Source organism: Trachypithecus francoisi, unplaced genomic scaffold, assembly GCF_009764315.1.
Source record: "Trachypithecus francoisi isolate TF-2019V2 unplaced genomic scaffold, Tfra_2.0 Contig01579, whole genome shotgun sequence".
NCBI classification, from domain to species: domain Eukaryota; kingdom Metazoa; phylum Chordata; class Mammalia; order Primates; family Cercopithecidae; genus Trachypithecus; species Trachypithecus francoisi.
This window is the reverse complement of record NW_022681442.1, coordinates 33,905,265-34,424,888: the sequence shown is the minus strand read 5'-3', so window position 1 is coordinate 34,424,888 and position 519,624 is coordinate 33,905,265. Positions and strand designations below refer to the sequence as shown.

At 48.7% G+C, this 519,624-nt stretch overlaps 17 protein-coding genes across 51 annotated transcripts; 10 read left to right on the top strand and 7 right to left on the bottom strand.

The window, feature by feature from the left end:
- Window positions 1-24,593: 24,593 nt before the first annotated feature.
- On the top strand, window positions 24,594-27,287 carry LOC117069266 (proto-oncogene FRAT1). The gene has a single exon (XM_033187277.1). It carries the CDS (start codon window positions 24,816-24,818, stop codon window positions 25,653-25,655), a length of 840 nt encoding a protein of 279 aa, XP_033043168.1. The 5' UTR covers window positions 24,594-24,815; the 3' UTR covers window positions 25,656-27,287.
- An 11,074-nt stretch (window positions 27,288-38,361) lies between these two features.
- FRAT2 (FRAT regulator of WNT signaling pathway 2) lies at window positions 38,362-40,787 on the bottom strand. Its single transcript, XM_033187089.1, is given in 2 exon segments — window positions 38,362-39,858; window positions 39,860-40,787. Coding segments are annotated over 2 exon segments (741 nt in total). The 5' UTR covers window positions 40,451-40,787; the 3' UTR covers window positions 38,362-39,708.
- Window positions 40,788-59,491: 18,704 nt separating this feature from the next.
- On the bottom strand, window positions 59,492-112,689 carry RRP12 (ribosomal RNA processing 12 homolog). 2 transcript variants are annotated; one of them, XM_033187083.1, is made up of 35 exons: window positions 105,240-105,718; window positions 104,455-104,684; window positions 100,790-100,873; window positions 97,645-97,721; window positions 94,437-94,542; window positions 94,122-94,238; window positions 92,604-92,742; window positions 92,366-92,493; window positions 89,411-89,509; window positions 88,683-88,774; window positions 85,708-85,819; window positions 85,379-85,476; window positions 84,790-84,904; window positions 83,298-83,440; window positions 82,963-83,084; window positions 78,110-78,174; window positions 77,855-78,017; window positions 77,245-77,399; window positions 76,932-76,999; window positions 76,273-76,366; window positions 75,113-75,271; window positions 74,934-75,014; window positions 74,673-74,778; window positions 74,379-74,486; window positions 73,638-73,795; window positions 71,251-71,342; window positions 70,955-71,119; window positions 70,659-70,834; window positions 70,321-70,446; window positions 68,379-68,428; window positions 67,057-67,155; window positions 63,015-63,087; window positions 61,415-61,482; window positions 61,010-61,092; window positions 59,492-59,984 (listed from the first exon to the last, which is right to left on the bottom strand). In XM_033187083.1, the coding sequence occupies exons 1-35, from the start codon at window positions 105,376-105,378 to the stop codon at window positions 59,882-59,884; spliced, it is 3,993 nt and encodes a 1,330-aa protein (XP_033042974.1). In that variant the 5' UTR covers window positions 105,379-105,718; the 3' UTR covers window positions 59,492-59,881. The 2 variants fall into 2 exon arrangements, with proteins under 2 accessions (XP_033042974.1, XP_033042977.1); XM_033187086.1 differs by lacking the exon at window positions 67,057-67,155 and adding an exon at window positions 112,585-112,689 and having other exon boundaries at window positions 59,497-59,984; window positions 105,240-105,515.
- Window positions 112,690-133,613: 20,924 nt separating this feature from the next.
- On the top strand, window positions 133,614-141,770 carry PGAM1 (phosphoglycerate mutase 1). The gene is made up of 4 exons (XM_033187032.1): window positions 133,614-133,930; window positions 138,099-138,373; window positions 138,671-138,851; window positions 140,691-141,770. The coding sequence occupies exons 1-4, from the start codon at window positions 133,792-133,794 to the stop codon at window positions 140,858-140,860; spliced, it is 765 nt and encodes a 254-aa protein (XP_033042923.1). The 5' UTR covers window positions 133,614-133,791; the 3' UTR covers window positions 140,861-141,770.
- Window positions 141,771-144,501: 2,731 nt separating this feature from the next.
- Window positions 144,502-155,206, bottom strand: EXOSC1 (exosome component 1). Of its 3 annotated transcripts, none has more exons than XM_033187070.1 (8): window positions 155,058-155,206; window positions 154,835-154,950; window positions 152,038-152,112; window positions 149,379-149,467; window positions 146,940-146,980; window positions 145,974-146,024; window positions 145,455-145,539; window positions 144,502-144,826 (listed from the first exon to the last, which is right to left on the bottom strand). In XM_033187070.1, the coding sequence occupies exons 4-8, from the start codon at window positions 149,422-149,424 to the stop codon at window positions 144,720-144,722; spliced, it is 330 nt and encodes a 109-aa protein (XP_033042961.1). In that variant the 5' UTR covers window positions 149,425-149,467; window positions 152,038-152,112; window positions 154,835-154,950; window positions 155,058-155,206; the 3' UTR covers window positions 144,502-144,719. The 3 variants fall into 3 exon arrangements, with proteins under 3 accessions (XP_033042961.1, XP_033042951.1, XP_033042971.1); XM_033187060.1 differs by having other exon boundaries at window positions 146,947-146,980; window positions 155,058-155,205; XM_033187080.1 differs by lacking the exons at window positions 154,835-154,950; window positions 155,058-155,206 and adding an exon at window positions 154,727-154,747.
- A 27-nt stretch (window positions 155,207-155,233) lies between these two features.
- ZDHHC16 (zinc finger DHHC-type palmitoyltransferase 16) lies at window positions 155,234-170,813 on the top strand. 9 transcript variants are annotated; one of them, XR_004431347.1, is made up of 12 exons: window positions 155,246-155,456; window positions 160,425-160,672; window positions 160,844-161,038; window positions 161,169-161,257; window positions 161,641-161,669; window positions 162,273-162,406; window positions 162,544-162,591; window positions 163,438-163,523; window positions 164,667-164,790; window positions 164,981-165,051; window positions 166,097-166,670; window positions 170,145-170,813. XR_004431347.1 is itself a non-coding variant. In XM_033186947.1 (11 exons), the coding sequence occupies exons 2-11, from the start codon at window positions 160,430-160,432 to the stop codon at window positions 166,209-166,211; spliced, it is 1,134 nt and encodes a 377-aa protein (XP_033042838.1). In that variant the 5' UTR covers window positions 155,234-155,456; window positions 160,425-160,429; the 3' UTR covers window positions 166,212-166,690. The 9 variants fall into 9 exon arrangements, 8 of the variants coding, with proteins under 8 accessions (XP_033042838.1, XP_033042856.1, XP_033042900.1 ...); XM_033186947.1 differs by lacking the exon at window positions 170,145-170,813 and having other exon boundaries at window positions 155,234-155,456; window positions 166,097-166,690; XM_033186975.1 differs by lacking the exon at window positions 170,145-170,813 and having other exon boundaries at window positions 164,721-164,790; window positions 166,097-166,690.
- On the bottom strand, window positions 167,584-209,005 carry MMS19 (MMS19 homolog, cytosolic iron-sulfur assembly component). 8 transcript variants are annotated; one of them, XM_033186875.1, is made up of 31 exons: window positions 208,555-209,005; window positions 192,033-192,081; window positions 188,967-189,067; window positions 187,420-187,505; window positions 186,980-187,054; window positions 186,473-186,542; window positions 185,960-186,088; window positions 185,808-185,869; window positions 180,013-180,099; window positions 179,381-179,455; window positions 178,907-178,984; window positions 178,230-178,368; window positions 177,513-177,667; window positions 176,769-176,847; window positions 176,036-176,161; window positions 175,767-175,848; window positions 175,320-175,420; window positions 175,066-175,215; window positions 173,107-173,262; window positions 171,827-171,926; window positions 171,264-171,366; window positions 171,077-171,145; window positions 170,729-170,855; window positions 170,165-170,265; window positions 169,954-170,010; window positions 169,318-169,504; window positions 168,931-169,013; window positions 168,634-168,798; window positions 168,493-168,552; window positions 168,055-168,155; window positions 167,584-167,974 (listed from the first exon to the last, which is right to left on the bottom strand). In XM_033186875.1, the coding sequence occupies exons 1-31, from the start codon at window positions 208,664-208,666 to the stop codon at window positions 167,947-167,949; spliced, it is 3,093 nt and encodes a 1,030-aa protein (XP_033042766.1). In that variant the 5' UTR covers window positions 208,667-209,005; the 3' UTR covers window positions 167,584-167,946. The 8 variants fall into 8 exon arrangements, with proteins under 8 accessions (XP_033042766.1, XP_033042775.1, XP_033042791.1 ...); XM_033186884.1 differs by having other exon boundaries at window positions 175,320-175,417; XM_033186900.1 differs by having other exon boundaries at window positions 189,007-189,067; window positions 208,555-208,712.
- Window positions 208,937-274,660, top strand: UBTD1 (ubiquitin domain containing 1). Its single transcript, XM_033187046.1, has 3 exons — window positions 208,937-209,568; window positions 271,376-271,603; window positions 273,592-274,660. The coding sequence occupies exons 1-3, from the start codon at window positions 209,499-209,501 to the stop codon at window positions 273,975-273,977; spliced, it is 684 nt and encodes a 227-aa protein (XP_033042937.1). The 5' UTR covers window positions 208,937-209,498; the 3' UTR covers window positions 273,978-274,660.
- Window positions 274,661-276,209: 1,549 nt separating this feature from the next.
- On the top strand, window positions 276,210-288,567 carry ANKRD2 (ankyrin repeat domain 2). Its single transcript, XM_033187019.1, has 9 exons — window positions 276,210-276,643; window positions 281,861-281,962; window positions 282,300-282,458; window positions 282,558-282,665; window positions 285,257-285,355; window positions 285,717-285,815; window positions 287,011-287,109; window positions 287,299-287,397; window positions 288,262-288,567. The coding sequence occupies exons 1-9, from the start codon at window positions 276,476-276,478 to the stop codon at window positions 288,409-288,411; spliced, it is 1,083 nt and encodes a 360-aa protein (XP_033042910.1). The 5' UTR covers window positions 276,210-276,475; the 3' UTR covers window positions 288,412-288,567.
- Window positions 288,568-289,012: 445 nt separating this feature from the next.
- HOGA1 (4-hydroxy-2-oxoglutarate aldolase 1) lies at window positions 289,013-321,267 on the top strand. Of its 4 annotated transcripts, none has more exons than XM_033186801.1 (7): window positions 289,040-289,620; window positions 302,870-302,998; window positions 303,184-303,311; window positions 303,770-303,904; window positions 304,164-304,260; window positions 305,947-306,080; window positions 316,602-317,914. In XM_033186801.1, the coding sequence occupies exons 1-7, from the start codon at window positions 289,410-289,412 to the stop codon at window positions 316,749-316,751; spliced, it is 984 nt and encodes a 327-aa protein (XP_033042692.1). In that variant the 5' UTR covers window positions 289,040-289,409; the 3' UTR covers window positions 316,752-317,914. The 4 variants fall into 4 exon arrangements, with proteins under 4 accessions (XP_033042715.1, XP_033042692.1, XP_033042701.1 ...); XM_033186810.1 differs by lacking the exon at window positions 316,602-317,914 and adding an exon at window positions 321,176-321,267 and having other exon boundaries at window positions 289,380-289,620; XM_033186817.1 differs by having other exon boundaries at window positions 289,380-289,620; window positions 316,588-316,676.
- CUNH10orf62 (chromosome unknown C10orf62 homolog) lies at window positions 293,933-295,616 on the top strand. Its single transcript, XM_033186861.1, has one exon. The coding sequence runs from the start codon at window positions 294,589-294,591 to the stop codon at window positions 295,249-295,251; it is 663 nt and encodes a 220-aa protein (XP_033042752.1). The 5' UTR covers window positions 293,933-294,588; the 3' UTR covers window positions 295,252-295,616.
- Window positions 319,888-335,670, bottom strand: MORN4 (MORN repeat containing 4). 2 transcript variants are annotated; one of them, XM_033186849.1, is made up of 5 exons: window positions 335,033-335,656; window positions 324,765-324,862; window positions 322,534-322,648; window positions 321,994-322,103; window positions 319,888-321,740 (listed from the first exon to the last, which is right to left on the bottom strand). In XM_033186849.1, exons 2-5 carry the CDS (start codon window positions 324,829-324,831, stop codon window positions 321,592-321,594), a joined length of 441 nt encoding a protein of 146 aa, XP_033042740.1. In that variant the 5' UTR covers window positions 324,832-324,862; window positions 335,033-335,656; the 3' UTR covers window positions 319,888-321,591. The 2 variants fall into 2 exon arrangements, with proteins under 2 accessions (XP_033042740.1, XP_033042729.1); XM_033186838.1 differs by lacking the exon at window positions 324,765-324,862 and having other exon boundaries at window positions 335,033-335,670.
- Window positions 335,671-343,719: 8,049 nt separating this feature from the next.
- On the top strand, window positions 343,720-381,915 carry PI4K2A (phosphatidylinositol 4-kinase type 2 alpha). Its single transcript, XM_033186790.1, has 9 exons — window positions 343,720-344,220; window positions 355,298-355,498; window positions 360,523-360,654; window positions 361,059-361,212; window positions 367,551-367,612; window positions 369,853-369,952; window positions 371,428-371,561; window positions 372,051-372,110; window positions 379,450-381,915. Exons 1-9 carry the CDS (start codon window positions 343,786-343,788, stop codon window positions 379,609-379,611), a joined length of 1,440 nt encoding a protein of 479 aa, XP_033042681.1. The 5' UTR covers window positions 343,720-343,785; the 3' UTR covers window positions 379,612-381,915.
- A 1,369-nt stretch (window positions 381,916-383,284) lies between these two features.
- On the bottom strand, window positions 383,285-393,027 carry AVPI1 (arginine vasopressin induced 1). Its single transcript, XM_033186779.1, has 3 exons — window positions 392,524-393,027; window positions 385,383-385,679; window positions 383,285-383,887 (listed from the first exon to the last, which is right to left on the bottom strand). The coding sequence occupies exons 2-3, from the start codon at window positions 385,667-385,669 to the stop codon at window positions 383,731-383,733; spliced, it is 444 nt and encodes a 147-aa protein (XP_033042670.1). The 5' UTR covers window positions 385,670-385,679; window positions 392,524-393,027; the 3' UTR covers window positions 383,285-383,730.
- Window positions 393,028-416,125: 23,098 nt separating this feature from the next.
- MARVELD1 (MARVEL domain containing 1) lies at window positions 416,126-421,969 on the top strand. Its single transcript, XM_033186766.1, has 2 exons — window positions 416,126-418,406; window positions 421,017-421,969. The coding sequence occupies exon 1, from the start codon at window positions 416,303-416,305 to the stop codon at window positions 416,822-416,824; it is 522 nt and encodes a 173-aa protein (XP_033042657.1). The 5' UTR covers window positions 416,126-416,302; the 3' UTR covers window positions 416,825-418,406; window positions 421,017-421,969.
- Window positions 421,970-442,019: 20,050 nt separating this feature from the next.
- On the top strand, window positions 442,020-467,444 carry ZFYVE27 (zinc finger FYVE-type containing 27). 13 transcript variants are annotated; one of them, XR_004431306.1, is made up of 13 exons: window positions 442,020-442,227; window positions 443,374-443,571; window positions 449,525-449,595; window positions 451,217-451,403; window positions 455,053-455,148; window positions 456,247-456,359; window positions 457,078-457,217; window positions 458,048-458,134; window positions 459,519-459,539; window positions 459,700-459,844; window positions 460,091-460,229; window positions 463,881-463,927; window positions 464,254-464,338. XR_004431306.1 is itself a non-coding variant. In XM_033186714.1 (13 exons), the coding sequence occupies exons 2-13, from the start codon at window positions 443,375-443,377 to the stop codon at window positions 464,488-464,490; spliced, it is 1,197 nt and encodes a 398-aa protein (XP_033042605.1). In that variant the 5' UTR covers window positions 442,020-442,227; window position 443,374; the 3' UTR covers window positions 464,491-464,759. The 13 variants fall into 13 exon arrangements, 9 of the variants coding, with proteins under 9 accessions (XP_033042605.1, XP_033042580.1, XP_033042588.1 ...); XR_004431307.1 differs by lacking the exon at window positions 460,091-460,229 and adding an exon at window positions 461,380-461,511 and having other exon boundaries at window positions 464,254-464,335; XM_033186714.1 differs by lacking the exon at window positions 460,091-460,229 and adding an exon at window positions 464,480-464,759 and having other exon boundaries at window positions 464,254-464,335.
- Window positions 467,445-473,306: 5,862 nt separating this feature from the next.
- SFRP5 (secreted frizzled related protein 5) lies at window positions 473,307-478,619 on the bottom strand. The gene is made up of 3 exons (XM_033186675.1): window positions 477,882-478,619; window positions 476,250-476,327; window positions 473,307-474,418 (listed from the first exon to the last, which is right to left on the bottom strand). The coding sequence occupies exons 1-3, from the start codon at window positions 478,402-478,404 to the stop codon at window positions 474,072-474,074; spliced, it is 948 nt and encodes a 315-aa protein (XP_033042566.1). The 5' UTR covers window positions 478,405-478,619; the 3' UTR covers window positions 473,307-474,071.
- Between the last annotated feature and the right edge of the window lie 41,005 nt (window positions 478,620-519,624).

Here is a 519,624-nt window from a genome sequence, read left to right as displayed (position 1 = left end):
AATAACAAACCTACTCATGTACCCCCAAATTTAAAATAAAAGTTGAAAATAAATAATTTTTTTACAAATTTTTTATTTTATTTTATTTTATTTTTTCTGTTGAGACAGGGTTTCACCATGTTGCCCAGGCTGGTCTCGAACTCCTGAGCTCAAGCAATCCTCCCACCTCAGCCTCCCAAAGTGCTGGGATTACAGGCATGAGCCACTGCACCTGGCCATAAATTAATTAATCAACTGAATTTTTTTTTTTTTTTTTTTTTTTTGAGATGGAGTCTCGCTCTGTCGCCCAGGCTGGAGTGCAGTGGCCAGATCTCAGCTCACTGCAAGCTTCGCCTCCCGGGTTCACGCCATTCTCCTGCCTCAGCCTCCCGAGTAGCTGGGACTACAGGCGCCGCCACCTCGCCCGGCTAGTTTTTTGTATTTTTAGTAGAGACGGGGTTTCACCGTGTTAGCCAGGATGGTCTCGATCTCCTGACCTCGTGATCCTCCCGTCTCGGCCTCCCAAAGTGCTGGGATTACAGGCTTGAGCCACCGCGCCCGGCCTAATCAACTGAATTTAATTTAATTTAATTTAATGCAAGACTCGTTCTCTGTCTTGACCCGGAGAGAAATCCCTCAAGCACAGGCAGGGAGTGGCAACCTAGAAGTACTTGCTTTTAAACGTGTAGTTCAAAGCCTTCTTTCTTCAGATACTCAGCATAGCCCTGGCCATAAGTCATTTCTTTCCTTTCTTTTTTTTAGTTTTTTTTGAGACAGGTTCTCCCTCTGTCTCCCAGGCTGGATCACAGTACAATACTGCAGCATACCACCACACAGGGCAAATTTTTGTACTTTTTGTAGAGACGGGATTTCACTCTGTTGGCCAGGCTGGAGTCGGTCATTTCTGCTTCAATACACCCACTCCCTTCCAGCTTCCCAGAGAACCCACAGGGTTTGCCTCTGTGATATGAACCATGGAACCAAAAGCTGCATGATTTTGTCCCAAACTAAACTTTAATCCTCAATGGTAGGAGTAACCATAATTATCCTTGTCCTCCCTGCAGCACATACTTCTCCTAGGGATTAATTGAGGCAACATATGTGAGAACATTGTAAATTTTGAGCATTGTTGGGTTTTTTTTTTTTTCCATATTGTTTTCCTATGCTGGACTTTTCTAGGAAATTTCTGTATTGATCCTTCTGATGTCCAGCCACCTGGGGCTCTCCCTGCACTCTGCCTCCTGTTTACTAAACTGTACTGCACATGCTTCACTTTCTCAACTGTCTCAGGGCCTTTGTACATGTTGCTTTTTGTGGCTAGACCATTTTTCCACTTTTTTGGCTTTCAGGTTGAAACTTAAATGTCACTGACTCAAAGACCTCCCATGACCCCCATTGTATAAATCAATTCCTTCAGTAAACTTTCACAAAGAACTCTGTACTGTTCTTTCACAGTTCACATCACAACTCACAATTACATAGTAGTTTGTGTGACTATTTTTTTCATGTGAGGGTTCCCAGCTAGGCTTCCTGCCACAAGTGGGCAGAAACTGTATTTATTTTGTTCCCCACAGTGTCTGGCACATAATGACTGTCCAATAAATATTTTTTGAAAAATATAAGCAAGTCCTCAAACTATTACATCCAAATAAAAAATCAAATCATGGGCTGGGCGCGGTGGCTCACGCCTGTCATCCCAGTACTTTGGGAGACTGAGGTGGGTGGATCACGAGGTTAAGAGATCGAGACCATCCTGGCCAAAATGGTGAAATCCCGTCTCTACTAAAAATACAGAAATTAGCTGGGCATGGTGGCGCTTGCCTCTAGTCCCAGCTACTCGGGAGGCTGAGGCAGGAGAATTGCTTAAACCCGGGAGGCGCAGGTGCAGTGAGCAGAGAGTGCAATTGCACCTCCAGCCTGGTGACAGAGTGAGACTCCGTCTCAAAAAAAAAAAAATCAAATCACATATTCTAATATATTTTTTTTCAATTGACGAATTAATACTAAAAGTTTGATAAGGGCTAGATGCAGTGGCCTACACCCATAATCCCATCGCTTTTGGAGGCTGAGGCAGGAGGATCACCTGGGCCCAGGAGTTCAAGGTTAAAGCGAGCTATGATTGTGCCACTGCACTCCGGGCTGGGTGATAGAATGAGACCCTTTCTCTAAAAAACAAAATAAAAGTTTGATAAATGTGTCCAAATAAAATTGCATTTAGTTTGATGTTTTTTATGTTTTTTGTTTGAAACAGTCTCACTCTGTTGCCCAGGATGGAGTGTAATGGCATGATCTCCACTCACTGCAACCTCTGCCTCCCGGGTTCAAGCAATTCTTCTGCCTCAGTCACCCAAGTAGCTGGGATTACAGGTGTGTGCCACCACAGCCGGCTAATTTTTGTATTTTAGTAGAGACGGGTTTTGCCACGTTGGCCAGGCTGGTCTTGAACTCCTGAACTCAAGTGATCTACCCGCCTGGGCTTCCCAAAGTGCTGGGACGACAGGTATGAGCCACCACGCACGGTCTTACTTAGTTTGATGTTTAACAAATCATGTTTATTGAGCAAATACATGAAAAGAAACATAAAATTTAGCAAATGTATCAGTGAAATTTTTCATTGAACCCCAGATAGCCTTAGAAAATCCAGATGGGATCATTTGAGCCCAGGAGATTGAGGCTAGAGTGAGCATGTTCATTCCGCTGCACTCTACCCTGACAGAGCAAGACCCTGTCTCAAAAAAAAAAAAAAAAAAAAAAAGAGGCCAAGTGTGGTGGCTCACGCCTGTAATCCCAGCACTTTGGGAGGTTGAGGCAGATGGATCACTTGGGGTCAAGAGTTCAAGACCAGCCTGGCCAAAATGGTGAAACCCCATCTCTACTAAAAATACAAAAAAATAGCCAGGCATTGTGGCACACACCTGTAATCCCAGCTACTCAGGAGCCTGAGGCAGCAGAATCGCTTGAATCCAGGAGGTGGAAGTTGCAGAGTGCCACTGCACTCCAGCCTAGGCAACAGAGTGAGACTCTGTCAAACAAACAAAAAAAAGGCCAGGCAAGGTGGCTCACACCTGTAATCTCAGCACTTTGGGAGGCCGAGGTAGGTGGATCATCTGACGTCAGGAGTTCCAGACTAGCCTGGCAACATGGTGAAACCCTGTCTCTACTAAAAATACAAAAATTAGCCGAGCATGGTGCTGCATGCCTATAATCCCAGCTACTTGGGAGGCTGAGGCAGGAGAATCTCTTGAACCCAGGAGGTGGAGGTTGCAGTGAGCCAAGATCGTGCCACTACACTACAGCTTGGGCAATAGATTGGAGCTACGTCTCAAAAAAAAAAAAGAAAGAAAGAAAGAAAAAAGAAAGAAAGAAGAAAATCCAGGTTGCAGCAATTGCTATATATACTAAGCAAGGAACCCAAGGCTCAAATTCTGCCCTTCCCTCAAAATAGGAACTAGTTTTGTTTCTAGTCCCATGATACCCAGCACATGGACTGATTGACTGATTGAATGAAATTGATGCTTTCACAAAAGAAAAACTGTTTAAAACTTTAAAGTATTACTACTGCAACTAGGAGGAACACCACAAAACTATATTTCTGGTTCATTTGTTTTGATGAAAAATTTCACTTTTTTTTTTTTTTTGAGATGGAGTCTCGCTCTGTTGCCCAGGCAGGAGTGCAGTGGCATGATCTCAGATCACTGCAAACTCCCATCTCCCAGGTTCAAGCAATTCTCCTGCCTCAGCCTCCTGAGTAGCTGAGACTACAAGCACCCACCACCATGCCTGGCTAATTTTTGTATTTTTAGTAGAGACGGGGTTCGCCATGTTGGCCAGTCTGGTCTCGAACTCCTCACCTCAGGTGATCCACCCACCTGGGCCTTCCAAAGTGCTGGGATTACAGGTATGAGCCACCACACCTGGCCGAATCATATGTTTATATAATGTTTGGGAAAATACAGCACAGTAGTTAAAAGCATGGACTCTGGAGTTAATAAACCCAAGTTCAAATCCTGGCTCCAGAGTTTCTAGCTGTGTGACCCTGAACAAGTTACCTGACTTTCTGATTCCATTTCCTCTTCTGTAAAATGAGGATAGTAAGTCTCACAAGGGTATAGTGAAGAGTAAATAAGATAATTTCTGAAAAGCTGCTTGGTAGCACTGTGTCTAGAACATACTAAGATTAGATCAATGTTGGAGACGACATGATGAATATCAAGAATGCTAAACTCAGCCAGGCACCGGTGGCTCACACTGGTAATCCCAGGACTTTGGGAGGCCGAGGTGGGCGGATCACAAGGTCGGGAGTTCAAGACCAGCCTGGCCAACACGGTGAAACCCCCGTCTCTACTAAAGATACAAAAAAAATTAGCCAGGTGTGGTGGCACGTTCCTGTAATCCCAGCTACTTAGGAGGCTGAGGCAGAAAGAATCGCTTGAACCCGGGAGGCGGAGGTTGCAGTGAGCCGAGAATTGCACTCCAACCTGGGCAACAGGGCAAGACTCTGTCTCAACAAAAAAAAAAAAAAAAAAAAGAATGCTAAAAAAATGCTAAACTCGCTGGGCATGCACCTGTAGTCCCAGCTACTGCTGAGGCGGGAAGATTGCCTGAGCCCAGGAGCTCTGTATTGCAATGCACTATGCCTATGGGGTGTCTGCACTAAGTGTGGCATCAACGTGGTGACCTCCCAGGAGTGGGGGCCACCAGGTTGACTAAGGAGGGGTGATACAACCTAGGTTGGAAGCAGAGTATATCAAAAACCCCATGCTGGCTGGGCACAGTAGCTCCCGAGACCAGCCTGACCAACATGGCGAAACCCCGTCTCTACTAAAAATACAAACAATTATCCAGGTGTGATGGTGGGCACCTGTAATCCCAGCTACTCGGGAGGCTGAGGCAGGAGAATTGCTTGAACCTGGGAGGCAGAGGGTGCAGTGAGCAGAGATTGTGCCACTGCACTCCAGCCTGGTCGACAGAGTAAGACTCCGTCTCAAAACAAAAACAAACAAACAAAAAAAACCTTATGCTGACCAGTAGTGGAATTGTGCCTTTGAATAGCCACTGTACTCCAGCCTGGGCAACATAGTAAGACCCTGTCTCTAAAATAAATAAAGAAATAAAAGAATGCTAAACTCCCTTCTCTCCCTTCTCGGATAACACATCTATCTCCATGGCTGTGTGATAAGGACCACACATTACATCACAGTTACAGTTTAATCAATTACTCTAGAGAGAAAAGTGTTTCTCCTCAAAACCAACTGTTCTGCTGTAACTTCTGATTAAAAGCAAGTATCATCGCTGAGTGCTGTAAAAACACAAACTCAGCTGACAAGCCTTTGTTTCTGCAAGGGTATCATGACTTCCCTGAAGTCATCCTTGCTGTCTATTTAGGTACAGATTGTCAGCCTGGTGATAAGTGTGTACAGCATGAATTCAAGGCAGTTCAGAAAGTTATCTTGTTTTCAACAGCCTAGTTCAACAAAAGGTCACAGAAAGGTAGCCCCAGCCCTCAAGCAGTTTACAGTAGATTCAGGGAGACAAAATGAACACATGTAAGTCACATACCACAGAAGATAGTTTAGAATTACGGGGGCTGGGTGGGGGCTAAACATCAAAGTAGGGAGCAGACTCCTAGGCATTCAGAAGTGTGGAGAAGGAAGGAAGCCAAGACTGTCAGAAGGGTTTAGGAGCAAGCCCATGGACTTGAGTCTGCCATGAATGTCACTACAACTCCATCTACCTACCCCACAAGCCTGCGAGCTTTGGGGGCAAAAGTGGTGTTCTAATCATCTTTGTTTTTCCAGGCCCTAGCCTCCATGGCAAGGAAAAAGGGAGGGAGGAAAGCTGGGAAGGAAGTCAACAAAGGAACATGTTGGAAAAGGAAGAAAATGAAGATCTGCCCCTGACCCCACTTCTAACTTCACCCTTCAACAGTGCAGATGACTCGCAGCCCTTGATGCATCTTTGTGTTTTATACTTTTATTCTAGCTCTGCCCTCTGTTTAAATTAAAGCAAGCCTTTTTTTTTTTTTTTTTTTTTTGAGATGAAGTCTTGCTCTGTCGCCCAGGCTGGACTGCAATGGTGCGATCTCAGGTCACTGCACTGCAACCTCTGCCTTTCAGGTTCAGGTGATTCTCCTGCCTCAGCCTCCCTAGTAGCTGGGACTATGAGTGCGCACCACCACACCCGGCTAATTTTTATATTTGTAGTAGAGACAGAGTTTTACCATGTTGGCCAGGCTGGTCTTGAACTCCTGACCTCAAGTGATCCACCCGCCTTGGCCTCCCAAAATGGTGGGATTATGGGCATGAGCCACCGAGCTGGGCCTAAAGCAGGAAATTTTGATGCCGGCATCAAAATACAAAAGCATCATGTGCACAATAAACATTTCTGAGCCTTGTATCGGTTTCTAATCTTGTTAGGGATGGGGTGAGAGTGCCTACTAAATATCTTTTAAAAAATGAAAATCTAGGCTGGGCGTGGTGGCTCACGCCTGTAATCCCAGTACTTTGGGAGGCTGAGGCTGGCAGATCACGAAGTCCAGAGATCGAGACCATCCTGGCTAACATGGTGAAACCCCGTCTCTACTAAAACACAAAAAATTAGCTGGGTGTAGTGGTGGGCACCTGTAGTCCCAGCTACTGGGGAGGCTGGGGCAGGAGAATGGCATGAACCTGGGAGGCAGAGCTTGCAGTGAGTCAAGATCATGCCACTGCACTCCAGCCTGGGTGACAGAGCGAGACTCCATCTCAAAAAAAAAGAAAATCTAGGCTGGACACGGTGGCTCACACCAGCACTTTGGGAGGCCAAGGCAGGTGGGTCACAAAGTCAGGAGTTTAAGACCAGTCTGGCCAACATGGTGAAACCGTGTCTCTACTAAAAAAAAAATACAAAAATTAGCTGGGCATGATCGCGGGCATCTGTAATCCCAGCTACTCAGGAGGCTGAGGCAGGAGAATCACCTGAACCCGGGAGATGGAGGTTGCAGTGGGCTGAGATCACGCCATTGCACTCCAGCCTGGGCAACAAGAGCTAAAATGTAATTGTTCTCTTGTCAAAATAGCCAATACTCCCACCAAAATATCACATGGTTACCTGGAATACTAATTGCCTTCTTTCTTTGCTCCCTAACTTGTATTCATTATAAAACCATCTTTGAAATTACCATTTAGCCGGGCGCGGTGGCTCAAGCCTGTAATCCCAGCACTTTGGGAGGCCGAGACGGGCGGATCACGAGGTCAGGAGATCGAGACCATCCTGGCTAACACGGTGAAACCTCGTCTCTACTAAAAGAATACAAAAAAACTAGCCGGGCGAGGTAGCGGGCGCCTGTAGTCCCAGCTACTCGGGAGGCTGAGGCAGGAGAATAGCGTAAACCCGGGAGGCGGAGCTTGCAGTGAGCTGAGATCCGGCCATTGCACTCCAGCCTGGGTGGCAGAGCGAGACTCCGTCTCAAAAAAAAAAAAAAAAAAAATGAAATTACCATTTTAATGGCTTTCTTTTCACCTGTTAATATTTCTTTTTTTTTCTATAGACAGGGTCTCACTATGTTGCCCAGGCTGGTCTCAAACTCCTGTCTTCAAGTGATCCTTCCACCTTGACCCTTCACAGTGTTAAGATTACAGGCATGAGTCACCACATCCAGTCACCTGTTAATATTTAGTGCTTTTCTTTTTTTATTGTTTAATTATACAAGTAATACAGAAAGATATTTTCATTATTAAAAAACTCAGGTAATATGAATAAAACTTTACCCTTGTCTACATTCTAGTCCCTCTAAGAAACCACTATTTTCAGTTTTATGTGTGTCCTTCCAGATCTTTTTCTATATAATATTTTAACTCAACAAATATTTATTGAGTGTCTACTATGTGCCAGACACTGTCCTAGGCCTGGGAATATAGGTATGAACAAATAAAGTCCTTCTCTTTTAGCATTTCACTATAATGGTAGCACACATGTGTATAGAGAAATACATAATTTTGGCTAGGCACGGTGGCTCATGCTTGTAATCCCAGCACTTTGGGAGGCTGAGGCGGACAGATCACCTGAGGTCAGGAGTTTGAGACCAGCCTGGCCAACTTGGGGAAACCCCGTCTCTACTAAAAATACAAAAATTAACCAGGTGTGGTGGCACATGCCTGTAATCCCACCCACTTGGGAAGCTGAGGCAGGGAGAATCGCTTGAATCCAGGAGGTGGAGGTTGCAGTGAGCCGAAATCACACCATTTCACTCCAGCCCGGGTGACAGAGCGACACTCCGTCTCAAAAAAAAAAAAAAAAAAAGGTGTACATAACTTTGTTTTAATTTTTAAATAAAGAGTGATATACTGTACTGTCCTTAGACATGTATTATGGAGATCTTTCCACATCTATGTGCATAGTTCTGCCATTACTTTTTTGAACTGCTGCATGGTATTCCACATTGTAGATGTTTCTGCATTTATTTAAACCATCCCCTCTAATTGAACATTTATGTATATGTCAGGCAAGGTTGCAAGCACAGAAAATGGACTTGCCTAATAGAAACAGAAACTGGATTTGTTGGAAGGAAACTAAACTGAAGAACTGCCTGGAAGAAAAGGGGCTAGAGAGCAGGAAACCCAGCTGAGGTCACGCCATCCAGATCTGTCCACTGCAGCAGGTTCCCCTCCACCGAGTGCCCATTTATCCTTTGGGTTTGCCACTCCCTGGAAAGACAAGAGTGTTGAGTGAGAACGTCTGGCAGGCCGAACGTCTGGCAGGCCGAGCCTAAGTCTCATGCCTCCGCTGTCTGTTGGGAGGAAAGCCTTGCCTCCCACTAGAATTCTCCCTGTGGAGAAAACCCCCAAAGTGGGGAATAATTAAGAGACACACATTTCCTACAATTCCTTCTCAATTTTTTGCCTCCCAGGTCTCTTTGTGTACACAACCACATGTTTATTCAGGGCTGGGGCAAAACTTAATGCCCCACGAGTAGATCACCCGAGGTCAGGACTTCAAGACCAGCCTGGCCAACATGGTGAAACCCCATCTCTACTAAAAATACAAAAAATTAGCCGGAAGTGGTGGCAGGCGCCTGTAATCCCAGCTACTCCGGAGGCTGAGGCAGGAGAATTGTTTGAACCCGCGAGGCAGAGTTTGCCGTGAGTCAAGTTGAGATTGCGCCACTGCACTCCAGCCCGGGCAACAAGAGCAAAATTTTACCTCAAAAAAAAACCAAAAACTTAACGGCCCGGTCTTCTTTGGATACACCAAAGACTCTAGCATCTACATCATTCCATATGCAGAAAAAAAGAAAACCATCTTCAGCTTTGCTATGGAATGCTCTTCAAGACTGACCACAAGGCCAGAGAGTGGGAAAAGGGACTCAGTGAGGTGAGGGAAGAAGAACCAACTCGGTACTGCTAAAAACATTCAGTGCTGGAACTCCAGGATAAAAACTCTGGAGGTCACTTTCCCTAGCCAGGAGAACTACAAGCTGGGAAAGGTCACTGGCAGGAAGCTGGCAGAGAGGATTGAAAGCACAGGCAGTCACATAGCATTCTGATGGGGACTCGGCCATCTCAGGCACTGAGCTCAGTGTCGGGGCTATGGAGAAGAAGTCCTGGATCCTACACTCACAAGGCTCGCAGACTGGGGCCCGAGGGCAAGGGTGCTATGCCATCTGGGCCACAACAGAGCAAAGGACTGAACTCTCCAAAAGCAAGAAGACAGTCCCAGAAAATAGGCCTGGCATGGGGACCAGGTCTGAGGGAGGCATGGGTGACCCTGAGCCTGGCAGAGTGAGCGGGAAAGCCTGCAAACACACCAAACATTTGAAATCTCTCCGGCTGCTGTGGTTTGAATGTCCAATTTAAAACTCATGTTGTCTAGGTGCAGTGGCTCACGCCTGTAATCCTTGCCCTCTGGGAAGCCAAGGCAGGCGGATCACCTGAGGTCAGGTATTCAAGACTAGCCTGGCCAACTGAGTGAAACCCCGCCTCTACTAAAAATAAAAAAAAAAACACACACACACATTAGCTGGGCATGATGGCTCGCGCCTGTAGTCCCAACTACTTGGGAGGCTGAGTCAGGAGAACTGCTTCAACCCGGGAGGTGGAGGTTGCACTGAGTCAAGATCACGCCACTGCACTCCAGCCTGGGTGACAGAGCAAGTCTCCACCTCAAAAGAAAAAAAAACTAATGTTGAAAGTTAAACCCCAATGTGGCAATATGGAAAGGTGGGTCCTTCATGAATGTATTAATCCATTCACAGATTAAGGAATGAATGAATGGGTTAATAATTAGTGGGTTGCCATGGAAGGGGAACTGGTGGCTTTATTTATTTATTTTTATTTAGTTATTTATTTTTGAGATGGGGTCCCATTCTGTCACCCAGGCTGGAGTGCAATGGTGCAACTATGGCTCACTACACCCTCAACCTGGGCTCAAGCAACTCTCCCACTTCAGCCTCCCAAGTAGCTGGGACTACAGGCAAGCATCATCATGCCCAGTTAATTTTTATTTTTTATATTTTTTTTGTAGAGACACGTCTTGCTTTCTTGCCCAGGCTGGTCTTGAACTCCTGGCCTCAAATGATCCTCCCACCTTGGCCTCCCAAAGTGCTGGGATTATAGGCATGAAGCCACCACACCAGGCCAAACTGGTAGCTTTACAAGAACAGGAAGATAGGCTGGGTGTGGTGGCTCACGCCTGTAATCTCAGCACTTTGGGAGGTCGAGGTGGGTTGATCACCTGAGGTCAGGAGTTTGAGACCAGCCTGGCCAATACGGTGAAACCTTGTCTCTACTAAAAATACAAAAAGTAGCCAGCTGTAGTGGTAGGTGCCTGTAATCCCAGCTACCCAGGAGGCTGAGGCAGGAGAATCGCTTGAACCTAGGAGGCAGAGGTTGCAGTGAACTGAGATCATGCCATTCCACTCCAGCCTGGGCAACAAGAGCAAAACTCTGTCTGGAAAAACAAAACAAAACAAAAAAAGACCAGGCGCGGTGGCTCACACCTGTAATCCCAGCACTTTGGGAGACCAAGGTGGGCGGATCACGAGGTCAGGAATTGAGACCATCCTGGCTAACATGGTGAAACCCCGTCTCTACTAAAAATACAAAAAATTAGCTGGGCGTGGTGGCGGGCACCTGTAGTCCCAGCTACTCTGGAGGCTGAGGCAGGAGAATGGCGTAAACCCGGGAGGCAGAGTTTGCAGTGAGCCGAGAACATGCCACTGCACTCCAGCCTGGGCGACAGAGCAAGAGAAAAAAGAAAACAGAGATGGGATTTCACCATGTGGCCCAGGCAGGTTTTGAACTCCTGACCTCAGGCAATCTGCCCACCTTGGCCTCCCAAAGTGCTGAGATTACAGTCATAAGCCATTGCACCGGGCCTAATTTAGGGTGTTTTTTTTTTGTTTTTTTGTTTTTTTGAGATGGAGTCTCGCTCTGTCGCCCAGGCTGCAGTGCAGTGGCGCAATCTCGGCTCACTGCAACCTCTGCCTCCTGAGTTCAAGCGATTCTCCTGCCTCAGCCTCCCAAGTAGCTGGAACTACAGGTGCGTGCCACCACACCCGGCTAATTTTTTGTATTTTTAGTAGAGACGGGGTTTCTCCATGTTAGCCAGGATGGTCTCGATCTCCTGACCTCGTGATCTGCCAGCCTCGGCCTCCCAAAGTGTTGAGATTACAGGCGTGAGCCACCGTGCCTGGCCTAATTTTTGCATTTTTAATGGAGATGGGGTTTCACCATGTTGGCCAGGCTGGTCTCAAACTCCTGAGCTCAGGTGATCTGCCCACCTCGGCCTCCCAAAGTGCTGGGATTACAGGCGAGAGTCACTACGTCCGGCCAAAAAAAAAGCCACAAAAACTAGCTGGGTGCTATGGCTTGCACCTGTAGTCCCAGCTACTCTCAAGGCTGAGGCAGGAGAATCGCTTGAGCTGCGGAGGCAGAGGTTTCAGTGAGCTGAGATCACACCATTGCACTCCAGCCTGGGTGACAGGAGTGAAACGCTGTCTTAAAAAAAAAAAAAAAAAAAAAATCAGAAATAAAGGAAATTGTCCTTCAGCCCCTCAGGCTTAAACATCCCCATCCAGGGATCTACAGTCATTCCCATCCATGTGACTTACCTTCTTTCAGAGTTATCAAAAGAGCTGCTTTTGTTCATTCATTTACACTATAACGTGAATTAAATACAAAACTACTTCTTCTGAAATATGTGAATTTATTTGTGCATTTATTTATTTATTTTGAGATAGAGTCTCACTCTGTCCCCCAGGCTGGAGTGCAGTAGCACAATCTTGGCTCACTGAAACCTCCACCTCCCAGGCTCAAGGGATCCTCTTGCCTCAGCCTCCAAAGTGGCTGAGATTGCAGGTGCTTGCCAGCATGCCTAGCTAATTTTTATGTTTTTAGTAGAGATGGGGTTTCACCATGTTGGTCAGACTGGTCTCGAACTCCTGGTCTCAGGTGATCCACCAGCCTCAGCCTCCCAAAGTATTGGAATTACAGGTGTGAGCTACCACCCCCGGCCTGAAATAAGGACTCCTTCCAATTGTGAAAGAAAATGCTTGTTGCCCAGTTAACATAATTCCACATAATCATTTTGATTAGAAAACCTGTACAACTTCTGGAGAACTCAAGAGCTCTGTCCCCGGCTGCCATTTTACATTTGCTGCATTTCTAGATGTGTTTATATCATTGCTTGAGTGGTGGTGTCTTCTCCCACTGGAGTGTAGCTTCAGGACTTAAGAATCTTTCGGCCAGGGACAGTGGCTTCCGGCTGTAATCCCAGGACTTTGGGAGGCCGAGGTGGGCAGATCACCTGAGGTCAGGAAGTTGAAACCAGCCTGACCAATATGCTGTCTCTACCAAATATATAAAAAGTAGCCCGGCGTGGTGGCGTGCACCTGGAATCCCAGCTACTTGGGAGGCTGAGACAGGAGAATTGCTTGAACCCGGGAGGCAGAGGTTGCGGTGAGCAGCGGAGATGCGCCATTGCACTCCAGCCTGCCCAACAAGAGAGAAACTTGGTCTCAAAAAAAAAAAGGATATTTTTATTTTAAGGCTAGTCAAGTGATACATTTGGCTTTACTTAACCAACTATTTGTTGAATGAATAAAGGAACAAATGAATCAAACCAAAGATTCCAGGCCGGGCGCCCTGGCTCACCCCTGTGATCCCAGCACTTTGGGAGGCTGATGCAAAAATAAAACAATTAGTCAGGCGTAATGGCGGGCGCCCGCAGTCCCAGCTACTTGGGAGGCTGAGGCAGGAGAATTGCGTGAACCCGGGAGGCAGAGGTTGCAGTGAGCCGAGATCGCACCACTGCACACTCCAGCCTGGGCTACAGAACCAGATTCTGTCAAAAAAAAGAAGAAAAAAATCCATAGAAACAATGAGATTATTTAGATCTTATGGAAAAAACACATCCTGCCTACATTGGACATAGGATTTTGTTTTGATGCATGCAGCATCTCTGTAGAGGTTCTCTGCTTCCCCATCCTGTCCATGTGTTTTAGGTGACACTGATCCCATTTCTGGCTACAGGAGTGGGCAAGTGACATAGACCTGGCAAATCAGAGGAACCTAACCTCTAGATTCATGGATCTGACATTCTAGACCAGCCCAAGTCACTATAGAAAGGAGGTATGTGGCAAGGGCTCACTTGGAGGAACCAAAGAGAGTGGGAGGAAAGAGAGAGGGAGGAACCACTGACTCTTGGTGAGAGCAGAGACAGCTGCATGGAGGAGGTTTGTAGCTGGACTAAGATTTAGATGGGGAGAATTGAGGGAGGGCATTCTCTACACAAAGAGCAGGACCAAATATGGGGTGATAGGAACATGTAAGATGCTTTTGAAAGCTGGCAAGGGCCCAGTTGACAGGAGGAAAAGGTTTATGTGGGGGTGGAGGACAAGATAAAGTTGGAGGCATGGACCAGGACCAGCCCCTTGAGAGTTCTGGACACTGTGTTAAGGAGTGGAGGAGTTTACTCCAGAGGCCATGTGGACCTGTTCAGAGGGGAGGTCGTGGGTAACCTGAGCAGGGTTAGGCATTAGGAAGTTGATCTGTCAGAAGAGTGGATTAAAGGGAAAGAGGCTGGGGCTCCGACCCAAGACGCATGAGCCTGGCCAAAAAAACATTAAGGGCATCGGGCAGTGGGACCGAAATAGAACCACCAGCTGAGGCACTGAAGAAAGAATCAGTGTGCCCTGAGGAACATAATAAGGCAGAACTAAAAGACCAGATTCCAGAGACTGGGTTATGGCATCTGGGTAATGGTTTGAGAAGGGCAGGCTTTGGCATCAATCAAAACTGAGTTTGAATCCTGGCTCTGGCACTAGAAGTTTGTGTAATTCTGGGCAAGTTTACTTATTTCTGGGCCTTGGTTTTCCTATCCATGAAAAGAAATAATAATACCAAATTCAGAGGTTTTTGGAAGACTAAATGATATAATATCTTTAAAGCAATTTTCAGGGTCCAGGAATAAAATAAATATCCAATGTAGCTAGTGCGTACAAAGTTGCTTTTGGGAGTGATGCAAATGTTCTAAAATTAGATTACGGTTACACAACTCTGTAAATATCTAAGAACCATTGAGTTGTATACATTTTTTTGTGTGTGTGAGGGGTGTCTCGCTCTGTCGCCCATGCTGGAGTGCAGTGGCGCAGTCTCGGCTCACTGTAACCTCCACCTCCTAGGTTCAAGTGATTCTCCTGTCTCACCCTCCCAAGTAGCTGGGACTACAGGCACACGCCACCATGCCCGGATAATTTTTGTATTTTTAAAAATGTTTGTTGTTTTGGTTTTTTTTTTTTTTTTTTTTGAGACAGTCTCACTCTGTCGCCCAAACTGGAGTGCAGTGGTGCAATCTTAGCTCACTGCAACCTCTGCCTCCCGGGTTCAAGCAATTCTCCTGCCTCAGCCTCCTGAGTAGCTGAGATTACAGGTGCATACCACCACGCTCGGCTAATTTTTGTATTTTTAGTAGAGATGGGGTTTCACCATGTGGTTCAGGCTGGTCTCGAACTTCTGACCTCATGATCCACCTGCCTCAGCCTCCCAAAGTGCTGGGATTACAGGCATGAGTCACCGCAGCCAACCAAAAAAAAGTTTGTTTGGTATTTTTTGCTCACATGATCCTCTATTGAAATATTTTGTTTTGTGCTTCTTTGCTAGCTGGGCATATTCCATAGCACCACTGTTGATGTCATCTATGATGTCATGAGGGTGGCGGCCATCAACATTACAGCCCACAGACTAGGGACTTCCCAGGATTTCTTTTTTTTTTTTTTGAGATGGAGTCTTGCTCTGTCACCCAGGCTGGAGTGCAGTGGCGCGATCTGGGCTCACCATAAGCTCCGCCTCCCTGGGTTCACGCCATTCTCCTGCCTCAGCCTACCCTCCCCAGCAGCTGGGACTATAAGCGCATGCCGCCACAGCCGGCTATTTTTTCTTTTTTTTTTTTTTTTTTTGTACTTTTAGTAGAGATGGGATTTCACCATGTTAGCCAGGATGGTCTCGATCTCTTGACTTCATGATCCGCCCGCCTTAGCCTCCCAAAGTGCTGGGATTACAGGCGCGAGCCACCACGCCCAGCCCCCAGGATTTCTTTAATGTTTCCAGAGTTCTCTGGCTAAAGATTGGTGACACCTCTGTCAAGCAATGTTGACGATCTCAACAAAAGTGATATTCCCACTGTGTTTAATGTGTTTCTGTTTCTTCTGTCTCTTGATGGTTCCTTGAGAGCTTTGATGATCAGGGCAGAGGCAGAAGACACCACCTCAATCTGGGCCCATCTCTTCTGAATGTTCAGTTTCACTGTAATCCTCAGGACTTTCCAGTCACCCCTTGCCTTGGCAATGTCATCACCAACCTTTTTTAGAGACAGACCCAGGGGGCCGATCTTGGGGGCCAGTGAAGAAGTGGCACCGACTGCACCCCCAGTGCACCTCAGGTATACGACTTTAATCTTGTTGGGGTCGAACTTTGGTGGCATGGTAGAGGCGCCTGGTGTTGGATGAACCCAGATTCAGGATAACCAAAGAAAGTTGCACCTTGGCCTCTTCTGAGCCAAAAGCTGAATGCAAAAAATGTATTTTTAAAAATAAACAAACAGGGCCAAGCATGGTGGCTCATGCCTGTAATCCCAGAACTTTGGAAGGCCAAGGCAGGTAGATCACTTGAGGTCAGGAGTTCAAGACCAGCCTGGCCAATATGATGAAATCTCGTCTTTACTAAACATACAAAAAGTTCACTGAGTGTGGTGGTGCACCTGTGGGAGAATGGCTGGAACCTGGGAGGCGGAGGTTGCAGTGAGCTGAGATCAGGCCACTGAACTCCAGCAACGAGAGCAAAAACTCCATCTCAAAAAAAAAGATCCAGAGGTAGGCAATCCAGGACCATGTTTGGGGCTTTCAAAAGACCCCGGCAACAAAATAAAAGAAAAAGAGACAGGCTTGCCCCCTTCCTCACAGGGTGACTTTACAAAGGTGTCACATAATATGGCCCACTTGGCTGGGTGTGGTGGCTCATGCTTGCAATCCCAGCACTTTGGGAGGCCAAGGCGGGCAGATCACTTGAGGTCCGGAGTTAGAGACCAACCTGACCAACAGGGAGAAATCCCATCTCTATTAAAAATACAAAAATTAGCCGGGCATGGTGGCAGCATGTCTATAATCCCAGATACTCAGGAGGCTGAGGCAGGAGAATCGCTTGAACCCGGGAGGCAAGGGCTGTGGTGAGCCAAGATCGAGCCATTGCACTCCAGCCTGGGCAACAAAAGCGAAACTCCGTCTCAAAAAAAAAAAAAAAAATATATATATATATATATTATATATGTATATATGTGTGTGTGTGTATATATATATGTATATATATCCCACTTATATTTCATTGACCAGAACTTAATCACATGGCCCCATTTGGCTGCAAGAGAGGATGACAAATGAGTCTTATGGCTCTGGTACAGCTACAATTTGGGGTTTATTAAAGAGGAGAACAACTCTACTACAAAGACACATGCACACGTATGTTTATTGCGGCACTATTCACAATAGCAAAGACTTGGAATCAACCCAAATGTCCATCTGTGACAGACTGGATTAAGAAAATGTGGCACATATACACCATGGAATACTATGCAGCCATCAAAAAGGATGAGTTTGCGTCCTTTGTAGGGACATGGATGCAGCTGGAAACCATCATTCTTAGCAAACTATCACAAGAAGAGAAAACCAAACACCGCATGTTCTCACTCATAGGTGGGAACTGAACAATGAGATCACTTGGACTCGGGAAGGGGAACATCACACACTGGGGCCTATCAGGGGGAGGGGGGAGGAGGGAGGGATTGCATATACACCATGGAATACTATGCAGCCATCAAAAAGGATGAGTTTGCGTCCTTTGTAGGGACATGGATGCTGAGGCAGGAGAATGGCATAAACCCAGGAGGCGGAGCTTGCAGTGAGCTGAGACCCGGCCACTGCACTCCAGCCTGGGCGGCAGAGCGAGACTCCGTCTCAAAAAAAAAAAAAAAAAAAAAAAGAAAAAGAAAAAGAAAAAAAACACTGCCTCCTCCAGACACCTATAAGCAATCATGCGGCAAGTTTGAGCATCTACTCTTCCATTCCCATTGCCACCCAGGTAGCAAGGATGGCACAGTCCCAGAAATGGGAGCACTAACTGCTTCAGCCTACATGGAGTCATCATCATGGTCCCTGAGACTTGGTCCTAACATGGCCATCTTTTACCGATGATCAACATACCATGAGAGGGCCGGGCACGGTGGCTCATGCCTATTATCCCAGCACTGTGGGAGATTGAGCTGAGCAGATCACTTGAGCCCAGGACTTCAAGACCAGACTGGACAACATCAGGAAACTCCATCTCTACAAAAAAAATCACAAAAATTAGCCGGGTGTGGTGGTGCACACCTGTGGTTACAGCTTTGGGAGGCTAAGGTGGGAGGATTACTTGAGCACAGGTGGTGGAGGCTACAGTGAGCCATGATTGTGCCATTGCACTCCAGCCTAAGCAACAGAGTAAGAGCCTGTCTCAAAAAAATGTATATCTATCTGTCTATCTATATATATATGCATACACACACACAGACACACACATACACCCCATGAGAGATTTATTGACCCTTTGTCTTCCCATCTCTTTGTTCTTTTGCAGGGGATAGAGACCGGGTCTCATTATGTTGACTGGTCTCCAACTCTAGGGCTCAAGTGATACCCCTGCCTCAGCCTCCCAGTGTTGGGATTACAGGCATGAGCCCGCGCTTGGCCTCTTCACACTTGATTCCTGTTCTAATGGTAGATCTGGCTGTACCTATCATGAACCAACATCCATCACAGAGGTTCTCAATCACCGAGCTGCCAGCCTGAGCTGTAACCATAAAAAATAATCCCATGCTTCTCTGCCTTTGGTGTTTCTTGGTTTGTGGCAACATGCTTGACATATTGCCACATGGTATTCTCCTCATGTGTCTGTGTCCAAATTTCCTTCTTTTTATAAGGATACCAGTCCCTTCATTAGGTCCCACTCTAATCCAGTATGACCTCCTTTTAGTTTGATTACATCCGCAAAGATGCTATTTCCAAATAAGGTCACACTCACAGGTTCCGAGTAGATAGAAATTTAGGGGAAGCTACTCAACCCAGTATACTATTCCAGCCTCCAACCTGAGGGCTGCATCCCTCTGAACTATCTCCCTAACCTAGAGACCTTTCTCCTTTTTTAAATGACAAAATATCCTCAGGCAATGCTGTTAAATATACTTAAAAAAGGCCAGGCGCAGTGGCTCACGCCTGTAATCCCAGAACTTTGAGACGCCAAGGTGGGCGGGTTACTTGAGATTAAGAGTTCGAGAACAGCGCCGGGCGCGGTGGCTCACGCCTGTAATCCCAGCTCTCAGGGAGGCAGAGGCGGGAGGATAGCTTGAGCCCAGGAGTTCGAGACCTGCCTGGGTAATACAGCGAGACCCCGTTCTCCACAAAAAGGAAAAAAAAAAAAAAAAAAAGACAAAGAGTTCGAGAACAGCCTGGCCAACATGGTGAAACCTCATCTCTACTAAAAATACAAAAATGAGCCAGGCATTGTGGCAGGTGCCTGTAATCCCAGCCACTCAGGAGGCTGAGGCAGGAGAATCCCTTGAAATCAGGAGGCAGCGGCTGCAGTGAGCCGAGATTGCACCAGATAGCAAAACATTCTACACTGCTCCATCAGTGCTAGCTCCGAAGCCATCTAGTCATTTTAACTACTGGCTTCTAGACCCAACTGTTCTAATTCCCACCCCCACTCCCCCTTGTCTAACCGGTGGTTTATCTTTCCTGCCTAGTGAGCAGCTTCAAGACATTTTTAACTTTTGCCTTCCATGGCTTCCTCAGTTGCTAATCTACTGAAATATGTTTATTTTATTTTATTTTTTGAGATGGAATATCACTGTGTCACCCAGGTTAGAGTGCCATGGCACAGTCTCGACTCACTGCAAACTTTGTCCCCTGGGTTCAAGTGATTCTCCTGCCTCAGTCTCCCAAGTAGCTGGGAATATAGTGGCCTGCCACCACGCCTGGCTAATTGTTTTTTTCTTTTTCTTTTTCTTTTTTTTTAGTAGAGACGGGATTTCACCATGTTGGCCAGGCTGGCCTCGAACTCCTGACCTCAGGTGATCCGCCCACCTCAGCCTCCCAAACTGCTGTGATTACAGATACGAGCCGCTGCACCTAGCCTACTGAGAGGTGTTTAATATCTCATCCTCATCTCTTAACACCTCAGTTTGAGTCCCCTAATCTCTCTCTCTCTCTTTTTTTTTTTTTTTTTTTTTTGAGATGGAGTTTCACTCTTGTTGCCCAGGCTGGCATGCAAGGGCATCATCTCGGCTCACTGCAACCTCCACCTCCCGGGTTCAAGCGATTCTCCTGCCTCAGCCCCCCAAGTAGCTGGGATTACAGGCGCCTACCACCACACCCAGCTAATTTTGTGTGTATGTGTGTATGTGTGTGTGTGTGTGTGTGTGTGTTTTGAAGTGGAGTCTCACTCTGTCACCAGGCTGGAGTGCAGTGGCACAATCTCGGCTCACTGCAACCTCTGCCTCCCAGGTTCCAGCCATTCTCCTGCCTCAGCCTCCCTAGTGGTTGGGACTACAGGAGTGTGCCGCCATACTCAGCTAATTTATTTTTTGTATTTTTAGTAGAGATGGGGTTTCACCGTGTCAGCCAGGATGGTGTCAATCTCCTGACTTCGTGATCCACCCGCCTTGGCCTTCCAAACTGCTAGGATTACAGGCGTGAGCCACCGCGCCTGGCCGAGTCCACTAATCTCTTGAATTTTCTCAGTACACATCCCTCTTCCCCAGTCAGCTGAGCCTCCATTTAGAAGGCTGGGAGGTAATGAAAGAACTGGTAAAGAAGCAACCCTGGGGCCAGGCGTGGTGGCCAGGCGTGAGCCACCGCACCCAGCCCAGCCTAATTTCCCCTTTTGTTTTTCTTTTCTTTTTTTTTTTTTTTTTGAGACGGAGTCTCGCTCTGTCGCCCAGGCTGGAGTGCAGTGACCGGATCCCAGCTCACTGCAAGCTCCTCCTCCCGGGTTTACGCCATTCTCCTGCCTCAGCCTCCCGAGTAGCTGGGACTAACAGGCGCCCGCCACTACGCCCGGCTAATTTTTGTATTTTTTGTAGAGATGGGGTTTCACCGTGTTAGCCAGGATGGTCTCGATCTCCTGACCTTGTGATCCGCCCGTCTAGGCCTCCCAAAGTGCTGGGATTACAGACTTGAGCCACCACGCCCGGCCTCCCTTTTGTTTTTCTAGACAGAGTCTGTCTCTGTCGCCAGGCTGGAGTGCAGTGGCACAATCTCAGCTCACTGCAACCTCCACCTTCCTCCCAAGTTCAAGGGATTCTCCTGCCTCAGCCTCCCAAGTAGCTGGGACTACAGGCGCGCGCCACCACACCCAGCTAATTTTTGTATTTTTAGTAGAGATGGGGTTTCACCATGTTGGCCAGGATGGTCTCGATCTCTTGACCTCGGGATCTGCCCGCCTCGGCCTGCCAAAGTGCTAGGATTACAGGCCTGAGTCACCCAATTTCCCCTTTTCTATGGCTTATTGTTTCTAACACTTTATTGTAAAATTTTTCAAACAGCCAACAAAATTGAAAAATGCTGTTACCCAGCACCTAGATTCTAGTATTTTTTAAATTGAGATATATTTCATGTAACATAAAATTCAACATTTTAAAGTGTACACTTCAATAGTTTTTAGCTCTGTATATTCATTGTGTTGCACAAACATCACCACTAATTTCAAAACATTTTCTTTTTTTTTTTTTTTTTTTTTTTTTTTTTTTTTTGAGACGGAGTCTCGCTCTGTTGCCCAGGCTGGAGTGCAGTGGCCGGATCTCAGCTCACTGCAAGCTCCGCCTCCCGGGTTTACGCCATTCTCCTGCCTCAGCCTCCCGAGTAGCTGGGACTACAGGCGCCCGCCACCTCGCCCGGTTAGTTTTTTGTATTTTTTTTAGTAGAGACGGGGTTTCACCATGTTAGCCAGGATGGTCTCGATCTCCTGACCTCGTGATCCGCCCGTCTCGGCCTCCCAAAGTGCTGGGATTACAGGCTTGAGCCACCGCGCCCGGCCAATTTCAAAACATTTTCATAACCCCAAAGAGAAAACTCTTACCCATTAGCTGTTAGTCCTAATTCCCCCCTTCTCCCATCCCCTGGCAACCACTAATCTACCTTCTGTCTCTATGGATTTGTCTATTCTGGATGTTTCATATAAATAGAATTACACAATATGTTGCCTTTCCTGTCTGGCTTCGTTCACTCAGCATAATGTTTTCAACATTCATTCTTTTTGTAGCATGTATCAGTACTTCATTCCTTTTTATGGTGAATAATACTCCATTGTATGAGTATACGACTTTTGATTCATCCATTTATCAGCTGATGAATATTTGGGTTGTTTCCACTTTTTTTTTTTTTTTTTTTTTTTTTTTTTTTTTTTTTTGAGGCGGAGTCTTGCTCTGTGGCCCGGACTGGAGTGCAGTGGCCGGATCTCAGCTCACTGCAAGCTCCGCCTCCCGGGTTTACGCCATTCTCCTGCCTCAGCCTCCCAAGTAGCTGGGACTACAGGCGCCCGCCACCTCGCCCGGCTAGTTTTTTTGTATTTTTTTAGTAGAGACGGGGTTTCACCGTGTTAGCCAGGATGGTCTCGATCTCCTGACCTCGTGATCCGCCCGTCTCGGCCTCCCAAAGTGCTGGGATTACAGGCTTGAGCCACCGCGCCCGGCCTGTTTCCACTTTTTGACTATCATGAATAATGCTGCTATCAACATTTGTGTATACATTTTTATGTGAACATATGTTTTCAATTTTCTCAGGTATATAGCTAAAAGTAGAATTGATGGGTCATATGGTAACATTAACATTTTACTATACATGTTTTATCACATATCTACCTATCTATCTTTCTAATCCATCTATATTAATCCTTCTCACATTTTAGTGTACTTTGGAATAAATTGCAAACATCAGTACACCTCACTCCAAGCTCATCAGCATGTCTATTACTAGAATTCAATCTTTCTTTACAATTTATTCTCTTCATATAAAATTTACAATTGTTTTCTTTTTGTTGTTTTTTGTTTTGTTTTTGTTTTTGTTTTTTTGAGACAGGATCTCGCTCTGTTGCCCAGGCTGGAGTGCAGGGGCACAATCTTGGCTCACTGCAACCTCTGCCTCTTGGGCCCAAGCGATTCTCCTGCCTCAGCCTCCCAAGTAGCTGGGACTACAGGCGTGAGCCACCATGCCCAGCTAATTTTTGTATTTTTAGTAGAGACGGGGTTTCATCATGTTGGCCAGGCTGGTCTCAAACTCCTGACCTCAGCTGACCCACCCACCTCAGCCTCTCAAAGTGTTGGGATTACAGGCATGAGCCACTGCGCCCAGTCCACTCAATGAGTTTTAACACATGCCTAAACCTGTGAAACCCAAATCAAGATATCAACATTTAGAACATGTCCACTCTCCTGCAAGTTCCCTCTGTCTGTTTAGTGTCAGAGTGTCCGTCCTGCCCCTGCTCTACCTTTTTCAAAGGCAACCAGTCTTCTGATGTTTTCCCCACTGTAAGTTACTTTCCCTGTTCTAGAACTTCATATAAACAGAAACATATGAGGTATATCTGCTTCTATCTGGCGTCTTTCACTTAGCATACTGTTTTTAAGCTTCATTCATGTTACGGCATGCAGCAATATTCAGTCCTCTTTGTTGCTGAACTGTTTTCTGTCATCATCCTGTGTGAATGTACAATAGGTTGTTTGTCCATTCACCTGTTGATGAACACTTGGGCCATTTCACTTTTGGCTTTTATGAATAAAACTCCTTTGATGTGAGCCAACATCGTGCCACTGCACTCCAGCCTGGGTGAAAGAAGGAGACTCTGTCTCAATTAAAAAGGAAAAAAAAAAAAAAAAAAAAAAAAAGGCAGGGCGCGGTGGCTCACGCCTGTAATCCCAGCACTTTGGGAGGCCGGGGCAGGTGGATCACCTGAGGTCGGGAGTTCTGGACCAGCCTGACCAACATGGAGAAACCCCATCTCTACTAAAAATACAAAATTAGCCGTGCATGGTGACGCATGCCTGTAATCCCAGCTACTCAGGAGGCTGAGGCAGGAGACTTGCTTGAATCCAGGAGGTGGAGGTTGTGGCAACAAGAGCGAAACTCCGTCTCAAAAAAAAAAAAAAAAAAAACGGCTAGCAACTAGCAACCTAGGCCTGGCGCAGTGGCTCACGTCTGTAATCCCAGCACTTTGGGAGGCTAAGGCGGGTGGATCACCTGAGGTTAGGAGTTCGAGAACAGCCTGGCCAACATGGTGAAACCCCGTCTCTACTAAAAATACAAAAATTAGCCGGGCGTGGTGGTGGGCGCCTGTAATTCCAGCTACTCAGGAGGCTGAGGCAGGAGATTTGCTTGAACCCAGGAGGCCGAGGTTGTAGTGAGTGGAGATGAAGCCACTGCACTCCAGCCTGGGCGACAGAGCGAGACTCCGTCTCAAAAACAAACAAACAAAAAAGACTAGCAACCTCCTCCTCTCCAGCAGTCCAGGCCCCCATCCGCCCAGGATCTCGATCAAGAAACATTAATCTGTGGCCTTTCTTTGCCATTTCCAACTCTGCCACCTCCATCGCACGACAAGGTCCCCTTCTTCCTTTCCATTCCCGTCAGTTTCGTTTCCCTAATCTCCTTACAAATCCCTAGCCTGACTCTCTTTCCTTTCCATCCTCACCAGACACCCGCATGCCGGACCTCAAAAGCGCAAACGCTAAAACCCGGTTGAGTTGACGCACGGAGAGAAGGGGTGTGTGGGTCGGTGTGTGTGTGTTACTGTGTGTGTGCTTGTGTGTGGAAGAAACCAACAAGGTCCACGCTGGTGTCCATTTCTGGAAATGCCAATCGCGCCCGACTGCGTGAGCCAGGATCAGGTCCCCAGGGCGCCCTTGCAGACAGCACCCTGAGCGAAGGAGCTCAGAAGGCAATCCGGCTTCACCCAGACCCCCAGTCCCGCAGAAGCCCCGTCCCCCAGCGGCACAGCACCCCCTCCCCGGCGCGGTGGTAGGGCCCGGCGCGACGTCACCCATTGTTTACAAATCAACCAGAGCCGGCAGGATTCCGGCTCCCGCGGCTGCAGGCGCGCGGCTGGAGTGACTGGCGGGCTCCGGCTTCCGCGTCTGCCACGGCCCCGGCCCCGGCCACGGCCACGGCCACGGCCCGGGCATCGTCTTCAGCTCCGCGCCCGCTCCGCCGCGGCCCACCGCACCCGCCGGCAGCCGAGCCCCCAGCGACGCCCGCACAGCTCCGGGTGCCCGGACAGGGGGCCATGCCGTGCCGGAGGGAGGAGGAAGAGGAAACCGGCGAGGAGGCGGAGGGGGAGGAAGAGGAGGAGGACAGCTTCCTCCTGCTGCAGCAGTCGGTGGCGCTGGGCAGCTCGGGCGAGGTGGACCGGCTGGTGGCCCAGATCGGCGAGACGCTGCAGCTGGACGCGGCGCAGGACAGCCCGGCCTCGCCGTGCGCGCCCCCCGGGGCGCCGCTGCGGGCCCCGGGGCCCCTGGCTGCGGCGGTGCCGGCGGACAAGGCCAGGCCCTCGGCGGTGCCGCTGCTGCTGCCGCCCGCGTCGGCTGAGACTGTGGGCCCGGCGCCCCCTGGGGTCCTGCGCTGCGCCCTGGGGGACCGCGGCCGGGTGCGGGGACGCGCTGCGCCCTACTGCGTGGCGGAGCTCGCCACAGGCCCCAGCGCGCTGTCCCCACTGCCCCCTCAGGCCAACTTTGATGGGCCTCCGGATGCTGGCAAGCAGGGCGTCCGGCAGCCGCTGTCGGGTCCGTGCCGGCGAGGATGGCTCCGGGGCGCCGCCGCCTCCCGCCGCCTGCAGCAGCGACGCGGTTCCCAACCAGAAACCCGCACAGGCGACGACGACCCGCACCGGCTCCTGCAGCAGCTAGTGCTCTCTGGAAACCTCATCAAGGAAGCCGTGCGAAGGCTTCATTCGCGACGGCTGCAGTTACGTGCAAAGCTTCCCCAACGCCCGCTCCTGGGACCTCTGTCGGCCCCGGTGCATGAACCCCCTTCACCTCGCAGCCCTCGCGCGGCCTGCAGTGACCCTGGCGCCTCCGGGAGGGCGCAGCTCAGAACTGGCGACGGCGTTCTTGTCCCTGGCAGCTAACACGCCCGGGGTGGCCACAGCGCCAGCCTCAGACTGGAGGGCAAGGGGTTCCCCTGAGGGCTGCAATTCTGCTCAGGCTGGTGGAGAACTCTGGCTTTTGGAAGCGGGAGAAAAAAGCTAAAGACGAGGAACAGAAAAATCGCGAATGTTTCGCGCGTAACTGGGGTTGAGGGCCAAAATATTTGAAATGCAGGACTTGGCCCTATTGTAAGGCAGATTTTACGGAGCGCACCCCGCTTACAAGTCAGTAGGATTCCTTATTTGGCGTGACCCGACCTAGCCGCGGAGCGTGCAGTTCCGCGCAGCCGCTCAGTGCCCTCCAGCCCTGCGACCATGTGGCCACAATTCACGCTTCTCCGGATCGCGGTGCGCCGGAACTACTGAGGATGATGCCAGTTACTTGCTTTACCTTTTCAGGGCTGGCTCCTGATCCACTTTGGGGGAGGGGAACATGAGTAGATAATTTCAGGGTGCACCCCAAACCGCCAGACTTGAATATTTTCGACACTTAAAAAAACCATCTTGTGTCTTTGGAGGTGCTGCTTAATATCAAACACGCGGTGCCATGAAGGGACCCTTTGAGGGTTGAATAGGAGTTAACCCCTGCGCTCTCTTTGCAACTGTCTGCCTTTCTCAGAGTGGTGGGGGAAAGGCTGTACGACACGGGTGGGGACAGGATGTGGGGGCGGGGGGTATTGAATGGTGATGGAAGGGTAGAGAGGCGCGGAGTGAACCCCACGCGCTCTCTAAAGTGTATTTTCACAGCCGGCCCGCCTCTCCTCGGGTTCAAGGTCACTGTTTCCTGGGCACGCGCTGGGTTGCGGGACAGAGTAGCCGGATTCTGCCCGTGCTCGGAGAAGAGCGCAGTGTTTTTTGCAAGTGCTGGAGTCTCCTGAGGACACGCGCGCCGCCGCCACCGCGGGTGTGGGAAAGTGCGGACGTGCTGGGCGTCTGCTTCCCTATGCGACCACCGCCCCTGGCCGCGCTCCGGACTTTCACGGAAACTCCCGAGACGGAGCCCTGGGTTCCTCCTCTCCCACTTGGCTCTGCTGTCCTACTCAAGCGGGTGGCTCTGGGATCCTGGGGGCCTGGGTTGGGGGCTAGGGAGACGTCATGTGATGGGCACTCCAGGGACACACAGCCTAGCACAGCAGCTTATAATGGGCTCTCCGGGGCCATTTGCAATAACAGCTGCAATTCCCTGGATAGAGGAGTTGATTTCCTCCCTCTGCCCCTCCCCCAGCCATGCCAGCTGGCCTTTGTAAGTGCAGGAAACCGAGTAGAAAATGTGACCCTCCAAATGGAGAAGCTGCAGGCTTTGCCATTGTGAACCATGGTGAAGTGCTTGGAACATACTGTTCACTCTAAAGGCGCTGAGACTGTGTTGTTGTTCTCGTTTTTATAGTCAATGGCTTGTTCATCATCCAGATGTGGCTACTGACATATCTACACTTCGCACCGGAGTGTCTGGAATTGTGGCTATCCTGATTATAGGATTTTAACTTAACTGAAATGCCTGCTTTGAATAAATGTGTTGGGTTTTTTGTTTGGTTTTATTTTATACTTGCCATCGGTGAAAAAGATGTACAGAACACATTTCTCTGATCTCCATAAACATGAAAACACTTGAAATCCCTGTCAGCCTGGCTTGCGGATGGTAATTAGAGCGCCTTTGTGTCTGAGCAGCTCACTAGCTAGACAAGGTCTCCGCAGCTGGGTGTGTATTGGAGCTGGCATGAAATTAAATGAAAGTGAGGTCAGGTTTTGGACCAATCCCATTCGTTAAAACCTCAGAGCCTTTTGGATTACTAGTCAGTGATGGAGATGTGTTATAAAGCTGCCTCTATTAGCAAAGGACATCAGATCAGCCAGTCACTGCAGACTGGGAGGCTTATCTTTTTTTTTCTTTTCTTTTCTTTCTACTATGGCCATTAAGTGCACTTGTTCCACAAGGTGGGCCTTAAGGCTGGGGCAGCTCTTGATTAGGGGGCTGCTCACAACACGAGCCTGGTGGTAGGAAAGCTGGGTGGAAACTTAAAAAAGATTCCTCTCTTTGCCCCTGGCACATTTATACCATTCTGTCCCTAAGCAGTGACATAACAGCCCATGTCTATCGGTATAGTTCTGACTTACTTCAGTCTGTTCCCTCATGGAAGGAGCTAATTTCCTCCCTCTGAGGAAAGAGTACCCAGATTTTAAGTCCACTTCTAAAGTGGGAAGGGAACCTTGGACAAGTTGCTCTACCTCTGGGGCTTCAGTTTCCTCATCCATACAACCGGCATAATGAACTAAAAGGTGGGCCAGGCCCGACAGCTTACACCTGTAATCCTAGTAGCACTTTCGGAGGCTAAAGTTGACGACTGCTGGAGTGCAGAAGTTCAAGACCAGCCAGGGCAATATAGTGAGACCTCATCTCTCCAAAAATAAATAAATAAATGGCCGGGCACAGTGGCTCACACCTGTAATCCCAGCACTTTGGGAGGCCAAGGAGGGCGGATCACGAGGTCACGAGTTCAAGACCAGCCTGACCAACATGGTGAAACCCTGTCTCTACTAAAAATACAAAAATTAACTGAGCGTGGTGGTGCACGCCTGTAATCCCAGCTACTCAGGAGGCTGAGGCAGGAGAATCGCTTGAACCTGGAAGGTGGAGGTTGCAGTGAGCCAAGATCGTGCCATTGCACTCCAGCCTGGGCGACAGAGCGAGGTTCTGTCTCAAAAAAATAAATAAATAAGGCCGGGCACGGTGGCTCAAGCCTCTAATTCCAGCACTTTGGGAGGCCGAGACCGGGCAGATCACGAGGTCAGGAGATCGAGACTATCCTGGCTAACATAGTGAAACCCCGCCTCTACTAAAAAATACAAAAAAAGAACTAGCCGGGGGAGGTGGCAGGCGCCTGTAGTCCCAGCTAATCGGGAGGCTGAGGCAGGAGAATGGCGTAAACCCGGGAGGCGGAGCTTGCAGTGAGCTGAGATCCGGTCACTGCACTCCAGCCTGGGCGACAGACTGAGACGCCGTCTCAGAAAAATAAATTAAATAAATAAATAAATAAATGAGGCAGGAGGATTGCTTGAGCCTAGGAGTTTGAGGCAGTAGTGAGCTATGATCGAGCCACTGCACTCCCACCTGGGTGACAGAGCAAGACCCTGTCTCAAAAAAAATTAAAAGGCATATGGTGACTGGCACATGCTGGAGATAAACAGTATCTAATCCCTACCCCTTCCTTCCCAGGTGACTGTGTCCCAAGTGTCCTCATTTTCCTACAAAACAAGAGCATGCCATGATCCCAAATCTGCTTTCTGGAGTATTCTATGACTTTGAGTCCTGATTTTCTAACTCCCTTTTTGGTTCAATGCCCCATTTTCTCAAATTCACACTCAGATGCTGATGGTCTCTGAGGATTACCTTCAGAACACACCAAGCCTGCCATTTCCCACAACATGCCCAGAAAGGGCTGTGGGGGCCTCAGTCCAGTGTTCTCCAGCATGGGAAGGGTAACTATGGAGGCTCTAATACAAACTGAGGAAAAGGAGCCCCCAGAGTGCAATGGGCACCACCTCTGGGCGCTGAGCACGAGGGCAAAGTGGCCAAGTGCTGATGTCCCCTGGCATGGGAGTAGCCCTGAAGTCCCCAGTTCCCATTCTTAGTTGACGTGGGATTTATCCAAGGTCAAGGGGTTATGAGCAATCCAGGGCTTTCCATCCTTAAATAGGCTACGATTTGATGTCACTGCACTGCCTGTGCATAGTTTCTTGTAATAAGAATGACGGGTTAAGGTCAGACTCAACCTTAGGGCCCATGCAGTACAACCCCCTCCCAAAAAAGGAAAACTGGAAAAAACTAAAGCCTCTCAAGATAAGGCACTTTAGCACTCTAAACACACTATAATCCAGTAACCATCTGTGTTTTTATTTTTTATTTTATTTATTTATTTTTGAGACAGAGTCTCACTCTGTTGCCCAGGTGGGAGTGCAATGGTGTGATCTTGGCTCACTGCAAGCTCCGCCTCCCGGGTTCAAGTGATTCTCCTGCCTCAGTCTCCCGAGTAGCTGGGATTACAGGCACCCACCATCACACCCAGCTAATTTTTGTATAATTTTAGAGAAGGGGTTTCACCATATTGCCCAGACTGGTTTTGAACTCCTAGCCTCAGGTGATCCGCCTGCCTCGGCCTCCCAAAGTGCTGGGATTATAGACGTGAGCCACCGCATCTGGCCTGTTTTTTTTTTTTTTAGATCCTGCCAAGTTTTACTGTTCATCCCAAAATCTATTTTTTGCAGTAAGTCAGGATTTATATAAAGTGTGGGGTTTATTTGTTTGTTTGTGATGGGGTCTCAGTCAGTCACCCAGGAGTGCAATGGTGAGATCTCAGCTTACTGCAACCTCTACCTCCTGGACTCAAGTGATCCTCCCACCTCTTGAGTAATTGGACTACTACAGGCTCATGCCACCATGCTCGGCTAATTTTAAAACTTTTTATAGAGACAAGGTTTTGCCATGTGGCCCAGGCTGTTCTCCAACTCCTGGGCTCAAGCAATCCACCTGCCTCAACCTCCCAAAGTGCTGTGATTACAAGTGTGAGCCACCTCGCCCAGCCAGGATTTACATAAAGTATTTTAAAAGTTATATTGGGGCAGATGTGGTGGCTCATGCCTGTAATCCTAGCACTTTGGGAGGCCAAGGCAGGTGGATCACCTGAGGTCAAGAGTTCGAGACCAGCCTGGCCAAAATGGGGAAACCGCATCTCTACTAAAAATACAAAAATTAGCTGGATGTGATGGTGGGCACCTGTAATCCCAGCTACTAGGAGGCTCAGCCAGGAGAATCGCTTGAATCTAGGAGGCAGAGCGTGCAGTGAGCCGAGATCTCACCATTGCACTCCAGCCTGGGCAATAGAGCAAAGACTCTGTCTCAAAAAAAAAAAAGTCATATTAGACCATTGTATAGGTGGAAAAACAGTCCAAGGAAGTGAGCAGGGCAGAATGACCTACCAATGTTGTTTATGAAGCCAGAGGCCTAGCAAAGTCTAGAACCTAGGTCTCCCAGCTCCCAACTCAGGGCTCTTTCCAATGGCTCCATATCATCAAACATGGTCCAATATTGTTCACTGCACAACTCTGCATATAGGCTAACAGGGGAATGACATCTCTGCAGTTGCCCAAATTGGTGACCCCGCCATCGGAACCCCGGAAAATTGTGCTCCAAGTTCCTAGGCTGAGTTAGGGAATGCCATTTCCTTACAAAATGTTCAGCATCCTATGAAGACAGCTGGACACAGAAAACGGCCTGGGTGGGTCGGGCGCAGTGGCTCAAGCCTGTAATCCCAGCACTTTGGGAGGCCGAGATAGGCGGATCACAAGGTCAGGAGATCGAGACCATCCTGGCTAACACGGTGAAACCCCGTCTCTACTAAAAAATATAAGAAAACTAGCCGGGCAAGGTGGCGGGTGCCTGTAGTCCCAGCTACCTGGGAGGCTGAGGCAGGAGAATGGGCGTAAACCCGGGAGGCGGAGCTTGCAGTGAGCTGAGATCCGGCCACTGCACTCCAGCCTGGGCGACGGAGCGAGACTCGGTCTAAAAAAAAAAAAATAGAAAATGGCCTGGGTGAGATAAGAGAACAAAGGTATAAATGAAATGAAACAAAGTGAACACATACATTGGCAAATAAGGGGTTTAGAGAAAAGAATGCCACACCTCACAGAGAACTCCAGAGTCTGCCACCCCAAGATTTCAATCTAAATTAGCCATACATCTGACAATATTTGGATTCAATTTTTACCCTCTTCTGCTCTTTCTTTTTTCCAGCTTAGATGCAGAAACCTGGAGCAAAGATCAGACACCACTTTCCTATCTAGCAAAGTCTGTGTTGAAACCTGCGATCCCTTCCTTCCAATCAGGAAAGAGTTACCTTGGCAACGAAATTACTAACTCACTCAATTAGCCCCCACTTCTACCAATGCTCAGTAATCACAGACCGTCAGCCCCCGGAGAGCTCAGCCTTCAGCAGTCTGGTGCTACCGCCTCATTTAGAGATGGAAGCTCAGAGAGGTTTCCACTCCGAGGTGCACTCCACTTGAACACTGTGAAAACTGGTGCAGGCAAAGGGGCAAAACTCTTCCGAGTAGTTTCCTCCTGGTTTTCCATCATAACTGAAGGGAGAGCAATTGACCTGTCCCTCCCAGTGTTACCCAAAAGATATAATAGGTAAGAGTAGGGGCTCTGCAGGCAGCCCTCCACTCTCGGCTGTGTGATATGGAACAGGCTCAGTAAGCTCAATGAACTCATTTGCAAAATGTGGGTAAGGGTAGAGCACCTTGAAGAGTTGTGTGAAAATTAATTAAAATCAAAGAGCAAATAGTACGGGAACCAAAGAGCAAATAATAAACAAAACAGAACATTGTTCCTGAGAGATGTTGCATTAAGGCCACTTAAGAGTCTTCTGCAGAAAACCCTGCCTCTTATTGACTTTTTCAATATCTCTTAATAGGCACAAACCTGTTTCTTCTGAAGGTCAGACCAGTTTTCTGATCATGCACCCCAGTTGCATAGGTCAGTGTTAAGGGAAGTGTAGAAAAAGAGAATAAGGGTGGAGCCGGCCGGGCGCGGTGGCTCACGCCTGTAATCTCAACAATTTGGGAAGCCCAGGCAGGCAGATCACTTGAGGTCAGGAGTTCGAAACCAGCCTGGCCAACATGGTGAAACCTTGTCTCTACTAAAAATACAAAAATTAGCTGGGCATGCTGGTGCATGCTTGTAGTCCCAGCTACTTGGGAGGCTGAGGCAGGAGAATCGCTTGAACTCAGGAGGTGAAGGTTACACTAAGCCAAGATAACACCACCGCACTCCAGCATGGGCGTCTAAAAAGAGAGAGGGAAAAAACGGGTAGAGCCAAGCTAAGCCTGGAAAGCAGCTTAGGATTGGAACTGGTGGAATAGAGGCAGCAGGAATATCACAAAGGATAGGGTTGGCAGTTGGCAGTGAAGACAGCCTGGGGCCACAGCTCTTAACTCCCCCATTTCCTATCAGAAAACCAATCCTTTTCCAAAATTCAAACGCTGAAGTTCTACTTGCCTGTCCTGTCCACACCTATCTATAATCTGCACTGAGAAAACCATATAATAGGCCGGGTCTGGTAATCCCAACACTTTGGGAGGCCGAGACGGGTGGATCACCTGAGGTCAAGAGTTCGAGACTAGCCTGGCCAACATAGTGAAACCCCGTCTCTACTAAAAATACAAAAATTAGCCAGGCATGGTGGCATGTGCCTGTAGTCACAGCTACTTGGAAGGCTGAGGCAGGAGAATCACTTGAACCCATGAGGCGGAGGTTGCAGCGATCTGAGATCATGCCATTGCACTCCAGCCTGGGTGACAGAGTGAGACTCCATCTCCAAAAAAAAAAAAGAAAGAAAAAGAAAACTGTGCAATTTCTTCCCAGGAAGTGGCCTTTAAGTTCATTTCATTCTCACTCTCACATTTTATTTACTGTCATTATAGAATTATCTCAGGGACTCATATGTGAATGTCTTCTCTTCCCCAATAGATTATATATTTTGTGATGGAAGAGGAGTGGCAAGATGAAGAGGATGTTTTAGGCAGATTGTCAGGCCTCATGGCATGGGGAGTGGTCTGGAGCTGAAAGGAAACACTGATGGTCAGCCAGATCGGCTGAATGGCTGCTACAGCTCCCAGGCACCCAGGCAATAAGGAAGAGGAAAACACCAGACGTTTCCAAAAGAAAACTGGTAGGCCTCAGTTACAGTATTGTGTAGCTGTAAAATCGTGGCTCTGGAGCCAGACTGCCTGGCTCCTTCCTTGAAAGCTCCTTCCTGTGCCCTTGGGCAGGTAACTTCACCTCTCTAACCTTACCTTCAGTTGCAAAGTCCGATGATAAAAAAAAAAAGTCCCCCCCTCATAGGGTTGTTGTGAGGATTGAGCTAATGCTAGTAAAAATGCTTAGGTCACTGCCTGCAACATAGCTGCATTTAGCAACAGCCGCCAGGGTACTGGTATTTAGTAAATATTTGCAGAGCAAACAAAGGGGCAGTTTCAACAGACTGGCAGAGGCTAAAGGAGTGGGGTGCTTGGGACGTAGATGATGCGTTGTGGTGCCCACAAGTCTGAAGATGGGAAAAGAGGGACTACAGCTAAAAAGGGAAAATGGCCAAGGGAAGGATTCACTCACTCCTGTAATCCCAGTACTTTGGGAGACCGAGGCGGGTGGATCACTTGAGGTCAGGAGTTTGAGACCAACCTGGCCAATATGGTGAAATCCCGTCTCTACTGCAAATACAAAAATTAGGTGGGCATGGTGGCACACGCCTGTAGTTCCAGCTACTCAGGAGGCTGAGGTATGAGAATCGCTTGAACTCGGGAGGCAGAGGTGGCACTGAGCTGAGATCACACCACTATACTCCAGCCTGGGTGACACAGCGAGACACCATCTCAAGAAAAAAAAAGGGGTGAAATCAAAGGGAAGGTACTATAAAGGTCTAAGTTCCTGGAGTAGTGGGACGGTATGGGGTCCTCCGCCAGGGCAGGTTTGAAGGGCAGGGCTTACAGGGACTGTGGTTGTGGATGCCACACAACAGCTCCCTATGTTACTAACTGTCCTGCCACAGTGTGGCTGGAAGCTGACAGATTGGCTGCTGAAAGCATCCTTCATGCCTGGGATGGCTGGATATGTTTCTGTTGTTTTTGTGTGAATGAATTATTTGTAGCTGACGCTATAATGGAATGAAAACTAAAAGTGATAGCAAAGAGTTTACGTGTTCCCCCTTATCAACTGTTAACTGACTCATAGCAGGTAAAATCACAACCCCCACTTGATAGGCTGCCCAGGCAGTTTGTTTGACTTATTGATTTGGGTGGGTTAAAAAAAGCAAGAGCTGGTTATCATCCTGTTACCTTTGCCCTGCCTTTTGCCCATTTCTGTAACTGTCTAAATTAGATTCCATAGCCTAAGATTGGTGAAAACCGCTTTCCTATAGGTTTTCCTGGAAATCTTTCCTAGACACTGAAGTCACAAACCCCTTTCGCTGATGAACCATAAATAGTACTTTTCTTCAGCTGGGCTAATGAGGGGAGGAATCCAGTGCAGATGTTCAAAACACGCTACTTAAGGGTGCTGATGAAGGGAACTTGAGAATTAACTTCAGGATTCAAAAAAGACAGTGAAAGTCATTGAATAAGATCTGATTCCATATGCCCCAGACCTCTGTGGCCTGACTACAGAGGATATACATAGCAATTACAGATACAGCTGTGTTTGTGTTATGTGCACATGTGGACCCACATACATTCCACACGTCTACTGTTCACCCTAGTCTCCCTTGGCTTCTCTTGGTTCTACTTTTATTTTCTGTCTGTTCCTTTTGTGTAGTCTTCTTCCTCCACAGAGATTTGATGAGTTGGGTCTTTGTAAAGTGCTTAGAACACAGGCCGGGCACCCACAGGCTGGGTGTGGTGGCTCACGCCTATAATCCCAGCACTTTAGGAGGCCGAGGCAGGTGGATCACTTGAGGTCAAAAGTTCGAGACCAGCCTGGACAACATGGCAAAACTCCGTCTGTGCCCAAAAAATACAAAAAAAAAAAAAAAATTAGTCAGGTGTGGTGATGCCTGCCTGTAGCTACAGCTCCTTGGAAGGCTGGAGGCAGGAGAATCACCTGAACCTGGGAGGCAGAGGTTGTAGTGAGCTGAGATCACACCACTGCACTCCAGCCTGGGCAACAGAGTGAGACTGTCAATAAAAAAGAAAGAAAGAAAAAAAGGTGCTTAGCACACAGCCTGGCACATGGCAGGCACTACTGCACATTAGCTAGGGTTACTACTGCCCATCTCCCAGGCCCCGTTCTGTGCCCCACTCCATCCCACCCCCTTAGTCTTAACTGCCAAATCTTTATCTTAAGTCCTGAACCCTCTCCAACTCCTACTCATTTATGAGGCACCAGGCTTCTGTCCTTGTAACTTCCCATGTGAAACTCCTAACTCTCCAACCACCCCCCTCCCCCCCACACACCATTTCTCCTTATTATTTCCCTATTGCTCTGGTCCTTCTAGGCTAGACTTGCAGAATGTTATCAGGGAAACATGGGCACGGGCCCCTTCAGAAGACGAAGTTGTCTCAACTCTGTGCCCTTCCAATACAAGGGGTTAGGGATATCCTAGCCAGAATCATTCCTGAGCTAAGAATACTAGGAATGGGCTATCCCAAGCTGCAGCCCCTTGGAAACGGCCACTGCCTCCTAGACAAAGACACTTCCCCAGGCCCAGGCTCTCCACAGGCTCTGCAAATGGCTGGATCAGTAGCAAGAGGTGGGGTGTGTGAGAAGAGCATTGTGTGTAGGCTCAGACAGGGGGCAAGAGGACCAACTTAAGTGCCCTGAGTTCTGATTCTGCTCTACCACCAATAATTCCTACCTTTCACCACTGTATTTTCTTTTTAGTCTCGCTCTGTCGCCCAGGCTGGAGTGCAGTGGCCGGATCTCAGCTCACTGCAAGCTCCACCTCCCGGGTATACGTCATTCTCCTGCCTCAGCCTCCCGAGTAGCTGGGACTACAGGCGCCCGCCACCACGCCCGGCTAGTTTTTTGTATTTTTTTTTAGTAGAGACGGGGGTCTCACCGGGTTAGCCAGGATGGTCTCGATCTCCTGACCTTGTGATCCGCCCGTCTCGGCCTCCCAAAGTGCTGGGATGACAGGCTTGAGCCACTGTGCCCGGCCTCATCATTGTAAAAAGCAAAGTAGGGCCAGGCACGGTGGCTCATGCCTGTCATCCCAGCACTTTGGGAGGCCAAAGCGGGTGGATCACTTGAGGTCAGCAGTTTGAGACCAGCCAGGGCAACACAGTGAAACCCCATCTCTGCTAAAAATACAAAAGTTAGCTAGGAGTGGTGGCGGGTGCCTGTAATCCCAGTTACTTGGGAGGCTGAGGCAGGAGAATTGCTTGAACCCAGGAGGTAGAGGCTGCAGTGAACCAAGATCATGCCACTGCACTCCAGCCTGGGGACAGAGCAAGACCATGTCTCAAAAAAAAAAAAAACAAAACCGAGTGTGGTGTCTCATGCCTGTAATGCCAGCACTTTGGGAGGTCAAGGTGGGCGGATCACGAGGTCAGGAGATCGAGACCATCCTGGCCAACATGGTAAAACCCCATCTCTACTAAAAATACAAAAATTAGCTGCGTGTGGTGGCACGCACCTGTAGTCCCAGTTACTTGGGAGGCTGAGGCAGGAGAATCGCTTGAACCCAGGAGATGGAGGTTGCAGTGAGTCCAGATCACATCACTGCACTCCAGCCAGGCGACAGAGTGAGACTCCATCTCAAAAAAAAAAAAAAAGTCTTGTAAAAGGTGCCAACGAGGAACCAGGGTGCCTGCCCATAACAGGGATCAGCTCCCTCTCTACCTAGGCAAGCAGAGAAACACTCAAGATCCTGTAGGTCTCTTCCCATTGTCTGTAGTCCTTATGTGTAAGATGGAAAAATAGTGCTTACCTCATGGCACATAAAGCCATGTGGTAGTACCAAGAATGAGCAGCTATCACTTTTTGAGCAATGAAGTATCCCCTTCAAGTCCTCATTTAACCCTTCCAATTCCCCTATTAAATACTATTGTTTTACAAATCACAAGGGAAAAACTCAAGAGTCTGACTTGCCCAGCATGACACAGCGGGTGAGCAGAAAGGGCTGAGTCAACTGAGCATCAGCCTTCCCTCTGCAGCCTCAGCGTTAGGAGTGTGCTGAGCAGGAGAGGTTCCCTGGGGGCTGGTTAGTAGAGCTGGGCAAGGAAGGGGTAAGGCAGGGGCCAGGTGTGGTGGCTCACGCCTTTAATCCCAGCACTTTGGGAGGCCGAGGCAGGCAGATCACTTGAGTTCAAGAGTTCAAGACCAGCCTGGGCAAGACAGTGAGACCCCATCTCTACTAAAAATATAAAAAATTAGCCTGGCATGGTCGTATGAGCCTGTAGTCCCAGCTACTCAGGAGGTTGAGGTGGGAGGACTGTTCGAGTCCAGGAGGTTGAGGCTGCAGTGAGCCAAGATTCTGCCACTGTACTCCAACCTGGGTTACAGAGTAAGACACCATCTCAAAATAATAAAATTAAATTAAAAAGAGAAAAGGGCAAGGCAGGAACTAGGAAGGGATTCAGCAAGGGCTCTACGTCTGGGAAGACAGGGCAGAGAGAGAATGAGGAGAGAAGGAGGGCTACTGCAGTCAAATCTAACCCCCGACTGCTCAAACTAAGCCATTTTACAACTACCAAACACACTGCTGTAAAACCCTGTTTTTCTCTCCCAAGGCCATAGCTCAAGACTAGGTCAGTCTCAAAGGGGAAACCAGGCTGGCTTCGCCTGTGCCCTCCCCATTTTGCACAAAAACGTCCAGATGAAAATCCACCTCCCTCCACCACAGCACCTTTTGGCTCTCCAGCCCAGAAAGCATTTCTAGAATAACTCGTCTTTCCACAAAGGGAGTGGAAGCCCATCTTGCAGCTTCTAAAAACCTGGACTTAATTTTCGGATCTCGTGGAACAAAAACTCAGAAGCACTCAAGTACTGTGGCTCCACTAGGATTCTGTGCCCAGCGGCATTGGCCCAAACCATTTGTCCAGGTCCCCCTATTTAGTCCAAGTGCCCTCTTCGTTATTAAGAACATCCCTATATGCTTTTCTGCCCCCTCCCACCTTCCACCAAAATGCCAAACCGTGCTCCAAAACAAAAGCCAAATTTATTCAGTAGACATTTTAATTATGAAATCCTATAAATCAGGACCACCACAATTTCAGACACTCCGTTGCGAAGTGTACATCAATAGCTACATCTGGAGGATGAACAAGCCATTGAATCTTTTAAAAACTGGTTGAGCTACCTTAAAGTTTTGGGGTGGCACCTTACAAAAGCGCCGTCAAGTTTCACAAGGGTACAGCCAGCGGCTTCTCCTCTGGGAGAGTCACATTTTAAAACCGGTTTCAGACACAAAAGAAAGGCTGGCACAGGAGGAGGAAATAAATAGTGCGGGTGAGGAACCGCCAAGGCCGAGGCCCATCGCTCCATGGACGGCCAGAAGAGAGCAGAAAAACGTCCAGGGTCTCTCATGCATTCCTATAGACACCAGAAAGGGTGGAATAAGAAAGCTCAGCTGGGAGGACAGGAGAGAGACTCAAGAGATTGTTTATGACTGTTTCTGAGAAAGTTCCTGGCATGGCCATGAGTGGCCTACCGGGAGTCCTGGAAGCCGGCGAGGAAAGCACAGAAAACAGGAAGGAACTCTCCCTACACATCCCTCTCTGCCTGTTTGTGTCCTCGGGAGACTCCAAGTGGTGGTAAAGCACCGACAGGGCTCTTCTTGGAGCAAGAGAAAGAAGACTCCGAGTGAGTAAGGTCTCCCAGGAAGCCCACAGCAAACCGTGACCTTGACCACAGGTGGCAAGGTCAAGTCATTTACAAGTCCACATTCAAATCCAACTCTCCCACCTGCAAAATTCTTCACCTCCCTCCAGTCCCTTAACTGGAGTTCACATCTCCCACGTTCACCAGCCACGGAATTGGTGGGATAAAGGGGCAATGCCAACCCACCCACCACCAAACTTTTACATTCTTCTCCCCTCTGGAATTTCTTTGCACAGCAATTGTAGCACCACTTTCACTAAGTTCCTCCACAGGAAAATAACAAGAAAATGTATGCGTGTCGTTAGTTTTCAAGTATTGTTATAAAGCCATCGCGATTCCTGCCCGAGCCCTCTTTAAACAATCCAAGCTCACGACGCCCCCAAGGGCTAAGTGAGGTACAAGTCGATGCAAGTAGCTGCCATAGTTCTCCCAGTTTATCCCAGGTCCTTGGGCTTGGATGGCCCGGGAAATTCTCATGCCCCACGGACGCACCCTGGCGCACGCATTTCTCCACGCTTAAGTTTTCTCCGACGGCCTCGCCGCAGCTGGTAACTTCTGGCGGCTTGAGATCTCTCCCCACGCGCCTCCCCGCAGCCAAAGTGGTCGCTCCCAGGCTGGCGACGTCGGCTTCAGCTCATAGTTAGTAGGAACTGGACGCTGTTGGGTCTACGCAGCGGCCTCCACTTTCTCCTCCAGGAGGCTTGGGTCAGAGCAAGGAGCCTGAGGGCTGCAGGGCAATGGGGTCTGGTCCGCTGCAGCCTCCCCCGGGCCCAGGGGCGCTTGCGGGGCCCGTCGCTGCAACCGCGGCGACGGCTCGTTGGAGCCTCCGCACGGCTTCTTTGATGAGGTTTCCCGAAAGCACCAGCTGCTGCAGGAGCCGATGCGGGTCGTCGTCGCCGGCGCGTGCCCCGGCTTGGGTCCATCGTCGCTGCTGCAGGCGGCGGGAGGTGACCGCGTCCCTGAGCCATCCTCGCCGGCACGGCCCCGGCAGCGCGCTGGGGCCTGCGGCGAGCTCGGCCACGCAGTAGGGAGCGGCGCGTCCCCGCACGCGGCCGCGGTCCCCCAGGGCGCAGCGCAGGGCCCCAGGGGGCGCCGGGTCCACCGTTTCAGCCGACGCAGGCGGCAGCAGCAGCGGTACCGCCGGGGGCCGGGTCTTGTCCGCCGGCACCGCCGCAGCCAGGGACCCCGGGGCCCGCAGCGGCGCCCCCGGGGGCGCGCACGGCGAGGCCGGGCTGTCCTGCGCCGCGTCCAGTTGCAGCGTCTCGCCGATCTGGGCCACCAGCCGGTCCACCTCGCCCGAGCTCCCCAGCGTCACCGACTGCTGCAGCAGGAGGAAGCTGTCCTCCTCTTCTTCCTCCCCCTCCGCCTCCTCGCCGGCTTCCTCTTCCTCCTCCCTCCGGCACGGCATGGCCCCCCGTCCTGACACCCGGAGCTGTGCGGGCGTCGCTGGGGACTTGGTTGCCCGCGGGCGCGGGGCTGCGGGCGAAGTCGGGGCAGGGGCGGACGCGGAAGCCGGAGCCCGCCAGGCACTCCAGCCGCGCGACTGCCGCCGCGGGAGCCAGAATCCTGCCGGCTCCGGTTGATTTGTAAACAATGGGTGACGTCACGCCGGGCCCTACCACCGCGCCGGGGCGGGGGTGACGCGCTAGCAGGCGCGGAGGCGCGGGGCGGCTCGGGCATCAGCCGGAGCCGTCTCGCGTCTGTGTTCGTTGTCCCTCCAGGAGGGGGTCCGGGGCGTGGGGACTGATTTCCGACCGCCCGGGCCCGACAAGCGGTGTAGGAACTTGGCGCTTCGGAGGAGGCAGGGGTTGGTTTCTCCCACGCAGGGACACACCCACACCCACTCCGGGCCCGCCTCCTGGGCCGCAGCCTCCCTCCCCACGTGTCGGCCGCGCCTAGGCCCGCCCGGCTCCCGCCCCGCGCACCCGCAGTTCCCGGCCCCTGGCGTGGGGGAGGGGTGGGCCGCCGGGCGTCCGGCTTCCAGAAGGCGGAGCGGGGAAAGACGGAGGGAATTGGGAATGAAGAGGCTGCACCTTACTTATTTACTTATTTGTTATTTAGAAAGGATCTCTGCCGCCCAGGCTGAAGTATAGTGGCTCGAACACGGCTTACTGCAGCCTCGAACTCTGGCTTAAGCGATCCTCCCACTTCAAGCCTCCCGAGCAGCTGGGACCACAGGCGCGGCCACCTCGCCTGGCTAATTAAAAGAAGTTTTTTTGACCGGGCGCGGTGGCTTAAGCCTGTAATCCCAGCACTTTGGGAGGCCGAGACGGGCGGATCACGAGGTCAGGAGATCGAGACCATCCTGGTTAACCCAGTGAAACCCCGTCTCCACTAAAAAATACAAAAAAATTAGCCGGGCGAGGTGGCGGGCACCTGTAGTCCCAGCTACTCGGGAGGCTGAGGCAGGAGAATGGCGTAAACCCGGGAGGCGGAGCTTGCAGTGAGCTGAGATCCGGCCACTGCACTCCAGCCTGGGCGACAGAGCAAGACTCCGTCTCAAAATAAATAAATAATTAATTAATAAATAACTTTTTTTTTGTAGAGACGGGGGTCTCACTATTATTGCCCGGGCTGGACTCGAACTCTTGGGCTCAAGGAGTCCTCGCTCCTCGGCCTGCGAAAGTGGGGTTACTGGCGTGAGGCGTCGCGCCTGGCCTAAGCGGGGACGCTTTGAAGCAGAGCAGAGTCTCTCTGAGGTGAGGTCCCAGAAGCTTTCCCTCCCTCAGTCTTCAAGCCCCTGGGCCTATCATGAGAATAGGACTCACTGCCGCTCTGCTAAAGAATTCATTTTGTCTTTTTTTTTTTTTTTTAAGGTTCAAATAGAATATAGAGGATTGGCCAGGAGCGGTGGGTGGCTCATGCCAGTAATCCCAACACTTTGGGAGGCCCAGGTGGGCGGATCACCTGAGGTCAGGAGTTCGAGACCAGTCTGGCCAACATGGTGAAACCGCGTCTCTGCTAAAAATACAAAAATTAGCCGGGCGTGGTGGTAGGCGCCTGTAATTCCAGCTACTTGGGTGGCTGAGGCAGGAGAATGGTTTGAACCTGGGAGACGGAGGTTTGAGCCAAGATCACACCACTGCACTCCAGCCTGGGTAACAGAGCGAGACTCCGTCTCAAAAAAAAGAAAAAAAATATAGGGGATGGAAAAAATCTCTCATAGCACTCAAACATGGTTCACATTTAAATTTTTTTTCCTTTTTAGCCTTTGTTCTATGAAAGTGTACTATACAAATACACACATACAATGTTTTACACTTTTCCACTTTGCCTTACATCATAAACGTTTTTCATGTTGTTGCATGCACTTTGAAAACATTTTAATGATTACATAAGTTTCCATCAAGTGCCTGTGCTTTTAACATTTGCCTAATTTCACCATCATCGTTAAGTGCGTGACTAACATTTTTGTGCGTAACACTTTATTGATGATTCTTTCCTTAGAGCATATTCCCAGGAGTGGAATTTTAAGTCCCAGGAGTTGGGTATTTTAAGGTTTACTGATAAATGCTCCGGAAATCTCTTACCAAGAGTTAGGTAAATGTACTCTACCATCATTAATGTTTGAGCATACATCATTACACCTTCACTAGTATTTGAGTATTATCATTGAATTTTTTTTTTTTTTTTTTTTTGCAGATTATATAGGGAAATTTTCTCCCTTCAGTTTGCATATCTTTGATTTCAGTTAGGTAAGAGTAGTTTTCTAAATGTTTGTTAACAAACTGTACTTCCTTTCTTATGAATTGTCTATTTCCTAATAAGATTTTCCTAGGGAGCTTTTCTTATGTATTTGCATGACTCCTTTACATACCAAATGTTAACCCTTTTCTTTCATATTTTGCTGCAAATACGTCTCCAGGCTTTTGTTGGCTCTGTACAGTCATTTTTTCCCCCAGTAAAACCAAATTTTCATGTAGGCAAATTTTAAAATTCCTTTGAAATTTCTAACACGATGCTAAATTTGGAGTCTCCTTGCTGCCAGAAAGTTATTAAATATTCCATTCTGTTTTATTTAGATTTTTCAAATGCCTTGATTTTTTTTTTTTTTTCAAATCCATCTGGGATTAATTTTGGTCTTTGGTTCAAGGAGATGACATGAAATTAATTTTTTCCTGGAGAGCTTGCCAGCCAAAGGTGTATTTCTTCACTAGGAAAGAGGTGTGAGGGTAGCATAAACACAAGCTGTCTGGTGAGTTTCCAGTTGCTGGTTGAGCTGGTAGTTGTGAGGAGTGGGTGGGGCTGGGAATGTTTTGATCAGTTTGTTGTGTGAAGTCAAAAGAACCCAGAACAGGTTGTACAAAGACCTAGATCCAAGTCTCATTCCTGCCACATCCTGGGTGTGGGACTCCAGGCAAATCAGTTTACAAGTGTTTTCACTTGTAAATGGGAAAAATAATCCCTGCCCGGCCTCCCTCTGAGGATTGTTTTCAGGATCAAATGAGATAATGGGAACGGGTTTTGTCAGGCATTACACAAATGTAGGATTAGGTCCAGCGGTTTACTAACAGAGGCCTGGCTCAATTCCAGCGAGTGCCCCTGGGGAGCATCTAACATATTAATGTTGAAGATCCCCGCCATGCAGCCCACTAGGTGAAACGTACCTTGAAGGTATTACTTCCCTGCACTTGCCAGGTTTCTTAAATGCTGCCTCAGGTGTACCCTGACCTGGGATTGTGTAGGGCTTTACTGAAGTCAGTCCAGAGGCTCCCAAGCCCCACGGCGAGTTCCCACAACTAGTTCTGCAGGTTTGAGTGATGGAGACTTTCCCAGTGGGCAGCCTCCCACCTCCATCTCTGGAGGACTGTTCACACACTTTACTGATGAGGACTGAGCCATTCCCCCCGGAGAGACTGATTCTCATTTTCATTCCGATGGTACTTACTGGAGAATTTCAAGAGGAATGAAAATTAGGGGAGGGCTTTTGGATTTTAGTAGAGTTAAAATGGTAATTTTTTCCTCCTTTCTGTAAGATGATGCCTGGCTGTAAGTAGAGAAAAGCAGTTTTATGCTCCATTGACTTTAAACATTAATAGGTCTGGTTTAGCTATTGTCTCTCACCCAGCATCCCTGGAAGTTGTTTTTGTCTTCCTGTCAGGGTAATTCCAATAGTGTTCTTGGTACTATAGGAAATGGAGCTTTGAGATGGCATTCTTTAAAAAAAAAAAAAAAAAAAAAAAAATCTTCCCTTTGTAATGTTGCTTTTGTGTGAAGATTGCGATGTAAATATGCTGGGACTTGGATATTATACTATTCATTACAGAGATGAATTCATTACACAAGACCAGCTCCATTTTCTGGGGGCACCTCTCTGGAGAGCTCTGAGAGAGGGAAGTGCTGTGCTGGACCGGTGGGAGACAGAGAAATGTCCTGGATTAGGAAGCAAAATACAAGATGCTAGAAAGGCTCAGATGCAATTAAAAGTAATGAGAGGGTATCAAAAAGGGAAGCTATGAGAACTTGTGTGCCCAGCACATTGGCTCCCTGCCTGGAAAGAGACACTCTCGGACAGCATTCAGAATCACCCAGGGAAGAACAGAATTCAAGAGTTTTCTGCATTCACTTAGATTGCATTGAAATTCTCTGCAAGAAGTTTGCTTTCCACACAGACCTTGTTTCAAGTCACCTGCCCTCAGAGACAATAGCTATGGTACAGTGGGATGAACACTAGGCTTGGAAATACCACCTGGATGGGGTCACTTTATCCTTCTGTGCCTCTGATTCCTCATCTCTAAAATAGGGGACAGTCCCTTCTTTATGAAATAGTTATATTACATGAGAATAGTATGTATGGAAAGACTCATCATGTGGACCCTGAGGGTGGTGTTGGCATAGGTTCTAGGGAGTAGAAATACTCTTAGGGATGTTGAAGTTTTGTTTGTTTTTTGAGATGGAGTTTTCTCTTGTTGCCCAGGTTGGAGTGCAATGGTGTGATCTCAGCTCACTGCAAACTCTGCCTCCCAGGTTCAAGTGATTCTCCTGCCTTAGCCTCTCGAGTAGCTGGGATTACAGGCATGCGCCACCATGCCCGGCTAATTTTTTTTGTAATTTTAGTAGAGGCGGGTTTCTCCATGTTGGTCAAGCTGCTCTCAATCTCCTGACCTCAGGTGATCCGCCTGCCTCGGCCTCCCAAAGTGCTAGGATTACAGGCGTGAGCCACCACTCCTGGCCGATGTTCAAGTTTTTAAAAGGGCAAATTCTGGCCGGGCGCGGTGGCTCAAGCCTGTAATCCCAGCACTTTGGGAGGCCGAGACGGGCGGATCACGAGGTCAGGAGATCGAGACCATCCTGGCTAACACGGTGAAACCCCGTCTCTACTAAAAATACAAAAAAAAATTAGCCGGGCGAGGTGGCGGCGCCTGTAGTCCCAGCTACTCGGGAGGCTGAGGCAGGAGAATTGCCCGGAGGCGGAGCTTGCAGTGAGCTGAGATCCGGCCACTGCACTCCAGCCTGGGCGACAGAGCGAGACTCCGTCTCAAAAAACAAAAAAAAAAAAAAAAAAAAAAAAAAAAAAAAATAAAAGGGCAAATTCTAAGTTTGGTCTATCAATGGATGAATGGATAACAATTGTAGTATAGCCATATAACAATTTTTTTTTTTTTTGATACGGAGTCTTGCTTCGTGGCTCAGGCTGGAGTGCAGTGATGTGATCTCAGCTCACTGCAACCTCTGCCTCCCGGGTTCAAGCAATTCTCCTGTCTCAGCCTCCCAAGTAGCTGGGATTACAGGCACCCATGACTGCACCTGTCTAATTTTTGTATTTTTAATAGAGACGGGGTTTCACCATATTGGCCAGGCTTGTCTTGAACTCCTGACCTCAAGTGATCCACCCACCTCAGCCTCCCAAAGTGCTGGGATTACAGGCATGAGCCACCATGCACAGCCAATGCAACAAAATTTTATTCAGCCATGAAAAGGAATGAACTATTGATACATGCAAGAACATTTAAAACATGCTGAGTGAAGCCAGACACAACTTATAAGGCGGGCGCGGAGACTCATGCCTGTAATCCCAACACTTTGGGAGGCTGAGGCGGGCGGATCACGAAGTCAGGAGTTCGAGACCAGCCTGGTCAACATAGTGAAAACCCATCTCTACTGAAAATACAAAAAATTAGCCGGGTGTGGTGGCAGGCACCTATAATCCCAGCTACTTGGGAGGCTGAGGCAGGAGAATGGCTTGAACTCGGGAGGTGGAGGTTGCAGTGAGCTGAGATCACACCATTGCACTCCAGCCCAGGCAACAGTGCGAGACTCCATCTCAAAACAAACAAACAAACCAAAACCTTCATATTGTATGGTACCAATTACATGAAATATCCAGAATAAGTAAATCTATAGAGTTAAAAGCAGACTGATAGTTGATTAGAGCTGGGGGGTGATTGAGGTAGGGGGTGACTGCTAACAGGCAAGGGATATTCCTTTGGGGTAATGGAAAAATTTTGAAACTTGTTAGAAGTGATGGTTGCATAGCATTGCAGGTATACTAAATGCCACTAAAATGGCCACCCTTTGAGATCTCTAATTTTTTTTTTTTTTTCTGAGATGGAGTCTTGCTCTGTTGCCCAGGTTGGAGTGGAGTGGCATGATCTCGGCTCACTGCAACCTCCACGTCCTGAGTTCAAATGACTCTCCTGCCTCGGCCTCCAAAGTAGCTGGAACTATAGGCGCATGCTGCCATGCCCAGCCTTGAAATCGCTAATTTAAAGCAGGGCACTGGGCTGCAAGCTTATAGTCTCAGCTACTTGGGAGGCTGAGGAAGAAGCCTGGCTTGAGCCCAGGAGTTCAAGACCAGCCTGAGTAACAAAGAGAGACCACCCCCCACCAACGGACTCTGAAAAAATACATAAATAAAAGAATAAAATGGCAAAATTTTATGTTACGTTAATTTTGCCTCAATAAAAATAATTATATACTTTATGCAGTATTTGATCAACTTCTTTCTTGCTTTGTAGTTGGAACTGCAATCTATTTGCTGATGTAAAACAGTCACATCTGGCCGAGCATGGTGGCTCACGCCTGTAATCCCAGAGCTTTGGAAGGCTGAGGTGGGAGGATCCCTTGAGCCCAGAAGTTCAAGACCAGCCTGGACAACATGGCAAAATCCTGTCTCTACAAAAAAAGAAACAGTCAGACAAGGTGGGATGTGCTTATGGTCCTAGCTACTCGGGAAGCTGAGGCAGGAGGATTGCTTGAGCCCTAGAGGTTGAGGATCTATTAAGCCATGATCATATCACTGTACTCAAGCCTGGGTGACAGAGTGAGAGTCCCTGTCTCAAGAAAAAGGAAGAACAAACCTTCTTCATGTTAGTGTTGGAGATAGCAACTCCACAATGCCACTAGCACTGCACCACCGCAATAGCTATATAGATTGTTCCGAGAATTTTATTATTATAATTTTTTTTAAGACAGGGTCTCACTCTGTCCCCATCTGGAGTCCAGTGGCATGATCTTGGCTCACTGCAACCGCCGCCTCCCAAGCTCAAGTGATCCTCCCACCTCAGCGTCCTGAGAAGCTGGGACTACAGGTACACACCACAACACCCAGCTAATTTGTAGATTTTCTATAGAGATGGGGTTTTGCCGTGTTGTCCAGGCTGGTCTTGAACTTCCAGGCTCAAGCAATCCACCCGCCTCAGCTCCCCAAAGTGCTAGAATTACAGGCATGAACCACCACACCCAGCCTATTTATTTATTTTTACAGACAGGATCTCACTGTGCTGCCCAGGCTGAAGTGCAGTGATACAATCACAACTCACAGCGGCCTCAACCTCTTGGGTTCAAGCAGTCCTTCCACCTCAGCCTCCCAAGTAGCTAGGACAACAAATGCGTGCCACCACACCTGGCTAATTTTTTAAATTTTTTTGTAGAAATGAAGTCTCACTATGTTGACCAGGATGGTCTCCAACTCCTAGGGTCCAGCCATACTCCCTTCTCAGCCTCCCAAAGTGCAATTCTTCCTCCTCAGCCTCTGAAAGCCCTGGGATTAAAGGTGTGAGTCACTGCACCTGGCCCTGTTTTGAGAATTTGAAAACAGCTCTATTGTGTTAAATGCTGAACTTCTGAGGTTTGTTACAGCATCTAGCATAACCCTGACTAATGCAGGGGGATAAAGGTTATCAGGGAAAAGAGAGGTGGGGAGAGAGCAGCACTTCTAAGTACCATGAAAAAGTTCATGACATTATCTTTATGAAATTATGGCTGGCACGTAATGTCTGGGGGAGAGAAAAGAAGAGGGCATATTAAGGGTGCAGGGATGGGGGAGCTGCACTGGTCAATGCAGGGCCTGGTTATGAGTGCAGGTGGGCAAAGAGACCTGATTTGCATTTGAAGAGGAATGCACTCTACCCCTAGAAGAGGCACACTCTCCCCCTAGAGGTGCCAGGCTTAGGGGACTGACAGAGGCAGCAAATCCCAAAGATGTGAACAGAGAAGGCAAACGCCAGTTTAGGACTGATGGAAAAATTGCAGACTCTGATCAGACACAGCCCAATGCCTTCCCTCTTCTGCCACAGCCCAGTTGAGTTACTGTTGGCCTCCATTCCAGACAGCTGCCACCGTGTTTTCCAGGTCTCACAGGCCCTCTAGTTCACAGAATCCCAGTGAGTTCCTCCTACACTGGGTGGGTTGCTTCACTGAGGCAATTCTGAGTGTCCCTCCCTGGGTAATGTGGTTTATTGAGGAAAAGAAAGGGCAGATGACTCCAACCATCTGTAGACCCCAACATGCAAGTACACTTTTTTTTTTATTTGAGATGGAGTCTCGCTCTGTCACCCAGGCTGGAGTGAAGTGGCATGATCTCGGCTCATTGCAACCCTGCCTCCCGGGCTCAAGCTATTCTCCTGCCTCAGCCTCCCAAGTAGATGCGATTACAGGCAGGCACCACCACTCCCTGCTAATTTTTGTATTTTTAGTAGAGACACGGTTTCACCATTTTGGTCAGGCTAGTCTCGAATTCCTGACCTCAAGTGATCCCCCTGCCTCACCCTCCCAAAGTGCTGGGATTACAGGCGTGAGCCACTGCACCTCGCTGGTCAGAGGCTTCTTTTTCTTTTTTTTTTGAGGCGGAGTCTCACTCTATTGCCCAGGCTGCAGTGCAGTGGCACGATCTCGGCTCACTGTAACCTCTGCCTCCGGGTTCAAGCGACTCTCCTGCCTCAGCCTTCCGAGTAGCTGGGATCACAGGTGCCCACCAACACACCTGGCTAATTTTTGTATTTTTTAGTAGAGACAGGGTTTTACCATGTTGGCCAGGATAGTCTTGATCCCTTGACCTCATGATCCGCCTGCCTCGGGCTCCCAAAGTGCTGGGATTACAGGCATGCACCACCGCACCCGGCTTTTTTAAATTTTTAATTTTTTTGAGGCAGTGTCTCTGTCGCTCAACAGCTGGAGTGCAGTGGCAGGATCACAGCTCACTGCAGCCTCAACCTTCCTGGATTCAGGTGATCCTCCCACCTCAGCCACCCCAGTAGCTGGGAATACAGGTGGGTGCCGTCATGCCCAGCTAATTTTTGTATGATTTGTAGAGAAGGGGTTTTGCCATATTGCCCAAGCTGGTCTCCAACTCCTGGGCTCAAGATATCGGCCTGCCTCGGACTCCTAAAATGTTGGGATTACAGGCGTGAGCCACCCACCCAGCCAACAGCCACTTCTTATCTCCCCGTCCAGCACTGCCTCCACCCCAGCCTAATGCACCAGCCCCTCTTGCCTGGATCATAACAGCAGCTTCCCAGCAGGTCTCCTCATTTCCTCTTGCCCTGTTCTAATCCATCATCCATACAATAGCCAGTGATCTTAAAAAAGTAATAATAATATATTGAATCGGGTCAGTGTCCTGTGCACTCCCTGCCCCCTAATTTGAGTGAGGATAATTCCAGTCCCAGTGAGAACCGCCTCCACCACCAGCCTCTCAGCCCTGTCTGCCAGCACTCTCCTCCTTGCACCCCTGGTTGGGTAACCTTGGCCTTCTGTCAGTTCTTTGAAGAAGCCAAACTCTTCTGCTCCAGGGCCTCTACTGCTGAACATTCTTTTCTTCCTTCTTGGCCTGTAGCAGCATAGCCCCGAAGTGAGGCACTTTTTTTTTTTTTTTTTGAGATGGAGTTTCGCTCTTGTTGCCCAGGCTGGAGTGTTACAGCACAATCTCAGCTCACTGCAGCCTCTGCCTCCCAGGTTCAACCAATTCTCCTGCCTCAGCCTCCCAAGTAGCTGGGGTTACAGGTGCCTGCCACCACACCCGGCTAATTTTTGTATTTTTAGTAGAGATGTTTTTTCACCATGTTGGCCAGGCTTGTCTCGAACTCCTGACCTCAGGTGATCAGCCTGCCTCGGTCTCCCAAAGTGCTGGGATTACAGGCGTGAGCCACCACGCCTGGCCAGAGTGAGGCACTTTAACAGCACTGCTCCCAACCCCAATCGCACACACACATAAACACAGTTTAAGGAGAAACTGTAAGCCTGGTATGCAAACAAGGCTTCCACACGGGTTAGCCCCAGCCCACCTTCCAAGTTGCAAGTGACTGCTGCTCTTGGTCCTGGATTTCTGGAAATGTAGGAGCCTTGGTTGTTTGCTGCCCTAAAGCCTACTCATCCTCCAGGTCTTAGCTAAATGTCACTCCAAGAGGCCCTCCTGCTATGGCTCCCTCCCCTTGCCCAAACCAGGGCCCAGCATAATATCCATGCTGAACCTTCATAGCACTGTCCTAATCATGTGATTTATTAATTTTTTTTATTTATTTGTTCTGTCTCCTCATAAACTTTGTGAAGGCAAGGATCCTGCCTGCATTGCTTGCTACTCTATCTCCCACGCCTCACCAAATGTCTTTCTGGAAATCCTTTGCTCAGAATAAATGCCCAATGAGAGAGAGAGAGAGAGAAATGTACAAGAAGAAGATCATGAAAAGCGACTTGCAGGCCAATTGCATCCCCCTCCTTGAAGGAGACAGGAAGGAATGCGCAGCCCAGCCCAGCCTTTCCCTTCATGTCAAGTTCACGCTGGCACACTCACCCGCCTCTCACTGAGTATAAAGAGACCTGTTTTGTAATTGGTCTTTATCCCAGAGTAGCAGAGCTTTAGAAGCAAAGAGCCTGCAGGGTAATGAATGGGAGGGAGAACAGACGCTGGTGTCCAACTTCACACGGCATTTGGAAATTCACAGCCAAGCCTCTTTGCAACACTGAGCCCTCCCTGGGGCTAATTTCAGCATGCTGCAGCAGCACAGGCTTTAACTCCAGAGACCTGGGTGCTACCTTCTGCTACCTGCATAACTCTGCCCAAACCATGCATCCTTTCTGCCTTTCAGTTCTCAGCTGCGAAGTGGGAATCATGATAAAGATAACCATAATCACAATGCAAACAGGGCGACTGTTGCAAGGATCAAAAGAGATGGTGGGTGTGAATGCGTTTGGTAAACTGGAGAGCTCCGTACAAGCTCCAGTTGTAACTGCCACTGTACCTGCGCAGGAGATTCAAATCTGGCAGGTGTGACTGTGACTGTGCATGGAACAGATACTAGGTCCCTTTGTGAAATCCCGAGGAAGGGGGCCTACATGACCCATGTGATAGTCCTCATGTGAGCAGGGAGGAATTTTCTCAGAATACTAGATGTCAGCTTTGCTAGTTGATAATTACGAGTGTTTGCTTGGGAGCACCCCACCTTCTGCGAGGAGTTGAACTAGCTGCTGGAATGATGAAGGCGTTTTTAGATAAGTATTATCACACAGTGATCCAGTCGATACATATAAAATCTGCTCAGGGCAATACTATGCCTTGTCATTTTTATGAGCATATTTACAACTGAGGGTTGGTCTCAGGTTATCTACTGTGTATGTAATTCAGGCTCAGCGGCCTCAAGTCCAAGAGCTATGGCATAGCAACTGTTCTGGTTAAAAACAAGACTTCTGGCCGGGTGTGGTGGCTCACACCTGTAATCCCAGCACTTTGGGAGGCCGAGGCGGGTGGATCACTTAAGGTCAGGCGTTCAAGACCAGCTTGGCCAACATGGTGAAACCCCATCTCTACTAAAAGTACAGAAATTAGTTGGGTGTGGCAGCATGCACCTGTAATTCCAGCTACTCAGGAGGCTGAGGTAGGAGAATTGGTTGAACCCAGAGGTTGTAGTGAGCTGAGATCATGCCTCTGCACTCCAGCCTGGGTGACAGATTGAGACTCTGTCTCAAAACAAACAAACAAACAAACAAACGAAAAACCAAGACTTCCAAGAGCTTGCAGAACCTTCATTGGTGGGGGCCACGAGGGCTGTACAGGTTATTCCTGGCACCAGTTGCAAATCCATCTGCCTGTCATCAGTGCCTCACATCCTCTTTGAAATTCTGACTTAAAATCATCAGCTCTGTAGTGAGTACCTGTGGGTCTACAGGGTGACATCCCTGGAAGTTGGAAATCAGGCTGCCCTCTGGAAGTTAAACCCTTCAAGTCCACACGTGATGGATAGGATCAGTTATCTGAACAAGGCCCCAGAGGGAATAGGATGTCTCTCTGGTGAAAGCCAGAACTAGGCTTGGAAATTCAATCCAGGCATGCCTGCCTGTGAAGGAAACCTTATTAAATCTCAGAACAGACTAGGCATGGTGGCTAATGCCTGTAATCCTAGCACTTTGGGAGGCCGATGGGGGTGGATCACCTGAGGTCGGGAGTTCAAGACCAGCCTGGCCAACATGGTGAAACCCCATCTCTACTAAAAATACAAAAAATTAGCCAGGAGTGGTGGTGGGCGCCTGTAATCCCAGCTACTTGGGAGGCTGAGACAGGAGAATCGCTTGAACCTGGGAAGCGGAGGTTGCAGTGAGCCGAGAGCGTGCCACTGCACTCCAGCCTGGGCAACAAGAGCGAAACTCTGTCTCAAAAAAAAAAAAAAAATCTCCAAACAGCTTCTGAACAGCAGGTAAATGGCTACAAAGGCCATACAAGACACCAGAGAGGAAGGATCTGCTCCATTCTGCAGCCAACCAAAATAGAGGGGCAGGGCCCCAACAGGCTGCTAGGAGAATGGGACCCCCCGTAGGCAGTTATATCCCTAGAGACAAAACTGTCCCACCCCAATGACAATATGATTCACATATCACTTGCATGATTCCATTTGCCCTGTTTTATGCCCCCAGTACAGAAAAACCACTGGTTCCGGCCTCCTATGCAAGGGAGCATGTGCCGAGCAGTCACCTTGAGTATCTTGGGCAGTGATAGTTCTCATTATAAATTAATATATTATAATTTTGACTAGGTCTCATGTGAATCTGTATTTTCTTCTCTGAACCTGATCAATCCTGATTTTTTTTTTTGAGACAGAGTCTTGCTCTGTCGCCCAGGCGGGAGTGCAGTGGCCGGATCTCAGCTCACTGCAAGCTCCGCCTCCCGGGTTTATGCCATTCTCCTGCCCCCGCCTCCCGAGTAGCTGGGACTACAGGCGCCCACCACCTCGCCCGGCTAGTTTTTTGTATTTTTTAGTAGAGACGGGGTTTCACCGTGTTAGCCAGGATGGTCTCGATCTCCTGACCTCGTGATCCACCCGTCTCGGCCTCCCAAAGTGCTGGGATTACAGGCTTGAGCCACCGCGCCCGGCCCAATCCTGATTTTATCCTTATTTATTTAGAGTTCCAGGCTGCAGTGCAGTGACTATTCACAGGCTGGACCAAAGTGCACTGCAGCGTCAACCTCCTGGCCTCAAGTGATCCTCCCACCTCAGCCTTCCAAGTAGCTGGGTCTAGAGACACATGCCACCGCACCCAGCATCAATCCCGATTTTAGACTTGCAAAGCTGATCTCCAGACCTCAGCCCTGGAATGAGTATGCAGTGGCAAGCCACTACACAAACACCATCTACCTACGTTCGTAGTCAGTATTTCCTGATGATTGACCACGGCCTCAAAACCCAAATCCAGGTATTTCCATGACAAATCAATGAGATTGATGCATCCCTGGCCTTGGATGACTCAGTTGGCTTCTAACAGCTTGGTAAGTGTTTCTAATGGCAGTAGCTACGTCAAGCATAATTTCATGAAATGGCAAACCAGCTTACATTGTCCCACCCAAATCAGGGTTATTTTCTGGAGTACAGTCATCTATCTACTCATAATAATGTATATCAAAAATAGAACAAATAGTCGTCATCACGGCATTTTCTAAATATTGCTTTGCACACAGTCTAGCATCTAGTGAGGACATTAAATTCCTGCATACAGCAAAGAGCAACATACTTATGGACTCAAAGATCCTTTGTAAACTGAGCTATATCCGCTGGGGAGATTTTTTTTTTTTTTTTTTAAAGATGGAGTCTCACTCTGTCACCCAGGCTGGAGTGCAGTGGCACGATCTCCGCTCACTGCAAGCTCTGCCTCCCGGGTTCATGCCATTCTCCTGCCTCAGCCTCCTGAGTAGCTGGGACTACAGGTGCCCAACACCACTCCAGGCTAATTTTTTGTATTTTTAGTAGAGATGGGGTTTCACCATATTAGCTAGGATGGTCTCAATCTCCTGACCTCGTGATCTGTCCGCCTCGGCCTCCCAAAGTGCTGGGATTACAGGCGTGAGCCACCACGTGCGGCCCTGCTGGGCAGATGTTTAAAGCTGAGCCATTGAAAATGTTTATGGCCGGGCACGGTGGCTCATGCCTGTAATCCCAGCACTTTAGGAGGCCGAGGTGGGCGGATCACCTGAAGTCAGGAGTTCAAGACCAGCCTGACCAACATGGAGAAACCCTGTCCCTACTAAAAATACAAAAATTAGCCAGGCATGGTGGCACATGCCTGTAATCCCAGCTACTCAGGAGGCTGAGGCAGGAGAATCACTTGAACCTGGGAGGCGGAGATTGAAGTGAGCCAAGATGGTGCCACTACACTCCAGCCTGGGCAACAAGAGTGGAATTTCGTCTCAAAAAAGAAAAGAAAATTATATTTATGAAGCGTTTACATTAGTATACGGTAAGAACTTTAGTCAAGTGCAAATTTAGAACACAAATTGTCCAGGCATGGTGGCTCATGCCTGTAATCCTAACACTTTAGGAGGCTGAGGCAGAGGACTGTTTGTGCCCAGGGAGTTTGAGGCTGCAGTGAGCTATGACTGTGCCACTGCACTCCAGCCTGGATGACAGAGCAAGACCTTGTCTCAAAATATATATTAAAAAAAAAATGTAAACTTACATTTTAAAACTACATTTATTTATTTATTTATTTTGAGATGGAGTCCTGCTATGTCACCAAGGCTGGAGTGCAGTGGTGTGATCTCAGCTCACTGTGATCTCTGCCTCTCAAATTCAAGCGATTCTCTTGCCTCAGCCTCCCAAGTAGCTGGGATTACAGTCACGCGCCACCATGCCCAGCTAATTTTTTTGTATTTTTAGTAGAGATGGGGTTTCGCAATGTTGGCTAGGCTGGTCTTAAACTCCTGACCTCAGACGATTCACGTGCCTTGGCCTCCGAAAGTGCTGGGATTACAGACATGAGCCACCGTGCCCGGCCCCATTTTTCCTTTTTTTGAAACAGGGTCTTACTCTGTTGCCCAGGCTGGAGTTCAGTGACGTGATATCGGCTCACTTCAACCTCTGCTTCCCAGGCTCAAGCTCTTCTTGCACCTCAGCCTCCCAAGGAGCTGGGACTACAGGTGTATGCCATCATGCTTGGCTAATTTTTTGTAGAGACAAGGTCTCACTATATTGCCCAGGCCAGTCTCAAACTCCTGGGCATAAACGATCCTCCTGCTTCAGCCTCCCAAAGTGTTGGGATTACAGGTGTGAGCTATTGTGCCTGGCCTTACATTTTTTCCTGAATTAAAAAAAAAAAAAATAGCCCTCTGTATATTTAAAAAAAAACACCAAAAAAACCAGAATGAATTGCACTAGTGATAACTGAGAATTTGGTGGAAGGATTGTAGCCCCTGCTTTTACTTTTGTTTTTTCCAAATATTCTGTGAATCTTTATCACTTTTATAAAGGTGAAATATATATGATTTTAATTTTGAAAATTACCCTTTGAAGAAACATAAGCAACCAATAAAAAAAAAAAAAAAAGGGGGGAAAGGACTCTGAGGACTGAAAACAGGCTACCTGAACTTCATAAGCAATTTTGTTATGTGTTGCAAACAGTACAGAAAAAACACCCTTCTTGGGACTGATCAGGCTATAAGACTAGCCCTAAAACAGCCACTAGTGGGAATGAACTGCCAGGACAGTCCCCACCAAGCCTTCTGCCACAATCACGGGAAGGGAAATAGTGAAGGGGCAAGATCAGTTTAACCTGACTCACCCATGGCCAGAAGTGTCACGATGCGGACATGACTAGACGGCCTTTGCAAATCCCCAAAGCTTGACCACTCCCTTGGCCAACTGCGGGGTTGCAGGTTTCGTAGTCAGGCAGGGTAGGATCTGCTTTCTATTTCTGAGAATGAGTGGAGGATGGACCCCAGAAAAGCAAGCCTCAGATTGACATTCCCAAAAGCACAAATTGAAAATCTGGAGAGTAAGAGCTCTCAACTTTCCTATTCACTGTAAAATTGGATGAATCTTTTGTTGATAAACACTCCTAAGATTCTCTTTCACCCCCACTGTTGAAACAACACTGACTTCGTTTTTTTTTTTTTTTTTTTTGAGACGGAGTCTCGCTCTGCCGCCCAGGCTGGAGTGCAGTGGCCGGATCTCAGCTCACTGCAAGCTCCGCCTCCGGGTTCACGCCATTCTCCTGCCTCAGCCTCCCGAGTAGCTGGGACTACAGGCGCCCGCCACGTCGCCCGGCTAGTTTTTTTGTATTTTTAGTAGAGACGGGGTTTCACCATGTTAGCCAGGATGGTCTTGATCTTCTGACCTCGTGATCCGCCCGTCTCGGCCTCCCAAAGTGCTGGGATTACAGGCTTGAGCCACCGCGCCCGGCCAACTTCGTTTTTTTTGAGACAGTTTCGCTCTTGTCACCCCGGCTGGAGTGCAATGGTGCGATCTCAGCTTACTGCAACCTCCACCTCCTAGGTTCAAGCAATTCTCCTGCCTCAGCGTCCCGAGTAGCTGGGACTAGAGGTGTGTGCCACCACACCCGGTTAATTTTGTATTTTTAGTAGAGATGGGGTTTCACCATGTTGGCCAGGCTGCTCTTGAACTCCTGACCTCAGGTGATCCACCTGCCTTGGCCTCCCAGAGTGCTGGGATTACAGGTGTGAGTGATCACGTCCAGCCTAAAGAACACTGACTTTCAAAATACATGTTTTAAGCACCTGAAGTTTCTGGGATGAAGATTAATTCTTGCCTTTGCATCAAGATCACATGCATTTGAAGTCTACTTCCAAAAGAATATGGCATTCAGCACATCACTAAAGCCAACCTTTCTAGGTCACCTGCCTTTCCCATCTTTAAAAGAAAACAAAGTTCCTTGGAAAGTGTGCTATATATAATAAGAAGGTTGGCTTCATGCTTTCTTTTCTTTTTTTTGAGATGGAGTTTCACTCTTATTGCCCAGGTTGGAGTGCAATGGTGCGATCTCAGCTCACTGCAACCCCCGCCTCCTGGGTTCAAGCGATTCTCCTGCCTCAGCCTCCCAAGTAGCTGGGATTACAGGCACCCACCACCACACCTAGCTAATTTTGTATTTTTAGTGGAGACAGGGTTTCTCCTTGTTGGTCAGGTGATCCACCCGCCTCGGCCTCCCAAAGTGCTGGGATTGCAGGTGTGAGCCACAGTGCCTGGCCTTTATTTAAAAAAAAACCACAAAACAAAACAGTAGGGCCGGGCGCAGTGGCTCAAGCCTGTAATCCCAGCACTTTGGGAGGCCGAGACGGGCGGATCACGAGGTCAGGAGATCGAGACCATCCTGGCTAACACGGTGAAACCCCGTATCTACTAAAAAAAATACAAAAAATTAGCCGGGCGAGATGGCGGGCGCCTGTAGTCCCAGCTACTCGGGAGGCTGAGGCGAGAGAATGGCGTAAACCCGGGAGGCGGAGCTTGCAGTGAGCTGAGATCCGGCCACTGCACTCCAGCCTGGGCGACAGAGCGAGACTCCGTCTCAACAAAAAAAAAAAAAACAAAACAAAACAGTAAGCTGGCACAGTGGCTCACGCCTGTAATCTCAGCACTTTGGGAGGCCAAGGCGGGCGGATCACAAGGTCAGGAGTTCGAGACCAGCCTAACCAACATGGTAAAACCCTGTCTCTACTAGAAATACAAAAATTAGTGGGGCGTGGTGGTGAGCGCCTGTCTCAGCTACTCAGGCGGCTGAGGCAGAAGAATTGTTTGAACCTGGGAGGCAGAAGTTGCAGTAAGCTGAGATCGGCCATTGCATTCCAGCCTGGGTGACAGGGCAAGACTCCATCAAAACAAACAAACAGACAGAAAAACACCAATGCTGGGCAATTGGCTCATACCCCTATCTACTTTATACGAAGCTTCCCAGTGCACGTGGTCACATTTCCTGAGAAAGGAAACAGGAAAGGACTGGGCTTGGCTTACTTCAACCCAACTTGTGTCCACAAGTGTAACAATGGGGAGTATGGTTAGATCCCCTCTGCAAATCTCTGGTAGCCACTCCTGACCACCTTTCTTGCTTGCTCTTTAATTCTAGATTTCTGTGAACAAGGCATGTAAACAGTGCCACCTCTGGGCCAAGTGTGGTTCCTCTTCGCTTTTCCTAGCCCCAAATCATCGGGAGGAAATGCCCTAATTTGGGTAGCAATGGACTCAGTCAAGACTTGGGTCCCCTTAGAGAATGAGTGGAAGAGTATGGTGGGACAGGCTGCTAGGAGGTGCACAGGGCCTCCTGGGACCATTATCAGAGCCAAGTGCCTTAGACTAGAATGGAAACGAGGAATATGTGTATGTGCTCGCCTCACATTAGGGGGATCTGAGATGGGAAGAATATATCAGTCAGGTGCTAGGGCACAAAACACACTCCTCATATTGGGGTGTGGGAACAGTGCTGCGGTTCTTTGCTTCTGGCTACCTGTGGGAGCGTATCCACACGAGGGGACCCGGACTGACAGGACAGTGACCTCAGCACCTCTGTGCCATGCCCTTCTCTGCTCCAGACCAACAAAGCTAGACCAGTGAATCACATCACACAAGCAGATCCCCTTGTCTGGAAAAAAAGAATGTGGGAAAACAGGGAGGTGAATGAACCAGGCTATGCTGAGCCCACTTGGAGGGGCTCAGCAAACACTTTGTTGAATCAACGAACAAAGATGCTGGAGAGACTTGTGACCAGGGCAGCAGGGGCAGTCCCTGGTGCTGAACTGCAGCTCCCAACACCAGCCCTGGGGCACTCGCTGCCCCTCCTGACACAGGTGGGTGCTTCCTGGCAAGTTCCAAAGCCTGTCCTATGGGCAAAGCATCATGATATGCCCTGGACTGGATGTAAGGAGTCAGACAGGAAGAGGTCAGGCCACTGCTGCCAACAACTGGACACTGTTCTTACCCCTGGAGGGGGCAGATTATGAAACAGTTTCTAGAAAAAAAAATGCAGGGATGAGACACATTTATTCTACATCTGGTCACAATAAATCTCACACACCCAGACCACAGCCAGGATGCCATGTGGGTACAAGCAGCTGGGGGAAATAGAGATCATCTGCTCTGGTGCTTGTGGCCACTCTGGGCAGAAAGCAAAGGTGCCCCATGGCACCTACTCAGAGGCACTGAGGCCACATTCCCATCTCCAGGCACCAGGGATGTCTTTGAAGGGTGATTCCATTTGGAGTTTCCAAAATCCAGGACTTCTGAGAGCCAAGCCCTAGTTCCAAGTCATCCTGAGTCCAGGCTCTGCCGGAATCTTGAGTACCTGGAGCTGGTGGCAAGGTAGCCTGGGGGCTGAAAGGGCCTCAGGCTGGATCACGGGGCAGCCCTGGGCCTCAGGGCCGACGATCCTTTCTGCGGTTTTTGTGTCCCACCTGGGAACCTCGCCGGGCAGCCTTCACCAGGCCTTTGAACTGTCCCTGCAGCTTCATCTTCTTCCTGCAGGGCCAAGGAACAGAAGGGTCACATCTGGCTGAGAATAGGAGCCCCTCCTGATGCCAAATGATGGCTCACCCCCAGCGCCAGCAGGGATGAGAAGTGGGCCTCCAGGTGGTGGCCAGCACATGAACTGTGCAGATCACGCGTGGTTCCAGCTTCCACACAGCTCATGTCCTGACCGGGACATTCCACTTTGGCACAATTATCCCCCTGGAAACAGGCCTCACTGCCATTCTTCCTCTAATGTACGTCCAGAGAAGGTCAAAGCTCCCTCTGCCCACCCATCCCTCTATTGAAAGGTAACTTACAATCCACAGAAGCTAGAATTTTAGAACACCATTTGCCTAGTAACATTAGTTTCCAAAGCAGTCCTACACATAACCCAATTTAAGGGCCAAAGTGGGAAACAACTCTAATTTCCCACCAATAAAGGGATTAGAAAAGCAAATTATACAAAGCTATTAAAAATGATGACTATGTAGAGTATGTATATACCAGAAAACATCTGTATGACATAATATCATGTTTAAAGAAGCAGTTCAGGGCCAGGCGCGGTGGCTCACGCCTGTAATCCCAGCACTTTGGGAGGCCGAGGCGTGAGGATCACGAAGTCAAGAGATTGAGACCATCCCAGTCAACATGGTGAAACCCTGTCTCTACTAAAAATACAAAAATTAGCTGGGCATGGTGGCGCGTGCCTGTGGTCCCAGCTACTCGGGAGGCTGAGGCAGGAGACTAGCTGGAACCCGGGAGGCAGAGGTTACAGTGAGCCAAGATTGCACCACTGCACTCCAGCCTGGTGAGAAAGCAAGACTCTGTCTCAAAAAAAATAAATAAATAAAGAAGCAGTTCAAGTCAGTAATATAGGTAGGTACCAGCTACACGATGTAGGTGCATGTTAAAAAATAAAAGCTAGAAGAGACTCAAATTGAGTTGAGAGTTTAATAAGGCCTTCCCTTCTTTAGAGCACTCTGCTCCCTCGTCCCCTCCCATCCTCCAGCCCCCAGCCTGGCACAGCACCATACCTGCGGTTGAGCTTGCTTCTGTTGAGGGGGATGTAGGCATAGGGATCTGGTCGGCCTTTCTTCTTCACATCACCTTTTGCTTTCTGCTCGCCCAGGAGAAAAACAGAGTCAGCTAGGAGTGTGGGGTTCCCCTTCTGTCCCTGTCCTAGACTTGACAGGCCTCATAACCTCCCTTCATCCTCTGCCTTAGGTGGTGCTAAAGAGCTCCTGTATCCTTGGAAGGCCATTCAACAAGGTCCCCCATTTCAGATGCCACAAGGCCTTGGTATACCCCTTCTTCTTTCCTGGCCTCAGTTGAGTTCCAGGAAGGTGCCTCTCAAGACAGTGATGGGCACAGCTCCTCCTTGCCCCTCCCTGGCACCTGTCCAGTGCCAGGAGACCCCATGCCCTATATGCAGTGCTTACCTTGGCCTTGTATTCGACCCCAGGCATAGCCTTCTTGGCTACAGGGCGATGAATGCCAGAGCCTCCAGCTATAGGAAGAACACAGGACCATGAGTCAGGCAAAGCCAGGGTAGCCTCCTCCTAGAAGGCAATGGGCACCCTCTCTGAGCAAGCTGCCAGGGAGCAGATGAGTGAAGACCAGGAACTTGGCTCTGTCTTCTATCAAACCAGGACAAAGACTTTTCTCGAGGAGGGACTGTCTGGTGATTTGACAGTTAGATCACTGGACTCCTCAGACTGACCCAGAATCCTTACAGCTTACCAGAAACCTCTGGGAACACATACATTCTCCACTAACACACTAACAAAAAATAACCCATATTCTCCAAAGTCAGACAGAATTCAGCTAGTCAGCCAGGCTGAACTCCCAGCTCTGCCACTTACAGCTCCAACCTCAGGCAAGCCTCTTAACCTCATCTGTAAGAGAAGACAGTTTAGGCTTTCCCCTCTTATCTCATTTGGATTTCACACAAACACTGAGACAGAAGGACAGCTATTTAACCCATTGTACAGATGTGAACACTGTGGCTTAGAGAGATCAGGATTCTTGCCCAAGGTCAGCTGTATTCTCCAGCCTGGACTTCAACACTCAACAACGAGTTGTGGATGGAATCCTACAATGCCAGCTTAGGGGGACTCTGAGATGACCAACACGAACCCCCCCATCCCCTGTGTTTTTGCAGATGAGAAACTAGAAGCTCAGAGACAGACAGTGTAACCAGGTCAAGGTCACACAGCTAAGCAGAGGTTGGACAAGCAGCCATGACCCCATGTCTCTGCCTCATCAACTGGCAGGTACTCCTGCCTCAGCACCACTCCATCCCAGGGCACAGTAGGTGAGCTGGCCCTGGCTCGTGGGCACCACAGGCAGAAGAGCCATGAGGTTGTGCAGCTGCGTTATGATGCTCTAGGGCTCTGAGGACACACCAGCTACTGGAATCAGAGGTTTCCCACAGGAGCCCCTGGACCTCCAGATGCAAAGCAAGGGCTCTGCTGCAAGTGCTTGGGGGCAGGGGTCCTGCACGGCTGCCCTGGGAGGAAGGAAGCAGAGGTGAAGCCATCTTGGCACTTCTAGCAGCTGCTCTAGGAGGGCAACAGCTGGTGGGCCCAGAGACAGAAATAGAGGGGAACCCTCTGGCCGGACCCAATATCAACCTTCCCAGTTCCCACCCCCAGCACCGGCCAAGTGGCTTCTCTAAATCCAGCCTCACTCAGGGCTGGTGCTCTTAGGGTGACCAAGAGAGGCAAGTAGCTCGCAGAAGGGGTAGGCTTAAGCCTCTTGGGAGGCCTGGGCAGGTAGAGAGGAGCTGCGGCTCAGAGCTCCTTAGAAGGCTGGTGGTTCCATGCATAGATCTCCTAACCCACAGGCTCTCCCACACCCCCAGGGCCCCTTAGACTCCAGGCCCGTCTTGAGTGTCATATCAGCCAACCTCTGTTGGTGCCAAGTGAGTACAACCAGGCTGTGCACCCTCATGGCCCTGCCACCCCTTCCTGTGACTCCCTTCCCTAATGTAGGTGACAGGGATCCATGTGTCCCAGGACAGAGGAGTGGAAGCCTCACCTTGGTACTGAGGGGGTATCTCCAGCTCATCCTCCTCAGCCTCTTTCTGGTGCTTGAGCTTCTGGTGCTTTTTCTATAAAGAGGGAATAGGTTGGGAGTGAGTGAACCAGGGGATGTGCCCACCCTTGGAATGCCAACAGTAACAGCAGAGTACCCTGCATCGAGCAGGAGAGGCCCTCTGCTAAGAACCCCACCTCTTACTTACAGATGGGGAAACTAAGGCCCAGAGAGGGCAAAGAACTGTCTAAAGCCAAGCAGTGCAGGAGAGAAGCTCTGGCCACGTCTGGACTGGCAGGCTGGTGGCGGCTGCTCCTGCTCTGCCTTTCCACTCTGGGCCCCACCAAGGCCTGCAATTGCCCAGAGGGCTTCTGACATCAGCTTACCCAGCCTTCCTAATGGGGAAAATGAGGTCCCTGGCCTCTTCAGAGAGAACAGCTTTACCAGTTCTTTGCTTCACACAAACCCCACCCCACTCTCCCTATTAATCACTCACTTATTGATCCCCTACTAAGTGCCAGGCCCTAGGGACACAGGGCACAGGATCTAGTTCCTGTGCTCCAGGGGCTCTCAGGCAGGTGGGAGACCCTTGCTCAAGCCAGTCATCACTGATCCTCAACAGTGCTACCATCCCAGTAGGTATGAGCATGGACAGTGAGACACGTCAACTTGTCAAATTATATTGAACAGGAAGTGACAGAGCACCTACTGTGCGCCTGGCGCTGTGTTAGGCAGTCCAAGGGAAGGAGGGAGAGCCTGACAGCAGCCCCAGCCCACCAGATGTGAGCCCAGTAATCAACAATCAGGCCATGCAGAGACATGCTGTGCAGGGAGGGGAGGTAAACAGAGGCAGCCCCAGCTGGCAGGGCTGGTCCCTGCACTGTGGTGTGTGCCACTGTGCCCCAGAAGCATCTTGAAACTGCAGATTCCCAGGGCTCCAGCTACCCAGGGGATCCAGAGGCAGGCTCAGAGGCCAACCAGGGTAAAGGTGTGGCAGGTAAAGGGATCAGCCTGGGCAGAGTGAACAGGCTGCAGCACACACAGGGTGTGCCTGGGAGATGGGGAACACCAGGTCCACTGGCCAAAGCCCAGCTGAATGGGTTCCTAGTGGAGAAACAGGAACTGCGAGGAAGCTGACTCTGGCTGCACCATGGGGGACAATGGCTGAGCTGACTCTTGGTTCAGCTGGTGCCTGGTCAAGAGCCCAGCCTGCTGGCCTTAAATGGAGGCAGCTACTTGAACCCCAGCACTTCATGCTCCCACAGAGGTTGGCAGAAGAGTTAGAACTTGGCCAGGTGCGGTGGCTCAATCCTGTAATCCCAGCACTTTGGGAGGCTGAGGCAGGTGGATCACGAGATCAGGAGTTCGAGACCAGCCTGACCAACATGATAAAACCCCATCTCCACTAAAAATACAAAAATGAGCCAGGCGTGGTGGCATGCGCCTGTAATCCCAGCTACTCAGGAGGCTGAGGCAGGAGAATCACTTGAACCCGGGAGCGGGAGGTTGCAGTGAGCCAAGACTGCACCACTACACTCCAGCCTGGGCGAAAGAGCAAGACTTCATCTCAAGGAAAAAAAAAGAGTTAGAACTCAGCAACTGCCGGCCAAAAAAAGAGTTAGAACTCAGCAACTGCCGGCCGGGCGCGGTGGCTCACGCCTGTAATCCCAGCACTTTGGGAGGCCGAGGAGAGCGGATCACGAGGTCAGGAGATCGAGACCATCCTGGCTAACACGGTGAAACTCCGTCTCTACTAAAATTACAAAAAAAAAAAATTAGCCAGGCGTAGTGGCGAGCGCCTGTAGTCCCAGCTACTTGGAGGCTGAGGCAGGTGGATCACGAGATCAGGAGTTCGAGACCAGCCTGACCAACATGATAAAACCCCATCTCCACTAAAAATACAAAAATGAGCCAGGCGTGGTGGCATGCGCCTGTAATCCCAGCTACTCAGGAGGCTGAGGCAGGAGAATCACTTGAACCCGGGAGCGGGAGGTTGCAGTGAGCCAAGACTGCACCACTACACTCCAGCCTGGGCGAAAGAGCAAGACTTCATCTCAAGGAAAAAAAAAGAGTTAGAACTCAGCAACTGCCGGCCAAAAAAAGAGTTAGAACTCAGCAACTGCCGGCCGGGCGCGGTGGCTCACGCCTGTAATCCCAGCACTTTGGGAGGCCGAGGAGAGCGGATCACGAGGTCAGGAGATCGAGACCATCCTGGCTAACACGGTGAAACTCCGTCTCTACTAAAATTACAAAAAAAAAAAATTAGCCAGGCGTAGTGGCGAGCGCCTGTAGTCCCAGCTACTTGGGAGGCTGAGGCAGGAGAATGGCGTGAACCTGGGAGGCGGAGCTTGCAGTGATCCGTGATCACGCCACTGCACTGTAGCCTGGGCGACAGAGCAAGACTCCGTCTCAAAAAAAAAAAAAAAAAAGAACTCAGCAACTGCCATGCAAAAAACCCTCTACGGGTCTCAGTGGCAGGAGCCAGCCACAGAGTGCAGCTGCCCTAGGGCCCTCTCAGTGCCTGGAGACAAGGCGTCTGCCCAGTCCCGCTCTGCCCGGGGCAGTGGGGCCATCCTTAGAAGGCCGTGGTCGGTTCTCCACGGCCAGGAAAAGCCACATGTGAAGATTCGCTTAAGAAACCCAGGAGGCGGCCGGGCGCGGTGGCTCAAGCCTGTAATCCCAGCACTTTGGGAGGCCGAGACGGGTGGATCACGAGGTCAGGAGATCGAGACCATCCTGGCTAACACGGTGAAACCCCGTCTCTACTAAAAAAATACAAAAAATTAGCCGGGCGAGATGGCGGGCGCCTGTAGTCCCAGCTACTCGGGAGGCTGAGGCAGGAGAATGGCGTAAACCCGGGAGGCGGAGCTTGCAGTGAGCCGAGATCGCGCCACTGCACTCCAGCCTGGGTGACAGAGCAAGACTCCGTCTCAAAAAAAAAAAAAAAAGGCCGGGCGCGGTGGCTCAAGCCTGTAATCCCAGCACTTTGGGAGGCCGAGACGGGCGGATCACGAGGTCAGGAGATCGAGACCATCCTGGCTAATACGGTGAAACCCTGTCTCTACTTAAAAAATACAAAAAACTAGCCGGGCGACGAGGCGGGCGCCTGTAGTCCCAGCTACTCGGGAAGCTGAGGCAGGAGAATGGCATAAACCTGGAGGCGGAGCTTGCAGTGAGCTGAGATCCGGCCACTGCACTCCAGTCTGGGTGGCAGAGCAAGACTCCGTCTCAAAAAAAAAAAAAAAAAAGAAAAAAAAGAAACCCAGGAGGCGGCCGGGCGCGGTGGCTCAAGCCTGTAATCCAGCACTTTGGGAGGCCGAGACGGGTGGATCACGAGGTCAGGAGATCGAGACCATCCTGGCTAACACGGTGAAACCCCGTCTCTACTAAAAAAATACAAAAAATTAGCCGGGCGAGATGGCGGGCGCCTGTAGTCCCAGCTACTCGGGAGGCTGAGGCAGGAGAATGGCGTAAACCCGGGAGGCGGAGCTTGCAGTGAGCCGAGATCGCGCCACTGCACTCCAGCCTGGGTGACAGAGCAAGACTCCGTCTCAAAAAAAAAAAAAAAAGGCCGGGCGCGGTGGCTCAAGCCTGTAATCCCAGCACTTTGGGAGGCCGAGACGGGCGGATCACGAGGTCAGGAGATCGAGACCATCCTGGCTAATACGGTGAAACCCTGTCTCTACTTAAAAAATACAAAAAACTAGCCGGGCGACGAGGCGGGCGCCTGTAGTCCCAGCTACTCGGGAAGCTGAGGCAGGAGAATGGCATAAACCTGGGAGGCGGAGCTTGCAGTGAGCTGAGATCCGGCCACTGCACTCCAGTCTGGGTGGCAGAGCAAGACTCCGTCTCAAAAAAAAAAAAAAAAAGAAAAAAAAAGAAACCCAGGAGGCTTTGACTGGAAAAAGATTTCCAGGAAAAGTGAATAATCAGTCACGACAGCTTACTTGGCATCACTAAGTGGCAAGCACTGTACACAGAAACCAAGACTTGAGCCAGGCAGTCTGGGCCCAGAGACACATGTTTGGCAGACAACTGCCGTCACCTGGAAAGGGAGACTAGACTGGCCCGAGGGTGGCCTCTCGGAGGAGGCAAGCAGAGGAAGGACTCCCAGTAGGTGAAGCTGTCCCACAGGAGCAGTTGCCTGGGGGCAGAGAGGGGCAGGAGGGTTTTCAGCAGAAGCCCCACTGCTTTTCCTCAAGGGCATCCCAGAGGGGCTTCACGCATCAGAGGCTGCTCAGGTCCTCAGCTACTCTCTGACCCAGGACTCTGGATATGTACTCAGCTCTTCAAACAGAATCCTGCGCTGTCACAATGCTCTAATAACAAAGCTCCTCCTCAGGCCATGCTGGGCCGATGGACACTTGGCAAGGCATATGGGCAGACATTCATAAATATGATGCCAATGAAAATGGGGATGTGGGGGAAGTCTGTAACACGTCAGGCACTATACTAATGCACCTTACACACCCAATCTTACCAAACTGTCCCAATGACTCCACCAGGTGGTCTATTTATAACCCCACTTTACAGATCAGGAATATGAGGCTTTAAAAGATTAGGCTAAAGCCAAAATGGGACCCCAGAGCCTGCCGCTTCCCCACTGATACCACTACACCCCTGATGTAGGCACCTGTCACCTGCGGGTGGTGCCCAGGAAGGCTGGATGGGCTGGGGCACAGTCTGGAAGGACAGAGAGGGAAGAAACTGCTCCAGGATGGAAATGTTCCACTGAGCTTGAGACTGGCAGGTATTGGGTGACCGGCTGGGCCCACTTCACCCTTGCTGGTTCAGGTGGGGCAGCTAACAGGCTGTTTCCATCCTGGGAGGCAGCACTGCCAGGGCAACAGGGGTCATGGTGGCAAAGAGGTTGAATTCCTGGGCTTAGGAGACTGGAAAACCAGGGTTCAAATTCTTGGTTTGCACAGACTGAGCCCTGTGACCCTGGGCAGGCTACTTACCTCTGTACACTCCTCTGGTCACAGGGACGACGGAGTCCCTATCTTCGTGAGGCTATGTGGGGTCCTCAGCACAGTGCCGGGCACACAGCCATGCTCTCCCATGGTGGAAGACCCCACCCCATGCAGGAGCATGCAGGGAAGCTGCTGCCCTTGCCTCTGCACAGCACATGCCCTTGCTAGAGAGACAAGGGTCTCTGCCTTCTTTCTCCTTTAACTAGACAACCATCACCCTGTCCTGCACGGCACCCACAGCCTTCTGGACCACCTGCTATGCACACCTGCGAGGATGCACTGAGCATTCTGGAAACAGGGCAGGTCCAATATCTATGTGTGGTGGGGGTGAGAAGCTGTGGGGCCCAGGCTTAGGTCTGAAGCCCTAGCTCCCCCGTCCGCAGGAACTACTCACACTCCTGACGATCACATCTTCCATTAGGTCAGCCATCCCTTCATCTTCACCTGGAGCCAAAAAAGAGGTCCATGAGCGCTGTGGGAGCTCCTCAAACCTACCCTTTCCTTCTGCCCCTCCTGGCTCACCAGGCTGAGGGGGCACCAACTCCAGCCCCAGAAATTTGCCTTCCTCAGACCCATATCATCCTTCTGCTAGAAGAGGTGAGACCCCTGAGCACTGCCCCTTTCCCCTTTCCATCCTAGGCCCTAGGTATAATGGCCCCTCAAAGAAGTGGTGATCCTATTTTTGAGGTGAATATGGCTTTGTTTGAAACTTGTTTCCCCACTCACCCACCCTTCATTGTTTGAGATTTGAAGAAAGCCCAGGTTTCCGGGGGAGTCAGGCACTCCCGCAGCCCCATACACGCCCCCACTGTGCCAGCAAGGCTTCATTCTCCTGTTTGAAACCTCTGTCCCATGCAGTATGTGCTGGGCTCCATGTGGGGATACAAAGTATGAAACTGACCAGTTGGAGGGAAGAGAAACTCAGACAAAGTCAATCAACAACCAAAAGACAATAGAGAACACCTGACCAGCCATGTGCAGTGGCTCACACCTGTAATCCCCGCACTCTGGGAGGCCGAGGTGGGAGGATCACCTGAGGTCAGGAGTTCGAGACCAATCTGCAACATGACAAAACTCCGTCACTACTAAAAATACAAAAATTAGCTGGGCATGGTGGCGCATGCCTGTAGTCCCCAGCACTTGAGAGACTAAGGCAGGAGAATTGCATGAACTCAGGACATGGAGACTGCAGTGACTCGAGACCGAGCCACTGCACTCCAGCCTGCGTGATACAGCGAGACTCTATCACCAAAGAAAGCATATGACTAAGGGCTGAAGACTGGGTTTCCTCTGGGCTTGGCAGGAGTTCTGGGGGAATCAGGCCTATAGGCTGAGGGGCCCAGGAAAGGCTACAAAAGGGGCTTTGAGCTGAATGCTGAAGAGCAGGGGATTTGGAAAGGCAGAGAGAGAGGGGAGGGGTCCTGACCGCCTCAGGAATGCCTGGGCACCAAGGGGGACAGGAGATGGGAAAGTATACAGGGGTGAGAGAGGAGCAGAGAAGACGCCAGACACGGAAATATAACAGATACATGTACACCAAGCACATACGTTGTACCTGTTACAACGATTCATATTCATTCCAACCTGCAAAAGTGGGTATTAGGATTGTATGATATCCACTCCGAAGCAAGGAAATGGAGCTAAGGAGAGGCTGACTGAGTGGCTGCAGTCACGTGGCTGGTAAGTTGGGTGTATGTGGAGCAGTGAGGCTCCAGTTAGGAGGTGCAGTGAGACAAGGGCCCAAGCTCATAGCAGTGGGAACCAAACAAAGGGAAGACAGGTGTGTTCCTGAAGACCTAGGTGTTTCTTAGCTCATGGGTGGATATGTGCAGAGGTGCCACGAAAGACTAAAGAGGGCTCCGAGATGCCACACCCGAGGGACTCCCTGGCAACAAGAGCATTGGGATTGGGAAGTTGGGAGGGTTTCAGCCTCTGGCTCTTTCTGCCTCTATCTATTCTGCCTGAATCATCTTCAGGGCCTTAGCCAAGTTTGCATTAAAAAAAAAAAGAGGAAGGAAGACAAGGAGAAAGGAGGAGGGGGGAAGAGGAGGAGAAAAACAGGAGAGAGTAACAGCGCATCACACACAGTAAGGGGAAGTACCATTTCTGATAGTTTCCTTTGAGTTAAATACGTATTGTATAAATGGCTCGGTTACAACATAAAAAGATTTCTTAATGTTTCTCAAAAAAAGTTTGAGAAACTCAAAAAGTTTGAGGAAGCTGCCAAGAGAAGAGCTTCTTAGGTCTGTTTTTACCCACGCTTCCTCAGCAAGAGGTCACCAAAGGAATAAATGAACACGGTGAATAAATGAATGGAAAAGCGCGTTGGGCCCCACCTTTGGTGCCTTCCTCTTCCTCCGTCTTGTTGCCATCTGCCTCCTCCCTTATGATCAGCCGGCCATCAGCGCTCACCTTGAAGCCATGGTCCTTCTTCCTGCCCCGGCCTGGCCCTGGCTGTGTGGCTGGGATGGAGAGTTTGGCATGAGGAGGTGGAAGGCCAGTGCCATGCTACTCACCCTCATCATGACCAACAAGCCCATCTCAGGGACCCCAAACAGGCACCTCTCAGCCCTGCCCATAGGCCTGCCATGGATGCCATGCCCTACCCACCACCTGAGAACCTGGCACCATGGCAAGTCTGTTTTCTGAGTGCACGGGCCAGCCCTGTGCTTACCCAGGACTCGTTGGGCCACCTTGGGATCCAGGAAGTTGAGGGGCTCGTCCCCACCACCCTCCTTCAGCCATGCCTGGCTCCTCTGTCGCGCCAGCTTCCGCTGCTCCTTGCCCCGGCTTCTTTCCTCCTCCTCATTGTCCTCCTCGTCCTCTGAGTCAGCCAAAATCTCCTCAATGCTAAAGACAGAGAAGTCCCCAGTCAGAGTGCTCCTGGGAGAGGCGGGGGTCGGCGGGCATTGCCTGGGCAGGCCCTTGGGTTGGGAGACACGAGGTCCCATGGCCCTACCATGGTCTTACCTGTCGCCTTTGCCCTGGGTGGGCTCCTCCTCCTCCTCCTCTTCCTCCTCCTCTGTGGCAGCCTGGCTCAGGGCTCGGTGCCTCTTGGCCCGGGCCTCAGCTTTCCGAATGTTGACCAGGACTTTGTGGTACTCCTCGGGCAACAGCCTTTTCACCAGCTCAAATCTGGGGGTAGCAAGGAAGGGCTGATCAGAGGCACTGGCCGGACAGCACAACCCAGAATTAGTGTCCCTGGTAGGACTGGAAATCCTCGGCTCCTCGCCTGCCCTATCCCCACCCCCGCTCAGTGCACAGACCCAAACTTGCGGATGAACTTGGTGAAGAGGTTGCGAAGCTTCATGCGGAAGTGCCGCCGCATGTCATCTGAAAGCTTCCCAATGGCTTCCATCTGCGGGACAGAGCACCGGGCTTTCAGGGAGGCGAGCCTTCCACACTGCCCCCTTTCACTGCTGTCCAGCCCAGGGACGCAGGATGATCAAGCCCAGCTGAGGGGAGGGTTAGTGTGGCCCTGCTCCTGGCCCACACCCCGGCCCAGTCATGCTTCCCTTGGGTAGGCAGGCCCCATCTTTCCTCTGCACCCTCCTTCAGGACATAGGCCTGAGCACCCTCGCAGGATGAGAGCTTTAGTCTTCTCAACAGTGCTTGGTACTTGACATATATCCTCTCCTTGAATCCTTGGACTACCCCTGAGATACAGGCTATCACCCCCTATTTATAGAAGAGGATACGGCGGCACAGAGGGTAAAGTGTTTGCTAAATGGCCATAGAGATGGGAGTTCAGCCCAGACTCATCTAACACTGTGGCTCCTGCTTCGCTCCTAGCACCCCAAGATTTCTCTTGGTCCCCTATGTCCCTTTTATCTCACTGCATTCTGCTTTGGCTGGATTCCTCTTAGCCTTAATCTGGCCCAGTTTGGGTTACATATGCAGGTGGCAGATCTTATCTCCAGAGACTCCCAAATGGGCTAGGGGATAGGGCCTGTGTCTACTCTTTTTTTTGAGACGGAGTCTTGCTCTGTTGCCTAGACTGGAGTGCAATGGCATGATCTCAGCTCACTGTAACCTCCACCTCCCGGGTTCAAGCAATTCTCCTGCCTTAGCTTCCTGAATAGCTGGGATTACAGGCGCCTGCTACCACGCCTGGCTAATTTTTGTATTTTTAGTAATAGATAGGGTTTTACCATGCTGGCCAGGCTGGTCTTGAACTCCCAACCTCAGGCGATCCGCCCACCTCAGCCTCCCAAAGTACTGGGATTACAGGCGTGAGCCACCGTGCCCGGTTTTTTTTTTTTTTTTTTTTGAGACACAGTCTTGCTCTGTCACCCTGGCTGGAGTGCAATGGCATGGTCTTGGCTCACTGCAACCTCCACCTCCCAGGTTCAAGCAATTCTCACACCTCAGCCACATGAATAGTTGGGACTACAGGTGCGCACCACCACGCCTGGCTAATTTTTGTATTTTTTAGTAGAAATGGGGCTTCGCCATGTTGGCCAGGCTGGTCTCAAATTACTGACTTCAAGTGATCCACCCGCCTTGGCATCCCAAAGTGCTAGGGTTACAGGTGTGAGCCACTGCTCCTGGCCTCCCCATCCACTCTTTGAAGGGCTTCTATAAATCCTTTTTTTTTTTTTGAGATGGAGTCTTGCTCTGTCACCCAGGCTGAAGTGCAATGTGCAATCTTGGCTCACTGCAACCTCCACCTCCTGGGTTCAAGCGATTCTCCTGCCTCAGCCTCCCAAACAGCTGGGATTATAGGCACCTGCCAACACGCCCAGCTAATTTTTGTATTTTTAGTAGAGACGGGGTTTCACCATGTTGGCCAGGATGGTCTCAAACTCCTGAACTCAAGTGATCTGTCTGCCTTGGCCTCCCAAAGTGGTGGGATTACAGGCATGAGCTACTGCACCCAGCCAGGACTTCTATAAATTTGAATAACTCCATGATGGATCACTGCTCTAGCTGTTCTCCTCACCTTGGTCCCTAGTTAGGCTGCAGGCTTTGAGGGCAGCGGGAAGGCATGCTGATTCTCATCTGTCCCTTCCTATCTTGAACCCAAGGCCAGACCCAAAGAAAATATGCAAGAGGGACCTAGAGGTCTGATGTGACTCAAGCCAGTGGCACACGGGAAACTGAGGCAGCGGGTACAGAGAACAGCTTGTCTGGAAGCCTGTCCCAGCCTGGGCGAGGATTCTCTTGGGCAGGAGAGGGCCAGGGACCCTATACTAAGGGGCTCTTCAGATCCTTCTGCAGCCCAGCAGGGGACCCAAAGGAACGGCCTCTAACCAGCAAGGTCAAAATGCAAGATGGTTAAAAAAAAAAAAGGCAAGATGAGGGGGTCCTGTGAAGGGAGAGCCCAGCATCTGAGTCCCACAATCTGGAAAATCTCTGACCTCAGTTTCCCCATGTGTAAAATGAGGAGCGGCCCTGCCCGTGGGTCTCTGCCCTGAAGAGCCCCTGTTTCCTTCCATGTAGGGCTCTGGGGTGAAGAAAGCCACCTGGGCAGTGTGCCCCCTGCTCACCTCCACCTGATGGGCATTCCCCTATGGGTCCCTTTTAGGGCTCCTTAATGACCTTCTGGCTACAAAAAGAAAGTTTGAAACTTGCTGGCCTTGAGGCTTGCCGGGCCCATGCCAGCAGCTCAGAGGCCACCCTGCTACCTGCTAAGGGGAACGGGGACACTTACCACCAGCTGCACGTGCTTGGCCAGGTGTGCCATATCCATGACAGTCACCGCCACCTTGATGAAGCCCAGTGCGGACTTGACCACATCACGGGTGCGGGAGGCCAGAAGCAGGCACACGTTCTCCAGCAGCTGCTCCACTGTGCTGGTCCCCATCAGACCTATGGCAGTCAGGGGGGTCACTGTCTAAGACCTAGGACCCCACCCAGACCCAAACCCTCCCCATCGGAAAACAGCCACTCAAATGTCAGTAGAAGCTGACATTGAGAGCCTTTCTGTATGTCCAGGATGGTTCCAATCACGCTCCATGGAGTGGTTTTGGGTCCTTTTATCACCCTGAGGTGGGTGCTATTTCTTACTTCCAGTTTAGAGATAGGAAACTGAGGTACTACGAGGCTAATCAAGCTGTTCTAGGTCTCATGTGGTTGCCAAGAGGCAGGACTAGGACTAAAATTCAGCCATCGGCCCTAACCGCCTCCTAACCACTCTGACAGTGGGATGCAGGGCCGCTGGACTGCACAGTCACATGAGGGGACAGGCCTGAGGAAGGTGCCTTGGCATAGCCGCAAGGGCGGGAGAAAGAGACCCACAGGAAGGGAGACAGGCAGGCAAGCTGGGCTGGGTGCGGCTTTTCTGCCTTCCTCCAGGCACCTTTTCCCAGTTCCAGGAGCCACCTTATCCTGATCTTTCGGACATCTTCCTACCCTGAGAGCTTCTCAGACCTTCTAGGAAATAAGCATTTACCTTTAAACTCGAAAAGGAGGTGGGTCAGGGCCAGGATGCTGCAGCTGACCATGGTCACCGCGCCCACCAGGCCAGGGTAGATCAGGACGAGGTAGCGCTGCAGGGCCTCTGGGGACAGAGACCAAGGTGGGTCAAGCAAGAAGGACCCATTAGGTAGGAGGACTGAGGGCCAGAGAGGAGCAGCCTGCCCCGGGCCAGGGCACGGAGCTCTCTCCACCTTTTTTGAGGGGTGCTTCCCCACGCCCAGTCTATGAGCAGAGTGTCCACCCCCAGCCCGCATCACCTGGGCCTCACCTTCCTGGTTGGAGCCAAACCTTAGGAAAGCATGGCCCATCTCCACGAGCAGCGCAAAAGCATTCTTCCGTGCGCCCACCGACACCTCCTTGGTGCACAGGATCACCTGGCCAAGACAGCCCCATCAGCCTCTGCCCCCTAAGCCATCCGGCTGGGCAGCGAATCGAGTCCCCGTACTCCCATCACTGCCCTCCCTGGATCCTGAGGCCCTTAAGAGCTACATTCCAGGGACCCTCCTCTAAAACACATCCGCACGCTCACCTCTGGGACGAGGGCAGTGATGAACTCCTCGTGCTCAGCTGAGAGCTTCCTCACGATGTGTAGGAGGCACTTCAAACGGGGCTGTGGGCAGGGGGCTACCAGTCAGGACCCCTCAATGCTACCTCCACCCCACAAGCCTCAACAGTGGCTCCTTCCTGGTATTGCCCTAGAGCCCTCACCCTCTTGGCGGGCGAGGAGGTGCTCCGCAGCGAGTCCAGCAGCGTCTTCTTCAGGTCCTCCAGGTGGCTCTGCACGAAGAGGGCCCCGGGGCCCTGAGGACTGGCACACACCTCCTCCAGCACTCGGTAGGCCTTCTTCTGCACCCCGTGGGCCTTACTCTGGCAGACAGGAACGGGTGAGGGAGGCCTGGGCTCACCCCCGTCCAATGCCATCCACGGAGCATCCCCCAGCACTGGAGGGATTCTGAGCAGAAGTGGGCCCTGCCCCGCGGGGGCTCACGTGGCCTGACAGAGGACCAGTGGAATGTGGACAGCAAGTGGTTAACTCCTGGGCAAGGCACAGGGGTTGGGGGTGTGTGCCGTGGGGCCCACCAATCCACTCCACTCGCCCAGCTCCAGACAGCGCTCACTCCAGTGGCCTGAGCTCATGGTGCCTGGCACATGCCAAGGCCTGTACACCTGCTGCTCTTTCCAGCCAGAGCACTCCTCTCTCACCTTCCAAGACTGACAACTCCTTGCTCCTCCAAGCCAGCTCTCTGTCACACTCCCCCAACCCCCAACCCCAGACACCTTTCCCGAGGTGAGGTGGCCTGGCCCTGGATTTCCATGTCCACCTGCAGTGCTGCCCAAGAGCACTTCTCACACTATTAGGTAACTGCTACTAAACTGTAGTAGTGGGGGCAGCTTTCAGGGGGTCACTGGTGGGCTGAGATCTGCAGAGTGCTGGCCACAGCAGAGGGCATTTCAAGCCTAGGACCTAAACCCTGCAAAGGCACAGACGGGGCCTGTTATATCAGGGGGCCTTAAGGCAGCTGAAGGAGGCTGCAGCAGGGGTAGAGGAGAGTGGAATGGGTGGGATGAAGCTCAGGCCGGTCTGGGATGGGCCTGGGGAGTAAGCCAGGCAAAGAAGCATGGCCTTGGTTCTACAAGAGTCACTCAGCAGGCAAGGCCTAAGCACTGCTGTGCATTTCAGTCCCTTTGGGACCTACAAGACAGATGGGCTACACAGGACACAGAGGGAAGCCACTGCAGGAGAAAGCAGACAGGGACCTGATCTTGGGAAGCAGCAAGGGACAAAGACATGAAAACAGGCCCCACCTTCCCACAACCCACCTGCCCCCAAGCGTGGCTGTGTGGGGCTCCTGGCCACTGAGGCTTACCTCTAGGTAGGGCCGGATGGTGGAGTACAGCTTGCTGATGGCGGCTTCGTCAGCACACGGAGCCAAGGCCACGACCAGGTCCAGGACAGACAATCTGCTCGGGGCAGGAGACCAAAGAGAGGGGTGGGGAGCTGGAGAAGGGCACAGACTACCAGTGTTCTTATGTCTACTGGGTACGGGGAGGTGGGAGAAGTCAGGGTGAGGACAAGGGGCTTGAAGGAGCTCATGAACAATAATAGCTAGCACCTAATTGAGCATTCATCATGTACCACGCACTGTTCCTGGTGTTTTACACCTGCTAACTCCTTCAATCCTCATAGCAACCTTGTTGCAAGAACGATTATCATGCCCATTTTACAGATGAGGCCTTAGAGGCAGAATGGATAAGTAATTTGTCCAAGGTCACACAGCCCATAAGTGATGGGGCTGGGATCAGAACCTGGGCAATGTGTCTCCTGGGTCCTTGTTCCTGCCTAGGAGACTAAATAGTCTCTCCAGGAAGAAGGAACTAGTCAGCACAGCCTCTCAGCACAGCCTAGACAATTAATACCACAAGATTTCCTTAAATAATGCAAGAGGGAACCCACAGTGTTCTGCCAGATGCACCCTCCAGCTCCCTGGGATGCTCCAGCTCAAGTGGGAGGCCCTGAGCGTGTTACCTGGTAAAGTCAGAGCTGGCAGGGTCGAGCACCTTCTCACTGGCTTTTTCCAGGAGACTGTTCACCAACTTGAGGCCCCGACGGAATGAGGAGAGAGTTGTTGAGGAGGAGCGAAAGAAAGCAGCAATGGCAGCAGTCCCAGAGCGGCCTCCCCACCACCAGCAGCCCCCAGCCCTGCCCAAGTCACGACTGCTGGTATGTGCTCCAGAACGCAGAGACCCACATGAGTCCTGGTGGGTAGGGTCTCTGCCTCTCTGACACTGCCCACCTAAGAGCTACCCTCCTCCCTCCTTCCCTCCCTCTCATGGCTCACCTGAGTGTCAGTGATGGTGAGGTAAGTTCTGATGGTTTCCAGCACAGCCCGGCGAGGGGCTGGAGTGTCCCCGGCTGCCACAGGCTGCCCATACAGGTTGAAGAGGATCGGCAGAAAGTTCTTGGCAAAACGACTCACTTCAACACGGTCGGCCTCTGGCAAAAGGACCAAAGTTTGCACTAAAGGCACAGGAGTTGACTGTGCCTCAGTGGCTGCTGGGGCTGTGGCCCAGAGGCCTTCTCTTAGGGGAGCTGGCAGGACTTGGAACCCATACGTTGTGGCAGGAGCTGAGCCAGGGTATGGAGAGCCTGCTGCCCCAGTGGCCCGTGGTCCTCAATGGCTCCAACCCCAGGGAGCCAGCAAAGTGGCAGCCACTCGACACTAACTGAACAACCCGTAGCAGCTGTCAGCACACTGGAAGTAAAGGTAAGAGGGAAGGGTGGTTTCCAGCCTCCTACTATCCCCTGGGGTCTGCAGCAGAAGCAGCAAAGGATGAGCCCCAGAGGCAAGTCTCTGTGACTCTGCTTGGAAAGGAGCGTAGCAAGCCAGGGGATAGGGCCAGGGACTTGTGTCATCCTCCCCAGCCCCCATTCCCACAACCCACACGTACCTGCCTGGCAGCCCTTGGTGATGAGGGTACGCAGGGCCTGGCACACGGTGACCCTCAGGTCTGGACGCTCGCTGATGGCCGTGCCCAGCGTTCGTGCCAGCCCTTTGAAGGAGGTGGCCACATCCGTAGGCCTCGTGCAGAATCCAGGCAGGAGTGTCCAGATCTGGAGAAGGAGGGGACAATAAAGGAAAGTGACATAGAGCCACCCATGCCCCTGTGCGCTTCTCCCCACGCCCTCCCCTAGTTGACCCTTACCTGCCACTGCAGTGTGTCGTAGATCTTAGACTCCACTGTGCTGCCTGCCTGAGCCAGGTCCATGGCTGTAGTGTGATACAGGGACAGAGTATGAGCCCAGCACCCTCCTAGCCAACGGCCTTATTACCAAACCAAACCAGAAGCCCAATGATGAGGACAGGAATATTATGGGTGACTTCCCCCATCCCCATAAATTAAATCATAGCTGTTCATTCTAAAATACTACAATGAACCTATAATAAACAGAAAGCAAATGTCTCTTCATACTCCCACTCCCCCAGAGATAGCCTCTGTTTCTTTTTTTTTTGAGACAGAGTCTCATTCTGTTGCCCAGGCTAGAGTGCAGTGGCACGATCGCGGCTCACTGCAAGCTCCGCCTCCCAGGTTCACACCATTCTCCTGCCTCAGCCTCCCGAATAGCTGGGACTACAGGTGCCTGCCACCACGCCTGGCTAATTTTTTGTATTTTTAGTAGAGACAGGGTTTCACCATGTTAGCCAGGATGGTCTTGATCTCCTGACCTCGTGATCCGCCCGCCTCAGCCTCCCAAAGTGCTGGGATTACAGGCGTTAGCCACTGTGCCCAGCTAGCCTCTGTTTCTTGTAACTGTTTTATACTTCTTTAAACACATGCCCACTTTTTGTTTTGTTTTGTTTTTTTGAGACAGGGTCTCACTTTGTGGCCTAGGCTGGAGTGCAGTGGTGCAATCTGGGCTCACTGCAGCCTTGACCTCCCAGGCTCACGTGATCCTCCTACCTTAGCCTCCCAAGTAGCAGGGACTACGGGTGCGCATGCCACCATACCCAGCTAACTTTTTGTAGACACAGGGTTTCACCATGTTGCCCAGACTGGTCTCGAATTCCTAAGTTCAGGCGATCCACGTGCCTCGGCCTCCTAAAGTGCTGGGATTACAGGTTATAACACTGCGCCCAGCCACACGCCCACTTTTAAAAACATAAATAGGCCGGGCGCGGTGGCTCATGCCTGTAATCTCAGCACTTTGGGAGGCTGAGGTGGGTGGATCATGAGGTCAGGAGATCGATACCATCCCGGCTAACACGGTGAAATCCCGTCTCTACTAAAAATACAAAAAATTAGCCAGGCGTGGTGGGGGGCGCCTGTAGTCCCAGCTACTCAGTAAGCTGAGGCAGAAGAATGGTGTGAACTCGGAAGGTGGAGCTTGCATCAAGGACGGAGTCTTGCTATGTTGCCCAGGCTGTTCTTGAACTCTTGGCCTCACGCAATCCTTCTGCCTCAGCCTCTCAGAGTGTTGGGATTACACGTGTAAGCTACTGCCTCAGCCTCCCGAGTAGCTGGGATTACAGGCGCGTGCCACCATGCCCAGCTAATTTTTGTATTTTTAGTAGAGACGGGGTTTCTCCATGTTGTTTAGGCTGGTCTCGAACTCCTGACGTCATGATCCGCCCATTTCAGCCTCCCAAAGTGCTGGGATCACAGGTATGAGCCACTGTGCCTGGCCTTACTTTCTTCTCTAAGCACTTCCTGTATATTCTCACAAGATCATGTGTGAAACCAGGAAACCATGCCCTACCGCAGGCTTTCTCAATCTTGACAATGTGGAAATTTTAGGCCTAGTACTTTTTGTTGTGTGAGGCCATCCTGTGCATTGCAGGGTGCTTAGCAGCATCCTGACCTCTATCCACTAGATGCCAGAGCACCCTTCCCCCAACGGTAACAACCAAAAATGTCTCCAGGCATTGCCAAATGTCCTACAGGCAGCAAAATCACCCTCCTTGTTGAGAACCACTGCCCTAGACCAGGAGTCAGCCAACTTTTTGTGCAAAAGGGCCAGTACTTTAAGCTTGGCAGGCCATATGATTCATATTTTTCTTTTTTGAGACAGACTCTCACTCCGTTGCCCAGGCTGGAGTGCAGTGGCGCGACCTCAGCTCACTGCAACCTCCACCCCGCTTGGGGTTCAAGTGATTCTCCTGCCTCAGCCTCCCGAGTAGCTGGGATTATAGGCACCCGCCACCACGCCTGGCTAATTTTTGTATTTTTAGTAGAGATAGGGTTTCACCATGTTGGCCAGGCTGGTCTCAAGCTCCTGACTTCAGGTGCTCTACCCACCTCAGCCTCCCCAAGTGCTAGGATTACAGGTGTGAGCCACTGTGGCCAGCCCGCAATACATATGATTTCTATCACAATAACTCTGTCATTAAAAAGTAGTGTGACAGGCTGAGCATGGTGGTTCACGCCTGTACTCCCAGCACTTTGGGAGGCCGAGGCAGGCAGATCATCTGAGGTCAGGAGTTTGAGACCAGCCTGGCCAACATGGTGAAACCCCATCTGTATTAAAAACACAAAAAAATGTTTAAAAGTGAGCCGGGTATGGTGGCATCTGCCTGTAGTCCTAGCTACGTGGAAGGCTGAGGCAGGGGAATCGCTTGAATTCGGGAGGCGGAAGTTGCAGTGAGCTGAGATCACACCACTGCACTCCAACCTGGGTGATAAAGCAAGAATAAATGTGGCTGCGTTCCAAAAAAATTTTATTTACAGGCTGGACACAGTGGCTCATGCCTGTAATCCCAACACTTTGGGAGGCCAAGGCAGGTGGACCGCCTGAAGTCAGGAGTTCAAGATTAGCCTGGCCAACATGGTGAAACCCCGTCTCTACTAAAAATACAAAATTAGCTGGGCATGGTGGCAGATGCCTGTAATCCCAGCTCCTCGGGAGGCTGAGGCAGGAGAATCTCTTGAACCCAGGAGGTGGAGATTGCAGTAAGCTGAGATCGCGCCATTGCACTCCAGCCTGGGCGAAAAGAGCGAGAGTTCGTCTCAAAAAAACAAAAAAAAAAAAGAAAATTTATTTACAAAAACAGACAGTGGATGAAATAGTTTAGCAATGCTGCCCTAGATCCTCAAAATCCAATGAAAACAAAAATCTCCTGAAGCCATCACTAGGCCGAGCAATGTAACTCGATGCTCTGCCTATCATCATGTAGGCCTGAGTCTGTCTAATACAGGTCAGGAGTAAACTAGAGGATAAATGGAGAGAGGAGACCATGATCACGAAGGAGAAGAAACTATGTCTGAAAGCAGAGGGGCAGGGGATTGGGGATGTGCAGCCTGAAGAAAGAACACCTCTGGGGTAATCATTTTCAAATACACGTATATTACCTACAGTCACGCATCGCTTGACAGGGTGCGTTCTGAGAAATGCATTGGTAGGTGATTTTATTGTGTTCATAGCATAGAGTGTATTTACACAAACCTAGATGGCACAGCCCCTCCACACCTGGGCTATGTGGTGTAGTCTATTGCTCCTAGGCTAAAACCTGGACAGCATGTTGCTGTACTGAGTGCTGCAGGCAACTGTAATACAATGTTAAGTATGTGTATATCTAAACACACGTAAATACTGAAAAAGTACAGTAAAATATGGTATTATCATCTTAGGAGACCACCATCATTGAAACGTCATGTGGTGACTGTGTATATGTATGTACATATATACATATATATTCATATATATAAATACACCTGGCTAGGCGCGGTGGCTCACATCTGTAATCCCAGCACTTTGGGAGGCCGGGGCGGGCAGATCACCTGAGGTCAGGAGTTTGAGACCAGCCTGGCTGCCATGACAAAACCCTGTCACTACTAAAAATACAAAAATTAGCCAGGTGCAGTGGTGGGTACCTGTAGTCCCAGCTACTCGAGAGGCTGAGGCAGGAAAATCACTTGAATCGGGAAGGTGGAGGTTGCAGTGAGTGGAGATTGCACCACTGCACTCCAGTCTGGGAGACAGAGTGAGACTCCATCTCAAATAAATAAATAGGCCGGGTGCGGTGGCTCACGCCTATAATCCCAGCACTTTGGGAGGCCGAGGCGGGTGGATCACGAGGTCAGGAGATCCAGACCATCCTGGCTAACAGGGTGAAACCCCGTCTCTACTAAAAATACAAAAAAGCCGGGTGTGGTGGTGGGCGCCTGTAGTCCCAGCTACTTGGGAGGCTGAGGCAGAAGACTGGCGTGAACCTGGAAGGCGGAGCTTGCAGTGAGCCAAGATCACACCACTGCACTCCAGCCTGGGCGACACAGCAAGACTCCGTCTCAAAAAATAAAAAAAGTAAAATAAATAAATAAATAAAAATAATAATAAAAATATATACCAACAGGCTGGGCATGGTGGCTCATACCTGTAACCTCGGGACTTTGGGAGGCTGAGGCAGGTGGATTACCTGAGATCAGGCATTCAAAACCAGCCTGGCCAATATGGTGAAACCCCATTTGTACTAAAAATACAAAATTAGGCGGGTATGGTGGTGGGCACCTGTAATCCCAGCTACTCGAGAGGCTGAGGCAGGAGAATGGCTTGAACCTGGGAGGCAGAGGTTGCAGTGAGCTGAGATCAGCCACTGCACTCCAGCCTGGGCAACAAGAGCAAAACTCCGTCTCAAAAAATAATAATAATAATAAAGCAAACAAATAAATAAATACACCTAGAAGTATATAAAAGTATACATACGTATAAACAAACATATCACAAACTTTTACAAAATCGATCTCAAGGGCTTGCGTGAGGAAGAAGGGGCACAGCTGTTCTCTGTGATCCAAAGGGGAAGAACAAGGCCCAGTTGGGGCAGCTCCATGTGGAGGCAGCTCCTGTCTCACAGGGCAAGCTCTGCCACAGGGAGGGCTACGTGGCCACGCCTCGGAGCAGCAGGGAGAGAGACAGGCACTCAAGCACTGGCTGGCCACCTGCTCGGCAGAGGGATGTTGCCAAATGTCTTGAAGGCTAGGTGTGTGGGACTCAGCACCCTTCCCAACCCCTTCTGTGAAGGCTTCAGGACTGTGCGGAACCTCAGGTCACACACAGGCACTTCTACCTTTGCTCTTCAGGGTGTTAGCCAGGGGCAAGAAGTAGGTGGTGAAGAAACCAAGTCGCGTTTCCTGAACGTGGTCTCGGATGACAGGCAGCAGCCAACTCCGTGGGAAATCCAGAGCCTCCCTGGGAGGAGAATGGGAAGAACCCAGTGAGGATGAGGGGACAGCCCTGAGGGCAGTACATAGCGTACTGAGCCCAGGACAGAGCGAGACCTCCTCTGGCCCCTCCTGCTGAGCCCTGCACTGACACAGACTTTAGCCCACAGCAGCAGACATCCTTTCCAGGGGAGAGAACAAGCCTGGGGCTTGTCAGGAAGCCAGTCAGGGCCACACTTACTCAGAGCCATCAATTTCCAAAGGCACAGCCTGCAGCACCACCTCAGGTCCCATACTGGTCACCGCAGCCCCCACTGCCTGGTCGAGAGCCGCCGTGTGGGGGAAATGAGGGGAGAGGCGCAGGTCACACAGGGACTGGAGGCACTGGAGCAGAGATGAGTGACCACACATCAAGACATGCTCAAAAGCTGGGACCCATGACAAGACCCCGCCAAAAGATGAGGCCGGAATTCTGGGCCTGGGTTCAATGCTACACCAGTGGGTACAGACTGAGAACCCAATTAACCACTGGTGACTGTAAAATCCCAGGGCCTAGGATTTTACAAAATTCTGTTACATTTAATGACATATAAAAATTTGGGCCGGGCGCGGTGGCTCAAGCCTGTAATCCCAGCACTTTGGGAGGCCGAGACGGGCGGATCACGAGGTCAGGAGATCGAGACCATCCTGGCTAACACGGTGAAACCCCGTCTCTACTAAAATACAAAAAACTAGCCGGGCGAGGTGGCGGGCGCCTGTGGTCCCAGCTACTCGGGAGGCTGAGGCAGGAGAATGGCGTGAACCCGGGAGGCGGAGCTTGCAGTGAGCTGAGATCCGCCACTGCACTCCAGACCGGGCGACAGAGCAAGACTCCGTCTCAAAAAAAAAAATAAAATAAAATAAAATAAAAAAATAAAAATTTGGAAATTTCAACACAAATGTAGATTTCCAATTTATCTTCGAAAATGGGACACATTTATCTTGTCTGCATGTAACAATTAGCAAATCAGCAGGCGCTGAGGAGACAAAGCTGCACCCTTGGGTTCACCCGGGCCACAGCCCTCCCCCAGTCACACTTTCATGGCCCTGCCTGGCCTCTTGTATAAAGCCAAATTGGCCAACCTTATCTATGAGGGCTCCAGCCAGGCCTCTTGAGGGAGACCCTGTCCTCCCACCAGGGTTCCTTTTTTCCAGCATGGGAGGGAGTCAGCGAGGAAGGCCCCACAAGGCCAGGAGCGGCTGCCTCTGCTGATGCGGGACCAGTCTGGGGGCTTCCTCAGGCCCCTACTCTCTCCTGGACTAGGGTCTGCTCAGGATCCCTGAGTGATCCCTGATCCTTAAATGGTTAACCCTGGACTGGAGGAAGCTTCCTGGAACCTAGGGCTGTTGAGAACATCAACACTATACTCACTGGTTACAGGAAACTTACGATAACTGAAATGTAAAAGATAAGGGCTGGGGGTAAGGGAAAGCAAATAGATTCCCTAAGCTTCAAAACTAGCAACTCCAGCAAAGACTAGTGAGCAGGTGGGGGGACTCTCACCATTTTTCCTGCCCCTCCCTTATTGGCCCAGTCACCTTCCAGGGGATACTGCATGGGGCACCTGCTATGGCCCTGTCGGGGTAGGGTGGGGAGCAGAGTGCAGAGATAACAGACACACATGCCCTCCAGGAGCCCACAGTCTAAGGGCCAGCACCACCTCCTGCCCTGGCCCCATTCGCTCCTCACTCACCTTCCTCATCACAGGGTGGGCCTGTCTCCCACACACCTCAAAGAAGACACACAGCAGCTGCAACACGGAGCTCCAGGCCGCATGGAATTTGTATGTCAGGCCCTCCTCCACTGCCCTGCCAAGGGGGCGGCACAGTCAGGGCCACGGTCACATGCCACCCTGTGCCCCCCACCAGAGAAAGTCAATGACCAGCACCCTGAGCTACAGACGCTAGCTGGCCAGCAAGAATGGGGCCCCAGGACAGACAACGGAAGAGAACTAACATTTGTGACATGCCCACACTCCGTATGTTAAGAGTTTAATTTAGATAATGCTAGTGCTTAAAGAAAAATCGATGAGGTGGTTATCTGACCCAACTTCAGATGGGGAAACCACTAGGAAACCAAGAGGTGAGGTGTGGCTAAAACATGGCAGGCGCTCAAGTCCACAGTAGCTGCTCTGACAGATGTTCAGTAAGCAGCCTGCAATCCCGTAAAGCACTGCCACTGCAAGCCTGGCCCACAGCAGGTGGACAGTCGAGCAGTCGTATTATATAGAACTTTCCTCAAGGTACCACCATCCCTTCCTAACACGGACACCATATCCTCACCTGAACATCTTGGCAACAGACTGGGCAGGGCCCGAGGCTGAGGAGGTCACAGAGCCAATATCAGCCATGTGGGGAGCCACGCATTCCTTCAGGATCTCCTGCAAAGAGAGGCCACAGGCTTTCTGGGCCCAAGGTAGCCCCCCAGGACCACTCTCCCCTCCCAGGTGATAGCTTCCTGGGAGTCTAAGAAAGCTTCGAAGAAACCTATCTCCCATTTTGAGAGCGGCCTCTCTGGGCCTGAGCTGGTAGCCTGGGGCCAGTGCTGGGAAAGACAGGGCAGCCCGCAGAAGCCCCTGTGTTCTCTGCTTCCTCAGCTAAAGTTGCAGTACCTTGAGGCTCTGCGTGGCAGCAGTCACCACTTGCGAGTGTGGGGAAAGGAGGCAGGTCACCGCGGTTCCAAAAAAGCGAGGGAGGTGGCCTAGCCCCAGGTCCCACTGCAACCTGTCAAAACAAAAGGTTTCTGTGGGGCCTGGCCCTGAGTCCTGGGGACCCGGGCAACCAGGGCTCAGGGCTGAGATGGCCCAGGTCTGAAAACAATCACAAACCCACCGATCTCCAGGGCTCTATAGGGCCCTTCGGGTGGGTGGTTTTAAAAAGGCACTATCATTCAAGTAATAACTACATGTGGTAAAAAATTCAAACAGGTCTTCAAGGTGTAAACTGAAGGGCATGCCTTCCCCAATTCACCCTTCTGGCCTGACCCTTATATGCATTTCCCAGGGGAAAATCAAGGTTAAGTTTCTTAAATACCCTTCCAGAAATTCTAAAACGCACAAACATAAAAATAGTAACTTCTGTTAACTTTTTTTTTTTTTTTTGCAGTGGTGCAATCATAGCTCACGGAGTCTCAAACTCCTGGACTCAAACGATCCTCCCACCTCAGCCTCCTGAGTAGCTGGGGCTATAGGCACAAGTCACCATGCTCAGCTAGTCTTTTTATTTTTTGTAGAGACAGGATCTCACTGTGTTTCCCAGGTTAGTCTCCACCTCCTGGCCTCAAGTGATCCTCCTGCCCTGGCCTCCCAAAGCCCTGTGATTCAGGTGTGAGCCACTGCACCTGGCCTGGTAGCATTTATGTAACTCTTTATCATATACCAACCACTGATATAACATACATTTATTTAAACCTTGTAACAACCAATGAGATAAATCCTATTATTTTTCCATTTTATAGATGAGGAAAGACACAGAGAAGTCAAATAACTTGCCCAAGACCACCCAGCTTGGCAATGGGGTCAGGATTCCCATCCTTAGCAATGTGGTTCCAGAGTATACATGGAGAAACAATCACACCATACCTGCTATTCTATGTCTTGCTTTTTCCCAATATATCTTGGAGTTCTTTCCACGTAAGTGCACATACAACCACTTCGATTGTTTTTTTTTTTTTTTGAGATAGGGTCTCACCTTGTCACCCAGGCTGGAGCGCAATATTGCGATCTCAGCTCACTGCAACCTTCACCTCACAGGTTCAAGCGATTCTCGTGCCTCAGCCTCCCAAGTAGCTGGGATTACAGGTGTGCACCACCACACCCAGATAATTTTTGTATTTTTAGTAAAGATGGAGTTTTGCCATTTTGGCCAGGCTAGTCTCAAACTCCTGGCCTCAAGTGATCTGCCCACCTTGGTCTCCTAAAGTGCTGGGATTATAAGTGTAAGCCACTGTGCCAAGCCCACTTTGATTGTTTCTAATGGCTGCACAGTACTTCATTGTTTATATTTCACCCCTCCATGGGACATTTAGCTTGCTTCCAGTTTTTATGTTACCTAGAGTGCGACGATAAGCATCCTGGGATGCACACTGGGGCCTAACTGTGGGTGTGCTCCTGCAGGATGAAATCTGAGAAGTGGTGAATGGGATGATTTTGTCATTTTTGGACACCTCCCAGTAAAGGCAGTTTGGTGCAGGAAAAAGAACGTGGGCTGGGCAGACCTGGGCCGGGCAGACCTGGGCCAGAGACCTGACCTTACTCATCAGGGGCTGTGTGACTAGCTCACTCACAGAGCCTTGGTTTCTGGCTTATAAATTGGGGGTAAATGCTTCCTCATGGGGTTGCCTTGATTAGTGAAAGGAAACACAGATAAAGAGTGTTTGGCACACGCCTGGGTGAGAGCAGGCTGTGGGAACCCTTCAGCTGTGGAGAAGACAGGTCCAGCAAAACAGAGCCATGAGGCCTAAGAGACCCCTGCCTCCCTCCATGCAGGTCACCAACTGGTTACTGTATACTCAATTTCTTCTCAGCCTTATTCCAGAAAAGTGGAATTACTATTAAGTGGCCAAGCCCGAATCTGAAAGTATGCAGACACAAAGCAGAAAGTCGGTTCACGGGACTATGGAACCTAGAGAAGGGAGCCACCAGTCCAGGCGAGAGTGGAGTGGAGCGACAGAAAGGATATCCAATGGCCAGGAAACCAAGTGCACAGGAAGACACAGCCAGGGAGCAGCAAGAGGCAGGGTGAAACTCAGGCCTCAACCTGGGTCGCAGGGCTTGCAGCCCACCTTGCTGCTCCTCATGGCTGGCTGGCAAACGCTCTGGCAGGAATCAGACCCTGTTAGAACGAGCTGCACTCTCCTACCCCGTGCCTCACAAAAACAAGAGCTGCTCTGTAGCTCATTTGACACGGAGATGCCGTCAGGCCCCGAGAGGCTAAACAGCGTATCCAGCCTCTCGACGGAGGCCCTGAGCACCCCGAACCTCGGCAGCCAGGACAGAGGCCCTGAGAACTCCGCAACCTCTGCAGCCTGGACAGAGGCCCTGAGGACCCCCGACCTTGGCAGCCTGGACAGAGGCCCTGAGGACCCCCAACCTCGGCAGCCTGGACAGAGGCCCGAAGGACTCCCCCAACTGTGGCAGCCAGGATGGAGACCTCGAGGACCCTCCACCTCGGTGCCAGGATGGAGATCCTGAGGACACCGCAAACTCAGCAGCCAGGACGGAGACCCTGAGGACCCCCCACCTAGGCAGCCAGGACGGAGACCCTGAGGACCCCGAACCTCAGCAGCCAGGACAGAGGCCCTGAGAACTCCACAACCTCAGCAGCCAGGACGGAGGCCCTAAGGACCTTTCCCAACCTTGGCAGCCAGGACGAAGGCCCTGAGGACCCCTGACCTCAGCAGCCTAGACACAGGCCCTAAGGATCCCCCCAACCTTGGCAGCCAGGACGAAGGCCCTGAGGAGCCCCCACCTCGGCAGCCTGGGCACAGGCCCTGAGCCCCCCACCTCGGCAGCCTGGACAGAGGCCCAGAGCACCCCCAGGTCGGCAGCCTGGACAGAGGCCCTAAGCACCCCTCCTTCATCCGTACCTCACCAGGTTGATGTGGGCTTTCTCCATGACCTTAAGCCAGGCTAGCAGGGGCTGTAAATCATTCTCACTGGGAACATAGTCGTACAGGGCCTAAAGGTGGGAATAAGCAGGTGACTGAGCATGTGGGGTCTGCAACAGCCCAATGACGATGACCCCTTCCCATCCTGGCACCAGCAATGTCCTGGGGACAGTGCTTGTGACCCTGGCACTCACAGCCCCCTTGGCTTTCCCAGATCCTGCCTCTCCCTTCTCCACAAAGCCCTCCCGGCTCTGATTCTTTGGGAGAACAGCCTCTAGGAGCAGCGGAATATCATGGGTCATACACCCCTTTGTGTGTCTGACAAAAGCCAGAGGCCTTCTTTGGGGGAAAAAAGCCGTACATTTTGCTAACAATTTGGGGGATCTGTTCCCCCTCCCCACATCCATCCACAGACCTCTAAGGTCGAAAGCCCTGCTCAAGGTATCTGTGAGCACCACGAGACCATGCCGAAACAGTTCATTAAAGTTAACTAGGTCAAGGGTCAAGGTCCCAGCTCCTGGAGACATTGATGTGAATTTGATGACTGGACTCCAATCCTCCTTCCCTGTCTACTGGCCTCTTCCACTGGGACAACCCAGCCCAGCCAACCTCACTCTGTAGACAAGGCGCAGGGCCAGTGCCCCCAGCACAGCCTCCCAAGGGACCCCCCCTCCACAATGCTCCCACACCCCACCAACAGGCCTCACCGTGATGATCTGGGCATTGAGCTCTGCCGACAGGGTGCTCAGGCCAGGCCTGGCGTGGAAGAGGCTGTGAAAGGCCTGCATGGCACAGGCTGTCACCAGCTGGAGGGGGACACACAGGCTTAGAAAGGAACTACAAAGCCCATGGCTGGCCCTGGACCCCTCAACATTCCACTCCACTCTGTGTGCTAGGGAGTTGAGGGCCCCCTGAACCTTACACATGCCCCCTGCACAGGGACACCCTGAGAACTGCCACCTTAGTAAGACATGGAAGCCCCTGAAAAAGCTTTAAATGACTTAAAAAGACAGAAACATTAACAAAATGGTTTTAACATAACAGCCAAAAAAAGCAGGCTATAAACGGTCTGCATGCTATAATTACAGCTGTATTTTTTTTTTTTTTTGAGACAGAATCTTGCTTTGTTGCCAGATACAGGGATGAGACCAATACAGATGCATGCCACTGTGCCTGGCCAATTTTTAAATTTTTATAAAGATAGTCTTGTCTTACTATGTTGCCCAAGCTGGTCTCAAATTGCTTGCCTCCTGCCTCGGCCTCCCAAGTGCTAAGGTTACAGGTGTGAGCCACCGCTCCGGGCCTTTACATGTTTTATCATGTATATTTGTTTATCCAAAGAGAAAATGTCTCAAAGGATAACCAGAAAGTTATTCGCGTTGTCTACCTTAGGAAACAGAATTTGGAAGGAAGGAGTATTTTTACTTTATACACTTCTGACTTGTTTTTTCCTTTTAAACAATGATCATATTATTTATATTTTCAATTTTAAAAATATGTATGTAAATAAACACTACAAAAGAACACACACAAGGATGGGCGCGGAGGCTCACGCCTGTAATCCCAGCACTTTGGGAGGCCGAGGTGGGCGGATCACGAGGTCAGGAGATCGAGACCATCCTGGCTAACACGGTGAAACCCCGTCTGTACTAAAAATACAAAACAGCAGCCGGGTGTGGTGGCGGGCGCCTGTAGTCCCAGCTACTCAGGAGGCTAAAGCAGGAGAACAGCGTGAACCCGGGAAGCGGAGTTTGCAGTGAGCCAAGACCACGCCACTGCACCCCAGCCTGGGCGACAGAGCGAGACTCTGTCTCAAAAAAAAAAAAAGAGAATACACAGTGAGTTGGTGGGGGTATCTGTGGGGGGGATTGGTTCCAGGACTCCCCATGGACATAAAAATCTACCAATGCTCAAGTCTCTATTTTAAGTGGTGTAATATTTGCATATAACCTACATGCATCCTCCCATATATTCTTTTTTTTTTTTTTTTGAGACGGAGTCTCACTGTGTCGCCCAGGCTGGAGTGCAGTGGCCGGATCTCAGCTCACTGCAAGCTCCGCCTCCCGGGTTTACGCCATTCTCCTGCCTCAGCCTCCCAAGTAGCTGGACTACAGGCGCCCACCACCTCGCCCGGCTAGTTTTTTGTATTTTTTAGTAGAGATGGGGTTTCACCGTATTAGCCAGGATGGTCTCGATCTCCTGACCTCATGATCCGCCCGTCTCGGCCTCCCAAAGTGCTGGGATTACAGGCTTGAGCCACCGCGCCCGGCCCCTCCCATATATTCTAAATCACCTGGACTACTTATGATACGTAATAAAACATAAATGCTATGTAAATAGTTGCTACACTCTGTTGTCTAGGGAATAATGACACAGAAAAAACACTGTACATATTCAGTACAGAAGCAAGCAACCGTTTTCTTTTTCCTGAATATTTTCTTTTCTTTTTCTTTCTTTTTTTCCTTTTTCTTTTCTTTTTTTTTTTCTTTTGACACAGGGTTCTTGCTCTGTTGCCCAAGCTGGAGTGCAGTGGCATGACCACGGCTCACTGGGTTCACTGCAGCCTTGACCTCTTGGGCTCAAGCAATCCTCCCACTTCTACCTCCCAAGCAGCTGGGACTACAGGCACGTGCCGCCATGCCCAGTTTCCAAATATTTTCAATCCAAGGTTGGTTGAATTTATGGCTTTGGGACCCACACATACAAAGGGCTGACTGTATAAAGATTTACAGAATTGTGCTAGAAATGGTTGAAATACAGGAAATCACTTTTCATGTGTCTTTAAAGCTGCCAAAAAAAATTAGGTGGCTCACGCCTGTAATCCCAGCACTTTGGGAGGCTGAGGCGGGCGGATCACTTGAGGTCGGGAGTTCAAGACCAGCCTGACCAACATGGAGAAACCCCATCTCTACTAAAAATGCAAAAAATTAGCCAGGCGTGGTGGTACATGCCTGTAATCCCAGCCACTCGGGAGGCTGATGCAGAAGAATTGCTTGAACCCAAGAACCAGAGGTTGCAATGAGCCAAGATTGCGCCATTGCACTCCAGCCTGGGCAACAAGAGCGAAAATCCATTTCAAAAAAAAAAAAAAAAAAAAGGCCGGGCACGGTGGCTCAAGCCTGTAATCCCAGCACTTTGGGAGGCTGAGACGGGCGGATCACGAGGTCAGGAGATCGAGACCATCCTGGCTAACACTGTGAAACCCCGTCTCTACTAAAAACTACAAAAAACTAGCCGGGCGAGGTGGTGGGCGCCTGTAGTCCCAGCTACTTGGGAGGCTGAGGCAGGAGAATGGCGTGAACCCGGGAGGCGGAGCTTGCAGTGAGCTGAGATCCAGCCACTGCACTCCAGCCCCGGCAACAGAGTGGGACTCCGTCTCAAAAAAATTGGTATAGGGTACATAGAGCTGGGGCAGGAGGGTTTACCAGCCCACTACAGATCCACCCTGACTCTGACCTGATCTCTGAGGTCAGCTTCCATATGGAAGGGGACTCTGATATGGCCGGGCCTAGCCAAACACCACAGATTGATGTGGTACCGTTGGTTTTAGCCTAAGAACACAGTCAGGGAGACCCCAGGCCCTGCATTTTGACTGACCAGCGAGTTCCTCAAATGCCACCACTGCAGAACCCCCTTCCTCTAGCTCTTGGGCCTGAGCTCACCACATGGCTCAAGGTCATGACCCTGAGGAGAGTCTCACTGCAGCTCTTCACCAGGCCTTCTGGGAAGCAGGGCAGCAGGTCCTTCAGCAGCGTCAGCATGTGCAGCATGGTGGTGGCCTCCTTGGAGCCTGATAGACAGAAGGGGAATTGAGACACCAGCCCCTGCCCTGCAGCAGGCCCTGTCCTGCTCTGCCAGCCACTGCCTCCCATCCACCTGCCCTCCGTTTGGCTTCCCCACCTCCAGACTTCTCTATCTCCTGGATGCAGAACTTGGCAGTGGAAACGGCAGCAGGATGGTGGGCAGGGGCCTTTTCGCCAAACATGAATTCACTGCCCTTAAGGACTGAGCATACTCCATGCTGGGCAGCCTTCCGGATCTGAGAGGCAAGGAGAGCAGGGGACAAGGCCAAATCAGCATTCTACCAGCATCATGGGTGTCTGGCACAAGTATCAACCAATTAGCTTTGGCTGAACATATAGATCCAATGATGATCTAACTACTACAGATCCAGTGCTACGGCAGGGCCTTCATGTGTACAGAATCCTGAGCTGTGAAGCAAGACAAACCTTGGTTCAAATCCCTGCTCTACAACTAACTCACCAAATGGCCTTAAGCAACCCAACTACCTAATTTCTGAGTTTCAGTATCATCTTTAAAACAGGGGGTTCTTCATTCACTCAATCATCCGGCAAACACGGTGTGTCCACCAAGCCAGGCACTGTTCTAGGTCCTGGCAAACTGGCAGTGAATAGCAGGCAACGCACCTTCCAGCTGGGAGGCGGAAAACAAATACATAGCAGAAGGTTAAAAAGTACTTTGCAGACAATTAAGCAAGGGCTGCCACTTCTTATACAGTGGTCAGGAAAGTGTCACCGCAGTGAAGTGCCACTGCAGCGGGAGCTGAAGAAGGAGAGGAAAAGATCATGTGAGCACTGAGGGAAGGAGGCATGAGAGCATCTGGGCTGATGGTGCTCAGCACTGGGAGTGATCACATGACTGTTATTGTTACCACCTCCTGCCCTAAATTTCCAGAAGAAACAGTGGGGAACCACCACTTCCCAAGCACCTGCCGTAAGCCAAGAGGTGCGCTAGGCCTGTGGGGAACACTGGAATCTCCCCACAACTCTGTAGCAAAGCTGGTGGGATTATCTCTATTTCTTTTTTTTTCTTTTGAGATGGAGTCTCATTCTGTTGCCCAGGCTGGAGTGCAGTGGTACAATCTTGGCTCACTGCAACCTCTGCCTCCTGGGTTCAAGCGATTCTCCTGCCTCAGCCTCCCCAGTAGCTGGTATTACAAGCGCCCACCACCATGCCCAGCTAATTTTTATATTTTTAGTAGAGTCGAGGTTTCACTCGTTGGTCAGGCTGGTCTCTAACTCCTGACCTCAAATGATCCTCCCACTTTGGCCTCCCAATTCAGTGCTCACACCTCGAGCAGTAAATTCAGGATCCAACTCAGGTCTGTGTGACTCCCCCAGCTATGCCACCCTCCCTGCCGAGGTAAACAGACATATGGGGAGAGTCCATGTCAACAGGGCAATGGCTGACAAGGCACCAGAGACTCAGACAGGGCTGACAGGGGACAGCCTCCTGGAGGAGGAAGAGCCGCCCCGCCTTCTGCATCTAAATGCATGGTGCCTCAGAGGCAGAAAGCAGAAGCCAGTACTCAGGGCAAGCTCCCCAGTGCCACTCAGCTAGCCAAGTCTGGGCTGCGCTGGGCCGAGTGGTGGCTGTCCCCTTGTCGCATGATCTCACCTTGGGCTTGGAATGCACCGTGAAGCTCAGCAGCCCATGGTACACCTGAAGGGTCACAGGGTAGCCCCAGGCCTCCAGGTCTTGCTTCCGCAGAAGGGTGGCCAGGCAGGAAAGGACCTGGAAGAAAGTCAGAGCCCTCAGTGCCACCAGCCTCGGCCAGGAGGGAAAAGAGCCCAGGTTCTCAATGACTCCAGAAAATCCCATCTGTCTGAGGTCCCCAGGGTGCCTAAACCCCTCTCAGGGAACATCCAAGCATCACCAAATCAGACAGGCTCTGGGAGATGCCAGATGAGAAACTAAACCCCAGACACTAACCCATCGGAGGACAGACGTGGAGCCGCTGCTGGCCTGGGCTGACATGATATCCATGAAGGCTTTGGAGGTATCAGAGAACTTCTTAATGAGCACAGGGCTGGGAACACTGCGGGAAAGAACATAGACGGTCACCCCAGAGGATCCCGGAAGAGCAGCTGGTGCAGCCCCTTGTGGTACCAAGGACAGGGCAAGGGGCACTGGTGGCACAGTCACTCAGCAAGTGAGCAACAAAGTCAGAACAGGTGCCCACCGTATCAGCCAGCTCAGTGTGCTTTCCACTCGGAATCCCTGCCTCCCTCACCTTCCCACTACCCACTCATAAACGCATACCAATCCTCTCTCCACCTCCCCTGGCAGTTCACAGCTCCAGAAAGCTCGGGGCCAACAACCCCTTCCCTCTCTTCTGCCACTCACTGCTCCAGGGATGCCCCTCCTGGGGGCCAACCCTCACACTCCCTGGTATAGTGACCCAAGTCACCCAGGGCCTTATGTTGTAGAATGCCACCTGATACACAAGTATCTTTTAAATTGTATTTTTTTTTTTTTTTTTTGAGACGGAGTCTCGCTCTATCACCCAGGTTGGAGTGCAGTGGCACGATCTCGGCTCACTGCAAACTCCGCCTCCTGGATTCACGCCATTCTCCTGTCTCAGCCTCCTGAGTAGCTGGGACTACAGGCGACCGCCACCATGCCCAGCTAATTTTTTGTATTTTTAGTAGAGACGGGGTTTCATCATGTTAGCCAGGATGGTCTTGATCTCCTGACCTCGTGATCCGCCCGCCTCAGCCTCCCAAAGTGCTGGGATCACAGGCGTGAGCCACTGCGCCCGGCCTAAATTGTATTTTAAAATTTGTGGCTGGGCACGGTGGCTCATGTCTGCAATCCCAGCACTTTGGGAGGCCGAGGCTGGTGGATCACCTGAGGTCGGAGTTTGAGACCAGACTGACAAACATGGAGAAACCCTGTATCTACTAAAAATACAAAACTACTGGGCGTGATGGCGTATGCTTGTAATCCCAGCTACTCGGGAGACCGAGGCAGGAGAATCACTTGAACCCAGGAGGTGGAGGGTGCGGTGAGCCAAGATTGCGCCATTGCCCCCCAGCCTGGGTAACAAGAACAAAACCCCATCTCAAAAATGAATAAATAAATAAATTTCTAACTGTGGTAAAATACACATAAGATAAAACATCATTTCGGCCGGGCGCGGTGGCTCACGCCTGTAATCCCAGAACTTTGGGAGGCCAAGGCAGGTAGATCACGAGGTCAGGAGATCAAGACCATCCTGTCTAATACGGTGAAACCCCATCTCTACTAAAAATACAAAAAATTAGCCGGGCATGGTGGCGGGTGCCTGTAGTCCAAGCTACTTGGGAAGCTGAGGCAGGAGAATGGCATGAACCTGCGAGGCGGAGCTTGCAGTGAGCCAAGATGGCGCCACTGCACTCCAGCCTGGGAGACAGAGCAAGACTCCGTCTCAAAAAACAAACAAACAAGAAACAAACAAATAAACCAAACATCATTTCAATGATTTTTAGGTATATCATTCAGTACTGTTAAGTATATTCATGTTGTGGGTTTTTTTTTTTGGAGACAGGGTCTCACTCGTCACCCAAGCTGGAGTGTAGTGGCACAATTAGGCTCACTGCAACCTCTACCACCCAAGTAGCTGGGACTACAGGTGCATGCTACCACACCTAGCTCATTTTTGTATTTTTTTGTACAGATGAGGTTTTGCCATGTTGCCCAGGCTGGTTTCAAACTCCTGAGCTCAAGCAACCCACCTGCCTCAGCCTCCCAAAGTGCTGGGATTATGGGTGTGTATCACCACACCCAGCCAAGTACACTCACATTGTTGTGCAATCAATCTCAAGAACTTTTTCATCTTAAAGAATCAAGGTTTTTGTTTTTTTTTTACTTTATTATTTATTTATTTATTTATTTTATTGAGATGGAGTCTCACTCTGTTGCCCAGGCTGGACTGCAGTGGCTTGATCTTGGCTCACTGCAACCTCCATATCCTGGGTTCAAGTGATTCTCCTACCTCAGCCTCCCGTGTAGCTGGGATTACAGCTGTGCACCACCACATTTGGCTAATTTTGTATTTTTAGTAGAGACAGGGTTTCACCATGTTGGCCAGGTTGGTCTCGAACTCCTGGCTGCAAGCAATCCTCCTGCCTCAGTCTCCGAAAGTGCTGGGATTACAGGTGTGACCCACTGCGCCCAGCCATGACTTTTAATTTTTATTACTCAAAACAATTTTCATTTTCTTTCTTTCTTTTTTTTTTGAGACAGAGTCTTACACTGTTGACAGGGCTGGAGTGCAATGGCACGATCTCAGCTCACTGCAACCTCCGCCTACTGGGTTGAAACTAACTCTCCTGCCTCAGCCTCCCGAGTAGCTGAATTACAGGTGCCTGCCACCATGCCCAGCTAATTTTTGACAGCGTTTCACCATGTTGGCCAGGTTGGTCTTGAACTCCTGACCTCAGGTGATCTGCCCACCTCAGCTTCCCAAAGTGCTGGAGTTACAGGCGTGAGCCACAGCATGTAGCCTACCCGGCTAATTTTTGTATTTTTAGTAGAGACGGGGTTTCACCATGTTGGCCAGGATGGTCTCGATCTCCTGACCTCTTGATTCGCCCACCTCGGCCACCCAAAGTGCTGGGATTATAGGTGTGAACCACTGCACCCAGCCAAAAAAATTTCATTTTCAATAGAGCTTTCTGACTGTGCTTTGGCCTTCAACACTTTCACAATGATTTTCTGCTCCTCAATAAGGAAAGCACACTGGATTCTGTCATGAACAAACTTAGCACACATGGAACCAGGGAAGCACTGCAGGCCCTACGGACGTGCCTTTTGTTTTGGACAATCAAATAAGAACTTTAGATCTCACAGCATGAGCTCCTGAACGTCTGCCTGGGCACACACCACGTGAAGATTCTGGTGCTTTCCCAACCTTCTTGGCATAAAGGTAAATGATTCTATTACCAGGGGTTCAGGACAGCCTAGTTTTGTTAGAGGTTTCTCACTAGAGGCTTATCACAGTATGTCACACGCTGGCCCATTCTGCGTGCCTCTAGACAGTGCTCATGAAGAGCAAGTATCTTTTTAAAAAACAATTCCCTGATCCTGTTTCTCCTGTCCACATTCCCTTCTCCCTTCCACAAAAAGCCTTGGGGTTCAAACAGGAGGCAGAACTCACCGCTTCAGGACAAGGTTCAGCAGGTAAGCAACGGCGGCCAGGGACTCCGGGGACTCCACTGCTTCCATTGTTGTCATCTGAGGGCCAGATTGAGGGGGTGTGAATGGATAAAAATGTACACTGAGCAAACAGGAAAAACAGTCGGAGAACATGCACCCAGCAGAACAGTTGTGACCGAGAACCACAGTATCAGAGGTTCAAATCCTGACTCTGGCATTGTGTGGTTTTAGGCTAGTAATTTAACCTATCTGTGACTCAGTTTCTTCATTTGTAAAGTAGGGATAGTAATGCTACATACCTTGTAAGTTGTTGTGAGGTTTAATGGAATTAATATATATAAAATACTGCCGGACACATAATTAAAACTATATATATGTGGCTGGGCGCGGTGGCTCACGCCTGTAATCCCAGCACTTTGGGAGGCCGAGGCGGGCAGATCACAAAGTCAGGAGTTCGAGACCAGACTGGCCAACACGGTGAAACCTCATGTCTACTAAAAATATAAAAGGTAGCCAGGCGTGGTGCAGGTGCCTATAATCCCAGTTACTAGGGAGGCTGAGGCAGGAGAATCGCTTGAACCCGGGAGGCGGAGGCTGCAGTAAGCCGAGATCACGCCACTGCACTCCAGCCTGGGTGACAGAGCGAGACTCCGTCTCTAAAAACAAAACAAAACACTATAAACATGTTTATGTGCATATATATATATAGAGAGAGAGAGAGAGAGAAAGACAGTTTTTTTTTTTTTTTTTTTTTTTTTTTTTTTTTTTTGAGGCGGAGTCTCGCTCTGTCGCCCAGGCTGGAGTGCAATGGCCGGATCTCAGCTCACTGCAAGCTCGCCTCCCGGGTTTACGCCATTCTCCTGCCTCAGCCTCCCGAGTAGCTGAGACTACAGGCGCCCGCCATCTCGCCCGCTAATTTTTTATATTTTTTTTTAGTAGAGACGGGGTTTCACTGTATTAGCCAGGAGGGTCTCGATCTCCTGACCTCGTGATCCGCCCGTCTCGGCCTCCCAAAGTGCTGGGATTACAGGCTTGAGCCACCGCGCCCGGCCAAGAAAGACAGTTTTTTTGAGAGACAGGGCCTCCCAGCTTGGAGTACAGGTATGATCATAGCTCACTGTAACCTTGAACTCCAAAGCTCAAGAGATCCTCCCACATCAGCCTCCCAAGAAGCTAGAACTACAGGCATGCACCACAAAACTTGGCTAATTATTTTATTTTTTGTAGAGATAGGGTCTCACTATATTGCTCAGGCTGGTGTCCAACTCCTAGCCTCAAGCACTCCTCCCACCCTGACCTCCCAAAGTCCTAGGATTAAAGGCGTAAGCCACCACACCCAGCCAAACACCATATACTGCCATCTAATTTATTTCATTATTCTAGAGCAGAGGTTGGCAAACTTTTTCTATGAAGGACCAGACAGTAAATATTTTCAGCTTTGCATGCACATTTGGTCTCTGTTGTATGCTGTTTTTCTATGTGTTTTAACAATTCTTTAAAAATGTAATAACCAGGCTGGGCATGGTGGCTCATACGTGTAATCCCAGCACTTTGGGAGGCCGAAGTGGGAGAACTGATTCAGCCCAGGAGCTCAAGACAAGCCTGGGCAACGTGACGAAACTCCATCTCTACTAAAAATACAAAAATTAGCTGGGCATGGTGGCATGCAACTGTAATCCCAACTACTCAGGAGGCTAAGCACAATCATCATTTGAACACAGGAGTTGGAGGTTGCACTGAGCCATGATCATACCACTGCACTCCAGCCTGGGCAACAGAGTGAGATCTGTCTCCAAACCAAAACAAAAACAACAACAATAAAAAACACCAAAAATACAATAAAAAGAATATATATATACATATATATACACACACATACATACACACATATATTTATTTATTTACTGTAATAAGAAGGCCAGGCATGGTGGCTCACACCTATAATCCCAGTACTTTGAGAGGCTGAGGTGGGGGGATCACCTGAGGTCGGGAGTTCGAGACTAGCCGGGCCAACATGGTCAAACCCCATCTCTACTAAAAATACAAAAATCAGCCAGGTGTGGTGGCATACGCCTGTAATCCCAGGTCCTCAGGAGGCTAAGGCATGAAAATCACTTGATACCATGAGTCAGAGGTTGCAGTGAACTGGGATCATGCCACTGTAGTCCAACTTGGGCAACAGAGTGAGACTGTTCCAAAAAAAAAAAAAAAGTAGGCCAGGCCTGGCGGCTCACGCCTGTAATCCCAGCACTTTGAGAGGCTGAGGCAGGCAGATCATGAGGTCAGGAGTTCCAGACAAGTCTGGCCAACATAGTAAAACCCCTTCTCTACTAAAAAAATACAAAAAATTAGCTGGGTGTGGTGGTGTGTACCTGTAATCCCAGCTACTCGGGAGGCTGAGGGAGGAGAATCACATGAACCCAGGAGGCGGAGGTTGCAAAAAGTCGAAATCATGCCATTGCACTCCAGACTGGGGGACAGTGCGAGATTCCGTCTCAAAAAAAAAGTACGCCGGGCATGGTGGCTCAAGCCTGTAATCCCAGCACTTTGGGAGGCCAAGGCGGGCGGATCACAAGGTCAGGAGTTCGAGACCAGCCTGACCAATATGGTGAAACCCCGTCTCCACTAAAAATACAAAAATTAGCCGGGGGTGGTGGCGGATGCCTGTAGTCTCAGCTACTCAGGAGGCTGAAGCAGGAGAATCACTTGAACCCGGGAGGCAGAGGTTGTAGTGAGCCGAATAGTGCCACTGCACTCCAGCCTGGGAGATAGAGCAAGACTCTGTCTCAAAAAAAAAAAAAAAAAAAAGTACTAAGTAATCAGTTGCAGTGGCTCATGCCTGTAATCCCAACACTTTGGGAGGCCAGGGCAAGATGACAAGACGGTTTGAGCTCAGGAATTTGAAACCAGCCTGGACAACATGGTGAGACCCAGTCTCTTAAAAAAAAAAAAAAGAAAAGAAAAGAAAGAGAAAATAGAAATGTAGCAAATACCACCAGCCTTCCTAAGCCCCCTGAGAATAAATGCAGCACTTTCATCTGGTCAAGGCTGTCCTCTACCCCCACATGCCAGGGGCACTCGTCTTCTCACTAAATCTTGCATAACCTGCTGCTCTGAACACTCACCCTCCAGCGGCACCCACTCACCAGAGCAGCGAAGTACTCAGTCTCTGTCTCCTTCCCTCCCTGGGAGCGAATCACCTCAGTGACAGCAGCCAAAACAGCACAAATCTGCACAGGAGGGAGAAAGCACTGTGACTATTTGAGACCTAACCCCACCCCAGGGGAGCCTTCTTTCCTTGCTCCTTCACAGATTAATCTCCGGTTAAAGCCCAGAGACAGACAAGACAGGCAACATTCAGGGCCTGGGTCCATACCAGGGGGCCCAGCAAATAAGAAGACTCAGAAAATGCTTGCTAAAATTCCACTATGAGGTACTAACCTTGTAGAAATACCTGCATGAGATGAGTGTGCAAATATTTATGTACAAGGATGTTCATGGCAGCAACAAATTGGAATGGTCAAGAAGCCATCAACAGGAGATTAATAATGTACTGTAGTTGTCTCTAATGTACTGCAGTTATCGGGGGGGAATGGTTCCGGACCCCTAAAGATACCAAAATCTGAGGATGCTCAGGTCCCTTATATAAAATGGTGCAGTATTTGTGTATAACCTATATATATCTTCTCATATACTTTATTTTTTTTTGAGACAGAGTCTTACTCTGTTACCCAGACAAGAGTGCAGTGGCATGATCTCAGCTCACTGCAGCCTCCGCCTCTGGGTTCAAGCGATTCTCCTGCCTCAGCCTCCCAAGTAGCTAGGATTACAGGTGTGCATCATCACACCTGGCTAATATCTGTATTTTTAGTAGAGATGGGGTTTCACTATGTTGACCAAGCTGGTCTTGAACTCTTGGCCTCAAGTAATCTGCTCTCCTTAGCCTCTCAAAGTGCTGAGATTACAGGTATGAGCCACCATGCCTGGCCTCCCATATATTTTAAATCATCTCGAGATTACTTATAACACCTAACACAATGCAAATGCTATATAAATAGTTGTTATACTGTATTTTTGTTGTTGTTGTTGTTTTGAGACAGAGTCTCACTCTGTTGCCCAAGGTGGAATGCAGTGGCGCACTCTCCGCTAACTGCAGCCTCCACCTCCCAGGTTCAAGCGATTCTCCTGTCTCAGACTCCTGAGTAGCTGGGATTACAGGCATGTGCCACTACGCCAGGCTAATTTTTTGTATTTTTAGTAGAGATGGGGTTGCACCATGCTGGCCAGGCTGGTTTTGAACTTCTGACCTCAAGTGATCTGCCCGCCTCGGTCTCCCAAAGTGCTAGGGCTACAGGTGTGAGTCACCTCGCCCAGTATAATATTATTATTTTAAAAAGATTTTTCAATCCATGTTTGGTTGAATCTGCAGGTGCAGAACCTGCAGATATGGAGACCCAACTGTATCATATAATAAATAATGAAAGATTTAAATAATGCATTATTCAAAAGAATGAGAACAACTATATATCAACTTATAAATATCGCTCAGTAGGGAAAAAGTTGCAGAACAGTGGATAGAAAATAAACTAATCAAGCAGGGCACAGTGGCTCACACCTGTAATCCCAGCACTTTGGGAGGCTGAGGTGGGCAGATCCGTTGAGCCCAGGAGTTTGAGACCAATCTGGGCAATATGGCAAACCTCATCTCTACAAAAAATACAAAAATTAGCTGGGTATGATAGCAATCCCCTGTAGTCCCAGTTACTTGGGAGGCTGGGAGGCTGATCAGCCACTGCACTCCAGCCTGGGTGACCAAGTGAGACTCTGTCTCAAAAAAAAAGAAAAGAAACTAATCACATTTTGGTAAACCTAAATAACAAAATTGGGTAAATAATATTTTCTTTTCTTTTCTTTTTTTTTTTTTTTGAGACAGAGTCTCACTCTGTCACCCAGGCTGAAGCACAGTGGTGCGATCTTGGGTTGCTGCAACCTCCGCCTCCAGGGTTCAAGCGATTCTCCTGCCTCAGCTTCCCAAGTAGCTGGGATTACAGGCACATGCCACCATGCCAGGCTAATTTTTTAGTAGAGATGGGTTTTCACCATGTTGGCCAGGCTGGTCTCAAACTCTTGACCTCAAATGATCTGCCCACCTCGGCCTCCCAAAGTGCTAGGATTACAGGTGTGAGCCACTACGCCTGGCCTGAAAATTTAATTTTTAAATTTTAACTACTCATAATTTAAAATACTTGATCCATTTACTAGGAAACATATATTTGTAACAACCTGGCGAATAGGTTCGCAGTAATTCATACATAGTAGGCGAATTGTACAACTATAAATGTTATGAACTTGTACAACTATACTTGTACAACTATAAATGTTATGAACTCTAAATACACACGAACCAAGTATTTCCAATGAAAGTTTAGCATCTAAGTAGGGGAATATGGGTAAATTATACACTAGATTTTGAAGACTTAGTATCATAAAAATAACACTGTAGTAAAATATATTGATTATACATTGAAGTGATAATATTTTAAAGACACTGAGTTAAATAAAGTACATTATTAACATCAATTTGAGCCAGACGCAGTGGCTCACACCTGTAATCCCAGCACTTTAGGAGGCCAAAGCAGGTGGATCACCTGAGGTCGGGAGTTTGAGACCAGCCTGACCAACATGGAGAAACCCCGTCTCTACTAAAAACAGAAAATTAGCCAGGCATGGTGGCGCATGCCTGTAATCCCAGCTACTCGGGAGGCTGAGGCAGGAGAATCACCTGAACCCTGGAGGCGGAGGTTGCAGTGAGCCGAAATCGCGCCATTGCACCCTAGACTGGGCAACAAGAGTGAAATTCTGTCTCCAGAAAAAAAAAAAAAAAAAAGATTAATGTATTTTGCCTGTTTCTTTCAGTTTTTAATATCGCTACTAAAATTTTTTAAATTACATATGTGGCTTGAATTTAGATTACTATTGGACAGAGCTGGTCCAGGAAGACAGACAATGACCCATTAACAGGAGCTCTGTGAATGACTCAAGTTGGGGGCTCTACCATCACATTTTATTCTTCTTCTATCATTTTGATATCATTTAGAATTTTGACATTTTTTATTTCAGTAACAAAAAATATATATAACTTTAAAGGTAAAATAATAAAAGTAAGGCCAGGCACAGTGGCTCATGCCTGTAATCTCAGCACTTTAGGAGGCTCAGACCAGCCTGGCCAATATGGTGAAACCCCTTTCCTACTGAAAAAAAAAAAAAAGAAAAAATTAGCTAGGCGTAGTGGCACATGCCTGTAATCGCAGCTACTCGGGAGGCTGAGGCAGGAGAATTGCTTGAGCCTGGGAGACGGAGGTTGCAGTGAGTGAAGATCATGCCACTGCACTCCAGCCTGGCCAACAGAGCGAGACTCTGTCTTAAAATAAATACATGAATTAAATTAAATTAAATTAAATTTAGTTCTTGCTAGATAAAACGTTTACTAATCACTGTTACTCAGCATTTATTTACTCAACATATGTTTACTGAAAATACTCTGTGTTAGAAGTGCTGTGCTAGATATAGCTGAGGAGAGAAATGTTTGGAAAACATTTCTACCCTCAAGTACTTCTTCAGCAGGGGAGATGTTCTTATAAAAAGCAGAAAGTGGAACCTGCCCTAGGAGGGGACATAAAGGGGAGGAGTGATGACACATCATCCAGAAATACCAGCTGTTGTCATCGGAAACCAGTCAGCCAGAGCTGAAGAAAAGGCATGAGTTGGCCTCTCCTCACTATCCTACGGCCCTCCTGACCCTCGCTCCTACCTCCTTGTGGGCAGCCGAGTTGGACTCCCAGAAGCGCTGCACTTTGCTGAAGGTGACGTTTGTGCAGTCGGAAAGGCCACTCAGGAAGGTGCCCGAGGACTTCTCGGTGAGAGCCAGCTCTGCTTCTTCTTCCACGGGCGTCTCGGGGACTTCGCTTTTGCCCAAGCGCAAGGACCCTGACTGCAGCTCATTATGTAACTTCACAGCATCGACTGTCAGGTCACTCCTTCCTGAGAGCCAGAGGCACAAGATAAGGCCCAAGTCTCCTTTTGGTCAAGAGAACAGAACCCCTGGGAAACAAACCAGCTCAGGCCAAATCGCCAACCCGAGAGGCTGAATTCTGAACACAGCCAGTCTCATAAAACCACTGTATGCCTAAAAACTTGAAAAACCAAGGAGAAAGGGAATCCTCCATCTAAGAGTTTCTGCTTGCCTGTAGCAGTGGCATAAACGCCACTGGGAATCGGCTGGGAGCTACATTCAGAAGGCCTGGAAAATAAATTAAGGTGAAAGCGCTCTGTAAAGAGTTATCCAAGGTCCAAGCCATCAGTCTCAACTCTGACACCCGCGGTACCTTACACAAGACATTTCCCTACTGTGGACCTCAGTTTCCGTATCTGCTAAATTGGAAGGGCTGCCCTTCAGAGAGGGCTCCAGATCCGACATCCTAAGAGATGAAAGGTCCAATGCCTGGCCCCGGACTCTCCCAGAGGCCCCAGACTCATCTGGACCCAGGTCTGCCCGGAAACCCGCCGCCGGCTGAGCGTGGGTCCCAACCCAGCTACCTGACGGCCGGCTGAAGAAGCGGCTGCGGGCGGCCTGGCGGTGGCGGCAGATGGCGGGATTGCTGTCGCTGCTGTGGCCTTTCTTCCAGCGCTTCAACTTAGCTGAGACACCAGAGGGCAACTTTCCCGAGCGACCCATGTTGACTAAGCCGTGGCCAGCACTGAGCTTAAACGACCGGCTTCCAGGGACGTAGAAACACGCTCAGCACCCACGTGGATACCCTGTAGCCTTCACGTCCTCCTCTTCTGGCGTCACTTCCGGATTCGTGTGCATTACTATGGTAAAACAGTCAACATCCGGTTTTACGCCCCTTCCTGGCTTCGAATGGGGAGGAGCTCCAAGGAGATCTGTTGCTAGGGAGGAAGTTAGGTTGCTAAGGGTTCTATGCGGTTCTTACTCCAGCCAGGACCAGGTTTCAGGGCCACAGGGGTGAGCCTTATAAAACTGGAGTGTGGCCGGGCGTGGCCGGGCGTGGTGGCTCATGCCTGTAATCCCAGCACTTTGGGAGGCTGAGGCGGGTGGATCATTTGAGGTCAGGAGTTTGAGACCAGCCTGATCACCAGGGTGAAACCCTGTCTCTAATAAAATACAAAAATTAGCTGGGCTTGGTGGCGCGCACCTATAATCACAGCTACTCGGGAGGATGAGGCACAAGAATCACTTGAACTCGGGAGGCGGAGGTTGCAGTGAGCCAAGATTGCGCCTCGGCACTCCAGCCTGGACAACAGAGTAAGACTGTCTCAAAAAAACAAAACAAAGCAAACAAAAAACTGGAATTCTTTTGCAGTTCACAACAAAAAGTTGTTTTTGAAAATCTATTTTCAAAATTAAGCCTAGAAACATTTATATGAAAGTCATATACTCTCATATAAAAGTATATATGTAATCCCAACACTCTGGGAGGCTGAGACAGGCGGATCGCCTGAGGTCAGGATGTTCGAGACCAGCTTGACCAACGTGGAGAAACCCTGTCTCTACTAAAAATACAAAATAAGCCGGGCATGGTTGCACATGCCTGTAATCCCAGCTACTCGGGAGGCTGAGGCAGGAGAATCGCTTGAACCTGGGAGGCAGAGGTTGTGGTGAGCCGAGGTCACGCCATTGCACTCCAGCCTGGGCAACAAGAATGAAACTCTGTCTCAAAAACAGAAAAAAAGAAAGAAAAAAGAAAAAGTCAAAACTTATGGAGACTTGAAAGGGTGAAAATTAGCTTGACCTGAAAAGAGATAAAAGTAGTCAGTGTCTTCTAGACAAGCTTTGCTATTTTCATTTGTTACTGGAGATACTCGGTTGCTAAGCCACCCATGGCTTATGAGAGCATTCCATCCCTAGTTAATCTCCGGTTCTCTCTCTCTCTCTCTTTTTTTTTTGGAGACAGAGTCTTGCTCTGGCGCCCAGGCTGGAGTGCAGTGATGCGATCTCGTCTCACTGCAACCTCCACCTTTCAGGTTCAAGTGATTCTTCTGCCTCAGCCTCCCAAGTAGCTGGAATTACAAGCATGCACCACCACGCCCAGCTAATTTTTGTTGTTGTTGTTGTTGTTGTATTTTCAGTAGAGACAGAGTTTCACCATGTTGGCCAGGCTGGTCTCCTTACCTCAGGTGATCTGCCCACCTCCCAAAGTGCTGGGATTACAAGCATGAGCCACCACACCCGGCACCTAGCCAATTCCCAGTTCTCCTAATTCCACCTCAGAACCAGCAACCAATCCAGTTTATCCCCACTCCCCTGAGGCCCTCCTTAAAATCCTTCAACCAGATCCCAAACCTTACAAAAGACACATTTCTCTTCCCTCTTGCCCAGCAGCTTTATTCTAAAACTTCAGCAGCATTCTTTGGAAGAAGATATATATAACTAACAAAGTATATCTACAATATATAAAGAATTCCTACCAATCAGTAAGAACAAGGCAGACAATCCAATAAAAAGAATGGGCAAAAGGGACAGGTGGGTGCAGTGGCTCCTGCCTGGCCTGTAATTCCAACACTGTGGGAGGCCCGGGGGCAGGGAGTAGAGGGAAGGGAGGATTGCTCTAGCCCAGGAGTTCAAGACCAGCCTGAGCAACATCATGAGACCCCAGTCTCTACAAAACATACAAAAATTAGCTGAGCATGGTGGTGTGAGTCTGTATAGTCCAGCAACTCAGGAGGCTGAGGGGGGAGCCCAGAGAAGGTCGAGGCTGTAGTGAGCCGTGATTGCACCACTGTACCCCAGCCTGGGTGACAGAGTGAGACCCTGTCTCAAAAAAGAAACAAAATTAAAAAAAAAAAAACGGATCATGAGGTCAGGAGTTCAAGACCTGGCCAACACAGTGAAACCCCATCTCTACTAAAAATACAAAAAAAAAAAAAAAAATGCTGGGTGTGGTGGTGGGTGCCTGTAGTCCCAGCTACTTGTGAGGCTGAGGCAGGAGAATTACTTGAACCCAGGAGGTGGAGGTTACAGTGAGCTGAGATCGTGCCACTGCACTCTAGCCTGGGCACCACAGTGAGACTATGTCTCAAAAAAAAAAAAAAAAAAGAAGAAGAATGGGCAAAAGACACCAACAGCTGAACATCATGATGTATTGTACAAAAAATAAAAAAGACATGAACAGGCACTTCACAAAAATGAATATCCAAATGGCCAATAAATATATGAAAAACAGGCCAGGCATGGTAGCTCACGCCTGTAATACCAGCACTTTAGGAGGCCGAGGTAGGAGGATCACTTAAGCCCAGGAGTTGGAGACCAGCCTGGCCAACACAGCAAGACCTGTCTCCTCAAAAACTAAGCAAAATAGTGGGGTGCAGTGGCGTGCACCCATGGTCCCAGCTACCTGGGAAGCTGAGACAGGAGAATCTCTTCAGCCCAGGAGTTTGAGACTGTAGTAAGCTATAATAGCACCACTGCACTCCAGCCTGGGTGACACAATGAGACTTTGTCTCAAAAAAAAAAAAGTAAAAGAACAGACCAGAACAGAAAAGATACTCGGTTTCATTATCAACATATCAACATGGAAATACAAATTAAAATCACAGTGAAATGCCACTACACACCCACCAGAATGGCTAAAATTAAAAACACTAGCAATACCAATGTTGGTAAGGATGTGGAGAAACTGGTAAACATGCTGCCGTTGGAGTATAAAGTGATACAACCATTTTGGAAAACTGTGTGGTAGTATCTACTAAAACTGAATACATGCCTGCTCCATAACCCAGCAATACATTCCTGCGTATTTACTCAACAGAGATGTTTACTTGTATGCAAAAAAGAGATATAGGAGGATGTTCACAATGGAAATAATAAAATGTCCATCCACAGTAGAATGAGGCTGGATGCAGTGGTTCACACCTGTAATCCTAGTGCTTTGGGAGGCTGAGGCAGGAGGACTGCTTCAGGCCAACAGTTCAAGACCAATCTGGCCAAAATAGTGAGACCTCATCTTTAAAAAAATAAAATAAAAAATTATCAACATGTGGTGGCATGCACCCGTACTTGGGAAACTAAGGAGGATCACTTGAGCCCAGGAATTCAAGGTTAGGGTAAGCTATAATCATGCCACTGCATTCCAGCCTGGGCAACAGAGTGAGACTCTGTGTCTAAAATATAGATAGATAGATAGATAAGACAGACAGGCAGACAGATAGAGCAGAATGGATAAATTATGACATATTGATATATAATGGAATACTATAGCATTTGACTCTGTATAGCAATGAGAAGGAACTACTGCTACATATAACATCATGCATGACCTAGGTTGAGTAAAAGACTCCAGACACAAAAGAGTACATAGTTATAATCCCATTTATTTATTATTTAATTAATTATGTATTTATTTTGAGACACAGTCTTCCTCTGTCACTCAGGCTGAAATGCAGTAGCACAATCATGGCTCACTGCAGCCTTGACCTCCAGGCTCAAGCAATCCTCCCACTTCTGCCTCCCAAGTAGCTGGGACCACAGGCATGCATTGCCATTTTTTTTTTAAAGATAGGGCCGGCCGGGCGCGGTGGCTCAAGCCTGTAATCCCAGCACTTTGGGAGGCCGAGACGGGCGGATCACGAGGTCAGGAGATCGAGACCATCCTGGCTAACACGGTGAAACCCCGTCTCTACTAAAAAAATACAAAAAAATTAGCGGGCGAGGTGGCGGGCGCCTGTAGTCCCAGCTACTCGGGAGGCTGAGGCAGGAGAATGGCGTGAACCCGGGAGGCGGAGCTTGCAGTGAGCTGAGATCCGGCCACTGCACTCCAGCCTGGGCGGCAGAGCCAGACTCCGTCTCAAAAAAAAAAAAAAAAAAAAAAAAAGATAGGGCCTCACTCTGTCACCCAGGCTGGAGTCCAGTGGCATGATCATGGCTCACTATAACCTTAAACTCCTGAATTCAAGCCATCCTCCTGCTTCAGCCTCCCAAATAGCTGGGGCTACAGACACATATCCACCACACCAAGCTAATTTTTTTTTAAGAGACAGAGCCTTGCTATGTTGCCCAGACAAATCCTGATCTCCTGGCTTCAAGTGATCTGCTTCCCTTGGCCTCCCAAAGTGTTGGGATTATAGGCGTGAGTCACCATGCCCTGCTTATATGTATATTACACTTTATGGACTTACTGAAAATACAAAATGGGCCGGGGGCAATGGCTCACGCCTGTAACGCCAGCACTTTGGGAGGCTGAGGCGGGCAGATAACTTGAGCCCAGGAGTTCGAGACCAGCCTGGGTAACATGGTGAAACCCCATCTCTACAAAAAATATGACAATTAGCCAGACACGATGGCAGGCACCTGTAGTTCCAGTTGCTCAGAGGCTGAGGTGGGAGGATCGCTTGAATTTGGGAGGCGGAGGTTGCAGTGACTCAAGATTGTGCCACTGCACTCTAGCCTGGGTGACAGAGTGAGACTCTGTCTCAAAAAACAACAACAAAAAGTGGTCCTCACACCTAGAGCAGAGAGAGCATAAAGTGTGTTGATGTGAGAAAGCGTCGCTGCAGAGAAGACTGAAGTCAGCTCAGACTCCGGGCCTCAGCCCCTCCAAGCCTCTGGAGACATTATCACCCTCCAGTGGGGCCCTGTGCCTGGGACACAGGCTGAGACCTCAGTGGGAAGGCTGAGAAAAGGGAACTGGTGGCTGGGGGAGGAAAAGGAAATAGAGTGTGGAAACTGTTATAAGCAAGCTGTGCTCACGACCAGAGGTCTAGACTTGGGATAATTGCTGAAAGAAGGCAGGTAAAGTGCTGGGTTCAAGACGGGACATACTTCAACTATAAACCAAGCAAGGGATTTTAACCTCTCTAAGTCTCTGATTCCTGTTCTTTTTTTCCCTTTATTTATTTATGTATACATTTTTTTTTTACACATTCGAATGTGTCATATTATTTAAATTTATGATAATAATTCCTTTTTTTTTTTTTTTCTGAAACGGAGTCTCACTCTATTGCCCAGGCTGGAGTGCAGTGGTGTGATCTTGGCTCACTGCAACCTCCAACTCCTGGGTTCAAGCAATTCTCCTGCCTCAGGCTCCCAAGTAGCTGGGATTACAGGCACATGCCACCACACCCAGCTGACTATTTGTAATTTTAGTAGAGATGGGGTTTCACCATGTTGGCCAGGCTGGTCTCAAACTCCTGACCTCAAGTGATCCACCCACCTGGGCTTCCCAAAGTGCTGGGATTACAGGTGTGAACCACTGTGCCTGGCTGAAAGTTATGATAATAATTCTGAACCCACTGGGCTGCTGTGAGGATTCAGTGTGAAATTATGTATCTGTGGCTGTGCGCAGTGGCTTACACCTGTAATCCCAGCACTTTGGGAGGCCAAGGTGGGTGGATCACCTGAGGTAAGGAGTTCGAGACCAGCCTGGCCAACATAGTGAAATCCCGTCTCTACTAAAAATACAAAAATTAACCAGGTGTTGTGGTGCACGCCTGTAATCCCAACTACTTGGGAGGCTGAGGCAGGAGAATCGCTTGAACCCGGGAGGCAGAGGTTGCAGTGAGCCGAAATTATGCCACTGCACTCCAGCCTGGGCAACAGAGTGGGACTCCGTCTCAAAAAAATAAATAAAAATAAAAGAAACTATGTATATGTGTCAAATTACTGTAAATGTGTAGTACTGTGCTTTACAGAGGGGTCAGTGGTGCATCTTTGCCACCAGAGGGAGTGCTACCAACAACCTGTTAGGGCTAAAACCCTATAGAGAGCCTGCAACACCAACTAGTAGGCTGGGATTTTGCAAATCAGATGGGCAGAGGCCAAGGGTAGTGGCAGACTTCCCATCCTTTTCCTGGGCTACAGAAACCTGCTGGCCTCCAAACTGAGTCTGCGTCGTAACTGAATACAGCCCCTGGCTACATCGCCAGCCTGGTATGGGCATCGGAGGGCCCTAGGCCACCTGCTGGCCGTCCATCCTGAGGCGTCTGCTCTGAGCCTCCTTCAGGAGTCGTGCTCTATCAGAAGAGGGAAAAATAGGCATCCAAATGGCCTGAGCACAATCTCTTCCACCCCCGCACCCCAGGGCTCAGCTCTCCACCCCTGAGTTCTAGCAGCAACTCCCACCCAGAGGCTCTAGCTGTGTCCATGATCAGCCATTCCACATATGGCTAAAAGGACCACTCACATCTGAAGGATAGGTCCTGCAGTTAGACTCTCTGGGTTGGAATTCAGGTACCACCACTTGCTCTGTGACCTTGAACAACTCACCTTACTCTTCCCTGAGCCTCAGTTTTCCACATCTGTAAAATGGAGATAAGAATGCCTACCCATACGGTTTATGGGAACTAAATAACAATGAATTTAAAGTGCTGAGCACGCTGCCTGGTACACAGTGAGCATGCAGTAAATGCGAGCTATTATTATCATCCAAAAAAACTCTTCCTCAGTTCCAAAATACCTTTCCATTAATTCTCTAAGTGAGGAGGACAGAGCCGGTGTCCTCATTTCACAGATGGGGAAACATGGTTCCAAGGGGTTCAGTGACACCCCCAAGGTCACATAGTGAGCAGAAGCCAGGAGATCCAACGCTTAGCCCAGGATGAGCCCGCTCCCCCCATAGCACTGCTCTTGTTTTTTTGTTTTCTTGTTTTGAGATGGAGTTTCGCTCTTGTTGCCCAGGCTGGAGTACAATGGTGCGATCTCAGCTCACCGCAACCTCTGCTTCCCGGGTTCAAGCGATTCTCCTGCCTTAGACTTCCCGAGTAGCTGGGATTACAGGCATGTGCCACCAAGCCCGGCCAATGTTGTATTTTTAGTAGAGACAGGGTTTCTCCATGTTAGTCAGGCTGGTCTCGAACTCCCAACCTCAGGTGATCCGCCTGCCTCGCCCTCCCAAAGTGCTGGGATTATAGGCGTGAGCCATCGTACCTGGTCTGCACTGCTCTGCAAGGCTCCCGTGGAGGGAACAGAGCTGCCACACCCAAAGTTCTGAGGCCATGGGGAGCAGTAAGGCCAGTTTTAGGTCAGCAAGTTGTAATCTGTTATGACACTGGGCAGGAGGAAAGGGAAATTGAGGCTTAGCCTCTTGCCTCAAAGAGGAAGCAGATGGTCTGGGTGTTTAACCTGGGGCTCAAGCTCAGAGCATTTTGACCAACCCGTTGTGGTTGCAGCTTCTCCGGATGGTTTTCCTAACTGCTGGAGCTGTGTTAAAGCCCAGGCTTTGGACTTAGGAAGACTGGGTTTGGAGCCACATCCCAGCTGTGTGACCCAGGGCAGGCGGCTGAGCTCTATGAGCCACAGTCTCCTCATCTGAAAATGGGGTTGCTGTTATGAGACTAAAATGAGATGATGCATGTGAAATCCTTAGCCCAGTGCCTGGCACAGCACTGCTGCAGGGGTCTAGCATCCCTTGGCTCCTGGGGCATTACAATTCCATTTGATGCTGGGTGTGGTGGCTCCTGCCTGTAATCCCAACACTTCAGGAGGCCAAAGTGGGAGGATCGCTTGAGCCCAGAAGTTCAAGACCAGCCTGTGCATCACGGAGAAACCCCAACTCTACAAAAAATACAAAAATTAGCCAGGCATGGTGATGTGCGCCTATAGTCCCAGCTACTCGGGAGGCTGAGGTGCAGGAGGTCAAGACTGCAGTGAGCCATGATTGCACCCCTGCACTCCAGCCTGGGTGACAGAGTGAGAACCTATCTCAAAAAAAAAAAAAAAAAAAAAAATCCAAAAGCAAAAAGAGCTTGCTTTCTAGAGTAACTCTTGGGGAAAGTGCCTGGTGTGCTGGAGAGGAAGCATGTCTCCTCCTAGGCTGAGGAAGACTGGAATCTGGGCATGGCAGGGGACTCTGCTTAATGGGGAGGACTGCTCTCTCTCTACTTACCCCTAAATTAAACTGTTCCCCATTTACCAGTTCAAATTCTTCATTCTTCTCATGGCCTCTATATCAGCAAGGAATTCTGTTCAGCTGCTATAAGAGACGCTACAGTGGCTTAAACAGGCAATGGTTAATTATCTTACATTCAAGAAATGGAAATCAGGAGGCAATGGGCAGTCCAGGCTGCTACGGCAGCTCCACAGAATCTTCAGGATCCTGGGATCCCTCTCTTTTTCTGCTTCAGCCTCCATAGTGTATGACTTCCATTGTCACTGTCACTTTGTGCTCCTCTAGGGAGCTCCAACTGTCATATTCACGATCCAGGTGGAGGCCTAGTATAGAAAGGAAGGGAGGAAGAGCCAAAGGTGCACCTTCCAGCCAAGTCAGTTCCACTTACACCTGATTGACTAGAATTTAGTAATTTGGCCAAATTTAGCTGCAGAAGGGACTGGGAAATTTAGTCTTTTAGTTGGGTAAGTTGCAGCTCACCCCCTGTGCCTATTGAGAGAGGGAAGAATTGGCCTGGCACAGTGGCTCACGCCTGTAATCCCAGCACTTTGGGAGGCCAAGGTGGGCGGATCACTTGAGGTCAGGAGTTCGAGACCAGCCTGACCAATATGATGAAACCCCGTCTCTACTAAAAATACAAAAATTAGCTGGGTGTGGTGGCATGTGCCTGTAATCCCAGCTACTCGGGAGGCTGAGACAGGAGAATTGCTTGAACCCAGGAGGTGGAAGTTGCAGTGAGCTGAGATGGCGCCATTGCACTCCAGCCTGGGCAACAACAGTGAAACTCCATCTCAAAAAAAAAAAGAAGGGAAGAATTGATACTGGGGAGGCAACTAGCAGCCTCTGAATCTCAGCTGGGTGTTAGGAGGACTGGTTATGATCAATTTAACTGAGTTACATACTCAAAAGTTATTTCTTGAGCACCTATTATGTGCAAGGTACTATGCTAAGCACACATATGAAAGTATTTAAAGAAGCTTATGAAAAAAAAAAAAAAAAAGAAGCTTATGGCCAGGCACAGTGGCTCACGCCTGTAATCACAGCACTTTGGGAGGCCGAAGTGGATGGATCATATAAGGTCAGGAGTTCGAGACCAGCCTGACCAACATGGTGAAACCCTACCTCTACTAAAAATACCAAATAAGCTAGGCACAGTGGCACATGCCTGTAGTCCCAGCTACTTGGGGGGCTGAGGCAGGAGAATCACTTGAACCCAGGAGGCTGAGGTTGCAGTGAGCCGAGATCACGCCATTGTACTCCAGCCTGGGCAACAAGAGCGAAACTCCATCTAAAAAGACTCTTGGCAGTGTGCAGTGACTCATGCCTGTAATCCCAGCACTTTGGGAGGCTGAGGTGGGTAGATTACCTGAGGTCAGGAGTTCGAGACCAGCCTGGCCAATATGGTGAAACCCTGTCTCTACTAAAAATACAAAAATTAGCTGGGCATGGTGGCGCATGCCTGTAATCCCAGCTACATGGGAGGCTGAGGCAGGGGAATCACTTGAGCCCGGGAGGCAGAGATCGTAATGATCTGAGATTGTGCCACTGAACTCCAGCCTGGGTGACAGAGCAAAACTCTGTCTCAAAAAATAAATAAATAAATAATAAAAGAAATAAAAAGCCGGGCGCGGTGGCTCAAGCCTGTAATCCCAGCACTTTGGGAGGCCGAGACGGGCGGATCACGAGGTCAGGAGATCGAGACCATCCTGGCTAACACAGTGAAACCCCGTCTCTACTAAAAATACAAAAACTAGCCGGGCGAGGTGGCGGGCGCCTGTAGTCCCAGCAACTCGGGAGGCTGAGGCAGGAGAATGGCGTAAACCCGGGAGGCGGAGCTTGCAGTGAGCTGAGATCCGGCCACTGCACTCCAGTCCGGGCGACAGAGCGAGACTCTGCCTCAAAAAAAAAAAAAAAAAAAAAAAAAGAAATAAAAAGACTCTTGCTCTGCTTTAAGAAACCTACAGGGGATAATTAGCTAGGCATGGTGGCACATGCCTGTAATCCCAGCTACTTGGGAGGCTGAGGCATGAGAATTGCTTGAACCTGGGAGGTGGAGGTTGCAGTGAGCCAAGATCACACCGCGCCACTGCACTCCAGCCTGGGCGACAGCAAGATACTCTGTCTCCGAAAAAAAAAGAAAAAAAAGAAACCTACAGGGGAGTGGTGAAAAGACAAGCACAAAACTCTTCGGTTTTCTTATTTATAAATTGAAGATGTTGTACCCAGAGCTCTCTAAAACCCCTGGTAACTTTATTGTTCACTGATGCTCAATTAATAGAATTGCATTTTGCTTCTCTACTTCCCCCATCTGACCATCTGACTGTGAAACCCCTGATTACAGGAACCATGTCTGGTCTACTCTGGTGCCAGCAGAGCCTACCACAGTGTGTGGCTCAATACATCTGTTTGCCAAGTGAACACATGATTTATGCAGAGCTCAGCAAGGGGCACAAGAGAGGTTCAGATAAAGCTCTTAGGGTGTCTAAGAGGGGCTGTCTGAGGTATATCTTTTATGTCTGTCAACCAGGCTGGAATGCCGTAGTCACGCAGGCTGGAATGCCGTAGTCACGCAGGCTGGAATGCCGTAGTCACGCAGGCTGGAATGCCGTAGTCTCGCAGGCTGGAATGCCATCACGGTTCACTGGAGCCTTGACCTCCTAAGCTCAAGCGATCCTCTCACTTTAGCCTCCCAAGTAGCTGGAACTACAGGCATATATCACCATGCCCAGCTAATTTTTTTTTTTTTTTTTAGACAGAGTCTCGCTCTGTCGCCCAGACTGGAGTGCAGGGGCGCAATCTCAGCTCACTGCAAGCTCTGCCTCCCGAGTTCACGCCATTCTCCTGCCTCAGCCTCCCGAGTAGCCGGGACTACAGGTGCCTGCCACCACACCCGGCTAATTGTTTTTGTATTTTTAGTAGAGATGGGGTTTCACTGTGTTAGCCAGGATGGTCTCCAGCTCCTGACTTCGTGATCCACCCGCCACGACTTCCCAAAGTGCTGAGATTAGAGGCATGAGCCACTGTGCCAGGCCAAGCCCAGCTAATTTTTTAATTTTTTGTAGAGACAAGTCTCCTTATGTTGCCCAGACTGGTTTCAATATTCTGGGCTCAAGCAATCCTCCTGCCTCAGCCTCCCAAAGTGTTGGGATTACAGGCATGAGCCACCTTGCCTGGACAATAATTTTTGAAGGCTGCAATCAGGGAAAATAACAGAAATATTGGTCCATCCTGCTAAGTAAATTGGGCATTGTGGTAGAGAAGAGGAGAGGAAAATAGAATTTAATGGATGTCTCCTTTGTGTCAGAGGCTCTCTGTGGTAATAAGAACTATCATTTATTAGCCTCTATCCACCTGGGCACTTTACATGTGTGATCCTACTGAGTCCACGCAGCCACTCTGTAGGGTAGGTGCCATTATTATGCACATTTTATTTTTTTATTATTATTTTTTATTTATTTTTGAGATGGATCTCGCTCTGTCGTCCAGGCTGGAGTGCAGTGGCACCATCTTGGCTCCCTGAAACCTCCACCTCCCTGGTTCAAGCAATTCCCCTGCCTCAGCCTCCTGAGTAGCTGGGATTACAGGTACACACCGCCATGTCTGGCTAAATTTGTTTGTATTTTTAGTTGAGATGGGGTTTCACCATGTTGGCCAGACTGGTCTCAAATTCCTGACCTCAGGCAATCTGCCTGCCTCAGCCTCCCAAAGTGCTGGGATTACAGGGGTGAGCCACTACGCCTGGCCTATTCTTTTCTTCTTTTTTTTTAAATGAGAGACAGGGTCAACCAGGCGCAGTGGTTCATGCCTGTAATCCCAGCACTCTGGGAGGCCGAGGCAGGTGGATCACAAGGTCAGGAGTTCAAAACCAGCCTGGCCAAGATGGTGAAACCCCATCTCTACTGAAAATACAAAAATTAGCTGGGCGCAGTGGCAGGCACCTGTAATCCCAGCTACTTGGGAGGCTGAGGCAGGAGAATTGCTTGAAACCAGGTGGCAGAGGTTGCAGTGAGCCAAGATTGTGCCACTGCACTCCAGCCTGGGCGACAGAGTGAGACTCCATCTCCAAAAAAAAAAAAAAAAAATGGCAGGGTCTCACTGTTATCCAGCCTGGTCTCTAACTCCTGGCCTCAAGTGATCCTCCTGCCTTCGCCTCCCAAAGTGCTGGGATTACAGTCATAAGCCACTGCACCCGGCCTATTAGCCACATTTAAAAATGGGGAAACCAGGCCAGGCGTGATGGCTCAAGCCTGTAATCCCAGCACTTTGGGAGGCCGAGACGGGTGGATCACGAGGTCAGGAGATCGAGACCATCCTGGCTAACACGGTGAAACCCCGTCTCTACTAAAAAAAAATACAAAAAACTAGCCGGGCGAGGTGGCGGGCGCCTGTAGTCCCAGCTACTCAGGAGGCTGAGGCAGGAGAATGGCGTAAACCCGGGAGGTGGAGCTTGCAGTGAGCTGAGATCCGGCCACTGCACTCCAGCCCGGGAGATAGAGCGAGACTCCGTCTCAAAAAAAAAAAAAAAAAAAAAGGCCGGGCGCGGTGGCTCAAGCCTGTAATCCCAGCACTTTGGGAGGCCAAGACGGGCGGATCACGAGGTCAGGAGATCGAGACCATCCTGGCTAACACGGTGAAACCCCGTCTCTACTAAAAATACAAAAAAACACTAGCCGGGCGAGTGGCGGGCGCCTGTAGTCCCAGCTACTCGGGAGGCTGAGGCAGGAGAATGGCGTGAACCCGGGAGGCGGAGCTTGCAGTGAGCCGAGGTTGCGCCACTGCACTCCAGTCTGGGCGACAGAGCGAGACTCCGCCTCAAAAAAAATAAAAATAAAAAAAAAAAAAAAAAAAAAAATGAGGAAACCAAAGCTAGGGAAAGATTCCCAATAGCATTAAGTGGGGAGTTATAACTGTAATTTACTCCTCTCCCAATTCCTGTTCTTTATAACCATTTGGTTATCAAGCAATGAAGGAAGCCTAGCTCCCACATCTAGAGTTCACAGGCTGGTTGGGGTGGCAGTAAACAATCCCTGTGGCAATCAGTGCCATCATCCAGGTATGGCCAGGAGCTATGGGAGCCCAGAGCCTGGCAGACTATAGTCATGTCTAAGAGGGAGTCAGGGCCAGTTTTTGGGTGAGGTGATGTTGGAGCTGAGTGCTGCAGCATGAACTAGAATTGACCAGGAAGCTGAGGGTGGCTGTTCAGGCCAGGCAAGGCAATAGCAGCTACAAAGGCATGGGGCAAGTAAGAACATGACATGTTTGCTCTAGATGCCGGCAAGACATGAGTCACTGATACATCAGAGACTGCTGCACCAGTACAGGCAAGAAACCATAAGGGCTGAAACTAAGAATGTGGCAGTGGGGGCAAAGAGGGAAGGACAGACTCGAGAAGGTATCGAAGAGGGAGAATGGCACATGAAGGCTAGCGCTTATGGGGGTGAGCAGGGTTGTCATGTACAGTTGTGAAGTCTGTGGACTGCTTAGTTTCCCAGATGAGGGGTCTGAAATTCAGTCTTCATTGCTGCCTTGTACAGAAGAAGAGTTGGCCTTTTTTTTTTTTTTTTTTTGAGGCAGACTCTAGCTCTGTAGCCCAGGCTGGAGTGCAGTAGCACAGTTTCAACTCACCGCAGCCTCTGCCTCCCAGGCTCAAGCAATTCTCCTGCCTCAGCCTCCGGAGTAGCTGGGATTATAGGGGCCCGCCCCTATACCCAGCTAATTTTTGTATTTTGGTAGAGATGGGGTTTCAGCATGTTGGCCAGGCTGGTCTTGAACTCCTGGCCTCAGGTAATCTGCCCGCCTCAGCCTCTTAAAGTGCTGGGATTACAGGCGTGAGCCACCATGCCTGGAGTTTGCCTTTTTCTCATTCACCAGTGACACCATAGAGGCATATGATGCGTACAGGTATATGAAGCTCAGAGGCATGGAGGCAATGACACCACAGATGAAGTGAGAATAAATCACTCCCAGGAAGGCAAGATTCCAGAATATGAGTGTGTCTAAAGAAAAGACCACCTCTCAATATCTGAACCAAAAAGCTGCATTTACTACAGTATTTACTTAAGGGAGGCAGAGCTGGGCCTGTTAGGTGCAATCCCTGTGAGTGGAGCAGGGCACTGATCTTATATATAAGGTGCCAGGAGGTTGAAGATCAATGGTGGGCACATATCAAGGGAGGTAGTGTTTAGGGACTGGTTGGTCAACCAGTGTGGCTGTTACCAATTGGCTGGCTGTCAGATGTCTGGTCACTGAGGAAAATTGTTCAGCTGAAGGGAGATGAATTGTCTTTAAGTGGCTTAAAACTGGTTATGGTGGTGAGTTGTTGCCATGGCAACGGAACAGTCTTTCCTGTGGGTATGAACTTTTTTTTCCCCCTCAGTGACTGGTAACACAAAGCATTCACTCTCAGAGGTTGCTTTCCTTTATGAAGGACCATGTTGGCTCTGGGGAGGGAAGTTCACAGGCTGGCTAGGGTCAGAATACTTGCCTGGCCCAGGTATTCAAAGGTCCAGTTCATCAGCTCTCCAAGATCCTGTGGCTGAGGTGTTTCCAACACAGGGATCAGGGAAGTTAGTTGCATTGTAGGGAACATACCTAATCAGAAATGGGACCTAGGGCTGGGTGCAGTGGCTCACACCTGTGATCCCAGCACTTTGGGAGGTCAAAGCAAGGGGATCCCCTGAACCTAGGAGCTTGAGACCAGTCTGGCCAACATAGTGAGACCCCATTTCTTAAAAAAAAAAAAAAAAAAGCCTGGGCGCGGTGGCTCATGCCTGTAATCCAAGCACTTTGGGAGGCCAAGGCGGGTGGATCACCTGAGGTCAGGAGTTCGAGAGCAGCCTGAACAACATGGTGAAAGCCCGTCTCTACTAAAAAATTTAAAAAATTAGCCGAGCATTATGGTGGGTGCCTGTAATCCCAGCTACCCGGGAGGCTGAGGCAGGAGAATCCCTTGAACCCAGGAGGCAGAGGTTGCAGTGAGCCGAGATCGTGCCACTGCACTCTAGCCTGGGCGTTACAGAGCAAGACTCCGTCTAAAAAAAAAAAAAAAAGCTGGGCGTGATGGCACATGTTTGTAGTCTCAGCTACTTGGGAGCTGAGATGGGAGGATTGAGCTCAAGAGTTTGAGCTCAGGCTGCAGTGAGTCATGATCACGCCACTGCACTCCCACCCACAAGACACAGTGAGACCTTATCTCAAAAAAAAAAAAAAAATCAGAAATGAGACCTAGGAGCCCGGACTCCCAGTCACTTCTTCCGTAAAGGAGACTATGAAGTGCTGGTGGGCAGTGTGGTGCAGCTGGCCAGACCTCACAGCCAGCTTTTGCCCCTGCCTTCTCCACAGAGGCCTCTCCTTAGTCCCTCTTTTATGTCTCTCCTTGGGCTTAGTAGGAACCACATGTGTTTGCCCAACCATAATCCTGAGAACTATCCCTGGAGCTAGCTGCCATAGGAGGTTCTGAGCTCTGTCAGGACTAGGATAAAAGCAGATGGGTGCTTTTCTGCAGCTCAGCGGCCACTTACATCCATCCGAGCTACCCGCACACTTTACTCCCATTGAGCAATGGCTTCTGGTAGGTAGGCTCGGGTGGGTGGGTTTGTTTTTTAAAATAATTGTTTAAAACTTTTGGTCAGGCACTCAAGCCGGTAATCCCAGTACTTTGAGAGGCTGAGGTGGGTGGATCACCTAAGGTCAGGAGTTCAAGACCAGCCTGGCCAACATGGTGAAACCCCATCTCTACTAAAAATACAAAAATGAGCCAGGCATGGTGGCACAAACTTGTAATCCCAGCTACTCAGGAGGCTGAGGCAGGAGAATCACTTGAACCCAGGAGGTGGATGTTGCAGTGAGCTGAGATTGTGCCACTGCACTCCAGCCTGGGTAACAGAGTGAGACTCTGTCTCAAAAAAAAAAGAAAAAGAAAGTGTACAATTCAGTGGTTTTTGGTATCTTCACAGATGTGTGCAACATCACCACAGTCAACTTAAAACATTTTTGGCACCTCAAAAAGAAACCCCACCCCCTGTATTTATCACCCCCAACCCTCCCAGCCCCTGGCAATCACTACTCTACTTTCTGTCTCTATAGATTTGCCTATTCTGGACATTTCATATAAGTAAAATCATACACCATGCAGTCTTTTGTAACTAGCTTCTTTGGCTCAGCATAATGTTTTCTTTTTTTCTTTTCTTTCTTTTTTTTTTTTGACAGAGTCTCACACTCTCGCCCAGGCTGGAGTGCAGTGGTGCGATCTCGGCTCACTGCAAGCTCCGCCTCCCAGGTTCACGCCATTCTCCTGGCTCAGCCTCCCGAGTAGCTGGGACTACAGGTGCCTGCCACCGTGCCCAGCTAATTTTTTGTATTTTTAGTAGAGACTGGGTTTCACCGTGTTAGCCAGGATGGTCTCAATTTCCTAACCTTGTGATCTGCCCGCCTCAGCCTCCTAAAGTGCTGGGGTTACAGGTGTGAGCCACTGTGCCCAGCCATCTCAGCATAATGTTTTCAAGGTTCATCCATGTGTGGCATAGATCAGTACTTCATTCCTTTTTATGGCCAAATAACATTCCATTGTATGGATGTATCATATTTTGTTTTGTTTTGTTTTGTTTGAGACACAGTGTCAATCTGTCGCCCAGGCTGGAGTGCAGTAGCATGATCTCCGCTCACTACAACCTCCGTGTCCCAAGTTCAAGCGATTCTCCTGCCTCAGCCTCACGAGTAGCTGGGATTACAGGTGTGTGCCACCATACCTGGCTAATTTTTAGTAGAGACAGTGTTTCACCACGTTGGCCAGGCTGGTCTCAAACTCCTGGCCTCATGTGATCTGCCTGCCTCAGCCCCCCAAAGTGCTGGGATTACAGGTGTGAACCACCGCACCCAGCCACCATATTTTGCTTATTCATTCATCAGCTGATGGAGTTTTGGGTTGTTTCCGCCTTTTGGCTATTGTGAAAAATGCTGCTATGAACATTTGTGTAGGAATTTTTGTGTGGATATGTTTTCATTTCTCTTGAGTATATACCTAGGAGGGGAATTTCTGGGTCATATGGCAACTCTATGTTTAACCACTGAGAAACTCAGGTGGGTTCTTTTTTCTTTTTTAATTTTTTTGAGATGGAGTCTTGCTCCGTCGCCCAGGCTGGAGGACAGTGGTGTGATCTCAGCTCACTGCAACCTCCGCCACCTGGGCTCAAGCGAGTCTCCAGTCTCAGCCTCTCAAGTAGCTGGGATTACAGGTGTGTGCCACCACACCTGGCTAATTTTTTTTTTTTGTTCTTGTTGTTTGTTTTTGTTTTTGTTTTGAGATGGAGTCTCACTCTGTCGCCCAGGCTGGAGTGCAGAGGCGCCATCTTAGCTCACGGCAATGTCTGTCCCCCAGGTTCAAGCGATTCTCCTGCCTCAGCCTCCCGGGTAGCTGGGATTACAGGCACCCACCATCACACCTGACTAATTTTTTTTTTTCTTTTTTTTTTTTTGAGACGGAGTCTCGCTCTGTTGCCCAGGCTGGATTACAGTGGCCGGATATCAGCTCACTGCAAGCTCCACCTCCGGGGTTTACGCCATTCTCCTGCCTCAGCCTCCCGAGTAGCTGGGACTACAGGCGCCCGCCACCTCGCCCGGCTAGTTTTTTTAATTTTTTTTAGTAGAGACGGGGTTTCACCGTGTTAGCCAGGATGGTCTCGATCTCCTGACCTCGTGATCCGCCCGCCTCAGCCTCCCAAAGTGTTGGGATTATAGGCGTGAGCCACCGCGCCCAGCCCCATGGGGGTTTCTGATGGTTGTTGTTTCTTGTCCATATTTCTTAGGCTGGTCAACATTGAGCCTGCTCCCGATGACAGCTCTAGGAGACTGGACATTTTCCTCCACTGCAGTCAGAAATATAACAGCTCCTGCATGTAAACCCAGCACTTCGGGAGGCCGAGGCGGGAGGATCACCTAAGCCGGGAAGTTCGAGGCTGCAGTGAGCTATAATCATGCCACTGCACTCCAGCCTGGGTGATAGAGAAAGACTCTGTCTCAAAAAAAGAAAAAAAGGAATATAACAACCACCAGTTCCCCTGTTCCACCTCTGACAAAATCCTTAATATTGGATAGTTGGCCACCTTGCCATCAGCTGGCAGGTACCTTTAATAGCTTTCCTTAGTCAATTGGTAAGTAGCCACTGAATGCTGACCTGAAAGCACCTGATTGATTTATAGACTATACTGTGGCAGCCATGAGAACACACTCTTCAAATCTCATAGAGCAGCAGCTGATTTTTTTTTTTTTTTTTTTTTGAGATAGAGTCTTGCTCTGTCGCCCAGGCTGGAGTGCAGTGGCATAATCTTGGCTCACTGCAGCCTCCAACTCCTGGGTTCAGGCAGTCCTCTCATCTCAGCCTTCCGAAAACTGGAACTACAGGCATGCACTACTATATGGGCTACTTTTATTTTATTTATAAATTTTTTAAATTAATTAATTAATTTATTTATTTAGAGACAGTCTTGGTCTGTCGCCCAGGCTGGAGTGCAGTGGCGCGATCTGGGCTCACTGCAACCTCTGCCTCCTGGGTTCAAGCGATTCTCCTGCCTCAGCCTCCCGAGTAGCTGGGATTATAGGCACCTGCACCACACCCATTTTTAGTAGACATGAGGTTTCACCATGTTGGCCAGTCTGGTCTTGAACTCCTGACCTCATGATCCACCCACCTCAGCCTCCCAAAGTGCTGGGATTATAGGCGTGAGCCACCACACCCGGCCTATCTTTTTATTTTTATTTTTTTAAATAAGAAATGGGGTCTCACTGTGTTGCCCAGACTGGTCTTGAATTCCTGGACTCAGGTGATCCACCTGCCTCGGCCTCCCAAAGTGCTGAAATTACAGGCATAAGCTACCGTGCCCAGAGCAGAGAGCTGATTGGCTGAGGGCCCCTCCCAGCATTCAGAGGCTGTGCTGCCCATGGGCTGCATCCAGTCATGATTTAGCATCCCTGTATCGAGAATGTGAAGGCAGGCTGGTCTTGGGAGCCCGAGGACCCCTCTAAAGGGTAACTTTGCCTGGAATAACCCCCCACAGGCTTGCCAAATTTTCCCCAGAAATGCATTTGCAATCTAAGACGACACTGCCACCCATCAAACCTTCCTTCCTCCTTCCTTTACTCAGCATCACACCTGCGCTCCCAGCCCCATTTCCTGTCACAGAAACATCTAATATATTTCCTGCAAATCCTGTCTTGGCAACTGCTTCTCAGAGATCCTGGACTAACACAGTGCTAACCTCCCAACAATTCACTAAACTTGATGCAAATCAATCCCAAATAACTAAGTTTCTGCCAGTTTTGTTTTGGTTTGTTTTTTTAAAAAATTTTTTAGAGACAGGGTCTCACTTTATTGCCAAGCTGGAGTACAGTGGCTATTCACTTGTGTGATCATAGCGTATGGAAGCCTCGAACTCCTGACCTCAAGCCATCCTCCTGCTTTAGCATCCTGAGGAGCTGGGACTACAGGCACGTGCCTCCTGTGCCTAGAATGTCAGCTTGTTTTGAATGTACAATTTTGAGGTCAGGCTCAGTGGCTCACACAGGTAATTCCAGTGCTTTGGAAGGCCAAGGCAGGAGGATCGCTTGAAGCCAGGAGTTTAAAACTGGCTTGTGCAACATAGGGCGACCTCATCTCAAAAACAAAAACAGTGATCCAAGATTAATATAGACTGAGAAATCAGTTTCATGTGAATGAAAGTAGAAGGGTCAAAATTTGCTTATTGCCCTGCTTTGAGCATTTTACCATTACAGTTTTCACACAGGGTCTAGTGGCAGAGGGCTTGGTGCACACCAGGTGGTTTTGAGAGTGCCATAAATTTAAAAAAGAAAGAAGGCTTGGACTAAAGCCCGGCCTTATACTAAGTCTGACAATGCCGGGGGGATCAGGGAAGCCCAGGTGCTGTCAGGGGAGCCCTTGAGGAAGCCGCAGCCTGCCGGAGAGCCCTCCTGTCTTTCCTGGCAGCACCAGCTCCAGCTGTTTACCTGCAGATGGCGACTGCATTTCGGGCGGGGGCAGTCCAAGTCTCGGAAGCATTGCTTTCTCTCCTAGAACCTGAGTCTTGAGGCATCATCTGGGCTCACGCCCTCTATGAGGCAGAAATCCTCTCCTCTTCAGATACCAGCTAAGCCGGGAGATCTGAACAACAGGCGATGAGTTTGCAAGATGGTTCAACAACTATGGACATGTGGTATCCTCACAGGAGTCCTGTGGGCTGAACGGCAGCCGCCCCTCCTTCCACCCAGCACAAAACTTAGTTTGTCTTGCTCACTCTAAATCTGGGCCTTCAATGAATGTTCAGTCCTTGATGAGGGAGTTCTGTGGAAAAAAATAAACGGGAAAGGAAGGCTTGGAGAGGACTTTATTAGCCTAAGGGGCAATGGAAGGTAAAAGGGCTGTGACTCCTGGTTAGCTTTTTTTTTTTTATTGTTTTTTGTTTTGTTTTGATTTTTTTTCTGGTAGCTTCTTTTTTTTTTTTTTTTTTTTTTTTTTTGAGGCAGAGTCTCGCTCTGTCGCCCGGACTGGAGTGCAGTGGCCGGATCTCAGCTCACTGCAAGCTCCGTCTCCCAGGTTTACGCCATTCTCCTGCCTCAGCCTCCCGAGTAGCTGGGACTACAGGCGCCTGCCACCTCGCCCGGCTAGTTTTTGTATTTTTAGTAGAGACGGGGTTTCACCGTGTTTGCCAGGATGGTCTCGATCTCCTGACCTCGTGATCCGCCCGTCTCGGCCTCCCAAAGTGCTGGGATTACAGGCTTGAGCCACCGCGCCCGGCCTCTGGTAGCTTCTTTATCTCAGTGTTTTTTCTTTTCCTTTCCTTTTCTTTCTTTTTTTTTTTTGAGACAGGGTCTCACTCTGTCAGCCAAACTGGAGTACAGCGGTGCAATCACAACTTACTGAAGCCTCAACTTCTGGGGCTCAAGCAATCCTCCCACCTCAGCCTCCCTAGTGGCTGGGACTACAGGTGTGCACCACCACGCCTGGCTAATTTTTGTATTTTGTTGTAGAGACAGGTTTTCGCCATGTTGCCCAGGCTGGTCTCAAACTCCTGGGCTTAACTGATCCCCTTGCCTGGGCTTCCCAAAGTGCTGGGATTACAGGCATGAGCCACCATGCCTAACTCTTATCTGAGTTTTTGTAACAGTTTGACAAACGAGCTTGTTGTTGGAAAATTGTAAGAGTCCTGGGAATTTCCCTGGGGCCTGAGGAATGAAACACTGCTCTACAAGGGGAGGCTTTCTGTCCTCGAGTTCAGGGTTTAGGGGCTGGCTGGAGGCCTCGGGTAGAGATGAAGGCCCAGTTAAGATTTCCTTCACTGGAGTCCATCATTGATGAGTGCCTTGACTGGGGGTTGCCTGCTAAGAGGGCACAGAGCACAGATCCTCCACTGACACCCCTGCAGGAAGCAGGACTTGGTGGCCCCACTTACTCCCTACAGGATAGGAAAAGAGGGCAGTGCCCTGGTGAGGAGCTGTACAGGGGGTCCCTCAGGATGCTTGCTGGGAGGGGTGGGGAGGGCACAGGACATGCTGGGACCCCGCTGGGAGCTAAGCCCCTCCCAGCTGATTTATTTTTAGGACCAGTAATGCTCGCCTGCGTGTGCCTCGAGCTTCAGAAGGCCCAGGAATCAACCCGACAAATGCCTTTTTGTGCTGTGTTCAGTACAGATAAGATTAAAAAATAAATTAGTAGAGGGCAAAAAACAGTGGTTTACTCTCTTTGCTGGCATTGAAGAAACTTCTTTGGTTTGATAGGCTTTAAGCTTCTTCCCAGATTTAAAATGCTGTGATTGGCACTAAATGGACCCTATCTCTGCCCAGGAATTCTGGCTTCTGGCTGCAAAGCCTTTGGGGTCCTTGCAATGGGGCAGGCATAACCTCCCATATTCCCTCCCTCAATCTTCCTTTCCTGCCTTGCTCTCTTTTTATTTTTGAGACAAGGTCTCACTCTGTCACCCAGGCTGAAGAGCAATGGTGCAATCATGGCTCACCGCAGCCTCAACCTCCTAGGCTCAAGCGATCCTCCCACCTCAGCCTCCCAAGTAGCTGGGACTACAGGCACACACCACCACGTCCAGCTAATTTTTGTATTTTTTGTAGTGATGGGGATTTGCCACGTTGCCCAGGCTGGCCTTGAACTTCTAGGCTCAAGCCATGCTCTCACTTCAGCCTCTTAAAGTGCTGAGATTATAGGTTTGAGCCACCATGCCCTTCCTGCCTCTCTCTTCTGATAAAGGAAGCCCTGACTTTGGAGTCCTTCCCTGTGGATCACCTCTGATAAATCTAGTCTCTTGTTCATCTGCTCTTTTATTTATTTAAAAAAATTTTTTTAAAGACTAGTAAAGTGCAGTAGTGAGAAGTGGGGAAAGGGTAGAACAAGGAGTTTGATCTGTAACTGACTGTGAACAATCAATTGAGGTAACTCCTGACCTTCAGACCAGCCTCATCAGCCCTTTTGAATGGCTCCTCTCAGTTTCTTCATCTGGAAAATGTGAATTGTGCATGACAGGAGGTAGGTGGGGATTTGTAGTGGAGAATTCTCAAGGTCTCTCCCAGCTCTGACACTTGGGGACCCAGGGAGTCTACCAAGGGCAAAGGCATCACCCTAAGTGCAAGTTTGTATGTGGGGGTGTATGAAATAGTTAAGATGAAGTGCCCATCCTCAAGGAGTTTGCAGTTGAGTAGCTCAGAGGCATGCATAATAAATCTCAGGTAGGCCCAGTGCGGTGGCTCATGCCTGAAATCCCAGCATTTTGGGAGGCCAAGGCGGGTGGATCACGAGGTCAAGAGGTCGAGACCAGCCTGACCAACATGGTGAAACCCCATTGCTACTAAAAATACAAAAATGAGCTGGGCGTGGTAGCAGGCGCCTGTAATCCCAGCTACTCGGGAGGCTGAGGGAGGAGAATGGTTTGAACCCAGGAAGCAGAGGTTGCAGTGAGTCGAGATCACGCCACTGCACTCCAGCTTGGGCGACAGGGCGAGATTCCATTTCAAAAAAAAAAAAAAAAAAAGCAAATAAATAAAATAAAAATCAATCAATAAATAAATCTCAGATAGATATCCAGGAAGTGAGGCATATCAGAGTTCATCAGAATTCCAAGGAGATACAAGATTCCTTTGGGAGGCAGAGGGGGTTGGTGAAGGGAATAAAGTAGGGTTCCCGAGTTCCTTTCCGAGGCCAGTGGCGCAGATGCTTTTGGCTTCCCAAACAAAGAATCCCAGATATTGCCCAACTCTGATCCTGGCAGGCAAGTCTTCCCCTACTAGGCAGCCATACTCACACCTTCTGAATTGGTGGCTCATTAAATCTTTTTTGCCTTCTTAATCACACTGTTAATAATACTTATTTTTATTTTATTTTTTTGAGACTGAGTCTCATTGTTATCAGGTCAGGCTGGAGGGCAATGGTGCGATCTCGGCTCACTGCAACCTCCACCTCCCGGGTTCCAGCGATTCTCCTGCCTCAGCCTCCGAGTAGCTGGCACCCGCCACCACACTGGCTAATTTTTGTATTTTTAGTAGAGATGGGGGTTTCACCATATCGGCCAGGCTGGTCTCGAACTCCAGACCTCAGGTGATCCACCCATCTTGGCCTCCCAAAGTGCTGGGATTACAGGCGTGAGCCACCATGCCCAGCCAATAATATTTATTTATTTATTTATTTATTGAGACGGAGTCTCGCTCTGTCACCCAGGCTGGAGTGCTGTGGCCGGATCTCAGCTCACTGCAAGCTCCGCCTCCCGGGTTTACGCCATTCTCCTGCCTCAGCCTCCCGAGCAGCTGGGACTACAGGCGCCAGCCACCTCGCCCGGCTAGCTTTTTGTATTTTTTTTAGTAGAGACGGGGTTTCACCGTGTTAGCCAGGATGATCTCGAACTCCTGACCTCGTGATCCGCCCGTCTCGGCCTCCCAAAGTGCTGGGATTACAGGCTTGAGCCACCGCGCCCGGCCTATATTTATTAATATAATATTACCAGCCAATAATATCACTGGCCAGGTGTGGTGGCTCAAGCCTGTAATGCCAGTACTTTGGAAGGTCAAGGCGGGAGGATCACCTGAGCTCAGGAGTTTGACACCAGCTTGGCCAACATGGTGAAACCCCGTTTCTACCAAAAATAGAAAAATTAGCCAGGCGTGGTGATGGGCACCTATAATCCCAGCTCCTTGGGAGGCTGCGGCAGGAGAATTGCTTGAACCTGGGAGGCGGAGGTTTCAGTGAGCCGAGATCGCGCCATTGCCCTCCAGCCTAGGTGACAGAACAAGACTCCATCTAAATATATATATATATATATTTATTTATTTATTATTAATATATTTAAAATTCTTGACTAGTTGTTTCCATTCATGATCTCATCTATTTCTCACAACAGGGATTTGCTTAGGTGGGTATGAATATGATTACAGACAGGGAAATGGGATGAGAAGTTGAGTGACTCGTAGCAGGCCCCAGAGCTAACCAGAAACAGGAATATTTGAACTTGAGTTTCCGAGAACATCTTCTTCCTACTCACATTTCTTACTCATTGCAGAAATGAGAGAACCCAGTGAGGAGACGAGGTGACAAGGGCACAGAATCTTGAATGTCTTGAGAGCAGGAGGAGGAGAAGAAAACATGGTAGGAGTCAGGCTAGGAGCATGGATTTGGGCCAAGGCAGGACAAAAAGCCAAGGTTAAGGCTGGAACAGCTCTCCCTGGGAGTGCCTGAACAACAGATTAGGATAACTGAGCAGCAGGAAAGATCAGAGGGAGAACTGCCTATGAGACAGGCTCCTCAGCGAAACTCCCATGGGGTGACACCCCTGGGACTTGAACCATAAGCCCTTTGAGGGCATTCTAGCTTGGCAGCTCTAGGGTCCTGTAAGTTCTGGTGCAGCTTCTAGGGCTGCACCTCATCCCAGTCAACTCTCCAGTTACTGAATTCCATCTTCTCCCAGCTACAGAGGAGAGAAGCAGTGGAGTGCTGTGGTGAGAGTGCAGACTAGGCCATTGGGTGACCTGGGTTTGAGTCCCAGTTTCTCCTCCACTTCCTAGCTGTGACTCTGCACAACGATTCCCCTGGTCCCTGGTACCCTCATCTGTGGAACAGAGCTATAGTAGTTCTTACATAAGTCTGGGTATGGTGGCTCACACCTGTAATCCCAGCACTTTGGGAGGCCGAGGCGGGTGGATCACCTGAGGTCGGGAGTTTGAGACCAGCCTGACCGACATGGTGAAACCCCGTGTCTACTAAAAATACAAAATTACCCAGGCGTGGTGGCACATGCCTGTAATCCCAGCTCCTCGGGAGGCTGAGGCAGAAGAATTGCTTGAACCCAGGAGGCCGAGGTTGTGGTGAGCCAAGATTAAGCCATTGCTCTCCAGCCTGGGCAACCAGAGCAAAACCATGTCTCAAAAAAAAAAAAAAGTTCTTACATAATATGAATTGCTGGGGTTGAAATTATACATTAAAAGGCTAGTTGAGGCCGGGCTCGGTGGCTCAAGCCTGTAATCCCAGCACTTTGGGAGGCTGAGACGGGCGGATCACGACGTCAGGAGATCGAGACGGTGGTCAAGCCTGTAATCCCACACTTTGGGAGGCCGAGAGGGGGATCACGAAGGGATCGAGACATCTTACCGGTGAAACCCCGTCTCTACTAAAAATACAAAAAAAAAACTAGCCGGGCGAGGTGGCGGGCGCCTGTAGTCCCAGCTACCGGAGGCTGAGGCAGGAGAATGGCGTAAAACCCGGGAGGCGGGGCTTGCAGTGAGCTGAGATCCGGCCACTGCACTCCAGCCGGGCGAAAGAGCAGACTCCGTCTCAAAAAAAAAAAAAAAAAAAAAAAAAAGGAGATCGAGATCCTGCTAACACGGTGAAAGACTAAAACTACACAAAAATAGGCGACGTGGCGGCGCCTGTAGTCCCAGCTACCAGGAGGCTGAGGCAGGAGAATGGGTGAACGGGAGAGCTGCAGTGAGCTGAGATGCCACAGCACTCCAGCCGGGTGACAGAAACTCCGGTCAAAAAAAAAAAAAAAAAAAAAAAAAAAAAAAGGCTAGTTGTACTAAACCGTCACAAACAGGAGCCATTATGAAACTGTGTTTTGGTTCATGTTGTTCCCAAAGTGCCTTTTCTCTGCCTCTCAAATCTTCCTATACTTCAAAGTCAACAAATGCCAAAAATATAACAAAAATGTGGAGGCCACAGACAATAGTGGAGTAAGAGCATGTTCTTGGGAGCCAGCAGCCTGGGCTTGAATCCTAATCTCTGTCACCCTGGGCAAATTTCCTCATCTGCAAGTGGGGAAAAGATAGAACCTACCTCAGAGGGTCATTGTGGAGATATGAGGATTGAACGAGTTAATATTTGCAAAGCACTTAGAACACTGACTGGCATGCCGTAGGTGTTTTACTGGGACATGATCGCCGCTCACTGCAACCTCAGCCTCTCAGGTTCAAGTGATTCTCCTGCCTCAGCCTCCTGATTACAGGCACACTCCACCATGCCCGGCTGATATTTTTGTATTTTTAGTAGAGTGGGGGGGGTTTCACCATGTTGGTCAGGCTGGTCTCGAACTCCTGACCTCAAATGATCTGTCTGTCTTGGCCTCCCAAAGTGCTGGGATTACAGGTGTGAGCCACCCAATGTTACTTTTGGCTACTCGTACATGAGCCTCATTTGCCCTCTGCTTGCTTGAACAACAGGAAACACATTCAGCCCATCCTTGAGTCTAGTCCACTGCCTGGTTCATGTTTGGTGCTCATTAAAGTGTCTAAATTGAAATCAACCAGGAGACTGGCCTGCCACAGTGGCTCACACCTGTCATTCCAGTGTCTCTGGGAGGTTGCTGCAGGAGGATGGCTTGAGGCCAGGAGTTTGAGACCAGCCCAGTCAATATAGCAGTCAACATAGCCAGACCTATCTCTACAGAAAAAAAAAAAAAATTAGCCAGGCCTGGTGGCATGCCTGTAGTCCTAGCTATTCAAGAGGCTGAGGCAGGAGGATCACTTGAGTCCAGGAGTTCAAGGCTGCTGCAGTGAGCTATGATCATGCTACTGCACTCTGCTTTGGGAACAGAGGGAAACCCTGTTTCAAAAAGAAAAAGAAGGCTGGGCACGGTGGCTCATGCCGGTAATCCCCGCATTTTGGGAGGCCGAGGCCGGTGGATCACTTGAGGTCAGGAGTTCGATACTAGCCTGGACAACACGGTGAAACCCCGCCTCTACTAAAAGTACAAAAATCAGCTGTGCGTGGTGGCAGGTACCTGTAATCCCAGCTACTCGGTTGGCTGAGGCAGGAGAACTGCTTGAACCCGGGAGGTGGAGGTTGCAGTGAGGCGAGATCGAGCCACTCACTCACTGCACTCCAGCCTGGGAGACAGCGCCGTCTAAAAAAAAAAAAAAATTGTAGTAATAAATTGCTGATTGGGGCTGGGAGAAGGACGGGCAGCGACTAGAATTCGCCCCTTTCTGAAATATTTGAAGGGTCCTAGCGTTTGCTTCCTTGTTGGAGACCCAGAAAGCACTGACTTGACGTGTGTGAAAGATTGTAGACAGAGACGGGATAAAGAACCCCGTGCTGGAAAAAGAGCAGGCTCTGGAATCAGCAGGGTCACGGGCAGTTTCCTTACGTGTAAACTAGGAGTAAAAATATCAGTGTCCCGCCAAAATGAGAGAGTAATAGTAAAAACTACTATTTACTGAGCACTTCCAGGTACTCGGTAAGTATTTATGATTCCATTTTACAGATGAGGCTGGGAGGTTTCCCGACCTGCCAGAAGATACAAAGCAAGTAGTATGCACGAGTGAAAACTCGAACACAGGTCTGTGAATCAATCTCTGTGTGGGGATGGGAGCGGTTCCAGTGATAAGAGCCACTTAATCTGTCCCAGCCGCTCGGGAGCAGCGCGGCAGCCAGCGGAGTGGCACCGCCCCTAGAGCCCGCCGCCCTCCGCCCTCCGCGTGCTTACGTGCGCTCCGTGACCGCCGCCGCCGACGCGGGGCTGGCGAGGCAGGACGCATGCGCTCTGCGTGCCAGAGCGCGCCCCCCACCTCCTGTCGGGGGCCGCGGAGCCAGGATGCGGCGCATGCGCACACCTGGCGGGCGGAGAGCGGTCCAGAGCAAGTAGAAAGATTTGGGCGAGATCGTGCGCGGGAGCCGGGCCGTGCGGCGCGAGCGCGCAGGCGCGGCAGAGGGGGCGGGCTGCTACTCCGGAATCTGCGAACCGCAGTCGGTGCCGCATCCTCAGCCCGCCGCCATGGCCGCCTACAAGCTGGTGCTGATCCGGCACGGCGAGAGCGCATGGAACCTGGAGAACCGCTTCAGCGGCTGGTACGACGCCGACCTGAGCCCAGCGGGCCACGAGGAGGCGAAGCGCGGCGGGCAGGCGCTGCGAGGTGCGGAGGGGCCGGGTGGGAGCTGCGAAGGGCCGGGTGTCCGGCCTCGGAGGCTGCCTGGCTGGCGTCTGCGCCCTCCTGGAGAGGGCCGGCACCTTGGGCAGCATCTCTCTAGCACTTTAGTGTGTAGTTGAGAAAATGAATCCAGAAGGTAGAGTCGACTTGTTCAAGGTCACGCCGTGGAGCGTGAGGGACTGTGCCGGGGGAGGACCCAGGGCGGTCGCCCCGCAACCCTTTGCGCTCCCCACGACACCGCTTCGCAGTTTTCCCGTTCTAGTCTCGACGTTTAATAAGTCGGGGACAGGCCGGGCGCGGTGGCTCACGCCTGTAATCTCAGCATGTTGGGAGGCCGAGGCGGGTGGATCACTTGGGGTCAGGAGTTCGAGACCAGCCTGACTAACATGGTGAAACCCCGTCTCTACTGAAAATACAAAATTAGCCGGGCGTGGTGGCGCACGCTTGTAATCTCAGCTACTCGGGAGTCTGAGGCAGGAGAATCGCTTGAACCTGGGAGGCGGAGTGCCGTGAGCTGAGATCGCGCCATTGCACTCCAGCCTGGGGAACGAGAGCGAAACTCTGTCTCAGAAAAATAAAAAAAATAATAAGTCGTGGACAGTTTGCCCTAATGGAGCCATTTGTGGCGGCCAGGTCTTTTTCAGATTCCCCCAGCGCCAGAAACGGTTGGTACAGTCTGGGGCTCCTGGAGGAGGACGCCCTGTGCCTTACAGCAGCTGTAACCAAGGCTTCTCAAGAGGCGGCTACGGATCCTAGCGGATCGGTAGGCCACACAGCCTCGTCCCCAGCAGTAGGTTGGAGTCCCCGGGGGTGCCTAACAAGCCTCAGGACACCAAGAAATCCGCGTGCTTGTGTAGGACTTTGCTGTTCAGTAGCATTCCACAAATAGTGTGTCCAAAACGCATCCGTAGATATAACTGAGTGAATGAATGAATGGTTTGAGTTGCTCCTTCTACCCAATAGAGTAGGTAAGATTTTATCCTCCTCAGCCTTCCTAGGCCGCTTTGTAGTTGGGAAAAGTGAGGATGTGGAAAGATGCCTTGTCCAAGGTCATGTCTTATTCCTAGTCCAGTGTCCTCGCCCTAGTTCTGGGTGAAATAACAGGTAGGTGTTAGGAACTGGTATAGGCTTTTGGCCAAGGACGCCGGGCAAAGGTGGAAGTGGCTGTGAGATAATGCTTGCCTATCCAGGCTTGCCCCCACCCCAGTCTGCTCTTTGTGGTTTCGGAATGCTAATAAGGAAGCATTTCCTGCTGCCGGCAATGCCAAGAATCCCTGAAGAGGTGCTTCCACTGATAATAGGGGCAGATCCTCCTTTGCTCCCTTCTCACCTCTGGACAAAGAAGCAGCCATTCACAAGGGTCATTGGTGAGGCACAGGTATTTGGCCTCAGATTGCTCTCCTAGCTTCTTGCCTTCACTGTACTATCCTTCTCAAATGATGCAAAAAGCGGGACAGTCTGGGAAATGTAAACCTCTGCGGGGTGGGGTGGGCAGGGGAGTGAATATTTGAGATGGCCTGGTGTGACCTCATCTTTTAGGAGAGGCTGGGAAAGGGAAAGTGCTGGTAAAGGAGGCCATTTTCTTTAGCTCTGTGGCAGGAAGAACTGTATCAGTCTGGTGGTTTCCCAACAACTAGTCCACGTTAAACCATGTTGTCTCTATTTGAGACTGATCAAATAGTTAAACTTGTAATCTCTAAAATAACAGATCCTATTTCAGTTTTAAAATAAATGTTAGCATTAAATTAAAAAGTTAACTATAAAAAATTAAAATATTTAACAGTTTAAAAGGTCGAAAACATATAAATAATTCCTCAGTGCTTTAAGTGATAGGGTTTGTACAGTCTTGAATCTGATTTCAGGAGAAAGCTAGTGAGAACTGAGTTTCCCCATGCATCCTTACTGCTAAGAGAGGGATGGCCTGGGGGAGGATGGAGTCTACACTACAGTGTCCACTCCTACCCCTGTGAGTGTCCCTAGGCTATGTTTTACTTTGATGGGCAAGTTAAAGGAAGAGACTTTATGCTCTCATCTTTCAGGTTCTCTGTTAAGAGTCCTAAGCAGAACTTCTTTTGTCCTCAAGGTCCTATTTATGTGTCCAAAGTGAGCCGCCTCATTGCAAGTGGAAATAATTGCAGTAAAACAGCCTGAAGCTCTCCAGCATGGGGGCTGACGCGAGCACTGTGGGTATTCACTTCCGGGTGACTCAGCCTTTTGTTGGGGAGCCATTCCTCTCCTTACAGTTAGGAAGGTGACAGTAAGTGAGTCTACTAGGACTTGTCTGGCGGCTCAGTGATGAGACCTGTTTTTTCTCTTGTGGGTAGTGTGAGTTTTCCTGGTGATTAATTCCCCCCAGCCCTCACTCAGTAAGATTGAGTTCTTCTTGGCCTCATTCTCATTTGAATGACTGGCAGGAAAATTCACTTCATGTTTTATTAATTACTGTTGCTAACCTCAATATGAAGCCATATCCAGGCAAGTTTGTGCTGAATTTCTAAGAGGGCCTTCTAGCCTCATGGAGAAAAACAGGAATGTTTTCTTGGTCATCAAGGAAAGTGCCATCTCCCCATTATGGTGGGAGAGAGAGTACTCTTTCATGAAACAAAATCAGTTAAGACTGGCTTTTTTTTTTTTTTGAGCGCAACAGTGTCTCGCTCTGTCGCCCAGGCTGGAGTGCAGTGGCGCAATCTCGGCTCACTGCAAGCTCTGCCTTCCGGATTCATGCCATTCTCCTGCTTCAGCCTTCTGAATAGCTGGGACTACAGGCGCCCGCCACCACGCCCGGCTACTTTTTTTTTGTATTTTTAGTAGAGAAAGGGTTTCACCGTGTTAGTCAGGATGGTCTCAATCTCCTGACCTCATGATCCACCCGCCTCGGCCTTCCAAAGTGCTGGGATTACAGACGTGAGCCACCGTGCCTGGCCAAGACTGATTTATTGTAACCTATTCGTTGGGCCAACATAACTCTTGCCACAATAACTACTGTGTATGGAACACATATTCATTGATTCATCAGATAGTGCACAACACTGGGTCTTTCTTTAGTGAGTGGCTTCTCTTAAACTTGGTTTAATACTTAAGTAGGTATACTCTTCTGAGGGTACTTGGGATTAGGCTGGAACTTTGACTACAGTAGAGAGAAACCATGGATTAGAGTTTGTGATGTGATTTCCATACTCCACAGTGAATACAATTTCATACAACAAACAAATACAATTGCAAACAAATACAAAAACAAAATACAATTTCATACAACAAACTGAAGTTTTATGAGTACAGGAAGAGCTCTTCCTGTGTCCTGATTGGGACTTAAATCCTAATTTTCTTAGATCAGAGTTCTAGTAAAATGTCTATTAGAAGTGACAATTCCCAGCCTGGGCAACATGGTGAAACTCTGTCTCTACCAAAAATACAAAAATTAGCTGGATATGGTGGCGTGTGCCTGTAATTTCAGCTTACTTGGGAGGCTGAGGCAGAAGAATTGTTTGAACCTGGGAGACGGAGGTTGCAGTGAGCCGAGATCGCGCCACTGCACTCCACCCTGGGCAACAGAGTGAGACTGTCTCAAAAAAAAAAAAAAAAAAAAGCCAGGCATGGTGGCTCACGCCTGTAATCCCAGCGCTTTGGGAGGCTGAGGTGGGCGGAGTTCGAGACAAGCCTGGCTAACATAGTGAAACCCCGTCTCCACTAAAAATACAAAAATTAGCTGGGTGTGGTGGCATGCACCTGTAGTCCCAGCTACTTGGGAAGCTGAGGCAGGAGAATCACTTGAACCTGGGAGGCAGAGATTGCAGTGAGCTGAGACCACCCCATTGCACTGCAGCCTGCGTGACAGAGTGAGACTCTGTCTCAAAAAAAAAAAAAGTCACAATTCTAACTGAAATACAAACATCAGGATCCTTGGGGAAATGGGGAAAGCTAGAGACGGTGGTGAAAAGTTGGATTCTGGAGTCCCACAGCATGGGTTTTAATCTCTTACGTAATAGCTGTAACCTTAGGTAGATTGCAAGGATAAACAAAACAATTGGCCAAATACTTTGTTTTTTGGCCAGATATTGTCATTTGGACTACTTGTACAGGAGATTGATATGGAAGAACATTTTGGCTCAGAGTAGACCTCGTTAGCTTATCACTTTGAACTTCTGATTTCCAGATGCTGGCTATGAGTTTGACATCTGCTTCACCTCAGTACAGAAGAGAGCGATCCGGACCCTCTGGACAGTGCTAGATGCCATTGATCAGATGTGGCTGCCAGTGGTGAGGACCTGGCGCCTCAATGAGCGGCACTATGGGGGTCTAACCGGTCTCAATAAAGCAGAAACTGCTGCAAAGCATGGTGAGGCCCAGGTGAAGATCTGGAGGCGCTCCTATGATGTCCCACCACCTCCGATGGAGCCCGACCACCCTTTCTACAGCAATATCAGTAAGGTATGGACAAACAGAGGTTTGGTCACTCCGCCCAGGATCAGGGGCTTTTAGTAGTGTCTGCCTAATCTCACTGAGCTTATAATTCATGATAAAATAGTTAATTGTAATCCTTCTCCAAGGAATGACCTTCACTTACTAGAAGATATGGTTGGTAGTTTACTATCTCCTTTTTTGTATTTCCGTTGTCAGATTTTATAAAAACCTGTGAATGTGCATGGGCCAAAATTAATAGATCATGAAGTCTTTTAACAGATGTAACTGTTAATAAGTGGTGAACTTGGATTTTTTATTGCTTAGGATCGCAGGTATGCAGACCTCACAGAAGATCAGCTACCCTCCTGTGAGAGTCTGAAGGACACTATTGCCAGAGCTCTGCCCTTCTGGAATGAAGAAATAGTTCCCCAGATCAAGGAGGGGAAACGTGTACTGATTGCAGCCCATGGCAACAGCCTCCGGGGCATTGTCAAGCATCTGGAGGGTATGTATGTGTTTTCAGAGGTGCCTTCAAGGAAGGATAAAGCAGAACTGCTACAAATCAGGGACTTGGTAAAAAGGAGTCTAGGAAAGGGCTGGACATGTTAACGGCCTTAGAGGTGGTCTAGATTGATTTCTGGTGAAAACACATCCTCAACCCTTGTTTCTCAAAATGTGATCTGCAGAATAGTGACAGCTGGACCCCCTGGGAGCTTGTTATACATGCAGAACCTCAGGTATCACTCCAGACCTGTTTCAGAATCGGCATCTATTCCCCAGGTGATTTGGATACATATTAAAGCTTGAGAAGTTCACCTCTAGATTGGTATTGTCAAATGAAACTGCTAGTAAAAATCCTCCTTAGCTGGCCAAGCACCGTGGCTCATGCCTGTAATTGCAACACTTTGGGAGGCCAAGGCAGGAGGACCACTTGAGGCCAGAAGTTTGAGACAGCCTGGGGAACATAGTAAGACCGCATCTCTAAAAAAAATTTTTTTTTTTTTTTTTTTTGAGACGGAGTCTTGCTCTGTCGCCCAGGCTGGAGTGCAGTGGCCAGATCTCAGCTCACTGCAAGCTCCGCCTCCCGGGTTTATGCTATTCTCCTGCCTCAGCCTCCCGAGTACCCGGGACTACAAGCGCTCGCCACCTCGCCCAGCTAGTTTTTTGTATTTTTTAGTAGAGACGGGGTTTTACTGGGTTAGCCAGGATGGTCTCGATCTCCTGACCTCGTGATCCATCATCTTGGCCTCCCAAAGTGCTGGGATTACAGGCTTGAGCCACCGCGCCTGGCCTAAAAATTTTTAAAGGCCAACCACAGTGGTTCATGCCTGTACGTACCATCAGCACCTTGAGAGTTTAAAACCAGCCTGAGCAACAAAGCAAGACCTTGTATGTATAAAAGAAAAATGAAAAATTGGCTGCGTGTGGTGGCTCAAGCTTGTAATCCCAGCACTTTGGGAGGCCAAGGCAGGCGGATCACAAGGTCAGATTGAGACCATCCTGGCTAACACGGTGAAACTCCATCTCTACTAAAAATACAAAAGATTAGCCAGGCGTGGTGGCGGGCGACTGTAGTCCCAGCTACTTGGGTGGCTGAGGCAGGAGAATGGCGTGAACCTGGGAGGCAGAGGTTGCAGTGAGTCGAGATCGCATCACTGCACTCCAGCCTGGGCGACAGAGCAAGACTGTCTCAAGAAAAAAAAAAAAAGAAAAGAAAAATGAAAAATTAGCTTGATGTGGTGATGCTCACCTGTAGTCCCAGCTACTCAGGAGGCTGAGGCGGGAGATTGCTTGAGCCCAGCAGTTAGAGGTTATAGTGAGGTATGATTGTGCCACTACATTCTAGCCTGGGAGTAAGACTTTGTCTCTTAAAAAAAAAAAAAAAGGGAAAACATATATAAAATATTCTCCTTAGTCACAACCAGGCACAACTTTACCCATGAATCTCAATTTGCATCTTAAATTATTTCCTCCCTGAGGACCTAGAGGCCTGTGTGTGCTAATTTTTGGTTGGATGGACTATATGGGATATTTGAGATGTGTACACTCTTGCTTCACTGTGGGCTTCTAGACCTCACTTTGGTAGATAGATACCTGGCCATACACCTTGCTGTAGTTCGTTGGTGGTCTATCTTGTATACCTTTTCTTGCTTTTCAGTTTAATGGCTGAGAAATAAGTATGGCGGGGGCCATTCCCTGGGTTCAGAACTACTATAAAGATCAGAAAGGGTGTCTTATTTTAATTTCTGTCAAAGTCCTTTGTACCCTGGAGGACAAAAGAGTAAACCTGGAGGGGTGATGTGGATTTATGTCTTGTGTGGCTGATGATGGTGACTGTTTTCAGGTCTCTCTGAAGAGGCTATCATGGAGCTGAACCTGCCGACTGGTATTCCCATTGTCTATGAATTGGACAAGAACTTGAAGCCTATCAAGCCCATGCAGTTCCTGGGGGATGAAGAGACGGTGCGCAAAGCCATGGAAGCTGTGGCCGCCCAGGGCAAGGCCAAGAAGTGAAGGCCAGCCGGGAGGATACTGTCCCCAGGAGCACCCTCCCTGCCTGTCTTGTCCCTCTGCCCCTCCCACCTGCACATGTCACACTGACCACATCTGTAGACATCTTGAGTTGTAGCTGCAGATGGGGACCGGTCGCTCCCATTTTCATTTTAGCCATTTTGTCTTCTGCACCCACTCCCTTTGTACAATCTAGTCAGAATAGCACTTCTAGAGCATAGGTTCTCAGTCCAAGCTGTGGAAAAGCTCCCCTTATCCAACAGAGTTTAAAGGTAGTAACTTGGGTTTTTGCAAGTTCTTTGTTTACTAAGGACTTGTGGGGAGGAACCATGCTAAGCCATGACCAATGAGGAGAAGCAACAGAGCCTCTCTGTCCCCAGGAGCCAGTCCTCTGCTCTTCTGCAGTCAGGCCACTGCTTGGGAGCTCTAGTCATTCCAGTGGAGGATGAATGTAACCTGCATGGTGATGTGACGGCTGTTTCCTCCCTGACCCTAGAGGACCTGGCTCTAGAAGTTTGGGATCAATCCTGAATTTAGTTATGTGTTACATTTACTTTTATTAAAAAAGTATAGTATATATAAATAATACAAAACAGTAACCCTTCTGGGGTTTCTTGTGGCGGTTGAAATAGTCCCACATGTGGTCATCAGAAAATAAGCCATTCCTCATACCAGTATGGGATCAGTTCCTTGACCTCTGAGGGGCAGGAGTGCTTCCTGCTGTGTGTTAGAATCCCTTCCTGCCTTGTTTCATGGCAGTGAAATGCCCCTTGGTCCTCTCCAAGTGTCTTTCACTGATTTCCGAATCATGTTCTAGTTGCTTGGCTCTGCCACGTGGGTCCAGTGTTCACCTGAGCATAACTGTACTAAATCCTTTTTCCAGATCAGTATAATAAAGGAGTGATGTGCAATAGTTTCTTGTGTGATGTGGAAGAGCTTATCTGAGGAAACCTTAGCATTTAACTTGAAATGTCTCCCACTACCCTAGTCCTTGTGTGGCAGTTTGTTTTAGGACACCCAGTCACAACTTTACATGGTTGGTCCAAAAATGACACATCTCCCTGGGCTTCTCATGTCAGCCTGGTGAGCTGAGGTGGCGGTGGGAGGCCCTCCTGGCCAAGCCCTCCGTTCATGTTGCCCCCTGCAGCTCTTGCTTGGTGCTCCCCTGACTGGAAAGTCACATTCTGAAACTCCATTGTATCCTCTTTAGAGTAAATAGTCAGCTGGGGTTTTTTTTTTTTTTTTTTATCTGAGACAGTCGCTCTGCCGCCCAAACTTCAGTGCAGTGGCATAATCTCAGCTTAGTGCAGCCTCTGCCTCCAGGCAGGGTTCAAGCAATCCTCCCACCTCAGCCTCCCAAGTAGCTGGGACCACAGGCTTGTGCCACTATGCCTGCTTAATTTCTGTATTTTTAGTAGAGACGGGTTTTTGCCAAGTTGCCCAGGCTGGTCTCGAACCAGTTTTGGCCTCCCAAAGTGCTGTGATTACAGGTGTGAGCCACCGTGCAGGCCTCAGAATTTTTTAACCGTTTACTGTTACCAACTTGAAAACTTAAAGATGACCTCAAAAAGTGACTTGGTGCAGTGGAAAGGAGTATAATTACATTATAAACACAACTGCCTTCTCCTTTGAAAAGATCACTGGAATACAAGAAATCCCATAAAGCTGGAGAAAGAACATTCCCTTTTCCTTCTGGTGGGAGCAAGTAACACCCTCCATCTGTTGAGATCCTAATGCTCCTCTGCCACCCACTGGATGAGGGATATTACATACGTTAGCTCTAATCTTAACCCGCGAAAGGGCTGGTAACTACTGTTTAAGGAAGAGGAAACGGGCCCAAAGAAACGTAAAAAGCACCAAATGTCACACCACTTGGTACTGGGGCTGGGATGGGTATTACTAGTTCAAGCAAATCAAGGTTCTAAGATTTAAATACTTTCAAGCATCTTGCTTTTCAGTTTTAGATTTTCATTTGACCTACACAATAACCTTGAGTAATTTCAGTCTCCAAGAGGCTGGTGGAATGTTACTTTCCTAACCTGTGCAGAATCCTAGACCAGAAGCTGGTAATTTTGGCCAGCACAGCGGCACACACCTGTAATCCCAGCACTTTGGGAGGCTGAGGATCACTTGAGGCCAGGAGTTTGAGACTGGCCTGGGCAACATAGCAAGACCTGGTCTCTACAAAAAAAATTAGCCAGGCATGGTGGTACGTGCCTGTAGTCCCAGCTACTCAGGGGACTGATGGGTGGGAATTACCTGAGTCCAGGAGTTTGAGGCTGCAGTGAGCTATGACTGCACCACTGTGCTCCATCCTGGGTGACATTCTGAGGCCTTGTCTCTTTAAAAATTGCATGTACAACAAAAACACCAAGGCCAGGCATGGTGGCTGATGCCTATAAGCCCAGCACTTTGGGAGGCCAAGGCAGGTGGATCACCTGAGGTCAGGAATTCAAGACCAGTCTGGCCAACATGGTGAAACCTCATCTCTACCAAAAGTTAGCTGGGCGTGGTGGCACATGCCTGTACTCCCAGCTACCGGGAAGGCAGCAGCTGCAGTGAGTTGAGATCGCGCCACTGCACTTCAGCCTAGGTAACAGCAAGACTCTGTCTCAAAAACAAACAAAAAACAAAACCTGGATGTGGATCTACAATCTCAATCTCGGTAAAATTTTCAATTAAAGAAACCCTAACGTTCAAGGTTAGAAAGCAGAGGATAGAAACTAAGGTGGGTTGATTCTAAAGCTCACATTATGCACTGTCACTAATACTGAAGATATGGGTTTGAGTAACATCTCAAGAAGTGACATCTCAAGACTCGTATTTTGTCGGCAACCTCTCCATGCTTAACTTTCATCCCTTCCTCATCCCCAAACTTATGCCTTCATTTCTGCTTCTGTACTTAGCCTGGGCTTGTCTCTCTGCCTTGAATATATTCACTTACTTATGTTCTTTAATTTATTTTTATCTCATGTCACTAATCCTTTCCTGGCCACCTCATATGACAGTACTCTGTCCCACTTTTCAATTCAGATTTAACATTTCCTGGAGTACCCACTATATCAGTAATGTGTATCAAATACTTTTAGACATGTTACTTATTTTTTTTGAGACAGAGTCTCGCTCTGTTGTCCGGGCTGGAGTGCAGTGGCACAATCTCGGCTCACTACAACTTCCATGTCCAGGGTTCAAGCCATCTTCCTGCCTCAGCTTCCCAAGTAGTTGGGATTACAGGCATGTGCCACCACGCCCGGCTAATTATTGTATTTTTAGTAAAGACGGGGTTTTACCATGTTGGCCAGGCTGGTCTCGAACTCCTGACTTCAACCTGACTCGGCCTCCCAAAGTGCTGGGATTTACAAGCATGAGCCACCACGTCCGCCTCACATGCTATCTGTATCACGTGTCCTCAAATTTTCATTAAACCATAATGTACCTGAATGAAGGGGATGTATGTAAAGCACTTGACTCAGTGCCTAGCACAGTGAGTACTCAATAAGCAGAAGTACTGAAATGTCCTGACACCATTTAGATGTCTTTCTCTGCTTAAGACAACATAACATCCTTTTAGTAAAAAAGTTTTATCATAAAAAATATGTATTTATAAGGACTGTCAGGGGGATAGGCTATTTCCAATATCACAGTTTTGTTTGTTGGTGCCTTGAAAAGGTAAGTTTTATTACTCAAGAGAATGAAATCCATTGATAGGTTCACAGAAACGTGTTCCATCTACAGCATAAGTTTCTGGCAGATTTTTCTGGAAGTGGCTGTTGGCCGACGCCAGGTGTTTGAATAGACAGCAGCATCTGGGTGTTATACTCAGGAACAGCTTACCCCCTTCCATGGGGTAAAAAGTGGCTTCTTAGGTCTGCAAGAATTCAGGTTGTACTCGGGCTACTTTCCGGAATTCTTTAGTGTGGGTCTTAGGGCACTGCATCTCACACCAGCTGATGGGAACCATCTGGATACCTGGAAGGGAAAAGCTGGTGGAGCCCAGACCCCAAAGATTTGCCTGGGACTCCTCTTTTATGCTGGGTATGAAACTGAAGTGCCACCAAGCTTCCTACTGAACCTCAACTCATAAAGAAAAAACTTTGTTCTACTGACGTACGGAGTCCCGTTTCCTTGGATTTATATAAGGAGAATCAGGCTGGGTGCGGTGGCTCACACCCACAATCCCAGCACTTTGGGAGTCCAAGGCGGGCAGATCATTTGAGGCCAGGAGTTTGAGACCAGTCTGGCCAACATGGCGAAACCCCGTCTCTACTAAAAATACAAAAATTAGCTAGGTGTGGTGGCGTGTGTCTGTAATCCCAGCTACTTGGGTGATGAGAATTGCCTGAACCCGGGAGGTGAAGGCTGTGGTGAGTGGAGATCGCACCACTGCACTCCAGCCTCCTCGACACAGTGAGACCCAGTCTCAAACAACCACCACCACCAGCACCAAGCAAAAAAGAAAAAAAAAATCATTCTAATCTCAGAAGGAAATATCTATAGCCATACTGCTTCCCAGATAAGGGAAACCAGGAAAAACAATGGATTAATCCCAAACCATAGCTCCAGGGAAAGTAAAGATGTGGAAGCAAGGCCATCTCACCTGACTCACTGTGGGCTACCACCACTCCCAGCTCGTTCTCGGCAGTGGTTAGCAGGTAGTTGGACTGTGCATCACCTAAGGAGATCTAGTCACATAACACTGAAGGAAAATGAGGAGTTAGAAGTCTTCCCCCAACCGTAGCCACCTGAGTTGTTTTTCTACTTTCTCTTTGTTTTGTTTTTTTGAGACGGAGTCTCGCTCTGTTACCCAGGCTGGAGAGCAGTGGCGCGATCTCAGCTCACAGCAACCTGTGCCTCCAGGGTTCCAGCAGTTCTCCTGCCTCAGTTTCCCGAGTAGCTGAGATTACAGCCATGTGCCACCACGTCCAGCTAATTTTTGTATTTTCAGTAGAGACAGGGTTTCACCATGTTGGGCCAGGCTGGTCTCGAACTCCTGACCTCAGGTGATCCACCCGCCTTGGCCTCCCAAAGTGCTGGGATTACAGGCATGAGCCACCACGCCCAGCCTCCATCTCTTCTTTTGACAAAAAACCAGAAGTCTGCTGGGAATAAAGGATACCACTTTGGCCAAGACAATGTCACCTGGGCGGAAACTCTTATAAATTTCAACCTGTAAAGAAAGAACAGGAATGGTAAGTGAAAGTTCTAGACTGGGTCTATATGAAACTGTGAACCCTTCTGGTAAAGCCAGTCTACTTTCTAATCCTGGAGGGTAGAAATCATCATTACTCATGTCAAGTCAACAACTTTTAATTGCTTCTATAGTATTATCATACAAATGAAAAGTTTTTTTTTTTTTTTTTTTTTTTGAGATGGAGTCTCGCTCCATTGCCCAGGCTGGAGTGCAGTGGTACGATTTTGGCTCACTGCAACCTCCACCTCCCGGGTTCAAGCGATTCTCCTGCCTCAGCCTCCTGAGTAGCTGGGATTACAGGCGTTCAGCATGACGCTGGCTAGTTTTTGTATTTTTAGTAGAGACAGGGTTTCACCATGTTGGTCAGACTGGTCTTGAACTCCTGACCTCGTGATCTGCCCGCCTTGGCCTCCCAAAAAGCTGGGATTACAGGTGTGCACCACCGCACCTGGCCCTTTTTTGTTAAGAGGTAGAATCCCACTGTGTCACCCAGGCTGGAGTGCAGTGATGCAATGGTAGCTCACTGCAGCCTTGGACTGCTGGACCAAGGGATCCTCCTGCCTCAGCCTCCCAAGTAGCTAGGACTACAGGTTCGTGCCACCACATAACCTCAAACTCCTGGGCTCAAGCAATCCTCCAGCCACATCCTCTCAAGCAGCTGGGACTACAAGCATGAGCCACCATGCCCGCTAATTTTTAATTTTTAAAATTTTTGTAGAGACAGGGTCTCACTGTGTTGCCAGGGCTGGTCTTGAAGTCCTGGACTCAAGTGATCCTCCCGCCTCAGCCTCCCAAAGTACTGGGATTACAGGTGTGTGCAACCATGCCTGGTCTGAGATAATACTTTTAAGGGACTGAGATTTGTAAAGCCGTTAAAAAAAGAGAACCAACCAACAACCTTGTCTTTTTCAGTTGCTCGGACATCTTCCTTGCTATAAAAAAAGAATTAACAGAAAGATTAATTATCTGTGAGAAATAATTTTTTTTTTTTTCCAAGACAGAGTCTCCCTCTGTCACCCAGGCTGGGGTACAGTGGCACGATCTCGGCTCACTGCAACCTCCGCCTCCTGGCTTCAGGCATTTTTCTTGCCTCAGCCTCTCAAGCAGCTGGAATTACAGGCATGTGCCGCCACGCCCGGCTAGTTTTTGTATTTTTAGTGGAGATGGGGTTTCACCATGTTGGCCAGGCTGGTCTTGAACTCCTAACCTCAGGTGATCTATCCGCCTCAGCTTCCCAAAGTGCTGGGATTACAGGCATGAGTCACCTCGCCCAGCCTGTGAGAAAGAATTATTCTGTAGATTCCTAGTAAATAAAGAGCTACAAAAACAGACAGAACAAGTCTTAATTGGGACCCAGATGCTACTCAGGGGAGCAGGGTGGAGAGCAGATCAGATTTGGCAAGAAAGGATAAGGAGTTTTGTTGCCTCAGGGCTTGAACAGAAGCACTATAGCAGGGGTCCCCAACTTCTGGTGGCCTGTTAGGAACCGGGCTGCACAGAAGGAAGTGAGTGGCAGGCAAGCTTCATCTGTATTTACAGCTGCTCCCCAATCGCATACATTACTGCCTGAGCTCCGCCCCTGTCAGATCAAAGTGGGCATTAGATTCTCATAGAAGTATGAGCCCTATTGTGAGCTGTGCATATGAGGGAGGTAGGCTGCCCACTCCTTATGAGAATCTAATGCCTGATGATCCGTCACTGTCTCCCATTGCCCCCAGATAGGACCATCGAATTGCAGGGAAAGAAACTCAGGGCTCCCGCTGATTCTGTATTATGGTGAGTTGTAAAATTATTTCATTATATATTACAGTGTAATAATAATAGAAATAAAGTACACCATAAATGTAATGCACTTGAATCATTCTGCAACCACTCCCACCACAGTCTGTGGAAAAACTGTCTTCCAAGACACTGGTACCTGGTGCCAAGAAGCTTGGAGATTGCTGCACTACAGAACCACATCAAATCCTGAGGCTGGAAAGGGCCTCAAAAGTTAGATTATCTGCCTGGCAAGAAATGTTTGTCCTTTCTCAAGGAAGCCACAGGAAATCACCGTCTCACTCACAAATCTTTTTAATGTTTTATAACTTCTGAGTTCAATCTATATTAAATTTTTTAAAAAGTGCTTCCTAAAATGCCTTCCACTTTGGTTTGAGTCATCCTGACACTGCTAAACTTCAGCTTCACTCAATTCTTTTTGCTTTACTTTTCATTTATTTATTTGTTTTTTTGAGACAGAGTCTCACTTTGTCACCCAGGCTGGAGTGCAGTGGTACAATCTCAGCTCACTGTAACCTCCACCTCCTAGGCTCAAGTGATCTTCCCACTTCAGCTTCACAAGTAGCTGGGACGACAGGTATGCACCACCATGCCCAGCTAAATTTTTTTTTTTTTTTTTAAGAGATGGAGTCTCGCCGTGTACCCTGTGCTGGAGTGCAGTGGTGTGATCTTGGCTCACTGCAACCTCTGCCTCCCGGGTTCAGCCTCCTAAGTAGCTGGGATTACAGGCACACGCCACCATGTCCGGCTAGTTTTTGTATTTTTAGTAGAGACGGCGTTTCACCATATTGGCCAGGCTGGTCTCAAACTCCTGACTTTGTGATCCACCCACCTCGGCCTCCCAAAGTGCTAGGATTACAGGTGTGAGCCACTGTGCCCGGCTAATTTTTGTATTTTTTACAGAGACGGGGTTTCACCATGTTGGCTAGGCTGGTCTCAAACTCCTGATCTCAGTACATCCACCCGCCTCAGCTTCCCAAGGTACTAGGATTACAGGCATGAGCCACTGTGCCCAGCCTTTGCTTTACTTTTAAACCCTCTCTTGTTAATATTTTCCTTTTGTCCTAGCTCATCCACGTATTTTTGGATACTATTAGGGGAGAATCAAAGCACAAAGAAGAAAGAAAAATGGGCAAGAGAAAAATAGGAATTGTAACTGTTGCTCAAAATTCTGGTGTCCTAGTCTATCCTAATCTTATTGCAGTTGCTAAGGCATACGTGACAAGGATACTTCTTTTTTTTTTTTTGAGACGGAGTCTCGCTCTGTCACCCAGGCTGGAGTGCTGTGGCCGGATCTCAGCTCACTGCAAGCTCCGCCTCCCGGGTTCACGCCATTCTCCTGTCTCAGCCTCCCCGGTAGCTGGGACTACAGGCGCCGCCATGTCGCCCGGCTAGTTTTTTGTACTTTTTTTAGTAGAGACGGGGTTTCACCGTGTTAGCCAGGATGGTCTCGATCTCCTGACCTCATGATCCGCCCGTCTCGGCCTCCCAAAGTGCTGGGATTACAGGCTTGAGCCACCGCGCCCGGCCTGTGACAAGGATACTTCTTACCGGATAGTTCCTCGAAAAGAGTTCTTAAGTGGCATGGACCCCACATATAGGATGTGTACTTTGGCAAAGCGTGAATTGATACTAGAGACCTGTGGAATAGAGAAAAGATCAACATCAGAGTATAAGCAGTTGTCAGCTCAAGGAAGCAGCAACAAACTGGGGATTACTAGGACTTCGATGCAAGCAACCCTACTAAGGAGAGAATTTAAGACAAGTTAACTCCTACTTCTCTGCATAAGTGACATATGTAAAGGGGAATAAGAGCCACTCTGGCCACTTGATAGAGTTACCATGGGAAACAAAGATGGTATGGGTGTTTTTTTTTTTTTAGACAGAGTTTCGCTCTTGGTGCCCAGGCTGGAGTGCAATGGCGCAATCTTGGCTCACCGCAACCTCTGCCTCCCGGGTTCAAACAATCCTCCTGCCTCAGCCTCCTGAGTAGCTGGGATTAAAGGCATGCACCACCATGCCCGGCTAATTTTGTATTTTTAGTAGAGATGGGGTTTCTCCACGTTGGTCAGGCTGGTCTCGAACTCCTGACCTCAGGTGATCCGCCTGCCTCAGCCTCCCAAAGTGCCGGGATTATAGACGTCAGGCACCGCACCTTGCTGTTTTTTTTTTTTTTTTGAGACAGAGTCTCGCTCTGTCACTCAGGCTGGAGTGCAGTGGCATGATCTCGGCTCACTGCAAGCTCTGCCTCCCAGGTTCATGCCATTCTCCTGCCTCAGCCTCCCCAGCAGCTGGGACAACAGGCGCATGCCGTCACGCCTGGCTAATTTTTTAGTAGAGACAGGGGTTCACCATGTTAGCCAGGATGGTCTCGATCTCCTGACCTTGTGATCTGCCCGCCTCAGCCTCCGAAAGTGGTGGGATTACAGGCGTGAGCCAACACTCCCAGCTGTGTTTTTTAGTCTTTTCACAACTTGCCCTTCAGAGAGGTATAGATTTTTTAAAGTATAGATGGCTAACATTGGAAAAAAAAAAAGGCTGGACATGGTGGCTCATGCCTGTAATCCCAGCACTTTGGGAGGCTGAGGTGGGCACATCACTTGAGGTCAGGAGCTCGGGACCAGCCTGGCCAACCTGGTAAAACCCCATCTGTACTAAAAATACAAAAATTAGCCAGGCGTGGCAGCATACGCCTATAATCCCAGCTACTCGGGAGGCAGAGGCAGTAGAATCGCTTTAACCCAAGAGGTGGAGGCTGCAGTGAGCCGAGATTGTGCCACTGCACTCCAGCCTGGGTGACAGAGCAAGGCCCTGTCTCAAAAAAAAAAAAAAAAAAAAAAAAATCTAAAAAGGAAAAAAATCAAGGAATGCCAGAAAATAAAAGTCTTTTGCTTCTCTGCAGAAAAAGGTCTCAGCTTCAGATGTTCAAAAATAGGCTTCCCAATCATCCTCTGGCATCCCTGTTTCCCAGACACAGGTAGAAACTCTGTATTCAGAGAATTAGCTCAGTGAAGGAACTATGCATGCCTGATCTTGGCTGCCTTATTATTCTAGAAATCTGTAGACCAGCACAGTCCAATAAAACTTTCTGTAGTGACAGAAAAGTCATGTGCTGACCAGTATAGCAACCACTAGCCACAAGTGCTATTGAGTACTTGAAATGTGGCTAATGTGACTAAAGAAACCAATTTTATTTTATTTTTGAGAGACAGAACCTTGGAGTGATCATGGCTCACTGCAGCCTCAACCCCCTGGGCTCAAGCGATCTTCCTGCCTCAGCCTACCAAGTAGCTGGGACCACAGGCACGTGCTACCATGCCTGGCTAATTTTTTATTTTTATTTATTTTTTTTGTTTTTCAGACAGAGTCTCACTCTGTTGTCCAGGCTGGAGTGCTGTGACATGGACTCATTGCAACCTCGGCCTCCCGGGTTCAAGCAAATCTCCTGCCTCAGCCTCCCGAGTAGCTGGGATTATAGGCATGTGCCACCACATTGAGCTAATTTTTGTATTTTTAGTAGAGATGGGGTTTCACCATGTTAGCCATGATTGGCCAGGCTGGTCTCGAACTCCTGACCTCAGGTGATCTACCCACCTCGGCCTCCCAAAGTGCTGGGATTACAGGCGTGAGCCACAGTGCCCAGCAATTTTTGATTCTTTTTGTAGAGATGAGGTTTCACTATGTTTCCCAGGCTGGTCTTGAACTCTGGGTTGAAGCAATCCTCCTGCCTCGGCCTCTTTTTTTCTTTTTTTTTTTCCTTTGAGACAGAATTTCGCTCTGTTGCCCGGGCTGGAGTGCAGTGGCGCAATCTCAGCTCACTGCAAGCTCCGCCTCCCGGGTTCACGCCATTCTCCTGCCTCAGCCTCCCACATAGCTGGGACTACAGGTGCCCGCCACCATGCCCTGTTCATTTTTTTTGTATTTTTAGTAGAGACGGGGTTTCACCGTGTTAGCCAGCATGGTCTCAATCTCCTGACCTTGTGATCAGTCCCCCTTGGCCTCCCAAAGTGCTGGGATTACAGGCATGAGCCACCGCACCCAGCCTGCCTTGGCCTCTTAAAGTGCCAGAATTACCAGTGTGAGCCATTGTGCCCCGCCAGAAATAAATTTATGTAGCTTGTGGCTATCATACTGGACACTGCAGTTCTGGCATGGTCATGATTTCAGCACTGAATGGGCGTTCTAAGCATGGAAGTTAGGATAAACTTACCTTACAGGTTACAATAGCTCCCACATCTGGCAGTAACTGGGACTCTGTTTCTCTCACTACAGACACCACAGGAAGCTACAGAGGGAACAAGAAAAAACTGAAATGTCCTGGCTAACCCTTGGGTCAAGGCATTTGTGTCTTGAGAGTAATATAGGAATGTCTTGGTACACAGGTGAGAGCTGGAGTATGGATTCATTTATAGCCTAGAGCAGAAGGCCTTAGAAATTTTAGGAAATAGGAGGACCAGGGGGCTACAGAATCTGCTAGAAGATGTAAATCTCTAAACTTCTTTTTTTTGTTGTTGTTGGAGATGGAGTCTTGCTCTGTTGCCCAGGCTGGAGTGCAGTGGCACATTCTCGGCTCACTGCAAGCTCCACCTCCCGGGTTCACGCCATTCTCCAGCCTCAGCCTCCCAAGTAGCTAGGACTACAGGCACCCACCACCATGCTTGGCTAATTTTTTTGTAGTAAATCGCTAAACTTCCAATAAGTTTTTTGGTGATTCTCTCGGAATTTCTTGGTATACAACTATATTGCCTATAATCATTGACAATTTTACTTTTTTTGGCTTTTTTTTGAGGTGGAGTTTCACTCTTGTTGCCCAGGGTGGAGTGCAATGGTGCCATCTCGGTTCACTGCAACCTCCACCTACTGGGTTAAAGTGATTCTCCTGCCTCAGCCTCCCGAGTAGTTGGGATTACAGACGCCTGCCACCACGCTCGGGTAATTTTTTGTATTTTTAGTAGAGATGGGGTTTCACCATGTTGGTCAGACTGGTCTTGAACTCCTGACCTCAGGTGATCAACCCACCTTGGCTTCCCAAAGTGCTGGGATTACAGGCGTGAGCCACTGTCCGGCTGACAATTTTACTCTTTCCTCCAAAGTTATACTGCTTCTTTCTGTTTCTTATTTTACTGCATAGGCTGAAATTTCCACAGAAATGTTACATAATAGTGGCTACGCTTGTTGTAAGTGAATACTTGCAGAGTTTTCTTTGAGCATGGTATTGGCTGTTGGTATGAGACAGATATTTTGAGCCTCATCTTTTAACAATCTCTCCGTTGCTCACGATGCTTCAGCTCTCCTGGCCTTCTTTCAGTTTCCCAACTTACTAAATTCTTCCCACTTTCAGATCTCTCTTCAACCTATTCTTTCTGCCAGAACTGCAGTTTCTCCACCCACCTGACTCTAACCTACTCTTTAGATGATTCAGTTTCAATGTCACTTCTGCTGACTAGGATGGGTTTGCCTGTTACATGTTCTCAAGGTGCCCTGTAATATTCTTTCAAAGCAGCCACCACATAACCATATGCTCATTTGAGCATTTATTTGTTTACAATTTGTGTCTGTGTCCTTTGATAGCAGAAACCAAGTCAGCGCTGCGCCTGACACATGAAAATACTCAAGTGATATCTATGAAATGAACAAACTCAGGACTGTTAAGGACATTCCCAACAATGACTGAATAGAAAGCCCCTTGAGTCAGACAGCTTAAGTTACTTACTCAAAGCAGAATCGAGGTCAAGTTAGCCAGAACCTAACAGTTCTAATTCTGAATCCTCTTTCTACTGTGCTCCTTCAAATATTGCTTATATGATCCTGAGCTAATCCTGGATCAATCTCTAAAACTAGAAAGGTAGGTATTACGCATTCAACAAACATTTATGGAGGAGCTGCTTTGTGCTAGATACTGATGGTATGGTGGTAGCGCCTGCACTCGTGGAACTTAGATTTACGCAAGGGAGAAGTCTAGTGGGAAACATACCTGAGTGTCTAATCATATGCTGACATAAGTGCTTGGAAGAAAAGGGACAGAGTTTTTTGTGAGTCTTTTTTTTTTTTTTTTTTTTTTGAGACGGAGTCTTGCTCTGCCACCCAGGCTGGAGTGCAGTGGCCGGATCTCAGCTCACTGCAAGCTCCGCCTCCCGGGTTCACGCCATTCTCCTGCCTCAGCCTCCCGAGTAGCTGGGACTACAGGCGCCCGCCTCGTCGCCCGGCTAGTTTTTTGTATTTTTAAGTAGAGACAGGGTTTCACCGTATTAGCCAGGATGGTCTCGATCTCCTGACCTCGTGATCCGCCCGTCTCGGCCTCCCAAAGTGCTGGGATTACAGGCTTGAGCCACCGCGCCCGGCGTTTTTTGTGAGTCTTTAACAAAACAAACAAAAACAAAACATCCCACAAAACTCCTTTCCTCAATTAGTGGGTCCAGAAGGGCTTCTCTGAGGTGATAATACAGAAGCTATCTAACGGAGGTAGGAATTAAACAGGCCTAGGAAGGCAGAAGCGTTCCAGATAGATGGCATGTTACAAAGGCTCTGTAGCAGGAGAAAGCTTGGCGCATTACCGACACTGAAAGAAGCTAGTGTGTTATAAATTTTTTTTAAAAAGGCAAGCCAAGACTGTGATTATAACTTTTACAAATAGAAAAGACTGTATGATTAGATTGCGTCAGTGAGGTGGAGATAGTGGCACTAGATAAAGCCGGAGAGGGAAGCAACATTCATACAGTATACAACTCACTGCTGGGCTGAGCTGGGCTGGGTTACTGAGTTCGCATCTGCTTTTGTCCCAAGCTCCCTCCCCGAGGGTCAGCAGCACAACCAAGCGAGATCAACACAACTAGTGTGTGGTGGCTAAGTGCACAACAGCGGCGATACGGCTAGAAGAAACTAAGAGACCAACATTGTACCACTAAGGCTCTAAAGACGCGTCCGCAGTGCCCATGCCTAAGGACTGGAACTCAAGGGCAGCCTAAGGGAAAACAGAGAGAGAGGAGATGGCATGCCGTTTCCTTTACCGCGCCGTTCTCGCTGCTCTTCATCAGGCAGCCGGCAAGCGACGAAAAGATGTAGCCGTGGCGGGTGTAGGTGCCGCTGCCCGGGCTGCCCTCCTCCAAGTTACACAGACGTTCGCCTGCAGAAAAAATGCTGCATCGGTCACGGGCCCCCAGAAACTGCAGGCCGTCCAGCCTTCTTGCTTCGGCCCCTATCCAGGACTCTGTACGGGAAGCGCTCACGTACCGGGGATACAGTATCTCACAGGTGGTGCCATGATTGCCGCTGTCCCAAAACCCGGATGAAAACGAAGTCGATTTCTCATTGGCCAAACTCAGGCACAGTTCCGCAGTAAGACGCGCGTCAATTGGTGTTCTTTATCCTCGCGTGTAAACTCCATTTCCCAGGTTACCCCGGGACAAATCCGGGGGCGGAACTTCAGCGCTCCATGCTTGCGCCTGCGCGTGTGGTTGAGGATGGGCTGGCGGCAGGTCCGGGTCTGCTGGCTGGCGCTGCAGGCGGCGGGCCATGGTGGTTTGGATTGAGCCGGACCCGGCCGGGGCGCCGAGTCGGAGGGGGTGGCAGTGAGCGGCGGCAGAGGCTGCGGGGCTCGGTTTGGCTGACTGGGGAGTCGGCAGGCGGCAGGTAAGGGCGAAGCCTCGGCCCTTGCTCCCCATCCTAGTCCCTTTTTCTCGGTCGGGCACTGCCCTGGGGCCTTGTCTTGAGTCCGGGTTCCTGCTCTCTCCTCGCCCCGCCCTGCGGGGCTGCGCCCTCCTCAGCCGGAGCGCACCTTCCGAGCAACCGTTAGGTTCAGAGCAGGAAGGAAGGAGGTCAAGCGACCCAACTCGTCTGTTTCACAAATATGGAACCTCAGATTCAGAGACCGGGTTTGACTTGTCCAAAATCTTCAAGATAGAGCCCAAACTGGAACCCACGGTTTTTGACTTCCAGTCCATCGCAGTTTCACCTCGCGGCTGTCATTGAAAAATAAAACCTTTTCCCGATTTTTGTTTTGTTTTGTTTTGTTTTTGAGAAGGAGTCTCGCTCTTTGGCCAGGCTGGAGTGCAGTGGCGCGATCTCTGCGCACTGCAACCTCCGCCTCCTGGCATCAAGCGATTCTCCTGCCTCAGCCTCCCGCGCAGCTGGGACTACAGGCGCGCGCCATCACGCTCAGCTAATTTTTGTATTTTCAGTAGAGACGGGGTTTCACTGTGTTGGCCAGGATGGTCTCGATCTCTTGATCCGCCCGCCTCGGCCTCCCAACGTGCAGGAATTACAGGCTTGAGCCACCGCGCCCGGCCTTTTCCCAGTTTTTTAAACTGCAGCTTCCAGTCCTGCGGTCCGATCCTCTTCGCGGCCCCCCATCCCCACTTCAGTAAGCTTTCTCAGGTTGAAAAAGCCGAACTCTGGTTGTGTGGGCCCGTCATCAAAAGATAAGCAGCCCCAAAATAAAGTTGCTACCCTTTTTCTTCTCAGCGTGTTACCCCAGAAGGGAGGTCTGCACATGAATAAAATGCCAGTCTTTATTGATGTCTGGTATCTCCTACTTGAGATTGCAAACATCCTGAGAGCAGCGTCCTTGTCCAGATGACATTCCCCACGACTTTGATCTCAGTTCACCTGACTTCTGATGGCTTTGCCTTCTGTCCCTCCCTGTCCCCTCAGTCGACTTTCCCCTTGGGAAACAGATGGTGACTTAGAGCCATGGGAAGAGGGAAGTGCTGTCGCCTGCAATCTCCTCCAGTCTGGTGGCAGACGACCACTATGGCCTGTGACTGTTACTGAGGGAGGAGAGTACTCGGGCTTGTGCTTGGGGTGGTAGTAAAGCTGCGCTTTGCTCTTTCCTCCCCTATTCACTGAGATTACCCCCTTCTTCCCTACACACATATTTTTGAATTTTGCTTTACCTCTATTTCCTGAGATGAAAAGTCTGGGCCAGGTGCGGTGGCCCGCCTGTAATCCCAGCACTTTGGGAGGCTGAGGCGGGCGCATCACCTGAGGTTGGGAGTTCGAGACCAGCCTGACCTACATGGAGAAACCCCGTCTCTACTAAAAAAATACAAAATTAGCCGGGCGTGGGGGTGCATGCCTGTAACCCCAGCTACTCAGGAGGCTGAGACAGGAGAATTGCTTGAACCCAGGAGGCGGAGGTTGTGGTGAGCCCAGATTGTGCCATTGCACTCCAGCCTGGGCAACAAGAGCAAAACTCAGTCTCAAAAAAAAAAAAAAAAAGCAAAGTTTGTATGTTCAGTTGCAGCCCACTTACTACATATATCAATTTCCTGGCATCCTGTACCCCATTAGCTAATGGAGAGAGGCCCTAGCTTCAGACTTTGTTCACCCAAATCTGTATCTGTGCATCTAGGAGCTTTCTATTTACACGGTTGGGCTGATTTCTGGTTGGGCTTGTTTTCAAAAACGACTTGTAGCTCCTAAGTGCCATGATTTTAATAACAGTTTGTATTTCTCTCTTTATTAATCAGACAGAATGATAGCAGCAGACACTTATTTAGGGTTATCACATTGGCAAGAGTGTCCCTGTTGGTATTTGTAGGACAGACAGACATCTGGCCAGGCTTTCCACTTCTGCATCCCTCCAGGTCATTCGTTCAGCAAATATTTGAGTACTTCCATGAGCCAGGTATTGTGCTAAGTGCTTTATAAACATTTCATTTACACTTACCAAATACAGTTTGCCCTTCATACCTGTGAGTTTCACATCGCGGATTCAACCAACCATGGATTGGAAATACTTGGGGGCAGCTGGGCATGGTGGCTCACGCCTGTAATCCCAGCACTTTGGGAGGCCAAGGCAGGCAGATCACCTGAGGTCAGGAGTTGAAGACCAGCCTGGCCAACATTGCGAAACCCTGTCTCTGTTAAAACTACAAACATTTGCTGGGCGAGGTGACGGGTGCCTGTAATCCCAGCTACTTGGGAGGCAGAGGCAGGGAGAATTGCTTGAACCCAGGAGACAGAGGTTGCAGTGAGCCGAGATCCTGCCACGGTACTCCAGCCTGGGCAACAGAGCAAGACTTCATCTCGAAAACAAACAAAAAAAGTGTTTATATGTAGCATTTACTTTGTATTAGGTATTATGAGTAATCTAGAAATGATTTAAAGTATATGGGAGGATATGTATAGGTTATATGCAAATACTATGCCATTTTATATCAGATTTGAGCATCCATAGATTTTGGTATCTGAAGGGAGGACTGGAACCAATCCCTCCGCAGATACTGGGGTTGACTGTATCTGTATAGTTACAGAATCAATAAGGGTTAGAGCTGGAAGGGACTTCAGCATTTAATCCCACTCCCTCACTGAATGTGAACACAAGGAGATTGAGTCCCAGCAGGGTTGAATGATTTGTCCGAGGCTACAGAACTGCTTAGGGACAGAATTGAACCCTAAGGAATTGGGTAAATCTAGTCCTTGAGGCAGGCATTTCCTGTAGTGCTCAGGAATTTAGGACGTGGTTGAGAATGATCTGAAAAGTGGAGAATAGAAGTTTTTTTTTTAAGACTAGAAGAGGTGCGAGGTAGCATATAATTTGAGTTTATTACAAATGAGGAATGCATTGGATTTGCATGCTATTGCTACAAAAAGTATTTTGGCAAATAGGAAACTCTCCATTAGCTATAGAAAGGGAATGAACAGTGGTGTGGACAGTCCAAAAGCCACCTAGATTTGTTGTGGGGTAATCTGTTTTGTCCCACTCTTACATTTGATTGTGGGTATCTACCACTTTACCACTTTAAAAATTCATGCTACAAGCCAAATGATGCTTCCAAACAGTAGGGGTGGAAGTTTGAGCTTGAGCTTTTTTTTTTTTTTAATTTTTTTTGAGACGGAGTCTCACTCTGTCTCCCAGGCTGGAGTGCACTGGCGTGATCTCGGCTCACTGCAACCTCCACCTCTCGGGTTTCAGCGATTCTCCTGCCTCACCTCAGGCTCCCAAGTACCAGGATTACAGGCATGTGCCACCATGCCCAGCTATTTTTTTGTATTTTCAGTAGAGACAAGGTTTCACCATGTTGGCCAGGCTGGTCTCTAACTCCTGACCTCAAGCGATCCACCTGCCTCAGCCTCCCAAAGTGTTGGGAGTACAGGTGTGAGCCACTGCGCCTGGCCTTTTATTCTCTTTTCTACACTCTCCTTAATTCTTTTCGCTTCCTAGGAGGTGACAGGAACAGACAGTTTCTTTATCCTGGTGCTGAGTGTAGTTCCCTACCGAATTGTGCTTTCTCCTCTGTAGACCTTGTCTGCTAAGGTCCTTTTCGCCTTAGAGCTTACAGGGCTTGTGCAAGGAGGTAATTAAGTATTTTCTTTGAAAGGTCTTTTGTGGGGATGAGCCAGGGTGCAAGGAGAGTACAATGCTCCAGTTACCGAATTGAAACCATCCCTGCAGTGGAGCAGCCTCCTCCAGTTTCTGTTGGGTTTTGAGCTACCTGTTAAATAAGTCAGTGGGGTTGTCAAGGACAAAGCAGCCCTCCCTGGCTGCCTCAGGGCAAAATCAGATAATTTTTTTTTCTGGTGAAAGTATTTAATCTGCAGAACTGATGAAACTGTCATCTGTTAGTGCATCTGTGTCTTCTGGTCATTGCCCAGGTAGCTGATCTCTTCCCATGGCTGCCGCATGAGGTAGAAACTGCATAGAGGAGATGGAGGCACTGGTAGAGGTGCCACAGAAGCAGTGAACTGGGAAGTCTGGTTGGGCAGCTTGGGGCTAAGGTAGCAGCTGCAGAGAAGGTCTTGAGTGTCTAATTAGACTGGGGCAGTAGAGTCCATCAGAGAGGTCAGGCCCCGAGGCCTTCATGAATCAACATGGAGGTCCCCTCCCATTGCTTGTGACTCCTTCCTGTGGTTTTGGCTCAGAATACCTGGAGTTATCTTGGCTACCATTTCACTGGGAGTGGGGCTGGGAATGGAATTGGAGACAAAGCATTTTCTGTCATGCAAGGGGTAGCTGGCTGTCCTGACAGGAGACAGGGAATGTCATGCTACCAGGTTGAGTCGGCTAGCCTGTGACATCAGCCCAGAGGGAATAGGAAGGAAGAGTATCTTTTGCCAAGACTGAAATAGCGCCAGGGAATATCTTGGTGCAGGATCCACATTCTGTGTACTCATTCCTCCACTGGCTGTTCTTTGGTGAGGAGTAGTCGTCTGAAGGTGGGCTGATGAACCAACGCAGTCAGGAAGCCCCGGCGATCTCTGCCACGGTGGCCATGCCCAGAGACACAGTGGGCAGCTTTGTCCATGTTGGCACACTCCACCCAAAGGTCTGTCTACACAGACAATTCCTAAGACTGCTTTGGTTTGGAGCGGCCTTTCTCACCCCTTTCCTGTGGCCTGTTGCTTTAGGTGTGCATCACCTTGGATTTGCTATGCAACCATGTGGTGTAATATAAGTACGATTTCTGCAGGCTCAGAACCGTCAGTCTTACCCCCTTAATCTGGTTGGAACATGGGCACTGTCTGTAGAAAAATGAAGTAACCTTCCTACTTCTTAGTCTCAGGCTTTGCCCTCCCAGTGAGTACTCTAGGCTTTCCCACTAGCGGGTTAGGAAGGGAGGGCTCAGATTAGATCCTCACAATGGTGTGCTCTCCTAGGAAACATGCGAGGCCAGCGGAGCCTGCTGCTGGGCCCGGCCCGCCTCTGCCTCCGCCTGCTTCTGCTGCTGGGCTACAGGCGCCGCTGTCCACCTCTGCTCCGGGGTCTAGTACAGCGCTGGCGCTACGGCAAGGTCTGCCTGCGCTCTCTGCTCTACAACTCCTTTGGGGGCAGTGACACCGCTGTCGATGCTGCCTTTGAGCCCGTCTACTGGCTGGTAGACAATGTGATCCGCTGGTTTGGAGTGGTGAGTGATGTCCAGGGAGCAGGAAAAGGGGTATTGTGGGGAGCAGAGGGACATGTCTCTGACAGACCCAACCCAGGTTTTGGAGGCCGGCCCCCACCCCTAGGGAAACTCCAAGTCTGCTTTGGGCATAGCTCTTGCGCCATGTCTCCCTGACCTTGCTGGTGTTGGCAGGTGTTCGTAGTCCTGGTGATCGTGCTGACAGGCTCCATTGTGGCTATCGCCTACCTATGTGTCCTGCCTCTCATCCTCCGAACCTACTCAGTGCCACGACTCTGCTGGCATTTCTTCTATAGCCACTGGAATCTGATCCTGATTGTCTTCCACTACTACCAGGCCATCACCACTCCGCCTGGGTACCCACCCCAGGTGGGTCCTCACTGGGGCATTGGGGGAAGTTGCTGGCTATGGGACCTGGTCCCAGGAGTGGGGAGAGTACCTTGGTATGTTTTGAGAGACAGAACTGGTGCTGCCACAGTTATGCTCTCCCTTCACACAGGGCAGGAATGATATTGCCACGGTCTCCATCTGTAAGAAGTGCATTTACCCCAAGCCAGCCCGAACACACCACTGCAGCATCTGCAACAGGTGGGTCTTGGCTTTGCCCTCTGGGAATCCCAGCTGTGGTCCTTCTGCTATAGCCCTAGGGCAAAACCTCACCTTGAGTTTGCTAAGACATGGGTGAAGCACCCATCATGTCCCAGGCAATGTGCCCTCTTCTCCTGACACCTCATCCTTACAATGGTCCTCTGAGTTAGGCATTATTACCACTTGTGAAAACCGAGGTTTGGAGAGATGAGTTACCTTGTCCAGTATCTTATAGCTGTTAAACTGCAGAGCTGGGTTTGAAGCAAGGCCTGGCTGTCTTCAAAGTCTGTGCCCTTTCCACCTCAGCAGGATGATGTCAGGATTGGCACTGACATCTCAAGAACTTTGGCCACCGTAACAGAGCCTGTGTCCCTTCCTCACAGGTGTGTGCTGAAGATGGATCACCACTGCCGTATCCTTTTGCTTCCTCTTCTGCCTGAGGCCTTCCTTAGCTCCAGGGTACTGTACAGGGTTAATGACCACCATTTAGCATCACCCTGCAGAGAACACTGGAGTTGAGGAGTTGTGGGCGCTGACCATCTCCTGGGGGAGCAGGAAGCTCACACTCTAGGACAGATCTTCTTGGAGCAAGGAATCTTTTGACAGCTCTTTCTTTTCTAAACTCTCATGCTAACAGCTATTGGATGGAAAGAGATGTTTGAGCTTCTGTGGTTGTTCACTGGGTATGCCAGATAGAACCATGGGTCCCCATCTGCTGTTCCACACAGATGTTTGGCTGAGTCCAGCTAGGCTGAAATATCGGCAGATTCATTTTAGTGAAGGATTTCAGTTTCTGTGACTTCCTGGTGGGACCTGAATGCTCTGAAAAGCTTTGAGCACTTCTACCTCAACCTTGGGTGTAAAGAGTTGTATTTTCCTGCCTTTGGAAAGTAGTTCTTAGTGACTGGAAGCCTGAGGCTTGGGTGATGTTGTCACGAACCAGGGATGAATCCGAGGGGCCTGGACACCGCCTGAAATTGTGTTTGATTCTAGTCCTTAATCATTTCCCAACCAGCCTGGCTAAACAATTGTGTGGGCCACTATAACCATCGATACTTCTTCTCGTTCTGCTTTTTCATGACTCTGGGCTGTGTCTACTGCAGCTATGGAAGTTGGGACCTTTTCCGGGAGGCTTATGCTGCCATTGAGGTGAGCTCGTTGTCAGGAATAGGGCAGCTCAGTAGTGCAGAACTTTGGGATGTAGAACCTGTCCCTAAGGAATGGGGCGGTAGCATCCCATCCTAGAGGCCTGAGAATATAACCAGCACTGTTTTCCATCCCCTTAGAAAATGAAACAGCTCGACAAGAACAAACTACAGGCGGTTGCCAACCAGGTGGGCTGTCCCCACCCCACTGCCTCCTGCTGCTCAGGCCTGGGGGCATAGAGTTGTTCAGGCAACTGGGGCCGACCTGCCCATTTAGTTGTAGAGGCTGCTGAGAGGCCACTCTAGACCAGATCAGGAGTGTTCAGGCTGACTGGCTGTGGTGGGTAAACTAAGTTACCTACAGGCAAGCTGGAAGTTCCTGGTATTTGACAGTTTTGGCTGTCTATCCCGTCATCACCTCTCTTTGGCCGAGCAAGCAATCTGCCTTGGTGACGGCCTGAGCAGCAAGGAGTCTATGTATAGTCTGTGTAATGGGGTTCCAGGGGACAGAGATCAGGCTGAGCCAGTCTGATCATCCCTTGCACCTGGTCTATCTACATCTGGATCATCCCTGTCCCCCAGTACCTTTTAGGACTCCTTAATCTGCTGAGCCCATCTTGATTGTATTTCTGCTGCCCTTTCACAGTCCCTAGTGGTTCTCCTCACTCCAGTCAGTCCATTCTGGGTATGGTCTGGTCTCCTCTCTTGGGGATACAGCCGCGCAGTGAAGGAGTTCTGGCTGGGGATTGGAGTGGCTTCCCCTGGAGCCCCATTTGTGTTGTCACTCTGAAGGCCCAGGGTCAGCTCCTCCTGTGCTTCACCATCCTGTCCAGACCCTGCTCTGCTGCCCAGTGTTTGTCCATGTGGTGATGCCGCTGGGCTTGGTCCACTCATCTTCGCTGCTACCCTGACCCCTCTGTGGCTTTACCCCGTTTCCTCTGCCTGGGTTTGGATCACTTCCTGCCTATAGGTGCTGGGGCAGTTGCTGGAGACCCACAGAGCAAATGAGCCAGCTTTGCTGTTTTCTTTTTGTAGACTTATCACCAGACCCCACCACCCATCTTCTCCTTTCGAGAAAGGATGACTCACAAGAGTCTTGTCTACCTCTGGTTCCTGTGCAGGTATTTAATTTTGATAGTTTTAAGGGAGGGGAAGCTTCAGAAAAAAAGTTTTTTAGGTGCCCATACGCAGGCGGAAACCCATTCCTAAGTGAACTGCTACAGTTTTAGTCTAATTTAGGTTGGCAAAGAGCCAGCACTTTTCTAAAGCATTTCAGGGCAGGGAGCACTGAGGATATTGGCATTGCTTATTACTAAGCACATGGATACAAGTATATGCTTGATATGTAACCAAAGTAAGTTAAACTCCTTATTTATAGATGAGGAAAACTGAAAATTGGGGGCCAAGGGGCGGTGAAGTGAAGTGACTTGTTCTATGATACATAGCTAGTAGGAATAGTAGCACTGGAATCTGAATTTCATGCCATCCCATTCCAACCCTGGGTGCTTTTACTACCTCCCACTATCTCCCAAGCATGGGTATTTTAGGAAATGTAGAACATTTTCTCAGTAATACAGACTTCTCTACTCTCCTTTCTACATACTCTCTTATTTTCCTTTAACAACAACAGAGATGGAGTCTTGCTATGTTGCCCATGCTAGACTCAAATGATCTTCCTATCTCAGCCTCCCGAGTTGCTGGGACTACTAGGCATGAGCTACTATGCCTGGCTTCACATCATTTATTCTTAGGCCACTTTGATGCTTTTTCTTTTTTCTTTTTTTTTTTTTTTGAGACAGAGTCTGGCTCTATTGCCCAGGCTGGAGTGCAGTGGCTGGATCTCAGCTCACTGCAAGCTCCGCCTCCCGGGTTTACACCATTCTCCTGCCTCAGCCTCCCGAGTAGCTGGGACTACAGGCGCCCGCCACCTCGCCTGGCTAGTTTTTTGTATTTTTTAGTAGAGACGGGGTTTCACGGTGTTAGCCAGGATGGTCTCGATCTCCAGACCTCGTGATCCGCCTGTCTCGGCCTCCCAAAGTGCTGGGATTACAGGCTTGAGCCACCGTGCCCGGCCTTTGATGCTTTTTCATTGATGCTCTTTATAGACATAATGAAGTAAAAGTTTATCTAGGATATATGCTGGGAGGTGAGGAAGACTTAGGTAGAGAGGTTACAAGCTAGTTGTTATTGCTTAGCTCAATTTCAGACATACTTCCTCCAGCCCTCTCTAAACTACCCACCAGTCTTTGCCCCTCTTTTCTTAGTTCTGTGGCACTTGCCCTGGGTGCCCTAACTGTATGGCATGCTGTTCTCATCAGTCGAGGTGAGACTAGCATCGAAAGGCACATCAACAAGAAGGAGAGACGTCGGCTACAGGCCAAGGGCAGAGTGAGTAGGGTTGAAGGCTCGGGGTGGGTAGGTGGGTAACTGAACCTGCTCTCCTGTAAACAGGCCATGGGCAGGGCTGACTAGGGCAAGCATTGTAAAAGGCCAGAACTACTCTAACTGAGCTTTAGCTTAGCCAGTTTAGTCTCAAAAATTAGAAGTTCAAAGAAACATGTGTTTTTCTTGGCTCCAGGTATTTAGGAATCCTTACAACTACGGCTGCTTGGACAACTGGAAGGTATTCCTGGGTGTGGACACAGGAAGGTAATGTAAGACACACAGACTAATGCAGTCCAACAGAATGCTGTGAAGAGAAAGATGTTCTGTGCCTGTGAGCACTTGGAATATGGCTAGTGGCTACTGTGTTAGCACAGTTCTAGACTCTACGAATAGAGATCACTGTTCATTTGAACCTAAGAAGCTTGAGGCCAACACTATGTGGTTTTAAGTAACAGATGAGGCTTCAACATGACTACAGTAGAATCCTCGGAAAGCTGTGCTCAGGAAGGGGCCTCTGGTTGTAGGATGCAGTGGGCAGCAGTCACCTCTCACTTGGAGAGCAGTGTCTAGAGTTCAAGCCAATAATTTGTGAGATGAAAATAATCTGCTTGTCACAGAGGCCCTAAGACAGTAACTGGAGCTACCTCTCAGCCCAAGACAAGGGGAAACAATTTTTCTTTTTTTTTTTTTTTTGAGATGGAGTCTCGCTCTGTTGCCCAGGCTGGAGTGCAGTGGCGCAATCTCGGCTCACTGCAAGCTCCGCCTCCGGGGTTCACACCATTCTCCTGCCTCAGCCTCCCAAGTAGCTGGGACTACAGGCGCCTGCCACCTCGCCCGGCTAGTTTTTGTTTTGTATTTTCAGTAGAGATGGGGTTTCACCATGTTAGCCAGGATGGTCTCGATCTGACCTCGTGATCCGCCCGCCTCGGCCTCGCAAAGTGCTGGGATTACAGGTGTGAGCCACCACGCCTGGCTGGGGAAACAATTTTTCAAATGGCAGTTACTGAGGCGATAACAATTAGATGAGCAGACGTGCCTTCCCTCCACCCTTTCCCATGTACATGACACTCCTATCACTGTGCTTAAAGTGGACCTTTACAAATTGAGCTCGAAACCTCAAAAGGCCTTCAAAGAACCAAAAGGTACATTTGTTGGATAAAATTAGGCAGAAAAAATTAGAACTTTTGTTACTTTCATAATTGACATCAAGGCAGCTTCAGGATACCTTGATGTATGCTTGTTAAGGAATGATGAGCGGGAAGGACCAAGAATTCTTGGAACTCAGAGACATTTTTCTCTTCTCTTCTAGGCATTGGCTTACTCGGGTGCTCTTACCTTCTAGTCACCTGCCCCATGGGAATGGAATGAGCTGGGAGCCCCCTCCCTGGGTGACTGCTCACTCAGCCTCTGTGATGGCAGTGTGAGCTATACTGTGTCAGCCACGACTTGAGCACTCATTCTGCTTCCTATGTTATTTCAAGGGCCTCCAAGGGCAACTTTTCTTGGAATCCTTGATCAAAAAGAGCCAGTGGGCCTGCCTTAGGGTACCATGCAGGACAATTCAAGGACCAGCCTTTTTGTAACTGCAGAAGACAGACACAATGTGGAGAAATCTTAGGACTGACATCCCTTTACTCAGGCAAACAGAAGTTCCAACCCCAGACTAGGGGTCAGGCAGCTAGCTACCTACCTTGCCCAGTGCTGACCAGGACCTCCTCCAGGATATAGCACTGGAGTTGGCCACCACCTCTCCTACTTGCTGTCTGAAAAAACACCTGACTAGTACAGCTGAGATCTTGGCTTCTCAACAGGGCAAAGATACCAGACCTGCTGCTGAGGTCACTGCCACTTCTCACATGCTGCTGAAGGGAACAAAAATAAAGGTATTCGATTTTTAAAGATATGTAGCTTCTCACTGTGCCTCACAATAGGGCAGGGAAGGGGAAAGTCAAAACCTAGTGACTAGGTGTTCTGGTCATGCCTCTTTTTTTTTTTTGGAGACGGAGTCTCACTCTGTCTCCTAGACTGGAGTGCAGGGGTGCGATCTCGACTCACTGCAACCTCCGCCTCCCAGTTTCAAGTGATTCTTGTCTCAGCCTCCCAAGTAGCTGTGATTAAAGGTGGGTACCACCATGCCTAATTTTTGTATTTTTAGTAGAGATGGGGTTTCACCCTGTTGGCCAGTCTGGTCTTCAACTCCTGACCTCTAGTGATCCATGCGCCTCAGCCTCCCCAAATGCTGGGATTATAGGCATCGGCCACCATGCCCAATCTAATTTTTTTTTTTTTTTTTTTTTTTTTGAGGTGGAGTCTCGCTCTGTCGCCGGGACTGGAGTGCAGTGGCCAGATCTCAGCTCACTGCAAGCTCCGCCTCCCGGGTTTACGCCATTCTCCTGCCTCAGCCTCCCGAGTAGCTGGGACTACAGGCGCCCGCCATCTCGCCCGGCTAGTTTTTGTATTTTTAGTAGAGACGGGTTTCACCGTGTTAGCCAGGATGGTCTCGATCTCCTGACCTCGTGATCCGCCCGTCTCGGCCTCCCAAAGTGCTGGGATTACAGGCTTGAGCCACCGCGCCCGGCCCCAATCTAATTTTTTAAAAAATTATTTGTAGAAATGGGTTCTTGCTGTATTGCCAGGGCTAGTCTGAAACTCCTAGCCTCAAGCGATCAGCCTGCCTCAGCCTCCTAAGGTGTTGGTCTTACAGGCCAGTCCCTGTCATTGTTCCTCCAGCTTGGTGCAGTGGCCCCTCCGGTTATATGAAGCACATGTGGGGTGGGGGAAATATCTGACAGCCCCTTACCAAAAGAAATCTTTATTCTTCAGCAGGTACACACATCCGCCAGCCCTGGTCCTCAGGGCCACACTCATATGCACTCACCCCTCAGCAGCATATCGCCCCTTTTCTGACATACCAATGCAAGAGACCCAGGACCCTAGATCTTTCTTCAAACACAAGTGTCTCACACATACTTATTTCACAAATCCACTAGAAATCCGGACTCTTATGTTCCTTGTACAGCCATGCAACAGAGGCCTAGCATTTGTGCTGTGTCTGTGGGAAAGGCAGTCAGAGGCCAGTGGTTTCCCTGCTTTGGGGAAGATGGCTCGATAGTAATTCCAGGTTAGATTGTCAGAACAGTCTAGGCCAGGACTGAGGGCTCAGCTGCCAGGACTCCCCAGCAGAAACCTGTAGGCAGAAAGAAAGTTGGCGGCATTAGTGGTGAGGCCCATTTTGGTCCCATCTCTCCCCATGACCTAGAAACTCACCATTCCCCCCTGGCTGACACTGCTTCCTTGCGCACCAGTCTCTTCTTGTCATCCAGGGGTTTGGCTAAGGCCCGGATCACCTGTGGTTTGTACGGCAGCAGCTGTGGAGTCAGAGGATATAGAGGATATAATCAACCTTGCTCATCCAAGGCAACTGAAAGTACCGCTTTTTTGATTCTGTACAACTAATATTCTGAGGAAAGCAAAACATCTTTAGCGATTCCAAGGGATGTTAAGTGGCAGGATGACCATTCTATTACCTTCTGGGCCCAGGGAAAAGAATCCTTGGGCCGATAATTACAAGATCTGTACCTTGTAATTCAGATCTCAATTACACAGCAGGGTGGCCAAGCCCACTTGACTAGTCAAGGCAAAAAGGTACTTACGTGTCTCTTCTGAGACGTTCCCAGGCCAGGGACGGACACCTGAGGTACTTACCACAGGGGTGGGCAGGCGAGTGAGAGCATGCATGCATTGCAGTGCGGCAATCCGGACAGCCTGGAACACAACCACAAGGAGGTGAGAGCATGCCCAGGGAGAGATGCTGGTGCCTAAAAGAGTTGCTGGGGCTCAACGTACCATGGAAGGGCTAGAGCTGAGGTTCAGAAACTTGGTGACGAGGGTGTCCACATGAAGACTCATGACTTGGGGTGCTTCCAGTAGAAGAGGCTGAAGGCAGCTGAGGGTGGAGAGCTGTACCACACAGTCAGGGCAGGACAGGGCCTCCAGCAGCAAGGAAAGAAGCTAAGGGGCAATGGGCAAGGTGGGGGATGGCCACATTGTGAAGATCCTGGTTCTTGTCCCCTCCTCTTTCTAGCCCCATCTGAGGAAGAATAGCTTTGTCCTTTGCTTAGAAGCTCTGCCTGCAGGACTTACCGTGGGCAGCTCTGGCAAGAGCACAGGCTTAGGCAGCCTGTTAAGTACATGAGAAAGACCCTTCAAGTAGTTTGGCTTCACATCTGTAAAAAATGGAAAGGCTTAGAAGAGAAATTGGACTTCGATATATAGCTTGAGAATTCAATCCCGATCTGTGATGAGGCTGAGACATCAGCCTACAAAGGAGTAAAAAAGTCCTTCACGCTCAGAATAAGCAAGATACACCCATCAAAGGAAGAAGTGGGACAAGAATTTAGAAGTTTAGTCTTCCAGCCACAGACCACAATATAGCTCTAAAGAAGCAAGTGGCTCCTAAATTATCTTGGGGAATGTGGCCAAGCAAAGGAAAGGTGTGTATATGTGGGGCCTTTCTTTCAGACTCCTCACCTTGGGGAGCAGCATGGAAGCCCTGGACCAAAGCAGGCACATTATCGGTGAAGAACCGCTGGCGGAACATGATCCGCACTTCAGCATGGCCAGCACGAGTCAACACATCAGTGCAGTCAGACATGAGCAGAGAGAAGCCATCAGCTGCTGCTGGACCTAATTCTGGGTCATTCAGGAGGTCCATGAGCTGGAGAAAAAAGAGCCTTTGAGGTACATCAGGGAAGAAGAATCTTAAGTGCCAAAGATGAGAATGGGGCTGGGTGTGGTGGCTCATGTCTGTAATCCTAGCACTTTGGGAGGCCAAAGCAGGTGGACTGCTTGAGCCTAGGAGTCTGGGCAACATGGCCAGACCCAGTTGTTACAAAAAATACAAAAATTAGCTGGGTGTGGTGGGGTGCCCTTGTAGTCCCAGCTACTTGGGAGGCTGAAGTGGGAGGATCACCGAACCTATGGAGGTTGAGGCTGGAGTGAGCTGTGATCACACCACTGCACTCCAGCCTGGGCGACAGAGTGAGACCCTGTCTCCAAAAAAAAAAAAAAACCCACACAGAGGAGGATGGAAGTCCTTGGGAGGAATAGGAGCAACAGGAAAGTTTGTTTAGGTCCCGGGTTCTCCTGTCTCCAGAAAGGACATACCCGGGCTGTAAGGCAGGAGCTGAGAGGATGGTATCTGAGCACGAGGGCCTTTGTTACCTGTAATTAGAGACACAGAGAGCAATTGGGGAATGACACTCAAACCCCAGAACCCCGAGACATAGATGTTTATAGTTTAGGGTCAAACAGGGACATTTTATTTAACCAGACATAACTGCCTCTCTGTCTAACAGACTCTACTCCAACTCCTTACCCAGAGAAGAAGAGTGAAGGCCTGACTACGACAGGGCCCAGAGCCCAGGCCAGCCTCCACTTTGTCCACAGCCAGCTGTAGGAATTCATCCAGCTGTTGCCCTAAAAAGGAGAGGAAATGGTGACATAAAGGCTACACATTTGCCCTTTAACAATGAAGGATGCAAATCACTTAAGTGCAGAGCTCCCTGAGAAGCTGTTAGAAAGGGAAAATACCATTTTTGCCTGTGGACAAAATGATTGGACACCTGCATAAGAGCCTGGTATTCTCATAATACAGAGGTGCTGCCATTTGAAAAGAGAGGGTTGTCACTAGCCCCACTGTAGGGAGTAGGATGGCAGAACTAGATTCTTTGTGCTCCCTTCTCTTCTTAGGTACTATAAAGCTCTGCCCAACTGTGGTCTTGATGCTTTTCCCACGGGCAGTCCCAGGACAGTGCTTGAGCAGTTGAAGCCCTATTAATGTTATTAGCAAGCTCCTTTTAAAAAGAGAATGAGGACTGAGCTATAAGATTTCACGGGTAGTTGATTGTGGGAGGCTCCTTACACAGTCTGATCTCAGTACCTGCAGGGTGCTTGTTGAGGAGTCCTGCAAAGCACTTGGCAGCAGCGGTAGAAGAAAAGGGGCAGCTGTGGCAGCAGCTCAGTTCCAAAAGCTCCCGCATGAGTTGGTTCAGCTGAGGGATTTCCACCTACAGAAAACCTGGCCATGTAATGGACCCAGAGAACACCTGAACTCCAAGAGAACCAGTACACAGTGGCAGCAGGGACCGGGATGGATAAGAACTAACTTCTCTGGTGGGGGAAGTAAAAGATCAGCCTAGCCTGTGGCAAATTTCAACCCAAAGTCACCTGGGATCCATTTCCCCTTGTCAAGGTTAAATAACGGTACTTCCCAAATGTGCTCACTTACATTTCGAGGCAGGGAGCAGACAAAGGCCATAAGCAGTGCAATCAGCCGCCTCTGCCCCGAGGCGTCATCCTATAAAGGAAGCAGAGCCCGATCAAGCCTGCCAGTAATAGGCTTGTCTGCCCGTCTACCCGTTCCAGATTAGCCCTAAAAAAACCAGCTTGAAGGATGTAAGTTCTAAGACTGTCACCTGGAATGGCTGGAATCGGCTGGGGAAGCTGTTTTCAGGCAGAAAGGAGACCTTGCCATCCAAGAAGAGGGGCACAATGTGTGTGACACTCTGCGCAGCTAACCTGGGGGCAGAGTACTAGGTATGACCAAGGAGCTAGGATTCTAAAGCAGCCCTCTCCTCCACAGACATGCTTTTCAACCTGGGGTTCAAATTAGGATCACCAAGTCAATGGGACATGCCCTGATCATTCATGCATTGAACAAATACTAATTTGGCACATATTATGTGCCAGTAATCATTTATATTCAGGTTCCCATCTGGGAAGTTAAGGTATGTTTTAAAATGCCCTACAGGTAATTCTTAAGCCCATCTGCAGCTAAGAACCACTGGTCCATGGCTTCCCACCCTCATAGTCCATGGTGCTAAGAGCCCCTTCCTTTTGTCAGCAAAACTTACAAGACAATTAACTGCACCCACGTTTACATATAGGTAAAAGGACAGCTGACAAGGCAGCTACCTGTTGCTTCTTCCCAAGAATGCTATCCTCCCTGGGTTCAGGCCACATCCATGATTATACTTACTCAGGGCTCAGGTGGGTGGTAGCAGTGCCAATGACAGACACCATGGCAGCCAACACCTCATCCTCCAACAGTACTTTTTTCAGAACTGAGGGCTCCTTCTCTGCAAAACATACACATGCACACAATCACAAGACCACGACGGGTTCAAGAAATGGATGATTGGGTTCTGTCACCATCACTGACTCTGGGGCTTGACTCTAGCGATGACAGCAGTTCTTAATTTGGCCTCTGGTAGTGCTGTAGTCCTGAGAACCAGCAGGGCACCAGAAACAGGAGTGGTCTGACCTGGAGCCACAGAGCGCTCTTGAGAACTCGGCACAGTCCTTAGACTAGGCCAACAGTGGGAAAGAAGGATAGCTAAGATGAACATTCTTAATATAAGAAATAGAAATGTTGTCCCTGGTGTCCATGGAGATGCAAAGGAAAAAAAAAACAGTAATGTTGGTTTCTGAAAAAATTAAAAACATGCATTTATCTTCATGAGTCCTTATTATTTATAGCAACTATCATATACTGAGTACTTCCTGTGTGGCAGGTACTACACACTATCTTATTTAGTCCTTACCAACTACCCTGTGAAATAGTTTTTCTTTCTTTTTTTTTTTTGAGACAGGAACAGGATCTCGCTCTGTCACCCAGGCTTGAGTGCAGAGGCACAATCATGGCTCACTGCAGCCTTGAACTCCTGGGCTCAGGTTATCCTCCCACCTCAGCCTCTTGAGCAGCTGGGATTATAGGTATGCACCACTATGCCTGACTATTTGTAGGAACAGGGTCCCCTGTGTTGCCCAGGCTGGTCTCAAAACTCCTGGACTCAAGTGATCCTCCTATCTTGGCCTCCTGAAGTGCTGGGATTACAGGTGTGAACCATGGTGCCAGCCTAGACGGTACTCTATCTCCATCTTACAAGTGAGGAAATTGAGGCTTGGAAAGGCTGAATAGCTTCACCTAAATTAGCACGTGGTAGAGCTGAGGCTGAAACCCAACCAGGTGGGCTTGACTCCAGAGTCCAATTCTAAGTAAACTAATCACATAGCACTTCAAGGGGAAAAGGTGTGCATTCTTTTGAACGTTGCTAACACTAGTGGCTTTTGGTTCCTGCCATTGGTCAGGGTGGCACCCTTTGCTATGAAATGAAATCTCAACTCTGAGGACAAAGGATTCAAAATAAACCTCTGATGATACAAAACACAGTACCAATACCCAGAGGGTGGCAGTGGTGTTCAACACCAGCAGAGGGCAGAGTTCCCAAAGGCCAGGAAGGAGAGGTGGAAAGTTACCTGGCATAGAGGCCTGCACAGCCAAGGCAAGCAGGCAAGGTATAGCTGTCTGGTGGAAATACCAGCAGCTCTCAGGGTCCTGCTGACATTTTTCTGCCATCTGTTTGAGGCTCTGACAGACAGCAATAACGTCACTGGATTGTGCAACCATATTCCCTGTTGGTGAGAAAGTGTTCTCTGTAAGGTTTTCTTAAAAGCACTTTCAGGTATTTCTAATACACAGCAGATGAGAAGAACAAAGATGAGTGACTGAAGAGACCAAGAGTGCCTTATTAAAAAGCTGAGTCACTTTATTCTCCTGGCTGTTCTTTCTGATCTATTCAGACTTCATAGTTGAGACTTGCTCTGTTCCAGGCTCTGCAGCAGAAACACTTGTATATATTCTCCCCTTATTTTTCGTAACAATCCTAGAAGTATAATTTCCCTCACTCTATAGAGAAGGACATGGAGGCACGATGAAATAAATGATCAGTGGCTTTTCCAGGGTCACAGGAAGTGCAAAGTCAGGAATCAAGCCCAAGTTATAATCCAAGTCTAGTATTCATTCTACTATGTAACAGCTGCTGGATCAACCACGGCAGGCCTGAATCTACCCACAGGGCAGACTGCTGTCACTTTTGCCTTGGAGCAGTGCTTCTCAAACTCAACGGTCTCCGAGTTACCAGGGGACACTGTTAAAATGCAGATTCTGATCAGTGAGGGCCTGAGATTCTGCACTTCTAACAAGCTCCCAGATGACGCCCATGCTGCTGGTTAACAGACCATCTTTTGAGCACCATGGCCTTAGGGTGATGCCTCTCAATTCTGCCCCACATGAAAATTACCTAGGTACTCTTTTTTTTTTTGGAGACAGGGCTTTACTCCTGTTGCCCAGGTCAGGCTGGAGTGCAGTGAAGCAATCTCGGCTTGCTCCAACCTGCACCTCCTGGGCTCAAAGTGATTCTCCTGCCTTAGCCTCCCAAGTAGCTGAGACTATAGGTCCATGCTACTGCTCCTGGCTAATTTTTGTATTTGTTGTAGAGATGGGGTTTTGCCATGTTGCACAGGCTGTTCAGGTCTCAAAACTCCTGAGCTCAACTGATCCATCAGCTTTGGCCTCCCAAAGTGCTGGGATTACAGGCGTAAGCCACCACACCTGGCCCGGCACTTTTTTTTTTTTTTTTTGAGATGGAGTCTCACCCTGTCTGCCCAGGATGGAGTGCAACATCACTATCTTGGCTCACTGCAAACTCCCCCTCCCAGGTTCAAATGATTATCCTGCCTCAGCCTCCCGAGTAGCTGGGATTACAGGCGCCTGCCACCACACCCAGATAACTGTTAGTAGAGACGGGCTTGCACCATATTGGCCAGGCTGGTCTCCAACTCCTGACCTTGTGATCTGCCCGCCTCAGCTTCCCAAAGTGCTGGGATTACAGGCGTGAGGCACTATGCCTAGCCCTTTTTTTCTTTTGAGACAGAGTTTCACTCTGTCGCTCAGGCTGGCCAGGCTGGAGTGCAGTGGTGCAATCTCAGGTCACTGCAACCTCCGCCTCCCAGGTTCAAGAGATTCTCCTGCCTCAGCCTCCCTAGTAGCTGGGATTACAGGCACATGCCACCATGCCCAGCTAATTTTTTTGTATTTTTAGTAGAGACGGGGTTTCTCCATGTTGGCTAAGTTGGTCTCAAATTCCTGACCTCAAGTGATTCACTGGTCTTGGCCTCCCAAAGTGCTGAGATTACAGGCATGAGCGGCGGCCCTGGCTGAGTACTCTTAATAGTACTATTGCCCAAGTCCCATCTCTCCTCAGAGACTGATTTAGTTGGACGCAGGCATCAGTATTTTTTTTCTTTTAAAAGAGTTGATTGTGTTACTCTTATGTATAGCTACAGCTAGAACCACTGCCTTAGAGGCATCAACTCCAAACTTGACTACAGCTCCCCATTCAGCCCAGTCCCTTGGTTATTATTCCTAGTAGTTACCTCTGTTCACCTGCCAGAGATGCTGCAGCAGCAGAGGCAGTGTCTCCTTGACGATGCTGGGATGTGTTGATACAGCTGACAAGGCTTGCAGACAGCACAGATGCCGGGAGCATTGGGTGGGCTCATCTCCTTTAGTCAAATTTGACTCCCCTGAAAGCAACCCATAAGATGAAGGTTCACTGTGTGATAGCAAGCACGAAGGCCCCAAAGCCTTGCTGGGAAGGGATGGGCCACAGAGGATTAGAGACACATACCTACACGCAGCTCCTCAGCGAGCTTGGGTACGAGGTGGCTGCTGAAGGCCACAGGGTAGAGAGCAGCCAGGGTTCCTGATGCTTCCAGTGCTGCCACCCTGCTGGAGGCGCAGAGCAGATGAGTAATAGCTGAGCCTTGGCTCATGGCTCTCTTGCCTAGGTCTGATACTAGGCAGATTCAGGAATGTGAGCTCCCAACACCTCCTTGCTAAAGAGTAGAACTCAAGTACCTACACCACTGAGTTTGACACAGTTTCTTAAAGCCTAAGAAGAGAGCAGTCCTACATCTCTCCAACCGGTTAGCAGCCAGAGCCTAACACAGAGCTCACCTCCCCTAAGGAGAGCCAAGGGTCAGAAGCACAGAGCCCTGGTCCTAGCTTGATCTGTTGCTGCCAATACAGAGGCAGGGAACAGCGTGCTCTATATCTCACTGCTTTAAATTCTCACCAACTCTGGGAATCCTCCTCCAGGAAGCTCAGTCTGTACAGGTGACCCACTGCCAGCTCCAAGTCCTCAGAAGATAGGAGATCTGTAGTTAGAAGGGAACATGAATCTCATCTTTCTTCCCCTGCAGCCATCACAACCCTTCCAACCTCTTATTAGAAATCCCAAATCATCCAGAGTTGCAGTGAGAACAGGATAGTAAGGCTGCTTTTCACTAAGGCAGCCTTACAAGAAAAGGACCAATATCCTTCTCTCTTTCCCTTAAGATGTACCTGGCTGGGCACCCAAGACTGTGAGTGTACGGATGCCAACAAGCTGAAGCTGGGTGCTGGGGTCTGTTAGGGCCATGAATACCAGTGAGCACAGCTGGTCCTTGAAGCCATTCAGAGGCCTTTGATCTAGGGAGAGACAGAGGCCAGGTTAGAAGGAAGCCATTACATTCCATATCCCTGACTAAGCTGTGATATACAGACAACCTGGGGTAGATTTTTTTTTTTTTGAGACAAGGTCTCTGTTGCCCAGGCTGGAGTGCAGTGGCACAATCTCGGCTCACTGCAGCCTCTGCCTCCCAGGTTCAAGCTATTCTCCTGCCTCAGCCTCCCGAGTAGCTGGAATTACAGGTATGTGCCAACATACCTGGCTAATTTTTGTATTTTTAGTAGAGACAGGGTTTTTCACCATATTGGCCAGGCTGGTCTCGAACTTCTGACCTCAAGTTTTCCACCTGCCTTAGCCTACCAAAGTGCTGGGATTATAGGTGTGAGCCACCATGCCCCGCCTCCTGGGGCAGATTTAAAGAGCTTAATCCATTGGGTATCCAGGAAGCACACTGAGAAAAATAAACAGATCTCATCCATCTCATCTGTTAAGTGTTCTCTTGTGCTACAACCTCAGAATAGGACCATTGTTCTAGACTACTTTTCCACAGCACTCTTTGCCCTGCTGTCCTTTATAGTCTGCAGTGTTCAACAGTCCCCAGAGCACTGCAATGGAAGGCAACCTCACCTTTGTCTTCATAGCTCCATTTCTGCTGCAGCTTCAAGAAACCCAGGAGCATTTCAAGGATTGTCCGCCGCTGGCTGCTCTGGAATGTTTCAAGGGGTACTGGAGTCAAAGAATATTTTAAGGGATTTCAATCCTGCTACTCTGGATGTAGGGAGAAACCTTTCTTTCTTCCAAGAGATGGGGGCTTTGCTCTGCCACAGTCAGGCTGGAATACAGCAGCATGATTATAGCTCACTGCAGCCCCGACCTCCTAGGTTCAAGTGATTCTCTCGCCTCAGCCTCCTGAGTGGCTGCGACTACAGATGCGTGCCACCTTATACAGCTAATTTAATTTTTTTTTTTTTTTTTGTAGAGATGTGGTCTTGCTATGTTGCCCAAGCTGGTCTTTAAATCCTAGCCTCAAGTGATTCTCCTGCCTTGGCCTCCCAAAGTGCAGGGATTACAGGCATGAACCAGCATGTCCTGCTTGGCTAATTAAAAAAAAATTTTGTTTTTTAGAGATGGGATCTCGCTTTGTTGCCCAGGCTGATCTTGAACTCCTGGCTTCAAGCAATCCTCCCTTCTTGGGAGAATGATCCTTTTATGTAAGAGACAGGGAAAAAGTGAGTAAGGGAAGCAGCAGCAGCAGCCAATGGGAGCAAAACCCAAGATCTACTATGTCGGCCCCAGCTAAAACTTAGCTCTCTGATAAAGGGAACCTAGCACACAGGTCCCGTCATTCCCCCAAAGATTCTGCTCCCTTACCTGACTGTGCTTGTGGAACTGTTCCAGCAGTAAAGGCAGTACATTGCTGGTGATATAGTCACAGGCCCGGGCAGATGCACCTGCAGCTGCCTGCAACAGCTTGGCACTAGGCCACACCAGTTTCATGTCTGGTTCACACAGGTGGTGCCTGCAGTCTAGAGAAGCAGCACATCACAGACCTGGGGAGGAGGCCAAATGGTGCCTGACTCCCCTAACAGTCCACAGAGGTTGGAGACTGAGACCCATGACAGTTTACAAGCAGTTAACATTCAAATTGTTTTCAATTCAGAGTAGGGCTATCGCCCCCAAATCACCAAATATGTTGGGGCTAAACAAGAAAGGTCACTGGCTCTTAAGGAATGTCATTTTTTTTTTTTTTTTTAATTTGAGACGGAGTTTTGCTCTTGTTGCCCAGGCTGGAATGCAGTGATGCGATCTCAGCTCACTGCAACCTCTGCCTTCCAGTTTCAAGCGATTCTCCTGCCTCAGCCTCCTGAGTAGCTGGGATTACAGGTGCCCACCACCACGCCCGGCTAATTTTTGTATTTTCAGTAGAGACAAGGTTTCACCATGTTGGCCAGGCTGGTCTTGAACTCCTGACCACCTGCCTCGGCCTCCTAAAGTACAGGGACTACAGGCGTGAGCCACCGCACCCGGGCAAGGAATGTCATTTCTATTGTGCTCACTCCCCCTTCCTGGCTGCCACAGCCCCATTACCCTGTAGAATGTTGCTAAGGAAGGAGTCAAGGAGGTCCTCAGCGTCAGCCCTCAGCACAGAACGAGACAAACACGCAGTCAGGGAGTGGAGGGCCGCCAGGCCCTCTGCCTCCACCCGCTCACTTGCCGTCTGGAACACCTGTCAGGGAGGGATCCCATGGCTACTGAGGTGAGCCTGCACCAGATGAGACCCCACCAATCCACTGCCTATTTCCTTGTTGGAGAAGAGAGTGAGAACCTCTAGGACACAGAAATGGAAATTAACACGTCAACTGAGTGTCTTCTCACTGGTGTGTTCTTACCAAGTCCTTAGTCACACTCAGGACAGAGACACATACTTTCTGAGAAACAGAAAGCCAACTCTGAGCAGTGGCTCTGCTCGCCTTTCTATTCACCACGGTGCCAGAGGCACCATGACCTGCACTCCTTGCCACAGAAGGACAAGAAGTGGGTAATGTGCAAAGGTGATCAACTGCTCTTACCAAGCAGCTGACCATCACATAGGGACTCTCTCTCGTCATTCAACTAGAATTATGTCCCCCTGCTTGCCTCCTGAATAACCAGGCATAATACCTTGGCCCTGGGGATGACAGAGGGAAAAGGACAGGATGTATTATTTCCCTTCATGCCTGACAATTGAGAGTTAACGGTAGTGAATTTATCTGAGTAACACTCACCTCTCTGCGGATAGAAGCCCAAAGGCTGGGGAGGAAGTCCTTCAGCTCCTTCTGTCCATACACAGCACAGCAAGCATTCTGCCAAGGAAACCGCTGCTATCAGTTATGTGCACACTCAGACACCTAGGATGTGCAGGTACCTCAGTTCATAACGGCACCTGGAGGAGCCTTGGTCTCAGCAGAAAAACCAGTGAAGATTTTTAACAGTCCTACTCAGGGAACAGAAAAGTGGATTACCCTGGTTGATAAAATAGAAGCCTAAAGAGGGAGTGCTGGTCAGCCCTTCCTCAGTTACTATGGGATGGGACATGACAGTATGCAGCTGGGGACTTCAGGTGGACACAGAGGCCCAAATCCTGGGTGTCCTCTTCTGAGGCCCACGAACTGTTCCTTGGCTATCCAAGAATCTATATCCTTTAGTACCCCTAACTTGTCAAAAGATACCTGGGTCCTGCAAGGAGAAAAATCACTCACCAGAGTCTGTAGAGAATCCAACTTGGCACTCAGAACCTCAGAATCCACTTTTTCAATCAACAGGGGCAGCAGAAACTGTGGGGCAGAAGCAAGATCTTAAGCCTGAGATGGGTGGTGTGTGAGTCACATCAAGTCCCCAGAAGCAGGTACTACATCAAGGAGCTATATTCAAGTCAGGAGCTATGATTGTGAGCTAACTTTCCTGCCAAGCGGTGGCCAGAGCCCCACTACCTCAAAAACAGGCAGGTTGACAAAGTTACAGGAGTTTAAAAGACAGCACCATATAGGGATTGGGTTTATTTATTTATTTTATTTTTTTGTGTAGGAGGGGACGGGGTCTCCCTATGTTGCCCAGGCTGGACTTGAACTCCTGGGCTTAAGTGATCCTTTCCACTCAGACTCTCCTGAGTAGCTGGGACTATAGGTGTGTGCCACTAAATCCAGCTCTGGATTATGAAGAGATGGTAAAGTTTTCTACATCGAAGGTTTGAAGATACCTGCCATACAAGACACTTGTAGGGTGTCATGCCCTAAAATGTATACCAGATCTTTTTTTCTCCATGCTTTTACTGCTCTTTCTTCAGAACCGTCTATGGGCAGAGGCTATATACCCTAATCTTGGCTAGACCCACCTCAGCGAATCGTGGTGTAGAAGCCAGCACAGCGCGAAGACTCAGGATGAGGTCTTCTCTCTGGATACCATGGGGGTCATTAGGTGGCTGGAAAAGGGAGAAGGGCTGTGGGTTTGTGTAACATTTCAGACCACCCTTGAACACAGGCTTGAACCTGGTAACCCTGCAGAACAGGGTGATACTCATACCCAATCAGGGAAGACAGTAAGATAATGACACCTCAGCAAGAAGACATGCTTGACCTTTTATGTATTCCTTGGGAACTTTTGTCTTTAGGCATTTTTAAAGATCTGATTACACATTTTCTATCATTTCACCACTAAGAGATAAGCATGCTTAACTTTCTCGTGTATTGCTTTCTTCTCTGATATACATTGTTACTATGTGCTAGTATATACTGTTTCTGTATACTTAAAAATAATTTTGTACATGCGGTTTTTAATTTTTTTCACTTAACATATTAAGAACATTTTTATGGTATTATTCTTTCATAGCATTAGTTTTAGTGGCTATGATTTCATTTTGTGGTTGTACCAGTTTATCTAAATAATTCCTTGTTGATGGACATTTCCATTTTTTTCACCCTTATAAAAAGCTGTAATTCTGAAAACAGAAAGCCTTGATGGTTTCTGTACCAAGACCACAGATTGAAAACATAAATCAGGTTTTCCTTTTCCTCTTCGCAAACTCCACCAAAAACACAGTAAAAGAAGGCATTTACTTTTTTTTTTTTTTTTTGAGATGGAGTCTTACTCTGTCACCCATGCTGGATTGCAGTGGCTCAATCTTGGCTCACTGCAACCTCCACCTCCTAGGTTCAAGTGATTCTCATGTCTCAGCCTCCCAAGTAGCTGGGGTTACAGGTGCGCCAACACACCCAGCTAATTTTTGTATTTTTTGTAGATATGGGGTTTCGCCATGTTGGCCAGGCTGGTGTGGAACTGCTGACCTCAAATGATCCACCCGCCTCAGCCTCCCAAAGTGCTCAGATTACAGGCGTAAGCCACCGAGCCTGGCCTGGTTTTTGTTTTCATGACTGCACTTTGATAGAAAAGATAAAACTGTGGAATTGTCTTATAAAGTAACAAAAAGACAGAGGTACAAAATAGAAAACAAAAGGTCAGAAAATCAGAGGTCCAACAAAAGATTAATGAGAGTTCCAAAATGAAGGAACAGAGAAAAGAGAGGGGAAGAAATCATCAATTAAAGAATTCAAGAGAAATTTACAGGACTAATGGACATGCGTTACTACTGACAGGGCCTACTAAGTGCCCAACACAGTGCATGAAATAGACCAATACCAAGGCACATCACTGTGAAGTTTCAATATATTGGGGAGAACCAAACTTACCAGTTTCTAGAGAGGAAGAAAAAAATGGTACATACGAAGTTTATGAAACAGAAGAAACTCAGACTTCTCCACAGCAAATGAAAACTAGATAACTAGACTTATTTATTTATTTGAGATGGAGTTTTGCTCGTTACCCAAGCTGCACTGCAACCTCTGCCTCCAGGATTCAAGCGATTCTCCTGCCTCAGCCTCCCAAGTAGCTGGGATTACAGGCACATGCCACCACGCCCGGCTAATTTTTTTGTATTTTTAGTAGAAATGGGGTTTCACCATGTTAGCTAGCAGCTGGTCTTGAACTCCTGACCTCAGGTGATCCGCCTGCCTTGGCCTTCCAAAGTGTTGAGATTATACGTGTGAGCCACCACGCCCAGCCAATAACTAGATTTAAATGTAGCATTGCCTTCAAAATCTTAGGAGAAAATAATTTTTTTTTTTTTTTGGTTTCTGAGTCTGGTTCTGTCTTCCAGGCTGGAGTGCAGAGGCATGATCTTGGCTCAATGTAACCTCTGCCTCCCCAGCCCAAGCCATCCTCCCACTTCCGCCTCCCAAGTAGCAGGGGCTACAGGCTCAACCACCACACCCAGTTAATTTTTGTATTTCTTATAGACAGGGTTTTGCCATGGTGCCGAGGCTTGTCGTGAACTCCTGAACTCAAGCAATCCACCTGCCTCAGCCTCCTAAAGTACTGGGATTACAAGCGTCAGTTACTGTACCTGGCCTCTTTCTCAGGTGCAATCATAGTGCACTATAGCTTCAAACTCCTGGCCTCAAGTGATTGTTCTGCCTCAGCCTCACAAGTAGCTGGGACTACAGACATGTGCAACTGTATCCAGCTAGAATTCCTTTTTTTTTTTTTTTTTTTTTTGAGGTGGAGTTTTACTCTTGTTGCCCAGGCTGGAGTGCAATGGTGCGATTTCAGCTCACTGTAACCTCTACCTCCCAGGTTCAAGCAATTCTCCTGTCTCAGCCTCCCAAGTATCTGGGATGACAGGCGCCTGCCACCATGCCTGGCTAATTTTTGTATTTCTAGTAGAGACGGGATTTCACCATGTTGGTCAGGCTGGTCTCGAACTCCTGACCTCAAGTGATCCTCCCACCTCAGCCTCCTAAAGTGCTTGGATTACAGGTGTGAGCCACTGCACCTGGCCTAGAATTTCTATTCCTGAATTACATACCCATAATGTTTGAAGACATTTTAGGCTTACAAATCTAAAAAATCCTCACTTCTTCCTACATTCTCACAGGAAAATATTAAAGGAAGTACACCACCAAACTGAGGGGGTAAACCACAAAATGAGGAATATGTGAACTCAGGAAATAGGAGATCTGATCCAAGAAAAATGATAAGGGAATCTAGGATGACGGTGAAGGAAGATCCAATATCTACTCTGCATTAGGAGTAAAAATCAACCTGTTGACATTGTTTGGCTAAGAATGGTTTTAACATTTTTAATGTTTGAAACAAACCAAAAGAATATCTTGTGACAAGTGAAAATTATATGAAATTCAAAGTTTAATGTTGATAATAAAAGTTTTATTGGGATACAGCTACTGTAGCTGTTCTTGTGTCTAAGGCTGTTTTTGTGCAGTAACAGCAGAGTTGAGGAGACCATATGACCCACAAAGCTATTGTCTGGCCTTTTATAGAAAACGTTGGCCAGGCATGGTGGCTTATGCCTGTAATCCCAACACTTTGGGAAGTCAAGGCAGGTGGAAGCCCAGGAATTCAAGACCAACCTGGGCAACAAGGCAAAATCCTGTCTCTACAGAAAAATACAACAATTAGTTGGGAGTAGTGTCGTGTGCCTATAGTTCCAGCTACTCAGGAGGCAGGGATGGGAGGATCACCAGAGTACCAGAATCCAGGGAGGTGGAGGCTGCAGTGAGCCGTGATGGTGCCACTACACTCCAGCCTGCCTCAAAAAAAAAAAAAAAAGAAAGAAAAAGTTTGCCAGCCTCTTCTTAGAGTGAGCATATAAGCATAGTGAAGAAACTGAACCTTAAACTGATCAGATCCACTATGATGGCACACGATCAACACTGAGTTGTGGCTGGGCGTGGTGGCTCACGCATATAATTCTGGCACTCTGGGAGGCTGAGGCAGGTAGATCAGTTGAGGTGAGGAATTCGAGACCAACCTGGACAGCATGGCAAAACCCCATCTCTACTAAAAAAATATATATAAAAAAAATTAGTCGAGCATGGTGGCACGTACTGTAGTCCCAGCTATTCAGGTGGCTGAGGCACAAGAGTCACCTAAACCCAGGAGGCAGGGGTTGCAGTGAGCAAGGATTGTGCTATTGCACTCCAGCTTGGGCAACAGAGTGAGACCCTGTCTCAAAAACGAAACAAAACAGAACCAACAACAATAAAAACCCTGATTTGTAAGACAAAGAATATCTGTAACTCAAATTGTTACACTAAAGCCAGGTGCCTCTGTTTTAATTAATATCTTGATAAGAGCTTTCTGCTTCTGACAGACTGCAGTGCAGAACAACATACAAAAATCTGCTTGAATGAGAGAAACTTTCCTAACATTATCTGTAAGTTTATTTTGCCTAGATTATCTCTGTGAAAATAAACAGCTGTGAACAGTGATTGTTTCCAATCGGAAAATGGACAGTGGCAGTAAAGGGGTATGAAAGGAGTTTAATTATCTACCCTTTAAATGTTGAATCGTGCTCATTGTATAATCTTTCAAAAATTGGATGAAATACTGTTCCTCTCCCCCAAATTATAAATGCATATATTCTTTGACCTAGCAATTTCTTTTAGGAATTTATTCTATCATTATACCCATGTATGAAAGTTGTAGCACTGCTCATAACAGCAAAAGATTAGCAACAATCCACAGAGGACTAGTGAAATAAATTCGTTATTTCTGGTCAAAGGAATATTATGGAGCCATAAAGAATGAAATACTAACTTATATACTGACATGGAACACTCTCCAAGACATACTGTTCAGTGAAAAAAGCAAAGTATAGGAGAAGTGTGTGTGTGTGTGTACATGCCCACATGTGCATACACTATGATTTTAGGGGGGTGGTGTTAAGGCATTTGCTTATATATAGATGAAAAAGCTCTGTAAAGATACAAACATAACTGATAACTTGGTTGATTATGAAGAAAAAAAGATGGTAGGGAGATTTCTCACCCTTTTGGACTTTGGATCATGTGAATGAATTATCTTTTCAAAACCAACACAAAACACAAAATAAAACAAAGTAAAGGCTGGACATGGTGGCCCACACCTGTAATCCCAGCACTTTGGGAGGCTGACACAGGTGGATCACGAACTCAGGGGTTCAAGACCAGCCTGGTCAAGATGGTGAAACCCCATTTCTACTAAAAATACAAAAAAAAATTAGCCGGCTGTGGTGGCGGGCACCTATAATCCCAGCTACTTGGGAGGCCGAGGCAGATAACTGCTTGAACCCGGAAGGCAGAGGTTGCAGTGAGTTGAGATCGCACCACTGCACTCCAGCCTGGGCGACAGAGCAAGACTCTGTCTCAAAAAAGCAAAAACCAAACCAAACCAAACCAAAAAACCACACAAACCGAAGTGAAAACAGAAGAATGTGGTGGCTGAACCAGGATCTTTCAAGATTTCAAGGGTATAGAGTTAGAATAAGAATTCTGATTATGAAAGAGATGAAAAGATTCATTTCGGGAGAGAGCTGGTCCCCAGTAACATAATGTCAACTGAAATAAGCTGGTAAGAAATTCGCTACAGCAAAGATGGTGGTGTCACTATGAAGGCAATGAGAGTCAATATGCTGTTTGGCATGCTGCAACAGAATGCCTTTTATTTCTTTCAAACCACTAATGCTTGCAGCACACACACCCACATGGTGATGAAACTCTGAGTATTTGGCAGTAGAAGGGAACTCAACTGCAGAGTGGGAGGAAGGCCCAAGAGGGTCAGAGCAAATACCTTGTGTACACTGTGCACAACTGTGCCTTCTTTGTTTTGTCACTTTGTTTCTATAGCCTGAGATGCCCTATCCAACTCCAGAATCATATCTTATGCATCCCCTACAAACCAGCTGAAATCCTATCTTAATTGCGAAGTCAGTTCCTGCCTACTCTAGCTCACACTGAACTCGTCTTCTCTGAACAGCTATAGCACTACTCATTTTCCTACCTAATCTACTGTTACTTAAATGTTTCAGCCTTCAAGGGCAGGGACAGTGTTTTGCAATCCTGTAGCCTTCAGCACTAAATACAGTGTTAAGGAGCTTAAGAATTCGCCCAAATACACGCTGCTTTGAATCATTCCTCATATGTCAAACGCTTTTCCACTTCCTAGTTTATTAAAAAATAAAATAATGCGGGCAGGGATGTCTATTTTGGTAACCTGTACCCTCAGTGCCCAGAACAGGGCTTGGCACATAGCAGATACTCAACAAATACATGATCAATCAACGAAGGTGCTACTTACAGGGGTAAAATCGATAGGGAAATAACAGGATGTCACTTCAAACAACTCCTCCACAAAGGGTCCTGTGGCAACAGAGAAAGAATGAGGTTGGCTTATCAGCTTCATTCATCTGATAAAGCTCCAACCAGCTAATCATGGCTACCACGATGTACCCAGGCTATAGTCCCTGGAGATGAGGTCATGGACGATGCGGAAGGCCACCAGAAGATTACGGGGATCCTTTTCTCCATCCATCACCTGGATGAAGCCAAAGGTGAAGTCAGCTCCTAGGCTCTTTAGCTCTGGGAAGGAGAGAATAAGGTTACTATATTGTCCCACAGCACAGAAAGTGTGGGCTTTCTCCTGGCCTGTATTCTCCCTCTGTTATCACTGCTTCCCTTTTCCTTTCAGGGCTGACCCTTTTTCCATTCCAAGAAAGTACTCAGTAAAGAGATGTGCAACAATACACACATTGCTGTGGAGGTAAGAATTTAAAACACTGGCTAAAACAAACTCTACCCTTCCTTTACTTCACCGGGGAGGGAGCGGACTCCCCCTTTCCCTTTATCATTCTCTCTCAGGATACCAGCTCTTCTATATAACCCCAGGTAAAATAAGTCCTACAAATAGGGGAAAAAGTAGGATGTGCTTGCTTTTGACATTTCCCAGAAGGCTCTGCCTCTTACCTTCTTCCCGGGTTCGCATAAAATTGGTGATGATATTGTACACTGTGTGTCGGTCCACCTGTGGCAGGGACTTGGGGGTGGAGGAGAAAGAAGTGAAGAAAGTGCTCAAAGAATACCTCAGCTGACACAGCTAGTTCCTGCTTCATAATCTCTAAGTGAACAGTGCTCCTTATACCAGCATAAGATCAATCTAAGAGAAACTACAGAGAAAGGGTATGCTATTGACTCAGCAGCACAGCAGTGGTGCCAATAATCCAAACCTGCCTGATGGATGGATGCCTTACTTTCTGTAGGTATAAGAGGATACAGGTCAGATCTAATGGCATGCACCCCTCTCCTTGTCCAGTAGCAAAGAAGAGCATATAAACATGCTGAAGAAGAGCATGTAAACATTCATAAGATCCCAAAGAATTCAGAATTTAGAAGGCAATAATTTTTGTTATTGAATCCCAGTTATGTTAAGGGGTGGAGACAGAGGAAAACACCAACATGACTGTTATCCCTCACCTGTACATGTACTTCCTGGAAGATGGCTTTAAGCACAGAAACAGCCAGCCCTGGGGGCAGGGCCACACACAGGCTCTGGGGGAAAGGAGAAGGTATGTGAACACTGAGGGAATTGCAGCATGGACTCCAAAACACAACCCTACAACAGGCCTAATTAGCTACTGTAAGAATCACAGCACCCTGGTTGAGGAATAAGTACTAATAGTGAGAATCTTTCTCAAGCTGATGAGTTCTATGCAGCTCTTTCCAGCGGGCTCTGGTTTCCAGTCCCCCAAAGTACACTTTTACTTGCTAGAGGGAAAAGGGAAGTAGAGCTGGTAACACTAATTTAGTCCCACATTTGGGCACCTGCTCCTCAGCATGTGAACCAAAGCGCAAGGAGAGAACTAGACAAGGGCTCCCTTGAACAAAGTTACGTAATGAAATGAAGGAGAACTCACAAGTGCCTTCAAACCCTGCAGGACAGATGGGATCACAAGATGATGGTCCTTCAGCCGGTTCTCATAGAACAGTATCAGGTGTACCACTGCACAAACCAGATTCAGCCATTAACGGACATAGGCACGAGAACGGCGCAATAGTTCTGCTCCTTTCCTAAGTCTGTAACAGCTGTTTCTGTTTGGGTTCCACTACAAATTTTCTATTTTACCAAGAGATATGTCCTATGCTATACCGCTAAACAGGCTGTAGGTTGCGCATGTGGTGCTTGCCTCTAGGGAGGCTGAGGTGGGAGGATCATTTAAGCCCAGGGGTTTAAGGCCAGCCTGAGCAACACAGTGAGACTCTGCCTCTAAAAAACAAAAGGAATTCCCTCTCTCGGCTTTGGAGCCCTCCCTCCCTCTGCCTCTATACAGGGGAGCTTCTTCCTTCTCCCTTCCTTCTTGCCTATTAAACTCTCTGCTACTTAAAACCACTTCACGTGTATCGGTGTCATTTTATCTAAACCAGCATGAGGACCAAGAACCCTGATGTTCCTCCACTCACTAGACCCGTATCATTTTGTGTGTTGGCTGGGAAAGGAAATTCATTCATCAGACTGAAGCAATCAAACTCCAAATGGTACTGTAAACTGAATCACATATCCACACGCCATTCTTCTGAGGACTCTCAGATCAGCTCCAGGAGGAGCCCTTGCTGCTGTTCCCCATTTGACACCCCTTTCCAGTAGGAAGTAGCCAGAAGGAGTCATCACCTCAAACCCCCTAACAGCAGTTAGTGTGGCATCTCTACAGGGGGGAATGTTGCAGGAGTTATTAAGAAATTATTTTAGGCAGACAGAGAGGAAAACGGGTCCTTGGGAAGTTTTTGTTTTTAAAAGCATCTCCAGAAAAGTTTCTTGTAAAGCCCTGGCTCTTAGTGTCAAGCTGCAACCTTTGATATGCAAATGCAATCCATTAGAAACTGGGTCCACCCAAATATGGCAATTCCCGTGGCGTTCCTGCTTCCTATAGTTTGCCTACACCTGCTATACAAGATAAGTAAGATGTTGGCCTTCTTCCCCCTCAGGACCTCAAAGCATGCTGATATTTCATTACTTTTCCTCTTTACCTATGAAATACTGCTCTGTTCATTTTACAGAGTGGGAAAATACACTGAAAAAACAGTCTAAGGCTACATTTGAAATCCATGTGTCTTTCTTTTTTTGGAGACGGAGTCCCGCTCTGTCATCCAGGCTGGAGTTCAGTGGTGTGATCTCCGCTCACTGCACCTCCCATCTCCTGTGTTCAAGCGATTTCTGCCTCAGCCTCCCAAGTAGCCGCAGGCGCCCGCCACCATGCCTGGCTAACGTTTTGTATTGAAATCCATGTGTCTTTTGTCTCAATTCTAATCATCTCTGCGACATATACCAGTGAGAAATGAAGACCTTGCATTAGTAGTTCATAGATACTTTAAGCCCTCCCTCCCTGCCAGTAAAGTTGGCTTGAATATATATGGGAGACCTGGGCTCAGCAATCCAGGAAGACATTCCTACTAGTGACACCAGTACCTTCCTTCTCCAGGAGCAAGGTGTGACAGTGGAGTAGCACCTGTGACAAAAGTTGGATTCCTCGAGCCCGAGTTCGGGGTTCTGGATTCTCTAGAGAGGACCTGAGGGAAAACAGGGTAGAGAGGGCCTGCAATTACCCAGTTCAAATGTTTGAAAAAATAAGTATTTTACATTCGTCACACTCACCCCCTGGGCATGGAAGCAGAGCCAAGCCCTGTTAAGAGTAAAAACAGCCCAGGAAGGTATTCCTGAGGTAACGGCATTACAGATACCAGTAAGGACAGAAGGCTTAAGAGCGATCCTCAGACTGATGTGGCATCATTTAGAGGCACACATGACACCAAGAGCCAACAGAGGTTTCTTCCTCCAGGCACCCCCAGCTTGGCACCTAATTGAGCACTGTGCTTATTCTTTCTCCCCAGTGTTATGATTGTGACATTCCTCTGAACTACAGCTTAGCAGCTACCCACAGAATTTGAGAGATGATTGGCAGCTGCAGCTTCCACCAAAACAAGGAGAATACGTGTATTTTTGTAAATTAATGCTAAGGAAAAAAACAATACTCAGAATCACCACCAAGTTCCTAGGATAAAAGAAAACATGAAAAACCAAAACTTTATAACTGGAAGGTTACAAAGTAAGATGGCCAGAATATAGCTCTAACTAGGTAGGATTACTGATATAGGAGAAGCTGGACTGAAGCAACAAGGAAGTAACTTATCCTCAATATTGCTCTATGGAGATTATACTGAAACATATTAGAAATAATCTAAGCAGGAACAAGCAGAAAGTGGACGAGTTCTGGCCATGACAGTTGTATTGAACCTCCAGGGTAAGAGTATATATTAACTAAGAGTAAGGGGACAAAAATAAGGTCACTCTTAACAGGATCCCCAGGATAAAAACCTGTAAAGGTTTCTACTCAGGAAGTAGGAAAACTGTGCATTCAGGTTGGGTGTGGTGGCTCACACCTGTAATCCCAGAATTTTGGGAGATAGATGAGAGGATCAATTGAGCCCGGCAGTCGCAACCAGCATGGGCAACACAGTGGGAACCTGTCTCTACAAAAAATACAAAAACTTAGCTGGGCATGGTGGCACAAGCCTGTAGTCCCAGCTACTTGGGAGGCTGAGGTGGGTGGATGGCTTGGGCCCAGGAGGTTTAGGCTGCAGTGGGCCATGATCGCTCCACTGCACTCTAGCCTGATTAACAGAGTGAGACCGTCTCAAAGAAAACTATGCATTTGGAGCATTTAAAAATGGAACAAGGCACACAAATGCTCATAGCAGCATTATTAGGAATAGCAAAAAAGTGGAAACGATCCAGATGTCCATCCACTGATAAATGATTAAATAAGATGCATAGCCATACACTGGGAATATTATTCAGCAAGAAAAGAAATGCAGAACTGATATGTGCTGCAACATGGATGAACCTTGAAAACATGCTAAGTGAAAGAAGCCAGCAACAAAGGTCACATGAAATTTCCAGAGGAGGCAAATCCATAGAAGACAGAAAGTAGATTAGTGATTGCTGGGGGTTGGTTAGAAGAGGGAAGGGGAAATGACTGCTAATGGGCATGGGTTTCTTTATGGAGTAATGAAAATGTCCTCAAACCGACTGTGCTGAGAATTGCACAAATCTGTAAATACACTTTTAAAAGCCACAGAATTGCACATTTTAAAATGGTGAACTTTATGATATGTGAATTATATATCAATAAGGCTGTATGTATATATGTATGTGTATATATATATTTTTTTCGAGACAGAGTCTTGCTCTGTCACCCAGGCTGGAGTGCAGTGGTGCGATCTCGGCTCACTGCAAGCTCCACCTCCCGGATTCACACCATTCTCCTGCCTCAGCCTCCCGAGTAGCTGGGACTACAGGCGCCCGCCACCACGCCCAGCTAATTTTTTTGTATTTTTAGTAGAGAAGGGGTTTCACTGTGTTAACCAGGATGGTCTTGATCTCCTGACCTCGTGATCTGCCCACCTTGTCCTCCAAAAGTGCTGGGATTACAGGCATGAGCCACCGTGCCTGGCCTATATATATATTTTTTATGGGGGTCTCACTCTGTCACCTGGGTTGGAATGCAGTGGCATGACCTGTTTACCACAACCTCCACCTCCCAGACTCCAGTGATCCTCCCACCTCAGCCTTCTGGGTAGCTGGGACCATAGGTGCATGCCACCACGCCTAGCTAATTTTTTTGTATTTTTGGTAAAGACAGGGTTTCACCATGTTGCCCAGGTTGGTCTTGAACTCTTGAGCTCAGGCAATCCACCTTCTTTGGCCTCTCAAAGTGCTGGGATTACAGGTATGAGCCACCACACCCAGCCAATGCTGTATTTTTTTTTTTTAATGGACCAAAGCCACCACAATGTGAGTAGAAAGGCCAAATAGTCTGTTACGCGGGAGAAATGTGTAACAGTGACTTCATTTTTTAATTTCCCCCAATTTTCTAGTTTTCTGTTTTAGAAGACATGCTGTCACAATTAACAACTCTTACTAGTAAGACTTGTCAATTTAAATGGTCTATACTACACTACATACTACAAGCACATACTTCCTCTAAGTGCTTAGAATCCCAAGCTATAACACTGCTTTATCAGCTGTTTCCCAAAGCCTTTTCTCCCAGTGGGGATCTGCAGCAGGGTCAGCCTCCTGGGAACTCCCCAGGCAGGGCCCACAGCTTGTTCTGAGTCAGGTCTAGGCAGGCTAGCATCCCATGGGGGTAGGTGGGTCTAAAGATGCACACAGGAATCAACAACAGCTGATGGCCTTCAACCACATACCTCACCCCAAAGCTGTGGGCTGTGCCAGGAGTTGATGTGGCCTACAGGCTATGTGCTCCCAAATACTAAAGAAGCCTCAGCCAGATGGCATGAAACTTTTCAGGAGAAACAATTCAAACACATAGTCTTAGACTGAGGTACTAATATGGAAGGGGCTGCTGGGCTACAGGACAAATTCAGGTTCCAGGAAAGCAAGGATGCGCAAAAGTAACTTTTCAGAATATGCAGTCAGGATTGGAGAAGAACATTCTATAGCAGAGGCTCTTACCCAAGGGCTTCCACAACTTGTAACACTGTATAGTTGCCAGATTTCACATCTGCAGGAAATAAAATAAATATGAAAAATTAAAAAAAAAAAACCCTACCAAAGTGTTGAGTAACACTAATTATAATGTTTCCTGCCTGCCCTAGGCTTTGTACCTGGGGGTCTACTATTCTTGCCAAGAACTCTCCAAGATAAGAAGCAGCATTACTGTAACACTTCAAATATGCAGCTTTGTATAAAAAATAAAAAGAAAATAAATATATCATTTGTGAATGACATGAGCGTGTATCTTGAAAATCCAAGATAAATTTTAAAAATTACAAACAAAATAATTTGTTAAATTAGTTGGACACAAAATATTATGAAATTTAAAACCTTCATATATATATATATAAATATATATATATAAATATATATAAATATATATATAATATATATAAATATATAAATATATATAAATATATATAAATATATATATAAATATATATAAATATATATATAAATATATAAAATATATAAATATATATAATATATATATATATATATATACACACACACACACACACATACACACACAATAGCCTGTAAAATGATATAAGGAAAAAGACCTGGTTTATAATAGCGAAAAAAGAAAAAGGGAATAAATACCTGGATATAAACTTTTATCCTCATTTTAAAAAATCATAGTAAAATACACTGCATAAAAACTTTTTTTTTGGCTGGGTGCGGTGGCTCATGTCTGTAATCCCAGCACTTTGGGAGGTGAGGAGGGCAGATCATGAGCTCAGGAGATCGAAACCATCCTGGCTAACATGATGAAACCGTCTCTGTTAAAAATACAAGAAATTAGCCTGGCCTGGTGGCATGTGCCTGTGGTCTCAGCTACTCAGAAAGCTGAGGCAGGAGAATCGCTTGAACCCTGGAGTGTAGTGGTGTAATCACAGTCTCTGAGGCTCAGGTGATCCTCCCACCGCAGCCTCCCGAGTAGCTGGGACCAAAGGCATGTGCCACTACCCCTGGCTAAGTATTTTATATTTCTTTGTAGAGATGGGTTTTGCCATGTTGCTGGTCTTGAACTCGTGGGCTCAAATGATTCTCCCATCTCAGTCTCCCAAAGTGCTGGGATTACAGACGTGAGCCACTGCGCCCGACCTAGATATAAACTTAACAAAAAAATGTGAAAATCTGAATGATGAAAACTTTATTTTTGAGATGGAGTTTGCTTTTGTCACCCAAGCTAGAGTGCAATGGTGTGATCTCGGTTCACTGCAACCTCCAACTTCTGGGTTAAAGCAATTCTCATGCCTCAGCGTCCCAAGTAGCTAGGATTTGCAGGTGTGTGCCACCACACCCAGCTAATTTTGAGATGGAGTCTCACTCTGTCGCCCAGGCTGGAGTGCAGTGGCGCGATCTCGGCTCACTGCAACCTCTGTGGTCCAGGTTCAAGTGATTCTCCTGCCTCAGCCTCTCGAGTACCTCTCGAGTACCTCTCGAGTACAGGAACCTGCCACTGCACCGGGCTAATTTTTTGTATTTTTAGTAGAGACGGGGTTTCACCGTGTTAACCAGGATGGTCTCAATCTCCTGACCTCGTGATCCACCCGCCTCAGCCTCCCAAAGTGCTGGGATTACAGGCATGAGCCACCGCGCCTGGCCCCAATTTTTGTATTTTTAGTAGAGATGGGGTTGTGTCATGTTGGCCAGGCTGGTCTCGAACTCCTGACCTCATGATCTGCCTGCCTCAGCCTCCCGAAGTGCTGGGATTACAGGCATGAGCCACTGTGCCTGGCCCTAATTTTTGTATTTTTAGTAGAGAGAGGGCTTTACCATGTTGGCCAGGCTGGTCTTGAACTCCTGACCTCAGGTGATCCACCTGCCTCTGCCTCCCAAAGTGCTGGGATTACAGGCATAAGCCACTGCACCCGGATGATGAAAACTTTAAAGCACTAGTGAGATATCACTTCACATCTGCTAGGATGGCTATTATCAAAAAGACAAAGAGATAACAAGTGCTGGTAAAGACAGAGAGAAAAGGGAACCTTTGTACACTGTTGGTGGAAATGTAAATTAGTACAGCCATTATGGAAAACAGCATGGAGGTTCCTTAAAAAAATTAAAAATAGAACTACTGTATGATCCAACAATCCCACTACTAGGTACATATCCAAAGGAAATGAAATCAGTATCTGTAGAGATGTCTGTACTCCCATATTAACTGCAGCATTATTCACATTAGCCAAGATCTGGTAACAACCTAAGTGTCAACAGATAAATCAATAAAGAAAACATGACATGTGTGTACACATATACAACAGAACACTATTCAGCTATTAAGAAAGAAAGAGGCAGCCGGGCGCGGTGGCTCAAGCCTGTAATCCCAGCACTTTGGGAGGCCGAGACGGGCGGATCACGAGGTCAGGAGATCGAGATCATCCTGGCTAACACGGTGAAACCCCGTCTCTACTAAAAATACAAAAAATTAGCCGGGCGAGGTGGCGGGCGCCTGTAGTCCCAGCTACTCGGGAGGCTGAGGCAGGAGAATGGCCTAAACCCGGGAGGCGGAGCTTGCAGTGAGCTGAGATCCGGCCACAGCACTCCAGCCTGGGCGACAGAGTGAGACTCCGTCTCAAAAAAAAAAAAAAAAAAAAAGAAAGAAAGAGGCTGGGTGCGGTGGCTCAAGCCTGTAATCCCAGCACTTTGGGAGGCCGAGGCGGGCGGATCACAAGGTCAGGAGATCGAGACCATCCTGGCTAACACGGTGAAACCCCGTCTCTACTAAAAAGTACAAAAAACTAGCCGGGCGAGGTGGCGGGTGCCTGTAGTCCCAGCTACTTGGGAGACTGAGGCAGGAGAATGGCGTGAACCTGGGAGGCAGAGCTTGCAGTGAGCTGAGATCCAGCCACTGCACTCCAGCTTGGGCAACAGAGCAAGACTCCGTCTCAAAAATAAAAAAGAAAGAAAGAAATCGTGCCACTTTTTTTTTTTTTTTGAGACAGAGTCTCTCTCTGTCACCCAGACTGGAGTGCAGTGGTGTGATCTCAGCTCACTGCAACCTCCACTTCCCAGTTTCAAGCAATTCTCCTGTCCAAGCCTCCCAAGTAGCCAGAATTACAGACACATGCCACCATGCCCGGCTAATTTTTGTATTTTTTAGTAGAGACGGGGTTTCGCCATGTTGGCCAGGCTGGTCTCAAACTTGTGACCTCAGGTGATCCGCCCACCTCAACCTCCGAAAGTGCTGGGATTACAGGCATGAGCCACTGCGTCAGGCCAAAATTCTGCCACTTGGGACAATACACATGAACCTGGATGAACATCTTGCTAAGTGAAATAAGCCAGACAGAGAAAGACAAATACAGTATCCTATGATCTCACTTATATGCAGAATCTAAAAAAAGTTTAATTCACAAAAGCAGAGAGTAGAATGGTGGCTGCAAAGTACAGAAGAAAATGGGGAGAAACTGGTTAAAGGTTTTTTTTTTTTTTTTTTTTTTTTTTTTTTTTTGAGACGGAGTCTCGCTCTGTCGCCCAGGCTGGAGTGCAGTGGCCGGATCTCAGCTCACTGCAAGCTCCGCCTCCCGGGTTTACGCCATTCTCTCGCCTCAGCCTCCTGAGTAGCTGGGACTACAGGCGCCCGCCACATCGCCCGGCTAATTTTTTGTATTTTTTTTAGTAGAGATGGGGTTTCACCGTGTTAGCCAGGATGGTCTCGATCTCCTGACCTCGTCTCGGCCTCCCAAAGTGCTGGGATTACAGGCTTGAGCCACCGCGCCCGGCCTAAAGGGTTTTTTTAAACAAGCACTAATGAGGATCTGAAAAAGAAACTTTATAGAAAGGCATCTCATATCTTTGAAAGACTCAAGATAACAAATCTCCTAAATCAATCTATAATTTTAAGATAATCACCATAAAAACACTAATAGAATACTTTTGGAAACTAGATAAGCTTATCCTGAAATTAAAGTGCTATATATATATATTATATATATATTATACATATATAATTAGACAAGCAAGTTGTGAAAAAGTAATAGAAAAGCAGGGAGAAGGTAGCCCTTCCAGATATTAAGAGATTATTATACGGTCACATTTTAAAAGTGTATACTTTTAACTACAAAAAAGAAAAATAAAAAGTATATGCTTTTGAATATACTTGTAATTTTCCATAATAAAAGTAAAAAACAAAAACAACCAGTGTAGTTTCAATTCATATTCAAAGAAATCAATGGTACAAAAATAGAATGGAAAGTCCAGAGACATAAATACATATGAGAATATGATTTTTAAAATCCTATTTCAGTTAATGGGAAAAATAAAGACTATTCAATAAACAGTGTTAGAATGACTGGGTAAACATTTGGAAAACAAACAAAAACAAACATTGGTTTTAAATCATTCACCAAAATACCTTTTTTAAATATGAGAAAATTTCTAAGAACAAGATAAAATTCAGAAGCCATAAAAGATTGGTTTTAGGCCAGGCGCGGTGGCTCAAGCCTGTAATCCCAGCACTTTGGGAGGCCGAGACGGGCGGATCACGAGGTCAGGAGATCGAGATCATCCTGGCTAACACGGTGAAACCCCGTCTCTACTAAAAATACAAAAAAAACTAGCCGGGCGAGGTGGCAGGCGCCTGTAGTCCCAGCTACTCGGGAGGCTGAGGCAGGAGAATGGCGTGAACCCGGGAGGCGGAGCTTGCAGTGAGCTGAGATCCGGCCACTGCACCCCAGCCTGGGCGACACAGCAAGACTTCGTCTCAAAAAAAAAAAAAAAAAAAAGATTGGTTTTAAAAAGTCAGATTTTCTACAAGGCAAAAATAATTACCATAGGACAAACTGGGAAAAAAAAATTGCAAGTCTTATAACAAAAAGCCAGTTTACCAATATATAAAGAGTTCCTACAAATCAATGCAGAAAAGGCCAACAATTTAAAATGGGCAAAAATAGGCAGGGCACAATGGCTCGTGCCTGTAATTCCAACACTTTGGGAGGCCAAGGCAGGTGGACTGCTTGAGGCCAGGAGTTTGCGACCAGCCTAGCCAACATGGCAAAACCCCATCTCTACTAAATACACAAAAATTAGCAGGGTGTGGTGGCACATGCCTGTAAATTCCAGCTACTTGGGAGGCTGAGAGGCAAGAATCACTTGATCCCGGGAAGCAGAGGTTACAGTCAGCCGAGATCGTGCCACTGCACTCTAGCCTGGGTGACAGAGTGAAAATCTGTCTCAAAAATAAATAAATAGATAAAATTTAAAAAAAATGGCCAAAACAAAAAAATGAATAGCCATTCCACATAAAAGGAACTGTAAATATGTATGAAAAGGTGCTCAACAATATTCACAATAAAAGGTGTAAATTAAACTACACAGAAACCTTTTAAGAAAATCTAACAGACTGGCAAAGACAAAAAAACTTAGCAATATATTATGTTTGGTCCTGCTCTTCACAAATAGACATTCTTAAACATTGTAGGTAGGATTATAAATTGGTGCAACCCTATATTGAGGGCAGTATAACACCTTTAGAATTCCAGGTGCATATAGGCTTTAACCCAGGAAAGCCAGAAATTTATCCTCTAGCTATCTAGTCATCTTTTGGTATATATATACATGGGAAATTGGTTCCAGGACCTCCTGAGGATACTAAAATCTGTGGATGCTCAAGACCCTTACATAAAATGGTAGAGTATTTGCATACAAACTATGCACACTCTCCTGTATACTTTAGATCATCTCTAGATTACTCATAATAATACAATCTAAGTGCTATGCAAATAGTTGTTACACTGTATTGTTTAGGGAATAATGACAAGAAAAAAGTCTATACATGTTCAGTACAGTTGCAATTTTTTCTCCCAAATACTTTTGATCTGCAGTTGGTTGAATCAAGGATTCAGAACACCCAGATACAGAGGGCTAACTGTACTGTAAAAGTGTAAAATAATGCACATATAACATTATTCAATACAGCATTATTCATAATAGTAAATGACTGCAAACACATGCCCATCAATAAGAAACCAGTTAAATGAATTACAGTACATCCATACAATGGAATTCTCTGTAGCTACTTTTATTTTTTAATCTCTCTTATTTTTATTTTTTAAGACAGCATCTTGTTCTGTCACCCAGGCTGGATTGTATTTTTAGTAGAGATGGGGTTTCGCCATGTTGCCTATGGCTGGTCTCGAACTCCTGAGCTCAAGTGATCTGCCTGCCTTGGCCTCCCAAAGTGCTGAGATTACAGGCGTGAGCCAACGCACCTGGCTTGTTGCTACTTTTAAAAAGACAAATGAAGAAAGACTGAAGCTATATATATACTGATAATGAGTCAAGATCTAAAAGCAGAACAGCGTGTATAGTGTATATAATATGTGCGTAGTATTGTTTTTAAACGGGGGGGGGGGGATTTTTATTTGCATTTATTTACATCTCTGGATATAAAAGGAACTAATAACATTTGTTGCCTTCAGGGAGGGAAAATGCATAGTTAAGGGTTGAGAGGTAGACTATTGTTTTAAAAGAAATGTTTCATTTTTGAATAATTTTACATTTATAGCAAAGTTGCAATGACAGTACGGAATTCCCGTATAGCTGTCACTCGGTTTCTCTTCATGTTAACATCTTACATGGCACACATCTGTGAAACTACGTACAAATGTCAAAACTAAGAGATTAGGTTAGCACTGATACACACTATTAACCAAACTCTAGGCTTTATTCAGATTTCACTAGTTACTCCACTAATGCCGAATTTCTGTTCCAGGATCCAATTAAGAATACCAAATTGCAATTAGTCATCTTGAATTCTTAGTCTCTCCTGGTCTGCGAAAGTTTCTTAGTCTGTCCTTGTTTTTCATGACCTTGATAGTTTTAAAGAAGTACTTTATAGAAGATTCCCCAATTTGCGTTTGTTTGGTGTTTCCCTCATGTTTAGACTGGGGTTATGGGTTTTTTTGTTTGTTTGTTTGTTTTTTTTTTTTTGAGACGGAGTCTCGCTCTGCCGCCCAGGCTGGAGTGCTGTGGCCGGATCTCAGCTCACTGCAAGCTCCGCCTCCCGGGTTTAGGCCATTCTCCTGCCTCAGCCTCCCGAGTAGCTGGGACTACAGGTGCCCGCCACCTCACCCGGCTAATTTTTTGTATTTTTAGTAGAGACGGGGTTTCACCGTGTTAGCCAGGATGGTCTCGATCTCCTGACCTCGTGATCCGCCCGTCTCGGCCTCCCAAAGTGCTGGGATTACAGGCTTGAGCCACCGCGCCCGGCCGGGGTTATGGGTTTTAAAGAAGAATATCACAGAGGTGAAGTACCCTTCTCATCATATCATATCATATCAGGGATATAAGATAGTAACATGGCTTCGCCATCACTGGCAATGTTAATGTTGATCACTTGGTTAAGGTACGTCTGCCAGGTCTCTGCACTATAGAGTTACTATTTTTCTCTTTCTGGTACTCTTTTATTTGTAAGGTATTCATTAAGTCCAGCTCATATTCAATGGGGAGGGGAAGATTAAACTCTACCTACTGGAGGAGGAGTATCTACCTATATCATTTAGATTTTTTTTTTTGAGGCAGGGTCTAGCTCTGTACAGTAGTACAATCATGGCTCACTGCAGCCTTGACCTCCTGGGCTCAAGTGATCCTCCCACCTCAGCCTCCCGAGTAGCTGAGACTACAGGCATGCACTACACCACCATGCCTGCCTAATTTTTGTATTTTTTTTTGTAGAGACAGGGTTTTGCCATGTTGCCCAGGCTGGTCTCAAATTTCCGGGCTCAAGCAATCCACTCGCCTTGACCTCTCAAAGTGCTGGGATTACAGATGTGAGCCACTGCACCTGGCCTTTAAATGCAATTTTAGCAGCACAATAGTAACTCACATAGATTGAACAGAAGCATCTTAGAATGTATTTTCAAGGGAGAAACAGGGTAAAAGGCTAACAATCTTCATAAGGCTTTGGTTCACATTGAACACTTATAGCTAAATAAAGTGTGACAACCAGAGAATTACTTTCAGAGCCTGTTCTGGGTTCCTAATCCACCTACCTCTAAATGCAGAACCTTAACTAGTCAGTTTGCGCCAACGCTGGAAAAAGTGAAAGAGAACTTTTAAGAAATCCTAAACTTCCAGTTTTCCTAAAGTCTGTGGTCTCACAGCAACAGTTACGAGCTGAGTTGGACAGAGACTTACTCTAGCACTACAGTAAGAAGTCATCCAGTAAGACTGAGGAAAATGAGAGCTCTAGTTAGGACTTATAGCTCGTGACTGGCACCAATTTAGACATCAGGCACTCTTAGCCCACTCGTGCCAGGATGTGGAAGGCCCAGCTGCTGCCCCAGCTACTGAGAAAGAGCCAAGGGAAAAAATGAGCGGACTGTAAGGGTGGGGGAAGGGGTAGCAGCCAGACTAACAGGCCAAACAAACCAAGTTGGGTTCTACACCCAATTCCTTAATGGCAACACTTACATAAACTGAAACACCTATTTCTGGATTAGGAATCATAAAAGGGCATTGCAACATTTGAGAAGGTAGAAAAGGGTACTTTCTTGGAACCCCCTGGCTGTATACAGTACAGAAAACTCTGCTGAAACAACCCATCTAAAAACTAATTTCAAAAATGGGCACAGAAAGAGTTAGCAATTGTACAGACAAAGCCATAGGGGACTAACAACTGTTAACAGCAAAGGATATCAATGAACTGAATCATTTTTCTTCAGCATACCATCAAAACCCTCCATGGATGCCAGACTAGGGTCTATCTTTGGATTCAAGGCTCTAAGACAAGAAGTGCCAAATAAGGCCCATTCAGTACCTTCTATTTTTTCATTTTTTAAAAAAATTGAGGTAAAGGCCAGGTGCAGTGGCTCACGCCTATAATCCCAGCACTCTGGGAGTCCGAGGTGGGCAGATCATGAGGTCAGGAGATCGAGACCATCCTGGCTAACACGGTGAAACCCCATATCTACTAAAAATACGAAAACATTAGCTGGGCGTGGTGGCGAGCGCCTGTGGTCCCAGCTACTGGGGAGGCTGAGGCAGGAGAATGGTGTGAACCCGGGAGGCGGAGCTTGCAGTGAGCTGGGATCACACCACTGCACTCCAGCCTGGGTGACATGGGAAGACTCTGTCTCAAGAAAAAAAAAAAAATTGAGGTAAAATTTACACACACTGAATTGCACAGATATTAAGTGTACAGTTTTATACATTTTTTTTTGTTTTTTTTTTTGAGACAGTGTCTCACACTGTTGACCAGGCTGAAGTGCAGTGGCGCCATCTCAGCTCACTACAAGCTCCGCCTCCTGGGTTCACGCCATTCTCCTGCCTCAGCCTCCCGAGTAGCTGGGACTACAGGCACCAGCCACCACGCCCAGTTAATTTTTTCTATTTTTTAGTAGAGGCGGGGTTTCACCGTATTAGCCAGGATGGTCTCAATCTCCTGACCTTGTGATCCGCCCACCTCGACCTCCCAGAGTGCTGGGATTACAGACGTGAGCCACTGCTTCCAGCTGTTTATAAGTTTTTTTTTTTTTTGAGACAGAGTCTCCCTCTGTCACCCAGGCTTGAGTGCAGTGGCCGGATCTCAACTCACTGCAAGCTCCGCCTCCCGGGTTCACGCCATTCTCCTGTCTCAGCCTCCCGGGTAGCTGGGACTACAGGCGCCGCCACCTCGCCCGGCTTTTTTTTTTTTTTTGTAGTTTTTAGTAGAGACGGGGTTTCACCGTGTTAGCCAGGATGGTCTCGATCTCCTGACCTCGCGATCCGCCCGTCTCGGCCTCCCAAAGTGCTGGGATCACAGGCTTGAGCCACTGCGTCCGGCCCCGTTTATAAGTTTTAATAAAAGTATACACCCAAATAACCAAGGTCCCAGTCAAGATACAGAACATTTCCATTATCAGAGAAAGTTCCATTATGCCCTATATAAGTTAGTTCCTACTCTCATAGGTTGCCTCAAGTTTTATAATTGAAAAATGCTGGCCGGGCGCGGTGACTCACGTCTGTAATCCCAGCACTTTGGGAGGCCGAGGCAGGCAGATCACCAGGTCAGGAGTTCGAGACCAGTCTGGCCAATATGGTGAAATCCCGTCTCTACTAAAAATACAAAAATTAGCTGGGCATAGTGGCTTCAGCCTGTAGTCCCAGTTACTCAGGAGACTGAGGCAGAATAATTGCTTGAACCTGGGAGGCAGGGGCTGCAGTGAGCCAAAATCACGCCACTGCACTCCAGCCTGGGCAACACAGTGAGACTCCATCTCAAAAAAAAAAAGAGAAAAGAAAAGAAAAAGGAGAAAAATGCTTCTTCGGAATTCTGCATACATTAATATGAAAATGGCTGCTTTATAATTACAAATAGCCATTTGCATGTGATTCCTTGAATCTCAGTATGTGGGTGAACTCTCCTGGCAAAGCCCTTTAGTCTTCATATCTTTCATAAAATTCTTGAATCAATGCAGCACAAACATAAAAGTGAGTATAGGGCCGGGCATGGTGGCTCACGCCTGTAATCCTCGCACTTTGGGAGGCCGAGGTGGGTGGATCACCTTAGGTCAGGAGTTCAAGACCAGCCTTGCCAATGTGGCGAAACCCTGCCTATACTAATACAAAAACTAGCCAGGCATGGTGGTGCATGCCTGTAATCCCAGCTACTCTGAAGGTTGAGGCAGGAGAATCACTTGAACTTGGGAGGCATAGGTTGCAATGAGCTGAGATCATGCCATTGCACTCCAGCCTAGGTTACAGAGTGAAACTCTGCCTCAAAAAAAAAAAAAAAAAAAGTGAATATAAAAGTAGAAAAAAATTAGAGAAAAATGAGATAATAAAGCTATTACAAGACAGTAAAGAAGAGTAAGGAAAATGGTGGCCAGGCGTGGTGGCTCACACCTGTAATCCCTGCACTTTGAGAGCCCAAGGCAGGTGGATTACTTGAGGTTAGGAGTTTTGAGACCAGCCTGGCCAACATGATGAAACCCTGTCTCTACTAAAAAAAAAAAAAAAGAAAAATTAGCTGGCCGTGGTGGCATGGGCCTGTAATCCTAGCTGCTTGGGAGGCTGAGGCAGGATGAGGCAGGAGAGTCATTTGAATCCGGGAGGTGAAGGTTGTAGTGAGCCGAGATCGTGCCACTGCACTCCAGCCTGGGCAACAGAGCAAGACTCTGTCTTCAAAAACATTAAAAAAAAAGCCGTATGTTTGTTTTCAGTCAACATTTACTGAATATTATAAATCGGGTACCATGTTAGGGTTTAAGACAGAAATATGGGCAGGGAGTTTTGGGGAAGTTCACAGTCTGTTGGAGCAGAACGACGAACCATTCATTCATTCATTCATTCATTTTTGAGACAGAGTCTCGCTCTGTCGCCCAGGCTGGAGTACTGTGGTGCCATCTTTGGGTCAATGCAACTTCTGCCTCCAGGGTTCAAGTGATCCTCCCACCTCAGCCTCCCAAGTGGCTGTGACTGCAGGCACACCACCATGCTGGGCTGATTTTTAAAGATTTTTGTAGAGACAAGATCTCACTATACTGTACAGACTAGTCTCAAATTCTTGGGCCCAAGCAATCCTCGCACCTCGGCCTCCCAAAATGCTGGGATTACAGGCATGAACCAGCATGCCTAGCCCAGAAAGACATTTAAAACAATCACAGTGGGCCGAGGCTGGAGGATCGCTTGAGGTCAGGAGTTGGAAACCACCTTGTGCAACAAAACAAGGCCGTGTTCTCTACAAAAAAAATTAGCCAGGTGTGGTGGCATGGGCCTGTAGTCTCTGCTACTCTGGAAGGTGAGGCCAGAGGATCACTTGAGCCCAGAAGTTCTTCAAGGTCTCACTGCACTCCAGCTGGGGCAAGAGTGGACCCTGCTTCTAAAATAAATAAACAAACAATCACAGTGTAACAAGTTCTGTGTTACCATAGTGATACAAACAGAGACTGGGTTAGCATGAGAAAGAAGTAAAAGTCCTGGGTTTATGGACCATAGGCCACTAACTTTAAGTGATTCTTTTAATGTTGCAAATTCTCCAAAATTAAAAATAACCAGGCTTGGCATGGTGGCTTACACCTGTAATCCTAGCACTTTGGGAGGCCAAGGCAGGCAGATCACCTGAGGTCAGGAGTTTTGAGACCTGCCTGACCAACATGGAGAAACCCCATCTCTACTAAAAATACAAAATTAGCCAGGCGTGGTGGCGTACGCCTGTGATCCCAGCTACTCGGGAGACTGAAGCAGGAGAATCACTTGAACCCGGGAGGCGGAGGTTATGGTTAGCGGAGATCGCACTATTGCACTCCAGCCTGGGCAACAAGAGCGAAACTCCGTCTCAAACGAACAAACACACCCAGAATACCTGGAAATACTATTAATTATGCACTCGGACTCCTGGGATGAAGAAAGCTAACAGAGAGTTAATTTTCCTAAGGGTATTTTCGCTGGCATTAAGGAAAAAAACAGTGTACGTTCATTTCCCTTCATAGGAGGGTCTAAGATTTTCCAACATGTTCAAGATTTGTTCTCTAAAAATGGACCTACTAGCACCTCCTAACTACCGACACTTTCCTTAGCAAGGCACCAGTTTGTGTGGGGGCACTGGGAAGTCAAAGGAGTATTTATGTGATCATTGACACAGAATGCACAAACAGATCTCTGTCTGATGGATTTGAAGCCTCTCGAGGATCTGGACTAGCAGTCAAAGGGAAGTGAGGGGAAGCGGGTAGTGTGGGAGGATGAGGAGCAGGAGAGAGAAAAATCCCAATTGGGACTAGGTTCCAATCAAGCTCTCAAAATGCCCTTTCTGCTGATAATGGCCTCAGATATTTCACTAAACTGTATTTTACTGTTCTTTAACATTTTGACTTAAGAAATAGTGGTCTTCTTAGGGAGTCACAGACATGGAAAAACACAATACAATAAAAACTGAAATGAAGGAAAATCCAAATAACTAAAAGGAAAAAAATTATATCCATCACTTGCAAATTCAATGTGTTCAAAAATCACATTCTCCAAAAATCAGCTCTTGTCCCAACCTCCAATTTTGGACAAAGTATTTCTTTTTCTCATCCTCTGGTTCAAAACCTTGGGGTCTTCTTGGAGTCCTCTCTCTCCTTCAAGCCTTATAATAACTAGTTAGAACTCAAATTCCACAGATTCTTCCTTCAACATCTCTCACTGCATTCACTCAAGTAGTTTTTATTGTGTACCTACTGATGAGGAGATTCTGGTGGTACAACTGGGAGGGTAGTATGTGGAGATGTATACAGCAGCAGCTACTAAACTAGTCCACTAAATACATGAGTGGTTGAGAAAAAAGTGCGTACTACAAAGATTCTGAAGTATGAGATGCTGTCTGGCTGGGTTAATCAGGAAACACTTGCGCAGGGGTAGGGAACTCAAGCTGGGCCTTGACTCTCAGGTCTAACTTCGATTACACAGAGCTAGTGGAGGGAATTGGGAAGGAAAGCATTCAGGAACTATGAATAAAAGTGGCTGCCTAGAATTAAATGTCCAGGGAGCAGTGAAAAAAAAAGGCTGGGGTCAGGTAGTGGCAGGCTTTGAAGGCTTGCCCAAGAGGCCTTTAACCCTTAGGCTGCCAGGTCATTTCCCTCCCATCGCCTGCACCTTCTTTACAGCTGACACTTTCACCAGGAATCCAGGTACAAAACAAAGGTGGCAGCAGCTGCTTTTGTGATCAAAGGGTGTTCCTTCTGCATTTACATTTGTAGGTTGCTACTCTGAGTGACTGAACAGGAAGCTAGCTGGTCCCTTTAGCACTAACAAAGCTTGATTTAGGCTGAAGGATTAGAAAGCACATCTTATTTCTATAAAAGCTTCAACACTCTGTTATCCTTCAACAACCCTAACTAGGGCTGTGATCTAAGACTGACAATATTAACTTAATCCTTGTCAAATTCGTTTTCATTTTATGGCTTCCTTGCTCAAGGATCTACAATAACTCTTAGCACATATAATAGGTCATTCAAATCTCCCTCTGCCTGGAATCCAAAGTTATGCAGAATCCAACCCCACCAAACCTTTTCAACTTTTATCTGTTACTATTCCTCTGTATCAACTTTCTTTTCTTTTCTTTTTTTTGAGATGGAAGTCTTGCTCTGTCGCCCAGGCTGGAGTGCAGGGGCGCGATTTCCATTCACTGCAGCCTCCGCCTCCCAGGCTCAAGTGATTCTCCAGCCTCAGCCTCCTGAGTAGCTGGGATTACAGGCATGCACCACCACGCCTGGCTAATTTTTGTATTTTCGGTAGAGACGAGGTTTCACCATGTTGGCCAGGCTGGTCTCAAACTCCTGGGCTCAAGCGATCTGCCTACTTTGGCCTCTTGAAGTGTTGGCATTACAGGCATGAGTCACCGTGCCCAGCACCAACTTTCTTTTCTTAAGAGGGCTAAATTACAGCAGGGTTAGTGTTACAGTCTTAGATCAGCTGATTGAATTCAACTAAACAATAGTTTAGATCATTTTCTTCCGGAAAGAAACAAAATACAAATTTTGCAAAAACGTTTGTAAGAACTGAACAGTCCCAGTGGCTCATGCCTGTGATTCCAGCACTTCGGGAGGCTGAGATGGGAGGATGGCTTCAGTCCTGGAGCTAGAGACCAAGCTATCCAACATAGTGAAACCCTGTCACTACAATACAAAAATTAGCCGAGCACAGTGGCACACGTCCTGTTGTCCCAGCTACTCCGGGAGGCTGAGGCCGGAGGATTGCTTGAGCATAGGTCGAGGCTACAGTGAGCCATGATTTCACCACTGCACTCCAGCCTGGCAGACAGAGCGGGACCTTGTCTCAAAAAAAAAAAAAAGAGAAGAATTTAGAAGTCCTTATTCACGATAAGACATTCAAGATGTTTTTTCAAAATATGTTCTGAATTCAAAAAATCAGTAATTATTGTTTTCATATTGCATAAATGTGAAAGACTCGTCACAAATGACACTGATATAGTAATGTTCTGTATCTTGGTAGGGGGTTGGATTGTATAGGTATATGCATTAGTCAAAATCAGTGAATGTACACTTAAAGATTTATATATTTCATTGGATATAAATTTTACACCAAAATAAACTGTCAACAAACTCTAGTCAATGACATCCATGCCAAAGTGTTTAAAGGAAAGTGTACAGGTATCTGCAATTTAAATGGATGGATAGCTGTATGGCAAAGCAAGTAATATTAAATGCTAATGATAGGATAGATCCTAAGTGATGTATTCCTTATAAAATTCTTTATACTTGGCAGGATATTTAAAAATTTTCATAATAAAACATGAAGGAAAACGACATTATTAAGACACTGTACTTGTAAAGTGTAAACACTGATAATACACTACATTTCATAAAATTGTAAGAAGTTTGGTGGCAACACCAGGTATTTGCTCCTTGATGCTTCCAAATTATCCTGCACATCCCTCTTATAGAATGGTTGCCTCTCCCAGCATACTATACGTTCCCGGTGGGCACAGATCTAACCTAATTTGTATTTATATTCCTTAGGCTTTGCATCATGTTTGGGGAATAATATGTGTTCAACAATAGCGGCATGACCGAATCAAAGTGGAATACTGCTAACGAACAAAGTATTTTATTTCTAGCAGATTGACTATTCTTTTCTTACACATTCTAAAGGTTAATACGCTCAATTTGCAAGAGTAATGTGTCCTTACTTCTCTCCAAGCATGCGAAATTTCCAAAATTTTTTTAAACTACCCATTAGATAATTTTATATTGTTACTTAAACCCAAGATCTGAAGCCTTCCTAACATTCAATAACTTTTTAGTGGATTTTTTTTTCCTAGAAGAGCAAAGTCTCAGAACTCCACGGAAGCCTGGAAATTGTTTTATTCTAATTTTAGATAAGCTGTCTGAACTAAGAGATCTCTGAACTTGTCAAAAGCAGGAAAGTGGGGGTCTAGGAAGAAGATAAAAACAAACGCCACATAAAACGTCACGGAGCAAACTAATCAAGAACTTTGGCAAGAAACGGAGAGAAAGTCTTAAGGAGGACACCCAGAACATCTCCAACTCCTCCTGGCCCGACTCCTCGCCTCCTCTTAATTCCAGCCAGTCAGAGCGCGGGGCCATCCGCCACTCCCAGGATGCCACGCGACGGGAGCGGACGCTGCGAGGATGAACCTCCACACGTCAACCTCCCACAAACAGCGTGGCTTCGTGGCGTGAGCACCCGGTTCGGACGTGAACGCCTGGGTCCGAGTCCCAGCTCCCCCTCCTGCGTGGTCTGCAGCCCTGCGCAAGTCCTCTTGCCTTCGCTGAGCCTCAGTTTCCTCATCTGTAAAATGTAATAATTCCCTATAATTGGCTATAGGGAGATGAGAAGTGTAAATGGTTTTAAGGAAGACACAGGCAACTCTCCAACTTGTTACGGCTCCGAAGCTCGCGGTGCTCACTAACCAGCCTTGAGACCAATCTCTCAAAGTCACCCGCTCCTCCTTTCCCGCCCGGCGCCTGTACTGAGGCCGCTCCCTCCTGTTGGTCCCCATGCGGAAGGCGCGCGGCGCCGTCTGCCGTACCTGCAGCCACCTGGTCAGCGGGGCTCTCTTGTTGACCCATGACGAAGTCGTGCACGAGGCCCCATAGGGCGCCCGTAGGCGCCGCCGCCTCCAGAGCCGTGGCGGCGGCCATGACGCGAACAAGAGACCGTGGGAGGGGATATGGGCGGTGGCAAGAGACGGGCCTCTCCGCGCATGCGCCTCCCGAGGCAATCGCGGGGAGAAGGCCAAGGAGGCGGGGCGCACCGGGTCACGTGCCTGCCGGCTTCTAGCCAGGCAGTTCCAGGGAGGGGCGGGGCCTGGAATGGGGCGGTGGCACCGAGAGGGAAGGCGGCTGCTGGGCACGCAGCCGGAGGCCATTGAGGGCGAATAATTCCCGGCCCGTCTCCCCGGGAGACGGGCGGCGGGGCGGGCACCTGGCTGGGTGGGGAGAGGGGCGGTACGCACCACGGGGGAAGCCAATGAGAAAATCAGGCCCAGCCCGAGGGGGCGGTGCTGTCGGTCACATGCGCACCTGGGGCGGGTGGTGGCGGCGTAGCGCGCACCGCGAGCCGGCGGTAGGGAGCGGGGCCGGCCTGGGGCGGGGTTAGGCAGGTGAGTGACAGGCTCCAGGGGGCCGGCCCCTGCCTGGAGCCCCGAGCGACCGGGAGTAGCTGCGGCGGTGCCCGCCCCCTCTCTCCGCCCCTCCAGCGGAGCTGGTCTCCGGCCGGGCACCGTCGCGGGCCCCCCTGGCCCGGCCACCTGGGACCGTGCTAGGGAGTCTGCCACCTCCCTCTCTCCCCTGGCCCGCAAAGTTTTGGCGGAGCCAGCGCGGGGGCTGAGTGCGCCCCCGGGGGGAGATCGGGGAGCGCCAGATGTCGGGCGGCCGGAGCCGTTGACCCGGGACGCCGCCGTCCGGGGCAGGAGCGCGGAGCAGCCGACCACCTCGCCGCCTCCGGTGCATGGGGACTGGCTGAGGAGCCAGCATGGGCAACTGCGTGGGGAGACAGCGCCGGGAGAGGCCGGCAGCCCCGGGACACCCCCGCAAGCGAGCAGGTAACGACGGGGAAGGGAGCAGGGCCTCGGGCACCCCGCCAGTTGTCCCCCTCCTCGCCCGAGCTCTGGGCTTACCGATAGACTCCCCACTGGTGCTGGCGCTTGGGTTTCCCCGATGGGCTGCTCCGCAACCAGACGGGGCCGCTCCCCAGCGCCGGGCGGCCGGGGGAGCTGAGTTGGGGCAACTGCGAGCGCTGAGCCGGCTGGGCGACCAACTCTCTCCAACTGGGAAGCTCCTGGTGGGGGTGGGGGCAGGAAATGTTTGCAGACCGCAGCGGGGCCGACGGATTGGGAGGAGGGCCCGGGGCGAGGGCGCCGCTGGCCTGGCAGCTCCGGCCGGGGTCGGACACCGGCCCGTCGGGGCACGGCGCGGGCAGCCAGGCGTCCCCAGAACTCGGAGCGAGCGGAGCGAGAACAGTCGCTCCTTCCAAAGACTGTGTCATTATCGGGCTGCAGATCGTGTCTGCCGGAATCCGACTTGCAAAGCAGCGCAGGACTCTGGGAAAGAAATCTTTATTTTTCCCGCAGGGGTTTTTAGAGCCTCTCGGCCGTCTGGGAGTCTATAAAAGAGTGGGTGCGGGGTGAAAGTCACCCTCGGAATTGTTGGGATCCTTCCTAGCTGTGGGAGTGAGATCGCTCGCTGGTGATTCTCGAGGCCCGGGCAACCCTTTCTCACTTTCATGGTACACCCCGCCTGCCCTGGCATTTCGCCCCGGAAAGAGGTCTGTCGGTCATTTTTCTGGGTCTTACACTCACTTCCTTCTTTGAGGGTGTTGCAAGGACCTGCTGGGAATAAAATCGTAGACTTGAGAGCTCAAAGGGACCTTCAGAACTTGTCTGGATTCCCGATGGACCTTTGTCCTCCTCTCCATGTCAAAGCCCAGGTCCCAAGAGATTGAGCACCTTGTCCAAAGTCACACAGTTAGTTAGGAGCACAGCTGGGGCTAGAACTCAGCCTCCTCTCCCACCCCATTGCCACATATCCCCTTATGTAAGAGGAGCCACAGGCAGAGTTGTTAATGAAGTGGAAACTCTAGTTGGAGTTTCCTGTCTCCCTTGACACCGAAGGTGTGTTGCTTGGGTTGCGGAAACTGGGAAGGAAGATGGGGGAACCAGGGGAAGCAGGGAAGGATGTCTGTGTGATGGACAGGATGACTTGTGGAGGAAGAAACGTGTTTTTATGGGAAGGATGGAGTAAAACTTACTGAAATTCTTTTGTCTGAAGGTAACTCTGCCCATTCTTCTGACTGAGGAGAGATGACTCAAAACCAAGGACTGGCTTGCTTTCATTCATTCATTTGTTCAACAAATATGTGTTCAGTCCCCATAACTGATTAGCAGCATTTTTTGCTCTTGACAACTGTCTCCCACGAGACATTCTCCCCCTTCCTTTCTTGGCATCAGACTGTCTTGGTTTTCCATTCTGAACACCCCTTTCCACCATCACCTTCTAGGTGGGGGGCGCACTGGTGCTTCAGTTTGACATTCTGTTTTTTCTCTCATTACACTCCCTCCCAGAGAAATCTTGTTCAGTCTCACAACTCTTTGTCCATTGGGAAGACCCCTATGCTTAATCTTCAGCTCTTCTCTCTTGAACCCCAGAACCCCATCTCTAGATGCCCACTGGACACTGCGATATAGATATTCCCAGATTTGACACTTCCAAAACCAGGCTCTGCATTGCTCCCTGTCCACCAGCTTTCCTTCTTTACTCATGTTCTTCCAGCTGCCTAACTTTAGGCTGTGAAGAGCTCTCTCTCTCATGACTTTCTCTGCTTCCTTGTCACCTGTCTCTCAGCCAGCCAGCCACTGGGGTCTGCTGGCTCTTCCTTCCACAGGTCTTGCGAACCTGTCCCTTGCCACCCCACTTCATACCCTTCTCACCTCAAGTCAACCCTTGTCTCAGGCTGAAGTGAGGTAACCCCCCAAAGGCAACTTCATCTTCAGTCATTATCCAGTCCTACACACAGTTGTCCCCTTCGAAGACATTTGTTAAAATAACTTCTTCCAGATTTTATAGTTCTGTGTTCAAAATATTTCTGTACTTGGCCAGGCATGGAGGCTCACGCCTGTAATCCAGCACTTTGGGAGGCCAAGGCAGGCGGATCACCTGAGGTCAGGAGTTGGAGACCAGCCTGGCCAACATGGCAAAATATAATTTTTATATTTTATAAAAATATAAAAATTAGCCAGGCATGGTGGCAGGCGCCGGTAATCCCAGCTGCTCGGGAGGCCGAGGCAGGCAGAATTCCTTGAACCGGAAGGCAGAGGTTGTAGTGAGCCGAGATTGCGCCATTGCACTCCAGCCTGGGTGACAGAGCGAGACTCTATCTCAAAAAAACCCAAAACAACAATAACAACAAACACCTTTCTGCACTTTCCCACTCCTACAAGTACTTTAACTGTCAAGGCCAGTCCTTCCTTTTAAGTCCTAATTTCTTTCCCTTCTCTGACATTAAGACCACCAGTGTTTGCTCGTGCCGTTTCCTTCTTATTGAGAGTGTTTCATCCCTTGGGTTCACTTCAAGTGCCGTATCTTGTTTGAAGCACCTTGCCTGACAAGTCTGCCATTTCCCCCTCCCTCCGCACTCCACCACACACACCCCGTGGAAGTGATTGCTCCTTCTGAGAACTCCTGCAGACACATTATCTATGCCACTTACTTAACAATTATGTACTCCGTATTATTAGTCATGTCTTTGATGTTTACAGTCTTTTATCAGCAACTACATTGCAAGCCTCGAAGACCTGGGTTCTGTCTTATCCTTGTGTATATGTCTCTCTCACTCATATAGCCACACGCACACACATTCAGCACTTAACACAATGAGTTGTACAGAGGTAGCACTCAGTATTTGTTGATTTTAGAAAGCTAACTCAACTTCATCCTACCATCTGCATTTTTCATATATCTGCATTTTTTTTTTTACCTGCTAGTTTATCATTGCTTTAGTTCTGTGTGTCCTACTATGAATAGCTTTATTCATAAAGTCCAAAGCCGAGGGGAGCTCTGTAGATGACAAATTTGGTACAAGGGAAGGAATCCTTAACTCCACAGTGCACCTGGCATTCCTGTAACATCTGTGGCTTTTCCTTTGATAAGGATATAGTTTTATGTTATAAGACTAATGCCTAAAACTCCCCCAGTGCCACTGTAACTCTTACCTTCCTTTGGCACTAATGTAATGGGAAGAAAGCCTCAACAGGGAGCTAGGACCTGAGTTCTAGTCCTGGGCCTATAACTCAGTGACCCTGGGCAAGTCATCAAACCTTTCTGGGTCACTCTTTCAATAATCAGAAAGGGGGAGGGTTATACAAGATCATTAGAGCTGTTTTATCATCTTCACAAAGGCAGCTGTTTAAAGCTAGAAAGTTATTGAGGTGAAATCTTTATGCCTTGTAATGTCACCCTTTGTCCTTAGTTCGTCTTCTTAGTCACTTGGTAGGTAAAGCAGAGACACAATACTCTCTGGTAAGGGATTCTTGTCTTAGGAAGAAGGGAGGTGTCCTCTCGTCTCATCAAATTTTGTGATTGTCACTCATATGTGTGTGTGTATATATATATATATATTTGAGAGATAGGGTCTTGTTCTCTCACCCAGGCTGGAGTATGGTGGTGCAGTTATAGCTCCCTGCAGCCTTTAACTCCTGAGCTCAAGTGATTCTCTCCCCTCAGTCTCTCCAGTAGCTAGATCTACAAGTGTGCACCACCACGCCCAGCTAACTTTTTATTTTTTTGTAGAGATGGGGTCTCGCTATGTTGCCCAAGCTGGTCTCAAACTCCTGGCCTCAAGTAATCTTCTTACCTTGGCTTCCCAAAGTGCTGGGATTACTGGTGTGAGCCACTGCACCCAGCCTTAAAAATTTTTTTTTGGATTGTTACTCTTAATGCATCCCCAGTAGGTCTGTGTTCCTCTCCTTCAGGTGCTGGGTGGTTCTTGTGTGCTTCAGAGAATACTTGGGGATTTACTCCTTTGGTGGGGGATCTTGCCACCCCATAGATATACACTAGGTAGATAAATATCTCTGCCCATGAATTGGGTGAAGGAGCCTCTCCCCCAGCCACTCCAGGGAGAGGTAGAGGTGGTAGAACAGGCAAGTCTGTTGCCCAGCTCCACCCTTTGAGAATGTGGCAGGGCTGAAACCCAAATATCTGACTCTGTGATGTGCCAGGCGTATCCACTTACATTCTGGAATCTCAAGCTTGGGGTGGACAGACCCAGGGCCCTGTTTGGGGCTGGTTGGGCTTGGCACTGTGGTTGCGAGAGAGTCTGCTTCTTGTGTGGGCTGTGTGGCTATTCTTGAGGGAGTAATTGGGCAACTTCTCCATTTGCTCAGTAAATATTTACTGAGTGCCAAGCACCCTGCTGGCTGTGAACAGACATAGTCCTTGGCCACATGGAGCTTACAGTCTTGCAGGGGGCAGACAGTAAACACATAGTCATGCAAATTACACATGATCATACATAGAATTATGTAGTATTATATGTGCTGGTGACTCCTCTCACATTTATAATTTCAGCCCATTCTCTCCAGCTTCAGCCTTGGATATTCTACTGCCTGCTCACCACACTTGCTGTCTAAAAGGCTTCTCAGTTTAACATGTCCACAACAGAATGAACCCCCATCCCATCCCTGTACCTCCCAAAGTCTTTCCCATCCCAGTTCATGATGATTTCATCCTTCCAGTTGCTGAGGCCCCTAAAATTCTAGTCGTCCCTGACTTCTCCCTTTCGCTCACACCTCACATCCATTTAATCAATAAAGCCTATTGGCTTTGCCTTAAATATGTCCTGAACCTGACTCTGACCATCTCCACCACTTTCACCCTGGTCTAAGCTACCACTGGCCTATGAACTGACCTTCCTGCTTCCTCCCTTGTCTCCCGACAGACTATTTCCATCCCAGCAGTTTAGAGCATGAAGCTCTAAACTGTAAGTCAGATTTCATTACTCCTTTGCTCAAGCCTTCTTATGACACCCCATCTCATTCAAGAGTCCTTATGTTGGTCTGCAAGATATGATATGATTTTCACCTGCTTACCTTTCTTAAGCCATCTCATGCTCTCCATTGCCTTGTTCAACCCCCTGATATCTGAATGGGTCCCTCTCTCTCCTTGTCCCAGTCTCCTATTTAAGGAGTCAGACCCTCCCAGGCCATTTCATTTAAAATGATCCCCTTCCCTCTACCACCTGCTCTCAGCATTATCTACCTCCTTTTCCTGTTTTATTTTGCTCCATTGCCTGTGTCATCCTCTGACATTGGCTGTCTCCCCTTGCTCCATGTGGTCAGAGATATTTATTTGTTCACTCTGTGATACCAAGAGCAGTGCCTGGTAAATATTTGTTGGATAAAACTAGAGTTGGTGAAGTCTATAGAAAAGCATAAATGAACACATCTGATTGATCTCCTACCTTAGATGGGTGTTAAGGCAGGTATCTTAATGAAGGGACTTAAACTGCAACCTCAGAGTGGTGTTCTTTCTCTGGGACTGGCTTCTCTCTTGCCCCAGGCTTGGGTAAGTTCTCAGATACCTGGGATATATATGATTCCTGTGGTATGGGAGCCTCTTGCTGGCAGATACCAGGGCTGAAGCAGGAGGGCAAAGTGAAGCTCGCTATTGGGGTCCTAACGAGGCAGTAGCACCTTCTTGGCATTTTATGTGTGCACCTATGTCAGAGTGGACCCCCTCTCCCAGGCACACGTGATGTTTGTAGTCCTTAGCTCGCAGGGCAGGGATAGGGTGGCCTAATAGACTACAAGGCAGGAGGTCAGGTGATGTGGATTCCAGACCTCTCTTACCCATCAACTTGCTGGAGAATTTTTAGAATCATAGAATTTTAGAGCTGAAAAGGAACCTAAAGATTTCTATAATCTCTTTTTTCTTGCCCAGCCATTAGAAAGAGAACAAAGGTATGTCTATCCCCTGCCTAGTTCACAGAAACACGGTGCAACCTACATAAAAACTGCATGGGCTCCTTTAAGTTGTGAGTGTGTGGAGGTCAAGATATTATAGGGAAGTGATCGAGGTCAAGTGTATTCAAAAGAGAGGAGGTCTAGTCTCTGCCACTTTCTTGAATGGTAATCTTGAGCAGGTCATTTGTTTCTTGCTCAGTTGATCCTCCATTTTAAAAAGATAATATTTCCAGTTTACTTCAGAGAGATGTTGTGGAGATAAGATAAACTAATGGTGGTTTTAAAATTACTTTCATGGCTATACAGTGTGCTCAGATATGAGGTCGCAGCCCAGAGTTTCATCTGGCATTGGTGGAAAATGAAGCCTGGGGTCTCTGTTCCTTCCTAGTTGTTTGTGTGACTTTGGACAAGCCGCTTGATCTCTTTGAGCCTCAGTTTCCCCATTTGTGCAATGGAGTGACTGCCACCCCACTCACTTCTCAGAGAGGTTGTAAGATTAAAGCGAGACCCTGGATAAAAAGAGATTTTGTGAACTTGGAAAGTTTCTATTATTCCAAGCTACCAGGATTTTTACACACAAAAGCCATAGCCAGTGATTTTTCCCACTTACTCATTGAAGCTTACTCTTTTTAAGGAGCAGAGCTATAAAAGAAATGTTTAAAAACTATTTTTGGATGGAAATCTTTCTGAAATGAATGATACGCTTCTGAACAAAATATTAACATACAGCTCGGAAAGAACCTCCGGTTTGGGACTAGGGGTTGTTGAGTTCATACCGGTATGTACAGAGTGCCTGCTTGGTGAGAGTGGGACCACAAAAGGTTCTTTCTCTCAAAAGTGTTACCTCCCAAAGAGGAGAGCTGGGGTGAGGGAGGGAACTAGTGGTAGGCAGAGGGAAATTGCTGGGGGAGAGCCCATTCTGGGATTGCCTTGCCTCAAGGTTCCATGTAGCAACACTGGCGCTGCAGGAAGGCTCTTAAATCCTGTTCAAGGCTCTGAGTGGGAAGAGCCAGTCCTACCCGATCAGTTACTGTGCTTATAATAGTGTGAGGCCACAGGGCTTGTGAGACTCTAGGGCAGTGGGCCCCAAACGTCGTGGTTCCCAGCTGTTGTGCTTTGGGAGTTCATGTTTCCACCTACAATCTTTGCTCTGCCTTCTGCCTGGTAGACAGTAGTCACTTCTCTTTTTTTCTTTACTTTTTTTTTTTTTTTAAGTGTGGTTACCTAGATATGATGTAAAATTTACTTGTAACAGCAAATTTTTCAGTCTATAGTTTTGTAGCATGAGTACATTCTTTGTACTTACTGTTGTACAGCTATCACCAGTACCCATCTCCAGAACTTTTTCATTTTACCCAACTGAAACTCTTTACCCATTAAGCACTACCCCATTTCTTCCTCCCCCCAGCCACTGGCAACTGATATTTTGCTCTCTGTCTTAGAGTTTGACTACTCTGGATACCTCGTATGAGTGGAATCATGTAGTATTTTTCCTTTTGTGGCTGGCTTGTTTCGCTTAGCATAATGTTGTCAAGTGTCCATGGTGTAGCATGTGTCAGAATGTCCTTCCTTTTTAAGGCTGAGTAATATTCCATTGTATGTATATACCACATTTTGCTTATTCATTCCTCCATTGATGGATCCCTGGGTTGCTTCCACCTTTTGGCTATCGTAAATAATGCTGCTGTGAACATAGGTATGCAAACCAGGAGCAAAAGGTGAATGCTCTCTGAGTCTCTGCTTTCAGTTATTTTGTGTATATACCCAGAGGTAGAATTTCTGGATCAAATGGTAATTCTATTTTTAATTTTTTGAATAACCCCCCATACCACTTTCCTCAGCAGCTGCACCATTTTATATTTTCACCAACAGGGTGCGAGGGTTCCTGTTTCTCTACATCTTCACCAACACTTGTTATTTTCTGCTTTTTGTTGATTTGGTTTGGTTTGGTTTTATAATAGCCATCCTAATGGGTGTGAAGTGGTTTATCATGTGGTGATCATTTATGCTGGATTCAAAGAGCAGTCCCTCCAAATCTCTGGGAAAACAGACATCTGAGTGTGTTAGAATTGTGCATAGAGGCTGGGCATGGTGGCCCACACCTATAATCCCAGCACTTTGGGAGACCAAGGCAGGAGGATTGCTTGAGGCCAGGAGTTCAAGACCAACCTGGGCAGCATAGTGAGACCTTGTCTCTATTTTTTAAAAAATTGGCTGGGCACAGTGGCTCATGCCTGTAATCCCAGCACTTTGGGAGGCCGAGCTGGGCAGATCACGAGGTCAGGAGTTCAAGACCAGCCTGATCAACATGGTGAAACCCTGTCTCTACTAAAAATACAAAAAAAATTAGCCGGGCATGGTGTCATGTGCCTGTAATCCCAGCTACTCAGGGGGCTGAGGCAGGAGAATTGCTTGAACCTGAGAGACGGAGGTTGCAGTGAGCCGAGATCACACCACTGCACTCCAGCCTGACGACAGAGCGAGACTGCGTCTCAAAAAAAAAGAGAAAAAAAATAAGGAACCTGGCAGGAAAGAGGCTGGAACACCTTCAGCAAGGTATGGGGAGGGAGACTGAGGGGACAGGGATGACTCCTCGTTTGTACCTTTTTCCTCTGGAAGGCTTGGGACCAGGGGCAAAGGGTGAATGGTGCCTGGGCAGCTGGTCACTAACCAAGTAGCCTGAATCTTAGTTGCCAGCCTGCGCACTTGGAGTTTTGTTGTTTTTAAAGGCTCAGAGAGATGTAATTAGCAGCAGCTCACCTTTGCAGGGTGTTTGCCATGTACTAGGAGCATCACGTGCAGTATTTGGGTTAATCCTCACAACCACTCTATGGGTGGATTCTACTATCACCTTTTCACAGATGAAGAAGCTGAGCCGTAGAAGGGTAATGTCTGCTGCCTAAGGCCGCACAGCTTGTAAACTGCAGAGCCGGGACTGGAACCCAGGTGTTGATCTCAGAGCCCACGCTTTGGGCCAGTGTGTAGTTTATCCTCATGAGAATGGGAAGAAGAGAACATTTTTTTTTGTTTAGTTTTGTTTTTTAATGAGTTTATTGTTGAGCACCTTTAGGCACCCCCTTGCTGGATCCCTTCACAAACATCATCTTATTTGATTCTCCCTATTTTACCTATGGGAACATGCCTACCTATTTTACATATGGGAAACCTGATGGCCAGGAAAGTGAATGGATTGCCAGTGGTTATGATGCAGAGCTGAAACTCAGCCTGAGGATGTTGATTCATTCCAGTGCTCACAGCTCATTCCATTGTGCTGTGAGCCCTGACCAGCTTCCACCCCACCCCCATGGAAAGAAGCTGGTAGGTCAGCTGTGAAGTCTGCAAAACTCCAAGGACTATAGCCACTGCCTTCCTTTCCCATTGCTGTCCCTTCCTCCTCTAATTTCCCCACCCCAAGACTACCACCTCCACACCTAGAAGTCATGTGAGTCCATCATCTTGGATCAAAGTGCTTGGAACATAGTAGGTGCTCAATAAATATGCGTTGACTGTTGTTTGAGGGCTGGGTGTGCTGGAGGCAATAGAATCTCAGCCAAGATTGTGTTCCTAAAGAGAAACACAAGTAGAATGCAAATATTATTGTTTCCTCCTCCTTCTCCCAGAGCAAACCTCCGCTTTCCAACACCCAGATGCCAGGGACTTGAAGAAAAGAGTGTCATCGCTCTGCAAACTTTGAATTATTCCCAAATTCCCAAAGGAAAAGAGGCACAGAGAGTCATGTTAGCAAAGTGCTTGCAGAATCGGGTGTCACTCTTTGTAATTAATAAGATTAATGATCTCTTGCTTTGCTCAGCATTTTGTGGTTTTCAAAATGCTGTCTCAAGTATTATATATCATTTGATCTCCTCAGCCATCCTGTTAGATAGGCAAGGCAGGACTCATTTTTCCCGTTTTATAGATGAGGACACTGAGACTTGGTGAGGATGTTAAGATACTCAAGGTTGGCCGGGCGCGGTGGCTCAAGCCTGTAATCCCAGCACTTTGGGAGGCCAAGACGGGCGGATCACGAGGTCAGGAGATCGAGACCATCCTGGCTAACACTGTGAAACCCCGTCTCTACTAAAAAATACAAAAAACTAGCCGGGCGAGGTGGCAGGCGCCTGTAGTCCCAGCTCCTCGGGAGGCTGAGGCAGGAGAATGGCGTAAACCCGGGAGGCGGAGCTTGCAGTGAGCTGAGATCCGGCCACTGCACTCCAGCCCGGGCGACAGAGCGAGACTCCTCAAAAAAAAAAAAAAAAAAAGATACTCAAGGTTATTGACTGAATAAGTGGCAGAAGCCATGGAGAGGGAAGTGGTTCCACTACTTTCTTTGCAGAGCCTCAGTTTCTGCATCTGTAAAATGGGGTAAGCGTACATCACTTAGAGTAGTCAAGCATGAAATGTGATTGTGTGTGTGATGTGATCAGTACAGTGCCCACACACGGCACAGGGGATGCTTAGATGGGGAACAACACAAAGCTCATTGTTCCGCTGATGACTTGTATTGTACTGACCATTGTTCCACCCCAACTTTTGGGAGGAGCAAGTATAGCCTCCCTAGTCCTCCCTGGTCACCTTCTGTTCTGGTCACCTTCTGGCTCATCCCCTGGAGTCAGAGTGCAATCACAAGGGCTGGCCATGAATTTCCTTTTTTTTCCCCCACCCTGAAACGGAGTCTTGTTCTGTTGCCCAGGCTGGAGTGCAATGGCACAATCTTGGCTCACTGCGACTTCTGCCTCCTGGGTTCAAGCGATTCTCCTGCCTCAGCCTCCTGAGTAGCTGGGATTATAGGTGCGCACTACCACACTCAGCTAATTTTTTTGTATTTTTAGGAAAGACGGGATTTCACCATGTTGGCCATGCTGGTCTTGAACTCCTGACCTTGTGATCTGCCCGCCTCGGCCTCCCAAAGTGCCGGGATGACAGGCGTGAGCCACCATGCCTGTGCCTGGCCTTTTTTTTTTTTTTCTTTGAGACAGAGCTCACTCTGTTGCTCAGGCTGGAGTGCAGTGGTGTGATCTTGGCTCACTGCAACCTCTGCCTCCTGGATTCAAGTGACTCTTGTGCCTCAGCCTCCCAAGTAGCTAGGATTACAGGTGTGTGCCACCACACCCAGCTTATTTTTTTGTATTTGTAGTAGAGATGGGGTTTCAACATGTTGTCCAGGCTGGTCTCGTACTCCTGGCCTCAAGTGGTCCACCCACCTCAGCCTCCCAGATTGTTGGGATTACAGGCATGAGCCACCTTGCCCAGCCATGAATTTCCTTTTTTTTCCCCCACCCTGAAACGGAGTCTTGTTCTGTTGCCCAGGCTGGAGTGCAATGGCACAATCTTGGCTCACTGCGACTTCTGCCTCCTGGGTTCAAGCGATTCTCCTGCCTCAGCCTCCTGAGTAGCTGGGATTATAGGTGCGCACTACCACACTCAGCTAATTTTTTTGTATTTTTAGGAAAGACGGGATTTCACCATGTTGGCCATGCTGGTCTTGAACTCCTGACCTTGTGATCTGCCCGCCTCGGCCTCCCAAAGTGCCGGGATGACAGGCGTGAGCCACCATGCCTGTGCCTGGCCTTTTTTTTTTTTTTCTTTGAGACAGAGCTCACTCTGTTGCTCAGGCTGGAGTGCAGTGGTGTGATCTTGGCTCACTGCAACCTCTGCCTCCTGGATTCAAGTGACTCTTGTGCCTCAGCCTCCCAAGTAGCTAGGATTACAGGTGTGTGCCACCACACCCAGCTTATTTTTTTGTATTTGTAGTAGAGATGGGGTTTCAACATGTTGTCCAGGCTGGTCTCGTACTCCTGGCCTCAAGTGGTCCACCCACCTCAGCCTCCCAGATTGTTGGGATTACAGGCATGAGCCACCTTGCCCAGCCATGAATTTCCTTTTTTTTCCCCCACCCTGAAACGGAGTCTTGTTCTGTTGCCCAGGCTGGAGTGCAATGGCACAATCTTGGCTCACTGCGACTTCTGCCTCCTGGGTTCAAGCGATTCTCCTGCCTCAGCCTCCTGAGTAGCTGGGATTATAGGTGCGCACTACCACACTCAGCTAATTTTTTTGTATTTTTAGGAAAGACGGGATTTCACCATGTTGGCCATGCTGGTCTTGAACTCCTGACCTTGTGATCTGCCCGCCTCGGCCTCCCAAAGTGCCGGGATGACAGGCGTGAGCCACCATGCCTGTGCCTGGCCTTTTTTTTTTTTTTTCTTTGAGACAGAGCTCACTCTGTTGCTCAGGCTGGAGTGCAGTGGTGTGATCTTGGCTCACTGCAACCTCTGCCTCCTGGATTCAAGTGACTCTTGTGCCTCAGCCTCCCAAGTAGCTAGGATTACAGGTGTGTGCCACCACACCCAGCTTATTTTTTTGTATTTGTAGTAGAGATGGGGTTTCAACATGTTGTCCAGGCTGGTCTCGTACTCCTGGCCTCAAGTGGTCCACCCACCTCAGCCTCCCAGATTGTTGGGATTACAGGCATGAGCCACCTTGCCCAGCCATGAATTTCCTTTGATTTGTAAAATCTGAGGTCTGTCAAAGAGAACATCTATAAGATAGTTTTCCTTTGGTGACAGGTGATTATGACAAATGTTTTATTCATTTAGTACCAATTTACATGTTATTATCCTAGCTCCTCCAAATAATTAGCTATGTAACCTTGGGCACGTTATTTTGAATTTTGAGGCCTCAGTTTTCTTATCTGTGAAATGGAGATAACGGTGTCTACTCCATAGGGTTGTCATAAGAATTAGATGAGTTAAAGCACATCAGGTCTTGAGAATGGTGCCTGGGACATATTACCTACTCAGTAAGCATTAGTTATTATTTTTACTATTCTCACCATGCTTGATGCTCTGTTAAAGACAGCTGCCCCCAGCCTTATACTTCCCCCATGTTGAGATATATAGCCAGTGAAGTTCATATGCAAAACCTGACTTCTTCATTGTGTCCTGGGTTATCTACTGTTCAAACCATTCAGTCAGGAAGGCAAATCCGAAGCAAGTTGCAAGATAGTGTGGTTATCATAGAGATAGCCTTGAATCCAGCTTGAATCAACTCTCATTAGTAACAAATCATTTGCAACACACCCTACATACAACTCTTGCTGATCTCAGCAACAACCAGAGGCTACTTTTCTAGGCTATCTCCACATAGATGGAAACATTTCTTGCCAGTAGGTCAAGGCTGTGAGTGCCCTCTGTTTGCGGTGGCCCATCTTGAGCTTGGCAGAACATCTCTGAGTCCCCAGGGCTTCCTTCCTGGAGCTTTGTGCGTTTCTCTGATACACATTGTGAGCCGCAGATACCTCCTCTGTGAACTTCCAAGATGCTGCTGATAAACGTCCACATCAGAGCCTCTTTCACACTTGATGAGCATCCCTGCATGCCTAGATTCAAAATTACTGTTTGATTTCTTGTATACTGCTACTGATTGCACACTGACTGTGCAGCAGGCACTGTAGTAGGTACTCACACACATCTCATCTAATCCTCCTGATAGTCCGCTGAGGTAGAGATTCTCCTTTAGGGGAGAGGTTCAGTGATGTTAACTGTGTGTACGGGGGTTGGGGGACACAGAGTGAGAATGAAATATTTGGGGTATCAGTCTCAGGTTCCTTCCATGCAATACCCACCTCACTGTCAACTTCAACAGAGGACTCCCTGGGCCCTAAACAGGTATTGCTGGTTTACTGATGTCACTGCCACTCATGATTAGCAAATAGACTACTTCTGCCAGTTCTTGCACTATATATCCGAATGTGCCAGAAAGTACACTTTGTGACAACCTTCATGGATTTGTCCGTCCTTTCCCCTCATCTCACCCCCGACACAGTGTCTGGGACACAGACCACACTGTCCTCTGTTACATGGGATACTACACATGGCATTGATTTTTTTTTTTTAACTTAGTGAAAGCGCTCTGTTCCCCCAAAATAGACTGTCACATGGATGAGCATTTCATTTCCCGAGCCTTCACAGCAGCTCCAGGAATTGCCATCACTGAAATCAGTATCATTTATTAATCTCCTACCATGTGTGTGGTGGGCACTCTACTGGATTCTTGACATCACTGTTTACAGTTTTCACATCTACTCCGTAAGGGCAGGCCTCATTTATGTCCATTTTACAAATGAGGAAACTGAGGCTGTGAGGGAGTGTCGAGACACTTGCTCATGACAGTGGAGGGGCTGCTGTTTGAATCCTGGGAGTTGTATCCTGGGGGCTTACACCTTAGCCACTATGAGAAACTGCCTCTCAATATTTACTACATTGGCCTTATCCCAGGCACTGTGTTAGGGGAGGGGAACGCAGCATGGAGAGTCAGTTCATCTCCTCAAGGAGTTCAGAGTGATGGACTGAATAATACTGGAGTGGTTTTTATTTTTTCCAAACCTATTTCCACATGCCCCCACCCCTGGCCCCTGGCTGAGGCAGCAGATCCATAACACACAGAGCCAAGGGTCCAGGGGAGCTGAGGAGGCAGTTCCTGGGGGGACAACAGTGCTTTGCACTGTGTATTTACACCCCAGGCTGACTCCTCTGTTTCCTCTTTGCCCTTTTCCCCTCTACTCTCATATCAGATCCACAGAGCCAAGAGCTCATTTAGGTCTGGCTCAGTGTGATAGTCTTACTGTTGCCTGGTCCATGTCTGGCTACTGAGGAGACAGGAGGCCTTATTTGGCCATAACTTATTGCTATGATGACTTTTTATAAGGCCTGAATGGCATTTCTTAGAAACCCACATGCTATATGCACTGTTATTTGTGCTCTCTTCCTAGGGGCAGGATGGGCCAGTCTTCGGGGTCAGTAGGCAAAAGACCCTGGGCCTTTAATCTGCAGCTGACCCCTCCTATTTTGCAGCTGAGCCTAGCTGTGTCCTGCTGTGACACATGTCCCATGGAATATTCAGGGCCTAGATATCTGATCCATCACTGAGCACCAAGCACTTTTTCTACAACCCTGGACAGAAGTGTTCAGCCCGCTGCTTTTGACAGTACCATTCCTTGAGCATTTGTCTGTGATGGGCCATAGCCCAGAGCAAGTGTGCAAGGAGAGACTTCTACCCAAAGGCCCTGTCCTTCATGTGTCTGGCCCACCCTCTGGTGCTAGTTTTTGGGTAGGGATGGATGGGGACCCCTTTTGTAGGCTGTACCTGGGGCCTCAATTCTAGAGATTATCTCTTTTTCAAAACTCGTGAGGTTGGCAGGCTTGCACAGAATCCTTCCTTACCTTTTGGGGGAAGGGAATTGGTATTGCTGGGGAATTCAGCTGGAAGAACTTGGGACTGGTTCAGAGGGGTCAAGCCACTGTCTGTGGTCTGCTCTGCACAGAGGTGGTGCTGGTATCCGATCCAGGAAATCTGACTCCCTTTCCTGTGCCCTTTCTAAAATTCCACCCTGCCTCATTCCTGCAAATGTGTGTGCACATATGATACAAGTATATCTCATCATCCAGATGGCTTATGGTCTACTTGGGAGAGGAAGCAAAGACAAATAAAGGTGTAATACCACTTCAAACAAGATAACATGTAGACAAGTGCTAAGTCATACAGTGTAGACAAGTTGAGACAAAGGCAACGTGTAGACCCTTTTAAAAAGAGTTGGGATGAGAGAGGTCCCTGTGAACTCGAGTTACGGATGGGAAGATTTCTGAGGGTGGTGGTGGTACTCAAGTTGCTCCTTGGGGGATTGGGATAAGAGATATTGGGAATGAGTGGACATACTTTGTAGAAGGATTAGTGATTTGAGGAAAGGTGCAAGTTGGAGAGAAGCAAGCCGTACAGTCCTCTTTATTGTAAAAGTAAAGTGTGCTCACGTAAAAAATGTGAACGATATGAGAAAGCTCAAAGAAGAAAATCTTTGTACTCCTACTGCCCAGACAGAGTCTCCATTCTCATTTGGTGTTTATCTGCCTGTTTCTTTTTATTTAGAGATAGGGTCTTATTCTGTTGCCCAGGCTGGAGTGCAGTGGAGCTGTTATGGCTCACTGCAGCCTTGAACTCCTGCGCTCAAGTGATCCTCCCACCCCAGCTCCTGAGTACCTAAGACTACAGGTGCGGACTAATTTCTGTATTTTTTATAGAGACGGGGTCTCGCCGTGTTGCCCAGGCTGGTCTCAAACTTCTGGCCTCAAACACTCCTCCCACCTCGGCTTCCCAAAGTGCTGGGATTACAGGTGTGAGCCATTGCACCCAGCCTCTTTTTCTTTTCTTTTCTTCCTTTTTTTTTTTTTAAAGGCATTAAGATCAAATCTATTGTGTCCACCAAGATTATGGAAGATATCGAATAGTATATGGGGACGCTTAGGTCAAAGGGAACCACTGTTGGTTCTTGCTCAAGGGGTGCAGATGGATGTTGTTGTTTGAGAAGAGGTACCCGACATCTGTGAGCAGGCAGGACGGGAGCCTAGGACGAAGCAGTGGCTTTACCACACCAGACTTGGGACTCTTTCATTACCCACTGCGTGTGAGTCTCAGGTTTACCGTTCTCCACTGCTGCCCCGGGGGCTCAGAGGAAGAATTTCTCCTGAGTTGTCTCAAAAGCTGGTTCCCCACCTGCCACCCTCATACCTCCCCATCCCCAAAATTCCTCTTTTTTCCATTTACCACCTAGTTTCTGAAGCAGTTCTCCTCCCCTAGAGTTGTTGGGGACACAGCAGGTTTTGCCACACCACAAACCTTTGCTGCTGCATGAGGTCATTTCAGGGGAGAAACTATATATAGCGGAGGACTAGCATCAGGACAGCTCCACGTTGTTCAGGCCGGTTAGCATCGCCCTTCCTCTGATGCAGGCAGGGTCACCTCAGATTCAGCACTCATCCAGTGGGGGTGTGGTCAGGAGTCCCGAGGAACCAGGGCAAGGTCGTCTTATCTTCATTGCCCTCTCTGTGTAAGCCCATGAATCTCTGGTTCCTCATCTGAGTAATGAAGGAGTTGGTCTGGGAGGGGAATTTTGTACCGTTTTCCTTTTTTCTGTTTTTTTTTTTTTTTTTTGAGACAGAGTCTCGCCCTGTTGCCCAGGCTAGAGTGCAGTGGTATGGTCTTGACTCACTGCAACCTCTGCTTCCTGGGTTCACACCGTTCTCCCGCCTCAGCCTCCCGAGTAGCTGGGACTACAGGCGCCCGCCATCACGCCCGGCTAATTTTGTTGTTGTTGTTGTTTGTATTTTTAGTAGAGACGGGGTTTCACCGTGTTAGCCAGGATGGTCTCGATCTCATGACCTCGTGATCCGCCTGCCTCGGCCTCCCAAAGTGCTGGGATTACAGGCGTGAGCCACCGCGCCCGTCCTTGTACCGTTTTCCAAAGCTACTTGAACCCTTTCTGGGGTAAGCTTACAAGGTAGCTTGATATATACAACCAACTGGGTACTGTGCTGGTTGAAGCTAGAGAGAACGACCCCCCAGAGGGTTCCACGTATGTCCTGGGGTCCTACAGAGCACACAGTTTGAAAACCACTGAGCAAGCTGATCCTCTGAGATTTCTTTCAGAGAGTCTGGCCTCATGCGTAGGATCTGGCATAAATAACACATAAGTAGGGTTGCAAGCTCTATGACCTTTGGAGACATTGATGGGCATCTTGGGTAGCCTGGGGGTGTGGCATAGGGACAGATCTCAGGGCAGAGTCTTCTGGAGCTGGGGCAGCCAGGCAGTGGCACAGTTTGCAGATGCAGTTGGACTTGCTGGCCTGCATGTTGGAAGGGCTGTTTCTTTTTCTGTCTACTCCTGCCTGCCTTTCTTTTTAGCACTGGTTTACCCCAAAGAAGAGATGAAAATGAGGATTTAATGCATTTCAGGCAAGCAAAGAGCATTTAATTTAAGTTGCCTGAGGCTGAATTACACATTTTATAGAAAGAGTATTTGTCGAGCACAGTGGTGCCTTTGGCAGATATAGGAAAGCCAGAATGTGGGGCCAGTTTTTCTTCATTCAGCAAGTATTTGTAGAGCGCCAGCTTTGTATTCCTGGAGAAGCAGAGAAGCACAAGGGAGATCCCAGCTGTGTTAGAGCTCCTTGATTGCAAGTAGCAAACCAACTGAATCCATCTTAAGCAAAAAGGGCGCTTTATGATAGGGCTTCGGGGATACTCAGGACCCCACAGGCAGGGTTGCTGCCTGGCCTTAAGTAGGGATTAGAAAAACCTTGTTAGATTCTCCCTTCTCTCTCAGCTCTGCTTCTCTTTGAGTTTCCTTCACTTCTCTGCAGCCTGGCTTCCCCCTCCTGAGCCCACACGGTCCCAGCCACACTCACATGTACTGAGATCTCCCAGTCCAAAGTCCATATTCCCATGGGAGAGAGAGAGTCTGGTTGGCACAGCCTGTGTCACATCTCTACCCTCAGTCTGCTCAGCTCCAGCCAGGGGATGGGGTCACACGTGATGAAACAGGTCTGGCAGGAGCCACTCCTGATACCGTGCAGATCAGAGGCAGCTCCGAACAGGGGAACTTTGACAGCACAAAGCCGGGTGCTCCTTGAGGCTTTGATGAGGAGCTCTGGTCCCAGGGAGGAAACTGGGTTTATGTGGAACATTTAATAGCCACATAAGGAGACAGTGAAAGAAGTGACCCTCAGCAGAGCCTGCGTATTGCCAAATACATGGCTTTTCCAGCTGGGGCTGTCAGACCGGCAGGGGACATGGGTTCCCCAAGCCTGGTGTCAGCGGGAGCCCCTCCAGGTTCGCTCAGGAGAAAGGGGCTTTGTTGGAAGGATTTTGGCAGGGCAGCCTGGCCTCCTGGGAGCTGGGTCTGGAAGGCAGGCAGGAGTGGAGGCAGCCCTGACTTTGGGGAGCTGTGTGGCCTCTCTGCTTTTGTCTGAGCATCTGCTCCTGTCCCCTCTCTTACAGAGGACCCAGGCTTCTCCTCTTACGTGTCAGCATGTGCCATGGTTGAACATACCAGTGCCTCTGTGAATGGCTTCTCTGGGTCACAGGCAGCTAGTGCGGGACTGGACCTCGTTGACTGGGAGGCTGCCCCTTTCAGGGCTTTGGGTAGGGCAGGCATTAGAAACCCATCTCCTCAGCCGGGCGCGGTGGCTCACGCCTGTAATCTCAGTACTTTGGGAGGCTGAGGCGGGCGGATCATGAGGTCAGGAGATCGAGACCATCCTGGCTAACACGGTGAAACTCCGTCTCTACTAAAAGTATAAAAACTTAGCCGGGCATGGTGGCAGGCGCCTGTAGTCCCAGCTACTCGGGAGGCTGAGGCAGGAGAATGGTGTGAACCCGGGAGGCGGAGCTTGCAGCCGAGATCGTGCCACTGCACTCCAGCCTGGGTGACAGAGTGACTCCATCTCAAAATAAAAAAAAGAAACCCATCTCCTCGCATCTCCGACAGTCAGGGGATGCTGTTCTGTGGACACTGGAGAGCCACGCCTGGACAGCTGGGGGAAGCGGGGACCAACCTGCACCAAAGCCAGGGTGCAGGGAAGGGAGGGCAGTAGGACGTGGGGCCTGAATGGCACCTCGGATGCTGGCTGCAGGGCAGGGCTGTGGAGGTGTGAGGAGCCACAGGGAACCTGTGACCAGGGAGAGTCAGGGCACCTGGGAGGGCATTGCTGGACTCCAAGGATGGCAGGGGAAGCTGGGAAACAGGTAGGGCAGGATAGAAGACAGGGAGACCACCTGGGAGGCTGGTGGCACTCCAGGCAGCAGGGGAGGGTCAGGAATGGAAGTGCAAGGGTATGGACGATCCTTTCAAGAAGGAGGTCCCGAACTTTGGCAACAGTCTGGCTGAAGCAGAGCAAGGGTCCAGTGATAGGGGCACTGGGGAGGGGCCTGGCACAACCTGGCTTGAGGAAGGAGAGAGATGGGCAGCCAGAGGAATGGAGTGCCGCTGGAGAGCCTGCTGGTGGTGGCTGAGGGTGGAGAGATCTGGGGACATTTACAGCAGGAAGGGAAGTCCCCGGTAGAGGAGGAGCTGCTGGAGAATGGGTCCTGGGCCCACCAGCTCTGCCCCTCAGCAGCCATGACAGTGGCCAAGTCGCCTCAGCTCCCTCATCTTCAACGTGGGGACAGTCTCTGCCCAGTCCCCTTGCTGAGGTGTGGGGAAAGGCTGAGGTTGTGCATGTCACAGGGCTCTGTGCACAGGAAAGTCTCGTGCAGATGCAGGCAGCCTTGTGACCACGGTCGCTCATGGCATGGAGCTGCCCGGTGCCCCTCCGCGGGATCAGGGAGACTGCTTTTCTGGCCCTGGGATGTGACTGGACACTGGCTCCACCACAACCCATCTCCTGGGCATCTCGGGCTGGTGACCCTGCTGCCAACCGTGTTCCCTGTCCCTGGGGGTGAGTAGAGAACAGCAGTGCCCAGGCCTCATGTCTGAGGGTCTAGGAATGTCCGCGTAGGCCTAGGATCCCTTCACCCACACTGGCTTCTGAGATCCCCTGGTGGTGCTGTGTGTGTGGAGACCAGCAGCAGGGCGGAGGCAGGAGCGAGGTGACTGTGTTCTCCTTCCTGGGCAAGCAAAGAGGCCATAGGGGATGTGGTTGAGTGGGGACAGACACACCACATTTACTTCCTAGTGTGGAACTGGAGGGGCGGCTCTGAGAATGGTGTTAGCCTCCTTGGCCTGTTTCCCAGAGAGAAAATCTTGGAGTGCTTGTTTCAAAGATACCAGGAAAGTGGGGAATGCTGAAACCTGCATCCTGTTTTGCTGCTGGCCTAGGGAAGAGGACCTGGATGGGAACAGTAGCTGGTGGCAGAGACTGGAGTACTGGCTGCCTCCTGGGGCCCACAGAGCTGGGGGAACCAGTGGAGGGTTGAGGCGAGGACCTGAGGTCAACGGGGGAGAACCTGTGGCTTCCTTCCTCTTTGGTGCCGACCTTACTCCATCCAGGACTGCCTGGCAGCCTGGTTCCTTCTTCCTAGCTGCCCGTCCCCAAGGACACAGCCCGCTGTCCTCTGCCGTTCACATCCCACTTTTCCTGTATGAGCCATGCCTACCCATCTGAGGCTGCCTCCAGCTCACCTGCAGCTTCCTTTCTCCAGGAAGGCCTGGCTTCTATGTGTCTTCCTTGCCCTCCAGCCTGTTTGCCTATTTCTGTTCATTTTCCCTCCGTGGAGCCTCTGGCAGAGCTGCCTGCTCTCTTCAACCCCAAGCCAGCTTTTGTCTTCTCCTGCCTGCTCGTTTCCAATCACAGGGGTTGGAAGGGGTCTCAGACCCCTTGGAGCATTATTTTTTCTAAAGTGCAGCAGCTGTGCATCTCCCTGGCCTGCCCAGCTGTTCTTGTCCTTGACTGGGGAGTTTATGTCACTTGTGACAATAAATAGGAAATTAGAATGAGAGGGTTGCCAGACTGCCCTTCCAGCTGCCTGAATTTCTGTTGGGAAACAAGGAGAGAAATAAGCACAATAAGGCTAACACTTAGAAGTACCTCCCATGTTCTCTTAATGTTTTCCAGACGTAGTACCAAACCTTTTCCATGTATTATCTCATTTAATCTTTGTAGTAACTCGATGAAGTAAGTTATATGATCATCCTCTCACAGCAAGGGACACAGAGGCCCAGAGAGGTTGTGTAATTTGCCCAACATCATCAATGAGTAAGTGGCAGAACCAGACCAGAACCTGTATCAGTCTGACTCCCAGGGAGAGTGCCCTGGGCACTCCCAGGGCACTCTCCTAACCACTAGAGGAGGAGAGGGCCACGGGCCAGGCATCTCCGGAGCCCACTTGAACTTCAAGTTCTCCTTTTCTGCAGTTGCCTGTTGCAAATAATCATGTGCTCAAAGGAGCCTCATGGTGTCATTCTCAGAGCCATCCTTTATTCTTCTTTCTCTGTACCCCAAACAACAAAAAGAACTTTTGGATGGTAGAGGTTGTAGTATTTCTCTTTGCTTGGAGTCCCCTTACCAGCATCCCATTTTATAGTCTTCCATAAAGCTTTAAGAACTTCATCAGCCGGGCCCACTGGCTGACACCTGTAATCCCAGCACTTTGGGAGGCCGAGGCGGGCAGATCACCAGAGACTGGGAGTTCAAGACCAGCCTGACCAACATGGAGAAACCCCATCTCTACTAAAAATACAAAATTAGCCAGGTGTGGTGGCATGCCCGGGAGGCTGAGGCAGGAGAATTGCTTGAACCCAGGAGGCGGAGGTTGCGGTGAGCTGGAGATTGCGCCACTGCACTCCAGCCTGGGCAACAAGAGCGAAACTCTGTCTCAAAAAAAAAAAAAAAAAAAACCACTTCATCGACATTATCCTTTCAAATAAGGGGCTACAGAAGAATAAATAATAGCCTAATCTTGAGTTTTCTCTGATGATCTTTCCACTTAGATCATATTCCATTCTCTCCTGAGCGTGCTTGACATGCCCAAGATTCCTGTTCTACACATTCTGTATTGACGGGGAACATTTCTGCTCTTTGTGGTAAACGTTTTGTGTGCTATTATTGTCCATAAGTGGTGATTGTCAATTGGGGAGAGAGAGGGAGAATGAATCACAGTCTCTGGGGATTGGGGCAAGTGTGAAATTTGAAAAGCATATTCAGGATCATAATCTCATTTTAGATTTGGAAATATATATATATATATTTAAATGTAAACAATTGAAGAAAGTGGACTTGGACAAAATCTTGCCTGATATTACAGTAATTCTCAAGTGAGGCATAGCAGTTTTAGGTGGGGGTGTATATGGGAAGCCTATATATTGATTAAAAGGGGGTATGTGCTTTAAAAGGCTAAGAAACTGTCTCCCAACAAGAGACTGTATGTATCCTGTCATTCTGTCTCCCACAGCCCTGCAGGTGTTTACTGGAGGTCTCTGAGAGTGGTGCATACTATATAGGGCATCAAAAGACCCAGGGGCTTGGGGCAGGTGCACTAAACACCACTGGTTTGCTAACTGGGACCTTGTAGCTTAGTGGTTAAGATCACAGGTTTGGCTCAGACCATGGCAAAGTTTAAATCCCAGCTCTGCTGCTTTGTGGTAGTATTCCTTAACCTCTAAATGTCTCAGTTCTGTTACATAGATGGTGGTAGTACCTACCCTATCATGTAGCTGTGGTGATTATGTGGGATAATGCCTGGCACCTGGCTGGTAGTCAGTGACGGTGGATACTGTTTCTCACCCATCCTACCTGCTTTGTCTCAGTTGGATCAAACCCTCATGGGGCTCTGGGTGGCTGACCCAATGGCTTTGTCGAAATGAAAGTGTTTTGTGGTCCTGGAGGTCCTCCTGGTTCAAGGCTAATCTGAAGCATCTGTCTGCATAAAGCCCAGATGTGCATTGAGTTTCTCCATGCCCCTCCCCATGCTCGATCCTGGGTGTGCAGCTGAGCAAAACAGATACGGTCCTTCCCTCAGTCCTTCGCTCCGAGGTCCCACAGAATAATGGGGAAACAGATGATACTCAGGTAATCAAAAGGTAACACATACTACAAAGGTAAGAACAGGGTACTGGGAGAGAATTATGGGTTAGGAGAAATGAATTATTTTGGAGCGGAGGGTCAGGAAGCCTTCCCTGAAAAAGAGACACCTACGCTGACACCTGGAGGCTGGGGCTGAGGGAACCGTGTTTGTCTCACGTGTCCCCACCCCTGGCCAGGGCTGCCTGCTGGCCCGTGTAACACCTTTGGGTGAATTAGAGAAAGATGCCTCCTCTGGGCAAGGGCACAACTGGAGAGAGAAAGGGAAAGAAGCAAGTGGCCACCCTGGTTTCTGCCCTCGTGGGGTGAGGAGGTGTTTTCCCTTTCTAGGAGAAAGAGAGAGACCGTGTCCAGGACACTGTCCGGAGCTGCTAAGCTGGCCAGCAAGTGCTCAGAGTCTGGCTTCCATGGACTGTAGCTGGTGACTGTCTGCTGTGACCTTTTTCCCATAGCAGATATCTCTTCCACAATGTGCTATAAAGAGAGAGGACCACTAGGAGGGCAGGAGGGAGAGAGGAGGGAGATCTGCTGGGGAAGCCGGGCCAGAGACTGAGGCCCAGGGCCTGGCAGCTCCTGTCTCGCCTCCCTAGCACGAGTGCCTACGTGATGCTGAGTTCTATGCTAACCTTGTTATTTAATCTGGAGTGTTTTGTTTTGTTTGTCTTCTCACCTGGGACCCACTTTGCATTCCACAGGTAGGGGTGATGAACTCAATGCAAATGATGGTTGGTAAGGCAAGGCTTTGCTAGGTGGGCAGCTCCCTGGCTGGCGGAAGGCATGCTTGAGGAAGTGGCATTTGAGTTCCCTTCTAGGTGCTTGGATGCCTGGCAGTCATGAGTGGAAGTTCCAGGAAGTTACTTTTCTGTTCCCCCTAAGGGAGATCTCCTTTCCCAAAGGAGAGCAGTCTGACATGGGAATGGGTTGCCTCTGAGAGCCCAGCCTCCAGGGTTGGTGAGGTTCATTCCCAGGGATTCTTACGTCAGCTGGGGCACACGCTGCAGGGCCTTCCACGACCTCTCTGGCTCCAGTGGGATCCGGCTCTGCAAAAGTTAAGCCCTTCTGCCTTAGCCTGGTAGAGGCTTTTTCTAAATCAAGCTGGGAGGGCTGCTCTCAGGCAGGCTGGAGCAGCAGTCTCCAGACTCACCAGATCCTGGAGCTCTGTGTTCCGGGTCCCTGATCTCCCTGAAGCCCCAGCTATGGAGCTTGGTCCAGATTTCCCCCAACAACAGCTGGGCAGCAGTGTGTGCCTGGCCCCCTTTGGAGTGGGTCACACACCCACCTGGCCAGGCTCTGGCATGGAGGCTGGCACTAGGATGGGCTTCAGGGATAGCACACACCTCTTTCGTGCTGCTTTTGCCAACTAGCTGGCCTTGGGCTTCTTGGAACTACAGATGTTTGCATCATTGGACTGATTGTCTTTTGACTTTGTCTTTGCCTTACTGACTTTCTGTGGCCATATGGTTAGCTTCGGATACAGAGAGGTGTGCGGTGGTCCCAGAGTGCCTGCCACAACATCAAGTTTATATAGATGGGAGCCCTTCTGTAAACCTCAGAAGGTGGCAGGAGCGTGTCTGACAGTGATTGGAATTGAGCCCTGCAAGACACAGACGAGATTACCTCTTCAACTCCAGAGTGTTGTGGCAGGGCACCAGAGCTGGAAAAGCCTGGAAGGTCATGTCCAGCTGCCCACCCAATGTGGAGATGCTCCACTTAGTACCCTTGCCAGGCATTCAGCCAGACTTTCTTTGGGCGAGGCTAGCTTTTGAACGCACTGAGCGAGTAGAAAGTCCGTCCTTGCCTTGGCCTGTCTCTCTGTGGAGCGGGTGCCTATGCCCTGTCTCATTGCCCACGCCGTGGCCCTATGAGAGCAGCTGCCTCTGTTCGTGTGAACTTTAGATGAGCCTGAGTGTGCTTCCTTTGTGTCTCTCACTCACTGGCTCTGCCTGAGAAGTTTGTTTCCTTTTGGTAAAGTTTTCCTGTTATATAGCTCTTGGGATTTGAATCGGGTGACTTGTCTTACAGAGTGGTGAAGATCAGAGACAGGGTGTGTGGCTTGCCCAGGTCATCTCAAATTTGTTACCACGCCAGAAACGCAACCCCAGAGATGCTTGATCTTGTCATTTTGCTGCTTGAACACATTCAGCCTCCTTTCTGACCTCCAGCATGTTTTGTGAGCAAGATTCTGAGAGGCCCCTCTAAACAGCAAGTCAGAGCTTTTAGCTTCCTTCATCTTTAGATTGTACCTGGCTGGTGAGTGGAGGTAAGGGTGGGGATGGACATGTAGGAGCCATTTGGTGCCAGGAATAAGACAAAGCAGCTTGGAAGAGGGGTCTGGAGGGAGCCAGGGTGTGATGACTGAGTGCCACAGAGGAGGGCCACAGCTGCAGGGCCAAGCCTGCCTGCGTCACCTTTAGAGGCTTTCATCTCCCTGACTCCTTTCTTTTTCTGCTTTCTCCTTTTCCTCTTCTGTTGAGGCATCCCTGAACATTCTTTCCCCTGCCTACCTGGAGATCTCTAGACCTTGAGATTTATTATCCTTGACACAGTGTATTTCTTTATAATGCCTTCCCCTTCGGACCTGTGCAGCCATACTGCTTGACAGCCACCCCTGCCTGCACCTAATGGGAGCTTTCACATCAGAGCCTTAACCAGATGCTCTGGATGCTGCCTGCCAGCCGCCCAGAACACTGAATTGTCTTTTGCAGGAAGTGACATCTTACCCCACTGGGACATTTTATAGACAGTGCCTTCACCCTGAAGGTGGGAATTTCATGAATTGTGGCAAGTCAACAAGGCGGCTATCTGGGAGCAATAGAGGGAAATGGGCATTTGCGGAGTGCCTTCCATGCTCCAGGCACGACTGTTGTGTTCTCCCAGCACCTGGTGACGTGGCATCATTCATCTGCATTGTACAGATTGGAGAACTAAAGCTTATAGATGGGGTCACCAGGCCAGTTGGGGGTGGGGTCAGAATGAGAATCCTCTTCTGCTTGGCTCCAGAGCCCAACTCCTCCTGGTCTGTGTGGCCTCTCTGCAAGGCCTGTCTTCTCCACTGTTGCCTCGCTAGCACTGAGCCCAGCACCTGGCATCAACATGAAGCGATGGTTGTAGAAGGTGGGCTAGAGCTGACAGGCCGGAACTTGAGCTTGGTAGAGCCAGGATAGTTGGGCAGATGATTTGGGCACCTGGGGGCTGGGGATGGGGGCAGTATCTGTCCTCTGTCTTTGTACCTTCTTTGGGTATAACTTGGTGGACACGAGTTCAGAGTTGAGGTGGTGTAGGGTGTAGCAGACCCAGAATTAAGGCAGGACTGTTGGTCTCTGTAGCCTCCTGAGACTGCTGAAGACCCGACTTCCCTGGCTCCTGCTGCGTCTGTGGCAGCTGGAGCCAGTGAGATGATGCCCCTTCCCCATTTATCATTTTCTACAGTTCTGCCTCCATGACAGCCAGCAGGATGAGTGTGGGGAGACCCGTAAGAGGGACTAGAATGAACGTTTGTGTGCATTTGGTTTTGTGTTCCTTAGCCCTTCTTTAGCAGCAGGACTGGCTTTTAAACTTGCCGTGGACTCCGAGGCTGCCCTCCCACCCTGATCACAGTGCCCTTGCTCCTTATGGGTTCCTCGCTTTCTCACCCAGGCTCGAGTGCAGTGGCGTGATTACGGTTCACCGCAGCCTCTACCTCCCAGGCTCAGGCAATTCTCCCACTTTAGGCTCCAGAGTAGCTGGGACCACAGGCATGTATCACCATCCATGGCTAATTTTTTTATGTTTTTATAGAGATGGGGGTCTCACTGTGTTGCCCAGGCTAGTCTTGAACTCTTGGACTCAAGCAATCCACCCCACCTCAGCCTCCTAAAGCACTGAGATTACAGACATGAACCACCACGCCCGGTCCCCCATAGAGTTTTTTTTTTTTTTTTTTTTTGAGACGGAGTCTCGCTCTGTCACCCAGCCTGGAGTGCAGTGGTGCCATCTAGGCTCACTGCAAGCTCCGCCTCCCAGGTTTACGCCATTCTCCTGCCTCAGTCTCCCGAGTAGCTGGGACTACAGGCACCCGCCACCTCGCCTGGCTAGTTTTTCGTATTTTTTAGTAGAGACGGGGTTTCACCATGTTAGCCAGGATAATCTCGATCTCCTGACCTCGTGATCCGCCGGTCTCGGCCTCCCAAAGTGCTGGGATTACAGGCTTGAGCCACCGCGCCCGGCCCCCATAGAGTTTTTAACCCTGACTTGCACACCTCCTTCATCTAGCCCCGTCTTCCTGATACTCCCAAATCTTAGGGGTTGGCTGGGAACAGGATTCACCATTCCTCCTGGAGGCACCAGACAGGTTTTTGAGAACGATGATGACTTATGTCTCATTGATGCTCTGCTCACCCTATGAAGGCAGGTACATTTCTTTGTGGAAAGCTGTCCTGCTGCATTGAAGGGCCCTAATGATACAGTGGCTTAAAGAATGAGGAGTTTGTTTTTCTGTCTCACGTAATGGTCCTGATGTCCTCCACATGAACAGACAAGGTGAGGGGGGCAGCTCGGCTCCTTGTGGTCACCTAGGATCCTGTTTTTTTGAAGTTGCTGCCACATCATAGGACATTGTTGTTTGCATGGTTGAAGTTGGGTTGCAGCTATGTCTGGGCTCCAGCCAATGGAGGGGGAAGAAGGGGTGGAGGAGGCCTGCCCACATTCCCTAGGCCCTGGTCCTCCATGGCATGTGTGCAGCATAGTCACATGGCTTCCCTGACTGCAAGTAAGGCTGGGAAATGTCGTCTGTCTGGGCTGCTGTGTGGCCATGAAGAAGGGGAGTCTGGCTTTGGATAGGTAACTAACAGCCTCACTGCAGAAGATGGAGAGGATTTTCACTTGCATGTGCTGAGAAAGAATATGCCTCCCCGCTAGTCATGTGCCCACACTCTTTGGCAACTTGCACACATGCCCCCTTCCTTGGGAAACATCTGTGTGCCAGACTATGCTGCACCAACTTAGGGGACCAGAAGCCAAATAAGGCAATTTCTGCCTTTTAGCAGCTCACAGTGTAGTCTGGAGAGGGCATATGTGGAACCTAGACAATTTGTAGATGCCACAACAGAGAATCTCTTTTGTTGTATGCTGGGCCCTGCAGATAGAGAGCTAAAAGACTACCTGGGGCCTCCATATGCTCGCAGTTGGGCAGACTGGAAAATGGAACGAAGTGCTGAGAGCAGTGTGGCTGAGGAATTAGGAGGGCTTCACAGAAGAGGTGACATTCTAGCTGGGCGCTGACGTTTTCAATTTCAAAAGATGGGGTATCTTCAGGAGAGATAACCAATAGCAAAGGCATGGAGACTTGGAAGCCCATGGAGGGCTGGTGGCTCAGGTGTGGGCTGAGCATAGTGGAAGCGAGTGAGAAAACAGGCCCCAGCTGTCTGTGCGGCTCACTTCTCCCCCATCTGGCCTCTGCACCTATCTCCTTGTTAGAGGCCTTCCCTGGTTCACCATTCTCAGTTCTCATCACTGTATTTTTCTGCTTAACTTGAGGATGACATAAATACCTGACACACTCTAGATGGCCTTGTGCATTGTCTCTCCTGCTAGAATGTAAACTGCAGGAGAGCAAGGACTTTGTTTTGTGCAGGTAAATAGTGGGTCCTCAAATATTTGTTGAATGAATACATAAGTTTATGGGAATATGGGACTGTGGACTGAATATCATATTTTTGGAAAGACTTGATTTCCATGCTAAGGTGTTTGGCTTTTATTTTTAGATAGTGGGGAGCTATAGAAAGTTTTTGAGCAGGGGAGTGACATAATCACTATTAACAAGGTTCCTGGCAGCAGCAAGGAAGATGGTCAGAGTGGGGAGAGAGTGCCCCTTCCCTGGCCCTAGGCCAGCTCCAAAGCAACTTACCTTGCAGCCTGATGTGCCATTTGTGTAGTCTGGAAACCTATTCCCAGTCATTGTGTTTGGGGCCAAACAGAGGATTCGATCTCTGGCAGGGCTTCATCCCTAAGGGTCTAACAAGTACTCTTATGCACTGCTGGTGGAAGTGAAAATTGATAGTCTTTCTGGAAAGCAATTTGGCAAAAGGTAACAAGAACCTTAAAAATATCCCTACTCTTTGACCTAGAAATTCCACAACAAGGACTTTATCATAGAGAACCAAGCCGAAGTGTGTGCAAAACTCTGTGCATAAGACTTTGATTCCAGTGTGAAAAATGGAAAGTCTAAAGGTGTGACTCAGAGACCTCTCAAATCCATCCTGTCATCTCCATCCCCACTAAAACTCTGCCCGCTGCATGATAGACACAGTAAAATCTGAATCCAGGCCCCTGTTTTTTCATACCTTTTTTTTTTTTCTTTTTTTTTTGAGACGGAGTCTCGCTCTGTCGCCCAAGCTGGAGTGCACTGGCTGGATCTCAGCTCACTGCAAGCTCCGCCTCCCGGGTTCACGCCATTCTCCTGCCTCAGCCTCCCGAGTAGCTGGAACTACAGGCGCCCGCCACCTCGCCTGGCTAGTTTTTTGTACTTTTTAGTAGAGACGGGGTTTCACCGTATTAGCCAGGATGGTCTCCATCTCCTGACCTTGTGATCCGCCTGCCTCAGCCTCCCAAAGTGCTGGGATTACAGGCTTGAGCCACCGCGCCTGGCCTTCATACCTCTTCTAATGCAGCAGCCTCCCAACTGATCTTCCTGCCTCAGTCAAGACTCCTTAAACCCACTCTCCACATGGATTCCAGAGTGAACAATCAAAAATGCCTGCCTTACGTATCATTTGAGGTCAGGAGTTCAAGACCAGCCTGGCCAACATGGTGAAACCCCATCTCTACTAAAAATACAAAAATTAGCCGGGAGTGGTGGCATGCACCGGTAGTCCCAGCTACTTGGGAGGCTGAAGCAGGAGAATTGCTTGAACCTGGGAGGCAGAGGTTGCAGTGAGCCAAGATCACGCCACTGCACTCCAGCCTGGGTGACAGAGCGAGACTCCGTCTCAAAACAAAACAAAACAAAAGCCTCCCTTAGGCCGAGCGCGGTGGCTTACACCTGTAATACCAGCACTTTAGGAGGCTGAGACGGGTGGATTACCTGAGCTCAGGAGTTCAAGACCAGCCTGGGCAACATGGGAAAACCCTGTCTCTACTGAAATACAAAAATTAACAGGCCGGGCGCGGTGGCTCAAGCCTGTAATCCCAGCACTTTGGGAGGCCAAGACGGGCGGATCACGAGGTCAGGAGATCGAGACCATCCTGGCTAACACGGTGAAACCCCGTCTCTACTAAAAATACAAAAAAAAAAAACTAGCCGGGCGAGGTGGCGGGCGCCTGTAGTCCCAGCTACTCCAGAGGCTGAGGCAGGAGAATGGCGTGAACCCAGGAGGCGGAGCTTGCAGTGAGCTGAGATCCGGCCACTGCACTCCAGCCCGGGGGACAGAGCAAGACTCTGTCTCAAAAAAAAAAAAAAAAGAAAAAAAAAAATTAACCAGGCGTGGTGACAGGCGCCTGTAATATAAGCTACTCAGGAAGCTGAAGCATGAGAATTGCTTGAATCAGGAGGTGGAGGTTGGAGTGAGCCAAGATCGTGCCACTACACTCCAGCCTAGGCAACAAAGCGAAATTCTGTCTCCAAAAAAAAAAAAAATGCCTGCCTTGGCAGACTGCAGTGGCTCATGTCTGTAATCCCAGCACTTTGGGAGGCCAACACGGGAGGATCACTTGAGTCCAGGAGTTCGAGACTAGCCTGGGCAACCCTATCTCTACAAAAAATTTCAAAAAGAAAAAGAATGCCTATCCTTCCTTGGCTTTGTTCCTTCAGAGGCTCTCCCATCCCTTAGGGCATAATGTCCAAGTTGTGTCACTGGCCCAGAGGCCCTCGCTGATCTGCCTTCTTTGGCTTCATTCTGACCACCTCCTGCCTCGTGTGATCTACCTGGCAGCACTGCTTGCAGCTCCACAAACCTGAGCCCAGAGTAGGCTCACATTGCCTCCTCTGTCTGGTGAGCCCAGCCCCCTTGCCCTTTTGCCTGGCCAGCTCCAGCTTGTCCTTTGGTACTCGGAGCAAACTTTAAGACCTTCTGCAGAGGGGGTGAGACCACATTCATGTGCCCCCCGATTCCTGTGCATATCTCTCCCCTTGCATGTGTGCATTAGTTTCTGATGATCTCCTGACATGTCTGTCTCCCTCACTAGCTCTGACCTTGAGAGCCTGTCTTGTCGACTTTGTGTCCATGTTCCCCAGCACAGGGCCTGGTGCATACTAGAAGCTCAATACATGTTTCGTGAATGAATGAATGAATGAATGGATGAATCGATGAATGAATGAAGAATGATGCAAGCTCTTTATTATAAGAAATGCATCGTGAGCTGAGCATGGTGGCTTACACCTTTAATCCCAGTGACTCAGGAGGCTGAGGCAGGAGGAATGCTTGAGCCCAGGAGTTTGAGGCTGCAATGAGTTACAGTCGTGCCACTGCACTCCAGCCTGGGCTACAGAGTGAGACCCCATCTCCAAAAAAATTTTTTAAAAGCATCCTTTATAGTGCTCAGCACATATTTGCTCAATAAATATTTATCAGATGATTCCATGTGAAGTAAAAACAGGATTTTTTTGAATTGTTACATTTATTCTAGATTTTCTTTATGTCCTGAGTTGATTTCTAGGGGTAGAACCTAGGGAAGAGGGGCACAGGTAAATCCGGTAAGCAGCAGGGGTTGAGAACCACTCATCCAGCAGCTGGCTTCAGATTAAAATAAAAACAGGGTCATGGACATCATAATGGTAGAAGCTTGTACATGCCATATGATCTCAGCAATGTGAATGCAAATTGAGAGGAACAAAAGAAAATGTCTCAACATATTATTGCTGGTTATTTGGGGGTGATAGGATATAGGTTACTTATGTTTTTCCTTTTTCTGTTTTTATTATATAATTTTTATTTTTTTTATTTAACATTCGTCATCTTTTTTCTTTTTCTTTTTTTAAATGGAGTCTCGCCGTCACCCAAGTTGGAGTGCAGTGTCACAATTTCAGCTTGTTGCAGCCTCTGCCTCTCGGGTTCAAGTGATCCTCCTGCCTCAGCCTCCCGAGCAGCTGAGATTACAGGCGTGCACCACCATGCCCAGCTAATTTTTGTATTTTTGTAGAGATGAGGTTTCCGCACGGCTAATTTTTGTATTTTTGTAGAGACGAGGTTTCACCATGTTGGCCAGGCAGGTCTCAAACTCCTGACCTCAAGTGATCTGCCCGCCTCAGCCTCCCAAAGTGCTGGAATTCCAAGCGTGAGCCATCATGCCTGGCCTACATATGTCATCTTTTAAATGTAAAAAATAAGAAAAGTGGGCCGGGCGCGGTGGCTCAAGCCTGTAATCCCAGCACTTTGGGAGGCCGAGACGGGCGGATCACGAGGTCAGGAGATCGAGACCATCCTGGCTAACATGGTGAAACCCCGTCTCTACTAAAAAATACAAAAAACTAGCCGGGCGAGGTGGCGGGCGCCTGTAGTCCCAGCTACTCGGGAAGCTGAGGCAGGAGAATGGCGTGAACCCGGGAGGCGGAGCTTGCAGTGAGCTGAGATCTGGCCACTGCACTCCAGGCTGGGCGACAGAGCGAGACTCCGTCTCAAAAAAATAAATAAATAAATAAATAAGAAAAGTGGTTGGACAAGGGACTCCTGGCTGTACTTGGGATCACTGGGTCATGGAGCCAGTCCCTGAATTTCAGCCTTCGGTTAGCCCCCCAGGGGCTATTCCGGGTATCAGGTCCATTCCTGACCCTCTGGCCCTTTCTGAGCACCAGCATCCTGGTGCTCCAAGAAACTGTCTTGTGCCCTTGGAAACTGATAAACAGTTCCTAGGCCCGCAACAGGCTCCCCTGTGGTTTCCGGGTCCCCAGGTGAGGGCGGAGCATGAGGAATGTGACAGACCATGGTGTAATGGGATTTTGCTAAGAATTTACCACCAGGAGGTAGTCTCCAAATGGGTCCCAGAATGGAAAAACTGGCCTGGGGTGTGATGAGGAATGGGACCACAGACCTGGGGGCCAAGACCTGCAGGAAGACTCAGCAACAAGGCATTGTGATCCTGGGGGCTGGGTAGTTGGCTGTCCTGGCAGGCAATTGGAGGTAAGCAGGGACAGCCAGATGGGACACTGAGGGTTAGAAAGGTGAGACAGTCAAAGAGCAGATAGTAGGGGGCTGACTGAGCCGGGAGAGCGGCCAGTGGAGGGAGCACCCTGGGCCAAGGCGCTCTCCGTCTGCCATCTCTTGGCCCTGGAGCAAACCTAGCAGCTGGAGTTGTCTGCAGGGAGATTTGTAAGTTCACTTGTTTGCTGTTTCATGCCATCTTCTTCCCAGAGCCTTTCCTGAGTCTCTTCCTGTTATGTGTTCCACAGTTAAGGTGAGCTCTTTTTCTCCTTGAAAGCCCTGATGGGCCAGGCGCAGTGGCTCATGCCTGTAATCCCAGCACTTTGGGAGGCCGAGGCAGGCAGATCTCCTAAGGTCGGGAGTTCAAGACCAGCCTGACCAACATGGAGAAACCCTGTCTTTACTAAAAATACAAAAAAATTAGCCAGGCCGGGTGGTGCATGCCTGTAATCCCAGCTACTCAGGAGGCTGAGGCAGGAGAATCACTCGAACCCGGGAGGCAGAGGTTGCAGTGAGCCGAGATCGTGCCACTGCACTCCAGCCTGGGCAACAAGAGCACAACTCCATCTCAAAAAAAAAAGTCTTTGGTCTTGCCTGTTATCACCCTCATCATTTTCTAATGTTGTGCTCTTATTTCCGGTGTGTCTTGGGCCCCTCCCGAGGGCAGCATGGAGTCTGTTGCATCTTCGCCGTCCTTGCGGGTGGTATAGTGCCGGGCCCATGGTCAGGGTCCAGGGGAGGAGGAGTGCTTTGCATCCACTTTCCCAGCTGGAAAGCTGTGTTCCTGGCCTTGTGGCTGACTCCTGCATGGTGTTTCCTGGAGTCACCACGGCGACAAGATGTTCACTTGCAAGCAAATAGCATCCCCTGCCTAGGGCTGCCAGCCTCAGCAGTTCTTGACCTCCAGCTGAGCTGAAACTGAGAGGATGCCTTTTCTACTAGCTGGGAGCTGAGCCCATAGGGCTCCCTCCCTGACCCTTTGGTGACTGTGCTGAAAGCAGACACCTCCTGCTGCCCCGGGTTTGGTGCCTCCTCCTCCCCACCCACTGCTAGAGCCTGTCTGGCATCTATGAAGGGAGGACGTTTGGGCCAAAACAGATGGTGGTCTCCTAGCACAGAGCTACCAGCTGCATCCTGTCTGCAAGGGAGACTTCTTCCCGGGGCTTTGCTTTTCCTGGGTTTCAGCACCATGGGAGGCCGCCTATATTCTATGCCATGGCGGGTGGGAGGAGAGTACGAGGAGGCTGCCCTTGCCTGGCCTCGGGCTGGTGGAGTATATCTGAGAGAATGAGGCCTGATCTGTCTGCCCTGCCTCTTTGCAGCATCCCCGTTTGTCCCCCAGCTCCATCAAGTCTGACTCAGCCCTTTCTTGAAACAGATCTTAAGCTCTGGGCCAGGTGTGGTAGCTCATGCCTGTAATCCCAGCACTTTGGGAGGCCAAAGCAGGCAGATCACATGAGGTCAGGAGTTTGAGACCAGCCTGGCCAACATGGTGAAACCTCGTCTCTACTAAAAATACAAAAATTAGCTGGGTGTGGTGGTGCGGACCTGTAGTCCCAGTTTCTCAGGAGGTTGAGGCAGGAGAATCACTTGAGCCCGGGAGGTCGAGTTACAGTGAGCCGAGATCACACCACTTTACTCAAGCCTGGGTGACAAAGCAAGACTCCATCTCAAAAAAAAAAAAAAGAAAAAATCTTAAGCCCTTGTCAGACTCGCCTCGGGAGGGACAGGTGAGCCCGTCTTCCCTAGGCCTGCCAGGCCCTGAAGCCTTCTACTGCCTGGAAACCTTGCAGGCAGGACCAGCTGCGACCTTTTCTGGCCAGCTTCTGCCTCCTTCCCCTAAGACAAAGGCCTGAGGACAGCTTGCCAAGGGTTTCACTGGTTTCTGCCTTTCCGCAGGGCTCCTCTATTGGGCCCTTTCCCACTTCACCCCCTTCCCAGGAAACCAGAGCTGTCACCACCTCCCATGTGGTCCACTCCCTAGTTCATTCTGTCAGCTTTTATTGAGCACCTATTGTGTGCCAGGCATTGGCCTGAGCCCTAGGACTGAGATGGGAAGGGCGCAGCCCTGCCCTTACAGCTTGTTTGTGTTACAATTCTCACAAAGTGGCTTAAATGGGAGCTTTGTTTGATCCAAGGCAGTTGAAACAGTCTTTCCTTCGAGGTACCTTGTAGAAGACACTCCAAGTCCTGGCTAAGCTTTCTCCACTTTGTCATGACAAGGATCTTTATTGCCTTTCCCCCTAAGTCTCAAGATTTTCTACCACACCACATACAAGCAAAAGCTTAAGGCACTAAGGAACACACACACACACACACACACACCACCCTTACTCCTAAAAAAGCCAATACATGCACAAATATATATCCTAGAATGTGAAAGGTCCACCACCCCACTTCTGGGGTAGAAAAGGTGGTGTGTGTTCCTCCAGATTTTTTCCATTGCAGATGCTAATGCTGTCTTTACAAACTTGGGCCCATTTGGGAGCTGCCAATTTGCTTGGGAGGCACACAGCCTCCAAGGGCCACCATCTGACCCCTGGCAGAGACTCCAGCCCACACCTCTGCCCAGAGTAGAAATGATGTCAGGCTCGCAGCCCCCCTTGCCCACCTCCCAACCAAGTGGCACTCAGCCAGCCTTTCTAAAGCCCTCTGTTGAAAGCCCTCATTGGCCAGGAGGGGGCAGCCTTTCTCCCTGCCACCCCCTTAGGCCCCACACTCCTCTTTCCCTGGAAGAGGGCTTGTGTGGGCCGAGGAGAAATCTCACCTGGACTCTGGAGGCTGGGGCTTCTGGGCTTTTCTGCCCATTCTTCCTCACTCTGGCCATATCTCTCACTTCCTCTGTCTCATGGCCCCAAGAAACCAAGTCACAGGGGCATCACCATCCAGGTTGGCCAAAGCCTCCTTTCTGGACTAGCCTGCCACCAGCTCTGTGTGAACAGCTAGTTCCCATATGCTGATAAGAAGGCTTAACAATAGCTAGGTCTTAGCATTTCCATTAAAAAAAAAAATTACTTGGCCTGGTGTGGTGGCTCACACCTGTAATCCCAGTACTTTGGGAGGCTGAGGTGGGCGGATCATGAGATAAGGAGATCGAGACCATCCTGGCTAACACAGTGAAATTCCCCATCTCTACTAAAAGTACAAAAAATTAGCTGGGCATGGTGGCATGCACCTGTAGTCCCAGCTACTCTGGAGGTGGGGACTGGGGGAGCCCACTTTAGTTAGGCCAGCAGGGCAGGCCTGTCTGAGGAGGTGCTCTTTAAACCTGAGACACACTTTAAGGTAATTAGGATGTCTCCCTCATTTTCTCAGCCCCTTGAGTGCCTGGCAGGATCTTAAACACAGTGGGTACGCAGGAATTGTGTGTTGAAATGAATCTGGGCCATGACACTTTTGTCTGGGCCTAAGCACCCTGGTAATCATCACCCTTTCCTGCCTTAGGGCTCCCCAGCCCCACCTCCAGCTGTCATTTGACCATGAAGAATTGGGTTACCTTGGGGGTGGGGTGGCAGGGGCTGCTCCCAGGCCAAGCCCATTAGCACCAGGGGTAGGATAGCTAGAGAGCAGGGGCCAGCGACCTGCACACAGCTTGGATGCTGCGTGTGACCTGTGCTCTTGCACCTGGATTCTTGATCAGAAATGTCTCACCTCCCGTCACCCTCATTATTGCAGAAGGAAACTGAGGCCCAAAGCTTGTATGCCGCCTCTCCAGCAGCAGCAGAGGCCAAAGCAGGGCAGGTCGTTGTATGTGGAGAGGGTGAGTGAGCTGGGAGGTCTGAAAGGAGGGAGAGGGTGAGGTTTGCTGCCACCTGGGTCCTCCCAGCCAGCTGGAGCCTATGTCCAGAGCCCTTGTCACAGAGGGTCAGAGCTGGACATGACCTTAGAGATAAGCTAACCCAGCTCCCTCCCTCCCCTGCAGTAGAAGCAGAAAGGAGACCTGGTCCTTCAGGGTGTGTGCTCACAACAGGCTTTCTCTTTTTTTTTTTTTTTTTTTTTTGAGACAGGGTCTCTCTCTGTCATCCAGGCTGGAATGAAGTGGCATGATCTCAGCTCAGTGCAACCTGTACCTCCCAGGTTCAAGCAATTCTCGTGCCTCAGCCTCCCAAGTAGCTGGGACTACAGGTGTGCACCACCACACCTGGCTAATTTTTGTATTTTAAGTAGAAATGGGCTTTTGCCACGTTGGCCAGGCTGGTCTTGAACTCCTGGCCTCAAATGATCCACTCGCCTCAGCCTCCCAAAGTGCTCGGATTACAGGCACCAGCCACCATGCTCAGCCCCAACAGACTTTCCGCATACCTCTACTCTTGCATGTACCAGTTTGCCTGGTTGTTTCACTTTGTTTTTAAAATTTACATGTATTGGCCAGGCACAGTGGCTAGCGCCTATTAGTAATCCCTATACTTTGGGAGGCTGAGGTGAGAGGATCCCTTGAGGCCAGGAGTTTGAGACCAACCTGGGCAACATAGTGAGACCTCATCCCTATTTTATTTTTAAAAACTTAAAAATAAAATAAAAATTTTAAACTTACATTTATTATTTTACATTTGTATGTTTTAAAAAATGTACCACAGAGTAACAGATTACAAGGATTTCCTAAGTTTTACATTTAAATGTATTCAAAATAGTGAGTATGACCATAACGTATGAGAATACTGAGTGGGATCCTTGCGTATCATTTGTGTGATTCAGCTGCAGCCCAGACAGTGAGATGAGCTTGTCTGGTCAGGGACTTGTCATGCTCTTCTGGACGTCTACCGTGCCTGGCACTGGTAGATGATAGTGAACATTTTATGAATGACTATGGGAATGATCTGAGCAGTTTCTACTTTAACAGGGTTTCTGTGGGCTTATGAGAGTCTCTTTCCTCTGGGTCTCAAAGCTTTTTTTTTTTTTTTTTTTTTTTTGCAGAGAATCTGGTAACCCTTCTGTGTGTGTCTGTGTGTGTGAGTGTGTTATTGCACATATGGTTTGCTTTGCAGTTTGGGGCAGGGGCTGGGGATTTTTGGAGGGCTAGGATCTTGCCTTAGCTGTCTTTGTGGCCTTCAAGAACACTGCACAGGTCTTTCCACAAAGTGGATGTGAGTTGAGTCTTAGAGCTGGAATGGGCCCTGGAAACCATGTTACAGATGAGTGGTGCCAGGGAGAAGACCTGCCCAGGTCACATGGTGCATTAGAGCATGGCTGGCAGTGCTCCTGTTGTCCTGGGCCTGAGGTGTCCCAGTTCAGGCAGCTGAGTTGGGTGCTGCCCAGGAGGTGAAGGCTGTCTGACAGCACAAGTGGGTTTCTCCGAGAGGCCTGGGATGGGCAGTGTCAGGTAGGAGCTGAAGCTCATGTGACCTCTGGAGCCTGGGGTTTCTGGAGGTGTCAGGAGGGATGGGCAGGTGAACAACAACCCCAACCCCGAACAGCTCCACTTTACCTGCCTCAGATAGGCTTCTTTTAAAGCCTTTCACTACCTTTGAAAAAAGTTTTGGGCTGGGAGCAGTGGCTCACACCTGGAATCCCAGCCCTTTAGGAGGCTAAGGCGCGAGGATCACTTGACCCCAGGAGTTCAAGACTAGTGTGGGCAACAAAGGGAGAGACCCTGTCTCTACAAAAATTTAAAAATTAGCTGGGTGTGGTGATGCACACTTGTGGTCCCAGCTACTCGAGAGGCTAAGGTAGGAGGATCTCTTGAGCCCAGGAGGTGGAGGCTGCAGTGAGCTGTGATTGTGCCCTTGCACTCCAACCTGGGCGACAGAGAGAGGCCCCATCTCAAAAAAAAGTTTTGCTATTTTTTAAAAAAGTTCAAGACTGATTGTTAACACCCAAAACAGGCCTTACCTGCCTACTCCCTCAAGCCTTTCTTGGGTGAGGGGATGGCTTGCACGGGGGAAGTGGGGCTGGATGGGGAGACCCTATTTGTGTTTAATTGGGGGTCCTGTTCTTGTAGTCTGGCGGGAGGCTGGAGATGTGATGTGTGGGAAGACAAGAGGCCCTGCCTCTCCCTGCTGCCTGTGCAGACGCCAGGGCCAACTCCTAGAAGCAGCTCGTTACCCCGTTAGCTCCCTTCTTTCCAGATCTACCTCCTTAAGCATTGCCAAATCAAATAGCTGGGATGCCTGTGCAGCCCCTGAGGCCCTTCCACACAACCACCCCCAGAGGGCTGGGTGCAAAGCCTCTGACCGTTTCCGCCCCCTCTCCTTAGGGGCTGCCATCTCCCATCTGGAACCTTCTCGGAGGAAGGGGGAAGGGCATGGCACCACCAGGGTTGGGGTCATCGCCTCTCTTCCAGAAATCTGGATCCTGTTACCCTCCTGTAGAGGGAGCAAGGAGGCTCTGTTCACTGAGGTCTTGTTTTTTCACACTTTTTTGTGGGTTTTTGCTTTGTATTTCACAGGAACTTCAAATAACTCAGCTAGATTATACACAGAATAGGACTCGGTAATAAGTGCTAGAAATGGAATTAGATGGAAAGAGATTCATTCATTGATTCATCTTAGAACTGCTTCCTGAGCATCGGCTAGACTCTCTCCGATGTTCTGAGCGCTTACGATCTACCAGGCCCTTGACACTCAGTAGACGCAGTATCTTATGGGGGTCGGGATGGGAGTTCCAGAGCCAGCCCGCCACCCAGCTGTGTAACCTTTGGATTAGATGATGTAATACATATGAAGAGTTTAGAAGAGTGCCTGGCATATGATACGCACTTAATAAATGTTAGCAGTTCTTGTTCATGTCATTCTTATTACCGTAGTGCTCATGGTACTCCTGTAAGGTGTGGTTATTAGCCCCATTTTCTAGATATGGAAACTGAGGTTCTCAGAGGATGAATAACATGCCTAAGTCATGCACATAAGTGGCAGAGCCAGGGTTCTCTCTGAGGTCTGGAATCTGAGGCTTTTGGCAACCCACTGGTACTGCTTATCTGGTTCCAGGCTAGGAGCTGGGCATCTAGATGTCAGCACGAAGGAGACCACCTGCTGCCTTGAGGAGCTCACAGCCTGGCATGGAGGCAGACATGGGCATTGCCGAGTCAATTTCTGGAGACACCATGTGGGTTAGACCCCAGCCAGGCTGTGTGGGCGGCAGGGTAGGACTGGCCAATGGTGCCAGCAGGGCCTTGTGTCCTGGGCTGGAGGCAGTGCTGCTTCTCTGCCTGTCAGCTGCGTGTGCGTCCACAGGGGTTGGTCTCACTGCCCTGGGGAGTTGGTAGGCATGACGGGGTCTGGAACAGGCAGTGGGCTGGGAGTGAGAGGACCTGAAACCACTCCCTGGATTCCTGTCATTGTCTCAGCATCCTCATCCGTAGAAGGAGAGTAGTCATATTTGCCACACAGGGTCGTTACAAGGATTAAATGAAATGAAGCATGTAAAAAAATCTCTTACCAGGCACAGTGGCTCATGCCTGTAATCCCAGCACTTTGGGAGGCTGAGGCAGGAGAATTGCTTGAGCCCAAGAATTTGAGACCAGCCTGGGCAACACAGGCAGATCCCATCTCTACAAAAAATTTTAAAATTGGCCAGTGCTGGTGGTATGTGCCTGTAGTCCCAACTACTTTGGGAGGCTGAGACAGGAGGATTGCTTGAGCACAGGAGGTCAAGGCTGCAGTGGGCTATGATCACACCACTGCACTCCAGCCTGGATGACAGAGCAAGACCCTGTCTCCAAAAAAAAAAAAAGAATCTCTTTATAATCCTAAAACTGATATTTCTACAACTCTACAACTAGTAAATGCTACCATTTTCAAGCTCCTACTGTGTGCTGCACACAGCACTGGTTTCGGCCTTACTGCAGCCCCTCTAGGTGGATATTATTGCTCCCATTTTATGCATGTGGAAACTGATCCAGTGGTTCAGCTGCTGTAAGTCACACCTGTGAGGGCGTGGAGTTGGGAGTTAGACCTAGGTCCTCTCTGATTCTTTTTTTTTTTGAGATGGAGTTTAACTCTTGTCATCCAGGCTATAGTACAATGGTACGATCTTGGCTCCCTGCAACCTCCACCTCCCTAAGTTTAAGCGATTCTCCTGCCTCAGCCTCCTGAGTAGCTGGGATTACAGGCGCCTGCCTACCACACCCAGTTAATTTTTTGTATTTTTAGTAGAGATGGGGTTTCACCATGTTTACCAGGCTGGTCTTGAACTCCTGACCTCAGGTGATCCGCCCACCTCGGCCTCCCAAAATGCTGGGATTACAGGCATGAGCCACCACGCCCAGCCTCCTCTCTGAGTCTTAAAGCCACTTGTCCATGTTCCAAAGCCTCTGAATTGTCTTCTCTCCCAGCCCCGCCCCTCTCTATGAAGCAGCCTTGGCTATTCCAGGGTGGAGGCCAGGCTGAGGGTGGTGCCCCAGCCAGGCCCACCACCCAGGCCCTGCATCTGGCAGTGGGAAGGATGCATCAGGAAGGATGGTCCTCTAGCAGCCAGAGGGATGGAGGGATGGACTTTACCTGCCCACAGCCCCAGGTTATGGTGGCAGCAGCAGATTCCCCTCCCAGCCAGTCTGGCAAGTCAGTTTTGTTGGCCTGTGAATCACACCAGCACTGATGAGTCAGGTTTTTCCCTTCTTCGTGCCCAGAGCAGCTGGGGAGGGAGTGGGGGGTTTCTTAGGAAACAGGACCTCCCTCCCTCTGCTCTCCCACTCATGCCCTTGCCTTGGAGCTGCTCATTTTCTCTCTGGAGGGCTGTGGCTAAGCCCTGGAGAAAGAGGCCTTCATGTTCCCACTAAAGAGGGTGTCTGGGCACAGGCCACACTGGGCAGGAAAGACCAGGCCCCAGGCTGAGTTTAATCAGGAGGCGGAGGGTGAAGAGGCCTTCCCTCTTGGGAAGGAGAGGAGGGCAGCAGTCCCGGGCTGTCTGACTCCAAAGCCCGTGCTCTTGGCCAGTTGGCTTGCCCTCTCCTTTCTATAAAGTGGGATTATCCTCTGGGCAGGGCAGCTGGGTTTCCCCAAAGAGAGGGTCCCCTGAGCCACCCCCTTCTTGCCTTTTGACCAACCTGGCTATAAAGGCTGTCCATATGGTCAACCTCAGGCAGGCATAGGGCAGGCATAGAACCCTCACAGAGGCCTCATTAAACCCAGTCAAAGCAGCCAGCCGGCTGGGCAGCCTGGTTCTAGATCAGCACTTCTCGGCCCTGGCCATGTATTGGAATCACCTAGAGAGCTTTTAAACATCTCTGCTGCTCCCATACTCCAGAGCAAGGAAGTCAGAATCCCAGGGACCAGGCTCCAGGCAACCATGTTTTTGGTGGGATGCCTCTGAAGAGCCTGCCTTCCCAGAGGTGACACTGAAGTTGCAAACACAGCACAACACCCAGGGAACAGTCATGCTAGAGTACAGTGTGGACCCCGAGGGTCAGAAGAGACACGTGGGGAGAGGCGGGGCGCCTGGTGGGAAGAGGGCTTCAGTCCTGCATCCTGAGGCATGGCTTGGGAAGGAAACCAGGGAGGATGCCGGCCTGACAGCGCTGGTGAGTCACGGGCCAAGGAGGAGGAAGGGGAAGGGATGAGTCAGGCGCAGCTGCCTGCATGGCCCTAGCCTGGCTTGGGAGGAGAATGAACGTGCTTCTCTGTTGATCCACAAACCCAGTGTTGTGGTCCTGAGCCTTGCCACATGAAGGAGCGGGTGAGCCTTCATGTTGGACATCTGTGCGTGCACTTCACACTTCGCACAGAAACTCCCTGGAGCATTTTGGCATTTCTGTACGCCAGACTGATGAATGGCATTTGCATTTGGCAGATGTGCTTGGACAGATGAAGCCCTGTGCCCTGGGTCACACAGCAGGTCCTGATGGAAATGGACCCAGGTCTTCTGACCCCAAGTTCACCCCACTGTATGCAGGAGTCCAGTGGGGCCTGGTGCTGGCTGGGCCACACTTGGACTGTTAAGTTAGTTGAAACAAGGATGAGTGAGACAGTAAAGAATCTGGAGAAAGGCCGGCACAGGGGCTCATGCCTGTAATCCCAGCACTTTGAGAAGCTGAGGCAGGCAGATCACCTGAGGTCAGGAGTTCAAGACCAGCCTGGCCAACATAGTGAAACCCCGTCTCTACTAAAAAAATTTTTTTAAATACAAAAATAGCTGGGTGTGGTGGCCAGCACGTGTAATCCCAGCTACTCAGGAGGCTGAGGCAGGAGAATCGCTTGAACCTGAGAGGCGGAGGTTGCAGTGAGCCAAGATCATGCCATTGCACTTCAGCCTGGGTGACAAGAGAGAAACTCTGTCTCAAAACAAAAAAAAAGGAATCTGGAGAAACTGTAGGAGGGAATGGGGATCTCCAGCCTGGAGAGCAGAAAAGTGTCAGATAACTCCACTGAAGAGGCTGTAACTTGTTCAGTGTTATTCCGGAGAGTGGAGCCGATGGATTTCAGATCAAAATAATAATGTTAATAATAATGACAAAAGCGACGGCAGTTGGCCCTTGAACAGCGCAGGGTTAGGAATGCTGACCCCCATGCAGTTGAAAATCCATGTCAAACTTCTGCTCCTCAAAAACTTAGCTACTAATAACCTAGTTTTGACCAGAAGCCTTACTAATAACATAAACAGTTGATTAACACATATTTTGTATATTATGTGTACTATATACTGTATTCTTACAATAAAGTAAGCTAGATAAAAAAATGTTATTAAGCAAATCATGGCCGGGTGCAGTGGCTCATGCCTGTAATCCCAACACTTTGGGAGGCTGAGGTGGGAGGATCACTTGGCACCCAGGAGTTTGAAACCAGCCTGGGCAACATAGTGAGATCCTGTCTCCACATAATAAATAAATAAAATCATAAGGAAGAGAAAATATATTTACTATTCATTAAGTTGAAGTGGATCATCATAAAAGTCTTTGTGCTTGTCTTCATGTTGAGTAGGCTGAGGAGGAGGAACAGGAGGGGTTGGTCTTGCTGTCTCAGTGGCAGAGGTAGAAGAAAATTCGAACCCATGTTGTTCAAGGGTCAACTGTATGATGACAGTAGTAAGTACCTACTCTCCGACCAAGCATGGTGGCTCACACCTGGAATCCCAGCACTTTGGGAGGCCGAGGCGGGCGGATCACAAGGTCAGGAGATCAAGATCATCCTGACTAACACGGTGAAACCCCGTCTCTACTAAAAATTAAAAAAAAAAAAAAAATTAGCCGGGTGTGGTGGGGGGCGCCTATAGTCCCAGCTACTCAGGAGGCTGAGAATGGCATGAACCTGGGAGGCGGAGCTTGCAATGAGTAGAGATCATGCCACTGCACTCCAACCTGGACGACAGAGCGAGACTCTGGCTCAAAAAAAAAAAAAAAAAGATCTACTCTCTATTCTCTGGTAACTATGGGGCTTGTGTGTGTGTGTGGTGTGTGTGTGTCTTAAGCAAGAGCCTTGTGGGGCTTGGTGCTAGGAAGTCGCCTGGCTGATTTATTATGTGTAGTAATATATAACACATATGTGTTAGGTGATTTATTATGGATAATCTTCTTGATTATATTCGTGTGTATCTTCAGCCCCCCTAATCTCCCTTAGATGTGTGGCTGGGAACACTCCCTACTTCCTAGAAGAGACTGGAAAGCTTAAGGCATTTGCCCAAGGTCACTTAGTGCTTTAATTAAAGATGGAGGCCGGGCGCGGTGGCTCAAGCCTGTAATCCCAGCACTTTGGGAGGCCGAGACGGGCGGATCACGAGGTCAGGAGATCGAGACCATCCTGACTAACACGGTGAAACCCCGTCTCTACTAAAAAATACAAAAAAACTAGCCGGGCGAGGTGGCAGGCGCCTGTAGTCCCAGCTACTCGGGAGGCTGAGGCAGGAGAATGGCGTAAACCCGGGAGGCGGAGCTTGCAGTGAGCTGAGATCTGGCCACTGCACTCCAGTCCGGGCGACAGAGCGAGACTCCGCCTCAAAAAAAAAAAAAAAAAATTAAAGATGGAGCTGGCCAGGTGCGGTGGCTCAAGCCTGTAATCCCAGCACTTTGGGAGGCTGAGACGGGCGGATCACGAGGTCAGGAGATCGAGACCATCCTGGCTAACACGGTGAAACCCCATCTCTACTAAAAAATACAAAAAACTAGCCAGGAGAGGTGGCGGGCGCCTGTAGTCCCAGCTACTCGGGAGGCTGAGGCAGGAGAATGGCGTAAACCCGGGAGGCAGAACTTGCAGTGAGCTGAGATCCGGCTACTGCACTCCAGTCTGGGCGACAGAGCGAGACTCTGTCTCAAACAAACAAAAAAAAAAAAGATGGAGCTGATGTTCAAGCCCAAGTCTGCCTGAGGATAGAACCTATGCCTTCAGCGCCCGTGTGTCTCTGTTCTAGGCCTGCCAGGTAGCTCAGTAAAGGGTAACTATAATTACTATTAACTTCCTTTTTTTTTCGAGATAGAGTTTCACCATTGCCTAGTCTGGCATGCAGTGGCGCAATCTCAGCTCACTGCAGCCTTAGCCCCCAAAGTAGCTGGGACTACAGGCATGTGCCACCATACCCGGCTAATTTTTATATTTTTAGTAGAGAATTTTAGTTTCACCGTGTTGGCCAGGCTGGTCTCGAACTCCTGACCTCAAGAGATCCGCCCACCTCGGCCTCCCAAAGTGCTGGGATTACAGGCGTGAGCCACCACACCCAGCCACCATTAACTTTCTAATTAGATTCATCCAACAGTGGAATAGTCTTCTTTGTGGCATGGGGAGCACCTCAGCTCAGGAAGTGCACAGAGGCTAAATTGTCCCCCAGCTGGGGTGACTGTGGGGTAGTAGGTGGGTCTCCATCACTGAGTTCCAAACCAGCCATACTGAATCAGTCTTGAGCTGGTGTCCAGGTGTGTGTTTCTGTGAAGCCACAGGAGGGCCAGGCGTGGTGGCCCTCACCTGTAGTCCCAGCACTCTGGGAGGCTGAAGTTGGTGGTGGATCACTTGACCTCAGAAGTTCGAGACCAGCCTGGCCAACATAGTGAAACCTGATCTGTACTGAAAATCAAAAAAAGTAGCCGAATGTAATGGTGCATACCTGTAGTCCCAGCTACTGGGGAAGCTGAGGTGGGAGGATTATTTGAGTCCAGGAGATCGAGGCTGCAATGAGCCTCATTACCCACTGCACTCCAGCCTGGGTGACAGAATGAGACCCTGTCTCAGAAAAAAAAAAAAAAAAACTCACAGGAGGCCGGGGCACACAGTCAGGTGTGGGGTGTGGATAGCACTGGCCCAGCTGTCCTGGGAGGGCTCAGCTCTTAGATTCTGTTCCTCTGTAATGGGCACTGGGAGGTTGGTAGCTCCTCCCACCTTGCTCCTGCTGTGTGTTTTTCTTGCTGCTTTTCCCATTGGCATATGCGTCAGAGCTGTGCGTTCAGCTCCTGACATTTTCATATTCTAGTTATAATTCAGCTTCCACTAGTAGTGGAGTGGTTTGGTAGAAAGAATTTACCATACCCCACTGCCACCACCCACCCACCCACACACACACACACACACACACAAACACACACACGCATGCTCTTTCTCTCTCTCTCTGTCTCTCTCTCTGACCGTCTGTGTCTCTCTCTTGGGAAACAGCTGTCAGGTCTGGGACAAGTCACGTCACCTTTCAGCCTTGGTTTCCTTGTCTGTAAAATAAAGTGGCTAGGGCAGAAGACTTTAAGGTCACTCCCAGCTTCAGGACTCTGCCATACTCGGGGAACGTGCCCCCTTGGAGTGGTGCATGTCTGAGTGCTCGTGGCAGTTGACACCCAGTGGGATGGAGTCACAGTGTCAGAAGTCAGTCTATGCCGTTCGCTTCCAGGCACCTGGCTGCCATGCCGGTGCCCGTTGGGTCCTGCTCCTTGCCAGCAGTGAGGGAGGTTGGACTGCTATGTCCAGCAGTGAAAAGCACAGTGACTGAGAAGACCTGCCTCCCCTTCCTGGAGTCCTGAGGTAGCAATGGGAGCCAGCCAGATGCAGGAGACCTTTCTAGAAACCTCTGGGGAGTTCTTGTTTTATTTATTAGCCGCCATCCTCCTTCTTCTGCCCCAGGAAAAGTGCTGACCCTACGCTGTGCAACCAGCACGAGGAGGCGGACATCCATCAAGCCCACTCTCTGTCACTGTTGAGCTTGACCTCATTTAACCCCTGCATTCTCCTGCGCTGCGAAGTAAAGACTGAGACATCCCTGCAGCAGGAGCTTTCTTTTCTTTTTTTGAGACAGTCTTGCTGTTGCCCAGGCTGGAGTGCAGTGGCGCAACCTCGGCTCACTGCAACCTCCACCTCCTGGGTTCAAGCGATTCTCCTGCCTCAGCCTCCTGAGTAAATGGAACTACAGGCATACGCCGCCACGTCTGGCTAATTTTTGTATTTTTAGTAGAGACAGGGTTTCACCATGTTGGCCAGATTGGTTTTGAATTCCTAACCTCAGGTTATCACCTGCCTTGGCCTCCCAGGTGCTGGGATTACGGGTGTGAGCCACCACGCCCAGCCTTGCAGTTTTCATTTTTCAAAATCACAGCAACTTTATGGAAAAAAGAAAAAGTAACCTTTAATTGTGTAATGGTAAAAGCATTACTGACTCAGCTTGGTCACCAATGACAATAGCTACTGTCTTTTCAGCACTGGGCAGAGTGGTCTCATTTAATCCTTACAGCAGTCCCATTAGGTGGGAGTTACATGCTCTTTTTACAGATGGAAACACCACATCTTAGGATGGTGAGGTCATCCACCCGTGGTCACAAAGTTGGTCAGCAGCCAAAGAGAACCCCCACTGTCCATCTCTGAAGCCCACATGTGAGTAGCCAGGTTGCAGAGACAGGCTACAGTGTCTGTTTACACATACATAATTATCCATGATCCAGGTTGTCAGAAAGCACATGTAATCAGGGTTCCCTCCAGAGCTGCTAACACTGGAACTGCTCATGTTCAAGCTAGGATTCTGGCTGCACTTGAGAGCAAACACGTCAGTAAGTGGCAAAGATGAGAGTGTGTTGACTACAGGAAAGGGACATAGGTACTTAAAACAAGGGAAGTGTGGTAATTTCCCAAACACCTATGTCTGACTCCACTTGCGAAATACAGTATTCTCTCCAAAGCAGCCTTAGAAAACATGTTAGTTGTATGGCAGGATAGAACTCCAGAGTTAGGCCTGGCACAGTGGCTCACGCCTGTAATCCCAGCACTTTGGGAGGCCGAAGCAGGAGGATCACTTGAGGCCAGGAGTTCAAGACCAGCCTGGCCAACATGGCGAAACCTCATCTCTACTAAAAATACAAAAATTAGCTGTGGGGGCACACGTCTGTAATCCCAGCTACTTGGGAGGCTGGGGCAGGAAAATCACTTGAACCCAGGAGGTGGAGGTTGCAGTGAGCCGAGATTGTGTCACTGCACTCCAGCCTGGGTAACAGAGCAAGACTCCGTCTCAAAAAAAGACTAAACAAAAACCCTAGAGTTAGATCCTGAGGATTTGGGGGCTCTGTTTGTAATGGAGATCAGATAGGCCAGTTTTCCTCCGGAAAAGAGTCGGGGGATGGCTGGTCAGTGCCCAACGCTGGGAGACCACCCTTCCCCCAGCCTGGCCAGATGTGGCCAGGGCCCCGAGGCTGGACTCACGGGCCAGAGAGCAGAAAAAGGCCTGCTCTGCCTGAGCCCAGCCGGGTGGCCCACCCTGTGAATGTGTACGTTGTATGCAGCACCATGAAAGCACACCCTGTCTCCTCACACTTGTGTGCCCCCTTGTCCATATCTGTGGCTGCCCACGCACCGAGGCCTTGGGTAGGTCTGTTTCTCTTGGCTGCACTTTTGTCTCTCCTGTGGCCACAGTGGATCCACAGAGGATCCGGGCCCACCTCCTCCAGCAGGTTTCCTCACTGTACACCTACTTCAGTGACTGGTTTTGTCCCTCCTGGACTCCCACCTCCACCTACCCCCTTTCTTCCTGCCTCTTCCTATTTGGTGAAGCTTGTTCACAAAACATAGTCCTCTGTTCCCCCTTTGCAGGGGTTTCTTGCAGACAGCTCTGTCTACTGTCCCATCTGATCTGCGCCTCCCCTCTCCAGCTCCTCCTCCTTTTCCTTAACTGCCTTCCCATTTCACTTGCCCATGCAGTATGCCAGGCGTTGACCCTGTCTCTAGGATCAAAAAGATGAACTGGAGGAGGTCCCAGCCTCAGGCAGACAAATAAGATCATCGCAGAGAATTTCCGTTGCTGTGGGCCGGGCATCATCCTAGAGCCGAGAATTGGGCCCTCAGGGGTGCCACCCTGCCTTGATCCTTCAGCTCTGCTTAGGGCCACCTGGGACCAACTGTGCCTCCAGAGATGCCCGTTAGAAAGCCTGGCCCGTCACTTAGCAACTGGCTCCACCCCTTTCCCTCCCTGAGCTGGGGCCCGAGAGGAGGAAAGACCCATAGGCCTGTAAAGAGGCCACCAAATCCCAGAGCGTGGGAGGCTCCAGCTGACCAGAGCTGGGCCAGCACTTTCCCTTCAAAAGTTACCCAGGCTCTGAGGGTCATCGCAGCTAAGTCTAACTATAAATATCACCCTTCCTGAAGGGATTACCTGGGCTCCCCTCCCCGCTTGGGCTGATCCTTCTGGCCCCTGTGTTCTTCCTGACCCCTTTTTCCCGCTGCCAGGTGGGAGACTTCAGACTACCTGTGTTTCAGCTGTGACTGCTGGGGTGGGAGGGGAGAAAGGAGAGATTCGAGTCTGTATCCTGGCCAGAGGGCCCTTGCCTGCCAGGCTGTTGGGACAAGGAGGCTCTTGTTCCTGCCTTCTCCCATCCGGTGTGAGAGCCCTGTCTCTCACACCAGCCAGAGCAAGCCCAGACTTGTCACATAATCGGTACATCTGGGAAGGACACTGTTGGCCCCATCCCTGGAGTAAGGGCTTGGGGACAGAACTTGGTAACTGAGTGTGGAACAGCTTGGGGATTGCCGCAGGTATAAACAGGGCTGTCTCCTGGCTTGGGTGGCCTGACTGGGGAACTCTCTGCTCCCCTTGGCTGATCTCAAATTTGGTGTCACATCCTAGTGGCTCACTTATTCCAGTCCCTGAAGTCACAGGAATAATCTGGGGTCTGAGATCAATAAGTGAAGGAGGGGCCACTCCCCTGCAGACCTCTCCCCTGCTTTCGCCTGCCTCCCTGCTGCTGCAGTGAGCCGTAACTCCTCCACCCCTCCCCACCTGCTCACGGCGCCTTGGTCAGTTCCTTTCTCAATTCAGCAGATACTTGCTGAGAACTGCGCTGGGCCAGGCACTGTGTGAGGCAGTGGGATCTATTCAGCCAGGGTCTGCCATCCTTCCTTGTGGTTTTGGAATCTCCTCTTCTGTGTAGCCATCCTGAGTCCAGCAGAGTGAATTGAGTGGTGGGAGTACACCCACACATGCATACACACTCGTAGATGCGCACCAGCTCTGGGCAACTTGGAGAGGACCTTTAATGTTCTGTCTCCCACTCTCCTTTCAGTGCCCTCCCTTGGGGGTGGCATCACCAGACACCATTCATTATCGAGGCCAAACCACCGCGTCCACCATCATTATCCTCCTCCAGCCCAGACGTGGTGCCCTCTTGCTCTCTTCCCTCTTCCCTCTCCAAATCAGCTCTCAGCAGCAGCTCTGGAGACCATGTGTTGAACTGTTGATGTTAAGGTGTGGCTGGGCATACCATTTCCACTCCTGTGTTGCTGTGTTTACAGATAGGTTCTTAAGTCAGATCAAATACATACCCCAGCCCAGCCACTGTAACTGGTTCCATGGGTGTGAGGTGGGCCCTGAGAATCTGGATTTTGAACCAGCACCCCAGGAGATCCTAATACGGGAGGTTTCAGCCAGCCTTTGGGACCCCAGCCTTTGCCTCTATATGCAGACATGTACATTCTCTTTTCAATCACAAATGTTGGCAGGGCATGGTGGCTCACACCTGTAATCCTAGCACTTCGGGAGGTCGAGACAGGAGGATCCCTCGAGCCCAGGTGTTCGAGACCAGCCTGGGCAACATAGGGAGACCCCCTCTCTATTAAAATAAAAAAAAGAAGAAGTTTAAACAAACAAAAAATGTCTGTTGCTGTCCTCTGCCCAGCACAATCGCGGAAACGCATGCTTTTTGTGTGTGTGTTGCCCAGAGGCCTCCCTGTGCAGGTTGTATGTCTTTGTCAGCTTCATTAAGGACAGGAACCATTTCTGTTACTCTGTCTTTGACCTGAAGCTTATCTAGGACAGGTGGAGATGTAAGTAGAAGCTACTAAATGCTCCTGCTGCTGAAACCAGCAGAGCCTTCCTGGCCCTGGACAAAGCCTCGGGGGGCTGTCAGTAACTGATATCCTACAGGGCATGGGCTTAGCAAATCACCACCACCGTCGGCTCCCCAAACTCTTCCCACTTTTCCATGGCTGTGCCCCAGAACTCCAAGTATCCTCTTTCCTAATTAACAACTTTTATGGTATTATTCTTATTATTAAAGTAGTAAGTTCTTATTGTAGAAAACTTGGAAAATATAAACCAAGAAGAAATAATCGGTAACTGCCAGTGAAATATAACCGCTGTTTACATTTTGATATAAATCCTTCCAGCCTTTTTTCTCTTTTAAAGACCAGGTCTTACTCCGTTGCCCAGTCTGGAGTATAGTGGTGTAATTATAGCTTATCACTGCAGCCTTGGCCTTCTGGGCTCAAACGATCCTCCCGCCTCGGTCTCCCAAAGTGCTGGGGTTACAGGTGCGAGCCATTGTGCTTGGCCCTCCTGTCTTTTTAATATATATAATTATACAGCTGAGCACTTTGGGAGGCTGAGGAAGGAGGATCACTTGAAGACAGGAGTTTGAGACCAGCCTGGGCAACATGGCGAGACCCCATCTCTACAAAAAAAAATTTTTTTTAATTATCCAGTCATGTTGGTGCATGCCTATAATCACAGCTTCTCAGGAGGCAGAGGTGGAAGCATCGCTTGAGCCCAGGAGGTTGAGGCTGCAGTGAGCTATGATGACATGGCCTGAGTGATAGAGCCAGACCCCATCTAAAAACAAACAAAATATAATAATTATACACTTTTTTTTTTTTTTTTTGAGACACAGTCTCGCTCTGTGACCCAGGCTGGAGTGCAGTGGTGCAATCTTAGCTCACTGCAACCTCCGCCTCCTCGGTTCAAGCAATTTTCCTGCCTCAAGCTCTCAAGTAGTTGGGACTACAGGCGCACACCACCACCAAGCCTGGCTAATTTTTGTAGAGATGGGTTTTTACCATGTTGTCCCAGCCGGTCTTGAACTCCTGACCTCAAGTGATCTGTCTGCCTCGGCCTCCCAAAATTCTGGGATTGCATAGGTGAACCACCACACCTGGCCAATACATACTTTTTTTGAATTAAAAGCTGGAGCACTGTGCACTTGCTGTATGGGACCTTTTTTCACTGTGTTGTGGACATTTTCCCGTGTTACTCAGCATCCTACGTCACCATTACAGAGTGGCTGCCGCCGATGCTTCGAGAGGATGCCCATACTTTATGTAGCCTTTCTCCTGGCCGTGTGCATTAGGTGGTTCCTAGCTTTTCCCTATTAAAAACGTGCTGAGTTAAATAGCTTTCTAGATAAGTCTTCACCACACACTTGTGATTATTTTCTTAGAATAAATTATTAGAAACCAAATAGCTGAGCCAAAGGGATGAACATTTTAAAGTTTCTCAGTACCATACAAATGCCCTCCCAGAGATATGCACCAATTTGTGCAGCATATGAATGTTCACACTTTCCACTGCCCAACTTTTTTGACTCCATACAGTATCTTTTTGTTTTTGTTTTTGACTTTTCGAGATGGAGTTTCCCTCTTGTTTCCCAGGCTGGAGTGCAATGGCACGATCTCAGCTTACTGCAACCTCTGCCTCCCAGGTTCAGGCAATTCTCCTGCCTCAGCCTCCTGAGTAGCTGGGATTACAGGCATGTGGCACCACGCCCGGCTAATTTTTGTATTTTTAGTAGAGATGAGGTTTCGCCATGTTGGTCAGGCTGGTCTCAAACTCCTGACCTCAGGTGATCCACCTGCCCCAGCCTCCAAAAGTGCTGGGATTACAGGCGTCAGCCACCACGGCCAGCCAATATCTTTTTAAGTAAATGAAATTAATATGTTCATCATCAACTTGTTCATATGCTTAGATGAAAAACTTCCTTTTCTGTGTTTGTCTGTATCTGTGGCTAAGATTGTAAGCACCCGTGTGTAGAGCTGCAAACGTCTGGGCATGTCTCCTATACATGCTTAACTTTGGGCCTGAAGAACTTGGTGAGTTATTTTTGTGCAGCGTTTGACCCACTGATGAAGAGAGCCAACACCAGTCCAGAGGTGCTGCGGCTGCCCTCTGCTGGCTCTGAGGTGCAGTGATGACTGAGAAGGCAATGGCTGGACTCCTGGGGCTCAGCTTACATTAACCCTGCCTGCCCCCTGCCCCTCACCAGCCCATTCTAAGATTTTCAGCCACAGAGGCCCTACCTGGAGGGTGAAGAGTTTGTCACCGCTGTATCCTGGGTCACTGCATTAATTAGGCACTGTTAATACTTGGAGAGGCTCACTCACAGTGTGACTGTCAGTGGGGAAGAAGCATAGAAATGACTGCTAGCAAAGCTGGCTGCTGTTGTGTAGCGGGGAGGCGACCCTGAAGGCTACTCTGGGGGAGCTCAGGAGGTTTGTGAGCCAAGGCAGCATCCTTCAGGCCACGTGTGTGGCCTTCTGAGGTGATGACTTTGAAAGGGGCCACCATGGAGCTTTGTTTATTTTAAAGGTCAGTTCTTTAGTGTTCTCAAGAGAAAATGAGATGCATAGGCGCAGTTACAGCTCAGGTGTCCTTGTGTCACAGTCCAGCACCTCACTTGTCGGGCACAGAGCCCAAAGGTGAACACTTTGTTTTTGTTTTGGGTTTTTTTTTTGTTTGTTTTTTTGTTTTGTTTTGTTTTGAGACAGAATCTTACTCTGTCACCCAGGCTGGAGTATAGTGACATGATCTCAGCTCACTGCAACCTCCGTCTCTGGGGTTCAAGCGATTCTTCTGCCTCACCTCCTGAATATCTGGGATTACAGGCGCCTGCCACCACGCCTGTATTTTTAGTAGAGACGAGGTTTCTGCATGTTGACCAGGCTGGTCTCGAACTCCTGGACTCAAGCAATCCACCTGCCTTGGCCGCCCAAAGTGCTGGGATTACCTGCATGGGCCACTGTGCCCGGCCATTTATTTATTTATTTATTTAAATGGCAGGGTCTCACTCTGTCACCCAGGCTGGCGTGCAGTGGTGCAGTCATAACTCACTGCAGCCTTGACCTCCTGGGCTCAAGCAACCCTCCCACCTCAGCCTCCCGAGTAGCTGGGACTACAGGTGCATGCCACCGCGCCCAGCTAATTTTTTTTATTTTTTGTAGAGACGAGGGGTCTTGCTTTGTTGCCCAGGCTGATTGTGACCTCCTGGCCTTAAGTGATCCTTCCACCTCAGCTTCCCAAAGTGCTGGGATTATAGGTGTCAGCCACCATGCTGGCCGAACAGTGAACATTTTTAAATGTCACAAAGCCTGGTCTCTTTCTTCTGTGGGAAGCCTCTCTTGTAGACAGTGCTGACAGCTTGGTTGTGCCCTTTCTCAGCCCTTGGCAGATTAGGAATGGCCCATGAGCTGGGCCTGCCCTCTCCCCATGTTAGAAGCAGCAGATAGAGACCAGTAAGAAGTGACATCTGACAAAGAGGAAGGAAGGCAGGGAAACTATAGATTCAGCTCAAGAAGTTAAAATGCCACTGAAGCTAAACAGCTGTTTAGGGAAGAGGCAGAAGTCCCACACCCAGGGGTCCCTGAGGGAGTCACTGTATAATTACTGTGACTCCTGGTGGATCAAAGCTCTTATTAGGAGATCATCCCTGCTAAATAATGAGAGAGAAAAGGAGTCCAGAAATCATGAAATGGAGCAACTTCCTTGGTCAAGGCATAAACACCTCCAGGCTAAACTTCATAAAAAATATCTGGATGAAATTGTAACCTTCAGTTTCTTCAGTGTGTCCTTTCCGTCCCTCATACTTAAGCCTTTGATAACCTGGTTTTGATTTTCGTGGCTGGCATGAGGTGGGGATTGCAGTTCATGTTTCCATCATAGTCCCAGCATCATTTGTTACACATAGTCATCTTCCCTTCCAACCTGCAACAGGAATGTTCCTTCTCACCGCAAGCAAATTCCTGTACACACCTGGGTCTGTTTCTGGACTCTCTGTTCTCATTTGTCTTGTATACCAAAAATAAAATTCTAAGTCCTCCAACCAGCTGAATGGACCCATCTTCTCAGCCAAGGGGATTCCAAAGAAATCTGAAAAACAAGTCCAGGCCATGATGGGAAGGGGAGTCAGGCCTCATTATACTCTCCTCTCTTTGAAGTTCAGGCACAACTGACCAGCATTAACATTAAAACAGTCCAGGCGTGGTGGCTCATGTCTGTAATCCCAGCACTTTGGGAGGCTGAGGCGGGTGGATCACCTGAGGTCATGAGTTCGAGACTAACCTGGCAACATGGTGAAACCCTGTTTCTACTACAAATACAAAAATTAGTGAGGTGTGGTGGTACACATCTGTAATCCCAGCTACTCAGTGTCATGCGCATCCGCGTGAAGAGACCACCAAACAGGCTTTGTGTGAGCAATAAAGCTTTTTAAATCACCTGGGTGTAGGCGAGCTGAGTCCCAAAAGAGCGTCACCAAAGGCTGGTGGCATTATCATTAGTTCTTACAGTTTTGGGATAGGCAGTGGAGTTAGGAGCAATTTTTGGTGGGCAGGGGGTGGATCTTGCAAAGTACATTCTCAAGGGTGGGGAGAATATTACCAAGTACCTTCTTAAGGGCGGGGGAGGATATTACAAAGTACCTTCTCAAGGGTCGGGAGGGTGTATCGTACAAAGTACATTCACAAGGGTGGGGGAATATCACAAAGTACATTATCGCAAGGGCAGGGAGGGTGTGTTGTCACAAAGTCAATTGATCAGTTAGGGTGGGGCACGAACAAATCACAATGGTGGAATGTCATCAGTTAAGGCAGGAACTGGCTCTTTTCACTTCTGTGGATCTTCAGTTGCTTCAGGCCATCTGGATGTGTACACGCAGGTCACAGGGGATAGGACAGCTTAGCTTGGGCTCAGAGGCCTGACATTCCTGTCTTCTTATATTAATAAGAAAAACTAAACAAAATGGTATGAAGTGTTGGGGCGGCGAAAATTTGGGGGGATGGTGTGGAGAGATAATGGTCGATATTTCTCAGGGCTGCTTCAAGGGGATTGGGGCAGTGTGGGAACCTATAGTGGGAGAGATTAAACTGAAGAAAGATTTTGGGGTAAGCGGTGATATTGTGGGGTTGTTAGAAGGAGCATTTGTCGTATAGAATGATTAGTGATGGCCTGGATGCGGTTTTGTATGACTTGAGAAACTAAGTGGAAGACACAAGGTCCAAATAAAAGGAGAAAAACAGGTATTAAAGGACTAAGAATTGGGAGAACCCAGGACATCCAATTAGAGAGTGTCCAAGGGGGTTCGGCGTAATTATTTGCTTGGTTGGTCAGTTTTTGGGCTCTATCTTTGAGTTTTTTATGTTGTCATATACCAAGCCAGATTGATTTGGGTAAAAACAACACTCTTCATTTAAACATATACAGAGTTCTCCTTTTTCAGCAGTGAGTAAATCGAGGCCTCAGCGGTTTTGGAGGAGAGAGAAATGCAAAGCCAGTAATTGTTTGTTAAAGGATTAGAAACGGCTAGGAGAGAGAGTGAGATTGATAGTGTGGTGGAGATAGGTAGGGAGAGGTAAAGAGTGACTGGAGAATGGGAGCAAGGATAAGAGTGAGTAGAAAAGTTAAAAAAAGGGCTTCAGGCCGGGCGCGGTGGCTCAAGCCTGTAATCCCAGCACTTTGGGAGGCCGAGACGGGCGGATCACAAGGTCAGGAGATTGAGACCATCCTGGCTAACACGGTGAAACCCCGTCTCTACTAAAAAATACAAAAAATTAGCCGGGAGAGGTGGCAGGCACCTGTAGTCCCAGCTACTCGGGAGGCTGAGGCAGGAGAATGGCGTGAACCCGGGAGGCGGAGCTTGCAGTGAGCTGAGATCCGGCCACAGCACTCCAGCCTGGGCGGCAGAGCGAGACTCCGTCTCAAAAAAAAAAAAAGAAAAAAGGAAAAAAGGGCTTCATCAAGGTGAAGGTATTGGAGGGTGCCCTGTCAGCAAAGATCATCTATCCACTCCAAGAGGGAGTCAAGAGTGGCAGATTAGGGATAGCACTAGGAGACAGCCGCTACGATGGTTTGGAGGAATAGTGTAAACTGGCAGTGTAAACAGGGACAGGGCATTTACGAGTAGTTAAGAATGGTGAATAGGGGTATGACTAGACAGAAGATAGTAGGGATGACAAGTTTGCAGGGTGCAATCCAAGTTGTGGGGGTGGTGATTGCATAAAGCCTGTTGTAAAGAGTAGGGTAAGGAAGGAGAGACCTAATAAAAATGAAAGGATGTGTTAGGCTCATAAGGGTTACTGTTATCCTTTAGAAATGCAGGTGAGTTTAAGGGAAGTAGGAGTGAGCACTTGCGACTTCCAGGAGGAAGAGGAGAGATCAGGCTGGCTGTCCAACGGACACAGTTTTATTCTGGAACAGTGAACCCAATGGGGAGGGTCCTGCAGTTGGATGGCATTTGAGGTACTATAGATGACTAAGTAGGGTCCAGTCCATCGAGGTTGTAGAGTTTGAGGGGTCATATTCTTAACAAGAACTGATCGTCCAGCTAGGGTGTCTTCATATGGCTGGGAATCTAGAGTAGACAAGAGAAGATTAGCAGCCTGGCGAATTTCCGTCTAGCCTGCTGGAGGACTGGAAGATAGTTGCCTAGAGGGCTGGTGTCTGGGACAAGGTTGGGGCCTAGCAAGAAAGTGCATCCATATAAAAGTTCAAATGGACTGTACCTTCAAATGGACTGTAACATATTTTGAAATGGCCCTGCAAAACTGTCTCTTATGGGGTATGTTTACATTTTCTGTAAAGAATCCCATTCCCTTTCCAGGTCTTTTTCTGATGCTGAAGAGATTAGCTAAAAATCTGGCACCTGTTAAAAGTCTGAATAGGAAACATTTGCCATCTATTGCCTCTAAGGGCAGCCACCTATGAAACTTCATCTACATAATAAGAACCTTGGTCTCCACAACTTCTTATCTTTTTTTCTTTTTTTGAGATGGAGTTTCACTTTTTGTTGTCCAGGCTGGAGTGCAGTGGCACAATCTTGGCTCACTGCAACCTCCGCCTCCCAAGTTCAAGCCATTCTCCTGCCTCAGCCTCCTGAGTAGCTGGGATTACAGGTGCCTGCCACCACACCCAGCTAATTTTTGTATTTTTAGTAGAGATGGGATTTCACAATGTTGGCCTGGCTGGTCTCGAACTCCTGACCTCAGGTGATCCACCCACCTTGGCCTCCCAAAGCGTTGGGATTACAGGCGTGAGCCACCACGCCTGGCCCACAACTCCTTATCTTAACCCAGACATTCCTTTTTGTTGATTCGAGGACTTAAGATAATAACTCTTTCAACCAATTGCCAACCAGAACATCTTTAAATCCACCTATGACCTTTCAGTCCCCGCCCCTTCAAGTTGTCCCTCCTTTCCACACCAAACCAATGTATATCTCACATGTAATGACTGATGTCTTAAGTCTCCCTAAAACATATAAAACCAAGCTGTAATCCAACTCCCTTTGGGCACATGTTCCCAGAACCACCTGAGACTGCATCACAAGTCATGGCCCTCACATTTGGCTCAGAATAAATCTCTTCAAATATTTTACCAGGTTTGGCTTTTTTTGTCCAACAGTCTGTCCCTGTTCCAGTACTGTGCCAACTGTAACTTTATAATTAAAGCTGATCATGGCAGCGCAACTTCTCCCACCTGATTCTTTTCTAGGAGCATCTTTGTTCTTCTATATAAAATTTAGAATCAGCTTGCCAGGTTCCTTAGGAAAAAACTGACAGGAATTATATTGGAATTGTATTACATTTATAGATCAATTTAGGGGGAGTGGACATCTCCATGATTTCTTTGAATGTTGCTTCATTCCCATTTTCCCTATTGTATCCTTCTGGAAATTCAGTTCAAAATTTTAGACCTAGAAGGGCATAGTGTCCCTTATATAGTCCCAGCTACTTGGGAGGCTGCTGGGGAAGAATACCTTGAGCCCAGAAGTTTGAGGCTGCAGTGAGCTATGATGACACCACCGCACTCCAGACTGGGCAACAGAGTGACCTTGTCTCTCAAAAAGAAAAAAGATATCCGAATCTCAATTATATTGTCTTTTTCTATTTTTATTTTCTTTTTATTTTTTTGAGACAGGGTCTCACTTTGTCACCCAGTCTGGAGTTGGAGTGCAGTGGCGTGATCATGACTTACTGCAGCGTCAACCTTTCTGGGCTCAGGTGATCCTCCCACCTCAGCCTCCCAAGTAACTGGGTCTACAGGTGCACGCCACCATGCCCGACTAATTTTTTTGTATTTTTTGTAGAGACAGGTTTTTGCCATATTGCCCAGGCTGGTCTTGAATTCCTGGGCTCAAGTAGTCCATCTGCCTTGGCTTCCCAAAGTGCTGGGATTACAAGTGTGAGCCACTGGGCCCGGCCTGTATTTCTCATTTTTAGAAGTTCTATGTGGTTCTTTTAAGATCTTATTGGTTATACATATTATGTACCCACAAAAATTAAACATTTTTTAAATCTCCTTGATCATTCTTTATAGTCTTTTATTCGTATTTTTAAGGCCCTCATCCCTTAACTCAGTATTTCATAATCTATCCAGAGTCTTTGCAAATCTGATTCTTTTGTCTGCTGTTTTTGCCAGTAAAGCTTGTACTGCCTTGTTTCCTTGCATATTGACATTTTTTTTTTAAAACTATTACCTTATTTATTTTTCTTGGAACTTTATCTTGGGAATTCTTTGAGGCCTTGTTTGAAGTTATTTTCCTCCAAAGAGGGTTTGCCTTTCCTTCTGCCACCTCACCACCCCAGAAACACTTTAAATTAAATGTTTGGCTTTAGAGTTTTCTGCCCCTACACTGTGAATTCCGATGGTGAACTACAGGATTTAGTCAGACCTGAGGTGGAACCCTCACTCACTTACTATGTGACCTGGGGCAAGTCATTTAATCTCTCTAAATCTGTCCTATCACCTGTGAAATAGCAATAGTAATACCTACTGCCTAAGCAAGGATGAAATGGGATCGTGTATATAAATAAATCTTGCCTGGGATTCTTTCTCAGCGGAGGTCAGTGCCTGCTATTCTCTTCCTTTTGCCCCAGCCAGTGGGAGCAGTCTGGTGGTGGCCCCCAGCCTTAGTTCTGCCTCTCACCGTAGGACCTGAGTTATAGTGGAAGGAGAGTGCTTCACATCTCACTCCTGTGGCTCACTCTGCCTTTAGTTTTGAGATAACTGAGCCTCCAAAAACCTTTGAGAGACGCCTCTGCCCTCAGTCTTGACTGTGGTTTGGAGTTGTCTTAGAGATCACTTGGAGCTGGGTAACAAGAAAAATGACATTTGACAGAATTGTTTTATTTGTCAGATGCTGCAGGAATTTTTTGTGGAGTTTGTTGATTATGATTTCTTAAAAAAAATCCTTGTGACTATACAGTGGGACATTAGTAACAAGATGTTAAAATTGTTAATAATTTTTTTTTTTTTTTGAGACATGATCTCGCTCTCTTGCCCAGGAAGGAGTGCAGTGGCACTATCACAGCTCACTGCAGCCTCAGCCTCCTAGGCTCAAGTGATTTCTCCCATGTTCGCCTCCCAAGTAGTAGCTGGAACTACAGGAGCGTGCCATCGTGCCTGGCTAATTTTTAAAAATTTTTTTGTAGAAACAGGGTTTTACCATGTTGCCCTGACTGGTCTAGAACTGCCAGGCTCAAGCGATCCTACTGCCTCCCAAAGCACTGGGATTACAGGCGTGAGCCACCGCACCCTGCCCCACATGATCATTCATTCAATCACACCTGTAATCCCAGCGCTCAGGAGGCTGAGGTGGGCGGATCACAAGGTCAGGAATTTCAGACCAGCCTGACCAACATGGTGAAACTCCATCTCTACTAAAAATACAAAAATTAGCCAGGTGTGGTGACAGGCATCTGTAATCCCAGGTACTCAGGAGGCTGAGGCAGGAGAATCGCTTGAACCTGGGAGTCGGAGGTTGCAGTGAGCCGAGATCGTGCCACTGCACTCCAGCCTGGGCAACAAGAGTGAAACTCCATCTCAAAAAAAAAAAAAAAAAAAAGGCAACAAAAACAATGGTAGCATATGCTTTGCTAACACAATTATTTTATGTCCCTAGGTTGGTTATGTGAAGTTTCCTGACTCTTCCCTGCTATTTAGGAAGGGCTTCAGAGACCTGAATACTTAGTAGCCAGTGCAGCAGGGTTTCAGAGTCTGGCCTGGGAGGGTAAGGGAGGGGGAGGGCAGATTGCAGCTCAAGTAGCTTTAGAGATGCTGAGCCTCTCCTTCTGTCCTGCCCAGGACGCAATGAGCCCCTGAAGAAAGAGCGGCTCAAGTGGAAGAGCGACTACCCCATGACTGATGGGCAGCTGCGGAGCAAACGGGATGAGTTCTGGGACACAGCGCCAGCCTTTGAGGGCCGCAAGGAGATCTGGGATGCCCTCAAGGCCGCCGCCTATGCTGCTGAAGCCAATGACCACGAGCTGGCCCAGGCCATCCTGGATGGAGCCAGCATCACCCTGCCTCATGGTAAGTGGGCAGGGCCACGGCTTTATCCCCACTGGAGCTCGGGGGTCACCAGCACAGTTTGAGGGTGTTGAGGGGTGTGGAGCGGTGGGGCAGGTGGTTACTCACGTGTTCATTCCTTCAAGCAACCCTAACTGAGCGTGGACCAGGAGTGGGTACACAAGGAAAATGAGAAAATGAGGCACAGTCTGTGCTTGCCTAATGACACGACAAAAAGACATCAACAAACCTGCAAAGCAGTGTCACAAATGCACTTTGGGACCCTAGAACATCCAAGGCACCGACCTTTATTTTATTTTTTATTATTTTTTTTGAGATGGAGTCTTACTCACTCTGTCGCTTAGGCTGGAGTGCAGTGGTGGGATTTCGGCTCACTGCAACCTTTACCTCCTGAGTTCAAGCAATTCTCCTGCCTCAGCCTCCTGAGTAGCTGGGATTACAGGCATGTGCCACCACGCCTGGCTAATTTTTGTATTTTTAGTAGAGACCGGGTTTCACCATGTTGGCCAGGCTGGTCTCAAACTCCTGAGCTCAAGTGATCCACTGACCTTTTATTGGGTCATTATGTGCTGGACACTGATCTAGAAACTTCCAGTGCATTAGCTCACGTAAGTTCATAGCAGCCTTATGGGGCCATGTAAAGCAGAGGGTAATAGTGGAGCTCTAGAATCACAGACTTGAGTTCCTTTTTTTTTTGAGATGGAGTTTCTCTCTTGTTGCCCAGACTGGAATGCAATGGTGCGATCTTGGCTCACTGCAACCTCCGCCTCCCAGGTTCAAGTGATTCTCCTGTCTCAGCCTCCTGAGTAGCTGGGTTTACAGGCATGTGCCACCAGGCTGAGCTAATTTTGTATTTTTAGTAGATACAGGGTTTCTCCTTGTTGGTCAGGCTTGTCTTGAACTTCCACCCTCAGGTGATCTGCCCGCCTTGGCGTCCCAAAGTGCTGGGATTACAAGCGGGAACTACTGTGCCTGGTCACAAACCTGGGTTTCAATCTGAATGTTTCCCTTTCCTAACTGTGTTGCCTTTAGCAAGGAGCTTCTCGAATTTAGAGCCTGAGTGCCTTACAACTGTAAAGGGGAGATAATTATTAGGATTCAGCAAGATACATATAACATGATTTAGTCCAGTCCCAGCACTTAGTAGGTGCTTAAGAGACAATAAAGATATTTCTCCATGCATTACATTTTACCAGTAAGGACACTAAGGCCCATGGAGAGCAGAGCTGTGCTGTTTCATTCATCCCTATAACCCCAGCATCTGGCACATGTGAAGAAATGAAAAATCATATGCCAGGATGAACAAGCCAGCACCTGGTGGAGCTGGGATGCCAGCTCAGGTATTCCTGACTCCAGTCCTGTACCCCTAGTCATCAGGCTGTCCTAGGGAGATCTGACTGTGGGGTGGCCATGGCAGGTGTATTAGTCTGCTCAGGCTGCTGTAACAAAATACCACATGCTGGGTGACTTAATCAAGAGACATGTATTTCCCACAGTTCTGGAGGCTGGGAAATCTGGCATCATGGTGCTGGCCAGTTCAGGTTTTGGTGAAGACTCTCTTGCTGGCTTGCAGGTGGCTGCCTTCTTGCTGTGTCCTCACATGGGGAGCGAGTGGAGAGTGAGATAGTGCTCTAGTGTCTCTACAAGAACTATAAGCCAGGGCAGTGGAGCACACCTGTAGTCTCAGCTGCTCGGGAGGCTGAGGTGGGAGGATTGCATGAGCCCAGGAGTTCGAGATCAACCTAGGCAACATAGGGAGATCTTGTCTCAAAAAAAAAAGAAAAAGAATCATCCTTCCGATCAGCGGACCAGAGGGTCAGGGCCTCACCCTATGACCTCATTTAACTTTAATTATTTCTCTATAGGCCCTGTGTCCAAATACAGTCACACTGGGGGTTAGAGTTTCACCATATGAATTTGGGGGAACCCAAACATTTAATCCATGATAGTGGATCCCCAAGCTGACTCTGACCTCCCTGCCTCTCCTGTAGGCACCCTCTGTGAATGCTACGATGAGCTGGGCAATCGCTACCAGCTGCCCATCTACTGCCTGTCACCGCCCGTGAACCTGCTGCTGGAGCACACGGAGGAGGAGAGCCTGGAGCCCTCCGAGCCCCCACCCAGCGTGCGCCGTGAGTTCCCACTGAAGGTGCGCCTGTCCACAGGCAAGGACGTGAGGCTCAGCGCCAGCCTGCCCGACACGGTGGGGCAGCTCAAGAGGCAGCTGCATGCCCAGGAGGGCATCGAGCCATCATGGCAGCGGTGGTTCTTCTCCGGGAAGCTGCTCACAGACCGCACACGGCTCCAGGAGACCAAGATCCAGAAAGATTTTGTCATCCAGGTCATCATCAACCAGCCCCCACCACCCCAGGACTGATGGGCCCATGGACCCCTGGGAAGAGGCCCCGCCTGGAGCACTAGGCCTCTGCCCTGCTGCTGCCTTCCAGTACTGTCATTTTCTGCAGGGGCCCTCCCCTCAGCTTGGCTGATGGGTGAGCTGTGAAGGGACCCTGCCTTTCAGGGCACTACGTGCCACCAGTTCCCAGTACCCAGGGAGCAGGCGGCCACACACAGGCCTTGCAACCTTGTCAGAGAAAAGGCGAATGGGGCCGTCACCCTGCCTCTCTCCCGCAGCAGGTTCGAGCCACGAGGGCCAGCCAGGAGGCCCCTGGAGCCCAGATCTGTCATCTGGTGCTGCCAGCTGTGCTCACTCCGATTTTCTGCTCAGGGTCTGAAGCAGCTGCTGTCTCCCTCCTCTGCCCCCATCCCCTGGCTCTCCCCTGGGCACAGTGCCACTCCCTTGGAAGGGAGGGAACCACCTGTGAGCCCCAGGGCTCGGGAAGCCTGAGGCGGGCCTCTGCCTCTCCCTGCCCCCAGCACAATTGGCAGAGATGAGGCGGGTGGTGGACGGCTGGGCTGTCGTGGCAGGGTCTGCACAGGACCATGTTCTGGCTATAACCCAGGCAGTGGGAGGTCTGCAGCCTCGTCATGGCCCCCACAGCAGGTCCCTGTGGACAGACGTATCTGCATATTTATCAATAAAGCCTTTTGCTCCTTCTCGCTTGCCTGGCATTTGACTAAATTCTCCTGCAGCCCTGTGGGGCTCCTGGAGCTGTTCTGGTATGGGAACAGGTGGATGCCTGGCCTCTCCAGCTGCTCTGGGCATGCAATCTCCAGCAGAGTGAGCCTGGAACTGCCAGTCTTCTGGGCCCTGATCCCAGCTCCCTTGGTGTCCTCATGAGTCCTTAGGAAAAGCCACTCAACCTCTGAACCCTCTTTGCTTTTCTTTTTTTTTTTTTTTTTTTTTTTTTTTTTGAGACGGAGTCTCGCTCTGCCGCCCAGGCTGGAGTGCAGTGGCCGGATCTCAGCTCACTGCAAGCTTCGCCTCCTGGGTTTATGCCATTCTCCTGCCTCAGCCTCCCAAGCAGCTGGGACTACAGGCGCCCGCCACGTCGCCCGGCTAGATTTTTGTATTTTTCTTTAGTAGAGACGGGGTTTCACCATGTTAGCCAGGATGGTCTTGATCTCCTGACCTCGTGATCCGCCCGTCTCGGCCTCCCAAAGTGCTGGGATTACAGGCTTGAGCCACCGCGCCCAGCCTGCTTTTCTTTAAAGCAGAGCCATGCTGCCTGCCCTGCCTCCTCCATCAGTTGCTGGGAGGATTAAGCAGGAAGACAGATGTGAAAGTGCTTGCAAGGCAAAGACAGCACCTCAGGAAGGTGGTCTGCTCCTGTGGCAGGAGGGGCTCACTTCCGGCCCTTGGAGATGCTGTACCCATCGTGATGTTAAAGCAAAATCTCTGACAGGTTTAGATCATGTGTCAGAGGTTTGTGTCAGATTCCCAGCAAGGGAACCGGAGAGGAAAAGGAACCAGTTCCTCATGCTTCCTAGGGGAATGTGTGCATATCTGAAGAGAGGTGAATCTTATATAAGGCTATTTAGCTGAGGGCAGCCACCAGCCAGGTGAACCTTACAGAAGCACAGGGCCGGGTGTCTGCAGTTCCCTAGCAGGTTAACCTGAGTCACAGTGAATTCAGTGGAACTGAGCAAGTACAGATCTGATTTTGCTCCAGTTGGGAGTATTTTTCCTTCTTAGTGAGCATGGACAGCCTCCTGGCCAGGGAAGTCTAGCATTGTCTGGGCCTGGCAAGGAAACCCTGGGAGGGCAGGAGGATCCAGAGTAGCTGCTGCTCCTTGCCAGCTGGGCTTAGTGCTTTCCGGAGACCCCTCTCTTGAAGCAAGACTCTGTAAGCCCTGCAGAGCTTCCCTGAGCACTTACCAAGGGAGGAGACAGATTGGATAAGGTTTGTTCATGACTAAAAGTCACCCAGCCAAATGCAGTGATGCTTAACTGGGGAGCATGTGGGACCCCGGAGAGCCGAAGGTCAGCGTGAGCTGTGATCAAAGAGGGAGACAGCTGCCCTGCCTGCTACCACGGCCCTGGGCTGGACAAGTAGAGTGTGACCCTCCTCACAGCCAGCAGGGCCTGTCTGCAGGACAGCCTGGGAGTACAGAACTGTCCTGGGTCCCCACGTTTGGTTTTCAGGCCCTCTTCCTGGAGCTGGCTGAGTAGGGTTTCCAGGCATCCAGCAGGGGGCACTGTCATCTGGGCTGGAGCATGCAGCCGGCAGGTCCCTTGTGCAGCCCAGCTGCCTTGGCTGAGGCCCAGCCAGGCCCAAGCACTCAGGACAGAGGCTGGAGAGGCTCCTTCCTACAGCCCTGCTCTTGGACACGGTGCCCTCCAGCTCTAGTAGGCCAGGAGTTGATGGGGCAACTGGCCCTGTTCCCTGGCCCTGGCTCCCCCTGCTCCCTGGGGCTGCCCGAGGTGAAGGTGACAGGTGGGGGAGGCAGGTGGAGAATTGGGCCAGTGAGCTCATGGCAAAGGCGCCCAGCTGGGCAGGGGTGGGTGCTCTGGCCTATAAAGCCCCCGAGGCCCTGTGGCCTGCAGAAGCGGTAATGGACGGCACCATGGAGGACTCCGAGGCGGTGCAGAAGGCCACGGCGCTCATCGAGCAGCGGCTGGCACAGGAGGAGGAGAATGAGGTGCGGGCAGGGGTGGAGGTGCCCAAGGGAGTCTGAGGAGATCCAGCTGTGTTGTCAAGGGGAGGGAGAGCCTGTCTGCTACACCTGTGGTGGGGAGGGGGTTAGATGTCCCCAAGGGCCCAGTTGGGCCTCATTCCTGTCTCAGGGTATTGCTGGCAGCAGAAGACTGAGGCTTCAGCCTCCAAAACTGAGTCAGTGGGGTGGGGAGCTGGGCTGGGCCTCCTAAGAGTGCTCACCCTCCTGGGCCTTGAGAGACAGTGGGCTGTACAAAGCAGACAGCTGGGTGCTCCCTGGGACTGTCAGGAATGTGTGGCCCTGTGATGCTCCAGTGACGGACTGGAAGGCTGGGGCAGGGGAAACTCCAGTGTTTGGCCACTGAAGAAGAGAGTAAGGAACAGTGAGGAAGGGATGCTGGGAAAGGAAGCATGGATTTTGCCAGCCTGCTGGCCACCCTTGGGGAGATCTTTGGAATGTGGTATTCTGGGCAATTGCATTTTCTCTGGGATAAGGAAGTGGAGCGGTGGCAGGGGGTGCTGGCTTGTCCTACTCTTCATTCTTTTTTTGAGACGGGGTCTCCCTCTGTCACCCAGGCTGGAGTGCAATGGCACGATCTTGACTCACTGCAACTTTTTCCTCCTGGGTTCAAGCAATTCTCCTGCCTCAGCCTCCTGAGTAGCTGGGATTACAGGCATGCACCACCATGCCTGGCTAATTTTTGTATTTTTAGTAGAGATGGAGTTTCACTATGTTGGTCAGGCTGGTCTCGAACTCCTGGCCTCTGGTGATCTACCCACCTCGGCCTCCCAAAGTGCTGGGATTATAGGTGTGAGCCACCGTGCCCGGCCCCTACTCTTCATTTTATTTAAACTAATACTTCATCTAGTGTCAGCTGTGCCAAGAGCCCAGCGCTGTAGAAATGGGTGGACCAATAAGGCCCAGACCATGCCTTCTTTTTACCAACCCAGCATTCATTTTAGCCCACTTGTCGGCTTCATAGTCAACTAAGAAACAAGGCAAAGGGAAGAAATGACTAAATAGAGGTGTGAATCAGAAGTGGAGGAACACAAGGGGCTCATGAATTGTTCTGAGGGCTTTCAAGGACTTCTCTGTGGACAGGGCCAGGTGCAGTGGCTCAAGCCTGTAATCCCAGCATTTTGAGATCTGAGATTCGAGGTGGGTGGATCACTTGAAGTCAGGAGTTTGAGACCAGCCCAGCCAACATGGTAAAACCCCGTCTCTACTAAAAATACAAAAATTAGCCAGGAATGGTGTTGGGCACCTGTAATCCCAGCTACTCAGGAGGCTGAGGCAGGAGAATTGCTTGAACCCGGGAGGCGGAGGTTGCAGTGAGCCGAGATTGCACTACTGCACTTCAGCCTGGGTGACAGAGGGAGACTCCGTCTCAAAATAAATAAATAAATAAAAATAAATAAAGAGACTCCTCTGTGGACAGGAGGATACCTGAGCTGGGCCTTCAAGGGGACTCAGTGGAGTCCAGGATGGTGGAGGGTATTCCAGCCTCAGGAAATGCAGGAGCTGAAGTTTCCATGAGTGAAAACATGGCAGTTTTGAGAAAATCTGGTAGTAGGGCTAAGGCTGGAGAGATACAAGCCAGAGAGGGCCATCTTCTGTGGGTAGTGAGGCGCCACTAAATGTTATTGAGTGCGGGAGATTGGTGTCATCTGCCCTATTTTAGGAAGGCAGCTCTGATGGCCCTGAGGACTTGTTGGAAAAGGCTGGCCCTAACAGGAGTGGAGGGGAGGAGATAAATCAGTTTGGAGGTAGATGCCATTCAAAAAAAGGAGTGTGACTGAATGAGGGGTGAGGAGGAAGGAAGGGTCAGGACCCCGAGGGAAGAAGAGATGAGGTCAGGAAAGAGCTTGGACTGAGCCCTGGCTGGGGCAAGCATCCGTGGATCTCTAGGAATCCTACTTCTCACTCCCCCAAGGGCATGTACCTATGGTTGGCTGGTGCCAGGCAGGTGAGTCATGCTGCTATGCCAGTTCTGGATTGCTGCCAGTAGACACAGGGACCTTCAGCGAGGGGATGCAGAGCAGTCCTCTTCCGTTCATTCATCCAATAAATATAGCTACAGCGCTGGCAGCACAGCAGTGCCAGGCCCTGTGCAAAGCATTTTACAGGCATTCTCTCTTTTAATCTGCATGACAATCTATGAAGTAAGGTGGGAGCTTTGTGTGTTTCATGAACTCACATTCAATGCAGCAAACAGTTACTGAGCACCTACTGTATGTCAGCCCACAAAGACCTGAAATGAAGGGCTCTAGGGTCTGGGGAAGATGTGGGTGAGCATTAGAGTCCCCAGTTGTCTCTACCGGGACCCAGCCTGGCAGGGTTCTTGGAGGAGAGCCTCTGTTTAGCCTGTGCACAATCCCCAGGGTGGGAAGGGAAGGAGGGTCCCAGAGGCCAGCACAGGGGCTGGAGTTCTACTGTGGTGAGCTTACTGGGTTAGGTCATCACTGAGAACTTAAGGGTTAGCAGAGATGCTGAGCCTGCTTGCCATCATCCATTCACTCCATTCATTCATTCATTCACCAGTCACTAAGCACCTACTATGTGCTAGGGCCTGTCACAGATGCTGGGGACACCAAGATGATTAAGACACAAGCTGGGGAGCTGCAGTGGCTCAGGCCTGTTGTCCTGGCATATAAGGAGGCAAGGCTAGGCGTTCAAGGCCAGCCTGGATAACATAGAAACCTCTCATCTATATAACAACAGCAACAAAAATTATAGCCAGGTGCGGTAGTTCACACCTGTAATCCCAGCACTTTGGGAGGACAAGGCGGGCGGATTGCCTGAGCTCAGGAGTTCGCGGCCAGCCTGAGCAACGTGGTGGAACCCCGTCTCTACTAAAATACAAAAAATAATTAGCCGGGCGTGGTGGTATGCGCCTGTAGTCCCAGCTACTTGGGAGGCTGAGGCAGGAGAATCACTTGAACCCAGGAGGTGGAGGTTGCAGTGAGCCGAGATTGCGCCACTGCACTCCAGCCTGGGTGACAGCAGGACTCCATCTCAAAAAAAAAAAAAAAAAAACACAAGCTGGCTCTCTGGGTGCTCCCTGAGGAGCCCAGCCAAAGTCCCACATGCAGCAGTAGCTGCAGCCCCGGGTTATCTTTCATTCTTGGAAGAAGATGCAGTGTTTCAGGTTAGGCCAGCACTGAGACCTCAAACCATGAAGCCCAGCATGAAAGGGAGAAAGCAGTGGCTAATAGAACCTTCAGAATGAAGACCTGGGGAATCGGCTCTCAAAACCACCTTGAAGGAGCAAAAAGGAGCAAATGTGGGAGCTCAGGGAGGAATGGGAAAGGGACCTGAGTGGTCTGTAAGCGTGGTCTCCTTCCCGGCTGCCACATTGACTCAGGACCCTCCAACCTGGGCAATTGTTCCCGGACTCATAGCCACACAAGCTGCCTGGTGGGGACTGCAGAGATGGGGGTGCCAGCACATCACAAAGAGAGAAGAAACAGTCCAGGAAAATCAGAGGGCAAATGCAGAGACCTGGCAGGCAGTTGGACCTGGATTATAGTGAAAAGAAGGTTAAGACTTAGAGCCCATTTCAGGCTGAAGGCTGAGGAGCTGCTGCTCCCATCACCAAGTTCCCCTGAAAGCACTAGTTTCCAAGCTCTAGACTTCACAGATCAGTGAAATCTGAGAGAGAAACAAAAAGGTATCTAACAAAGGAGTTGCCAAATTTTATATTGCAAAGTAAGACCATTTAAGATATAATCATCTCTCATCACAATTATTTCATTAAAGTGAATTATTTGCTTATTTTTAAAACTTATTTACTTATTGTTTTATTCATTTTTTTGAGACCGAGTCTCACTCTGTTGCCCAGGCTGGAGTACAGTGGCACTATCTTGCCTCACTGCAACCTCCACCTCCTGGGTTCAAGTGATTCTCCTGCCTCAGCCTCCCGAGTAGCTGGGACTACAGATGTGTGCCAACACGCCTGGCTAATTTTTGTATTTTTAGTAGGGATAGGGTTTCGCCATGTTGCCTATGGCTGGTCTCAAACTCCTGGGCTCAAGCAATCCACCTGCCTCGGCCTCCCAAAGTGCTTGGATTATAGGCGTGAGCCGCTGTGCCTGGCCTATTTTTTGAGGCAGGGTCATTCTCTCTCTGTCTCACTGTCACTCAGGCTGGAGTGCAATGGCATGATCTTGGCTCACTGCAACCTCCCCTTCCTGGGCTCAAGTAATCCTCCCACCTCAGTCTCCCAAGTAGCTGGGACTACAACAAAATCCACCATGCTTGGCTAATTATTTAAATTTTTTATAAAGATGGGGTCTCACTATATTGCCCAGGCTGATCTCAAACTTCTGGCTCAAGCGATCCACCCACCTCAGCCTCCCAAAGTGCTGGGATTACAGATGTGAGCCACTGTGCCTGGTCTATTTATTTTTAGAGACACGATCTTGCTATGTCTCTGGAGCTTGTCTCGAACCCCTGGGATTGACAAATATTTCTGTCCCAGCTACTCCCTCCCCAGTAGCTGGGACTAAAGGCTGGCACCACCACACCCAGTCAAAGTGAATTTTTAGGGCCAAAAAAGTAAAGAAAGAAAAAAAAAAAAGGCCGGGCGCGGTGGCTCACGCCTGTAATCCCAGCACTTTGGGAGGCCGAGGCAGGCGGATCACGAGATCAGGAGATCGAGACCATCCTGGCTAACACGGTGAAACCCCGTCTCTACTAAAAATGCAAAAAATTAGCCGGGCGGGGCGGCAGGTGCTTGTGGTCCCAGCTACTCCGGAGGCTGAGGCAGGAGAATGGCATGAACCCGGGAGGCGGAGCTTGCAGTGAGCCGAGATCGTGCCACTGCACTCCAGCCTGGGCGACTGAGCAAGACTCCGTCTCAAAAAAAAAAAAAAAATCTCGGTGCTTGAAAGAGTGAATATATCTAATCTCATGACAAACTCACTCTGGTGGCCTTTAATGTTGTTTTGCAGGGATCCAGGCCAGTCAGCAGGCAGGTGTCTGAGCTCAGGGTTGGGACTGGGGCTGAAGCTGAGGTGGGGAACTCGCTCCTTTTGGGGGCCTCTCCAGGGGCCCTGCTCTTGCTGGGGGCTCTCCAGGATCAGCCAGAAGGACTCTGAGACCACCCAGGAGGAGGTCCCTGTGGGGTGTCCTTGGCGTGTTTGGGGAAGAGGCTGCCTGTCTCCTCGGGTCCTGGAGAAGGTGCCCTCCTTGGATCACCAGAAACTCCGGGGAGACGCACGCCAGAAGCTGCCCATGGACTTGCTGGTACTGGAGGATGAGAAGCACCACGGAGCTCAGAGTGCAGCCCTGCAGAAGGTGAAGGTAAGCCGGGGAGGACCCAATGTCTACACCCAGGGGACCAGCCAGGCAGCCATGGCCTGTCTGCACCTCTCCCCACGTAGCCCATGGACCAGCAGTTCAGCATCCCCGGGAGAGCTTGCTAGCCCTGAAGAATCTCCGCCCCGCCCCTGAACTACTGAGTCAGAATTCCCCCAATCTGAGAGCCATCTAGGCCTGGAAGGAGGGATAGACCCTGGTTCCTTCTTTCTTGAGAAGGTCTTCCTGCCCACCCCACCCTCCCCACCCGCTTAGCTCAGAGGTCTGCCAAGCCCCCCAGACTCTCTGCCCAGCCTGGGGGTTAATGGGCCATCCCGCGCAGGGCCAAGAGCGCGTGCGCAAGACGTCCTTGGACCTGCGGCGGGAGATCATCGACGTGGGCGGGATCCAGAACCTCATTGAGCTGCGGAAGAAACGCAAGCAGAAGAAGCGGGACGCCCTGGCCGCCTCGCAGGAGCCGCCCCCGGAGCCCGAGGAGATCGTAAGGGTCCTGGGGAGGACACCGCGAGGAGGCGGAGGGGGAGCCCGGGAGGGTTCTGATCGCCGGGACGGCCAGTGACTGCTGCGTCCACACCTGCAGACTGGCCCTGTGGATGAGGAGACCTTCCTGAAAGCCGCGGTGGAGGGGAAAATGAAGGTCATTGAGAAGTTCCTGGCTGACGGGGGATCAGCTGACACGTGCGACCAGGTGATGCTCCTAGCTGCCCCTGACCGGCCTCCCTGTCAGTTGCCACCCACTCTGCTCAGCTCCTGGGCAGCCCACTGTGAGCCTATTTGAGAGGGGGCACGGTTGTTCTTTGGATGGGTGGGCGGCTGGGGCGCTCAGAATGGGGTGTCCCTTCCCCGCACAGGAATTGACCTAAATCCTTAAACTCTTTTCCAACTTGAGTCACCTGCAAAGCAACAAATGTCACATGTTTGTTTAGGAAAGAAAGGAAAAATGTAATCAAATAAAAATAGACCAGGACCAGAAGATGTGGGCTCAAATCCCATCTCTCTCATTCACGAATTGTGGGACCTGTGGCTGGGTCGGTGCCCACTCCATGCCCAGTTTCCTCCTCTGTGAAATGGCCTGCTTCCCTCACAACATGTTACGGTGATCGAATGGAATATTAGGCTGGGCACTGTGGCTCACGTCTGTAATCCCAGCACTTTAGGAGGTCAAGGTGGGAGGAGCGCTTGAGCTTAGGAGTTCAAGACTAGCCCAACCAACAGAATGAGACGCTGTCCTCTCTATGTAGATATAGATATAGATATAGACATAGATATAGATATAGATATGTTTTTTGGTAAAAAATTTTTTTTGGTAAAAGGAAAAAAGGAATATTAGCACCTTAGTAAGTATTCACTGAATGAATGAAGAGCTATCAAGCATGTGTTAAGAGACGATATTTTTGTTTGTTATGGTATAGTACTGTACTTATTTTATTATTTTTTTTTTTTGAGACAGAGTCTCACTCTGTCGCCCAGGCTAGAGTGCAGTGGTGCAATCTCAGCTCACTGCAACTTTCGCCTCCCAGGCTCAAGCAATCCTCCCACCTCAGCCTCCCAAAGTGCTGGGATTACAGGCTTGAGACACCACTCCTGGCCCATTTTTATTTTTTTTTTTTTTTTTTTTTTTTTTGAGGCGAAGTCTCGCTCTGTCGCCCGGACTGGAGTGCAGTGGCCAGATCTCAGCTCACTGCAAGCTCCGCCTTCCGGGTTTACGCCATTCTCCTGCCTCAGCCTCTCGAGTAGCTGGGACTACAGGCGCCTGCCACCTCGCCCGGCTAGTTTTTGTATTTTTAGTAGAGACGGGGTTTCACCGTGTTAGCCAGGATGGTCTCGATCTCCTGACCTCGTGATCCACCCGTCTCGGCCTCCCAAAGTGCTGGGATTACAGGCTTGAGCCACCGCGCCCGGCCCATTTTAATTTTTTTATGATGGTAAAACATAACATGAAATGTTCCACTTTAACCATTTTAAGTGTACAATTCAGTGGTATTAATTACATTTACAATGTTGTACAATCATATTTTCTTTTCTTTTCTTTCTTTTTTTTTTTTTTTTTTTGAGATGGAGTCTCACTCTGTCACCCAGGCTGGAGTGCAGTGGCGTGATCTCGGCTTACTGCAACCTCTGCCTCCCAGGTTCAAGTGATTCTCCTGCCTCAGCCTCCTGAGTAGCTGGGATTACAGGTGCCCGCCACCATACCCGGCTAATTTTTGTATTTTTAGTAGAGACAGGGTTTCAACATGTTGGCCAGGCTGGTCTCGAACTCCTGTTCTCAGTTGATTCACCTGCCTCAGCCTCCTGAAGTGCTGGAATTACAGGCATGAGTCATCGTGTCCGGCCCCTCTTGCAGCCATATTTTCTAAATTTTTCATCACCCATCATACTTATTTTTGTTTTCCCTGAAACTGCCTCTTTCACACTTCTGGGGTGCTTTCTTGCTGTCATATCCTGGAATTTGGCACATTAGTGGTTTTCCACCTTTGGTCTACATTATTGTAGACTTGGACCGCATGTCCTTTCTGTTTTTTAGACTCCAAAGTCTTAATCCTTTCAGTCTGTCCAAGTACCTCCTACTTCTGAGTGCCATGCTAGGTGCCAGAATACAAAAATAAAAATAAATAAATAAAACAGGCCGGGGTTGGTTCCTTGGGGAGACTGACGTGTAACCAGATCATTAGAATATGGAAAGATACTCACAGTGGCCTGTAACTGGATCATGAGAATATGGAAAGATATTGTGGCTTGAGCGTTTCAAAAGTCCAAGGCAGAAAGGAGAAGGGGAAAAGTTTATTTTTTCCTGGAATCAGTGATCAGTGTCACCTGTTCATTCTGGCCTTGTGCTAGGCACTTGGGGAGTCCAGCAAGACTTGACTTGCCCTCAAACACACTCTCACAGTTAAGGGTTATCTGGGCCCTAGGGAAGCCCTGGCCTAGAGGTTTCAAGGAAATGATGGCATTTGAGCTGCATCTTGAAGGAATAGCAGATTTCATCAAGCACTCCCAGGAAGTGAGGGCAAAACAGTCATGCTTGGCAGAGGAAACCGCCTGTGTAGAGGCACGGCTTGATGTGCTTGGCAGGCAGTGAGAAGGCCGGGTTCCCTGGGGCAGAGGGCTCCCAGGCTGGTCTGGATAGAGCATAAGGGAGCTGGCAGAACACGGAAAACATGGGGGCCAAGCACAGGGGTGAGAATCAAGCTGTGGGGGAGGCCTGGGCCTCAGCTTGGGTGGGAGATGGGCTCAGGCCTGGAGCCAGAGGCCAGGTCCTGACAGCCTCTCTGGGGACAGTTCCGTCGGACAGCACTGCACCGATCCTCCCTGGAAGGCCACGTGGAAATCCTGGAGAAGCTTCTAACTAGTGGAGCCACTGTGGACTTCCAGGATCGGGTGAGTAGGAGGGCAGGTGTTCAATGGGAGACAGGAGTGTGTCCAGCACTGACAGACACCCTCTCCCTGACACCTGTGCCAACCTGAAGCATCAACAGGTTGCTCAGGGGCCAGACTCCACCTCAGTGGCTTATGTGACCTTGAGTTAGCCCCTTCTCCTCCCTAAGCATCCTCTGTGAGTCTGGCTTGGACCAGATGGGCCCTGAGTGTTCTTCTGTTCCACTTGGCCCATTGCCCATGCCCAGGCCTGCTCCCTGTACCTTTCTCCTAGATATCCCTCTGCCCTTCTGGCTGGAGTCCATTCCCCCCAGATGCTTTCTTCCCTGCAGCTCTGTAGTTAGACCCCATCACTTCCTTCTAGCTGGACTGCACAGCCATGCATTGGGCCTGCCGCGGGGGTCACTTAGAGGTGGTGAAACTTCTGCAAAGCCGAGGAGCAGACACCAATGTGAGGGATAAGGTGAGGCAACAATGCTCAGATGCAACAGATATTGGGGTGGCTGTGGGGAGGAAGGCAGGGGTCCGAGGGCAGGAAAGCCCAGGGGGCAGGAAGGTAGTGAGCTAGTCTGGTTTCTGGCTGCAGAGCAGGGAAGCTAAAACAGTATCCTACTGGGCCTCCCAGCCCACGAATTGGTCCCTGCCATCCACACAGGCCCTTGAGGAACCACCATCTGAGGATAGGAGCAGGAAGAGCAGACAAGAAGGGAGAACAAGAGACTCACTGTCTTGGGGGCTTTAGGACCACTCAAAAGATGCATGATTTGTTCATGTTCTCCGCCATTATCCTTTATCTACCTATCTATTCATCCATCCATTCCTCCATTTATTTATCCCTTCATTCATTCATTTATTTATGCACCATCCTTCTATTCATTCATTCTTTCATGTAGAACCTTGAACAAGTGACAGCCTCTGAGCTTCTGTTCCTCATCTGTAAAATGTCTTGCAGAGTTCTTGTGTAGATTAGGTGGGAAAACATATGTAAATGAATTATTTGTTCAACATAAGGCAAATGTCTTGTAAGCTTTTGCCATATCCATTACATAGTCATCTCTCAATAAATGACGTCTATTATGATTATTAAAAGAAGGGTAGGGCCAGGCACGGTGGCTCACGCCTGTAATCCCAGCACTTTGGGAGGCCAAGGTGGGCAGATCATGAGGTCAGGAGATTGCGACCATCCTGGCTAACACAGTAAAATCCCATCTCTACTAAAAATACAAAAAAAAAAAAACTAACTGGGCATGGTGGTGGGCGCCTGTAGTCCCAGCTACTTGGGAGGCCAAGGCAGGAGAATGGTGTGAACCTGGGAGGCGGAGCTTGCAGTGAGCCAAGATGGCACCACTGCACTCCAGCCTGGGCAACAGAGCAAGACTCCATCTAAAAAAAAAAAAAAAAAGAAGGGTAGAAGAGTGAGCAGCTGGGTGAGAGAAGAATCATAGAAGGCTTCCTAGAGGAAGTGGCATTTAAGTCTTCAGAGTTGGGCCATTGGATAGGATGGTAGGAAATTGTACCATTCTCTGTACCTCCAGGGCTCAGGCCTTGGCACTAGGACTTGGAAGAGGGATTAAGCTGGAGTTAGGACAGCCCCCGCTCCCCAGGGGTACCATAGTTCCGACCCTGTCAACCAGCAGTTCCTGATTCTTCCCACCCAGCTGCTGAGCACCCCGCTGCACGTGGCAGTTCGGACAGGGCACGTGGAGATTGTGGAGCACTTTCTATCCCTGGGCCTGGACATCAATGCCAGAGACAGAGTGAGTGCTAGCCTGTCCGCTGCTCACCCCGCCATGGGTGCATGGGCAGCCTGCAGGCCCCTACAGGTGGTGTCCTTCCTCCTGGGGCCTTCAGGACTTGGCCCTGAGCAGGGTCTCTAGCCCACCTCCCACCACCCTTGCCCCTCCCACTGCCCACAAGGGCCATGCTGAGTGCCACTCTGACTCTAGGAAGGGGATACTGCCCTGCATGACGCCGTGAGGCTCAACCGCTACAAAATCATCAAACTGCTGCTCCTGCATGGGGCTGACATGATGACCAAGAACCTGGTAAGCTCATTCCCCCTGATTCAGTCACTGGCGTGAGCACTCACACAGTGCAGGGGCCGTCCAGGCCCCTGGGGCAGCCCGTGCCTCGGCACATGTGTCACTGGCTCTAGCCAGCACCATAGTACCTAAAGTTGTCCTCTTCCAGAGCACCATGCCAACTGCCCGCCCCATTCTCTATGTGTCTCTATGTGTGCCAGAGTGCAAGTGCAGAGAGACAGCAGGAGGGGCAGCAAGAGGACTTCCCAAAGACCCCCAGTTGGGCCAGAGGGGGTCCTCACGTACAGGCCCAAGGAGGCCAGAATCATGAAGGGCCAGAGCTGGAAGGGACCGAGCACTTGGCTGGCATGACAGTTCCTAGCACTCCATGTCAGTTCCTGTGGTCTTTGAGTTTTCTTAGGATCTAGGCAGGAAGTCCTTGGAAGAGGAAGGTGCCCAGGGAACACCTCAGACTAGGGAACACTTAGTCCAAGTTCTTCTTTGGGGCCCAAAGCATTCACAAAAGGAGGGCATGGGAGAGTCCCTCGGGCTCAAGAAAGGCTAAGGGGATAATGAGAAAAGCAGGAAAATCTGGAGAAGGTATAAATGAGGGTTTTTCACCCTCAGCATGATTGACATTTCAGGCTGGGTGATTGTTGTAGGGGACTGTCCTATGTGTTGTAGGATGTTTAAGCAGCATTCTTGGCCTCTGTCCACTAGATGCCAGTAGTACCCTGTCCCCTAGTGTGACAACCAAAAGTATCTTCACACGTAGCCAGTTGCCCCCATTTGAGAAGCACGGGTGGTGTTGATGAGGGTACCTTCTGTGAAAGCCTTCAGGAGAGTGAACAGATTTTCTCTTGCCCCTGCCCCGCCCCGCCAACCCAGGCAGGAAAGACCCCCACAGATCTGGTGCAGCTGTGGCAGACTGATACCCGGCACGCCCTGAAGCATCCTGAGCAGGGGGCTGAGCATAACGGACTGGAGGGGCCTGATGAGAGTGGGCGGGAGACCCCTCAGCCCGTGCCAGCCCAGTGAATTTGTGCCCCAGCACAGCCAGCTACCCAGCCCCTCTCTGTGTGCAGCCAGAGGGTCCTAAGAATGACTCTCAGAGCTAACTGAGGGCCCAGCCTTTTTTCGGCGTGATACAGGAGCACCCACAAACTACCACAATAAAAAAGCTGTTTTTGCTAATTGCGATGTTCATTTCCATTTGTGTCTGAAATCTCTGGGAATGAAGGAAGACTAGGGGCAAATGTTGGCTTGGGGAGGAGGAAAACTGGGAGCTAGTTGGCCCTCTGAGCCAGCCCCGCAGCTGCTTTACTGTGGTCTCTTTTCCTTTCTTCCCTGCCCTTTTCCTGCCCCTTCCCACGTCCCAACTTCCCACGATGCAACTTTTCCTGCCCCTTCCCACGTCTCTAGGGCCAGGCTTGGCCCTTGCATGGATTGACGGTAATACACTCATCCTGGGCCCCGTTCCTGGTGACTGCTGTCCTGTGGGGCTGTCTGTGGCTAGCACAGGCTTGTTACGTGGTGGCCTTGGCAGGAGGAGCCTGGCAAGGGAGCAGGGCAGGGGAGGGACAGCCCGCCACAGGCAGCTTCTTGCCCAGCCTTGCCACGCCTCCCACAGGGCAGGGCCTGCTCAGCCAATCAGCTCCACCAACCTCACAACTGCCCGTGGAAACCTGGCTAGGCTTCTGGCTTTGGGGCTGGGAATTGTGGGAGGAGGGCCCAGATCCCGCTGGAGATACCCTTTAGTATTGGGATCTCAGAAACCAGTCCTACATCTGGCCAGAGGGACACTGGATTGTGGCATTTCTCCAGCTGCTACCCAGAAGGAAGAGGGCCCCCTGGGGCCTATAGGCCTTGGTCCTGACCCTGGGGACACCCAGCTTAGGCCTGCCCCAGTGGCCACAAGTCAGGGAGGCCGCAAATTTTTAACTAGACACATTGATCATTAATAGGGGGTTAGAAAGAGTTCAAACTAAGTCTCACTCCGGGACATAGGCCAATTGTGCCTCAGGCCTCCTGCAGAGATGCTGGGTCCCCAAGTCTGGTCCTCTGTGAGGCAGGGGCTAAGCAGGAGCTTGTCCAGGAATGTGAGGGGCTGGGCCTCAGGGGAGGGGAAGAAGGTGGACATTGCGGGCATCTACCCCCCTGTGACCACCCCCTTCACTGCCACTGCAGAGGTGAACTATGGGAAACTGGAGGAGAATCTGCACAAACTGGGCACCTTCCCCTTCCGAGGTAAGCGGGGCTGTCCTATGTGGGAGTTGGGGAGATGTGAGTGACCCTATTCTCTTTAACCAGAGACCAAGGGAGGGTACACAGGCTCTGTCAAGCTGTCCAGGGATAGTCTGGTACTCAGTGGGTCATTTTATTATTGGAGACGAACAGGGGAGACTGGTCTGGAGTCAGGAGACAGGCAGGAAGCTCCTTGCTGGCCTGTAAACTTAAGCTAAACCTCACCTGCTTCAGTTTACCCAGCTGTAAACTGTTAACGTGCCTTTGTAGCTCCCAGAGTGATTCTGGGGTTGGACTGGAAAATGGGTGTGAAAGTACTTGTCAACCTTGTTACTCAGTGCAGATGTGAGGGCATGTGGCTGGGGTCACGTGGCAGTCCAGCCACAGTCCCAGTTCCCTCCAAAGTTTGTTTGTACATTCTCTTCTGGACAAAGCCTCCTTGCCAGAATTAATTCTCCCTGTTGTGGCTCCTGTGATCCCGTCTCTCTTTACGCATGGGTCTCCCCTACTCTGAGGTTAGGGACCAGATGATATTTGCGACACTCAACATGTAACAGAGTCCCAGGCGCAATAAATGAAGGTAGAAGAAAATGGCAAATCCTGCTTGCCCTGCTCCGCCCATCCCCATTCCTTACCGCACAATCCTCTGAGGTAGTGCTCTCTATAGGGCCATCCCACAGATGGGAGTCCGGGCCTCAGAGTAACATGGTCACTGCCCAAGGTCGTTCGGCTAACACATAGCTGAGCTGAGATTTGCACCTCGTCTGACTGCATGGCCCATGCTCCGTTTTACTCCCTCACTGACTCTCATTATAAACTCTTTGGAGCTGCTAGGCCACACTATTTCAACAGAGTGTCTGGTCAGCTTTGGGAATGGTGTGGCTCCTATTGAGGCAGTATCATGTAGACCGTGGACTCTAGTTTCAAATCACAGCTCTGGGTGAGTGCCTGTAATCCCAACACTTTGGGAGGCAGAAGTGGGCGGATCACGAGGTCAGGAGTTTGAGACCAGCCTAGCCAACATAGTGAAACCTCGTCTTTACTAAAAATACAAAAATTAGCTGGGCATGGTGGTGGGCGCCTGTAATCCTAGCTACTTGGGAGGCTGAGGCAGGAGAATCACTTGAACCCGGGAGGCGGAGGTTGCGGTGAGCCAAGATCACACCATTGCACTCCAGCCTGGGTGACAGAGCAAGACTCCATCTAAAAAAAAAAAAAAAAAATCACAGCTCTGGCACTGACTTAGTGTGGGATGATTGCTATCCCTATTGGACACATGGGAGTGATAATGCTCATATTATGGGATGGTTGAACAAAAAAATCTGAGAGAATGCAACGAAAGCATGCTATAAATTGTAGAGGAATATGCATTGGAAAGTACTGATTCCAACAGTAATAATGATTAAAGTGACAGTGTGATTGGCATTGCGGCAAAGCTGCTTTGTGACTGTGACCCTTGGCCTGGTGGACACGTTGATCATTCATAGCTCAGTACTGAGGGAATGTGCCCCTTCCTTGGGGACAACGAATGCCCTGTGGAGGCCCACGTTGAGCAGGGACACAACTCTAAGTTTCTGCTGGTGCTTGGCTCGTGGGGCCTGGAGGTTTGGTGAGGTCCTGGTTCTCCTGAAGTGAGAAGCATTTTGAGCCTCTAAGTAGAAGACCTTACTTCAGCTTCAAGGTTCAAGGACGCTCTAGTTCAGGGTGGGGAGGGTGGACTTTGCATCTGGTGCTTGCCTGCCACCCAGAGAATCCACAGAGACCCCCAGACTCTTCTCTGGACCCTCCCTTCTGTGCTCCCCACCCACTCCTGCAGAGGGCATGGGGTGCCCAGGAGCACAGGCTTCTGGGGATTTGGCAGGCCGTGGGCTGCACATACCCACTTGTCTGTCTCCCTTGCAACCTATGCTGGCTCCAGCTTCCATCTGATCACTCACCCACACACCAGAGAGCCAACGGGGTGTGGTAGGAAGAGCCCAGCATCTGGAGTCAGAGGACCTGGGCAAGAATCCTGCCACTTCTGCCAGTTAACAGAGACCTTGGGGAAACCACTTAACCTTTCAAATCCAGTTTCCTCATTTTAGAATAGGAACTGAGCCTTCAGGCTCTTAGCCACAGGGTCAATATAATCCTTCCAAGGCACTGTCACAGAGAACACTGTCAGAGATAGAGGTCCCTTCCCTGCTGCTGGGGCACAGCCAAAATGCCCAGGAAGGAAGACGCAAACAACTTTCGCTCTGACATCTGTATTTCTCTCTTGCCCTGTCCTGGCCCCTGAGGTAGACTTTGCAGCCCAACACTCAGGCCGAGGAGGGAATATGTCACATTGTAAGGGCCTCCTGCAGCCATTAAAGGTCCTCTAAAGAGGAGACGGGGTCCAGGCTCAGTGGCTCACTCCTGTAAGCCCAGCACTTTGGGAGGCCAAGGCAGGAGGATCTCCTGAGACCAGGAGTTGGAGACCAGCCTGGCCAATATAGTGAGACCCTGTCTCTATTAAAATAAATAAATAGGAGGTGGGAAGCTGCCCTGGATGAATCAGTGAAGAGTTAGAGATTCTTCTGGAAAGCACTCCCTGAAACTCTGTAGCTCTCATTTTTTTTTTTTTTTTTTTTTTTTGAGACAGAGTCTCACTCTGTTGCTTAGGCTGGAGTGCAGTGGCGCAATTCGGCTCACCACAACTTCCACCTCCCAGGTTCAAGCGATTCTCCTGCCTCAGCTTCCTGAGTAGCTGGGATTACAGGTGCCTGCCACCACGCCTGGTTAATTTTTGTATTTTTAGTAGAGATGGGGTTTCACCAGGTTGGCCAGCCTGGTCTCGAACTCCTGACCTCACGATCTGCCAGCCTCAGCCTCCCAGAGTGTTGGGACTACAGGCATGAGCCATCGTGCTGGGCCTCTTATTTATTTATTTATTTATTATTTTTAAGATGGAGTCTCAGTCTGTCACCCAGGCTGGAATGCAGTGGCACAGTCTCAGCTCACTGCAACCTCTGCCTCCTGGCACTAAAGCAATCTGCCCACCTCAACCTCCCGAGTAGCTGGGACCAAAGGTGCACACCACCATGCCCAGCTAATTTTTTGTATTTTTAGTAGAGATGGGATTTTGCCATGTTGCCCAGGCTGGTCTCAAATTCCTGAGCTCAACTGATCTGCCTGCCTCTGCCTCCCTAAGTGCTGGGATTACAGGCGTGAGCCACCATGCCCGGCCCTGTGTAGCTCTTTTTTAAAAAATCTTTTTAGCATCGCTAATTCGTACTGATTATTTGAATAAAGAGTATTCTTTTTCTTCTTCTTCTTTTTTTGTGACGGAGTCTTGCTCTGTCTCCCAGGCTGCAGTGCAGTGGCGTGATCTCGGCTCACTGCAAGCTCTGCCTTCCAGGTTCACATCATTTTCCTGCCTCAGCCTCCTGAGTAGCTGGGATTACAGGCTCCTGCCACCACACCCGGCTAATTTTTTTTTTTTTTTGCATTTTTAGTAGAGATGGGGTTTCACCATGTTAGCCAGGATGGTCTCGATCTCCTGACCTTGTGATCATCTGCTTCGGCCTCCCAAAGTGCTGGGATTACAGGCATGACCCACTGCACCGGCCAAGAGTATTCTTTTTAAATAAAAGTTATGACTTTAGTCTAGAGGAGGGGGTCATTACAGAAGGGCTCTATGGCCCTGAACTCACACCCATAAACACCCTCAAAGATGGACTTTGAATTGTTATTTCCAAATGAGGTTAGTGGCCAACCACAGGACTAGTGCAGCAGGACTGGGAAGATGAGGTTCTCCATAAAATGCTTGCGTCCTATTCCTTCCATATGTAGAGTGGACCATGCTTTCTTGCAATAATATAATATTTTGTATATATTAAAACCATTACTCTGTTAAAGAAAATATTTTGCTTAAAGCATCACAATTTTTACAACCCCATTTTGGCATTTCTTATTTTTTTTTAATGGGCTAGATGCTTTCGAGGGGAAAAAAAAATACAGTGGCCCAGGCCTGTCTATACCCTGAGAGGCCTTGGAGATTAATTAGGCTTTTCGTTGTCTGCACCTATGGAAAGCCTTGCCAGCAAGCTCAGCTGCTCACAACCCGAACCATGCCTATTTATGGGGGGACAAATTCCAGGTTTGTAGGTGCATCACTAAGGCAAGAGGTAGCAGCCACCATCCGAAATCTAGACCCAATGAAGTCTCCTGTCCTGTCCACTCTGCCTTCTCAGCCCACTGCTTGCCTCCCCGCCCTCAGCCCATTGTGACCTCATGTTAGTTATTCCAGAATGAGCTTCTTCCTGGGTTCTTTTCCCTCTGAACTCTGCCCTGTAGTGGGGTGAGGGGCTCAAATGAGGATGGACTATGCCAGGCTGGCAGCAGACATGGGCCCTGGATGGAGGGTTCTCTGGTCTCAGATGGCTAGGAATGGATACCAGCCCCATCAAGGGGGTCCTTCTGCCATGGCCAGCCTGACCCAGCATCCTTTGCCCCTGGGGACCACCAGATCAGGAGAAAGAGAAACCAAAGACTGGAAGATACAAAGGCCTAAGTTGTAGAATGGGTTCCAAGCAGAAGGCAGAAGGACTCAGAATCGGAGAAGCGGCCCTTTCACTGAGCTTGGGGACAGCTGTCCGGAGGAGACAGGACCCAGGCCTCAGGCAATGCATGCCAGGCTAGACATGAGGGATGCTGCAGCCTCTCCCCACCCCACTCTCCCCACCCCACCCCCAACTGCCTTCCTCACAATGGGGTTCATTGTTGAGGTGGTAGGGGGCACCTAGGGAGGGTGCAGCAGGGGGCCTGCCCGCCAGACATCCTTGGGGAGCCTGCCCTTTCAAGCATGAACCATACCACCAGAGATCGCCCAGCGTGCTCTTAGCTCTGCCTGCCTGGTGTAGGGTCCTGGAGACCTTCTTGGAGCTCATCCAGCAGCCATCATGCAAGGTGGTGCTGGGGACTGCCCTCTTGCTAGGAGGTGGAGGTCTCATGCTGTGGGTTCAGAAAAAGAGGAGAAGAAAGGTAACCTCTGAGTGTCCACCAGACAAGGACAAGTCACCAGAATCCCATAAAGCAAAGAATGAAAGCTGGATTAAATCTCACTTTAGCCGCCTTTCCGAAGAGAAGCTGGCCCACAACAACAACGCCAGCACCAGTGGCAATGCTACCCAGACTGAGAGTGGGAGTGGAGAGGCCAGCACCACAATTCACATGGAGACCTTCACCACGAGGCACGGAGAAGTGGGCTCCGCTCTGCACCGGGATTCCTTCACCAGCAGGCAGAAGACATCTGGGCCGTCAGTGATCCAAGAGATCCACCAGGAGTCTGGAAAAGCCCCATCCACTGATGAGGCCATGTGGGCCGCTGTGGCTGCCTGCACCAAGGAGATTGACACCCAGGGGCGGCACCTGGCTCACTCCATGTTGCAGCGGGCCACAGCTTACCAGCACTCAGGTCACCTGGAGTCCAAGGACATCAACCAGGAGGAGCTGAGGGGCCTTGAGGAAGTAGAGATGAAGCTGCAAAAGAATTTCCTCACCCAGCGGGAAAACACCATAGCTGGTGCCAACCACACACACACTTTCTATGGCCACAGTCACCACGGCCACCCGAGCCACCAGAGCCACAGCCTGCCCAACCGCAGACACTAGATCTATGACTGCTTGGAAGCCATCTAACCACGGATGGAGATGCCCCTGCCCCCAGCAAGGCTGGCTCACACACATGTCTGTTTTCTCTCCTATGGGGCCATCTATGCAGCCCAGGGTGGGATGCTGTGCCCAAATCCCTACTTTCTTAGGCTCCCCACAGGGATCTTGGGCCCTTTCAACTCCATGAGTGTGGTCTGCCGCAGAAGATGGCCCCTGTTGGAGGGAGAGCTGGGAGGACACAGCGCAGGTGAGACAGACCCTGAGGCCCCTGAAGACCCACCAAGGGAAGACAGATGGGAGCAGGCAAGAGCCCCACACTGATGTCCTTGCCTGGAACGGAGCCAATAAAGCTTTGCGTGCCTTCACTCTGACTCCAGGGGTTCTGTGGGCAGCCTGAGGTCTGGCAGGGATGGAGGGAGGTGGCTCCCTCTCCAGCAGTCCTCTGCGTGTGGGCCCCGGCCTGGGACCTTTTCACTGGGCCTGATTTAAGGCTGTATGAAACAGCTACCCTGGTCTCAGGTTCTGGAAAAGGGGCACCTCCAGACGCCTCAACACCACCAACCTGATGTTGCCAGGGAACGGGGGAGCAGCCAGGTATTGGGCTTGGAAGAGAAACAGGCTTTCAGAGGAGGCTAACTAAGCCAGATGGGAATGAGGGCCCCTGTCCTCTTGGTGCTATCGTTGTTCTCAAGTCATGTGGCATCCTACAAGGCAGTTCTCTCCCCAGCCCCACCTGCCTTCTGGGGCCCTTTGGGATCCATGTTAGTACCTCCCCACCACCTAGGTCTACAGCTACTGAGTGGGCACAACACTGTCTTCTTGTTTGTTTTGTTTTTAATTTAATTTAAAGTTCCAGGATACATGGGCAGGACGTTCAGGTTTGTTACACAGGTAAACGTGTGCCATGGTGGTTTGCTGCACCTATCAACATGTCACCTAAGGTATTAAGCCCTGCATGCATTAGCTATTTATCCTGATCATCTTGGTTTTCTTTTCTTTTTTCTTTTCCCTTTTTTTCTTGTTATATATATATATTTATTTTGAGACAGAGTTTCACTCCTGCCGCCTAGGCTAGAGTACAGTGGCGTGATCATGGCTCACTGCAACCTTTGCCTCCCGGGTTCAAACGATCCTCCCACCTCAGCTTCCCAACTAGCTGGGACTGCAGGTGTGTGGAATCACAGCTGGCTAATTTTTTTTTTCTTTTTTCTTTTCTTTTCTTTTCTTTCCTTTCCTTTTTTTTTTTTTTTGGTGTGTGTGTGTGTGTGTGTGTGTGTGTGTGTGTGAGAGAGAGAGAGAGAGAGAGAGACAGAGTCTCGCTTCGTTGCCCAGGCTGGAGTGCAGTGGCACAATCTCGGCTCACTGCAACCTCTGCCTCCTGGGTTCATGCGGTTCTCATGCCTCAGCCTCCAGAGTAGCTGGGGCCAAAGGCACACACCACTATGCCTGGCTAATTTTTTTTTTTTTTTGTATTTTTAGTAGAGATGGGATTTCATCATGTTGCCCAGGCTGGAGTACAGTGGTGATATCAGTTCACTGCAGCCTCAGACTCAAACTGGCAAAATTCAAATAAAGTCCTTAGTTAATGACATTGTACCAATGTTAATTCTTTGGTTCTGGTCATCATATTATAGGTAGGTAAGACATTATCATTGGTGGAGGGTGGGTGAAGGATGTATAGAAAATCCCTGTACTTTTTTTTTTTTTTTTTTGAGACAGAGTCTCGCTCTGTCACCCAGGCTGGAGTGCAGTGGCGCGATCTCAGCTCACTGAGGAATTGTAATTTCTTTCAGAGGGAGGTTATGAATTACATCGTGCAAAAAAGTTTGGCCACGGACCAGGGCAGGAAAAAAAAAAAAGAACTTGTTTTTCTTTCACACAACAAATTCCTATGCTAGGTGCCACATCAGAGGCCAGAATGCACCCAGGCAAAGTAAGGTGAGCACTGGGCAAGGAAAACAGAATGCTGGGGAGCAGACTTGAGCTTGTTGGCCCTCATGGAATTTGGGAGGTGTTCCAGGCAGAAAGGAACAGCAAAAGCAAGTGTGCAGAGGGAGGGAAGTGCAGTGTGTCTGGGGAACCATGGCAGTCAGCTTGTGTTTTTTGTTTTTTTTTTTCGAGATGGAGTCTCGCTCTGTCACCCAGGCTGGAGTGCAGTGGGGCCATCTTGGCTCACTGCAAGCTCCGTCTCCCGGGTTCATGATTCTCCTGCCTCAGCCTCCTGAGTAGCTGGGACTACAGGTGCCCGCCACCACACCCGGCTAATTTTTTTGTATTTTTAGTAGAGTCGGGGTTTCACCATGTTAGCCAGGATGGTCTCGATCTCCTGACTTCGTGGTCCGCCCGCCTCAGCCTCCCAAAGTGCTGTGGTTACAGGTGTGAGCCACCGCTCCCAGCCTGTTTTGTTTTTGTTTTTGTTTTTGTTTTCTGAGACCAAGTTTCACTCTTGTCACCCAGGCTTGAGTGCAGTGGCACAATCTCGGTTCACTGCAACCTCCGCCTCCCGGGTTCAAGTGATTCTCCTACCTCAGTGCACCACCACGCCCAGCTAATTTTTGTATTTTTAGTAGAGATAGGGTTTCACCACATTGGCCAGGCTGGTCTCGAACTCCTGACCTCAAGTGATCAGCCTGCCTCGGCCTCCCAAAGTGCTTGAATTACAGGCATGAGCCACCATGCCTGGACTTTTTTTTTTTTTTTTGAGACAGAGTCTTACTCTGTCACCCAGGCTACCATGCAGTGGCGCGATCTGGGCTCACTGCAACCTCCACCTCCCAGGCTTAAGCAATTCTCCTGCTTCTGACTCCCAAGTAGCTGGGATTACAGGTGCGTGCCTCCACGCTCAGCTAATTTTTAATTTATTTTTATTTATTTTTTAAATTATTTTTTGAGACAGAGTCTCGCACTGTCGCCCAGGCTAGAGTGCAGTAGTGCAATCTCGGCTCACTGCAACCTCTGCCTCCTGGGTTCAAACGATTCTCCTGCCTCAGCCTTCCAAGTAGCTGGGATTACAGACGCCTGACACCATGCCCAGCTAATTTTTGTATTTTTAGTAGAGACGGAGTTTCACCATGTTGGCCAGGCTGATCTCGAACTCCTGACCTTGTGATTCGCCCGCCTTGGCCTCCCAAAGTGCTGAGATCGCAAGCGTGAGCCACCGTGCCTGGCCTAATTTTTAAGTTTTTTAGTAGAGACGGGGTTTCACCATGTTGGCCAGGCTGGTCTCGAACTCCTGGCCTCAAACAGTCTGCCTGTCTTGGCATCTCAAAGTGCTGGGATTACAAGTGTAAGCCACTGTGCCCGGCCCAATTTCTGATTTTATAGGAGAGGTGAGATTGAGAAATTGTGTCTAATCCCATAGGTGGGGGAGGGGGTGGGGGATTGAAGAGTTCTGGGGACCTTTGTAGATGGGTGCTGTCCATGGGGAAATATTATACAAGAAACAGGTAACGGAAATGCAGAGCAGGGAGGCCCAGTGGAGAGATCCCAGGAAGACTTCTCAGACGAGGTGGCAATGATGATGGACCAAGAAGGCGTAATAATGTCTGGGGACACTCCTTATGTGATTCTTTTTAGTCACAGTAAGCCACCATGTTGCTTATGTGTCCCCAGGCCCAAATGCCCACTCCCCTCCCTGCCGTCCAGCTCCCAGAGCAGCAAGTGTAAACGTGGGGGCAGGGGAGAGTATCTTCCTTTGTCTTACAGCTGGAGGGGGCCTTGTACACCCACTCCTAATATCACAGTGGGTGTACAATGAGAGGTCATTGAGAGCAGCCTCCCCTTCAACACCCGCCACCCTCCTGATTTAAGGTTTGAGCACTTTCTCCTTATTCCCTAAGAATGACAGCTAACACTTATTGAGCACCAGGTTCTATTTGAAGTACTTTACAAATAGTATCTCATTTAAACTTCAAAACAACTCTAAGAGGCTGGGCGTGATGGCTCATGTCTGTAATCCCCAGCACTTTGGGAGGCCAAGGCAGGCAGATCACCGGAGGCCCGGAGTTCGAGACCAGCCTGGCCAACATGGTGAAACCCTGTCTCTACTAAAAATACAAAAATTAGCCAGCATTGTGGCAAGTGCCTGTAATCCCAGCTACTCGGGAGGCTGAGGCAGGAGAATTGTTTGAGCCTGGGAGACGGAGGCTGCAGTGAGCCGAGGTCGCACCACTACACTCCAGCCTGGGCAACAGAGTGAGACTCTGTCTCAAAACAAAGCGAAACTCTGAGAAAGGCACTAATATCATCACCATTTTTCAACTGAGTTAGCCTGGGCTTCTCTGACTTCAGGGCCTGTGCATCTGACCCCTCTCCTGTGAGCCCTCTGCGTTTCTGCTTTTTCCACAGTCCCTGGTTCATCGGAGATCCTGGCCTTTTCCTCTCCTCTGGCCCCCTCTCTACACTACAGGGACACATCAGGCTCACACCTGGACATCTAACCAGGGTGAAGGAGAGGCTCTTTGGGGTACCCACTCACAGATTTCTGGGACATTTTCTTATCTAAGCCTTTAAAACAGTCCTATAAGGTAGGATTGAAATCATTTCCCTGTCATCCGATAGAAAAGGAAACAGAGACTCAAGGATGTGATGTGACTTGTTAAATAGCCAGAGGTGACTCCTGAGTCCAGTGCAGCCCTGTCTGCGCCACACTCCCTCTTCTCCAGCCAGGCACTTCTTCCTTCTTGGGAGTCAGGCATGAGCCAGTTGCCCCTTTCAATGAGATAGAAGACAGGGCTATGTCATAGAAGCTTTGAGCACAAGGTCTGCTTCTGACTCCCAGAGTGCAAGCCCCAGCTGTCCTGCTGTTTAGACCAGCTCCACCAGTGGGGCCCAGAGTGTTCCTGGAACCGACCAGCAGGATGAGAGGTGAAGGAAGGGGATGATAGTGGCTGAATCAGTGGCCGCAGCAAGAACATGCCTCATCCCAGGACGGCAGGCAGAGGTGGGGAGGAAGACGACTTTGGTATTGGAACAGAGAGAGTGGCAAGAGCTTGATCTCTGACTCTTTAGTCAGAGGGTGCTGGTCTAATTGTAGCTAGATTGGAGTCCTCCTCCAGTGCTGGCACCTTTTACAGAGAGCACTGCAGCTCCATGTAGCAAGACACAAGGAGGCCCTACCTTGGGCTACTAGCCTGGACACAGATAAATCAATCCCCCCAGAAGCAATCCCACAGAAGTGAGAAGCTGTGTGCCTCCAGATGTTTCCTGCAATGTTACCAATGCAAAATAACTACCAAAAAAAAAACAGGCAAGGCGGCTAAATATCCAGTGAGAGATATCCTGATATCCTGGCAACTCACTCTGGAATCTGATGGTGTAGTGAACAGCATGGAAAAAGGTTGGTGGAACGAAGTGGAGTCTACATCACACAGTGTCCCCTGAAGGATGACTCACAGGAACAATTTCTCTTGGTCCCAGTGCCAGGAAACTCTGTGTTTCTCTGGGGCAGTTGCTTTGCTTTTATCTTTTGGGTTCTACATATCTGTTAACTGATCGTGTTTCCCTTGTAGCTCTGGCTGTCGGGAAACTCCACATCAAATTTCTGGCTCATTTCTCAGAACTATATGGCAAGAACTTTGTATACCAATACTGCTTGTGGCCTTATTTTCATTTCCTTCTCCCAAATAGCCTCCAATTTTTTTTTTTTTTTTTGGAGACAGGGTCTTGCTCTGTCACCCAGGCTGGAGTGCAATGGCGCAATCATAGTTCACTGCAGCTTCAAATGCACCTGGTTTATTTATTTATTTATTTTTTGTAAAGTCAGGGTCTCACTTTGTTACCCAGGCTGGTCTCGAACTCCTGGCCTCAAGTGATCCTCCCACCTTGGCCTCCTGAAGTGCTGGGATTACAGGCCCAAATATCCTTCTATTAATTAAGAATCCTGTTGTATTGTACTCTATTTGTAAACTACTTCTATTTTTTTTTTCTTTAATGGAATGGGATGGAGAGGAGAAAGAAGAAGAAAGAGAAAGTTAAGCGGGCTGGGCACCGTGGCTCACCTGTAACTGGTACCGGTTACTGGTTAGACATATCCCAAGTAAATGATTGATAAAAACAGGAAAACACAAAATAAAGCAAGGAGATTCACTTTTCACCCAGAAAGTTGGCAAAAATTAGTTCTGACAATACCAAGATTTGGCATGCACGACATTCTATGCTGCTACAGTGATTGATTAGCAATGTGGCACACAGTCAGGCATTGGGGCTCACATCTGTAATCCTAGCACTTTGGGAGGCCAAGGTGGGTGGATCACCTGGGCCCAGGAACTCGAGCCAGCCTGGGCAAAATGGTGAAGCTCCATCTCTACAAAAAAAACTACACAAATTAGTTGGACGTGGTAGCTCATGTCTGTAATCCTAGCTACTTGAGAGGCTAAGACAGGAGGATCACTTGAACCTGGGGGGTCAAGGCTGCAGTGAGCCTTGACTGTGCCACTGTACTCCAGCCTGGGTGACAGAGTGAGACCCTGCCTCAAAGAAAAAGTAAATACATAAAAAATGTGTCACAGATGAAGGTGAACATAGATATGACTCAGCAATTACACACCAAAGTATCTGAACTCTAGAGGAACTCTTTTTTTTTTTTTTGAGATGGAGTCTTGCTCTATTGCCCAGGCTGGAGTGCAGTGGCACAATCTCGGCTCACTGCAAGCTCCGCCTCCCAGGTTCATGCCATTCTCCTGCCTCAGCCGCCCAAGTAGCTGTGACTACAGGCGCCCACCAGCACGCCCGGCTAATTTTTTGTATTTTTTTAGTAGAGACGGGCTTTCACTATGTTAGCCAGCATGGTCTCGATCTCCTGACCTCGTGATCCGCCCGCCTCAGCCTCCCAAAGTGCTGGGATTACAAGCGTGAGCCACCACGCCCAGCCTACAGGAGCTCTTAGACATATGCACAGAAGACTTTACAGAAAATGTTTGTTTCAGCATTGTTTGTAATAGCAAAAAGAAGAAAACATTCTTTTTTTCTTTTTTCTTTTTTCTTTTTTGGTAGAGACAGGTATGCCCTTTTTTGGTAGAGACAGGGAGCCATGCTGCCCTGGCTGGTTTTGAACTCCTGGGCTCAAGTGATCCACCCACCTTGGCCTCTTAAAGTGCTGAAATTACAGGTGTGAGCCACCAGGCCCAGCCAAAAAGAAGGAAACATTCTAAGTGCTCTCAACAAGAGAAAGAAAAATAAATTCTGTTCTAACCATACAACAGAATACCATACAGCAGGTAAAATGAATGAATCAGGGCTATGTGTGCTGCTGTGGACAAAGCTCAAAACATAGTATTAAATAAATAGAAAACTGCAGAGGGCTATTTAAGCTTAATTCCATTTCTATAAGGCTTAAAATTGTAATAACCATATTACATAAGGATTACTTGAGCTCAGAAGTTTGAAGCTGCAACAAGCTATAATTGAGCCACTGCATCCCAGCCTGGGCAACAGAGCGAGACCCTGTGTCTAAAACAGAAAAACGATGTGAACCGTCATTGCAGCTGTGTGGGAACCTTCTGCCTGCAAAGATGGGAAGGAAATGTGTGAAAGATTGTGGTGTTGAAAGGTAGGAACACTAACGTCCTGGTTGTTTTATAGAGGATGGGAAGGAGTTGGTCAGCTGTGTCTCTTGCAGGCTTCGTGGTCCAGGGCTCCAATGGCGAGTTTCCCTTCCTGACCAGCAGCGAGCGCCTCGAGGTGGTGAGCCGTGTGCGCCAGGCCATGCCCAAGAACAGGCTCCTGCTAGCTGGCTCGGGATGCGAGTGTGAGCCAGAATGCCCTGTGCCCTGGGGATGGGAGGGTGTGTAGGATCCAGGCTCCTAGGCCCTAGCTTGGGTCCTGTCTCCTTGTTCTGCCTCTTCTGGGACATGCTGAGGCACCCTCGCTTGGCCCAGTGCCCTGGTCCAGGCCTCCTTCTGCCTGCTGTCACCTCTCTCCTTCCTCCGGCAGCCACTCAAGCCACAGTGGAGATGACTGTCAGCATGGCCCAGGTCGGGGCTGACGCGGCCATGGTGGTGACCCCTTGCTACTATCGTGGCCGCATGAGCAGCGCGGCCCTCATTCACCACTACACCAAGGTGTGTGTGGGGCCTGAGACCAAGAGAAGGCTCTGCCCAGGGAGAGGAGATGAGGGAAGCTGGGAGTGGGGTGCTACTTCCTATGAACGGCAGCTATAGGAAACGGGTGGACTGCCACCATGGATCAGCTGCACAACATTGGGAGGCTTACCTAACCACTCTGTGTTACTGCTTCCTCCCCTCTAAAATTGGAGGAATGATGTCATCTATCTCATAGGGTTGCAGTGAGCATCAAATGAGATCAGGAACATAAAGGGCTTAGAACAGTGCCTGGCATATGGAAAGCACTCCATAAATATGACCCACCGTGATTGCTTACACTCGGGGCACGCAGCACAGGAGGGAGGCCTGTCCAGGTGGCCCTGGAGTGAAGCAGGCCTGGACCTGTGGGTGGGCAAGTCTCTGGCTCCTGGGACCTGGGGCGGCTGCCCTCTCCTGCTTTTTTCTGCGCCCCGCAGGTTGCTGATCTCTCTCCAATCCCTGTGGTGCTGTACAGTGTCCCAGCCAACACGGGGCTGGACCTGCCTGTGGATGCGGTGGTCACGCTTTCCCAGCACCCAAATATTGTGGGCATGAAGGACAGCGGTGGTGATGTGAGTGGCAGCAGCTCCGGGGTTGTGGTCCTCTCCTCCTTTTCTGGTTCCTGGTTCCTAGTACTTTTGCTTCTGAGGGCAACTCTGAGATCTGTTTCCATCCTTGGCTTCTGTGTGGATTCTCTCTGTCGTGTGGGCTCCCTGGGACTTTCTTGAGGGCATCTCTTTGGGCACTGGGCTTTCATTCCACCATGCTTACCCGGCCCTCACCCAGGATAAGGCTCTGGGCACAGCTCTCACACCACATTTGCTGTTGCAGGTGACCAGGATTGGGCTGATTGTTCACAAGACCAGGACGCAGGATTTCCAGGTGTTGGCTGGATCGGCTGGCTTCCTGATGGCCAGCTATGCCTTGGGTAGGCCGCCCACTGCTCTCAAATTGTCATGGGTGACCAAGAGATACCCAGGCACCTGGGTCTGCTGGGAGAGACCGTGAGGGCTGGGGCTGGGTCTGAAGACAGTAGTTTGCCAGCCTGCCCGCTCTGAAAACTCAGAAACCTGGCCACGCCGCTTGCCTGTCTGAATACGGGGTGCTGTGAGTAACCTTGCTGGCTGGAGGAGGATGGCCGTGTACAATCCCTGGCCTGTAGTAGGGATGCCTGCAGTTTGTTCTAAGTCCGGAGCTCCGTGATTAGATGACAAACTTAGTTGCTCTAATCCACTTTGTACATCATTCTCTGAGGGCAGAGGCCTTGGGGCCCTCCTCTGTAGTTCAGGAGTCCATTTTCCTCTCCCCTGTCCCAGGCAAGAATGAATTGTCAGATCTACAGAGTTGAGCCAGGGATCTTCAGTTGCCTGATCAGATTCTGTTCCAATCCAGGGTCCCTATGAATGTCTCTTAGATCAACTGTTCTTGTCTGTTTGGGGTCAGCGTCCTTGGGTTTGGGTTAGATTTGAGCCCTGGAGGGGAGGGAGGAGAAGGGAAGCTGTTCCTTTCAGTTGAAGCCCCAGTGAGGAGAGATTTGAGTGACCTTTCTAGCACTGCAGGGGAGAATCCTGGTTCCTATTCCATCTGGTCTCTCCAGACTTTGGCTGGTTGTCTAGGGCCTTGTACATCTCCCCCTGCCATGTCACGGCCTCTACAGTGAAGGGGAAGAAGAAGGGGTCCATCATTTCTCTCTCATTCCTGAAAGTGGAGTAGAAAAAAAAAAAAAGCACAGGCTCTGGAGGTTGGAGGGAATCTCAGTTCTGCAGTTTATTCACTGGGTAATGCTGGGCAAAGCATTCACCTCTCTGGGCCTGAGTTTCTACTCTGTGCACGGAGGGATCGTGAGGATTAGAGAGCATCAGGGCCATGCTGCTGAAGCGCGCCTGGAACACATAATAGGTATTCCACAAACAACAGCTCTATTAGCTCATTCTAAATTGCCTGCTCTCTGGTCTTGAGGCCACTGGTTCTTGGGTTCCACTCCTATCTAGCCTTAGAAGCATCCTCACAGACTTGCAGAAGTGGTGGGGCTTTCTGAGATCACAGCCAAACCCATTTTCATTGCCCTGATGAGCACAAACAGGACTAGAGAGGGTCTCATTCAGGTTTATGCAGTCAATGGGAAGACATGCCTGGTGACCTGACTCTGTCCAGGGCGCTTTCCACGCCCACTGCTGTCTCTGGTTGCATCCACTGGGGGGAATAAGATTTCAAAAGAGCAAAGGCTTCCCATCCATCCTACCCTCTTACGGGACTGATGAGTCAGGGGGCTATTGGAGGAAGCTAGAGGTGTCAACTGGCAGATGGGATTTTATTCCGGGAGGGGTTCAGGGAAGGAACTGTCCTTGAGTTCACTTTCAGGCTCTGCTCCCTGCCCCTCACAGATCAGCCCTGAGCAGCACTCGACCTGCAGGATTCTATTTTGAATATGCAGGTAGCTCTTCTCTCTGGAAATGTGTACTCTGGACTCACAGAGCATGCCTTTGATGTAGCCAGCCAAGTGACATAGAAATCTGTATGTAATGTCCCCAGGCTGAAGAGGTGCTGGGACCAGGGCTTGAAATGCTCAGAGGGGAGAGGCTCTGGCTGACGTTCTGTGTCTTACTTTGTGCAGGAGCTGTGGGGGGCGTGTGCGCCCTGGCCAATGTCCTGGGGGCTCAGGTGTGCCAGCTGGAGCGACTGTGCCTCACAGGGCAATGGGAAGATGCCCAGAAACTGCAACACCGCCTCATCGAGCCAAACGCTGCGGTGAGCCAGTGGCAGCAAGGGCGCGGTGTGGGGGGAGTGGGCAGTCTGTGTCCTCACTGGAGCAGGACCCAGGGCTGGCACCAGGCCCCACTCAGTCTCTTCCTTTCAGAAAATCCTTTGAGAGAACATCCCAGTGTGGGAACTCCTTGTGCCTGCCAGAAAATCCTGACTTTGGACAAAGTCGGGCACTATTGATTGTGAAACTTAAGTGTACATTAAAATTCCCTTAGAGGCAAATTAAAGTTCCAACTTTTGGGCCCAAGAAGATGCACTGAAACAAACATCCTGTGTGATTGTGATAGAATAACCCTAGGACCACACTTAGAGGTGCCTGGAGAGAAAGAGCATAAACCAGGGCCTCTAAATCCACGCTGTTGGGGGCCAGGTCCTGAAAAAATAGGAATGATTGGGGCTAGCAAAGGAGTTAGAAGGCAGGAGAGTACCATCTTCATATAATCTGTTCTGTGGTCAGACTGTGTACCCCAATTCTTTGTTGGGCAAACAAAGAAGAACTTCAGAGAGAACGCCCGTCAAGTTCAGGGCCATTCTGAAGTCTGAGGCAACAGAAAAATGTGTGCCCCTGTATTCAAGTTTTAATGTACATTTTATCCTTTATTTCCTTCCTTCCTCCCTCCCTCCCTTGCTCCTTTATTTCTCTCTCTCTCTTTCTTTCTCTGTCTCTCTCTCTTTTCTTTTTTTTTCTTTTTTTTTTTTGAGACAGAGTCTCGCTCTTTTGCCCAGGCTGGAATGCAGCAATCTCAGCTCACTGCAACCTCTGTCTCCCAGGTTCAAGCAATTCTTGTGCCTCACGCTCCTGAATAATAGAGATTACACGTGTGCACCACCATCCCCAGCTAATTTTTGTTTTTGTTTTCATGTTTCAGTAGAGATGGGGTTTCACCATGTTGGCCAGGCTAGTCTCAAATTCCTGGCCTCAAGTGATCCGCCCACCTCAGCCTCCCAAAGTGCTGGGATTACAGGCGTGAGCCACAGTGCCTGGCCTTTTTCTTTTCTTTTCCTTTCTTTTCTCTTCTCTTCTCGTTTCTTTTCTGAGACAGAGTCTCGCTCTGTCGCCCAGGCTGGAGTGCAGTGGCTCAATCTCGGCTCACTGCAACCTCCGCCTCCTAGGTGCAAGCAATTCTCCTGTCTCAGCCTCCCTAGTAGCTGGGATTACAGGCACGTCCCATCATACCCAGCTAATATTTTTGTATTTTTAGTAGAGACGGGGTTTCACCATGTTGGCCAGGCTGGCCTCAAACTCCTAACCTCAAGTGACCCTCCTGCCTCGGCCTCCCAATTTTTTGCTTTTATTTTTTTATTTTCGAAACAGAGTCATTCTCTGTCACCCAGGCTAGAGAGCAGTGGTGTGATGACAGCTCACTGCAGCCTCAACGTCCTGGGCTTAAGCAATCTTTTTTATTTTTTATTTTTATTTTTGTAGAGATGGCGGTCTCACTATGTTGCCCAGGCTGGTCTTTATCTCCTGGGCTCAAGCGGTCCTCCCACCTCAGCCTCCCAAAATGCTGGGATTACAGGCATGAGCCACCATGGCTGGCCTACTGTATATTTTATATTAAACTTTTTATTTTATTTATTTACTTTGAGATGGAGTCTCACTCTGTCACCCAGGCTGGCGTGCAGTGGCACAATCTCGGCTTATTGCAACCTCTGCCTCCTGGGTTCAAGCAATTCTCCTGCTCAGCCTCCCAAGTAGCTGGGATTACAGGTACCTGCCGCCACACCCGGCTAATTTTTGTGTTTTTAGTGAAGACAGGTTTCACCATGTTGGCCAGGCTGGTCTCAAACTCCTGACCTCGTGATCCACCTGCCTTGGCCTCCCAAAGTGCTAGGATTATAGGCATGAGCCACCGTGCCCGGCCAAACTTTTTATTTTTAGATAATTATAGATTCCCATGCAACTTTAAGAAATAATACAAAGGGATCCCATGTACCCATGATCCAGTTTTCCCCAATGGCAACATCTTACAAAACTGTAGAATAATTTCACAGTCTGGATATTGACCTTGATACAGTCAAGACACAGAATATTTCTGTCCCTACAAGGATCCCTCATGTCATCCTCTTATAGCCATGCCTACTCACATTTGCCTTCACCGGCTCCTTAACCTCTAGCAACCACACATACATTCACCATTTTATAATTTTGTCAGTTCAAGAGTATACTATATGGAATCACATGGTATATAACTTTTGGGGACTAGCTTTTTCCACTCAGCATAATTCTCTGGATATTCATCCAGGTTGTTTGCTGCATGTATCAATAGTTAATTCTTTTTATTTCTGAGTAGTATACCATGGCATGGCTGTACCACAGCATGTTTATTTATTATTTATTTATTGAGACAGGGTCTTGTTCTGTCGCCCAGGATGAGTGCAGTGGCAGGATTATTGCTCACTGCAGCCTCAACCTCCTTGCTCAAGCAATCTTCCCAGTTCATCCTCCCAAGTAGCTGGGTCAACAGGTGCACACTACCACACCTGGCTAATTCTTTTTTATTTTTAGTAGAGACAAGGTCTCGCTATGTTGCCCAGGCTGGTCTCGAACTCCTGGTCTCAAGCCATCTTGCCTCAGCCTCCCAAAGTGCTGGGATTACAGGCATGAACCACCACAGCCGGCCCCCTACAGCATGTTTAACCACTCACCTGTTGAAGAACAGCTGGGTTATTTTCAGTTTTTGGCTATTAAAAGCTGCCATGGGCTGGGTGCAGTGGCTCACGCCTGTAATCCCAGCACTTTGGGAGGCCAAGGTGGGCAGATCACCTGAGGTCAGGAGTTTGAGACCAGCCTGGCCAACATGGTGAAACTCCGTCTCTACTAAAAATAAAAAAATTAGCTGGGCGTGGTGGTGCACGTCTGTATTCCCAGCTACTCGAGTGGCTGAGCAGGAGAATCGCTTGAACCCAGGAGGCGGAGGTTGCAGTGAGCCAAGATTGTGCCACTGCACTCCAGCCTGGGTGACAGAGTGAGACTCTGTCTCAATAAATAAATAAATAAATAAACAAATAAATAAATAAATAAAAGCTGCCATGAACATTCATGAACAGGTTTTCGTGTGTCCGTAAGTTTTCATTTTTCTGGGATCAATACACAGCAGTAAAAATGGTGGGTCATAGGGTAGTCACAGGTTTCATTTTCTGAGAAACTGCTGGCTGGGTGTGGTGGCTCACACTTGCAATCCCATCATTTTGGGAGGCTGAGGGGGGTGGATTGCTTGAGCCCAGGAGTTCAAGACCAGCCTGCACAACATGGGGAGACTCTGTCTCTACAAAAAATACAGAAAATTAGCTAGGTGTGGTGGCATGCACCTGTGGTCCCACGACTCAGGAGGCTGAGGCAGAAGGGAAGGTCCCTTGAATCTGGGAGGTTGAGGCTGCAGTGAGCTGTGATTTTGCCACTGCACTCCAGCCTGGGCTACAGAGTGAGATCCTGTCTCAAAAAACAAAACAAAACAAAAAAACGAACCCCAAAACCCCAAAACAAACAAACAAAAACCCAGAAACAAACCTGCCAAACTTTTCCAGAGCGGCTGTACTATTTTAAATTTACACTGATGTAAACATATGAGTGATCTAGTTTTTCTGCAGCTTTGCCAGCATTTGGTGGTGTGACTATTTTTTATTTTAGCCATTCTGATAGATGTGTAGTACCATCTCATTGTGGTTTTAATTTGCATTTCTCTGATGGCTAATGCTATTGAACATTTTTTTTCATGTATTTATTTGCCATCTTTTCAGTGAACTATCTATATTTCTTACCCGTTTTAAAATTGGATTGTTCTGGCCGGGTGTGGTGGCTCAAGCCTGTAATCCCAGCACTTTGGGAGGCCGAGACGGGCGGATCACGAGGTCAGGAGATCGAGACCATCCTGGCTAACATGGTGAAACCCCGTCTCTACTAAAAAAATACAAACAAACAAACAAAAAAACTAGCCAGGCGCGGTGGCAGGCGCCTGTAGTCCCAGCTACTCAGGAGGCTGAGGCAGGAGAATGGCGTAAACCCGGGAGGCGGAGCTTGCAGTGAGCTGAGATCCGGCCACTGCACTCTAGCCTGGGCGACAGAGCGAGACTCCGTCTCAAAAAAAAAAAAAAAAAAAAAAAATTGGATTGTTCTTTTGACTGTTGAATTTTAAAGTTCTTTATAGCTTCTAAATACTAGTCCTTTGTTAGATATGTGGCTTGTAAATATTTTCTCCCAGTCTGCAGCTTGTCTTTTCATTGCCTTAACAGGTCTTTTGCAGAGCAAGTTTTACATTTTGATGAAGTACAATTTATCAACATTTTCTATTATGGATCATGTTTGTGGTGTCAAGTCTAATAATTCTTAAAGAGTTCTGGGCACGGTGGCTCACGTCTATAATCCCAGCTCTTTGGGAGGCTGAGGCGGGTGGATCACGAGGTCAGGAGTTCAAGATCAGCCTGGCTGAGATGGTGAAACTCCCGTCTCTACTAAAAATACAAAAAAAAAAAAAAAAATTAGCCAGGCGCAGTGGCAGGCGCCTGTAATCCTAGCTACTCAGGAGGCTGAGGCAGGAGAATCACTTGAACTCGGAGGGCAGAAGTTGCAGTGAGCCTAGATCGTGCCATTGCATTCCAGCCTGGGTGACAGAGTGAGACTCCATCTCAGAAAACAAAATAAAACAAAACAAACAAACAAACAACTCTTAAAGAATTCTCAGGGCCAGGTGCGGTGGCTCACACCTGTAATCCCAGCACTTTGGGAGGCCAAGGCAGGCAGATCATGAGGTCAGGAGACTGAGACCATCCTGGCTAATACTGTGAAACCCAGTCTCTACCAAAAATACAAAAAATTAGCCGGGCGTGGTGGCGGGAGCCTGTAGTCCCAGCTACTACTGGAGGCTGAGGGAGGAGAATGGTGTGAACCTGGGAGGTGGAGCTTGCAGTGAGCTGAGATTGCCCCACTGCACTCCAGCCTGGGCGACAGAGCGAGATTCCGTCTCAAAAAAAAAAAAAAAAGTGTTCTTAGAAGATTATAAAGATTTTCTCTTATTTTTTTCCTTTAAGTTTTATAGTTTTATGTTTTATAAGTCTGTGACTCATTTTGAGTTAATTTTTGTATAAAGTGTGAGACTTAGGTCGAGGTTTTGTGGTTTTCTTCCCTAAGGGATATCCATTTGCTCCAGCATCATTTGTTGAAAAGGCCATCTTTCCTCCATTGAACTGCTTGCGTGCCTTGTCAAAAGTCAGTGGGGCATATTTGTGTGGGTCTATTTCTGGGTTCTCTCTTCTTTCCATTGATTTTTGTGTCTATCTCTCTACAGTACCACACAGACTTGATTACTATAGCTAAGCCTTAAAATCAGGTAGACTGATTCCTCCCACTTTGCTCTTTTGTTTTTCCTTCAAATGGTTTTAGTCGAATTTCTTTACCTTTTCATATAAATTTTACAAGACTCTTGTCTATATCTACAATAAAATCTTGCTGGGCCTTTGATCGAAATTGTGTTAAGCCTGCATACCAAGCTGGGGACAACTGACTTCTTTACCATGTTGTCCTCCAGTCCTTGAACATGGTACATTTCTCTGTTTATTTAGATCTTCTTTGATTTATTTCTTTAGCATTTTGTAGTTTCCAGCCAATAAGTCTTATACATATTTTTTAAAATTGACACCTAAGGATCTGGTGCAGACTGGCTCACGCCTGTAATCCTAGCACTTTTGGAGATAGAGATGGCAGTATTGCTTGAGGCCAGGAGTTTGAGACCAGCCTGGGCAACATGGCGAGACCCCATCTCTGAAAAAAAAAAAGACACCTCTGCACTAGGCTCTGTACTAGGCATCTATGCACATCCTGCTGCCTGGAGGGTAGAAGAGCCCCCTTGTTGCTCCCTACACACTGCCTCCACTGCATTGCCTGTGTGTCTGGCAGCAGGTGGGGTGGGCTCTGGTGGCGTTTTGAAGATGAGCAGTGGTACAAGTCCTGACTTCCCTCCACTAGGCCTGCTCTGACACCACCCAGCTGGGAGCAGGGGTGACAGTTCAGACTCCTTCACTCAGTCTTTGCTAGCCTGGCTGGTGTTTGACTAGCGTAGAGCAGTTATTGTCTGAAAGCTGTCCATCTTGCTAGGCCACCCCTTTTCCGGTCCTTTGGCTAGAGAGAACTGGTTTCTGTTAGTGCTTGTATTGTCTGTACCGTATTGGCATTGCGTGCTTGCTGACTTCTTCAGCTCCAAGTCTGGGCCAGGGTATGCAGCGCTGTGTTGCTTATTGGGTCCCTTGTTGGTCTTCCTTCTTCTCTCTGCCTTCCAGAGTCTTCTTATGTCTGTTTTTTATATAATGTCCAGATATATATAATTTTTTAATAAAATGTCCAGATAATATTTTTAGATAATGTCCAGAGTTTTTAGTTGTACTTATTGGGAAGAATTGGGACAAGTACATCTACTCCACCTTCCTGAAAGTAAAAGCTCTAAGTATTTTTCTAAATGGTGATTTTTTCCCCCTAAGAACATGAAAGTGGGTGAAAAAATATTGAAAATTGAAAAGTAGGTATGTTAAAACTCACAGCACTATTTTAGGTTTAAATATTTCATATACCAAAAACATGATTTGTTATAATTTTATTTTCCTGGCTTTAACGGAAGCAAACTCATCAAAACATATTTTTCCAAATCTACTTCTAGAGAAAGATTAACCATTAAAAAGATACCAGCAGGGCACAGTGGCTCACACCTGTAATCCCAGCAATTTGGGAGGTTGAGGCAGGAAGATCATTTGAGCTCAGGAGTTTGAGACCCGCCTGGGCAACAGAGTGAGACTTTGTCTTCAGTAAAAATAAACAAAAATTAGCCAGGCGTGGTGGCGTGCAACTGTAGTCCCAGCTACTCAGAGGCTGAGGCAGGAAGATTGCTTGAGCCCATGAGGCCGAGGCTGCAGTGAGCTATGATCATGCCACTTCACTCTAGCCTGGACAAAAGAGCAAGACCTTGTCTCAAAAAAAGAAATTTAAAAAATACAATAAATAAAAATAAAAATGAAAAATACACCAAAAAACCCCATGTATTTGGGGTATATATGATTACTTATGCATGAGTCTTCAATATGGTGGGCCACAGCTAGATCCTGTCTTTATTTAAAGCTTTGTTCATTGTGGATTTTTTTTGCATTAATTTTGATTTTTAAAAAAATATTGCATTGAAATATTACTTATTTTGGCTGGGCGCAGTGGCTCACGCCTATAATCCCAGCATTTTGGGAGGCCGAGGGGGGCAGATCGCCTGAGGTCAGGAGTTCGAGATCAGCCTGGCCAACATGGTGAAACTCTCTCTCTATTAAAAATACAAAAATTAGCCAGGTGTGGTGGTGGGCACCTGTAATCCCAGCTGCTCAGGAGACTGAGGCAGAAGAATCACTTGAACCCAGGAGGTGGAAGTTTCAGTGAGCCGAGATCGCACCACTGCACTCCAGCCTGGGTGACAGAGTGAGACTGTTTAAAAAAAAAAAAAAAGCATTGAAATATTACTTATTTTGATGATTGAGGTTTTTGGCCTCCCCTTAAGTTTTGCACGCAAGGTAAGGGCCTCATGGGCCTGGTTGCAGTCCCAGGCTGAGCTAGGCACTCCACAATGTTTTGTTTGGGTAAAGTGGTGGGTGGGCTCTAGAGCTCCCTCACAGCTGTATCCTTACCTCAAAGGGGCAGATGAACTTAGATTTAGAGAAAGGGCAGCTGAGGAGGTAGATCTGAGTCCCGCCGAGGTGAAGGGGCTTCCGAGATGGGGCCTTTCTATAAATAGGTTGTAGGAACTTGCAGAAGCGATTGGGTCCCCATTGGGCACAGGCCGTCCTGCACATACTGAACATTCCACTGGGGTGGGGCCTCTGCTCTCCCACTCCCAATGCACCTGTGAAAGCGAAGGTCCCAGAACCCGCATGCCACCGGGACAGGAAAAGGAGCGGATTCCAGGGCTCATGGGAACTGGTCTAATATTAGCGGTGTTTTCTCATCTGGCCCTTGGGACGTCTCTATGGGGTAGGTGGTGTTATCCCTCATTTTGCAGACGAAGCAGCTTGGGCTGCCCCTGGGGAAGAGAGGATGCCTAGCTGTCATCCCAGATCTCTGCATGTCATCCCGCCCTACCCCATCCTGCCTCACCCTTCATTCTGTGTCCTCTCCTGTGCCAGCTCTGGGCACATACCCAGGAATGCCTGGAACACCTTTCTGCTGCCTGGGCTGTGGGCTCAGACACCACGAGAGCAGCTTGATGTCACTCTATTGCCCCTCCCTGGTCGAACACAATGTCCTTCCTCCACCTTGCCACCAGCCTGTCTCTTGCCCCTGGCTATATTTAGGACTTTCTACAGTCTTTGCCACCAACCCTTTCTTCGGGTTTGAAGAGAGGCCACACCAGATATCTTTGGAAACCCATGGCAGGAGCAAGCTTTTCTCTAGGTACCTCTTATTTCCATCCTCTATCCTGGGTCTCTCCCACCTACTCAGGCTTTGAGTAAAAAGGCCAGACTATTAGAACATCATGGGGGTGGTGAGGCCTGGAGGAGGGTGGCTTACCACCCATTCCAAGAAAAAAAAAATCCATGCTTGATGAAGCCTCCGGGACTCTAGTGATAAACAGTTATTAGTCAATCTTTCATCAGTGGTTCCTGGCCTCTTTATCCCAAACAACCTCTTATTTATCCTCCTAAGGTTTTAGCTTCCCTCCAGATAAAACTTTCTTAAGGACTACTTTCTTTCTTTTTTTTTTTTTTTTTTTTTTTTTTTGAGACGGAGTCTGGCTCTGTCGCCCAGGCTGGAGTGCAGTGGCCGGATCTCAGCTCACTACAAGCTCCACCTCCCGGGTTTATGCCATTCTCCTGCCTCAGCCTCCTGAGTAGCTGGGACTACAGGCGCCCGCCATCTCGCCCGGCTAGTTTTTTGTATTTTTTAGTAGAGACGGGGTTTCACTGTGTTAGCCAGGATGGTCTCGATCTCCTGACCTCGTGATCCGCCCGTCTCGGCCTCCCAAAGTGCTGGGATTACAGGCTTGAGCCACAGCGCCCGGCCAGGACTACTTTCATAGTTTTTAGGTAGTGAAAGATTCATCTAAGATTTCTGATCAGCATGAAATAACCAGTTGCTATACCAAAAGCAAGGAAATTTGATGCTTCATTTACTCTGTAAAATTCCACACATGATTTTAAATTATAACAGGCCAGGCGCCATGGCTCATGCCTGTAATCCCAGGACTTTGGGAGGCCGAGGTGTGTGGATCACTTGAGCTCAGGAGTTTGTGACTAGCCTGAGCAACACAGCAAGACCTCATCTCTACAAAAAATGCAAAAATTAGCCAGGCATGGTGGCATGCATCTGTAGTCGAAGGTGATCTGGAGACTGAGGCAGGAAAATCGATCGAGCCCAGGAGGTCTGGGCTACAGTTAGCCATGATCATACCACTGCACTCTGGCCTGAGTGGCAGAGTGAGACTCTGTCTCAAAAAAATAAAAATAAAATAAAAATAAATAAATTATTCCAGGTGCGGTGGCTCGTGCCTGTAATCCTAGCACTTTGGGAGGTCGAGGCGGGCAGATCACTTGAGGTCAGGAGTTTGAGACCAGCCTGGCCAACATGGCGAAGCCCTGTCTCTACTAAAAATACAAAGATAAAATAAAATAAAATAAAATAAAATGAGCCTGGTGTGGTGGCAGGTGCCTGTAATCTCAGCTACTCAGGAGGCTGAGGCAGGAGAATTACTTGAACTCAGGAGGCAGAGGTTGCAATAAGCCGAGATCACGCCACTGCACTCCAGCCTGGGTGACAGAGCAAGACTCTGTCTCAAAAAACAAACAAACAAACAAATAAATAAATAAATAATAACAATAGCTTTAGGTTCCCCATTATCAGGGAAAAGCCTTTAGAGATCATGTTGTCCAGCTCCTTCATTTTTTACACAGGAGAACTTACTCAGAGATAATAAGTAAATGACATAAGGTTTATACAACAAAACTTCCTTGGGCAACCATGCTTTGCTTTTCCTGGGAGAACATTTAGTGTTAGGGTCAGGAAGAGCTATGGGGAGGTGAGGGCAGCCTGTTGCAAGGGGAGTGGAGGTCTGGGCTGTGGCTGAGGCTGTCACAGATCCTTCCCCCTCCTGACTTCCCAGGCCTGGTGTGCCCTGCGTCAGCTTTCGGGGAACTGGGCTGCAGACTGCTGATGCTCTAGTACCTAGACCCGCAGCCTTGCTGTCTTCTCCCACCCCAGCTCAAGGACCGAATGACACTCCCTGCTCTGTTGGAGTGGATTTTTCTCCTAAAACCAAAAGAGGCACTCTTCTTCCCCAATCTGAAGTTTTTGTATTTTTTCTATTACAGACCTGCTCTCTGGTCTCTAAATCTGGATTCCCAATCTACCCTGGGTGCCATAGAGTTGGTAGTTACTTTCCTGGGGGAAGAGGGTAGGACTTCAACATTCTGAAAGTGACAGATTTCCGAGTTCCAGATATAGGCGTTCAGCAAATTTCTCAGTCTCTTTTAACAGGCCCTGCTTTGCAGGTGACCCGGCGCTTCGGGATCCCAGGGCTGAAGAAAATCATGGACTGGTTTGGCTACTACGGAGGCCCCTGCCGCGCCCCCTTGCAGGAGCTGAGCCCCGCTGAGGAGGAGGCACTGCGCATGGATTTCACTAGCAACGGCTGGCTCTGAGGGCCGGCAGCGTCCATGGCTGGCCTGAGCCCATCTCAGCCTCCTGCCTTGCACTTGCAGCCTGAAGCAGAGAGCGCAGGGGGGATGAGGGCGGCGGGCGAGGGGAGCCGGTAGAGGCTCCTTTGCCTACTTTAGTCCTCCAGGCAGCCTTTCACAGGCACGCCCACGCACATCTCCTATTCTCATTGCCCCTGACCTCTCCCTTTTCTATCCTAAACTGTCTCTCTGGCCTGAAGACTGGTAAGGAGCAATTTCTCAATTTGTCCCTCTACTGTGGATGCTGTCCTATGCCCTGAGGCACATGAAATCAGAAAGGAAGGGCAGAGGTGCAAGTAGGCACAGTCAGGAAATTTTTTTTTCTTTCTTTTCTTTTTTTTTTTTTGAGACAGTTTCGCTCTGTTGCCCAGGCTGGAGTGCAATGGTACCATCTCGGCTCACTGCAACCTCCGCCTCCTGGGTTCAAGCAATTCTCCTGCCTCAGCCTCCCGAGTAGTTGGGATTACAGGCACCTGCCACCACGTCCAGCTAATTTTTGTATTTTTAGTAGAGACAGGGTTTCACCATGTTGGCCAGGCTGGTCTCGAACTCCTGACCTAGGTGATTCAACTGCCTCGGCCTCCCAAAGTGCTGGGATTACAGCCATGAGCCACTGCACCCAGCCGGGAATTTGTTTTATTGAAGCGGGGACTACTTAGACTTGGGGCTTCAAACCTGAGTCTAGCACAATGCAGCTGGAAGCCAGGGCTACTCCTACAAACCCAAGTTCTGACTCCTTCCAGGGAAGTATCAGCCTAGGAAACTTGATCAGGAAAGTGTCACTGGTCTTTCAAAGAGCCCTCTTTACCCTCCCACCCCCGCCCTCCACACTGCAAGCTGCATTCCAGCCACAATGCCCTTTTCTAAATCTGTTTTCATTCATCTCCTATTCTGGTCTCTAGCCTTGATTCCAACCACTGAAAGCACGGAGACAGCTCAGCGCCTTGTCAGATGGGTAAATAGTGACACCTGGTGGATAAATGTTACATTCTAGAAGACTATTCTGGTCAGCCTAGGTCTGAAACACTAAGGGGACTTCCTCTGAGATAGGGCCATCCTCTTGCCTACAGGCACTCTGCTTTTATTATTAAAAATAATCACTTTATTACTATAATAAAATTTAACAGGTAAAATTAGTGTGACTGTGTACAGACGGACACTCTATTGCTATGTAGATCTTAGGTTTCCTGGCCAGATGTCAAGAATCTTCCTAAAGGCAAGTGAACTCTGATGGTCTGACTTCTCCCAGCTCTAAGAGCGGCCCCAACAATACTGGGCCAGCAGGCATTCACTTACTGGAGGCCTAGGGAAGGGGTAAGAGGCAAAAGAGAGCAACTGAGCTATTTAGAAACACTTAGCACTCTTATTTTTTTTGAGACAGAGTCTTGCTCTGTCATTCAGGCTATGTGCAGTGGCATGATCTCGGCTCACTACAACCTCCGCCTCCCAGGTTCAAGCAACTCTCCTGCGTCACCCTCCCGAGTAGCTGGGATTACAGACATGCACCACCACGCCCGGCTAATTTTTGTATTTTTAATAGAGACGGGGTTTCTCCATTTTGATCAAGCTGGTCTCGAACTCCTGACCTCAGGTGATCCTCCTGCCTCGGCCTCCCAAAGTGCTGGGATTACAGGCGTGAGCCACGGTACCCAGCCAGCATCCTTTTTGATTAAAGTGCTAAGTGTTTAGGGCCGGGCAGCACTTTGAGAGGCCGGGCAGCACTCTGGGAGGTGAAGAGTTTGAGACCAGCCTGACCAACATGGCAAAACCCTGTCTCTACTAAAAATACAAACATTAGCCGGGCGTGATGGCACACTCCTGTAATCCCAGTTACTTGGGAGGCTGAGGCACAAGAATTGCTTGAGCCCGGGAGGCAGAGGATGCAGTGAGCTGAGATCATGCCACAGCACTCCAGCCTGGGCCACAAGAGCGAAACTCCATCTCCAAAAAAAAAAAGATGCTTTCTCCAAAATATTTAACATTTTTCAGTGGTAATATTTGACTAGTGGCAGAAAAATGGAGATACATTAAAAAAAATTACTCATTAAAAAGAAAGTGTAAGGTTAAAAAGAGAGGTAAATAGACACTTGTTTAGGGCAGAGGCTAAAGGAGAGAAAATAAAAGATCTCAATCTTCAACCCAAAACCAGGCTCTGAATGGAACTAAAGCTTGGGGCTTAGTGCCTGGGGTCCTCTCTTTTTTTTTTTTTTTTTTGAGACGGAGTCTTGCTCTGTCGCCGGGGCTGGAGTGCAGTGGCCGGATCTCAGCTCACTGCAAGCTCCGACTCCCTGGTTCACGCCATTCTCCTGCCTCAGCCTCCCGAGTAGCTGGGACTACAGACGCCCGCCACCTCGCCCGGCTAGTTTTTTGTATTTTTTAGTAGAGACGGGGTTTCACAGTGTTCACCAGGATGGTCTCGATGGGGTCCTCTCACAGGCAACTTGCAGTGGAGCTGGGCTCAGAAGAGAATCAAGTTTAGGACTTGGGGGAATAGTTAAGGCTAGGCAGGCAGGGTAGTGTACTGAGTAAGAGCTCAGCCTCTGGGCTTAAACAGGTCTGGGTTTAAGTTCTGGGATCTGCCCCTTAGTGTCTATGGGACCTTGGAGAAACTGCTTAACTTCCCTGAGCCTCATCTGTAACACAGGGATAATAATAGTACCTTCCTCCAACAAGGATGCATGTAAAAGGGTTAGTGTGGGGGTCAATGCTCCACCACTCTCCCACTGCAGGGAAAGGGAAACTCCGGCAGGAGTGGACCTGCCAGAGGTAACCCAGCAGGTGTGGCCATAACTAGTCTCAGGACTTTGGCACTCTGATGCTCAGGGTGAGAGGGGTCCAGTAAAGGGAGATGGAGTCAGAAAGACTTGGTTACAAATCCCACCCAGCTGTGCCACCTACTAGTTGCGGCATCCTGAGATTGTCTGATTCAAGTAAGAAAAAAAAATTCCTATGTCCTCTGTAGAGGCTGAGAAAATTAAATGACTTGATATAGTAAAGTGTGCAGGGTCAGTTCCAAGGGCTAATCTGATTAACTTTTACAAACAGCAAATGGGTTGATATTCATGAAGACGCAGGGCCAGAAAGTCAGGAAAACTAGGTATAGGCAGTTCTGGTGATTTCTTTATTCTTTATAAACACCTTTTTCTACAGTACAATTCAGAGAATAAATAGAGGCACACGGCTATAACTTCCACCACCATCTGCTGTTGAGGAGACATTTAGTGTGAGGCTAGGGGGCTAGAGGTGGGGAACGTATTTAGGTACCAGGGTAACGGGAGGCCTCCGTGATAAACTGCAGAGATCCCATCAGTAAGGTCTGACTGCGGCCTGACGGTCAAGGCTCGTGATAGAAGAGCTACAGTGAGCCAAATGTTCCTTTAGTTCCCTACAGTCCTAGAGTAGGTCCAGTTCTACCAAAACCCCAGGGGTTCGGGTGAGTCTGATTTATCGGTCCACTGGGAAGAGACTGTGTCAGCCCAAGCCATCCCTACGAATTCAGTTCACTCCATAGTAGGGCCTGAAATGGCCTAAATATTCTACCCTTTTCCCTGGAGTTAGTCACATATACAATTAATAAGATTACTGTTTACATGAGTTTTTTTCTTGACTGTCCCAAAAAGGGATCCTGTTCCCCATCTAAGGAAGGAGAGAGGCACACACATGGGGATTATCTGCTGTAACTTGGTGAAGGAAGACAGTCTGTCTTCTAAAGGGAGGAGGAAAGAGCACTCTTACCGAATCCTTCTTGGGGGGCATAGGCAGGAATGAATACCAGTCTGATCAGACCAAGTGAAAGCCTGGAGCTATGATTCCAACCAGCATGAGGAGTAACATACGGAAAAGCTCTGCCAGCCAGGCACAGTGGCTCACACCTGCAATCCTAGCACTCTGGCAGGCCCAGGCAGGAGCATCGCTTGAGCCCAGGAGTTTGAGACGAGCCTGAGCAACATAGCAAGACCTGGCTCATTTTTTTATAATAATAAAATAAAAGGCTGGGCGTGGTGGCTCACGCCTGTAATCCCAGCACTTTGGGAGACCGAGGTGGGTGGATCACGAGGTCAGGAGTTCGAGACCAGCCTGGCCAACATGGTGAAACCCCATCTCTACTTAAGAAAATACAAAAATTAGCCAGGTGTGGTGGCGCACTCCTGTAGTCCCAGCTACTCAGGAGGCTGAGGCAGGGGAGTCACTTGAACCTGGGAGGTGGAGGTTGCAGTGAGACAAGATTGCGCCACTGCACTCTAGCCTGGACGACAGAGTGAGACTCCATCTCAAAATAATAATAATAATAATAATAATAATAATAATAAAATTAAAGAAAAGCTCTGGCCTTGACTTTCACAGGGCTGCTCTACTGAGCCACCCCTATCTTTTTCCTGTTTCTCCAGGGTAGCACAGAACACTGGCCCTAAGGTGGGGTAGAATCACCTGCCCCAAAAGCAGCAGAATGAAGGTTCTGTATCACTTGGCTGAAAATGAAGCAGAAGGGTCACAGCAGGCTGCATTGGGTAACCCGAGGTCTTAGGAACAGAGTATCAACAGTGAGAAGAGGCAGTTCCTCTGTCCTCCAGCACACAAGGGTCAGGGAAAGACAGAACCACCAATGACTGAGAGCGTCCGCTGGCCAGCATCCTCAGCACTTTTCTGCGGTCCAGTTCTGGAATGGCAGGTGACAGGGCACATACAAGACCTCTGCTCCACTGTCATTGTCAACTCATCTCAGCTCTGGTTCATTTGTTCACCTCCAGTCAACAAGGGGCGCATGGCTTTACCCAATACTTGTCAGCTGGTGCTCACTGCGCTGTCAGGCAGTGAGATTTCTGGCTGACTTGGAGGCGCTCTGGGCCCGCTGAACGACGGCAGAACACTTCTCACGCCGCAGCAGCTTGTTGTTCTCAAAGAGACCTTCGTTGCGGGGGATTCCATGAGAACCATCGGGGAAAGTCAGCAGGCCTTTGAGGAGGGCAGAGAAAACATGGGAGTAACAATGGTGTTAATGTCTCAAAGGTGAGCTTGATACGTTGAGGCTGAAGAAGAGAAAAACTCCCAGCTCTACTCAGGAGTACTCTACTGGTGAGTTCAATGGATAGGCGTCAGGGATGGCCGCTATGGATTGCTGGACACCCGCAGGATGAAAATGAAACAGGTATATTTCCACCCGTATTATGTCCACCTAAGTCACCCATCCTGCTGGGCTGCAACTTACCAAAACCATCTACTCTGCCATTTTTAAATTCCCCCTCAAAGGTCATGTTGTCGTATCGAATGAAGACTCCGACGCCATTAAACTTGCCCTGGGCAAACTCCCCCTCATACCTGCAGAAACACCAGAAGTTAGCCTTCAGTGGAAAGTTAGCTGTCCAGATTAATGGAGTTGAGCAGCTGCTGATCTCTGTTATTTAATAATGCCAAGGAGCAAGCCGATTCCACCTGTCACATAGCTCCATCTACCCCATCTATTCCCAACCAGCAGAGAAGGATCAGAGAGTATATATGCCATGAAGCCCTGATCTCAACCAAAGAAAATAGGACGGGAATGGGAGTGGGGTGGAAAGTCACTCACTTGGTTGACATTTCAAATTTTAGGTCCACTTAAAAAATAACCAATAAAAGGACTACTTATTCCTCATCTGTGTTCTGCAGGGAGTGAGACAAGCTCCGGATTGACCAGATATTTACCAGTGTCCCATTTTTATGTCAGACCCTCCCTTATTTAAGGCTAAGAAAGGAATGACCTCATACCCACCTTGAACCATCTGAGAAAGTCAATACCCCAAAGCCATTAAAGAGCCCATTCTCAAAATGACCCAGGTAGGTGCCACCATCTGCAAACATCAGTTGACCAAAACCATGCCTGCGGCCTGAACAAAGAGAAGGACAGGTGTCAGGTTGGAAGGAGGCAGTTTCAGGGTCCCTTCTTACTCTTCTAGCATCCCTTACCTGCCATCACCCTACCCACAAAGAAAACAAGAGAAGCAGTGACATTAGCAGGGCAGAGGATTATTAGCCAGAGTCAGGCACTGGGAAAACCTGGCTCCTGGGGCCTTTCCATCTTATCACTACAGATTAAAGCAGGTCTACCCAAGTATGAATAAGAGAGCACTTAAAAATAACAACAGCTGGCCAGGCGCAGTAGCTCATGCCTGTAGTGCCAGCATTTTGGGAGGCCAAGGTGGGTGGATCATGAGGTCAAGAGATCAAGACAGTCTGGCCACCATGGTGAAACCTCGTCTCTACTAAAAATACAAAAATTAGCTGCGTGCAGTGGCGCGTGCCTGTAGTCCCAGCTACTCGGGAGGCTGAGGCAGGAGAATCACTTGAACCCGGGAGGCGGAGGTTGCAGTGAGTCAAGATCGGGCTATTGCACTCCAGCCTGGGCAACAAGAGCGAGACTCCATCTCAAAAAAACAAACAATAGCTGGCTGGGTGCAGTGGCTCACGCCTGTAATTCTAGCACTTTGGGAGGCTGAGGAGGCAGGTGGATCACCTGTGATCAGGAGTTCGAGACCAGCCTGGCTAACATGGTAAAACCCTGTTTCTACTAAAACGACAAAAAATTAGCCAGGCACGGTGGTGGTGTGCTCCTGTAATCCAGTTACTCAGGAGGCTGAGGCAGGAGAATCCCTTGAACACAGGAGGCGGGCCGGGCGCGGTGGCTCAAGCCTGTAATCCCAGCACTTTGGGAGGCCGAGACGGGCGGATCACGAGGTCAGGAGATCGAGACCATCCTGGCCAACACGGTGAAACCCCGTCTCTACTAAAAAATACAAAAAACTAGCTGGGCGAGGTGGCGGGCGCCTGTAGTCCCAGCTGCTCGGGAGGCTGAGGCAGGAGAATGGCGTGAACCCGGGAGGCGGAGCTTGCAGTGAGCTGAGATCCGGCCACTGCACTCCAGCCTGGGCGACAGAGCGAGACTCCGTCTCAAAAAAAACAAACAAACAAACAAACAAACAAACAAATACCTGGTGTCCCCTCTAATGTGGTCTGTTAGAGGAGAGACTTTCTAAGGCTCTACTGGGTGGGTGTATCCACCACAAGAACTCCCTTGAATTCTGTTTGAAAGGCATGATTACTCCTGCAACATCTTGCTCTGTTTTCTGGTCAGTTCAGAGAGTAAGCACAGTCCCACTGACGTAACGAAGCTCAAACCAGTGCTGCCAATCAGGCTGTTAGATTTGCCCAGCAGCTTTAAGGTGCTAATGGGGTACTGGTTTTTTTTTTTTCCTCAGAGAGGCAGTGTAGTTAGATGTTGAGGACATCGAGTCAGGCTGCCTGCTGTGTTTGCCTTCTTGTTCTACTACTTAAGAGTTCTGTGATCTTGTGTAAGTTACTTAGCTTCTCCTTGCCTCAATTTCCCCATCTGTTAAATGGGAATAATAATAGTATGTGCCTACCTCATAAGGTTGTCATGAGGATTAAATAAGATGATAAATACAAAATGCTTAGAAGAGAGGCTGGCATGGGCCGGGTATGGTGGCTGATGCCTGTAATTCCAGCACTTTGGGAGGCCGAGGTGGGCAGATCACCTGAGGTCAGGAGTTGGAGACCAGCCTGGCCAACATGGTGAAACCCATCTTTACTAAAAATACAAAAATTAGCCGGACATGGTGGTAGGTGCCTGTAATCCCAGCTACTTGGGAGGCTGAGGCACGAGAATCGCTCGAACCCAGGAGGCAGAGGTTGCAGTGAGCCGAGATCGCACCATTGCACTCCAGTCTGGGCAACACAGTGAGCAAGACCTCATCTCAAAAAAAAAACCAGAAAGATATAACTCATTCCTGGAGGTTGAATTAAAAATAGCATTTTCGAATTCCTTTATTTAATCCTAAAATGGAATAAAGGAAAGGCAGGCACTATGTGGAATTAAATCCTGGAGTTGAAAATGAAAACCCATAAAGTTGGCTACATATGCTGATGTATTTGTCCTCCAGCAAATGAAGTGTTCATCATTGGACACTCCCCAGGGGTCCTTCTCACCCTCCTTCCATTCGCCACGATATTCCTCCCCACTGGAGTAGGTGAAGGAACCTTTCGTCAGGGTCATGGTGACAGATTACAGGATAAAAGGACGAAAACTGTAGGAAATAAGCAGAGGAGAACCAGTGTCATGGAATGGCGGGAGGAAAGGACTGCAAAGCAATTTTGTAGATACATTCTAAAGGCCACCAGCCTGGTAAGTGTACGCTGCCTTAGGTGCATTTAACCAAAATACTCATGTCTCCAACAACCACCAGCACCATCAACTCCACCTCTGCCCAAGTGCTCTTATCCTCCTGCTTATCTTAAAAGTTTTCAGCCAGTTCCTATTTTCTATGACCTGGGATGGAAATGGAGAATTAATTTACAAATATTTACTTGATACCTACTACGTGCTCAGTTGATGTATAAAATACAGTATCTTCCCTTGACGAGTTTATAATCTAGTTAATAAGACTAACAATTGAAACACTGAATTATGCCAGAGATAATGTGATTAAGTGCCAACTTGGATGGCAGAGATTAACAAAGACATGAGATGGCCAGAATTTAAAACAAGCAGACAAGCAGTGGAGAAGGCAAAGAGCAATTCCAGAATCAGAAAACATAGGGAACAGGCCAGGGGCAGTGACTCACGCCTATAATCCCAACACTTTGGGAGGCCGAGGTGGGCGGGATCACCTGAGGTCAGTAGTTTGAGACCAGCCTGGAACATGGTGAGATCCTGTCTCTACTAAAAATGCAAAAATTAGCTGGGCATGGTGGCGGGAGCCTGTAATCCTAGCTACTCGGAAGGTTGAGGCAGGAGAATCACTTAAACCTGGGAGGCGGAGGTTGCAGTGAGCCAAGATCACACCACTGTTACTCCAACCTGGGTGATGGAGCAAGACTCTGTCTCAAAAAAAAAAAAAAAAAAGGGAAAACATGGGGAAACCAACACTCAAAGGGCGAGGAACACTCTAAGGGCCATGTGAACACGAGCTGTTCCATTGCAAAATGAGAAACCTGGTCTCATTACAGTTGAGGGTTTATTTGCGGAGTAATAGGAAATAAGCCTGTGTAGGGACATGTAGCCACAATCTTAAAGTTGAAGACAGGCCTGGTGTAGTGACTCACACCTGTAATCCCAGCACTTTGGGAGGCTGAGGTGGGAGAATCACTTGAGCCCAGGAGTTCAAGATCAGCCTGGGCAACATAGCAAGACCTCATGTCAAAAATGTAAAATTAAAAAATAAAAAATAGGCTGGGCACGCACGGTAGCTCACGCCTGTAATCCCAGTACTTTGGGAGGCTGAGGTGGGCAGATCACGAGGTCAAGAGTTCGAGACCAGCCTGGCCAACATGGTAAAACCACATCTCTACTAAAAATACAAAAATGAGCCAGGTATGGTGGCAGGCGCCTGTAATCCCAGCTACTCAGGAGGCTGAGGCAGGAGAATTGCTTGAACCCGGGAGGCAGAGGTTGCAGTGAGCTGAGATCACACCACTGCACTCCAGCCTGAGTGACAGAGCAAGACTCTGTCTCAAAAAAAAATAAAAAATAAAAAAAAAATAAATAAATCTGAAAAGAACCTCACGGATTTAGTCCAACCTCTCATTTTATAGGAGAAACAGAAGCCCAGAGAGGTAATCAAGTTTGTTGGCAGCCTCCCCTGACTATGCTAGTCCTTTTTCCTTGTACAGCATAGCCTCTGCTTTTAGCTCAGGCTAACTCAAAGAGACCTTTGAAAGCTGGGCGTAAGAGTTTACAGCACATGAGGGAGGAAAAGAGGCAGCCTCTGCAGGTTTGTGAACCAGGATGTAATATGATGAAGGCAGTGTGTAAGGAAAATGAATGTGGTAGCGTGAAGTGGGATGAATTGAAGCAGCAAGTCCATAGTCAGAAAAGCTTGCAAGGAAGGGAAATATGATAATGCAGCAGATTGTAAAAATGGGCAGAGTTATTCTCCCTCTGTTCATGACCCTACAATGTGACAAGGCAGATCCTCCCATTAAGAGACAGAGTTGGCCAGGTGTGGTGGCTCATGCCTGTAATCCCAGCACTCTAGGAGGCTGAGGCGGGTGGATCACCTGAACCAGACTGGCCAGCATGACGAAACCCTATATCTACTAAAGATACAAAAGATTAGCAGGGCGTGGTGGTGGGTGCCTGTAATCCCAGCTACTCGGGAGGCTGATACAGAAGAATTGCTTGAACTCGGGTGTCAGAGGTTGCAGTGAGCCAAGATTGCACCACTGCATTCCAGTCTGGGCGATGCAGTGAGACTCTGTCTGAAAAAAAAAAGAGAGGCAGAGTTTATTTATTCCTCCACCCGCTGGATCTGGGTTGGCTATGTGACTTGCTCTGGATGATGAAATGTCCGCAAAGGTGATCTAGCAGAGGTCTGCAAAGCACCTGTGCACTAGGCTTGCCCTCTTGCTATACTTGGACCTGTTCTGCCCCCATGTAAATAAGCCCAATCTAGTCTACTGGATGGTGAGACCCTATCCCAGCTGGCCACAGATGAACAAATAGCTCAGGCAAGACCAGAAGAACTGCCCTTCTGAGCCTAGCCCCAAACTAGCGACCACAGACTCACAGGATAAATAAATGGTTATTGTTTCAAGCCACTGTGTTTTCTGGTGGTGTGTTATTACCCAGAAAAAGCTACTGATACATTCAGGCATGAGTCTGGGAGATCACAGTATAATGGGAGCAGAAGGAACAACCAGGATGGATACATCATAGGAAAACCATCAGTAATATTTGGGGACTGGCTCGATATGGCTTCCACTAGTGGTGAAAAGATGTACTGAAGGATATCCTATAAGAAGGGAACTGCACAGTGGCTCAAGCCTATAATCCCAGCACTTTGGGAGGCTGAGGCAGGCAGACCACTTGAGCTCAGGAGTTTGAGACCAGCCTGGGCAACATGGTGAAACCCCATCTCTACCAAAATTACAAAAAATTTAAAAAGTTAGCCGGGTATGGTGGCGTGTTCCTGTAGTCCCAGCTACTTGGGAGGCTGAGGTGGAAGGATCGCTTGAACTCAGGAGGCAGAGGTGCAGTAAGCCAAGATCACGCCACTACACTCCAGCCTGGGTGACAGAGGGAGACCCTGTCTCAAAAAAAAAAAAAAAAAAAGAAGAATAAGGGAATTAAGATAACCCCAAAATCATTAAATATAAACAGAGGCAAATAGCATGTCATTTGATAAACTAAAAAATACAAGCCCTATTTCTTTTTTAATTCCCTAGGTCTTTTCATTCATCACTTCATCTTTCATTTACTTATCTATTTATTTTTTAGAGACAGGGTCTTGCTCTGTCACCCAGGCTAGAGTGCAGTGGCAAGATCATAGCTCACTGTAACCTCAGACTCCTGGATTCAAGGGATCCCGTCACCTCAGTCTCCAGGGTAGCTGGGATTACAGGCACACACAGCTACCTCCTCATCTTTTCCAGATCTAAGCAATACAATGTTTTCTCCAGTGATTTTGACATGCAGATTCCTAGGCCCAAACTCAGACTTACTGAATCAGATTCTGTATAGTTAGAGCCCGGGAACCTGCAGTTTTAATAAGCACATCATTAGATCCTTACTTCAAAGCTTGGGGCCTACTACTATAATAAACAGAAATACTGTTTGTGAAAAGTTCTCTGAACAATAAATAACTGTTGAAAAGTCCTCTATCAACCAAGCATGGTGTCTCATGCCTGTAATTCCAGCACTTTGGGAGGCTCAGCAGGGACAATTGCTTGAGCCCAGGAGTCTGAGGCTGCAGTAAGTCATGATAGTGCCACTGTAGCCTGGGTGACAGAACGAGACCCTGTCTCAGAAAAAGGAAAGAAAGGGAAAAAAAAGTCCCCTCTAATTAGTAAGTAACCTAGAGTCTGACCCTGAGGCATCTGACTGAGTTCCAACAGGACAAGGACACATTTTCCTCAGAGTACTGGGGCCAGACCTGGCAGACAAACAGGAAAGAATTCTTTTTTCTTTTAGAGACAGGGTCTCATTATGTTACCCAGGCTGGACTTGAACTCCTAGGTTCAAGAGATCCTCCAATCCCATCTTAGCCTTCTGAGTAGCTGGAACTACAGGTGCATGCCACTGCTCCCAGCTCAAAACAAGATGGGTTTTTATTTTTTTTTTGAGACGGAGTCTTGCTCTGTCGCCCAGGCAGGAGTGCAGTGGCGCAATCTCGGCTCACTGCAAACTGCCTCCCGGGTTCACGCCACTCTCCTGCCTCAGCCTCCCGAGTAGCTGGGACTACAGACTCCCGCCACCACACCCCACTAACTTTTTGTATTTTTTTTTTTTTTTTTTTTTGAGACAGAGTCTTGCTCTGTCGCCCGGGCTGGAGTGCAGTGGCCGGATCTCAGCTCACTGCAAGCTCCGCCTCCCGAGTTTACACCATTCTCCTGCCTCAGCCTCCGGAGTAGCTGGGACTACAGGCGCCCGCCACTTCGCCCGGCTAGTTTTTTGTATTTTTAGTAGAGACGGGGTTTCACCGTGTTAGCCAGGATGGTCTCGATCTCCTGACCTCGTGATCTGCCCGTCTCGGCCTCCCAAAGTGCTGGGATTACAGGCTTGAGCCACCGCGCCCGGCCTGTATTTTTTAGTAAAGACGGGGTTTCACCGTGTTAGCCAGGATGGTCTCGATCTCCTGACCTTGTGATCCGCCCGCCTTGGCCTCCTGAAGTGCTAAGATTACAGGCGTGAGCCACCGCTCCTGGCCGCAAGATTCTTAAATCTTGGGGGCCTGGCGCCAACAGCTAGTTTCCTTTTTCTTCAAGACCCAGAGAAGCCAAAACCTCATCCACTCAAGATGGAGTTCCAAAGAGTGGGTTCCATAGTTTCATAGCACAAAAGGGGTCTGGTATATTTTATACAAAAGTGATGCTTTAAATATTCAACTAAAACAACACATATGTTAAATTTACTTTCTCCACATTGTCATGGTGGACAGTGCTAGATTTATATTCCAATTCAGTTGGCACAACCCTCTCTAATAATCAATTGCACTAACCCCAGAGAAGCTGTCTGAAATACCTTTATAACAGAAGCTAACATTTACTGACCTCTTATTGTGTTCCATCAGTGCTGTTTGTTTGTTTTAAGAGATGGGGTCTCACTGTTACCCAGCCTGGAATGCAGTGGTATGATTATAGCTCACTACAGTCTCAAATTTCTGGGCTCAAGTGATCCTCCCACCCCATCCTCTCCAGTAGCTGGGACTAGAGGTATGTGCCAACACACCCAGCTACTTTTAAAATTTTTTGTTGAGATGGATATTGCTATGGTGCCTAGACTGGTCCTGAACTCCTGGCCTCAAGTGATTCTTCCTCATCAGCTTCCACTGGTGTGAGCATCAGTGTTTTTTGTTTTGTTTTGTTTTGTTTTTGAGACGGAGTTTCACTCTTATTTCCCAGGCTGGAGTGCAATGGCGCGATCTCGGCTCACTGCAACCTCCGCCTCAGCCTCCCAAGTAGCTGGGATTACAGGCATGCGCCACCACGCCTGGCTAATTTTGTGTTTTTAGTAGAGATGGGTTTTCACCATGTTGGTCAGGCTGGTCTCAAACTCCCGACCTCAGGTGATTCACATGCCTCGGCCTCCCAAAGTGCTGAGATTACAGGCATGAGCCACTGCGCCCGGCATGAGCATCAATGTTTTTAAATGTTTTAAAATGTTATCTAATTTCATCTCACAACAACTTTTTGGGGTGGGTATTATTATTATTTCCACTTTAGGGATGAGGAAACTAAGGTGCAGAGAGGATAAGTAAATTAACTAAGGTCATACTTTAACATGTGGAAACTAACACGTGAAAGTTAGAATCAGAGCTCTGACAGCTGACCTTGCTGGCTCAAGTTCTTGCACTAACTTGCTAACTCATACCATCCTATCTTATCTGGCCTCCCAGGATAATACGGTGGTGTTGTAGACTCTGAGCACAGAAGGACTTGAGTTCAAATCTGAGTTCACTGTATAATTATGGGCAAGGTATTTATGCATCTCTAAATCTCAGTCTCCTCATCTGTAAAGTGAAGATAATGTATGTATTTCACAGAGTTGGCAGGTGGACTCAGTTAAATATCTGAGAGTCAGTGGATGACAGGAAAGAAAAATAAAAGAAAGAAAATGACACACACTAAGTACCTAGAACACTGCCAGGGTCCGTCCACTAAATGTTAGTTTCTTTTCCTCTTTCAAAGTTTTACATTTAAACTCACACATATACTTACTGTAATGAAAACTTCTCTAGGTCTTTCCTCAGTAAAAATTGCTACCAATGTAATTCAAACAACACTCTGAAAAAGAAAATCTCCGCATTTTGACTAAAGAGCTGAATACTAAGTAGAGGAGAAACAAACTATAATTGCTGCCCATCCACTCTTTATCAACATCCTACAGGATATTTGCATTTTGGCCTTATGTCATAATTTTTTTTTTTTTTTTTTTTTGAGATGGAGTCTCGCTCTGTCGCCCAGGCTGGAGTGCAGTGGCGCGATCTCAGCTCACTGCAAGCTCTGCCTCCCGGGTTCACACCATTCTCCTGCCTCAGCCTCCTGAGTAGCTGGGACTACAGGTGCCTGCCACCACGCCAGGCTAAGTTTTTGTATTTTTAGTAGAGACAGGGTTTCATCGTGTTAGCCAGGATGGTCTCGATCTCCTGACCTCGTGATCCGCCCACCTCAGCCTCCAAAAGTGCTGGGATTACAGGCGTAAACCACCGCACCCGGCCTGATTTTTTGTTTTTAAGGAGACAGTCTGTCGCTCTGTTGCCCCTGCTGGTGTGCAATGGCATGATCATAACTCACTGCGACCCCGAACTTGTGGGCTCAAACAACCCTCCTGCCCCAGCCTCCGTAGTAGCTAGGACCATAGGCACACACCACTATGTCCGACTAATTAACTTCTTTGTAGAGACAGTGTCCCACCATGTTGCCCAGGCTAATCTCATACTCCTAGCCTCAAACAATCTCTGGTCTTGGCCTCCCAAAGTGCTAGGATTATAAGCATGAGCCACTACACCCAGCCTCACAACATTTTGTTTTTTTTTTTTTTAAGAGAACAAGCAGGACGGGCGCAGTGGCTCATGCCTGTAATCCCAGCACTTTGGGAGGCTAAGATGGGTGGATCACCTGAGGTCGGGAGTTGAAGACCAGCCTGGCCAACATGGTGAAGCCCTGTCTCTACTAAAAACACAAAAATTAGCCAGATGTGGTGATGGTTGCCTGTAATCCCAGCTACTTGAGAGGCTGAGACAGGAGAATCACTTGAACCTGGGAGGTGGAGTTTGCAGTGAGCCAAGATCATGCCACTGGTTTCCAGCCTGGGTGACAGAGCAACACTCTGACTCAATAATAATAATAATTAATAATAATAACAATTATGTTCTGATGCTTGTTCTCTTTTTTTTTTGAAACGGAGTCTCAGACATTGTCTGGATTTTATGACTTTTATAACTAACCATGCTAATATATAATATATAACTAACCACAGCTACTATATATATACTACTATATATATAATATATATTATATATAATATATCGTATAATATATTATATACAATATATATCGTATAATATATTATATATAATATATTATATACAATATATAATATATTATATATAATATATTATATACAGTATATAATATATTATATACTATATATAATCTATATTATATACAATATATAACTAACCACAGCAACTGACCTAAAAAGGAATTTCACCAGTAACCATGGTCATTGAGACAAATCTAGTTTAACAAAATACAGCCAGTGCTGATGAAGACTGAAAGCCCAATACTTCTTTTTTTTTTTTTTTGTGGCAGAGTCTGGCTCTGTCATCCAAGCTGGAGTGCAGTGGCGTCATCTCAGCCACTGCAATCTCTGCCTCCTGGGCTCAAGCCACCCTCCCACCTTAGCCTCCTGAGTAGCTGGGACTACAGGAACATGCCACCGCACCCAGGTAAGTTTTGCATTTTTTGGTAGAGACAGGATTTCACCATGTTGCCCAGGCTGGTCTTGAACCCCTGGGCTCAAGTGATATGCTTGCCTCAGCCTTCCAAAGTGCTAGGATTACAGGTGTGAGCCACCGTGTCTGGCCCAATACTTTAATAAGAGATGCAAATCAGTATTTGTATCAGTTATCCAAATCATCTTTTTAAAAAGAATATATGGCTTAGGGGTTTAGGCTACAAATATACCCATGGAATCCAGTCACAAGCCAAGATGATTCACACTTCTAAACAGACACTCACCCTTCCTGCACTCCTGATAGATTGGTTGCAAAGGATCAGTCCAAACAATTTACATAAAAGAAAATTACTATTCTGTCCCTGTAAACCAATATACTATTAGTCTGCACTATAGACTACATTCCTGCTGTCTTCATTTTCTTCTGCCCAACATTTCTTTATTATTATTTTCTTATTTTCAAACAGAACTCTGAGACAGTAACAAGAATTTTTGTTTCTGTTCTATTTATCTTTTTCTAATTTTAAGAAATCAATTTATTAAAGAACATTTTTGTATTCACAGTAACCTGTGTCCAATTTAAGAGGATTAAGAAAAAAAAAAAAAACTGACATAAAGAGGAAAAGGGCCCGGCATGATGGCTCACTCTGTAATCCTAGCACGTTGGGAGGCTGAGGCAAGAGGATCACTTGAGCCCAGGAGTTCAATACCAAGCTGGGAAACATAGTGAGATCTCATCTCTACAAAACAATTCAAAAATTAGCTGGATGTGGTGGTGCATGCCTGTAGTCCCAGCTACTCAGGAGGCTGAGGCAGGAGGATTGCTTGAGCCCAGAATTTGAGGCTGCCAGGGTGAGCAGTGACTGTACCACACCTGCCCTCCAGCCTGGGCAACAGAGCCAGACCTTATCTCAAGAAAAATAAAAGAAAAACAAACAAACAAACAAACAAACAAAAAGGATGGGGCAGTGGGGAAGATCCAGTTAGAGAATACTGGTTGGAGGCAGCCACCCTAACTACCCACATGTCTCCCCAAAACCCCCTTCCCAGGGTACAACAGTCTTGTCAAATTATTTCAGTAATAAAGCAGTTCATAGAACCCTAAAGAGAGGAAAACGAAGGCTTTGATGAACAAAGATTAACCTTGTTAAGAACCTAGAACAAAAAGTCAAATACTCTTTTTTTTGTTTTGTTTGTTTTTGCTCTCTCCCCCATGCTGGAGTGCAGGGCAGGGTCTCGGCTCACTGCAACCGCCGCCTCCCAGGTTCAGGCAATTCTCCTGCCTTAGCCTCCTGGGTAGCTGGGATTACAGGCGCCCGCCACCACGCTCGGCTAATTTTTGTATTTTTAGTAGAGACGGGGTTTCACCATCTTGGCCAAGCTAGTCTTGAAATCCTGCCCTCGTGATCCACCCGCCTCGGCCTACCAAAGTGTTGGGATTACAGGCGTGAGCCACCACCCCCGGCCTAAATATTCTTTTTTTAGGTGTTTTAAAAGGAGCTCGAAATAACTGTTTTTCATTGTAAGTCTAACCTCCTCTTTCCTCATGTGAAAAGTAAAGAAATGTATCGTTGCTATATGAAGGGTTCGTTTAGGAAGACTGGGATGGTTAGATTGAAGAAAGTGGGAAGAAAATTGGCGCCAAAAAGAATATTAAAAAAAAAAAAAAAAAGGCGATGATGACCTGACCTGGGGATGATTGGGACTAGGGAGTAATACTGCCAGAATACGATCCCATTTCACGGGAAAGGGAATGCCTGGGCTGGACTCCGATATAGCAGCTATTCCTGCTGGTACCTAAGCAGTTCAGAGATGCTAGACTGCAGGGATACCCCCCCATCAACGAATTGAAGCATCCCATTCCCCAGGCTTCCATACGTGGGAGTTCTCTCCACCAGCAAGATAAAGGCGGGTCCAGGGAAAACAAAGCCCTAGACCATAACAAGGTAACACCTTCTCACACCCCATTTTCACGTTCCTGCTCGGTTGCTTCCTGCTATCCCGGTCCGCTCTCCCGCCCGGCAGGGTCTAACGCTCCCACGGGTCTGCCAATTCCCCTGATGCAACCCTCCACCCCCTGCTCGCTAACCCCAGTCCAGTCGGCTCTCCTGGGCCTCGACCTCCGCGGTGGAGACTAAAGGGTTCAGGTTTGGGTCCCCCACAGGCAGCCGACCTCGGGTCAGCGTATCCGAGGTGGAGCCGCATCCCCGAGCCCGGTCATCTAGTGCTGGGTTCCTCAGTGCCCACCTGGCCGATCACACTCTTTCCCAGCCCCCTCCCTCCTGCGCCTCCAGCCAACCTGGGACTGGCCTTTCGGGATGACCGTCACGCCTGGACGCAGGGCTCCAACGCCTCGGACTTTTCCTCTGATGGGCTCCCGGCTGCCACCTTGCTCTCCGCCACCTCCACCAGCGCTTGCCCCACTTGACGCCGCCATCCCGGGCGACCGCACTGGGCACAATTCCCGCTGCCCATTGGCTGTTACCTAGGCAACCGGGAGCAACGCCACTCCGCATTGGCCCAGCCCGCCTCCGCGCCATCTTTGTGCGGGGCGGAGTGTTTGCGAACCGGAGCTGACTATGTGAAAGAGGGGTGGTCCCACCTCTGCCACGCAGATAAGACAGAGGATCCAAATCTGGCCTACCCCGAGGCCGTCTGGTTGAAATGGCAACCCCAAAGAAAACCAAACCTGCGCCGGAAGCAACAGTGACCATCAACGCGAGCAGCTGTGATCTTCCTCCAGTCCCCACTGCTGAGTTTAAGACAGATCCTAAATCCAGCTTCAGAGAAGCAGCTTTGTAAATTGTAATGCGCTGGGCAGGACAGCCTCCAATAACTCTGTGCTAGACATTGTGATATCAAGACACTTTTGCATTCATTATAGGAATTTGTGCTGTCCTTGTCATTACCTAGATCCTTTTTGTTTAAAATATAGTACCTGGCCAGGCGCAGTGGCTCACATCTGTAATCCCAGCACTTTGGGAAACTGAGGCAGAGGAGGATCGCTTGAGCCCAGGAGTTCTAGATCAGCCTGGGCAATGCAGGAAGACTCCATATCTATAGAAAAAAAAAAATTACCCAGCCTGGTGTTGTGTGCCTGTAGTCCCAGTTACTCAGGAGGCTGAGGTGGGAGGATCCGTTGAGCCCAGGAGGTTGAGGCCGCAGTAAGCCATGAATCTGCCACTGTACCCCAGCCTGGGCGACCTACCAAGACCCTGTCTCAAATAAATAAACAAACAAATAAATAAATAAACAAACTGCAAACCAAAAAGTATCTGAGACAGGTCTCAATTTAGAAGTTTATTTTGCCAATGTTAAGGACATGCCCGTGACACAGCCTTAGAAGGTCCTAAGAATGTGTGTCCAAAATAGTTGGGCCACTGCTTGGTTTTATACATTTTAGGGAGACATAAGACATCAATCAACACATGTCAAATGTACATTGGCTTGGTCCCGAAAGGAGGTGGGGGTGGCAGGTTCCAGCATGTAAGTGGATTCAAAGATGTCCTGATTGACAATTGGTTGAAAGAGTTTAAAGACCTGGAACCCATAGAAGGGAATGTCTGGGTTAAGTTAAGGAATTGTTACTAAGATATGCACACACACACACACACACACACACACACAGAATTGTGGAAATCAAGATTTTTATTATGCAGAGAAGGCTACAGGTAGCAGGCTACAGAGAGCATAGATTGTAAATGTTTCTTTGCTTTTTGTTTTGTTTTGAGACAGGGTCTCCCTCTGTCACCCAGTCGGGAGTGCAGTAGCTGGATCATGGCTTACTGCAGTCTTGACCTCCCAGGCTCAAGTGATCCTCCCACCTCAACCTCCTAAGTAGCTGAGACTACTGGTTCATTCCACTATGCCTGGCTTATTTTTGTATTTTTTGTAGAGACGGTGTTTCCTTATGTTGCCCAGGCTGGTATTGAACTCCTGGGCTCAAGCGATCCTCCCATCTCTACCTCCCAAAGTGCTGGGATTACAGGCATGAGCCACCATGCCTGGCCAGTGTTTCTTATCAGATTTAAAAAGGTATCAGACTCTTAGTTAGTTCTCTCCTGGATCAGGAAAAAGACCTGGAAAGGGAAGGGGATTTTCTACAGAATGTAGATTTTCACCACAAAAGACACCATTGCCTGCTATCATGACAGATGGGGTCTGCTATCTGTCAATGCTGGTATCATTGCTACAAAGAGTCTGCTGTGTCAACCTTAAGTTCTCTGCTTTAATGTTTTTTTTTTTTTTTTGAGACAGAGTTTTGCTCTTTTTGCCCAGGCTGGAGTGCAATGGTGCAATCTCGGCTCACCTCAACCTCTGCCTCCCAGGTTCAAGCGACTCTCCTGCCTCAGCCTCCCGAGTAGCTGGGATTACAGGCATGCACCACCACCCCGGCTAATTTTGTATTTTTAGTAGAAACAGGGTTTCTCCATGTTGGTCAGGCTGGTCTTGAACTCCTGACCTCAGGTGATCCACCTGCCTCAGCCTCTCAAAGTGCTGGGATTACAGGCGTGAGCCACCGCACCCAGCTATCTGCTTTAATGTTAAATGCTGGTCCTGAATTCCAAAAGGAGGAGAATATAATGAGGCATGTCTGACTCCCACTTCTCATCATGGCCTCAACTAGTTTTTCAGGTTAATTTAGGAATGCCCTTGGCCCAGAGGAGGAGCCCATTCATTTGGTTGGGGGGCTTAGAATTTTATTTCTGGTTCACTAGATAGATAGATAGATAGATAGATAGATAGATAGATAGATAGATAGATAAATAGGCCGGGCGCGGTGGCTCACGCCTGTAATCCCAGCACTTTGGGAGGCCGCGGCGGGCGGATCACAAGGTCAGGAGATCGAGACCATGGTGAAACCCCGTCTCTACTAAAAATACAAAAAAATTAGCTGGGCGCGGTGGCAGGAGCCTGTAGTCCCAGCTACTCAGGAGGCTGAGGCAGGAGAATGGCGTGAACCCGGGAGGCGGAGCTTGCAGTGAGCCGAGATCGCGCCACTGCACTCCAGCCTGGGCGGCAGAGCGAGACTCCGCCTCAAAAAAGAAAAAATAAATAAATAAATAAATAAATAAATAAATAAATAAAATATAGTGCCAAGACTGGAGCAAATCTTCCCAAATATCATGCACATCAATCCGTGTATCCATATGTTTATTTCTTAAACAATGTGAGTACAGCATGATGTTAGGTTCTGACAGGCTTGAAAAGCCATGATTGCTACTCTTATGGCATTTATAATTAGCTGAGTGTGGTGACAAGTGTCTGTGGTCCCAGCACTCGGGAGGTTAAGGCAAGATAATTGCTTGAGCCTGGTTAATACAGAGACCCTGTCTCAAAACATAAATAAATAAATAAATAAAATGCAGTTTCTGGGCCAGGGGAATGAGATACTACAAACAGTATTTTATGAAAATTAGTCTGGCAGTGACACTCAGAGATGACCAGTGAGAGATTAGAAGCAAAGTAACAAACTCAGAAGTTATCGTAATAATGCAACTAACATATCCTGAAAGTTTCATGTGGCATCAGTGGAGATGAAAGAAAGGGGATGAATATGAGACATATTTCATAGGGATATTTAATAAGAATCAACATAGTGTTAAGAGCATGGAAACAGTCTGCCTGGATTTGGACCCAGCTCTGCCATTTACCAGCTGAATGACAATGGGCATATTACCTTTACCTCCCTGGGTCTCAGTTTCCAACATCACAGGATATTGTAAAGCTGGTTCCATGAGTTAATCCATGCAATGCATTTAAAACAATGTCTAGGCTGGGCACAGTGGCTCATGCCTATAATCCCAGCACTTTGGGAAGCCGAGGTGGGTGGATCATGAGGTCAACAGATCGAGACCATCCTGGCCAACATGGTGAAACCTCATCTCTACTAAAAAATACAAAAATTAGCCGGACATGGTGGCCCTTGCCTGTAGTCCTAGCTACTTGGGAGGCTGAGGCAGGAGAATTGCTTGAACCCGGGAGGCAGAGGTTGCGATGAGCTGAGATTATGCCACTGCAATCCAGCCTGGGCGATGGAGCTGGCTAATTTTTGTATTTTTAAGAGAGACAGGGTTTCACCATGTTGGCCAGGCTGGTCTCGAACTCCTGACCTCGTGATCCACCCTCCTCGGCCTCCCAAAGTGCTGGGATTACAGGTGTAAGCCACTGTGCCCGGCCAAAAAAATTTTTTTAATAAAATAAAAGACAGCCGGGCGCGGTGGCTCAAGCCTGTAATCCCAGCACTTTGGGAGGCCGAGACGGGCGGATCACGAGGTCAGGAGATCGAGACCATCCTGGTTAACACGGTGAAACCCCGTCTCTACTAAAAATACAAAAACTAGCCGGGCGAGGTGACGGGCGCCTGTAGTCCCAGCTACTCGGGAGGCTGAGGCAGGAGAATGGCATAAACCCGGGAGGTGGAGCTTGCAGTGAGCTGAGATCTGGCCACTGCACTCCAGTCCGGCTCCGCCTCAAAAAAAATAAAAATAAAAAATAAAAAAAATAAAATAAAAGACAGAGGGGTTTCTGGAGAGAAAAAAACTCAGAATTCCAGGGAGAACTCTAAATCTGGGACCTTTCCTTTACGATAATTTGAAGCTTACAGGCTAAGCGAGATGAACGATACCAAAAGAGTATCTATGTGGCTACAGACCCTAGGCCATAAGAGTCAGGCATTGGTTGATTATTGAGGTCTAGATAGGAAAAGGAAGTGCATGTATTATAACTGAAAGGGGCAATTTAACCATCCGTATGGACTTTTGTTCAGAATGGTTTATTTGGCCAAAAATGTTTAAGACATTCCCATACATATAATTAAATAATAGTGCTTTCAATTTGTACTTTTAGTTAGTAGTGGCAATAATTTGATTCAAGAAAGAATGATTATGAAATATTGGTGATAGGCCGGGCACGATGGCTCACGCCTGTAATCCCAGCACTTTGGGAGGCCAAGGCAGGCGGATCACGAGGTCAGGAGATCGAGACCATCCTGGCTAACATGGTGAAACCCCATCTCTACTGAAAATACAAAAAATTAGCCGGGTGTGGTGGTGGGCGCCTGTAGTCCCAGCTACTTGGGAGGCTGAGGCAGGAGAATGGCGTGAACCTGGGAGGTGGAGCTTGCAGTGAGCTGAGATCATGCCAATGCACTCCAGCCTGGGCGACAAAGCGAGACTCCGTTTCAAAAAAAAAAAAAAGAAATACTGGTAACTGTGACCTGTCATGATTCATGAAAACCCATACGTCTAGTCTGCTGGTGACTTTAAGCATAAAAACAAAAACAACATCCACAATAACATCAGCAGTGATTTTTTTCAAAAAGCTACCATATGTTGAGTGCTCTTTATGTACAAAACACAATGCTAAGTGCTTTATTTTTATTTTTCCTGTTAGAGAGTCATGCTTTATACGCTAAGTGCTTCACATAACATTATATTGATTCTTGGTTCAATAATCATGGGATGATTATTCCCATTTTATAGGTTAAGGAACTGAGGCTTAGAGAGGTTATGTAATTTGTTTAAAACAACTGCTCACCATGGAGACTGAATTCAAACTCAAATGTCTCTGATTTCCAAGCCCATGCTTCCAACCATTACAGTTTACACTTTTTTTTTTTTTTCTTTTCTTTGCGATGGAGTCTGGCCCTGTTGCCTAGGCTGGAGTGCAATGGCGTGATCTTGGCTCACTGCAACCTCCACCTTCCAGGTTCAAGCGATTCTCTTGCCCCAGCCTCCCGAGTAGCTGGGATTACAGACCCCTGCCCCCATGCCCGGCTAATTTTTTGTAGTAGAGATGGGGTTTCACCATGTCGGCCAGGCTGGTTTCGAACTTCTGACCTTGTGATCCACCTGCCTCGGTCTCCCCTAGGATTACAGGTGTGAGCCACCATGCCTGGCCGTACAGTCTACACTTTTGAAGGTAGTGTTTGTATACCTTTTTTTTTGTTTTTGAGACGGATTCTTGTTCTGTCACCCAGGCTGGTGTGCAGGAGTACGATCTCGGCTCACTGCAACCTCCTCCTCCCAGGTTCAAGCGATTCTCCTGCCCCAGCCTCCCGAGCAGCTGGGATCATAGGTGTGTGCCACCATGACCAGCTAATTATTATTATTATTGTATTTTTAGTAGAGACAGGGTTTTGCCATGTTGTCCAGGCTGGTCTTGAACTACTGACCTCAGGTGATCCACCCGCCTCAGCCTCCCAGAGTGCTAGGATTACAGGCGTGAGCCACTGCACCTGGCTTGTTTGTATAAATTTTAACTGAAACAGTATTCCATGGATTTATTATTATTATTATTTGAGACTGAGTTTCGCTCTTGTTGCCCAGGCTGGAGTGCAATGGCACAATCTCTGCTCACTGCAACCTCTGCCTCCCGGGTTCAAGAGATTCTCCTGCCTCAGCCTTCCGAGTAGCTGGGATTACAGGCATGAGCCACCAAGCCTGGGTAATGTTTGTATTTTTAGTAGAGACAGGGTTTCACCATGTTGTCCAGGCTAGTCTCATTCTGTTCTAGTTTCCAGGCCCTTGGTAACTCAGTTTAACTCTGCTTCCCCTAGAAACAAGAAGGTTGCTCTATGTTGCCTACCAGACTTAGCCTTCCTCTTTTTCTCCGGAAACTCCTGCTTGGTGGACCATTTTTTTCCTCTCTCCTTTTTTTTCCAGCAATCTAATTACTCTTTCTTTAAGACTCAGCTGATAGCACATGACCCACTTAAAGCCTTTGCTTGATCCTTGAGCATTCTGGTTGAAATAAATAAATAAATAAAATAAAGGCTTTGTTAAGGCTGCAGCCTGCCTCAGTTAATTTGTGAACTGTTACGGAGTTTTGAGCTCATTTTGTTGGCTTTTTTTTTTCTCCTACTGTCTCAGAAAGTCACATGCCTTCAGCCTGAGGGCAGGGACTCTATCTTCCTTCCCTTTCTCATGAATAGTAATGTACTGAGCACCTACTGTGTCTAGATACTGAGATTTTACAGTGTGAATAAAAGTGATGGACTCTTACCTCGTGGTAAGAACTTCTTAGGCTCACCGACCATATTTTTCTTCAATTAACAAATAAGCATTGAGCAGCTGGGCCAGGCACAGTGTAACATAGTCCCAGCTACTCGGGAGGCTGAGGCAGGAGAATGTCATAAACCCGGGAGGCGGAGCTTGCAGTGAGCTGAGATCCGGCCACTGCACTCCAGCCTGGGCGAAAGAGGGAGACTCCGTCTCAAAAAAAAAAAAAAAAAAAAAAGATATTAATTGGCTATGCAGTATTCTTTGTATCACAAGTTTGTATCTTCACAGGAACTTGCAGATAATGGGTGAGGCAGTGAGTCAGGAACAAAATGTCTTAACAATTGCCCCCAGGTTTTCCTAGGAACTCCTTAAAAAATTAATTTTTTAAAAATAGATGGAGTCTTGCTATGTTGCCCAGGCTGACCTTGAACTCCTATAAGGTTGAGAAGGAAAGATAGCTTAGAGCAGTCTGAGCTCTGTGTGATGTATGCATGATTTATTGGCTCAAAGACATGAGTATGGGACTTCAGTCATGCTTTCCACACCCACACTCTGGGGCAATGGTTTCTTTCTTTTCTTTCTTCCTCCCCCTCTCCCTCTCCCTCTCCCTTTCTTTCTCGCTCTCTCTTTCTTTCTTTCTTGACAGAGTTTCTCACTGCAACCTCCACCTCCTGGGTTCAAGTGATTCTCCTGTCTCAGCCTCTCGAGTAGCTGAGATTACAGGCATGCGCCACCATGCCAGGCTAATTTTGTATTTTTAGTAGAGACAGGGTTTCTCCATGTTGGTCTTGAACTCCCGACCTCAAGTGATCTGCCTGCCTCAGCCTCCCAAAGTGCTGGGATTACAGGTGTGAGCCACCGTGCCTGGTGGGTTTTTTTCTTTTAAAAATTTTTTATTTTTTGGCCGCACTGTGGGTGGTTCACACCTGTAATCCCCCAGCACTCTGGGGGACTGAGGCAGGAGGATCGCCTGAGGACAGGAGTTCAAGACCAGCCTGGGCAACACAGAGATAACCTACCTCTAAAAAAGTAATAATAATAATTTAAAAAGAAATCTTCAGGGGTTCCTAGGAAAACCTGGAGGCAATTGTTAAGACATTTTATCCTGACTAGCTACTTCACCCATTACCTTCAAGTTCCTGTGAACTTGAAGTGTAACATGACACTGTTACATCTACATTGGAAATACGTTAGGTCAACTGAGATAAGAATTTGGGATACAAAGTACAATGTATAGCCAATCTATAACTTGTTATTTTAATGTAAATTCTTGGTAAACGAGTTAGGAACTGCCTCTTTTCCTTTAAAAACCAACTTGCAGGCCAAGCACAGTGGCTCGCACCTGTAATCCCAGCACTTTGGGAGGTCGAGGTGGGCAGATCACCTGATCCCTGTCTTTTTTTTTTCTGGAGACAGATCACTCTGTCTCAAAAAAAAAAAAACCCAAAACAAAACCCAAGAAACAAACAAAGAAAAAAACCCTAAAAAAAACCTTTCATCGAGGTAGAGCAGCAGCTTTGTTTCTTTGCTTCACTGCTGTCTCCCTAGCATTTAGAACATACAGTACGTGCTCAATTAATGAATGAGTGCCTGACTGAATGAATGAAGATACATAGATGAGATTCCTCCAATCTCACAACCGGTTCAGAGTAAGCACTCAATGAGTGACTGACAGGAAGGTTGCTGTTTTAAAAGCGCCCAAATCCAGTAAGCCAATTGGAAGCTAAGCGCGGCGCTGGGATACCAGGGGCAGAAAAAGTGTCTGACCCACGGTTGGGTCCTGGAGCATGCGCAGTCTTCACAGAAGGTGACGGGGAGAAAAATGCGGAGGCAGCGATTGCGTAGGAGCAGGTTCTGATTGGCTACTGTTCGCGCGCGAGGGGCCGCGCCTATTCGTAGCCAAGTAAACAGGGAAGGTTAGGGGCGGGGCCAAGGAAGCGTCGCGACCTGGTTGGCCGGCCGGGGCCTGGGGGATGTCACGGATTGGTCGCGGCCGCGAGCGCAGTGGTGTGCAGCGCGCCGGATCCCGGAGCCGGCTGACTGAGGGATGGACGAGACGAGCCCACTAGTGTCCCCCGAGCGGGCCCAACCCCCGGACTACACCTTCCCGTCGAGCTCGGGCGCTCACTTTCCGCAGGTGCCCGGGGGCGCGGTCCGAGTGGCGGCGGCGGCGGGCTCGGGCCCCTCTCCTCCGGGCTCGCCGGGCCACGACCGGGAGCGGCAGCCTCTGCTGGATCGGGCCCGGGGCGCGGCGGCCCAGGGCCAGACCCAAACCGTGGCGGCGCAGGCCCAGGCTCTGGCCGCTCAGGCCGCGGCGGCAGCGCACGCCGCTCAGGCCCACCGCGAGCGGAACGAGTTCCCGGAGGATCCCGAGTTCGAGGCGGTGGTGCGGCAGGCCGAGCTGGCCATCGAGCGCTGCATCTTTCCCGAGCGCATCTACCAGGGCTCCAGCGGAAGCTACTTCGTCAAGGACCTTCAGGGGGTGAGTGCCGGGGTGGGGACCGCTGCCGCGGGCTGGGGACCGGCGGCGCTCCTGGGGAGTTTGAGGCTTCGCACAGCCGGAGGGAGAAGGGAGAAACTTCACAGTACCAGTCCCTGGCAGGATTTAGGGATGCCACTGAGGACTGGAGCTGGGGACGTTCTGCGGAATGGAGAAATAAATCAGAACCTGCTTGGTGGGGGAGGAGTGAGCGGAAAATGAAAAGAGGAAATTGACCAGATACGGGCCGGGGGCCCAGCAGTGTGGTGGGGCAATCCGCCGCTGGACAGAGACTGCTTTCTAGTAGGATACTTAGCTTCACACTACTGGGACTGCTATTCGGCCGCTGACTTACAGGTTTGGGGCTTTAGGCCTGTTCTCTATTTTTGGACCGACCGAACCAGTGTGTCGCTGTTCACGGAGGAGGATGGGTGACCCATCAGGGGATCTGAGAATTCTGTTCCAGCCTTCTGTGTTGTGGGGGATGTCACTGCCACCGTCCCAACTCTTATTAACAGACGTTGAAGAAAGAGTGGGCGGACTCACCAGTTTCATCTGCCCTGGTTTTTGCTCACTTCTGGTAAAGGGTTCAGATCCTTTTTGACGGCTCCAAAGTTTAGATAGAACTTGGAGTTTTAGAAACATGGGGCCGTCAGCTACTTTTACTTTCATTTCTCTCCCAAGGCTATCAATAGCCTGCTTTTTCAGCTTAGGCAGAGTGTTTGCTGACCTTTATTTTGTCCCCTGCCTATATATAAAGGGAGATGGTGATAGGATGGGGCATGGAGTGACCAGGGCATCTGAGAAGTGACCTTTATCCTTTTGAGAACTGCAGAATTTAAGAAATATCAAGTCTTCCCTGTTTTCAGGGAAGTTTCAGGGAAATTTTCAGGTGTGCTAGAATGGGTCATTGGAAAGATGTATTGTTGTTTAAATTAAGGGTGTCAAAGTTTCCTCAGGTTTTCCCTGATATCTCTCTTGTGTGAACTCTTTAGATGGCCAGGGTGCTGTTTCGATAGGAGTCCTCAGTGGCCAGGATGGGCTGTTACTTGTAGCTCTTGGTTCGGTTCATTGAATGATCTAGTTATTCACTCAGAGTTTGAGTTGTCCCTGAATTAATCAAGAATTAGAGAACAAACAGTTTACATAAACTGAGTTGAGGAAAGCTTTGAGAGTAATAAGTCTTTCAAATTTTCTTTTCTTTTCTTTCTTTTTTTTTTTTTTTTTTGAGACGGAGTCTTGCTCTGTGGCCAGGCTGGAGTGCAGTGGTACGATCTCGGCTCACTGCAACCTCCGCCTCCAGGGTTCAAGCAATTGTCCTGCTTCAGCCTCCTGTGTGGCTGGGACTACAGGCATGCGCCACCACGCGCAGCTAATTTTTGTATTTTTAGTAGAGACGAGGTTTCACCATGTTGGCCAGGATGGTCTCGATCTCTTGACCTTGTGATCTGCCCACGTCGGCCTCCCAAAGTGCTGGGATTACAGGTGTGCCACCGCACCCGGCCTCCAAGTTTCTTTTTTTTTTTTTTTTGAGACGGAGTCTCGCTGTGTCCCCCAGGCTGGAGTGCAGTGGCTGGATCTCAGCTCACTGCAAGCTCCGCCTCCCGGATTCACGCCATTCTCCTGCCTCAGCCTCCCGAGTAGCTGGGACTACAGGCGCCCGTCACCACGCCCGGCTAGTTTTTTGTATTTTTTAGTAGAGACGGGGTTTCACCGTGTTAGCCAGGATGGTCTCGATCTCCTGACCTCGTGATCCACCTGTCTAGGCCTCCCAAAGTGCTGGGCCAAGTTTCTTAAATAAAAGAACTTGCAAGCGCAAGTGGGAACCATCATTTCTAGAAGCAAAGAAATGTGAGTGCCAGATGCTTTCTTTCTTTCTTTTTTTTTTTTCGAGAGAAGGTCTCACTCTGACACCCAGGCTGGAGTGCAGTGGTGCAGTCTCATTGCTCACTGCAGCCTTGACATCCGGGCTGAAGGTCCTCCCACTCAGCTTCCGAGTAGCTGGGACTACAGGCATGCACCACACACCCAGCTAAAAATTATTTTTGGTAGAGACAAGAGTCTCACTATGTTGCCCTGGTTGGTCTCAGACTCCTGGGTTCAAGCAATCATCCTCTTGCCTCAGCCTCCCAAAGTGCTGGGATTACAGGTGTGACCCGCCATGCCTGTCCTTTTTTTGTGGGCAGAGGGTATTTTTAGTTTGTTGGCAAATGTAAGAAGGGGCTAAGATTATCTTTGATAGGTACAGGAGAAGGAGGAATATTTTTGTTTTTCTTTCATGACACTGTTACAGCTGCATTGGAAGTGGGTGAGGTCAGCTGAGAAGTGAGCTGGTGCTTTAACAGGTGGAAGTAATATGATCTTTTATCTCTACCTGGCAGGTAAAGTACTACCATCTCAGTACATAGGCCACAGAGAAGGATATACCATAGGTATGTTACTTGGTGATTTAGGGATTCTGGTCTCTAAAACTTCCTGGCCACTATCCTTTCTCATAGGGGATGTCAAAACACAGATGCCCTGACAAAACTTTTTGATGTACCCATACTGCTTCCAGTGAAGCAAATGTGATTTAGAACAAAGGGCACTTTCTAAGTGCTTGTGGTGGGTTAGACTGGCCCACAGACTTACTGTAGTTGGAATTGTCATCTTTGGCTCTCCTCCAAATGTATTTACTTTATTAAACAAATACTTACATAGCATTTACTATATTCCTTTCAGTGCTTTACAAATAATAACTCACTTAATCTTTATAACCACCCTTGGAGGTAGGTACTGTTTTTTTTTTTTTTTTTTGAGACGGAGTCTCACTCTGTCACCCAGGCTGGAGTGCAGTGGCCAGATCTCAGCTCACTGCAAGCTCCGCCTCCTGGGTTCACGCCATTCTCCTGCCTCAGCCTCCCGAGTAGCTGGGACTACAGGCGCCGCCACCTCGCCCGGCTAGTTTTTTGTATTTTTAGTAGAGACGGGGTTTCACCGTGTTAGCCAGGATGGTCTCGATCTCCTGACCTTGTGATCCGCCCGTCTCGGCCTCCCAAAGTGCTGGGATTACAGGCTTGAGCCACCGCGCCCGGCCAAGAGGTAGGTACTGTTATTATCCCCACAGGTGACAACACAGACCGATGGTATAACTAATTTTTCGAAGGTCTCACGCCTAGTAAGTGGTAGAGGCAGGATTGGGCCCAGGCAGGTTGGCTGTGGAGTTCATGTTCTCACCACTATTCTTTGGTCCCTCAGACTCAGTCATCAGAATTTTCAGATTCTGGCCAAGCGCGGTGGCTCACGCCTGTAATCCCAACACTTTGGGAGGCCGAGGCAGGCGCATCACTGGAGGTCAGGAGTTCGAGACCAGCCTGGTCAACATAGTGAAACCCCCATCTCTACTAAAAATTCAAAAATTAGCTGAGCACTGTGGCAGGCACTTGTAATCCCATCTACTCGGGAGGCTGAAGCAGGAGAACTACTTGAGCCTGGGAGGTGGAGGTTGCAGTGAGCCGAGATCGCACCACTGCACTCTAGCCTGAGCAACAGAGTGAGACTGTCTCAAAAACAAAACAAAACAAAACAAAATTTCTGAATTCTCTTCTCAGCTACTGTATTGGTTAGTATTGAATTTGGCTATATGTGACAGATATTTTAAAATAATGATGACTTGAAGAAAGGTTCATTTACGCCTCATGTAAAAGAAGTCTATAGACTAGCTACTCAGGCATGCTCAGGGCTGGCATGACATTTTACTTTATTGGGGACATAGGGTTCTTCCTGCCAGCTGATCAGCCATCCTTAGAATGTGGCTTCTACTCCGTGGTCCAAGATGGCCGCTCAAGCTGCAAACATCTTGTCTGCTTTTCAGCCAGTTGGAAGAAGGAAAGGGAAAGGATTAATATGCCCCCATCCTTTAAGGCAGTTCATAGAAGTTGTAGGAGACTCTTCTACTTATATCCCATTGTCTAAAACTTAGCTATAGTAGTGGCTGGGAACTATAGCCGTTTTTTTTTTTTTTTTTTGCTCAGGTACAAATCATGGGTCTTGTGCCCAGGGAACAAGGGGGAACAGAGATTGGGAGAACCAACACTTTCTGCCACAGCCACTTTTGGATCTTAGACAGTCTGAAAGATTCTTGAAGATAACAGCCCTGGTCCTATTTCTCAATTTTGGATGGTTTCTGTCTCAGTGGGGTCCAGGAACAGATGGAAAATGCTAGAAGTCATGGGGAGAGTACACACATTACTCCTCCTCACTTACCTCCTTGTGCTTCAGGTTTCATGCTCACTCAACTGCAAAAGAATTTTTTGAGCGTTTTCTCTTTTGCGTGGAGTAATACTATTTGTTCACATTGCCAAGAATCATAGGACAGCATGTGACTCACTAGGTTAAGAGGATTAAATGACATATCACACATGAAAGCCCCTGATGTAGTTCCTGGCACTTAGTGGGGGCAGCTCAATCAGAGTGTTTTGGGTTTTGTTTTTAAAAACATTCCTACTAACTGCTGAATTAGGGTTTCTTGGGTACATGGCATCGAATAAGGCTATAAGAGTTGGTAGATGATGCTTAAAATCTCAAGACCTACATGTATGACATACAAACTTGACTGCCTCTTAATGTTTTAGTAAAATAATTTTATTATATTTTATTATATATATATTTTTGAGACAGTATCTCACCCTGTCGCCCAGGCTGGAGTGCAGTGGCACAACCTTGGCTCATTGCAGCCTTGGCCTCCCAGTGTTGGGATTACAGGTGTGAGCCACTGTGCCTGGATAGTTTTATATATTTGGACAAGCCCTTCCCTTCCTTTTGTAAGAATGAACTTGTAAATAAGGCTTCTCAACCTAAATAACTAAATCAAGGACTGCTATTTTCCTCCAATCTATACCATAGAATACAGCGGTTCTTAGAGTGTGGCCCAGGGACCTTGACCTCTGGGAGTTCCTTTTTGGGGGTCCACAGGTCAAAATTATTTTCATCATAATTCTAAGACTTTATTTGCCTTTTTCATTCTCATTTACTTATGAGTGGAGAGTGGAGATTTCCAGAGACTACATGATGTGTGATGTTGAAACAGATTGAATACTAAGATATGAGAATACAGTTGTCTTCAATTAAGACATTAGAGAGATTTGCAAAAATGTAAAATAGTGCCAGTCTTCTCACTAAAATATCTTTTGAAAATATAGTTTTTTAAATAAAAATATGTCATTTATGTTAACATGCAATGGGTTTATTTGTATTATTATTAATGAATTAGTATTAATAGAATAAATATAATTTTATAATAATATAAATAAAATAAATTTATAGATTAGTATTTAAGTATTAAGTATAGTTAAAGTGAATACTTAATTATTAAGTATAGTTTGTTCAAAATTGAAACACTTGTTTTAATTTTGAAGGCAAATATAGCCTTTACCCACATTAACAAATGCTTTTTGGAGTCCTTAATAATTTTTTTTTTTTGAGATGAAGTCTCACTCTGTCACTCAGGCTAGAGTGCAGTGGCATGATCTCGACTCACTGCCACCTCTGCCTCCTAGGTTCAAGCAATTCTTCTGCTTCAGCCTCCTGAGTAGTTGGGATTACAGGCGTGCCCACCAGCATGCCCAGCTAATTTTTGTATTTTTAGCAGAGACAAGATTTCACCATGTTGGCCAGGCTGATCTCAAACTCCTGATCTCAGGTGATCCACCCGCCTTGGCCTCCCAAAGTACTGGGATTACAGGCATGAGCCACCGTACCCAGCCTAATTTTTAAGAGTTTAAAGGGGTCTTGAGACCAAAAAGTTTGAGAACTGTCCACTTCATGTTTACTAAACTTTAAAAGAAGACTTTTATGAAAGGTCATTTCTGTATATTTCACTGTGTGATATGAATGATATGCTTGAACTGTCTCACATTTTAGGTTCTGGGAGAAAGGGCCTCTTTTAGCATAGCATGACACCCTCCTTCTTGTCACTGCTGGTTAGATATAGGACCCTCCTCGATTCCAGGTTCCAGTAATTTTTTGTTGCTGTTGTTAGCTTGTTTTGAGAGGGGGTCTAGCTCTGTTGCCCAGGCTGGAGTGCAGTGGTGTGATTTCGGCTCACTGCAACTTCCACCTCCTAGGTTCAAGCAATTCTCCTGCCTCAGCCTCCTGAGTAGCTGATACTACAGGCACGTGCCACCATGCCTGGCTAATTTTTTCCATTTTTTTGTAGAGACGGGGTTTCACCATGTTGGCCAGGCTGGTCTTGAACTCCTGATCTCAAATGATCCATCTGTCTTGGCCTCCCAAGTGCTGGGATAATAAGTGTGAGCCACTGCACTGGGCTCAGGTTCCAGTAGTTGGTTGTGGGTTCTGACACCAGCTGGTGCATGACCTCTTGCTTTCTTGTGTAATTTGGTTTTTATTCCCAACTTCATGAACTGCTACTGCTTAAGCTATCTGTACCTCACCCCTCCTTTGTTAAGAGGGGAGATTAGTAAATGGGTGTTAAGAAAAGTTGTTTTCATAATATTGGCATCAAACTGATGCTCTCTCCTAGATATAATAAAGGAATTGAAGATCTATTAAAGAAGAGAGTGGATAGTGAGGAAAAATCAGGCAGTAGTTGTTTTCTTTTCCAGCTAAATGCTGGTGGGTGTCTTTCCAATTTGAGTGGTTTTAGAGTTTGTTCTCTGTGAGGAGAACAATGAGGAGCGTATTCTTGATTATTCAGGAGCATCGTTGATTTTATGAAGTGAACATTGGAAATTAGGCCAGAGGCTATTTTACCTCTCTGTCTAGGAAAGCCACCAAATGCCTGCGGAATGCTTGCACATCTTTCTGCACAGGCTAGGTCCTGAGCAAATGCTAACATAATTGAATTGAACTGAGGCCTACACTTAGTCTTGAAAGGCACTTGTCTCCCCTTCTGTCTGAATGCCCTTTTGTTCCTCTGTCCTTCATACTCTAGCATTCCCTCATTGATCTAGTCCAGGCAGTATTCTTTAATGAAACCCCTGTACTACTGACGTAACCATAATTACTCATGCTTTCGGAGTCATTGAAATGCTTCTTATTCTCCTTATGGTAGAAGGAAATCGAAATGTTTGAGAGGTCAGTCTTTAAATGACACTTGACTGCAATCTTGGCCTTCAAATTCTGCTTTCTTTTTTGTTGTTTTTTAATTTTTCTTTTGTAGAGATGGGGTCTTGCTCTGTCACCCAGGCTAGAGTGCAGTGGCATGCTCCTAGTTCACTGCAGCCTTGATCTCCTAGGCTTAAGGGATTCTCCCTGCTGAGTAGCTGGGACTACAGGTGCATACCACCACACTTGGCTAATTTTTTTTTTCTTTTTTCTTTTTTTTTTTTTTTTTTTGAGACGCAGTCTCGCTCTGTCGCCCAGGCTGGAGTGCAGTGGCTGGATCTCAGCTCACTGCAAGCTCCGCCTCCCGGGTTCACGCCATTCTCCTGCCTCAGCCTCCCGAGTAGCTGGGACTACAGGCGCTCGCCACCTCGCCCGGCTAGTTTTTTGTATTTTTTAGTAGAGACGGGGTTTCACCGTATTAGCCAGGATGGTCTTGATCTCCTGACCTCGTGATCCGCCCGTCTCGGCCTCCCAAAGTGCTGGGATTACAGGCTTGAGCCACCGCGCCCGGCCTTTTTTTTTCTTTTTTTTTGAGACGGTATTTCACTCGTTGCCCAGGCTGGAGTGCAATGGCGCGATCTCGGCTCACTGTGACCTCCACCTCCCAGGTTCAAGCGATTCTCTTGACTCAGCCTCCCGAGTAGCTGGGATTACAGGCATGGGCCACCATGCCCAGCTAATTTTGTATTTTTAGTAGAGATGGAGTTTCTTCATGTTGATCAGGCTGGTCTTGAACTTCTGACCTCAGGTGATCCGCCCACCTTGGCCTCCCAAAGTGCTGGGATTACAGGCATGATTCCTGGCTAATTTGTAAAAATCAGTGACAGCATCTTGTGTTGTCCAAGCTGGTCTCAAACTCCAGGCCTCAGGCAATCCTGCCTCATCCTCTGAAAGTGCTGGGCTTATAGGCATGAGCCACCATGCTCAACCTTTTCTTTCTTTAAGTAGAAGTATTTACCAGTTGGCCTTCGCCCTGGTATTTTTCAGCCTCCAGTAATAATAGGAGTGTCTTGGCCTCCCTTTCATTGCGGACCAGCTTCCTGAACTCCGTAATGTGCCTCAGTTGAACTGACTGTTGGGTTCTGGGACATGCTTCAGGTTGCCTTTTGATTTTCCTGTCTAGGTTCCGGAGGGTTACAGTGAATTCATCAGTCATTTTCTGAGTTGTGAGCCTGTTGCTACTGCTGCTTTGTTATTAAGAGGCTGGGGTTCCAGGGGAACAGAGACAGAGAAGACTGCTGAGGCCTTTAGCTAACTGCTTTGGACAAGAAAGTAATTCTGAAGACTTATGATGTGAATATATGCATTTTGCATTTGCCAGTAAACAAGTTAGTTTGTCTTTAAGAATAAATCGATTCTTTTTGGAGGGAGAAGGAGGAGTTCTGTATTTTTCTTGTCCTCTCAAATCCTTGGAGGGCATTTTTAAAGGAGCTGGCTTCAAGATCGACCGGTTATTGTTAGCAACATGGACCTAGCCAATTCCTAATATGAGTACTGAGTTGGTGAAAGCGGATGGGTGCATGTTGTCTGCTGTGACCTGCCATTCAGGAAGTGACACCCACAGGAAAATGTCTTATGACCCAGACTAGCTTGAGTAGGCTGTGGGGTGGAGAGGACAAGGAGAGTCTTACGATATGAGGATGAATCACTTGGATAGCATATTTGCTTTTTTTTTTTTATTTTCTTTTTTTTGAGACAGACTCTCGCTCTTATTGCCCAGGCCGGAGTGCAATGGCATGATCTCGGCTCACTGCAACCTCCGCCTCCTGGGTTCAAGCGATTCTCCTGCCTCAGCCTCCTGACTAGCTAGGACTACAGGCATGTGTCACCATGACCAGCTAATTTTGCATTTTTAGTAGAGACGGGATTTCTCCATGTTGGTTAGGCTGGTCTCGAACTCCCGACCTCAGGTGATCTGCCCGCCTCGGCCTCCCAAAGTGCTGGGATTACAGGCGTGAGCCACCACATCCGGCCACATATTTGCTTTTTTCCCTTGAATTACCAGTTTGGGGACTGGAGGGAATGAGATGAATGTAAAACAATCTCAGAGGGCTGACTGGCCTTTTGAAGAAAACATTCAGGAGGGAGGGCCATAGTTTCTAGGCATCCTGTATTTCCAAGGACCTTAGAAGATTAAGTTACTGTCTGCTACAGAAAATGAATTTAATCTGTGTGGCATCTCATGTCCTGGTTTCTTGCCTATCAGAATTACTTAAGAGAGCTTCATTCTAATCAAGTAGCAGAGTCTTTTTTCCTGCTGTGATTTTTCTCTTTGGATAATAAGGCTGTGAGAGGAAATCTCTTTATCATTGATGAAGGAATTTCCTTAACCTCATTCCATAATAGTTTTTTTTTTTTTTTTTTTTGAGACAGTCTCCATCTTATCGCCCAGGCTAGAATGTAGTGGCATGATCTCGGCTCACTACAACCTCTGCCTCTTGGGTTCAAGTGATTCTCCTGCCTCAGCTTCCCGGGCACCTGGGATTGCAGGTGCATGCCACCACACCCAGCAAATTTTTGTATTTTTAGTAGAGACAGGGTTTCACCATGTTGGCCAGGCTGGTCTCGAACTCCTGACCTCAGGTTATCCACCCACCTCGGCTTCCCAAAGTGCTGGGATTACAAGTATGAGCCACCATGCCCGGCCCATAATACCTTCTTTAATTCCTTCCAGTTGGTAAAGTTTTTAAAAAAGTTTTTCTGTAATTGATGCAGAACAACAGTGTGCATATATGTAACTTCGAAAATTAGAGTTTATGGTGTTAAATTTCTGGCATACCACGTACACAAAGATCCTGTAGGATAAATAGGGCAGGGGCGCATGCCAAAAAAGATAACATATGATCTGTGATCAGTTAATTCCTCATTTTTTTGGGGGAAAGATTACTTTAGAGCCCTTGTGCATTAGGATATTATATCTTTCCGGAGGGCAGGAAGCAGTATCGTATTGGCGTTAGATGCTGCCAGTGACTCAAGATCTACCACTGAATTGGCTTCTTTTTTTTTTTTGAGGCGGAGTCTCCCTCTGTCTCCGGGACTGGAGTGCAGTGGCCGGATCTCAGCTCACTGCAAGCTCCGCCTCCCAGGTTTACGCCATTCTCCTGCCTCAGCCTCCTGAGTAGCTGGGACTACAGGCGCCCGCCACCTCGCCCGGCTAGTTTTTGTATTTTTAGTAGAGACGGGGTTTCACCGTGTTAGCCAGGATGGTCTCGATCTCCTGACCTCGTGATCCGCCCGTCTCGGCCTCCCAAAGTGCTGGGATTACAGGCTTGAGCCACCGTGCCCGGCCTGAATTGGCTTCTGTACTTTTTTTTTTTTTTTTTTTTTTTGTGAGACAGGGTCTCACTTGGTCACCCAGGGTGAGGAGTGCAATGCAGGCAATCTCGGCTCATTTCAACCTCCCCCCCATGGTCAAGTGATTCTCATGCCTCAGCCTCCCAAGTAGCTGGGATTACAGATGTGTACCACTGCGCCCAGCTACTTTTTGTATTTTTAGTAGAGACAGGGTTTCACCATGTTGGCCAGGCTGGTCTCAAACTCCCGGCCTCAAGTGATCTGCACGCCTTGGCCTCCCAAAGTGCTGGAATTACAGGTATGAGTCCCTGTACCTGGCCTGCTTCTGTATCTTGCTCCTAGAAACGTAGCAATCTATTTACCTTGTTTGTTTGAAGCACCAAGTTAGAGGTAGGTACTTACATGAGGGAAAAGAGATGGGGAAGAGGGATAAAGGAGCAAGGAAGAAAAAGAAGACTTAATATGTTCTTTGGCCACAACCCTTTCTAGCAGTGGGTCTCTTAGCTGCCAACACGAGCTGCTGTCTTCCTCTTACCAACTGGGAGAAACCTGAGTCTGACTGTAAGTAGGAATTGTCCGCCTATGCCCTCTCATTTCTTTCTAGATTCCTGCTGACTTGGTCTGTGGGCTATTTCAGTCAACTCGGATTTAACATCCTCTTTTTCTTTCGTCTTTGTAGAGGATCATTGCTGTCTTCAAACCCAAGAATGAAGAGCCCTATGGGCATCTTAATCCTAAGTGGACCAAGTGGCTGCAGAAGCTGTGCTGTCCCTGCTGCTTTGGCCGTGACTGCCTTGTCCTCAACCAGGGCTATCTCTCAGAGGCAGGGGCCAGCCTAGTGGACCAAAAACTGGAACTCAACATTGTTCCCCGTACAAAGGTCAGTGACCCATCTCCAGGAAACCTTACTGCCTGGCCACAGTTTCCTGGGGCCTAAGCCCTGCTACATGTTAGTGGGACCTTGGGTCCAGTGGGGCCATTTATATACCCTAAGTCTGGGTTCTCGATCTTTTTTCGGGAGGTTGGCAGGATTAGGCTCATGATTTGATCATCTGATGAAGGCTATCTTTTGAAGGATGCACACACAATTTTTGCATACAATTTTAGGAAATTCACAAGCTTCTACTGCATATTTATGGCTCCCTTGGTCTTTGAATCGCAGCTAACCCCAAGCTAGTTAGAAACCTAGTGACTTTGTGGTTTACTCTCAGACTTCTGAGCTATCCCAGCATTTTGATACAGTCTAGGACTGGCTAATGACAGCTAAGCACTTCTGGAGGGTCTGACAAGGAAGACTTTAGGATGGGCTGAGGGTTAGAGAAATGGTCTGGCCTGAACCCTACGGGAACTGACATTGAATTTTTCTCATTTATCTTTATGCTGTGGAATTTGGGGACTTGTCTGAACATATCAAAATAAGGATGCCAGATCCAGGCAGACTCACACTCAGAATGGATTCATACACATCTTGTATGTGTTATAGACATAGTTGAGGTTCCCCCCCAACCCCCACCAATATGCTTGAATACAGAATTGATTGCATACAATTTCAGGGAGTTTACTGATACCAGGCTAAGAACCCCTGCACTACAAGGTGTTCCATGAAACTCACCAAGGGTTATGAGGGGAAGGAATCTACTGGTCAGCATATGAACATGTCCGGGCACACCATTCACCGAGTACATAGCTACCTGGGATTTAGTAACAACTTAGGTGGAACTCTCATCTGATGCCCTGAGGCTGCTGAGTCATCCAAACCATCCTGGCTTTGTGCTTAGTCTTAACTAGTCTATGCTACTTTATTTAGTTATTGACTAAATAACTAAAACCAAATTTATTTAGTTTCTCTCTGAGAATCTGATAAAACCTATAGACCCCCTTTCCAGAAAAAGTGCATATATTTGTAATTATAGTTTTGGGTATAATTTTAGGATGATGGTTCATAAATGTTGTAGTCTATCCATTGACCACCCCTGCAGGGAGCATGCCTCTAGATTAAAATCCCCCTGCTTAAAAAGTTTTCTTTTCTTTCTTGTTTTTAGAGATAGGGTCTTGCTCTGTTGCCCAGGCTGGGGTACAGTGGCACAATCACAGCTCACTGCAGCCTTGGCCTCCCCGGCTCAAGCAGTCCTCCCACCTCAGCCTCTCAGGTTAGGATTACGGGCATGTGCCACCAAGCCTGGCCAATTATTTTTTTTTTTTAATTTTTTCTAGAAACAAGGTCTCCCTGTTTTGCTCAGGCTGGTCTTGAACTCCTGGGCTCAAGCGATCCTCCTGCCTTGGCCTCCCAAAGTGCTGGGATTACAAGTGTGAGCCACCATGCCCAGCCTTGAAGATTTCTTCACAGGTTTAGATAGCAGACTCTCTGAGCAAAGAGATTGATCAGCAGATAGAAACTTCCCTTCCATCTGAGAGGAAAATATGACTATCGTGGATATTTAACCATGTCTGCTTTTTTGCTACTAAACTCCAAACAATTAGTCAACTAGTTTGTAAGTTATAGAAGTCAGAGACCACTTCTCAAGTTTTCCTCTCTCATTCTTAGCACCTAGCAAAATACTATATTTATAGTAAGCATTCATGAAGTACCAGCTGAGTCAGTAAATGAATATCAAATCATGAGAAACAATACCAAAGTTCTCCCAACTTCAGGTCTAGCGAGAAAATGTTTGACCAGGCTTGTAGTTCCCATTTCACATCCAATTCACTGCCTGGCTTTGTGCAGCTCATTCCTTCTCTTTATGCCTTACTTTTCCCTCTCTGTGCAAATAGTTTTACAGCATGCTTTGAACATCTTGTATGATAATTAATGCTCTTAAGTCTCCTAACCGGAAATGCTTCTACTAGGCTCCTCTTAGACTCTAGAAACTTTTAAATTCTCCTTGCTTATCAGTCTGTAGTTTTCTTCCTTTACTAGGCAAATAGCAGACCATGCCTGGCCCTGTGCCTGCCTGCTCTGTTGGTGCTTCTGGAGCACTTGAGTTTGAATTCTTGCTCTGCAGTTTTTGATTTGTGTAACACTTGGGCAAGTCAGGCACAATGTAAACCCTCCATATGTTAGCCTGTGATATTTTTATGAGCTATTCTAATCCTTAGCGTCACCCCCACAATCCCTTTCTTCCCTATCTCTGGTCTTCCTCTTTCCCTGTTAGAGAACCTTCATGAGGCCTGAGGATCTTTTGCATCAGAAAGTCAGCAACAACAAAAATACTTGTCTTGGCTGGGCTCAGTGGCTCACGCTGTAATCCCAGCACTTTGGGAGGCCAAAGTGGGTGAATCACCTGAGGTCAGGAGTTTGAGACCAGCCTGGCCAACATCGTGAAAACCCGTCTCTACTAAAAATACAAAAGTAGCTGGGCATGGTGGTGTGTGCCTGTAATCCCAGCTACTTGGGTGGCTGAGGTGGGAGAATCGCTTGAACCTGGGAGGCAGAGGTTGCAGTGAGCTGAGATTGTGCCACCACACTCTATCCTGGGCAACAAAGCAACACTCCATCTCAAAAAAAAAAAAAAAAAAAAAAAAAACTTGTCTTATGTAAGACTGAGATGAGACAGAACTTTGGAATCTTAACATATAGCTGCTGGAGAATAGTAAGAAGACTCCCCTTCCTGTCTCCCCAACTCTTGTGATAGGACTCTATCGAGTTGATCAGAGCATCTGTCATTATAGAAACAGGGCTCACATTGCGTTGGAACTTCAAATGGTAAGGCTGTAATTCTCACTCACTGGCTGTCTCTGCTCTCTGCTTCTATGAGGTTTCAGGTTATGACAGTTTCATAGTCATGGGGAAAAAGTGGTTTATTAGGAAGAATGACAGAAAATAAATATGATGGGGGCAAAAGGGGATTTATGGCTTGAGAGAGCCAGAAGTTTCACTGTGGACACTGGCAAGGTAGCCTTAGAAAAACTCTTTTTCCTTTATTCCTATGCCTGAGTTTTCTGATTTGTAAGGCAGGAAGTGCCTACTACAGTACCATGCACATCCATTTTAGGCGCTCTATTAATACTAGATGGTAGGATGGAGTGATAGATGAGAGGCAGTTATTTTGCCTCTCCAGGTACATGGGAAAAAATAGTTATTTGTAATAACTTTCACAAGGCTTAGGAAAATAGCTTTCTTATAAGTTTTATTTTAGGTATTTATATGCTAAAACTCGCTTGTTGCTGTCTCTGAAAGAAGCTTGTAATTCATTCATTCATTCACTTAATATTTAATGAGCATGTGCCAGCTACTGTGTTAGGTACTGTGGATGCTAATATAAATAAGATGTTCTCTTGCTTCCTCAAATCTCATTAGTTTTAAGGGAGAAGTTAGATATACAAATGAATAATTACAAGACAATGTGATAAGTGTGACAATAGATGCATATGTGGATTACAATGATGTCACTGCAGTTTCACTTAAATCAAGTATAATATTGATGACATGTTAAAAAATTTTTTTAGAATAGGCAATGCATGCATCTAGTACAAAAATCAGAAGCCCATAGGGTAAACAGAGAAAAGTAATTCAGACTCCCTGCTACCCCTATCTCCTGACCATTCAGTTTCCTTCCTCAGAGGCAGCCAGGATTACAGTATTTCTTGTGTAATATTCCAGATATAGCCTATACATAAAAATAGCAGTTAATTAAAATGAAAACCAATTTTAATGTTTATCTTTTGAATATGAATAATTTCACAAAGTGAAAAAATTCAAAAGGGCCAGGGCACAGTGGCTCATGCCTGTAATCCCAGCACTTTGGGAGGCCAAGGTGGGGGGATCACCTGAGGTCAGGAGTTCAAGACCAGCCTGGCCAACATGGTGAAACCCTCTCTCTACTAAAAATACAAACATTAGTCAGAAGTGGTGGCACACACCTGTAATCCCAGCTACTTGGGAGGCTGAGGCATGAGAATCCCTTGAACCTGGGATGTGGAGGTTGCAGTGAGCCAAGACTGTGCCACTGCACTCCAGCCTGGGCAACAGGGTGAGACTCTGTCTCAAAAAAAAAAAAAAAAAAAAACATTCAAAAGGAAATAAGGGGGTATAGAGTAAATTGCAACTTGTTTGTATCTGGAAATAAAATGGGCATTTGGCCTAATCTAACCCAGGAGATGACAGTGTTAATCCTTGTGCTTCATACTAGCTGCTGTAACAACCCCTAAATCTCAGTGGTTTAATACAATTGGATTGTATTTCTTTTTTTTCTTTTTTTTTGGGACAGAGTCTCCCTCTGCAACCCAGGATAGAATGTGCAGTGGCGTGATCTTGGCTCACTGCAACCTCTGCTTCTGATGTTCAAGCCATCCTCCCACCTCAGCCTCCCAGTTAGGTAGGATTACAGACATGCACCACCATGCCTGGCTAATTTTTTTTCTTTGTGTTTTTAGTAGAGACTGAGGTTTCATCATGTTGGCCAGGCTGGTCTCGAACTCCTGACCTCAAGTGATCCGCCCTCCTTGACCTCCCAGAGTGTTGAGATTACAGGGCATGAGCTACCGCGCCTGGCCAGGAGTGTATTTCTTGATTACATCTCAGACTCATGCCAGATAGGCAGCTCTCCTAGATACCACATCACTCATATAGTAACAAGGTATCCGAGGTTCTTCCATGGTGTGGCTCTGTGATTTCCCAGCCCTTCTTTCCTAACTGTACAGACTGGGGAATGTGAATTAAGGATTGTGGGAGATTTTAGTGGCCAGCAGTGGAAGTGTTGTACATATATAATTTTGTCATTATTTCGTTGGCTCAAAGTAGTTATCTTCCCTCTCCTAGTTGCTGGGAAGGCTGAGAAATGTATTTTTTCTGTGCCCTGGAAGAGGAATAGTATTTGTGAACATCAAGCTATTTATTCTCTGCCATAGTGTTCTGGTTCCTTAAACTTGACTCTAACCTTAGTATCTCTCCTCTTTTCACTGTAGGTAGTATACTTGGCCAGTGAGACCTTCAACTATAGTGCCATTGACCGAGTGAAGTCCAGGGGCAAGCGGCTTGCGCTAGAGAAAGTGCCAAAAGTGGGACAGCGGTTTAACCGCATCGGGCTACCACCAAAGGTATAGGTGCACCTCTGTGGCTTATCAAGGGTCATGATTTATAGTGACATAGTCATCCAAGTGGTGAAGCAAGGTGCCTACAACTCAAATATGGGCACGTGAGTAACCTGCCCTGAGGATCCTGTCTTCCTCATTTCTGTCAAGTGGCTAAAGTTTAAAAAGTTGAGACCTAACTTTTCACTTTACTCCTCTGGTTCATTTGGATAGGTTCTTTAATTTGGATGGATGATCACTGTTAAATCTCTTTTCTCCTATACTTGGAAGAAATGAGGAAGTAAAGATCTTGAAAAGTTTCCCTTCTCTGATACAAACTCCATAGGGCCTTCATGGGTATCTGGCATACACCAAAGGTCTTTGGACTTGGGCAGTAGGGAAAAACCTTTGTTCCTTCCTCTTGGTTCCAGGTTGGTTCATTCCAGCTCTTTGTTGAAGGCTACAAAGATGCAGACTATTGGCTACGGCGTTTTGAAGCAGAACCTCTTCCTGAGAATACTAACCGGCAACTACTGTTGCAGTTTGAGCGGTTGGTGGTGCTGGATTACATCATCCGCAACACTGGTGAGTAGCTGCAGGTGGTCCCATGTCCTGTGCCAGACTGTGTTGAGGCACAGGGAGGCCTGGAGGCTTGCAGGGCTTGGGAGTCAGAGTGCCTCGTCCAGACACATCATGTGTAGTTTTCAGAGGTGGTGATGCCTGGAGTTAGTATTTATGTTTTATCTTACACTCTTTGCTGGTTCCAGACAGAAGACACTTAGCTCTTCCAAAGCACTGTGAAGAGTACTCTTATCCTTGGTCCCTCATCATTCTTGTAGCCTCAAGACCTGTAACAGGACAGTTTTGTCTTCCTCTAACTTCTGGAGGTAGATACTTAGATCATTGCTAATTAAAAAAAAATTTTTTTTCAGTGCAATTTAAATTCAACTAACCTGGCAAAATTTACATATATTGAGGACAAAATTTTTAAATTCAGACTGGACGCGGTGGCTCATGCCTGTACTCCTAGCACTTTGGGAGGCCAAGGCAGATGGATCACTTGAGGCCAGGAGTTCAAGACCAGCCTGGACAACATGGTGAAACCCCTGTCTCTACTAAAAATACAAAAATTAGCCCGGTGTGGTGGTGCGTGCCTGTAGTCCCAGCTATTCAGGAGGCTGAGGTGGGAAAATCTCTTGAACCCGGGAGGCGGAGGTTGCAGTAAGTCAAAATTGTACCACTGCACTCTAGCCTGGGTGACAGAGCAAGATTGTGTTTCCAAAAAAAAAGATCTTTAAATTCACCTTATTGAACCTATATTGTGTCTGATTTTAAAAATCATAGTAAAATGTATATAACATCAAATTTATTATCTTAACCATTTTAAAGTAGTATGAAATACATTCGGCTGGGCGCGGTGGCTCAAGCCTGTAATCCCAGCACTTTGGGAGGCCGAGACGGGCGGATCACGAGGTCAGGAGATCGAGACCATCCTGGCTAATATGGTGAAACCCCGTCTCTACTAAAAAATACAAAAAGCTAGCCAGGCGAGGTGGCTGGCGCCTGTAGTCCCAGCTGCTCGGGAGGCTGAGGCAGGAGAATGGCGTAAACCAGGGAGGCGGAGCTTGCAGTGAGCTGAGATCCGGCCACTGCACTCCAGCCCAGGCGACAGAGCGAGACTCCGTCTCAAAAAAAAAAAAGAAATACATTCATATTATGCAACTGTCACCACCATCCATCTCCAGAACTCTTTTATTTTGTTGTCGTTGAGACGGAGTCTCGCTCCGTCACCTAGGTTGGAGTGCAATGGCGCGATCTCAGCTCACTGCAACCCCCACCTCCTGGGTTCATGTGATTTTCCCACCTCAGCCTCCCGAGTAGCTGGGATTACAGACACCCACCATCATGCCCAGCTTATTTTTGTATTTTTATAGAGATGGAGTTTCACCATGTTGGCCAGGCTGGTCTTCAGCTGACCTCAGGTGATCCACCCATCTCAGTGTCTCAAAGTGCTGGGATTACAGGTGTGAGCCACCATGCTCGGCCTCTAGAACTCTTTTTATCTTGTATAACTGAAGCTCTATACTCATTAAACAGTAACTCTTCATTCCCCCTCCCCACGTCCCTGGCAACCATCATTCTGTTTTCTGTTTCTATGATTTTGACTGCTCTAAGTACCTCATATAAGTGGAATAGTATAGTATTTGCCTTTTGGTGATTCACTTATTCACTTAGCATAACGTCCTCAAGGTACATCTATGATGCAGTATATATCAGAATTTCCTTCCTTTTTAAGGGTAAATACTGATCCATTTTATGTATATACCACATTTTGTGTATCCATTCATCTTTCAGTGAACACTTGGGTTGCTTCTGCATTTTAGCTATTATGGACAATGCTACTGGGTGTACAAATATCTCTTCAAGACCCTGCTTTCAGTTTTTTTGAGTATATATCTAGAAGTGGAATTACTGGATCATATATGGTAATTCTATTTTTAATTTTTTGAGAAACCACCATACTGTTTTCCACAGCAGCTGCGTCATTTTTACATTCCCACCAACAGCACACGAGGGTTCCTTCCAATTTCTCTACATTCTCACCAGCACTTACTGTTTTCTGTTTTTCTCCTTTTCCTATTTCATCTGCATTCTGCTGAATGTTTTCTATTTTTGTTTTGATAGTAACCATCCTAATGGGTGTGAGATGTTATCGTATCGTTTTGATTTGCATTTCCTTAATGATTAGTGATGTTAAGCATCTTTTTTTTTTTTTTTTGAGATGGAGTCTCGCTCAGTCGCCCAGGCTGGAGTGCACTGGTGTGATCTCGGCTCACTGCAAGCTCCGCCTCCTGGGTTCACGCCATTCTCCTGCCTCAGCCTCCCAAGTAGCTGGGACTACAGGCGCCCGCCGCCTCACCCGGCTAATTTTTTGCATTTTTAGTAGAGACGGGGTTTCACCGTGTTAGCCAGGATGGTCTCGATCTCCTGACCTCGTGATCCGCCTGCCTCGGCCTCCCAAAGTGCTGGGATTACAGGTGTGAGCCACTGCACCCGGCCAATGTTAAACAACTTTTTATGTGCTGATTGGCCAATCATATATCTTCTTTGGAGTTGGCTATTTAAGTCCTTTGCCTATTTTTGAATTTTTTTTTTTTTTGGTCGTTATTGTTGAGTTCTCTCTACATTTGTTGAAAGTTCTCTGTATATCTGGCTATTAATCCCATATCACATATATAATTTGCAAATACTTTCTCTCACTCTATTGCCTTTAGTTTTACTTTTTAAAGAGACAGCGTTATGCTCTATTATCCAGGCTGAAGTGCAGTGGTACAATCATAGCTCACTACAGCCTCGGACTCCTGGGTTCAAGTGATCCTCCTACCTCTGCCGCATGAGTAGGAGTAGCTGGACTACAGGTGTGAGGACCACGCCTGGCTAGTTTTTAAATTTTTTGTGGAGACGAGGTCTCACTGCGTTGCCCAGGCTGGTCTCGAATTCCTGGGCTCAAGCAATCCTCCTACCTCAGCCTCCCAAAGTGCTGGGATTACAGGTGTGAACGACTGCGCCCGGCTTGCAACTGATTTTTTTGTGGATTGACTTTGTATGTTGCTACTTTGCTGAATTATTAGTTCTAGCAGTTTGTTTTTTGTGGAAATTTTAGGGTTATGTACATACACAATCATATTTATGAACGGACATAATTTTCCCTCTTTTTTTTTTTTTCCCAATTTGGGGGCTTTTTATTTCTTTTTTCTCGCTTCAGTGCTCTAAGACTTCCATTACTATGTTGAATAGAAGTAAAAGCAGGCATCTTTTCATTGTTCTTGATTGCAGTCTTTCACCATTATGATGTTAGGGTCCTTTTTGCCCACCTTGGCACCCTCAAGCTGTTTGCAGGCTGCTCCTAGAACTTGTGCATATCTGGCTGCCATGTGGCTGAAGGGTGGGGGTTGTGTAGCTGCTTGTGGGGCTAAGAGCCAAAATTGAATGAAATTAACCACAATTTACTGTCCAGGCTTTCCCCTGCAAGTTGCAGGCCCTCCATAGACTCCAGAGCTCCAAAATAATTACATCAGACAGATTTTTGCCACTACAATTGTTGTCCACATGGGGAGACAGATTTCTGTTGTTTCCTACTCCACCATCTTCCTAGAATCCTCTCTTAGAGTATTGATTTTTAGCTTTTCTCCTCTCCTCTCCTCTCCTCTCCTCCCCTCCCCTCCCCTCCCCTCCCCTCTCCTCTCCTCCCCTCCCCCTGCCCCCCTTTCCCCCCTCCCCTTCCTTCCCCTCCCCTCCCCTCTCCTCTCCTTTTTTTTTTTTTTGAGACGGAGTCTTGCTCTGTCGCCCAGGCTAGATTGCAGTGGCGTGATCTGGGCTCACTGCAACCTCTGCTTCCTGGGTTCAAACGATTCTCCTGCCTCAGCCTCCTGAGTAGCTGGGACTACAGGTGCATGCCACCACGCCCGGCTAATTTTTGTATTTTTAGTAGAGACGGGGTTTCACCATATTGGTCAGGCTGGTCTTGAACTCCTGACCTCGTGATCCGCCCGCCTTGGCCTCCCAAAGTGCTGGGATTACAGGTGAGAGCCATCGCACCCGGCCTCTTCTTTTCTAACATATGCACTTCAGACTTTAATTTCATCTTAAGCATAGTTTAGGTGTATCATACAAGTGTGTATTTTTCCACTGTAATCAATCATTATAAAATATATTTAAACATTTTTTATCCTCTCATTTTATAGATGGAGACTATATTTTCTTTTTTTTTTTTTTTTTTTTGAGACGGAGTCTTGCTCTGTGGCCCAGGCTGGAGTGCAGTGGCCGGATCTCAGCTCACTGCAAGCTCCGCCTCCCGGGTTCACGCCATTCTCCTGCCTCAGCCTCCCGAGTAGCTGGGACTACAGGCGCCCGCCACCTCGCCCGGTTGGTTTTTTGTATTTTTTAGTAGAGACGGGGTTTCACAGTGTTAGCCAGGATGGTCTCGATCTCCTGACCTCGTGATCCACCCGTCTCGGCCTCCCAAAGTGCTGGGATTACAGGCTTGAGCCACCGCGCCCGGCCGGAGACTATATTTTCTAATTTCCATTGTTCATTTCTTCTGTGTCCCATAGTTTACTTAAAATAATTTTTTAGCTGATTAGTAGGAAAATTTCAAAATACACAAAAGTAAAGAGACTGGTATAATAAACCCCATATACTTGTTACCACCTTCAACGGTTACTGTGTAAAGTCTCACTTCCTGCTACCCCCATCCCTGCTGGATTTTTTTTTTTTTCAACTAAGGCTTTAACTGGAACTGCTGGATTATTTTAAAGCAAATCGGAGACATAATTTTATAGTATCTATAGATACCTCCATATGTTCTTGAAGAGATACATTTTTTTTTCAGTATAATCAGTATTTAATGTCCCATCAGTGTTCAGATTACCCCAGTTGTCTCATAAAAAAGTGGTTTTTATAATTGGCTTGTTGAAATCATGATATAAAGGTCTACATATTACATTTGGTTAATATCTTTCTTTTCTGTTTTTTTGGAGATGGGATCTCACGGTGTTGCCCAGGCTGGTCTTAAACTCCTGGGCTCAAGCAGTCCTCCTACCTCAGCCTCCCCAAGTGCTGAGATAACTGGCATAAGCCACTGTGTCTGGCCAGGTTAATATGTTTCTTAAATGTCTTCAATTTAGGGAGAGTTTCACATTTTTTTCCCCTTGCCTTTTATTTGTTGAAGAAACTGGATATTTGCCCTATAGAATTTCCACAATGTGGATTTGACACCCTCTATTCTCTGTGTTTCCTGTAAATTACTGCTTGAGTTTAAAGGCTTGATCAAATTCAGGGTTTTTTTTTTTTTTTTTTTTTTTTGGAGGCAGGGTATCACTCTATTGTCCAGGCTAGAGTGCAGTGATATGATCATAGCTCATTGCAGCAGCCTCTAACTCTTGGCTCAAGCTATCCTGCCTCAGCCTCCCGAGTAGCTGGAACTATAGGCACATACCACCACACCTGGCTAATCTTATTTACAATTTATTTAGACATGGGGTCTGGCTATTTTGCCCAGGCTGGTCTTGAACTCCTGACCTCAAGTGATTCTCTGCCTCCTCAGCCTCCCAAAATGCTGGGATATCAGGTACAGCCTCTGCCGATATTCTTAATCTTGACTTTTATCTTTTTAAACATATTAAGGATTTTATTGTGAACATTTTAAAGTCTGTATATTTTATTGTTTGGAGCCCCTACAGATCTGTTTTAATTTTCAGTTGTTTCTCTTTGTTTTTATTCCTGTCATCTTGTTTCTTTGTGTACCTGGTTGTTTTTCATTGTCAAATACTGCCTATCAGAAATCGTAGAGCTGTATGAAGGCCTAAGATGTTATTGTAAATCCTGTCTGGAGGAAGAAGATTTCTTTTGGCAAGCACCTAGGGCACTAACAATCCAGTATCACTTTCATTTCAGGTGTTGAGGTGAAGCTTGGTGTATTTCCAAGGTGTGGTAGTGAGTGCTTCAGGTCTTAACTCAAAGCATAGATGATATACGAGGGTCCCTTACCCCGATCAGTCACTGGATTATAGTTTTTGTCTCTCTAGCTCCACAAGGCTCTTATAACAAGACTCTGGTTCTACCTCTCAAGCTCATAGCCACCTCTTTCCAAATCGGCAAGTGCTCTAGGGGAAAATAAGCCACAGTGCTGGGCTCCACTTCCTTCCATGGATTTCCTTTCTTTCCCAGAACATCACTCTTAAATTCTTTGTGGTCTTGTTAAAATCTCCAGTACCTTAAAGAGATCTAAAAATATTTTATCCAGTGTTTATAGTCATTCTCAGTAGAAGGGTTAGTCTGAGTGTCCGGAATACCTAGTCCACTATTACAAAAATTGAAAGTCATCCCCCTTTTTTCTGCTAACTTTATATTTCTGTTCACAGATCGAGGCAATGACAACTGGCTGATTAAATATGACTGTCCAATGGATAGTTCTAGCTCTCGGGTAAGAGGCTGAGATAAATCTTAAAGAGAATGAAGAGTATTTGCGTAATACAGAAACACGTAAAATGGTCAGAGATGTAGGTCATATAAATTCAGAAGAATCGGAGGGTGCGTACGTTTAAAATTAATAGGTTAATATTTGGTATCGTTTTACTCAATATGTGTTTCAAGGACATCCTACTGACACATGTTAATAGGAATAGCATGAAGAAAGGGTCAAGTAGATTTGAAACATATTACGTACTCTGTTCCTTTCTTTGAGCTTCGTATTGCACAGTACCACAGGAAAGGTCTTAGAAGTATTATATTAAACAAACCTATTTAAATTTGATTTCTACCCTTTTTAAACCATGCCACTTTTCTCACAATAGACCGCAAGTCCACAGAACATAAGTTTAGAAAAAGCTGCTCCTGGCCGGGCATGGTGGCTCAAGCCTGTAATCCCAGCACTTTGGGAGGCCGAGATGGGCGGATCACGAGGTCAGGAGATCGAGACCATCCTGGCTAACACGGTGAAACCCCGTCTCTACTAAAAAAATACAAAAAACTAGCCGGGCGAGGTGGCGGACGCCTGTAGTCCCAGCTACTCAGGAGGCTGAGGCAGGAGAATGGCATAAACCCGGGAGGCGGAGCTTGCAGTGAGCTGAGATCCGGCCACTGCACTCCAGCCTGGGCAACAGAGCGAGACTTTGTCTCAAAAAAAAAAAAAAAAGAGAAAGCTGCTCCTGCAACTTTTTTTCCTTTCTCATTCCTTTCATCCTCCACCACGCTTCTCTACCACTGTTCAGTCGGCATGTTTTACAAAATTAGCAGAAGGCTACCTGAGGAAGAGTGAGATTGGTTTTATTTCTTCTTTTGTTTTCTTTTTTTTTTTTTTTTTTTTTTTTAAGAAAGAGGGTTGGCCGGGCATGGTGACTCACGCCTGTAATCCCAGCACTTTGGGAGGCTGAGGTAGGAGGATCACCTGAGGTCAGGAGTTCAGCCTGGCCAATGTGGTGAAACCCCATCTCTACTAAAAATAGAAAAATTAGCCAGGCATGATGGCGGGAGTTTGTATTCCTAGTTACTCGGGAGGCTGAGTCACGAGAATGACTTGAATTCGGGAGGTGGAGGTTGCAGTGAGCCAAGATTACGCCATTGCATTCCAGCCTGGATGACAGAGCAAGACTCTGTCTCAAAAATTATAAAAAAAAAAAAAAAAAAAAAAAAAGAGGGTCTTGCTCTGTTGCCCAGGCTGGAGTGCAGTAGTGCTATCCTAGCTCACAGCAGCCTTGGACTCCTGGACTCAAAGCAGTCCTCTGACCTCAGCCTCCTGAGTAACTGGGACTACAGACACAAAGTTTGTTTAATTTTTTGTAGAGATGAGGTCTTGCTATGTTGCCCAGGGTGGGGTTTTTATTCCTTATAACTTTTTTACTTTCTATAATAGTGGCTCTCAAATTTTGTGCCCGAATCTTCTGAAGAGTTATTTAAAATAGTACATAGATTCTTCAGGCCTTTCCCTTAGAAACTGATTCATCAGGTCTGGTGTAAAACTCAGGATTCTGCACATTTAATAAGGCATCTCAGGGGATTCAGATTCAGGCATCCTGGAACCACAGTTCTTGTTCCTATGATGGCACCCATGAGCCTGAAGCATGGAGCCACATAGTGTTGTCTCTGACATGGGCTGTCACAGGTGACATGCCCACTCTTTTTACATTCAGCTCTTGTCCTTTTCCTTTTCATGCACCACTGAAGCAGGAAAACAGACTCCCTTGTGCAGGAGCAGCCAGCTGTTATCTTCCGGGGCTCTGTTTTCTCACTGGAAAATGTAGTTGTCACCAGTGAAGTAACATCTGAGTCAAGGTCCACACAAAAGGACCTTGGCCAACTGATATGGATTTTATTTCTTCTGTTCTGCTTTCGGGATTCTCATTTTCTTTCCCTAGGAGGAATGACTTATAGTTATCTTTATTATTGTCATTATCCTTCTTACCAAGGACTGTAGCAACTTCTGGGGAGGTGTACCTTTTCTGAGATAAGAACAGGACTCTTGAGCCTTGAACAAGAGCCAGGTCAGAGGCGCCAAAATGTGCTAAGTTAAGATAATAACATGGAAGTCAGTTCAGAGAGTAGCTCAAGATGAGTTCAATAAGGATTGTTCTCTTGAGGGAAGTCGGGATGCGTTGCTTTGCTACTACTTGGAAGGGCCTGAGGGAGATGGGATTCCTCAGTCATTAGTCTTTCCTTGCTCTTCAGGACACAGACTGGGTGGTGGTGAAGGAGCCTGTTATCAAGGTGGCTGCCATAGACAATGGGCTGGCCTTCCCACTGAAGCATCCTGACTCCTGGAGGGCATGTAAGTCTCGAGACAATGGTGATCTGGCTCTTCCCTTGCTCAGTCTATGTTCTCCCTGTGCAGCGGAGATGATAATGTCTCTATCATAGGATTATTCTAAAAAGTAATGAAGTAATGCAGTTCAGGCACTTTAACACAATGGCTGGCATGTGGCAACTATTTCATAATATAAGCTGTTTTTCTAATTTTTGTCTTCTATGATTCCCATTACAAGCATAAAGGTGATTAGAAATCAGAAACATAAAGATGAGTTTTCTCATTGTATCTTTGCATTCTTCTCGTTCTTTCTGAGGACTCTCTTTTTTTTTTTGGAAATGGAGTTTCGCTCTTGTTGCCTAGGCTGGAGTGCAGTGATGCTATCTGGGCTTACTGCAACCTCCACCTCACGGGTTCAAGCGATTCTCCTGCCTCAATCTCCTGAGTAGCTGGGATTACAGGCATGCACCACCACACCCAGCTAATTTTGTATTTTTAGTAGAGATGGGGTTTCACCATGTTGGCCAGGCTGGTCTCGAACTCCTGACTTCAGGTGATCCACCTGCCTCAGCCTCCCAAAATGCTTGGATTACAGGTGTGAGCCACTGTGCCTGGCCGAGGGCTATTTATTTTTTATTTTTTTATTTTTTTTGAGATGGAGTCTTGCTCTGTCGCCCAGGCTGGAGTGCAGTGGCGTGATCTCAGCTCACTGCAACCTCCGCCTCCTGGGTTCATGCCATTCTCCTGCCTCAGCCTCCCAAGTCGCTGGGACTATAGGCTCCCACCACCATGCCCAGCTAATTTTTGTATTTTTAGTAGAGACAGGGTTTCAGTGTGTTAGCCAAGATGATCTCAATCTCCTGACCTTGTGATCTGCCCGCCTCGGCCTCCCAAAGTGCTGGGATTACAGGCGTGAGCCACCGCGCCCAGCCCTTTTTAAATTTTTTAATTTGTTATTTTATTGTTTTAGTGTATATTTCGTGAAATACCTTTTTTTTTTCTGTTATCTGAGGACTATCTTTCCATAATTTATTCTATTTGTGTCTCTAATATTCTATTTGTGTCTCTAAATATAAGCTGCCTATCAGTGTTCTGTCTTCCTTGTTACATCTCCTACCCTGTTGAAACTGAGAAGCTTTTGGAAAGGAGGAGAAATAAACCTAGGGAGTCAGTAGCCCCTTTTGCAGCATTGGTCTTCCTTTTCAGAAGGACCATCTCAGCGTCTCAATGGCAAGTAGTTGCTTCTAGACCTTGCATCTTGGAAAGTCATGTAATGTTTGAGAAAGAGCTCTGAGATTAGGCAGTCCTGGGTTTGAACCCTGGTTCCTCTACTGACTACCTAGGTAACCTTTACAATTAAGAGCACTTGTAAGTTTTTGTTTCTGTTGTATATCAGGGAAGAGGGGTTCTCCTTTAGAAAGGGCCTTGACCAGTGGAGGACACAGATGAGCAGGGACTTTTCCAACAGCAGCTTTGCCTGTGGCTTTTCCTCTTTTCAGATCCTTTTTACTGGGCCTGGTTGCCCCAGGCGAAAGTCCCATTTTCTCAGGAGATAAAAGATCTGATCCTTCCAAAGATATCGGACCCTAACTTCGTCAAGGACTTGGAAGAGGACCTTTATGAACTCTTCAAGGTCAGCCCTGGGAACCTCAGCCCTATTATCATGTGGAAGAAGGAGTTTTTAATGGTTTTTTAAATTGGTCCTGACACAAGCCAAGAGGAAATGGCTAACACCTTTCTGACTGGAGTTAGGCAACGAATAGCAAGATTTCCACATGTGGACAGCGGGACCTGGTTTGGATGGGTTTGAGAGAAATGGGCAGGGGTGATAAATCACACTGATGTGTCTCTCCTGTGCATCATGTGGCTGCAATGTATCTGCAGGGCTTTCATTTTAATATGGAGCACTGAAGCCTAGAGTTTGAGATGCAGAGGAAGATACCGACTTGTTTTCTGTTTCCTCATCTGTAAAGCAGGGAGTTCTTGTGGGAGTAGTTGACTTCACCAAGCTGCAGAAGCCTTATGCAGGTTTTCCTTATTAGAAAGTTTCTAACTAGGAGAAAAAATGGGTTCCTGTGAGGCATTCACACAGGTTCCATCTCCTTCTGGTCTTCTTTTGCAGAAAGATCCTGGTTTCGACAGGGGCCAGTTCCATAAGCAGATTGCTGTCATGCGGGGCCAGGTAAGCCTGGGACATCCTCCCAGTATCTTTTTGGTGTCTCTCTGGGAGGGTTGTGTCCTCAGGTTGAGCAAATGTTTGAAGCTTGTGTTTTACACCCTTTTTTTTTTTTTTTTTTTGGAGACCGAGTCTTACTCTATCACCCAGGCTGAGGTGCAGTAGCATGATCTCCACTCACTGCAACCTCCGCCTCCCAGGTTCAAGCAATTCTTATGCCTCAGCTTCCCAAGTAGCTAAGATTACAGGCGCATGTCACAACGTCCGGCTAATTTTTGCATTTTTAGTAGAGATGGGGTTTTACCATTGTTGGCCAGGCTGGTCTCGAACTCCTGACCTCAAGTGATGCACCTTCCTCGGCCTGCCGAAGCGCTGGGATTACAGGCACGAGGCACTGTGCCCGGCCATGTTTTATATCTTTTTTCAGTCTGTTCCATATATTATTTATGGCTCTACCCTAACACCTAGGAGAGGAAACGTGGCCCTCCCAATTCTCCCACCTCTTCCCTTATATCTGGTGCTTGATGAAGCACTTAATGTGTGCTTATCTCTGCTAGTTGCTAGGTAATTCATTGGTAGTTAAACTAATGCTCCCTGTCCTCAAGTTACTCAAGGCAGGCTGTATGTTTTGGTGGTTAAGATCTGGGCCCTGGAGCCAAACTGCTTCACTACTTGGAAGCTCTGTGGCCTGGGGCAAAAGCCTCTGTTTTCTTGTTTATAAAACAGAATAGTAATAATATATTGCACAGTTGGCTGGAGGATTTCACGAGATAATGCTTATCAAGCGTTTAGTAAAAAGAGTACTGGGCACATGAAGCACTCAGATATTGATTATGGTTATAATTTTGTTGTTATAGGTACAAGTTACATTATTCCTTCTCCTTCCACTTCACCTTAAAAGGGAGCTAAGGAAACCAAGGGGATTGTTGATCTTCCAAAGCATAGTAAAGAAATGCTTGAAAAATGGTTTGAAAACTCTTTGGGGTACTGGTGTTATGCTTATCACTTTGAAGTCTTCTTAAAGAGAGCTGGGATGGCCTAGTGGTTAAGGGTACAAACTGGTCAGAGTGCCTGGGTTTTTGAAGCCTGGCTCTGCCATTTACTACCTGTGAGATTTTGGGCAAGTTACTTAAATCTCTCCTTCCCTTAGTTTCCTCGTGTCTAATGTGGGATCAATAATAGTAGCTGAGACCAGGCATGGTGGCTCACACCTGTAATCCCAGCACTTTGAGAGGCTGAGGTGGGCAGATCACTTGAGCTAAGGAGTTGGAGACCAGCCTGGGCAACATGGTGAAACCCCATCTCTACAAAAAATACAAAAATTAGCCGTGTGTGGTGGCGCAGGCCTGTAATCCTAGCTACTTAGGAGGCTAAGGTGGGAGGATCACTTGAACCTGGGAGGTCTAGGATGCAGTGAACTGAGATGGCACCACTGCAGTCTAGTCTGGGGGACAGAGTGAGAACCTGTCTCAAGATAATAATAATAATAATGGTACCTGCCTTACAGAATTATTATGAGATAAATGATTTGAAACAGAGTAGTACCTGGCATATTGAAATACTCAATTTGTAGTATTAATAGCTGTTAGGATTATGATTTTTGTATACAGAAAATTCAGCTTCTCCCGTCTTTAAAGGGCAAGAGGATCTTCTCAGCCTTAATTCTGCATTTACTTCTTCCTGCCATTTATCTAAAGACCTCTGATGACAGCACCTTCTGGGCTTGCTGAGCCCGTTTTTCCCTGGAAGTAGGTTGGACAGAGGGGCTTTTTTTTTTTTTTTTTTTTTTGGGAGACAGAGTCTCTCTCTGTCACCTAGGCTGGAGTGCAGTGGTGCAATCTTGGCTCACTGCAACCTTCACCTCCCAGGTTCAAGTGATTCTCCTGCCTCAGCCTCCCAAGTAGCTGGGATTACAGGTGCATGGTATCACACCTAGCTAATTTTTGTATTTTTAGTAGAGATGGGGTTTCACCGTGTTGGCCAGGCTGGTCTCAAACTCCTGACCTCAGGTGGTCTGCCCGCCTTGGCCTCCCAAAGTGCTGGGATTACAGGAGTGAGCCACTGAGCCCGACCTGGACAGAAGTTTTAAGAACTACAATTATTGTAGCTGTCTGAATACCAGTAACATAGTATTCCTACATTTCCCAAGTAATGTAAGGGACCAATTAGGCTGGCAGAATTTTTGGAAACATTAAAAGCCACATGATAGACTCTGATATTATGGAACTCAGCATAAAGAAATAAACTGGCTTCTCCAGTTGATATAGGCTGTGCCTCTTTCCGTATTGCAATGTCTTGTCTAATTTCTTCCCAGCTCAGTCCCTTGCCAACCCTTCTCCCATTACTCAGATAGGGCCATTATTCAGGGTGATAGGGGAGGCTGGGGTAGTGCAGTTTTATTTCTCTCCATCTTGTGCTCCTAATGTCTTCAGAGGAGCTTTTGGCATCTTGTAACCTACAGCACCTACTACCTTAGGGTGACCATCCAGCTCCTTCCAACATGCACGTGGCCAGTATATCACTCATGTGCTTACTTGTCTACAATTCACACATCAAAGCAAAATGGTCCTCTGCACTATCGAAATCTGACAAAGCACAGAGAAAAGAGATCATAACCCTGTCTACGTAGCTGAGCCATTATCACAGGATGGGCTGTAGTACAAGGGCCCTGAGATGTAGGGAAAGAGTGAAGAGGCCCCACAGGGACACAGTCAGGTGATAGAAGTTGTTACTCAAAGGCTTCTCACCAAGAGTTAAAGAATCTAGGGTCTGACACAGATGTATATTTTGCTAACAGCAATTCCAGGCTCAGTATTGTGACCGCGGAGCCACAGGGACCCCACGCACATTCCGTTGCCTTACCCGATGGCTTGTGACGCAGAGAGAACTGATTAAAACCGTTTGATAAACTCCTGCCTTGTCTAGCCCTGTGTTCACTGTGAACGCTGTAGAGGCAGGTTGGCCCGTCTGTACCTGGACTTTGAATAAATCTTCTGTATCCTAAAAAAAAAAAAAAAAAAAAAAGAATCTAGGTCTGAGAGAAAGCCTCTTTAACATTTTCTTTTTCTTTTTCTTTTCTTTGTTTAAAAGACAGGGTCATGCTCTGTCACCCAGGCTGGAGTGCAGTGGCCCAGTCGTAGTCAACTGCAACTTTGAACTCCTAGGTTCAAGAAGTCCTCCCCACTCAGCCTCCTGAGTAGCTGGGACCACAGGCATGCACCACCATTTCTGGGTAATTTTTTTGTCGCCCAGGCTGGAATGCAGTGGTGCCATCTCGGCTCACTACAGCCTCCGACTCCCGAGTTCATGCCATTCTCCTGCCTCAGCCTCATGAGTAGCTGGGACTACAGGTGCCCGCCACCACGCCTGGCTAATTTTTTGTATTTTTTGTGGAGACGGGGTTTCACAGTGTTAGCTTGTTAGCTGGGGTGGTCTCGATCTCCTGACCTTGTGATCCACCCGCCTCTGCCTCCCAAAGTGCTGGGATTACAGGTGTGAGCCACTGCGCCCGGCCTTGGGTAATTTTTTTTTTTAAGAGATGGGGTCTTGCAATGTCGTCCAGGCTGGTCTCAAACTCCTGACTTCAAGTGATCCTCCTGCCTTGGCCTCCCGAGGTACTGAGATTATAGGCATGAGCTACCACGTCCAGCTCAACATTTTCAAAGATAGTATTTATCCTTTAGTAATATGTGACTACTATAATTTTTCTTCAACTTTTTTTTTTTTTTTTTTTTTTTGAGACGGAGTCTCGCTCTGTAGCCCGGGCTGGAGTGCAGTGGCCGGATCTCAGCTCACTGCAAGCTCCGCCTCCCGGGTTCACGCCATTCTCCTGCCTCAGCCTCCCGAGTAGCTGGGACTACAGGCGCCCGCCACCTCGCCCGGCTAGTTTTTTTGTATTTTTTAGTAGAGACGGGGTTTCACCATGTTGGCCAGGATGGTCTCGATCTCCTGACCTCGTGATCCGCCCGCCTTGGCCTCCCAAAGTGCTGGGATTACAGGCTTGAGCCACCGCGCCCAGCCTCTTCAACTTTTAAAAATAATTTTTCTTTTTTAATTTTTTTTTTTGTTTTGAGACAGAGTCTTGCTCTGTTGCCCAGGCTAGGGTACAGTGGCGTGATCTCGGCTCACTGCAAGCTCTGCCTCCCGGGTTCATGCCATTCTCCTGCCTCAGCCTCCCGAGTAACTGGGACTACAGGCGCCCGCCACCACGCCCGGCTAATTTTTTGTATTTTTAGTAGAGACGGGGTTTCATCATGTTGGCCAGGATGGTCTCGATCTCCTGACCTCGTAATCCACCTGCCTCGGCCTCCCAAAGTGCTGGGATTACAGGCGTGAGCCACCGCGACTGGCCTCTTTTTTAATTCTTTATTCTCCTTTCTTTTTAGTCCCAGTTCCAGGCTTATCTTCAGCTTTTTAATTGGGAAATTTTTGAACCTCAGTAAAGTTGAAAGAATGGAACCTTCTGGATTCTTCAGTTGTTGTATTTAGCCAGATTTATCTCATGTGTCTATGTATTATCCACTGGTATATCTGAATAATGTCTGTTTAATTCTCTCTCTCCCTAGATAGATTTTCTTTTTTGCCAAATCTTTTGAAAATAAGTAGTAGACAATTTGACATGTTTACCCCAGATACTCCAGCAATCTCCTTTCAGTTCTTCACCTTGATATTGTGCTTAAGACTATTTGGAACAGTGTAGGATGCTGGCAAGTACCAAAACAATTAAGTAAAAAAGAAATTTGTTACTGATAGGGTAACAAATGACCCCTGTTGCAGGTGTAGCTCTGTCCCTTTATAAGCAACAGTTGTGTAAGAGGATATCTGTGGCTTGAGGGCTGTGTGTCTGTGTGATTTCAGGGTGCAGCTTAGCTTACCCACCCATGGTCTGTGACCTCACCATGAAATCTTCAACATCTACCATCTTTTAAAGAAGATAGGGCTAGGCGTGGTGGCTCATGCCTGTAATCCCAGCACTTTGGGAGGCCGAGGCGGGTGGATCACCTGAGGTTGCAAGTTTGAGACCAGCCTGACCAACATGGAAAAACCCCATCTCTACTAAAAATACAAAATTAGCTGGGTGTGGTGGTGCATACCTGTAATCCCAGCTACTCAGAAGGCTGAGGCAGGCTGAGGCAGGAGAATCGCTTGAACCTGGGAGGTGAAGGTTACTGTGAGCTGAGATTGCGCCATTGCACTCCAGCCTGGGCAACAAGAATGAAACTCCGTCTCAGAAAAAAAAAAAGAGTGAGAGAGAGAGAAGATAGGACATCTTCAGCTTTTGTACTCTCCTACCAGAGAAGATAAATGATGGTGATACTAATTTTGACAAAGAGGAGAAACTGTGTCCTCATGAACACATAACTGAAATACCTATAAAATACTGACAAAAGATGGTGAGGACTGGACTCAGTGGCTCACGCCTGTTATCCCAACACTTTGGGAGGCTGAGGTGGGAGGATCATTTGAGGCCAGAAGTTGGAGGGTGCAGTGAGCTATGAATGTGTCACTGTACTGCAGCTTGGGCGACAGAGTGAGTGAGACCTTGTCTCAGAAAAGAAAGAAAAAAAATTAGGGGAAACTGGGCAAATGCTATATAGGAACTCTCTGTACTATCTGCAACTTTTCTCTAAAATTATTCCAAGGTAAAACATTTATTTTAAAAAAAAAAAGATGATGAAGAGATAGTGGTGGAAGGAGAATCCAAATGAAATGTTGGCTTTTTACTTCTTTTTTTTTTTTGAGACGGAGTCTCGCTCATTCGCTTAGACTGGAGTGCAGTGGCGCAATCTCAGCTCACTGCAACCTCCGCCTCCCGGGTTCAAGTGATTCTCCTGCCTCAGCCTCCCCAGTAGCTGGGATTACAGGCAACTGCCATCATGCTCAGCTAATTTTTGTATTTTTGTAGAGACAGGGTTTCACCATATTGGCCAGGCTGGTCTCAAACTCCTGACCTCAAGTGACCCACCCACCTCGGCCTCCCAAAGTGCTGGGATTATAGGCGTGAGCCACCACGCCCAGCTGGCTTTTTACATTTTACATTTATATCATCTTTGTAGGAAAATGAAAATAGGGATGAACAACAATAAATAATTAAAAACACCTATAATTTATTGATACCCAGAGATGACCACTGCCAACTGCCAGACTTTTTTCTACACTATAGGTAGATAGGAAGACAGAATTTTAGAAAGTAAAAGGGGTTACAGTCTTACACGGGTTCCTTTTCTGCTTTCCTTTGCATCTAACACAACATTGTGATTACTTCTATGCCAATACATTTACATATATATCTGATAGTTCCCTGGTTAAATTTCTAGATATTTTAGGATAATTGTTTCTTATCCCTTAAATTATTAACTAATTTAATTTACATATTTTCACTGTTATAAACAATATTACATTATATATTTTTTGAAACTAAATGTTTTATGCATATCCATTAGTGTTTCTTAAAAATGGAATTGCCAAGTCAGAGGGTCTGTTTTGTTTTATTTTATTTTATTTTATTTTTTGAGACGGGGTCTTGCTCTTTTGCCCAGGCTGGAGTACAGTGGCATGATCTCAGCTCACTGCAACCTCTGCCTCCCCGGTTCAAGAGATTCTTATGCCCAGCCTCCCAAGCATCTGGGATTACAGGTGTGCACCACCCCGCCTGGCTAATTTTTTTGTATTTTTAGTAGATACAGAGTTTCACCATGTTGGCCAGGTTAGCATCTGTTCATTTTTCAGTGTTTTTTTTGTGTTTTGTTTTTGTTTTTGTTTTTTGAGATGGAGTCTCACTCTGTTGCCCAGGCTGGAGTACAGTGGCATGATCTCAGCTCACTGCAACCTCCGCCTCCTGGGTTCGAGAGATTCTTCTGCCTCAGCCTCCTCAGTAGTTGGGACTACAGGTGTGTGCTCACATGGCCAGCTAATTTTTTTTTGGTATTTTTAGTAGAGATGGGGTTTCACCATGTTGGCCAGCCTGGTCTGAAACTCCTGACCTCTAGTGATCCACCTGCCTCGGCCTCCCAAGTGCTAGGATTACAGGCGTGAGCCAGTGTGCCTGGCAAGTGTTTATTTTTTTGAACTCTCCCCAACTCTGAGTCATTCTTTTGTATCTTTACTAACTGGAGGGCAAAAAATAAAATAAAATATTTGTTTTCATTTATATTTTTTAAATGATTCAAGAGGTTTCTATTTTCTGTTTTGCTCATTTCTACTTTTGTAAATAGCCTATTTGCATGATTTTCCATTGGTGTTTTTAAAAATTGATTTGTAGGAGTCCTCTCTACTGATCTCCTTTCAGAGGCAGATCTGGAATGCTGAGGCCTCTCCCTCACCCATCTCCTTTTTCCCACTGCAGATCTTAAATCTGACCCAGGCCTTGAAAGACAACAAGAGTCCCCTGCACCTCGTCCAGATGCCACCTGTGATTGTTGAGACGGCCCGTTCCCACCAGCGGTCTTCTAGCGAGTCCTACACACAGAGCTTTCAGAGCCGGAAGCCCTTCTTTTCATGGTGGTAGCTCCAGAGGCACGCAGAGGAAATATTCTCAGAGACTGGTGGGAGGAAGCCTGGGAAGTGGGGTGCAGGAAAAGCCAGAGAAGCCAGTGGAGAGCAGCACCTTTAAGAGCCCTCCCTCTCTGCTTGCCACCCTGCTCAGGGCTTTCCCATCCACAGGGAGAAGCACAATCAGGAACAGTGAGTGCTCCTCACCCTTCTGAGTGTGGGGAGGCTGGAGCTCCATGCACATAGTCCAGATGCCTGGGAAGGAGCATCTCCCTTCCAGCATCTGCTGGTGGCAGGCTGGGACAGTCCCTTCCTTCCCTGACACCCTGCTCTATTGCAATTCCCTATTATATTCTGCATCAGAAAAACAAACAAAACAAAAACAACTTTAAATGCTTGTCGCAGAACCCTGGGTCATCTCATGTCAGAAACCTTTAATCCAGGCCTAAATTTGCATAGACCTGACATTCAGCTGCCTTGCAGTTGCTTCCTCCCATGAGCCAAGGCGGTGTCAGAGGCAACTGGATGACTCGCAGTACTACAGCACTGGGACAGACAGAAGCCACACCTTTCTTCTGGGTTTTTGGCAAGCCTCCTCCATCTCCCACCAGTGCTGTGGGCTGGCTGCAAGCCTCCAAACCGTTCTGGAAGAGAGGTTTTTGCTTTACCCCCGCCAGCACTTCCGCACACAATCATAGAGAACCTCTCTGCTCTCTGCTGGCCTATAGCTTGTGTCTTTCTCAAGCAGAGGCAGGAAGAGCTAGTCTTAGCATTTATATTTTAGTAGGAAGTTGACTCCCAGCATGTAAAAGTGATCCACGCGGCCGGAGTGTATGCTGGGAGCTAAGTGATCTATGGGTGAACATATCCCACCTTGCTTCCTGAGTCCTTGGTCCCAATCTTCTCATTTATTCCTGTCGTTTTAAGTTCCCCACCCCCCAACTATTTTGATGTAAAAGTTCAGTTTGTCTTCTGGAGTGGGTCTCTGCAAGGGTTCTGGGATGAGTCTTGGCTTCTAAGAGGACAGGCTATTAGGTTCTTGGACTTTTTTCTGTGCCACCACTGCTGCTTGGTGGAAGTCACAGAACGTGGATTCTGCCTCATAAATGGCAGTTTCCCTTTTCTCCCTGACTTGTTCTAGGTCAATTTCTCTGTCGCTTCCTGAGAAAGGCGGGACCCAAAGGACAGAGGCCTTCAGACTGTCCCAGGTCCTGCCCAGCTCAGTGCGCATCTTCTTGCTTCCATGTGTCTTTTCCCCTGCTGCCTCACTCCCCACCCCCACTTGCCAGGTGTTTGAGCCCTTTCTACACCAAAGCAAAGTATGGCCTCAGGAGGGAGTAAAAAGGGTGCCCTGTATGTCTGAGGGGCAGCTGTGTTCATGCCCTGTGCTACTGGACATTTCACAATTCTGGCACCTTGGAATTGGTCAGTCAACCTCAGAAAGAAACTATCTTGAAGGTTTGAAAAACAACCAAAGAAAGGGAGTGAGGACTATGGCTGCATGTCTACTGCTTGCCTGGCTGCAGAGCAGAGATGTGCAGCCCTCTGGTCAGCTGGTTCAGGCTGGTCTCTGCCAGTCCCCTTCCAGTCCAGCCACCAGGAGCCTAGTTGTCCCAGGCTTCCACCTGGCTGACAGGAAGAATTTCTGAGAGCCGGATGTGCATGCCCCATGGACAAAGGTACAGCTCACCTGCCTGCCCCAGCCCCAGCCCCGACAATCACATGCAGCTGACTCGGACACTGGCCTTGGGAACAATGTTTGAGGGAACACCTGCCCCCTGACTGTAGGAGCCAGAAGGGGACCCAGGTGTGCATAGTTCTCTGTAGACATTTTTACCCAAACCTGTTGGTGAAGTGCCCATCTGGTGCTCAAGGGAGCCTGGGGGTCTAACAGGGAGCCCGGCTGCCTCACCTGGCCACAGCCTCCATGCCAGATCTGCACATTTTCTTGATCCAGACCAGCTCTGTGATCAGAAGGAAATTGGGTCCAGTGTAGAAGCAAGCTGGTCCTGGGCCTGGCAGGCAAGAGTGTGGGCATCCTTTCCTGGCCTTTCTCCACTCTCCCTCAAGCCTGTGCTCAGGTTGCCTTGAATGTGGACTCTGGAAGAGCCAGGGGCCCAGAGTGCCGGGGCAGGCTTCTGGGTGGCACTCGTGGAACACCGTCCCTCTGCCAGCCATAGGCCCTGCCTCCAGTGTCAGGGAATGGAGGCTGGGCTGCGAGAGTGCTGCTGCCCCGTGTCATTCTTCTAATCCACTGTAGAAATTGTACGTAATGTATTTAAATCAACGCAAATGTATGAATAACAAATCCAGTTCTGACCTTTTTTGTCCAGTTTCTTTTGGGGGAAGGAAGACAAAGAAGGTAGGAACAGAATTTTGACGGCAAAGAAACCTGTGTTTCTACGGAGTTGCTGAGACGGGCTATTTCCCCTGAATAAAGTAAGATCCAGGCCCTCATTTCCAAAGTCCCGATGCTCTGAAAACCACAAGTATTTTCATAACCCATTTGAAACCAAACCTGACCTGAACCTGCACTGATGGGAAGCTGTTGGTAATTATGATGGGTCCCTCTTAGTGTGATTCTTTGTTGCAGAAATGTCAATATATTTTATGACATGGTTCCCTACCAGGGACACAGTATTTGCCCTGACTACTTAAGAGCCAAAAAAGTAAAAAATCTGAATTCCAAAATAATCTAGTACCAAGGGCTTGGGATAAGAAATGTGGACCTACAGGCTGGGTGCAGTGGCTCACGCCTGTAATCCCAGCACTTTGGGAGGCTGAGGTAGGCACATCGCTTAAGGTCAGGAGTTTGAGAACAGCCTGGCCAACATGGCAAAACCTCATCTCTACTAAAAACACAAAAATTAGCCGGGCGTGGTGGCACACACCTGTAATCCCAGCTACTTGGAAGGCTGAGGCAGGAGAATCGCTTGAACCCGGGAGGTGGAGGTTGCACTGAGCCGAGATCGCACTACTGCATTCCAGCCTGGAGGTAAGACTCTGTCTCAAAAATAAATAAATAAATAAATAAATAAAATAAGCAGACAATAAAATAAAAAAGAGGTGCTACCTATACTCAGGTAGTAGTGACTCCTCCTCTCGGCCACCAGAGGGCAGCCCTGCCTTGTGTACATCCCTGCCCCACTTGAAACCCTGAATAATCTGCTGGATCTGCTGTATGCTTTATAGGGCGGGTGGAGAGGGAGAAGAAAGTTAATAAGCACAGAGTGTGCTTCTCTTGAGGTGGAGCTAGAACTGCAGGAAAACCCCCTGCTTTCAAGGATTTCCAGGTCATGGGAAGCCTAGGATATAATGCAGGCAGCTTCAGGACGATTGGTCCACCTTTGGATGGTCAGCCCATAAGGATGAAGAAGCCAAATGAGGAGCTGGCACCACTAGTTTGACTGCAGATTAAGCCAATCCAAGGCCCCAGCCTACTGTGCGGGGCTCACCATGACAGTCTTTCCCTTCTGATCCTGTGGATCAGGACTGCTGCAGACTCTCCCCTCTACTCCCGATCCAACAGGCTCTGGAAAAGGAAGCTGTGGTCCAGGGGCTTGGCATGGGGGTGAAAAAGGAGAGGGAGGTGAAAAGGAGAGGAAGCCAGCCCTGATTTTTCCTTACTGGGGATACTCTTGCCCCTCCCACTCTGTTTCAGTTCCTCCCCTTCTGTGACAGACACACACTCTTGATGCAGATGTTTTTATTTGCCACTTAAACCACGGTTTCCCTGTGGACCCTGATGGTGCGGGAGTGTGGAACAGGCTGCTGGAACCATGGTTTACAGTAGTAGCAGGTAGATTAGTAGCGTGAGTGGTGAAATGCTGTGTCTGAGGGCCTGTCACTTGGCTCCCAGGGGAATATCATGCAGCCCGAGAATAGTGTTAGATTGGGAAAGACTGTGGCAGGAACAGTCACTGTCTCTCCTCATTTTGGTAAGGAATGGGTCGCACATAATGGAGAGCCCAGCAGAAGCATCCAGTCCTGTTCTGAATGGAGCAGACCAGTGGCAGCGGCCTCTTGCTTTCATTTACCCCTTTGGGCTGCTTGCCTAAAGTCTCTCTTCCTTCTTCACCTCCCCAGGCCCTTTGGCAAGAGGGAAGACACTGCCATTCCTGGCTCTTTCCCTGGATCAGTGTCTGATCTGGTGGAGGTAGCTTGTGGGGCCTGGCTTCCTCCAGTTCCGGCGGATCCTGGCACTTGTCCTCCTAGAGTGCAGATACTGCTCACTGGAGGCTGTCTCCGTGGCACTCTGTGGGTCGGCCAGTGGAGAGTGGGGCTCCAGGATTCTGCAGAGAACAAGTGTATGATTAGCCAACATCAATAGGGAGAATGGAATGGGGATTTCAAGAGATTTTTTTCATGGCAGACCATAAAACGTACGATTTGGAGCAAAATGAGACCGGGGCTCTGGTCTGGTCTTTCCTGCTCTGAGAACTGACTAGACAAAGTTTTCAGATTTCTCTGCAGTAGAAAGGGTTGGACCAGATCAGGTTGTACAAAACTCAACATTTCTTCATCCTCATCCTGTACTCATGGCAGATGTCATTAATTAGTCATGCTATTAAACTGGTTTGATAAGCAGTGACTACTAATCAACTGGAGTTAAATACAAGCTATGACACTGACTTGCCATCTCAGGACCTGATGACCTCCAAAGGCCTGTTCAGGTCTGATGTTCTGACTGTGGGCCCCAGAGAAGGCAGCAGAGAGATGAAGTGCAGAGCATCACCCATAGTGATTGGTTGAGGCCAAGTGGTTCAGCTCCATCCTTTTGGGTTCACTCTTCCTGGGCTGGCAGTGGCCTAGGCAAAGAAGTGGCCGACTAGGGAGACTGGGGAGAGATCTCAAGGTAAAAGTTTTTCAACAATTTTTAACCCATAATGCCTCGACAATACATTCCTAAGCTGTATTCTCTCTAATCCCCAGCCAAGATTTTAATTAGGCTTTTTTTTTTTTTTTTTTTAAAGAGATAGGGTCTCACTCTGTCACTCGGGCTGGAGTGCAGTGACAGGATCATAGCTTACTGCAGCCTCAAACTCCTGGCCTCAAGTGATCCTCCTACCTTACCTCAGCCCCTGGAGTAGCTCGGACTGCAGGTGCATGCCACCTGGCTAATTTTTCTTTGTGTGTGCGTGTGTGTGTGTGTGTGTGTGTGTGTGTGTGTTTTTCTTCAGAGACAGGATCTCACCATGTTGCCCAGGCTGGTAAGCTGAGAATCACAGCAAAATGAGGTGGTGCTACTAGGACTCAGGGATCTCTTTCCATGGGAGTTTACAGGGTTGTGTATGACTCCAAAAGTAACATCTGTCTTTTTTTTTTTTTCTTTTTGAGACAGAGTCTCGCTCTGTCACCCAGGTTGGAGTGCAATGGCACGATCTCGGCTCACTGAAACCTCAGCCTCCCGGGTTCAAGCAGTTCTCCTGCCTCACCCTCATGAGTAGCTGGAATTATAGGTGTGCACCACCACACCCAGCTAATTTTTGTAATTTTAGTAGAGACAGGGTTTCACCATGTTGGTCAGGCTGGTCTCAAACTCCTGACCTAGTGATCTGCCTGCCTTGGCCCCCCAAAGTGCTGGGATTACAGGCATGAAACCACCGCATCCACCGACAGCAGTCTTGTAAGTGCCAACCAAGTGATGACACTGTGTAGACCTTATAACCACCCTAGTGGTAGGCAGGCACTTTACAGTGAGGCCACTAGCTCCAGGCCACACAGTCAACACAACGGTGGAACAGGCGTTGGTGCTCTTCCCTCAGCCATCCAGTTCTAGGAACCTACCTGAGCCGGCTGCAGTGGTGTAGCGAGTGGCCCAGGGGTTTCTGCCTTGGGGGCCTCTTCCTGCGCAGCCTCTTGAGGGCCTCAGCCACACGGTGGTCCCCTGCACATTCCCAGATGATCTGTGCCCGTTCCTCGGCCAGCTGGTCCCCACTGCGTTGAAACAGGCCTTGGATCTGCAGCAGCTCGGCGTCCTGGAAGATGTTGGCTGAGGCCTGCTTGCGGCCCCGGGCCTCAGTTGGGGCCTGCCAAGGGGGTGGCTCACTGACCACCGAGGCTGGGGTACCCATTGCGGATGCTCTGAGGATGGAAAGCATGGAGACATCAGCAACTCAGCTGGTCCTTCCCAGACCTGGGGGTCCTGGCTAATCCTAGGGCTTCTGATGTTTCCATTCTCCAGGAGCTAAACTGGAGGAAGTCTCTTGCCTTAACACCACTTAAGCGCTTATGTGTCAGACACCTATATTATCTCATTTAGGATTCACAGCAACCCGTGAGGTAAGAACTATTGTTTATCCTCATTTTACAGATGAAGAAGTGCAACTCAGAGGGGTTAAATGACTTGCCAGTGTCACAAAGCCACATGCACATGCAGAGCCAGCAGTTGAACCCAGGTCTGTCTAGCTGTAAATTCCATGCAGACACCAGGATGCCCAGTAGCAGCTCAACTGTGCTGAGTACTTATACCAGGCACCTGTAAGAGCTTGCCTTTCATAGTATCAATGAGATGTAACAAGCATAACAGCCCTGTAAGGTAGGTATTTTTATCCTCCTCATTTCACAGATGAGGAATCTGAGGAAAGGTTAAGTCATCCATGGTTATGCAACTAGGATGAGAACCCAGGCCTCTCTGATGCTAAGGCCCAGGTGCTGTAGCACACAGGTAAGAGAGGAGTTGTGGAACTGGGCTACCCAGTTTGGAATCCCACTTTATCCCCCTCCACCACTTACTTGGTGGGGCATCCCCCCTGCCTCAGCTGCCTCCCATGTCAAATTATCACCTGGTACTAGCACCTACTTTATAGGATTAATTTGAAGATTGAAGGAAGACCTAAAGTATATAGAATAGTGGTCAGTGTTTTCAGTCTATAAAATTGAGACATCATCCCGCCTCCTATTTTCAAGACCTTGGGGATGAACCAAATCCATATAATTTAGTAAACATAGTATGAAATAAGTCAATCAGATCTAACCACAGTCCAGTGGACCTAATGAGCCAGAGATGGAGGCAGAAGAGGAGGCTGCAAGGGTTAGAATATACTGTCAAGGGCAGAGGCTGAAATTTATAAGAACAATAGAAGTTAGGCTCTGTGTCAATGTCTCCCATCATATCCAGGAAGTCAAAATTAAATGATCTCCTTTGATTCTAGATAGTCCACTTTGAATAATAAGGGCCTAAGAAGCTTACCCACCACATCCTTGTCTCCAGCACAGCCTGGAAACAAGACTGGCATTACACAGAACAGGTTTCGAGTCCCAACTCTGACACCTTAAGCAAGTTACCCAACCTCCTCTCTGAGCCTGTCTCCTTAAATGTCAAATGGGGATAAGATTACCCACTTCTTAGGGTTATAGTAAGGATTAAATGAGCCTAGTATATCAGTTACCCAATAAGAGCTATAGTTGGCCCTCAGCATCTGTGGGTTCTACATCCAGGGATTCAGCCAACCTTGGATAAATAAAAAATTTAAAAATACAATGATATGGCTGGGCATGGTGGCTTACACCTGTAATCCCAGCACTTTGGGAGGTAAGGCGGGCAGATCACCTGAGGTTGGGAGTTCAAGACCAGCCTGACCAACATTGAGAAACTCTGTCTAAAAATACAAAATTAGCGGGGAGTGGTGGCGGGTGCCTTTAATCCCAGCTACTCAGGAGGCTGAGGCAGGAGAATCACTTGAACCCAGGAAGCGGAGGTTGCGGTGAGCCGAGATCGCACCATTTCACTCCAGCCTGGGCAACAAGAGCAAAACTCTGTCTCAAAAAAAAAAGAATACAATGATACAACAATAAAAAAAATAAAAAATGGATTCATTGTAACTACAGAGCATTCACATTGTATTAGGTATTATAAGTACCCTAGAGATGATTTCAAGCATGCAGGAGGATGTGCACAGTCTATACACAAACATGATATTTTATGTAAGTGACTCAAGCATCCCACGGAGGAGCCTGGAACCACCCTCCATGGATACTGAGGAATTTGTAAATGCAAATCCTCCTCTGTTGGCCTCTGTGACCTTTGTACCTGAGTCAGGGGTATAGGTGAACCCTGCTTTCCTCCAAGCTGTGTGGCCACAGCCAGCTGATGACAGCCCTGCGCTCTCACCCCTTTCCCAGCCCCAGGCCTTTTGGGGAGAGGAGGAGCAGGTCCTGCTGCTTTCCCAGGGCCTGGCTGCCTGAGTCAGACCTCATTCCACAGCCAGCTACAGAGACAGCAATCAACAGCAACCAGCTTCCAAAGGGGGAAAAGGAACATTAAAATATGTTTAAATTAAAATATTTATATGCTCATCATAAGAGGCAAACAGTACAAAACCTTATATATAAAAGCTTTTCTAATTTCCTATCAACCCACTTGCAGAAGAAATCCTTCCCCTAACCTGCCTTTTGTTCTCTGTAAGGGTTTGAATTATCTCCGCCCCACTCATACTCCCAAAATATGACTCCCTCCCTTGCCCTGGCTTTCCCCGCTCCTCACCTCAATAGTCACCCTCATTATTCCAATCATTTCTATGCTCACTTTGTCCCAGTTTCCAGGCCTTCTATCATAAAAACTCCACCCTGTTTTCAAAAGATTTAACAACTAAAATAAAGCTGTAGAAGACTTCCAGATGAGTTAACATCATGAAAATTGTACTTTTTATCTGGAAAACGGGAATTTAAAAATCTGCCCCTTCTTAGGTGCTATTACAAAAATCCAGTTAAAATCTAATCTATGTGGTAATTAAGCCCCCAGAGCTGGATGACATAAACACACTGTGACAAGAAGACAATAGTCAGGCCGGGCGCGATGGCTCACGCCTGTAATCCCAGCACTTGGGGAGGCCGAGGCGGGCGGATCACAAGGTCAGGAGATCAAGACCACCCTGGCTAACATGGTGAAACCCCGTCTCTACTAAAAATACAAAAAATTAGCCGGGTGTGGTGGTGGGCACCTGTAGTCCCAGCTACTCAGGAGGCTGAGGCAGGAGAATGGTGTGAACCAGGGAGGCAGAGCTTGCAGTGAGCCGAGATCGCGCCACTGCACTCCAGCCTAGGCGGCAGAGTGAGACTCCATCTCAAAAAAACAAAAAAGACAACAGTCACCAGGTAACACTTCTAGGCTGATAAAGAGAAATAAAAGCTAACTATGGGATATTTACTCTGGATGAGGCAATATGGATGATATCCTTTCATCCTCAAAACAATTCTAGGAGTTAGGGACTGTTATCCCATTTCACAGGGAAGTAAAGGGAAGCTGAGATGCAAGTATGACTACCAGTGGCTCAGCCGAGGCCAGAGGTGGTTGAAATGACTGCAGCCATGCTTTTATTTTTATTATTACATATATTTTTGAGAGCGAGTTTTGCTATTGTTGCCCAAGCTGGAGTGCAGTGGTACAGTCTCAGCTCACTGCAACCTCCACCTCCCAAGTTCAAGCGATTCTCCTGCCTCAGCCTCCTGCGTAGCTGGAATTACAGGCATCCCCCACCACTCCTGGCTAATTCTTTGTGTTTTTAGTAAAGACGGGGTTTCACCATGTTGGTCAGGCTGGTCTTGAACTCCTGACCTCAGGTGATCCCCCCGCCTTGGCCTCTCAAAGTGTTGTGATTACAGGCTTGAGCCACTGAGCCCGGTCAGCCCACGCTTCTAAACCCCTGAGCTGGCTTCACAGCCAGGCAGCTTAAAGAACACTTCATGTTTCTATGAAGAGTGCTTTCCTATTCCCACCTAATTCATGAAGGGGAAATCCTGCCAATGGAAAGGGAAGGACAATGAATTATCCCACCTGGTGGAGGCAGGGGTGGAGCTGTGGAATTGTGTTAGTCTGTTCACTAGGGTCTGGGCTCTTTCCTGGGTGACAGTTAGCCCAGCCTTGAGCTGTAGCACTCTAAAGAGGAAGAGCCCAGCTTCCACAGAAGAAATCAAGAACTGCAACCCAGCGCAGTACACAGAGCCCTGGCTTATGACTCAGAGGAGTGGGTTCAAGCCCTACTTCTGCCACTTACTGGCTGAAAGGCCTCAGGCAATTCACATCCCCTCTGTGGGTCAGTTTCCCTGTTACTGCTATAAGAACAGCTTGATGTTGATGGCTTCTGAGGGCCTGCACAGTGCTGGGAGTCAACAATTCCATGTGCAGGTAAGTCTGTACAGAAGGAGGAATGGAGCTACTTGTCTGCCAAAGCTAGGGGCAACATGTGTGGACAGGTCTGGCTAACTGGGTGCTAGGAAACTCCCCGGCCAGTAGCTCCCTTTCTCCTCCCTACTCTATGCTGTTTTGCTGCAGTGGGCCCTGGGGTTAGGATCTGGTAGAAAACAGAACTCACAGCTCTAAAGCTCCCTAGTGACCTCAGCTGGCTATGACCAAGCCTGGGGCAGAGGCCTAGGCTGGTCTGGGGTGGTAGGAGAAAGGGTGATATCCGGCCTCACCTCCCCAGGGAAAGAAGGGCAATAAGGATCATGTAGCAGCAGCTGCCTCAGGGAGGAAATGGCTTGGAGCCTGACTTCCCAGCAACCTCTCCCAGGACAGCAAGGCTTTGACTACAGCTTCAGTGAGCTGCGTTACAAACATACCAAGAAACCCTTGCAGAGAGTCTGAGCCTCCAGCCTCAACCATACCCTCCATGAACCTTGGGGAGGGCTTAGCACCTTCAGATTTTGAGGCCCCTCACTCTTTTTTGTTTGTTTAGTTTTTGTTTTTTTTTTTTTTCTGAGGCAGAGTCTCACTCTGTCACCCAGGCTGGAGTGCAGTGGTGCAAATCTCAGCTCACTGCAACCTCCGCCTCCAAGGTTCAAGCAATTTTCTTGCCTCAACATCCCAAGTAGCTGGGATTACAGGTGCCCGCCACCACGGCTGACTAATTTTTGTATTTTTAGTAGAGACAAGGTTTCACCATGTTGGCCAGGCTGGTCTTGAACTCCTGACCTCAAGTGATCCACCCACCTCATCCTCCCAGGGTGTTGGGAATACAGGTGTGAGCCACCACCACCGGCTGAGACCCCTCACTCTTGGCTCTGCCTCTTATTCTGGGATTCAGACAGCAGAGTGAGGCTGGGAATAAAACTAGGCAGATTCCAGGTAGGATTAGATGGTAAGTTTTGGGAAAACCGATGAAATGGCGAATCAGAACACTTTTATTATCAAAAGAAACTTCCTGCCTCATTCAATGTGTTCAATAGTTATTTTCCCTCCAATTTCCTGGAGAAGACCTTAGTCCAGGAAAAGTCAGTGTATACTTGAACAATAGTACTTTTGAAAACTAGAAAATGAAACCATGGGGCTATTAGATTACAAATGGACCTTTCATTTCAAAGCTGACATAAAAGAAGATAAGTATGGGTCTGTGTACAAAGACCAATTGCAAAATACTTCAATTTGACACAAACTAGGTTGAAAATGAACCCCAAAGGAAATACCAAACGTTGAAAATGACAAAGTTCAACTTGTTTTGAAACAGGCAGTAAGTGAAGAACTGTGGAACCCTAACAAAGAAATATATTTAAAAAGTGACTCACCATGCAATGAATTTGCAATATATAAATATGGTGTGCAATTGAGCACCCTTTGCAGTATACGAAGTTCAGTTCAGACAGCTATTCTAGGAGAGTATCTCACTGTAGTCCAGGGAGGCCCAGGTAACCACGAGAGGCAGAACACGTTTGGGTGAGCTGGCATCTCCTAGGTTCTCACGCAGGAGGAGGCCCCCTTCCAATAACCCAGGTGATAGCAATAATCTCTGTAATCAGGGGCCTAGGGGCTCTTAGAAAAATTACTGGAGGCTCTGGCCCAAGACCCTAATCAACACTTGGGGCCCTGGCCTGCTACCCTACACAGACATGCCACTGGACAGCAGCCAAAATCTGTGACTCCTCAAATGGGAAGCCCAGTTCAAATGGCTGTGTGGGCTTCCCCACCAGCAGGGCCTAGCCTCAGGGAGGTATGCCTAGAGAACTGGATATACTTTGGCCTCCAAATCTGTGCCCCTGGAGGTGGAGAAAGGAACTGGGCCCTTTCCCCAGACCAGTTCTCATATATGACCTGAAAATAAACTGTTACTAGATCTGGGGATAACCCTTTCAAGAGTTCTAGAACCCTGAATTCTGGCTGTGCTGCTAACTGGGTGACCTTGGATAAGTCTCAGTTTCCCCTGCCACAAGTTGATCATCATCAAAATAGTGAGTATAAGGCCGGGCCCGGTGGCTCATGCCTATAATCCCAGCACTTTGGGAGGCTGAGGTGGGAGGATCGCTTGAGCCCAGGAGTTTGAGACCAGCCTGGTCAACATAGCAAGACTGCCTCTACAAAATTTTAAATCAGCTTTTAAAAAGAAATAGAATAAATAACCCTTAGCAGGAAAAGGGAGATTAAGTTTGCGAGGGCATTCCTTCTAGTACCTGGTATACCACAGACATTCCACGTATGCTGGTTGAATGAATAAATGATGAAGGGAAAGGCTACCTGACTACCAGAGGCTATAGAATCATTGTCATTTTCATCATCACAGCCATCAGCAAATCTGTGTACTTTTAAGTCATAGCTTTATGATTAAAATCATAGAGGCAGCTTGTTCAGTGTCAAGCACAGAACAGAGCACGTTCAGATGGGTGCTTTCTCTCCTCCTCACATGAGGTGGCACTATTGTTACACCCATTTTACAGATGAGAACACTACACCCAAAGTCACACAGCTGGCAGGTGATGGAAGGCTGGGACATGAACCCAGGCAGTCTGACCCCAGCACCCGGGCTCTCAAGCCACTGTTATTTTTGTTCCTGCCAGATGGCTGAGGAGGTCTTCTGGGGAAGGTCAGACCCAGAAGCCTTTCGGAAGCTATCTGCTTCTGTAGATTGTGGAAGGCACAGGGATCCAAAGTCAGGACTCCCAAGCCAGCCTGTGCCCTCTGCACTCCACTGCCCGGTGGAGAATTGGAGAAGGTACTCACCACGCTGAAGGGCAGCTCTGACAGACCTCAAATGGGGATGGGGCAAGCTAAGATGCGCCCACTCCAACCTCTTCCACAGCCTTCAGAAAGGGCGGGCGCAGCTCTGAGCTTCCTGCTGCGAAAATGCTTCCAGGGCCAGTCGGTGATCACGGGCAGCACAAGAGCGTGGCAGAGGGTATCCTGGCCGAGGTCCTAAAGCGCCATCTCCAGCACGAGGAGGCCCCGGGGCTCCGACGTGGCCGCTTCGCAGAACGACGGGGCCCTAAGTGGATCTGGCGGTTGCGTCCCGGTAGCACCCCGGCTGCCTGTTGCCCTCCGGCTCCCACGGAAGCGCCGAGCTGGGCCGCCGACCTAAGTACCTGGTTGCTCGAGGCAGGCCGCACGAAGCTCCAAACTGGTCCGGACCACCTGGGTCACAGCCGCGGTTCCCGGGAGAAAGCGCTCCCCAAGCCCGGAACAACCAATCCTCGGCCCGAGCCGGGTGTGAGCTCCCAGGCGAGCCTTCCAAACCCAAGGTGGAGTGCCGTGCGCCAATCATAGGCGGGAGACGGGGAGGGGGCGTGTCCAGCCCCGCCCCCCGCCTCTGCTGGCCTGGAAAGCAGAGTTGAGAAGCTTCCTAGAACCTCATCAGCGGCGGAGCGGCGGAGAGGCGGGGAGGGGGCGTGTCCACCCGGGCCCTGGCCACCGCCCTCACCGCCCTAGCGCGGCGCCGGAGGCGCCCAGTTCATTGACGTCAGTCCCCAGGGCCAGCGCGGTTTTGCAGGCGCGGGCGCCGGGCGGGGCTGCATTCCTGCCCCAGGGTGCGGCGGCAGCTGTCCCTGTAGGGTACACGTGACGGTGCCCCTTCTCCTGGGCCCAAGGCCAGCGCGCACGGCACCGACTGCCTTACGGCGCGTGGCCCTCTGCAGATCCTCAGATTCTGCCTTTCAACTTCCCTCCCAGCCCACCGTTTGGCTCCGACTTTGGAGAGGAAGGGGCAGTCTGCTGCGGTCAGACCTTGGGCTTCAAAGCCAGAAAGTCGTGGGTTCAAATATTAGGTCGTTTGTGCGACTTTGGGCCGGTTACCTAAACAAGACAGTATTTTAAAGTTTGTATTCATTCGGAAATGTTCGTTAGTGACCTATGCTGTCTGAGTTCCCTGATAGGCAGTAAACAAGAGAGACGGAAAGACCTATAGTCCTTGTCCTGGGGAGTCTACAGCCTAGTAAGGGAGGCAGGCGGTAAACAACCTAAAACATGGAATATGTGATTACAATTGTGATCAATGTTATGGCTATAAGAGAATAATTATGGAGGAACCTAAGCTTCCTCTGGGAGGTTCAGGAGGGCTGAAGAAGCAACATTTAAGCTGAGATATAAAGAAGAGTTGAAATTGGCCAAATGAAGAGGAGTGGGTCTGGGGAAACTGCTTTAAGGAAAGAGGGAAAGGCATTTGGTTGGGCCAGGAGGTAGCTTGGCTCCGGAGGAATTAAATGCGACCCGGAGTAAGGCTAACAAGAGAGAGCACGATGGGAAACAGAAGGCAGAGGCAGGCAGAGAAGGTTCCATGTGATCCTCGCAGGGGTTTAAACAGGGAATGGCATTATATGTACTGTGTTTATGTAACGGGAATTTTATAGTACTTACCACGTACCAGTAGTGTCAGTCAGCACTTTGCAAATTTTATCCTCATGACAAGTTTGTGTTTTTAGAAGGTCACTCTGGCTGCAGCTTGGAACTTGGATTGGAGGGGCAGGAGTGGATGCAGGGTGTCCAGTGGGCCTCTAATAAATGCTTGTTTTGTCCTTGGACGATGAGGTGTTCGTGCACTTGTTCAGCAATGCTCAGGAAAGGCTCTTGGGTCTCCCTGACTTCCTTTTTACATCATAACTGACCTCTTATACATTTAAGCTTGATTTTTCTTCTGTAAAAGTTCTGGGTGGGAAGGGGAAGAGCCAGCACGTGGGGATTTGTGAATTCCTTGTTGCAGGGTGAAGGGGATGTTAGGGAGCTATTCGTCCTCACCCCATGATCTCCAGTTCCTCTCTCTGTCCTTCTGCACAAAAATAGCATCGGTAAGTGTTGTTGTGCTGTGGCTAAAAGGGTTTTTTGTTCTGTTTTGTTTTTTTGAGTCAGAGTCTCACTCTGTTGCCCAAACTGGAGTGCAGTGGCACCACCTCAGCTCACTGCATCCTCTGCCCCCTGGGTTCAAGCGATTCTCCTGCCTCAGCCTCCTGAGTAGCTGGGACTACAGGCGTGTGCTACCACACCTGGCTAATTTTTGTATTTTTAGTAGAGATGGGGTTTCACCATGTTGGCCAGACTGGTCTTGAACTCCTGACCTCAGGTAATCCACCTGCCTCAGCCTCCTAAAGTGCTGGGATTACAGGCGTGAGCCACCATGCCCGGCTGCTAAAAGGTTTTTTGTTGTTTTTTTTTTTTGAGATGGAATCTCACTCTGTTGTCAGGCTGGAGTGCAGTGGCACGATCTCGGCTCACTGCAACCTCTGCCTCCTGGGTTCAAGCGATTCTCCTGCTTCAGCCTCCTGAGTAGCTGGGATTACAAGCACATGCCACCACACCCGGCTAATTTTTGTATTTTTAGTAGAGGCGGGGTTTCACCACGTTGGCCAGGATGGTCTCAATCTATTGATCTCATGATCCTCCCACCTCGGCCTCCCAAAGTGTTGGGATTACAGGCATGAGCCACAGCGCCTGGCCCGTTAAAAAGGTTTTTACAGTGGCTTCTCTTCACCTTTCCTCAAGCCCTGGGGAAGTGTTGAAAAAAACAAAGAAATCAGCAATGTTCATCTCCAGTGGAAAGTATTGGTGCAGAGACTTTCAGCCAACTACTTGGCTAAGGAGGGGACTGTGCAGGCTCCTGAACCAAAGGCTGAGCTTCTGAGCCAGTGACTCCCACTGACCCATTCTAACGAATAGGGAAGCCAGACTCTTGGCATATCGGTGCTGGGTGAACCTAGGAATTCTGATGCCACGAGCTTAGATGAGCATCCCGAGGTAGGAATTGGGAACTTGTGGTTTCTGGGTCAGATGTGACTAAGGCTGGGTGGAGCGTATCTGGTATCTCCAAACATTTTTGCAGGCATGTGACCATGTACTTACAATGGAACCATTTCTATTGTTACAGCTTTGTGATTCAACACTTTCGGCGAGAAGATGGGGCACTCCACAGTTGTGTGGGCCATGTAAGCCTCACCAGAAGTGGAGTCATCTGAGACTCACAGAATGGTGCTGGAGACAGTAATCACCCCAGACAGGGCCCTGTTTAGAGAAAGTCAACTCTGGGGAATGGAAATCTCATGAAATTCAGGCCCAAACTTGATTTTACCCAAGGCCTAGATTAAAGTGAGTTTAGTGAGGAACTCCTTTCAGGCATAAAATTTAAGAGGGCACCAAAAAACTCAGGAAATCCAAGATAAATAATATCTTAACACAACATTTTTTAAAATCAAAATTAATGCAAAAAATCCATGATGAACAGAATATCAACATTTAAAATATAGGCGGGCTATTGTTTATGACCTTGCTTTATTTTGCAATGGGAACAGTCACTACCAATGAGGCTTTATGAGAGTTGACAATAACGTGTGAACAGATTGAATAACATGGAACTTTATATGCAGTCATTTTTTTATTGGAATGCTTTCATCCACTTTTTCTATTTGGTTCAAAATATGGAAGGTGAGTGCATATAGGACATATATTTTTTCTTTTGTCTTGGGCCCAAATATGGTTCAACTCAGTACTGGTTTTTACCCTCAAAGGAAGTAAAGTCTAAGAAGGGAATTCTAACTGTTTTACCTTAAGCAAATTAGTTAATTCCTCTGCCTATTTTCTTATCTTTTTTTTTTTTTTTTTTAAGACAGGTCATGCTCTGTCACCAGGCTGGAGTGCAGTGGCCCAATCTCAGCTCACTTCAACCTCCGCCTCCCGGATTCAAGCAATTCTCCTGCCTCAGCCTCCTGAGCAGCTGGGACTACAGGTGTGCGCCACCACGCCCGGCTAATGTTTGTATTTTTAGTAGAGACGGGTTTCATTATGTTGGCCAGAATGGTCTCTATCTCTTGACCTCGTGATCTGCCCGCCTCGGCCTCCCAAAGTGCTGGGATTACAGACATGAGCCACCCAGCCTGGCCTATTTTTCTTGTCTTTAAAATGAGAATAATCACACCACTTTTCAGTGTTGCTGTGAAGACAACTTGAGGTACTATAGGCTGAGTTCTTAATATACACCTTGCTATAGACACTAAACCAGCACTGGACTCCTTCCCTCTTTCTGTCCTGCAAGAATGGTTCCTTAATGGGGCTGACACTTATTCCCATGGGTTTCTTATTGCTATTTGTCCTGTTCTGGGCAAAGTGGAGAGAAGTTTTACACTTAACTGACATGCAACAGTGCAACTTTTGAATTAATTCTGATTTTCTTGATTAATAATCATGGACATTCTAAACTTTTTAATAAAGTCCCTTCTGCTTACAACATTACATAAGGCAACTAGACTATAGCCCGCTTCTATCAACTGACTATCTGGACAGGCCAAAAATAGCAAAGTCCTTATAGAAAAATGGTACATGCCAGGCACGGTGGCTCACACCTGCCTGTAATCCCAGCACTTTGGGAGGCCGAGGTGGGTGGATCACGAGGTCAGCAGTTCAAGACCAGCCTGACCAACGGGTGAAACCCTGTCTCTACTAAAAATACAAAAAAATTAGCTGGGTGTGGTGGCGGGCGCCTGTAATCCCAGCTACTTGGGAGGCTGAGGCAGGAGAATCACTTGAAACTGAAAGGCTGAGGTTGCAGTGAGCCAAGATTGCACCACTGCACTCTAGACTGGGCAACGGCAGCAAAACTCCATCTCCAAAAAAGAAAAAAAGAAAAAGAAAAGAAAAGAAAAAAGAAAAATGGTACATTATAGAAGCACTAAAAAAGTACACTATTCATGTAGATTAGAATTAAAGGTCAGTATTGTGTCAGCCTACTGTAACAAAATACCATAGACTGGGTGGCTTAAACAACATTTATTTTCTCACAGCTTTGAAGGCTGGGAAGTCCAAGCTTAAGATGCCAGCCAATTCAACTTCTGGCGAGGGCTCTCTTCTTGGCTTGTAGATGGCCACCTTCTCACTGTGTCCTCACATGCTGAAAGAGAGACAGAGAGAGCATATGCGAGTGAGCTTTGGGGTCTCTTCTTTTCTTACAAGGACATGCATCCTTATCTTTTCTTTTCTTTTTTTTTTTTTTGAGACAGAGTCTTGCTCTGTTGCCTAGCCTAGAGTGTAGTGGTGAGATCTCGGTCACTGCGACCTCTGCCTCCCTGGTTCAAGTGATTCTCCTGCCTCAGCCTCCCAAGTAGCTGTGATTACAGAGGCATGCCACCATGTCCTGCTAATTTTGTATTTTTAGTAGAGACGGTGTTTCACCATGTTGGCCAGGCTGGTTTCGAACTCCTTTCCTCAAGTGATCCATCCGCCCACCCCCGCCTCCCAAATTGCTGAGATTACAGGTGTGAGCCACTGCTCCTGAAAAAGGACACTAATCCTATTGAATCAGGGCTTCACCCTTACGACCCTGTTTAATCTTAATTACTTCCTTATTCCCAGTGGAGTCACACTGGAGGTTAGGGCTTCAACATATGAATTTTGAGGGGACACAATTCAATCCATAGCTAGTATGAACTCATGGTTTTAAGATATAGATAAATAGATACAAAAATAAATACAACTGGGTGCAGTGGCTCATGTCTGTAATCCCAGCCACTCAGGAGGCTGAGGTGGGAGAATTGCTTAAGCCCAGAAGTTTGAGGCTGCAATGAGCTATGGTTGTGCCACTGCACTCTACCCTGGGTGACAGAATAAGACCCTGTCTCTAAAAATAAATAAAGCCATAAATGTGTGTGTGTGTGTGTATATATATTCACATACATGTACATATATGCATATGTATGTATATGAACAATCACATTCACACACACATATACTCCCCAGCTCTGTTGGTAAAGAAGGCCTAGAAACAGTGATAGTGTAGTGGGAATAACCACACTTAGCACCCAGATACTGACTTCTCAGTAACCATTCTCTACAAAAAGGGACTATGGATCCTTGGAGAAATGGTTGACTCTAGAATGAAGTTGAGAAAATTCAAGATGAATGAACCTGGAACATCTTGTTGTGCCAGAAAGTAAGGAGGTTCTCAAATAATAATGGAGACATGTCAAAGGACCAGGAGTCAGGTTAAAAGGGCTCCCACTGGCCAAAGTGGGGCAATTAGGCATCAAAATAAAATATAACAGTAATAAATTATAATGTAATAAAATAAGAATGTTTAAGTCCACATTAATATCAATCAGTAAATTAAAAGGAGAAAGAAGAAAGCTCTTCCTTACAGTAGAATGCTCACTCATAAATGTAGAAGGAATGACATAGTTAGAAAATCATCAGTGGTTACTAGAATTAGTGGGTGAAAGTTTACTGATTAACAGGATACTTATATAGTCTAAAAAGTATCTCTTCACAAATTACTTATTAATTCTAAAGAAAAAAATAGTGACTAGAGTGGAGAGACCTAGCAGACACCAAGTTAATCAAAGATCAAAGTTAACATCACCAATGCTGGGGCAAATGATCATAACATGCCTCCTGATACAATGCACTGGGAAAGACACAGCACCACTTCTGTGATACACCTGCTAAAAAATACATAATCAGTCAGGCTGGGTGTGGTGGCTCACGCCTGTAATCCCAACACTTTGGGAGGCCGAGGCAGGTGGATCACAAGGTCTGGAGTTTGAGACTATCCTGGCCAACATGGAGAAACCCCATCTCTACTGAAAATACAAAAAATGATCCCAGCGTGGTGGCGGGTGCCTGTAGTCCCAGCTACTCGGGAGGCTGAGGCAGGTGAATCACTTGAACCCCGGGAGGCGGAGGTTGCAGTGAGCCCAGATCGCGCCACTGCACTCCAGCCTGGGCAACAGAGCAAGACTCCGTCTAAACAAACAAACAAACAAACAAACCATAAACAGTCTGGATCAAATCAGAAGGAAACATCAGACAAATCCAAAGTGAATGATAGTCTATAAAAGAACTGACCAGGTGGCCAGTCATGGTGGCTCATGCCTGTAATCTCAGCACTTTGGGAGGCCAAGGAGGGCAGATCACCTAAGGTCAGGAGTTCGAGACCAGCCTGGCTAACATGGTGAAACCCTGTTTCTACTAAACATACAAAAAATTACCCGGGTATGGTGGCGCATGCCTGTAATCCCAGCTACTGAGGAGGCTGAGGCAGGATGATAGCTTGAACCTGGGAGGCTGAAGTTGCAGTGAGCTGGGATTGCACCACTGCACTCCAGCTTGGACAACAAGAGCAAAGCTCCATCTCAAAAAAAAAAAAAAAAGGCCGGGCGCAGTGGCTCAAGCCTGTAATCCCAGCACTTTGGGAGGCCGAGACGGGCGGATCACGAGGTCAGGAGATCGAGACCATCCTGGCTAACACGGTGAAACCCCGTCTCTACTAAAAAAATACAAAAAACTAGCGGGGCGAGGTGGCGGCGCCTGTAGTCCCAGCTACTCGGGAGGCTGAGGCAGGAGAATGGCGTGAACCCGGGAGGAGGAGCTTGCAGTGAGCTGAGATCCGGCCACTGCACTCCAGCCCGGGCGACAGAGCGAGACTGCGTCTCAAAAAAAAAAAAAAAAAAAAAAAAGAACTGGCCGGGCACAATGACTCATGCCTGCAATTCTAGCACATTGGAAGTCTGAGGCAAGAGGATTGCTTGAAGTCAGGGCTTCGAGACCAGCCTGGGCAATATAGCCAGACCCTGTCTCTAATAAATAAATAAATAAATAAATAAATAAATACAAAAGAACTGGCCTGTATTCCTCAAAAGTGTCGAGGTCAAGAAAAACAAAGGAAGATTGAGGAATAGTTCCAGATTGAAGGAAACTAAAAAGACATGAAAAGTAAATGTAATGTATGATCCTAGACTGGGCTGGGCAAAAAGAAATAGCAATAAGAGACATTATTTGACAATTGTTGAAATTTGTACATGGACTGTGAGAGAGTATTATATCAATTGAAATCTTCTGATTTTGATAATCATGCTGAAGTTCTGCAAGGGAATGCCCTTGTTCTTAGGAAATACACATTGAAGTAGTTGGAGTTAAAGGACAGGATGTTTCCAATTCAGTCTCAAGTGGTTCAGAATGAAAGACAGCCTGCTCTGAAAGAGAAAGGGAAAGAGAGAGAGTATCAGAACAACAGTCACATGGAAATTCCTTGCATCATTCTTACAACACTTTTGTAAATTTAAAATTATATTGGCCGGGCACGGTGGCTTACACCTGTAATCCTAGCACTTTGGGAGGCCAGGGCAGGTGGATCACCTAAGGTCAGGAGTTCAAGACCAACCTGGCCAACATGGTGAAACCCTGTCTCTACTAATAATACAAAAATTAGCCAGGCATGGTGGGGCACACCTGCAATCCCAGCTACTGGGGAGGCTGAGGCAGAAGAATCACTTGAACCCAGGAGGTGGAGGTTGCAGTGAGCCAAGATTGCGCCATTGCACTCTAGCAAGGGCAACACGAGTGAAACTCTGTCAAGAAAGAAAGAAAGAAAGAGAGAGAGAGAGGGAGGGAGGGAGGGAGGAAGGGAGGGAGGAAGGAAGGAAGGAAGGGAAAAGAAAGGAAGAAAGAAATTAGATCAAAATTAAAAGCAACCAAAAATACACCAGTCAGTCAAATAAGTGTTTACTAGCAAACCAGGGTTAAGCAATATGGCAAGCAGAGAAACAATTATTAAGCAGCATCTACTGATTATATATAAATATAATATAAATGCACACTTTAACAATAGTAATTCCTCCAATCCATGAGCTTGGGATATCTTTCTACTTATTTATGTATCTTCAATTTATTTGTTTATTTATTTTTGAAAACAAGGGAATTGGAGGACATTATGCTAAATAAGGTAAGCCAGCCACAGAAAGGCAAATATTACACTTATATGTGGAATCCAAAATAGTTGAAGTTAAAGAAACAGAGAGTAGAGGAATGGTGTTGCCAGCACCTAGGGAGTGGTGGAATGCGAAGGTGTTAGTCAAAAGTACAAGCTTTCAGTTATAAGATGAATAAGTTCTGAGATCTAATGTACAGTATGGCAATTATACTTAATAATAATAGTATATACTTGAAATTTGCTAGGGGAATAGATCCTAAATGTTCACATCACCCATACACACAAAAAGGTAACTATGTCAGGTGACAAGTATGTTAATTAGCTTAATTGTGAGAAACATTACACAAGGTATATTTATAAGGTATTGAAACACCATGTTGTAACCTTAAATATATACAATATTCTATTTTTTTCTTTTCTTTTTTTTTTCTTGAGACAGAGTCTTGCTCTGTTGCCCAGGCTGGAGTGCAGTGGCGTGATCTCGGCTTACTGCAAGCTCTGCCTCCCAGGTTCATGCCATTCTCCTGCCTCAGCCTCCCAAGTAGCTGGGACGACAGGTGCCCACCACCATGCCCGGCTAATTTTTAAAATATTTTTAGTAGAGACGGAGTTTCACTGTGTTAGCCAGGATAGTCTCAATCTCCTGACCTCGTGATCTGCCTTCCTTGGCCTCCCAAAGAGCTGGGATTACAGGCATGAGCCACCGTACCCAGCCACTTTTTTTCTTTTTTTTGAGACAGAGTTTTGCTGTTGTTGCCCAGGCTGGAGTACAATGGCGCGATCTTAGCTCACTGCAACCTCCGCCACCCGGGTTCAAGCATTCTCCTGCCTCAGCCCCCTGAGTAGCTAAGATTACAGTTGCCCACCACCACGCCCAGCTAATTGTTTTGTGTTTTTAGAGGATACGGGGTTTCACCATGTTGATTCTGTTTGTCAATCACACCTCAGTAAAGCTGGGGGAAATAAATACATAAATCATATGTAAATTGCTTCAGGTCAGGAGTTCTCTGTTAGAAGACGGAGAACACGTACATCATCAGGATGCTTTTGACTTCAAGTAACAGAAAACCCAACATCATCACTCAAGGTTCTGGCAGGAAACATTCTTTTTGTTGTTGTTGTTGTTGTTGTTGTTGTTGTTGAGACGGAGTCTCGCTCTGTCGCCCAGGCTGGAGTGCAGTGGCCGGATCTCAGCTCACTGCAAGCTCCGCCTCCCGGGTTTACGCCATTCTCTCGCCTCAGCCTCCCGAGTAGCTGGGACTACAGGCGCCCGCCATCTCGCCCGGCTAATTATTTGTATTTTTTTTAGTAGAGACGGGGTTTCACCGTGTTAGCCAGGATGGTCTCGATCTCCTGACCTCGTGATCCGCCCGTCTCGGCCTCCCAAAGTGCTGGGATTACAGGCTTGAGCCACCGCGCCCGGCCCTGGCAGGAAACATTCTAACTTATTTCTCTCCCTCCTGTCTCTTGTGGGTGTGTTTTATTGGCCAAACCCAGTTGAAAGCCAGAGGAGAAGGGAAGTCCCTGATGTAACTGAAGTGAGTCAGCCCCCAGGGCAAGAGCAGAGTGGAAAAATGGCAGAAAGTAGATCAAGAGGGGGTAAACAGAAGATATTGCGCTAATTAAACTGAATTACACAGGAGAAGCTTATTCTCATACATATCATGAAGTCCAGATGCAGGGAGATTACTGGAACGGGTCATTCAGCAGGGCGATGGTGTCATTCATTTTTCTGCTCTGCTTACTCAACACATGGGCAGTATCTCTCCTCATGGACCCAAGAGGGCTGCAGCAGTTCTGTGAGTAAAATTCAACCAGAACTATATTCATTCCCACGCATTCCTTTCTTTAAGAAAGTGACTACTACAAAGAAAAATAATACCCAGAAATTAACCGAAGAAGTGAAAGATTTCTACAATGAAAATTGTGAAACATTGATGCAAGAAATTGAAGAGGACACAGAAAACTGGAAAGTGATTCGCTGTTCATGGATTGAAAGAATCGTTATTGTTCAAATGTCCATACTGCTTAAAGCAATCTACAGATTTAATGCAATCCCGATCAATCAAAATACCAATGACATTCTTCACAGCATTAGAAAAAAACCATGGGAGGCTGAGGCAGGAGAATAGCTTGAACCAGGGATGCGGAGTTTGCAGTGAGCCAAGATCACTCCACTGCACTCCAGCCTGGGCAGCAGAGCGAGACTCCATCTCAAAAAAAAGAAAACAAAGAAAAACCCTAAAATTTAAACGGAACCACAAAAGACCCAGAATAGCTGAACCATAAAGCCTCACATAAAGCCACAAGAATGGCTTGTACTGTACACTGAACTTAGTACAGAGCCTTCTCTTGCTCTGATCCCAATTCAAAACTGGTAGCCATGGAGGGGACTCTATAAATACGGTGAAGTAGTACACTCAGATGTGGTACGTTGCTTCCGAAATCAGAAAAGATCTACCAAGCATTGTGCTTCTTTTCTCAAGGTAGGTGGTGTGAAGTATAGGTGTCTGTCACCATAGAAGGCCTATTTTCAGATGGTTTAAGCCATTAAATGTGCCAGAAACTTCATATAACATGGGCAGCCCCTGAATATTTTTTTTTTTTTTGAGACAGAGCCTCACTCTATTGCCCAGGCTGAAGTGCAGCGGCTCAATCTCAGCTCACTGCAACCTCTGCTGCCCGGGTTCAAGAGATTCTCCTGCCTCAGCCTCCCGAGTAGCTGGGATTACAGGCGCCTGCAACTGCACCCAGCTAATTTTTGTATTTTTAATAGAGACAGAGTTTCACCATGTTGGTCAGGCTGGTCTTGAACTCCTGAGCTCAAGCAATCTACCCACTTGATCTCCAAGTGCTGGGATTACAGACTTGAGCCACCGTTTCTAGCCTGCTAGGATTGTATATGACAGAGAGCAGGAGAATTGACAGCATGCTCCAGATGTCTGTCAGACCCTTTCTCTTGCCTCCCAAGTTCTTGTGCAATGGGCCCACAAACAAAGTGGTCATGGTGGCATAGATGGAGGCTGCCCAGGGATTCAATTATGTGAACTTCACCTTTCCAAAGCTGACCTAGATAACATCACTGTTGAGTGCCTAATCTGCCAACAGCCGAGACCCATAGAAAGCCCTCCAATATGGCACCACTCACAGAGGGGACCAGCCAGCCCCTGGTGGCAAGTTCATTACACTGCACCTCTTTCATCATGGAAGGGCTGAGATTTGTCCTCATTGCAATAGACACATATTCTGAATATGGATTTGCCTTCCTTGCCCATTATGCTTCTGCCAGAAACAGCACTGATGGACTCACAGAATGCCTTATTTACCATCATGGGCTTCCCTCCCCATAACAATACTTCTGGTCAGATAACTCATTTCACAGCAATGGGTCCATCGCCATGCAATTAACTAGTTTTACCACCTACTCCATCACCTGAAAATGGCTGGGCTAGTTAAAAGGTGGAATGGAGGGCCCGGCGCAGTGGCTTACGCCTGTAATCCCAGCACTTTGGGAGGCCAAGCCAGGCGGATCACCTGAGGTCAGGAGTTTGAGACCAGCCTGACTAACATGTAGAAACCCCATCTCTACTAAAAATACAAAATTAGTTGGGCATCGTGGCGTATGCCTGTAATCCCAGCTACTCAGGAGGCTGAGGCAGAAGAATTGCTTGAACCCAGGAGGTGGAGGTTGTGGTGAGATCACACCATTGCACTCTAGCCTGGCAACAAGAGCAAAACTCCATCTCAAACAACAAACAAACAAACAAACAAACAAAAACAAAGGAAAGGTGGAATGGCCTACTGAAGAGTCAGTTACAGTGCTGTTCAGGAGACAAGACACAGAAAAGATGAATTTGTCTTACAACATGCAATATATACTTTGAATCATTTGATGCTATCTCTTCCATAGCTAGAACTCATGAATCAAGGAAGTAAGGGTAGAAGTGGTAGTGGATCCACTTACTACTATCCCCAGTAACCCACTAGCAGAATTTTTTTTTTTTTGAGACAGAGCCTCACTCTGTTGCCCAGGCTGGAGTTCAGTGGCACGATCTTAGCCCACTACAACCTCTGCCTCCCAGGTTTAAGCGATTCTCATGCCCCAGCCTCCCGAGTAGCTGGGATTACAGGTGCACACCACCATGCCTGGCTAATTTTTGTATTTTTAGTAGAGATGGGGTTTCACCATGTTGGCCAGGCTGGTCTCGAACTCCTGACTTCAGGTGATCCACCCACCTTGGCCTCCCAAAGTGCTGGGATTACAAGCATGAGCCACCACTCCCAGCCCAGAATTTTTTATCTAAATTATCTATCTTAACAACCTTGACCCTTGCAGATTTGGGAGTCTTATTCTACAAGGTGGGAGATGTGGGGAAGATGTTTCAACCAAGTGCCATAACATAGTTCCATTGTATTGGAAGATGAGACTGTCCATTTTGGTGGTCTGTGCTACTGAGTCAACAAGCAGAAAACAGATTATTTTACTGGATGAAGTGATTGATCCAGGTGGTCAGGGGAAGCTGGATTGCTACTACCTAGTGAGGTATATTAGTTTTCTTTTTTTCTTTTTCTTTTTTTTTTTCTGAGATGGAGTCTCAGTTTGTCACCCAGGCTGGAGTGCAGTGGCTTGATCTCGGCTCACTGCAAACTCTACCCCCCAAGTTCAAGTGATTCTCCTACCTCAGCCCGCCACCACACCTGGCTAATTTTTGTATTTTTAGTAGAGACAAGGTTTCACCATGTTGGCCAGGCTGGTCTCAAACTCCTGACCTTAGATGACCCACCCACCTTGGCATCCCAAAGTGCTGGGATTTACAGGTGTGAGCTACTGCAACAGGTGAGTTTTCTACTACTGTGTAACAAATTGCCACAAACACAGTGGCTTAAAACAACACCCATTTATTGACCCACGGTTTCTGTGGGTCAGGAAAGTTGGTAGGGCTCAGTTGGGTTGTTTGCTGAAGACTCACAGGCTGCAATCAAGGTGTTGGCCAAGGCTGCACCTTGGAGCCTGGAGGCCTGGCAGGGGAAGAAGCCTCTTCCAAGCTCAAAGTGTTGGCAGAATTCATTCCATTCGCCCCACCCTGCCCCGCCTCGCCTCTCCTCTTTTTGAGACAGAGTTTTGTTCTTGTTGCCCAGGCTGGGTGCAATGGTTGCTCACGGCAACCTCCACCTCCTAAGTTCAAGTGATTCACCTGCCTCAGGCTCCCGAGTAGCTGGGATTACAGGCATGCACCACCACATCTGGCTAATTTTGTATTTTTAGTAGAGATGGGGTTTCTTCATGCTGGTCAGTCTGTTCTCGAGCTCCTAACCTCAGGTGATTCGCCAGCCTCGGCGTCCCAAAGTGCTGGGATTACAGGCATGAGCCATCTCGCCTGGCCATGATTTCTTGCTAGCTGGAGGCTGCTCACAGTTCTCCGGGGGGTTCTACAGCCCTTTGCCACATGGGCTTTTGCCAATGGCCACTTACTTCATCAAGCCAGCAAGGAGAGTCTCTAGAGCAAGTCTACAAGCAAGACAGACTCGTAGACTAGCATAACACAACCATGGGACATCACATAACATAACCATGGGAGTGCTATCACCTTTGTCATGGCCTAGGCTCCTTCTGGTTAGCAGTCAATCTCAGGTCCTGTTCCTATTCAAGGTGTGGGGAACACATAAAAGTGTGAATACCAGGCGAGGTGCGGTGACTCATGCCTGTAATCCCAGCACTTTGGGAGGCCACGGCAGGTGGATCACTTGAGGTCAGGAGTTCAAGACCAGCCTGGCAAACATGGTGAAACCCTGTCTCTACTAAAACTACAAAAAATTAGCCAGGTGTGGTGGCATGTGCCTGTAATCCCAGCTACTTGAGAGGCTGAGGCAGGAGATTAGCTTGAATCCAGGAGGTGGAGGTTGCAGTGAGCCAAGATCTCACCACTGCACTCCAACCTGGGCGACAGAGCAAAACTCCATCTCAGACAAACAAACAAAAAACAAAAACAAAAAATGTAAATACCAGGAAGCAGACATAGTGGGGAACTACCTTACAGTCTGTCTGCAACATGTGAATAGGAGGACTATGTCTGGAAACCAGAGGATCCTCAGGGTATACCAAGTGGTACTTCCATGCCCAGTAGTAAAGGTCAATGGAAAACTAGTAGCCAAAAGAAGGTAGGAAGAGTGACATCTCAGGACCTTCAGAAATGAAACTTTAGACCAGGTGTGGTGACTCATGCCTGTAATCCCAGCACTTTGGGAGACTGAGGTGGGTGGATTACTTGAGTTCAGGAGTTCAAGACCAGGCTGGCCAACATGGTGAAATCCCACCTCTACTAAAAATACAAAAATTAGCCAGACATGATGGCATGTGCATATATTCCTACTTGGGAGGCTGAGGCAGCAGAATCGCTTGAACCTGAGAGGTGGAGGCTGCAGTGAGCCAAGATCTCACCACTGTACTCCAGCCTGGGCGACAGAGGAAGACTCCGTCTCAAAAAAAAAAAAAAAAAAAAAGAAAAGAAAAGAAAGAAAGGAAAAAGAAACAAAACTTTGGGTTACTTCAACACATGAAAAAATTCACTCATCCATGGTTCTGGCTAAAATGAGGGGAAATACGGAATGAGTAATGAAAGAAGGAAGGCATAGATATCAATTACGGCCTTGTGACCGATTATTACCCTGGTCTTGTGACCGGCCACCTGGACTATAGTAGTAGTTTTGCATGTTTTCTTTCTGTTTGTTATGTATATGTGGGACTTTTTTACATGCTGCCTCAGTCTGTTCAAAATCTCATAGACTAGGTAGCTGCTGCGGCTACTGCTGCTGCAGCTGCTTTTTTTTTTATGGGAGTGGGTGGGTTATAGAGATGAGATCTTGTTCTGTTGCCCAGGCTGGTCTCAACCTCCTGGCCTCAAGCGATCCTTCCACCTTGGCCTTCCAAATTACTGGGATTACAGGCCTGAGCCACTATGCCTAGCCAGCAAGCAGCTTCTAGCTTCTAAACAACAGAAATTTATTTCTTACTGTTCTAGAGGTTGGAAGTCCAAAATCAAGGCACTGTCAGATTCATTGCCTGGTAAGGGCCTTTTTCCTAATTCGTAGATTGCACCTTCTTGCTGTGTCCTCGCATAGTGGAAGAGCAAGACATCTCTCTGGGGCCTTTTTTAGAAGGACATTTATTCCATCAATGAGGGTTCTGCCCTCATGACATAATCACCACACAAAAGTCTCTACCTCCTAATACCATCACCTTGTGGGGTGAAGATGTCAACATAATAATTTGGGGGGGACACAAGCATTCAAATCACAGCACTAACTTTTTTGTTTCTCTTTCTCTCCATTTTTATTTCCTATGTAAGTTGCTGCATGCAAGCTAATGTTACAATTTAGTCTTTAGGTAAAAAATAATAGAGACCATGACCGCATTTGATAAGTATTTAGTAGAGCCAGTGATGCAATGAGTGTTGGGACTGTGTGTCTTCTTATTTGGGAGAGAGGATGAGAACTTCTTCATTTATAAGAAAGACAGTTGGTCTTCTTTAGGTGGAAATATGGAGCTGTTTCATTATTGCATGGAAATTCAAATGTATATAGGAGTGGATATGGAAGCTGAGTGTTGATCCACTGCGCCATTTATCAACTTGTTGCCTCCAGCAACAAATGCACCTTCTGTTGTACAACTCCATGATCCTGGAGAGGAGCCTGGTAAATACTTTTTCTTTTCCAGCTAACACAATGCTCAGCTTTGTTAGTAGAGGGAGCTAGCGGACACTGTAGGAGGCAAGGGTTTATGGGTTTCTCGCTTTGGTTCCTGTGTGTGCCTCTCATTAGGCCCCTGTGGGTTTTTTGGTTGGTTGGTTGGTTTTTGAGGCAGGGTTTCACTCTGTCGCCCAGGCTGGGGTGCAGTGGTGTGATCATGGCTCACTGCAACCTCAAACTCCTGGGCTCAAGGGATCCTCCCACTTCAGCTTCCCAAGTAGCTGGGACTACAGGCGTGTGCCAACATGCTCAGCTAATTGTGTGCTGGGATTACAGGCGTGTAACACCATGTCTGGCCTCTTGAAACGTTTGAGGTTCCTCTATGGCCTGACCCCTGGAGCACATTTGGCTCTCCAGCCCAGGCTGCTGCAGCGTGGGCTCCTATGGTGTGAGCAGCTTCTTCAGTGCCTAGGTCCTACAGCGCATGGCAGTCAGCAACACACTATGGTTAGGAGCTTCCCTTGGCACCTCTTTGGGTGACTTTGCAGCAGGTTTTGAGATGCAGTACCTCCCTGTGAGCAACTTCCCCAGCATACCTAAATGGCAGATTTCTAGCAAGTTCCACCAGTGCAGCACCACAATGACTTCTTTGCCCTCCAGTGAGCCACAGCCCCATCCTCTCCAATGAGGTCTGGATTTCAGCCCTGGAGGAAGCGTGAGGAAGACACTCTTTTTTGGGTGTCTATCTCAGCCCCAGGTCCTAGAAGCTGCCCCTTATATCTTCTATTCCTTATTCTTTAGCATTCTCCTTGTCTTAGGAGCCAATCCCTCACTACTCCAACTCCTTGTTACAGTGAATGAGTCTTTATATCAAACTTCGCCTGTCTAAATGACTGTGTGGAGACTGGACTCTGATATAGTGGGTGATGACAAAACTAGTAGGAAGAAGTATGAAGAACCTCAAGACAGCTAGTTTTGTCTTATAATCCAGGGATACCCTGGGAACCAATGACCTGGCTGGGTGCCAAAACTCTTTTAGAAAACAACATTGATGGCTGGGTGCGGTGGCTCAGGCCTGTAATCCCAGCACTTTGGGAGGCCAAGGTGGGCAGATCACCTGAGGTCAGGAGTTTGAGACCAGCCTAGGTGAAACCCCATCTCTACTAAAAATACAAAATTAGCTGGGCATGGTGGTACATGCCTATAATCCAAGCTACTTGGGAAGCTGAGGCAGGAGAATCGCTTGAACCTGGGAGGCGGAGGTTGCAGTGAGCTGAGATTGCAACACTGCTCTCCAGCCTAGGCGACAGAGCGAGACTCCGTCTCAAAAAAGAAGTAAAGTGACATACAAATATCAGTAGTGAGGTACAGAAACAGCTGGATTGGTTACAGGTTGGCATTTGCCTTATTTGAAGACAGTTTGAACACTCAGCAGTGTAGGAGTGGTTGAAGTATGGCGCCGGATTGGCCAAGACTCAGTGATTGTTACAGGTGTATACTCATAAATTACGTTTTCAGTCTTGTGTACCTAATAAGTTAGGTTGCAGTTCATCCACAAATACGGGCCGGGTGCGGTGACTCACACCAACTATCCCAGCACTTTGGGAGGCCAAGGCGGGCGGATTGCCTGAGGTCAGGAGTTTGAGACCAGCTTGGCCAACATGGTGAAACCCCATCTCTACTAAAAATACAAAAATTAGGCTGGGCACGGTGGCTCATGCCTGTAATCCCAGCACTTTGGGAGGCTGAGGGGATAGGATCGCTTAAGAGCGGGAGTTCAAGACCAGCTCGGGCAATATGGTGGGACCTCAGGTCCACAAAAAAACAAAAATAAAAACTTAGCCAGGCATGGTGGTGCACACTTGTATTCCCAGCTACTTGGGAGAGTGAGGCAGGAAGATCTCTTGCCAGGAGTTAGAGGATGCAGTGTTTGCACCACAGCACACCAGCATGGGTGACAGAACAAGACCCTGTCTCTCTAAAAAAAAAAAAAAAAAAGAAAGAAAGAAAAAGAAAAAGAAGAAGAAAAAAAGAAATTAGCTGGCTCTGGAGGAGGCAGTCCCTCCACTGGTATGCCAGGGCCCATGGTATCAAAAATATATCTTAAATTACAGAAAGTAAAATAAATGCATTATAAAATACAGAAAAGCACCAAACAACAACAACAACAACAAAAAACCAAAACCATGATCACTGCACAGGAATTCAGCCAGAGCACAGCAGGAGGGGCTTGCTTTTGCTCCACAATGTCAGGACTTCAGCTGGGAAGCCTTGAATGCTGAGGTTGACTTGATAACTGAAGGGGCTGGAATAACTATTTCTTATCTCTTTGGTGCCTAGCTTGAGGAACCCTGAAGACTAGAACTGTTGACTGGAGTGCTTCAGTGGCTTCTCAATGTGACCAGAAGCATGGTGGCCTCAGAATAGCCAGACTTCTTCCATAGTGGCTCAAGGCTTCAAGTGTATGTGTATTTTGGCAAATATGGCAGAAGCTGCATTCATTGCCCTTTTTTTTTTTTTTTTTTTTTTGAGACAGTGTCTCACTCTGTCACCCAGGTTGGAGTGCAGTGGTGTGATCTTGGCTCACTGCAACCTCTGCCTCCCAAGTTTAAGCGATCCTCCTACTTCAGCCTCCCAAGTAGCTGGGACTACAGGCTCATGCCACCACACCCAGGTAAATTTTTTGTTTTTTATTTTTTTGTATTTTTGGTAGAGATAGGGTTTTGCCATGTTGCCCAGGCTGGTCTCGAACTCCAGCCTGGTCAGGGCGATCTGCCTACCTCGGCCTCCCAAAGTGCTGGGATTATAGACATGAGCCACCATGCCGAGGTTGCGTTGCCTTTTTTGACATGACCTAGAAGAGACATAGTGTTGTTATTGCCATTAGTTACAACTGAGTCATACGCCTGCCCAGATTCAAGAGAAGTGGACATAGACCCAACATCTTGACGGGAGGAGAGTCACAGAACTTCCAGCTATTTTTTTAAAACCCGGCCGCATGGAACCAGGATTCAGATTCTGGCATTTTGGCTGCAGACCCTCCTTATTTAACTACAGAGTCAATGTAAGGCACAGAAATCTGTTTAAGTTTGCCCAAGAAGTGGGGAGAAAGGTACTGTAAGCCTAAAGTGTGTTCACAGATGTGAAGTCCAGCTGAATGACCTGGAGCAAGTCACAGGCAGCTGTTTTCTGTCTCTTACTATGCCTCGTCTCTGCACATCTGCTTGTGGTAGTTAATTTTATGTGTCAACTTGACTGGGCCATAGGATGCCCAGCTATTTGCTCAAACATGATTCTGGGTGTTTCAGTGAGGGTGTTTGTGGACGAGATTAACATATACTTTGGTAGACTGAAAGCCAATTGCCCTCCCCATGTGGGTGGGGCTTATCTAATCAGTTGAAGGCCTGAATAGAACACAAACCAGCCAGTTTATAGGCTGTCGTGTGGGATAAGGAGGTGATGCAGATAAACACTCAGCACAGAGCATCATCCAACTCCAGCCCAGCCCTTGGGGGCATCCTCCTACATTAAAGCTCCTACTGCCGGGCCCAGTGGCTCACGCCTGTAAACCCAGCACTTTGGGAGGTTGAGGCGGGTGGATCACCTGAGGTCAGGAGTTCAAGACCAGCCTGGCCAACATGGTGAAACTCCATCTCTACTAAAAATACAAAAATGAGCCGGGCATGGTGGCAGGCGCCTGTAATCCCAGCTACTCAGGAGGCTGAGGCAGGAGAATCACTTGAACCTGGGAGGTGGAGGTTGCAGTGAACCAGGATCACACCATTACACTCCAGTCTGGGTGACAGAGCGAGACTCTGTCTCAAACAAAACAAAAACAAAACAAAACAAAAAAAGCTTCTGCTGTGGATAGGATAGGGAGTTAGGGGGCAAATCCCCCATTCCAGGGGCTCCCTAGCATAGCAGGGGGAGACATGGAAATAGCAAACAGAGTCAGGCTCCCAAGTGCAAATCTCAGGGACTGCAGCAACCACACCCACTCTCATGGTCTTTTGCCTGGCCCCACTCACTAATTTTTGAAATTTTAGTAGAGACGGGGTTTCACCATGTTGGCCAGGCTGGTCTCAAACCCCTGACTTCAGATGATCTGCCTGCCTCAGCCTCCCAAAGTGCTGGGATTACAGGCATGAGCCACCACGCCTGGCCACCATCACCATTTTTTTTTTTTTGAGACGGAGTCTCACTCTGTCGCCCAGGCTGGAGTGCAGTGGCCGGATCTCAGCTCACTGCAAGCTCCGCCTCCCGGTTTAGGCCATTCTCCTGTCTCAGCCTCCCGAGTAGCTGGGACTACAGGCACCCGCCACCTCACCCGGCTAGTTTTTTGTATTTTTTCAGTAGAGATGGGGTTTCACTGTGTTAGCCAGGATGGTCTCGATCTCCTGACCTCGTGATCCGCCCGTCTCGGCCTCCCAAAGTGCTGGGATTACAGGCTTGAGCCACCGCGCCCAGCCTCCATCACCATTTTTATTGTAAGCAAGCCTGCTCTTTGGGAGATGTTCCCTTATCTCTTAAGGTTGCTGGCTGCAGACATGACCTTGAAGAATGGCAGGGGAAAGAGCAACTATGGCCTTGCATTTGTGGCATGCCCAGCGATAACATCCAGCCATGCTCTGGACCCATGGCGGGGTGCCACTCCCAGCAACTCTGGTCTCCTACCTCTGATGGTTCTATCTGGCCTCCAATGACACCTTGTGCTGAAAGATTCCCCAGCCCTCCCCTCACATACTCTCTCCTCCCCTTTTGTATTTCCTTAGAACCCTCATCTACACCTCTCTTTTGTGTCCACAATGGTCCCTCCCCTACCAGCAGAGTGCAAACACTTTGAGGGCAGAAGTTGGTCCTTTTCATTCCTGCTTTCCACATCCAGATTGTCTGCAGCTAGCAGGTGCCTAGACCATATTCGTTGAGTTGGGCAGAATCAGAATTTTCCTGCATGTTATGCTTTTTCCAGAGAGTCCGCTGAACCGCCCCGTGGAATGTGAAAACATTCCAGGATTCCAGAGGCTAAAAATATCGCCCCAAAGCCTATGCAGGCGCTTCCTTGTAAGGGGTGATGTGACTCCAGAAGCTGCAAGTTTATGCTCACCAGGTGGCGCCCTGACCCTCAAATCTCCCAATGCCTTTTTTAGAAAGGAAGGATTATGTTCTCTCTCTCTTAAAGTTTGTTCACTTAGGTCCCCCACTCACATTAATCCCCTATCACCAGCCCAGCACCCAGATTCAGCTCCCAGCTGCCCATCTGAGTCTACGCCCTACTCAAGACTGGCATATAGAGGGCACTGAAGATGTCCCCCCAGGGCACAGAGGGATGCTAAGGGATACTGAGGGGAAAGCCCTGAAACTGGGATCTGAAGACCTAGGTTTGAGTCACGACAATGACACTTACAAGTTGGGTTTCTTTGGGCAAGTCACTTAGCCTTTCCGGGTCCCTGTGAGTGTAGTCAAGAATAAAATGTGGAAATTATACTAGTGCACTTTAAATGTGGTATGGAGTCAGCTCCCCTGGGCTGGTGTTTGAGCTGTCACCACCTTCCTGTGAACATGGTCAGCTTCTTCTTCTTTTGAGATGGAGTCTTGCTCTGTCACCAGGCTGGAGTGCAATGGCGCTATCTTGGCTCACTGCAACCTCTGACTCCCTAGTTCAAGAGATTCTCCTGCCTCAACCTCCCGAGTAGCTGGGACTATAGGCGCATGCCACCAGGCTGGGCTAATTTTTGAATCTTTAGCAGAGACGGGGTTTCACCATGTTGGCCAGGCTGGTCTCAAACTCCTGACCTCATGATCCACCCACCTTGGCCTTCCAAAGTGCTGGGATTACAGGGGTTGGCCAACACGCCCAGCCATGGTCAGCTTCTTGAACCCTGTAAGCCCCAGTTTCCCCATCAGCAAATCAGAGCGAATAACAATCATTTTCTAGGGTTGGTGCAAGGATCAAGTTAAACAACGAATACAAAGTGCGCATCATAGTGCCTAGAATACAGTAAGCATTCAATTAATAAAAATCACATGTATATTGGCCGGGCACGGCGGCTCATGCCTGTAATCCCAGCACTTTGGGAGGCTGAGGCGGGCAGATCATGAGGTCAGGAGATCGAGATCATCCTCGCGGTAGTTACCAGCTTTCTGGTCTTCATTCCTCCTCAGTAAAATGAGCGGAGTTGCGTGTATCCGTGGTTGTTTTGAGGGTTAAATGAGAACGCAGGTAAAGCGGTCGCACGGAATAACAATAATGTAAAGCATCGTTGGCCTCCATCACAAGCAGTTAGGCCTACTAGTTAAGCCGGTGGGCTTTGCTTCCTCTTGGCCCTGGGTTTGTGTCCCAGCCATGTTAGGCAGCGTATTTTGAATCTGGGCAAGATGGGAGGATGGTAAGGAAGGGTTGGATAAAAGAGGGCGTGGACGATAAACTTGTGTCGAGTGGGACGGGTGGCGGTGCCTCTGGTGGGTGATGGACTCTTACTCCGACACCGGGAACTTGAACAGCTTTGGACAGGACGAGGCGGGCCCTGGCAGGAGACTGCCGACGTCCAGGTGACAGTGGATGTCAGTTCAAAACCAGCACTGCTCTCCTCCCGCGCCCAGGAAGAGCCCAGAGGCCAGGGGTGGGCGCTATGGCTGGAGAAAGGGGAAAGGAGGAGGCAGCGCGGGTAGGGGCGGCCCCAGATGTGGCAAACTTGGCGCAGCAGCGCACGGGCGGGGAGGGCGGAAGGCCCGCGTCGGGCTGGGAGGTGCGCCCTGCCCTGGCCGGAGGATGAAGGAATCCGAGCTGCGGGCCTGGCGCAGAGGAGAAAGGGGGGCGCCAGGGTGGTGAGCGAGACGGCAAGAGAGATGGTAGGAAGCCGGGAGGAGCGCGCGGGGGAGGAGACCGCGGAGGGGAAGTGGAAGGGAAAGGGGCGGGTGGGAAGGGTGGAGAGCGGGAGAGAGAAGGCGAGGAGGGCCGAGGGGAGGAGAGAGGAGAGGAAGGGTGGGGAAAGGAGGAGAGGAAGAGAGGACTAAGAGGGGAGCAAGGCGAGGAGGCCGCGGCGGGCGCAGCGGGCATCTGGGCCGGGCTGCCCCAGCGAGCAAGGCGCCGCCATTCCGCTGCTCGGGGCGCCGCCGCCGCCGCCACCGCGCCCGGGGGCCATGCTCCCGCCGCCCCCGCGCCAGCCGCCGCCCCAGGCGCGTGCGGCCCGCGGCGCGGTGAGCCTGCAGCGGCCCTTCCTGCGCAGCCCCCTGGGCGTGTTGCGGCTGCTGCAGCTGCTGGCCGGCGCTGCCTTCTGGATCACTATCGCCACCAGCAAGTACCAGGGCCCCGTGCACTTCGCGCTCTTCGTGTCGGTGCTCTTCTGGCTGCTTACCCTGGGCCTCTACTTCCTCACGCTGCTGGGCAAGCACGAGCTGGTCCCCGTGCTGGGCTCGCGCTGGCTCGTGGTCAACGTGGCGCACGACGTGCTGGCGGCCGCGCTCTACGGCGCCGCGACCGGCATCATGAGTGACCAGATGCAGCGCCACAGCTACTGCAACCTCAAGGATTACCCGCTGCCCTGCGCCTACCACGCCTTCCTGGCGGCCGCCGTCTGCGGCGGCGTTTGCCACGGCCTCTACCTGCTCTCGGCGCTCTACGGCTGCGGGCGTCGCTGCCAGGGCAAGCAGGAGGTGGCGTGAGGCCGCCCGCGCCCGCCGCGGCCCTGATCGGGGCGGGGGACCCCCGGAGACCAGCGCCCCCAGTCCCTCCCCTGCCTCCCCGCGCGGGTGCGCCCTGGCACCCTCTCCCCGTTTCCACTGTCGCCCGCGCCCAGGGACCCTGACGCGCAGCTCCCGCCCAACGGCAGCGCCGCCGCCGCCGCCCAGAATCCCAGCCACTGCCCAGAATCCCGACAGCCGCGCCGGACGCGCAGTCTCCTGGGACCAGCGCAGGCTGCAATCCGAGGGGCGGACGCACACTCGCAGACCAGCCGCCCCGAGGCGAAACCTCGTGGTTCCTCTTCCCTTCCCTGCTGAGACTAAGACGTGGACGGGCGCCGCGTAGATCCGGAGGAGGCTCCCAAATTGGAACCAGGCTTCCGCCTGCCCCCTTCCCTCCCGCCCCGCGGTCGGAAGAGCACCCCTTTCCCCGGCCCCTCTCCCAGCCTCCGGTGCTGTGAAACGCAGGCGCTGGGCCGCGGGCGGAGCTGAGGACAGGCCTTGGCTGGTTGCAGGATGAGCGAAGAGTTTGGTTTTAGCTGGGGGTTGTGCGGGCATCCTGCGAAGCCCTTCGCAGTCAGTCTCCCGGTGCTTGGTTGTCCTGGGGTGGGGCCCATCCGCAGAGGTGGGGACGGATAGGAGCCGCCGGTGGGCTGTACACATACACTTGTGGAGTCTCCTCGTGCCTCTGCCTACTCCGCCTTTGTCCTTCAGGTTTTTGCAGGCCAGTCCCCAACACACGCTAACTGTCCTGGCCTCTCCGTGACACAAGTTTCTTCCCAGCCTTCCTCACAGGCTTCTGCCGCCCCCCTCATCCCCATCCCCCCATATCTGTTTGCATTAGGAGTCCCACGACCATGGCGGAATGTTAAGGGGAACCCCACCGCTTCTTACTGATGGGGACCCAGAGCCTGCTCTTGGGAACAGCCAGAGTAAGATTAGAACCCAGACTTGCAGTCCAGCGCTGTTTGCATTAAAAGGGTGGGTGAGTCAGGACCCCTGGCTCAGGAGCCGCCTCTCCGAAAAGAGGGTTTCAAGCCCAAATGGGTTTGTCAGCCGTGCTGTCTCCCTTTCCTGGAGATGCTCATTAGCTTATCAAAGACTCTGAGAAGTCCCGCTGTTAGAGAAATAATTTAGTTTACTGTATTAACTGCTCCTGAGCCTGGAGCAGTATTCCTACCTTGAGGTTCCAAGCATCCCTGTGCTGTCCAGGCTCTCATTCATGCCTAAGGGCCCAACCCATTGGCTGTGTTCTGTTTGAAGATTTCGGGAGTGCCTTCTCTTTCTTCTCCAGGGAATTTCTCTAGCAGAGGGAGGGGACCCACCCCATGGAGGAAGGAGATTGCTGCCCCTAGCCAGAGACCCGAACTGGGAAATAGGAACATTCCTTTACATTGTTGGAGAAATGAAGCCAAAGTTGTTCAGATGGTTTTCCCAGTCTAAAGGAAAGTCACCTGCAAGATATCCCGGCACTGACCTGAAGCACCTGACAGGGTGGGTCTCCCTTACCAAAGAGAAGAACCACTCTCTGACGCTGGGGTGACCTGCTGGCTGGGCCTGTAAGGTAAGACGCTTCTTGGTTTTCTGGAAGGGATCATGGGCATTTGAATAAAAAGCACAGAGCCTACTCCTTTTCCAAAAGTTAAAGAGTTTTTATTCAGAGCAAGTTGGAGAGGTGACAGTAATAACCACAGTATCTACTGTGAAGATTCAATCTTTTTGCTAAAATCCTTCAATGGTCTGCTCTTTTATTTTTTCTTTCTTTTTTGTTTTGTTTTTGAGGCAGTCTTACTGTGTCACCCACACTGGAGTGCAGTGGTGTGATTATGGCTCACTGCAGTCTGGACCTCCCAGACTCAAGTGATCCTCTCACCTCAGCCTGCCAGGTAGCTGAGACTACAGGCACGTGACACCAAGCCTGGCTAATTTTTAAATTTTTGTAGAGACAGGGCCCCATTATATTTTGTATGCTGGTCTCAAACTCCTGGGCTCAAGAAATCCTCCTGTCTCAGCCTCCCAGAGTGTTGGGATTACAGGTGTAAGCCACTGTGCCTGGCCTTGCTGTTTGAAAAGGCTCAACCTTCTCTGGATTAGAAACTAGAAGAGGGGGCCGGGCGCGGTGGCTCAAGCCTGTAATCCCAGCACTTTGGGAGGCCGAGACGGGTGGATCACGAGGTCAGGAGATCGAGACCATCCTGGCTAACACGGTGAAACCCCGTCTCTACTAAAAATACAAAAAATTAGCCGGGCGAGGTGGCGGGCGCCTGTAGTCCCAGCTACTCGGGAGGCTGAGGCAGGAGAATGGCGTGAACCCGGGAGGCGGAGCTTGCAGTGAGCTGAGATCCGGCCACTGTACTCCAGCCTGGGCGACAGAGCGAGACTCCGTCTCAAAAAAAAAAAAAAAAAAAAGAAAAGAAACTAGAAGAGGGGAGGCCATGTGTGTTTTTTTTTTTTTTTTTTGAGACAGAGTCTCGCTCTGTCGCCCAGGCTGGAGTGCAGTGGCCGGATCTCAGCTCACTACAAGCTCCGCCTCCTGGGTTCACGCCATTCTCCTGCCTCAGCCTCCCGAGTAGCTGGGACTACAGGTGCCCGCCATCTCGCCCGGCTAATTTTTTGTATTTTTTAGTAGAGACGGGGTTTCACCGTGTTAGCCAGGATGGTCTCGATCTCCTGACCTCGTGATCCGCCCGTCTCGGCCTCCCAAAGTGCTGGGATTACAGGCTTGAGCCACCGCGCCCGGCCAGCCATGTGTTTTCGTGAGCTTGTTTTTAAAGTTTAGGTGCACAGGTGTTAGATTTCTCTGTGGAGGTTGCATAGGTGTAGTTTTAGGGTGTGTGAAGCATGAATGTAATTCTAGATATGTTGCCATCAGAGCACCTGTGTAGCTCTACTATGTGGCTGTCACATCTCAAAGCATTTTACAGGTGTCCATTGATTCTCTCAATAACCCTATTGAGGTGGGTTCTAATGTCATTCCCATATTCCGAATAGGAAAATGAGTCCCAGAGAGGTTAAATACCTTGCCCAAGGTCTCCCAGCTAATGAGTGGTAGAGGTAGGATTTGAATCCTGACAGCCTGGCCTCTTCATGACCAGGCTATACTCTATATAGTAGGGTATCAATACATGTTAGATACATGTTAATGTATCTAGTTTTTAATTAACATGTAATATACATGTTAATGTAGCTGTTTTTTAAATTGTAAAATATACTTAAAATTTACCATCTTAACAATTTTTAAGTGTATAGTTCAGTGGCATTAAGAACATTCACAGCTAGGCACAGTGGCTCATGTCTGTAATCCCAGCACTTTGGGGACGCTGAGGCTTGAGACTAGCCTTGGCAACATAGCAAGATCCTATTTGTACAACAAGTTTTAAAAATTAGCTGAGTGTGGTGGTGTGTGCCTGTGATTCCAGCTGCTTAGGAGGCTGAGGGTGGGGATCGTTTGAGCCCAAGAGGTCGAGGCTGCGGTGAGCCGTGTTGGTGCCATGGTACTCCATCCTGGGTGACAGCGAGACCCTGTCTCAAAAAGAACATTCATATTGTTATGCAGCCATCACCACCATCTATCTTCAGAACTTTTCTCATCTTGTAAAACTGAAACTCTGTACCCAGTAAAATCGTGGGGTTTTTGGTTTGTTTTTCGTTTTTTCTGTGTGTGTGTGTGAGACGGAGTCTCGCTCTGTCACCCAGACTGGAGTCCAATGGCGTGATCTCAGCTCACTGCAACCTTCGCCTCCCGAGTTCAAGCCATTCTCCTGCCTCAGCCTCCCAAGTAGCTGGGACTACAGGCGCGGGCCAACACACCCAGCTAATTTTTGTATTTTTAGTAGAGACAGAGTTTCACCATGTTGGCTAGGCTGCTCTTGAACTTCTGACCTCAAGTGATCCACCCACCTCAGCCTTCCAAAGTGCTCAGATTACAGGCATGGGCCACTGCACCCGGCCAAATTGTGGTTGTTTTTGTTGTTTTTTTCTCTTCTCTGGGAAATTCTAGAACACTGATCCCAAAGTCCCCCAACTCCTTCAATGTCTCAGTTAGGCCAGGTCCCACTGCCAAGCTCCAGGAAGGGTAACGTTCCCTCAGCCCCAAGTGCTGGTGCAGTGAGAACCTGGGGTGAGACACTTGGGGTGCCTTTGAAGCCCATTGACTTTGGCTATCCTGTTGCAGGTTTCCATGTGGCTGAGGCCATGGAGATTCCCAGAGTTGGTCACACCAACCACTTTCAGGGACCGCTGCCCTGGGCTGGTAACACCATTCTGGCCTGGGCCTGCAGAAACTTTCAGAGTCTTCACTGGCAGTAGGGGGAGATGGGGAGAGGAATGACCTCTGCCCAGCAGCTTCCTTTCCACACCATTCAATGGAAGAGCCCAGATGGGTGAAGATTGATTTTGCCTTAACCCAAGAGAATTCCTGTTCTCCTTGTGCTATGATTTGGACACAAGATTCTGGACACCTGGAACTTAGCTGTGTACTCCTGTACCCTAAACAATGGGTTTGAGTTCCAGCCTTTATTCTTTTTTTCTTTTTTCAGATCACCATCTAAGTTACATCTTTAGCTCAGGTCCATCCTTCCCAAGATCTCCTTCTTAGCCCCCAGCCCCTGGTGCTGTCTGTGGTCAGGTGACCTTACTCAGGAGCAGATATCTCCTTGGCCGTCATGGAGCCTCATCCATCCACACGTGCCTGTAGCATTCCAGAGCTCACTGCTCTTCTAGATGTGCCTTCCCGCTTGGCTTCCAGCGGCTTGTGCTCCTTCTGTCTGCCAGGTATGAGAAGAACGCGTAAGACCGCCCACATTCACCCTCCCTCAAGGCCCTGTGCCATAGGGTGGCCACCCGACCTGCCCCCAGAACTTTTGGATACTGGAGGCAGTTGTGTAGGCCTCTCTCTCTGGGTACCAGGACTCAGTCCAGCCCAAGACCACTCTGGGCAGCTCCCATCCCAGTCTAGGGCCATTTGCAGACCCAGGAAAGGATTTCTACAGTGTTCTGTAAAAGCCAAAAGGGAGAGTGGATTTGGGAAGAGTGAGGGTGGTTGGGGAGGGGGGACCGATGTGCCTCATTGTTTAGTGGTGATTACAAATATGCTTTTCTGGATAAAGTTTGGTTGTTTGCTTTTGGCGTGTGTGTCTTCCGTCCTGGTCTTCTGCAGTACCCCTCCGTGTGAGGTCCTCCCATTCTGTCTCATTGTGCCTCACGCCCTGTTGCTGGCCTCTTTTCTGCCTCTCTGGCTTCCTCTTTCCTTCTAGGAAGGAAAGAGAGTGAGTTCACAGATGTCCAGTGCAGTTAGGAGCCTGGACCAGGGGTTGCCTGAGGACAGAAACCAGAGGGAAGAAAACTGCCTGTGTCCCTGATGGAGGCTGGAGGAAATTCCAGAGGCTTTTGTCCTTGCTCTCAATGGGCCCTCTGTTACAGAGCTCCACTGCCTCTCATTCTGGGCGCAGAAAGACCGTGGTTGTGGAGCTAGAGTGTCCTGTTCTAGTCCAACCCCATCGTTTTACAGAAGGGGAAACGAAGTCCAGGGCATGGTGGCAACCTGCCTGATGCCACACAGCTGATGAGGGGCAGAACTGGGGTCTCCTGTAGCCCAGGCCCTGTTTTTTTCCCTGTATACCACTGTGGCCTGCTCTGATGTTGCCGCCTGGACCACACCCTACCTGCCTTTCCCCCGATTCCCCTGAGATTCTTTGCCCAGCCAGCTGCTGGCTACTGATGGATGCCCTGGAAAGGGTGTGAGGGCAGAGTTAAAAGGCTTCCTCCCAGGCTCCTCCTCCCTGTGCCCCGAGCGTGACATCTGCAGCCAGGAAACAGGATTTTTCAAAACTCACCTGGAACACTCCTCCTCCCTGTGCCCTGGGCATGACATCTGCAGCCAGGAAACAGGAAGATTTCAAAAGTCACCTGGAACAGCTCCAGGCTGGGATCTGATGCCACATGTGTGCACCACACCCACTCTTTTCCAAAGAACCATTCCAGTGCCTGTGCACACAAACATACACACAGGCACACACACTGTCTTCATAATTTGGTTTGTGACTGGACAGTGGGTGGAGGAAAACACCATCAGCTGCCAAGGCCCCTCCCCTATTTCCCTCTTCCCTCTCCTGTCTGTTTGTGAATTTCAGGCAAAGTAAAAAGTGGCTTTGCTTTCCCCAAAGGCTGGTAAGCCCCTGCTCTACTCTATTTTAGTGGTGGAGCATTTTGCGGTTTAAAATATGCTTCTCCCTGCGTTACCCTATTTGATCTTCCCTGTAGTCTTTTGTTTTTTTGAGATGGAGTCTCGCTCTGTCACTCAAGCTGTAATGCAATGGCATATTCTCAGTTCACTGCAGGCTCTATCTCCCAGGTTCAAGCAATTCTGCCTCTGCCTTCCGAGTAGCTGGGACTACAGGCGTGCACCACCACATCCCACCAATTTTTGTATTTTTAGTACAGACAGGGCTTCACTATGTTAGCCAGGCTGGTCTCAAACTCCTGACCTCACATGATCCACCAGCCGCAGTCTCCCAAAGTGCTGTAATTACAGGTGTGAGCTACGGCACCCAGTCCCTTCCCAGTAGTCTTACAGGTTGGCATTGTTGCCCCCCACATCTCCTATCCCATTCAGTAGAAGAAATGGAGCCCAGAGAATGGAAAGGCCTTATCCATGGTCATACAGCTGGCTAGCGACAGGGCAGGGACTGGAAGGCAGAGGTTTCTTTAAGCGCTGTGGTCCTTTGGCAGGCTCTAAAGCTTATGGGGAGTTTAGTTTTCCTTCCAGGAGACCAGGTGTTTAGGAATGGCCTAATCCGGCATTTCCTGCTTAGTGCACTTTGAAGTAAGACACTGTTTCTCAGACATAATGAGCTCCTTTGAGTGGGAAACCTCAGGGTTTATGTCTGTTACTTTTCCTGCTTTTCTAGGGATGGAGGTGGGGTGGTCAGCGGTAAAAAGCGAGAATTAATAAATGAATATTTTCAGTGATCAAAGGAAAAAGCAGGAATATGAGACAGAAAAGTTTGGTTAGCATGATTTATTTACGTGTTTTTTGTTTGGTCACAATAGTTATTTGTAAAATAAAATAGCAGTATATAGCCAGGAGAGGTGGCGGGCGCCTGTAGTCCCAGCTACTCGGGAGGCTGAGGCAGGAGAATGGCGTAAACCCGGGAGGCGGAGCTTGCAGTGAGCTGAGATCCGACCACTGCACTCCAGCCCGGGCGACAGAGCGAGACTCCGTCTCAAAAAAAAAAAAAAAAAAAAAAAAAAAATATATATATATATATATATATATATATATATAAAATACCAATATGCACCATCAAAAAATGTAAGCAGTATAGATGTGTAAAAAGTAAAAAGAGAAGCTGGGCCAGGTGCAGTGGCTCATGCCTGTAATTCCCAACAGTTTGGGAGACTGAGGTGGGCAGATCACTTAAGCTCAGGAGTTTGAGACCAGCCTGGGCAACATGGCAAAACCCTGTCTCTACAAAAAATATGAAAAAAATCAGCTGGGCATGGTGGCATGTGCCTGTGGTTGCAGCTATTCTGGAGGCTGACGTGGGAGGATCTCTTGAGCCTGGGGGGTTGAGGCTGTAGTGAGCCATGATTGTGCCACTGCACTCCCACCTGGGCGATAGAGTGAGACCCTCAAAATAACAACAAAAAAGACAAAAAGTAAAAAGAGGCTGGGCGTGGTGGCTCACGCTCTGGGAGGCCGAGGTGGGTGGATCACTTGAGTTCAGAAGTTCGAGACCAGCCTGAGCAACATGGTGAAACCCTGCCTCCACCAAAAAATACAAAAATTAGTTGGGCATGGGGGCATGTGCCTGTAGTCCCCAGCTACTCGGGAGGCTGTGGCAGGAGAATGGCATAAACCCGGGAGGCAAAGGTTTCAGTGAGCTGAGATCCGGCCACTGCACTCCAGCCTGGGCGACAGAGCGAGACTCCGTCTCAAAAAAAAAAGTAAAAAGAAGTCATTTGACCATCCTAATCTCCTTTTTTTTTTTTTTTTTTGACATGGAGTCTCACCCTGTCGCCCAGGCTGGAGTGCAGTGGCGCAATCTCAGCCCACTGCAAGCTCCACCTCCTGGGTTCATGCCATTCTCCTGCCTCAGCCTCCTGAGTAGCTGGGACTACAGGCGCCTGCCACCATGCCTGGATAATTTTTTGTATTTTTAGTAGAGATGGGGTTTCACTGCATTAACCAGGCTGGTCTCAAACTCCTGACCTTATGATCCGCCCGCCTTGGCCTCCCAAAGTGCTGGGGTTATAGGCATGAGCCACCATGCCCGGCCTTGACCATCCTAATCTCATACACTAGAGAAAAATCATTGTGTTTTGTTCCTTTGTATTGTTTTATTTTGTTTCGAGACAGAGTCTTACTCTGTCACCTAGGCTGGAGTACAGTGGCATGATCTTGGTTCACTGCAACTTCCGTCTCCCAGGTTCAGGTGATTCTAGTGCCTCAGCCTCCCGAGTAGCTGAGATTACAGGTGCCTGCCACCACAACCAGCTAATTTTTGTATTTTTAGTAGAGACAGGGTTTCAACATTGTTGGCCAGGCTGGTCTCGAACTCCTGATCTCAGGTGGTCCATCCACCAAAATTATTGTTAACTATTAACACTCCTTCCTCTTTTTTCTTTTTGAGACAGGGTCTTCCTCAGTTGTGCAGGTTGGAATGCAGTGGTGTGATCACGGCTCACTGTAGCCTTGACCTCCTGGACTCAGGTGATCCTCCCACCTCAGCCTTCCAAGTGCCTGGGACTACAGACACACGCCACCACACCCAGCAAATTTTAATTTTTTTTATTTATTTTAGTAGAGACAGGGTTGTACCCTGTTGCCTAGGCTGGTCTTGAAGTCCTAGACTCAAACAATCTGCCAACATCGGCCTCCCAAAGTGTTGGGATTACAGGCATGAGCAACCTCGCGGGACCGCTCTAGTTTTTATAACTAATCAAACATTTATGGATGTGCGCGCGTGCGCACACACACACAGACTGTTGTACAGCTTGCTTTTTTAAATGTAACAATAATATAGTTCTAACTCTGTATGTCCATAGAAACAGTAGTCAGGGACTGCAAGAATTCTATGGGCTTTTTGGAGCCTTTATAACTTTCTTACACTGGTTAACTTTGTTAGTCCCTTGGCTGTTCCCTATAGAGATCTTAATAAAACCCATAAAAGGAGGTGGGTCTTTTTCTAGGGACGAGGAAACCGATACTGAGGGAAAGTGGTTCCCCAGGCCTGTGCCGTTTTTAACCCCTATCCTGCCAAGAGTAGCAAGGATGGGAGGAGCCCTGGAGTGGCTGCATCCCACTCCACAGCCAGTCTTGGGGACAGCAGCCCCAGGGACTAGGGTTAGTGGGGGCAGCTGGAAAGAGATGAGGAGGGCCTGAGACTTTCTGGGCCCCGTGGGGCAAAGTATGCTGGGGAGGTGATCAGAACCCAAGAAGAGCACTTGGACATGCCCGGCAGGAGGTCTATGGGACCCACCCAGGCCAGCCTCAACAGCCGATGGACATTCCTGACTGGTCTCTAATCTTTTTTTTTTTTTTGAGACAGAGTCTGGCTCTGTCGCCCAGGCTGGAGTGCGGTGGCCGGATCTCAGCTCACTGCAAGCTCCACCTCCCAGGTTCACGCCATTCTCCTGCCTCCGCCTCCCAAGTAGCTGGGACTACAGGCGCCCGCCTCGTCGCCCGGCTAGTTTTTTGTATTCTTTAGTAGAGACGGGGTTTCACCGTATGAGCCAGGATGGTCTCGATCTCCTGACCTTGTGATCCGCCCGTCTCGGCCTCCCAAAGTGCTGGGATTACAGGCTTGAGCCACCGCGCCCGGCCTGGTTTCTAATCTTAAGGCCCTTCTGCCCTCCCTAATCCATAGACTCATGGCCTCATTCCTTTTTTTTTTTTTTTTTTGAGACCAAGTCTCACTCTGTCACCCAGGCTGGAGTGCAGTCGCACAATCTTGGCTCATTGCAACATCTGCCTCCTGGGTTCAAGCGATTCTCCTGCCTCAACCTCCTGAGTAGCTGGGATTATAGGCGCGTGCCACCACGCCCAGCTAATTTTTGAATTTTTGGTAGAGACGGGGTTTTACCCTGTTGGCCAGGCTGGTCTCGAACTCCTGGCGTCAGGTGGTCACCCAGCTCGGCCTCCCAAAGTGCTGGGATTACAGGAATGAGCCGCCGCACCTGGCACCTTGGGATCTGGTAGGCACCAAGGCTGTGCCATTCCTTCCCCAGCACGGATGGGGACAGGAAGCTACTGGAGGCCGGAGGCTGACCCTCCTGGCTTCATACTTGCCTGTCCCTCCACCTGGAGGCACGTTCTCCTTGCTGCCATCTCCAGGACACCTGAAGGGAGCACCCTGACTCGTAGTTGTGAAGCACTTCTGAGTTAAGGCTGGGAAGAGGGAGAAAGGGAACTAGCTTTAGGAAGGACCTACCATGAGCCAAGAACAGAATGGGTGCCTTATATAACATCTCTTATCCTCTCATTCCCACGAAGTAGCAAATACCCCCATTGAAGAGTTCTGGAAACAGGCTCACAGGAGTAGGATGATGTGCCCTGGCACTTGACTACGTAGTGACTGAAACAAGATTCAAACTCAGGTCTGTGCCACCGTGCCACCGTGCCGCCATGCTGCTTCAAGGATTTCCCAGCAGACAGGCTTTTTCCCAGCCATCCAAATACTTCATCCAAACTTCATCGGAGTTTTGAAATATTTACATCTTGAGCTAATGCCGGAAAGAAAGACAAAAGAACAGGCCAGGAGGCCGGGCGTGGTGCCTCACGCCTGTAATCCCAGTACTTTGGGAGGCTGAGGCAGGTGGATCACCTGAGGTCAGGAATTTGACACCAACCTGGCCAACATGGTGAAACCCCGTCTCTACTACACACACACACACACACACACACACACACACACAAATTGGCTGGGCATGGTGGCGGGCATCTGTAATCCTAGCTACTCAGGAGGCTGAGGCAGGAGAATTGCTTGAACCCGGGAGCCAGAGGTTGCAATGAGATGAGATCATGCCACTGCACTCCAGTATGGGCGACAGAGCGAGACTCTGTCCTCCCCCCTCAAAAAAAAACAAAACTAGGCGGGGCATGGTGGCTCACACCTGTAATCCCAACACTTGAGGAGGCCAAGGCAGGGGGATTGCTTGAGCTCAGGATTTTGAGACCAGCCTGAGCAACATAGCAAGACTCCATCTCTACAAAAAGTAAAAAAAAATTAGCTGGGCATGGTGGCACGCAGCAGTAGTCCCAGCTACATGGGTGGCTGAAGTGAAAGGATTGAGCCCAGGAGGTTGAGGCTATAGTTAGCTATGAGTGCACTAGTGCACAGCCTGGGCGACAGAGCAAGACCCTGTATATATTTAAAAAACGTTATTACAAATCTGAATTATGTCACTTCTCTCTTCTCAGGTTATAATGAAGTTACCTAGTTTTACCTTTAGATAGAAACAGCTTGCTGTGCTGAGGTCACTCTCCCATTCCCTGGAGACCGTCCCTCTGTCTGCAGGATGTGAGAAGGGTATATCAGAGTGCCTCCCAGCCCCTCCTCCCTGTTGTGGCCCTGTGCCAGAGGTGTGAACACCTGACCTGACTCTGAACTCCGGATACTAAAGCCTCTGCCTCTTGCAATCTTGTCCTGTACTCTGTTCTGTCTCCTTTTGTGTCTCCCAGGCAGTTAGCATGACTCATTCTAATTTTTGGGTGAGCTCAGGCTATGACATCAGAGGTGAGCTCTATCTCTTATTAGTTGTCCAGTCTTAGGCAATTTATGAAACCTCTTTGCCTCTCAGCTTTCTCACTTAGTAAACGGGGATAATACTGGTACCTACCTCACTGGGCTGTTGAAAGACCTGCATGAGATGAGGCGTGCCTGGCAATTTCGTCAGTGCAATTCAGCCCTCAGCAGTATATGTTTGTTGGGAGGATTTCATAAGATATACATAAAATGCTGGGCTCAACGCCTGACCCAGTCATAGTTAGTGCTCATAAATGTGAATTCCCTCCTGCCCCATTCCACTCTGGGTCTCCCTGCACCTAAGGAATGATAATCTCACCAGCCTAGGCGGATCCTTCTTTCTCATTGGTGTTTACTGTTCTTTCTTGAATCCTTTCTTGTGGTTTTTTTTTTTTTTTTTTTTTTTTTGAGATGGAGTTTCACTCTTGTTACCCAGGCTAGAGTGCAATGGAGTGATCTCAGCTCACTGCCATTATGGAGGCTGAGGCAGGAGGATCACTTGAGCCCAGGAGTTTGAGGTTGCAGTGAGCTATGACTATGCCACTGTGCTCCAGCAAGACCCTGTCTCAAAAAAAAAAAAAAAAGAGAGAAAGAAAACATATTCATAATGTCCAAAAGCTTCCCTGTGCTCTTCGTACTCCCTCTTCTTTCCTTCCCATCTCCCCTACCCCAGGTAACCACTGATCTACTATGATTATAGAATTCTAGAATTGTATATAATGTATGTATAGTATGTGTTCCTTTTGGGAGAGGGCGGTATCTGGCTTCTTTCACTCAGCTTAATTATTTTGAGATTCATTCATGATGTTGCAGTAACAGTAGTTCATTTTCATTACTGAGTGAATATATAGATATAATTTGTTTAGCCTGTTGTATTGTTTCACATTTTTGGTTATTGCAAATATAGCTGCTTTGAATGTTCATGTACACGTCTTTGTGTGGACACATATGCTTTAATTTCCCTTGGGTAGATAGCTATCAGTGGAATGGCTCCTTTGTATGGTAGGCTTTTTGTTTTTATTATTTAAAAATTGTCTGTATTGCAGATGAAATGTGTGTGTGTGTGTGTGTGTGTGTGTGTGTGTGTTCTTGCTTGGCATTTGTATCAGAGAGGGTGATTCTGGACTCACAGACTAAATTAGGAAGTTTTTCATACTGTTCTATGCTCTGGAATACTTTAACTGTATCATTTTAAAAAATGGATTCTGGCTGCACAGTGGCTCACGCCAGTAATCCCAACACTTTGGGAGGCCAAGGGAGGCAGATCACCTGAGGTCAGGAGTTTGAGACCAGCCTGGTCAACAAGTGTTCAATAAATACATCTTTCTGTATTTATTTACTAGACCAACAAGTTTAGTAGAGACCAACCCCACCTCTCCAAAACACAGAAAAATTCGCTGGGCATGGTGGTGGGCGCCTGTAATCCAGCTACTCGGGAGGCTGAGACAGGAGAACCGCTTGAACCCAGGAGGCAGAGGTTGCATTGAGCGGAGATCGCACCACTGCACTCCAGCCTGGGCGACAGAGACAGACTCTGCCTCAAAAAAAAAAAAAAAAAAAAAAAAAAAAAAGGTTTGATAAAATTTGTCTATGAAATAATCTGGGCCTGATGTCTTTTGGGTTTCACATTTTTATTTCTTTTTATTTTTAATTATTTCAATTTTGTAAATGGTATTTGGTGTATTCAGGTTTTTGGTGGGTCACATACTGCTCTCCCATGGGTGGTATATGTATTCAGGTTGTCTGTCCCACTAGGCTGTAAGATTTTCAGGAAATAATTCCAAGCTCTTGATCTCTGTAATCCCATGAAAGGCACATGATAATAGTCATTTGGTGGAATGAATAAATGCTGATGGCTAGCTGCTGTAACAAATACACCTCAGCATTTCAGCAGCTTCATATAATGAAAATCTATTTGTTATTCACATACAAATCAATTTCTTCCTCACATAATTGTCCACTGTGGCTACTCTGAGGCAGAGGGAGACACTCCACCATAGGGTGAGTCAAGGACCCAGGCTCCTTCCACCTTGTGGCTCGGCCGTCCGCTCTGCATTGAGCTCACAGGTGAGGGAGGAGAGGCAGGAAACCTTTTCCTGCCTCTCCTGCATACCTCGATCTAGAAGTAACACTCAGAGCTCCCACTCACCTCCTTGGGAGTAACAGGACCTGATCTATAAGCAGAGGAGGCTAGGAAATGTAGTCCCTGGCCAGGCAGCTGCTGCTTAGCAACAACTCTATATCATGGTAGGGGGCACAGGACTTTTTGGTGGACAGTTAATTGTCTCTTTCAAGGGTGGCACAAGGTTTTATTGCTGAGGTTTTCATTGCCTTGCTCTGTGAGACTCTGTTAGTGCCAGTGTTTGATGAATAGTTGTTTTCATGGCTGCCAAGAGCTGTTGAGTAAGAATGTAACTGCAGACAGTCATTTCCTTGCTATGTTTGTCCAACAACCACTGTCTCACAGCTGGAAAACTCATTACTCATGAGTACTTCTTTCCCAGGTACAAGAACATAAAGATGTATTTATTCAACTTTTTAGGGCAATGACACTTCACTGTTAATCCAAAAATCTACGCTGGTCAATACCAGGGAAAATACCAGGGAAAATCCAAATATTAAGGAGAATTTAAAGATATATACCAGTCAAATATTTATTTCATTTGTCTATTCATTTTTTTCTTTCTTTTTTTGTTTTGTTGCATCTATTCATTTTAAAAATGGAAACCTAATTCATATACTATAAAATTTCACATAACATAAAAGTTCCGAGTTTTATTTATTTTTATTAATTTTATATTAATAATATAAATATATTAATTTTATATTTATTAGTAATATATTAACAATTTATCAATATGTTTATTAATAATACATTTATTAATAACTAATTAATACTAAATTAATTAATTAATTTAGAGACAGAGTCTTGCTCTGTTGCCCAGGCTGGAGTGCAGTGGTGCAATTTCGGCTCACTGCAACCTCTGCCTCTCGGGTTCGAGAGATTCTCCTGCCTCAGCCTCCTCACCCAACACCATGCCAGGCTAATGTTTGTATTTTTCATAGAGATGGGGTTTCACCATGTTGACCAGGCTGGTCTTGAACTCCGGACCTCAGGTGATCTGCCCGCCTCAGCCTTCCAAAGTGCTGGGATTATACATGTGAGCTGTCGCACCCGGCCAAAAATGCCCAGTTTTAAAGTGCACAATTCAGTATTTTTCAGTATATTCAGAAGATTGTACAACCATCACCACCATCTAATTCGAGGACATTTTCATCACCCCAAAGAGAAACCCTGTACCTGTTAGCAGTCACTCCCAGTTTCTCCCTCCCCCTAGTCTCTGGCAACCACTAATTTACTCTGTCTCTATAGACTTGCTTATTGTGGCTGGGCGTGGTGGCTCATTACTGAATCCCAGCACTTTGGGAGGCCGAGGTGGGCAGATCACCTGAGGTCAGGAGTTCAAGACCAACCTGGCCAACATGGTGAAACCCCATCTCTAGTAAAAATACAAAAAAAAAAAAAAAAAAGGCTGGGCATGGTGGCTCACGCCTGTAATCCCAGCACTTCGGGAGGCCAAGGCGGGCGGATCACGAGGTCAGGAGATTGAGACCATCCTGGCTAACACGGTGAAACCCCATCTCTACTAAAAATACAACAAAATTAGCTGGGCTTGGTGGCAGGCGCCTGTAGTCTCAGCTACTCGGGAGGCTGAGGCAGGAGAATGGCGTGAACCCAGGAGGTGGAGCTTGCAGTGAGCCAAGATCGCGCCACTGCGCTCCAGCCTGGCTGACAGAGCAAGACTCCATCTCAAAAAAAAAAAAAAAAAAATTAGCCAGGTGTGGTGGCAGGCACCTGGCAATCTCAGCTACTCAGGAGGCTGAGGCAGGAGAATCGCTTGAACCTGGGAGGCAGAGGATGCAGTGATCCAAGATCATGCCACTGCACTCCAGCGTGGGTGACAGAGTGAGATTCTGTCTCCAAAAAAAAAAAAAAATTTGTTTATTCTGGACATTTTACATAAATGGAATAATATGCGGCTTTTATGTCTGGTTTCTTTCACTTAGCACAATGTTTCCAAGGTTCATTCATGTTGTAGCATGTATTAATAACTCATTTCTTTTTTTTTGTCTTCCAACATGATCTCAAGACTCATTTTTTATGGTGAATAATATTCCAGTAAATGGATAGAATATGTTTTGTGTATATCATTCACTAATTTTCAATTTTTCTTTTTTTTTTTTTTGAGACAGAGTTTCCCTCTATCACCTAGGCTGGAGTGCAATGGCATGATCTCAGCTCACTGCAACCTCTGCTTTCCAGGCTCAAGCGATTCTCGTGCCTCAGTCTCTTGAGTAGCTGAGATTACAGGTGTGCGCCACCGCGCCTGGCTAATTTTTGTATTTTTAGTAGAAATGGGGTTTCGCCATGTTGCCCAGGCTGGTCTCGAATTCCTGGCCTCAAGTGATCTGCAGGCCTTGGCCTCCCAGAGTGCTGGGATTACAGGCATGAGCCATACCGTCCAGCCTCTTAAATTTTTTTTAATTGTAGTAACATACACATAACATAAAATTGACCATTTTTTTTTTATTATTATACTTTATGTTCTAGGGTACATGTGCACAACGTGCAGGTTTATTACATATGTATACATGTGCCATGTTGGTGTGCTGCACCCATCAACTCGTCATTTACATCAGGTATATCTCTTAATGCTATCCCTCCCCACTCCCCTGATGCCACAACAGGCCCCGGTGTGTGATGTTCCCCTTCCTGTGTCCAAGTGTTCTCATTGTAAATTGACCATTGTCAAGTGTACAGTTTGATGGTATTAAGTCCATTCATATTGTTAAACAATATGGTCTACACTGACTGTTGTGCAACCATCACCACCATCCATCTCCATGGCTCTTCTCATCTTGCAAAACTAAAACCCTGAACCATGAAACAGTAACTCCCCATTTCCTCCTCCCTACAGCCCCTGGCAATCACCATTCTACTTTCAGTCTCTGAATTTGACTATGCTAGGTACTTCATAGAAGTGGAATCATACAGTACTTATCTTTTCGTCACTAGCTTATTTCATTTAGCATAATGTATTCAAGGGTCATCCATGCTGTAGCATGTGTCAGAATGTCCTTCTGTTTTAAGGCTGAATAATGTTGTGTCTTCTGTATATTCCGCATTTTGTTTATCCATTCATCCGTTGATGGACCCCCGGGTTGCTTCTACCTTTTGGCTATTGTGAATACTCTGCGAATGAACATGCGTGTACAAATATATCTTTTCGATACCTTGCTTTAAATTTTTTTTTTTTTTTTTTGAGACGGAGTCTCACTCTCTCACCCAGGCTGGAGTGCAGCGGCATGATCTCAGCTCACTGCAAACTCCGCCTCCCGGGTTCATGACATTCTCCTGCCTTAGCCTCCCGAGTAGCTGGGACTACAGGTGCCCGCCACCATGCCTGGCTAATTTTTTTGTATTTTTAGTAGAGACGAGGTTTCACCATGTTAGCCAGGATGGTCTCAATCTCCTGACCTCGTGATCCACTCATCTTGGCCTCCCAAAGTGCTGGGATTACAGGTGTGATCCACCGTGCCCGGCCAAGACCTCGCTTTAAATTCTTCTGGGTATATATTCAGAAGTGGAATTGCTGGATCAAATGGTAATTCTATTTTTCAATTTTTAAGGAACTGCCACAATGCTTTCCATACTATTTTACATTCTCATTGATGGTGCACAAGGGTTCCAATTTCTCCACATCCCCACCAACTTTTTTTTTTTTCTCTCAAAGAGGGAGTCTCACTCTGTCGCCCAGGCTGGAGTGCAGTGGCACAATCTCGGCTCACTGCAACCTTTCCCCTCCCAGGTTCAAGCAGTTCTCCTGTCTCTGCCTCCTGAGTAGCTGGGATTACAGGCATGCGCCACCATGACTGGCTAATTTTTGTATTTTTAGTAGAGACGGGCTTTCACCATGTTGGTCAGGCTGGTCTCAAACTCTTGACCTCATGATGTGCCTGCCTCAGCCTCCCAAAGTGCTGGGATTACAGGCATGAGCCACCGTGCCCAGCCCCACCAACTTCTTATTTTCCATGTTATTTATTCATTTTTAAACAAGCATTCATCGAGTACCTACTATGCCACAGCTCTATACTTCGTAGAAACTGAGGCTGCCAGAATGTTAAATCTGTTTCCCTGCTGTTAGGAACTTAGGAAATAATGGAGAAACAGTCATGTTCAAGAGATAGAGTGAAACACAAGGTGATAGGTGCCTAATAGAGATGGAATCAATAGTAGATTGGATAAAGAAAATGTGGTACCAGCCGGGTGCTGTGGCTCATGCCTATAATCCTAACACTTTGGGAGGCCCAGGCAGGTGGATAGCCTGAGCCCCGGTGTTTGAGATCAGCCTGAGAAACATGGTAAAATCCTGGCTCTACAAAAAGATACAAATATTAGCTGGGCTTGTTGATGCATGCCTGTAATTCCAGCTACCTGGGAGACTGAGGTGGGAGGATCCCCTGAGCCCAAGGAGGTGAAGGCTGCAGTGAACCTTGATTGTGCCACTGTACTCCAGCTTGGGTGATAGAATGAGACCTTGTCTTAAAAAAAAAAAAAAAGGCCGGGCGCGGTGGCTCAAGCCTGTAATCCCAGCACTTTGGGAGGCCGAGACGGGCGGATCACGAGGTCAGGAGATCGAGTCCATCCTGGCTAACACAGTGAAACCCGTCTCTACTAAAAAATACAAAAAACTAGCCGGGCGATGTGGCGGGCGCCTGTAGTCCCAGCTACGTGGGAGGCTGAGGCAGGAGAATGGTGTGAACCCGGGAGGCGGAGCTTGCAGTGAGCTGAGATCCGGCCACTGCACTCCAGTCCGGGCGACAGAGCGAGACTCCGTCTCAAAAACAAAAAAAAAGAAGAAGAAGAAGAAGAAGAAGAAGAAGAAGAAGAAGAAGAAGAAGAAGAAGAAGAAGAAAATATGGTACATATATACCAAGGCCTTAAAAAGAATGAGATCATAGCCTTTGCAGCAACATGGATGGAGGTGGAGGCCATTATCCTAAGTGAGCTAACACAGGAGCAGAAAACCAAACACTGCATGTTCTTACTTATAAATGGGAGCTAAATACTGAATATACATGGACACAAAGAAGGGAAGAGACGCCAGGGAGACAGCAGGGCCCACCTGAGGATGGAAAGCTGAAGGAGGCTGAGGACTGAAAAACTACCTATAAGTACACAGATACTATGCCCATTAACTGGATGACAAAATAATATGAACACTGAATCCCCATGACTTGGAATTTATCTATAGAACCAACCTGCACATGTACCCCTAAAACAAAAATAAAAGTTAAAAAGAAAAAGAGAGAGATGGAGGCTGGGTGTGGTGGCTCACGCCTGTAATCCCAGCACTTTGGGAGGCTGAGGTGGGTGGATCACCTGAGGTCAGGAGTTTGAGACCAGCCTAGCCAACATGGGGAAAACCCATCTCTACTAAAAATACAAAAATCAGCTGGACATGGTGGCGGGTGCCTGTAATCCCAGTTACCTGGGAGGCTGAGGCTGGAGAATTGCTTGAACCTAGGAGGCAGAGGTTGCAGTAAGTCGAGATCATGCCATTGTACTCCAGCCTAGGCGACAGAATTAGACTCCATCTCAACCACCCCCCCAATCCCCCTCCAAAAAAAAGAAAAAAAATGGTGTGTGATTTCTGAGGATGCATCAGAAGAGACCTTTGGCTTTCTTCCTGGCTCCCTAGTGGATCTCTTATTCTGGGTGAAGGCATTCGCCATGTCAGGAGGACACTCAAGAAGCCCTCAGGAGAGCCCCAAGCAAGAGGACCTGGCACCTCTGCCATCTTGTCTCTGTGAGAGAGTGCCAGCATCACCTTGTCAGCCCTGCGAGGAAACCACCCTGGGAGCCGATCCTCCAGCCTCACTAAGCCTTCAGATGATTGCAGCCTTGGCCAACATGTGACTGCAACCTTATGAAAGCGCCCAAGCCAAAACCATCACCAAGCTGCTCTTGATTTTCTGACTAAAAACACCCAGAACCCAAAAAACTGTGAGATAATACATGCTTATTGTTGTTTTAAGTCATTAAGTTTTGAAATACTTCATTACACAGCAAGAGATAACTAATGCAGCTAGAAGCATGAAAATATCTAGCATAGTGTGGAAATGGTGAGAAATGCATTGAGGCTGGCACAAGAGCTTAAAGCCAGAAACTTGGAGTTGAAAGAGATGCTTCTGAAACGCTATGTTTCTCCATAAGAGTGGGCAAGAGAGCCATCTGGTGGAAGAGGCATGCTTAGACATTCCCTTCTCTCTTGCCTCATTTCTTCAGCCTGTTCTCAGCATTTCCACCTAGTATTTCTCCAAGGGCCACAGTGAGGTTTATAAGTCAAGCATGTGGGCCATAAACACTACTTACTTGTTGATGTAAATACTAACCTCTGCAAAATGTCAAGGTAAGTTATTATCCTCAGTGATTATTTAATTTTCTCCCTTAGTCTCTTCCACCTGTCTGCTATCCAGGGGAAAACATCAGGAGCACCAGGAGTTGAGGCAGAATGCTGGAGGAGGGAAAGAAGGAACTAGAATTTGATTATGGAAAAATCAGAATTAGACTCGAGAGAGCACAGTCAAGCTGGTCTGTCTCTTAATTATAAGGGGAGGCCTTTGTTCATTGATACCGGCCATGACTATTGTCCCTTTCTGGTTTTTAGAGCCTTCTTGTATCCTCCAATATTCCCTCCAAATAATGTCTAGAAGTTCTTGAATAATATCCCTCAATTCTATAGCTGCTGGAAGAGAAAACAAATACTACTACTCTCCACTGTCAGCCTGAAGCCAAGGAGGAGGAATTGCAAATTAACTAAAATTTAGTTTTAATTTTAGTTTATTTGGAGTAAATTACCAGTGGGAGAATTTCAGGTACTTAGGATATATATATTATTATTTTTTTGAGATGGAGTCTTGCTCTGTCACCCAGCCTGGAGTGGGCTTGGCTCACTGCAATTCCCGCCTCCTGGGTTCAAGCAATTCTCCTGTCTCAGCCTCCTAAGTAGCTGGGATTACAGGCATGTGTCACCATGCCCAGCTAATTTTTATTTTTATTTATTTATTTATTTTGAGACCAAGTCTAGCTCGGTCGCCCAGGCTGGAGTGCAGTGGCACGATCTCGGCTCACTGCAAGCTCCGCCTCCTGGGTTCACGCCATTCTCTTGCCTCAGCCTCCCAAGTAGCTGGGACTACAGACGCCCGCCACCACGCCTGGCTAGTTTTTTTGTATTTTTAGTAGAGACCAGGTTTCACTGTGTTAGCCAGAATGGTCTAGATCTCTTGACCTTGTGATTTGCCCGCCTCAGCCTCCCAAAGTGCTGGGATTACAGGCGTGAGCCACTGTGCCTGGGCTAGTTTTATATTTTTAGTAGAAACGGGGTTTCACCTTGTTGGCCAGGCTGGTCTTGAACTCTTGACCTCAGGTGATCTGCCCACCTCAGCCTCCCAAAGTGCTGGGATTACACGTGTGAGCCACTGTGCCTCACCGGTACTCAAGATATTAAAGAAAAAAAAATGTATTCTTCTTAAGAAGGGTGGGGACTCCTTAGCTTAAATACTACATTGTTGAACAGAAAACTTTCCCCATCCTCTTATTCAGATTAAGTCTGCCTCTTCTCTCTGCTCCTACTGTTAGAATAGGATCCCCTGCTTTGTATCATGGCTTAGTCAAGTCAGCGTCCCCTGTTGAACTAAGAGTTCATAGAGGGTAGAATTTCTGTCCAGCTCATTCTTGGTGGTTTCACAGTCATTGTTTTAAGAAATGATTCATGACCAGCCTGGGCAACATAGCGACACCTCATTCTACCAAAAACAAAACAAAACAAAACAAAACAAAAAAAATTGGCCAGGCACAGTGGCTCACGCCTGTAATCCCTGCCCTTTGGGAGGCTAAGGCAGGCGGATCACGAGGTCAAGAGCTCAAGACCATCCTGGCCAACATGGTGAAACCCCGTCTCTACTATACAAAAATTAGCCGGGCGTGGTCGCGTGCACCTGCAGTACCAGCTACTTGGGAGACTGAGGCAGGAGAATCGCTTGAACCTGGGAGGTGGAGGTTGCAGTGAGCCGAGATCATGCCACTGCACTCCAGCCTGGTGACAGAGTGAGACTCTGTCTCAAAAAAAAAAAAAAAAAAAAAAAAAAAAAAAAATTAAATAGCTGGGTGTGGTGGTGTGTGCCTGTAGTCCCAGCTCCTCTGGAGGCTGAGGCAGGAGGATTGTTTGAGCCAAGGAGTTAGAGTGGTGATTGCACCATTGCATTGCAGCCTGGGCAGCAGAACAAGACCCTATCTCAAAAACAAAATAAAATTACAATAAAAAAAGAAATAAAGAGAAGAAAAATAAAAAAGAAATGGGCATTGTTCTGGGGCTTTTGTTGAAAGAGATGTGAATTCTGTGCTCCAAGAGGAAATTGACACGCATGCACTCATTCAAGGAACATTTGTTGGTACCTCCTTTGTGCTAGATGCTGGACACACAGAAATTATAGTCAGTTCCCTCAGGACTCTCACTGTCTAGAGAGAGGAGGAGCCACCAAGTGCTGGGGTGGGGCAGGCCCACGGAGCCAAATCAGAAGGGCACCTAATCCAGACAGTGGTTGCTGATGGGGAAAGTGTCAGAGAAGTCTTTCTCCAGGGGTGAGATCTGAGCTAAATTTTGGAGGAAGAATAAGAGTTGGCCAACTAAAGAATGTGGGGCCGGGTGCGGTGGCTCACATCTGTAATCCTAGCACTTTGGGAGGTGGAGGCAGGTGGATCACCTGAGGTAAGGAGTTTGAGACCAGCCTAACCAACATGGTGAAACTCCATCTCTACTCAATACAAAAAATTAGCCAGGGGTGGTGGTGCATGCCTGTAATCTCAGCTACTTGGGAGACTGAGGTGGAAGAATCGCTTGAACCTGGGAGGCAAAAGTTGCAGTGAGCCAAGATTTCTCCACTGCACTCCAGCCTGGGCAACAAGGTAGAAAGGTACAGTAATGGGAGAAGGTGTGACATATCCAGCAACTGCCAGAGTTGAATACACCAGGCTTTGGTTTTATCCTGGAGGTCACAGGGTGCCACTGAAACTATCCAGCAAGAGAGTGGTCTGAGAAAGATACAGAGGGGTGGGAAGGGTGGGGGATAGGAGTGGGTGGGGAGTGTTGATGGCCTACCCTGGAATTCAGACCTGAGGCCAGGTTAGGAAACGAAGAAGAGGGGCCTTCAGAAGCTATCTGCATGACAGACCCAGGAGCCTTCTGGGAAAAGACCCATCCTAAGGGAGGAGAGGCAGAGTCCAGCAGATGCGCCTGGCCCAGCCACAAAGCTAAGTCAATTTCTCTAAGGGGTGGTGAGTGGATTTCTGTATGTAGCTTAGTGATACGTGTGGGAATTGGATCTTTCTACATTTTGACCTTTCGTGGATTCTTGTCTGATTTTTGGGCTAGGGGTGGTGGTGGTAGGGCTTTGAGTAAAAATAAAAATCACAATGATTGCTAACAATTTTTGAACACTTATAACATGCCAGGAATTTACATACTTTAGCTCATTTAATTTTCATCACAGCCCCACACTGAGGTTACCACTATGGTTATCCCCATTTTACATCTGGAAAAACCAACCAAGCAACTCATCTGAAGAGAAGCCCTCCTACCTTACTCATGTTGGGACTGGCGCATAACAGGTAATTGACAAAGTCAACTAAAGCAAGGAGCTGTGAGAAAAATACCTACATAGAGTAAGCATTTAATTTTGGGACAATCATCAATTTATACATAGTTAAAAGAACTAACACAGGGAGATCCCACAGACTACCCCCCAATGGTAACATCTTACAACCCTTCTTAACAGAATGCCTACCATGTGCCAGGTACTGCTTCAGGTGCTGGAGACATAGACATGGGAAACATTAGTCGACAGAAGCCACAAGAGTGAATGAGATCCTCAGGGAGTGTCTTGAGTCAGAAGAAGGGTGGCAAAAGGAGCCCCTACCTTGAGGGGTAGGAAGAAAAGCCCTAAGAAGACCTTGAAGGTAGGAAAGAGAGAAGGAGAGGGTAGTGTCATGGAAGCTAAGGTGGACAATGGTGACAAGAAGGAAAGACAGTCCAGTGCTTCCGAGGTCACCTGCAAGGCAGCCTGGGAAGTGTCCATTAGATTTAGCAGCTAGGATGTCACAGGTGAGCCAAGTAATATGGAGGGGAGCAGGACTACAGTCAGTGAGGAGTGAACTGGGTGAGGAAGCAGCAGTAGAGAGCACTTTACAGTGAGTCTTCCAAGTCAGGTAGGAAAGAGGGGGTAAAGTTAGGCTAAAGGAGAAAATTTCCATGAATTTTGTCTCTAAAATGATGATTAAGAGTTAATGAGTCAAGATTTCAGGCCTGTTAGAGCAAAGCCCCAAGGAAATAAGAGTTGGACCCTGGAGCACAGCTGAGTCCTGGCTGGAGGGGTGGGCCTGTTTCTGAAAGGAGATACTGGAGGAAGAAGTGCAGATAAAGCTCTGTGGCTGCTTGAAGAGGGAAGTGATTACTTCCAGCTGGGGCACTCAAGGAAGGGATACAGACATTTGAGTGCCAGGGGCATTTGAGGGTAACAATGGAGGGGTTCAGTTGGCCAAAGTTAAAGGCAGCTGAAAGATGGCAGGGGACGAGACCAGGAAATGCAGACCAAGGTGGGTGTGGTATGGTTGGGGTGCTGGGGTCAGATGACACATAAGCTTCAAATTCCCGCTCCCAGTTGCTTCTTAGCTGCGTGTTCCTAAGACGTTCCTTAACACGTCTGAGATTCCCCATCTGTAAAATGGCGACAACCCTAATAGGGTTGTTGAGGAGGACTAGATAATGTCTAAAAAGAGCTCAGTCCGGTCCAGTGCTTTGCTCCTCCGTACCTGAGCGTCAAGTCACTACTGTAGAGCTATCGGACGTGTCCTTTAAGGGAAATTAACTGGGCCACACGGTGTGAAGTGAACTGAGCTGGGAGAAGCCTGCACAGGACCTTGTACACACTAGCTACTCAGGAAACAACTGCATGCTCTGCTGAGCATCTCATATAGGATACGGTTTCCGTCTTTCCTGGGCTCACACATAGTGCCCAGTTCAGTTCCAAAGTTTTAAGGAAAGAGGATGAAGATGTAAATTCTTCAGTTAAGCCTCTCGCCAACTGCTCCCTGCGGCGAGGAAGGGCAACGAGGTGCACGGTCGCCAAGCACGTGCTCCCAAGGGTCCTCAGGTCTTTGTGAAACGCGGCCAACCAAGGACAACGATAACTCCAGCCTGCAACGCGCGGGGAAAGGCGCGCAGGCGCACTGCTGGCAAGGGGGGGGGGGCGCTCACCTGTGCTGGAGTGGGCGGAGCTAAAGCCAGAGCGGCATGACGTCATGAGGACGCAGCCGCAGAGCGATTCGCGTCCCGGAAGCGGCGGCGGTGGCGGAGGCGGCGTAGGCGGAGGAGATTTTCGGACCTGCGACTTCCCAACGGCCCTGGTAGGAGGAGCGGCGTTTGGCCGGGGCGGGCCTGAGGAAACGCTCTGGGGCCCAGTGGCTCTCCCGCTGCTCCTTCCCGAACCTGCCGTCTCTCTTACGGAGCCAGCGGCCGGGTACGTGAGGTGCCGGCCCCCCCCCCACACCCCGCGTCCCCGTGTCTCCGCAGGCTGTGTGTAGTTGGGCGCTAGGGCGCAGCAGGGGCCGCCACCTGCTGGCCCCGGGAACTTGGGCGTGGCCTTCCCTGTCCTGCCGCATGGGCTCCATCAGGCCCCCCTGGCTGCAGAGGTCTTGGCCAAGGCCAGTGCGGGCGTCGACCTACCTCACCCCTTCCTGGGCTTCTACCTGGCGCCGCTCCCTGCCTTTTTGCCCTGGCTCGGCCTGCGGTGATTTCGGCTCCCGTTGGCCCCTTTGTCCCATCCCCTCACCATCCCATCAGGTCGCGGCTAATTGCCTGGGACTGGTTTATGTTGCTCTTCGCCGAGGTTCCGCCCGCTCGTTTGCTGCTTAGCGTTCAGGGTAGGACTTTGAACTGGGGAAGACCGTAAAGGCTCCTGGGTTTCCTCATCAGAGAGGGCAGAAGGGAATGGGGCGTTGTGATGCCGACTGCCCTGGGCGGAGATGGCCCAGGAAGTTGTTGGGAACTGAAGGGTTAGAGGATGGGGCGGGAGTCCTGGAGCACGGTATTTCATTCACTCATTCAGCAGGCATTTGTTAAGCACCCACTGTGTACAGAAACAGTCGTGAATGGCGGCCAGTTAAGAGCAGAGAGTTTTACTTTGACGTAGTAAGTGCTCTGCAGTTGATCTTAGCCACAAGGCCAAGAAGCGATGTGATGTGATAAGTGCTCTGTTAGGGTGAGTACGTGATCCTTTGGGAGCATTGGGGAGGGTCTCCCAGTCCAGAGTTGGAGGTGTCAGAGACTTGCCAGAGTAAGGGAGTGATGTTTAAGCTGATACCTGAAGGATGAGTAGGAATTAACCAGGTAAAGAGTGGGAGAAAAATGTTCCGGGACATCATTTCATTTCAGCCCATGGGCTTCCTCGCTACAGCGATCATTTATGCTTGGTTTTTATGATTTTTAGTTTTGATGGATCTGTGGGGAAAAGAGCATTGGACGGAGAGTCCAAAGAGCAGGATTTTAGGTCTGAATTCACTTTGCCTTACTCACAGGTTTACTGTGGCACCACCTGAAGCAGTAGGTAGAAGTGTGTTGGGGACTAGATGTGCAATGCAAATGTTGGTAATTATTATGGTTACAGGATGCAGACATCAGAACGTGAGGGGAGTGGGCCGGAGCTGAGCCCCAGCGTGATGCCCGAGGCTCCCCTGGAGTCTCCACCTTTTCCTACCAAGTCCCCAGCGTTTGACCTTTTCAACTTGGTTCTCTCCTACAAGAGGCTGGAGATCTACCTGGAACCCTTGAAGGATGCAGGTGATGGTGTTCGATACTTGCTCAGGTACAGACTTTGTGGAGTTGCTCGTGTCTGCTGTGCCTTCTGCCTTCCTGCTCTGTAGTAACTAACACCGGCCGTTTAGGCAGTGCCTGGGCTGTCCTTTCTGCCCTAGTGAGGAGCAGTTCTGGGAGGTCTTTTCGGCCTCTGGGTTTATCTAGGCCTACCCTGTGTCTCAGACCCAGCCCAGGAAAGGCAGATACTGGGAATGATCCTGCCTTTCAGCAGGATTCTTCTTTGTGACTGAATAAGCTCCTTCCTCCGGACTGCTGGACAGCCTTGAACATCAGGCCTTCTGCAGCTTAGAGCAGGCTTAATTTTTTCCTTTGCTCCCAATATTGGCTTAATTAATATTTAAAAATTAGGGTATAATTTTGAACAAAAGTTTAAGAAATACAAAAATCTATGAATAAGCAGATACCATTTTCACTATTTTTTTTTTTTTTTGAGACAGGATCTTGCGGTGTTGTCCAGGCTGGAATGCAGTAGTGTGATCATGGCTCACTGTAGCCTCAACCTCTTCGACTCAAGCGATCCTCCTACCTCAGCCACTGTGCTTGGCTAATTTAAAAAAAAAAAAATTGTAGAGAGGGTCTCGCTGTGTTGCCTAGGCTGGTCTTGAACTGTTGGGCTCAAGCGATCCTCCTGCCTCAGCCTCCCAAAGTGCTGGGATTACAAGTGTGAGCCACTGCACCCAGCCCATTTTTACTAATTTATTGAGATTATGGATTTTAATTTTTTCCCTCCTATCCTGCTTTGATTTTCATTCTCTATAATTTTCTTTTTTTTCTTTTGGCTCATTTTATTATGTTAAAATTATTATTATTATTATTATTATTTTGAGACAGAGTCTCACTCTGTTGCCCAGACTGAAGTGCAGTGGTACGATCTCGGCTCACTGCAAGCTCTTCCTCCCGGGTTCACACCATTCTCCTGCCTCAGCCTCCCAAGTAGCTGGTACTACAGGCACCCGCCACCACGCCCAGCTCATTTTTTGTTTTTTAGTAGAGACGGGGTTTCACGTGTTAGCCAGGATGGTCTTGATCTCCTGACCTCGTGATCCACCCACCTCAGCCTCCCAAAGTGCTGGGATTATAGGCGTGAGCCACTGTACCCAGCCGTTAACATTATTTTAAATTACTTATATGGCATTCTACTCCCTAAATATGTCAGTTTTTATCTCTAAATAATTTAATTAAGGATGTTTCTTTCAAGATCAAAGTAATATCATACCTAACAAAATTAGTAACTTCTTGGTATCATCCTATACTCAGTTCATATTCCATTTCCTCAGTTGTACCATCTATTTTGGCTAAATCACATTTCAGTCCAGGACTGTGCATTGTTTGTAGTTATTATGTTTTTTTTTTTTTTTTTTGAGACGGAGTCTCGCTCTGTCGCCCAGGCTGGAGTGCAGTGGCCGGATCTCAGCTCACTGCAAGCTCCGCCTCCTGGGTTCCCGCCATTCTCCTGCCTCAGCCTCCCGAGTAGCTGGGGCTACAGGCGCCCGCCACCTCAGCCGGCTAGTTTTTTGTATTTTTTAGTAGAGACGGGGTTTCACCGTATTAGCCAGGATGGTCTCGATCTCTTGACCTCGTGATCCGCCCGTCTCGGCCTCCCAAAGTGCTGGGATTACAGGCTTGAGCCACCGCGCCCGGCTATTATGTCTTTTAAGTCTTTTTTCAGTCTAATCGTCTCTCATGATGTCGACTTGCTGAAGAGACTGAGACTGAACTGACTTTCCTGGAGAATTTGCTGCCGAGATTTGTCTGGTTTCTTCCTCGTGGTGCAGACTGGAAGTTAGATTTAAAGGTTGGATTTGATTCAAGTTAGAAAAGTTTTTTTTTTCCCCAGAGGTAAATGTTGTGTCCCTGATATTGCATTGCATCAGGAGTCACACAAAAACCTGATTGTCCTAAAGAGCAGAGGTTTTTAACTTGGAGCCTATGGGTGAATTTTAGGGATCAGTGAATCCCCTGAAACTGCATATAAAATTGTGTGTCTGCACATGTGTATATTTCTAGGGAAAAGCTTCTAGTTTTCATCAGATTCTCATAAAGACCCTCAACCCTATAAAATACCTGAGAGAGACTGGTAGGAAGCAGGGTGAGTGGAGTTAGGTTAACCTCTGAGGATGCCATTGCATATTTATCAACGCCTCAGGCTGGAAATAGTGGATGGTTTGTTACTAGTTCTCTGGCCAAGGCCCTATATTTTTCTTGTTCATCTAATTTATGTCAGTATCTGTAGAGATGAGCTAGTCAGTGTTCCAGAGCTGTGTTCTCTACTGTAAGATCACTGTACTCTTGGCACAGGGGGTAGTGAGACAGTATGAGGGGAGGCTGTTTTCTCCTTTTATAATCTCAGCATGATGTGAAGTTTGGTCTTTAGGAGAGAGGCTGTGTCCCCTGGCACATTCTTTGTATGTGTGTGTATTGCCCTTTGTGGTAAAGTACAAAAGTTAAGTATATCCTGCCCTGCCCTCCTCCTTTTCCTCTACTAGTCTGTAGTGCTTCTTAGCATACTAATGTGTTAGGGTTTTTCCATTTTATGGAAATTGGAGGATGTGGTAGGATTGGTTAGCTGGATGCAGGAGGAGCATTGGATCTAAAAGCCTCCAGGAGCCTGCGGTTTCTGTGCTGCTGGGAGAGGGAGCATTGGTCCGTGAAAGTGGCTGTCACGTTAGTTTGTGCTTTTGATTGTTCTTTTCTTAGTAAAGAGGATTTGACTTTGAAGAGGGACCTAATCTTGGGCTCTGGCTATTAGGTCTGAAGCCTAGAGCTGCAGTAAATTGTTAACAGACTCTCTTCTGGGATCAGCCACTCTACTGCTTGGGTCTCCTGGGACCAAAGTGTCAGTAAAGACATTTTATAGAAGGCAAGAGGCTTTAAAATGAAAGTGACTTGAGTGGTAGTGTGATGTTTTTATTTCCAAAATGGGATTGGCTTTTATTTCACTTTTACCCTGGTAGCTGCCACTAGAGGTTTTGAGGCCTAATTAGGGTGGTACAGGTGGAGTGTGTTGAATTTCAGGAGAAAGACAGAGATATCATTTCATTCCCTTACTCATAAATTTTATTAAAAAGTAAAAGCCCCTTTACACTGTTGGTGGCAGTGTAAATTAGTTCAACCATTGTGGAAGACAGTGTGGCGATTCCTCAAGGATCTAGAAGCAGAAATACCATTTGACCCAGCAATCCCATTACTGGGTATATATCCAAAGGATTATGCATCATTCTGCTATAAAGACACATGCACATGTATGTTTATTGCAGCATTATTCACAATAGCAAAGACTTGGAACCAACGTAAATGTCCATCAGTGATAGACTAGATAAAGAAAATGTGGCACATATACACCATGGAATACTATGCAGCCATGAAAAAGGATGAGCTCATGTCCTTTGCAGGGACATGGATGAAGCTGGAAACCATCATTCTCAGCAAACTAACACAGGGAGAGAAAACCAAACACCACATGTTCTCACTTGTAAGTGGGAGTTGAACAACGAGAACACATGGGCACAGGGAGGGGAACATCACACACCGGGGCCTGTTGGTGGGTGAGGGGCTAGGGGAGAGATAGCATTAGGAGAAATACCTAATGTAGATGACGGGTCGATGGATGCAGCAAACCACCATGGCACATGTATACCTATGTAACAAACCCACACGTTCTGCACATGTATCCCAGAACTTACAATAATAATAAAAAAGTGAAAGCCCTGCATAAATTAGTTAACCTCATTCAGTAACTCTTAAATACTCCCATTAGAGAACAAGAAAATATATTTAGCCCCGGCACGGTAGCTTACGCCTTTAATCCCAGCACTTTGGGAGGCCAAGATGGGCAGATCACCTGAGGTCAGGAGTTTGAGAGTTTGAGACCAACCTGGCCAAACCTGGCCAACATAGTGAAACATCCCGTCCCTACTGAAAACACAAAAACCGGCCAGGCGTGGTAGTGTGTGCCTGTAATCCCAGCTACTAGGGAAGCTGAGACAGGAGAATCTTGAACCCAGGAGGCAGAGGTTGTAGTGAGCCAAGATGGCGCCACTGCACTCCAGTCTGGGCAACAGAGCGAGACTCCGTCTCAAAAGAAAATACATTCAATGCTTTGCCAGCAATTTACCTGTTTATTTTTCTGATATTTGTCTCCCTCCTAATGACTCACCTTACATATTGTCACTGCCTTTAGAATTTGGGTGTCGTCGCTTCATTGTTGCATCTGTGCTTCTCTTTTTTTTTTTTTTTTTTTTTTTTTTTTTTTTTTTTGAGACGGAGTCTCGCTCTGTCGCCCAGGCTGGAGTGCAGTGGCCGGACCTCAGCTCACTGCAAGCTCCGCCTCCTGGGTTACACCATTCTCCTGCCTCAGCCTCCCGAGTGGCTGGGACTACAGGCGCCTGCCACCTCGCCCGGCTAGTTTTTTGTATTTTTTTTTTTTAGTAGAGACGGGGTTTCACCATGTTAGCCAGGATGGTCTCGATCTCCTGACTTCGTGATCCGCCTGTCTCGGCCTCCCAAAGTGCTGGGATTACAGGCTTGAGCCACCGCGCCCGGCCGCATCTGTGCTTCTCTTTCACTACTAAATGTCCTTTATCGGAGATGGAGCCAGCAGCATTTGCTTGTTCTCAGCAACCTGAGTCTCTGGTCTTCCTTCCCTCTTTAGGGGATTCTACATTGCCATTTGGTGGTGGTGGTGGTGGCAGCGACTGTATCTTGTGTTTGCTTCTGTCTGTTCCAGCTCACTTAAGGTGTGATTGCTAAGTGAATGCTGCACCCTACTTTCATCTTGATTTTTAATATATTAAAATATTTACTACTGTTTCTCCTTTTGAATTAATAGGTATTCAAAATAAACTCTCAGATAAACTCAAAGTTTCAAAAACACGGACATAAGAAGATAAAGGCACAAACGGGGCCAAAGAAGTCCACAATTTGTTCTTTCTTGATTTCCGTATTAGTTGAATCTTGTGCAATGATTATATATTCTTAAGAAATTATAAAAAAGAATAGAGGAAAATATTAAAAATGTTTGTCAGTGTCACCTCTTTTTTTTTTTTTTTTTTTTTTGAGACGGAGTCTCGCTGTGTCGCCCAGGCTGGAGTGCAGTGGCGCGATCTCGGCTCACTGCAAGCTCCGCCTCCCGGGTTCCCGCCATTCTCCCGCCTCAGCCTCCGAGTAGCTGGGACTACAGGCGCCCGCCACCGCGCCCGGCTAGTTTTTTGTATTTTTAGTAGAGACGGGGTTTCACCGTGTTAGCCAGGAGGGTCTCGATCTCCTGACCTCGTGATCCGCCCGCCTCGGCCTCCCAAAGTGCTGGGATTACAGGCTTGAGCCACCGCGCCCGGCCCAGTGTCACCTCTTAAGGAGAATACAGCCTTACAAAACACAGGTTAAATGGTATTAACTGGGTTTCTTAACTGTTTTTTTTTTTTTTTTTTGAGATGGAGTCTCGCTCTGTCGCCCAGGCTGGAGTGCAGTGGCGTGATTTCGGCTCACTGCAAGCTCCGCCTCCCGAGTAGCTGGGACTAAAGGTGCCCACCACCACACCCGGCTAATTTTTTTGTATTTTTAGTAGAGACAGGGTTTCACGGGGTTAGCCAGGATGGTCTTGATCTCCTGACCTCGTGATCCACCCGCCTTGGCCTCCCAAAGTGCTGGGATTACAGGCGTGAGCCACCGCGCCCGGCCTTCTAAACTGATATTTTAGAAATTCTTCTTCCTTTTGGGAGAAAGCACTACAGACCTAACAGTTTCCTCACCCCAGGTGCTAATGTGTGACATCTTACCGCCTCTCCTGTGCACCAGTCCAAGTGAGAGGCCCCCTTTTCGTTTCTCCTTGACCTTCTGTATTCCAGGCCTCCTCTCTGGTTTGATGTCCCATCTGTGCCGCCCGGTCTCCCCTCCCCAGCTGGAGGAGTGGCTCTCTGTAGTGATCGGGACTCTCTGTGTTGTAGGTGGCAGATGCCTTTGTGTTCCTTGCTGACCTGCCTGGGCCTCAACATCTTGTTCCTCACTTTGAATGAGGGTAAGAACTGCCTTCAGGGGCCAGTGGTTTTTGTGAATGAATGTGGGGAAAGAACACCTGGATGCAGCCCCACCCTGTGTGTGGGAGCTGCTCTTGTTGTCCTGGAGTTAGTGTTCCTCTGTGTCTGCTTGGAGTCAGAAACAGGCTCTAGAGGGACAATCCAGGCTGAGCTGCCTGCTGTGACCTTGGGCAAATTATTGGACTTCCCTGTTAAGGCCTAGTTTTCCTTATCTCTAGAGGGAGGATAAAAATGATGCTTTCCTCCTAGAGTATTTGTGAGGAATGCGGCAGTCTAGGCATAATACTTAGCACAGTGCCTGGCGTGGAAGAGGCAGCCAGTGCATTGTAGCTGCTCTAAGTATTATTGTTGTTTCCTTCTTGACTTCCTGCTGAGGATGCATTCACCTTTTTCCGTTTTGGTTTTCAAGTGGATTCAAGGGTCATCTGGGGACATGCCATGGGTGAAGGTACTGGGAAGGGGAACTGATAAGGGGTTTTTGCCATATCTGTTGCTTTTCTCTGGTTCAGCTAGTGAGCCTAGCAGGAGCTGCTGGGCAGTCATCAGCAGTGAGGAGTGGCATAAAGCCTTTGAGATAGAAGTGTGGACACATGGGTGTCTGTTGGGGTCCTGAGTCATGTCTCCTATGAACCTCTTACTACAGTACATACCGTGACCCTACCCTGTCGGTGGTTGGCACTGGCAGATGGCCACATAAAAAGACCCCTCAGGGTGAGAATAAAGAGTCTGGGACAGAATGTTTGGAGGAGCTGGGCCATTATTCATGTTTTTGTTCTTATATTTACCTTGTATTTCTCAGTTGTCTTCTTTGTTTCCTCTGGAGATAGGGGTTGAGTAGGTTGAAAATAAATCCAGTTCATACAAGATCTCATTTTCTGTTTCTTAGTTGGACTCATCTTTACCTGTTCAAAACTTCGTAGGATGTTTGATTTTTTCTATATTTTTTTTGATTTTTGATTTTGATGTTTGATTTTTTCTATATATGCTCCCAAAGTAAATCAGTTCCTGTGACATGTTTAATAAGCATTTATTATGTGCCCACTGCTCTGTTAGCTTGCTGTTGGGGTGCTATGTTACACCCCAACAAAAGAAGTTCCAAAGAAGTTCCTCCTTTGAATTTTATCTCGACTTTGCCATTTCTCAAGGCACAGGTGTCTGCAGTGTCCTAAAAGCTGAACGAAAGACCTTCCAGTCTTCCTTAGTGGCCCAGAGGTCCGAGTGTCAGGCATCAGGAGCACCTGGCAGTCACACTCCAGCGTGAGCCTCCTACTGTGTGCTAGCAGCATCTTAAAATGTATTAAAAGTGAGGATGGAGCCACAGCAGTGACCAAAGGGACAAAGTCCCAGCCCTCAAGAGCTTACTTAGTAGAGGAGACAACAGACATGCCTGTAATGTGTCATGTGGTGATAAGGTCTGTGAGAAGTGAAGCTGGGTTAAGGGGACTGGAGAGTAGGGGTGTGACACTGTGTCATACAGGGCCATCAGGGAAGGCCTGACTGGCAGAGCCCTGGAGGAGGTGAGGAACAAGCAGTGGGCGTCTGGGTGGGCCGACTCCTGGTCTTTGCTTACCTGTGTTACCTGCAGTGTTTTTGATTCTGTAGGTGCATGGTACTCAGTAGGTGCCCTGATGATTTCAGTGCCCGCCCTGCTGGGCTACCTTCAGGAGGTTTGCCGGGCACGGCTGCCTGAGTCCGAGCTGATGCGGAGGAAGTATCATAGTGTGAGGCAGGAGGACCTGCAGAGAGTTCGCCTGTCTCGTCCTGAGGCTGTGGCTGAGGTGAAGAGCTTGTGAGTATGGAAGAGAGGCCAGGGAGGTGGGGGAACAGTAACAGCAGCCATGACACTAAGTGCTAGCTTTGTGTGCCAGACATTATATTAGGCAAACCACAGCTGTTATTTCATTTAACCTTTTTAACAGTTCTGAGAGGTAGCTAATATTAACATCTTCCATTTAGGGGTAAAGAAAAAGGCTGACTTACTTAGCTAGAAAGTGGCCAAGCTGGGATGAGAATCTAGATCTGGCTGTTTTCACAGCTCCTATTCTTTCTGCTGGAGAGACAGTTTAGAGTCTTGATTAAGCATGTGCATGTATAAGCCACTGCCTGGGTTCAAATCCCAGCTCTCCCATTTACTTGCTGTGTAACATTGGGCAAGTTGCTTAGCCTCTCTGTGTCTCAGGTTTCTCATCTGTTAAAATGGAATGATAACAGGGCTTACTTACAAGGTGGTTGTGAAGATTGAACAGATGTCTGGTACCGGGGAAGTGTTGAGTAGATACTAGTTATCACTATACTGTGGAGAAACTTCCTAAACATAACAGAGCTGGTACTTCTGAGGAAGCATTTTAAGACTTGAAAAATACTCATCTAACAACTTCAGTAGCAGTGGGCATTTACACTTCCCTTCCCTGGAGTGGGATCTCTGCATTCTCTTGAGATACAGTAGGGGCAAAAGAAGTTTTAAACAAATAGATATCTGGGCCTCACCCCAGAAATTTTGAGTCAGTTTTCTGGAGTGGGGCCTGGATATGTAGTTTTTTTAAAAAAGACTTTCTTACTTTGAAATAGTTTTTTATATGTGTGTGTGTATACATATACACACACACATATATATATATATATTTTTTTTTGAGACGGAATCTTGCTGTGTCACCCAGGCTGGAGTGTAGTGGCACCATCTCGGCTCACTGCAAGCTCCGCCTCCCGGGTTCACACCATTCTCCTGCCTCAGCCTCCCGAGTCGCTGGGACTACAGGCGTCCACCACCATGGTCGGATAATTTTTTGTATTTTTAGTAGAGACAGCGTTTCACCGTGTTAGCCAGGATGGTCTTGATCTCCTGGCCTCGTGATCCGCCCACCTCGGCCTCCCAAAGTGCTGGGGTTACAGGCATGAGCCACCGCGCCTAGCCATTTTTTTGAGACAGAGTCTTGTTATGTCACCCAGGCTGGAATGCACATCTTGGCTCACTGCAGCCTCGGCCTCCTGTGTTCAAGCGATTCTCATGCCTCAGCCTCCAGAGTAGCTGGGATTACAGCTTCCACGTCCAGCTAATTTTGTATTTTTCGTAGAGATGAGGTTTCATCATGTTGGCCAGCCTGGTCTCGAGCTTCAGCCTCAAGTGATCTGCCTGTGGCCTCCCAAAGTGCTGGGATTGCAGGCATGAGCCACCGCACCCAGCCTGAAATAGTTTTAAACTTAAAGAAGTGCAAGAATAATACAAAGAACAGCTTTATGCCCTTTACCCAGATAGAACAATTGTTAACATTTTGGCGTGTTGGCTTCGTCTGTCTCTCTACATATACATATTCTTTTCTTTTTCCTACACCATTTGAAAGTAAGTTGCAAACGTAACTGTTTACCCCAAATACTTCAGCATTTATTTCCTAAGAACAAGGACATTCACTTATATATCCACAGAACTGTAATCAAAATTAGGAAACTTGGCCGGGCGCGGTGGCTCAAGCCTGTAATCCCAGCACTTTGGGAGGCCGAGACGGGTGGATCACGAGGTCAGGAGATCGAGACCATCCTGGCTAACACGGTGAAACCCCGTCTCTACTAAAAAATACAGAAAACTAGCCAGGCGTGGTGGTGGGCGCCTGTAGTCCCAGCTACTCGGGAGGCTGAGGCAGGAGAATGGCATAAACCTGGGAAGCGGAGCTTGCAGTGAGCTGAGATCCGGCCATTGCACTCCAGGCCGGCGATAGAGCAAGACTCCGTCTCAAAAAAAAAAAAAAAAAAATTAGGAAACTTAACATTGATAACTAATGTATAATTTGTAATCAGATTTTACCAGTTTTATTAATAAAGTTCTTTTTCTTCTTTTGTTTTCGTTTTCTTTTTCTTTTTTTTTTTTTTTTTACTTTTTGAGATGGGGTTTTGCTCTGTCGTCCGTGCTGGAATGCAGTGGCATGATCATGGCTTACTGCAGCCTTGACCTCCTGGACTCAAGTGATCCTCCTACCTCAGCCTCCTGAGTAGCTGGGACCACAGGCACATGCACCATGCCCTGCTAATTAAAAAAATTTTTATGTAGAGATGGGGTCTCACTGTCTTGCCCAGTCTGGCTTTGAATTCCTGGGCTCAAGCAATCCTCCTGCCTCAGCCTCCCAAAGTGCTGGGACTACAAGTGTGCGCCAGTGCAGGTGGCCTAATAAAGTTCTTTGTATCAGTTTCCCTGATCTGGGATCCAATTCAGGATTATACATCATGTTTAATTTTTTTTTATGTTTCTTTAGTCTTCTTTAATGTGGAGCAGTTCCGCGGTCCTTGTTTCTTGTGACATTGACATTTTTGAATAGTGCAAGCTTATTGTTTTGTAGAATCTCCCTCATTTTTGGATCGTTTGGTTCCTTGTGATGTGTCATGTTCAGTGCATCCGCATAAGGAGGCACACGATGTCAGGAAATACTGACTCTGATCACTTGGTTAAGGCATCCGTACTGTAAATTACCATTTTACTCTTCTTTGGTAGTAATTCGAGGGGAGATACTTTGAGACTATGTAATTATCTTGTTCCTCATCAAACATTTACCGACTTCTTTAAAAATCCATTGATGGGTCTTGCCTTAATCAGTTTATTACTATGATGGTTGCAAAGATGATCTTCTAATTATTCTATTTGCATTTTTTTTTAACTGGCTTTCTACTATAAGAAAGCTCTTCCTTATTTATTATCAGTGTGAACTCATAGATTTATATTTGATGAGTTTTTTATTTTATATTTTATTTATGAGAATCTGTTACTATCATTATTTATTTTGATATCAAATTGTCCTAAATTTGGTCAGTAGGAGCTCTTTTGGGTTGGCTCTTGTTTGCATTGGTCCCTGTCAATTTTGAGTGCTTCCTTACTTTATGGTACAACAGGATGGTCAAATTCATCTTATACTTCCCTGCCGCAGCCCTGAAATCAGCTTGTCTCCAAGTTCCCTGGTTTGCCTTCGGAAACCCAGATCTAGGTTTAGATTGTGCTCATGGCTTCTGTGGTTCATCCATGTTTAAAAAAACAACAGCCAGAACTCCCCAAGTGAGTCTGTTTCACATCCTAGGTGGAGAATATCATGCCATTTTTTCTGACAGCTGCTGTGTACCTGTGAGGTGGGTCCTCTGATCCTCATTTTATAGATACAGAAGCTACAGCCCTGGAAAAGTTCAGTAGCCTGCCTGACATCAACAGCTAGGAAGAGACCAAAGAAGGAACGTTTATACTGTTTCCACCTCAGCAAGAGGCTCCAAAAAGGGGACTGAAAGGTAGCTGGGGTGGCTTAGCCAGGCCTGTTTCTCCCATGCTGTCTCAACCCCTCTCTCTTTAAGCATATGGTGAGTGTGTTTAGAGAGATTGACTATCCCTAGCCAACTGTACCTGCAAGGCTCCAGGCTCCACTTCACAGGGCTTCTGTCCTGCCCACTCACCAAAGCCCCTGTGTCTGTAGCTTGATCCAGCTGGAGGCCTTCCTGAGCCGCCTGTGCTGCACCTGTGAAGCTGCCTACCGTGTGCTGCACTGGGAGAACCCTGTCGTGTCCTCACAGTGAGTGACCCCTCCTCTCCCACCACTACCCTGTAGGAATTTGCAGCTTGAACCCGAGCAAAGCCAGCTGCCTTGAGAGGACCTCTGCCCCCTCCTACCTCGGGAAGAGCTCGCCTCCTGGGCTCTTGTGTGTGTATCTGCACATACGCTTGTGGGCTCTAATGTAGGCTTTTGTTTAGATGCTTTCTTTTATGTGTGGTAAAAATATTTTAATAATAGAAAAATAACTCACCGTGTAATCCACTGTGCAGCCCAATCTCATGTTTGTTTTGCTTGCTAGAATTTGTCATATGCATCTACTTTATGGATGTATAATTTCGTAGTGTATGTTTGATTTTTCTTTTGTTTTCCACTTATCATTGTATTAAAGATGATTTTCTTTGTTGCTATATAGCCTTTGGAATTATTTATAATACCAGATTAATATAGATGGCAAATATAATTTATAGAACCATTCTGTTATAGATTTAGTCAATTTCTCTTTACTAACCCCATGGTAAACATTTTTATGGATTTAGCTTTAATCTGTTAGAAAATTTTTCTTAGAATAAATTCAAGGATGAAACTACCATACAGAATAGGTGTTTTTGAGGCTCTTTAATGTGAATAATAGTGATAACTAATGTTTGTTGTCTTCACCTGGTGCCAGGCACTGCTCAGCATGTCCTCTGTGTTACCTCACTCTTATAGTAACTCCATTAGGTATGCGCTATTTCAGTCCCCATCTTACACGGGAAGGGAGCTGTGCCCAGAGAACCAAGAGACTTCTCAGAATGAGAAGTGGCAGAGCTGGATTCAATCCCAGTCTGTCTTACTCTAGACTTCAGAGTCTAGACCTTGAGGAGTGATCGTGGTTGAACCAGTTCATGTGCCCCCAGCTGACACCACCTCGGCCTCACCAGCATTAGATGTTTGCACCGGTGACTTGTAGTTCTTTGTCTTCATCGCCATTTTCCACTGGTTTGATGAGCGGGTCTTGTCAGTTTATTAATGTGCCCAGAGCTGTGTCTCACCTGGACCCCGCTGTGGGTTTGCTCCAAACCCGTCTCCTTCTGCTGTTATGAATTTCTGATGTTGTGGTTCTTCCCTGTCATCCAGGTTCTATGGGGCTCTTCTGGGCACGGTCTGCATGCTGTATTTGCTGCCACTCTGCTGGGTCCTCACCCTTTTAAACAGCACGCTCTTTCTGGGGAATGTGGAGTTCTTCCGAGGTGAGCCCTGGAGGGCCTGACAGGGATGGCTAGGCTAGGCTCCCCAGTTCTGTCTCTATAGCTAATCATCAGTTTGCTGTGCTTCCACAAGGGGCAGCACCACACTGGGGTCCTGTCTCATGGGCTCTGTGTCTTTGAGATGTTAGATGAAGCTGGAATCTCACCAGGGGAGGGTGCTACCATTGGGCTCCCATCTCCCTTCCCTCCCTTCCCAAGGCAGATGAATCAATGCTTATATATATGGCTTCTGGAAGATGAGGGAAGGATGTTTTCCCAAAGCTGCCTCCCATCCCCTGGGGTGCAGCCACCTGGAGTTGCCACCACATGTCTGTGTGATCCCAGAGTACCCGTCTGTTGTCTGGCTTCTAAAGTGCTGAAGCAGTCTGGAGAGGCACTGAGTCACAGAGGCCTGAGTCTGTACATATGTTTGGGTGATTGCTGTATTTGTTTTCCTCCCTGTGGTAGAGTAATTAATTACAGAAGCCATGATTTATTGACCATTTGCTACATTTAATCTCTGTAGCCATCTAGGGCAGGTGGTGTTATCTAAGTTTTGTTTAAGAGGCTCAGGTTAGATGACTTGCTCAGAGTTAGGAGGACGACTCTTTCCTGTAGCATAGGGAAGAGAGGCCAGTCAGCTGCAGAAGTGGGTACCCTCAAAGTGCCACTCATGGTGTCTCATTTTTGCCTCCTACCCTGTTCTCCACTCCCTGGGTAGTTGTGTCTGAGTACAGGGCATCTCTGCAGCAGAGGATGAACCCAAAGCAGGAAGAGCATGCCTTTGAGAGCCCTCCACCACCAGATGTTGAGGGGAAGGGTGGTCCCATGGACAGCACGCCTGCCCTCACACCCACGGAGGTAAGTGCCACTGTCAGGGCAGAGCCTGCTGTGGCAGCTTGTGGGCCCCCCTGTTATCAGCTTGTTTATGGCTCCTGGGCTGGCCTCTGTCGTAGTTCCTGCTGTTTCCCAGGCCTTATCTCCCCTGAAGTGTTTAATAATAATAATTGGAATAAAAACAGCTACTCCGTGCTTCGTTGAGTGCTTGCCCTGTGTCAGATGCTGCTCCAAGTGCTTTATAGATAGACAGTCACGTCATAGAGTGCAGGTTCTTTCTTTCTCCTTTTCTTTCTTTTTTGTTTTAATTTTTTTTGAGTTAGGGTCTCCCTCTGTCACCCAGGCTAGAGTGCAGTGGGGCAATCACGGCTCACTACAACCTCCACCTCCTGGGCTTAGGCAGTCCTCCCGCCTCAGCCTCTTGGGTAGCTGGGATGCAGGCATGTGCCATCATGCCCAGCTAATTTTTTTGTATTTTTAGTAGAGATGAGGTTTTGCTACGTTGCCCAGGCTGGTCTCAAACTCCTGGGCTCAAGTGATGTGCCTGTCTCGGCCTCCCAAAGTGCTGGGATTACAGGCATGAGCCACCACACCAGGCTGGTGTCTAAGACCCCAGCCCTGTGGTTCTAGAGCTCGTGCCCTCAACCACTGTGTGATGCGGCCACTGTAGGGCCAGCCGTGCTCGTGCTTCCATCTTCCCCACCCTGCCAGGCTAGAGGTTGCTCCTTCCTGTGATTTCCTTCTTTCTTGCAGTTGTGCCATTTCCTGGTGTTTTGGGTAGCCTGGATGCTGGCTTGAGGAGGGGGTCCTCTGCCTTAGGGAGCAACGCTGCCATCCTTCTCCTTCTGTCATAGAGTCTCTCTTCCCAGGACCTCACACCGGGCAGCGTGGAAGAGGCTGAGGAGGCTGAGCCAGATGAGGAGTTTAAAGATGCGATTGAGGTGGGTGGCCCTTCCCCAGCATCCTCTATTGAGCAGGCCAAAAATTGGGTGGTCCTGGAGCTGTTTTTTGTTTTTGTTTTTCAATGTCCAAGTGAGAAGCTAAAACTTGCTGTGAGCTAGAACTGGTTGAAAGGGTGCCACTGAACCCCTCCCCGCTCCTGTTTCTTGTTGAGCCAGCTGTCCTGGGTGCCCAGGGCAAGAATGGCTCTGGAAGTCTCCGGGTAATGCCCTACTGGGGGAGCTGGATGATTTCTGGCCTTTGCTGGAGACCGTGGGCTTGGTGCCTTTGATATAGGAAAGGCGGCTTTTGAGGAGGCTGCTGCCCTGGGTCTCCGCTCTTCTGCAGAGTGAGTTCCATAAGATGTCCCTTTGCCGGGCAGGGAGGGGAGGTTGGAGAAAGTAGTTGCATGGCCAACTGCTAGGTCGGGAAGTTAAACAGCCTTCTTGATTTTAGGATGGTGATTCAGACTGGTAGTTTGCAGAAGTTGTTTTATTTGGCATGCACAGTTTCAAAATAATTTTTTGAGCCAATGTTTAAATATGGAGAGATTTTTGTTAGAACTGCAGGTTTCCAGTTTCTCTGGTAGCCCTGAGTATGCAGCAGTAGGTGTTGCTAAGGAGCTGCTGTCCCCTTTACGTAGGTCACAGGTGGCTACAGGTGGTCTTCAACACCCCTGCTGTATCTTGTCGCTGAGATCAAGTGGCAGTTGCCATTTGTCACATTTGCGTTTGTTTTTCTTAGAGTGGGATATAATTTCTCTTTATTTATTTCTCTTTGTAAAGTGGGAAATTGAGATGTAAGAAAAACACCTCATGGATTTCCACTAGGCCTGTGATTTACCCCAATTCACCTCAATCATACATCAGCCCAGGCCATGCAGGCATTTGACTTTCTAATGGCTAAAAGATTGCTCCAAAACTTTGATATATGATTATAGACCGTGAATCTTGGTGGAGGGAATTTGTAGAGCAGGGGTTTTCAAGCATTTTTGTTCATGACCTGTAGTAAGGAACACGTTTTGCATCTTGACTCAGTTCACACTTAGGTCTATAAAATATGTAAAACTTAAGTGAAACAAAAGTTTCCTGAAAATACATTTTAAGGGATTTTTTTTTCCTTTTTTGTTCTACTCAAATAAAGACCTACTCAATTAATATCACCCAGTTTGAGAAACAGTAGTACCCAGCTTTTTCCAAGGCTGTTCCATGCTGGGATCCCCTTTTGGTGGGGGCGTCTGTCAACGTAACCATTTGGGAAGTGCACAGAGCTCAGAGCAGTGCTTCCATGCTTCCCTCTGCTTGGGGGCCCCTCCAGGCAGCTTCTTTCTTCTTGCTATCTTTTTCTCTCTGTTTTCTCTCCTCTTCCCCGCACCTTGGGAGGCAGGAGACCCACTTGGTGGTGCTGGTAAGTGGAAGGCTTGGTGGGTGGGCAGGGGCTGGGCTGGGGAGGGTAGCTGAACCGGTTGCTGCCACACCTCGTGGGGGCTGCTGTGCCGGATGCCTCTGCACGCAGGTCCCGCAGCCTTGCAAGAGGTGGGCAGGACTGGAAGGAGCTGTTCCCACAGGAGGATGATGAGGGTGTCCCGTGCCCAGCAGAGGATGAGCTGGCCCTGCAGGACAACGGGTTCCTGAGTAAGAATGAGGTGCTGCGCAGCAAGGTGTCTCGGCTCACGGAGCGGCTCCGCAAGCGCTACCCCACCAACAACTTCGGTTCGGCCAGGGCACAGGGCTGGGCTGGTGGGGGAGTAGGGGGCCACTGCTGGGACTTGGGGGGGAACACCCAGCCACCGGGGCAGAGTCTCAGAACCGTGGGTACTGACTTGTGACAAGAGCAAGGAGTGAAGGTGTGTCCACGGGACCCTGGGGCGCTAGCAGATGCCCGACAGGACTGTTGAGGGAGTGGGTGTGGGTTCCTTCTTGTCCCTCTGTACTGATTGGACATTCACTTGTGGGAAGACAAGGAACTCAGTTTGGGAAATGCCATCCCAGGACTGCAGAGAACTGTAATCCTGACAGAACTTCAGAAGGCAGTGTAGCATGATGGTGAGGAACAGAGTGGAGTTTCATCGCTTGCTGCAAATCCCAGCTCAGCCAGGTGTCCTTGAGCAAATTATTTCACACCCTGTGCCTCAATTTCCCCTTCTGTAAAATGGGGATCATCATTCTAACCTCATAGGGTTGTTACAGGTCTCATGTCAAATAAGACAGTAGTACTTACGAAGGGCACAGTGCTGGTTGGTTCATAGTGAGTAGTGGGTGCGGTTAATGTGGGAGGCCCTGGCCCACCCCGTGGGTTCCTAGGATCCTGTCTTGGTCTTTCTGATCCAGCTGCAAGCAAGTTGAAGCAAACATTGTTTCTCTGGACATGATAAGAGCCCTGAGTTCACCTCTTCCCAGTCAGTCGTTATTTTACTGAGGGTTGGGGAGAGCGGTCAAGGAAGGCAGCTTTGGAGAAGGGTGGACTTGATGGTTAGCACAGCTTGGAGACCTGGCTTAGATCAGCAGCGTTGGGAGCTGAGCCACATGACAATTGTGGAGGAAGCCTAGAGTAGCTAGGTTGACCTGGGAGCTGCTTGCTCCTAAGGAAGGGCCCTCCTGCCTGCTGTCAGATGGGAGCAGGGGAGGGTGGCAGTACTGTGGGTTCTGGTGTCGAGTGAGTTCTAGGGTGTTTGCCCTGGAAGAAGCCTATGGAGTTTATCTTGAGAAATTTAACTCAGGGCCCCCAGGGTCCTGCCTTCCTACCCCCATAGCAACCAGGGCAGTTGTTTTCTCAGGATTAGATGTCCTGGGCAGGCTCTTTCCTTCTGCTGTGTGAATGTCCCCCAGTTACTCAAGATCTCTTTCTTTTTTTTTGAGACAAGGTCTCACTGTGTCTTCCAGGCTGGAGTGCAGCGGCATGATGACAGCTCACTGCAGCCTCGACTTCCTGGGCTCAAGTGATCCTCACAGCTCAGCCTCCCGAGTAGCTGGGACTGCAGGCATGCAGCACCATGCCTGGCTAATTTTTTTTTTTTTTTCCTAGAGACAGGGTCTTACTTTGTTCCTCAGGCTGGTCTCGAACTCCTGGGTTCAAGTGATCCTCGTACCTTGGTCTTCCAAAGTGTTAGGATTACAAGTGTGAGCCACCACGCCTGGCCTCTTTTATTTATGCTGCTGGCTGACTTCTGTAGGGCATTCTATATGTTCATTGATCTATTTACCCTCCATACTTGCACATGTGTGATCTCATTTCATCCTTACTGTAGGTGTGACAGGAGCAGGCAGTTCTTAAGGGCTCAGAGCAGCCAGGTTCCAGCAGTCCCTAGTAGCACTACACACAAGAAGTATTACTCTGGTCCAGCAAATAATATATCTATTTCTACAACTTCTAAGTAAAGGTACTTAGTTGTTCCCATTTTACAGATGAGTAACCTGAGGTAAAAACAGTGCTTTGCCCAAAGACTTTAGCCTGGAAATGGTAGAGCTGTGACTCAAATTCAGATCGTCTAATTTGGCTCTTGTGTTCTTTGTACCTCTTCATCCTCCCTCTCCATTTTCCCTTTGCCCTCATGTGTGCAGTCCCTTGTTTTATGTCTGTCCCGCTTTTGTATTTGATTTTTGATTTGGATAATCTCTGCCAGCATGGGCAGAGGCCTTTTCAGTTTCCCTCAAGGATGGCAAGGGCAGAAAGTGCTTCTTTTCTTAAACCCCTTTTAGCTCCTCATCCTTCAAGACCACTCACTTCTTTCCCTTTTCTGAAATGTTCTCAAGCTCTTTGCTGTGAGGGCAGGTGTAGCAGCTCTGCTCCTGCAGCCTCTGCTCATGGGTCTGGGTCCTGAGAGCAGGGCGAGGGGAGCTGCTTTGGGGGCTGTCTTTCTCCATTTCAGCTGCTATAATGAAATACACTAAGCCGGGTGGCTTTTAAGTAGTGGAAATCTCTCTCAGTTCTGGAGGCTGGAAGTCCAAGATCAGGGTGTCAGCAGGATCAGGTTCTGGTGAGGTCCATTTCCGCCATCATAGACAGCACCTTCTCACTGTGTCCTCGCGAGAAGGAGGGTCACAGCAGTTCCCTGGGGCCTCTTTTATAAGGGCAGTAATCCCATTCACGAAGGCTCCACCCTCATGACCCAGTCACCTCCCAGGGGCCCTGCTTTGAGTGTTAGGATTCCACATGTGAATGTTGGGGGATGGTAGCAGGGGCCATTCTGTTTACCCCTGCCCATGGATGAGGGGATGCATGGGGAGAATGAGGGCAGACTGTGCAGGAGCTTCTCTGTGGCCTCCATGTGGGAGAGGTCTTGCTGGGGAGGGCCCTCCTTTGTCCTGGAGGCTCCGTAACTGTTGCCCTGGCAGGTCCCACTGGGCCTTAGTGCCCCTGCTCTCATGGCCGGCATCATCACATGGTGAGTGGGGATGGGTGAGTCCAGGCCGTTGCCGAGAAGGGGCAGAAAGAGTTGGTAGGTGTTGGAAGGGAACATCACCTGACTGAGGTGCTCTCAGTGCCCAGAGCCCTCCCTGGCTCTGGCCTGTGTGTGGGTTCACAGCTGACTCACCAGCCCACTTGGCTGTCCTAGGCTGCTTGGCCCTGGCATCCCATTCAGTTCAGAGGAGCCCTTGGGCATAGGCCAGTGTCAGTCTTTGAGTAGATCCTTTTGCCTGTCCCATTCACCTGCGTCCCTTGTTAAGGAGAGGCTGGGGCAGGCTGGCTTCCCCAAATTCTTAGTGTAGGGACAGAATCTTGGAGCAGCAGTTTCCTGGTTTGGCACCAGCAGCAGGCTTGTTCTTCTTTTTCCCTGGCTGATTGACAGAGTGGGCATTTACCTGAAGCGCTTTGGCCTCAGATTTCCCCTGGCTCTAGCTCAGGTCTTCCTTTCCCTGAACCTAGGGAGTCTCTTTTAGCAAGAACTTCAGGTGATTTTGGCTGGACAAAGGAAGGGACCACATGTAGCCGTCAATAAAGCTTTAGGGCCTTTGTGTGAAAGTGAGGCATGGTGCTCTGTACCTGCCCAGACAGGTGGTCCGGCTGGGTCACAGCAGGACTATGGGCCCCACATCCCGGAAACCTCCTCCTTCCCTATCTTTCCTCTCCCTTTACACCCTATTGTTGTCTTCTAGCCATTTTCTAAGCTGCCGTTGCCCGTCCACTGTTGCCGGGCACTTGGCCATCCTGGCATCTCTGGTAGTTTAGGCAGGACCTTGCCTTGCTCTGCATCCCCCCATGCCACTCACTGCCTACCACAGTTGAGCATTCTACCCTTTATGTCTTCTCGGAATGTGCCTGGCTCTCAGCTTCTCTCCTCCAGTCTTCAGGGGACAGAAAGCAGGAGTTTGGGTTTTTAGGAGGAGTTTCTGTCTTTAGCCTGTGGGTGGAGTATTTGTAAGGCGTTGTTCTGGAAAGGGTCGTGTTAGGCAGGTGTCATTTGGGGATGCCTGTGGTCAGGTCCCTGCCAGCTTAGCTGGCTTTCCAGGAGTGGATTCTGCTGGGTGCTCTTTGAGTTCTGTTGAACCTGCAGGTGGGGCCACTCAGCTCTGGAAGGGTTCAGGGACTGGTACCTATGTATGGCTGGAAACATCAGTTCTCAGGGGCTATCAGTCTTCTTAGTTTGAGTCCTTTCTGGCTCTGAATCTGGCCTTGCTCCCTGGCTCACTGTGTCCAACCAAGGAGGCTGGGCAGGTGTCCTGAGTTTCCCATTTAGAAGTGCTAGGAGCAGGTGAGCGTGAGAGTCCTGGGATGGGCGGGGACTGAGCTGCTGCCTCTGTTTCTCAGGGAACTGCACAGGCTGCTCGGCCACCTTCTCAGTGCTGAAGAAGAGGGTGAGTGTGAGGTTGCATTTGTTGGGGACAGCGTCCTTGGGACTGTCGGGTGGGGAAGAGTTGAGGGGAGTCATTGAGGAAGTCTGGCTCGGGTCACATTGGGCCTGGCAGTGGCTTTCTGGAGTGAGTGTGCCCTCCCCTGCTCCTGTGCCACCTTTCACCAGCCTCCCCAGGGGGCATTCCATTTGCTCTCTTTCCTGCTCCACTTGGGTACCTCCCAGTCCCAGTTTCCTTGGGTGGGATCCGCTGGTGTAAAGGAGGGAGGCGCTGAGAACTCCAGGTGCCTGAGGGTGGGGGACACATCTGACCTTGGCTCTTGTCTGCAGCGGAGCTGCAGTAACTGTGGAAACAGCTTCTGCTCTCGATGCTGCTCCTTCAAGGTGCCCAGGTCCTCCATGGGGGCCACAGGTGAGTGGTGCAGGTGGTGGGAGGGCTTGGTTGGTATCCCATCAAGGGGATGCCACATCGTGGCAAGGGGGCGAGGGTGTCAGAGGTCAAGGGAACTTGGGATTGTAGTCAGGCCTATGGGAACGTTTCCTCCATCCCCTTCAGCAAAATCCTGAAACATTTGGTACATGCCGAAGAATAGATATGATGTACCTGTGAATTACGAAGGGTAATAACAAGATGAATACCTGTGGCCACTTCCCTAAAGTTGAAAAACAAGAGCACTGGCAACATCCCCGTGGCTCCCAGCACTGCTCCTGCCTTCCTGGAGTCAATCCCAGCTGCACTTTTAATCCTTATTTCCTTGGCACTTTGAACAAAAGTTAAAAATCCCTTTTTTCCTTTTATAAAAGCTGTACATATATGTTGTAAATAACACAGATAAACAAAAGGAAGAAAAATATTCCTGATTTCTTCCAGAGAGAACAATCGGACGTGGACCCTGCTGCTCATTAGCTTGCATGTAGAATAAAAGCGCGTGCATATTCCTGAAAAATGTGGTCACGTTTCATGTGCCGTTTTGTAATATAACATTAAACCAAGTTCTTTTTTTTTGAGATGGAGTTTCGCTCTTGTTGCCCAGGCTGGAGTGCAGTGGTACGACCTTGGCTCACCACAACCTCTGCCCCCTGGGTGCAAGCGATTCTCTTGCCTCAGCCTCCCGAGTAGCTGGGATGACAGGCACGCACCACCACACCCGGCTAATTTTGTATTTCTAGTAGAGATGGGGTTTCTCCATGTTGGCCAGACTGGTCTTGAACTCCTGACCTCAGGTGATCTGCCCGCCTTGGCCTCCCAAAGTGCTGGGATTACAGGTGTGAGCCACCGCGCCCAACCCAAGTTCTTTTTTCTTCCAATGCAAGTAACACATGCTTACTAACTAGAAAATTTGGAAATTATTAAGCAGAAGAAGAAGGAAGAGAAAAATAACCCTGTAATCTTACCACCCAGAGATAACCACTGCTAAAACATTTTGGGAAGTTTCACTGTAACATTTTACTTATTTTAGTCTTATTTTTTTGAGACAGAGTCTCGCTCTGTCACCCAGCCTGGAGTGCAGTGGCACCATCTCGGCTCACTGCAACCTGTGCCTCCTGGGTTCAAACAATTCTTGTGCTTCAACCTCTTGAGTAGCTGGGATTACAGGCATGCACCACCACGCCTGGCTAATTTTTGTATTTGATATTTTATTTAAAAAGACATTTTTAAAGGTGTTCTGTTCGTGCCACAATGATGTCTAATTCATAGCACAGGAGCAGCCTGCTGTTGGCATCATCATGCCCGGGATCCCTAGTTCCCATGGAAAGAAGAGTCTCTGCGGGCTGGGCCGGGGGTCTGTGTGGGGCATTTGGGAGAGTGGTTCTAGTAGTTGGGGCCATGAACCAAAGGGCACAAGGAAATGTCTCACCAAGTTCTTCCTCCTTTTCAGCCCCTGAAGCCCAGAGGGAGACTGTGTTTGTGTGTGCCTCCTGTAACCAGACCTTGAGCAAGTGAGAAGAGAGGCCAGGGTCCAACCAGGCACCCATCCTTGGGGCCAGAAGTAGGCCCCCCACTCTCCCCACCCCTGGCCCCCTATGGTGTGTGCTGGGCAAATGTGGCCTGAATGCTAGGTAGGCTTCCCCTTCTTTCCTCGCTCTCTCCAGCTGGATTCTGGAGCTGTTCTCCACCCCTGAGAGTGGCTGGCAGTGGCTGCTGTCAATCCCTTGGGGAGAGGAGCCCCTGGAGGGCCTGGCATGTTTGCCCTGCTCTGCCTGGGACTGAATGAGTGGACTCAGGGCTGGGCAGGCAGTAGCCACCAGAGGGCAGCAGTGAACTAGGCCAGGTCTGACTGGGGTCTGATGACCAGCGTCAGTGTGCCTATGCCTGGGAATTCCAGACCTGAGGTTGGGAAAAGAGGTTTTTCTCCTGTAGGGTACTGGCCAGGCCCTCAGCCTCAGAAAGCCTGCAGAAGGGCTTGGGAGTGCCACACCCCATCTTGGCTGATTGAATGTCCTTCCAGGCACCAGGATCTCATCATTTCCCCCATCAGAGGGTGTGGCCAGGCCTGACAAGACCAGGGGTGCTTCTAGAAACAGGGTTGAAGTTCCCAGATTCCCCCAGAGGAGAATGTGTATAGGAGGGGTTGGCTGAGTCCTTCAGCATTAAGTGGAGGAAAGCATGGGGAAGCCCCAACAGCTGGACAGACCTCAGCCTCCCCTCGAAGACACCTCCATTCACAGACTCAGCCCACACGATGCCCTAGTGTCCCCAGCTGCGCTGGAGCAGCTGCAGGGCACTCGGATCACAACTTCTGCACCCTCTGCCCAGAGTCTGAGGCAGTCCTCTACTGGCCCAGCGCTCCAGCTTCCTTTCCCTGCCTCTTATCCCATGGAGTGGGAGGCCAGGTGAGTGGAGCAGAGGTCCTGAAGCCCTTGACCCCTGGGGGCCTGGGAAGTGTAGGATCTCTCTGGGCTGGGTCCTGGATCCCGGGGCTATTCCCTGGAGGACAATCTCAGTTATGGGATAAGGCCCCTTGGGGGTCTCCATTTTCTTTCCAACAATTTCATATTCACTGCTGTACTCTTACGGGCTCAGTATCTCTCCCTTAGCCATGAGCTGGTTCAGGCATCCCTTCCCTTCCCTGGAGCTGCTTTGCCTTTCTAAAGTATTTATTTATTTATTGCATGGTTCCTGGGAACATGTAGCACAAGGAATGGGATGAGGAGGAATTGGGAGGGGGTCTCCTACTTAGAACTCTTCCCTGGAGACATGGACTGCCTGGGACTCAGGACCCATGAGGGGGCCGAGAGGTTTCTACACTCGGGGAGCAGGGGTGCAGAGAGGCAGGTTGGGGAGACAAGGGACCCATCCTAGGCCCAGGCCAAGCACTTTAGCTGGGACTCTACAGCCAGGGACCTGCCCAGGCCAGTGGAGGTGCCAGAGCCCTGGGGAGCCTGGCACGCTTTGGTATCGTATCGCCTCTGTGTCCTGTTAGGAGAGTTCAGTACCCCGTGCTTGCTTTACACTGGAGAGGAACTAAAAGGATCTCTGTGTCTATGGAGAATTGTCAATAAAAAGGCCTCAAGCTTCTTGTTTTTGTCCTGTCTTTGTGTTGGCATTTTCCCTGAGACTGGAAGACCAGATCTCCCTGCCACTGCTGGAGTTTTGCAGGCCTGGGCAATTCCTGCAGGACCAGGCTGAGGGGTGGGCCTTTGGGACACCCTGGTGGCAGGGGTGTGGGGGCTGCAGCCTGGTCTGGGTGTGAGCTGGGGGCCAAGAGGAGGAAAGCTGTGCCTTGCACGCAGGAGGGGCTCAGCACATGCTTGTCAGATTGACTTGAGGCCTAGTCTTGTGACCAAATTGTGAGGACCCAGCACTGGGGGTTGGGGTTGGGACTAGAACTTGGTAAATGCCAAACAATGCAGACTTTAGAATGGAAAGATTTTAACTAATCCCTCTGAGAAAGCCAGAAAGGGTGAGCCTTCAGGGAGGCCGAGAGCGGCAGGAAAGAGGATTGGACATGAGATGGGAAGTACACACCATGCCCTGAGCTGGGGCAGGTGGGTGGCGGGTGGCTGGGTGCTGGGCACTGGTAAGGGCTTTGCGTGCGGTATCTCATTTATTGCTCGCAACAACTTGAGGTAAGCACTGTTCCCCTGAAGCAGGTGGAGGGTGGTGCCTGGCGCTGCCTGCTGTGGCCCAGCTCCATGCTTGGCCCCTTTACCATCTGTTGGAGCAGTGCTGGGGCCTGCTGGCACAGGGGTGCTGCCCCCAGGCTCACTGTGCTTTCCTTCTCTGGAAAGTGCACCTGATGGTGATGTGCATCTGGTGTGGGTGCTGTGAGAGAAATGAGAGAGTCCGCGGGAGGCATGGGGCATGGTGCCTGGCATGCTGGACACACTGGCTCCTGTCATCCTGGCCACCTTTAGAGGACAAACAGCTCTGTCCTGGGTGGCTTAGAATAGTGATCTTTTTTTTGTTTTAAACCAGAGAATAATTTTAGATTATTCTTCAGAGAAGAGTATCAGAGGCACGAGTGTAGTTTGGAAAAGCAGAGTCAATACATTTTATTTTTGGAAAATGAAAATGCCAAATGTTGGTGAAATCTTGACCATAACAGCAGTGACTTGAAGCCTGTGCTTGCAGGCATGGATTACAGAGATGGGAGAAACATGAGTTTCCATCCTTGGGTAGCAGCCTCAGAGAAGGGGGTGCTAGTGGGCCTTGTCCCCTTGAGGTGCCCCTGAGAGTAGGCAGGGGACATAACTTTCAATTGCAGGTACCACTGGGAAGCGAAGTCACGAAGGGATTGTGCTTTACAACTGGCTGCATCCACAGCATGGAGAGGACCTGCATATGGGTGGCCTGGAAGACAAATTGTCCATGTTTGAAAAAAAAAAAAAAAATTTCTTCTCAGGCCCCTGAGGACGAGGGGATGGGGAACCAGACTCTGCTGCAGCCCTGGCGCCTGCTGGGGCAGGTCTGGGGCTCCAGCTCCCACAGCCTGGTATGGGCTTAGGGCTCTCCCGATCCTTTCTGTGGTTGATTGTGTTGAGCAGCCTCCTGTGAGCCGTGGCTGGCAGTGGTTTCTGGTATCTTCAGGATTTTCAGCCCTGGGGCTGAAGCCATATGAAGTTCTGTGTTCATCCCCTTGTTTCCCTGGAACCTTCGAGGCACCCCCTAAGAGAGGTCCTGGCCCAGCATCTGTCTTATAGCTGGTGGCCCTCGGGATAACACCTACATTGATGGAGCACCTGTGCCGGGCACCATGCTGAGTGCATCATCTCATCAAGACCTCATGATAGTCTCCAAAAGTAGGTTCTGTTGTTAGCTCTGTTTAATTGATGAATAAATGGAGGTGTGGGGAGGTTAGGGAACCTGCCCAAGGTCACATAGCTAGTAAGTCATGGAGCCGGGATGTGAATTGTGCGACATGCGCTTGTAGAGGCCTCATAAGAGAATGTTTGGAGGAACAGAGCAATACTGGGTGCCACCCTCCCCTCTGTCTGCCTGGCCCCCACTGGCTCCAGGAGCTAGCCACTGAGCTAACAAGAAGGCCTACCCACTAAGGACAGCCTCCTCTCCTCTCCTCCCTCCCACCCCCCAACCCTAGCGAAGTGGGCTCAGCCTCAAGAACAGAGGCAGCCTTGTGACCGGAGTTTCTCCAGCTCCCAGCAACCCCACCTCCGGTCTGGCTGAGTATGTTTCAACACCCCAGAGCAGCACATTCCATTCTCTGGCACAGCTAGGGGCTGGGGATTCCGGATTCCCCTGGCTGCTTGTGTTCTTCACAGCCCCAGCAGAGCCTGCTGTCTGGGCTGGGACGTGGGGTCCCCGCCACACACATTCCAGCAGCAACCACCCACTACGTTACATTTCTTCAGGAGTGAACTTCAGCCAGGATTACAGGCGACTAAACAGTTATGGGATGAGCTTCCTTTGTGGAGACCTAAGGCTGGATGCTGGCAGGGCTGAGAGGGGAGAGGGGATTGGGGGTGGGCTGTCTTTGGGAATTAGGAGAAAAGCCACTGACTCCTCTGCCTCTGTCAGTTACCTTTGGAGTGGGATTGGAACAGGGCTCCCAGAAATCTTCGTGTGAGGCAGGCTGGCAGAAGCATGGCTGCCTGCACCCCCGGCCTTGGCTTTGCCCCTACAGACGGTAGTATAGTGGTTAAGAGCATGAAGTCAAATTCTAGCACTGCCATGTGCAAGCTGTGTGACCTCCAACAAGTTCCTTAACCTCTCTGAGCCTCAGCCACCATCACTGAAATGCCACCACCTTAAATGGCTGTTGGGAGGCTTAAATTAGAATGCAAAAGTTGGGTGAGCCACAGTGGCTCATGCCTGTAATCCCAGCACTTTGGGAGGCCAAGGAGGGAGGATTGCTTGTGTCCAGGAGTTTGACAGCAGCCTGGGCAACATAATGAGACTTCAACTCTACAAAAAATAAGAAATTAGCCAGGCATAGTGGCATGCTCCTGTGGTCCCAGCTACTTGGGAGGCTGAGGCAGGAGGATCGCTTGAGCCTGGCAGGTTTGAGACTGCAGTGAGCCATGATCGTAATACTGTATTTAGCCTGGGCAACACAGTGAGACCTTGTTTCAAAACAAAGAAAAAAAAGAGAAAAGATCAGAGAATGCAAAAGTGTTTTGAGTAGTGCCTACCACCCATCATGGCCTTGATATTTATCGATTACTAGTGTTATAGGAATACTACTAATCTCTTCAATATTGGCTTACACCACCACCTGTATTTCTGAAGCAAAACCCCAAAGGTAGGTTCTAGCTCCGTTCTGGCTTTTAGATTAAGATCCTCTTGTCTTCTCCCTGCCTTCCTGCCAGTATTGTTTCTTAGTTGATTAATGAATCAATTAGGAATTTTACAGAGCACTTACTATGGACAGGCACTGCTAGGTCATCGCTTTTGGTTAATAAAAATACTCATTACCATTTAATGGACATCTATATACTGTGCATTGTACTTTTCATGCATTTTCCCACCTAACGCTCAGCAACCCTGTGAAGTAGACATTTTTACTCCATTTTACAGCTGGGCACTATTCCCGACATTACGCCGTCACAAAGGCACAAGATGAGAAGCCAGGACTGGACTGTACCTGCCTCTTCTCACCCCAGCCCAGAGTGTTCAGCTGCCTCCCCCCTTGTCCTTTCTGTTCTCTATTAGAACTCTGATTTTGTCCCCAGCTGAAAAAGCTTGACTTACTCTGCTCTCTTGTACCTAGGGGTGGCCATGTGACTTAGTTTTGGCCAGTGAGCTAAAAGTGGAAATCTACTAGGTAGGATTGCTGGGGAAATTTCTGTTTTCCTGATCAAAGGGGGCCCAAAGGCAGCTGACAAGCTGTGCTCCTTGCCCTTCCCCGCCTTGCTGTCTGGAATGTGGTGGAGAAGTTGGAAGGAGGCATTGTCTATAACCACGAGGGTGAACGTCGCCCCATGACAAAGCAGGAAGGCAGGAGTTGGACATAGACCTCCCGCCTGTCCACCTCCAACCCTCTTGTGTGGAGAATCTGGGGTTTCTTTTCCTGGAGTTTCTGTTCTGTGCGGTTGGGGGCCACGTTGTTCACTGCACCCAGGTGCTCTCGGGGCAACACAGCTGCTGGGTCTCCAGCCAGTGGGAGGGAGCCTTGTGTGGCTGAAGGGAATGAAGGGTGGGGCTCAGGCCTGGAAGGACCTCCCTGGTCTTTGGGAAGATTCTTCTTGGTCACAGAAAATAGGTTCCTGGTGAGTCTGACAGCAGATGTTGGGGGATAGCAGTCAGAGCTATGCCCTGACCTCTTGTGGGGGTAGAAGAGTGCCTTCCTGGGCTTCACGGGATGGACTAAGGGAGTCTTTCCCTCGCCCTGCTGCCCCATGGCTGCCAGCATCTGGCAGAAGTCAGCATAGTACTTCAGCCAGGGCAGGCCCAGTCCTGTGTGTGCCATGGAAAAATCACCCCTGGTCCTGGTTGACCACAGAAGTGTCCGTAAACATTTGGTCAGGGTAGGCGGCTGGGAGACAAGGGGCAGATTCAGGGAGCCAGGTGCGCTGGGCAGGGTTTGGGCGTCGGTGGGTGAGGGAGGAACAAGGCGGCCCATGTAGCTGCTGACCTGCGGCGAGGCCACCTGCCTGCCTGGGGTGATTTATGGGCACGCTGTTGGACTACCTGCTAGCCAGACCTCAGGGGAGTGCGCGCGCATGGCCCACAGCAGAACTCAGCCCTGGCCCCTCTGGAGTCATTTCCCTGAGGTGATGTGCACCTCTGGGAGTGGAAGCCAAGGCTTTCCTCAGCTCCAGAGAACGAGGCTCCTTTGTCTTGGAGGAACACCAGGCCTTGTCTGGACTTGGCATCCCAGCTTTACCCCCACTGGTGAGGTAGACTTCTCCCACTGGTGGGGAGAGCCCCTCAGGGAGTGCCCCTAGCCCCCTGCTCTGGGTACATCTGGCATCTGCTGATGGACCCCCCAGGGAGCTCCTTTCTGGCACTGCCCTGTCCCTAGGCTGCCCATTAGAGTGGAAGTGGCTTCTCGCCTCCATCTCAAGCTTTCTCCCCTCCCTGCCATCCACCTCAAGGCAGCAGCCTCCATCTGCTCTGAGCCCACTGGGGCACCCTCTCAGCTCCTTGCCCTCTCCCTGTCTCAGTCGTCACCTTATCTAGGTAGTAGTTCTCAATCCTGGCTACACATCATCCCAGGGAGCATCTACAAACACTAACTCCTGGACTCCCTACAGAGATTCTGATTGAATTGCATTAGAGTAGGGCCCAGGATTCTGTAAAAGCTCCCTAGATGATTCTAACGTTTATGTGTTGAAATGCAGATTCGGATACAGCAGGTCTGCATTTCTTTGTTGTTGTTGTTGAGTTAGGGTCTCACCATGTTGCCCAGGCTGGTCTTGAACTCCTGGGCTTAAGGGATCCTCCTGCCTCAGCCTTCCAAAGTGCTGGGATTACGGGCATGAGCTACCATGCCCCCAGCCAGATGCTGCCTTTCTAACCAGCTCCCAGATGATGCTCATGCTGCTGGACCAGGGACAGGTAAGGAGCAGTGCCCGCAGTGTGACACATCTTCGACCTCAGGCTTTTCACGATAGTTCCCTGCGGCCCTGCCTTCTTGGACTCTTCCGATCAGGCCCTCACCTCCTGGGGGAGCTGCTGCAGGACCATGGAGTCTTCAGACTGTGGGAGAAAGCTGGGGAACTTGGCACTTCCATTCGTCCTCAGGGACAAAAGAACGTCCATCTCCATCCCTCACTTAGCAGTCAGAATGACAGGGTGACCCTTGCTGTGTACTACAAAAACACAAGCCTTGCTTTTCTTAGGCATTCCAAGGAGGTCTGTGTGGCCAGGCCATGGGTTAAGATAAGGGCTTCTTTCTGGGTGAGGCTCCATTCTAAACCTCCCTCTCCCCCCACCTCTTGGGAACCAGCTGACAAAGAAATCACCTGGTCCAAACCAATTATTGTTTTCTTTGATTTAATTAAAAAGTTAAAAAATTAGAAAACACAACCGTGTATGTATTGGTTGCCTAGTACCTATGGCCTCACAGCAGTAGCAATAACTTATCGGGATAAAAAGGAGAAGCAGAGGCTGAGGAATGAACCCCGGGAAGCGAGCCTGCGGGTGTACCGGACGGGGGTCTGTGCTGAGGCTGGGCTGGGCTTGCTCTCCAGTCCAGGGAGAGCTCTGGGCTTGGGGGCAGGGAAATGGACAAGCTAGGGAAGGCAGGGGTTGTGGCTGGAGGCACTGAGACCCTAACTCCTTTCCTTTGGGGGGCTAGGATGACGCATACAGGGGCGGTGGGGAAAGCTGTCTCCCAAATAGCTTAGCCTAATATTGAGACTTCCCTCTTCAAGGCGAGGCCCCACCACCGACAGAGGGGAGCTGGAGCTGACATCACCGTCTACTCTGAAACCTCCTCCTCAGGGTGCCCTGAGCCCCTCCACCCTTCCCTCACCCTCTCCTCCCCTACCTACTTTCTGAGACCCTGGGGTCTTCCCCCAGATGAAGAAGCCCTGCTCCTGAGAGAGGAAGCCCAATATCCCAGGGACCCCAGGACCCCTGGGTCAAAAAGGATAGCCTGGGCTCCGTGCCCATCCCTTGGGCCCTGTGCCAGTAACAACACTGGTGAAAACACCCTCCAGCAGGGCTGGGTCAACCTGGAAGTAGGGGCGGGGCCAGAGGGCAAGCAAGGCACAGCTGGCAGGGCAGGGAGGAGTGCCCTTTAGTGGGGCTCTGCGGCCCCGTAGAAGAAAGGGTAGTAGAGGGAGCAGGGGTAGGAGAACATGAATTTGACTGCGAACTTCATCTCCTTATTCTTCTTGTCCCAGCGGTAGACGGCCATGAGCAGCAGCTGTCCGTCCACTTTGCGTCCCATGACCAGGAAGCTGCCTGCCAGGCCGTCCAGCTGCGGGCAGGGGCAGCCCGCGCCGTTCTTCATGTGCAACACCAGCCGCTTGGTGTCCTTGCGCTTCAGGGGGCCCGGCTTGAGCAGCTTCTTCTTTTTCTGGGCTCCAATCAACTTCCGGTCCCCATTCTCTATCTTGATCTCCTTGATGCGCATTTTGACCACTGTGGGAAGAAAGGACAGGGGCAAGTTGGGAATGGTCAGATCTACGTGGGCCCAGAGTTGCTGTGTTCTGGACCTTCGGGCTCGGGGAGCCTGACGCCCTGCGGGGTTTGGAAGGGTGGAGCTCGTACAGGCACATTTTCATGTTTATGAAGCACTTACCATGCTGCACTCTCATGGACAGCATCACGTTTCATCCTCAAGGTACAGGAAAGGGGAAATGAGGGGTAGAGAGCTTGTGACCTGCGTGAATCGAGAGCCCAAGCCCTTCTGAGACACCAAATGCAGGGTGGAGAGCTCCTGATGGAGCAGCGTGTGGGGCTCTCCAGGGAGGGGATAAGGAGTGGATGGGACTGGGGCTGGCTGCTTGGAAGGGGATCCTTGCAATGGAGGGAGGCTGGACTTCCTGATATCTGGGGATGATTGCCATTGGGATTTCTGGCTGTGTGTGAGTGTATGGTATGGAGTATATATGGGGTGTGTATATGTGTAGAGTGTGTGCGTGCACACACGGTGAGTGTGGTTGGAGCAGTGGTGGGCTGGCAAATATTTAACAGCTGGCTCTGTGGACAGGGAGCCCTGCTTTGCATTCATTGACATCCATGGGGTAAATACTCCCACCACAACTGACCACAAGACTGGGCGTGGAGCTGGGAATAGATACACACAGTTCAGCTCTTGCTGGTGTGAACACACCACTGTACAGTAATATGTATGTGTGTGAGACAGAGATTGTATGGTGGGTGGGAGTGTGTTTGTGGTATGTATAGGAGTAGGGCAGGGGGTGTGGCTGGAGGCACTGAGACTCTAACTCCTTTCCTTTGTGGGGCTAGGATGAAGGCAGGGTCTGTGACCAGAGAGCCACGGTGCAGGTCACCCTGCAGTGGATGTAGAGAGCCTAAGGAGTCCTGGGCCTCAGGGTGGGGTGGGGAGTCCCTCGGGCTGGTTTCTCCCTTCTTCAGGCTTCTGGGCCCCCATCTCTGTGGGGCCAGGGAGAAGTCAGAGAATAACTCTGCCCACTCTTGGCGGGATATTGTCATAAAATCTTGTTCCTTCTCTTTATGTCCCCTTCCTCTTCTCTTTCTCTCTCTGACACACACACACACCCCTTGCAATAGCAGTATTCTCTTTCCAAACAGGCTACCGAAGTAAAAGACTCCTCTGAAGAAAGGACTTCATTATCATCTCCTTTTTTCTTTTTTATAGACAGGGAGGCTAAGACACAAAACAGGGAACTGACTTGGCAAAGATCACACAATGGACCGCGTGGCCCATGTGTGAGCCGGGTCCTGACCGGACTTGGCTGGGTTTTCCCGGAAAATGGGAAGGCTCTGGATGAAGCTGTGGTGACAGGTGACCACAGCTCTGCTGGCAGGAGGTGTGCTCAGTCCCAGGTGGAGGTATCCACGGACAAGGGTGCTCCACTTCCATCCTAGAGCCATCACTCCCCACCTGGCTCCATCCATCTCTGGGCTAAACCTGGCTCCATTCATCTCTGGGCTAAGCCTGCACTATCCACAGAGATGATCCAGTCATGGAGGCCCCTCTGAAAATGACACCAAGGGAGGGCTGCGGGAGCCCTGGCCAGGGTGGTTTCTGAGGCCTAAGGCCCATAGCCTTGAGGGACTTGTGATGGTCCTGAGATGATGCAGAATGAGGTGCATTTCTCTTGGGAGAGGGTTTATGGTTATCATTGGATTCTAAACCAGAGCCATGATGCAAAACCTGTTGGGATTCACTGTGATGGATGTGGGCACGTATGTTCCTATGTGTGTCAAGAAAGAGAGGCTGGGGGTGGTGCCGGGGCAGTGGCAGCATGGGCCCCACACTCACCAAAGTCACTGGAGCACATCTGCTCCATGAGGCCGTCAGCGCTGTGCTCCATCTCACATTGGGCGCAGATCTTGGTCACTGAAGACAGAAAGTGGGGTGGGGTTGGGGGACAGTTGGTGAGGGGATTGGAGTTCCAAGAGCCACTCAGGGTGCAGGCTTCCTCACTGACCAGCCACTTCCCCCTACCAAGCCTCTACTTCCTTATCCGGAAATGGGATGATGGCAATCATATCACTACCCGCTCACAGAGTGACTGACAATCACCAGACAGGCTGTGCAGGGACAAAACTGCCAGGTGGGCACAGTAACTACTCCATGACCCTGGTGGCCACAGCCATGATGTGCACTGTCTTTTAAATTTTATCTCCTCTCATCCTCAGCCTATGAAGTAGGGATTCATATTCCTATTTTATTTTTGAGACGGAGTCTCGCTCTGTCACCCAGGCTGGAGAGCAGTGGCTCTCCAATCTCAGCTCACTGCAATCTCTGCCTCCCAGGTTTAAGCGATTCTTCTGTCTCAGCCTCCCAAGTAGCTGAGATTACAGGTGTGTGCCACTGTGCCCGGCTAATTTTTGTATTTTCAGTAGAGATGGGGTTTCACCATGTTGGCCAGGCTGGTCTAGAACTCCTGACCTCAAGTGATTCACCCACCTTGGCCTCCCAAAGTGCTGGGATTACAGGCATGAACCATGGTGCCTGGCCCTTATTCCTAATTTGGAGAAAAGGGAACCGAGGCCCAGAGCGAGTTACTCAAGTCTGACAGCAGACGGGGAGGAAGGGGGTGAGGGCATGGAGCCGGCCTGGAAGAGCTATGTGGACCAGCACAGCAAAGGGGAGGCTGAGACCAGGGAGAAATTAGGGTTCAGGGGACTGAGGGTGTGGGTGGGAGGAGGGACTTAGGATCTCATAGGTTTCATGAGCCTGGGATGGCTTCCTATTTTATGGATGGGGAAACTGAGGCTCAGTGAAGTCAAGCAACTTGCCTAAGGGCTTTTTTCTTTAGGGGCAGAGCCTAATCTGCTCTTCCTTCCGCAGTGAGCCTTACCCAAATGACTCCCAGCCAGGGGAATGGAGGAAGAGGGTGGAGATCTTAGGGTTCCAGGTACAGAAAATGGGGAGGCAGACCATAGCCCAGGAATGTTCTTAGTCCCCAGTCTTTCCCCACACCCCTTCCCTCACCTCTCCTCTCTTCCCAAGGTCCCAACACGGGGTGGGGGTGTTGCTGGCTTTGGTGCCTCGGGATCCAGGTGAAAGGCATTGTTTAACGACCCCAGACATTCTTGGGCTGAGAGGGGTCGTAAGGCATTTATCAGGACGTCCCAAGATGGGGGACGGCATTGGGGGATTATCAGCAGCTTGGTTGGGTGGGCACTGAGAGGGGTGCCAGGGGTGTCCAGGGAACGAGAGCCAGAGGGAAGGTCTGGAGCCGCAGGGAGGCACTACGCTGCTACTCCCTGGGGAGGCGGGAAGGCGGAAAGGCTGCGGGGGATAATTCCGGGGGCGATGGGCTGAGCTAAGACAGCGTGTGTGTGTGTGTGTGTGTGTGTGTGTGTATGTGTGTGAAGGGCGGGAGCTGTGCTAGGGGAGCTGCAGGGCCGACGGAGCGCTCGGGGACCGCGGCGGCGGCGCTACCTGGAGGCGCGGTGGCGGGCAGGTGTCCGAACTGCACGGCGATGCAGAGGTCGTTGTCCAGGGGGAACTTGTGGCAGTGCAGCATCTCGGGCCAGGGGAAGCCGTAGGCCTCCATGAGGGGCGCGCAGCCGGCACGCACGGCCTCGCACAGCGAGCGGCACGGGTAGATGGGCCGGTCGAGACAGACGGGCGCAAAGAGCGAGCACAGGAAGACCTGCGTATCCGAGTGGCAACGCTTGGCCAGCAGCGGCAGCCAGCTGCTCGCCTGCTGCTTCACTTCGGCCAGGCTCTCGTGCTCCAGCAGGTTGGGCAGCCGCATGCGCTTGTAGCCCACCGTGTGGCAGAGCGGCAGGTCGGCAGGGATGTCGAGGCACTGCGGCGGCTTGGAGTAGGAGCGGCCGTGCAGCGGCTCGGCCTGCCAGCCATAGTAGTCGTACTCCTCGCCGCGCGCCGGCGTCCAGTGCAGCGCCCCCAGCAACAGCGCCAGAGCGGCTGTCCGCGCCACCCCAGCCGCCGCCCGCATGGCTGCGCCCTCTCCAGGCGCGCGCCGCGCAGCCCCCCGACGCTCGGTGCCCGGCGGCCCAGATGCCCCGGCGTTCACCCCCGGCCCCGACTCTCCCCAACTGCCGCCGCGGAGGTCGCCCAGGTGGGTGGCAGCCTGCGCTCCGTGCGCCCCAACTGATGCTGGCGCCTCCCACCTCGGGGCTCCAGCCCGGGCCTTGCCGTGCGCCCCAGCCAATCTCCGGCCGCCTGGCCCCAGCTCCAAGGCGTGGAGGCAGTGGGGGCGGCCCTCAGCCCCTCCCGCACCGTGCCCGCGCGTCCGGCCCAGCGCCGGCTCTTGCGCCCCTCTCCCGGCTCGGCTCCGCTGCTGCGGCCCTGGCCTCGCCCAGCGCTTGTCCCCGGGGCTCCCTGCCTCCCTGGGCATTTTCCTCGACCCTCGCCTTCTCCATCCTTCCTCCTTATCTCTCTCCGCCACAGCCTCTCCTGTTCCTTTTCTCACTCACTTCACTTACTTATCTCTCTGCCTCGGCCTTTCTCCCTCTGCTCTGTTTTCTCTTCCCTGACACCTCGGTTCCTCTTCTCCCTGGTGGGAGGCTCGTGCCACCCCACACCCTCCTGGATCTTCTAGTCCTCCAGGCAGGTCTTCGTTGAGCTTGGTGCCAGACCCCGTGCTGGCTGCCGGGAAATCAAAGATGGATATAACCCAGAACCCACCCCCAGGGCCAGGATAGTCTAGTGGGGGTGAAGGTAATCATAGCTTCTATTTAATGAGCTCTTACTACCAGTCAGGGACGGTGCAAGGTGCAAGGTGCGGTGCATGGTACGTTCCAAACTTATCAGCTATTGCTAATGATAGCCAATACTTAGTGGGTGCTAATTGTGTGCCAAGTCTGATCTGAGCACATTGCATAAACTCCTTCTGCTAATTCTCACAATAATGCTAGATGGTGGGTAGGTACTATTATTGTCCCACCTTACAGATAAAGATCCTGAGGCAGAGAGGTTAAGCACGGATTAGAGCTGGGATTTGAACCCAGATAGTCAGATTCGAGAATCAGAGCCCAGAAACAACTAGGAGGCCTGGATTCTGAGTCTGTAGGCCTAATGACCAAGGGGATAGGGAGTTCAGAGAGGTGGAGTAACTGGCCCTTGGCCACACAGCTCATATGTGAAGGAGCTAGGATTTGAATCCAGGTGTTGGGCTCCAAAGGCCGGGGCTTAACCACCCTGTGGTAAGATAACATCCAACCCATGGTAGGTAACATGGTGGGAGGAGGGGGGATTGATGGTGTCTCTGAGCAGTGCACCCAGGCAAGCATCAGAGGGGAGGGGACCTTCAGGAACCCAATGCTTGGTGCCTTTCTCTCCTGTCTGAGTCCTGCCTTTCATTGGCTTTCCCTTGAGAGGAACTCGGACTGGAGGCTTGAAGGGAGGGGAATTCCTTCCTGAGAGCCTAACCTGGCATCTGACCTCCCAGTCTTTGGTGGGGAGGGTACCCTGGGGAGGTGTCTCCTAGGAGGGCTTGGGGAGCTGGGGGCTGGCTCTGCTGGAAGGCAGGAGTGCTGGGGCACTTTCCCCCTCTGCTCCTTCCCTTAGTCCCACTGATGGATGTTTCCAGGGCTCCTGTCTTCCTCTGGGTCTGTCCTTGCAGTGGTAGTGGAGAGGGGTGAGGGGCCACTCCTTAAAATTCATGGAAAATGCATGGAGTACCTACTATCTGCAAGGCATGGAGTAGGGTATGGATGGGGACACAGAGGTGCAAAAGACATGGCTATGTTCCTTCTGATCTAGTTGTAAGAAAAAGACACAAGGCAGGCAGAGGAGGCAGGAGAAGCCTCACCCCACTGAGCCCCAAGGGTGGGACAGGCTGTGTTTGATGTCCAGGATGACCTAGTGGGGTCCAGGTGGAGTAAACTTTGACCTTTTCCCCTCTCCCTCTCCCAGCCCCTAGCATGAAGAGGTTATGTGGATGGCCACTCAGAAGGTGAAGGACTGGTCTCTGCAGGGCCAGGCAGTACAGTATAGCAATGGTGCAAGAGCCTGGGCTCTGCAGACGATGGAGCCAGGCTCAGATCCTGGCCATGTACTAGCTCTATGACCTTGGGCAAGTACTTAACCTGATTTCATTCTTTGTAAAATGGAATTTCTTCAGCAGTTTTTGTGAGGAGCAAATAAGGTGAATGGAAAGAAAGCCCCATGCACAGTGCCAACACACAGAATGAACACCTAGGAATGTTAGATCCCCAAGGGACGTGTGACTTTGGAGTAAAAATGTGCTGTGTAAACACAGCAAGACCCCATCTCTGCAAAAAATAGAAAAGTTAGCTGGGTATGGTGGCATACGCCTGCAATCCCAGCTACTCAGGAGGCTGAGGTGGGAGGATTACTTGAGTTCAGGAGTTCGAGGTTACAGTAAGCTGTGATTGCACCACTGCACTCCAGCCTGGGCAACAGAGCAATACCTTGTCTCTTAAAAGAAGAAAGTGGTGGCTGGACATGATGGCTCACGCCTATAATCCCAGCACTTTGGGAGGCCAAGGTGGGCAGATCACCTGAGGTCAGGATTTTGACACCAGCCTGGCCAACACTGTGAAATCCTGTCTCTACTAAAAATACAAAACTTAGCTGGGCGTGGTGGTGCATGCCTGTAATCCCAGCTACTCAGGAGGCTGAGGCAGGAAAATTGCTTGAACCTGGGAGGCGGAGGTTGCAGTGAGCTGAGATCGTGCCACTGCACTCTAGCCTGGGAGACTGAGCGAGACTCCGTCTCAAAAAAAAAAAAAAAAAAGAAAGTGGTGTGTGTTCTGAAAGCCCTTGGATACCTTGGCTCTGGCTCTGGTTTGGGGCTCTGAACAGCAGTTGTGCCCCTGCACGCTGACTCTCCCACCTCTCTAGGCTTGGCAGGCTCCCACCCTCCAGGGAAGGTGTGGCCTCAGGCACTGGCAGGGGTGTTAGAGCCCCCCAGGTGGTTGTGCAAGGTGCTGGCTCCTTGGGCAGCTGGTCGGCTGTGCTGTTCTTGGCGTCCCCGTGCCTGGCCTGGACAGAGCAGGGTTTTGTTTCTACTGGTGGCTATGTGAGAACTGCACATGACCAGAGAGCTGTGAGTCCATACCCGACAGCTCCGAGGGCTGTTAACGGGCAGAGGGGCCAGGCTGAAAGCCTCCTGGAAGAGGAGCGTGGACAGTCTTTACCTGGCAGCTCTGTCGTGGGAACCCCTGAGGGCCCCTGACACAGGGCAGGGTGAATTTGAGGAGGTAAACTTGACAGGAACCAAGCCGAGGTGAGGGCTGCACCATGGGGCTGTTGTCAGGGGAGCTCTCTCTGTGTGGCCATTGGACCTGGTTCTGCAGCCTGGGCAGGAGAAGGCTGGCTCTGATGTAGTGCCCCTTCTTGCTGAGGCTGAACCAGGGCCTAAGCAGCAGGTGGAACACCTGGGCACTGTGCTGGGCATCTGTCCATCTTGAAGCATCCACAGCCTGTCCAGACCTTTCCCCCAGCTGATAAAGGGGACCATTTGTTCAAAAAAATGTGTATTCGTGGTTTGTTGTGCGCAAAGTTCTATATAAATACCTCTTAGATCAAACTTGCTAATTATGTTGTCAAATTCTACATTTTTCTATTCTTTTATTGTCTATTTCAGTGGTTCTCCATGTGTGGTCAGTGTTCCCTAGGGGGACCCCAGGACTCTTTCTGGAGGAGTATACAAGCTCAAAACTGTACAAAATTTAAATGCCCGTTCAAAGTACAAGATAGTCTAGTGGATTTTAAGGTAATTGGGTAAGAGAAGCTTATTGATATGGTTTCAGAATCTGCATTACATTTAAGAAACTACACGTGTCAGGCCAGGCGCGGTGGCTCATGCCTGTAATCCCAGCACTTTGGGAGACCGAGGTGGGTGAATTGCTTGAGCTCAGGAGTTTTGAGACCAGCCTGGGCAACGTGCTGAGACCCTGTTTCTACTAAAAATACAAAAAAATAGCCGGGTGTGGTGGTGTGTGCCTGTGGTCCCAGCTGCTCAGGAGGCTGAGGTGGGAGGATGGACGCTTGAGTGGGGGTCGGGGAGTGGGGTTTGTTGAGGAGAGGCAGTGGAGGTTGCAGAGAGCCAAGATTACACCACTGTACTCCAGCCTGGGTGACAGAGTGAGACCCTGTCTCAAGAAAAAAAAAAAAAAAAAGAGTACACATGTCAATCTTTGGGGTAGTATCAAAGAAGTATATTCACAATTAACTGAAAAGGCCATCAAAATACTCCTCCCTTTCTGACAGCATTTATGTGTGAGGCCAAATTTTCTTCGTATACTTCAACCAAAACAACATATGGCAACAGACTGAATGCGGAAGCATATATGTTAATCTGCTGTCTTCTGTTAAGCCAGACATTAAACAGATTTGCAAAAATGTAAAACAATGTCACTCTTCTCACTAAAATTATTTTTTGTTTTGAAAAATACAATTATTTTTCATAAAAATTTGTATTAACATATAAACATTTCTTTTAAATGCATTAATGCATTTTACTTTTTCCTCATTTTTAATTCCAAATATAGTGAATAATGATAGGTATAAAACCATGTAAACAAAATCTCTTTGGGATTCTCAATTTTTTTTTTTTTTTGTATTTAAGAAGGAGTCTCTCTCTGTTGCCCAGGCTGGAGTGTAGTGGTACAGTCTCAACTTACTGCAACCTCTGCCTCCTGGGTTCAAGCGATTCTCCCACTTCAGCCTCCCGAGTAGCTGGGATTACAGGTGTGTGCCACCATGCCCGGCTAATCTTTGTATTTTTAGTAAAGACAGGATTTCACCATGTTGGTTGGCCAGGCTGGTCTCAAACTCCTGACCTCAGGTGATTCACCCGCCCTGGCCTCCCAAACTGCTGAGATTACAGGTGTGAGCCACCATGCCCAGTCTGGGGTCTCAATTTTTAAGAGTGCAAGAAGGTTCTGAGACCAAAATGTTTGAGAACTGCTGGGCTACTTAATCTGTCCATTTCTGATAGAGGTATATGAAATCTACTGTGCATATGGGTTTGGCAATTTTTCCTTTTTTAAAAATCAATTTTAGCTTTATATACCTTAATGCTGTGTTGTCAGGTGTATAAAGTTTCGTGATTATTATAACTTCTGATTGAATTGTAACTTCTGTCTATATGAAATATCCTTTTTTGTTCCTTTTAATGCCTTAGGACTTAAGAATAATGATTTCATGAACCAACACTTAAATAGAACCTGCTATGGGCCAGGTATGGATGCGAAAGAGATTTAGTTCTTGTCGGTGTGGAGTACACAGGCACAGGAAGGCAACATATGTAGTGCGGCAGGCACAGTCTGGCCTTTGGAGTCAGACTGACCTGTGCTGAATTCTAAGCACTTCCTAGTGGTGTGTCCTTGGGCCTATGTATGTTGGACCTTGAACCTCAGTTTATAACATAGGGTTAATAGCATCTATGTACTAGTAGTGCTAGTTGCGGAAGGCTTCCTGAGATAATGAGTGACAGCAGCACCCTGCAGAGTGTGCCCTGTGTAGTAGCTCTGTGATCAGTGCTGCAGCAGAGCCACCAGCCGGGAGATCTGCCCTGTTTATGCCTCCTGACAAGGCCCCCAGGAGAGGCAGTGTGGAGCAGTGGGGAGTGCACTGAGCTGGGATTCAAAAGATCCTGAGTTATACCTTTTTAATTTACTAGCAAAAGTAATTTAATTACTTTTTAATTTAGTAAGACCCTGAGTCTCAGTTGCCTCATCTGTGCGGTGAGGGGGACCCAGGAGGGCTGGGATGACTGAAGTGCTAAGACAGGGTCCTGTCATTATTTCAGACTCCTGGAATTGTCTGCCTTTTTTTTTTTTTTTTTTTTTTTTTTGAGACTGAGTCTCACTCTGTTACCAGGCTGGAGTACCGTGGTACGATCTCAGCTCACCACAACCTCTGCTTCCTGGGTTCAAGTGATTCTCCTGCCTCAGCCTCTTGAGTAGCTGGGACTACAGGCGCCCGCCACCACGCCCAACTAAGTTTTGTATTTTTAGTAGAGACGAGGTTTCACCATGTTGGCCAGGATGGTCTTGATCTCTTGACCTCATGGTCCACCTGCCTCAGCCTCCAAAAGTGCTGGGATTACAGGTGTGAGCCACCGTGCCCGGCCAATTGTCTGCCTTTTACAATCCCAGTGCTTCTCTGACAGGGTGGTGTCTTCATAGCAGCTGCCATTAAGTGCCCATTAAAAAGCCAGGGTGAGTGGTCTAATTAATGAAACTATCAGTGCTGGTAGGCACCTACTTTCCCCAAGCATCGCCCTCCTGGTCCCCCACCACTTTCTTTAAGAGGAAACTAAAAATTGGCCTTCCTGAGCCCGCAGTCTAGAGCTCTTCCTATCATACCTCCAGTTGTTTTACTTTCCAGCATTTTAGCTTTGTCAATTGCAAAGTCAACATCTGTCCCAGAGGCCCCCAGCTGTGCAGCGCCTCCCTGCTGAGCAGTCTGTGCTCTGGCTGGCAGTTCAGGTTGGCCTGCTCAGCATCACTGGGTAAACTGGTTACAGAGGGGCTTGAGCGAGACTTAACTGGCCACTAAATCAAGTGACCAGGGAGGCCAGCCTCGGTCCTCCCTTCTATGAGCCTAGCCACTGGCAGGCTCTCCGACTTGTCCTGATCTCACATGGCTTGAAGAACAGAAAAGCAGAGGCGAGGCTTCTCTTGGACCTGGGGCTGAGTCCAGCTCAAAGCGTGCCCATCTGAAGCATGAAGGCAGGTGGGATGGGTGGGCACTGCTGGCATTCTCTAGTGGGGGCTATGGATGGAGAGAAGGCTGAATACTGCTTTCCTCTTCTCCCTGGGTTCCTGGCACACCTGGAGTCCCTGGGCTGTGGCCAGTTGGCAACACTGGCTAGAAGCACATTGGAGAGGCTGTGTAATGTTTTGGTTAAGAGTGTGAACTCTGGGGCTAGACTGGGTTCTGATTTTAGCAATGCAACATGACCTTGGGCAAGTTATTTAACCTCTCTGTGCTCCAGTTTCCTCATCTGTAAAATGGGGATATTAATAACAATAATTTCTTAGAGAATTGTTGAGGTTAGATTTAATTTTAAAAATCATTTAGGACAGTGCACAGTAAGCACTATATAATTGTTGGTTAATATTATTGAATGTGGGCATGACAGTGGTCTTTAGAGACCATCGCCAAATCCTGTAGCTCTTCACTCCCAGTTTCTCTGATATCCCTCCCGTGCTCTCCCTCCCTTTGCTCTCCGCGCATCCTCCCTGCTCCCTCTGCAGTCTCAGTTTTCCACTCTGCAGGAGCCAACAAGATCATTTCAAACTGCAAACCTGATGGTCTCACCCTTCAGCTCAAGCCCCTCAGTGGCTCTTACTGTTCTTAGCGTAAAGTTCTTACCCAGACTCTGGGTAAAGCTCTTACCCAAGGCCAGGTCCCCTTGCTGGGCACTGTCTGGAAGCCTGAAGTTCCCTTTGCATATAATGGCACTGGTCATTATGTAACTGTTTATTTTATCAGCTTCTGGCTTCTCACTAGACTGAGAGATCCACAAGGGTATGCCCTCATCTTGTTCATCTCCGTTGTTCCCAGACCCCTGTCAGTCACATAATAGGTGCTCCATAAATGTTTGGTGAATGAATGACTGAACAGATGGATGAATAGTCAGTGGGAGGAAGTAATAGAAGGAAGGAGTCTTTGGAGCCAGATGGGTTCAGGCTGGAACCCAGAACCTTTTTCAGGCCCTGTTGGAATTCTTGAGAGGACCAGGGAAGATCAGGAAAATTCTAGCAGGGAGCTGGTAAGGACCAAGTGGAGTAAGAGGAGTGATACGTCCGTTGTGGTGCTTGCTGCCTATCGGGGAGTGATGGGCGTGCTCCTTAAGTGTGGGTCGGCCTCTCTGTCTCCTTCCTTTCATGAATACTTGTTTAGGGCGCCTAGGTGCTTGGTACTATGTTCCCTGCTCTCCCGTGTATTATTTCATGTCATCATCCAGATAGCACTGTGAGGGAGGTATTATTATCCCCATGTGATATGAGAAAATTGAGATTCAGAGAGGGTCAGCAACTTGCCCAGAGTCACACAGCCAAGAAGCAGCAGAGTCAGGACTTGAACCCAGGACTTCCTGCTGTGGATGTGAGAAGTGATTGGGGGTAGTGCCACTCTGTTGAACACTGACCCAAACTGGCTTGCAGGGGAAGGCAGCCCTAGGGAAGCAGACCCTTCTGTGATAATCAAGTCGCTGAGGTTGCAGCAGGTTTGACCCAGTTGGCTGGGTTGTTGCCCTCAGGGAGCTCACAGTCTAGAGGTAGAGGGGGAATCAGCCGATACACGGATACACAAATAGTTTATCATTGCAACTAGGGTGACTTCCTGGGAGACGGGTGGAGAGGCACCCCAGGGCCTGCTCTTTGTGGAAGCTGGAAAGAGCACCAGATGCAGAGTGAGAGCCGCCTATGCCTATTAGGCTTTGCCTCTACCACTTCTGGGTTGTGGGAACTCAGGCACATGAATCCCTGTGCCTCAGTTTCCTCATCTGCAGAACAGGGACAGGAAGAACTTTCTTTGTAGATTTCTTGGGAAGATTAAATGAGAGATACTTGAAAGTGCTTAAAACTGCTGGTGTTAAGTATTCAAAGGGTTTTGTACAATCACAGGAGGTGGGTGGCATGGCCCCCCTCTCTTTGCCCTGACTATGGCTATGTGGGGCCCTTGGGACCCCAGATTTATAAAATGTTGCAGCTGAAAGCTCTCCTATATTCTCCTGACCACCCAGGGGCTGTGAAGGCAGTACTAAAGGTTCATAAATGATTCTCCATGTTTCCCCAAATCAACACAGAAGGGTTCATTTGCCGTAAACAAAACAGCAGACTTCTTTGCTTTTGGCTGAATTACAGCTCTCAGGATGGAACTCCTCTCATGCTGAACAGAAGTCGGCTGGCAGTCCCTGCATCTCTGATGAATATAAAAACAGAGGCTGGGAGGGGAACTGACTTGCCCGCAAACGGGACAATAGGTCAGAGAGGCTTCAAGCTACTTTGTGCTGGGCACCAGGGGAGGAAGTGAGGAACCCCCAGGGAGAACCCTGGGGGCAGGATTGTGGAGGGGAAATCCAGGGCAGGAGTGTTGGGGTGGGGGCAGGAGTGACGGGGAATCCTGGGCAGACAATGGCCTCATTAAGGAGAGGGTGAGGGTGTGGAGAAGCAGGGCACGGCCACAGCTAGTGAGGGTGAGGAAGTGGTGGACTGAGGCTCTTCCTCCCAACCCCGGCCAATGGAGCAATTGTCCTCTGCTGGGAGGGAGCTGGGCCTGGGCCTGGGAAAGGCTGGATGCCTGCCCTTAGGGCCACCGAGGTGCTCCTGGCCTCCTTGCCTGGTCCCAGAATAGCTCCTCTGTGCAGGCTGCTGATCCTTCAGGCCCCAGTAGGGTTACCCAGTCCTACTTCTTCCAGTTGGCAGTTTGGGGTATGGATGCCCAGCCAAGGTACTCTGAAGAGGGGCCCCCACTTCCCTTCTGCACACTTCTGGGAAACCTGAGCCCTGTTTAGGCTGGTCTCTGAGGCCTGGGCCCAGCCCACTTCCTGGAGCTCCCCTGCTTTCAGCTCCACCCTGCTGCCCTGTGGCCGGTTGGCTTGGCTTCTTGGGTCTCAGCTGCTTTACCTGTAAAGTGAGAGAGTTGAGCTATGAATAGCAGTGCTTCTTCCCCAGTGGTTAGCCCGTCTGGGCCCGGGGTGGGGCATGGGCTCAGTCCTCAGGACCCCTGGGGCTGGCACTCAGGGGAAGGGCCAGGGCTGCTAAATTCCTGCTGGGTTCAGCACAGCCCTGCAGGATCAAGAACTGCCATGCCCCAAGAGCCGACGGAGCCCCTGTTGAGCTGCACTGCTAGATGGATGCTTTTCACTCTTGTTTTTAGGGTAGCACCATCCTGTTTTCAAACGATGTGGCTTGTGGGAACTCGACAGATAAAACAGATGAAAGGGGAAAGTATGGTTGGGGCTGGTCGGGGGGCCCGGTGGGAACCCTCCCTGGGCCCTCATCCGGGCCTCTCTGCAGCTGGCTGTGCCCTGTGTGGGCGGTTCTGGGTGTTCTGTTCTGATGGATGGGGCATCTGCTGAAATTGGCAATGTCTGTGCTGTACCAGTTGTTACTCCTTACCCTGGCATATGCCGCAGGGTTTTGTCTTTTTGTTTAACTCTAAGCGATAGGATGGGCAGACAGGGTTTGGAGATTAACTTCCTGTGGCCGGGAATTGTCCTTGGTCTCCTGGGCCAAGGCCTGACCAGGCTGGCTGAGACCAGGCTGCTGGCATGGGCACACCCCCCAGCCAGGGGAGGAGAGGGGTTCCCAAACTTTATATTGCAAAGCAGTCACTATAGAAGCTGATTAAAGTATATATTTAGATTGCGGGGCCACTGCACGAACTCTAGTTCAATACCTGTGACTCCCAGGCAATTTTGAGGCAGTGGGCTGCAGACCAGGATGGGAAATGCTAGCCTCCCAGGGGGCTATGCCTGCTCCTCGTTCCACCGCTGCCTCCTCCTGCCCCAGCTGGCCACAGCCTCCCTCCAGGGCCCTGCTGGTGGGCCTCCTTCAGGCTGAAATGAGAACTCTTTCTTTCTGGAAGCTGCACACAACCTGGCGTCCCCTCCACAGTCCTGTTCCCTGTCCCCCTCTGTGTGGGGTCAGTAGTTGGGTTCACAGCCACCTTATCTGCTCCAGTGCCCATCTCAGGGCTGTGATTCATGATGGTGTCCGCAGACATTAGTGTGCCCAGACCCTAGGCTAAGTGCCTTATCATCTCATTTAAACCTTTTGACAGTGCTATGAGATGGGTGTTACTGTTATCACCCTCCCTCACTCCATTTACAGAGGAGAACTCAGAGGTGATTGAGTAACTTGCCCAAGGTCACAGAGTGGGGAGTCTCCCAGGTAGATCTGACTCCACTTGACACATGCTGGATACTGGGAGGGCAGCCAGCCCTGGCCTCTGTCTGGGTTTTTGTAATCAGTCTTCAATGAGTCTGGCATGCTACTATTATTATTATTGCTTTGAGTCAAGGTCTCACTCTGTTGCCCAGGCTGGAGTGCAGCAGCATGATCACAGCTCACTGTAGCTTCGAACTCCTGGGTTCAGGTGATACTCCTGCCTCAGCCTCCCAAGCTGGCACAACAAGCACACGCCACCATGGCCTGCTAAGTTTTCCTATTTTTTGTAGAGACGAGGTCTCACTATGTTGTCCAGGTTGGTCTCCAATTCCTGGATTCAAGTGATCCTCCTGCATTGGCCCCCCAAAGCACGAGGATTTCAGGCATGAGCCACTGTGCCTGGCCATTAGTATTATTATTAATGAGGACTTCAGGTTTTTTTTTTTTTTTTAATAGAGACTGGTCTCCCTTTGTTGCCCAGGCTGGTCTCGAATTCCTGGACTCAAGGGATCCTCCTGCCTCAGCCTTCCAAGGTGCTGGGATTACAGGTGTGATTCACCATGCTGGGTCGTTATTGTCGTTATTATTATGATTATTCTTGAGACCAAGTCTCATTCTGTTGCCCAGGCTGGAGTGCAATGGTGTAATCTCGGCTCACTGCAACTTCCACCTCCCAGGTTCAAGCGATTCTCGTGCCTCAGCCTCCTGAGTAGCTGGGTACGTGCCACCACGCCCAGCTAATTTTTGTATTTTTAGTAGAGATGGGGTTTCACCATGTTGGCCAGGCTGGTCTCAAACTCCTGACCTTGGATGATCCTCCCGCCTCGGCCTCCCAAAGTGCTGGGATTATAGGTGTGAGCCACCACGCCCAGCTTGTTAGTATTACTATTAATGAGGACTTGAGTCTTAAGACTTCCTAGAGGTTGGTACTTAAGGAAAGATCTCATGGGAACAGCAGCTGAGAATTGCTGGGGTCCTGGGGAGGAAGACTCATTGTGGTGTGTTTGGGAGTCACATCTGTGACCTTGTTTCTTCCTTATGACAACTTAGGGAGGCGTGCATGGACAGTCCTTATTTTACAGATGAGGAAACTGAGGCTCAGAGAGGTTAAGTTCACTTACTCAAAGTCTCTCTGCCAGTAAGTGATGGAACCCAAGTTGAACAAAGTCCTGACTCTGCTGAGATGCCATGCTTTTCTTATTGCCCCATGAGTTAAGATTGTGCCAAAGTCAGGGAAATGGAAAAGGCCTGAGATTTGCCCCTCCCCACCCCACCCTGGAGGGCTCTGAAGCCAGCTCAAGGTCTGCTGGAGACAACGAGGTCCATGCCCTGTTGACCTAGTTATGTGGCGAGGCAACTCGGGGTCAGGGAAAGGTGCATTCTTTCCCTTCAACTCATATTACCCAGCTTCTGGCTTCCTGGAATTTTTGTTACTATTCCAAATCACTTGGCAATAAGTTCTCTTCCCCACAGTTTTTGCAAACAGGAACCGAGCACCCTTGAACTAGAAGACCACACACTTTCACACCCTTTTCTTCTTTAAACTGGTGCCAGGGCGCTGTTAGGAAAAAGCAGCTCTGATAAGAAACCAAGAAGCGAGGTGTGGCAGAGGAACCACATGGCCTGAGAGGAGTTTGGTGACAACATCCTGGGCTCAGGCCCATGTCATGGGAGGCAGAAGGGACCATAGACTTGATGCCTAAAGACTCAGTGTGAGTCCCTGGTCTGCCACTCCCTGTCCTCTTTGAGGCTGCACTTCCCCTCTCTGGGCCCTCATTTCCCTGTTAAAGGAAAATAGGCCAGGCGTGGTGGCTCACACCTGGAATCCTAGCACTTTGGGAGGCCGAAGCAGGTGGATCACCTGAGGTCCAGAGTTCAAGACCAGCCTGGCCAACATGGGTGAGACCCCGTCTCTACTAAAAATACAAAAAATGAGCCGGGCATGGTGGTGGGCTCCTGTAATCCCAGCTACTTAGGAGGCTGAGGCAGGAGAATCACTTGAACCCGGTGGAGGATCGGGGGTGAAGGTTGCAGTGAGCTGAGATCATGTCACTTCACTCCAGCCTGGGTGACAGAGTGAAACTCCATCTCAAAAAAAAAAAAAAAAGAAAAGAATACCCTCCTGGTGAGAGGATCAGGTGAGAAAATACATGTGAAGAGGCTGTACCATTATAATTACTTGGTTACCTGGAGGTCAAGTTTGCCTAGCAGAGTTGTTTAGCAGGGCCTCTGCAATGACAGAGGGCTTCTACCTCTGTGCTCTCCAGTTCGGTAGCCACTAGCCACGCATGGCTGCTGAGCACTTGAAATGTGGCTAGTGCTGCTGAGAAACTGAATTTTAAACTTTTCAATTAAAAACAGTTTTTTTTAGGGACAAGATCTTGTTCTGTCACTTAGGATGGAATGCAGTGGTGCAATCCTGGTTCACTGTAACCTTGAACTCCTGGGCTCAAGCAGTCCTCCTACCTCAGCCTCCCCAGTTGCTGGGACTGCAGGTGTGCACCACCATATCCAGGTAATTGTGATTATTATTATTGGTAGAGATGGGATTTCCCTATATTGCCCAGGCTAGTCTCCAACTCCTGGCCTCAAGGGATCCGCCTGCCTTGGCTTCCTGAAGTGCTGGGATTACAGGTGTAAGCTATCTCGCGTGGCCCTCTGAATTTTAAATTGAATTTTGTTTTAGTGAGGTGAAATTCACATAACATAAATATAGTTAAATGAAGAACCATCCAGCGACATTTAGTACATTGACAATGTTATGCAACTGTCACTTCTATCTAGTTCTAAAATATTTTTTGTCTCCCTTGAAAGAAGCACATTAAACAGTTGTTCCCTGTTCCCCCTTCCCCGCAGCTGCTGGCAGCCACCGTGATACCTTCTAGGCATCTGCCTGTTCTGACATTTCATATCTGTAGGAACCCTACAGTATGGGACTTTCTGTACCTGGCTTCTGTCACTTAACGTAATGTTTCCACGCCTCATCTGTGTTGTGGCATGTGTCAGTACCGCTTTCCTTTTTGATGATGGAATAATATTCATTTTAGTTAATTTTAATTCATTTAAGTTTAAATAACCACAAGCAGCTGCTGCCTACTATATTGGACAACCAGGAACCTCTGGTATCCTTCTGGGCAAGTGAGAGAGCAGGGCCCCCACTTCCCTGCTGACACCGCAGAGAACCCCATGAGAGAGAAGGAGCCGGAGAATGGAAAGACTGAGATGGGCATCCCAGGTTCCCCAAAGGAGCCCACGCTTGGCCACTGACGGACATGCATATGACATGTTCTGAGGCCTCATGAGGCTGGGCACTGGGCTGTGTGTATTGTGGATGTCAACTCACTGCGTCCTCATAGCACCCTTTTGGTGTAGGTCTGTCCTATCATCATCCCTGTGTGACACAGCGGGACTGAGTGATGAAGTATAATAGCTTGCTCCAGGTCACACAGCTGGTTGTTGGGAAGAGACAGCTCTAGGAACCCGTGTCTGGTTTTTCCTGAGTCCATGACCTTCACTGCTAGGCTACATAGTCTATCCAGCCTGATTCTGGGGCTGCCCAGTAAAGGCCGATCAAGGACCCCAGCCACACACACACACATTGCACACCTCAAAGCAGGGCTGTCTACTCCATCTCATGCTGGCCTTTCTGAGCTTGGACTGCCTGGGACGCTGGGGCCTCTTTGGGTCAGGAAGGGGTGGCCGATGGGACACCTTGGAGCAAGACTGGGAGTAGCCTCCATCAATTCCCTATTGTTTAATCAATGAGTAACCTGGCCGGTCGGGGCTCCCGGTGCCCGCTGTAGGCCCCCAACTGTTCATTGATCTGGGAAGGAGACTTGGTTAATTGCCCACCCAAAGTAAACAGGGCTGGGAAAACCGGGGCTGACAGCAGAGAGTTTTCCTTGGCTGTGCTGCCCTTTGCCCTTTGGGAAAGGGCAAAAGAGAGCGAAGGGGAAGGGCAGTCCTAGGAATGTCTTTGGAATGAGGGAGGGAAGACTGGCTTCTTGGGGTCCCAAAGAGTCACTCTGTCTGTCCCTCTGGAAATTAAGTCCTCTGCTGGGCTTTCTTGTGTCTTGCCAAAGGGATGGGAGCTGGGGCTGGCAAGACTCTCACGCCATCTCTCTTCATGCCTCCTTTGTCCATCTGTCCATCTCTTCATCCCTCCCTTTTGACATCCTTCCCTGCTTCCTTTCTTCCACTCACTCATTCTCCCTTTTCATCCATTTGTCCCCTCCCCTCATTTAATTCACCCAGGCTGGAGTGCAGTGGTGCAATCAAGGCTTGCTGCAGCCTCGATGTCCTGGGCTCAAGTGATCCTCCTACCTCAGCCTCCTGAGTAGCTGGGACTACAGCTGTGCACGGCTACGCCTGGCTAAATTTTTGTATTTTTTGTAGAGACGGGGTTTCGCCACATTGCTCAGGCTGGTCTTGAACTCTTGGGCTCAAGTGATACTCCTACCTCCATGTCCCAAAGTGCTGGGATTACAGGTGTGAGCCACCACGCCCAGCCCATTATTCCCTTATTCTGTTCATTTGTCTGAAAGTTCATCCCCCACCTTGTTCCCTCCATCCTTTTTGCCCCTCTCCCCCATCACATATTTATTTTCTTATCTTCCTTTCCCTTATGCAGCGAGCACAGGCTTCTTGAGAAAGCCAGGGAAGAGGTGGGTGGGAGTCCTGTGGGCTCTTCCCATAGGGGCCAAGCCCAGCCATGGGGTTCTGAGTCTGGGCCCCCATGTAGCCCTGGCAGAGTTAATTACCTGGCTTCAGACATACAGGCCACTCACTCAGGTCAGATGGAGCCTCATCGTCCCTGGAAGGAGAAAACTTGTTCTTTCAACAAGGAGACCATGTCAGTTATTGTCCAAATGGGGACACTTTGGAGAGTGGAAAGGGTTCTCTTGACAATAGGAGTTACCACACCCAGGCAAGGGGAGTAGCCTGGGACTGTCCTGGGCAAAGGGGGACATTTGGCCCTCCTCCTTCAGCCCCAGCCTTGAGAGGGCCTGTGACTTAGCATCTGTTCTCTCCCAGACCTGAGCTGGATTTTGGGGTTGGTCCTGTGTGTAGAAACCCACGTCAGTGTCAACCCCCTGGTGACAGTTTGGTGTCTGACTCCTTCTAGGATCCCAAAACCTACGATCCTGTGTGATGTGGAATAGTCCCTAAAAGGTTTTCCAGAAGTTATTACATCTTAACAATCCTGTGTGGAGGACAGTGTGAGATTAGTTTATCCCTTTTACAGATGGAGAAGCTGAGGCTCAGAGTGTGAAGGATTTGCTGAAGCCTGGATAGACCAGCTGGATAGACCTCTAAGCCCCCTCTTAGGCTCTCAGTCAAATCACATTTAAAAAAATCAGACCGGGCACAGTGGCTCATGCCTGTAGTCCTAGCACTTTGGGAGGCCAAGGCGGGTGGATCACTTGAAGTCAGGAGTTCAAGACCAGCCTGGCCAACATGGTGAAACCCTGTCTCTATTAAAAATACAAAAATCAGCCAGGCGTGGTGGCGCACACCTGTAGTCCCAGCTACTCAGAAGGCTGAGGCAGGAGAATCGCCTAAACTGGGGAGATGGATGTTGCAGTGAACCAAGGTTGCACCACTGCACTCCAGCCTGGGTGACAGAGTGAGACTCTGTCTCAATGAAAAAAAAAAAAAAAAAATTCAGATCTACAGTCTCATTCCTAAGCCCTAAACCTGTGCCTGCGTTCCAGATGGAGCACCTGAGGCTGGAGTGGGGTGGTGACTTCCTCATTGCTCCACAGGCTGTTCAGGAATCTTGCGGGGCAGCTCAGCCCTAGGGCAGGTGCTGGCCTAGGACTCCCAGAACTAACAACAGCAACAGAAACAATGCTACCATGCACTGAGCCCCTGTTAAGTTCTGGGAACCGTCCTTGGTGCTTTACCTATTTTGCAGTGGCTCAGCCAGTTCAGATGGGAGAGCAGGACGGCAGCGAGAGAACAGTCCCCTTGGAGCTCTCCTCCTGCTCCCACCCTCCTGCAGAGCTCTCGGGTTGATCTAGGGGGCAGAACGTGTTCTTCCTGAGCCCTGCCACCCCCATTAATTTCTAACCAATGCAGCTGGGAGATAAGATAGCGCCAGCCCATTAATCAAGGCTGCCTGGCTGGGTGGGGTGGGGGTGGGATGAGACAACACCACATCACAGGTGGAGATAAGCCCCTTCCTCCTGGATCCCTCAGGGGCTGGGCCAGTGGAGATTGCTGGGAAGTTTGGCCCAGGTTCCAATCCCAAGTGTCTGGGTAGGGAGGGTGGAGCCCACAGTAGGCACTGGGGCAGTCACTGCGCTGGGAAGGGCAGGGAGCAGGCTGGATTGAGACCAGCCAGGAGACCTGGGTTCCGGCCACAGGGCTCCCTCAGTTCCCTCTGTGCCTTTATTTATTTTATTTTTTTAGATGGAGTCTCACTCTGTCACCCAGGCTGGAGTGCCGTGGCGTGATCTCGGTTCACTGCAACCTCTGCTTCCTGGGTTCAGGCAATTCTGCCACCTCAGCCTCCCGAGTAGCTGGGATTGCAGGCACCCACCACCATGCCAGACTAATTTTTGTATTTTTTATAGAGATGGGGTTTCACCATGTTGGCCAGGCTGGTCTTGAACTCCTGACTTCAAATGATCCCCTGCCTTGGCCTCCTGAAGTGCTGGGATTATAGGTGTGAGCCACCACGCCCGGCCCCCTCTGTGTCCTTAGATAAGTCACTGCACCTCTTTGGGCCGCGGTTTCTACCTCTGAAAAAATGAGGGACTGGAGGATTGGACTAGATGACACGAAGGGCATCTTTAAAGGCGCTCAGTGCCAGGCCCTGGATAGGTGAGACACAGACTGCCCCGTTGGCAGGGAGAGGGCCGGAGGGTGTGTGGGCAGAGGCACCACCTTGGCTAAGGGACAGTGAGCTGGATGGGATTTGTCTCCGCACCTGTCTTAGTCACCCAGGACAGCAAGTGGGCGGTGGGGGTGGCGGTGTTGCTGGGGGACAGGAAGGGTAACGGGGCCCTTGAGCCACTGTGCACCGTGGAGGGCCATGCAGTACGCTGGTTAAGCACGCAGGTACTGGAGTAGTGGAATTTGATTCAAATCCCAGCTCTGCCTCTCCCCTGTGTAATCTTGGCTGGGTTTCTCAACCTCTGGCACCAGTTCCTCTATCTGTACAATGGGCATAATAATAGTGTTTACCTTGTCATTTTTGGGAGGTTTTGCTAGAAAGATAAATGTAAAGTGCTTAGCTTGATGCCTGGCAAATGGCAATTGCCTAGTAAATGTGAGTTCTTACTTCTTTCCTGGCCAGGTCCGTAGGGCCTGGACCCTCATTAGAGCAGATTCTCTGTGACCACAGCTGTGCAGGAGGTGGGGCAGCTCAGCCTCAAAGCAACTGCTGACCCAAGGATGCTGATTATAAAGTGTATTAGTTATCGCTTTGTACTTAAAATGATCAACATTTATTATCTCGTAATGCAACAAATAATTATAATAAATAATTCAGTGGCTTGGGAATTCAGGAGCATCCGAGCTGGATGGTTCTGACTCAGGGTCTCTCTCATGAGATCGCCATCAATGTATTGTCTAGGGGCCAGGCACAGTGGCTTACACCTGTCATCCCAGCACTTTGGGAGGCTGAGCCGGGAGGGTCACCTGAACCCAGGAGTTTGAGACCAACCTGGGCAACGTAGGGAGACTCTGTCTTTATAAAAAATTAACAAAAAAGTTAGCTGGGCATGGTGGCATGTGTGGGATCCCAGCTACTCAGGAGGCTGAGGCAAGAGGATCACTTGAGCCCGGGAGTTTGAGGCTGCAGTGAGCCATGATTACACCACTGCACTTCAGCCTGGGTGACAGAGTGAGACACTGTCTCCCCTGCCTCTGCCAAAAAAAAAAAAAAAAAGATATTGGCCAGGGCTGCAGCCACCTGGAGGCTTGGGTGGGGCTGGAGGATCTGACTCCAAGTCCACTTGCGCGGCTGTTGACTGGAGGTCACGTGGACAGCTTGAGTGTCCTCATGACATGGGAGCTGGCTTCCCCAGGGTAAGTGACCTAAGGAAGCCAGGCCGGGAGAAGCACAGTGCCTCTTATTACTTGGTCTCTGAAATTGCCCGCCATCAATTCTGCTTACTCTGTTCATTGGAGACAAGTCACACCCAAGGGAACGGAGAAGTGTCAGAATTTGTGGACTGCTTTTAAAGCCACCACAAACATTAACAGCTATTCTATGCCCAGGTGCTCTGTGGTGGGAACTGGACACACATTATCTCTAATTCTCACAAAAGCTTTCTAAGTTAGGAATGAAGTTTATGGGTGAGAATATAGTGATTCAAAGGGATGAAGCATTTTGCCCAAGGCCACCAGCCAGGCGGTGTCCACAGTGCTGTCTGGTCCCAGAGCCTGGCCTTTCCCACCACACCAGGCCATTTCCCACCCCAGGTACACCCCAGTTTCAGCCACACCCAATCCAGCGTTGGCTTTGAAGCCAACAGGACTGGCTATGGTAAGGAGACCTCCTTGGTTGTAGGATTAAAAGTAACGTATGAGGCACAGAGCACGGGAAAGGTAGGGACTTTCAGAGCCACACTGACATGGGTTCAAGTTCTGAGTTTGCTTCGTGCCTCAGTTCTCATCTGTGTGGTAGGAGCAATCATGTCCATGGGGCAGGACAGCTGCAAGGATTAGATGAGGTGTGTACGCAGCAGGTGTGCAGCGCTGGCTGTTATTATCATGGGATGGGGTCAGGTAGCCCTGAGGCTGGGCGGAGAGAGGGCTGCCCTCCCTGGGAGTAGTGTGTTCTCATGGTGGAAGCAATGTCCCCCCTTCCTGGTCTGGGGACTCCCATCCAGGTTGTGCTCAGCAAAGACGGGGAATCCAAGTAATGGTGCTGCTTTGCCAGCCCTGTAAGTAGGGCTGAGGCCAGGCCCCCACGCCTGAGGGCAGGACTTGGCCAGGCTACCGACTTCACCTAGCCTCCCCTCCCTGCCTCTTCCCAGGCTGAGGGGGTCCAGGCTGGGAGCTCCCTGGAGCCCTACCCTCCTACCCTCTTGGCTTCCCAGCGTCTGCCACTTCTCCGGCAAGGAGGGATCTGCATGCACGTGTCTGCTTCCGCCAGCAGAGGGAGCAGGTGCTGTGTTTGGGAACCAGGGAGGCTCCAGGTGAGGTGGCCGTCTGGCAGGGGGTGCTCTTGTCCTGTAAGCCCCTCAGCCTAGAGGGTGACTGGGTGATTTGGAACAGAGCTGGCAAGGGTGAGGGCTGCATCCTAGAGCTCCTCCGAAAAGACCAGTCTCAGTTCTCTGGAGCCCAGGAGATGGGGCCATGTGCAAGGAAGGGAAGGGATGGGGTTTCCTGGGCCTGAGATCCCAGATCTTGGCCCCTGCCTCCCTTGCCATCCAGGGAGGCAAAGAAGTCATTGTTGCACTCTGTAATCTGTTCAGCTAATGTCATGCAGTGCCAACTGTGTGCCAGGCACTGTGGTAGCCCTGGGAGTGCGTGGCAGACGTGGCCTTTCACAGGGCTGACATTCTAAAGGGAAGCTGGGCAAAGACAAGATGTATGAACGGAGTAATGGCAAACGTGCAGTAAAGGAAATAAACAGGAGGCTGGGAGAGGCAGCAGCTGGGGACCTGTGTCTACATTGCTCACCTAGATGGCCAGGTGGGATTGAGGTGGAGCAAGTGCGCGAGTCTGTGGGTGGGAACTGCCTCCTCCACCACGCCCCTCTCAGCCATGGGTTCCTATTGTCACCAGAAATCACCACAGGTCATCCTAAGGACCTGGCCATGACAGCAGGGAGGATGTTTAGTCCACTAGTCACCTGCAGGATTATCCATGGAACTAACTCACTGGAGGACCTGGAGTCACACAGGCCTGGCTTCTGGCCTGGCTCAGTCACTTATCACCTGTGTGACCTTGGCTAAGACGTGTAAGTTCTCGTTTTGGCATCTGCAGAGCAGTAATAAAGATTCCTACATAGTGCGAGGACGGTGGTGTGTTCATCATCTTGCACCACCGCCTCTTGCCAGCTGACGCCTTGCACTCACATGCATTGGTTTTTTATTGTTGCTGAAACAAATTACACATGTGTGTTGCTTTAGCATTTAAAGCAACACACATTTATTAGCAAACTGTCTCTGTGGGTTGGGAGTCCAGGCACGGGTTACCTGGGTCCTCTGCTCAGGGTCTTACAAAGCTGCAGTCAAAGTGTCAGTCAGGTCCAGGCGCGGTGGTTCACACCTGTAATCCCAGCAGTTTGGAAGGCCGAGGTGGGTGGATCACTTGAGATCGGGAGTTTGAGACCAGCCTGGCCAATATGGTGAAATCTCGTCTGTACTAAAAATACAAAAATTAGCCGGATGTGATGGCATGCGCCTGTAGTTCCAGCTACTTGGGAGACAGGCAGGAGAATTGCTTAAACCCAGGAGGCAGAGGTTGCAGTGAGATGAAATCACACCACTACACTCTAATCTGGGTAACAGAGTGAGATTTCATCTCAAACAAAACAAAACCCAACATCTCAGCTGAGGTAGGGTCATCTGAGACTCGGGGGCTTCTTCCAAGCTTCCTAGCTTTTAGCAGAATTAATGTCCTTGCAGATGTAGAACTGCTTCCTGCCTCCCTTCCTCTCTCCCTCCCTTCATCCCTTCCTCCCTTCCTCCTTCCGTTTCTCCCTCCCTTCCTTTCTTCCCTTTCTTTTATTTCATATAGAGATGAGGTCTTGAACTCCTGAGCTCAAGCAATCCTCCTGCCTTGGCCTTCCAAAGTGCTGGGATTACAGGTGTGAGCCACCACACCCAGCCCAACCTCTTTAAGATCCTTCCTTCCTTCTTTCCTTTCTTCCTTTCTCTTTCTCTCTTTCTTTCTCTTTCGTTCTCCTTCTCCTTCTCCTCCTCCTCCTCCTCCTTTTCCTTCTCCTCTTTCTCCTCCTGCTCCTCCTCCTTCTTCTTCTTCTTGAGATGAGGTCTCACTATGTTGCCCAGGCTGGTCTCGAACTCCTGGGCTCAAGTGATCCTCCCACAGTGCTGGGATCACAGGCATGAGCCACTGCACCAAGCCCTGCATCTTGTTCTTGAAGACTGTGTCTTCAAAGCCAGCTGGAGAGCTCTCTCTGAGGTGTAGCCATCTTTAAAAGGGCTCACCTGATTAGGTCAGGCCTACCCAGGATCATCTCACTTTCTATTAACTCAAAGTCAACTGATTGTAACATTCCATGTTTGCTGGTCCCGCCCACACTAAGGAATAGAAGATCATACAGTCTTTGCATAGTCTGGGTAGGAATCTTGGAGGCTATTTTAGAATTATCAGTATGACAAAAATTATTTTCACTAATAACCATGTAATAATCAGTAATAATTATTTTTTAAACAACTTGTTCTTTCATTTTGAAAAAAACACAAAGAAAATGTCAACTTTAAGCATACTGTTCAAATTCAGTAGAACGTTTTGCGTATAAACAAATGTTGGATTTACCAGACAAAAACATTCATACTTTACATCATGGTTATCCATTTTAAACACAAAACAAACCTCCATAGAGTGGTCCCATAGAATTACAGAATTGAAGAAACTCAAGTTCTGCTTTTTTTTCATACTCAATAGGCTATAATTTTTTATTTTGAATAAAATAAAAAAATAAAAGAACTAACTAAATAAAATACCCTTTAAATGCAGGAATGTGTAGAACTGTAGGATTTGGGGACACAAACTGCACTTGAAGCCAGCTTGAGTGATTCTTTATTTTTTATTTTTTGAGATGGAGTCTCCCTCCGTCATCCAGGCTGGAGTGCAGTGGCACGATCTCTGCTCACTGCAACCTCCGCCTCCCAAGTTCAAGCGATTCTCCTGCCTCACCCTCCTGAGTAGCTGGGACTACAGGCGTAGTCTGTAGTCTGTAGACCATGCCTGGCTAATTTTTTTTGTATTTTTGGTAGAGATGGGGTTTCACCATGTTGACCAGGCTGGTCTCGAACTCCTGACTTCAGGTGATTCACTCGCTTCAGCCTCCCGTAGTGCTGGGATTACAGGCGTGAGCCACCGTGCCTGGCCCAGCTTGAATGATTCTAAACTGTTAGGAACTTACCCTAGAAATATGCAGGTGGGAAACAAGCAAGGGGCCCTTCAATAAGTAAATGGTAAATTGTGGTGCATCCATGCAATGGAATGTTATTCAGTGAGCAAAAGAGATAAGATGCACTGTCAAGCTATGAAAAGATACTGAAGAACCTCAAATGCGTAGTAATAAGGCGAAAAGCCCATCTGAAAAGGCCACATGCTGTGTGGTTCCAACTACAGTGCATGACATTCTGGAAAAGGCAAAACTATGGAGACAGCAAAAAGATCAGTGGTTTCCAGGGGCTGGGGGAGGGAGGGATGAATAGGTGGATGGCAGAGGATTTTTAGGACAGTGAAACTATTCTGTGTAGTACTATAGTGATGAGTAATGTCATTACACGGTCAAAACCCGTAGAATGTACGAAGCTTTTGCTGGTCATTAGTGAACTCTAATGTAAACTATGAATTTTCATTAACAACAATGTATCAGTATTGGTTCACCAGTTGTAACAAATGTACCACTGTAGTGTAAGATGTTCATATTAAGGGAAACCACCCATACTCAATTTTTCTATAAACCTAAAACCTCTCTAAAAATGAAGTTTACTAATTAAAAATATATCACAAGCATAGCTAAGTCAGTGTGTGTCTAAGGCTGCCCGAATAACCGAGAGCTTTCTAAACTAACTGTCATGTAGAATATGATGCTTATGAAAGAATAAATCATGAAAATGTGTTAATTGGAAGTTAACACATATGGAAGCCCAGCAGTATAACCGCGGCACTTGTTTAGGACTTAGACCAATGAAGGATTTTTTAGGGAATGGTATTTTATCACTGATATACCTTAAAGGAGTTGCTTGGTGAGGATAGCATGTCGATGGCCCCTTAGCTTGTTTTACTGATGTTTCCAATTCTCTCCCAGCACACTCCCATAGTGCCTGCACCTGGGAGGGTCCCCACTCCCACCGCCCTGCTCTCGGCGCCCCCTGCCAGCAACCCAGGTGTTATTCCATGGGCAGTGCGTCCCTGGGTGCTGCATCCCATCTCACAGGACCTTGTTAACAGGCAGAAGAGAACTGTTTCTTTTCTCATGTCTTAAAAATTTTTTTTTTAATAGACTTAATTTTTTTTAGAGCAGTTTTCGTTTCACAGCAACATTGAGAGGAAGGTAGAGAGATTCCCCATATACCCGCTGCCCTCCCACCATGCACAGCCTTCCCCACTATCCATACCCCCCACCAGAGTGGCACATGTGTTACAACTGATGAGCTTACATGGGCACACCATCGTCTCCCAAAGTCCATGCTTTTCATGATGGTTTGCTCTTGGTGTTGTACATTCTATGGGTTTGGATAAATGTCTAATGACGCGTATCCACCATTATAGTATCATACAGAATAGTTTCATTGTCTTAAAAATCCTCTGTGCTCCACCTATTCACCCCTCTCTCTCCACTAACCCCTGAAAACACTGATCTTTTTGCTGTCTTCACCATTTTTCCTTTTCCAGAATGTCATATAGTACATAGCCTATTCAGACTGACTGCTTTTACTTAGTAATATGCATTTAAGCTTCCTCCGTGTCTTTTCATGACTTGGTAGCTTTTTTTTTTTCTTGTTGAATAACATTCCATTGCATGGATTGGCCACAGTTTACTTATCTTCTGTGTCTTTTTTTAAGAGCAAGAAAGCATTTCCTAGGAGTCTCCCCAGCTGACTTCCTGTCATGTCTCATCAGACAGAATCAAGTCATATGTTCCTCCCTAAGCCAGATACTGGCAAGGGGAAAGATGTTACCATGAGTGACCAAGTATCAGTCCTGGGACAAGGGAGAGTCCAGCTTTCTCTGAAGGTCTGACAACCTAATACATGAAAAACTTCTTGCAGGGACTATTTAATGAGGATGGAGTCAGGAAATGGCTGCTGGGTGGGTAACCAATAATGTTTGCTTCAGCAATCACTTTTTAAAACTTTTTAAAATTTTTATTTATTTATTTATTTTTTGAGACAGGATCTTATTCTGTTGCCCAGGCTGGAGTGCAGTGGTTTGACATAGCTCACTGCAACCTTGAACTCCTGGGCTCAAGTGATCCCCCTACTTCAGCCTCCCAAATAGCTGGGACTACAGGCACACACCACCATGCCCAGATAATTTATGTATTTACTTTTGTGGAGACAGGGTCTCACTGTGTTGTCCAAGCTGGTCTTAAACTCCTGGCCTCAGATGATCCTCCTGCCTTGGCCTCCCAAAGTGCCATGCTCAGCCTACATCTTTTTTAAAAATAAAATTTAATTTTTCTGCTTATAAAATGCATTTTAGAAAATCTGAAAACTATGCAAAGTAAAAGAAACAAAACTCACCTATAATCCGAACTTCTGGTGATTATTATTGTTAGCACCATGCAGAATCCATCTCTTTCTCAATTTTTTTCTCTATTTACTTGCAGTGACACATAGAATGAGATATTAAGTCAGGACTCTTTCTCTTCCAGTATTGACTGGGGCAAGAAGACAGAGGTACCACATGCAGAAGGAGCTGTGGGCAGCACACTGTGGTTGAGAACTGGGGAGATGGCAAAATGGGGTCAGGATCTGGAGATTTAGGAAAATTTGAGAGAATTTCTTTGTAGAAGGCTATGCTATGAGTCCCAGCCCCTTGGTGCCAACCCCTGAGGGAGGGAGGTTGCCCCTCCCCTCAAGCCTGGTAAGATGATCTATAAGGAAACCCCTTGGAGGAACCTGGGGTGTGTCTCCTGGAGTTTGGGAGGCTCAAGGATCATGACATGAACCCAAGGAGTCTAATGTGAAGGGCTTTGGCTTTCAGCCTGAAAAGGTGTAGCAAAGAGAGCAAGTGAGAAAAGACCTGTGTTGGGAGCCAGCTCCTCTTCTATGGATGGTGAAGCTAAGGAGGTGTGCATGTTCTCTGTGGACCAGATGAGGTCATGCATGAGGGAGATGCAGTCTGGAGCTGCTTTAGTTTCATTCCAATGGGACCACCTGGAAGGGAGGTGGGATTCCAGCTGAGGGTCAGGGTGACTGGGCCACTGGAAATCAGACAGTCTGGGGAGAAACAGTTAAGTGCACTTGAAACTTTCAGAGGCTCTTAGGATCTCTCTCAGATCTGAATTCTGTTCCCCAGGCTTCCTCAGACCCCTCCCACAGATACCTCTTCACACCTTCCACATCTGGTTTCCTACCCTGGTCCTTGCATATACTCCTCTCTACTGTGCAAGGTAACAGAATCCCAATCCTCATGCTCCTTCCTGTGTCTTGCAAAACTCTGCCATCTCAGTCTTCAGCTAGATGCTAATGAGGTCTTCCTCTGCCCAGGCTTTTGCAAGTTGAAAATTAGGAGAGGGATTTGACAAAGAAGAAAAAGTTTAGGCTTTCTCTACCAGGGCTGTGACCATTGTTCTACTTAAGGGCAAAAACACCTCATTATCATCAAGGAACCCATAGGATAGAGTCACTTAAGGAATGCTCTGCCGCATGCTTTTTCTTCCCTCCTGAGACTTCTCTTAAAAGTGTGCTAAGTGTTCTCACTCTGTCTTCTAGGTCTCTTACATTTGCATCTATATTTTTCACCCTTAATCTCTCTGTGCTGCCTTCTGGATAGTTTCTTTTTTTCTTTTTCTTTTCTTTTTGAGACGGAGTCTCACTCTGTTGCCCAGGCTGGAGTGCAGTGGCCGGATCTCAGCTCACTGCAAGCTCCGCCTCCCGGGTTCACGCCATTCTCCTGCCTTAGCCTCCTGAGTAGCTGGGACTTCAGGCGCCCGCCACCTAGTCCAGCTAGTTTTTTGTATTTTTTAGTAGAGACGGGGTTTCACAGTGTTAGCCAGGATGGTCTTGATCTCCTGACCTCGTGATCCGCCCGTCTCGGCCTCCCAAAGTGCTGGGATTACAGGCTTGATTCACTGCACCCGGCCCTGGATAGTTTCTTAAGACCTAACTTCTGATTCACTAATTCTCTTTTTGGCTGTATCTAAACTGCTGTTAACCCCATTCTTTGAGATCCTAATTTTTTTTTCAGAGTGAGAATTTCTATTTGGTTCTTTTTCAGACTTGCTATGTCACTTTTTATAGTTACTTATTCCCTGCCAAAATTTGAAAATTTAGACTTAAGAAAAACCCAGACATGTGAGAGAAGACTTTTATTTCTTTGAATACAGTAAGCATAGTTGGTTTTAGTTTCTGCCTGATAATACCCATATTTTATGTACTTTGGGATCTATTTCTGTTGTCCATTGTTTCTTTTATTCTTAGAAAAATAACTCTACCACCAGCTCAGCGTTACTCAGGCTGTGACCAGGCTGTGATCAATTCTAGCTCTGAAAAAAAATTAGAATCTCAAAGAATAGTGTTAACAACAGTTTAAATACAGCTGAAAAGAGACTTAGTGAGCTAGAAGTTAGGTCTTAAGAAACTATCTGGAATGCAGCACAGAGATTAATGATGAAAAATATAGATGCAAATGTAAGAGACATAGAAGATAGAGTGAGAAGACTTATCATACTTTTAAAAGAAGTCTCAGGAGAGAAGAAAAGCATGTGGCAGAGCATCTCTTAAGTGACTCATCCTATGGGTTCTTTGATGATAATGAGGTGTTTTTGCCCTTAAGTAAGTAGAACACTGGTCATAGCCCTGGTAGAGAAAGTCTACAAAGCAGCTTTGTAGCTGAGCTTAAGCAGCTTTGTAGCTGGGCTTATCTCTTGGGGTGGAGTTTTTGTCATGGAGTTTGGTATAATATCTTGAAGCCTAGGATTCAAAATCCAGAGAGTATTATTATTTGCTTCAGCCAAATGCTTGGGGGTGTTATCATTTTGGGACCACCACAATTCAATTTCAAGGCTTGATATTTCCTGGTAAGAAACCAGGGTGCAAGTCTGTGTGAAGGCTGGTTTACTTCAGGTTCCCTTCCTGCCTGTTGTTGCACCCATCCTGGGTATATGGTCTCAGTTCTGTGCAGGGCATGGGTTTTCAGCATTCCCACCCTTGACAATCCCTGGGTTTTCACTTCTTTCCCTCCATCCTTGGGAGGGATACCCAGAGCACAGACCTTCACCAGCATCTGTTTCTCCCAGGCAAGCAAATGTCTTTTGAACAAAAGCCACTTTGTGACTGGGCTTATCTCTCTAGATTCTTGTTTACTCCCAGATACTAGCCCAGCACTTCCTCAGGGGTTTGTAATCTTTGATGTTTTCAAGAATATATTTTTCTAATTTTTTGGATCACCTTCCTTTCATTGTCCTCAGTGAAAACTGGCCTACATTATCTTGTTATAGCAACCAAAAGTTTAAATGAAGAATAAGTGGTAGTGACCATACTCTTACACAAATAGCAACCCTGGATTTGTTCTCCAAAGGTGGTTTGGTTGCCTTCCTGGGATTGTTTTCGTCACAAAGTGCCCCCATGTTGACCAAGAGCACATCTGACTTGGTCACGCAGGATGGGTAGTGCCATCCTCATATAGTTACGTTCTTGGCCCCAATTTTTCTCTTGCCACAAGCAGAAGCAGCAATAGTCAAGGAGTTGGAGATTTGCGTCACTGCTGGCTTTGCCACTTACTCCTTCCTTATCCTGGAAAAGGGGGTTACTTCCCTTTTAGGCCTCTTTTTTTAAAATAGCTTATCTGCAACATGGAATTAAGAACCAGTTCTCCTAAAATAATGTCTGCAAACATCCCCAACATGCTGCTTGACACATTTTGACACTCAGCAAATGCTTGAATAATATTCATCTGAACCAGTTACATGCTGTATCAATTTAGTTGCAAATACTAGAAACTCTTTTTCAACAGAGAGTTTGTTTCTCACTCTCATGTAACTGACATCTGAAGATATGTAGTCCAGGGCTGGGGCAGTGACTCCAATTTGTGGGGACTGCTGACGCCAGCCACCTTGCTGCTCCTTCATCCTTAGTGCAGGGCCTTATGGCCCAAGGCACTACTCAAGCTGCACCTGCATTTTAGGCGTGGGAGGAGAAGGGCTGGAGAAAGGCACACCTTTCCAGTTAGGGAGGCTTCTTGGCAGTCCTGCAGAGTAAACCTCCTTAATCTCATGGACTGGACCTTGTATACCACTCACATGGAGCTGCCAGGGAAGTTGGGAAATGGAACCTGTGAGCTGGGTAGCACTGGGCTGGTTGTGGGGTTCTTTATCTAAGGAAGACAAGAAAAAGGGAAACTGGAAGGCAATTGGAAGTTTCTGTCACTGTAACTTTGACTGGATCACTTTTTCTCATTGAATTTCAGTTCTTCATCTATAACTGGGGAGAAGGCACTGTGGGCAGTGCCTTCTGTGTTGGGTGCTACTGTGTTAGGTGGCACAATTCTTCACTGTGCAGAACTGTCCTCTGCCATGTAGGGCATTTAGCACTCCCGGGCCATGTCTGTTAAATGTCAGTAGCATACCTAGGCTCCGTTACCACCACAACAGCCCTGCTCTTTGCTACCTGCTTCTAGGGGACAGTGCTGCTCCCTGTTGTGAACCCCTGGGCAACATGGTTCTAAATTCCTCCTAACAGTGGCATTCTGTGGGAGCCTGTGGTTCTATGATTCTTGGGTCTCAGTAACTTCATCTGTCAAATGGGCAAAGGAAGTAGAGAGGAGGGGAATGCGAATCTGCTTCTTTGGTTCTCCTTGACTTTAGAGGGAGAAAGGAATCACGCAGCTAGAGTCAGGGTCATAGGTCTCCAAGGTCAGTGGTCAGAGACGGAGAAAGGACAGAGGGGAGGGAAGGAAGGGGCCAGGACAGAACTTTCTAAGGAGTGGGAGAGGTGGAGGCAGGAACCCAGAACACCTAGTCCCAGCAGCGGCCTGCTGCCCCTCCCCAGGCCTTCACTGTGCCCCTGGTGTGAGCATCATCTCCTGAGAAGTTGGCACACTGGCCTTCATCTGTCATGATGCCCTTATTAGTGGCTCCCACGTCCATTGGCGGGACCTCATAAGCGGGGCCTGCCTGACCTTTGGAGCAGCAGATGCTACATCTGGCAGGGCAGATCAAAGAACCCCGAGACCAGGAGGCCTTGGGACTTGGCCGGTGCCCAGTGGCTCTGCCTCCTCTCCTGCGGGCTCTCAGTCTCTGGTCCCTGCTGGGGGTGTGGGAGGCAATTAGATGGATCACACTGTATTCACCTCAGTGGGTTCTGATGGAGCCAGACGGGAGGACGTGTGACTCCCAAGAGCTTTGCTGCCTAGATTCAAAGCTGGTTCTGACACGTATTTAATTGTGTGACTTTGGACAAGTTGCTTAACCTTTCTCTGTTGTTTGTTCCCTCATCTGCAAAATTGAGATAATAATCGTTCATATAAATAAGTGGTAGTTGTTGCTATTCTGGGTGGAACTCTGCTGTCTTTGTTCCTGGCCCTGGAGATTCTGGTGCATACGATGTGGCTTAGAGGATTTAAGCAGTTTGCCCCAGGTTCCACAGTTAGCCAATGTGGGCAAGGCCCTGCCTACCTCAGAGTGCAAGCTCTCTGTCAACCCATGATGCAGAGAGGGGTTCCCTGGGAGGGAAGTGGCAGCCTTGGGGTTTGTTGTTCTACTCAGAGGGGCTGGGATGTGTGGGGGAGTGCAGGGGATGGAGGTGATGGAGGATCTGGGCCACACAGCTCCTGTGCAGAAAGCTTCAGAAGGCTTACCAAGGCTTGACCAACAGGGAGGCTGAGGGCTGTGAGTGTCTTTGGAGGAAGATGGGGTGGGACACAGTGGTGAGTGGATCAATAGCGGCCATGCGGCAAGCAGAGTCAAGCTGGGCTCCACTCAGAGTGGACACCTGAGCTCATAGCTGCCTCAGCTGTGCCCACTGTAGGTCTAGAAGCTCAGAGAGAGCCACGTCTCTGCCATCTGCCCCAGTTCAGACATAGATGCAGATGTAGGCTTACATGTACTGTTCAATTTTTGTCTCCAGCTATTCCTCAGAATGTGTGCCAGGAGCCCGAGGGAGGAGCTGGCCCAACCCAGAGAAATGTTCTTGGAAGCTGCCCAGGCCTTAGGGAGGGGCCCATGAACAGGCTCCCCTGAGCTAGCCAGCAGCACAGGGTCGTGACCTGCCACTGGAGGTTCCACAGAGTGCCACGGAGGTGCTGGGGAATGGAGGGGGCAGGGCTGGGCCCCAGAGGCACACAGCGAGGAGGCACAGAACCACCGCTGGGGCCACTTTCACCCCCATGCAGGCTCCACTGGGTAAGAAAGGGGAGGACGGGGCTGTGGTGGGGAACAGTGAGGCATTTGGCAGATAAGCTGGGTCTAAGGTCAGAAGATCCAAGCACTAGCCCTGGTTTTGGCATTTATGAGCATTGAGTATAATATTTAAGCTAATATCATAATTATGGTGTCATCTTTATAGATGTCAATGAATAATGAGCATTAATTAATATGAGGAACAACTATTTATGTACTGCTTACCATGTGCCAGGCATTGTGCCAAGGGCATCTATGTCATTCTCCCGGAATTTTATGAGGAAGGTGTCGTTTTCAGAGAGGAAACTGCCGTGAAGGCCGGTGACTTGTCAAGGTCCTGCAGCAGGCAAAGGGTGGTGGCTGGGATTGGATCCTGCTGTGTCTCCTCCACGGGACACATGCTGCATCATGGACAAGCATGCCACTTGTTAGCTGCGAACCACCCTACCTTTCCCAACTTCCTTTTGCTCATCAGCAAAATAGTTTTAAATACTTTTATCCTGATTATGTCACAGGGAGCAGTTAGAATCAATTGAATGAGGCATGTGACAAGTATTTGTAGGTTCCACTTCTTTTTTTTTTTTTTTTTTTTTTTTTTTTTTTTTTTTTTTGAGGCAGAGTCTCGCTCTGCTGCCCAGGCTGGAGGGCAGTGGCCGGATCTCAGCTCACTGCAAGCTCTGCCTCCCGGGTTCACGCCATTCTCCTGCCTCAGCCTCCCAAGTAGCTGGGACTACAGGCGCCCGCCATCTCGCCCGGCTAGTTTTTTGTATTTTTAGTAGAGACGGGGTTTCACCATGTTAGCCAGGATGGTCTCGATCTGCTGACCTCGTGATCCACCGTCTCGGCCTCCCAAAGTGCTGGGATTACAGGCTTGAGCCACCGCGCCCGGCCTGTAGGTTCATTTATTATGTAGTCAATGATGATTTATGGAGTCCCTGTTTTGTGCTGGCCACTCTTCTAGAGCCCGGTAAGAGAGCAGTGAACAGAATAGGCAAGGTCCCTGCTTTCATAGGACCTAAATTCTAGCGTGGGGGTAGGGAGACATGCAATCAACAATTCATGTATTTGTACATAAAACAATTATGTAATTGTACATAAAAAACAATACAATGTTCTTTCTCATAGTGTTCAGTGCTTAGAATAAAAAAAGAGAGGCTGGGCGCAGTGGCTCAAGCCCGTAATCCCAGCACTTTGGGAGGCCGAGGCGGGCAGATCACGAGGTCAAGAGATTGAGACCATCCTGGCTAACACGGTGAAACCCCGTCTCTACTAAAAATACAAAAAAATTAGCCGGGTGTGGTGGTGGGCTCCTGTAGTCCCAGCTACTCGGGAGGCTGAGGCAGGAGAATGGCGCGAACCCAGGAGGCAGAGCTTGCAGTGAGCGGAGATTGCGCCACTGCACTCCGGCCTGGGGGACAGAGCAAGACTCTGTCTCAAAAAAAAAAAAAAAAAAAAGAGAGAGAGAGGGTGATGGGACTCAGTCTGTGTCAGATGGATTGGGAGACAGAGGTGATGTGAGGAGGTGACGCTTGGAGTTGAAGACCACTGACATAAGGGAGCCAGACACATAAGGTTACTGATGAAGGGATGGGAGGAGGATCTGACCAGTGGCTGGAGCACAGAAAGTGGAGGGAGGGTGGCACGGGAGGACAGAGTCAGGCAGGGGCCAGGCTGCCAGAGTCTTGTGGGCACTAGCAGGGAGTTTGAATTTTTTTTTTTGAGAGTACAGTGGTGTGATCACATCTCACTGCAGCCTCAACTTTGAAGACTCAAGCGATCCTTCCACTTCAGCCTCCCATGTATCTGGAACTACAGGCATGCACCACAATGCCTGCCAGATTTTTTAATTTTTTTAATTTTTGGAGAGACGAAGTCTCACTATGTTGTCTAGGCTGGTCTTGAACTCCTGGCTCAAGCAATCCTCCTGCCTCAGCCTCCCAAACTGCTGGGATTACAGGCATGAGCCACTGTGCCCAGCCAAGTTTGGATTTTATTCTCAGGGGAATGGGAGCTGGGTTGTGTAATTTAGAAATAAATGTGTTGCAGAAAACTAAACCAACAGTGTCACAAACAAATGAAGTTTATTTTTCTCGCTTGAAAAGGAGACTGGAGCTGGGTGACTGTTGGTTGCTGGCTCAGTGGCTTGGGAAGGTTGGGGCTGAGATGTGTGTCATTCCTGGACTTTCCCCTCTGGTTGTGAGTGGCTGCAGCAGCTCCAGGTATCACAGCTATATCCCAGGCAGAGTCTGCTGGCTTCTTCTTAATCAGAACTGCTCTTAGCTTCAAGGGAGGCCGGAAAAGGGAGTCAAGTATAGGAATGAACTTTTCTGGTCCCCAAATGAAGGCAGGCAGGAAAGCTAGGGCTGGAGGTTGGGTGGGGTGAGCCTTGGCCTCAGCTGCACTAGCGCTGCTTGAACTTTCAAGGCATAGGATGCATGGGTCTGTGCTGGGCTCCGAGATTCTGTGTTTCAGACATGCTCTCAGGGGATGCTTATGGGGCTGGCCTATTACCCAGACTTTGAAGAACATTGGTAAACACCACTGGAGAGTTTTAAGTAAGAAAGTGGTAGGCCAGGTGCGGTGGCTCATGCCTGTAATCCCAGCACTTTGGGAGGCTGAGGCCAGCCGATCACTTGAGGTCGGGAGTTCGAGACCAGACTGGCCATCATGATGAAACCCCATCTCTACTAAAAATATAAAAATTAGCCAGGCATGGTGGCGGGTGCCTGTAATCCCAGCCACTCGGGAGGCTGAGGCAGGAGAATCACTTGAACCTGGGAGGTGGAGGTTGCAGTGAGCCGAGATTGCAATTGCACCACTGTACTCCAGCCTGGGTGATAGAACCAGACTCCTTCTAAAAAAAAAAAACAAAGAAAGAAAAGAAAAGGAAGGAAAGTGGTGACTTGAATTGTGTGGCTCTGTGGAGAGTCCAATGTCAGGGACTAGAGGCGACAGCAGGGATCCGGTTAAGGGACCAGAAATCACGATCTCTTGGGTTAGGGTGGTAGCTGGTGCTGGTAGTTGGGTTAAAAATATTTTTTTATTTTTAATTTTCAAAATTGTAAAATATACATAACATAAACTTTATCATTTTCATTGGTTTTAAGTATATACAGTTCTGTGGCATTTAAATACATTCTCAATATTGAACCCCATCACCACGGTCCAGTTCCGGAGCTTTTTCATCACTCCAGACGGAAACTCTGTACCCATTCAGCAATAAGTTCCCATTCTCTCTCCCCTCAGTCTCTGGCAACCTCTGTCCCACTTCCCGTCTCTATGAATTTGACTACTCTAGGTGCCTTATAGAAGCAGAATCACACAATACTTGTCCTTTTGGAACTGGCTTATTTCACTTCACATAACGTCCTCAAGATTCATCCACAATAATGCTGCTGTAAACATGGGTGTGCAAGGATCTGAGTGAGTCCCGTGGTTGGTTGTGAGAGGTCATTTGGAGTAGAGCCATCAGAACGCCCTGATCGGTGGAAACACAGGCTGGAGCAGCGTGACTCCTGGGTTTCTGGCTTAGTGGCCGTGGTGGCTTATGTTAAGTTGGGGAAGAACTTGTAAAGTGCTCTGCAAACAGCAGATAGTATTTTATTCAGAATTGTTTTAAGGAGTTATCAGCCATGAAATTATCCTAATAAAGGCATGAAAACCTCCCTCTATTTATTTATTTATTTATTATTTATTTATTGAGATAGGGTCTCACTCTGTCACCCAGGCTGGAGTGCAGTGGCATGATCTCGGCTCACTGCAACCTCTGCCTCCGGGGTTCAAGTGATTCTCAGCCTCCTGAGTAGATGGGACTACAGGTGCATGCTACCATGCTTGGCTAATTTTTGTATTTTTAGTAGAGACAGTTTCACCGTTTTGGCCAAACTGGTCTTGAACTCCTGACATCATGTGATCCACTGGCCTCGGTCTCGAACTCCTGGCCTCAAGTGATCCGCCTGCCTTGGCCTCTCAAAGTGCTGGGATTACAGGCGTGAACCACCGTGCCCAGTGAAAACCTCTCTTTGAAGAGTCATGCACCTGGGGTCTGGGCGTGCAGGTTTCCATACCCCTTCCATAACTGCCTGATTTGAATGAGCAGTTGGCAAACTATGGTCCACAGACCAAATCTGGCTCACCACCTGGTTTTATATGTCTTAGGGCTAAGAATAGTTTCACATTTTGAAATATAAAATGTGGGGGGAAAAAAGACGATGTAGCCCTTCACCTAGAACAGTTGATCAGTTTTGCCTCTTGGCCCCACAGAGCCTAAAACGTTGACTGTCAGGCGCTTTGTAGAAGTTTGCTGACCTCTGACCTATGTTTATTGGTTTGGCTCGGACAGGAGAAGATAGTGTGGTATCTTCTTCTGGAAATAAAACAGAAAACAAAAAACAAAACCCCTCCTCACCACTGCTGACCTACTTCTGTTCTGATGCGCACCTGCTGGTTATAGGAGACAGCAAGCCAGACCACCCACCCTGAGGGCCTCTGTGTTAACAGCCGCAGTCAGCTGAGCCGGTGAAATGGATTCATGCCAGCACAGTGCTGTTTACCAGAGCAAGTGATTTATTTAGCATCTAAATTTTAAAGGGTGCCTGTGCTTCCCAGGAAGCTGTCTGGTTTAGAAAATTGCGGCCGGCGCGGTGGCTCAAGCCTGTAATCCCAGCACTTTGGGAGGCTGAGACGGGCGGATCACGAGGTCAGGAGATCGAGACCATCCTGGCTAATACGCTGAAACCCCGTCTCTACTAAAAATACAAAAAAAAAAACTAGCCGGGCAAGGTGGCGGGCGCCTGTAGTCCCAGCTACTCGGGAGGCTGAGGCAGGAGAATGGCGTAAACCCGGGAGGCGGAGCTTGCAGTGAGCTGAGATCTGGCCACTGCACTCCAGTCCGGGCGACAGAGCGAGACTCCGCCTCAAAAAAAAAAAAAAAAAAAAAAAAAAAAAAAAAAAAGAAAATTGCCCATAATAAATGCATGTAATAAATCCATTATTTTGAACCTAAAGAAAAGTATTCAAGTTTTATGAGAGAAAAGCAGTTTCTCCTCATCCTCGCTAAATACACGTTGTGTAAATAATTACAAACAATGGCTTGAATGGGTGCTAAATTATCAACTTGCCAAAATGCAATCATAGTTCTTATTATTCCAATTAATCATGCAAAAATCCACTGGCTGGTTTCTCCCTAGTGAGGCCTCCCCCATTCCTGAATAACCTAAGAATCCGTGGTCCTTTTTGTCAGAAGACCTTGGAGAGAGCTGCCCCTTCACTCAGGGTTTTCAGCTGTCGGACCCAGTCCTGGGTGCTCCTGGGCCTCCTCATCTGCTGCTGCAAGGATGCCTTGGCCTGGTAGGCTGTGAGGTTGCCCCATTCTCACGCTCTTGAAGTTCTAGCTCACTTAGCTCCCGAGGGGCTGAGTCCTAAGAGGCAGTGAGCTTCGATCCCAAGCCATGCCCCTTCCCTGGGACTTATAGGCCAAGGTTGAGGCCTAGACCCACGATGTCACCACATCCATCTTTGAGGGTGCTGGGGTTGGGCAGGGCATTCTTCCAGGAAACTTTCTGATCTCCTGGAAATTTGCAAATTTACCCACCTGCTCCTCTGGAATTACTTCTGTGTACCAAGGGAGATTGGGTGTGGTGATCTTTGTCAGGCCATAGGAGGTCCTGGGCAATGAATGTCTACTCGCCTCACCTTTACATAACCAAGAGAGGTTCCCAGGAGTCTCTTCCTCCAGCTGAGAATATGGGTGGTGCATGGCGTGTTGCTGGTTCACCTAGTCGAAGTGGCCAGGAACCTCTGTCCTGCAAAATTTATGCATTCAGCAAGTGGGTTTTTTCTGTTTTGTTTTGTTTTGAGACAGTCTGTCTCTGTTGCCCAGGTTGGAGTGCAGTGGCGCGATCTCAGCTCACTGCAACGTCCACCTCCCAGGTTCAAGTGATTCTCATGCCTCGCCTCCTGAGTAGCTGGGACCACAGGCACCTGCCGCCACACCCAGCTAATTTTTGTATTTTTAGAAGAGATGGGGTTCTGCCATTATGGCCAGGCTGGTCTCAAACTCCTGGCCTCAAGTGATCCGCCCACCTTGGCCTCCCAAAGTGCTGGGATTACAGGTGCAAGCCACTGCTCCCGGCCACATTCAACAAGTGTTTATGCAGCACCTCCTGTGTGTTGGGCGCTGTCCCGGGCAGTTGGGATATGCCAGTGACCAGTGTGCAAAACAAAGATCCCTGCCCTTTGAGGCTACGTGGTGGTCTATAAAGCTCTGTTCTTGAGTACATCGTAGTGCTGGGGGATCCAGATTGCTGTGTGTGTGTGTGTGTGTGTCCAGGACACTGGAAAGGCCTCCCATAAGAGGAGGCATTTGATAGGGTCTTAAATGCTAAAGCAGGATTCACCAAGGCCCACAGAGGCAGAGCTGGGGAAGGGCACCCATGCCTGAAGGTCTGGAATTAGCAGGAGCTGGGCAAATTCAGACTTGGAAGAGCCATGTGGCAGGAGCCAGGGATGCTCCGGGAGTGCAGTTTGCTCGCAGAATTCCCAGTTTCTTGCAAATAAATCAGCTCCAGGAGGGGCTACTCAGGGGAAAGGGTGCCTGTAGGGTGGGTTGGGGCCCAACTCTAAGGGGCTTTGAATGCTTTGCAAAAGGGTTTGATTTGTGTATTTGTAGCCTTATCCTCAGGGCCTCCAGCAGTGGACATCTCTAGGGGGTGGCATCACAAAGACTTCAAGGCGAGTGTCACCCCCTGTGGTTGGGTCCTGCCCCCTTCCCAACCACTGGTTCCCGATCTCCCCCAGTATGCTCTCCAAGGGCTGGCTCTGTGGGTGCATGTTGGAGAGAAGCACCCTGACTCACTGTCTCATCCCCACCTGTTCTAGAGATCACATTGAGTAATTTTCTCCTTCTTAGGTGCTGCATGCTGCACCTCCTGATTTAGGACCAGAATTCATTAGCACCTGTTTTGGGCACCTCCAAGGGTGGGGACGATTCCCCTGGGTCTGTCTTCTTAGTTCAAAGCGGTTCTTTGTGTGCAGTATTCCTAACTGTGGGTTCAGCCCCCACATGTGAGTTTCTGAAATAGCAGCAAGTGGGAGTTGAAGGCAGAGGTCCTCAAGGTTTGTCCTTGGACCGTGTGAACCTGCATCATCCTGTTGGAAATGCAGATCTCCAGCTCAGAGCTGCCGAGTTTGAATCTCTAGGAGGGGGGCTGGAGTCGGTTTTGGAATGTGTTTCCCAAGCGTTTCTTAATGTGTGTCAAAGTTTGAGGACTACTATATATGAGAGCTGTTCCTTAACATTTTGGGAGCTGGGGCTAGGTCTCCTTGACTGGATGCATGCGTTTAGCCTTCAGAGATAATGGGATCTGGACTCAGCTGGCCTCTGCCTGACAGTGTCTACGTCTCCAGAGTCACTACCTACAAGGCTATTGTTCACAGTGGAGAAAAGGTGAACCTATCTTTCTTTCTTTTTCTCTCTTTCTTTCTCTCTCTCTCTTTCTTTTTCTTTGTTTCCTTCCTTCCTTCCTTCCTTCCTTCCTTCCTTCCTTCCTTCCTTCTTTTCTTTCTTTCATTCTCTCTCTCTCTGTCTCTCTCTCTTTCTCTCTTTCTGTCTGTCTCTCTCTCTCTCTCCCTTTCCTTCCTTCCTTCCTTCCTTCCTTCCTTCCTTCCTTCTTTTCTTTCTTTCTTTTTGACAGAGTCTAGCTCTGTCACCCAGGCTGGAGTGCAATGGCGTGAACTTGGCTCACTACAACCTCTGCCTCCTGGGTTCAAACGATTCTCCTGACTCAGCCTCCTGAGTAGCTGGGATTACAGGCGCATACCACCACACCCGGGTAATTTTTGTATTTTTTAGTAGAGATAGGGTTTCACCATGTTGGCTAGACTGGTCTTGAACTCCTGACCTCAAGCAATCCACCTGCCTCAGCCTCCTAAAGTGCTGGGATTACAGGCATGAGCCACCCACGCCCGGCTGGAATCTTTCTTTTTTTGAGACAGGGTCTCACTCTGTTGCCCAGGCTGGAGTGCAGTGGCACAATCACAGCTCACTGCAGGCTCAACCTCTGGGTTCAGGTGATCCTCTCACCTTAGCCTCCTGGATAGCTGGGACTGCAGTCATGTGCCACTGTCCCTGGCTAATTTTTATGTATTTTTTTAGACACGAGGTTTCGCCATGTTGCCCAGGCTAGGCTAGTCTCGAACTCCTGGGCTCAAGTGATCTTCCTGCCTTATCCTCTATAAGTGTTGGGATTATAGGCATGAGCCCCCATGCCTGGCTGAATCTTTCTTATTTGAAACCAGATCTCCTTCCCTGAGATTTCTACGCTGTGGTTCTAGTTCAGCCCACTGGAGTCAGACAAAGTAAACCCAGTGTGTCTTTCAGACGGCGCTCCCGCAGACACCTGCAGTCTGCTGTCATATCAAGACCCCTGGATTTTTTGACTAGTTTTTATCTATTATGATCTCTAGACACTTTGCTCTCCTGGGCACTCCCTTGAATGATGACTCTGTGCTATGTGCTTTCTATATATTCTTATTTAACCCTGCCCACATCCCAGTAAGGTTGGCTTTATTATCCCTATTTTACAGATGACTAAAGGCAGGTCCAAAGAGGTGACGAGACTTCCCTAAGGTTGCATGACTAGTTTGTGGCAGAGCTGGGATTTGAGCCTAAGGTCAGCTAGACACCAAAGCCAGAGTGCTGTTATGACCCCCATTTTACAGACAGGGAAACTGAGGCTTAGAGGAGTCAAGGGCCTACCTAAATCACACCACAGCAAGTGATAGAGCTGGGATATGACTCCAGAGCCTACATTATTTTTTTGGAGATGGGAAGCTCACTGTCTCCCAGGTTGGAGTGCCGCGGCGTGATCATAGCTCACTGTAACCTAAACTCAACCTCCTGGACTCAAGGGATCCTCCTTCTTCAGCCTCCCAAGTAGCTGGGGCTACAGCTGCATGCCACTATGCCTGGCTAAGTTTTTTTTTTTTTTTTAATGTTTGTAGAGACAGGGTCTTGTTATATTGCCCAGGTTGGTCTTGAATTCCTTGCCTTAAGTTTTCCTCCTGACTTAACCTCCCAAGTCACTGGGATTACAGGTGTGAGCCACTATGCTTGGCAGAGTCTGCATTCTTAATCATGATGCCAAATACCGCCTTCCCACATAGTAATCATGCTTACATCAGGGGCTTCGCTGCTGAACACGGGGCTGCTAAGCACGTAGTTAGCAACCAAAAGAAATATTGGATAATAGGATTATTGATATTATTTTTAGAGATTGACACTGTTTCCACCTAATATGACACACACACACACACACACACACACACACACAAATATACCTGTCTAATATCAAAGGGAATGTGTTTTTTAACTTGACATACTGTAAGATGACCAAAATTGCTATTGCTTGGGTGCAGAAAGATGTTTCAAAACATCGCTGGGAGTGACTGGTACCATCCAATACCACCAGTAGTTTGTTTGTTTGTTTGTTTTTTTACCTTTTTAAATTACAAAAAGAAGTATTTTTGTAGAGACAGGGTTTTGCTATATTGCCCAAGCTAGTCTTGAACTCTTGAGCTCAAGCAATCCTCTCACCTCAGCCTCCCAAAGTGCTGGGATTACAGGGGTGAGCCACCATGCCAGGCCTACCAGAAGTGTTTGCTGAGCACCTTGCACAGGACCAGATGCAAAGGGCCCCTGAATCGGATCCTATAGCTGTCCATTCACAGTCAAGCCCCCTTCCTTGTAGACTGAATGAGATTTTGTTCTGGTATCAGGTAACTGTGTTTCATGACCCCTTCTCCAGCTTCAAAGGCCACATATTAATACGCCCATACCATTTGTCTTATCTCTGATTACACATATTTCCAGTTCTCTTGCTAATGGTTGCCTTAGGTCTGGGCATGTGATAGGTATTCAATGGTCTATCAATTGGCCAATGAGACATTAGGAGATGTGTGCATCGGGAGAGCACTGGGAAAATTGTAGTGACTTTTAAGGCAAGACGTACGAAGGCCTCTCCCTGTCTTTTGGATATTATTGTGTGCGAATGAGATGTTTGTCACTGTCACAGGTCTCTATGACTGGGTTGGATAAAGCCCAGAGAATGCC

Coding starts and splice junctions, on each gene's coding strand:
- LOC117069266 (XM_033187277.1), top strand. CDS start 24,816: ATGCCGTGCCGGAGGGAGGAGGAAGAGGAAACCGGCGAGGAGGCGGAG.
- RRP12 (XM_033187083.1), bottom strand. CDS start 105,378: ATGGGTCGCTCGGGAAAGTTGCCCTCTGGTGTCTCAGCTAAGTTGAAG. Junction 100,874..104,454: donor ACTCGGCTGCCCACAAGGAG/GTAGGAGCGAGG, acceptor CCTCCTGTGCAG/ATTTGTGCTGTTTTGGCTGC. Junction 83,085..83,297: donor TTGGAAATTGATGGCTCTGA/GTAAGTGTGGCC, acceptor TTCTCCTCCCAG/GGAGGCTCTGGATTTCCCAC.
- PGAM1 (XM_033187032.1), top strand. CDS start 133,792: ATGGCCGCCTACAAGCTGGTGCTGATCCGGCACGGCGAGAGCGCATGG. Junction 138,374..138,670: donor TCTACAGCAATATCAGTAAG/GTATGGACAAAC, acceptor TTTATTGCTTAG/GATCGCAGGTATGCAGACCT. Junction 138,852..140,690: donor CATTGTCAAGCATCTGGAGG/GTATGTATGTGT, acceptor GACTGTTTTCAG/GTCTCTCTGAAGAGGCTATC.
- EXOSC1 (XM_033187060.1), bottom strand. CDS start 155,136: ATGAGAAATCGACTTCGTTTTCATCCGGGTTTTGGGACAGCGGCAATC. Junction 146,025..146,946: donor GAGCAACTGAAAAAGACAAG/GTTGTTGGTTGG, acceptor CTTTCTTTACAG/GTTGAAATTTATAAGAGTTT. Junction 144,827..145,454: donor GGTAGCCCACAGTGAGTCAG/GTGAGATGGCCT, acceptor TTTCCCTTCCAG/GTATCCAGATGGTTCCCATC.
- ZDHHC16 (XM_033186947.1), top strand. CDS start 160,430: ATGCGAGGCCAGCGGAGCCTGCTGCTGGGCCCGGCCCGCCTCTGCCTC. Junction 161,039..161,168: donor CGCCTGGGTACCCACCCCAG/GTGGGTCCTCAC, acceptor CCCTTCACACAG/GGCAGGAATGATATTGCCAC. Junction 165,052..166,096: donor CTGGGTGTGGACACAGGAAG/GTAATGTAAGAC, acceptor CTTCTCTTCTAG/GCATTGGCTTACTCGGGTGC.
- MMS19 (XM_033186875.1), bottom strand. CDS start 208,666: ATGGCCGCCGCCACGGCTCTGGAGGCGGCGGCGCCTACGGGCGCCCTA. Junction 187,055..187,419: donor TGCAGGGTTTGAAGGCACTT/GTGAGTTCTCCT, acceptor CCTTTCCCCCAG/AGCCTGTGTGTGGCCCTGCC. Junction 175,421..175,766: donor GAGGAGGATTCCCAGAGTTG/GTGAGAATTTAA, acceptor CTGCGCCTCCAG/CAGGGTGGCAGCACTGGAAG.
- UBTD1 (XM_033187046.1), top strand. CDS start 209,499: ATGGGCAACTGCGTGGGGAGACAGCGCCGGGAGAGGCCGGCAGCCCCG. Junction 209,569..271,375: donor ACACCCCCGCAAGCGAGCAG/GTAACGACGGGG, acceptor TGTCCTGCCCAG/GACGCAATGAGCCCCTGAAG. Junction 271,604..273,591: donor CAGCATCACCCTGCCTCATG/GTAAGTGGGCAG, acceptor CCTCTCCTGTAG/GCACCCTCTGTGAATGCTAC.
- ANKRD2 (XM_033187019.1), top strand. CDS start 276,476: ATGGCAAAGGCGCCCAGCTGGGCAGGGGTGGGTGCTCTGGCCTATAAA. Junction 276,644..281,860: donor CACAGGAGGAGGAGAATGAG/GTGCGGGCAGGG, acceptor TTGGATCACCAG/AAACTCCGGGGAGACGCACG. Junction 287,398..288,261: donor ACATGATGACCAAGAACCTG/GTAAGCTCATTC, acceptor CCGCCAACCCAG/GCAGGAAAGACCCCCACAGA.
- HOGA1 (XM_033186801.1), top strand. CDS start 289,410: ATGCTGGGTCCCCAAGTCTGGTCCTCTGTGAGGCAGGGGCTAAGCAGG. Junction 289,621..302,869: donor GGGCACCTTCCCCTTCCGAG/GTAAGCGGGGCT, acceptor TGTCTCTTGCAG/GCTTCGTGGTCCAGGGCTCC. Junction 302,999..303,183: donor AGCTGGCTCGGGATGCGAGT/GTGAGCCAGAAT, acceptor TTCCTCCGGCAG/CCACTCAAGCCACAGTGGAG.
- CUNH10orf62 (XM_033186861.1), top strand. CDS start 294,589: ATGCTGTGGGTTCAGAAAAAGAGGAGAAGAAAGGTAACCTCTGAGTGT.
- MORN4 (XM_033186838.1), bottom strand. CDS start 335,447: ATGGTCACTGTTGCTTCCGGCGCAGGTTTGGTTTTCTTTGGGGTTGCC. Junction 322,104..322,533: donor ACTTTCTCAGATGGTTCAAG/GTGGGTATGAGG, acceptor GTGTTTCTGCAG/GTATGAGGGGGAGTTTGCCC. Junction 321,741..321,993: donor TGGCAGAGTAGATGGTTTTG/GTAAGTTGCAGC, acceptor CCCTCCTCAAAG/GCCTGCTGACTTTCCCCGAT.
- PI4K2A (XM_033186790.1), top strand. CDS start 343,786: ATGGACGAGACGAGCCCACTAGTGTCCCCCGAGCGGGCCCAACCCCCG. Junction 344,221..355,297: donor TCGTCAAGGACCTTCAGGGG/GTGAGTGCCGGG, acceptor TCGTCTTTGTAG/AGGATCATTGCTGTCTTCAA. Junction 355,499..360,522: donor ACATTGTTCCCCGTACAAAG/GTCAGTGACCCA, acceptor TTTTCACTGTAG/GTAGTATACTTGGCCAGTGA.
- AVPI1 (XM_033186779.1), bottom strand. CDS start 385,669: ATGGGTACCCCAGCCTCGGTGGTCAGTGAGCCACCCCCTTGGCAGGCC. Junction 383,888..385,382: donor CACCACTGCAGCCGGCTCAG/GTAGGTTCCTAG, acceptor TGTTCTCTGCAG/AATCCTGGAGCCCCACTCTC.
- MARVELD1 (XM_033186766.1), top strand. CDS start 416,303: ATGCTCCCGCCGCCCCCGCGCCAGCCGCCGCCCCAGGCGCGTGCGGCC.
- ZFYVE27 (XM_033186689.1), top strand. CDS start 443,375: ATGCAGACATCAGAACGTGAGGGGAGTGGGCCGGAGCTGAGCCCCAGC. Junction 455,149..456,246: donor AACCCTGTCGTGTCCTCACA/GTGAGTGACCCC, acceptor CCTGTCATCCAG/GTTCTATGGGGCTCTTCTGG. Junction 456,360..457,077: donor GAATGTGGAGTTCTTCCGAG/GTGAGCCCTGGA, acceptor CTCCCTGGGTAG/TTGTGTCTGAGTACAGGGCA.
- SFRP5 (XM_033186675.1), bottom strand. CDS start 478,404: ATGCGGGCGGCGGCTGGGGTGGCGCGGACAGCCGCTCTGGCGCTGTTG. Junction 476,328..477,881: donor GCCCGCCACCGCGCCTCCAG/GTAGCGCCGCCG, acceptor TTCTGTCTTCAG/TGACCAAGATCTGCGCCCAA. Junction 474,419..476,249: donor GATGTGCTCCAGTGACTTTG/GTGAGTGTGGGG, acceptor TTCTTCCCACAG/TGGTCAAAATGCGCATCAAG.